This window comes from Pinus tabuliformis, chromosome X, assembly GCF_031772625.1.
Source record: "Pinus tabuliformis cultivar Carrire ecotype Pingquan chromosome X, CPIR1, whole genome shotgun sequence".
Classification (NCBI taxonomy): domain Eukaryota; kingdom Viridiplantae; phylum Streptophyta; class Pinopsida; order Pinales; family Pinaceae; genus Pinus; species Pinus tabuliformis.
The window spans coordinates 4,391,063-4,967,778 of NC_142308.1; the positions used below are offsets into that span (position 1 = coordinate 4,391,063).

The following is a 576,716-nucleotide window of genomic DNA, read 5'->3' on the forward strand; positions in this document are numbered from 1 at the left end:
GAATTTGGAATTGCGTAGTTCAGACTGGTAGTCATCCTTGAACTCAGGAAATAGGTAGTCATGGAAGGTAGCCCAACACCAAGCCCATAAACTATGCAATATCTCACTAAGCTCAGAAACTATGCAGTGCATTAAGTCAGAAACTTGCCCAGATCCCCTGAATTGCGCAATCTTTCCCGACAACGTGCATGGTAAGTTTCCCTAGAAAAAAAGAAATCTAAAGGGAAAAAAACATCACTAGGAAGTAGGGATCCATTATTAGTTTCCTGAAGGTGGCACATTGCTATTTTTAGAAGTTTCCACCAACTGTCACTTTTTCCTTGATTCTAGGCATACGCATCATAAAACCTCATTTGATCAAATCTACTTAATTGACACCTCTAGAGCTCATTTTCACATTCGATCTTGAATCTCTAGCATTCCCAAAGAGATCAAGGAATCTTCAATGGAGTTTTTGTCGCTTTTCCAGGTGAGTTTTGCTTTTATCGTCTTTTGTCTCCTTTTTTGTCACTTTTTGTCGTTTCTCTTGTGTGAGTGTTGTTTTGCTCATTTATCTTCATGGTTATTAGCATTTCAACCTTTTTTAGATCTTAGAAGTGTTGTTTTAAGTTATCATTTTACTTTCACAAGTATCACATCAGTTTCTTTGTTTTTACAATGATGGTCGTCATTGTGACGATGCTCCTCACCAATTTGATTTTCTTCCAGTTTATTCAGTTTCTACACTTGATCTATCATGATTCATTCATACTTAGTTATATCTACACTCAATATCACACTATCTCTCAGACCTGCTTGTTTTCCACACTTCCCTTGGGCAGATCTGCACTTTCCTTGGCTGGTTATCACTTTTCCTAGCAGGGCACTGCACAATCCTAAGGCTCAAGCTAAGAGCTTGGCCTCTGGAATTGTGTAATGTGCAGTACAAGCTAGCCCAAACACGTATTGGGTAGTTCCAAGGTTCAACCTACTTCCCTGGCCACTGAAACTGCATAATGCACAATCTCTCCTAGACCACTGCCCATGCGCATTGCGCAGTCTCAAGCCACAAGCTTCATCCCTGGCTGCTGGGACTACGCAGTGCGTAGTTCCCACAGGAAACTAGTCCCTCTTGTTGTTGAAAATTATGTAATCACTCTCATCAAATGCCTGTTTTTCTACTTGATCTTACTTTGAAAGTATATTTTCTAAAGACTGATGTTTTCTTGCCATGAGTGTCTTTCCTGTCCCACAGGTACCACAGTTGTTGAGCAGTTCTCTCCAACAGTAACTATTATCATGGAACTAAAGAGATCTGCTTCAAAGAGACGTCTGCAAGCAGTATTGGGAAAGCAATTAAGCAAGCACCAATTAACTCTCCAATATATGCAAACACTCAACTATTTATAGAAAAGGAGTCAACACTAACATGGAAACAATTCTAGCAACAATAGTAGAAAGAAATTTGGTAGAAGATAAGAGAAAGAGAAAGGTTGTTGATAGTCTAGGGGGAGAACAAAGCTTCAAGATGAAAGCGAATCCAATCCTTATGAAAGTAAATTTAGTAGCAAAATTGAAGAGGAAGTAGAGGATACAGAGAGTAGAGCAGAAGACGAGAGAAAAACAGAGCTTGCAGGAAGGAGAACTGAGATTGAAGCAAGCAGAACAAGAACTGAGGGAAAAATAAGAACAGAGAAGGAGAGAATATGAGGAGTAGAAGCAGGAAGAAGAATAAAGGAAAGGCACAATGGAAGAATAAGCAACGTCGATTCAAGTTGAAGAGAAATAACAAAACTAGCCAACAACAGAGGGAGAGAGTGAACAAATGCAAGATCGAGAGCTTTCTAAGCAGGTTGAAGACTTGATTGAAGTTGTGGACATGGAGTTGGAAATAGAACCGTAAGATGAAATTTTGACCTGATGCCTAATGCACCATAGGTCATCGTTCAGTCTCCACCACCTCTAGCCGTAGAGTTAGCCCGAAGCGAGGAAGAGGACATATTTCCTCTTGATGATGATTCGGTAATGGATGTGTACAATTTGTCATATAATGAACTTCAAAAGAGGGTTGTACAAGTGTGGAGAGAGAAATTTATGGATGGTCATGCATCACTTGCATTCATTAGAGAAAGGGTGATATTGGCGAACACCAATAGGAATCCAAACACCATTATCGAAACCAACTTGGCCTTGGCTTGAGTATTTGATGGCCAAGAGTAAGTGATTGGTATAAAATCTACAGGTTGTCTGACAAGAGATAGAAAATCTATGGAAAGCAACACAGAATGCATGTCCCGCATAGGTCTACTTGGGGGAAATGGGAGCAATGATACTTGGTAAGGTATCAAGACTTGAAGAAACCATGTGAGACCTCTTTGAGTAGCTCGTGACCATACAAAAGGCAATTTTCCGCTTACATAGCTTGCAACAACAAAGCAAGGAATTTGTCAAGACTCTTAGGAATGTGAAAAATTCCATCACCACCGTGCAAGAATGGAAAATGTGATACAAAGGGGCACCACTTACTTTGATAAAGAAGATGAAGCCATGGGCAGAGATGGGGAAGGAAAGAGTTCAAATGTTGATTCAAAACATCAAGAAACTCACCTAGTTCATTAGAAACATTCATGCATCATATCTACAGTTGTAAAACAATTTGGATTTCATGGTGAGAACCCATAAGATCCCATCAGTCATCTCACTCACCGAAGCTAAATGCAAACACCAAGTCAGGAAGGAGATTGAAGAGTACTTGGAGCAACTGAGACAGGTTGCCACCAAGGAGGATTTAGAGTTGAACAGACAAAACATGCAGAACTACATCAGTGGTCTTATCCAGATCAAAACCATGTTGCTCCTGCTTGAGAAAAAAGTTAAGTCTGGTTCCAAATCATTGTACCTGGATGCTATGGAGGCTAGAGTCTCTTCCATCTTGACACCATCATGCAGCTTGGGGATTTCATTGCATTGTATGAATCTTGGCATCAATACGTGATCGAGAAGCATCAAGTAGAATTTTTTGAGGTAGAGTGTTTGCAAACTCAAGCATCATAGTGTTTTGTCTTGTTAGGTTGCCAAGTTGTCTCTACCTTATTTATATTAAATGGGTATGAGTGTAAATTGTAATATTATTTGTAAATATGTTGTAAGTGAAATTACAAGTGTCAATATTTCAATATGAAGACTCATGATGTAATGTAATGAGTTATTGTCTAAAGAAGTTGAAGAGTCATGAGGGTAGTCCAAAGGTCAGAAAGGGAAGTTGAAGAGTCACCTCCTCTTGTTATAAATATAACCTCATGACTCATGCAAGGGGATTTTGGGAGCCAAGCCTTTGGATAGGGTTAGGCTTAGAAGGATCTTGGGAGCATTGTGAAGAGCCTTGGCTTCTCCATAATATGGAGCGAGTATATTTCTTTGGAGGAGCAGGTGTTCTTGACTTTAAAGTTCCACTATTAGGGCTAGTGGCTTGACAATGGTGTACGTATGAATGGAATTTTCACTTATGATAATAAAATCAGAGACAACACACTTTCATGCATATGTTTTGAATATAGTAGGACTATTCTATTTGTATTTTAAATGTATCATATTTAACTTATACTTATGCTTATGAACTATTTCATTTGCATTTGTATGAATCTTGTTGAATGTGTGTTGTTGTATTAATTCATCACTTTAACTTGTGGAATATTGATGCCATTATGCTCATGTATTCCTTTCTAGCTATGTACTATTACAGGCTTCTAAGGGGCGCACTTCCTTTTCCCTTCGTGTGTTGTAACCTTCATGCATAACACTTGAATCTCTGCAGGGTCACACACTGTTCGACACAGATTGTCATTGATGTCAATATGGAAATATTCAAGAGGAGGAGACAGAGCATATCGGAGCCGAGAGGATCAAAAGGAGCCAGAGGAACCAAATCGGAGGAGCCACATATATCAGAGCAAGAGGAGCCATATCGGAGGAGTGCCAGCGCAAGAGGAGCCATATATGCCTTTATTAATACTATCGGGCATTGTTCGGGCAATGAAAACCCACATATGCATGTATTAACAATTATCGGGAGTGGAGGCAAATCGCAACGATATCGTATCGGAACCCTTAGGGATGAGAGCAGACGCGAATTCTTATTCAGATTGGTCCAGACCCCGGAACCCTTAGGGATGAGAGCGGACACGAATTCTTATTCAGATTGGTCGAGACCCATATTGGGTCCGAACCCAAATATTGCATCGGAGGAGTGGCTTGGAACTATCATGTGAAAGCTCCGATATATATCGGAGCCGAAATATTTTTCAGCGCTCCCTATAAAGCGTCGGGTCCGTCGTGTTCGGAGGAGGGAGTGTTATTATTTGTGGCGACCGCCGATAAGTGGACCTGCTGAAATATATATAGCGTGGCATCTAAACCTTTTCGGGTCCGAAAGGAACCTCAGCGCGGTTAAGTGACGAGCTCCGAAATTCGGAGCCGAAGTATTATATTGAGGATGGTTTAATGGGTCGTCGGGTCCGCAAGGTCCGTTAGACTTTGAAACTGCCAGAAGGGAAGTCGCCGAAATCCATCGGGACGGAAATCATAATAAAAGGCAGCCTAAAGGTGTGTCGGGTCCGCACCTCGTCGGAGGTCAGGCCTTAACAGTTTTGTAGTGATCGCCAAAATCCGGATCCACCGATAATTATAAAGGCGGACGGATAAGAATTGAGATCCGCGTCTATTGAATGAGAACAAGAATTACGTTATTTTCCTGTGTGTTAAAATATATGTGGCTGCGGGGTTTTTATCGTGTTGGCCATATATTGCATATGATATAAGGCTTCCGATGGTTGATTTAAAGTGCTCGGGTGGTGGCTTCCGATGGTTGATTAAAACGCTCGGGTGGTGGCTTCTGATGGGTGATTAAAAGCACCGATAAAGCCTGTAAGACAAAAAAAAAAGAAAAAAAAAAAAATGGAAGCCGAAGTGTCAAGCGGCTCCAGTGTATGCCTGCGATCATGAGCAAAACAGGAGTGTTGTTATAATTTTGATGTATGTATCCTGTGATTATTGGAACGGTTGGATAAACAGAGGTAACTGACAGGGAAAGCAAGCGCTGAGGAAACCGAAGAGCCTACGGAGTAAGGAAGCTGAAGAGCCTGTGAAGAAAGGAAGTCAAAGAGCCAATGAGAAAGAAGAAATGAAGGGACAGAGGCATGGAGCATATGAAAAAAAAAACAGCAGAAAACAACGAGAGTAGTTGTTGTTGTTCGGGGACGGGATAACCTGAGCATGAGATAGTGGAAGCAACAGAAGAAAAGGGGGCAGCAGAAGCAGTGGAAGCTGAAAAGAGTGCAGCAGCACACCAGTGTATACCAAAGAGGTTGGAGCCTCAGAATTGAACAGGATTGAAGTCCTTGGGAGTTGGTGCTCCTAAGTCCAAGATTGGTGTCTTGGCAAAATAGAGTTGGTGCTCAGGAGGTTGGAGCCTCACCAAAGTCCAAGTTGGAGCTTGGCAACCAATTGTGACAATCTATTTATTGTATTTATTTTTACTGCACAGTTATATTAATAAAAGCATTTATTCCTGTTGTTCATTTTGTGTTTCTGAACATATATGTTCTAACTAGTAAAACAATAGTGAGAAAAAGAAATACTGATCCACCCCCCTCTCAGTATTTCCAACAATTGGTATCAGAGCGGGCTTCTTCATTCTAGCCTAACAGCTTGAAGAAGGATCAGCAACCATGATGAGAAATCATGAAGCATCAGGAAAACATCCTTTGTTCGATGGCACTAACTTTGGGTTTTGGAAGAAAAGAATGACTTACTATTTAATGTCCCTTGGACCTGAAGTTTGACATTTTTGTCAAACTGAATACCGAGCGACTTCCACTCTTCCAACAGACCAAGACGAGAGGAAAGCCTACATTGCAAATGCAAAAGCCATGAACTCTATCACTAGTGGAATCACTGATTCTGAGTTTACAAAAATCATGCACTGTAACTTTGCCAGAGAAATGTGGGAGAAGCTAGTCGGCTTGTACGATGGAGACTCAAAAGTCAAAAAGGCAAAGCTTCAAACTCAGAGAAGACAATTTGAAAGTTTGAAGATGGAAGAGGAAGAAGACATTGCAGCATACCTCCTCCGAGTAGCTGAAGTGGTAAATTCCCTGAAAGGATTGGACGAAAAAGTTGAAGAAAGTACTATTGCACAAAAGGTATTAAGGTCTCTTCCAGACATATTTGACTCCAAAATAAGTGCTATAGAAGAATCAAAGGATCTTGACACCCTCAAAATGGATGAACTCCATGGAATTCTCACTGCCTATGAAATGAGGAAAGGTGGACCTAGCTCCAAAGATGCAACATTCAAGGCCTCAAAGTCAAAGAAAGGGAAAGAAAGGAATGACTATAGTGATGAGTCAGATGTGGAATCCGAATTGGCTCAATATGTACGAAAGCTGAAGAGAGGATCTAAGCTTAAAGGCAAGTATCCTCTTATCTGTTTTAAATGTGGTAAAATAGGTCATTATGCAGCAAAATGTCCTCATAAACATGACAGTGATGATGAAAGAAATTCTAAAAGAATGACATACAAAAAGAAAGGGTTCAATAAGAAAAACCTTCTCTCCAAGCAAGGTGAGTCTGATGAGGATGAGTTTATGGTCATCAAAAAGAAATCAGATGAGGAAAGCAATCATGATGAAAGCTAAGAAGCATTATTCATGGCACTCACAGATGATGATGACTCGAGGCCAGGAGGAAATGTGGATGAACTGTTAATAAGTGCCATTGAAGAGAACGAGAAACTACGGAACAAAATTATCTCTCTCAAAGTGGAAAACGAGGAAACAAGAAGGAGAGAAGATCTCTTGGAAACAAAGCTTAAGGAAAAAGAAGAGACTTGTGAAGAACGTGAGGTCGAAGTAGTATCTCTGAGAAAGGAGTTGGAGCAAATTAAAAAGGGTTGTAAAAGCTCTCAAATACTTGATACTACTCTGAAAAATCAAAAACCTCAACATGATAAGTCTGGAATAGGTTTCAAGGGAGAATCCTCAAGCACTAAGAATAGTGTGAAAAGCTATGCCGATGCACTTTCCTGCAACCCAAAAGATGAAGAAGTATCTTATCAAAAGTGCATCCCAGATTCCAAGAATAAAGAAAGAGTTACTCCAAAGAAGAATGTGGAGTCGAATCATGGACACTATAGCAAATACAAACCTGTACTCCACCAAGGGCCCATCAAAAATCCAAAGGACGAGGGAGGAGTAATTCTCAGAAAGGAAAGCGAATTAAACCGTGGTTGCTTCAAAACCATATTTCTTGGACACTGTTTTCACTGTAAAAACTTCGGTCACCAAGCTAGACACTGTATGGATCGCAGAAGTGAAAAGACAACACAAAAGGACCGAGTAATCAACTCATATGCTCCCAAAAGATAGGGACAAATCAAAACCTTCAATTCATTCGATCCCTTGACTAAATTTGATCTGACTTGCTCTTTTTGCTACAATAATGGACACTATGAACAAAACTGCCCACTCAAAGGAAGAAAGACGAGTAGCAAGATCTCTGCAATGGACAAATGCGGCCTAGCTCTATTTGTGCAAAATAATGGAAACCAGTGGTTTGTGGATAGTGGGTGCTCCAGACACATGACAGGAGACAGAAGGAAATTTATCTCACTGAGCAAAAAGGAAGGGAATGTGTCCTTTGGAAGCGGAACTGGCAAAATTGTAGGAAGAGGAACAGTTACTCTGATCAATGGAAAAGGAAAAGCTCAAGATGCTTTGCTGGTTGATGGACTCAAAAACAACCTTCTGAGTGTCAGCCAAATTTGTGATCAAGGACATAAGGTTGTTTTCAGCACCAAAGACTGTGAAATAAGGAACTCTGCCTCAGGGAAACTTGTGGCAAAAGGAGTGAGAACACCAGACAATATTTACGTTCTGAACAAGATTCAGGAAAACAAATGCTACTTGAGTCAGGCAGATGAGAGTTGGTTGTGGCACAAGAGACTTGGACATACCAGCTTCGAAAATCTGGTCAATATCAGCAAGATCAAAGCTGTACAAGACATCCCAAGGTTGTCCAAACCAAAGCAAGCAGTGTGTGGTCCATGTCAACATGGAAAACAGACCAGAACCAGCCACAAGACAAAGGTACACTATACATCAAAGCCCTTGGAGATCATACATGCTGATGTGTGTGGGCCAACTAGAAATCAAGCACTCCAAGGAGAAAGGTACTTTGTATTATATGTTGATGATTATACTAGAATGATGTGGATATATTTCATAAAATATAAATCTGAAACTTTTGAGTGTTTTAAGAATCTAAAAGCCCTTGTAGAAAATGAAAAAGATTCAAAAATCAAGTGTCTCAGAACAGATAGAGGAGGAGAATTCACATCAAACGAGTTCAGAGAGTTTTGCATTATTCATGGAATTAAAAGGGAATACTCGGTTGCCAGAACACCTCAGCAAAATGGGGTAGTTGAAAGGCGAAATCGAACTGTCCAAGAAATGGCAAGAACCATACTGTTAGCAGCAGACCTACAACCTAAATTCTGGAGGGAAGCAGTAGGGACAGCTGTCTATACATTGAATCAGACTCAATTAAGACCAAATTGTGACAAAATTCCTTATGAGCTATGGAAAGGGAGACCTGCTTCGGTGAAGTATTTCAAAATATTTGGAAGCAAGTGCTTCATAAAAATAAATGATGGTTCACCTGGAAAATTTGATTCTCGGGTTGATGAGGGGATATTTCTTGGATACTCTCCACAGAGCAAGGCTTACAAGTGCTACAATTTTCGACTGAAGAAAATAGTAGAAAGCATCGATGTAAAGGTTGATGAAGATCTTCCAGAAAAGGAAATTGAAGAACAGGAAGATGACTTTCTCATTGAAGAAGAAGAACCTAAAGAAGAAGAGATAGATGATGAAGAAGAAGAAGAGGAAAGAGAACCACCTCATACCCCTTCAAAGATGAAGTATGTAGAAAGATACCATCTAGAAGAACAGATCATTGGTGATAGAGATGAAGGTGTGCAGACTAGAAGAAGGACAACAACCTCACCCAAGAGAAAAGCCGTTGCCCTCCTATCTATGATAGAACCAGAAACATTCACAGAAGCAAGTAAGGATCCTCATTGGGTAAAAGAAATGGAAGAAGAAATGTCCCAAATTGAGAAGAACAAGACATGGGAGCTGGTATCTTGTCTAAAGGACAAAAACATAATAGGAACCAAATGGGTGTTCAAAAATAAAATGAATGAGGAAGGACAGGTTATCAGAAACAAGGCAAGACTTGTCTGCAAAGGCTATTCACAAATTGAAGGAGTTGACTTTGAAGAGACATTTGCACCAGTGGCCCGTATGGAAGCTATCAGGATGTTCTTAGCATTTGCTTGCTCGAAAGGATTCAAAATCTATCAAATGGACGTGAAATCAGCATTTCTAAATGGGGAACTCAAGGAGGAAGTCTACATGGAGCTGCCAGAAGGTTTTGATCTGACAGCAGGAAAGGACCTAGTCTGTAAGTTGAAAAAGGCTTTGTATGGGTTGAAACAAGCTCCTAGAGCTTGGTATGCAAGACTCGATAACTATCTCCAACAACAAGGCTTCAAAAAGGGAGTGGCTAGAAGCAATCTATACATAAAGACAGATCTAGGTAAGTTACTAGTTTCTCTTGTTTATGTCGATGATCTGATTTTTGCTAGTAATAATAATGAAATGAGCCATGAATTTTCTCAAAGCATGGCAAAAGAATTTGAGATGTCAATGATAGGAGAACTGTCCCACTTCCTTGGACTTTAAGTATCTCAAACCAGAGCAGGATTGTGTATATCTCAAGCCAAATATCTAAAAGACATGCTCAAAAAATATGGAATGGAGGACTGTGCACCCATGAGCACTCCCATGACCACAAACTACAAACTGAGCAAAGATGATGACTCCCCTCTAGTAGATGCAACTCATTACAGGTCAATGATTGGAGCCCTTCTATACTTAACAGCTACACGGCCAGACATAATGCAAGCAGTAGGAATGGTGGGAAGATTTCAATCAGCTCCCAAACAATCCCATTTATTAGCTGTAAAAAGAATCCTCAGATATCTAAAGGGAACTTCTGATTTCGGTCTTTGGTACCCAAGGAACTCAACACTGACTGTAACTGCATACACCGATGTTGATTGGGCTGGAAATATAGATGATCGGAAAAGTGCTAGTGGAAATGCATTCTTCCTAGGAGACTGTTTGGTATCCTGGCTCAGCAAAAAACAGTCATCCATATCATTATCTACAACCGAAGCCGAGTATATTGCTGCAGCAGACTGTTGTACTCAGATATTATGGATGAAGGAAGCGCTAAAAGATGTCGACATATGTATAGATCAACCAATTACCGTTTATTGTGACAACGCTAGTGCTATCAGTCTCAGCAAAAATCCAGTGATGCACTCAAGAACCAAACACATACCAATCAAGTATCATTTCCTCCATGAGAAAGTAGCTGAACAAAACATCGCTCTGGAATATATCAGTACTAAGGAGCAGATAGTTGATATTTTCACAAAACCTCTTCCTCGGGAAGCATTCGAACATCTACGACAAAAGATGGGGGTTATTTCTTTATCATCACTCAAGTTTATTCATAAAGATGCAGCAGGACATGGGGAGCAGCTTGACAGGGGGAGTTCGTATGCATGCCTTTGCCATTGATGTCAAAGGGGGAGAAGGCAGAAGAATATTGCCATCAATAACAAAGGGGGATATTGTTGGACACAGATTGTCATTGATGTCAATATGGCAATATTCAAGAGGAGGAGACAGAGCATATCGGAGCCGAGAGGATCAAAAGGAGCCAGAGGAACCAAATCGGAGGAGCCACATATATCAGAGCAAGAGGAGCCATATCGGAGGAGTGCCAGCGCTAGAGGAGCCATATATGCCTTTATTAATATTATCAGGCGTTGTTTGGGCAATGAAAACCCACATATGCATGTATTAGCAATTATCGGGAGTGGAGGCAAATCACAGCGATATCGTATCGGAACCCTTAGGGATGAGAGCGGACGCGAATTCTTATTCATATTGGTCCAGACCCCGGAACCCTTAGGGATGAGAGTGGACGCGAATTCTTATTCAGATTGGTCCAGACCCATATCGAGTTCGAACCCAAATATCGCATCGGAGGAGTGGCTTGGAACTATCATGTGAAAGCTCCGATATATAACAGAGCCAAAATATTATTCAGCGCTCGCTATAAAGCATCAGGTCTGTCGTGTTCAGAGGAGGGAGTGTTATTGTCTGTGGCGACCGCCGATAAGCGGGCCCGTCGAAATATATATAGCGTGGCATCTAAACCTTTTCGGGTCCGCAAGGAACCTCAGCGCGGTTAAGTGACGAGCTCCGAAATTTGGAGCCGAAGTATTATATTGAGGATGGTTTAATGGGTCGTCGGGTCCACAAGGTTCGTTAGACTTTGAAACTGCCAGAAAGGGAAGTCGCCGAAATCCATCGAGACTGAAATCATAATAAAAGGCAGCCTAAAGGTGTGTCGGGTCCGCACCTCGTCGGAGGTCAGGCCTTAACAGTTTTGTAGTGATCGCCGAAATCCAGATCCACCGATAATTATAAAGGCGGAAGGATAAGAATTGAGATCCGCGTCTGTTGAATGAGAACAAGAATTACGTTATTTTCCTGTGTGTTAAAATATATGTGGCTGCGGGGTTTTTATAGTGTTGGCCATATATTGCATATGATATAAGGCTTTCGATGGTTGATTTAAAGTGCTCGGGTGGTGGCTTCCGATGGTTTATTAAAACGCTCGGGTGGTGGCTTCCGATGGGTGATTAAAAGCACCGATAAAGCCTGTAAGACAAAAAAAAAAAAGAAAGAAAGAAAAGAAATGGAAGCCGAAGTGTCAAGCGGCTCCAGTGTATGCCTGCGATCATGAGCAAAACAAGAGTGTTGTTATAATTTTGATGTATGTATCCTGTGATTATTGGAACGGTTGGATAAACAGAGGTAACTGACAGGGCAAGCAAGCGCTGAGGAAACCGAAGAGCCTACGGAGTAAGGAAGTTGAAGAGCCTGTGAAGAAAGGAAGTCAAAGAGCTAATGAGAAAGAAGAAATGAAGGGACAGAGGCATGGAGCATATGAAAAAAAAAAAACAGCAGAAAACAGTGAGAGTAGTTGTTGTTGTTCGGGGACGGGATAACCTGAGCATGAGATAGTGGAAGCAACAGAAGAAAAGGGGGCAGCAGAAGCAGTGGAAGCTGAAAAGAGCGCATCAGCACACCAGTGTATACCAAAGAGGTTGGAGCCTCAGAATTGAATAGGATTGAAGTCCTTGGGAGTTGGTGCTCCTAAGTCCAAGATTGGTGTCTTGGCAAAATAGAGTTGGTGCTCAGGAGGTTGGAGCCTCACCAAAGTCCAAGTTGGAGCTTGGCAACCAATTGTGACAATCTATTTATTGTATTTATTTTTACTGCACAGTTATATTAATAAAAGCATTTATTCCTGCTGTTCATTTTGTGTTTCTGAACATATATGTTTTAACTAGTAAAACAATAGTGAGAAAAAGAAATACTGATTCACCCCCCTCTCAGTATTTCCAACACACACTTGCTCTCACCCAAAGTTACCATACTTCACTCTGCACATTTTCACAGTCAAGGCATAACATTACCACCCACTATTGGGACTCCTATTCCAAACGGTGTGAGGTATAGTTGAGACTTCATATCAGGGAGATCCCCTGAATGTTGGCGGGTCAAACACCATTAACATTTTTGGAACTAGAAGGAGGGCCAAATGACAAGCTGAGCTTTTGAGGTCTATTTTGAATTTCTGCACACATTTAATGACTTCTTCCACAATCATAACCCCGACATGTTCTTCCATATTCATAAGTCTGCAAGTGTCAGTGAGTATCATAGATGACTTGTCAACTCTCAAATTCGATGGAAAAGGTGAGACAACCTTATTTGAGCATACTACTCATTTTCTTGAATTCTGCACAGAGCACAACATCCACTATGAGGATGTGGTTGTCGGTTGTTCATCCTCACATTCAAAGGGTGTGTAACACACATTGACTGATGCCTCCATACACTCTTTCAAACATCTTGTCACAAAAATATTTCACGCTTTTGATATGTATGATCATAAACATCTGTGCAAGAAAATTTTAGAATTGCAAAAATCACCTGATGAATCATTGCATCATTTTCACAATCATTTCATGCATCTTTTCTTTGAATTTTTGAAAGATGAAGTTGATTGCAATTTCTTGTCAGGAAGATTTCAATATCTTGTTCACATTTTAGAAAATCCGCATGATTTAGAATCTTTTGAACCACTCCCAACATATCTTGGTGTTAGAGCTTCTAAATCTGCGATGGACAAGGTTTTTGTTCCAAGTGACCCTCTGTCCTCTTCTCATCAAACAATTCTAGTTCCACAAGTTGAGGTGGGAGAGATTCATAATTCATCTGTTGATATACCACCATCTTCTCCCACCCCGCATACTCAGAATTTCACCACAGGTTTGGATTGTGAGTTTGATTGTTATGATGAAGTGTTATCTCCTCATCCTCCATCCTTTGGTCCCTCTGATCCTCTAGATTGTGAGTTTTTGTGTTCACTTGTTTCAAATATCTCTTGTGATGTTCACGAGGATCAAGTGTTGGATGGAGTTGGTGTTGAGCAGCCAACTTGCGATATCATTCACGATGATTATGTGGGGGAGCCCATAGCTGAACAAGAATCTATGATGAAGGATGATTCTCTTCCTTCCGCACCTCTCCTTCATCATCCTGACATTTCCCATGATTTTGTCATTTTTGTTGAATCTTGTGAAAATATAGTTTTTGATTTTGTTACTACTTCTAATCATTCCCAGAACACATGGGATGTAATTTTTTCATCCATATGTGGAGAGGACGAATATTATATTCTAGATCTTCCTAATCTGTCATCTCATCTTTCTGAAAACTTAGAGGGTGAAATTCCTTGTTTTCAATATTCCCCTCTCTGTGATTCATCAGATCATGAGGATGCCTCAATCTGTGATCTTGAACTTTTTGATCGTGGTTGTCATGACTTCTACATTGATTCATTTGGTCATGATTCTGATTTTTCTATTGTTGATCTTTCCCAGCCACCAATCTATGATGATCTATCTTATGATGAGTTGGAACTTCCCCAAGATATCAAGGCACTTCAACTCAAGCTAATGGTTATGTCAGGTTCTCACAGTCTTGAGGTTAGTTCCAGTTTTGATCATAATAGTGTTGAATATTTTGAGGCTCCTCATCACTCTATCACACATATTGAAAATCAACCTGTATTACAATTTTCATATCCTCCATCCGTATTACACAATCTTATCGCTCAGTCATTAGAGGAGTCGTATGTGGTGAGCACTGTTGCAATTTTTTTTTCTTCTTTCTTCATGTTTGCTTGTCTTCATAGTTCGAAAGTTTGTGCTTGCTTGTATTTGACTCGCAATGTGTTTAAAAACCATGGTACATCCACAGAGCGTCTTTCATGCACTTTTCATTTTTACTTTTTTGTGTGTTCATTCAAACTTCGAATTTTTTTGGTTTGCATTGCCTTATCTTTCTTGTTTGTTGTTATGCTTGTATATCTTTCTTGACATGCATTCCCTCACCTACATAGGCCAGACAATGCGCCAATGGCTGCATTGGAAGTATCACTTTACGTAAGTTTGGACTATGCTCTGTTTAAGTTAGGAGTAGGAGTAGTTTTGCTTTTCTCTGTTGTTTCCTTTGATTTTCCTTACTTTGTTTTTCTTTCACTCTGCTTCTTTCTGTTCGTTTGTTTTCTTTTTAGGTATAGGATAGCTTCCGCATGAGACTGTGTTCGACTACTCATACAAGCTCAGTGAAATCCAAGAGGAAGTTGTATTGCTATCAACACTTGGTTATTTTTCTATTCCATCTCTTTATGTGAATCTTTCATTTCTTTTAGTTGATGATAGTTCGATGGAGAATACGTTCCTTTCAGAGAGAATCACAGTGAAATCATGATGCTTGCACTCTTAAATAGTACCGCCTACTCTAATTGGTCTTCTATTTTGGTTAACCCTTGTCAACTAAGTTGAGTGGAATAAGGAGGGGAGGAAAACCTTAACAAGTATGTCAAAGGTATATATAAACATCTTTCTCTGAAGGGACAACCTCTTCTTCTATGAATAAGTCGGGATCCCTCTTCTGCCCCATGAAATAAATAAGTTCCTATGCACAATTATTTGAATAATAAAAATAAAAAAATGAAAAATGAAATAAAGGGTGAAAAAAGAGAAAGGATTCCTGTGTAGAGAGGTGAAGCAAGCAACTCTGTCGGGGTACTGTCCAGGCTCGCTCGCAGCAGAGAATTGTTTGTGTTCCCAAAGTGACTCTATTGGGGTACTCTCTAGGCTTGCTGGAAGCATAGAAACACCATAGGTGAAAACTAATACTCTAACAATTTCTTTTACTTGTGCATTTAAATACTCCTCGTCCCTAATCGAAACAACTTAGTCTGACTTGGCTTGGTATGTGTGTTGTTGATGTAAATAATGGTAGGGAATACATCTTTAATTCAAGTTAAGTGAAGAAGTTGTGTTAATTGATGAACTGAACAATACTTCTAGAAGAGTTATACTTGTTTTGCATGAGACAATATTCATTCAGAGAGCTAGAGTTCTGCAAATGTGTTGCCAATGTTGTAGCAGCTACAACTACCCTCCAAAATTTTTCTTATGCTTAGATTTTGGAGCCTAACCTTCTATTCATAGGAGCTTATATTTCACTGCTATCAAGTATTATTGCTTTGATTAAGACTTATATTTCACTTTTTCTTGTGTTCACTTTTTTTCACACTTAGCTGATCTTTCTAAGTCACAAGCTAACCTCTGGACTTGGTCACACAACAGTTTTGAGCTTGCCTCCAAAAACCGCACAATCTTTGAAGGAAGTCAGCCTTGATGATTGGAATTGCATAGTTCAGACTAGAAGTCAATCTTGAACTCCAAAATTGCACAGTCATGGAAGAAATCCTAGCACCAAGACAAAAAAATGTTCAATCTCTCGTTGAGCTCAAAAACTAGGTAGTGCACTGAGCCGAAAAGTTTCCCAATTCTCTTGAATTGCACAACCTTTCTTGGCAACGTGCATGGAAAGTTTCCTCGAAAAAGCAAGAAATATAAAAAGAAAAAAATCATCCCTAGGAAGTAGAGATCCATTATTAGTTTTCCGAAGGTGGCACATTGCTATTTATAGAAGTTTTCACCAAGTGTCACTTTTTCCTTGATTCTAGGCATGCGCGTCATAAGACCTCATTTCATAAAATCGAGTTAATCGACACCTCTAGATCTCATTTTTGCATTCAATCTTGAATCTCTAGCATTCCTAAAGAGATCAAGGAACCTTCGGTGGAGTTGTCATCGCTTTTCTAAGTGATTTTTTCTTTTATCATCTTTTGCCTCCTTTTCTGTTGCTTTTTGTCATTTCACTTGTGTGATTGTTGTTTTTCTTATTTCTCTTCATGGTTGTTGGCATTTCAAATTTTTTTAGCTTGTAGAAGTTTTGTTTCAATTTATCATTTTCCTTTCACAAGTGTCACATCAGTTTCTTTTTTTTTGCACCGATGGTCGCTGTTTCGGCGACTCTCCTCACCAATTTGATTTTCTTCACATTTATTTAGTTTCTGCATTTGATCTATCATGATTCATTCATACTTAGTTAGATCTACACTCAAACTTTCATTGTTTCTCATACCTGCTCGTTTTCCACACTTCCCTTGGGCAGATTTGCACTTTACTTGGCCAGTTTTCACTTTGCCCAGTTGGGCACTGCGCAATCCTAAGGCTCAATCTGAGAACTTGGCCTCTGGAACTGCGCATTGCATGGTACAGGATGGCCCAATTGTGTATTGCATAGTTCCAGAGCTCAACCTACTTCCCTGGCCACTGAGACTGCTCTCCCAGACCACTGCCCAGGTTGAACTGCGTATTGAGCAGTCTCAAGCGACAAATTTCGTCTCTAACTACAGGGATTGCGCATTGTGTAGTTTCCATAAGAATCCAATCCCTCTTGCTATTAAAAATTGTTCAATCCCTCTCATCAGATGCTCATTTTGTTGCTTGATATTGCTTTGAAAGTAGATTTTCTAAATATTGATGTTCGCATCCCATGAGTGTCTTTCTTGTCGCACAGGTACCACAGTTGTTGAGAAACTCTCTCCAGTAGTCATTGTTACCATGGCACCAAAGAGAGCTTCTTCAAAAGAGAACATTGAAAGCAGTACTGTGGAAGCAGTTGAGCAAGTGCCAGTTAACTTTCCAGTATATGTAGAAACAAAATTGTTTATAGAAAAGGATTCAACACTAACATGGAAAAAATTTCAGTAGCAGTAGCAGAAGGCATCAATCCAGTACAAGATAAGGGAAAGAGAAAGGTTGTTGATAGTCCAGGAGGAGAAAAAAGCTGCAATATAAAATTGGATCCAATCCTTATGAAAGAATCTTTAGCAACATAGGCGGAGAGGAAGCAGAGGATACAAAGAGAAGAGAAAAAGAAGAGAGAAAAGTAGAGCTTGCAGGAAGCATAACTGAGATTGAAGCAAGCAGAACAAGAACTTAGGGAAGAACAAGAACAAATTATTGAAGAATCTAGGGTAAATTATCTCTTAATGATTCTTTTTTAAACTTATTGATAAGTTTTGAATTGTGTTGCTTCTTTTAATATACTTATGGTTGTTATGTTAGTGCTTTCATCAAACAGTTATCAAAACATAAGATCAACAACAAAACAAGTGCACAATATGTTGGCTCCAAGCTAGGACAAAAACTATCCTCTTGAGAGTAAAACCCTTGAATAAAACTTTTGACTAAAGATTACCTTCAACACGTTTTGTCACTATCCCTTGCACTGTCACACTCTTAGGTATTTATAACACTGTATTCCTTCCTATTTTCGGCCTTCTCACCATTCACTGTTTCTTCACTGGATCATTCGAAACTTTACTGACACGCAGACTTCATTATGAGACTGTAGTGTATCCAAGCTTTAATAGGTACCTGTGATCTTGTATAACTTCCACCGAGAGAGTAAGTATGCTTCACTAAGAGACTGTGGATGCCGAATTAAGAGATAGGAGTATTGTACCGAGAATGAATGATATATATATATATATATATATGCGGATGCCCAACCAAGAGATAGTAGTACTGTACCGAGAGATGATATGTGTCTTACCAATGGACTACGGTCATCCGTGGACTTTACCGAGAGATAAAGACTTGATTATTCATTACTTGACTGTGGTTCTGTGTATTCTTCACCAAGAAATAGGGCAGGCTTCTTCACAAGGAGACTGCGGTTCTATAATACTTCACCTCTTCTTTTCTTCTACGAAATCATCAGAAGTTCCTGCCTCGAAATGTCACTTTATGCGTTATACATATAGGTCAACGTGGACATCTATTAGGCCAACATGTGAGCCATAGATCAGGTGTCGGCCTAATAGATGTCCACGTTGACCTATATGTATAACGCATAAAGTGACATTTCGAGGCAGGAACTTCTGATGATTTCGTAGAAGAAAAGAAGAGGTGAAGTATTATAGAACCGCAGTCTCCTTGTGAAGAAGCCTGCCCTATTTCTTGGTGAAGAATACACAGAACCACAGTCAAGTAATGAATAATCAAGTCTTTATCTCTCGGTAAAGTCCACGGATGACCGTAGTCCATTGGTAAGACACATATCATCTCTCGGTACAGTACTACTATCTCTTGGTTGGGCATCCGCATATATATATATATATATGCGGATGCCCAACCAAGAGATAGTAGTACTGTACCGAGAGATGATATGTATCTTAACAATGGACTACGGTCATGCGTGGACTTTACCGAGAGATAGAGACTTGCTTCTTCATTACTTGACTGTGGTTCTGTGTATTCTTCACCAAGAAATAGGGCAGGCTTCTTCACAAGGAGACTGCGGTTCTGTAATACTTCACCTCTTCTTTTCTTCTACGAAATCATCAGAAGTTCCTGCCTCGAAATGTCACTTTATGCGTTATACATATAGGTCAACGTTGACATCTATTAGGCTGACATGTGAGCCATAGATCAGGCCGACTTAAGGAGACCACTGAGTATGTCATTCAACTAAATATCAAGGGATATTGACAATAATTTCATTGAAGCGTAAATCCTTTGACATGACTGTAATAATACTTAGATTTAAGACATAGAAAGTCCTAAAGACATCAAGAAGATGTCTTTCTCTAATGATAAATACATCTTTCTCATGAAATCCATGATGCAAGGAACACTACATGTCTTCTTGTCATAAGATTATATTTTACATGTCATAATGAAAACCGAACCTAGTTACGTTTTCTTCAACACTCCCTCTTAACTAGGGAGGTATTCATTAAATGGTACTATTCATTACTAAAGAGATCTCATAAGAAGATTCAGACTAGTAATCCATTTGTATAGCATCATGATAACCAACATTGTCATATAGCAAGGCCTTGACTAACAAATCTATCTCTTTTAATAGATCAGAGAACAATGTTGGTGAGACCAATGATGATAGACACCTTCATCATTGTCTCTCAAGGTACATACCCACCCAGGTGTTCACCGGGTATGACCTTCTAGGACTATTCATATCTTGGGCCCCCAACCCTCAAAGAATATCGGTCCTCTTGCCTACTCTTGTCTTGGATGTCCTAATCATCCTCAAAGAGCATCGAATTCTAGATGATTACTCAATCCTCCATCCTTTCTTCAAAATGAAGACAAGGATGATGTGTCTATCTCTCCCTCTCAACTAGGGAAGATATGTCAACCAAGCCAAGATTATTTATGAAATACATAAGATTTCTATTGGGCAGAGACTTCGTTAGAATGTCTGAAGTTTGATCATCGATGGGGATATACTCTAGCTTTAGCACACCATCTTGTACCAACTTTCAAGTGTAGTGGTATTTGTTGTTAATGTGCTTTATTTTCCCATGAAATATTGGGTCTTCGGATAGTCTTATACAACTAGTATTATCACAATGTATGATGGTAGGATTCAATGGTCCTGCAAATAAATCGGATAGCATCTTTCTCAACGAGACTGCTTCCCTGCTTACTTCACAAGCTGCAATGTACTCAGCTTCAGCGCTACTGAAAGCCATTGTCTCTTGCTTTTTACTCATCCAAGATATCATGGAGGATCCTAGGTTAAAACATCCTCCTTTAGTGCTTCATCCATCCTTCTCGCTTCCTCCCCAATCAGAATTAGTAAATCCTTCTAGATTTATAATTCTTCCCTTTTCATATTTTAGGTAGAAGTGGATGGTTCCTTGTAGATATCTCAATATATGTTTTTCAGCTATCCAATGATCATGTCTTGGTTCCATTTGAAATTGGATAAGAATTTTTACTGCAAAACATATATCTGGCCGAGTATTCACAAGATACATTAGAGATCCTACTAGTTGTTTATACTTGGTAGGATTTAGTGGACTGGTTCCAGAGCTTCTTAACATTTTCAAATTTGTGATCATCTGAGTGGTCATAAGTTTGCACTTCATCATATCAAATTTCTTCAGTAATTGGATGGCATACTTTCTTTGTCCCACTTAGATTTCATTTGGCTCTTGCCAAGCTTCTAGGCCCAAATAGTAGTGCATGAGTCCTAAATCCTTCATGTTGAATTCTGCTATTAGCATTTTTTTACATTCTTGAATCCTTATTTTGATCCCAGTGATTAGAAGATAGTCTACATATAGAAGTATCATGACAAGTTCATCATTTTCTATTTTGATGTAAAGGTTTGGATCAGAGATAATTTTCTTGAAACCCAATCTTTGCAAGTATGCATCCATTCTGGCATACCATGCCCTAAGATCTTGCTTGAGGCCATAGAGTGACTTATTTAATATGAAAACACGAGTCTCCCTTTTCTTTACTTCATATCATAGTGGTTGTTCAATGTAGACATCTATGGTGCCATTCAAAAATGTTGTTTTGACATCCATTTGATGTACCTTCCATTTCATGGATGCTCCCAGAGACATCATAGCTCAGATTGTGGTGTACTGTGGGAGCAAATGTTTCTTCATAGTCAATGCCTTGCCTTCTTCCTGAGAGAAGCCTCTAGCCACTAATCTTGCCTTGAGTTTGTCAATGCTTCGATAGATGCGTCTTTGATTTTATATAGCCATTTGGAGGTTACCACTGACTTGTTATTTGGTCTTGGGAAAAATTACCAAACTCCATTCTTCATGACAAATTGGTACTCCTAATTCATTTCATATTTCCATTCTTGATGTTTGGCTGCTTCTTCAAAGGTAGAAGGTTCTTCTTCAATGAGCTTTGATATGTATGTTGCATATCCAGAGTACCTTTTTGGTTTTTTGCTCTCCTTGAAGGTTTGGTTTGACGTGTGACCTTCTGCCTCTTGAAGAGTGGATAACCAGTAAGGTATTTTTCTTCCTTAGGGGATAGTGATAGGTTCACAGGGACCTTCTTCTTCACTATGAGAGATTTATTCTTCATGAGATGCTTTCTCTTCAAACATAGGGTGATCCTCTTCATCAGAAAGAGATCCTTGGATTTCTTGAAGGCAATGATTTCATAAAAAAATTCATCTTTGCTTACTTCTATTTGGTGTCCTTCCTTTATGTATATTTTATAGGCTTTAAAAGAGTTTTTATATCCAACAAATATTCCCTTCTTTCTTGTAGGATCTAGCTTCTTCCTTTTGTCCTTGGGAATGTGGATATATACTGGACATCCAAATATCCAGAGATGATCGATATTAGGTTTATTTCTAGTAAAGACTTCTTCAGAAGTGATATTGCCAAGAGACCTGTGAGGCCTTCTATTTTGAATATATATTGTGGCTTTTGTTGCTTCTTCCCATAAGGATTTTGGTAAATCTTGATCATGGAGCATAGCCTTGACACTTTCCTCTATAGCTCTGTTCTTACATTCAGCTACTCCATTTTTTTGTTCAGGGTTGTAGGGAACAATGAGCTCCCTCTTAATACGAGCCTCTTTATAGAAAGAAATAAGTTCTTTGGAAGTGTATTCACCTCCATTATGGATCTTTATCTTTCTTTCTGTAATATTTTCTACTTCTGTCTTGAATTCTTGAAATTTTGTAAAAACTTCATCCTTCGTTTTAATTAGATACACCAAAGCTTTTCTTGAATGGTCATTGATGAATGTAACATAGTATATATGACCTCCAAGAGATTTGGAAATAAGCCCACATACATCAGAGTGAATGAGATCTAGAAACTCTTGGGCTCTGGATGGGCTATTAGCGAATGTCTTATTTGTACTCTTCCCCAGGGAACAACCTCTGCATATTCCTTCATGTTCTTCTCTCATATTTTGTTATGCAACGAGCTCACAAAATAGAATAAAATATAGAGAAACGAATTCAAATTGGCCTCTTCGAGGGGGAAACCTCCTTTACATTACATAAATGAACAATTCTTGGATAATACAAATGACAAGACCTCCTTTCTATATATAGGAGTCTAAAGGGTCACAATATAGTCAAATCTGACATAACAATAATAATATAAGATAACAACAATAACAATAATGGGCTTCTCTAGGGCACTTTAATAACAATATTGGGACAACATGGGCACAACAATAACAATAAGGGACTACAATGAAAATTAAGGGAATACATTGGTATTATAGGGGCCTAACATGCCCCTCTCCTTTAGAAAAGTGTTGTCCTCAACACTTGAGTAGTTCTGGATGCTTCTATTTAAAATTATCATCCTCCCATGTGAAATCTTTAGTGGGTAAGTTCTTCCACTTGATGAGATACTCTGAAATTGATTGATTTCGTAACGGTCGAGTTCTTGTTTCCATGACTCCTTCAGGTTCCAATATGATTTTTCCTTCCTCGTCAAGTTCTTACAGTATTGTCTGAACTAGGAGCTTGTCACCTATAACCTTCTTTAAGCATGAAACATGGAAAACTGGGTGCACCCAGGAAGCTGTAGGAAGCTCCAATTTGTATGCCATAGTACCAATATTTTGCAACACCTTGTACGGACCATAATACTTTGGTGATAATTTATTATCCTTCTTAGCTTGGTTGAGGGACATTTATTTGTATGGTTTTAGCCGTAGAAATACCTAGTCACCTACATCAAAACTTCTTTCGTGGCAATGTTGATCTTCCTGTTGTTTCATTCTATTATGTGCCAAATTGAGGTTATCCTTTAAGAGTTGGAGAACTTGATGTTGATGCTCGACATGATCTTCCATTGCTTGAACCTTAGAATTTTCTCTTAAATATGATGTGATGTACGTTGGATGATATCCATAAAGTGCCATAAATGGGGTCATTTTTGTTGCAGTATGGAAGGAAGTGTTATAACCATTCAGCCAGAGGAAACAATTTGACCCATTGTGTCTGTTTACCAAATACAAAGCAACGAAGATATCCTTCCAAAAATTTGTTCACTACCTCAGTTTTCCCATCAGATTGAGGATGATACGATGAGCTATGAGGTAACTAAGTACCCAAATAAGAAAATAATTTTGTCCAAAAATTTCCAGTGAAAATGGGATCTTTGTGGATTACAATAATCTTTGGGTTTCCTTGTAGCTTTTGAATTGTTTCCATAAATGCAATAGCAACTGTACTAGCTTTAAAGGGATGAAATAATGCAAAAAAGTGTGCATACTTGGTAAGTCTATCAACTACCACTAGGATGACACTCTTTCCTTCAAACTTGGGTAAACCTGTGATAAAATCCATTGAAACCTCCTCCCAACATTGACTTGGAATGGATAAAGGTTGTAATAGACCTGGGGTCTTAATTGTTTCAACTTTATTTTGTTGGCAAACCAAACATTCCGCCACAAACTTTTGAATAACAGATTTAAGGCCATCCCAAAAAAATTCCTTCTTAACCTTGTGGTAGGTTTTTAAAAGTCCTGAGTGCCCTCCTAAGGGAGAGGTGTGCAATTCCATAAGAATATTTTGTTTGAGTTGGGAATTCTTACAGAGGTATAAGCGATATTTGTACCATAACGAATCCTTTTTCCAGCAAAATGTATTAGATGTAGTAGGGTCTTGTTGTGACTTTTGAATGAGTGCCCATACTTCTTCATCATTCTTCCATTCATCCATTTCTTCGTTTATCCAATTTGGTTGGATAATATAAATGGCACAAAGCAATACTTCCACATCCTCATCCTTTCTTGGGAGTGCATTTGCAACAACATTTTGCTTCCCTTTTTTGTAGATGATTTCAAAGTCATAACCCAACATCTTTGTGACCCATTTTTTCTTCTCTTCTAAAGATAATCTTTGTTCTAAAAGGTATTTAAGACTATCATTATATGTTTTTACCTTGAAGTGTCTTCCCATTAGGTAAGGTCGCCATTTCTCAAGTGCATGTAGTATTTCCAACATTTCCTTCTCATAAATAGCTTTGTGTAAATACTTTCCTTTGATTGGAAAACTTTCGAAAGCAATGGGTCTTTCTTCTTACATTAAAACAACACCAATTCCATTTCCTAAGGCATCACATTCCACAACAAAGGTTTTTGTGAAGTTTGGCATAGCTAAGATTAGTGCTTGGCACATTGCCTCTTTAAGATGTTCAAAGGCTTTCGTTTCTTCTGGAGTCCAAGAAAATGCATCTTTCTTCAGTAATGTTGTTAGAGGTGTTGCTATTCTCCCATAATTCTTAACAAATTTGCGATAATACATTGTCAACCCAATAAATCCTCGCATATGCTTTATGGATGTGGGGATTTTCCATTCCTTAATGGCTTTAATTTTGCTAGGGTCTACCTTAACACCTTCATGAGATACAATATGACCCAAATATTCCACCTCTTGTACTCCAAAGAAACATTTGGAGGTTTTTTCATATAATTGTTTCTCCTCCAATAGTTTTAGCACTCTATCAACAGGTTGAACATGATCCTTCCAAGACTTGTTGTATATTAGTATATCATCAAAAAATACTAACTCAAATTTTCTAAGGGTTTGAAAATGGAATTCATCAAATCTTGAAATGTAGAAGGTGCATTGGTAAGGCCAAGAGGCATGACCAAAAATTCATAATGACCCTCGTGAGTTCTAAATGTTGTTTTCGGAATGTCTTCAGTCTTCATTTTGATTTGATAATATCCTGAACGAAGGTCCAACTTGGTGAAGTAAATTGCTCCATGCAATTCATCCAATAATTCATCAATGACAGGAATGGGAAATTTATCTTTAATAGTGAGCTTGTTGGCCTCCCTATAATCTGGACACATGCACCATGATCCATCCTTCTTGTGCACAAATACTACTGGAGTAGAGAAAGAACTTTGACTAGGTTGAATTATACCAGCCTCTAGCATTTCTGCAACCATAAGTTCAATTTCACTCTTTTGGGCATAGGGATATCTGTAAGCCCTGATGTTTGGAGGAACAATTCCTGGAATCAATTGAATAGCATGATCATGATCATGAATAGGTGGGAGGCCTTTGGGAGTCTCAAATACCTTGGAATGATTGTCTAAGATTTTTTGGAGATCTAGAGAAATAAACGATTTCGACATTGGAACCTCTAGCGAACATAATTGTGAAATTATGCCACATTGTTCTTTCTTTAGATGTTTTTTCATGACGTTAGAGCTGATTATGTTTCTTGGTTTCCCTGTGATACCCCTTAATTCAACTTCCTTTCCTTCTGAAACAAAATTCAAGAAAAGTTCTTGAAAATTAAAAGCTATCGTACCCAAAGATTGCAGCCATTGGACTCCTAATACAACATCAGCACCACCCATTGGAATGGAAAGCATTGGACTATTCAATGCATATTATCCCATGGATAACTTGATATTATGGCACTTTTCAGAGAAATTTATGGTTCTTCCATTTGCAACCATCACTTAACACTATGTGATCAAGTGCTCAGAATTATGCTCAAAAATCAAAGTGTGAGAATCTTGTCAAACTCATCTTTAGATTTAAGAGCTCGTCATTCTGAATCCAACGGTGCAAACGACACTCAAAATTGAGTTCGTATGCAGAAGTTAGACTAAGTCAAAGTTCTGGTTTGACTTCCTTACATGGCAAGATTAAGATGACGTGGCAAATCTTTAGCGAATAAGAAGGCACCAAGTGGCAACCCGCCATTGGCCCTCGCAAATCGCATATCGCAGCAGTAAGTGTTTCAGCGTTACAAATTGGCCCCCGGCAGGTTCAGGGTTGCGATGCAATGAGATCGCATATCGAAATCACAAGAAAGAAGTGGCAACAGGAATCGGCCCCAACGCGATTGAGTTTGAATGTGATAGACCTGGACGGATAATTTTTATGTTGTGGTTTAATACAACGGCAGTCAGCGAAATTGCAAACGCAGTGTTCTGCTGGGTAAACAAGACCTTGAGCCCGCCCAAACTTGCCGAATGCGATGAGCGGGAGGATTTCAGATGCAGGAGTTTTATAAGTTTCGATTTAATATCCCGTCGGGTCCATAACCCCGCATCACAACATTTTGCAGTGTTAAGAGTCTGTAGCTTAGCCGATTGTGATTGCGATATGTTCGACAAGATATGGCCCGCGGTGCGGTGAAATTTTCGCTTCTGTTGGGATGGGGTCCCCTGGGTCAGTTTTGGGTTAAAAACCCAAGTTTTGATGTAAATTTTGAAAATAAGATGTAAAGTCTCCACAAATTGTGGATGCGGAGCGCTAGATAGATAAGAGTCAAAAAGGGTTTTTACCCCCGTTTATGTAAAGATTGAGTCGATTTTGAGATCTACCCATAGTTTGCAGACCATGGGATTGTATAAATAGGTGTGTCTTAGAGAGTCTAAGGCAGATCTATGTCTTTGTCTATGGGTACAACGAATGGAGTCTTAGAGAGTTAGCGCAGGAAAGTAAGTCTTAGAGAGGGAAGAGGCTCTGCAGCTAAGTGTGCAGAGCCCTGGAGTAGTGTCCATAGCTGAGTGCATGGAACCTTGTAGCTAAGTGCGGAGAGCCCTAGAGTAGTGTCCGCAGCTGAGTGCATGGACCCCTGTAGCTAAGTGCGCAGGGAAGTTTTGAGTCTGTAACCTTACATTGAAGATCAATAAAGAAGATTATTGGAGAAATTCATGTGTTTACTTGTTTACTTCTGTTGTTTATGTTTGCAACTTATGTTGTGATGAAAGAATGTCTTTATGAAATAATAATGTATTGATGTGCGAATCTACTGGATAAGTCTTGTTAATTGAACGCAATACATGTTAAGTATTTACGTGAAGGTTATAATACTTTATGTTATGTTTATTAAGCACTTAAGCAAATATGTATGGATTCTGATATGAGGCTAGTCTATGATGCATGTAAGTAGATAACCTATATGTTAAAGGTCTGCATAAGCCAATCGTAGATCTTTGTAGAGGTCTAGGGGCCATTTGAAGCAAAATTACAACGCCAAGCCCTAAGGACTTAGAGATCTGTGCAAAGGCAGATTTAGGACATAAAAGGACATCACATTGATCTCTGGATGCGAAAACTTAGTTCCAACATCCCCCCATACTGCTTCGAGTGAGACTTCAGTCCACACTAAGTGGGTTGATGCCGAAAGAGCCAGTAGTGTAGGGTTTTGTTTGGCACAACTAACTCTGAACCTAGTTCAGGACCCACTAAGCCAACAAATGGTTCCGTTGTCGACACAGAGATCTGCATAAGGAGATGTGTGATGTCACATCACTGGAATCCAACCAAAATGGAAATTGAGAAGTGGTTGGATAGGAAGATCCACGAATTCGCGGCACAGGAGAACATGAATCCGCACCTAACAAAAGAACAATGGCTATACATATATTTGTACACAGAAATACACGAAAATTTCTTTTGCACCTTCTCGATCAAGCTATACGAGTGGAAAGCTAAGTTGGTAGGTGACCAAGGAAGGTGGAGACTCGATAGTCCAATAGTGTGGACTCTAGAATTAGGGCAGAGACTCGAAGCTTCTGAAGATAATATCGTGTGCGTTTTAGATCACTGGCTTGATCAAGTCATAGGAGGATTTGTGACAGAGTTCAGGGTTGATACTTCAGTTAGCTACAACGAAGCACAATGAAGATTCTTCAAAGGGCCGCGAGGTATGTATCTAAGATCTTTGAATACCTGGATTAAGATGTTGTTGTGTGAAAAACCCGTTATTCCATTGCCTTGATGTTCGGAGCTACGCAAAGTGGAAAGCTTTTCAGAGATCGAGGGAAAATAGGTCTTGAATATAGCCTGTTGATTGGGCCTCCTTCGAGTGACGACGAGGGAATGATACAACCTTCACCACAGAATGTTTTACAACTGATAAGACAGGGTTTTCCACGAACTCATCTTCCATCCACTCCACCTCCACAGCATACAACTTCGCCCACACTGCCACCACCACCATTGTCGTTCAACATGTTGAATACAATGAAGTTGTCAATTTTCAAGGGTATAGGGAGTGAGGATGCGGATCAATTTTGGTTTGTTGTGAATATTGTGTGGATATCGCAACAAATTATAGATGATAATATGAAGAAGGCACATTTGGTTACCGCTCTACAGGATCACGCACTGACATGGTATGTCAAGTACTGCACTAATAATCCTTTGGCATCGTTAGCAAACACTAAGGTCGCTTTGAATAAATAATTCAGTAAGCCTAAGTCTGACTCGCAATCAATAGTTGGATTCAAGGAAATCACGATGAGGGTTGGTGAAATGCCCTAGGAGTTAGATCAAAGATTGAAGTGTGTGATCCGTGAAGCTAATATGCAGCTCACAGATAGTTAGCATCGCGAGTGGTTTATAGCCTCGCTCCTACCCCACCTGAGGATTGCTTTATCACAGCAGAAGATAGGGACTCAGGCGGAAGCCCTAGAAATCGCGATTATATTCCATGAAATTCCTATTTAGGACGTGTCTTTGGGAGTTCAACAAATTCACTCGCAGTTGCAGAACCTCTGCTTGGAATTGAAGAGCTTGAAAAAAGAAAAGGAGGCTAAGCCGGAGGTGTATGAGGAAGTATGGTGCCTCAGGTGTAAGAGTCAGGGGCATGATAAAGATCACTATCCTATCTTCGTGAATTATATCATGGGGGGACCAATGCCCCTAAGCCAAGAAGCTCAAGCAGGACCAAGTATGGGGCCTGCACTATGGTGCACTATTTGTGAGGTGGTTAGAAAACACGTAACAGAAAATTATCATTTGATGCAAAAGTTTGTGCAGACACCACAACAACTATTCTGCGACTTTTGCAAATCGTTGGGCGACGATGAGCGCCAATGCCATAGCTACGAATTAATTATGGAAAGGACGTCTGCATATTGAATGCGAATAGAAACTCGGCCTTCGGATCAAGGCACTGGGGGATCACGCGGAGGATATTAGGGGTGTGGACGAGGCCAAGGAGGAGGAGGACCTGGTAGAGGTCATGGACATGTTATTTGCTATAATTGCAGGATGTTAGGGAACTATGCACGAGAGTGTTAGAATCGTACACGCCCGTCATGTCAATACTGCATTCAGTTTGACCATACGATAGAAGAATGCCCTGTGCTAATAGCCAAGATGCAGGAGAAGAAGGCACAGCTTCAGCTCCCTACACAGAACTTACTGATGATGAGGGCTGAGCCCCACGAGGAGGATCCCAATATGAATATCGCATTAAGAAGCGAAATCATGACTGGTGACGATAAAGGAAAACAACCTGAAGAGAATTGGTGGGTCTGCAAGGCCCAAGAAAAGGAAGTTGGCTTCGATCTAGAACACACAAAGCAAAAATTCATGGAGGTGAAGAAAAGCTTCACTGAGGCATCTACCTTAGGAAGTTAGGACAAACTACTAGAAACCAGTGCACCCACAGAGATTGATCCCTCTGTACTCACCACGTTCCTGGAAACCTACATGAAACTTTTGCACGATAGTAAGGCTATGAAGGGCTTACAGGAGTTGATAAACAAGTGTGCTGGTAAAGAAAATACTCCTGATGGACACCGCGTAGTCAAAAAGATTGGAAAACATAAGGCAAGGATAGGGCATGAGATGAGGCTCACCACGCAGATAGGAGATTATGAGATGGACCAGGTTATTTTGGATCTGGGGTCTGACGCGAATGTTTTTCCTAAATAGACATGGGAGAGAATGGGGAGACCTACACTGTAGTGGTCTCCGATTCAACTGAGGATGGCGAACCAGCAGAAGATTATCCCTATGGGATGACTACATGGAGTCACTGTAGATATAGAGGTGCAAGCACACTGGCTCCTCAAAATTGATTGGGCCATTGATATGAACGAGGTCATCAAGTTGAAGAAGTGGACAATGTCATTTAAAAGGAAATCACTCCGCGTTGTAGTACCATTGGAGCTTGCAGAAGGGTTGCGCTATACTGAACTGGTCCGTGACTATGAATAAAGTGATGATGACTTGGATCAGATTTACAAAATAACAGCGCGAGACCAAGACTGGATTAATCCAATAGCTGATGGATGGATCGCATGGGACCGCAAAAGTTCCTATACATCGAATTCAGATGAGGAATTGGAACACTGGCAGAATAGGTTGCATGAAGTATCTACACTGCGCTGCAACATGATGACTAAATCATTGTGTTGTGTGTCATTGGAGGTAAGAAATTTACCCTATTATGATGGTTTAACTGATGTAGATAAGTTTTTGGATGCCTTTGAAAGAGAAGTACCTAAGGATCATCACTTTCAAGCGCTAGATTTGGCGTTGCGCGCTACGCCCGCACAGTGGTGGGGTACGCACAAGGACATCTTTGATGAATGGCGCGATTATAGGAGAATGATGAGGTTGCGATTTGGTCATCCGAAAGTACGATTAACTGAGAAATATGATGGGAGAAATGATCTGCGCGATCACTTGGCAAGATGGACTAATGTCTACGGAACAGAGCCGCGGCCAGAGTGGGTGCACTTATTTTGTCATACTTTGGATATAATCCCCATGAATTGGTACCTAGAAACGAAGATTCTCTATGGCACTGTAGAGTGGGATATATTAAGGGAAGGATTTTTTATGACCTTCAGTTTTGAGGATGGGTTTGAAAGCATTGATGAAGCTCTGCAAGAGGTTAAGGCGGTGATCTTCAAAATTCCACAAGATCCTTTGGAATTGGTTCAACCAGATTGGAGCACCCAGCTGTGCCATGCGTTGGAATGTTATAATGTGACTGCTGAGGGGGAGGATGAAGATCCAAGAAATATTAATATCCCAGAGGAAGAAGGCCACCGTGAGGTTGAAGGTTCGCAGATAGAAAATTCGGACATCATCGCGCTGCTGAAAACCAGGCAAGTGAACATTGGTACTGAAGCAAAACCAAAATTTGCGAAGATCAGAGATTACTGGGATGATGCCATAGTGGATAAAGTTGTTGAGTTACTCCGCGAGTACCAGGATCTTTTTCCTACAAAATTTTCGGACTTAAAAGGCATCATAGGCGACTTGGGTGTGATGAAAATTAATTTGAAGCCATATGTGAAGCCTATTAAGCAGAGGCCATATTACCTTAATCCCAAATACAAGGAAAAGGTCTGCTTGGAGTTGGACAAGATGCTTGAGGTAGGCATTATCGAATCTATGGAGGAATCTGATTGGGTGAGCCCAATGGTGGTCCAAGAAGAGAAATAGAAGGGAGAAATACAAATTTGGGTAGATCTTAGGAAGCTTAATGACGCCTACATCCATGATCCTTTTTCGACACTGTTTACTAATGAGGTATTGGATTGGGAGGGCAGAAGGCCTACTCATTCACTGATGGGTTCTCTAAATACCATTAGATTAAGATCAAACCAAAGGATAGGAGCCAAATAACCTTCGTGATAGAATGGGGTTGTTTCTATTATACAGTAATGCCATTTGGACTCAAGAATGCACCAGCGATATTCTCTCTCATAGTCATCGCAACATTCAAGGAATTTATTCACAAATTCTTGGAGGTGTATTTTGATGACTGGAGAGTGTTTGGGTTAGTAAAGCGCCATGTAGCCAATCTACGCTTAATGTTGGATACGTGCCGAAGATATCAGATCACACTGAACCTGAAGAATGTCCCCTTTGGAATTTTACTGGGTCATGTGGTGTGAAAGAAGCTACACAAGCTATTATAGAAAATTCATCAAGGCTTATGCTTAGATTACCACACCCATGGAGAAGTTGCTGAAGAAGGACGCTACATTCTGTTGGGATGAAGAATGTTAGTGCAGTCTGGATGTCTTGAGGGAAAAGGTGGTCACCACGCCGATCTTGTTCTTCTCAGATTGGAAGAAGTAATTCCATGTACACATTTACGCCTCGTGTATTGCGTTGGGAGTAGTGCTAACATAGGTCGGCGAAGGAGAGATGGATCGCCCTATAGCCTTCGCGAGTAGGAAATTATCAAAGGTTGGGAAGAATTACTTAATGACAGAGTGCGAAGGATTGGATATGGTGTACGCGCTTCAAAAGTTAAGGAACTATCTTTTGGGCAGACATTTCAAGATGTACACCGACCATTTGCTTAAAGTACCTAGTAAATAAGCCTACACTGGGGGGAAGATATGCAGATGGCTATTGTTATTTCAAGAATATGACTTTGAGGTAATTGTGAAGCTAGGAAGGTTGAATGCAAGACCTAACCACTTGTCACGGATTGAATAGGGGAGGAGCCTACTAATTTGGAGGAAGGGTTGCCCAATGCAAAACTCTTCACGGTGCGTGTAGTGGATAATCATTTTGAAGATATTATCCACTTTTTGACTATCGAAATGGCTCCCGAAGGATATACTAGTCAGCAAAAGAAAGAACTAGTGGTGCGCGCGACAGATTTTTCGGTGATCGCCGAACATTTGTATAAGATGGGTGCTGATGAGATATTGTGATGGTATGTCCCCGATTTCAAACAGAGTAGAATCCTAGTTGAAGCTCATGAAGGGGCTGCAGGAGGACATTATGCAGGAAAGGCAACAATGCAGAAGATTTTGCGCGCAGGGTTGTGGTGGCCTACGCTGCATAAATATTCTAAAGCTTATTGTAGGGAATGTGATGCATGTCAGCGAATGGGTAGACCATCGTGGAGGGATGAGTTGCCACTGAACCCTCAGGTGTCATTGCAGCCATTTGATAAATGACCAATTGACTTTGTAGGACCGATTCAGCCCCCAGGTAAGAAGAGAGGTGTGTGTTATATCATCATAGAGTACCTAACAATATGGGTGGAAGCACAACTGATGAAGGATTGTACGGGGGCCACAATAGAAAAGTTCTTATTTGAGTACGTTTTAACTAGATTCGGCTGCCCAAAAGTATTGATGAGTGATTGCAGTATGCACTTCCTCAATGAAACAATCAGTGCACTGAACGAAGAGTTCTAGGTTTATCATCAGAAGAGCACACCGTATCATCCACAGGCTAATGGGAGAGTTGAGGCCTTTAATAAGATCTTGGAGAACACACTGACAAATATTTAGAACGTGCGGTTGAATGATTGGGACGTGTGCATACCGACAATACTGTGGGCGTACAGGACTACTTGCAAAAAGCTAACAGGTCAGACACCTTTTCAATTGGTCTATGGCGTAGAAGCCGTGATGCCTATGGAATATATCATGCCTAGTCTACGCATAGTAGCTTTCACAGGGATGGCAGACCGCAGAGCCTTGAAAGAGCAGCTCGCGTAGCTGATGGATTTCGAAGAAGATAGATTCCTAGTTGGATTCCATTAGCAGGTGCAAAAGGAGGTCCTGTTGAAGGCAAGTTAGGGACTGTGGTTAGATGAGGCTTACCAAGCTACCATCAACATTTAGAAGAAGCTGACATGTTTGTAGACGACTTAGGAAACGATGAAGATGGCTGCAGAAGGACCAACTATGGAGCAACTCATTGAGAAAGTCAAGCAAGCCACTACACAGAGTGTTTCTGGGGTCACAGTTGTGCAGGTAGAGCTAGGGGATCTTCGCAAAAAGATCACCGTGCCAGTCGAGCGACTCGAGGGCAAGTCACAAACTTTGTGTTGGGAGCATGTTGGGATGGGGTCCCCTGGGTCAACTTTGGGTTAAAAACCCAAGTTTTTATGTAAATTTTGACAAAAAGATGTAAAGTATCTGCGAATTGTGGATGCAGAGCACGTAGGTAGATATGAGTTAAAAAGGGTTTTTACCCTCGTTTATGTAAAGATTGAGTCAATTTTGAGATCTGATTGTATAAATAGGTGTGACTTAGAGAGTCTAAGGTAGATCTGTGTCTTTGTCTATGCGTACGACAAATGGAGTCTTAGAGAGTTAGCGGAGGAAAGTAAGTCTTAGAGAAGGAAGAGGATTTGCAGTTGAGTGCACAGAGGCTTGGAGTAGTTTTCCCAGCTGAGTGCACAGACCCCTGCAGCTGAGTGCAAAGGGAAGTTTTGAGTCTGTAACCTTACATTAAATATCAATAAAGAAGAATGTTGGAGAAATTCATGGGTTTACTTGTTTACTTCTATTGTTTATGTTTGCAACTTATGCTGTGATGAAATAATGTATTTATGAAATAATAATGTATTGATGCGCGGATCTATGGGATAAGTCTTGTTAATTGAACACAATACATGTTAAGTATTTATGTGAAGGTTATAATACTTTCTGTTATGTTTATTAAGCACTTAAGAAAATCTGTATGGATTCCGATTTGAGGCTTGTCTATGATGCACGTAAGTAGATAACTTATCTGTTAAAGGTCTGTAGAAGCCGACCGTACACCTTCACGGAGGTCTAGGGTCCATTTGAAGGAAATTACAGGGCCAAGCCCTAAGGACTTAGAGATCTGCGTGAAGGCAAATCTAGGACATAAAAGGACATCACACTGATCTCTGGATGCGGAAACTTGGTTCTAGCATCCCCCCATACTGCTTCAAGTGAGACTTCAGCCCGCGCTAAGCGGGTTGATGCCGAAAGGGCCAGTAGTGTATGGTTTTGTTTGGCACAACTAACTCTGAACCTAGGTCAGGACCCACTAATCCAACAACTTCCTTAGCGAATTTTGGAGCAGAAAAGGGGTTTTGGTCGGTTTTAGAGCATTTTGTGGAACAATTAGTGGAGAAACTGGGAGAAGTCATAACTTCTTCAGTTCTTATCCAAATGGGATGCAAAAAGAGGCTGCATGGCCATTTTTTGAGTATTCTAAACTCATTGAGACAGGTTTTAGAGGCATTTGAGCATTGTAAACACACTTTTGATGTAATTTGAGCATAATAGAGAGGCCCAAGCCATTGGAAGCTGGACCAAGGAGACGTATCCCAGGAGGGGTGAACTCCTTTATCATGTGCTTTTTGTGTGTTGTATATTGATGTTCATTATTGTTATATTGTTGTTGTTCAACATATGTTTTTATGTTAAATTGTTTATAACATTTGCATGAGAATCTCTCATGGTAATTTACTAATTGCAAAATGTTTTGAATCCTTAAGCACTTGAAATGCAAATGATAAGCATCTTGGGTTTATTTCTAAATGGGGAATTAGTTCAACATTACTAATGTACTTCAATTCAGATCAATTTGGTATTAGAGCATTGGTTTTGCTTACTAGATTTTCTTTGTGAAAGAAGGATTTAATTGTTTGCAAGTTTATGTCATGCTAACAAGGTTAAAGCTTGAAATAGGTGAAGGAAAGTTGGTTGAAAGCCCTGAAATTGCGTCAAAGGGAATAAGAGAAAGGTTGCCAAAGTCTTCTACACCAGTTCAACCTCAAGTTGCAGAATTTGCAGCTGAGATTCCAACACCAGTACAACCTCAAGTTGCAGAATTTTCAGCTGAGATTCCAACATCAGTACAACCTCAAGTTATAGTTGAATCTTCAGAGACCATGTCTCATGAAGGAGAACCTATCATGATAGAAGATGAGAAGACCTTAAGGAAGGCTTTCTTTGATATGACAGAGATGGTTAAGGTCCTCTATGAAGAAAGGAACAATAGATTGCAAGGAGAAAGTAACAAGTTCCAAGCCTCCCAATGGAGAATTCTCTTCAGGAGGAGGTAATGGAAAAGAAGATAAAGGAAAAAGAAATAATGGGAATGGAGACAAGCCTCCACCATCTCCACCATATTCTTCATCTTCTTCTTCGAAAGCATCTTCACACTCTTCCATAAGTACCCTTGTTACTCATACTCACCATCATTCTTCAAAGGGGTTGGTAAATCACCTTTTCTGAAGCTTGATGTTAAATTCGAGTTTCCTATGTACAATAGAGAAGTTAATGTACATAAGTTGGATAACTCGATTCGTCAGTTGGAAGTGTATTGTAGAATTTAAAACCTTCAAGAGGATGATATCAAGATTCAGTTGGCATCATTGAGAATGGAGGGTGCAACACTTGTATGATGGGAAGCAAGGACTCAAGACGAGATCAAGAAACATGGTAAGATATCTATTACTTGGTTTGATTTCATTGCTACTATAAAAAGACAGTTCTACCCTTTAGCTCATATGAAAAAGTTCATTATGAATTGGAAAAATTTCAGACAGTTGAAAGGTAAAAATGTGCAAGAGTATACACAAGAGTTTAGGAAAAGAGCTCTTATGTTAGGAGTAGACTTACAGTCACAATATACCTTGCTGAAATAGATAGGAGGCTTGCATAACTATCTTCGACATATCATTCTCGTGTTCAGTCCCATTAATCTTGATGAGGTCTGTGTTCAAGCTACACACCTTGAAGCAAGAGGCAAAAATATACAGGAAGAAGGTAAGAAGAATCCATTTCAGAGTGTTGAAAAAGGGGAGAAGTTTAAAGGAAAACAAAAGAAAATTTGTTTTGTTAAGAAAGAAGGGGAGAGACCCGTGTGCAAGAATTGTTCCAAGGAAGGACATGATGAAGCACATTGTTGGAAGCTTCATCCAGAATTATGACTGAAGAAATTCAACAATAAAGGGACATAGAAGACCAATGTTGTTGCAGAACAGGACTTGGGTTCAGAATCAAGGGATGAAACAAAAATTGTAGCCATAGTCACTAAAGGAAATGCTGTGCAAAAAGAAAGCAAAGAGGTTAGAAAAGAGGCAATCGTAGCAAGTACCAACACAAGAAATAACTCTTACAGTGTTTCAAATGAGGAAAACCAAATCGAGTTGTTCCATATCCGAGTTATTTCCAAGCATACAAAAATTGATACGCTGTTTGACAGTGGATCTCATGCCAACTTAATTTCTGCAGATTTAGACAAGAAATTGAATCTGGAAACCGTGCCTCATCATAAACCATATCCGTTGGGTTGGATAACCAAGGATGCCAAATTGCAGGCTGTGATGTGAAGCTAAAAGCTGAATTGGTTGATGTGGTCAATCAATATGGGGACATGTTTCAAGAACCAAAGGGACTACCACCAAAAAGAGGATTTCAGCATGAAATTCAGCTACAGCAGGACTGTCCACTCCCAAACATTGGTATGTATCGAATGTCAATTCTGGAAAGTTTAGAAATTAAAAAACAAGTCCATGAATTGTTAGATAAAGGAGTAATTCGTCCTTCTACTTCACCATGTGGTTCATCAATTGTATTCGTACCCAAGAAAGATGGAACATGGCACATGTGTGTAGATTATCGAACTTTAAATAAGATCACAATAAAGAATTGATACCCACTTCCCATAATAGATGATTTGCTAGATCAATTGAAAAATGAAAAGTATTTTACTAAATTAGACTTGAGAAGTGGATATCATCAAGTTAGAATCGTTGAGGAGGACATATGGAAGACTGCTTTTAAAACCAAACATGGATTGTTTGAGTGGCTGGTTATGCCTTTCAGTCTTTGTAATGCTCCAGCTACATTCATGAGAGTTATGAATGATGTTTTAAGATAATTTCTTGATGAGTTTGTAATTGTCTATTTAGATGATATTTTGATATTCAACAAATCATGAGAAGAGCATGTCAAGCATGTTAGGAAAGTTTTGGATATCATGATAAAAGAACAGTTATTTCTAAAGATGTCTAAATGTGAATTTGGGAAAACTTCCTTAGTGTATTTGGGCCACACAGTTGGAGGAGGTGAGTTGAGGATTGATCCCTCTAAAGTTTCGGTCATTTTGAATTGGCCAATACCCAAACCAGTTACAGAAGTAAGGAGCTTTCTAGGAGCAGCGCAATATTGGAGGAAGTTCATTTCCAATTTCTCCTCCATAGTAGCTCCACTACATGCATTGACCAATGTGAAGGTTGTTTTCTAGTGGGGAGGCAAACAAAAAAAATAATTTGATGCTTTGAAACAAAAGATCAATTCAGCCCCAGTTTTGGCATTGCCGGATTTGAAACAACCCTTTGAAATACAGACAGATGCAAGTGACTACGCCATGGGTGCAGTTCTTTTACAGCATGGTAAGCCCATTTCATTTCATTATGATATTTTTAATAGTGTTGCTATAAACTATCCTACATATGATAAAGATCTTTATGCATTGGTACAAAGTGTGAAGAAATGGAAACATTATTTGATGGGAAAAGAAAACATTATTCACACCGATCATCAGCCTCTGCAATATCTACAATCTCAAACCAAATTGCAGCAGTCAAGGCATTTTCGTTGGATGGGATTTTTACAACAATTCCACTTGGTAATCAGGTACAAGAAAGGTATATATAACAGAGTTGCTGATATGCTTTCTAGACTGGATGTAAATGTAGTCATTTTACTCAAGAATAATTATGTTTTGCCTAAAAGTTATGTTGAACAATACGCATAGGATTCTTACTTTCAAGAGGTATATTTAAACTTGAGTCAAGGCCACCAAGTTGAGGAATTAGACTACCATGTACATGATAATATGTTGTATCATTTGGGAAAAATTTGTGTTCCACTGGGAGAGAGAGTAAATGTAACAAGGGAAGCGCACACTTCTCTTATTGTTGGACATTTCGGTGTAAGTAAAACAATGGAAAATCTTCAGAGGTATTTTTATTGGCCTCGTATGCTTGAAAGTGTGTCACGTTTTATCATAGGTTTTTCGTTGTGTGCAGTCAATAAGCCTAGTAACAGGAGACTGGGATTGTACACACCACTTCCAGTGCCTTCAAGACCATGGGAAAGCGTTTCTATGGATTTTGTAGGAGGTCTTCCTTTGTCAAGGAAAGGTCATGATTATTTGTATGTAGTTGTGGATAGGTTCAGCAAGATGTGCATATTAATGCCTTGTAAAAATAAAATTACATCTAAACAAACAACTCAATTTTTCTTTCAAAATGTATGGGTTCATTTTGGATTGCCTACTTCTATTGTAAGTGATCGTGATTCTCGATTTGTTGGGAATTTTTTGTCAAGTTTATGGAACTTGATGGACACCAAGTTGAAAAAAAGTACAACCTTCCATCCGCAAACAAATGGTAAAACTGAAGTGGTAAATAGAATAATAATTCATTTGCTAATAGGATATTGCAGCAAACATCGTAAGTTGTGGGATGACCAGTTGCATTATATTTAGCATGCTTACAACCGAGCAAAACACTCTTCTACTCTAACTTTGCCTTTTGAGGCATGTCTTGGGTAATTGCCTAAATCATCTTTGGATTTCATCTTTGAGAAAGATGTGGTTGTAGATGGACATAGCGACATAAATAGGGCAAAGAAATTCATTAAGAAAATTTAGTTGATTCACCAAACAGTTCAAGAACAACTAGAAAAGAGTCAATGAAAGTATAAGGCAAGGCATGATAAGCATCGCGTGGATCATCATTTTCATGTAGGTGATGAATTTTGGCTATACATTAGCAAGGAAAGGCTTCAAGGTGAAGGTAAAAGGTTGAAACCAATTCGTTATGGTACATTTAAAATTATGGAAAAGATTGGTAATAATGCTTTCAGGCTTGATTTGCCTTCATATATGCAAATCTATTCCGTTGTGAATGTTGAAAATTTGAGATTGTATGAACCTCCTTTGATTGAAGATCAAGGAGAGAATGTTCAAATTCCATCTATTGAATACTTTCTCTAGAATACCTTGATATGCTTCAGCAAGGCACTATACTTGACAGAAGGATAAGGACAATTAAAAGAGGAAAGACTGATTATCATTGGGTGGGTCTCAAAGGTACACATCCATCAAAGGCCAAATGGATTGAAGTGGGGAAGGTGAGGGAACAATACCCTCATCTATTCAATAAATGAAAGTGATCCTTTTGGGGTCCAAAAGGCTTCCTGTGGGGAGGAGTGATCAGGTGCTCAAAAATGAAAGTGTCATAATGTTGTCAAACTCAGATTCAAATTGAAGAGCTCATCATTCTGAATCCAACAGTGTGAACGACACTCAAATCCGAGTTCGTATGCAGAATTTAAACCAAGTCAAAGTTCAGGTTTGACTTGCCTACATGACAAGATTAAGATGATGTGGCAAGTCTTCAGCGAATAAGGAGGCACCAAGTGGCAGCCTGCCATTGGCCCTCACAAATCGCATATCGCAACAGTAAGTGTTTCGGTGTTACAAATCGGCCCCCAATAGGTTCAGGGTTGTGAAGCGATGAGATCACATATCACAATCGCAGGAAAGAAGCGACAACATGAATCGGCCCCGGCGCGGTTGAGTCCAAATGTGATAGACCCAGACGCAATAATTTTTATGCTACAACTTAATACATCGGTGGGTCAGTGAAATCACAATCGCGGTGTTCTACCAAGTAAACAAGACCTTGCACCCGCCCAAAATCGTTGATTGCAATGAGAGGGAGGATTCCAGATGCGAGAGTTTTATAAGTTCCAATTTAATATCTCATCGGGTCCATATCCCCGCATCACAACATTTTGTAGTGTTAAGAGTATGTAACTTAGCCGATTGCGATTGCGATATGGCCAACAAGATATGTCCCGCAGTGCGGCGAAGTTTTCGCTTCCTTAGCAAATTTTGGAGTGGAAAAGGGGTTTTGGTCGGTTTTGGAGCATTTTGTGGAACAATTAGTGGAGAAACTAGGAGAAATCATAACTTCTTTAGTTCTTATCCAAATGGGATGCAAAAAGAGGTTGTATGACCATTTTTGAGTATTTTGAACTCATTGAAACAAGTTTCAAAGGCATCTAAGCATTGTAAACACAATTTTGATGTAATTTGAGCATAATACAGAGGCCCAAGCCATTGGAAGTTGGACCAAGGAGACTTAGCCCAGGAGGGGTGAACTACTTTTTCATGTTCTTGTTGTTTGTTGTATATTGATGTTCATTGTTGTTATATTGCTACTATTCAGCATATGTTTTTATTTTAAATAGTTTATAACATTTACATAAGAATTCTCATGGGAATCTGTTAATTGCAATTTTTTTGAATCCTTAAGCACTTGAAATGAAAATGATAAGCATCTTCGGTTTATTTTTGAATCGGGAATTAGTACAACATTATTAATCTGCTCTAATTCACTATGGTGCTAGATATAGGAAGCAATTCAATTCCTTTGTTATCTTACAATGAATAAAATTATGGGTATTTCCTGAATCAATCAACACTATTACCTTTTTCTTATTGATATGTCCTTCTATCTTGATAGTTTGAGGAGTGGTTATTCTAGCCAATGCATTACAAGATATGGTCGGATTCACATCTTCTTTCTCTAGGCTTTGTTCCTGTTGTGTATCCTCTTCTTTTGATGTTTCTTGTTCCTTTTCTTCTTCTTCTTCACAATCTATGTAAAATAATTTATTCTCAGCACACTTATGACCTCTAGTGTATTCGCTATCGTAATTGTAACAAAGCCCTTTGTATTTATTTTCTTCCAATTGTTGTGGTGTCAACGTTGTAGTTTGTGGAAATCTAGGGGAAACAACACTTCCATATTTATAGTTGTGATTGGTAGGATTCCTGGTTGCCATAATTTTTCTTTCAATTTTTCTTGCCAACCTGAATGCCTTCTCCAATAAATTAGGTTCCCAAATGTGAACCTCATGTTGGATGTTATCCTTAAATGTCCCTATGAACACATCAATCCTATGCTCCTCTGAATATATTTTACCTTATATTCAATTTTTGGAAGTCCTCAATGTGCTCCACCATTGAACCTTTTTGTTTGAGATTTACCAATTGGCTAAAAAATGTGTTGTTTTTTGTATCCTCATAATGTGCTATCATTTCTTCTGTAAAAATTGCCCAAGTGACAATTTGTTTACGAGAGCAAAGCCATCGATACCATACAAACTGATTGGGTTCCAAATATAAAGTTGCAATGCGTACCTTTTTTTTGTTTTGCACATTATAGAGATTGAAATATTGCTCCATCTGTAGTATCCATGTTACAGGATCCTTGCCATCAAACTTTCTCATATCGATCTTTGGAACATGGTGGGTCTTCAACCCAACGTTAGAGTCTATGAAATCATGATTACCATTTCTTTTGTTCTCATCATGAGTTTCTTTTACTACCCTTTCGCCATTAGTAATCATTTCTTGTAGAAACTTTGTCAAATCTATCTTCAAATCTTCCATGTTGCCTTTAATTTTTGCTTCTATACCATCCATCTTATCTTCCAAGCCATCCATCTTAGATTCCACACCTTTCACATTAGCTTCAATGTCATTCTTTAAACCATCCATATTAGATTCCATGCCATTCATCTTAGCTTCCACGCCATTCTTTAAACCATCCATATTAGCTTCCACACCTTTCTTTAAACCATCTTAGCTTCTGATACTTTTTGTGAGAGTGAAATTTTTTGCACTTGGTCTCGTAATTTTGATATATCATGTTGCATTTCTTCCTCTTCTTCATGATTCATGCTAGAGATTTCAAGTTTGTTACTAGGTGTTTCCATTTTCTTTTTTTGGGGCATCCATTAATGATAATTATGCTTCACTATGTCCTTTGAATTCCTTCAAACTAATTTTTCAAACCAAACTTATGAAATTTTTTAAAAAGACTATGCACATTTTTTGGCTTTGTAGGAGATCGATCTTGAATTGGTTGTATCTCTATAATTGCGGATCTCGAAGGTCTGAAATTTCATCCTATGGTAGCCATCTGAGTCCTTGTTCCAACTTAGAAAGTCTGATCAAGATTGGATTATCCAAGAAAGAGTTATTCCAAATCTCCCACGATGACTTGATTATAGACTGGTTCAAACTTGTAGGAAGTCCACGTGTCATTGTTTCAACCTTCGGACCTCAAACCAATACACAAAAAACTACAGTCTGTCTTAAGGGGGGGAATGTTGGACACCTAATCCTAAAGGGTTAGTGTGGAAGCCGAAAATACTAAGCAGTCCAAGAGACCTTGGGATCTGAAACCCAAGAGTCACACATTGTACTATAAATGTATATCTGATCTTAATAAAAAGATGAACTCACTGATTTATCTTTCACATTGTTTGCTGACCATGTGTGTTTAACATGGATTAACAGTTAGATTTTCAAAATTCCCAACTTCAATATCATTAGAAGGAGGCACCCAAATTGGCACAAAGAAAGGAGGAGGAAAAGGAACAAAATGAATGGAAGATTCATCCTCATAGATTTGAGGTTCCTTGTGACCAACATAAGTTGGAGGAGGAGAAGCATTGAAGGGTTCAGAGGCAAAAGATTTCGCGGAGAGAAAAATCCAACTTTGAAACTTTTTGCTGATAGAATTATAATCAAAATATTTTGCAGGAAACTCATAGCAAAGGTGAAGAAACCGATTAAAAAAAACCTCTAAAGATTCGTTGGATTTCATTCTAAGCTGATCAATCCTATCACATACATATTGATACTAATACCTTTCAAAGGCTTGATGAAGCTCCTTGAGGAATTGATCAAATGAATGAATAGAAGCGGTTGGAAAAGTATGACACCATTGATTAACTCGAACTTCAAGTGTGAGGGTGAATAATACACAAACAACATCAATTTCATGAGACTCACAACAACCAAGAAAATCAAATATATGTTTGGCTATGAATGTACCACCCTCACCATCAAACCTGAATTGAGACAAGTCATTAAATTGTTCCTCGAAGATGAAAGGTTTACCAAGGGATAGGTTAGAAAAATACCTTGGGATTATGATTTGGGAAAGAGCCATTTAGGATAAGATATTCAAAACAGACTCAATGGGCACAAATTGTCATCTGACCCTCCTAGCACCAACTATTGGTGGTGTTGGAAATCCATCAACCAAGGGGGTCTCCCTGATGTGAAGTCTCAATTAGACATCACACAATTTGGAGGAGGAGCCCCAACCAAAAATACAACTCGTTTCCATTTTCCTTAGGGATTTGCCTTGGTTGCAATTATTAACATAAGAGATTATAAAAACATTCTTTGAAACAAGAAAGCAAGTTGACATTGTGAGGCATACAATTGTGATGTATATAAGGTATTTTCACAGCAAGGAGAAAGAGAGTGAGCCTCTAGAAGAAAAGTAATAGTACTATCCTAAAAGAGACACACAAGAGCATAAGAGAATCGTTAGTTAACTTGAAAATTAGTTCACTAGAAAACCACTATCATAAAACCAAATACAACACACCTTCAACAAGATAAGTACCAAGGCCACTGAAATAGTTCAATTTCCTTGGTACATATGAATGAAACATACACCACAAACATCTAAAAAATGGCCCTACGACATTCATGATTCATGCATGAAAATGTGTTGGCTCATCGAGCTTCAATTATTAAGTGGAAGTGCCAATATATACAAGTACAACACTGCCACACTAGCCTCAATAGTGGAGCAAAGTCACCACTTTCTCCTCCAAAGAAATATCTTCTCTCCTATGCCAAGCTAGAGAAGCCAAGGTGAAAAGTTAAAGTCCCAAAAGTCCATTTTCTTTAGTTATGGGGATGTATTTATTAAAAATGAGGTGACTCTCCACCTCCCATGTGACTCTTGACCTCCCTCATGACTCTTGATCTTCTACAATGAATTTCTGAATTCTTACATGACCTTTGAACTTCTATATGACTTTAGAACTCAATATTGACTCTTCATATTCCATGTCAGACCCTTGTTCTTCCACATGTTTTACATTTTCTTATTTTCGGAAATACACAATTACATTCCACAAATGATGTGGCAAGGCACTATGACACATGTGACTCTTGAGGTGACTCTTGGCAATGATGACATGGAACTCCATGATGATGTGGCATTTCCAAGATGACCTTTTTGCTGCTTTCTTTGCATGTTCATGATGGATCTTGAATGTGTTTCATATTCATCTTCTAAGGGGTTGATTGATAGGGCGACTTCGTGCGATCTTGATCTTTGATCTCCTGTAGTAAGCTAGTGTCCCTTCATCTTCTTGTTCAATGACTTCTCCATGGTTCCAGCTTCACAAGTGTATTCTATCATAGTCTCCTTCCCTTCCTCTCCAAGCACCATCCTATCATGTCAAGATATAGTACCTGTGAGTGAAATCCACTCATGACAAGATGACATTAGTCTAGAAATATCCTAGTATAACTTGCTTGATAGAAACCACTAGTTGACATGGAATCGGGCACTGGACTGGGAGGAAGGCTCAGGGATTGTGCAATGCACAGTTCCATAGGAAAAGAGTGAGGGACTGAGGCTTACAACTACACAATGCATATTTCTGGAGGCCTAAGAGACAAGAATGCACAATTCTGGAGCACAATGGGGCAAGCTTGAGCACTGAGACTACGTAATGTGTAGTTCAGAAGAAATACTAGGCAACATGATTACACAGTTTCACAGTTCAAGGTGACATGGGAACAACTTGAATCTTGCAACTGCAAAATGCACAAAAAGAGGCTGACTGGAAAGCTGATTTGTGCAATTTTGTGGAGCAGGAGGTTGATCTTGAGCACTGTGACTGCACAATGCGCAGTCCTTGGGAAAATTACTATGCATTGTGCAATTCTAGGAGGCAGGACAAGCTTCTTGTGGCTTGAGACTCTGCAATGCATAGTTCAGGGAGGCAGCTTGGGAGGAGGTTGAATGGAGAAGGATCGGTTGTAGAAAATGACTAAGTGTGGGATCAGAGAGCAAAGAGATGGGACCAGAACATGACTTGAACATGATCACACACTTATAGATGATCAACTAGTTGAAAAGGAATCATTTACCACCCATAATCAACATGCCATCATCAAAATGATGACAAAACAACACTTACTTCCAAGTGAGACACTTGGGATACAATTTGCGACATTAGTGCAACAATGCACAAAACTTTGGGAATGAGTCTAATACATGTCTATATGATAAATAGGACCCATCGGTACCAAATTTTCCTCTTGCAATGAAATATAGCTCCTATTTTACAATGTGTGACACTTATGATACATCTCGTGACACTAGTGAAACAATGCTCAAGACTTTGGGAATGTGTCTAATGCATGTCTTTATGATGGATAGAACACAGTAGTGCATGATAATGCGTCAGAATTTCCCTTCAAGAGTGTACAAACAAATTCCTCTAACCAAATGCAACACTTTCCTAATCAAAAGACGACACTTGCAACAATAAGAAAAACATGAAATCAACACTTGCAAAAGCTTAAGAAAGTGAAAGTGACACATGCTATAGCAAAGAAGATATAGAGGTGCCACGTGTAGAAGTGAAAGCAAGCAAAAATGGCAATCGCAAAAGTGAAATTAATAGTAATGAAAATCAATGTGCACAAAAGCGATTGTTGAGAAAACTCACTCGAGAGATGATACAATCACAACCAAGAGTGAGGTAATTGTCAGCCTTGAGATTGTGCACTGACTGTCAACAAGGACTACATATTCCCTGTCTCCAGGAACTGCACAATCACTTTCCTTAGAGACTGTGAAAGTGCAACCTCCTGGGACTACGCAATCATCAACCAAAGGGAGTTGTGCAATGATAGTTTTAGCATCTGTGCAGTTACTGAGGATTGCACAGGATTTGACTCTCTATTATACACAGACTGATGGGATTTCTTATAAGACCAACACTTGAGAATGCATCGAAAGCTAGGCATGTGTAAGAAAGTGAATTTGGAAGATAAGAAACATCAATTGGCCATGAAGTGGCTACGAGAAATCGAGGAATAACAAATCATAGGATCACAAGTAGGCTCCAAAATTCAAGTGTAAGCAAAATTCTAGAGATTGTTTGTCGCAACAACAACACAATAGTATATACATTATGTTAGAAAATCATGAAGGTAGAAATATTTTCTTATACTTGATAATTACTTTTGATGTTCTTGATTTCTTATTAGATTTCCTTTATATCTTTTTTTTTTTAGTTCATCAAGCAATTATCAAAGCAATAACACATAAATCAATGGACACTAGATATAGGCACACAACCAGGGAAAAACCCCTCTCTAGGGGAAAACCCAGTGATTAATTCTTCCTTCAATAGTTTTCCTGAGGTAATCCAAGACTCTAGACCTTGACACAAACTTTCCTCCACACCAAGTCAACCTTCTCCTTCCTTTGCAGATGATCCTATTTGACTTGGCAACAACAACAACAGTAACAGTATTGTGCAACACTTTATTGGACCCAATAACTTCAACCTTGCTTTGGAGACTTTGATCTTGGATGAAATACATCGATCTTGACTTACGAACTTCGATCTTGTCCCAATACAACTTCCAGAGGCAATAACACCCAACAACAACAACTTCGACATATACTTTTTCTAGCAGCAACAACACGCAACAACTGGCAGCGACATCAACAAGAGAACTTCAATCTTCCAATCTAGGGCATGAGGGAGAGAGAGAGATGCACCAAAATTTTGATTTTCTTTTCTTCTTTCACCTTGACCAAACTCGCACTTCTTTAGCCTTCTTCTTTTACTTCGCACTTTTTCTGGCTTCTAGAGAGATAATCGAACTTGCTTGAGATGTTCTCCTCCAAATGAATTCGAGCTACTTGTTTTATAGTCTTTAGGTGATGCCGAATAGCCCTCCTTGAGGCCAACTTGATCATCTTAAGGCCGACTTGGTGTGGAGGCAACATATTTCATTTTTGACTCAATACTAAACCTTTTTACATTATTCAAAAGCCCAAGAAGGGTCTCTTTAAATGTACAATGAATCTATTAACTCATAATAAATCCTAGAAGTCCTCAATGGGGACTTTGACCTAAAACATGATGACCCAAGCATGAAACCCATGCTTTAATAAGTCATAATAATAATATTATATATATATATATATATATATATTTGACAAGTACATTACATGATGATTCAAATACATTAATGAAGACCGAACCTAGTTACAATTTCCAACGCATTGGACATTTAAGGGGAAAATTTGAAGATGTTGATTTTTTAAGGATCTTCTAAAATGATAATTACTTCTTATGATTTATTTAATTTATATTTTCTTGCATTTATATTCAACATAAAGAAATTACATAGAAGATCTCAACAGTAAAATGCTAGTATGATCATAAAGCGACAACCAAACAAGAACATGCGTATTTTACCTTGGGAAAACCCACATGGGGGAAAATCTAGCAACCTTTTCCTTAGAGAAATCATTCAATTCAACAGAGATACATCTGATCCTTCTAGTCAAAATGAATATCGAAGTGACCAACAAGAAAGTACCTGAAGCAACAAAACCTGTAGCTTGTTGGCTTTAAAGTAAAAATACATGAGGTATTTTGTAATAATAATTTATTATATATAAAATGTATAAGTGATGTCGAGTGTTACAATGACGACCCGCATATATACCTAAGAGGGTGTCCTTTTGTGTCTGGGCATGTCTTTTAGACATGTCTTTTCACTTAACTAATGACTACTTAAACATAATCATTACTTGATTATTTAGTATTTACATTTATTTATGTTTATTTTATTTTATACAATTTATGTTCATAAAATTGCCCCTTCCTTCAAAATCTTTTTTTTCAAAGCTGATTGTTGGCAGTTTCCTTCACTTTAACCTCGAATAATTGTCTTCATCTAGCTCACGTCATTTTTAATAATTGGTCACCGGTACTTCTCTCTATGTAATTCGCTAGTCACACTATCTTGAATCAAGGGTTATCGATCGATTTTTTTTTTTTTTTTTTGTTATGGTCAACAAGTCCTTTTTTTTCTAAATTTTTTATAAAAAAAATTCTTAATAGTATTTCTTTTTGAACTTTTTATTTATTTATTTCATATATATATATATATATATATATATATATATATATATATATATATATATCAAGCTATACAGTATATATAATCGATTTATATATGTATAATGATTTAATGAAATTGTGATTGGAATAGGCACGAGTTTATCAAATGGCACGTTTCAGTGTTCCAAAACTTATTAACGAAAAATTTGTATCGAGTCACAGTGTCAGAATCCGAAATATGGCTACTTTGCAGTGGCTGGTACGCAACAGCGTGGATGGGAGACTGCCTCTGTGGAAGGGTGTGGTGGACACGATTAGTCAGTGGATTGTCGACTGGGTCAGGATTAGTCGGCTGCTGGAGGGAAAATAGTGTGTGGTTAGTCTACGACACAGTGGTTAAATATGCAGCAGACCAGATGACTCGTTGAGGAATAGGGTTTGATTGGAGAGGTGGTCTATTTAAGAGATGCGACAACCGAATACTGGACGGCGATGGTAGGGTAGTCAACTGAACAGTCGACGACGGGAGGTGCAATGGGACGGAGTGGAATGCGTAGACGAACAAGCAGAGTGGAAGGTCGAAGGAGGGTCTATAGTGGACATACGACGTGGAGGGTTGAAGGATCAAACCACAATGGACAGCGAGGAACACTTAGGTACAACGAATCAGAGGTGTTCGGGAGTATGGCGACCGGGATGTGGAACAGGGAAAACATAGTAGGGACGTCATAGTTGTTGATGAATGCGGACCAGAACAGGGACGCGAATGGAGCGAGAATAGGGACAGGGTTTTTGGAAGGCGATGGGATGGTGAAATGAATGAAGATTCCGATGGACAGGGCTTCGATAGGTGACAACAGTGAAAAACGTATCAGACGTTTTTTGTTGTTAGAGGGTGTCGGTGTGATAGCGTTGAAGGCCTAGAGCCCTCCGTGAGCCTGTTTACTCCCTTTGCAAAGCTCATAGTGGAGAGCATGAGTTCGAACATCTCCGCAATGCAAGGAATAATCTTCTACACTAAAGCACAATCAATTTGTTCTCCGTCCTTCTCTTTATCAACAAGAACAATAACAGACTTCATCACATTGTCTCGTAATTCATTAAAGACGAGTTCTCAGAAACACCTCTCTGTATAGTCTAAATAAAAAAAAGACCCAAATAATTAAAAATGTGTGACAAGCGTGTAAACATCACTTTGTAAAGTTTCCAACTCCTCACAAATTCTTTTCACATAAACTCATCATCATGTTGTCCCCTCAAGGCTGGTAAAACAATATCTGTGAGATACTTTTCAATGGATTTCTTGTTAAACAACTCATATGCATAGTTATGAGGGGGACTTTGCCTACACATGTCACATGTGGTTGTGTCAAGATTGATGTGCTCCTCTACAGTAAAGTCACCATACCCTTCAACTCCTTTCAGGAATTTTTTCAACTTTATGATACACTGGTACACAATAGACCATCTGTTGAGCTAATTTGTGGACCTAAATTAACACAATTATTTCTTATCAATCCGGGTTGTTTATGCTTTGAGGCAAGTTCACTATATGTGAAGATCAGATATAATCAAACCTTGAAAGATAAGTTATTCAAAAGCTAAAAGTAATACACCCTATAACTCTAATTCAATCAGCTTAAAAAGAGAAAAATATTGAAAGGGTTCTTGACCTCAAGAAGTCCACCTTCACCTCAATTATCACTTAATGAATCAGAGATTGTAACCAAAAGCTTAAGATGGATAAATTATTAATGAAAGAAGATCTTAACTTAAGAGACACATAAGATATTCCATCATAATTCATTCATCTCAATATCCAAATCTCAATGAAAATAAAATTACTTGCATGCAAACAAAAGAAACTAGTTTTGATTCATCATTTTAGCAGAAGGGATGCCCAACTTGAACACCTGTTTTTCCAACTCAATAAAGTAATGAATAAGCTATTAATTAATGAAATCAATCACTATGCATAAACCATAAAGCAAACTGAAATAAAGCTTTGAAAAACTAGTGCTACAATCAACCAGATTACAAGGAAATGAAACTAGTTAACAAGGAAGTGTACTTAGCTTGGAATGGGGGCCCTCCACCCTTGCCTTGCACACTTTGAGAGGTGATATCAGAAGCTTAAATCAGTCACACATCCATAGCATTGAACAAAAAAATAATAATAACACAAGTCTTCAAATTAACTCCTCAATCCAAAGATGTCACAGCATAAAAGTATATCACAAAATCAATACATAAGCCATCAAAGTTTTGGCTTTAAATAAGAAGTCTCATGAACAAACTGATCTATATTCACTCAAAAAAACCCATCTACTCTCATCCACCTATCTAAGTCGAATTCATTATCCCCATCCCAAGAAAGATGACCATTCCTATGAAATCTCAAAACTACCCTATTTCTATGGGATTCCTGCATGACTAGTCATGGTTGACTAGCACCAAATGGGCCTAATAAAGCTTGTTCTGTTCGAACTAAGAATTTCTGGCTTAGTACTAGTTCCCAAGCTGTCCATCCATGCATTCCATTCATGCCCAAGTGTCCTGCAACCATATCAACCATAGAGCTATTACGGGAATTTCTGACTCTGCCAATTTTGCATTAAAAACCAAATTTTCATAAAAACTTTAGAAATTGAAAAATTAAAATTAAATTCATGAATGGATATCAAATATACATCAAAATGGGATAAATGAAGGGAAAATGGATGGAAAATAGATGGATAAGTAAGTTTCTTTGAGCAAAAATAAGACCAAAACTAAGGCCCAACATCTCTCCCTTGCTTATCATCAAGCATGTCCCCATGCTTGCTTGCTCCTCTTTGACCTTCGTCTTTCTGTAGTAGATGCTGTACCTGTAGATGCTTCCTATTGTGCTGCCCTGGCCAAACAATCCAGACCTGTATCATGTCTCTCCCTAAACAAAGCTGCCTTGACCTTTTGTTTTTCATATTTTGCCTGCCACATGTTCTTTTCCTTCAGCCATTTAAATGCTTGCTTAGAAAGTAGATCATTTTTCCTTTTCAGCCTCCCCAATTCTTCATTCAGTTTTTCATTTGCCTTAACCAATTTAGCATTATCTTTCTTATTTGCCTTGTTTTCTTCTTTTAATTGCTTCTCTAAGATTTTGCTAATTTCCAATTGGTCAGTTAAATCCCTGATTCTTCCCAAATTAAGTTCTCTCTCAAAATCTTGTGTTGTTTTCATTAGTGATGCTGCTGCTGCATCATCATATGAAGAATCCTTCTCAAATACCTCTTGTGCAATATCATTCTCTACTTGCTGTCTTGGGGAATATGTTTCTACTTCCTTGTCTAAATCAATGGGACTCTTATTCCTAAATCGTCTAGGAATAGACATAACAGATGTTTCATTTTCTTGCATGGCCATGCTGTTTTGTTGTTTGGCTCTTGTTCTAGGATACAAGGGTGAGTTCATGAATCCTCTGTTTTCTTGTTCTGTTTTATCTTGTACCTCATTAACCTGTTCAATGAATTGATTTTTAGACATGAATTCTCGCCACACTATGCCCTGTGATCTCACCTGATACTCAACTAGGATTTTGATTAATCCTTGGTGGTATATCTGTCCTGCTTTAGGCCTGTGTTCATGTTTAACTGTTTCAATCATTCTCAAAAGGCTCCTATATAGGAAATAAGGCAAGTTAATCCTATCCTCCCCTTTTATATGCTGCAGAAGTCTGACATGATACAAGTGAGCCACGCTATACCCTCTATCACAGGTCAAAAACTTTTGGATAACCAAAACCAACTCACCCCATGGTTCATTAAACCATTCCCTGGGTATCCCTTTTGTTCTATCAAATGTCCCTTTCCGACTTTTCTCAAGAAAGAAAGTCCAGGCTTTCTCCTTGAAGTGCAGGCCTTTGTAATACTTCTCACCTATCATGGGTAGATCTAAAGCTTGGGAAAGATATTCCTGGGTTACAGGAATAATGACATCTCCCACCCGTGTCTGGTCTTGACTGAAATTGTTTATAAAATCCTTGGTTATTTGTTCAGAGTGGCCATCAAATTTTTGTAGGAAACTTATCATCCCTGCTTGGTAAAGTTTTTCTATAGTTTCTTTCCCCCAGCTATCTATCTGGAATTTTGGCTCTACTCTGACTGACATTGCTTCTGTAAACCAATGAATGAATTCCTCTGCTGTTACTAATTTCATTTTGAAAGAAAGATATAATTATTTGTTTGATTTCAAAATGAAATTTTTGAAGGCAAAGAACCTTACCTTCCTCCTTTCAATCAACTCAATTCTAACTTTGTTAACCTCTGTTTGACTATGCTCTCAGCAACAACACTGTTTTAATCCCCTGTTCAATGCAAAAAAATGCCTGTATACCCTGTCAATATGCCGCTCTCTGCTTTTGAAAACAAAAATACATATATACACAATATCCATACATGCTCCTGGCCTTATTTTGTTGCCAAAATTCAAACCATTGTTTACTGTGTATATTCAACTAGGAAAATTGTGTAGTGCGCATGCATATGGCTCTCGGCCTCATCAACAAACATTCAAGATGCTCTCGTCCTAACCAAAAATATTTGAAAAAAACGCCTTTGACTGATCACAAAAATTTGGAAATTATGCACACGGCCTTAATTACCAAAACAATTACCAAAAATACGCTCGGTTGCAACAAAACTATGGGCAAGAAGGCACTTAGCCTTAGCATGGCAGATTGAGGGCTATACACATACGCTCGGCCTCACAACACAGATAGAAACAAATGACAGCGCATTTAAATTAGATTTTAAATAGCTCGGCAACCAATCCCTGTTTTTTTTTTTTTTTGGCAATCAGACATTTCACATGGCATTACTCGTTTCAATCTTTAAGCATTTCAGTCCTCTGTTTAGGTGCAAATGAAAACTACAAATGGAAACAACAGTGCGCAGCAAGGGCATGGATGCATGTCGTTTCATGTTTAAAATGGCGCACAATCAAACAAGGTGTGACAACAACAAAATGCGGTGCGCATTCTACAACACTTCATATTACCATTCACCGCCATAACAATTCAAGTTTTATGCCTCCTCTGTTCATAACAAGTTAACACGACATATACTGCATTCGCATTTAACACGGCATACACTTCATACAATCCTAACGTGTTCATCATGCACTGCATTCACATTTAAGTGAAGCGTGATCCACTAAGGGTTCATACCAAAATTCACGCAGCAAATCAACGAGTTGGAGGCTATAGTTTCGGCTTACCTTAGATCACCGAGCACTTGGAGGGATATCTGGCGCTCCAAATCTTTGTTTAACTGCTCAATTGACTGGTGGCAAGGCAAAGCAATCATTACCATTAATAACTGATAGTTCATAACCGTGATTCACTGTATGCCGAGCTTCAAACAACGCCTTACCTGATCGAATCCCCAAAACTTTGCTATCTTTGAACGTCAAACACGGGACGATTTTTTTAAATCCACCCAACTCAGTTCACTCTTCTTTTCACCAGGCTGCGGCTTCAATCACCATTTCTCTGAGCTATTCGGCGATGAGGATTATGGTTTGAACAACGCGGATTATTGTTTTAACAGCGATGAGGATTATGGTTTTGAACAACGATGAGCTAGTCGGTTCATGACCGTTTCAGGGGCTGTACTGCTCTTTGTATCTATTGGTGTTTGCGATGCGTGGTTTACATGGCCATCCTGTTTGACCAGTCGCCCGAATGTGTCATGAGGATGGCCGAATCATGTTCACATACGCATGACCCCCTGCACCGTATACTGTCCAATGACCATAAGCCATCGTGCCACCGTGTTCATGTTCGTACCTGTGTGCTGGCTGGTGGTGGTTTGTTTTATTTATTACAGTTGTTTTACCATTATGCCCACCGTCATGCGCTTATGATATATGACCATTGGTTGTGTTGCAATGAGTCGCATGCAATGATATTGCAACCACCCGCCGTAATGCTTCAATGCTGATTGGATGATCGAACATGGGCTTCCTCATTGTTTGCATGCGGTCGTTTGCCATATCATACCATTGCATTGTTATATAACCCGTCTCATATCATACCATTGTTATATATCATATCATGCGGTCATCTCATTATATACCATATAGTGTGCATACCTTAAACCTTATATCATATGCGCGTTGGGTGATATGATTTGCGCATTCACAATTTTGAATTTTGAACTATGGTATATATTAATATGATATATAATAACGTTTGGTTTCCTTATAGCGCATGGTTTGTTTGACTTGTTTAACATAGATTTTATAATTTTAAAATGACCATTGGGGTCATATTTAAAATTATCACCACCACTAATGCTTTGAGTTGTATGTGCAGGTTGAAAGTTGTCCTAGTTTGGCCTTTTTAAGCTCGCAAAGAAAAATACTTAGGGGTAGTAGGGTTAATGAAAATAGGGAATATGCATGGAAATGAAAGGGAATAGGGTTATAATGTATAAGGGTTATAGGAATATAGGATATAAATGATAATGAATATCCCCAGGTACTAATTTCAACTTAATAAAAACTAAAAATTTCTATGAAAAATTTGAATTTTTAAAGCACAAAATGACCACATATACTCCCCTGGATGATGGTTGTACAAGTAGGATGAAATCAATTGATCAGATGTTGTAGATGGATCCAAATGTAGACTTTATTGCTGCTCCTTGTTCTTCATGTTCTAATTCTTGAATTGATAATCATGTCCCTCTGTAATGATTCGTTGTTTCAGGTCCCTTTTACTGCTTACAAAATATGCACATGTTGTGTTGACATTGGCAGGTCTTTCAGGTCCCTTGGCAATGATTTGTTATATCAGGTCCCTCTATTGACAATACAAGTCCTGTTTATACTCCAGCGTTCCAGCTCGTTCCAGCTAAAGAGCTGATGTTTGCAACTTCACCTGTCCACTTAAAGAGCAAATGCAAGTCTCCCCCCTTGTTGAAGATATGACTTGTCCTCAAGTCATTGGTTGGTGGAGTGTACCTGCAGTAAATGTATCTGAGAACAATAAAACAAATAGAAAGAATTCATAGAGTCCAAGTTGCCCTGGTTTTCCCCTATGAATTCGTGCTTGCAATGTGCCAGTTGCTTGGTTTTCACTTGCAAACAATTTATTTGTTTTTTTTTTTTTTATATTTTGTGTTTTTTAATAGATATTTTTTATTCAACTAGTAGACTGGAAGATGGCTGATCCTGTGCCATGAGTTCCAGTTCTGTGTCTTCGATCAGTTGTTTCATAAATGCTTCTTTACTGATAGGCCTATTGTAAACTTTGAGCCTATGTCCATTCACTATAAATGAGGTGGAATCCTGGTCGATTGTCTTGATCCTTACTGCTCCATTATCAAATATTTCGTCAATTTCATATGGGCCTAGCCAATGTGTTGTGAACTTTGCTTTGAAGTCTTTGAATTTGGAGTCGAAAAGCAATGCCCAGTCTCCCTTGTGAAATGTCTTTGTTTTGATATATCTGTCGTGCCACTTCATTCTTTGTTGTTGCACTAATGTAGTATGTTCCATAGCTTGCTGACGATGCTCATCTAACTGATTCAGTTCCATGATCCGCTGCTATTGTGCTTCTGTCAAGTCGAGTCCTAGTTCAGCTGCTAGTCTGTATGTATGTATCTGAAACTCTATAGGTAGTAGAGCCTCCTTCCCATATACTAACTGGTATGGACTGAAACCAGTTGTAGTTTTCCAAGTGATCCTATAGGCCCAGAGTGCATCTTTTAATTTTTCAGACCAGCCTTTCCTGTTCATCTGTACTATTTTTGTCATAATATTTTCTAGGACTTTATTTGTTGATTCGACTTGCCCATTTGCTTGTGGATGATATAGTGTAGATTTCCTATGTTTGATCTTGTATTTCTCCGTCAGATCCCGTACCAGCTTTGATGTAAACTATGTTCCCTGATCTGTTACAATTTGTCTAGGTACTCCATATCTGACAAAGATTTCTTCAAAAAGAAAGGTGACCACTGTATCTTCTGTTGCTCTGTTTACTGCTTTTGCTTCTGCCAATTTGGTTACATAGTCTGTACATACTAAGATGTACCTCTTCCCATTTGATGGTGGATTGATAAATACAACAAAGTCAAGTGCCCACTGCTCAAATGGTTCTATGAGAACCAGTGGCTTCAGTGGCATTTCATCTGATGTTATTGGTCGTCCTGTTCTCTGGCAGCTGTCACATTGCTTGACATATTTCTTAGAGTCTCTGAAGATGGATGGCCAGTAATAGCCTAGTTGCAGCACCTTATACGTTGTTCGTTTATCTGCAAAATGGCCACCACATGGTTCATCGTGACATGCTCTTAAAATGTCTAATATTTCATCTTCCCGTACACATTTTCTAATTATCAAGTCTGAACCAGTATAAAATAAATCACCATTGACCCATATATATCAAGAGCTTGCTCTAGCAATTTTGTATTTTTGCTTTTTAGTGAATTGAGCTGGAAACCTTCCAGATGATAAATAGTTTGCAATATCTGCAAACCATGGTGTTTTGACTGTGATGGCAAACAGATGTTCATCTGGAAAGTTATCTACAACTGGATTTGGATCGTGGGGTGAGTGTATGCGGGACAGAAAGTCAGCCACTTGATTTTCTTTGCCTGGCCGATCTTGTATTGTGATATTAAATTCTTGCAGTAACAGTAACCATCTTGTTATTCGTCCATTGGTGATGGGTTTATTCATCAAGTATTTGATTGCTGAATGATCAGTATGAATGAAAACTTGATATCCTGTTATATAGTGCCGGAATTTATTTACTGCATGTATAACGGCTAACATTTCTTTTTCTGTGACTGTGTAGTTCATTTCTGAAGGTGTTAGATTTTTGCTTATAAATTATATTGCATAAGTGAACAAGTTCTCTTTCTGTCCAAGAGAGGCACCTATCGCGGTATCAGATGCATCAGTTGAGATATGAAATGGTAAAGACCATTGTGGCCCACGAAGAATAGGGGCAACTGACAATTTCTCTTTCAGAATTTGAAATGCATTTTGACAATCATTTGTCCAGTGAAATTCAATATCTTTTGCTAATAGTTTGAACAGAGTTTGGGCTATTTTACTAAAGTTTTCAATGAATCGTCTATAATAGCCTGCATAGCCTAAGAAACTTCTTACCTATTTCTGTGTTGTAGGAGGCATTAAGTTCACTAGGACTTGGATTTTTGCTGGATCCACCTTTATTCCTGAAGTAGAAATGTGGTGTCCCAGAACTATTCCTTCTGTCAACATCATATAGCATTTCTCATTGCTTAATGACAAATTTGTTTCAATGCATCGTTTCAAAACTTTCTCAAGGTTGTTTAAACAATCATTGTATGTGTTCCCGTAAACTATGAAGTCATCCATATAGACCTCTACACATTCATGAATTAGATCAGCAAATATGGCAAGTAATGCTCGTTGGAAAGTTGCAGGTGCATTGCATAGACCAAATGGCAAAACATTATATGCATAGGTTCCCCATGGGCAAGTAAATGTTGTCTTGTCTTGGTCTTCTTCTGCTATTCTTATCTGGTTGTATCCGCTAAACCCATCTAAGAAGGAGAAAAATTTCTTTCCAGCTAATGAGTCTAACACTTGGTCAATGAAAGGTAGAGGAAAATGATCTTTGAGTGTAGCTTTGTTTAATTCCCGGTAGTCCACACATACCCTCCACTTTCCATTTTTCTTTGGTACAATAACCAGTGGAGAAACCCATTGACTATCTGAAATAGGATAGATGAATCCAACTTTTAACAATTTTTGCAGTTCTTCTTTCACTATTTCCTTCATCATGGGATTCATTCGTCTTTGAGGTTGTCTTACAGGTTTAAGTTGATCATCTGTATAGATGTGGTGGATACATGTGCTAGGATGAATTCCTTGCATATCAGTATAATCCCAGGTAAAAGCTTTTGAATATTTCTGTAATAGTGCAATTACCTCTTGCTCTTGTGCTAATTGCAATTCATTCCCAATGTTTAGATGTTTTCCAGGATGAACCTCAATTGTTTTGATTGTTGGCTTGGAGACCGTGTTTACAGGAAATATGTCTATAAAAGATTTCCGCAAGGTTTGAATTGTACATGTTTCCTGAAAACATTGATTCAAAAGGTTACTTGCAGCTTCATATTGAGCTTTCCTAAGCTGCTCTGAAATACTTGGTTCTGAAATGAAAAGATCCATTAAGTCCTCATTCCCTTCTTCTTCTCTAAAATCAAAGAATTGATTTATACTTAAAACTGATTTTGTTTGCTGTTTTTCTTGAGTTTCAAGTATTGATTCTAAAGAAGTTGATTGTGCAGGTGAATAAAGAGTGATATGTTTCCTTTCATCTCCATGTGAAATAATCATGCTTCCAGATCTGCATCCTATGAAGGCATCAGCGGTAGCTAACCATGGTCTGCCTAAGATTAGAGGATGTCCTCCCAAGTTTGTCTTTGGTTGCAAGATCAGGAAGTCAACAGGATACTCCCATGAATCCAAAGAGACTATGATATCTTCTAATATTCCTTCAGGAACAACTTTAGATCTATCTGCTAGTTCCAACATTGTAGAAGTTGATCTAATGTTGTTTAAATGCAAAGTTTTCATTGTCTCCATTGTCATTACGTTTATAGCAGCTCCCAAGTCTATTAATGTATTTGGTACTGAGAAATTATTTATTGATATAGTAACCATTGGGATACCAGGATCAATATATTTTTCTACTATAGTTTGTGTAGACATGAGGCTTGCTAATTTACCAATGACTTGGATTGTGGTAGGATCCTTTTTCTTTTTCTCTGATTTCCGAATGCACAATTCCTTTATTGTTTTAGCATATATTGGTATTTCTTTAATTGCCTTCAACAAAGGAATTTTTACATAAGCATTTTTTAACTCGTCTAAGATATAAAATTCAAGAAGGATTGTTTTGTTTTGTTGTTCCACTAACCTTTCAGGATAAGGTGGTGTTTGTGTTGTAATATTTGTTCCTTTCTGATTTTGTATCTCATTTTGTGATGTTTCAGGTGATTCTCCTTGTTCAGTTGGTTCTTCTATAATTGGAGGAGAATCCTTTTTAAGCACTTTTCCTGACCTTAGATGGACATCATTAAGAGGAAGGATCAAATATGTAGGAAAACATGCTGCTTCCTCCATAGTGTATGCAGATTTGTCCACCTTATTATTTGGATTGGCCATTGGTTGGGCTGGTAGTTGAGTTGGTCTGGGTTGATTTGTAGGTAACTGTAACTGTTGTGGCTGAGTCAACAACGATGGTGGATTCTGTTGTGGAAATGGGATGGATTGCGGATATACAGAATGTTGTTGTTGAAAGGGTATGAATTGCGGATATTGTGGATATGCAAATGGTTGTTGGTATTGTTGCTGGTATTGTTGTTGATACTGTTGAGGTTGTTGGTTTCCATAACCATATCCTCTCCAACCTTGTGCAGGTTGTTGTGAATATTGTTGTGGAGGCCAAGCTTGCCATGGCATTGGAGGGGTCCAAGGATTATGAGGTGGATAGGAATAATTTTGTTGAGGGAATTGTTGCTGATTTGGTTGAGGCATCCTAGGTTGCCATGGTCTTCGTGGTGCTACATAATAGAAACCTTCTGTCCCTGGCACTTCTTCCATTGAGTTCATTTGTAATTCTTTCAATTTTACATAATTCTCTGTGGAATGATTTCCTGTACAAAGACCACAAACCTAAATACTATCCAAAGGACATTCTCTCAAAGGATGTTTCTTTTTACATTTGGAACAAAAGATTGCTAGAGCTTGTTCTTGTTCTTCTTTCTTCTTGTTTGCCTTTAGCACATCTACTTGTGTCCCTAATGTACTCAAGAGATCTGTTTTGAAATTTTCCAATAAACTTCCTATTTCAGCTCTTGTTATCCCTCCTGCAGCTGACTTTGCTGCTTTTGAACTTACTTCCCTTCTTCCGGTTTTTGATCTTCCTCTAGAATATTTTTGACATAACTCAACAATTTCATCGAATGGAAGGTTTGAAATATCTCCTTTACCCATCACATTCAAAATGTCAAGGTATTCATCCCTTACACCTTTGAGAAAGATCGTGCGAACAGTTTCTTGATTTAGAGAATGTTGTTTAGATTTCTGTAGATTATATGCGAATCTTTCCAAATATTCTTCTAAACTTTCATCTTCTTGTTGTGTCATTCTAAAAACATCTTCCTTTGAATCTCTAGATCTACAATAAGCTTGATATTTCTTAAGGAAGACAGATCGCATATCATCCCAAGAGGCTATTGTTTGTTCTCCTAAACCCATAAACCATTTTAAAGCTGCTGCTTTTAATGTTGCAGGGAAAAGACGAAGTTTATGAACGTCATCAGTATATCCGTATGTTCTACATAGAATATCAAATTCAAACATAAATGCATCAGGATCTTCTGTAGACATTCCATAAAAGTTTGGCAATACAGAAGGTGGAATATTTTTCATTTTTACTTCTTCTCCCAATATTGCACTTGTATCTACTATTGGAAAACCAAAAGTAGTTTCTTGATCAATTCCATCTTCTTGTCTTTTCCGGTCGTTTTCTAGCTTCCTATCATTTTCTTGTTTTGCCTCTTCTTCTCTCTTTCTTCTCCATTCTCTTTGTTGTCTTTCATATTCAGCCCTTTGTTGTTCAGGAGTGAGAATAACGGATCCATGTCCCTCTTCTGCCATTGTTTGATTTATTTCAATTTCAAGTGGAATTTCAAGTTGTTGGAAGATAGGAGGATTTATGGATGGAAAAACAAGTTGTTTTCCTTTTTCTTTTTGTTTTCCGGAAGTGGAGAATTGTTTTTGTTTTGCTTCCCAAGCTAACAAAGTTTGCCTTTCAATCAAGGTTAATCTTTGGCCAGTTCTTTGTTTTTCTACCAACTCCTCAATTGTTGGATTACCAGTAACTGGGGTGTGTGATGATCCTATTTCTACTTGTGGGGGGTTTTTGATAAATCTACCTTGAGGATCTCTATATCTAGGCATAAAGAAACATAACTTAAATGGAATGTAACTAATGTTTTTGTGGTTTTGAAATTTATCTTTCTATTGACTATGCCGATATTTGCCTCCCCGGCAACGGCGCCAAAATGTTGAACTAATTTGTGGACCTAAATTAACACAATTATTTCTTATCAATCCCGGTTGTTTATGCTTTGAGGCAAGTTCACTATATGTGAAGATCAGATATAATCAAACCTTGAAAGATAAGTTATTCAAAAGCTAAAAGTAATACATCCTATAACTCTAATTCAATCAGCTTAAAAAGAGAAAAATATTGAAAGGGTTCTTGACCTCAAGAAGTCCACCTTCACCTCAATTATCACTTAATGAATCAGAGATTGTAACCAAAAGCTTAAGATGGATAAATTATTAATGAAAGAAGCTCTTAAATTAAGAGACACATAAGATATTCCATCATAATTCATTCATCTCAATATCCAAATCTCAATGAAAATAAAATTACTTGCATGCAAACAAAAGAAACTAGTTTTGATTCATCATTTTAGCAGAAGGGATGCCCAACTTGAACACCTGTTTTTCCAACTCAATAAAGTGATGAATAAGCTATTAATTAATGAAATCAATCACTATGCGTAAACCATAAAGCAAACTGAAATAAAGCTTTGAAAAACTAGTGCTACAATCAACCAGATTACAAGGAAATGAAACTAGTTAACAAGGAAGTGTACTTAGCTTGGAATGGGGGCCCTCCACCCTTGCCTTGCACACTTTGAGAGGTGATATCAGAAGCTTAAATCAGTCACACATCCATAGCATTGAATAGCAAAATAATAATTACACAAGTATTCAAATTAACTCCTCAATCCAAAGATGTCACAACATAAAAGTATATCACAAAATCAATACATAAGCCATCAAAGTTTTGGCTTTAAATAAGAAGTCTCATGAACAAACTGATCTATATTCACTCAAACAAACCCATCTACTCTCATCTACCTATCTAAGTCGAATTCATTATCCCCATCCCAAGAAAGATGACCATTCCTATGAAATCTCAAAACTGCCCTATTTCTATGGGATTCCTGCATGACTAGTCATGGTTGACTAGCACCAAATGGGCCTAATAAAGCTTGTTCTGTTCGAACTAAGCATTGCTAGCTTAGTCCTAGTTCCCAAGCTGTCCATCCATGCATTCCATCTGTGCCCAAGTGTCCTGCAACCATATCAACCATAGAGCTATTACGGGAATTTCTGAATCTGCCAATTTTGCAGTAAAAACCAAATTTTCATAAAAACTTTAGAAATTGAAAAATTAAAATTAAATTCCTGAATGGATATCAAATATACATCAAAATGGGATAAATGAAGGGAAAATGGATGGAAAATAGATGGATAAGTAAGTTTCTTTGAGCAAAAATAAGACCAAAACTAAGGCCCAACACCATCCTTGATTTAGCATTATAATATTGCCCTTGCTGCTATTACTTTTTTCCATGTTTCCTAGCACTATAGCCTTGTCTTCGTTATTGTTCTTATTTCCTATATCCTCTTGTCTTTTGTCGGTCTCTTCACTTTCAAACTTTTCTTCACTTTCGAGTTGAGCTTACTGGACCTCTTTAACTGGTGGAGCAGGTTTAGGCGGAACAGATTTTGCCACATTCATAGTTGTCGGTGTTGAAGTAGGCACAAATGTTGTTTTGGATGTTGACACAACTACACGTTTGGAGATTTTCTTAGCTACAGGACTTTCTTCTATTTCAACAAAAGTACTCTTAGTAGACCAGGCAACATCCTTTTCATCCCAACTTTTTGCATCCCAATGATATTCCCGACTTTTGAAGTTCCTAATAACATTAACTTGCTTTCTGATAAATTCAGGTTTAGAAACCATAGCAGCAGCCCCCAGTATTCTCTTCTTTAGATTATTAGGTGATGAAGAAGAAGCCAAATTGGAAATAAACCTACTCGAAACGAAATGAAGTCCAATTAAATTATTCACTTCATTTTGAAAAATTTCCTTCAAAGGGTGGCTTGTAATATCCTGATTACCTCTACCATGGGGTCTTCGCATGATGTCTTCGTGCTCATTTTCAATGTTATGGCATTTATTCCTAATCATTTCGGTATCCACGACCTGATATGAGTATACAAGATGTGGTTGACTGTAATCAACACCATAGACATGCTTGACCACATAATTTTTCATTGGAGAGATTCTGACATTTTCTATTGATGTAGAGTTGACTATACTTGTGTGTGATTCTTCATGTTCTTCTCCTAAATACGAAGACAAGAATGACTTTTGGTGGTTAAACAATCTGCTTTCGGGTTTTTTTATGATTTCATAATCACTGCCATACTTATCATCCTTGGAATTTTCATTTTCGTTTAATCTTCTCGATTTCGTTGCACTTCTTTTGTGGTTGTTACTGTCAACACCATTGTCATAGTCCAGGCCATCTTCATCTTTAAGATCATCTTCATTCTCATCATAATCTGAAATTGACATATCCTCTTCCTGATCTTCTACAAAATGTAGTGATTCTTCTTCTTCTGCTTCACCTAGTTTCGTTTCTTCATTGTTGCTATTATCTTCCTTATTATCGATTTCCTTTCAACATGTTTTAACTTCTGCAAATGATTTTTCTAAACGTTGAAATGCTTCTTGAATTTTACTAAACTGCTCAATGCATTCAAGACGTAAACGTAATGGCATATTGTGCGGTGAACAATGTTCAAATACTCGCATGATTATATTGTGTGGCATGGCTCTGATACCACTGAAGCAACAAAACTGATAGCTTGTAGGCTTTAAAGTAAAAATACACGAGCGGTATTTTGTAATAATAATTTATTATATATAAAGCGTATAAGTGATGTTGATTGTTACAATAAGGACCCACATATATACCTAAGCAGGTGTCCTTTCGTGACTAGGCATGTCTTTTAGACATGCCTTTTCACTTAACTAATGACTAATTAACATAATCATTACTTGATTATTTAGTATTTACATTTATTTATGTTTATTTTATTTTATACAAATTTATGTTTGTAATAGTCTCGTGCAAACTTGGTCAACCTGTTGACTTGTCAAGTCAAAATTTTGCCCAATAAACACAGTCTAGTTTGATCTTCTAGGGCTTTTTTCAGTCTATTGCACTAGAGAAACTCGGAATTGCTGCTTAAAGATGCCCAGAAATTCACCCTTTTTGTCACACGTGCAAATTCATCTATAGAGAGGAATTCCACACTCGCGAGGTCAAGAGAGAGAGAGAGAGAGAGAGAGAGAGATTGATTTTCTTCTAGTCAAATTTAGCCTTCTATTCCTTGTCTCCATCACAAAAGATACTTTGTTACGTTGTGATTTGAAATGCCCAAGAGGAGGAAGTCGAATTGCATATATATAGTGATTCTAGAGGCTGAAAAGGTGTGAAAAGAAGTAGGATGACTTGAAGGGATGACTTGACTTGCTTGGAGCTAAATTCTAATTTCTAAATATTTCTTTTTAAAACTGATATGAAGAACATGTCCAATATACATTATTACATATACATCAAGGGGGGAAATATGAATTATAAAGATTGACCATAGCTACAAAATTCAACACTCTTAGCTAGCGAGGTATTCATAATGACTATATAGATGTTCTCTTGTTAACAAATTTCTCTAAGAAAAGGTTATAACTATTCATCATCAACATCATTTAATTACTTGGTCAATGACTCTGACTCATGGTAAATCAATGACTCATAGTAAATCAACAACATCAACTAATTACCACAATTCCTATTGGTACCTTTGACCTATGGTGCACAATAACCCTGATCGATACTTACACTCTCTTATTATGAAGGGTGGCAAGGTGGTGTGAGGCAAGGAAGTTGTAGTTTCCTTCAAGAGGTTGTTGTTTCCTTCCAGTGGGAGCTAGTAAACCAAGGGTTATAACTAGTAATCCAAAAGTTGTAGCTTCCCTCAAGAAATAAATAAATAAATAAATATATATATATAGTGATATTATTGGTTAATGCTTTATGATACTAAATTGTAAGAAAAAGTGAAACATTGATTCAGCCCCCCTCTCGGTATTTCCAATAGCATTGTGGTTGTCTTTGAACGCCTTTACTCATTGTCAACTGGTTATCCCTTTGATTAGCATCAAACACTCGATATGAGTCAAAAAATGTTTCCTCAGACTACCTCGATATGTTCTTCATGAAAATGAATCTTGGATATGTGAATATGAATCTTGTAGATTGTAAAAAGCAAACTGTCGATTATTCAGAACCTCCAAATCAAAACCCAAAGAAGAGTGATACCCGCGCACAATCAACTCTTAAGTTTCATAGGATCATCATGTGTAGTAGTGGCTCCGACCTCTATTAACCTCATATAGCTTTAATCATTATCATCAACATTACACACAAAACTTGAACAAATTCAAATGGGAAGGATGAACTCTATATTGTGTGCATGTTCTAATATACTTCAACTCATCTTTGCTTTGTTGTCCATGCTTTAGTTATGGCACGAGTTCCAACAATCTCTTGGCTCTCCCTAGCTTGCAAACAAACACAACTACTAATATCTTGCACACAAGTAGAAAACATAGGCTATTAAAAACACCAATCATATGCGCAAAGGTGGAGGATTAAGTGTTAAGGGAAGGAGAGAAAATATGGGAAACTATTGATGATTTCATCAACATCCTTACTGCACTAGTCCACTCAATTCATTGAAGTTTTCTCCACATGAATTTTAGATTGGAGCGTATTCTTATGCCATTTGTTTGTCTCGTAGATTGTAACACCTCCTTCACGCAACTTGTAGATCAAGTTTTCAGAGAGAGAAATCTATATCATGAAATGTAGATCTATGTTTCTTTTGTTAGTGAAATTTTATTTGGGTAGTTTGTTTAACTTCTCATGCTTGGATGCTTGTAAGAAGTGGATCTGTGCATGTAAATTTGAAGTGACTAAGTAGATCTAATGCATGTAATGATAAAAATGGCCAATCTGAATGGGTACATTCCACTTCAAATGTTGTTTTAGATAGTCAAAGCCAAAAATATTGTGGTCCAATAGATTAAATGTCAAAAGGCTTAAATGAAAATCTTGTCTCCTAGGTAGGCTTTCGATCCTTCATAGCCAATGGCCTAAGCCTATCAATACTGCCATTTACCCCCTTAGAAACTACAAATCCCACTAGGAGAGGATGATGCTATAGGGAAAATGGTCCAAGGAGGAGGTTTTATTCATGGATCAAAGTAAGAAGCTACGATCTTGATCATGGATAAGTATAAATCGAGTAAAAATCACTGCTTTAAAACCAATGAATCAAGAAAGGGAGATAACACTAATATTTCAATGGGATTCATGCACACATGAAAGGGGAAATGAATATGTCTTGAATTAAACTCTTCTTCCTTTCATTGTTTGTGATAAGCGATGTAATTTATTGGCCAAAGCAACTTGTATCTTCCTTTTACTTGTGGTATGCTTTTTGTTCTTGTGTGCTGAAAAATGTTTGTGCACCCAATCACTTGAAATGATTGTTTATTTTCTCCTTGAAAAGATCAGTCACAACAATAACCAACAAAAGCTGCACAAAATTGATTTCTTTGTTCAGAACAATGCCAAGCACGAATTCTTTATCTATCATTGCATCATTGATCACTACCATGGGGAACTATTCTTAACCATGGCTTTGATACCATGTTAATAATTGAACACAAGCAAGACACAAAACAAAGTTGGTAGAAAAGGCTTTATGTTGTTCTCAATATATTGTATTGATCTCAGGATTTGGAGTTGTAGTACATCAATTGGACCATTCTAGATCTAGATCTCACTGACGACTCATTAGTCAATCATGGCAACACTTCATCAAAGATAAGGTTTACAACTCATATCTATGTGGTCTCATACTTTGTGATTGTCCAAGGACTCATAATTTAACAATTCTTAATATTACTATAATTCAATGATGGATCTCGTTAAACAAGACAAGTGTTGTTTCATGCAAGTGAGAACATTGTTAGAGTTGTTGATCTAGCACATCTTTGTACTCATCCATTCAATATTAGTTACAATGGTTTATTCCTATTATGATTAGATGGAAGCCTACATGTGGTGTTATCAATCTATTCTTGGAGGCAGAGAGCATTGTCATATTAGTTTTGTTGGGGATTTCAATCTTCTTTGGTTTTGGTAATTCCTTTGTAGGTTTTGGTGGAATCCTAAGATTTAGATTAGTGTTGATGTTTTGTGTCATGTACAAATTGAGGTTTCAGTAATAAGTTATCATTACAATATCTAGGAAGGGGGATGTGCTACATCAACTAATGCTATGGCACTAAGCACTCCATGTTTTAAGGTAATATTTTTTTGGGGTTGGCAAGCAATAAAACATTGAAGGTTCCTAATGCCATTCTAAGCATTATATCTTATGTGAGTTATATTGGAATTATAATCGCCATTACACCAAAACCTGCAAGAGTTAGTAAGAGAACACATCCCTAGAGTTAACAAATCCTCGAGAGTTGGTTAAGCACATGTTGCGAAGCACACGAGGAGTGCTAGATTATCCAATGCCTAACAATCTCCCCCCTAGTGCAAGCCAGGGGTGCTTCGAACTTGAGACCTTTGGCTTTGACACTATTTGTTGGAATCATGATTACCATTACACCAAAACCCGTAGGCATTAGCAAATGGACGCATCACCAGACTTAACAGATCCTCAAGAGGCGGTTAAGCACATGTCGTGAAACACACTAAGAGGGTTGCATTATCCAATGCTTAGTAAGCTAGCAACAATTAGATAAGGAATTACGAGTTTTGAGCATTAGATGTTTGATGTTGAAGGTGAATTAGCAATTTTTGCAAAAGTTGGTCAAAATGGCAAGAGGAATGGGATTATATAGCTATAGTGAAGATTCAAGTTTTATCATGGAAATCAAACACAAAGAAAACTAACATACACAAGTGTTCTTTGTAATCCATTAACCTAAAAACTTTCTTATAGAGGGTTATAAGCTAGTTGAGTAATCCACTTTATGTATGTAGGATATACCGAGAAACACAAAAAAGTGAAAAAAAAAAAACTTGTACAATAACCTAATGTTGAAGTGACTTTATCAATGTATATTTCTAGGATCTAATTGACGGTTATAATTTAAAATTTACTACACCCTCCCCAAATGGCTAATATTATCCTAGAATTTTACATATTTTTTAAGATCCCGTGACTTGGTGAAAATGTTTGTAGTTTGCTCCTCTTTGGGACAATATTGCAACTTCATATATCCATCCGCAACAAGTTGTCTAATGAAGTGGAAATGTTTCTCAACATGCATGGTATGCTCATCGAACACTAGATTCTTCACTAGTTGGAGTGCCCATGATTGTCATAAAGTAGTGTTATTGAACTTGTTTGCTGCATTTTCATGTTTGAAAGCATCCTCATGAACAAGTTCTTACTCTTAGGGTCTAACTCGGTTTTTTTCTCATCCAAAATCCTAGTATTGGCAGTATAACCGAAGACCTTAAGATGTTTGACTCTAGCCTTTCTCCTAGATCATGCGTCCTCTAAGGTCTTTTGTTTCACCACCATTGTTAGAGATCTATTCTACATGTATACTATTGTGAACACTACCTCAACCCAAACTCTATTGCGACAATACATTCTACTATGGAGAATAGGATGTAGTCAATCCCCTTTTGGTCCCATGTTTAACACATAAATTATCGAATCATTTTAAACAAAATTCCCTCCCAATATTAGACTAAAAAGTGTTAATGTTACAAGATGACTCTTTTTCTACAAATGTTTAAAACTTTCAAAATTCATTAAACACCTCAGATTTCAATTTCAAAAAATAAGAACCACATTTTCTTACTATAGTCATCAACTAAAAGAAGGAAATACCTAGCATTGGTGATGAATGCCATGTTCATTGGTCCAAAAACATCTACATGAACCAATTGAAGAACTTAATTTGCTCTCCAACCTTCCTTTTTCTCAAATGTTGTTTACTCTACTTAGCAAGCTCTGCAAAAACCTTGTACTTCTTGTTGGATATTAGAAACTCCATCTACTATATTTTCATGAGTGAGTTGAGAAAAACATGTCAACTCAAGATGCCCATACCATTGATGTCAAATTGTACTAATGTTTGATGTGCTCTTGGCTACCAATGCATGTTCTTTTATCTATTCAATATCAACAAATTTGAATAGTCCGTGATCCACCACACCAAGAGCAATAATCTTCTCTCTCTTTTTCAACTATGTTGCATTTATGATTACTAAAGTTGACATCTAGCTAAGGGCAACGTCTAATAATATAACTAATTGATAGTAGATTAAGCTCTATGCTTAGTACATGGTCCACATTAAGAAAATTAACATTTGTCATCCATAGGAAATCTACACATTCTCTTTGGAATTTACTATGTACTCTTCCCTAGCACCAAAGAACATTGAATCCTTAGAGGAATAAGTAATGTATTTCGTAAACCAATCCTTCCTATGATTGGTAGCATGTTGTAATGTACTTGAATCAATGTACCAAGTGGATGACCTAAGTTGATCTATTTTCCTCTGGGCAATGAATGCATAAAATACTAACTCTTTCTCCTCTATTAGGGGCATGAAACTTCCATTAAGGCCCTCCTTGGCTGCGCTTTTTTATCATCCAACCTTCGTTTGTAGTGCTTCTTCATATAGCTCGTCTTGCCATAGTAGTGGTATGTGATGATCTTTAGAGTGTTGGTTGCATATTCACCATTGTCTTGATCTTTCTTCTTTGGCCATTTGCCTTTTCTCTTCACATTGGCTACAAAGGCTTGTTTTGTACCTTCTATCTCATTGTTGCTATCGAATCATTTCTTCCATTTGTCCAACTGCAAGAGTTTATTGCACAACTCATCAAATTTTAAGGCAACATTCATATAGACGATGTTCACGGTCCCAATAAAGTGATCATAAGCAAGTGGTAAGCTTTTCAGCTTGATTACCACTATGTCTTCTTCCATCATTGACGAATAGAAGACAACTGTTCTTTGATATCCTTGAACTTGAGTAAAGTGCTCCTGGAATGATGCACTCATCCATCATGGTTGAAAAAAACATATTCTTCAAGAAGGCTCTGCCTTTGTTTGATTTCTCATGCAACTCTCTCAAATGCTTCCAAATCCCTATTGAATTTTTCCCTATTTAGATCTCAGGAAGTATTTCATATATAATGGAAAAATTAAACAACATTACTGCTTATGTCTTGCTCATTGAACTTGCTTTGGTTTGTTATAGTAGCCTGTCGTCATGCATATTTACCAATGATGATAACAATGAAGCACCTGTATTTAAATATGGCTAACATATGTTGCTTCCATATATTGTAGTTCTTACTAGAAAACTCTACATGCCTTTCAATATGATGTTGGGCAAAGAGGCCATCGATGCAAGTCACAAAATGCAGAAATATATATTGAAACAAAGTAAAATGTTAAAAATACATGTTATTCCCTCCCTCAATTTGCAATCTTAGGGTAAAAACAATCGTATATGGACTCTAAACACTTGTAGCAGCCATGTATCACACAGGTTTTGAAAAATCTGCCCTGAAACAACACCAAAACATGGACATTTTGATAAATCTGCTCTCACAAAAAAAAAAACTCACAGATTTTTCTAACTCTGCTCAAAATCATCATAAAAACACAAAAAAGGCAGATTTTGATTAAGCTGTCCAAAAACAAGAACAAAACGCTTAACTGTCAATTTCTCCTTGGATCTGTTAGAAATCACCAAATCAGCTACTAATTCTTCAAGATTTACAATTATGGACAGCAATACAGATGAGAACAACTTCTATTGAATTCCATATCTTTTGTAGTGTTAATAAAAGTCAGAAAATTTACAGATTATTTACCCAATCAGACCGTCTAAGTTAAAATTGAGATTCATACAACAAAAATTCTTCACCGATGATTGAATTTGTCTTTTACAGCCAATCCGTACAGATGTATGAATTGATGTCTTCTTGGTAGCACTATACAGTCCTTGACAACTGATTTGTACAACACATGCACCTGATTGGCAGCATACGGATTTCCTTAATACTTTGTATGACTCAATTCCCACTGCCATACAATCCCATGTGTGAATGAAAATTGTTTTGGTGACTAATCTTGGTGGTTGTACAATGGCCTTACAATCGAACAATTGAGTTTGCACAACTTTTCCTCCACAACACTTTTTTTCTTTCTTTTGGAACCTTGATCACTTAAAAAAAGCTTTGCGACAATCAGAAATTAAAGCAAATCAATATCTGGTTTTGACAAAACCATTTTGGCTCTTCAATGTGTTATGCTAATGATCCCTCAATCTATCTTTTCCAATAGTAGTCCCCAGGTCTTCATGGATCTATGGTTGCTCAAGTTGCAACAGTGGAAACCTTTTCTTTCAAAGGCTATACAGCTTTAAACTCTTAAAGTTTTCCTAGCTTTGGTACCATATCACAAAAAACACAAAGAAAACCACGATACAAGAGAATTTCCTCTGTATTGCATTACCTTAATGAAAGATGAAAGTTTTCTTATAAAAATTTCATAGGCTAGTTGAGTCAATCCATTTTATGAATGTGGGAATCTGGGATACATCGAGAAATACACAAAAGTGAAATAAAGCATAAAAGCATCCAATAACCTGAAGTCGAAGTGACTTTATTAAAGCCTATGTCTAAAATATCTAATTGACCATTATAATCTAATAGTTACTTTGACATGTTCAAGTTAGACATGTCATTCATATGGATGCTCCGTTGTCTGCTCTTAAAGAAAAAGAGAAGGAATTTACTTTGTTCATGGACAATTGCCAGATGGCATGGATACCAGATTGGATTCATTGTGTGCCCTGGTCTCTAAACTTACCGAGTTTTTTCAGCCATCTTTAGAAGCTACTTAATTCTCTGCTCATACTCCCAAAATTTCTATAGGCTTATTTTATGTTGTCACTGCTTACAGAATAGGAAATTTCACCCAGGGGCAGTCAACTCTTTAGTTCAAAATGAAATGGCCACGTTCTCAGCTGAGTTAGAGGCAAAATCACAGAACGATGTCATGAAAGAAGCCCCTAGTGGGCCACTTTTTATGTAATTTTCAAGTTTTATTTATGTTTAGTAAGGTAATTTTCTTGTTAAGACAGTGTATCTGGCAATACAGTTGCCGAGGTATGGCAATGCGTAGAATAGGAAGCTTAGTCCAAATTTTAAGCAAACATTTTGGGTTTTATGATTATCATGAACTATAGGCTGCATTCTTGTCTTATTTTCTATGTAATTCTCGGCTATTATAAATATATATTACAATAGAAAACTTTCAAAGGATCCACCTTTACTTTCCTTAGACACAATGCAACATACATGCTCATTCTGTTGCCATTACACAGTTATGTAGAATACATTTTCAAAATTTCATATAATTCAGTGGATGAAATCATGTCATCACTTGTGCACTCCAAAAGATGTTTGAGCAATTAGCAGCATTAAATAGCTGAAAAGAGCAAGTTAAAATATAAATAAATAAAAGGGCAGTATTGAAATCACTGAAAGTTTGAAACAATAATTTTTAACATCTCTTGGGTTAAGAAAGAGCACAAGGCAAATCCAGCAAGAAATGTTTTTGAATGCTGATGATTCTTGGATTTGTGCTCAAGGCCCTCTACAGGAAACCTTAGAAGACCGGATAACCATGAGATAGCTGCTTTTCTGGACTGTAACATGGCTTTGGTTCTTGCTCTGTGAAATCAAATGTGTAACATGGCTTCGATTCTTGCATTATGAAATCAAATGTGTGTAGCCTGTTTTCCATTTGGACTGCCATTGCACAGTTTTGTAGCATAAACTATCAACTGCCAGATAATTCACTAGATCATTCTTCTAAAATGTCAACCACTTCTTATAATATATACAAGTTTTGGGGGAAATCAGACCATCATCTGTGCACTCTCGCAAGACCTGGCATGCAAGTTGAAACAAATGTTAGAATAGGTGCTAAAACTACTGATCCAGTAAATTGGTAAGCTTGTTAGGCCTACTCAATTTCTAATATTATGTGCCTCCGTTAGATTCAATAGATAGATGACAGAATTAAAACCATTGATCTGGTATGCTGGCAAGCTTGTTTGAATTTCACTTTCTAATGTTCTATTGCCCGGTTTAATTTACAAAAAAAGAGCATACAGGGCAAACTCCACAAGGAATGTTCGTAAATGCTGACGACTCCTGAATTCGAGCTTGGGAACCTCTATAGCAAAGCTTGTTCTGCAAATAAGATCAGAAAAATTAGCATCTCACTATGAAAAAATATTATTCTGAATACGTAAACAACAATACAATACGTGGATTTGATAAATAGAACATAATAAATACATATATTTCCATGCAGGAACATTAGATTTCTAACCAAGAAAAACTAGCTTACTATGGGAATGGCAGCGAAGTCTCCGGTTCCGGTGCTTATCACTTCTTCCACATCACCATCTAGTACAAGCATATCCAGTATCTGTTATAAAGTTGAACACAATGATTATACTCGTAGGCATCACAAAATACTACAAGAGATGCATCTTATCCTAGTTTGATCAGTGTGATCTACTAAATGGAATCCCACAATCCAGATAAATCTCCAGTCTTCATAGAATTCGTAAACAGCAATAATGTTAATGGATACAGAAAACTAGCAAAACACAGACAAACAAATGTACTATTTCTGACAACAATATTTAGTAAACCATAAGATGAAGCCTATACTAGATAGCATTAGAGCCAAGATAGTTCTTCCTGCCTGGAATATCGATTACCTAGTGTAATAACTCAAAACATTTAAAGGAGATGGCTGAAGAACAAAATGACAACATTAGCATAAATGTAAAAAGAAGATGAGGAAAAAAATTGGAACCAATGTTTATTATAAAAGAAACAGGGAACTGTGATTATAAAACAAAGACAAATGAGTAGAATTTGTCAAATAAAAGAAGATAAAATAATTTTATTAATGTTCACGAGTGACCAAAATAGGTCGAGTATAGAGTACATATAATGAGCCAATGTGGGATTGCCATAACAATGTTGAAAATAGTTGTTATTGATGTCAAAGGCAGTCCTGATGAAGGGGAAATTTACATAATCAGCTAGCATTTTTCAAGACCTTTCCGGTGATAGGTGGCACACCTCCTAACTCTCCATGGTTGAACAGAAATATATTTTTAAATTATATACATGGATCAACTAAAGTTGGCCTCAAGTCGGCCCTATCATTAAGGCCTCACTGGCTCCAATTTTTGTGGTGGCATGTTGGCCCCTAGACACCCACAGCTTAGTATAAATATGCCACTCATGTGGTTCATTTGAGGCAAGTAACACAGGTTCTATGCAAGGAATAAGGTCTGGGATGACCAGAGGATCCTTCTGAGGAAAACCTGGTTCCTCCAGCAGAACTCGCACGTGTGAGCTGTAGAGAATGTCGACCTCAGAAATTTCGCCCCTCCTTGACTTCACTGCTTCTTTTCTGCAATTTTGCTCCTCTATCTTCGCTAGGATCAGATCAGAAGTTGATGCAAGATATGTGTCTCCAAATGAGGAAGAGCTCCTTCTTTTATAAGCTTCTTGAGGGTTGCATTAGGCCTCTTCTAGGCCGACTTGAAGGGCTGGCTGACTTACCTTTTGGTGGGCTTCTAGACTCATCATTTTACAATAATAGTTTTCTTTCTTTGATTCTTGAGCCATGTTAGGCCAGGCAGTAACTCCACAAAGCAAAAACTGATTCGTGTATTATTCCATCAGGTAGGTCTTTGTTATATACAATAGGGAGAGAATATTCAGTTCATCTCCCGATGACTGTTCACATTTCTAATTTAATTATTTACATAAATTCACCCAATCATGAGGATTAGGTGTCAACATTCCCCCCTTAATCTGAAGGGATGTTGGTGAGTCCAAGCATCGTTCTGAATCGTTCAAGCTTTTCTCTTCCAAGCGCTTTGGTGAAGATGTCTGCAATTTGCTCATTTGTGGAACAATGACGGAGATGGATTGTTTTGGCCTCAACATGATGTCGAATCAGATGATATTTAGTATTGATGTGCTTCGTTCGATCATGGAACTTTGGGTTCTTGGCCAACTTTATTGCAGAGGTATTGTCAATCATGAGTGGAGTTGATTGTACTTGTTTTACCTGCAAATCTTCAAGAATTTTCCTGAGCCACACAATTTCTTTTGTTGCTTCAGCTGCTGCCACGTATTCTGCTTCTGTTGTGGAATCTGCTGGAACTGATTGTTTGCGTGATCTCCAGGAGACAACTCCTGATCCAAGACTCATAGCATATCCTGAAGTAGATACCCCAGTTTCTTTGTCTCCATCGAAGTCTGAATCAGAGTATCCAATCAAGCTGAAGTCGTCCACCTGTGTATACTTGATTCCAAAGTCTTGAGTTCCCTTCAAGTACCTTAGAACTCTTTTTGCAACAGACCAGTGTCCCTCACAAGGCTTTTGCATAAACCTGGAGAGGATTCCAACAACAAATGAAATGTCTGGTCTGGTAGTAGTTAGGTAGTTGAGACTTCCTACAAGCTGTCTATACTTTGTTGCATCCTCAAATTCCTTTCCTTCAATAGATGTGAGCTTTAAGTTTTGTTCCATTGGAGTAGTAAGAGGATTGCACTCTGTCATGCCAAACCTGTTCAACAGATCTCCAATGTATTTCTTTTGAGAAAGAAATATGGACTTTGGATGTTGGGTTACTTCAATGCCAAGATAGTAATGAACATAGCCCAAGTCAGTCATTTCAAAACTTTTCCCCAATTCCTTCTTTATGGATGCAATGTAGCTTTCATTGTTCCCTGTCATCAAAAGATCATCTACATATACCACAAGATATACAACTGTTTTTCCAACTTTCTTGACAAATAAAGTTGCATCATCAAGATCAAAATGTTTGAAATTGAGTTTCAGAAAATGCTCAATGAGTTTTTCATACCAGGCTCGCGGTGCTTGTTTGAGGCCATACAAGGACTTCACAAGTTTGCATACTTTATGTTCATGTCCCTTCACAGCAAATCCCTTAGGCTGGGACATAAAAACATTCTCTTTTAGATCTCCATTCAAGAAAGCAGTTTTTACATCCATTTGATGGACTTTCCAACCGTTCTGAGCTGCTAGTGCAAAGAGTGTTCGGATGGTAGCCCATTTTGTTGTGGGGGAAAAGTCTCCTCATAATCGACCCCTTCCTTCTGTGCAAAACCTTTTGCCACAAGCCTAGCTTTGTGCTTGTCAAGTGAGCCATTAGCTTTATACTTGTTCTTGTAGACCCACTTGCAGCCAATTGGTTTGGTTCCTAATGGAGGATCAACCAGCTTCCAAGTGCCATTCTTTATGAGGGCATCATACTCCTTTTGCATCGCTTCTTTCCATTCATCATGAGAAGCAGCTTCTTTGAAGGAATTTGGTTCAAAATCTGTAGACAAGTTTAATTCACAATCATGAGAAACAGCCATATCAACAGGTGAATTAGAGTCATCTACATCACCTCCATTTTGTCGGTTTGAATTTCTGGTTCCTGTCTTTCCAACTTCATCAGGATGAACACTTTCAAGTGTTTTTGTCACCCACTTCGGGGGACCTTTTTTAGATGGTCCAGGCTGCTCCGTTGATTGAGTTGGGACTGAATCAAGATTGAGTCTCCCAATTCTATCAATCACATCACTTAAAGCATCATCCGTTGTTGGAGTTTCATGTGAGGGAGAGTGTTCTTCAGAAGAAGATTCCACATGTTGATCTAATATAGGAATCCCCCCTTCAAGATGTGGAATCTGATTATCAAATTCTTGAAATGATTTTGCTTTTGCGAATCTATCCAAGCGATCAAGTTGCCGCTCAACAACATTGTCAGTTTTGGATGATTTAAGGAAAATTACATCTCTAGATACAACAAACTTCTTATTTACTTCATCATAGAGGCGGTATGCTTTGGAGGTGTTTGAATACCCCAGGAAGATACACTTACGACTTCTAGCACCAAGTTTGTTTCTTTGTACCTTTGGTATCAAGGCATAACAGGTGGAACCAAAGACCCTGAGATGCTTTACCGAAGGAACATGTCCATACCACATTTCATATGGAGTCTTGTTTCTTATAGCATTATATGGACATCTATTCTTTATATATGCAGCACATAGAGCAGCATCAGCCCAAAACATTATCTTTACAATTTTCAGAAAGAGCATGGATCGTACCATATTTAAGATTGTCCTATTCATTCTTTCAAATACACCATTCTGTTGGGGATTATAAGGCACAGTTGTTTGATGTTTGATCCCATGTTGGCGAAGATAGTTTTCAAATTCATTTAATGTGTATTCTTTTCCATTATCAGTGCGAATAGACCCAATATGAGATTGTGCATCATTTTCAATCCATTTATGAAAATTCTTGAATGTTTGAAAAGCATCAGAGTTGTTCTTCAAAAAATAAACCCAACACATTCTGGTGTAATCATCAATAAATGTCATGATATATTTATTTCCATTTGTAGAAGGAACAGGCATTGGACCACATAAATCTGAATGAATGAGTTCAAGTTTTCTATGCGCTCTTGAATGTGAATCATGAAAGGATTGTTTGCTATGCTTTCCTAGAATGCAAGCATCACATTGCTTAAGTTTCCTAGGAATTGTAGGCAAACCAGCAACACCATTTTTCTTCAACAAGCGGAGACTGTCATAGTTCAAATGTCCAAATCTAGCATGCCATAATAAACTTGATGGAAGTGTACCTTCTTCATGATGAGAATTGTATGAGAAATGTTGTGCATGAGCAGAGGTTCCTTGCAGCTTGATAAGCCTTTCTTCTTCTATTCCCCTCATGACAAGTGAGTGGTCAGATGCTTTTCTTACCTCAAGCTTGCCATCAAACATATGAATGGAGTGACCTTGCTGGCGGATGTGGACCAAGGACAGCAAGTTTCTCTTGAGTTGTGGGAGATATAGAACATGATGCAGAAGAAAGTCTGGAAGACCAGGCAGTTTAAGCCTGATTGTGCCAAGCCCTGATGGCTTGATTTTTGATTGATCTGCAAAGTATACTGCTCCATCAACATTGTCAGTGAAATCTTCAAAAAAATCTTTTCTATGAGTCATGTGGCAGGTTGCTCCTGAATCAAGCAACCAATCATTTTTCCAAGAATCAAGTGAAGCATTAAATAAATCTTCATTTACTCCAATGTTACATTGTGCCACAACATAGTGAGCGGATTCAGGTGCTTTACCTTTGTCTGTATCATCAGTTTTACCTTTCTGTTGGTTTCTTTTCTGTTCAATTTTGTCCCATGGTAGCTTGCATGTAGAGGCATCATGCGATCCATTTCTTTTGCAGCGAATGCAATGCAAATCTACCTTTTCTCCTTGAGAATGTCTGCCCCCCCTGCCTCTGAAATATCTTCCTCTTCCTCTTCGTCCACCTCTTCCTCTTGTAGAATTTTGAGCAAGATGCTTTTCTTTATGAGCAAGGCACACAGTCTCTTCAGAAGATTCAGGGGCTGTCTTCTTTCCAAAAGCTTTCTCTCTTTCAACAAACTTTTTCACAAGAGAGTCAAAGGTTATATCTTTGAGATTTCCATTTGCTTGGAATGACTCAAGATAATTGGAGTAAGTAGGATAAAGTGCCTTGAGAAAAGCAATAAGAGGAATATCCAATTCAACCTTAGTAGATTTGATATCATGCATTATAGACTTTACTTCAAATGCAAGAGAAAGAGGATCATTATTTTGCAGTTCAAGAGTGAAGAGTTTAATCATGAGTTGAACAACTTCAAGTGCAGAATGTGAGTCATAGAGTTCTTTCAGCTTTTCTAAGGCTTCAAAGGTAGTTGAATATGACGAAATATGGCAACTCACCTCTTCATTTACAAATGCTGCGATTAATGCGTAAGCTTTGTTGTTCTTGTTTTCCCAAATGACGAGCTCTTTTTCTGAGGTAGGCTGTACTGGGTCATTGTCTCCTTCTCCGACACACACTCCTTTCCACAACTCACTGAAAATGAGGGTGTGTTTTATCATCCGGGACCATTCAGGATAGTTCTCCTTTCCAGTGAGAACTATTCCCACCATGGATATGATTGAATGCATTCTGTAAAAAAAATACTTTTGCTGATAGAAAAAATACTTCTGCCAATATACAGTAAAATTGTACTCAAAAGGGCATTCTCAAAAGATTTCAAATCCACCATGTGACCCACATAAATCCATCATTATATAAATGCACCTCATATAAATTTTATATAAATCCACCATATAAATCTCATATAAACTTCATATAAATTTCATATAAGTTTTATATAAATCCATATAAATCCACCATTATATATGCATATGGCATACGTCCCCTTTTAAAAAAACCATGTGATAGCGTTCAAATGGCATACGTCCCCTTTTAAAAAAACCATGTGATAGCGTTCAAATGGCATACGTCCCCTTTTAAAAAAAACTTAATTACCATGTGACAGCATCCAGTGTTCAACTATGTAACTGCGTCCAGCGTTCAATTGTATGTGTTGCAGAACTGAGACTCGAAAAACCTGGGTGTGGCAGCGAAGTGCAAAACGTAGATGTAATATGGGGTCGCGACAATACACACTCGAACTCGCCTTTTTTTTTTTTTTTCTCGGCGCTCAGGTTCCACACTGGACCCCTCTTGACGCGCAGCCGAAAGCCTGTTACCATGTGGGCGCACGCATATATCTGAAGAGGGCAGGTGGAAGCGCTGGTTAAAAGCGGAACATTGGAGAGCCGAGAGGACAGGGAGGAGCAAAACGAGCGAGCGCTCAACAAGCACCTACGATCTTGTGGAGCGGACGCAGTATCTGTATGTAAGGGTTGAGAAGGCCAAAGATTTGCCTACCATGGACATGTCGAGGTTCGCCTTGGCAACTATAAGGGTACTACAAAGTAATTTGAGAAGAAATCAAACATTGAATGGCACCAGGTCTATGCTTTCTCGCAGGATAGAATCCAGTCGTTCATGGTGGAAATGGTGGTTGCTAAAATTATGAAACGTTTATGGACAGAGAGCGCAAGTAAAGGAATATGGCAGATAGAGCACAGGTAATGGAATATGGCAGACAGAACGCAGGCAGTGTTAGACAGGCATACAGGCACTCAGTCACTGAATTATATGGAGAGCAGAGGAGCAGACTAAGGAGTTACGAAGACATAAAGGCTAAAAAAAGGAGCTGGTTTTGATACCATGTCAGGCCACGCAGTAACTCCACAAAGAAAAAACTGATTCGTGTATTATTCCATCAGGTAGGTCTTTGTTATAAACAATAGGGAGAGACTGTTTAGTTCATCTCCCGATGACTGTTCACATTTCTAATTTAACTATTTACATAAATTCACCCAATTATGAGGATTAGGTGTCAACAAGCCACACAAGGGCTATTCCATCATGACTTTGACTCTTTGACTTTGTACAAGACGCTAGAGCACACAATGGGTGCTTGACCTAGGACAAACAACCAATGGGCAAGAAACCCATTTCATAATAAATAATTTTCTTTTTCTTTTACAAATAATTTCTTTTTCTTTTTCTTTTTCTTTTGACAAATACAACAATGATTACATCAATTCATGACTCGTACAGTTATGAAGACCGACACTAGTTACATTTTAACACTCCCTCTTAACTTGGGAGGTGTTCATAATTGACTACAGGTACAAGGATAGTACTTCGATTGAATTATTCTCATTAGAAGAGTCGGATTGGTAAGTCATCTCATAAGCTATATTTTCAGTGTATGTCAGTGCATCTCATCATATCGACCAACTTTGTCATATAGCAAAGCCTTGACTAACAACTCTCTCTCCACTAGATTAGAGCACAATGTTGGGGAGACAATGATTTATAGACACCTTCATCATTATCTCTGAAGGCACATACCCCATCCGAATGCTTACAAGGTATGTCTTTTTAGGACCATTCATGTCTTGGATTTACACATCCTCAAGGAACCTCCTCTTCGACTACTCTTGCCTATTAGATGCCCTACCTCATCCTCAAAGAGTATCAGTATTGGTCTCAGATGCTTACCCAATCCTCCATTCTTTCTTCATGATGTGAAGATAAGAATGATGTGTCTATCTCTCCTCCTCAACCAGGGAGGATCTACTCATTCCTTTACACATGAAAGGAATATATCCAAGTTCCCTCTTAACCAAGGACTTGCTTCCAATATCAACTGTCTATTCTTCCGTGGAAATCATGGAAGCATCAGCTGCTTGTAGGCCTACTTTTTCTTCATCATCAACTTCTCTGTGTTGAAATATGTAACTAGGTTCGGTCTTCATAATGGCATATGTAATTGTAATTTTATGTATTTAATGAAAAGAGAAAAATAAATTTATTATTTGTGTTCTTGAGGCATGGGTTTCATGCTCAACGGAAATTTATTTTTAGGTCAAGCACCCATTGAGTGCCTCTAGGTTTGTCATAAAGTCAATTGTGTCATTGTCATCTATTGAAGACCCATTTGGGCATGTTACATATTGTAAAGAAAAAATTATTGAGTCAAAATAGAGTCAAAAGACCCTCCAAGACCTCGTCATGGCACAAAGATAAAGTCGGCCTACATGAAGGGACAAGTCGGCCTCAAGATAGCAATCTATACCCCTCACAAGCCTATAAATAAATAGGAATTCGACCTCATTTGTACACTCACTCAAGCAAGTTCTATCTCCTCAATATAGAAGTTCGAAAAGGAAGATGAAGAAGAAGAAGATCAAGATCGAATTTTTTGGGCCTCTCTCTCTCTCTCTTTTGTTAGGGTTTCTACAGTTTTTGAGCTAGACGAAATTCTGAAGCTACATTGAAGCTGTTAAGTTGCAAGGTTGAAGTTGTGAAGTTGCCTCTGTTGAAATATGTAACTAGGCTCAGTCTTCATAATGACATGTGTAATCATGATTTTATGTAATTGATGTAAAGAAGAAAAATGAAATTATTTTGTTATGCTTGAGACATGGGTTTCATGCTCAAGATTATTTTAGTTGAAGCTCCCATTGTGAGCTATTAGGTTTGGTCATCAAGTCATAAAATCTACTGAGTCAATGTCAAATATTGAAGACCCATTTGGGCATGTTACACATTGTAAAAGGAGAAGTTATTTGTGTCACGAACCCTCCAAGACCTTGTCACAAGCATTCCATCATGTCAGCCTTCAAAAGAGATGAAGATCATTCTAGACTAGGTGAAGTCGACTCATTTTGATGGATAGACCTCTATATATAGTGAGGACTCGGCCTCCATTGAGGCACCATTTGATCAAGCATCAAGGATAGAAAAAGAAGTGCGAAGAACACAAGAATAGACTCATCACCAAGTGAAGGAAGGAGAAAAGGAAACTGAGTTAGTTTCGACCTATTTTTGGGAAAATATACTTCACACGTGTTGGAAATTAGTGTTATTTACTGCAGGTGGAGCCGAGATATCACAGTCACATTAGGTGGTCAGCAAGGAAGAAAATCAAGTTGGTTCTTAAGCCGAATTGCAGAAGAAAGTGTCTCCACCTAAAGCGAAGGGAATTAAGGGGCAAATCTCTCACACGTGTTGCAACCAGGATTTCTGAAGACTCTGAGAGTTGCAGGTTTGATCCAAAGGGTCAAAATCTGAGGGGTAGCCGAAATCCAAAAGAAGGCAAGCAGTTTGAATAGTGTTGACTTGGGCAAGAAGAAGAAGCAGTGAAGAAGGATCTTGTGACTTGGTCTTGGAGAGGTTATTGTGTCAAGGGTCTTGGTCTTGGTATTCGTCACTTGAAGTTTCTATAAGAAGAAGAATTCGTTTGGGTTTTCCTCTCAAGTTGGAAAGGTTTTGGCCTTGGCTGATCGCCTACACCCTGTGTCTCTGCGATCAACTGGAACTGACTTCGGGTTAGTAAGAGTGATATAGGTCACTCTCTCTTGGAACTGATCTGGGATCAATATGAGTGGTTTGAGACACCCTCTTTTGACATTGATCTGGGATCAATTGGAACTGACTTCGGGTGAGTAAGAGTGAAATAGCTCACTCTCTCTTGGTACTGATCTGGGATCAATAAAAGTGGTATGACACACTCTCTTCATATGGGACTGACTGCGGGTCAGTAGAGAATGGTATGAGACATTCTCGATCAATTCTTCTTCTTCATGGTTTAGCAGAGCAAAGCAGTGCAGGGCATTGATGGCAGAGATAGTACAGTCTGGCAGATGGATCAACAGATGGAGTTCTCCCTAGTTAAGAGGGAGTGTAAAATTGGCAACTAGGGCCAAACTCCATGTGGGTCATCTTATTTATGGCAGCTGATATTTTTCTTGGGTCCCTCTCATCGAGAGGTATAGGATTGATTTAAAGATCATTCAATTTCGATAAGTATTCATGGAGATATGAATTTATTTGTGTTATGGGACAATTCATCAAGGTCGACCAACAACCAACTAACCCCCACGTGTGCTCAACATTTTAGTATAAAAGGAGGTGACTTGATAGTCATTTGAACACACACTTCACTCTTGATTTCTCTCCACTTGTTTTGGGTTTTAGTGGAAGAGAAGTCTAAGAGGAGGAAGCCCTAGACGCAGGAGGAAAGGAGACTAAGGGAGCTTCCCTAGAGGAGATGCCCTAGCCCTAGACACTATCTAAAGAGACCTAGACGCAGGCACTATGGACGCAATCATGAAGGATGATTATCATTGGAGAGAGGCACCTACGTTGCCCTAAAGGAGGCTCTCCTACGCAGCCCTTGAAGAGGCCTTATCACAGATAAAGAGATGTCCTAATTGCAGTCAGGAAGGAGAAGCCTTATCACAGTCATAGAGACCTTAACGTAGTCATAAATAAAGACCTTAACACTGTCTTGAAGGAGAAGCTTCAACGCTGTGAAGGAGGCTTCCATAACGCTGTATGAAGAGGCCTAAATGCAGTTCTAGAGTGACCCTAACCGCAGTCTTAAGGATGCCCTAACCAGCAAAGAGGGATAGAACAACGTGGGCTATTTCAGGGTCATTGTGAAGGCCGAGTTGCTGTTAGGAGGGCCGAGGTACCTTCCTAGAGGGTCGAGGCAAAGGAGGTTAGTTTCAAGCTGTTTTGCATTTGATGTGTGGGCTAGAAACTCAGTTTGGAGGAGGTCGTATGCTATAGCAAGGTTGTGTGGTAGGCCGCAGGCCATACCACCACAGCAAGGGATAGTGTGGGCTGTTTTGGGGTCATGTTATGCCCTAATCTTAAGCGTGGAGGTAGAGGGTTCACACTAGGGTGGGTCATAGAGATTAAGGGTTGTTTGGGTGACTGTTTGAGGGTTGTTACAACAGTCTGAGATGCCCTAACCAGTGACTATCACAACAACAGCAAGTACATGGTGCAGTAATGGTTCATGGTGAATACATGGGACAACAAGTACATGGTGCAACAATGGTACTTGGGACTGCAATGGTACTTGGTGCCGCAAGTACATGGTGTAGCAATGGTTCATGGTGGAGCAATGGTACTTGGTGTAGCAAGTACATGGTGCAGCAATGATTCATGGTGGAGCAATGGTACATGGTGCATCATTGGTACAGCAATGGGCGCTGCAACGAGTACATGTTGTACAGTGCAGCATAGTGCATATAGGAGCAGCAATGCATAGCTAGCTCAACATAGTACAACAGTATAATGATGGGTACAATCATGATTAGTGAAGCATGATGAGATGCAGCATAGTGATGATGGGTGCAACATGGTGCAACATAGTGAGGTGCAACATGATGATGAGGAGCAGCACAATTGTAGGTGCAGCATGGTGATGGAGTCACCTTGAAGAATCAGTTGAAGCAGCATGTCTTCAACTGAGTTCAGCTACCTCATGTATCATCTTCTTAGAGATGATCTATGCTCTTATTTAGATAAGTCAAAGTGTTGACTTCTATTGTATATGTACTTTCTCTCTCTCTCTCTCTCTCTCTCTGTTGAACTATTAAAGAACATATAAGAAGAATTGATCCAGGGTTTCCCCACATTGGGGTTTGTCCCTGGCTAGCGCGACATCTTGTGACCTCTTGTCTTGGCTTGTCTTCTGCGATTTATGTTTATGTTTTATCTGCAATTTACTATTACATTGATGTGATTACTAATCTGTAAAAGATATTGAGCTAACTATGAAAATTGAAATAAATTGCTCTAAGCATAGAACATACCTAAAATTAACAGTTTGGTAGTTGTTCGATGAAGAAGAACACTTAATAATCTAAGTCAAAAGAAGAACCTAATATAAAGAAGCAAAGGTATTCACAAGCAGTTATCTTGAAAGAGAAATCACCTAATCTTCATGCCCTAGATTTCTCAACATGGTATCAGAGCTAAGGTAACAAATCAAGGAAGGGCATCTCATCAAGGGACACTCAAGAATTCAAGGACCTAAACTCTAGGAAGGCATTAGAGAAAATCTAGAAGATCATCTCATCCTAAAAGCATTTTGAAGTCAAGATCTACAAGGAAGTGTCAAAAACCCAGATCAAAGAAGTCTACATCAGAAAACATCTTGGATCTTTGCTCAAGTAATCATCAAGGAAAAACTATTGGAAAATCAAAAAGGCAGTAACGATTTTCTTGATCTTGATAATTATTTGTGATGTTTCTTCTAATTACGATTCTTTATATCTTCTTTCTTTAGTTCATCAAGCAATTACCAAAAGCAGCAGTATATAAAACAAAGGACACAAGATGTAGGCACATGCCAGGGTAAAACCCCCCTCGAGGGGAAAACCCAGTCAGAGTAATTCTTCCTTTCAATAGTATTCTTTGATACTCTTCACCCTAGACCAAGACCAGACCTTCCCTCCACACCAAGTCAACCTCCAGAAGTTCGACAACTGGCAGCTTTCGGCAGTAGTCTCACTTGGAAGACTTCGATCTCCCTATCAAAGCACGAAACAGAGAGAGACCACCACCAAAATTTTGATTTTCCTTACCTCCTTAGACTCCCCCAAACTCGCATTCACTTTGGCTTCTCACCAATAGACTTTTCCAGCTACCCACTTTGCACCTCTACCCAGCAACAAGATTTTCGCACTTCTACCTAGTAGAGAGAATTCGAACTTGATGATAAGTGATTGCTCCAAATGAATTCGATAAACTTCCTTTTATAGACTTCTTGTAGGGTCGAATGGGTCCTTAGGCCGACATGGTGTGGAGGTTACATAATTCATATTTGACTCAATATCTAACCTTTTTACATGATTCAAAATCCCAAGAAGGGTCTCTTTAAATGCACAATAATTCTATAGACTCAGAATAAATCCTAGACGTCCTCAATGGGGACTTTGATCTAAAACATGGTGACCCAAGCATGAAACCCGTGCTTTAATAAGTCGCAATAATAGTAATAATAATTCTTTTCTTTATTCTTTTGTCAAGTACATTACATAATGACTCACATACATTATTGAAGACCGAACATAGTTACTTTTTCCAACACTCCCTCTTACCTAGGGAGGTATTCATAATGTACATATACAATGGAAGATCTTAAACTATATGAACCATGAAGAACTTTAGGCACCGTAATGCCATGGACTAGATTCCTGACCAGGCCAATCTATCCAACTAGTCACTCAACAATTTAGGCACCGCAATGCCATGGACTAGATTCCCGACCAAGGCAATCTATCCAAGTGGGACTAAGATGGACTCAAGCTTTCAGCTCCTCTAAGTACCATCAAGCTTACTTGCTAACCATTAACCCAAAATCTAGGTGTGTGTCAGAGCTCAATGACCAATGCCACCATTCCAACTTCGGGACCTAGATATCAACACAAAGTGTCAGCCATATCTCTGCCCAACCAATGCTTCACTCACAGAGCCTCAACACTCCTTGATCCAATAGATCAAGAATGTCCAATCTCTCCTAATCAAACTAATTGGTAACCAACATCTTATCAAATCCTTCGAGAGATTCACTTGTACAAACACAACCCCAACCAATAATATACTTTCACATGTATATAATCAAATACAAACCTTCAGGGTCTTACAAACAACTTGATGTTGCTTCTCAACTTTTCATAGTAGGACTATTGATAATTTGAGGTATGTTCTATGCTTAGAGCACTTTATTTCAATTTTCATAGTTAGCTCAATATCCTTTCCAGATTAGCAATTACATCAGCATTAAAGTAAATTGCAGATATAACATAAACATAAATCGCAGAAGACAAGCCAAGACAAGAGGACACAAGATGTGGCGCTAGCCAGAAACAAACCCCAATGTGGGGAAACCCTTGATCAATTCTTCTTCTATGTTCTTCAATAGTTCAGCAGAGAGAGAGAGATAGTACATTTACAATAGAAGTCAACACATTGACTATATCTACATGAGATCAGTTGAAGACACGCTGCTTCAACTGATTCTCCAAGGTGATTCCTTCACCTATAATAGTGCTGCATCTCGTCCACTCGCTGCACCTCACCGTGCTGCACCATCATTGATTTGTACTCAATGATTGCGTTGCTGCACTTCATCATCAGTTGCACCTGTCACTGTGTTCCACCCAATCATACACTCAAGGCATACTCAATACATCATCATCATCGTGTTGCAATACCTCTGTTGCTCCATCATACTGCAATACCTTGTTGCTACATCATGTTACTGCAATACTTCTGTTGCTCCATCATGCTGCAATACCTTGTTGCTACATCATGCTGCTGCAATACTTCTGTTGCTCCATCATGCTGCAATACCTTGTTGCTACATCATGCTGCTGCAATACTTCTGTTGCTCCATCATGCTGCAATACCTTGTTGCTACATCATGCTAATGCAATACTTCAGTTGCTCCATCATGCTGCAATTCTATATCAGCCTTAGCTGCTTGCTATGGCTTGCAACCTAGCAAAGTAGCTAGGCTATAGTTCCAAATTCCTTCAAGCAGACCCAAACTAGACAATCCTTAATTAGGCCACGCTGTCATTTACAACAAATCATGACAGCAATACAAGACTACTAATGAGCCTCTCTTAACTGCAGATAAGAGCTGCATAATAAGACTTCCTCCATGACAGCTTCTAAACAATGATAGTCCTTCTCTTCCACGCTGGAAGTTCCACTACTCTTGGTCTTAGAATAGAGACCCTTTTCGTTACCAAAGCATATAAGAGCTTTACAAACTAATTTTTCTGCTAGCGTATAGAAGTCTTTGACTGTGTATAAGGGTCATGCTTTGAACATCAATTAGGGCTCTTTAGAACTTCGGATTAGGCCTTCACACGCTGCTGGTTAAGGCCTCTCGCTCTGCATCTTAGCTCACCCTTTAGGACTGTGGCTAGGGTAATATAGGACAACAGCTAGGGCTAGATATGAATCCCTTCTTGCTGCATATATACCCTCATGGATTGCAGCCTAGGGCAACCTTAAGTGCTGCAACTAGGAGACTGTGTTATGGTCATCTCCATAGGGTCGTCACCATGACAATGTTTGGCTGTAGCCTTGATTCCTTTAGGACAGAGCTTAGGTCTCTGCGTTTAGGACATGACAACATTAGAACCCTTGTTCCATGACTGTGTTTAGGAGGCTTCAATGTTAGGGCTTTATCTCCATGCTAGCGTAGGTGATTCTCCATGATAACAATAAGGCTTCTTCCATGGCTGCATTTAGATCTAGGGCATGTTATCTTAGGGCAGCATATATCCTAGGGAACTTCCTCTAGATATCATCTTCATCAAACCCAAAACAGGATGAAGAGAGATCACAAGAGTGAGTGTGTATCAAATGACTTAAAGTCCTCTTCTATTTAAACTAAAACGTAGAGCACAAGAGGGGGTTATTTGGTTGCTGGCCGACCTTGACAAATTGTCACATAACACAAATAAATTCATATCTCCGTGAATACTTATCGGAATCTGATGATCTTTAGATCAATCCTACACCTCTCGATGAGAGGGATCCAAGAAAAATATCAGCTTCCATTAATAAGATGACCCACATGGATTTTGGTCGTAGTTTCCAATTTTAACAACTATCAACCGAATCTTTGACAAAAGATTCCTCAATCATATGTTTTCCTTCCTACTTCTCATGTAGCAACATATCCTCCGAAATTCATTTATAAATTAATACCAAGCTAAGCCCTCCCTCTCAACCAGGAAGCACCTCTTTATTCGAACTCCCTCTTAATCTTAGGAAGATCTCTTCTATTCATGCTTCCTCCAAGAGATCAACTTCTTCCTTTTCGACATTGGAGAATCTTTCTTGGCTTCCAACCATTTCATCAGAGTTATTATCATCCCCATCATGCTTATCACATCAATGAACATCTTCACCAATTTGAAGATTGTGTACCTGCACAACTTCAATAGCAAGTACAACCAAAACTATAGAAGCACGATGTTAGCTATATCAGAATCGCAGAAGCATTTCATATATCAGATACCAAGACTTAATTATAAACACGAGACATATACTCTTCAACATCTTGCTAGGGACTTTATACACCCTAGACTACTTCACAACAACATGTATTCCATCTAGGGTTTCAATATGTCTTCCAAAGGTATGACATACCTTACTACAATATATAGAAAACCTTAGAAACAATTCAAAATACATATAGATCTACAAAGCATCTAACAACCTTTCAAAATACATATGTTAGACTTCTCACTAGGGATTTATACAAATCCTAGATTTCATACAATCAAAGTCAATTATAGCTTAGTCATTAACCTGACCAGCGTCCACTAGGGTTAGTTCCAAACCCCTAGATTTTTCAATCAACCATCAATCAGTCACTAATATGACCAGCTACCACTAGGGTTGGTGTATTGACCCATCTACCAGTGCAAACAAAATGTGAATTATTAGCATGCATACAATGCATGCATATGATAGCTACATATGCATGCATTGCCTACACTGCACTAGTAGTATTAAATTATGAAGAAATTTCAAACATATGATAAAAGACATAATTGTTGAAGATATTAAAAAAATATCTAGCTTGCAAAAATATATTGGAATATGTATTTTAGTATGTGTCGTCATTCATAATAGGTAACCATAGAACAAAATCCAAAAGTTCTAAATTAAAGTTTAAAAGGAAGTTATATTATTATAAAAGTAGTAACTCTTAACTAAAGGTTAAACATTAAAAGAGGTATAATATAATAAAATATTAAATAAAGCTTATTTACAAAAGGACTACGTAATATAGCTGGTATCACCTACAACCTTATAAAGTGATGAGTGTCAATATAAAGTGTGACTACCTCTTTAATTCACTATGAGGAGCCACGTATTAGACAGGGGGCACACAACTAAGGCAATGAAGGATGAATGAGTGGTGGTCTTAAGAAATAAAAGGAGAAGGGAGTAAGACTGAAAGAAGGGGGGGAAATCTTTTGTTGTTGGGAGAAGCATAGTTCAGAGGAGGAAAATTTGTAACAAGAGATTACAGACAGTAAGGACTGAGCCTTGTTTGTTGGAGGAAAATTTGTAACAAGAGATTACAAACAGTAAGGACTAAGCCTTGTTTGTTTATGAAGTTTTTGGGCACAAGGGAACAGATTGCATCAATTGAGAAGCATTTTGGACTGAGTACCTAGGTTGTACCCAGTTTGGTTGGGAGGTTTTGGTCTTTTGGTAACGGGAGCGAGAGCGGGAGCAATTCTGAAGCATCTTCATCCGCAGGAACCCAGGTAGGTACTCCACATCAAATTAATAAATTTTGATATATGAATTTTGGTTAAACTTTAAAGTAGGTTTCATGTAGATTTCATATTCTGTTTAGAGTAAATATCTAGTTAAATTATTTAGAGCATTACATTATGGTATCAGAGCTGGTTCTCAAACCCTTGGGATCCTAAAGGCCCATTAAACCATACTCCTTGCCGCCTGCCTACTAATAACAGATGGATGCTTGATCACAATTCCTTTGTTATTGGTACTACTGAATGAGAATTCCCTAATTTTAGGCCTGCTATACCTAGAGTTTCTAGGGTTGTCTTTTTGATTCCTTTAATCGTCGAAAGAGTAGCATTAGTTGTTATCCTATTCATGACTTCGGATTGAATAGATGGACTAAGACCCTTGCTTATCTTGCTTCCTTGCTTGAGGCTGTAGCAACATGAACATGGCATAACTAGATTGTCAATTGCCGAGAGGGCTTCCCTTTCCTAACAATTAGGCTGAGCTTCAGATTCTGCAACAAACTATAAACATAAATCAAGATGCAACCATAAACAAAATATTTCTCTAAATTCAACTTGTTGCTTCATTTATGAATGACTGTGCTAAACTGCTTATCACAAACACAAAAGATGTAGTGTTCAAGATCCGGATAACAGTGATGAAGAGAAACATTCTGCCAATATAATCTTTTAAAAGCCAAAACTATAGCACAAATGAACTCAAGAAAACTCCCAACGAACCCTCTGTGGACTCAGAGCATCAATGCAGGAAATCTCTGACTTTGTCCAAACACTCACCCAAATCTAGATGTCTTTGTTTTTAGGGTCATTTATGGCGAAATACCTATGAACAGATGCCTAAAATTATGATTGGCAAGAACACGCAGATTTTCAGGTTTCGAATCTCTGGCTCGATACTTCAATTTGAAAAGACAAACAAATCAAAAAATTCCAAATGTAGTTAATATCCTACAACACATCAATAGATCAGAGCGCTGCCTCAACAGGGCAATAATCATATGAAAACATATCCTCAATAGGTAGAAAAATGCTTCTAAGACAAAGCACATGAAAAACAACAGGCCCTTTCAAAGTTGTTTCGATGGTTGTTCGAAGTACCAAAACCTAAGGAAGGAATATACATATATATATAATGCTCGACGCACAGTATCAAAGTGTCAAGCCACTTGACAAGTTTCGCTACAAGTCAAGTTACTGTCCAACACAAGTGCCAAGCCAAGCGAAGAGCCACGAAGGGAATATAACAAGGCACCACAAACTCTACTTCCCATCTTAGGGAAAAGCACCAGACGTCAACAGAAGAAAATGATCGGCGTGTAGTTCGAATCCCTATCCACAAGGCCATAGGCTCTGGCCTTCTGCTGACATGCCAATCATCTCCGTAGAAATTTAAAAAAAAATCAACATTAAATTTTATAAATTCATTACATACAACCAAATTCAATGCGGTTTTATAAAGGAAACTTGGACGTAATTAAAGAATCTTTCGATCCTACGTGAATACACTTGGCGTTTAAAATTTATCTCGATAAGGTTGGGGTATAGTATATGAATTTAGGGGTGTATATCCATGCCGCTTTAATGGACCAGTGTCGTGAGGAGGCGGTGCACCGTGGCTAGGCTCCGCGCAGCGATAAAATCAAGCTAATTTTTCATTTGCATGATAGTCGCACTGATATTGCAAAAAAAAAAAATGAGTCAAGACAAGATAGCTCCATTAATTTTATGAGCGAAGTGATGAAAGAAAGATATTTTTTTTAATACTCATTAATCGAGAAGCAGGCATATGCAGAAGTCAAAAGATTAAGAGTGTATATTATCTTCAAACTGTTCCCAGGGTGATTTCCAGGGCAGATTCAAAATATGATTTCTATACTATTTCCAAGTAGGAATTGGATGACTTTCGCAAATAGTACCAGAAAGACATGCCCCACCTTTTCTTTCTTAATTTACCAATTTTGTTTGCTAAATGGAACAGTCAATGAAGTATTTATTCGAAAGTCGTGAGTGACCAAAAGTTGGAAATGTAATTTCTAAGTTTTATAATACAATATGACAAATTTTTGGATGTTTAAAATATATACTTTTAAATTAAGATAAATTTATTGTGATAAATGTACTTTTATTATTATTAGAATTGTGTTTTAATGTTTTTTTAGAAGTTATATATTAAATGTTCCATGGTATTCCACTAGACGTATTAGCTTAATAAGTTGTACTCAACATTACTGATTCATCATTTATTTAACACTTCGTAATAGTTGTGATCTGAAATATTTAATTAGAAAATGAAGTATTCATGAGCTAAACTGTATTCCTTATCTGAATTGGAGGCAGACATAATAGTTGTTAGGAGTTATTTTTATTTCGGTCTTCCTTACATTGGTAATTCTAGGGAATATATTTAAATATATTTTAGGAGTTATTTTTATTTCGATCTTCCTTACATTGGTAATTCTAGGGAATATATTTAAATATATTTCACACACATTACAGCCAAAGGGAATTAGTATTACAGTAAAAAAAAAATCAAAATTCTCCATTACAGCCCATTTAAAGAAATTTCCAATAAGATTAATTGTCTATTTTATATAAAGGTGGATGTGTTTGTTAAATATTAATTAATATTTTTACATGGTTATTAATACTTCATTTTAATGAAAATAAACCATTATCAATTAGTATTCTTTACTATATATAGAGAATTTTGAAGTAAGGGGTTGTTTAATGTTACACATCTTTCTTAAACTTACGATATGATAGATATCTTTCTTGAACTTTGGTATTCTTATCATCGCTAAAGTAGGTAAAATACTTATCATAACAAAAAGTATTTACACCCTTCCACATTATGAAATCTGATATATATATATATATATATATATATATATATATATATATATAGATACACAGTTGAAATATAATGACGAAAGTTAGTATTCTACTACATATACCTGCAACTGTTATCTACCCATAAAAATAAATTCAATATAAGCATTTGTTTACAAGGTGATTGGAGTTTATACCTTTATTCCCATTCACCCATCACTCGAGCCAACATGCTATCTCATGTACTTGGGTGTCATTTAGTCGAGATGGTGCCCACTAAAATTTATATATGCAAAGATAAATTCTAATATATATATTGTATCTTTATGACCTTAGTTAGAGCACATCAATATTATCAAAAATCGATTATGAATACATATACGATGGCTTACACGCACCTTGATGAATCCTAAAGACTGACATAGCAGGATAAGTATTGTTACGTATTCTTGCATATTAGAACATATTGCCCTTCAATTTAGGACAAGGTTAGTAGTCATAGGAATGGATTGGTTGGAAACTCATCAAGCTTGGGTACACTATTATGAAAAAGAATTCTTTGCATAAATGACAGTGAAGAGTCAATCCAAATCCAAAGTATTAATAGGATCATCTCTGCAATGCAAATGAAACATTACCTAAGAAAATGTAGTCAAATATATGCAATTAAGGAAGTAAGCAAGAAAAAAGGGTCATCCCTAGAGCAACATCCAATGATGTCTAATTTTTGAGATGTTTTTCCAAAGGAATTGCCAAAATACGCTGGTTCCTTACGACTATGCATAGATTTTCAAGACTTAAATTGAGCTGAAATTCAAAAATCGATCTAAGATCAGGTTATCATCAATTAAGAATTAAAGAAAGTGAATCGTGATATATCTTAGACTGCATTTCGAACACGCGTCGGGCATTATGAGTTCACTATGCTACCATTTGGACTGACCAATGCACCAACAGTAATCATGAACTTTATGAGCAACGTTTTCTGCAAAAATCTCGATTAATTTGTACAAGTCTTCTTAGACGATATTCTCATCTACTCCAAAAAAATAAGAAAGAGCATGAAGAACATTTACGAATAGTATTATCTTGCCTCAAAGAACACCAGTTATATGGAAAATTAAATATTCCTTCTTTCAGAAAAAGATTCATTACTTAGGTCATATTATATCTGGTGAAGGGATCTCAGTAGATCTTGAGAAAGTAAAGGCAACCATGGAATGACCAATACCAAAAAATGTGCATGAAGTGCGAAGTTTTACGGGTTTAGATGGCTACTACCAAAGGTTTGTAGAAGGATTCTCCAAAATTGCAAAAACTATCACAACCCTCTAGCGTAAAGGAGTTAGGTATGAATGGAATGAAAAATGTCATAGAACATTCTCTGAACTTAAAAGATTGTTAACCAGTGGACCAATCTTGCAAGTAACTGATATGGAAAAAGATTTTACTATGTGTATTGATGCATCCAAGCAAGGATTAGGTGCAATATTAATGCAGGATAGAAGCGTAATAACATATGCTTCAAGGAAATTAAAGCCTCATGAAGAACTCTACGCCACGCATGATTTAGAGTTAACCGCGGTAATGCTAACACTATCTAGTAGGGAGAAGCTTTATGTTCAAAAGCGACCATCCAAGTCTACAATATTTGTTTACTCAAAAAGACTTGAATGCTAGGCAAAGACGATGGAGTGAATTCCTAAGTAAGTGTGATTTTGGAATTTCATACATTAAAGGAAAAGAGAATATGGTAGCAGATGCTTTAAGTAGAAGACCACAGATATTTTCCCTCATACCTATCAAGGTAGATTTGAGAAAGCGAGTATTAGAACATCTCTTGAGAGATAGTTGGTATTTAAAAAGTGAGATCCGACCTTGATAGTAAAAAGCCAAAAGAACCTAAGTTTGAGGGATATGAACTAGAAGATGATGGAATTTTGCGATTCCATAGAAGGATATACATACCTGATGGTGGGATCTCTGAAACACCATCCTTAAAGGAGCCCACATTGCATTATATTATGCACATCCTGGTGTAAAGAAAATATACGTTGATACAAAGAAACTCTTCTTTTGGACAAGCATGAAATGCGATATTATCCAATTTGTTGCAAAAATGTCTTGAATGTCAGCAAATGAAGGTTGACCATTGTCACCCAGCAGGTCTCCTGCAACCTCAAGACATTCCTATGACCAAATGGGAGATAATTTCTATGGATTTTATCATCGAGCTACTTCTTACTTCACAAAGACATAATGCCATTCTAGTTGTAGTGGATAAATTAACGGAAAAACACCCATTTTATTCCCGTAAGAGATACTTGCGAAGTTGCTAACATAGCTCGAGTAATTATAAATTTAATTATCAGATTTCATGGAGTACCTAAAAATATCATATTAGATAGAGACTCACGATTTACTCCAAGATTTTGGACTAGTATGAAGTCAGCCTTAGGAACTCAGCTAAAATTAGAGTACAACTTATGATCCCGAGGCTGATGGAAAAATAGAAGGGAACGATTTCGGTCGAACCATTACGTATATTGGAACATAGAGTTCGACAACTCAGGAACCGTCTGGTAGACCAAGTTAAGGTCCAATGGGACAAGTATAGCCCTGGAGTGGCTGCCTGGGAAGATACAGAGATCATATGTCAGAAATACCCCAACTTGTGTTAAATTTGAGGAAATAAAAGCCATATTTTGTATATATTTACTTTACTTTAAATCAGATACTTAAAACTATTTTGAGATGGTTACATGTAAAAATAATTTTTTTTTATGTCACTGGAACATGATATATGACATTTGTTTAATTTCACTGGAATGTGGATACCAATATGAAATATGTTATTTAAATTAACCTTACTGAATTATGGATGATAGGATGAAGTTTAATATTTGATTAACCTTGCTATAAAATCTAAAACGATGAATTATATTATGAATTAAGATATCTGTAATTTTGTTTCATTTATGCATATCGATATGATTGGTAAGATAGAAATAAAAGAATGATTACATTTTAATATGAAAGCTAATAACATGAGTAGGATATGGCCAAGTATGTTATACTGTAGATAACATGTATGACGTATATATGAACTGTTTATTTTGAATATATTGATGCATATTTTATAATGTATGGACAAGTGTTTATGTTGCAGATAACATCATTATCAAGATGACCACGTGATGACAAAAACTTCAAAACAATTAAGGCTCAAAGAGATTCCATGATAAAGTGTTGACCCTGGTCCCACTAGAGGGGTGGAGGTATTACCCACCGTTTATCCTCCAAAACCTGGAGTCATGGGAGAATTGTGCAAATCACGCTCCCGTAGATGTGTGATGATGACTGCTAGGTGCCTACTGGGCAATCAGGTTGATATATTCGACGCTGATACCCTTGAAAGCCTATGAATGGTTAGTCAGTATAGCTAATGCCATGGCACACTCTAGTAGAGGATGGAAGAAGAGATTGGGAAGGATAGGATAATTCTAGAATAGCTTGGGAGTCTGGTCAGGGTCAAGCTTAACTATTAAAATTATAAACCTATCAACGTTCAAATCAAAATTTTAAAATGTCCTCACATTAAATAAGTCTGTAATCACAGAACATAATCCTTATATAACTGCACTAACTACTAAAATAATAAGACACTATAATTACTAGTATACTATATAAAACTTAACTTTGGGACAGAGTTTTCTGAAGGAGGGGTGTATGTAATGACCCATCTACCAGTACAAACAAAATGTGAATTATTAGCATGCATACAATGCATGCATATGATAGCTACATACGCATGCGTTGCCTACACTGCACTAGTAGTATTAAATTATGAAGAAATTCCAAACATATGATAAAAGACGTAATTGTTGAAGATATTAAATAAATATCTAACTTGCAAAAATATATTGGAATCTGTATTTTAGTATGTGTCGTCATTCATAATAGGTCACCATAGAACATTATCCAAAAGTTCTAAATTAAATTATTGAAGTTTAAAAGCAAGTTATATTATTATAAAAGTAGTAACTCTTAACTAAAGGTTAAACATTAAAAGAGGTATAATATAATAAAATATGAAATAAAGCTTATTAACAAAAGGACTACGTGATATAGTTTGGTATCACCTACAACCTTATAAAGTGATGGGTGTCAATATAAAGTGTGACTACCTCTTTAATTCACTATGAGGAGCCACGTATTAGACAAGGGGCACACAACTAAGGCAATGAAGGATGAATGAGTGATGGTCCTAAGAAATAAAAGAAGGGAGTAGGACTGAAAGAGGGGGGAAAATCTTTTGTTGTTGGGGTAAGCACAGTTGAGAGGAGGAAAATTTGTAACAAGAGATTACAGACAGTAAGGACTGAGCCTTGTTTGTTTCTGAAGTTTTTGGGCACGGGGGAACAGATTGCATCAAATGAGAAGAATTCTGGACTGAGTACCTAGGTTGTAGCCAATTTGGCTGGAAGGTTTTGGTCTTTTGGTAACAGGAGCGAGAGCAAGAGCAATTCTGAAGCATCTTCATCCGCAGGAACCCAGGTAGGTACTCCACATCAAATTAATAAATTTTGATATATGAATTTTGGTTAAACTTTAAAGCAGGTTTCATGTAGATTTCATATTCTGTTTAGAGTAAATATCTAGTTAAATTATTTAGAGCATTACAGTTAGTTGCAAACCCTAGATTTCCGAGCAATCATCAAACTCAACCAAAAAAATCAAATTTCAACAAATCTCTCGCACAGCTCAAGTTATCATATTTCAAATATTTTACTTTGACTAAGGTTTAATTCCAAAACCTTAGAATTCTATTTTCACAATCTCAAAACATAGATCTCAAATTTGTTACATTTCATACTAGACAATGTCACTACTAGGATTTCACTGAAAACCCCTGGATTTTCATTAATAGTTATTTAACGGACATCACATACTAGACAATTTAACTTCACTAGGGTTCAGCTACAACACCCTAGATGTCTAGATATCGTCATCCTAGAATTTCAGACAAGGACTTCCATTAGATCCTAAGACTCATGACCATCAATGACTAGATCAACACACATATCTAGGAATTCATAACCATACATAAGCATATCATATGTCTTAACAACATTAATACATCTTGACCTAGACCAACTTAGGACTTCAACCAAAAGGACATATCTATATATGCCTAGATTTCATCATCATGCAAATACATTTCATATCAAGTGTTAGTCAAACCCAACTTCATAACAATATCAAATAAGAGTTAGACACAAAATCATTTGATTATACTAGGGATTGATCAATGAAACACACAAACGCCAAAGGAAACATTTCTAAGACAATATAAGGGAGATGCTCACACATTCCACCAAACCCTAATGAGCTAGGGTTCTAATGTAGAAACATGGCAAACCCTTCATTACCAAAACTTCAAAGGTTTCGGGATTTCTCAATCATACCAATATCCCAAACATGACATCATCAATAAAAACTTCAACTAACATTTCACAACATCCCTAAGCAGCGTAGGATTTCAGACATTCACATTAGCATACCCTTCGGTTAGGGTTTTCCAAAACCTGTCTAGGGTTCTACATAGTCAATCAAGAATATGAGTGGGGTGGGTAGATTTATCAAGAGATGAATCACCCAAACAAGAATCACTAAGATTCAATACAGCTAGTCATAACAATGTTAGTAATAGATCATTAAATGAATAATCCTTTCAATCAATGTATTCAAAGCATACCTTTGTTTCTTGACTAACCTTGTCTTGAGAGATCCTCCTTTCAGATGTTTTCCTAATCAAGACAACAGAGGGAGAAAGGTGATTAGTATTTAATATAATCAAAACTAAATGAGTACATGAACCCAAAACTGAAAAGACATGAGATACTTATCTTTGAGAGTTGTTGGGAGCTCCCTCCAAAGCTTGAGGGAAACCTACAAACTTAAAGCAATACAAAAATGTATTTTCCAAAGATATGTTAAAAACCTATAAATTCTAAACATATAAAACAAGAAAATGACTTAATAGTGTAAGTCCCTAATGTCAGATTCTTCAGGCTTGACTTTCTTTGAGTCTCCTTCTTCAGCAAAGTTGGCTTGATCTCTTCCTCTCTTCTTATTCCTTGGATTCTCGGGACAGTCACTCTTGTAGTGACCTTTCTTATGACATTGATAGCACTCTATCTTAGACATGTCAACTTTCTTCCTTGGTCCCTTCGATCTCTTTCCTTTATGATGAGCAACATAAGCATTTGATACTCCTTCAGGATTGGCAACCATTGAGATCCTTAATTCTTCTTGACTACATGTGGTCCATAATTCTTCAAAGGTGGGAGCTACCTTCCAACTATTGAGACCTGAAGCAAATGCACCCCAAGAGGGTGGCAATCCTAATATAGCAGTGATCACCAATTCTTTGTCCGGAACAATCTCATCGATGGCCAAAAGATCATCCCTGAGTCTAGCTATCTTCACAAAGAAGGTTGCCACAGTATCTTCTTTAGTCATTTTCGTATTCCTTAGCTCATTCTTCAAACTTGCTACTTGACCAATGTTCTTAATAGTGAACAACTTCGACAAGGCTTCATACATTTCCTAAGCATGATCGATGTTAGCTATGAATGGGACAAGATTGTCTTTTATCCCTTCTACCATCAGAGTCATAGCCACCAATTCTAGATCCCTGAATTTTGCTTTGTCGGCATCACTGGCTTCTTCTGTAGGCTTCTTTACATTTCCTTTAACCAAGTCTAGCACCTTGTTCTTCTCGAGGATTAGGTCAATCCTCTTCTTCCAGGATCTGAAGTTAGATGCTCCTTCAAGTTTGTTCTCACCCTTGATTGAGTTAGACATCCTCCTTGAATATAATAAACTCCTTCCTTGAGATAGTGCCTATGAATGGATCTGCCCTTTTCTTCTTTCTTCACCAAAGCTCTGATACCATGTTGGAAAATCAAAAAGGCTGTAAAGGTTTTTTTGATCTTGATAATTACTTGTGATGTTTCTTACTATTACGATTCTTTATATCTTCTTTCTTTAGTTCATCAAGCAATTACCAAAAGCAACAGTATATAAAACAATGGACACAAGATGTACGCACATGCTAAGGCAAAACCCCCTCGAGAGGAAAACCCAGTAAGAGTAATTCTTCCTTTCAACAGTATTCTTTGAGACTCTTCACCCTATACAAAGACCAAACCTTCCCTCCACACCAAGTCAACCTCCAGAAGTTTGACCTCTTCCCAGCAACTAATGGCAACTGGCAAATTCCAGCAGTAGTCCAACTTGGAAGACTTCTTAGATCTCCCAATCCAGAGCACGAAACAAAGAGAGACCACCACCAAAATTTCGATTTTCTTTGTCTCCTTAGACTACCCCAAACTCGCATTCACTTCGGCTTCTCAGCAACAAGCTTTCCCAGCTACCCACTTCGCACTTTTGCCCAGCAACACGATTTTCACACTTCTGCCCAATAAAGAGAATTCGAACTTGATGAGAAGTGATTGCTCCAAATGAATTCGATGTGCTTCCTTTTATGGACTTCTTGTGGGGTCGATTGGGTCCTTAGGCCAAATTAATCTTCTCTTAGGCTGACATGGTGTGGAGGTTACATAATTCATATTTGACTCAATACTTAACCTTTTTACATGATTCAAAAGCCCAAGAAGGGTCTCTATAATGTTGGAATTTCTAAGTTTAACCCGTTAGAAATTCTTCCTGTACTATTTGGTTTATTTATTCCTACTTGTTTAATTATTTAACAAGTTATTTACCATGTAAATACTGAAAATAAAAACAAGTACAGTATCAACATCTACAGATCATCAATTGAAAGAAAACAAGCACACAAGTGACAATGTTATTTTTGGACCAATGTCCCTGGAAAAACCGGTGCAATTATTCAGAGGGTTTTATTATTATGTAGTTTTCAGAATACAACTAGGGTGCCAGAAATGGCTCACCCAACAGAGAATGCCCTCGGCAGTATTACCTCTCCTTGGAGACAAATATTCCAGTTGATTAATCACCGAATGAACAATCTCACAACAACAATTACAACTCACACTACTCTGCATCACCCTACCCGGCTCACCAGCACCCAATCTGTCCCATGAAATCCTTCCCGCGCTGCCTCTTGGCCCTACATCAGCTCTGCTAGCCTCTGCGTTAGCTTTTGGAGCTTCTGCGTCAGCCCCTAGACCCTCTACGTCTCACACGTTGGCCTCTCCTGACTCTGCGCAGCTCCTGGCCACCTCTGCGTAGCACCCAGCTGCCTTTGAGTCAACCTCTCTGGGCTCTGCGCTGTCTCTCTGGTACTAACTCCGCCTCTCTGCTATGTATTCACTGCCCCTTGCTGTTGATCACTAATTCTATCTCTCTTAGCAAAATCCACTCTAGAGAATAGAATGACTGATCACTTGGTGTGTTCTCCTTATATTTTTCTCGTTGGTCCATCAACGGCCGAAATTAAATCTCTAATCAACAGCTAAGATTAGATTTGGCTTGATCCATGAGGTTTGGAACATTCTAACCCAGTTTTATATTAATACCCATTAATATTTTATTTTTCCTAAGTTTAGACTTAGGAACTCCATTAAAAATATTAATTATTTTAATATCTCCCAAACCAGTTAGAATCTGCCCAAACCATTTCTGGGTCTTGGATATCTCATGTGCTTTAGCCTCTCCACCAATTTTTATGGCTAGAGCACATCCGATGCTACCTGAAATCAACACTCCCTCTTCGCGAGAACTATGCTCTAGTAATACTCCACATTGAGCATCACTCTGATTATCCGGCATCGGTCCCTATGCTGATGCTAGGCCTCCCAGCCCAACATCCTCTGCACTGTTGCATCCTGTACTGCTACCCATGGCCCTGCCATTGCCACTATTGCATCTGTATGGCAGCGCCCTCTGCATCTATGCTACTGCTGGTCCATCCTCCTAGCATTACATCTGCACTGCATCCCCTCTCATCATGTTGCATTGTGCTGCCTATAGCACTGCCACTGCTAACTGCTGCACTGCAACTTAGTTACTGAGAAGTAAGTAACTGATACACCCAACTCTGGCATCCCTGTCAGGCTAGAGACACTTTCGATGCTGAAGCTCCCTCTGCCGCTAACAAGTGCTCCCTCTACTGACCTTTGTGCTGCTGCAACAACTCCCTGCATCTCGAACCGTTGCACACCTCTCTATGCCATCCTACACTGGTGCAACACTCCCATGCCTCTGGCACTGTTGCAGCCTTCCTGCACTGTAGTACTCTCTGTCGCCTCATCTTCATCCGTCTCTACCGACATCCGCCAGTCCTATTACTCTTTGGGGATCCCGTAGCAAGGTATAATCCAAGAGGTTGGGTACCTCAAGGATCCTGCCCCTCATCGCCTATAGTCCGTCTGACTATAGCTCGATGTCTCCCCACTTCTTCTCAGGTGGCACATGAGCACTCATGGCACAATCGTCATCCTCCTTGACTTCTTTCTCTGCCCTTGTTGGCGTTGCCTTGGTCTCAGAAGCCTCTCCCTTACTCTTCTTCCTAGGACACTAGTTCGCAAAATGACCCAGTTCCCCACAATGGAAGCATTTGACCTTGGAGAGGTCTTTCTTCTTTCTCTTCTCCTGCTTTCCCGCAGATGCTAGAGTCGCATCCTCTTCTTCCTCCTTGATTCTGACCCCTTTTTCGCTACTCCCCACCTTGGTCACCCATCTAATCTCTTCTTGACGAAGAGTCGCCCACACAGTTCCTCCCAATCTGGAAGGCTCGACTTGCCCAGTATGCTCTAGACAAACACCTCCCAATCCTCTTAGACCGCGTTCAATGCGGTCTTCACCATCAATTCTTGATCTGGCATGGCCCCTATGGAAGTTAGTTGGTCATGGATCTCCTTCAATCGACCGAGGAAGACATCTATCTGCCCTCCCTTCTGCATTTGGTATGACCACAACTAATGTTCAAGTAACATCTTCCTTTGCACAGAAGTACGCTGGTACAATTTCTTCAGGGCATCCCACATCTCGTTTGTCGTGTCCTTCTCGGCAATATGCGGCACCACATGATCCTTGACCCCATCAAGGATGATGCACTTCGCCCTGGCCATTGCCTCCTTGTACTTCTCATTTTCAGCTGGGTCAACTGGGATCGCTATTGTTTTCAAGGCAAAGTCCTTGATGCGAATTCTATCTAGAATGGACAAGATCCTGGCCTTCCAGACCAAGAAGTTAGATGCTCCATCCAACCTATCCTAATCTCTCAGTCCATTCACGGCCATTATGTTGCTCTTCTTCCAACTCCTCCGAGTCTCTTTACTTCCCTTCTGGAAGTCCTCTGTTCGAATTTTGCTGAGTCTCTCAACTTCCCGTTTGGAAGTTCTCAGTTCGACTCCCTCTGGGTCTCGATTTCCCTTCAAGAAGTCCCTCCTCCTTGGTCTTGCCCTGTTAGGTACTGTTCTGACCATGGTACCCCACCAGTTTCGCTCCGTAAATTACTCGCAGCCTCCTATACCCCAGCAACTGAAGGATTGAGCCACTTCGCTTTGCGCAATCCTAGCACCAGAAAATCAGCTCCCCTAGCCAACTGCGTCAGCCCTCCTGGCCTTTGCGTGAGCCTAATTCTGCCTCCCTTAGCCTCTGTGTTGCCTTTCTCTGGCCCAGAATGATGATGCAGTCTCTCTACGTCACTCCTTCCTCTGTCACCTTCTACACGGATCAGCTCTGTCACTCGGGACAGCTGAATCTGCTGCTACTGCTCTGCTAGCTGATGCCTTCAGTTATCCTATGATCTGCAACCACGCTTTGATACTATGTTGGAATTTCTAAGTGTAACCCGTTAGAAATTATTCCTGTACTATTCGGTTTATTTCTTCCTACTTGTTTAATTACTTAACAAGTTATTTACCATGTAAATACTAAAAAGAAACACAAGTACAGTTAACATCTACAGATCATCAACTAAAAGAAAACAAGCACACAAGTGACACCGTTATTTTTGGACCAATATCCCCAAAAAAACCCAATGCGGGAAAATCGGTGCAGCTATTCAGAGGGTTTTATTATTATGCAGTTTTCAAAATACAACTAGGGTGCCAGAAATGGCTCACCCAACAGAGAATGCCCTCGGCAGTAGTACCTCTCCTCGGAGACAGATATTTCGGTTGATCAATCACCGGATGAAAAATCCCACAACAACAATTGCAGCTCCCACTGCTTTGCATCACTCTGATAGGTACTGTGTCACCCTACCCGGCTCACCAGCACCCAATCTGTCCCACGAAATCCTTCCCACACTGCCTCTTGGCCCTGCATCAACTCTGCTAGCCTCTGTGTCGGCTTCTGGAGCTTCTGCGTCAGCCCCTAGACCCTCTGTGTCTCACACGCTGGCCTCTCCTAGCTCTGCACAACTCCTGGTTGCCTTTGCGTAACGCCCAGCTACCTCTGCATCAACCTCTTTAGGCTCTGCGCTATCCCTCTGGTACTAACTCTATCTCTCTGCTATGTATTCACTACCCCTCAGTGTTGGTCACTGATTCTATCTCTCTTAGCAAACCCCGCTCTAGAGAATAGAATGATTGATCACTCTGGTGTGTTCTCCAACTGACCCTCAAGCCTCCTCTTATACTTTTCTCGTTGGTCCATCAACGACCGAGATTAAATCTCTAATCAACGGCTAAGATTAGATTTGGCTTGATCCATGACTTCTGAAATATTCTAACCCAATTTTATATTAATACCCATTAATATTTTATTTTTCCTAAGTTTAGACTTAGGAACTCCATTAAAAATATTAATTATTTTAATATCTCCCAAACTGGTTAGAATCTGCCCAAACCATTTCTAGGTCTTGGAGATCTCGTGTTCTTTAACCTCTCCACCAATTTTCATGGCTAGAGCACATCTAATGCTACCCCAAATCAACATTTAAATATACAATAATTCTATAGACTCAGAATAAATCCTAGAAGTCCTTAATGGGGGCTTTGACCTAAAACATGGTGACCCAAATATGAAGCCCATGCTTTAATAAGTCACAAAAATAATAATAAAAATTATTTTCTTTATTCTTTTGACAGGTACATTATTGAAGACCAAACATAGTTACTTTTTCCAACAAAAAGGACCACAAAGACCCTACCTCTTCTCAAGTTAAAGAAATCAACAAATCAAAGTAACTTGAAGACTACTCATCCAAGAGAAGAAAGATTAAGGATGTTGTCATCATCATCAACAAAAACATCATCATCTTCTAAGGTGATCCCCCTCTCTTTGGAGCCAAGGGCCACTCTTGAAGAAAACTATCTTCATCAAGGAGAAGTTTTCCATTATTTATATCATCATCAAGTTCAAGGAGGCAGCAAGTGGAAAAAGCATCTTCACAAGTAAGTATATTTATGTCTACACCTGAATCTGTCAAAATGTCTTTTTGCAAGGAAAGCAACAAGTTGGTTGGGGCTTCAAACTTTCTTGCATGGAAGAAGAGGACAGATCTAAATCTCATTGAGAATGAAGTCATGGAACATGTTAAAGGCTCAATCACCATACCTTCAAAAGAAGATGCTCAAGCACTTGCAAGGTTTATGAAAGGGGAAGTAAGGGCTTAAAGAATTCTCATAAAATCCATCAAGGATCCCCTCATTTTATATGTATCTAAACTTGAAACTTCAAAAGAAATATATGACAAACTGGTAGAGTTGTTTTTTGTAAGCGTTGTAGGAGAAGTTATCTCATTAAGGCAAGAACTCTACAAGTTAAGGATATCAAAAGAAGAAGGAATAGCCTCATACTTTATGAGGATATCTGAAATAGGGGACCAACTTCAAGATCTAGGAGAAATAATGTCTGACAAAGAAATGACCACTGTAGTATTAAATGCATTACCAAAGGAATGGGGTAACTTCACATCAAGCATTTATGGGAAGAAGGAAGCTACTCCATTCAAGGATCTATGGTCACTATGCAAGATTAAAGAAACCAGATTGAAGGAAAAAAACCGATGTAGGATCAAATGAGCAATATCAAACATATGCTACAATGACAAAAAGAATAGGAAAATTTGGGAAATTTGGTCCTCAGAAAAAGAAGAAGAATATGGGTAAGGTTCAATGCTATGGATGTCAAGAATATGTGCATTATAAGAGAGATTGTCCTAAGCTCAACAAGGACAATAACAAAAGGCAAGATAAGAAGCCCATATCACTGAAGAAGTGGAGGCTGAAAAGAAGAAATCCAAGAAAGAGGAAGTAAAAGATCTTTACTATGATTGAAATAGTCTTCCTCACCTAGTCCTTTCCAAGTTTCTGTTTTTGAAGTTTTTTGTTGTAAGATATGGCCATCATGAGTCACTAAGGAGCATGATAGGATGCATCATGGCATCATAGAAGCATTGAAAGCAAGAGCTCGTGACATCATCATAGAGAAGCATGAAAAATAGCAAAAATAAAAGTCTATGGCAGTCACCTATGGAAGGATATGTTGAAGAATGTAATTAGGTTCGGTCTTCATATTTATATTTGAGTCAAAGAATGAAAAATAATTTTTTATTATTATTACAATGACTTATTAAGGCATGGGTTTCATGTTTGGGTAATCAGTTTATAGGTCAAAGTTCCCACTGAGGACTTCTAGGTTTTATACTGAGTCATTAGAGTCATTGTCCATTTAATGAGATCTTTCTTGGGCTTTTGAATCATGTAAAAAGAATTATTATTGAGTCAAAAATGCAATTTGTCACCTCCACACCAAGTCGGCCCTTAACTGATGAAGTCGACCTACAAGAGGACAATTCGACACATAGAAGAGGCTATATATACAAGAGCAGTTCGATCTATTTGGACATCAACTCAACAAGTTCGATACACATCAAGGAAGTGGAGAAAAAGTGCAAGTCAAAGTTTCTAGATATCTCTCTCCCTCTCTTTTATGCGAAGTTACTGGGCTATTTGCTGGATCGAAGTTCTGCTGCTAGGAAGGTCGAAATTCTAGATTTGCGGGGTCGAAGTGTTGTTGCTGCAAAATCGAAGTTACTGGAAGGAAGGGTTGACTTGGTGGTTGGAAGAGGTCTGTGTCTAGGTTGAATATTCTTGGATTATCTCGTCTTAACTACTGAAGGAAGAAGTTTGATTGGGTTTTCCCCTAGATAGGGGTTTTGCCCTGGCAGAGTGCCTACATCTTGTATCTCTTGTTCTTGTGATCCTCGTACACACAAAATTTGGTAATTGCTTGATGAAAGATAATATAATAAAGAAATAAAAGAAGGCAACATAATTCACAAGTAATTATCAAGAAGGAGAAATCTAACCCTAATTCTACTAGTATTAATTTTTCAACAGGATATAGCTCTTGGAAACCTCATTAGAAGCATAAGTGGTACTTATGAGAAAAGGGAAAAGTCATCTAGTACAAAGCACATCATACATCAGTCAAAAGGAAACATTCGTTGAATGAGGATCCTCAAGATCCTCTATTGGAATCTTTATTGGAAGGTTCATCGATTAAAAGGAAGCAAGTGTTTCATCAAGAATTCCAACTTGTGGGAATTCATGCGATGGTGGAATGATGTCAAAAGGAGTGTAGTAGATCAAGGAATTCAAGTTCTTTCAATCAAGGAAGTGTTGAAGTCTAGATGACCTAAAGGAAAATGAGTTATGTATGCTTGTATTTGATAAATTAAAGGTCGTGTCATATGGTTGCAGGTAACATGGATAAATGCTCTATCTCGAGAGCATGATCAAAAGAAAGGCTCTCCTCCTTTTAAAGGATGTAGGAAGGCATGAGTCACATATTGACTAGATGAAATCAACATAATGTGTCCTCATATGAAATATGAGGTGGTTGACAATAATTAGGAACTCTGATTGGAAATTCATGGAAAAGAAATGTGTGAAGAAAGAAAGGAATAGATCATGAAATTTGCAACTATGGAGAAGGCAATCAACATCCAAGGACTGGAAGATTTGACTATGATATCTCCATGAAAGATATGAAGACCTTGATAAAGTCTGAAAAAGAAAGAGACCCTTGACAATATATATTTTTTGGAGATGAGTCAATATGTATGCAGGATGTTGATGAAAACTGGAAGATGTCATGATGAAAGATCATCACAAAGGTAAAATTGATTTAATGTTCATTTCTTATTTTTGAACAAATATCTGGATGGGCTTATGCAAGGCTGCTAAGGTAAGAACTGTGGAAGTCTTCTACAACTGACGATCATGTGGCAGGATGAAAGGTCCTTAAGGAAACATGATATGAAGAAGGCAACATGGCATGAAGGAAGGCTAGATATGGACTAATGGATCACTTTCCAGTGAAAGAAATGATGACATGACTCATGGATGAAACCGATGGATGGTATGTTCCCTACAAAGAAGTCCCAAAAGATGTAGACTCCATGACAAAGAAGAAATTCATGACATCAAGGGAAGGAGTTCTACAAGCAACTAGCTATCCCATGATCTCCACCTAAAGAGTTGTTGGAAGCAAGTCCCTAGTCAAGAGGGAGCTTGGACAAGTCCCTAGTTAAGAGGGAGCTTGGGTACATTCCTTTTAAAGGAATGGGTACATTTCAATGGAATGGATATGTCTTCCCTAAGTTGAGAGGGAGAGATAGACACATCATTCTTGTCTTCACTTGGTAAGACAAAATGGAGGATTGGGCAAGCATATGGCATCCGATACTCATTGAGAATGTGTTAGGGCATCCAAGATAAGAGTAGTCGTAGAGGACCAATATTCTTTGAGGACTAGGAATCCAAGATAAGAATAATCATAGTGGAATATACTCTAAGAGAACCTGGGTGGGGTATGTTTTGAGAGAGACAATGATGAGTGTGTCTATACATCATGGATCTCGCCAGCATTGCGCTCTAATCTTGTGGAGAGATAAAGTAGTTAGTCAAGGCCTTGCAATGTGACAATACTGGAAATATGATGCTAAATAGATGGGTTACCAATCCCACTGTTTTTATGAGAATTATTCAGATTGAGAATGTTCAAGCACCTTGTATAGGTTATGAATACCTCCTTAGTTAAGAGGGAGTGTTGAAATATGTAACTAGGTTCGGTCTTCATAATGACATGTGTAATCATGATTTTATGTAATTGATGTAAAGAAGAAAAATAAATTATTTTGTTATGCTTGAGACATGGGTTTCATGCTCAAGGAATTTTATTTTAGTTGAAGCTCCCATTGTGAGCTATTAGGTTTGGTCATCAAGTCATAAAGTCTATTGAGTCAATGTCAAGTATTGAAGACCCATTTGGGCATGTTACACATTGTAAAAAGAGAAGTTATTTGTGTCACAAACCCTCCAAGACCTTGTCACAAGCACTCCCTCATGTCAACCTTCAAAAGAGATGAAGATCATTCTAGACAAGCATGTCGGCCTAGTCACAAGGTGAAGTCGGCTTATTTTGATGGACAATCCTCTATATATAGTGAGGAGATGGCCTCCATTGAGACACCATTCGATCAAGCATCAAGGATAGAAAAAGAAGTGTGAAGAACACAAGAGAAGAGGCTCATCACCAAGTGAAGGAAGGAGAAAAGGAAACCGAGCTAGTTTCAACTTGTTTTTGGGTAAATATACTTCACATGTGCGGGGAATGGGTGTTATTTACTGCAGGAGGAGCCGAGATATCACAATCACATTAGAAGGTCAGATCAAGGGAGAAAATCAAGTTGGTTCTTAAGCCAAATTGCAAAAGAAAGAGCCTGCACCTAAAGCGAGGGGAATTAAGGGAAAAATCTCTCACATGTGCTGCAACTAGGGTTTCTAAAGAGGCTGAGAATTGCAGGTTTGATCCAAAAGGCCGAAATCTGAAGGGTAGCCTAAATCCAAAAGAAGGCAAGCAATTTGACTAGTGTTGACTTGGGCAAGAAGAAGAAGTAGTGAAGAAGGATCTTGTGACTTGGTCTTGGAGAGGTTGTTGTGTCAAGGGTCTTGGTCTTGGTATTCATCACTTGAAGTTTCTATAAGAAGAAGAATTTGTTTGGGTTTTCCTCTCAAATTGGATAGGTTTTGGCCCTGGCTAATCGCCTACATCCTGTGTCTCTTGTCTCATTATTGTTTATGGTTTGGTGGTTGTTTGATGAAGAAGAACACTATAATAATCTAAGTCAAAGGAAGAACCTAATCTAAAGAAGCAAAAGTATTCACAAGTAGTTATCTTGAAAGAGAAATCACCTAATCTTCATGCCCTATATTTCTCAACAACCTCTAGATCGAAGTTGCTAGGCCGAAGTTGCAGAAATTGTTGTTGGGTTGAAGTTGTTGGAGAAGTAGATGGAAGGTCGAAGTTTGTTGCTGGAAGTTGTGTGAGGAAAGCTCATCAAGAAGAAAGGATGACTTGGTCTTGGAAGCTCTTGGTCAAGGGTCATAGCTCTTGGAATTCGTCAATTGAAGCTCTAAAAGAAGAAAAGGATTTTGGTGGGTTTTCCTCTCAGTTGGAGAGGTTTTGGCACTCGCTGATTGCCTATATCTTGTGTCCTATTGTTTCATTGTTCTTTATGATTTGGTAGTTTTTTGATGATATAGAACACTAATAATAATAAAAAAAAGAAGTTAATCAAGTGAAGTAAAATACATCACAAGAAGTTATCAAAGTAAGAGAAATCACCTACACTTGTTGTCCCCATGTTGTCCCTAAGATTTCCCAACATGGTTTCAGAGCTAAGGTGACTACATCAAGGAAGGGCAACACGAAGAAGGGTACTCCAGGGCCGAAGTATAAAGATATCATCTTGGAAACATCAAGAGCATCAATCATCAAGAAGGACTAACCCTCTCATCATATTGAAAGGGAATAATTAAGAGCATCAAAGAAGACCTCAAAACCCTAGCTCATCCAAAGAAGGGTTCCACACTTGAAGCATTCTTGGGAAACTCACACATTCTACAATCATTATCATGAGGAAGGAAGAGCAAAGCACTTTTGGGTCAGTTTTTCTGGGCTATACTCCCAACACATGCGAAGTATTAAGACATCCTTTTGCAGCAGCAAGTATTGAATTGCAGCCACCATCAAGGATCAAGTTCTATGCCAAGAAAGGTCTCCTTTGCAAGCCAAAATAACAAGAAAAAGAAGTCAAGTCAACTGAAGTAGAAAGGAGGAAAAATTTTCCATCTTCTAGCCACATGTGTGAACAAGGGTTATTGTAGAAAAGGCCGGAATTGTAGAACTTCTACAACACAAAATTCTGAAGAAGGGTCGAAATTTGCGGTTGTGAAACAAGTTTTACTAGCGTTGTCTTGAAGGAAGAAAAACAAGAAAAAGTGTTCTCATCATCATCAAGGGACCAATGTGATCTCCCTTGCAGCCAAGGATCAATTTTAAAGACATCTTCATCAAGAAGACATCTTCTATTATCTACATCATCATCAAAATCAAGAAGGTATCAAGTTGAAGATTTCATAATGTAGGAGTATCTTCACTTGACAAGTAACTATTTTTATATCTATATTTGGATATGTCAAAATGACTTCGTATTGCAAGGAGAGCAACAAATTGGTTGGGTCGTCAAAATTTTTTGCATGGAAGAAGGGGATAGATTTGATCCTCATAGAAAATGAAGTCGTTGATCATGTCAAAGGTTTAATTGTCGAACCACCAAAAGAAGAAGCTCAAGCTCTACAAGATGAAGATATCAAAAGAAGAAGGAATAGCCTCATACTTTATGAGGGTGTCAGAAATAAGTGGCCAACTCCAAAAGTTGGGAGAAATAATGGTGGACAAGGAAATTACTACCATAGTGTTCAATGCACTTCCAGAAGAATGGGGCAACTTCACATCAAGCATCTATGGGAAGAAGGAAGCTACTCCATTCAATGAACTATGGTCATTGTGCAAAATCGAAGAAACTAGACAGAAGGCAAAAATCGATGTAGGATCAAGCGAGCAAGCTCAAGCATTTGCTGCCATGGCTAGAAGAAAAGGGAAGTTTGGGAAGCTTGGTCCTTAGAAAAAGAAGAAGAACATGTCGAAGGTTCAATGTTATGGCTGTCATGAATATAGGCACTACAAGAGAGATTGTCCACGACTCAAGAAGGACAACAACAAAAGAGGAAGGGAAGAAATCCATATCACTGAAGAAGTGGAAGAAGTTGAAAAGAAGAAATCCAAGAAGGAGGAAGTAAAAGATCTCTACTATGATTGAGATAATCTTCCTCACCTAGTATTTTTCAAGTTTTCTGTTGTAAAGTATAACTATCATGGTAGGAATCATTAAAAGCATGATAGGATGCATCATGTTAGGAGATGGCATCATAGAAGCATATGATTGAAAGCAAGAGCCCATGACATCATCATAAAGAAACATGAAATATAGCTGAAATAGAAGTCTATGGCTATCACCTATAGAAGGATGTAGCTCTTGGTAACCTCATTTGAATTATTAGTACTTATGGCAAAATGAAAGTCATCTAGTATAGAGCTCATCATACATCATTCAAAAAGGAGCATTTGCAAGATGAGGATGATCAATATTCTCCGTTGGAATCTTCATCAGAAGGTTCACCTACTAGAAGAAGCAAGTGTCTCATCGAGAATTCCACCTTGTATGGGATTCATGGAATGATGGTATGATGTCAAAAGAAGTGAAGCAGGTCAAGGTGATTGAAGTTCTTTCAATCAAGGAAGTTGCTGAAGGAAGTCTAGATGACCAAAAGGAAGAGATGAGGTATGTATGCTTGCATTTGATAAAATTGAGTCATGTTATATAGTTGCAGATAACATAGATAGATGCTCCACCTCATGAGCATGATCAAGAGAAAGGGATCTCCTCCTTTGGAAGGATGCATAAAGGCATGGTTCACATATTGACTAGATGAAATCAACATAATAAGTCCTCATATGGAATATGAGGTGGTTGATAAAAATGAAGGAACTATGAATGGAAGTTCTTGAGAAGTAATATGTGAAGAAACTAAAGAGAGATCGTGAAAGATGCAACTATTGTCACATAGAAAATGAAATCAGCATATGATAGCTAGAAGAATTGACCGTGACATCTCCATGGAAAAGGTATGAAGACTCCAAAGAAGTCTGGAAAGGAAGATGACCCTTGACATTTAATATCTTTTTGGATATGTGTCAATATGAATGCAAGATGTTGATACAACAAGCATATGTCATGATGTAAGATCATCACAAAGGTAATTTCATGTTCATTTTTTTTAATTTTTGAACAATATCTAGATGAGCTAATGCAGGGCTACCAAAGGACGAGTTGTAGATGCCATCTACAACTGATACTCATGTGGTGGGATGATAAGATCCTGAAGAAAACATGATGTGGAGAAGGTAGTTGTATGAAGGAAAGCTATATATGGATTAGTGAATCACTTTCCGATGAAAGAAAGGATGACATGACTGACATGATTCATGAATGAAAGTGATGGATGGTCGATGCCCTACGAAGAAGTCCCAAAAGATGTAGGCTCCATAACAAAGAAGAAATTCATGACATCGAAAGAGGGAGTCCTACAAGCAGTTGGTTGTCCCATGATCTCCACCTAGAGAGTTGTTGGAAGCAAGTCCCTGGTTAAGGGGAGGCTTGGTCAAGTCCCTAGCTAAGAGGTATCTTGGGTACATTCCTTTTATAGGAATGGGTGCATTCCTTCATTGGAATGGGTATATCCTCCCTAGTTGAGAGGGAGAGGTAGACACATCATTCTTGTCTTCACTTGGGAAGAAAGAATGGAGGATTGGGTAAGCATCTGGCATCCAATACTCTTTGAGGATGTGGTAGGGCATCCAAGATAAGAGTAGTCGTAGAGGACCAATATTCTTTGAGGACTGGGAATCCAAGATAAGAATAGTCTTGGTGGAACATACTCTGAGCAAACACAGGTGGGGTATGTTGGGAATCACGATTGACGTTAGACCAAAACCTGCAGGTGTTAGTCAATGATCGCATCGCTAGAGATAAAGATCCACGAGAGGCGGTTAGTCCATGTCACGAAACACACAGGGAACATTGGTTTATCCAATGTCCAACAATCTCCCCCCCCAACACGAGTCGGGTGTGTATCGAACTCATGACCTACGCCCTGATACCACTTGTTGGGAATCACAATTGCCATTAGACCAAAACCCGCAAGTTTTAGTCAACGATCGCATCTCCAGAGATAAGGATCCACGAGAGGCAGTTAGTCCATGTCATGAAACACAGAGGGAACGTTGGTTTATCCAATGTCCAACAGGGTATGTTCCGAGAGGGACAATGATGAGGATGTCTATAAATCATTGGTCTAACCAGCATTGTGCTCTGATCTTCTGGAGAGATAGAGTTGTTAGTCAAGGCCTTGCTATGTGACAATGCTGGATGATATGATACTATAGAAATGAGTTACCAATCCGACTCTTCTTATGAGAATTTTTCAGATTGAGAATGTCCAAGTACCTTGTATGGATTATGAATACCTCCCTAGTTAAGAGGAAGTGTTGAAATATGTAACTAGGTTCGGTCTTCATAATGGCATATGTAATCGTGATTTTATGTATTTAATGATATATATATATATATATATATATATATATTATTTGTGTCCTTGAGGCATGGGCTTCATGCTCAAGGGAAAATTATTTTTAGGTCAAGCACCCATTGTGTGCTTCTAGGTTTGTCATAAAGTCAATTGAATCATTGTCATGTATTGAAGACCCATTTGGGCATGTTACATATTGTAAAGAAAAAATTATTAAGTCAAAATAGAGTCAAAAGACCCTCCAAGACCTTGTCATGGCACAAAGATCAAGTCGACCTTCGTGAAGGGAAAATTCAGCCTCAAGATAGTGATTCATACCCTTCACAAGCCTATAAATAAGAAAGAATTCGACCTCATTTGTATACTCACTCAAGCAAGTTCGATCTCCTCAAGATAGAAGCTGGAAAAGGACGAAGAAGAAGAAGATCAAGATCGAAGTTTTTGGGCCTCTCTCTCTCTCTTTAGTTAGAGTTTCTACAGTTTCTGGGATACACGAAATTTTGAAGCTGCATCGAAGTTGTGAAGCTGCAAGGTCAAAGCTGTGCAGCTACCTCTAAATTGAAGTTGTGAAGTTGCATAAAAGTAGAAGTTGTGAAGCTGCTAGGTCGAAGTTGTTGAAGTTGCTAGGTTGAAGTTGCAAAAATTGTTGTTGGGGTCAAAGTTGTTGGAGAAGTTGTTGGAAGGTCGAAGTTTGTTGCTGGAAGCTATGTAAGGAAAGCTCATCAAGAAGGAAGGATGAATTGGTCTTGGAGGGTCTTGGTCAAGGGTCACATGTCTTGGAATTCATCAATTGAATTTCTATAGGAAGAGAACGATTCTAGTGGTTTCCCTCTCAGTTGGAGAGGTTTTGGCCCTACATGATCGCCTATATCTTGTGTCCTATCGTTTCATTGCTCTTTATGATTTGGTAGTTGTTTGATGATAGAGAACACTAGTAATAATGAAGGAAAGAAGAAGTTAATCAAGTAAAGTAAATACATCACAAGCAATTATCTAAGTAAGAGAAATCACCTACACTTGTTGCTCCCTAGATTTCTCAACGCTAAGCACATCATGGATCCATCTTCTTGCATAACTTCTCGTAGGGACAAGCCATCACTTTCCATATCATCAATCTTGACCTACTAAATATTCACAAACCATTCATTTGAACATGGATCCCTCCAAACATTGGGAAAGTGATCTACCAAGACATAATCAATGAACCATCTGCAACCTGTTACCTTCCCTGTCAGTGGTATATGTCCTTTGGACTTAGACTGCCAAAGTCATCCACTCAATTTTTGCAATTGAATCTCAATCATAACATATTTGTCTGTCACTAAATCTTTCTGCAAAACATCTTCTTTCAGTAGCATAATTATATCGAACCATCGGAGTCATCAAATTATAATAACTTATTTTCAACATGCCATGCCTTGTTTTCGTCAACATCCTTATGCAATCATCAGGAAGAGTCATCCTCACATCAAACCATTATGTCAAGAATTTTGTAGCTTCCTCAGAAGTCAACAGTTTTTCATATCATCTCGAATGTTGATGTCTTCGACCCAGACAAATTCAAAACATACTAATGCAACCAGGGATATTTCTGTATCCTACTCTTATTGCATACTGGAAAATATAAGTTAACTAAATCAAAGAGGAATCTCAAAAATATGCATACCTTTTATTTCAATTGGTCATCTAGTCTTCTTCAAACTGCTCCCCATCTTGAAGAGGCTTCATCATGTTGCAGTTATGCCAACAAACCTCTAGGAAGCTTGCTCCAAATCTGAGAGAGTAGAAAATGTCTGCAATATTATCATGGTCCTTCTTCCACCAAGTGAAGAAATCTTCCCATGAAGTTATTCAATGGAGGATCCTTGAGTGACCCTCACCAATCAGCAAGTTTACCATGTGCTAGATGACTATTACTAATGTATTAGACTTTCGTATAACAGATTCTTTTAGACAATCTTCTTCACCAGACATTCACTCTTATATCAGAGTGCCCAAGGATCCACCTTGATTACTAAGTTTACCACTTTTAAGGTCCTTACAATTCCCTCCTCTCATTATGCCTGCCAAAAACATAGGATCTTCTTTACTTATCCTTCTTCCTTCTTTTCTTCATGATGTACCTGCAACACTTATTGACAAGACTACCAAGCACAAAATGTGATCATAAATTTATGATATCAATTTGTTAATCGAGGGTTTCCATGCAACAATGAAGGATGGAATTCTAGGGTTTCCAAGTACAAAACCTAGATCTAGTTAAAAATCAGATCATCATCCTCACTAATTATTAATAGGGTTTATAATATGCCCTAGATACTCCAAAAGCCCTAGAAATTATGACATAGGGTTTATGAGGGAACAAGTAACTTAGGGTTAGGATTTTATTATTACTAGGGTTTCTCATGAACCATCGAGGGTTTACAATCCTAGATATTAAAACAACTAGGAACCCTAGAACCAAATTACCAACTCAACCCTGAAAACATTTCATGTTAGACCCTTAATAAATATGTTATACATACTTTATGATTACATACCTTTGTCATAGAGACTGTTGTAACGGTCTGCTCTTACGGATGCCATGATCTCCTTATTGTCTTCTTCAAGGGGTATAACAACTCAATGTGTTCTTCACTGTGTCTACCAGCGTCTAAACTTGCCTCTTCTTGCTTCAGGATCAGTATGTTGTTGCTCTTTTGCTTGCAAATTAGTGATGCATAGGTCTAGAGAATTGACTACTATGGATGCAATGATATCCCTTTACCCAAGAATTTTATGAAGTTTTCTTCTATCAAAATTTTCAATCGATTTTGAATGCTTCAACAATGACTGTCAAAGCAGTACTTGTCTTGCACTGATTCCAATGAAATATCTTTGTTGTCAATCACATTATTGTGACCTTACTCACTGTCTGTAGCTTATATACCAAGGCTTTCTTTTATATGTAGCTTCCTTATAGATGACTATGTTATGGGTCTAGGGCTTTCAAGGCAAACCCTTAAACATGTTCCCAAATGATAGAACTTCTTCACAATATGTGTGTGTGTGTGTGTACCAATTTTGTCACTATGGATATGCATACTTGGAACCTTCACAACCTCGTGGATCTCATACCATAGGTTCTTTTCTTTTATGCCACTCCATAGGTTAGGAATTGTGTTTTGAACACTGGTGATTGTAGCTTGATGATTGACTTTCTAAAATAGACCTAAAATGGCTCCACCAATATGATCTAGGTCTCCTATATGCACTGAATCAAAAATAGTATTCTTGGTGACTAAAGATCCTGTCGAAGAATCTAGGGCATCTAGATATCATGAGATTCTTATGACAATGATAGCTATTTGTGAGGCACTTTTTACTTTTTCTTATTATTATTAGAGTGTGTTCTCTTACTTCATCAAACAGCTACCAAAACAAAAGAGACAAGAACACAAGATGTTGGCTCTCAGCCAGGGCAAAACCTCTCTCTCCTAGAGAGGAAAACCCTTCTACAAATTTCTCTTATTGAAGCTTCAATTGACAAATGCCAAGCCCTAGACCCTTGACCAGTAGATCCTCCAAGCACAAGACACAGTCTCTCTTTTGTACCTTCCCTTATGTTCTTCAATCAAAGCCTTCTTCTACACTACACCTTGATCTCTTCCTTGGCACTTCTTCCGGCAACTGATGGCTCTACCTCGCTTGGAAATCTTCCTTCTCATTAATGCTTAGGCTAGCGAATAAGGCCTTTCTTGAGGTATGTCCTTGAGGTTAGAGGCTGATCCCCTTAAACCTTACTGCTACTTTGATTTCTTCGCACGTGTGGCTGATCTAGGGCTTGGAATAGACCCTTTTGCTTGCTCCTTTTCTTCGCTCTAGGTCGGACCTCCCTTGCTTGAGATGGAGGTTTGCTACGAGCCTTTTCTTAGCCCAATCAAACTCTATTATGTTGCTGCACTTATGAATATGATGTGACCACAGATATGCCCTTCTTCCTTTGCACGTTTGATAGAATTTGGACCCAAAACAGTCCTCTAAACTTGGTTTCCTTTTCCTTCTTCTTCGTTGGCCTAGAAACACTTTTTTGCTCCTTTTTCACTCCTTCAGCTATTTGATCAATTTATTTTCTTGATGTCATGAAATCCATTCGAGCTTCTTCCTTGTAGGGCATCAACCATCGATCACTTTCCTTCTTAGTTTGTCATGTCATTCCTTTCTCCATGGAAAGTGGCCTTCTCGATACATATCTAGAACTTCCATCATATGGCTACTTCTTCATCATGTTTCTTTCAGGAATTTCCATCCACCACATGAGTGCTAGTTGTACTTGCACTTACAACCCTTGTTCTAGTAGCCTTGCATGAACTTATCCAAACATTATTCAAGAAATCAAAGCATAGCATTAAATTAGATATTACCTTAGGAGATGGCTTTCCATCATGGCATCTTGTTGGCTTGAATCATCAGTGTTAGTTTTTCGTAGCATCAGATGTGCTCTAGCCATGAAAATTGGTGGAGAGGCTAAGGCACATGAGTTCTAAAGAACTCAGAAACCATTTGGTGAAATTCCACCTGGATTGTATTTTATTAAAATAATTAATATTTTTAATGGGGTTCCTAAGTCTAAACTTAGGAAAATTAAAATATTAATGGGTATTAATCAAAATATGGGTGAGAATGATCTAGAAGGCGGATCAAGTCAAGTTTTAATCTTAGCTGTTGATTAGAGACTTAAACTCAGTCGCTGAAGTCTCAACAAGAAAAGTATAAGGAGGCTTGGGGTTCATTTAGAAACACACATGAAGAGAACAAATTGATCTGGAGTTCAATTTCTGGGACTAGGAAGCTGAGAATTTGAACTAAGTGATCAGTTGCAGTAGAGGGGCAGGGATAGTTAGGGAGTACTGATAGAGTGGTGGAGAGAAGCAAGTGGAGGCAGCGCAGCAGCCAGAAGGACTAACGTTGGGCCAATCTGGGCCCATGCAAGCCTGATGTGGAGCCAGAAGGGTCAGCGTAGAAGCTAAAGTTGCCCTCCACACAGAAAGTCGGAACTATGGGAACTGCCGAAACAACCGAGAAGGTTGACGCAGTGGGCAGAAGAGACAGCGCAGAGCTGACATAGAGCCTGTAAGGTTGATGCAGGGCTAACGCAGAGATAGTCGGGGTTAGCCAGTTTCGCTGCCGGATCCGCCGAAATCTGTTGGGTGAAGTGAGGTAAAACTCACTTAGTTTTTCCACCATTGTATTTTCTTTGTCACTGGATTTCTGGGAGGGCATCTAGCATTTGTATTCAGAATTACTACTTAATAATAGAAAGCCCTCAAAGTTGTTGCACCGGTTTTCCCGCCTTAGGTTTTTCCGGGGACTATTTTGCCCAAAAATATTTGTGTCCTATGTATCTTGTTCTTTGCTCAATTTTTTGTTTCATGAAATCAAATTTAAAGTAGTGTAGGTTGCAGAAGTAATTTGCTTCAGTATTCAACAAATAACTGATAATGTATATTAAAATCAAGTACGAGAAGTAAATTCAGATTTGCTGCAGTAGGGGTTCCTTGAGGATTAGGAATTTTCACAATCAACATCCTACATTTTCACATGTCGGCTTGAAGAAAAAGACACATCGGTTCAGAAGGTCATGTTGACCTAATATATATGTGTACAACCACTATAAATACCCAGTTGAGGTATCCACAAATCAATGGTGAAGATCTCGCATTTTCTCTGAGATGTCAATAGGGTATAGGGTTTTCCCGCCTTAGGACTATTTTGCCCATGCTCAATTTTTGTTTCATGAAATCAAATTTAAAGTAGTGTAGGTTGCAGAAGTAATTTGCTTCAGTATTCAACAAATAACTGATAATGTATATTAAAATCAAGTACGAGAAGTAAATTCAGATTTGCTGCAGTAGGGGCTTGAGGATTAGGAATTTTCACAATCAACATCCTACATTTTCACATGTCGGCTTGAAGAAAAAGACACATCGGTTCAGAAGGTCATGTTGACCTAATATATATGTGTACAACCACTATAAATACCCAGTTGAGGTATCCACAAATCAATGGTGAAGATCTCGCATTTTCTCTGAGATGTCAATAGGGTATAGGGTGTAGGAGGGTGTGCTTTGTATGGGTGCAGGCAACGTGATCTCATGTCACCGCAGGCAGACAAGGGCTCGGGTGAGGGAGCCACAGTCAAGGAGGCAGAGAGCACGCAATCAAGGAAGAAGATCTTGCATGAAGAAGCAGGGTCTGACTGCACCTTGGCTAGGGTATTAGGTGCAGTCATGACCAGAACTTGAAAGTATAATATGGACGCAGATCTGATCTATATACTACCTATGAATCAATGCTCGTATGGACGAGGAAGTAAAGACTTAGGATGAGGTTATTGCAGTAAGGTCTAAACTATATAGAGACCTAACCCTTATAGCGATAGTCTTCGCATTACATGGATAAGTATGACAAGGAGCAGTCATGGTATCCCTGTAGGATACTAGGTACAAGGATGAGCAGTCATGGATCTATTCTATAGGATCAACGAAGATCACATCTCTGCCTTATATGTATTACAGTCTCGGCATAGCTACAGACTTGGGTGCAAGATCTCGGTGACTAGGTGCAGTCATGGATGGAGCAAAGATCCATATTATAGAGGACAGTTTAGGATGTCCTTCTTGGAGGTTTGAAATCTCGGATAAGGTACAGTAAGGTATCTCTATTATAACATGGTTACAATCTCAGTCAAGATAGTAATCTCAATATGAATATGATTTCAAAGGCAGTCACAATGACAAGGATCACAATAAGTATTACAGTCCAAGTATGATGAAAGAAGCAGTACAGTGAAGTGTTGTCATGATAGAGACAACCATGGTGTAGCCATGATAAACCTAATGACATTGCTACAGCAATGAAATTCTCAGTAATGCAATGGTGTCAGAGGAGCAGCAAGATGATGATCTCAGCAATGCTCGAGAAAGAGGATTGATGGCTTCGTCTTGGAGAGGCAGATGGTGTCAAGGGTCATGGTCTTGGTATTCATCAATAGAATCTCTGTAAGAAGAATTTTGCATGGGTTTTCCTCTCCAAGAGGGAGAGGTTTTGGCCCTGGCAAAAAGCCAAACATTTGTGTTCCTGTCTCTTTTATTCTTCATAGCAATTTGATGAAGTTAACACACACATGCTAATAATGAAGTAAACATCAAACTAAGATAAATTGTTTAAATACTTCATAAATTGTTATCATGTAACGAAGAATCATCTTAACTTTGCTTGCCCTAGATTCTTCAACATCTAGTCTCCTCAATTTTGCATAGAGGCCAAAGTTCATTCAACGGGGTAGCTTCCTTCTTGGCATATATACTTGATGTGAAGTTGCCCCATTCCTCACGTAATGCATTGAGCACCATAGTTGTCATCTCTTTGTCTGACATAAATTCTCCCAGTTCTTGCAGCTGGTCTCTCATCTCAGAGACCTTCATGAAGTAGGTAGCTATTCCTTCTTCCTTGGAGATCTTCATTTTATATAGTTCGTTACACTATGATATCACTTCTCCAGTTGTACTGACTGAGAATAACTCCACCAATTTATCATAGATTTCTTTAGATTCTTCAAGTTTGGAAACATAAGGAATGAGAGGGTCCTTGATGGATTCTATCATAATCCTTTGAGCACTTCTATCATCCTTATAAAACTTTGCTAGGGCTTGAGTTTGTTCCTTAGCAGGAACAGTGACACTCCCTTTGATGTAGCCCAGAAGTTCATTTTCTGTGAGAAGTAGACCAGTCCTCTTTTTCCATGCAATGGAATTAGCAATCCCAACCAATTTGTTGCTTTCCTTGCAAAAAGACATTTTGATATTTTCAAAAGAGGATGTAAAAAATACTTACTTGAGAGAGTTGTTGTGGAGAGACCTTGTTGCTTCCTTGAAAATTTGATGATTTGACTTCTTAGATCTTGAGACTTGGAGTTCTTCAAGATGCTTCCTTCAAGGTGCCTTGTGATAGATTTGCTTCTTGATGAAAACTTCTCAATGTGTAGATCTGGAGATCTGGATCTTTGAAGATGATGAGTCTTTGATGTAGACCCTTCTTGAATGAGCTTTCTTGAAGATGCCTTTAGATGGAAAGATTTCTTCTTTCCTAGTTCCCAGGATGGTAGTCCTTCTTGATGAATCTAGGAGAGGAGATGGTAATCCTCCTTATCTTTGATGGATCTGGAGCCCTTGCTTGTAGATATGATGCTTCAACCTTCTATGCGTTCTTGAGATGCCCTTCCTTGATGTGTCACCTTAGTTCTGATACCATGTTGAAGAATCTAAGGCATCTAGATATGATGAGATTCTTTAAACAATGATAACTATTTGTGAGGCACTTTTTACTTTTCTTATTAGCACAATCTTCTCTTATTATTATTAGAGTGTGTTCTCTTACTTCATCAAACAGTTACCAAAACAAAAGAGACAAGAACACAAGATGTTGGCTCTCAGCCAGGGCAAAACCTCTCTCTCCTAGAGAGGAAAACCCTTCTGTAAATTTCTCTTATTGAAGCTTCAATTGACAAATGCCAAACCCTAGACCCTTGACCAGTAGATCCTCCAAGCACAAGACACGATCTCTCTTTTGTACCTTCCCTTATGTTCTTCAATCAAAGCCTTCTTCTACACTGCACCTTGATCTCTTCCTTGGCACTTCTTCCGGCAACTAATGGCTCTTTTTCAAGCAACTGCAGAAACCCTAGGTCTCCTTAGAGACCTCTTCTTTGGTGTCCTCCTTTCCTTCTCTACCTCGCTTGGCAATATTCCTTCTCCTTGATGCTTAGGCTAGAGAATGAGGCCTTTCTTGAGGTATGTCCTTGAGGTTAGAGGTTGATCCTCTTAACCCTTACTGCTGCTCTGATTTCTTCGCATGTGTGGCTGATCTAGGGCTTGGAATAGACCCTTTTGCTTGCTCCTTTTCTTTGCTCTAGGTGGGACCTCCTTCACTTGAGATGGAGGCTTACTAGGAGCCTTTTCTTAGCCCAATCGAACTCTATTATGTTGTTGCACTTATGAATCTGATGTGACCATAGATATGCCCTTCTTCCTTCGCACGTGTGACAGAATTTGGACCCAAAACAGTCCTCTAAACTTGGTTTCCTTTTCCTTCTTCTTCGCTGGCCTAGAAACACCTTTCTACTCCTTTTCGCACCTCTTTTTCGATTATCTTCTTCGCTGATTTCAGAGATCACTTGATGGTCATTTGGTGAGGTCAAACTGCCCTATATATAGGAGTTTTTTTCCCTCCTATTTGGGCCAACTTGAGCTAGTGAGGCCGACTTGTTCTTAAGTGCATAAAAATTCATTTTTGAGCCGACATGAAGAGGAGACTTGTCTTTGCTTGGAGGATCATCTTTGACATATTTACATAGTGTGGGTCTTTCATAATTACATTGACTCTTTGACTTTCCTATAGCACTTCAACATGTGCTAGACCTATGAAATGAACAAGAAACTAATTTTACAAATGACAAAAATAATAATTCTTTTTCTTTTACAAGTACAAAGATCAAAATTACATTTATGAAGACCGAACCTAGTTACACTTTCTTCAACAGATCTAACTTATGTCCTTTTGAAGTATACTTATGCCCAAAATAATAAAAGGTCTTTCCTCCTACTGAAGTGACTCCTTCTACCCTTCCTTCAATTTGGACCTGCTTGATACTATTGTGACCACTGCTTCTAATTTGTAAGATGACTCATGGAATTGATCACCCACAAGTAGGCTTCGACCTTCAATTTAGAGGATGAAAATGGCTTGAATGTAGCTCATTTTTGGGTTTCTTATATGCATAAGAGTATAGTATAGGATTCGATGCTTCTTGAATTATGTCTCATTTAACAGTGGCTTTTAATTAGGATGCATGCTCAGATTAGCCTTCCAATGAAGCCAACAATACTCTCAATAAACTCGGTCTACAAGTGACAAGACAAATACTTAAGAGGAGACTTATGTTTAGAACACAACTTACAAAAACTTTGAACCTTTCACAGAGGCTATCAATGAAGACTTATGCTAAAAAATATAGGGTTATTGGAGGTACCTACAAATAGTCCTTTGATGCCTTGCAAAAAATCAGAACAATACTCCAACAAACATACAATACCCTTAACAAATTTGGACTTGAACCTTTTGCAATAGAAGATACTTTGCTTGGTTTATAAGATCACCGAGTTAGGGATATATACCAGAGATCTGAAGCTATTAAAAGTTTTCGGATCCTTCTAGATAGAGGAAGGTGATGCCCAACACTTCGATCTACTACTTAATGAGCTTCGCCTTCCTTGGAATGTTAGATTAGACTTTCGGTCCCTCAAACATATAATTTCTATGCCTTCGCTCTTCTAGTATAGGTCTGTAATTTTGTCACGAAGAAGAGGGTTCATAAGAGGTGCCCAAAACTCCATTTTGATTATCAATGTGCTTGGCCAAGAGAGGGCTATTAGATTTTCCTCTCGATCTCCTAGAACAAAGCTTGAATGCCCTCACTTTTTCTGTGAATGCAAGCAGCCTTATCTCTGCAATTAGGGCTTGTAATTGAGTCCAGAATTTGTTGTTCTTGTCTTAAGAGCTCGGTCCTAGATAGGTGCCTTCCTTGAGATGAATTGATGAAAAATGATCCTCTTTTTGCCTTCCCCTCAAAACCTCGCTCTGATACCATGTTGAGAAATCTAGGGTAGAGAAACAGATAGGGTCTTTTAATCGATTTCTCTTATTTTGACAAGTCCTTGTAATGATTATTAGCTTAGTTTTTCTTCTTATTAAGTTTAGTTCATCATCAAGATAAATGTCAAACACAATGCAAACAAAAAGACATCAGAAATAGGCTCCAAGCCAGGGCAAAACCCCACAAGGGGAATGATCTGAAATCACCCCTAGGTGACCTCAGGAAATTAATGAAGGTATTACAGACTCATGTGCTGGTGTGTGTGTCTATGTTATCTTGTGCAACAGATCGATAAGATTGCGAAATACACAGAGACTTGAAACAGTGAGAGATCACAGTAAGCAAAATATAAACACAGCAAAATTTAATAAGGAGTTCACCCAATCCTCCTGGGCTACGCCTCCTGGTCCAGCTTTCATTGGTGGCCTTTTTATTATGTTTTTAAAGCAGAGTTTTACAATAAGGAGCTCAATATGAGTCTCACTTGACAGAGGATGATCAGTAGGATGGCACTTGGAATTCCCAAGTCCTTAGAGTTCACAGACTCCCCTTACCGAATTTCAACCTCGATTGGTCTCTGTCTGCTCGATGGTGCCTCTTACTCTGATGGTCAGCTCGACTTCTCTGTCCTCTGCAATTTTTCCTCTCTTTCTGTGTCTCTCGGCCTTCGGCTTCTTTACTGCTACTCTGCCTCACTATCTCTCTCTTCGTCTCTGTCAGCTTCGTGGCTTTAAAGCCAGTTCGATCCTTCGACTGTTCGTTTCGTCTTCCCGGCTCTCTGGATCGCCTGCCTCTGTCCGCTGGGACTCCTCTGCCCTGCATCATCATTGTTGCGTAACGCTTCGCAAAGAGGTGGCCACTTGTCTCCTTGCGAACTGAGTGTCAGTTCTTCTTGAACGGTCGTTTTTTCCTGTTATTTCCCAGACACCCACGAAATGGATCCCCCTGTCGATTCATCGGTCAAATCAGACTTCAAGTCTTATGCACCGCAGTTTATTTCTCCCTTGGGTCCGGTCATCCATAGGGTTAAACCTCCATCGTCGATCTGGAACCCCCCAGATCCTACGGTCTTCACTTATATCACGCGGTTGAGTTGCTCGACCATTAGTCCGCGATGTAAGCGGTTTTTCTCTCTCCGCCGGACACGCATCACTCGATGTATGGAATCGCTGGGTCCTCGGCCAAACCCGCTTATCGCCCAAAACGCCTCCGATATTCCGCCGGTTTTGAGTGCGGGACCCACCTTGTCAATTTTAGCGCTTTCCCACAGTTTTCGGGTTTCCCTTGTGACCAAGCGCTCGGGGACTTTCCTTCTCGAGAGGTTTTGCCCATCAATACGCGATTAGCACTCCGTTTCTGGATTTGAGCTTCCTAATTGCCATTTTTGCACCATGCGCAATCTCCATGGTCCAACGGTCAGCGCGCTTTGACCGAAGGTCCTCGTTGCTCTGTGTTGGCTGCAAGTTGCCATTATTCAGAGGTTATTTCTGATAGCTATAAGATTTCTTGAAGTCTGCCATTCATTCTTAACAATCATGGAATTGTTTGAGGATCCAATTCGGATCACGGCCTTCCCAATGAAAAAGCTTTTGGACCACCAAAAGTTGGTTTTCAAGCATCGACTAGGTGAGGATACAACTTTCTCACCTGTCCAATCTCTATCCATTTTGCACTGCTTGGCTTTGAACCCCTGAGCCCAATTCTGAGGTACTCAATGTCTCCCCTGCGCGTCGTTCTCACCTTCCTGTATAGAACTGTGTCTTCCTGCAATTCATTAAGATATTCAGGTAGCATGTCAACAATAGAAGGCAATTGACTCTGCTCTTCAGGATCTTCAATTAACGAAGGTTCAAATAGTCTCAAGTTGTCTGCATTGACGACCGAGTAGATGTGCATATAAGCTGGCAAATCAAGGCGAAAAGCATTCTCACCAATTTTCTCAAGGATCTTGAAAGGTCCATACCTTATTGGTTTTAGCTTTTTACCTTCACCTTGCATCCTGTCTTTGCTAATATACAGCCAGACTTGATCACCAACTTGGAAACTACGCTCCATCCGATGCTTGTCATGCCTGGCCTTGTATTTGGCCTGGCTCTTTTCCAGCTGTTCTTGTACTACTTGATGGATCTCTTGGATTTGTTCAATGAACCTAGTTTCCTTGTCCGCATCGTTGTGTCCCTCCACCACTGTGTCCTTACCAAAGACAAAATCCAAGGGAGACCTTGGTGTGCAACCAAAACAGGTCTCAAAAGGAGATCTCTGTGTGGAAGAATGTTTGGCTCGGTTGTAAGCATGTTGCACATAACACAAATGTTCATCCCAAAGCTTGGGATGCTTGCTGCAATATCCTCTGAGCAATTGGATCATTGTCCTGTTGACCACTTCTGTCTGGCCATCGGTTTGTGGATGGAAAGTTGTGCTTTTCTTCAGTTTGGTGTCCATCAGTTCCCACAGACTTGACCAAAACTCTCCCACAAATCGGGTGTCTCGATCAGATATAATGGAAGTGGGTAATCCAAAATGAACCCATACATATTGAAAGAATAATTTTGCAGTTTGTTTAGTTGTAATCTGTTTATTACAAGGTATCAAAATACACATTTTGCTGAACCTATCCACAACAACATACAGATAGTCATGACCTTTCCCAGATTTGGGCAGTCCTCCAACAAAGTCTATGGAGACACTTTCCCAAGGATGGGAAGGAACTGGCAATGGAGTGTACAAGTCTAGTTTCCTATTGCTGGGCTTGCTTTTAGCACACATAGTACACCCTCTTACATATCTAGAAACTATCTCGTTCATTTTTGGCCAATAACAAAATCTTTGCAGCTGTGCAACTGTTTTGCTTACCCCAAAGTGACCTGATATTAGAGAAGTTTGTGCTTCTCGAATTATCTTTACTCTTTCAGTTTGTGGAATGCATAGCTTCCCACAATGATATAGGAGTCGGTCCTTAATGTGATAATCCAATTCTTTTGCTCGTTTGCCTTGACTTAAGGTTGCATATACATCTTTAAAGTCTATATCTTGAGCATATTGTTCAATGTAGCTTTCATGTAATACAAAATTATGCTGAAGTATAGTAGATGCATTTATAATGGGTCTAGATAACATATCTGCAACTTTATTATGTATGCCATTTTTATATTTGATGACTAAATGAAACTGTTGTAGAAAACCCATCCATCTATAATGTTTTGATTGCTGCAACTTAGTTTGGAAGTGTAGATATTGAAGTGGTTGATGATCAGTATGTATAACTGTCTCTTTGCCCATTAAGTAATGTTTCCACTTTTTCACACTCTGTACTAATGCATACAATTCTTTATCATATGTGGGATAGTTAACTACTGCAGAATTAAATGTCTCGGAATGATAACATATGGGTTTACCGTGCTGTATCAACACTGCTCCCATGGCATAGTCACTGGCATCCGTTTGTATCTCAAATGCTCTTTGAAGATCAGGCAGTGCTAGTACTGGTGTTGTACTAACCTTTCTTTCAAAGTGTCGAAGGCTTTTTGCTGTTTGCCTCCCCACTGAAACACCTTGTTCAATCCTATCAAAGCATGTAAAGGAGTTGCAATTAAGGAAAACTTAGAAACGAACTTTCTCCAATATTGTGCTGCTCCTAAGAAGCTCCTAACTTCTTTAGTAGATTTGGCTTTAGGCCAGTTTACAATCACTGCCACCTTAGAGGGATCTATCTTCATTCACCACCCCCTACTATATGTCCCAAATAATTCAAAATGTTTTGCCAAATTCACATTTTGAGAGTTTAACATAAAGTTTTTCTCTTTTCAAAACATCTAGTGTCTGCTTAACATGCTTTACATGTTCTTCCCATGTTTTGCTAAATATAAGAATGTCATCTAGATATACAATAACAAAATCATCAAGAAAAGGTCTAAGCACATCATTCATTATTCTCATGAAAGTAGCAGGAGCATTAGTTAAGCCAAAAGGCATAACCAACCACACATACAATCCCTGCTTTGTTTTGAAAGAAGTCTTCCATGCATCTTGTTCTGCAACTCTGACCTGATGATATCGACTATGCAGGTCTAACTTGGAAAAATAAACAACTTCTTTCAATTGATCTAATAGATCATCTATGTGAGGAAAGGGATAACAATTTTTTATTGTTATCTTATTCAGTGCTCGGTAATCAATGCACATTCTCCATGAGCCATCTTTCTTTCTCACCAAAACGATTGGTGACCCACATGGTGAGGTGCTAGGTTTGATGAACCCCTACTCGACTCCTGCACCTGCTTCTTGATTTCTGCATTCTCTAAAGCGGACAACCTTTTATACCTGTGGCTGCAATGGTTGTTTCATCTCCTGAGTCCGACCCCAAATCTTTCTGAATAGCTGCAGCAGTCTTCTTCTTCTTGCCCTCGAACTTCTTAGGTCTCAGCTCCGGATGCAGAATCCAACAGTGCTCATCATCATGCCCATCCTTCTTACAGTGAGTGCATGAAGACTTTGCTTTTCTGTGCAGTGTTGGCCTTCCTTGCTTTCCATTTCTGTTTTCTTTTCTCCTTATTCTTGCTTGTAGTGGGTTGGGATGATCCCCCAACTTCTGGGTTCCCATTCTTTCCTCTAGCTTCTAGATGTGTAGCTTGAACAGATACCTCATCTATACTAGTGGGATTAAACATGAGGATAGTGTGCCTCATGTAGCTGTGTAGACCACCGATGTACTTCAACAGAGTCTCAGGTGAGTCTAATGAGATTCCTAGAATCAAAGCTCTCTTCCTAAATGCTTGGGTGTAACTTTGTACACTTTGCCCTTTCAATTGACGAAGAGTCTGCCAGCTCATCATGGCTTGTTGCATGTAGGCCAGTGGATAGAACTGCTTTTTGATTGCAGAAACAAATTCACTCCAGACAGAAAGAGTCTTACCATGTCTCTTCATGTCAACTTGGGTCCTACCTTCCCACCAAATCAAGGCAGTGCCCCCAAGGCATAGGCTAGCCAGCTGAATCTTGCTCTTGTCTGAATTGATACCCTGCACTCTGCAATAAACATCAATTTGTCTGATCCAATTGTCCAACTTTTCTGCATTCAACTCTCCATCATATATTGGTAAATCAAATTTAACATCTAATTTAATCAAAGATGTCTTCTTTTTATGTTCAGGGCTATTAGGAGGTGTGAGAAAGCTTTCTTCTTTCCCCTTTCCTTTTGAGTGGTCATGGAGGAGAGACGCTTCATCTCCTTTATCTTGTTTGGAGCCTGATGAATCTTCATCTTCATGTTTTCTAAAGTCCTTATACATTTCCTCTACCATGGATCTCATGGCCAGGAAACTGTCTATAAATTGAGGGTCTGGCCCCACAGAACCTTCCTTTGACATTGTCTTCTGAGGATAGACTCTTCCAATTTCAGGATTAGTTTCGACCAACTCTCCTTCTCCTAATTTAAGCTTTGATCTAGTTAGCATTCAACAACTAAATTCAGCACAAGCTTGTCTAACCTTAACAACCTATAGCTCTGATACCACTTGATCTGAAATCACCCCTAGGTGACCTCAAGAAGTTAATGAAGGTATTACAGACTCATATGCTGGTGTGTGTGTCTATGTTATCTTGTGCAACAAACCGATAAGATTGCGAAATACACAGACACTTGAAACAGTAAGAGATCACAGTAAGCAAAACCTAAACACAACAAAATTTAATAAGGAGTTCACCTAATCCTCCTGGGCTATGTCTCCTGGTCCAGCTTTCAATGGTGGCCTTTTTATTATGTCTTTAAAGCGGAGTTTTACAATAAGGAGTGCAATCTGAGTCTCACTTGACAGAGGATGATCATTAGGATGGCACTTGGAATTCCCAAGTCCTTAGAGTTCACAGACTCCCCTTACAAAATTTTGACCTCGATTGGTCTCTGTCTGCTCGATGTTGTCTCTTACTCTGATGGTCAGCTCGGCTTCTTGTCCTCTGCAATTTTGCCTCTCTTTCTGTGTCTCTCGACCTTCGGCTTCTTTACTGCTTCTCTGCCTCACTGTCTCTCTCTTCGTCTCTATCAACTTCGTGGCTTTAAAGCCAGTTCGATCCTTCGACTGTTTGTTTTGTCTTCCCAGCTCTCTGGATCGCTTGCCTCTATCTGCAGGGACTCCTCTGCCCTGCATCATCATTGCTGCGTAACGCTTCACAGAGAGGTGGCCACTTGTCTCCTTGCGAACTGAGTGTCAGTTCTTCCTGAACGGTCGTTTTTTCTGTTATTTCCCAGATGCTCGAGAAACGGATCCCCCTGTCGATTCATCAGTCAAATCGGACTTCAAGTCTTATGCGCCGCAGTTTATTTCTCCCTCAGGTCCGATCATCCATTGGGTTGAACCTCTGCCGTTGATCTGGAACCCACAGATCCTACGGTCTTGGCTTATATCGCACGGTTGAGTTGCTCGACCGTTAGTCCACGATGTAAGCAGTTTTTTTGTCTCCCCGCCGGACACATGTCACTCAGTGTATGGAATCGCTGGGTCCTCGACCAAACCCGCTTACCTCCCGAAATGCCTCCGATATTCCGCCGGTTTTGAGCACAGGACCCGCCTTGTCAATTTTAGTGCTTCCCCATGGTTTTCGGGTTTCCCTTGTGACCGAGCTCTTGGGGCCTTTCCTTCTCAAAGGGTTTTGCCCAACGATACGCGATTAGCGCTCAAAAACAGCCTCCGTTTCTGGATCTGAGCTTCCTAATTGCCATTTTTGCGCCATGCACAGTCTCCATGGTCCAACGGTTAGCGCGCTTTGACCGAAGGTCCTCGTTGCTCTGTGCTCGCTGCAAGTTGCCATCATTCAAAGGTTATTTCTGATAGCTATAAGATTTCTTGAAGTCTGTCATTCATTCTTAACAATCATGGAATTGTTTGAGGATCCAATTCGGATCAGGGAAAACCCAGAATCTCTTCCTTATAGAATCAATTCAATGAAGACTTCCAAGACCTTGACCCAAGACCAACCACCCAAAAGATAAGCCAGCCAAACCCTCCAATGAAATCTCTGCAAAACAAATATGAGGCAACCCTAGTTCGTCCAACAGGACTCGCACGTGTGAGCTGTAGAGAATGTCAACCTCAGAAATTTCGTCCCTCCTTAACTTTGTTATTATTTTTCTACAATTTTGCTCCTCTATCTTCGCTAGGATCAGATCAAAAGTTGATGCAATATATGTGTCTCCAAATGAGGAAGTGCTCCTTTTATAGGCTTCGTGAGGGCTACATTAGGTCTCTTCTAGGCCGACTTTAAAGGTTGGCCAACTTACCTTTTGGTGGGCTTCTAGACTCATCATTTTACAATAGTATTTTTCTTTCTTTGATTCTTGAGCCACACAAGGGCTATTACATCATGACTTTGACTCTTTGACTTTGTACAAGACCCTTGAGCACACAATGGGTGCTTGACCTAGGACAAGCAACCAATGGGCAAGAAACCCATTTCATAATAGATAATTTTCTTTTTTTTTTACAAATAATTTCTTTTTCTTTTTCTTTTGAGAAATACAACAATGATTACATCAATTCATGACTCATACAATTATGAAGACCGACACTAGTTACATTTCAACATCCTAAACAAATAAGATATTTCTACCAGACATAAAGAAAAATACACCAAGGTGTGGAGAAGAAAACAAGAAGAGCCAAAGACGGGTTTGTATGCTCAAGGCATAGATCTAAATTGTTGATGAAAGCTTCTTCAAGTATATTCAAGGTTGAATACTTTGAGGCAATTGAAGAAAGGGAAGTCTGGACTATGCAATATGATGACTACATATTGATCATACAAAGGTTCTGGAGGAGTTTTTATGATATAGATTAAAAAAATTCTTCTATACCAGAGTTTGAAGAATATTTTCATGACCCGAAGGTTTTCTTAGGATAATATGGGCAAAGATAGGCATCTTTGATATGGAAGTTGTTTACACTTTTGCTGCTTTGGAATATTCATGTGCTTTCTTGGTGTTGATCATAGGATTGTAGTTGGGAAAGTAAGGCGAGGTTCCCTTGTGGAGAACAAGATAAATCACACAATTCCAGCTTGAAGCTGCTATTGTAAAAACAAATAGTGAACCTAGAAATGAACAAGTGAATGATAGAGAAGAGGGAGATTGGTTAGAAAAAGATGATACAATTGTAACTTCTGGCAAAATTGAAGCAGATTCTTGGGCAGGTATGATGTTGGAACCAATAGTAGTATGACTTGTTGTCGCTCAAATTGTACAAGAAGACACGACAATGATTAGGGAGGGGGTTGTCACTTTGATCCCTGCCCTCTCCGTTCTAGTTGTCTCCCAACAACAAGCTATGGGGGCAATCCCTATGACATGTGAAGATGGAAGACCAGTTGGTAACCAACAAGTCCGAGAGACACAACTAAATGGCCTAGCAACTTGGTTAAATTAGCAAGTTTAATGATTAGATTAGATTATCTTGAAGGACCAATGCCTTAATGGAGTCAAAATACTCGCTTAATTGAATTATCTACCAAGCTACCAGATGAATAGTTGTTTCTTTAAGATGCTTCATTATCCTATATGAACTACAACACCTAGAAACTAAGTGAAATGTAGGATCTTGGTTTATTTTAATTTATATGCCTAATTAGGTGAATCCTGCCTCCCAGTTGTTTTGAGACTAGTCTCGAGAGTAAGTTGTGGAGAGAAATCAAGGGGAAGCAAGTTATGGCTTGATTAACGATACCTCTCCTTGAGTTCTAACCACCTGATGCCTCTTGCGCTGCAAAGACTGTGGCTCTAACGATTGCAAGGTGATCGTGTTAACTACTAAAGAGGTTCTAGACTTCGCAAAGTAACAGAGAAAGGTGGTCCTATCTTTCTATCAACCAAACTTATGCTTGGAGGTAAGTTAATTAATGCAAGACTAATCCTAAAATGTAGACTAATCCTTTTTCTCAGACAGGAAGCCTTCTCTGATATCCTTTTCCTTGATCCTCCTAATCAAATTTTTTGTTCCTAGTGTTTTGACATTTTCCATTATCCTTTAACTAACTTTTGGTTCTTAACTAACCTTTCAATTCTCCACTCTTTGGATTTTAGAGTTAGATTCATGTTCAAGTGGTGACTTCACTTCTTTCATTTTTTGCAGGTATTTCTGCTAGAAGCTCACTGCTTGCGGAATTCTTGTTTTTCTTGGACAAGGATCTCTCTTAGACATCCATTAGCTCCTATTGGTCTCAAGTGAATCATCATGGACTTGTCTACCCCTGACCTTTAATAACATTCCAGGTTATCCATATCAGTTTCTGGATGGGGTTCCCTGACAATACTTTTGATTCTTTCAAATCAATCATTGATGCCTTCGAGGAAAAACATGGAGATGGGCATCCACTTAAGAACAAGAATGAGCCACAAAGAGTAGAGTTGAAGAGATTAAGGATAAAACCGAAGGAACTGATGATCAACTTATCAAAGAATTAACTCAAATGGTCAAGGATATGCAACTCAATTAGATTCAACTCATTAAAACCATGGAAATGAATCATGTGCAAATAATAGAAGCCATGGAAACTAATCATTCTAATCAGTGGGCCACTATCCAAAATCGTTTAGTTGCAATGGAAACATAGCACACACAAGTAATAAAGAATCAAGCACAAGTAATTAAGAACAATGGAACTCAATCAAGTGAAGTTAATTACTAATCATGCCAAGGAGATGAGTTTCATGCAAGAGAATCATGCCAAGGAACTCACTATCATGGAGAATAGGTTACAGGCCATGGAAGTTACTCAGTATAATCCAATGATCACTTTCCAGAACGGGATAGAAACCTTGGAGGTATCACAAGCAACAAATAAACACGTTGGCAACAAAGCATGCCAAGGAAATGGCAGCCATAAGGAATGGCCATATCACCCTTCAGAATAAAATGGAGGAAATGAAAAAAACACAAGTTTCGGAGCTCCAACATAAATCAGAGGAAGAGTGTGTGAGATTATGAGCCTCCCAGTCCACTGAAGCAAAATTCATCTTATTCTGAGGAATTTGTTGACAAAAGACGAATTCCAAGATCTAAGACCCTTGACAAAAGAGCTCTCCAAGACCAAGTCAACCTCTTCTTTGAAGAGCTTTCTCTTCCACAAAGTCAACCCAAGTCAAGCTTGCTTTAATACTGTTTCAACTTCTCCTTCAACCTCCATTTCGGACATGCAACTTATGACTGCAATTTTCGGCCTAACTGCAGAAACTCTAACTTGTATATGTGAGGAAAACATGGTGAATTTTGCCTTCTCTCTCCATCACTTGGTTTGATCTTCTTTCCTTGATAACTCAGCCTTCAAACTCTCTCTTTTATCCCTAACTTCAGCTTTTCTTGGCAGGTCTGCAATTCGGTCTTGTTGCAACTAAATGATGCCCTAGACACTTCGCATGTGTGAGGATATGTAGCCCAAAACAATCCTCCAAACTTTGCTTTCTCTTCCTTGGTTCTTCTCCTCTTTTTCGAGTATTCTTTTAGTCTTCTTCTTGTCTTGATCGAACTTGATTAATGTGTCACAAATGAGGTCGAGTGCCTCTTATAGATAGGCTTCTTGGGAGCCCTAATGAGTCGACTTCACTTCTTTGTAGACCAACTTGGTCTTGGAAGGACTTCATGACACAACTTTGACTTACATAAATATATTTGACTTGATGTTAAATGACCCATAGGATCTTTTACATATTACAATGATTCTTTTGACTTCTTGACTTCATAACAAATCCTAGAAGCACTCAATGGGTGCTTGACCTACAAATAATTTGACCTTGAGCATGCTATAAATAACAATAATAAACTTTATTTTCTCTTTACATCAAATACATTAAATCAAGATTACATAAGACATTATGAAGACCAGACCTAGTAACATTTACCAACACATCATAGGATAGAAGCATATGATAGTAGCATGTTTATATGATTAAGTCGCTTAGTAGAGATATCTAGGATATAATGTTAGACCATTTTTTGCGTATTGTTCATCAATGTATTATCTAGCATTATGTTAGAGGTTGTCATTTTGCTTAAATGGATCATCATGATCCGGAAAGGACCATCATTTTGGAGCTCCTTCGGAAAAGCATCATAACAAGGCAAGTAGACATTCCATGTAATGTGGAGTAAATGTTCGTAAAAGGATGAAGGAATACAATGGGTCAAACTGAAGGATCACTTTAGCGTCATAAAAGCTAGATGATTAGATGAAATCATAGGAATACATGTTGAAAGTAAACTTTGGATAAGATTCATATGTACAAGAATCTTCTGGAAGGAAGTTGGATATGAAAATACACTTAAGTATTAATGATGTTGGAAAAGAATAGAGTTTGACTTACTTAAGAATGTATAAAAGATTATGATTTTAGCTAGAATATGTAAGATAATAATCTAGTATAATCTCCGGAAGAAAAAGTTGAAACTTGGTAATCAAGTTCGATCCTTGGGCAATCTAATGCATAAAGGAAGTATCAAGTGGAGATGGTAAATGAGGAGTTGATGGTACGAGAAGGTTACCATGGTGAGGAAAGTCTATTCAATTTATGATTTGGTTATTTGGCTAACATATTATTTTTGGCTACCTGGAAAAAGATGTTGCAGGAATACATGATGACAATTGAGGCAAGTTCAATTGTATGGATATAGAATGTTGAGGGAAGCTCAATATCTAATACCTGGTAACTATGAAGTCAAGTCTATCTTGGGATTGAAAGGGTAGTTGTGCAAGAAGATAACTTGAAGGTCAAAGAAGATCACTTTCATAAGGAAGCCATGATCAAACTTAAAGTTTGGGAAGGCTCAATGTAATGCCTTCATATTGAAGAACAAAGTGATGAGCAAGAAAGATGACCTAGATCCTGTCACAAGAACAAGGAGTGGAGATGGCTCCATGATACCTTGAAAAGAAAGCAAGAGATGTGAAAGAAAGAGGGAGCAATGTACCTATGAAGATCAAGTAGATGTTACTCTCATGAAGACAAGTTGTAAGGCTTGTAGTGTTGACTTCTCAAATAGAAAGGAAGTCTAGAATCTCCTCTACTTTTGAGAGGGAGCAAAAGGGGTCTCCTAAAAATAGGAGTAGGGATCTATTCTCAAGATTAAAGGAGAATAGGGAATTCCTCTCGGTTTGAGAGGGAGTGATGTTGGACATCACATGTGCATTTTCTTCAGGTGGTGAAGAAAGAATGGTGAAGGATTGGATAAAAATTTGTAGTTTCCTTGAGGATATAACATCCAAGAAAGAAAAGGTGTTGACACTCTTTGAGGATGGGATAGGAATCCAAGAGAAGAGTAGTCGAAGAGGATCGATATTATGAGGACTCGGGATTGGAGATCCAAGACAAGAATAGTTCTAAAAGGACATACCTTATGGACATCCGAATGGGGTGTGTACCCTATAGAGGTAGTGCAGTATCACACATAAAGCCTCCTAGCATAATACTCTTAAATAAAGAAGAGCTTGTCTAGTTAGGCCTCAAAGACAGTGTTGGTCATGATGATGATGCTTATAATATGGCTTATCAATTTGACTCTTCTTGTGAGAACTCTTCAGTTTGAGATATGGTAGATATGGTGTTGTACTAGTTGTACAATTATGAATACCTCCCTAGTTAAGACGGAATGTTGAAAATGTAACTAGTTTCGGTCTTCATAATTGTTGTTGTACTCATCAATATGTATCCTATGTAACATACCAGAAAAAGATAAAAAAAATTATTATTATTAAAGCATGGGTTTCATGCTCAAAAGCATGTTCTTCGTGCTTCTAGGATTTGCTAGGTCTTAGGATTTATTGTCATAAGTCAAAGGAGTCAACATCATGTTTATAAGACCCTTCCGAGCAAAATGTATTTGTAAAAAGAATTATTTTTTAGTCTAGAAATTCATGGAATCTCCAAGACTACAAGTCAGCCCTGGGAACATCAAGTCGGCCTAAAAGAGGGAATTCGACCCCCTAAGAAAGCTATATAAAGGAGTAGTTCGACTTCATTTGACACACACTCACTCACAAGTTCCATCTATCAAGAAAGAGTTCGATCTATAGCTGGGTAGCTGCAAGAAAGATAGCGAAGGTCAAAGAGAAGGAAGAAGAATGAAATTTCTTGGTTTTGGGCTCTATCTCTCTCAGACGTGTGAAATTCTAGGGTTTATGGCCTGCAGGAAGAGGCCAAAGTTGTAAGAACGAGTTGCAGTAGGACGAGGTGTAGCATCTTGTAGCTGGGAAGAAAGGATACCCTGTCTAGACCTCGTTGACCTTAAGAAAAGCTACCTTGTTCTCAGAAGGTCTTAGGAGGAGGATGAATTAGGGTTTCGTCAGAAGTTGCAAAGTTGAATTGCAAGACCTAAGTTGCAGGTTGAGTAACAGTATAGAAGTTGGCAGGTTGAAGCTGCAGGGTGTAGCAGATTCAAAGATAGAGGAAGGGTTGACTTGGTATTGGGAGAAGGGCTTGGTCTAGGAATTGGGTCTTTGTATCTCATTTGAAGCAGATTCTAAGAAGAGAAGAGTTTTCGGTTTTTCCCCTTGGAGGGGTTTTGCCCTAGCTGAGAGCATATATCTGTGTCCTCTATTGTTATTCTTGCACTTGATATTGTTTGATGAAAAGATCTAACTAAAGAACATAAAGAAGATAATTACGATTCACAAGAAAATAAGTTTAAATAAGTTTTCATTTTACCTTTTTCTAACATGCCCTTGATGGAACCACCCAATGGTGTATGGTTATGGGTGTGGTGTTGTTGGCAGACCCAACCGCTTAACAACCTTTATTGAGATGAGGTTCGTTTGACTCCCATTATCAACAATGAACTGCAACGGAGAACCCTTCTCCCACATCTTTGAGTGGAAGAGACTCTCACCCTCCTCCAGAACTTCGTGCTCACTCTCCTTGACCTTGGTGGTGGCAACAGTCGCATTGGGTTCTGCATCAATGATTTGTTTCCCTTTGTCGGGTTCTAGCTTAGAGTCGAAACATGCATCTGACTCTGAAGCTTTTAGCTCAGCCACCAATGACTACTTTCACAACATTTATTTGTGTTGTGAGTGGGCTCTTGTAGAACTCACACCACTTCCTAGTGCCTTTCTTCGCCTTCCCATTGTTATTGTTTGCTTGTGGGTTCAATGGGTTTTCCTCGGTTGTTCCACCCTGGATTTGTCATTTGTTCCGCGGTTTGGAGGTGTCTTTGCCTTGCTTTGGATTCGCAGATTCAAAGTCTTGCTTCTTTTGTTTAAACTTTTGCTCGATCTTGATAGCATATTGTTGAAATTTTGATGTTCTATGCTGTTACAATCACTTAAATCTAGAACTTCTTTATGCTGCAAAATAAGTTAAGTAATTGTAGACAGAACATAAACCATATAAACCATATGCACGATGGAAGACAACCAAGAACGCAATGAGACATAGACAAGTTAGGTCAATGACTAAGGCAAAACCCACCAGGGGAAACCCAACTAGATTCTTCTTCTATTAAAAATCAATTGTTTAGTAGAGATACAAAGTACAATGAAAGAATAAAGAAGTTCACCCATATCTGAAGGATATCTCTGATAGCAGTAGTTGATGCAAACACTGAATCACTTTGGCTCTCCAAGATCTGCTCTTGCTCTTCAAGACTCTCTTTCTCTCTCTCTCAATCTTCCTCTAGACTCTCCAACTCTCTCTTTCTCAAGTTTGAATTCTCCTTTCACAAGCACAAGTAAGTGTGTCAAGTGAGGATGAGAGGCACAAATATATAGGAAGAGCAAGGAGGTCGAATTCATGAGTGAGTAACTCCTATGCCTTGAGGAGGAGTTACATATGCCAAAATAGGAATGTAACTTATGCCATAAAGAAGAGGAGTGTAACTTATGCATTTAGGAGAGAAATGTAAATTATGCATTAAAGAGGTGTAAGATGAATCCTTTTATGACGAGTCATTGAAGTGTGGAACAAAGTGTAAGAGGTGAGTGGAACTAGTTATTTTCCTTTCAGTGAAGGGTACATTCTTGTTAAGACAATGGTAGGAGAGTTTAACAATCAATACCACCAACATCAACAAAGTTCGAAAATCAATGACACCAACATCAAGGTTCTTAAAGGGCTTCATGCTCTTGATCAAATGCCAATGTCATACACTCATGCATGATAGAATCAAATGGAAACATACCCCCAAACCATGAAATCCTGAAAACAATTAAGTCTGCTGAATTTTGAGTGAACTCTAAAATTCTAGTTTCTCCATATGAAATCCAATGAAGTCGAAACCAATCTCAAACATCCCAAGTTATTTCATGGTAATGTTAAAATTTTAAGTAAAAGGTTGAAAATGAAAAATAAAGGAAATATCACTTTTACTTTAAGAATTTAACATTACTATTGATTGCCAATGTTGCTAAGGTTGAGATGTGTCAGGCAAATGAGAGGGGAGGCATGCTTTTCTTGGAAGGATTGTTTTTGGAGGGAAACAACCCCGAATTTCCCTCAAAACGACATCAAAACTGCATTTTGTGGAGTCCATAGCTGGCCTGGCAATACACCAGTCGGTTTATGACAGAACCGACCAGTTTATGGCTGGTCAGACCAAAAAACCGGTGGGGCCCCTCAAATAACTGGGTTTTTCAACCAGTTTGATGGCCAGGGCTAATGAACGGGTCGGTTTGACTGGTTTCCGGTTCAGTCCGATCGGTTTTGAATATTATGGCTCAAACAACTCTCCAAAGAGCTTCCTTAGCTATACTGCCTCAGAGATAGCCATGCTAGCAGCAATGTATTTTGCTTCAGCCGTGCTAAGGGCAACAAAGTTTTGCCTTCTACTCATCCAAAATATCATGGTAGATCCTAAGCTGAAGCAACACACTGATGTGCGCTTTCTATCAGTAGAGTTACCAACGCAATTCGTGTCAGAGTATGCATGTAGCTTACATCTTCAGTAGTATATCTCAATTCAAGATTGATGGTCCCATGCAAGTACTTCAACACATGCTTTGCAGAAACCTAGTGTGCATGAGCAGTTTTAATCATGTATTGAATCATAGTATTGACTGCAAAGCATATATCTGATCTAGTGTTCACTAAGAACATCAGCGCCCCAATCAGTTGACGGTACTTAGAAAGATTAACCAAATCAGGTTCTGCAGCTTTACAACAAAGCTTCTTGAAATTCATTTCCATTGGAGTATTCATGGACTTACACTCAACCATACCAAACCTTTCTAGTAGTTTGACAACATATTTTCCTTGAGAAAGGAAAATCTCACCAGATTTTTGCCATACCACCAAGCTCAGAAAGTAGTGCATCAAACCAGATTTCATTTCAAATACGGTAACTAACTCCCTCTTACACTGGAGAATAAGAGGTTCACTACCGGTCAGAAATAAATCATCAACATAGAATACCAAAATCAAAGGCATACCTTGGACTATTTTAAAGTAAAGATTTGGATTTGCATTGCTTCTGGTAAAACAAAGCTTCATCAAGAAGCTAGATATGCGAGCATACCAAGCTCTTGGAGCTTGCTTTAAACCATAAAGGGTTTTCTTTAGCTTATACACTTGAGTTTTTGGATCATGTACTTCGAAGCCTTGTGGTTACTCCACAAATACTTCTTCTTTAAGGAAGCCATGCATTAAGGCAACCTTCACATCCATTTGGTGAAGAGACCATCCTTGGCTAGCAGCTAGAGCTACAATAGATCAAATGGTGGTGTAACAGGCAACAAGTGCAAAAATTTCATTATAGTTTAGTCCCTCTTTCTGAGAGAAATCTCTTGCCACAAATCTAGCTTTATATTTTTCAATACTGTCATCAACACCATGTTTAATTTTATACAACCATTTAGAAGATATAATAGATTTACCTTGGGGTCTTGGAATGTAATGGGCAACAGGTGCAAAAATTTCGTCATAGTTTAGTCCCTCTTTCTGAGAGAAACCTCTTGCCACAAATCTAGCTTTATATTTTTCAATACTGTCAGCAACACCATGTTTAATTTTATACAGCCATTTAGAAGATATAATAGATTTACCTTGGGGTCTTGGAACCACTTCCCATACATCATTATGAAGGATTGATTCATATTCTTCAACCATTGCATCTTTCCACACTTAGGCCTTTACAAGTTCTTCAAAAGTGCATGGTTTAGCTTGAATAATGTTGCTCATGGCTACAACATATCCTTGGAACTGACAAGGTTTCTTGCTTTCTCTGAAAATTCCTCTGGGGGCAACATGTTTATCAACATCTTGAAGAGTGTCACGAAGCCATAAAGGTCTTTTTTTAGGAGGATTGCATGGAGGAGGATCCAAAGGATCCATGGGCTCCATAAGTTCATCAACAAGATCAATTTTAGCTTCAAGATCTTCTTGTATTTCAAATACATCATCTTGACTATCAACATTAGCAACATTAGCAGGAGGAAGAGGAGTGTCTCTTGCTTTTCCAAGAGCTACATCTTCATCAAATGTTACATCCCTGCTAAATTCTATATTTCTTTGACTAGGTACGTATATTCTGTAAGCTTTAGAATTCTCACAATAACCAACAAATGTACCTTTCTTACCTAAAGCTTCCAACTTGTTCCTTTTCTCTTTTGGGACATGGAAGTAGACAAGACAACCAAAGATCCTCAAGTGCCCAACTTCGGGCTTCTCGCTGGGGAAGACTTCTTTAGGAGTCTTGTTGTTTAGGCCATGGTGAGGAGATTTATTTTAAACATAGACAGCTGTGTTCGCAGCTTCTCCCCATAGAAACGTTGGCAATTTCTGATCATGCAACAAAGCTTTGACCGCTTCCATGATAGTTCTATTCTTTCTGTCATCCACACCATTTTGTTCTAAGTTATATGGTACAGTGGTCTCTTTTTTAATTCCATCTTCTTTGCAGAAGTCAATGAAATAACTAGAAGTGAACTCTCCTCCATTGACAGATCTAAAAATTTTGATTTACTTTCCAGTTTGTTTTTCTACTAGAGCTTTGTAATATTTGAACATGTTAAAATATTGACTTTCATTTTTCCGAAAATAAATCCATGTTTTGTGAGAAAAATCATCCGCAAAGATAATAGAATACAAGTAACCACCAATCAGTGTTTTAAAACTCCAACTCAGGTTCGGAACCGGCTGAGGGACAGCTCTGACTCCAACTCGATATCGACTCGGCCGATTTGATTTCAATGACTCGGTCGTCGAAAAAAATACATTAAATATTTTTTTTATGAAAAAGCATAATTTTAAGTCATTTATGTGTCCAAACACAAAGCATTAGAATATAGAGAGAAGACAACATATGATCAAAGTAGCCTCATGAATATATCCATTATATTAAAATGGCACCCAGTGCACTGTCCAATACATACATGATATAGTGATCACAACAAAAACACATAACCAAGGAAGCTCTAAATGGCCTCTACAACAACAGTAAACTGTAAAACATCACTAGTCACTAGTACTACTGGCTACTGCTAGAGAAGCCAACATCATCTGGCTTAGACTCTGAATCAGAGTCAGACAAGGAAACCCATGGCTGCTCCTCCTCCTCATCACCATCTCCAACTGCAATTGTAGAAGTAGTAGCACTAGCAGGCGCAACAGCTACAAGCTGAAGCCTGAGATAGACAAGATATGCGCTTTCGTCGTGGCTGAGTAGAGGAAGTGTATGCAACTGGAGGACTTGGGGTTGGGCCTTGTACAAGTGGATCTGCATTCAACTGAACATTATGTTCAACTAACGCCTCCATCTATAAATCCAAATCAAGACCAATATCCTCATCAGAATCTAACTTTGCCGGATGACTCTCCACTACCCAATCTGATGCTGGATCAATACCTTCCAACACAATGGTATCTGTATTAGGTCTTTTGTTCAGCAATTGGTTGCGTCTTAGTCGGAGGTTGTATTGGAGATAGACTAGATCATTTAACCGTTTTTGTTCCAAACAGTTTCTCTTCTTCGTGTGAATCCTCTCAAAGACGGACCAATTGCACTCACACCCAATAGCACTACAATTTTGACTCAAAATACAGATTGCAAACTTCTGCAATTGAGGACAATGGCTACCAAAATCCTCCCACCATTTTGTTGCAAAAAACATAGTTTTGTAATGAGTTAGCTCAACAAATTATATCCAACTTTCAAATTATAAACAATTTAACCAAATAAGAATTTGGAAATTGAAATTTTTGTTTACCTGGCTCATCTGCTTCCCTTACAATCCTTGCTAGGTTCTTGCCAAAGGTACCTGTGGCTCTGCTGAAACAAGTGATCTGTCAGTGTATCTCCAACTGATCACTCTCCTTAGGGACCATGCGGTCAACACAGTCAATCAATCCATCTCTAACCTCCCCAGTCAAAGCTTCTGCCTCCAGAGTTTTATAATGATGCCTTGGGTTCAGAAAAAACCTAGTTGCATGTATAGGGCGATGGAGTTGATTGTTCCATCTTTGATCAATGATTTCCCAAATGGGCCCATACTTAGCCACTTTATCCTTGTATGCTTCCTTTATTTGCTCCTTTGCTTGATCCATAGCCTCATAAATGAAGCCCATAGCCAAACTTGCCCCATCCACCAACCACAACACCTTAACCAGTGGCTCGGCAACCTTCACAATCTCTGCTACCTTTTTTCCAAAATATTTCTTCAATAACTTTCTTTCTCACATCTTTGCCATCATGTTTGCGAGACCATTGACATTCATTCCATTCATCACTAGAAAACACCCTTTGCAAGTTTCTATGTTGGGAAAGCATAGATTGCAATGTCAAAAAATGAGTTGCAAATCTAGTGATGGCAGGCCTAATAATATCCCTGCCCCCTGTGTGTTTCATCACTAGGCTCAAAATCCATGAGTGATTGTAGATACATTTTGTTATGTTTTTGGCATGCTCTACAGTGTTCTTGGCCCAATCTATTTTGCCAATATCCTCAAGCATGAGTTCTATGCAATGTGCACCACATGGGGGCCAAAAGATGGTTTTGTGTTTTTCCTCTAACATTTTACTAGCAAGAGCATAGTTAGAGGCATTACCTGTCATGATTTACACAACATTAGCCACCCCCACCTCTTCAACAACCTCATACAAAATTTGAAATAATAAATGTCCATCTTTCACCCTATTAGATGCATCAACTGATTTTAGAAACATGGTTCCCTGTGGGCAAAAGATAAGAAAGTTTATGACGGTACGGTTCCTTTGATCAGTCCATCCATTTGACATGATGGTACATCCTATTTTTACCCGTGAGCTTTTGAAATCTTTCAAATATTCATCAATGGAGGAAACTTCTTTTTGCAAGAGAGATCCCCTTAACTCATGCATAGTAGGGCCTTTGAAGCCCTTTCCAGCAGCAAATATGGCATCAAATATAGGTTCATATTATGGTGAACGAGAAGTATTGAAGGGCATATCAACATCATACCACCATCTAGCTATGTAATCATAGACAGACTCTCTAAATTCTTTCTTCCAATGGTCATCTAGAGTGGGTTGCATTTGACCTCTATTAGGTTGAAGACCATGTGCACTATCAGAGGGAGAGGAGGGTGTGAAATAACTTTTGATATCACCCTTCTTTTTCATTTTACCCTTACCATTTTCTTGAATAGACTCCAAAGAGGGAGGAACATAGCCAAAGGGGTTGGATGCATCAGTGCAAGGGATAGATGAAGAGCCCTCATAATCAAAATTGGATTTGGCAGCCATCATTTGTTTTATACTCCTCTTCCTCCCAATTTCAGCCTCTATTTCTTTTTGCCTAGCTTTTTCTTCCTCAAACTTCTCAAATTTATCTAGCAACTCCTTCCTAATCTCCCCAATTTGTGCTAATGGTGCTTCACATGCAGTAATTTGGCCTCTAACACTAGCCAAGTGTTGTTTCAGCTTGTGAATGCCCCCTCCACCTCCCTTAATTTTTCTATAACTAAATTTTCAATGCATTTGATTATCAATCATTTCAACATATGCCCAAGCAACATCTTTCATTCTAGGAGCCATTTTTTTATATTTGGACTTGGAAATGAAAGGGAACAAAACAAAACAAAACATTGCTTCACTGTTCATTTCTTTTACAAAAATTACTCTTTTCAATTTCCATATTTCCACAACAACAAAAAACAAAAACAAATTTTAGAAGTGAAAAAAAAATCCTCTAGGCACAAACCGCCTCCTCAATGTTGCTCTAATGGTTGCCCAAGAAGCTCCTCATTGTTGCTCTAATGATTGCCCAAGACTCCTCACTGTTGCTCCAAAAACAAACTCCACAACTCTTCAAAAACTCCTCACAAATTCTAACACAAATATAATGAGATAGTTGTGAGGAAATGTGAGGGGGTTGGGTAGCTTTTATAGGCTTGGAAGAGGTAGATGGCCTTAAGGAAAACATAAAACCAAATTGGAATTCTGTTTGGGATTTGATTTTCCCTCCAAAACAATTCGTTGGATGTATTTGGGTGTCACTGGCCAATTTGGCCAGTTTAACACGAACTCGACCAAGCCGGCCAATTTGCTATTGAACCGGCTGAGTCGGTGACCAACTCGGCCTTTTCGATAACAAACCGGCCACCGGACCAGTTTTTCTGCCGAGCCGGACTGCCAGGAATATGGCTCGGTCATCTTAGCCGAATCTGAGCCGGCTCAATGGTTTTTTAAAACAGTGACACCAATAGAAGTTATAGGCATTGGTCCACATAAATCAGAGTGTACAAGATGCAATACCTGACTGATTCTACTTTTGCTTGAAGGGAATGGTCCCTTCACTTGCTTTCCGCTTGCGCATCCTTGGCAAATACCATCATGATCAAATCTGATTTATGGAATTCTGGAAACCATCTCTCACATGAGGTAATGCTTTGTAGTGCAAGTGAGCGAACCTTCAGTGCCAAAGTTCATTTTGATGATTGATGTCACGGATTAGTGCATGAATGGGTCTTCCATTGATTTTGTATAGACCTTCACATCTAGATCCCAGAGTGAGGGCCTCTCTCATGTTGGATCTAAAATGGCCAAGTGAGAATTTTACCATTTATGAAAGCAAATTTCATTCATTTATCTTCTAACGCTGATATGGACACAAGATTCTTCTTTAAACCAGGTACATATAAAACTTCTTGAAAAGTCAAAGTTTTACCTTGATCCAGATGGAAAGAAACAGAACCAGATCCCTTTCTGAGATATGTAGAGTTATCTCCAAGAATGATCTTCAAATTTGTCTCCCTCTCAACCAGATTGGAGAGTACTTCTTTGTAACCAGTAAAGTGCCTTGAAGAGCCACTATCAACCAACCAGTGATCACAAGAATCTGCAAGAGATGAACTAGAAAGAGAAGAAACAAGAAAGTGCTCTGATTGAGTCTCAACTGCATTATTATCATATATTTGGTTCCTTGAGGAATGAGAGTTTCCTCTACAAGCAGAAGGAGCTTCTCTTCTTCTTTTGTAATTAGATTTGTTTGAGCAATTGTTGAAGTTGGATTTTGATGCTCTTTTGTTTTCTGAACAGTCACGAGCATAGTGGCCATGCTTGCGACCATTGTAGCATTGGACTTTTGATAAGTCTCTGGGAGCATATCTTCTTAAATAGTGCATTCCTCTTCTTCCTTTCTTCTTTTTGACTTGTTCAACAAAGGCAGTAGGTTCTCCCTCCTCATGCTTGGGAATTCTCCCTCTGGATATCATTATGGCTTCTTCTTGACTGCACTTTCCCAGGAGCTCATCAAATGTAGGAAACTTGTCATTATTACTGATGGTAGTAATAAAAGTTTCCAAGAAGAAGGAAGACCTCCAAGCGTAATCAGTACCAATTCTTTATCGGAAACAACTTCACCAGAAGTTGACCGTTGATCTTTGATTTTTGATATCCTCATGAAGTATGCTTGAATGGTTTCTCCTCTATTCATCTTAACATCCTTGAGTTGATTCTTCAGAGCAAGAATTTGACTCAAATTGTCCAATTGATACATTCCAGTCAGATTATCATACATTTCTTTGGCTTTTTCAAATTGGAGACATAAGTGATGAGGTGGTCTCCAAGAGAGTCAAGGATAATCCTTTTAGCCTTGACTTCTCCTTTCTTGTATCTGGCCTTGATAGCAACATTGGATTTTTCAGCTAGTTCTGCTACCTCTTCTTCAACATACTCTAGAACATCATTTTCCTCAAGAGTAATATCCAATCTGGCCTTTCAAGGGAAGAAGTTTGAAGCATCAACCAGCTTCTCTTCATTCTTAAAGTAGGGGGAAGACATCTTGATCTGGCCAAAATTTCAGCAGCAAATAGAAAGGGGCAGCAAGAGATATTTCAGCAAAAAGAGAGTTGCAAATAGAGCAGACAACAAGTTATATTTCAGCAGAAAGAGAGTTGCAAATGGAGTGGACAACAAGTTATATTTCAACAAAAAGAGAGCTACAAATGGAGTGGACAACAAGCTATATTTCAGGAGAACGAGAGTTGCAAATAGAGCGGACAATAAGCTATATTCCAGCGGAAATAGAGCTGCAAATGCAGCGGACAATAAGAGATATTCCAACAAAAAGAGAGTTGCAAATAGAGCAGACAGCAATGTATATTTCAGTAAAAAGAGAGATGCAAATGGAGCGGACAACAAATTATATTTGAGCAAAAAGAGAGTTGCAAATGGAGCAGACAGCAAGAGATATTCCAGCAGAAAGAGAGTTGGATATGGAGTTGACAGCAAGAGATATTCCAACAAAAAGAGAGCTGGAAATGTAGCTTGTCTTCTTGACCTTGTCTTCACCAAAGCTATAATACCATGTTGAAATTTTGATATTTTATGTTGTTACAATCACTTAAATCCAGAGCTTCTTTATGCTGCAAAATAAGTTAAGTAATTGTAGATAGAACATAAACCATATGCACAATGGAAGACAACCAAAAACTCAATGAGACATAGAGAAGTTAGGTCAATGACTAGGGAAAAACCCACAAGGGGAAAACTCAACCAGATTCTTCTTTTCAGCAGAGATACAAAATATAATGAGAGAATGAAGAAGTTCACCCAAGTCTGAAGAAGATCTCTGATAACAATAGCTGATGCAAACACTGAATCACTTTGACTCTCTAAGATCTCCTCTTACTCTTCAAGACTCTCTTTCTCTCTCTCTCAATCTTCCTCTAGACTCTCCAACTCTCTCTTTCTCAAGTTCGAATTCTCCTTTCACAAGCACAAGTAAGTGTGTCAAGTGAGGATGAGAGGCACAAATATATAGGAAGAGAAAGGAGGTTGAATTCATGAGGGAGTAACTCATATGCCTTGAGGAGGAGTTACATATGCCAAAATATGAGTGTAACTTATGCCATAAAGGAGAGGAGTGTAACTTATGCATTTAGGAGAGAAGTGTAACTTATGCATTAAAGAGGTGTAAGAGGAATATTTTTATGATGAGTCATTAAAGTGTGTAAGAGAGTGTAAGAGGTGCGTAAGAGCATTAAAGAGAGAGAGGAATGAATCCATTAAGAGAGAGAGAGTAACATATGCATTAATTGAGGGGAGTTACATATGACATGATTGAGAGACTTGAATTTCTTTTTAATAATAATATCATAATATCATAAAGAGGATAATAGTAATAACAATAAAAATATTGATGATTAAGTTAAAAATTAAACAATTGAGATTGATTAAGGACAAGTTAAGTGATTTTCCATCATGTATATATGATTACGAATTGATGGAAGGTGATTTACTATTTTGGAAAACCATGGTTGCAAAGATAGACATGACATTCTATTTTTAGAAAGGTCGGAAATGAAATTCTATTCAAGGAAACCGAAAAGACATCCCATAGTTATCAATTTTCAACACATATTGGCACACTACACCAAGCAAGGAGATGTCTAGGAACTCCATTTCTGCTTGGATGTATTTGTGCACACAGCCACGGTACTTGAGCACCAGATGTCGTTCAGAGTCCTTGATACCCAACTTCATGCATACGGTAAGAATAATATTTGTGAACTCCAACACTTCTTAGTCTCTTTCCTACTGTAGTATGCTCCATTTTTTGTACTTGTTTTCATAGCTCACAACAAGGTAATATTGTTCCTTGACGACATTTCGAAAAGAAGCCCAAGAGGGTGCAGTTGAAAATAGTGAGGGTTCTTCCTTGTCGCTTTGCTCACAATAGGTTTCCCACCAGTCCTTGACATGGGAGATGACCTTAAGGAGTGCAAATGTAATCTTTTCTCTACCGAAAAAATTATGGACCGAAAAAATATCCTTCTAGTAGATTTAATCATCTATAGGGAGCATCTACAATTATCTAGCCTTCAAATATAGGAATATCAAAGTTAACTTGTACCTTAAAAGGGGTGACACCTCCAAAGTGACTGCAGGATGAAGATGCTTCATCCACTGGTATCCACCAAAGGATCTGGGAAAAATTATCCATCATCTCGTTCCTTTATCGCTCGAGGGATTCTTCAAGCAACAATTTGAAATGATCACCTGTTCCCTCGTCTTTCTTTTCTACCGCCATGGGAGGTCATTGAAGTCAACAAGGTCAGTCTTCCAAGGGCTCAACCAATTGAAGTCCCAACTCCTTATACCCCGACATTGATGGGGACATGCACAAAAAAACAGAGTAAGCACAAATCGTTTTGATACCACTGATCCAGATTTATGAAGGAATGAAATGAAATACAGATTTAAACACAGAGATATAATGAAATAGAACTTCAATTAATAAATAACAAATGCTGAAAATTGTTTACATGTAGAATGAAAACAAACTAGCTTGGGCAATGGTAGCTTAACTATAAGAAGAGATGAGATGGCTATATGTCTTCTAAACTTCGATACAATGAGGCTTGGAGGCTTTTTTATCATGAAGAAACAATGAGAAACCCTAAACATCCAAAAACCTAACCCTAGGAGATGAAGCACCAAAAGGTATGGGCTTTGATTGGGTTAGTTGTAACATCAACTTCCCAGGGTCGTAACTTTGGCGTACATCCCCATTTGGTGTGCATGATAGCTCGTTAGAAAGGTCTACCCGAGGACAACAACTTTCGATTGCAAACATGGATTGAATCTGTTGACCACTACGTGTCAACTACCCGTAGCAGTACACTCCCTTTTTTCACAAAAGGGATAGCGCTTGATTGACGTGTCCGTGCCATTCGACTGTCATCATCAGCTCGATCATGTTATGTTGTAAAGCCAATCCGCATGTATAAATCGTAAATAATCTTAGTAGATCTAAGTCATGTATGTAAATTGCCTAGGCAAACCTAATTTTCTAGTGATAATCTACGTTCCGGAAGGTTTTTTGTCTCACCGATCCATGATCGGCAGAGTTTTCCTTCAGCGTAACCCCAGAGCCGGTATGGATTTTGTCATTAAAATCTTAGGGGAATCCTAGTGTGCTAGGTCGAATCTATGTAGAAGTGATTTGGGAATAGTCCTAACTATTTGGTTAGGCTATTTTATTACAAATTGCTTGATCTGCTAGATTATATTTGTGTCGCAAGACTGGGTGGTCTACAAGGGTCTATGTCAAATGGGTTTTCCCCTAGAGATGTAAAAGTGTAAAAGTCATGATGTAAAGTGTCTTGAGAGTTAGAAAATGTTTTATCCCCTCATAAGTCCTAAGTCCTAGGTCTTAGGTGATTTTTCCAAAGGCTAAGTTCGACCATCCAAAAATAAAAAATTAAAAATAAAATTAAAAATAATAAAATTAAAAAAAATAACTTAAAAATAAAAAATTAAATTAAATTAAAATTAATTAATTAATTAAAAATAAAATAAAATAATAAAATTATAATAAGTCAAAATTTTGAGAAAATAAATGCAAAACTTAAATTTTTAATGCATTTAAAGATTTCGACAAATGAGATTAAAAGGGATTTTGATCCTCATCGATGGTCGAGATCATTTTGACATGGATCACTTGAACTAGCCGTTGGGAAATTTTCCTTTAAATAGGGTGTCAAGGGTCATTTGAGATCATTCAATCTTAGAGTCGTGTGCTAAAGAAAGCTCTCTTGTAGTCATTTTTTGTGCAATAAAGAAAGACTTTGGGGTTGAAAATCTTGTTGGTGTTACTCTTCTGGAAATGCTGTAAGATGTTTTATTTTTCTGCATAATTTTATTTTCAGCCATTGATGATAGCTTGATGAAGATTGATTTAGGCACAGGTATCTTGTCTGATCTCTGGGGTTTGAATGATAGTTTAATTTCTGAATATAATGGCAGGTATCTCCATTTGATCTGAATTTCACTGTTGTTTTCTCCCTCTATGTTAATGGTTGATTTAAGCTATGCAAGATATCCTTAATTTTGAGTTTACCGGGCGTTAGGGGAAGTTCTCGGCTGAACCAGCCAATTCTCGGATCGCGTTTTCTGAAAGAGCCCAGCCAGTTTTAATCCCAAGCTTATCAGTAGAATTTTTGTTACAGATGCATGAAGGGTTTTCTGAAGCACCTCACATTAAGTTTAAAATTCTAAAAATATTTATGTGGCATAATGATAAATCTGGCTATTTAGAGCTTTTAATTTGTAATTGCTGTAATTATTTAGCTAGTTTTTGTTAGGTTTTCAGGTTTCTTCCTTCCACATTTTATTTCTGGGTGTTTGGTTTTTGCAGGTTGCAGGTTGGAAGAAAACTTTTTTTGTCTGAAGCCAGATCTAGACCCTAGAGGGTAAGATCTGGCCTCAAGTTCAGTTCTGGCAGGAATATTTACTTCACATCTGGAAAATTTTGCGGGGTTTTTCATCAGACAATCTGAAGCAACTGATTCAAAATTTTAAGAGTCCTAGTAAATTTGAAAAGGGTTTTCTGGCCATTTGTTTTCTGATCGGTTTCTTCAAATTTGTTGTCTACAGGTGTCATTTTTTTATCACAGAGAAATTTCGAAATTTTTTTTAGGGGGCTACGGCCTTGCCTTGCGTCCTCTGCTCCAGCGTTCTGCCAAATCCATGCTATCTCTCAACTCTCCTCTCTGCGTGATCTCAACATTCCTCACATTGCATTCTATTCACTGCCATTCCTCAGCCCTAGCCCTCTGCGCGTCCATATCAATTTGCCCTCTTCACTGCTGCTATCCCTTCTAGCGTGCTTCCTCTACGGTTGTGTCCACCCTCCCCTCGCTGCAGCATCGTTTTGTCACGTCCATTCTCACCATCCCCGCTGCAAATCTTCCTGCAGATCTCCATGATACGCTCCTAAACCTGCACACTGGCCATCCCACGCTGTCGGTTCCAGAATTGCAACCCCATTACGTTGTCCAACCTCGCTCTCCATGCAAACCTGCAAGTGAACTGTCAAACGCAATTTCGAATCCTCATCCGTCTCCTTCACGCTACCACCGTCGAACTGCCCCAGACCTGTATGCACACACACTTCGAATTTTATTTTTTTATCCTTGCTCCCTCACTGTTGTCCAGGCCTGCAATCCGCCTTCCCTTCATAGCCCTTGTCCGCAGCACTCAATTCTCCTCATCTGCACGTTGTCTTTGTCGTCGAGCATAACTCCTCTCATTCACCATCCAAGCCGCCTAGCCAACCTACAAAAGACAAATAATAAAACGCTTTCGATTTCTTCTTTTATTTATGTACGATTGTTGGCTTACGTTAGGAATTAGGGTTATGATTTTAGACTTTGTTTTCATCTTTTTTTTATATAATTTTTGTTTCCCATCTTTTTATTAAAAGACTCTAAAACCCTAAATAAAAAAATAAAAATCGATTTTTTGTTTTTTTTGAATTTTATTAAGTTAGCATTAGATTTTAGTTCTTCTATTTAGAATTTTAAAATCATAAAAAATTAAAAATTAAAAAATCATAAAAAGTTTTAAATTTTAGATTTTAATGGGTTCATATTTTGCTTTGATTTTTTTTAGATTTAATTGATAATTTTGAATTTCATTTAGTTTAGTTTAGTTTTAATGATTTTAAGTTTCATTTACTTTAGTTTTTTGCTTAGTTTAATTTTGTTTAAAAATATAAAAATTAAAAAAAAAATTGAGAAAGCTTAACTAAAAAATTGAAAATTCATTTTTTGGTGTCTCTTGTGGTATCTATGTTCCACTTCTCTATAATTAAATGCACTTAAATGTTTATTTAAAAGTTAGCTATATGAAAATGGTAATTGGTTAGCATTTAAATTGTATGGTTGTTTAAAGCATTCAATCTTCAGAAATTTAATTGCTGGATCATTATTAAAGCGTTGTGAGTTTATTGAACAGTTTGGGATATTTGATGATAAATGATTGTTTTACAAGGTTCATATTTCTGCAACATTTAATAAATAATCATTTAATCATTAACTCCATAATGCACTGGTACATTAATTTCTAAAATCAATCAGGTGCTAAATTGCCTTGCTGTGTCTCCCAACCCAACTGGTCCACAGTTGGTCTTCCTTTATCCCATAAGGTCTACCCCCCTTAGCCTGCTTCAAAGAAACGGCTTAAACGGAGGGATCGGGGATCAGGGTGACAGCCCCCGGTCTGAGCGTTGTCGCGCTGCCTAGACAATCTGTGCGACAACATTTTTTGGCGTCGTTGCCAGAGACATTTTATTCTCGGCGTTTCAACGACATTTCCTCATTCATCTTCTCATTTGTCATCTTTTCATTTGAGCTGGCAAGGTCAACATTTTTTGGCATCATCTCATCTTTTACGCCATTCATTAGCCTGTCAAACGGCCAACATTCTTTGGCGTCATTTGATCTTTTCATCGTCTTATCTTTCGTCATATCAGCAACTACTTTTCAGTTCGTTTCTTGTTTGGGTGGCGACCCCATTTCTTTTCATTTTTTTCCCAAACAAGAAGCCTCCCTCATATCTGCTTGTTGGTTGCTTTTTGGATTCTAGAATTAGATTCATTGTTCAAGTGGCAACTCCACTTCTTTCGTCTCTTGATTTTCTTGAACCAGAATCTCTCTCTATCATCCATTTGGTCCCTCGTTATTCATCATGGATTATTCATTTAAACCATGTCATTTACTAATGATCTCTATGATTTTCTGGAAGTGGCCATTTTAAATTACCTTTGTTCTTGGGTGGTGATTCAGTCGCTGTTAGAAGCCATTTATGGAGTTTTTATCGTATAACATTCATATATTGTAGATCTCCTCAGTATGACCATGAAGATGTCAAAATGCGTCTATTTGTCCTTTCTTTAGAGGGTGATGTTTTGAATTGGTTTAATAATTGTCCTGAAGACTCTTTTACTTCTTTACAAGACATTTTCAATGCTTTTAAAGATAGATATGGTTATCCAGATAGCTCGCCTTGTGCCCCTAAAATTGTGCAATAGAATGAAAGTAATCTTATGAAAGATCCAGCTGTCGATGAAAGATTTCAAGACAATTCTTCATATCAGAATGTGCCATCCACCTGTACCATTGCAAATCAAATCCATGATGGTGGAAAAGCAGGGACAAATTGTAAAATCAGTGTCGACAATGAAAAGGAAAATCATAAGCAAATTATACAAGAACTAATGCGGGTGGTAAAAAATATGGAGATCAATCAAACTAATTACGCCAATGATGTGAGAACTTTATGCACCCGCCTGGAAAAACGTAATACAGAGACGGAGATCATGAAAATTAAACACTTTGACCACGTCGCCAACATGCAAAGTCAGCATGCTAAGGAAATTGAGACCATGAAAGCTAATCTTGACAGGGAAATTAATTTTATGCAAAGCAAGTTATCAGGCTTCGAAGAAAATTATAAGAAAGAGATAAACTCTATGCAGCATTGCTGGATGACCATAAAGGCAAAGGACGATAAAGTAATAAAAGATATGGAAGCTAGTCAGATATGTCTTCAGAATAAGTTATTGACCATGGAAGAAGACCATGTCAGGGAAATCAATGCTATGAAGGTTGAACACTCTAGTCAGATAGATGCCATTAAAATACAGGTTCAGAAATTTCAACAGTGGTTAGAGGATGAAAGAAACCAAGGAACGTCAATAGATCAAGAGCCTCCTTATCTGTTGCAACAAGCTCCATCTTATTATGAGGTCCTTTGTTCCATTGAAAAGTGGATAATTGAAGGTGACCTGGATAAAAGGGAAATTAATAATCAGGTTGATGCTCACACGGTTAATCCACCAGTCATTGAAGATCAAGTTATAACTCATGGCACCTGTGAGATTGATCCATCATCCTTGACAGAGCAGATGCAGAATGAAGAAAGACATGTCACACATATCTTACATACTTCATCTGAGAGCTTTGAAGCAGAAAGTTCCATGTCATCAGTAATACAGCCTGCCACAAAGAAAAAACGCAAAAGAAAGAGAACGAGAAGAAGATTTGATGCATCAGATGGCTGCGAGCAACTTGATTTTCAGATAGGAAAAAGTCCTACCGTATGCAGAATTGGATATGGCACATCCGCGAAGCAGCTAACAGATTTGCCTGAAAGCAGGCAAATGCTCAGTATACACTATATTGAACACATCTGATGCCATGGGGCATCCGCTGTATTTCTAACCCTACTCCTTGTTTTTCCAGCATTTTCATTTCTAGGATTAGATTTACTTTTCATGTTACTAGATAGTTAATAAATGAAGAGCTTATATCTTTCTTGTGCTTAACGTTATATGATGATTTTTGGATGGACGCTACTTATGTTTTATTGCATGTTGCGTGGATGCAGATTCTGGATTCTCACATTCCTACAGTGCAGCAACGTGTCCCCAAGTAGAGCCAGATGTTGACCACTGCGTGTCAACTACCCGTAACAGTACACCCCCTTTTTTCGCAAAGGGATAGCGCTTGATCGACGTGTCCGTGCCATTTGACTGTCATCATCAGCCCGATCATGTTATGTTGTAAACCCAATCTGCATGTGTAAATTGTAAATAATCTTAGCAGATCTGAGTCATGTATGTAAATTGCCTAGGCAAACCTAATTTTCCAGTGATAATCTACGTTCCGAAAGGTTTTTTGTCTCACCGATCCATGATCGGCAGAGTTTTCCTTCAGCCTAACCCCAAAGTCGGAATGGATTTTGTCATTAGAATTTTAGGGGAATCCTAGTGTGCTAGGTCAAATCTATGTAAAAGTGATTTGGGAATAGTCTTAACTATTTGGTTAAGCTATTTTATTACAAATTGCTTGATCTGCTAGATTATATTTTTGTCGCAAGACTGGGTGGTCTATGAGGGTCTGTCAAATGGGTTTTCCCCCTTGAGATGTAAAATTGTAAAAGTCATGATGTAAAGTGTCTTGAGGGTTAGAAAATGTTTTATCCCCTCACAAGTCCTAAGTCCTAGGTCCTAGGTGATTTTTCCGAAGGCTAAGTTCGAGGATCCAAAAATAAAAAATAAAAATAATAATAAAATTAAAAAATTAAAAAAATAACTAAAAAATTAAAAATTAAATTAAATTAAATTAAATAAAAATTTGAAAAATAAAATAATAATAAGTCAAAAGTTTTGAGGAAATAAATGCAAAACTTAAATTTTTAATGCATTTAAAAATTTCGACGAATGAGCTTAAAAGGGATTTTGATCCTCATCAATGGTTGAGATCATTTTGGCATGGATCACTCGAACTAGCCGTTGGGAAATTTTCCTTTCAATAGGGTGTCAGGGGTCATTTGAGATCCTTCGATCTTAGAGTCGTGTGCTAAAGAAAGTTCTCTTGTAGTCATTTTTTGTGCAATAAAGAAAGACTTTGGGGTTGAAAATCTTGCTCGTTACTCTTCTAGAAATGCTGTAAGATGTTTTATTTTTCTGCATAATTTTATTTTCAACCATTGATGATAGCTTGATGAAGATTGATTTAGGCACAGGTATCTTGTCTGATCTCTGGGGTTTGAATGATAGTTTAATTTCTGAATATAATGGCAGGTATCTCCATTTGATCTAAATTTCGCTGTTGTTTTCTCCCTCTATGTTAATGGTCGATTTAAGTTGTGCAGGATATCCTTAATTTTGAGTTTATCAGGCATTAGGGGAAGTTCTCGGCTGAACCAGCCAACTCCCGGATTGTGTTTTCTGAAAGAGCCCAGCCAGTTTTAATCCCAGGCTTATCATTAGAATTTTTGTTGTGGATGCATGAAGGGTTTTCTGAAGCACCTCACATTAAGTTTAAAATTCTGAAAATATCTTTGTGGCATAATGATAAATCTAGCTATTTAGAGCTTTTAATTTGTAATTACTGTAATTATTTAGCTGGCTTTTGTTAGGGTTTTAGGTTTCTTCCTTGCACATTTTATTTCTGGGTGTTCGGTTTTTGCAGGTTGCAGGTTGGAAGAAAAAAAAATTCTGAAGCCAAATCTAGGCCCTGGAGGGTAAGATCTGGCCTCAGGTTCAGTTCTGGTAAGAATATTTACTTCACATCTAGAAAATTTTGCGGGGTTTTTCATCAGACAATCTGAAGCAGCTGATTCAAAATTTTAAGAGTACTGGTAAATTTGAAAGGGGTTTTCCAGCCATTTGTTTTCTGATCGGTTTCTTTAGATTTGTTGTCTCCAGGTGTCATTTTTTATCACAGAGAAATTTCGAAACTTTTTTTAGGGGGCTGCGGCCTTGCCTTGCGTCCTCTGCTCCAGCATTCTGCCAGATCCATGCTATCTCTTAGCTCTCCTTTGCGTGATCTCAACATTCCTCACATCGAATTCTATTTGTTGCCATTCCTCAGCCCTAGCCCTCTGCGCGTCCATATCAATTTGCCCTCTTCACTGCTGTTATCCCTTCCAGCGTGCTTCCTCTACGGCTGTGTCCACCTTCCCCTCACTGCAACGTCATTTTGCCGCGTCCATTCTCACCATCCCCGCTGCAAATCTTCCTGTGGATCTCCATGATACACTCCTAAACCTGCATGTTGGCCATCCCATGCTGCCGGTTCCAGAACTGCAACCCCATTACACTGTCCAGCCTCGCTCTCCATGCAAACTTGCAAGTGAACTGTCAAACGCAATTTCGAATCCTCATCTGTCTCCTTCACGCTGCCGTTGTCAGACTCCCTCAGACCTGTATGCACACACACTTCAATTTTTTTTTTATCGTTGCTCCCTCACTGTTGTTCAGGCCTGCAATCCGCCTTCCCTTCACAGCCCTTGCCCGCAGCACTCAATTCTCCTCATCCGCACGCTGCCTTTGTCATCGAGCATAACTCCTCTCACTCACCATCCAAGCCACCTAGCCAACCTGCAAAAGACAAATAATAAAACGCTTTCGATTTCTTCTTTTATTTATGTATGGCTATTGGCTTATGTTAGGAGTTAGGGTTATGATTTTAGACTTTGTTTTGATCTATTTTTATATAATTTTTTTTTCCCATCTTTCTATTAAAAGACTCTAAAACCCTAAATAAAAAAAAAAAAAAAATCGATTTTTTTTTTTTAATTTTATAAAGTTAGCATTAGATTTTAGTTCTTCTATTTAGAATTTTAAAATCATAAAAAATTAAAAAATCATAAAAAGTTTTAAATTTTAGATTTTAATGGGTTCATATTTTGCTTTGATTTTTTTTTAGATTTATTTGATAATTTTGAATTTCATTTAGTTTAGTTTAGTTTTAGTAATTTTAAGTTTCATTTACTTTAGTTTTTTGCTTAGTTTAGTTTTGTTTAAAAATATAAAAATAATAAAAAAATAAAAATTTGAAAAAGCTTAACTAAAAAATTGAAAATTCATGTTTTGGTGTCTCTTGTGGTATCTATGTTCCACTTCTCTATAGTTTAATGCACTTAAATGTTTATTTAAAAGTTAGCTATATGAAAGTGGTAATTGGTTAGCATTTAAATTGTATGGTTGTTTAAAGCATTCAATCTTTAGAAATTTAATTGTCGGATCATTATTAAAGCGTTGAGTTTATTGAACAGCTTGGGATATTTGATGATAAATGATTGTTTTACAAAGTTCATATTTCTACAACACTTAATAAATAATCATTTAATCATTAACTCCATAAGGCACTGGTACATTAATTTCTAAAATCAATCAGGTGCTAAATTGCCTCGTTGTGTCTCCCAACCCAACTGGTCCATAGTTGGTCTTCCTTTATCCCATAGGGTCTACACCCCTTAGCCTGCTTCAGGGAGACGGCTTAAACGGAGGGATCGAGGATCAGGGTGACAGGCCCCGGTCTGAGCGTTGTCGCGCTGCCTGGACAATCTATGCGACAACAGAATACATTCCCCAAAAAATGTCGTTTAGGGCCTCAAAATGGCTTCGAAAGTTCAAGACCTGAACAATGCCAAAAATAGAAAACTAATGAAATAAGAAACTATATTGGAAAATAGGAAACTAAAAGGAAATAGTCCTGGGGGTCCAAGTGGAAGAGGCCGGTGGCCACCAATAACCACCTGATCACACACTTCAGAAAGTAATGTATCCAACCAAGATCCCTCATCTCAAACTCGAAGGTCAACTCCCCCTGACACTGAAGTAGGGCTTGAATGCTCCCTCTATCATGGAGGCAAATCCTCCTGCCACTGTTACTCTCTGACACAAGAGTCCTTTTGACAACTGAAGCAAACATCTCCACATAGTCCCCAACTTCTTTCTAGGAGAATCCTCATGAATCTTGCTTTGCACTTCTCTCTATTGCATACTTCATCTTGTAGATCTATTTGGAAGTCACCATTGACTTCTCTTTGTTAATTTTTAAGGCTTGATTATTCTCTGTTGTAGATAATTGCATTTTCAAACTTTTTCATCATTTACACATTACATTCACCCAACAACATCATATCATCATTAGCAATTATGTAGAGAGAACAATAAACATCAACAATGCAACAGAACAGCAAAGAACAACAGAAGAAAAGCATACACAATAGGGACACTAAGATTTAGGTCAAAGACCAAGGCAAAACCCCACAAGGGGGAAAACCCAACCTAATTATTCTTCTATTAGATATTCAACAATTGTTCAGCTGAGATATAAAGTACAATAAGAAAGAGATACACCAATCATATCAAGCCTCCTAGGGCCAACCCAAGGCAATTCACAGCTACGTTTGTGAACTAAACGATCTGATCTCCAGAGAGTTGCAAGAAGTAACATCCATGACATGAATAAGTGTCATCACTATCAGAGGTCATCAATGTTAGCGAACATCATCACTGTCACGAATCAATAATGTCAACTGTCATCAAATGAGTGCAAGATCACTGCCATATTGCAATCAAGATTTTTGCCATATCACTGTAATGTCACTATTATGTAATACCATACAACAAAGTTATTGTCATATGATATTGTCATCATCACTGTTAACTTGATAACTCATGTCATAGCCATACTACACACTGCCTTATATTATGAGGACACAACTTAGTCATGTCGACAATGTTATATCGATCATTGTTTTACTCTACATAGTCCACAGTCTCTCTATACATAATATAGGTCACAGTGTTATGTATCATAAGAGTAGGGTCACCTGTCGCATGTATCATAGCAAGATCACTGTCGCATGTCATGTGTCTCTAGTGAACATATACATCATTGTTAGTGAGGTCATGTTGTCACTATGACAAACACCCCCCAAAATTTGCCTACACTCAGATTTTGGAGTCCATTGTGGATCTTGTGATCAGTCGATCTATTGTGGCTTCTTAGTCAGTGATGCTTTTGGGCTCCCTTCTTGGATTGGAAGTGTCGAAGTCACTTGCTCACACATGCTTAGTCTGCAACAAGTGCATGAGCGCATTATTTTACGCAAGCTTGAACGAGCATAGCACGATCCATCAAGATTGTGCATGTATGATGTCTAATCCATGATGACAATCAGTGCACACTGACATCGATAGTTTCTCACTTCTAGCTGCGTTTGTATTTCTATTTCAGTGAGTTTTGCAGACTGTCGCTTCCGCGCACCTTTGTTTTCGCAAGTGTCATTTTCATGTTTTCGGTTGTCGCTTTTGCTTGCTTTCACTCTAATTAGTGTTGTTTTCATGTTATCTTTGTTCTGGCATGTGTTACTTTCACTATTGTTCACATATCGCAAGTGTCATTCGCACTGTAGCAAATGTCGTATTTTCACATGTTAAGTGTCGCACGATGTACATAAGCTTGTTTTGGTGGTTTCAAGAGGTTATCTTTGTGCAAATGAGTTGATATTACCATGTATACATCTGTCGCACTCATTTCCAAAGTTTTAAGCATTGTCGCACAAGTGTCGTCATTGTCGTCGCAAAGTGTATCTTTAGTGTCACACTTGTCGTAAGTTGTCGCAAAGGTTGTCGCACTAAGGGAAGTATGTGCTCATGTGTTCTGGATGATCTATGTTGTGTCGTCAAATGTCTAATGTGTGATCACAATCAAGTGCTATCATAATTCACATCAATTTCAATGTGTCCCACACTTAGCCAAATTTCTGAAAATTCCCAGCAACTCGGCCTCATTCGGCCTTCCTAAACTGTGCATTGCGCAGTTCCAGCCCTCAAGCTGCAACCTTGCCTCTTGACACTACGCAATGTGCAGTTCCTACCTCCCAGGACTGTGCACTGTGTAATTTCAGTGCTCAAGCTTGAGCCTTGGCTTGCAAAATTGCGTAATTCAACCCTCTAGCATGGCCCCAACTGCGCATTGCGCAATCTCTGAGCTCAAGAACAAACACTGAGCTCTTGAACTGTGCATTGCGCAATCTCTAAGCTCAGAACGAACTCTGAGCTCTTGAACTGTGCAATCACCAAGCGTGCTCTACCTCCCAGAACAACGCAGTTGGCTGAAGCGGTGCAAAATCTCTCAGCCTAGCTCACTGACTCCCACAACTGTGCAATTTCTCACTCCTGCCCAATCAGTACTGCGCATTGCGTAATCTCAAGGCTCAACCCTCAACCTTGAGCTCTTGAACTACATAATTGTGCAATCGTTTGGGCTCCTTTGTCCTCTAGAACTGCACAATAGGTTGATCCAATGCCCATCCCATCAGCCTGTCACACTGAGCTCCCAGATTGCGCATTTTTTTCCCTCGGTCTAGCCTGAACTATGCATTGCGCAGTCTCAAGCCTCAAGCTTCACCCCTGACCGTCTAAGTTGTGCAATTATGCAGTTACTAAGCCTCTTTCTCAGCCTGTCACCTGGTTCTGGCTTAGTTAGTGGATGAATTAGACTAGGGGTTTATCGGACTGATGTAGTCATGTCATGAGTGGATTGCAAATGCAAGTACTCTATCATGCTATGGCAAGATGATGAAGAAGGAGATGGAGAAGGAGGACATGCTAAAAGACACATATGGAGTTGAAGAGATAAGATGATCATCAGGCGAGAAGGTGAAGGAACATCGGACTATAACAGAAGATGAAAGATCAAGATCACATGGAAGACTCCTCATCTTCAAGTCATAAGGAGGAAGAAAAAGAACATGCACCATCTTTTCGAGAAGACACAGAGAAAGAAACAACAAAGAATGGCTTAACATTGCAATGCCATCAATGTCATGTCATCATGTGCCACATCATTTTGTGGAATATGTAATTCAATATTGGAGAAATGTATTATAAAGTGGAAGACCAAAGGACATGTACAAAATATGAAGAGTCATGTAAAGTCAAAAAGTCATGAGAAGTCAAACAATCATGAGGGTAGTCAAAGAGTCACAAGGAAGGTGAAGCATCACCTCCCCATTGGTTATATATACACCCTCATTGTATAAGCAAAGGAATTTTCACCTTGGCTCCTCCCCCCAAGCCATTAAAGAGACAAACTAGTTCTTTTAAGGAGCAAGGAGTGACTCCAACGCTCCACTACTAGAGCTAGTGGTGTTCATTGTATACACGTGTCTTGGAACTTTTACTTAATAACAAAAGCCTCACAGCCAGCACATTCTTCATGCATGGATTATGAATATTTGTAAGACTATTATGTGGATGTTTGTAATTCACGTTTGCTTTCATCTGTGCTGAAGTAGTTGAACTATTTCGGTTATTTAAGTACTGATCATATTGAAAATATGATGTAATGGTTGTTATTATTATCCCATCCTTGTCGACTATTCCACAGGATACTTGACAGATTATTCGTGTTGATTGGTTGTAATGACTGCCGCATCTTTTGTGGACTATTCCGCTAGATGTTAGACGGATCCTTCTTGGTTGTGTGTCTCTACTAGGGTGGTACTATTACCTCTCTCTTAGAGGCTCACTTCTTTCTCTCCCTCCGCAGTAGAAGAACCTTGACACACTTACAACCGAACACTCACCAGGCACACTTGCTTTTCGAAGGCACATCTGCATTCCTCTTACTTGCTGACAATTAGAGCCAAGGAAAATCTTCATGAATATATGGCAGCCAGACCGATATCCCGGATGGGGCTCCTATTCCAAACGGTGTAAGGTTTGATTGGGACTTCACATCGAAGAGACCCCCTTGGTTGATGAATTTCCAGCACCCATCAACAGGTCATTGACATCATTCTCCATTATCATAGGCACAAATGTCATGGTAACAAAAGTTACTGAACAAGGGTTATGAACAAGGATCACAATCATACATTTCATTGTGTTGTGAAGTCATCATTCTTAAGGATCATATGTACTATTGTTCCAAAGTATCAATGTGAGTTACAGATGTTGAAAAGTAACTAGTGTCAGTCTTCATAATTGTACTTGAAGTCATGACTTGATGTAATTATGGATGTACCTATCAAAAGAAAAAGAAATAGAAAATTATTTGTAAAAGAAAAAATATTATTTTTGAAATGGGTTTCTCGCCCATCAAATTTGTTGTCCTAGGTCAAAGCACCCATTGAGTGCTCTAGGGATCTTGATGTCAAGTCAAAGAGTCAAGGTCACAATGTACTAGCCCTTGGATGGTTCATGTAACAAGAAAGAAAAATAATTATTATAAAATGTGGAGTCTAGAAGCTTCCAAGAGATGCGTCAGCTAACCCTCCTCAAGTCGGCCTAAGGAGGCCTAATCCACCATTATAAGAAGAATATAAAAGGAGCTCACTCTCACATTTGATGATATACATCTAGCTCAAGATATCTCTGATCCTAACAAAGTTTGATCCAGCAAAGGAGGAAGGAGAGCGAAATTCATTTGGAGGTCAGCTAAGTTCTTTGAAGGGCAGTGAAATTGTGAAGAGAGAAAACTTGTCTTTGATGCCCACACGTGTGAGTTTGTTGGAGGACCTAGGGTTTCCTCAGTCCTGATTTTGCAGAGATATTGTTTGGAGTTTGGACGGCTCATCTCTTGGAAGGTTTGATCTTGGTTCAAAGTCTTGGAAGTCTTCATTGAAATTATATAAGAAGAGATTTTTGTGGGTTTTCCTCTCTAGGAGAAGTTTTGGCCCGGGCTACCAGCCTACATCTTGTGTTCTTGTGTTTGCATTGTGATCTTCTTATTGGCATTTGTCTTGATAATAAAATGTTAATGTTAGATAACAATGGTATGTTCTATGCTTTAGAGCAATTTACTTCAATTTTTTTTGTTAGCCCAATATCAATTTCCAGATTAGCAATCACATTAATATTGATAGTAAATGTAGATAGAACATAAACAATAAGTAGAAGATAAGCCAAGACAAGAGGGCACCATATTTGATGGATGCCAAGGAAAAACCCCAATGTGGGGAAAACCCTTTGATCAAATCTTCTTATTATTCTTCAAAAGTTCCGCAGAGAGAGAGAAAGAGTACAATATACAAAATTTACTTGCCCAAACACTGTCAAAATTGTCTAGTCAAACTGAAGTCAACAGGTTGCCCTAACCAGAAAGTCAACATTTGTCAAACCAGCAGAAATTCTCCTTCAATTCAGCTTGGTCAAACCCAATCAACTCGAACTCCAAAGATAGTCCAAATCAGCACAAAACAGTCCTGAAAAATCTGGTCAATGCACAGTCCACTTCTGCGGTCAAAGGGTTGCAGTCAACGTTGGTCAAACTGCCTAGAAAATCTCAGTTTTTGTGCCAGAGTATGCAGCCTGCCCAAACAGAAATTCCCCCACAAAAATTGCAGTCAAATGAAGTCAACACTACCTGGTCAATGCTGGTGAAAGCTGGTTGCAACTCGGTCAATGTAGAGAACAAAAATATCTAGTCAACTCTTCACACGTGTGGAGAAGAACAGGATGCCTGAAATTCGTACGATCCAATCAGATGAAGAGAGAGAAAGATGTGTGTTGAGGTGTCTCCAAATGAGGAAAATGCTTCGTCTATTTATACACAACATTGATGTTGAAGAGACATGTTTGTTGGGCTTCATGAGCCTACATTAGACTTCTGGACGACCTTGTCAATTTGTCCATAGAAGAAATAAATTCATAATTCCATTTCTAGTTGTCAGAATGAGATGATCTTTAGATCAATATTGCACCTCTCCAAAAAAGGAATCCAATAAAAATATCATCTCCATCATATGAGTTGTCCAGGTGGAGTTTGTCCCTAGTTGCCAATTTTAACACTCCCTCTCAACTAGGGAGAACTGCACCTGCCAAACCATCCATCAATCTGTACCATCCCTGTCATCCCTGCTCTGCTAAACCATGAAGAAATAATGAAGAAGAAATGATCGAGAGTGTATCATACCACTCTCCACTGACTCGAAGTCAGTCTCCATTGATCCCAGATCAATATCAAACATCCTAGCATAGGGAGTACAGTAGTACACAATACGACCATCGATAGTACTATGGTCCCTATCCTCATTTCCCAACTCATTGGCCAGATGAGAGGTACTTCCCATGAGTCTCGAACTGCATGGGTAGGATATATCTGCAGGAAAAAGTGAACCACTCATCCTGCTCATATGCCATAGGAGAAGGTGAACCGCTCATCCTACGCATATATCGACGATCATGGGGTATCACAGGGGAAGGTGAACCACTCACCCTGTACATAGCGCACCACTAGGGGAAGGTGAACCACTCACCCTATGGTCGCTCGTAGCTCCAAGAAGTGCCCCAAGCCCCCCAAAGTTCACAGAGCTCAATATCCAACTCAAACGGGACCCTCATAAGAGGGTCTCTCCACAACTCCAAGTCATTCACGGAAGGTTAAGAATTTGACCTTCCCCAGGGGCTTCATAGAAATATCTGCGACCTATTCATCAGTCCCAATGTGATGGAGCCTTATTGCTCCCCGTTGTACCGTATCTCGGATAAAGTGGTACCTGATATCAATATGCTTGGAGTGGTCATGAAACACAGGTAACTCAGATAGACGAATCCCACTTTGGTTGTCGCAGGAGATCGCGGTGGTATCCAGCAAATGCCCAAACAACTCACTAAAGAGATTCCTCAAACAAACTACTTCACAGAAGGCCATACAAATAGCAATATATTCAGCCTCGGCAGTGCTCAAAGCAACCAATTTTTGCTTCCTGCTCATCCAAGATATTGAAGCAGAACCTAGTGAGAAGCAACATCCCGATGTGCTCTTACGATCCACAACACTACCAGCCCAATCAGCATTAGACTAACCATGAACCCTCAAATTCTCGGTTAATCTCAGTCCATAGGTGATTGTGCCCCGGCGATATCTCAAGAGATTCTTGGCAGCAATCTAATGTATGTGATGAGGCTTGACCATAAATTGACTCAATGTATTCACTACAAAGCATATGTCTGGACGAGAGTTCACCAAGAACCTTAGGGCCCCCACGAGTTGACGATACTCAGAAGGGTTTCCCAAATTGGGCCCAACAGCACTTCCGCATAACTTCTTGAAGTTAAGTTCCATCGGAGTAGTCACGGACTTGCAATCCACCATCCCAAATCTTTCAAGTAGTTTCACAATGTATTTTCCTTGGGAAAGGAAAATCTCACCTAGCTTTTGCCAGACCTCCAAGCCTAGGAAGCAATGTTGTTAAAAGCGCGAGCGGGATTAAATCGGCGCCGGGAATAAAGCGGAAAAAATCGGAAAAAACGGGAAAAAAGCGTTTGGTACAAAAATATTCATTTTTTTCATTTTTTTTCAATTTTTTTAATATCTAAACCATCTACAACATAAAATAAATACATTGACACATAAATATGATAAAAAAACTAATATATAAGATGTTTAATATCATTTCTAGCGCTAAAATCACACATAACATTGAATCATGTCCTGAATAGTAAGTCCTGACTCATGAGTCCCAGCTCAGCCTCAAAATATCAACAAAAAATATAATAATGTATCTCATCATGTCATAATGTCATATACAATAAAATGAAAGTCTAATGACCAAAAAAAAATCCAAATTTTCATTATAAAACTCGCTGCCCCGCACCCCCGAGCTTTTTTGCGAAAAAAGTGGGCTTTTTTCAAAAAAGCGCGCTTTTTTCGAAAAAAGCGGCAAAAAAATTTTGAGCGCTTTTTTCCCATAAAAAGCGCGATTAAATCGGCTTAGGGAAAAAAGCACGCTTTTTTGAAAAAAGCTCGATTTAATCGCGCTTTTAACAACACTGCTAGGAAGTAGTGCAGCATCCTAGGTCCTTCATCTCGAATTCGAAAGCCAACTCCCTCTTGCATTGATAAATAAGAGGGTTTGCACCTGTCAGAAAGAGATCGTCCACATAAAGTACCAACATGAGAGGCCTATCATTTTCAACCTTAAAGTAAAGGTTCAGATCAGCTTCACTTATTGAAAATCCCAGCTTCATCAGATAGTTATTGATCCTCTCATACCAAGCCCGGGGAGCTTGCTTCAACCCATAGAGGGCTTTCTTCAACCTGCATACATGTGCCTCCCAATCTTGAACTTCGAACCCCTCGGGTTGTTCAACATAGACTCCCTTCTTAAGTGAACCATGCAAGAAGGAAATCTTGACATCCATTTGATGTAAATTCCATCCTTGTGAGGCAACAAGGGCAATGATCGAACAGATGGTGGTATATCGAGCAACTAGTGCAAATATCTCATCATAGTCCACACCTTCCTTTTGAGAGAAACCTCGAGCAACAAACTTGGCCTTGAACTTTTCAGCACTTCCATCAGCTTCATGCTTGATTTTGTAGAGCCATTTCGAGGTGACAACAGATTTGTCCTTGGGTGTAGGGACCACATCCCAGACATCATTCTTCATAATTGACTCATACTCTTCGTTCATAGCATCCTTCCAAACTTGGTGCTTCACAGCTTCTTCAAATGTGCAAGGCTCAATTTGAACAATGGTGCTCATAGCAGTTAAGTACCCTTGGTACCTATTCAGCTTTTTACTTTCACAAAATGTCCCCCGGGGTGCAATATGTCTCTCGTCATCTTCGAGAATGTCCCTAAGCCATGAGGGTCTCCTTTTTGAGGAGGAGGGCTCATGAGGAGGTGGATCAATGGGATCCATCGGTTCTTCATTATCGGACATCGGCTCATCCTGCGGTTCTCCCTGTTTTCTTGTATTTGCTTCTTTGTCCTTCCTTGGAATAAGAAGGTTCCTAATTTTCCCAAGTGCAGCATCTTCATCGAAGGTGACATCATGACTTATTTCCACTTCTCTTTGACCAGGCACATTGATTCTATATGCCTTTGAAGTTTCACTATAGCCCACAAATGTTCCTTTCTTCCCAGATGCATCCAATTTCCTTCTCTTTTCTTTCAGCACATGAACATACAGAGGGCTACCAAAAATTCTAAAGTGAGAAGCATCAGGTTTCTTATTGGTGAAAACTTCTTCGGGAGTTTTGGAGTCCAATGCTTGATGTGGGCATCTATTTTGAACATACACGGCAATGTTGGTAGCTTCTCCCCATAAGAACTTCGAAAGGCCTTGATCATGAAGCATGGCACGAGTAGCTTCTATAAAAGAACGATTCTTCTTTTCAGCAACTCCATTTTTCTCTAAAATATATGTGGTAGTAGTCTCCCTCTTAATGTCAACTTCTCTACAATAGTCATTGAACTCATTTGATTCATATTGAGTCCCATTATCAGTCCTCAATATTTTGATCTTCTTCCCTGTTTGATTTTCGACCAAGGCTTTGAAAGAGCGGAACCATGTGAACACTTCATCCTTATTCTTCAAAAAATAAACCCAAGTTTTGCGAGAGAAGTCATCCACAAAAATATCATAATATAAATAATAAAATATCCTCCCAAAGATGTCACGGGCAACATACCAGATAGATCTGAACGAACCAATTGCAAAATATCGGTAATCTTGCTATCACTTGAGGAGAATGGTCCCCTTGTATGTTTTCCTTCGGCACATCCTTGACAAACACCTTCATGTTCTACTTTAAATTCGGGCATACCTGTCACCATCTTCCTTGCATCGAATATAGCCTTGTAATGTAGATGAGCAAACCTCTGGTGCCATAATACGGATTGAAGAGATGTGTTGCAAGACATAGCCCCCAATGGACTTCCTCCAACTTGATATAGGTTGTCAACCCTGAATCCAACAGTAAATGCTTCTTTGAAATTTCTTTTCCAAACATGTACCTTTCCATCAATCAATGCCACCTTGAATCCTTTGTCTTCCATCGACGAGTTAGATACCAGGTTCTTCTTTAGATCGGGTACATATAGTACTTCTTGTAGATGAATGTGTTACCTTGATTCAAATGAAGAGTAACATTCCCAACTCCTTTCACGGGATATGTGGCATTGTCTCCAAGAATGATTTCCAAATTCTATCCTTTTCTATCATATTTGAAAGAGATTCCTTATACCTAGTGAAGTGCCTTGAGGCACCACTATCAAACAACCAATTTCCCAAGGTATCCAGAGGAGAGGCAGTAGAGAGGGAAAATATAAGATAAAATTATTTTTGCTTGTTATCTACAACATTAGATTCATCATACCTGGAGTTTCTTGATCTTTTGAGAGGTCGACCATTTCCATGTTGAGTAGCGAGAGCATTCCTTTTTCCTTTGTTGTTGAACCTGCCATTTCTTTGATTGTGGTTGTCCCTGAAATTGTTGCGGTTGTTATTGTCATCATCTTGAGGTGTATCCCTTTTATTAGGACACTCGCATAGTGACCAAACCTGTTACAAATGAAGCACTACCCTTTCTTCCATCTTTGAATTCCAGTGTTCCTTGACATTGCTTCTTTGAACCTACGTTGCTCTTCTTTTTAGCATGAGCGGAGAATGCAGAAGGATCATTCCTATTTGAAGGCATGTATATCTCTATCATCCTTGTTTCTTCTTGTGTACATCTAGTCAACAATTCATCAAAACCTGGAATCCGATCATTGTTGAGGATAGTAGTATTGAACACATCCCATTCACAAGGGAGACCTCCAAGGGCAATGAGAGTGAGCTTCCTGTCAGCAATAACTTCTCCAACTAATAGAAGATCTTTTTGATTTCGGTAATCCTCATGAACTAGGATTGAATATCTTCTCCTCTTCCCTTCTTTATGTCCTTCAACTTGTTCTTGAGAAAGAGGAGTTGGTTTGCATTAGTAACTTTGAACATGCTAACCGACTTGTCATACATCTCCTTAGATGTGCCCAAATCGGAGATGTAAGCAACTAAATACTTATGAATAGAATCCCTGGTGATCTTCTTAGCTTTGACTTCACCTTTCTTGTACTTTTTCTTAGCAGCAGCTGGTGCATCTGAAGGAGGTTCAGCAATCTTTCCCTACACATAGTCCATAGCATCATGCTCTTCCAAAGTTAGGTCAAGAGACATCTTCCATGCATGATAATCAGACTTATCATTAAGCTTGTCATCATATTTGAAGTAAGATGAGGAAGCCATTGAATCTTGTCCTTGTCCAACAAATCTCAGTGATTGCTTTTCTCACTCTTGCTTGGGCTCTATCTTCACCTCAGCTCTGATACCATGTTAATTTTAGATAACGATGATATGTTCTATGCTTTAGAGCAATTTACTTCAATTTTTCTTATTAGTCCAATATCAATTTCTAGATTAGCAATCACATTAATATTCATAGTAACTGCAGATAGAACATAAAAAATAAGCAGAAGACAAGCCAAGACAAGAGGACACAATATTTGGTGGATGCCACCGAAAAACCCCAATGTGGGGAAACCCTTTGATCAAATCTTCTTATTATTCTTCAAAAGTTCCGCAGAGAGAGAGTACAATATACGAAATTTACTTGCCCAAACACTGTCAAATCTGTCCAATCAAACTGCAGTCAACATGATGCCCTAACTACAAAGTCAATGCTGGTCAAACCAGCAGAAATTCTCCTTCAATTCAGCTCGGTCAAACCCAGTCAACTCGGCCTCCAAAGATAGTCCAAATCAGCCCAAAACAATCCTGAAAAATCAGGTCAAACCTGGTCAATGCACAGTCAACTTCTGCAGTCAAAGGGATGCAGTCAACGCTGGTCCAACTGCCCAGAAAATCTCGGTTTTTGTGCCAGAATATGTGGCCTGGCCAAACAGAAATTCTCCGACAAAACTTGCAGTCAAATGAAGTCAAACACTGCACGGTCAACATTGATCAAATCTGGCTGCAACTCGCTCAACGCAGAGAACAGAAATATCCAGTAAACTCTTTGCACGAGTGGAGAAGCACAAGCTGCCTGAAATTCGTATGACCCAATCAGATGAAGAGAGAGAAAGATGTGTGTTGAGGTGTGTCTAGACCCCAATGAGGAAAATGTCTCTTCTATTTATACACAACATTGAGGGTGAAGTGACATGTCTGTTGGGCTTCATAAGCCTACATTAGACTTCTGGCCGACCTTGTCAATTTGTCCATAGAAGTAATAAATTCATAATTCCATTTCTACTTGTCAAAATGAGGTGATCTTTAGATCAATCTTGCACCTCTCCGAAAGAGGAATCCAATAAAAATATCATCTCCATCATATGAGTTGTCCAAGGTGGAGTTTGGCCCTAGTTGCCAATTTTAACATGAAATAATGATGATAATGTCCTAAAATAAATCAGAAGAAAATGTCAAGGATTAAAGAGAAATCAAGTTAATAATTATCCTAACTCTCTTCCCTAGATTTCTCAACATGGTATTAGAGCTAGGGCTTTGAACAGAGGGCAGAAAGAAGACCAGTTTGGCATCATATCATCTCAAGGAAATCAACTACGAGAGACCAAATTTGTGAAGGCTAAAGGATCAATTTTCTAAGATAAGGCTGCAGGCATTCTCAAGGCTAGCGAGGGCACTTGGAGGGCTTTCAAGCCCTGATTCAATGAAACCCAAAGGCTGATTTAATAGCCCTCTCCAGACCGCACACTTTGGCAAGCAGATCAAAGCTTTTTGGGCCCCTTAACCAGCCCTAATCTCTACATCAAGGCCACAGACCTACTTTAGCAGAGCAAAGGCATAAGGAGAATATTTGTGAAAGGTCAAAGGGCTTATATAGCAGCATAAGAGAGGTCGCAACTCTTGGAATCAGAGCAAAGGTCAAGAAGGAGACCACCAGATTTGCATCTTTCATCCAAGTCACCGAATTTCTGAGCAACTTCGCAACTCTGGTATGTACATTATAGTCATTATTGATCAGTAAATTTATTACAGTTTTGTGAAAGGGTTGTTCTAGCTTTACAAGGCATTCAATGCCTTCCTATTGGCAACTATAACAACCCTAGAAAGGAGTCATTACTATTATCAACGATCGGAATTTGTGGTATTGCTTTTTTTCTCTAAGATTACATTGAAAGCTTTAAGAAAGGAGCTGAACCCTCTGTCTATAGTCTGACATTTATGTGGTATGGTTCTGTGCATAAGCCCTAGAGAGACAATCTCCAAAAGAATCAAAAATCCACACCCATGCATTTGTTGGAGAGTGATTTTGAGCATAGGAGACCACTGTCAAAAGTGTCGAAGTTCTGAAGCAAAGTCTCTTTGAAAAGCAAAAATCTTACCCTACCTCTGTGAAATCAAAGTGCATACTATATACAAGAAGTTCTGAGTACGTTATTGAGACCATCTTAATAGATCCGAATTGAAGGCTTAAATCAACTTGAAGAAAGGAGCCAAAACCTCCTATAGGCTTGGTTACAAGCATAATATCCTGTGCATCTATCTCTTAGAACTTTGCAAGACCAAAGGCTACAGGCCCATCCTATAGGTGCATCTATTTTAGCTACAGAAACTAGTGATCAAGATAGAAGTTAACTTGTTGACCTGTGGAAGTGGTATAAAACCCTGTGATGTGAGACCCACGAAATTGTGAAGGACCTGTACATGCTGCAGTGACAAAATTGGCATATAGATATATGCAGTCTAAAGCATTCAAAAGTCAGTAAATCTGACCTACATTGGAAAGGTACACTTGTTTGATTTTGTAATTTACAGTGGCATTTGTTTTAGAACCATTGTTGAGTGTGGATGTATACTAAAACCCTAGCCCTAGGGTATAGACATCAATAGGGAAGCCTCATTGAATTGGTCACATTAGAAGGCAAGCCATAGGCAGTAAGGTTACATCATAGTGTCAGTAACCTCAAAAATCAGTAAGACAACATTTTGAAGAGAACTCTGGGATATCGTTACACTTGTAGCAGTCAGTCCTGTGATATCTATGCATTTTCAAAGTGGATTCAGAGGAGCATCAGTTTGTTGATATTGAAGACAGCAGCAGTCCAGAGGCAATCTTATCTCAAGGAAGCAATCTTCAGTTTATGACTCAAGCATCCACGTCTTTGTTATGCTAAGAGAGCAACAAGCTTGAGGTAACCTCTAAGTACCAAGGGTGGTAGAAGAGGATTGACCTCATACTCAAAAAGAATGATGTCACAGACATCATTCAAGTAAAGGCTACAGAACCAGAAAAGAATAATGTGGATGAATGGAACAAGTACTACAAAAGTGAGATAAGAGCCCAAAGGATCTTGATTGAATCAATCAAGGATCACCTTATACCTTTTGTAGCAGAGCTAAATAAAGCGAAGGACATTTATGACAGGTTGAACAAGTTGTACTGTGTAAGCACCTCAGCTCGGAAAATAGCCTTAAGGAGCACGTTGTACAAGATCAGAATTCCATTTGAAGAAGACATTGCAACTCACCTAGTAAAGATATCTCAGTTGAGAGACCAATTGCAAGCCCTTGGTGAAATAATTTTTGATGCGGAAATAACGACAGTAATCCTCAATACTCTGCCTCAAGAATGGAGTTCGTTTGTAACCAGTATTTACACAAAAAAGGAGACTTCCAGTCTTGATGAGTTGTGGTCTCAATGTGTGACGTAAGAATCTCGATTGAAAGCCAAGGAGGAAACTGAGCCTCCTGGTAAATCTCAAGCATATGCAACCAGAATGAACATGTTCAGCGAAAAGAAAATTTGGAAGGTCTCATCATCCAAAGACATTAGAGGAAATTTCAGCCTAAAAGTGGCCTCCTAATGAAAAATAATAAAATAGTAGTTAAAATTTAAAATAATAAAATTAGAGTTATGAATTTTGGAGGGAAAAGAAAAAAACTATTATTTTAATTGTATTTTTGGCTTATCTCCTCATAGGCTTACTCAAATTTCAAGTGTAGACACTCGTTGGATGCGGAAATGAATTCCACATCCAACAAGTACCCATTATGCATACTTTTGAGAAGACACATATTGATAAAAATTGAAGATACATTAAAAAAGCTTGTCGTACATGTGTTTTTAATGTATCTGCAAATTTGATCAATATGGGTCTTCTCAAAAGTATGCATAATGGGTACTCATTGGATGCAGAATTTAATTCCGCATCTAACAAATGTCTACACTTGAAATTTGAGTAGACCTATAAGGAGATAAGCCAAAAATACAATTAAAAAAATAAGTCTTTCTTCTTTTCCCTCCAAAATATTTACATGTACCTCTTTTTACATTTAAAGGATTTCGATTGGTTTACATATTATGACATGGAATATATGTGAAAATTTCATGGGCACTTTTAGGCTAAAATTTCCTCTAATGGGAAGCAAAACATAGCAAATGTAAGATGCTTCGAGTGTAATGAGCTTGGTCACTACAAAAGGAATTGCACAAAGCTGATGAAAGACTCTAATCAAAAGAAAGGTACAAAGCAAAAGGATGGAGCACATTCAATTGAAGAGGTCAAGGAACTTGAGAAGAAGAAGGCAAAGGAAGAGTATCCTAGGAATCTATTCTTCTAGAAAAACTCCATCTTATTGATACTTTGTACAGTTAATGAAGTGCATGGAGTTGCACTCGTAGAATGCATGACATCATGGTTTGTAGCATGTAGTATTTGAACATTTTTCGATATGTGTTATGGCAGTCATCTAGCTGGTATTGAAAGATTATGTTGCAAGCTGAATAATGTCGTGTAAGGATCATTTGCAGCATAACGACATGAAATGCAGGATTAAATCACTGGCTAAAGCATGATTCAATGTTCTGTTGAAGACTTTGATGATGATTGAAGGAAAACCATGATGCTGATGATGAATGTGTGACAGTTATGATGTGATTCCATTGGTTGTTGCCTTAGCACTTGGTCCGAAGAAGCTGCTATATACCACGATGATCGATGTGATAGCAAGTTACAGATGGTTTGATGATCATGTCCTAGTCTAGCACTTTCCTAATGTTCAAAGGGAGCTATGTTCTAGCTTGATGATGATTGATTTGAGACATGACAAATGCAGACTGATGATGTGGAAATTGATGGTGTACCATGTTTTGTTGATGATATTGGATATAGAAGGCTCTGTGATGTTCAGAGAAAGCTTGCACGTGTGATGATGATGATAGAGCCCTGAGAGCTACTATCATAGTAGCTGATGATGGACACTTATCCCTAGTTGAGAGGGATCTCCTCCCTCATTGAGAGGGAATGACGGATATGGTTCTCTACTCCATGTGTCATGCACTAGACCAGGACTAACAGTCGTAAGTCTTAGTAAAGACCATGAGGAGAGAATAACATTTGAGGATTGGGTAAGCATCTGAGACAGATACTCCTTGAGGATTTGGAATCCAAGATAGGAAGTAGTTTGGTGACCAACACTCTTTGAGGATCTGACAAGGTATCCAACACAAGAGTGGTCGAAGAGGATCGATATTCTATGAGGATTGAGAATCCAAATTAAGAATAGTCCTAAAGGGACATACCTGGTAAACATCTGGGTGGGGTATGTGCCCTGAGAGATAGTGTGGTGTCCCACATAAAGTCTCCTAGCATTGTGCTCTGATCTATTGAGAGATAGAACTTATTAGTCAAGGCCTTGCTATGTTGACAATGTTGGTTGTAAATTGATCAGAGTGTTGATGCTTAAGACGGCTTACCAATCCAACTCTTCTTATGAGAATAATTCAATGGAGGTATTGTGCTTGTACCTATGGTCAATTATGAATACCTCCCTAGTTAAGAGGGACTTTAGACAAGTAACTAGTATTGGTCTTCATAGTTGTACTTGAAGTCAAGACTACTTGTAATTATTGATGTACTTGTTAATAAATATATATATATATATATATATATTTGTAAGAGAAAATTTATTATTTTGAAATGGGTTTCTTGCCCATCAAATTTGTTGGCCTAGGTCAAAGCACCCATTGAGTGCTCTAGGGGTCTTGATGTCAAGTCAAAGATTCAAGGTCACGATGTACTAGCCCTTGGATGGCTCATGTAACAAGAAAGAAAAATAATTATTATAAAATGTGGAGTCTAGAAGCCTCCAAGAGATTGGTCGGCCAACCCTCCTCAAGTCGGCCTAAGGAGGCCTAACCTGCCATTACAAGAAGCCTATAAAAGAAGCTCACTCTCACAATTGATGATAACATCTAACTCAAGATATCTTTGATCCTAACAAAGTCTGATCCAGCGAAGGAGGAGGAAGGAGAGAGAAATTATTTTGGAGGTCAATTAAATTATTTGAAGGATAGTGAAATTGTGAAGGGAGAAAACTTTTGTCTCAGATGCCCACACGTGCGAATTTGTAGGAGGACCTAGGGTTTCCTCAGTCCTAATTTTGCAAAGATATTGTTTGGGGTTTGGCTTGCTCATCTCTTAGAAGGTTTGGTCTTGGGTCAAAGTCTTGGAAGTCTTCATTGAAATTCTATAAGAAGATATTTTTGTGGGCTCTCCTCTCTAGGAGATGTTTTGGCCCTAGCTAGCAGACAACATCTGGTGTTATTGTGTTTTCATTGTGATCTTCTTATTGGCATTTGTCTTGATGATGAAATAATGATGAGAATGTCCTAATATAAATCACAAGAAAATGTCAAGGATTAAAGAGAATCGAGTTTAGGCTTCTGTGATCCATATCAAGTTAGAGAAAGATTTCGGCGAAAATCACATGGAATCTCATTTGTCGACGCGTTTCGAACCAACTAGTGTGGTTCATCGTCAGGACAAGTTAATAATCAAGTTAATAATTATCCTAACTCTCTTCCCTAGACTTCTCAACAACATAGATATTATGAGTCACACAAAAATATCACTGCAAACTTAGAGATAGAAATACGTGCCACAAAATTATAATACCAACCACAAATAATTGTGTGTCACTGATGTGAGCCGCTAGAATAATGCAAGTCTCATAAATAACATAGTGAGCCACTATAATTAAAAAGTCAGAGCGACTGAGTATCAACGCGAGCCAACAGACTGAGTATCAAATGTGAGCCATGAGAGCCAATAGAAATGCATGCAATCCATAGAAAAATTACATGAGTCACAAAGAAGATGTGCGGGTCACAATAAAACATATACGCCACTGAATAAGTATGTGAGCCACAAAGTAGATGTGCAGGCCATAGAAGTAGTATACGAGTCACAGGTAATTGATGCGAGCTATAGAACCGAACCACTATATTGATGAGTGAGCTACCAGACCGAACCATTGTATTGATGTGCAAGTTATTGAACCGAACAATTGTATAGATGAGCGAGCTACAAAACTGAACCACTCTTGAAGAATAGCGAGCAACTTTTTATTACGGGTGAGCCATGAAAGAACAAAACCAAGCCACATTAATGTGAGCCCACAATGAAGGCATACGAACCACAAAAATAGACATATCGAGCCTCTAAGTATATTGAGCTACTTGGCTTCCAAAAGGATCCACATCAAATGACTATTTTCAATTGATTGGGATGTGGCTTTTCATATGGAAGCCCACATGCGCTTCTATAAAGTCAACCTTGAAATCTTGGAGGGAAACATAAAAATTCAAATTTGCTTATATTAATATCATGCCTTAAACATTAGCGCCATATTAAATGACAATAAGAGGAGTGCCCACATATTAATAATAATGATATTTCTTTGTCCATTTTGAATTCTAGGTTTGGGGCATGATGGGCTTCTTTTAGGGCTATGTGGAAATTCATTCTATAGCTACCTGTTGATGGTGCTTGTTGGAGAGGTAAATCCCCTCTGCTGACAGAGGCGATCCCACTAGCCCAAAATGGGTCTAGCAACAATCAAACAATGCTATCACGCAAGTTCCTAATTGCAAATTAAAGGCGGATTATGAGAACCTACTTGGATTCCAACGCTAGTGTTGTAGAAGAGTTGACACTCCCGTTCCTTTGCTCCGGCCAGTCACAATCCTCACGATCTCCGTGAATGGACACCTGCACATGCAAAGAACGACACGAATACAAGCATAAAATCCAATAGATGCAATTATATATCGGTCAGAAAAGATATAATCCAAACATCATCATAATGAACAACAAGAATGGAACCATAATGATAGTCATCTATTATTGATAATCAACAAAGGAGTATACAACCATAGTCCTGACGTCAAATCCTCCTTTGGCTGGGTGATCAGCTACATATGTCTTGCAAAACTTGTCGGGATCAGGAACAAGCCTCTCTCTCTCTTTGATTATGAATGCAAAGAAGACTCTTACAGCAATCTCTCAGACTTCTGACAGTATAATTCTTCCTATACTCAAAAACTAGCTTGTCAAATGCACCAGAACAAGCTTTTATAGATGGAGGAGGAGGAAGAGATACAATGAATCCAGACATCCATGGGATAAGCGTTATCCTCGAAAAGCTATTATGGATAGAGATACGATGAATCTCGACATCGCATTATTGAAAAGCCTCTTGAGTCGAAACGAAAAAAACTTTCGGGCGTGCGTTTGTTAAAAAACTTTTCCAAACTTGGTTGGCGCGGGTAAGATTCTGAGACAGAGCGCCAACGGGCGTGCCCTCTTTGGAGAATTTCCCCCATTGGCGCGGGTGATACACTGTGGATCTGCGCTAATGGAAAAATGGGACTTTTTAAGGATAATCTACAGGAGATGTCTTCTAGGCATATGAAGTCCATACTTAGGGGAACATAATGCAAGTGTTTTCAAGTTATGTCACTTCTCACAGGTCCCGGAATGAGTCCTCCAAAGTGCGGGAAAGGGGTAATAGGGACGGTGACCAATGGTGACAAATTACTGTGTAACAGATGCCCCCTAAAGCATGAGGCCCCAGAGAAAAAGAGGGGTGAAATGCTTTACAAGAACACATGCAGCTGCCGCTGAAGAATCTGCATAGAGAGATACAACTGATAGCTCAAATACATGATATATGTGGTATGGGCGCAGCCATCCATAACAGAGTACATAATAATCTAGATCCATGGTATGGGCGTAGCCATCCGGTGAGGATCGATGAATAGACTCAGGCATGGTCGCAGCCATCCAGTGAATGAGTCATGTAACAATAATCCACAAAATCGCAGCCTGGATTCCAACAGACAAAATCCAGGGTCTTGCGCTCCATCTCGACCCGAACAAAAGTACAAGTTCAAGCATGTGAATATATGAGTTGAAGTCGAACATGCATGAACATCGTCTGATTACCAGTCAATAATGAAAATTGTTAACAGACGCGAGAGGTACCACCAATAATGACAATGGCCCTCAAGGTACTATAGGTACAATCTAAGGCGCGTGAATCAGTGAGCTGGCGACGAACACCCGTAGAATCATTCGATCGGAGGCCAATGATGAAAACCTCACGTCGAACACGAAGAACCTGCCATTGAGGCATGCAGGCTCCAAGGCACCGGAAGGGAGTCTCTAGATCAGCTTCCTGGATAATGAGCTGAAGTCAACAGGAAGTGACCGTGATCGAAGGTGGGCCATAGGGTTTCCCACATCATCGACACGGACAGAGAAAGAATGTTGTAGTTGATCAGAATTATGTGAGCTATCAGAAGGAGGTTGTTATTCTGCAGAGGTCAACTTCTCTTGAACATATCGGCGGCACGACAGTGGAATTGGCAGTATTTGACATCAATGGATCAAAGGTCATGGTGACGAGGCAATGAGCAGATGAGAGGTCAAACAGGGTTACCCAAATCCACGGAGGCAAGTGAAAAACGAAATGAGATGTCACCACCCAGACACGAAAGCAGACAAGTGCCATGTTCAAGAGCGACATACTGCCGACATGACAATAATTATGGTTCCATTTTCCCCCACCATTTCTGGCGAGTACCCCAGTTATTTTTATTAAAAAGCTTGACGGGGATAGCATATGCTTGTAACATCATCTCGGCGGACTCCAATGTCATCAAGTTTTAACGAGTCTGACAAAGGAAGAGCTCGGCATCTTTTCATGTTTAAAGAGTTTGAAAAGACCGCAGAAAAGAAAACTCCAAGGGTGTCCTTTTTCGTAAAGTTGTGTCTCTCGAGCCCGAAAAAGTATTAAACAATGCTCAAAATGTTAGGATATTCCGACACATAGGATATAGTTAAGTTCAACTTGGTCTAGTATAGAGTTAGGTTAGAGTTAGGTAAAGTGTGTTTCTTTACCGTTGTACATTTTGTAACTTACAATCCGACGGTCACGATATGTAGTGATCCGACGGTTCACTCTCACCTCGGTATTACCGACACTTGATCCGTGGCTTGACACCCGATTGGTCCATGAGTTCTATTTAAAGCACATGGAGGGTCATTGTTCGGGTAATCCGTGCATGAGAGAAGCTTATGTAAATTTTCATTCTTTGATTAATAAATTGCCTGTAGTACCCACGTTGGGACAGGCCGTGGACTGTTTCCCTCCTTGCACTCTGAGGGTTTTAACCACGTCAAAAATACTGGTGTATTGATTTGAGATCTGGTTGTGAGCGGTGTCCTTTTGGTATTCTTTCTGTGGAACTTACCCTGTAAATTCCTACATGGTATCAGAGCTATTTGAGGGCCGCGTCCGTTGGTGATCCAAATCTGAAGCCGGTAGAACTGCATGCGGCTGTCGTTTCCTAGATCTGTTGTTTCTGACTGTTTTCGGGCCGAGAGGACTGCTCTGTTGCATTCGGAGCATCTGTTCCAGTGAGGAACCCCTTTCGTTTCACGCGAAAAGGTTTCCGGTAGCCCTAGCTGCGTCATTTTTCAGATCGGGAGGTATACAGTGTTTTTTTGCAGTTTACTGTTATTTTCTCTCTGCTTATTTCGGTCTCAGTTTATTTAGCCTTTTTTTTTAACCGGATCTATACCTTTCATTTCTGCGTATGCTCTTTGCCCTGCGACTCTGTGCGATCTGGGCAAATCAGAAACAGAAAGGAAGGATTTTTCTCATGCGTATGCTCTTTTCCCTGCACCTTAGTGTGATCTCGGAAAATCAGAAACATTGAGAAAAATATTTAGTTTTTCGGCTAAAGCTAACTTTGAGATTTTTTTTAAATTTCTAGTTTTTTGGCTAAAGCTAACTTCGAGCCGTAAGGTTCGTTTTTCTTTGCATATTCGTGTTGGGTTTTGTGTTTTGTGTTTTGTAGGGAAAAAGAGCTTTCTCAAGGCAAGCACGCAAACCAAGGCCCCCCCCCCCTCTCTCTCTCTCTCTCTCTCTCTCTCTCTCAAATTTTTTGTATAGATCAATTGGTTCAAAGCTATTTTAAGAGAGTAGAGGTCTTGGGTTCAAGTCTCCATTTTGTGGGGGCGGATTTTTTTCATTACCGCACATTCGCGCACTTTGCCGGCAACGTCAACAATTTTTTTTCAAAAAGCCATAACTTCTTCATCCGGAAGCCTTTTTCAGAGCCGTTTTTTTTAAAACCGCCTATTTTTTCGAAATCTATCCATTGGAACACTTACTTTCAACATCTTCAGCTTCAGTTTTTTTTTTAAAATGGAAAGTCCATGCCAAGTCATTCTTGACAGCACTAACTACTTCCAATGGGTAGCCTACATGGGAGATTTACTTAGAAGTAAAGGTCTCTACAAAATAGCCACAGACCAAGAGAAGAAACCAAAAGATGAAGACAAGGCGGCAAAATGGGAAAATAGACAAGATCAAGCACGTGGTTTGATAGGGATGTCTGTTTCTCCTGATCTTAGATTCCACATTGCAGAACTTGAGACTCCTCATGAAGCATTAGAAAAACTTGCTAAAGTTTTTGGAATTAAAAATGAAATTAGAGCCCATCAACTTGAAAATGAGCTGCTTACTTTGGATCCTAATAATTTTTCTTGCATTGAAGATTTCTTGTCCAAATTCAAGACCCTTAGATATCTCTTGGAAGGTGTTAAAGTTAAGAAAGAAGATGGTAACCTTATTTATTCCATCCTTACTAAGTTGGGACCAGCCTACTCTGTATTTGTTTCCACTTTCCATTCTACAAGGGAAGCTTTCATTTGTCAAGGACAAGAATACAAGGCCCCTTCCTTTGACTCCTTTTGTGATTCCTTAATAAGAGAACAAGAAAAACTCTTACACCTTGGTCTTCTTAATCTTGGAAACTCTTCCACGAAAGCGTTAGCCGCCCAACAGCAACCAAATTCAAAGAATCCTAAGAAGTCATATCCTCAAAAGAATGGTCCTAAACCATCTCAGCCTCAAAATGAAAGATCATTTCAGCAAAATGATAAGACCAATAAAAACAAATGGAAGAAGTCTGATAGACATTGTAACTTTTGTAATCGAGATGGCCACTTAGAATCTAAATGCTTTAAGAAGATGGAAGCCTTGGAAGCCGCAATGAAGAAACATAACATCCATGTGGAGCCTACTTCAACTTCAACTTCCGGAATGGCACTTTCTGCATGTCATTATCAATCATCTCAGTCTGGTTATGCATTAAATGTATCTTCTTCTTCTTCTCATTCTCATGAGTGGCTCATTGATTCTGGAGCCTCTTGTCACATGGCCAAAAATCAAGCCATGTTTTCTTCTTTAAATGATTGTAACACCAAAAATATATATATTGGTGATGATAGATCTCTTAATGTTGTAGGGACTGGAACTGTTCATCTAGACAATGGTCAGTTTAATGATGTATTATGTGTTCCAACCTTATCCTGCAACCTTCTATCTGTCTATCAGATAACTCATTCAGGTGAAGGTAAAATTGTTGAATTTTCACCTCATGATGTTGTAATCAAGGATCTAAAAGATCCTAAACAGATTCTAGCTACTGGTCTTGCTGATGATTCCAAAAGGTTGTATAAATTTCACAACTTTGGGTCATCAAATCTTCCCTCAGTATTTGTTGCTCATAATGATGAAGTGAGCAAACTTTGGCATGAGCGATTTGGTCACTTAAACTATCGCTCCCTTCAGCATCTATGTAAAGAAAATATGGTGACAGGTCTTCCTATGGTATCTTGCAGAGATGGTGTTTGTTCCGGATGTGTACTCGGAAAACATCATCGGGACAGTTTTGACAAACGTGCCTCTTGGCACGCCTCAGCCCCTTTACAGCTTGTGCACAGTGATTTATGTGGTCCTCTTCCTGTTGCTTCATTCTCTGGCTGCAAGTACTTCTTAACTTTCATTGATGATTTCTCCAGACGCACTTGGGTATACTTCTTAAAACTCAAGAGTGAAGTATTTAACACTTTTTTGGCCTTCAAAGCCTTTGTTGAAAAACAATCTGGACATCAAATTCTTAAGCTAAGAACTGATAATGGTGGAGAATATGTTAAAAACACATTCATCAACTTTTGCACCGAAAATGGAATTCAAATGCAACATACTGTTCCATACACTCCACAACAAAATGGTGTAGCTGAAAGGAAAAATCGCACCTTAAAGGAAATGGCTAATTGTATGCTGCAATCTAAAGGACTCAGTCTTAGTTTTTGGGCCGAAGCAATTAATTGTGCAAATTATATAATCAATCGCACTCCTACTAAGGTTCTAGAGAATATCACTCCAGAAGAAGCTTGGAGTTCCATTAAACCAGATGTAAGTCACTTTCGTGTGTTTGGAAGTGAAGCATGGGCCCATATTCCAGATGAAAAGCATAAAGCTTTAAAACCTAAGAGTGAGAAATGTACTTTTGTTGGATATTCTGAAGATGTAAAAGGTTATAGACTTATTCCATTTAAGTCCAAAAATGTTATCATTAGAAGAGATGTAAAATTTGATGAAACTAAATCGGCCTGCGAGCCTAGTCCGGCAGATGTGCCACCTCTTCCTATCTCTTCTACTTTTGAAAACATTTCTTCTTCAGATGATGAAAGCGAGGATGATAATCCTCCCCCACCTTCTCAGGATCCTCAACTTCCAAGATGGGTCCGTGCTACTCGGGATGCAGCAGGTGATCTTGCCGGTGATCCTACAGATCAGCGACGTACACGTTCTCAGTTTGAAAGAGCCTCTTCTTTACTGGCTCAAGCTCCAGTAAATCATGATCCTGACACTTTTGCAGAAGCTTCAGGCCATCCACATTGGGAAGCAGCTATGAATGAAGAATATCATTCATTGATGACAAATGATACATGGGATCTTGTTCCTCTACCAAAGGGACGCAAACTTGTTAGATGTAAATGGGGTTACAGAACCAAGTATGGACCAGATGGGAAAGTTGATAAACATAAAGCTCGTCTCGTTGCTAAGGGCTTTTCACAGGTTGAAGGCATTGACTACACTGAAACCTTCTCCCCTGTTGCCAAAATGAACTCTATCCGCCTTGTTCTTTCCCTTGCTGCCTCTTTAAAATGGGAAGTCCATCAGATGGATGTTAAATCTGCCTTCTTGCATGGGGACTTGCAGGAAGAAATCTATATGGAACAACCCATTGGCTTCATACAAACAGACTCCAGCCTTGTTTGTCGACTTAAGAAATCCCTTTATGGCCTCAAGCAAGCTCCTCGGGCTTGGTATGCCAAAATGGATAGCTTTCTTTTAGAATCTGGCTTTTCTAGGTGTCATTCTGACAATACTGTCTACACCAAGAAAGTGGGCAACTCTCTTATCATCCTTGTTCTTTATGTTGATGATCTTATTCTTACTGGTAGTGATCCCAACCTTATAAACCATGTGAAGTCCAGCCTTAAAAAGAAATTTGAAATGACAGACTTAGGACACTTACACTATTTTCTTGGTCTTCAAGTCTTGCAATCCCAAGAGGGTATTTTCCTTTCCCAGTCCAAGTATGCTTGTGATATTCTTCGTCATTTTCACATGGAAGACTGTAAGCCAGCCCCTTCTCCCTTTCAGTCTGGAGTCAAACTTTCAGTCTCTTGTACTTCTCCTGAAGTTGATGCTACCTTATACCGTCAACTTGTCGGAAAACTCTTGTATTTAACCCATACTCGTCCTGATCTTTCCTTTGTTGTTGGCCTTGTTGCTCGTTTTATGCAAAACCCCCGTGAAAGTCATTGGAAAGCAGCTAAAAGAATACTTCATTATGTTCGAGGTACAGTACAGTTTGGGATTCATTACAGTGCCAAAGCAGCTCCTCTGTTAGTTGGTTTCACTGATTCTGATTGGGCTGGTGACCATGATGATCGGAAGTCTACTGCCGGTTATGTCTTCACTCTTGGTTCAGGACCTATTACATGGGCTTGTAAGAAACAGGCTGCCATTTCTCTTTCGTCAGCAGAAGCAGAGTATCGTGGTGCCGTGGAAGCTAGTAAGGAAGCCTTGTGGCTTCGTCAGATCCTATCAGAGTTTGGCTTTGAGCAGCAGCATCCAACCACACTTTGGTGTGATAATCAAAGTGCCATTCAGCTATGCAAAGATCCAGTCCAGCATCAGCGCAGCAAACATATTGAACTACACATGCACTTCATCAGAAAGCTCATTCATGACCATGTTCTTGAAGTGCAATATTGTCCAACAGATGATCAGGTTGCAGACATCTTCACAAAGGCTCTCACAGAGGCGAAGTTCACTAAACTTCGATATATGCTTGGAGTTCAGGAAGTTGTCACTAAGGGGGGATAGGCTCTAGTGCCTCCTTCCTTCTCCTATTGTGTCATATTTGTAAATCCTTCAATCCTATCCCAAGTTGTTCTTAAGGGGGGATGTTAGGATATTCCGACACATAGGATATAGTTAAGTTCAACTTGGTCTAGTATAGAGTTAGGTTAGAGTTAGGTAAAGTGTGTTTCTTTACCGTTGTACATTTTGTAACTTACAATCCGACGGTCACGATATGTAGTGATTCGACGGTTCACTCTCACCTCGGTATTACCGACACTTGATCCGTGGCTTGACACCCGATTGGTCCATGAGTTCTATTTAAAGCACATGGAGGGTCATTGTTCGGGTAATCCGTGCATGAGAGAAGCTTATGTAAATTTTCATTCTTTGATTAATAAATTGCCTGTAGTACCCACGTTGGGACAGGCCGTGGACTGTTTCCCTCCTTGCACTCTGAGGGTTTTAACCACGTCAAAAATACTGGTGTATTGATTTGAGATCTGGTTGTGAGCGGTGTCCTTTTGGTATTCTTTCTGTGGAACTTACCCTGTAAATTCCTACACAAAAGAACCGCCCGACCATTACGATCGAGGAGTACTTTTCATGAGTAGTAATTTCGATCTGAAAAAGTAAAAAAGCAATCGAAACCACGTCGCTTCGTAACCGTTAACGAACTTGAAGCAACAAGGGTCCGACGATCTTTTCGTTTTTACACGGTCGGAAAAGAGTTTAAAGATGACCGCCTCTTATTTACGTTTAACGAGTCAAGAGGGATAACTCGGCGATCTTTTCATGTTTAGCGAGTCAGAAAAGAGCTGAAAGATGACTCCACAGTGACTTTTTCGTGTATTTACCGAGTCCGAAAAAAGTATAAAATACAACTCGTTTCACCATCGAAATTGCGTAAAAGCCCTGTCGCTGCACAAAAAGCAAGCGTAAAATCCATTTTCGACCAAAAATATATTAAAATATTCAAAAGGTAACTTTTTAAACCTAAGTATAAGTCAAAAAGTTATAAATATGGTGAAAATGGTAAAAATAGAATCACTTTTACTTTTTACCTCTCTGAATAGTAGCAGTGGTCTGTTTGGGGAGTGACCTTCAGACAGTGATTACAGCCAATCCGTGCAACCATTCGGGATTTCGTCGATTCCAGGTAAGAGGCGCTTCCCTTAGCTCCATTTCCATACATGTTTTATGCATTTTTCTTCCTGATTGACCTCTACAAGGGGGAATTAAAAAATTTAGGGCTTCGCCCATTAGCACGGGTATCCGGCACGGACCCGCGCTAATGGGGCGATTTTTCTAAAGGGATCGCGCTCATTGGCGCGACTGTTTTAAAAACAGTCGCTTTCGCTTGAAATTTCCCATTGCATTTTGAATTTAACTGGATTACAAGTTTACCAGTGATCTAATTGTGGTTTATGCGTTCTTGTGGGTGCAGGAAAGCAGGCAAAATGGTAGTAGAATGGAAGGAACGAGAACATGATGTCGAGGATGCTTTGGCCCTTGAGGATGAAGGGTGCATGAACGCCCTAAGGGACTGTGGGCTTAAGAAATTCTTTCTTATGCCTTACATGCGCGCTCAGCCCGAGCTACTACAATTCATAATTGATCTATGGGATGTTGATGACCAAGTGTTCCGTTTATGGGACCAAGTGCTGGGGCTCGATGTGTCCGATGTCTATTTCATCACGGGGTTATCACGGAGAGGGGCGAGGCCAATTTTGACTGGGAGTAGACCTTCCGGGGAGAAGATGACTGAAGTTCGAGACCGAGTGTGCCCAGGGGCGCAATTTGGAAAGAACAGTGCAAAGGTGGATATTCCCACCGTTCCGGACTTGGTTCTCAGGGTGATACTATTCACCATTACTCGAGCTGCAGGAGTGCAGGCGCCCCATGAGGCAAGCAAGAACCATCTTCTGTTGGCCACAGAATGCCTAAATCCTACCCTCTTTGACTGGGCCACCGCAGTGACTACTAACATCAAGAGGCAGCTTACAAAGTGCAAGCGAGGAAAGGTAAAGCAGTTTGGGTATGGTTCGATCGTGGTATCATTCTTCTTGGAACGATTACCAATTTTTCAGGGACAGGGAGCTATAGTGGTTGATCCTTTGCCACGAGAGCCTAGGATGGCTCGCTGGGCAGCACTGATGCCCAGGGGAGGAGGGGGCCAGCAGATGTCCTGGAGGCCCGAGTTCTTCATATGGCTCCGCCGTCAGCTGATTGTGGTGGAGGATTGGCCCTATGCAGGGACTGACTTCACCGAAGACCCAGATCTCCCATTACCCGAGGGAGAGGAGTGGGACGAAGAGCTGGGTAAGATCTCTTTTTGTTTTTGATGTTTTATATGTTTTTTTTTGTTAATACATGTTTGTCCTAACAACAATTGTATATACATGCAGATGTTGGCCCAGAGCGACCAGTTGGCATGTCTCCCATTGCTCGGAGGAACCAGCCCGCAGCCGACCCTCAGGAAGAGGGTGCCGAGGGAGATGAACTGATTCAGAATCTCGAGGGACTCACCCGAGGGATTCCTGATTATGCTAGACTGGTAGATATGCCACTAGCGTCCCAGAGGCACACAGTGGGGGTGCCTAATCGTGTCCTCGTCTGTTGAGACGCTTGGTGCGCGCGGTGTTGTGCTATCATGAGCACCACTGGGACTAGACTCCTAGGTTTCCTTTTCCTGCATATTTTTTGAGAGACATGTCGTCTCCTGATGTATTTGAGAGGAACATGTATTATTTTTTGAACTATATGATGCACGTGGTGCAAACATTGCGACACACATATATATACATATGCCTATTTCTATGGTTTTATTATTGTGCTTTATATGCTTTCTTGTATGATATTTTACATGTTGCACAAATGTCTATCTAATACGTGGTTAGCCAATGCATCAGTTAACGTGTTTAATTGTCTTGGAATATGCTGATATGTGACGAAATCAAAGTTCCTTTCTAACAATCTCACACGTAAATACAACCTTAGAATACGATGGTCTCTGACGGAATATCGCCCGTTGAGCTGGTGGACGACAAGTTGAGAGTCTAGGTTCACTACCAATGTACAAATGTCGAGATTAATTGCTTCAGCAAGTAGTTCAATTACAGCACAATATTCGGCGACATTGTTAGTGGTACGGCCCAAACACACACCTTGAAGATCTATCAACTCGCCATGAGGATCATAGATCACCCACGCCGCAGAGGACAAGTTGCAAGTACTACGGCAGGCACCATCAGCGAAACCAACATAAGGTGCATCAGACATCTGCACAAGAAGCGAAAGACACAATAAGCAGCAGTCACGCCTTCAAAACTAAAACACACACACACACAACACACCTGCTAAAGTACATGTATGTACAAAACAAAGTGTACAAGCATCACGCATAGTACTTTTTCAAGTACAACTCGTTTCGGGGCTTCCCGAGAGGGTTCCCTTCATAGTCAATTAGCTCATAGGCCCCTTTTTGCAAAACTTTCTTGACAATGTAAGGACCTAACCACATAGGCTCGAGTTTTCCTGCTCCCAGCTTATCGTTTGCCTGATCGTATAGCAGGACTAAATCTCCCTCAACAAAAGAACGTGGATGGACAGTCTGATCGAAGTGAGTCTTGACTCGCTTCTTTTGTGCTTCAATGGCCAAAGAGGCTAAGCGACGAGTCTCATCTAGCCGTTCCAGGTAAAGAAGGCGTTCTTCTAACGGAGTAGTGTTGGGAAGTAGCTCGACGGCCAATTTTAATGAAGGGATTTCGCACTCGATTGGAAGGGTAGCCTCCAGTCCATAAACTAGTTGAAATGGAGTGAAACCGGTGGCATCCTTCATGGAGGTTCGGTAGGCTCCAAAGGCAGGGAACAACATCAAATGCTAGTTAGACTTATGCATGCCAACGGTACGCTGAAGCATTGTAACCAAAATCTTGTTGATAGCTTCAACTTGGCCATTGGCCTGAGGGTAGTATGGAGTCGAACTATCGTGCCGTAAGCCCAGCTGGGTTGTTAGTTCCGTCATCATATGATTACGGAAATGCTTCCCGTGATCAGTGACGATGGCTTGAGGGACGCCGAATCGCAAAATAACATGGTTGAATAAGAATTGCGCCACTGTGTGACCGTCTTCAGTTAATGTGGGCATCGCCTCGGCCCATTTAGAGTAGTAATCGACGGCAACGACAATAAACCCATGCCCCCCGGCCGAGCGAGGGTTACAGGTTGTATAATCAATGCCCCATTTTGCAAAAGGGCCGACGGTGACAACAGGGTGCAATGGGGCGGGAGGCGCTCGCATCTTCCGCTGGTATATCTGGCACTCATGACAAGAGCGAACGGCTAGAATGCAATCCTTAAAGATAGAGAGCCAAAAGTAGCCAGCACAGAGGATTTTTTGGGCAGTGGCATATCTGGACATGTGACCACCACAGGCGCCAGAGTGGCAGTCGTTCAAAACACGCTCAGCTTCCTCGAGAGTTAGACATCGGCGAAGAACAAAGTCGGCGTCGAGGAGATATAGTGTGTCCCCAATGATACGGTATGGTTGAGACTGATGACGAATCCTTCGCCGAGCGTCTTTGGACACGTCAGAAGGATGTCCTGTAGGTTGGGCTATCTGGCCGGAAGGATGACCTAGTTGATATTGAGGTTGGCCCACCTGCCCAGAAAGTTGTATTTGCTGGGGGTGGAGTTGTTGTTGCACAACTGAGGGTTGTCCTGACGGACCAGGTGGCCGAGTGGGCTGGGCAGTTGGTTGGCCTAATTGAATTTGAGGCTGGCCGACTTGCCCAGGTGTTTGACTATACTGGACGGTAGGTTGACCAGCTTGTCCAGATGCTGGACCATACTGGACATTAGGTTGGTTTGGGTGAACATACGATTGACCAATTTGTCCAGTAGGATAACCTTGTTGGATACCAGGTTGGCTTTGTTGAACAGAATATTGACCTGAGTTACCAGAAGGTTGAGCATAAGAGGTGAAAGACGGACCACCAGAAGCCAAAGGTTGTCCCTGGAAGGGTTGTCCTTGTTGGTTCCCAGGTTGCCCTGTGTAAGACTGTTGGTCTTGATTAGGTGGTCTTTGAGATTGCGCAGACGATACTTGGCCACCATGATAATAGGTGGGGCCCCAATCAATTGACAACGGGACTGAAATCTCAATAGTCGGTTGAGACGACAAAGGCCGACCAAGATGTGGTAAATACTGGTCGTATGGCCCCTCTGCTGGGACGTTTGACGTAGGATCAAAGACTCCGAATATAGAGGCCAAAGGACGACTGAAAATGGGAGTCGAAGAAGCTACACATACCGTTGGAATGGTTGGGATTGAGGTAACAGACGTACTGCGACTTTGTGGAGTAAAAGGCTCCGTGGTGGGAATGGCAAGTTGTGACCAAATAGAACTCGTGGAGGGAGTTCCAAGAGACATAGCATCTTTTAATGCTTTATAGCCTGGAGGTAGTCTCCCAGTAGTAGGGGTGCTACTAACAAGTATAGGTTCCGTTGTGGTGGGAATTTCACCACTCGTCGCAACGGATTCTTCAGTCGAAGTAGGGGGCACTTCCTCCATATCGGAAGAAAATAGTGGGGCCAAGACATGAGGGGAAGTGTATTCTCAAAAAGGGATACCGTCCTCAGAAGGTTCCCAAACGGGGTTCCAATGAAATTCGTAAGTCTCGTCGCCTGGAGCACGAGAATTAAGCGGTTGTATACTCGGAATAATAGGAAGAGTATCACTCACAACCGGTATCTCGGCAAAGGATGAAGACGAAATTGGTAATTCCGCCAGGATGAAAACTTCACAAAATCCTAGGGAAGCTAACGAGAAAGGACCCTACTCAAACTAACGCAAACAAGATCTAACCGGGTAAATGTGAATCGCGGCCGAATAAATTTTAAGACAAAGGAACTGAACTTGACCTTTTCACGTTTTAAGAGTCGAGAAAAGGACAAAAAGATGACTCTAGTCTCCTTCGAATATTTAATGAGCCCTGTTGACCCCTACTGGTCAACTGCCCATGCAGTACACCTCCTTTCTGTTGGCAGAGAGGGGTAGCTCCTGAGCGACATGTCCGTGCCAGCCTACAGTCATCGACAGCTTGATCATTTTTGTTGTAAACCTAGTCTGCATGTATAAGTTGTAAATAATCTAAGCAGATCAGAGGTCATGTATGTAATTTGCCTAGGTGGACCTAACTTTCTGATGATAATCTACGTCCCGGAAGGTTTTTTGTCTCACCGATCCACGGATCGGCAGAGTTTTCCTTCAAACCTGACCCCAAAGCCGGGATTGATTTTGTCATTAGAACTTTAGGAGAATTCTAGTGTGTTGATCTGCTAGATTATCATTGTGTCGCAGAGCTGGGTGTTTTGTGAGGGTCTGTATTAAATGGGTTTGTCCCTTAAGATGTATTTTTGTAAAAGTCATGATGTAATGTGTCCTGAGGGTCGAGAAATGTTTTAAATCCCCTCATGAGTCCTAAGTCCTAGGTCCTAGGTGATGTTTCCGAAGGTTTAGTTCAGTGATCCATTTTAAAATGAATTAAAAAATTAAAAAATGAATAAAAATAATAAAATAATGAAAAATAATAAAAAAATTAAAAAATCAAGCAAAAACCCTAACTAATAAAATAATAATATTTTAAGTGAATAAATCGACGGATGAGATCAAGAGATGTCTTGATCCTCATCAACGGTCGAGATCATTTCTACATGGATCACTCGAACTAGCCGTTAGGATCATTTCCTTTATATAGGGTCTTAGGGGGTCATTTCAAATCATCTGATCTGTGAGTCTGTACTGAAAAAGCTCTCTTGTAATCTGATTTTCTGGTTAATAAAAAGACTTTGGGGTCCAAATCGTGTTGGTGTTGCTCTCTGGAATTGCTGTGAGATCTTTAATTTTCTGCATATTTCAGTTTTCAGCCATTAATCATAGCTTGTTTTTTTTAGAGTAGTGTGAGCACAGGTATCTTGTTCACCTGCTAGGGTTTGAGGGCTGCTAGGGTTTCTGAAATAATGGCAGGTATCTCCATTATTTCCTGAGATCTAGCAGCTTTCTCTCTCTCTTTGCTGATGGTTGCTTGAGATGTGCAGGAAAAAAAATTTTGAAAGAAATTTTGTGGGCGTTCGGGGAAGTTCTCGGCTGAACCAGCGAACTCCCGCAAGCACTTTCTGTGCAGAGCCCAGCTGATTGTTCCCTGGGTTAATCATTTAAAGTTTCTCTTCTGTTTTACATTGAGAGATTTTCTTTCTGTTCACAGTGAAGTTCAAAAAATTTCTGATATATTGAAAACATTACTGCTGTTATTGCTAAATCTGGCAGTTAAGGGGCCAATTTGTACATTAATTAAGCTGATCTAGGGTTTTGAGTTTTGCTTTTATCAGGTTTAATTAGGGTTTTCCAGTTTTTGGTTTCAGGTGTATTTTTTCCTTGGGTGATCTTGTTACGCCAGCAGTCCTTCCGCACTAAGCTCGAGGTTTCAGATGCCCTAGGGCATTTCATATTGTGCTGATCTATTATTATCTGGCTAATGAGGAAAGAAAAATGTTGATGCGTTTTATAAAATCGCTGTTGGAGGAACATAAATGCAAATCTCAGCACCAGATGTTTGAAAACGAGGCTGCCAAAGTACTGATACGAGACTGAGAAACCTGTGGATCAGTAACAATCAGCAAATCCGCGGTGATAACCTGCCCAAACTTATGTTAATTCGCGTATGAACACTTATAGCTCGCATAACATGATATAACCCGCATATTCGACGCTGATTACTTGCATAAAAGGCGGGACCATTTGCGTATAAGGAAATAGATCTGCATATCGAGCTTTGATAATCCGTGTATGGATAATACATACGCATATCATCAGATTTCAAGAAAAGCCGACAGTCGAGGCATTCAGTTGTTTCCCTGGTCGAAGGTTTTATGATTTCCGCCATCGTCCATCACGCAGTCACGTCGGCAGCTAAATGGTTACATTTTCGCGTTTTTTCTCTTTCGAATAGCTGCATTTATGTACAGATATCCGCCACAGGTATCAGCCACAGCATTGAAACATTCTGTCAGCCCAATTTTCTGCCGTCACTGGCATTCCTCTGCGTGAGCTCTTCCGCCGGCAAACTCCCTGCACATGTCCACACACAAATCAAAAAAGGGAAAGCGTTGAAACAATACCAGGCCAGCTTGGGTCTACATCCGTAGCAGGTAAATCGAATTTGTGCAATACGATCTCATCTTTCAGCGTTTTTCCTTTTCGATATGGATATAGATGCGTTTTGATTGTTCCAGCATAGGTGTCTTCGCAGGTTTAATTTAGGTTTTTCGTTACGTGTTTAGATTTTAATTCATAGTTTCATTTTATTACATACAAAAAATCAAAATAAAAAAATGCGTTATGTTTAGTTGTTTAGAATTTAACTTTATTTTTATTTTTTTAGATTTAGAGTTTAGTCTTTAGTTTTTTTTGGGTTAGGTTTTAAATATTTAGATTTTAATTTTATGTTTAGGATTAGTTTGATTTTGTAAAATTAGATTTTAATTTTTGTTTTATTTTTTATTTTTGAATAAAAAATAAAAAATAAAAAAAAATATATTTTAGGTTTTATATTTTTAATGATTAAAATTTAGTTTTAGAATTTTAGCCTTTTTAGATTTTTAATTTTCATAATATTGAAAAAATAAAAAAATAAAAATTGATAAAAAATTTTAAAAAATAAAAAATAAAAAATAAAAAAAAAAAATTGTGGAAAGTCATTTTGCCAGTTTCAGTTGCTTTCGCGATATATCTTTCATGCTGAGATCTGAAGTTTTCAAGTCGAAACACGAAATCCAATGTCTGGTTAATAATTCATGATGCTCATGGTGGTTTAAGGCATTTTTCTCTTCAAAGCTTTCAGTTGCCGGATATCGTTTTGGTCACATGATTTAGCTGATGATAGATGGTTGCTGTTCATGGTCCATATTTCTTTATCATTTAAAAAGTAATCATTTAAACATTGACTCCACAAGGCACTGGTCTATTAAATCTCTAAATCCATCTAGTGCTTATCATATCGTGTATCGTGTCTCCCACCCAACTGTTTGGCAGTTGGTCTTCACTATCTCGCAGGGTCTACCCCCCTTAGCCGCAGGAGACGGGCTTAAACGGAGGGATCGGGGATCAGAGTAACAGCCCCCGGTCCGAGCGCTGTCGTGCCAATCTGCGCGACAACAAGCCCGAAGTGACAAATGCTCAGGTGAACCTTTTCTTTTAGGGAGTCCGAAAAGGATCAAAAGTGACTACTCTAGAGAACTAGGCAAAGGGTTTACCAAACAATCCGTAAAACTGCATATACACCTTGGCAATCATATGAAAACCAAGGACTTCCCGTACGGCAGTCAATCTTCCCGAATGCTGTGTTCGGTGCATTACGGCTTGTAAGGCGGCAAACACGGCTTCCTGTGGATAAAGGATGATAACCTAGTGGGGTCTCCACATATACTCAACGGTACGTGGGAGCACAAATCCGTGCTAGACCACTATCGAGTCACAAAAGGAGGAATCACCCAACCATAATGTGAAACAACAGTGACTAGGTTTAACGACGCCGGAACACGTCTCTAGCCTAGACCTCTAGATGTATGCGTTAAGTTCCAATGCGTTTTCAGATTCATTCAGTTCATTTTACAGTTGATCTTTGATTAGGTTTCAGTTTCCACGTCCTACCGTATGTAATCTCTCACAATTTCCTAAATGCAAGCTATATACCAAGATATATCATTTCATTCGATGAACGCTAACTACAGAAGAGTTGAGATCTGTCAATCAAACAAAATGATCATCAAACAATCAACAATGACTCTAATGCAGCTAATGGCAATAAACGAAACTTTCTTTTTTCTTTTTTAAAAGTGACTAATTGCTAATAACAATGAAGAACGCTAATTTCCATTAACTAATGCAATCCAAAAGAGATTGTTTGTTTTCTTTTCGATGGCGAAATGCACTAAACAAATTTTTGAGAGATAATAACAAAAAGTAAAAAGACAAATTTCACTCAATGAAAATAGAATCAAGTCTGAAACACCAAGACAATCTTCCAAACTAAGAAAAATCACAAAAACTTCAATGAGCTATGTGATCTAAACCCAAACGAAGCCAAGCGAAATCCAAACGAAAAAGAGGTAGATTGCTCGAAGAACACAATAAAAAGTTTTGACAACCACTAGACAAGTGCAAAAAGTAGCCAAGAAGTCGACTGGACAATCAAAGAACCAAAAACTCCCACGGAAGGCTCGATGTACAAAGCCACTAGATGCTCTAGGGTTGGAATATGAAATCGATGGAAAGAGGCAAACACCCGAAGGATGAAGGTCAAAAACCAGTCAAATAAAGCTCTGACACACTCCAATAGTTGAAAAAAATGTGAAAAGACAGAAATCCAAGCTCAGAAGGCTTCCAAACAAGCAAACTGGAAAAGTTCACAGGCCTGGCGCGACTGTCAGGCTGTAACTCGCGCTATTAAGGGATTAGCGCGAGTTTCTTTTGTGCAACATGTGCCCATTGGCGCGACTGTCAGGGAAAAAATCGCGCTAATAAAGTTTGCTAGCTTAAAAATAAAAACAAGCAGTCCAGGGCTTGATCAACAGTATTCAGACAGACCAGGCAGCAAGAAACAACTTAAAAATCCAACCCAGAAAGCTTATCTAAGCAAGCAAGCAAGAGAAAACCAAAGTGCAAGACAAACTACAAGCTGTTCGGTTCGTAAACCAAACCGGAGATTGACTGAAGTGGCGTTGATCTACTTCGCTAATGCAGAGCAATAGTGTTTCGAAGGCTACCTGGCCGTACTTCAGGCTCCGTCCAAAGTTTACGAATCAAACAACAAATAGTTTCCCCAGTGGAGTCGCCAAACTGTTCGAGAGGTAAATCCCCTCTGCGGACAGAGGCGATCCCGCTAGCCCAAAATGGGTCTAGCAACAATCAAACAATGCTATCACGCAAGTTCCTAATTGCAAATTAAAGGCGGATTATGAGAACCTACTTGGATTGCAACGCTAGTGTTGTAGAAGAGTTGACACTCCCGTTCCTTTGCTCCGGCCGGTCACGATCCTCACGATCTCCGTGAATGGACACCTGCACATGCAAAGAACGACACGAATACAAGCATAAAATCCAATAGATGCAATTATATATCGGTCAGAAAAGATATAATCCAAACATCATCATAATGAACAACAAGAATGGAACCATAATGATAGTCATCTATTATTGATAATCAACAAAGGAGTATACAACCATAGTCCTGACGTCAAATCCTCCTTTGGCTGGGTGATCAGCTACATATGTCTTGCAAAACTTGTCGGGATCGGGAACAAGCCTCTCTCTCTCTTTGATTATGAATGCAAAGAAGACTCTTACAACAATCTCTCAGACTTCTGACAGTATAATTCTTCCTATACTCAAAAACTAGCTTGTCAAATGCACCAGAACAAGCTTTTATAGATGGAGGAGGAGGAAGAGATACAATGAATCCAGACATCCATGGGATAAGCGTTATCCTCGAAAAGCTATTATGGATAGAGATACGATGAATCTCGACATCCATGAGATTGGCATTATCCTTGAAAAGCCTCTTGAGTCGAAAGGAAAAAACTTTCAGGCGTGCGTTTGTTAAAAAAAAATTCCAAACTTGGTTGGCGCGGGTAAGATTCTGAGACAGAGCGCCAACGGGCGCGCCCTCTTTGGAGAATTTCCCCCATTGGCGTGGGTGATACACTGTGGATCCGCGCTAATGGAAAAAGGGGACTTTTTAAGGATAATCTGCAGGAGATGTCTTCAAGGCATATGAAGTCCATACTTAGGGGAACATAATGCAAGTGTTTTCAAGTTATGTCACTTCTCACAGGTCCCGGAATGAGTCCTCCAACGTGCGGGAAAGGGGTAATAGGGACGGTGACCAATGGTGACAAATTACTGTGTAGCAGTGCTAGACCCGCCAACATGTCAAGGGGATCTCCCTAGTAAGAAGTCCCAATTAGACCTCAGACTGTTTGGTGTAGGATTCCTAGCAGTGGGTCGTAAGTTAATGCCTTGACCGCAATGTCGCATAGAGGCAAGTAAGATAACTCTGTCAGTAGCAAGGGTGTGACTGATGCAGTGAATCAAGGAATGAGTATGAGAGGTTCCAACACTTCAAAGGGAGAGGTAGGTGAAGGTGAGTTCCAAGTTGAAAGGGATTAGTCCCAACTCGGCTAGGAACACACAACACAAAGAACATGCATAGCTTCCGGCAGAGCAGTCGACACGGATGCGGCAATCACAACATACAAGGTAAGATAACACGAACAGCACTCACGGATCAGTCCGAGATGAGTGTGACGGTTGATATAACCAGGTTCATGAGAAAGGTCTGTCCGATGTCCAGCAGAGCAGTCGACACAGACGGTGACATCGTTAATAACATATACAACACATTAACAACAAGATTCATATAATTGCATACAAATCAGTTCATACACAAGTACATAAGTTAAACAACATATATCATTAAGGAAACGAGAACAGTCTAACTACAAATAACAACATATGCATGAAAATGTGTTGGCTCTTATTATAAAAGAAGTGTAAGTCACAATCATACAATACACCATGTAAACCTGCTAGCTCCATCAGTGGAACGTTACAGCCACATCCGCCTGCTCATCCAAAGAGATGTACTAGCTACGTGCAGTCGAGAAGCCAAGGCGCGTTACAATACTGTCCAAGCCTTCTTCAAGATAGTCTTAGTAGAAGCTTGGCTAACCAAAAGCCTATACAATGAGTTATGAGAGACTATTTATAGCAAATGGTGGGGTGACCCTTGACATTCCCCTTTGTGACAGTTCAACTACCCTCATGACTCTTCACCTACTCTATGATTGTTACATCCAACCATTGACACTTGACATACACTTAACATGACTCAACGTTACAATGCACATGTACTCATGTGAGACAACATGGCTTGAGAAAGCATTGCAAGAAATCACTGACACTTGGTCCGATGTGATGAGACCAACTCTTTGACATCTTTGTAATGGTGAAGGTGGTGAGTTGATGCCAAGCTTGGTTGTCCGTGATGGTATGCATGCACCTCATGGTGACATCTTGTTGAAGCGAACTCTTGCCTCCATTGCAACCGGTGCATTGGTTCGGCCCCTTCATCCAACTCGTCTGCTAACACGCGCATGGTCTTCTTGGGTACAGTTGAACCAGCAACACATTGATGCATAGTGTCCGTGTTGATCTTCCAGTGTGTGCTAGTGGTCATGCGCATCAACTTGCCAAAGTGCATGTTCAGCCCCAGTTGGACTTGCTTCTTGCTTTCGCCTTGGTGAGTGTGTTGAATGGGTTGGATTGCATGTGTGTACTCAACAACATGCATGCTACTGGATCTTTTGCATGCAATTAACAACACTGCTCACCATGTTCGCTCTATGTAAGCTGCTGAGATGGATCCTTAACTTGTACTGGCACAGTTTCATCTGTGAATGCATGTTGCGCCCACTATTGTTCCTGTTCCTGCTGCAACTCATTGGACTATTTGTGCAGCTTCATGTTCTTCCTAAGTTGTTGCTTCAACACATGCAACTCCTTCTTTGTTCCATCTTCTGCCTTCGCGCGATCTTCATGTCGCGTCGTCACTTCATAGCCCGAGTCTCCAAAGTTGCTTTCATTATCAGTGGATCTGCTTGATCTTGCAACTTTGCTCCGCCTCTATGTTGTCAACAACCTTCCTCTTGCATTCGCTGCATTCAGTATGTTGCCTTCAGTTGTTGTTCATGATGCTGCTCGTTGTGATGTTGTTGCTTGATGTCCTTGTCCACGAACAACTTGATGTCTTCGTGAGTAGGTAAGCCCATGGACACTTGATCGACTGCATCCCCAAGCGTGCTCTGAACAGTGTCTTTGTATTTGCTCTCTTGGAGACCATTGTACCTATACTGCTGAGAGACAGATGAACACCAGTGATACCTGGAGACATGGCAAAACTCATAGCAAGCAATCTGTCAGTCGAAAACCAAAATGAACATGAGAACTGACTTGCAACATACCTAGGTGAATGATCATGAAGGTTTCGCAATTTCGGCCGAGAGGTCGGGAGACCAACTGCTAGGACTACACAAGGCACAGCCCAGGCTGTTGGGAGACTGACTGACTATTGGAATTACAAAATGCGCAATCCAGTTGGGTAGTTGGCTGTTGGGATTGTGTGATGCGCGATTTTAGCTAGGAAAGACTGCTAGCCTAGGGACAGATTTGCGCAAATTTTTGGGCGAAGCAGCCACTGACCTCCAAAAATGCGCAATTCAGTCCAGGAGGCCAGTGTTGGGCTAGAATGTGCAAATCTAGAGAGGAAGGTGAGCCTTCCTTCTCTAGATTGCGCAATGCAGCCTTGGTGAACGCAGAGACCGGGCCAAGGTTGGCCCGACTCACGACGGGCAACTGAAAGTAAGTCGATGAAATGCATGGCGACACTGATAACATAAGTGATTAACAGTGCATACAAAACATGAATAAAAGATTCAGCAAATAGATCAACATGCATAAGGGTGAGACAGTTCGCCGGTTGGGCGAACGTCCGTGTAAAACAGTTTCATGCATGCGACAACAGTGAGATAGCAGCAAGCTAGCATACATGTAAATGACAACAAGCATTCAAAGAAATCAAGCAAACAACACTCACACAAGCGAATACACAAAAAGCGACAGAAATGTAGCACAAGGCATGGGAAGCGAGCTTACCCCAAAACAGCTGCACTGAATGTGCTGATTGCTCCTAGATGTGATGTGGGATGTCAAAGCTACAAGGTTGATATGAGGAATGAGCTCTACAGCGTCCGGTTGATGAGTTTTGATAACATCGATGTTGTGATGCGCATGCAACAAATCTAGGGGAAGCGACACTTGTAGGGAGGTTTCTGAATTGTTCCTTGCATATAACCTCCAACTGCTAAACATAGATCCCTAAAACAAGGGATGCCTTTGCATGCTGCGTTGGGAGAGACAACCCATGCATGCAAGTCTGTTTTGCTCAGTCCTGGAGGGAATCGATCAACTTAGCTGCACATGCAAGAGACTGCTTAACTGTTGGAGAAAAATGCGCATTCCTGACTGTAAGTTGGGTTGATTGCCCAAGGGGATTGCGCAATTTCTGGGCCCAGCAGTTGATTGCTACCCAGATTTGCGCAAATCCTAGGCTGAACTCCCTGTTGATGGGAAAAATTGTGCAAATCCTGCTGGGAGGGTTGGCTGGCAGGATTGCACAATCCTTGAGCCTAGCACGATGTCAAAGGGAATTGCGCAACTCCTGGAGGGAAGGCTAGTTGCCCTCCAGAAATGCACAAATTTCACTTAGAAGTTGCTCAATTTGCAGCTGGACCAAGTTCGGATGAGCAGCCTGTGAAGGGAAAAGATCAAACTATGATCGACAGGCTGCCTTTGAGCAAGAAAGACATTGAAACTTGAGGACTTGACAAAGAAAGGCAAGCTCCTGTGAAGGTTGGTAGGGAGGCTCCAAAACAGGCTAAGGCAAAATTTTGGAGAGTGGTTGTAGCCGCTACAACACTACCCAAATTTCAACACTCTTCGGAACAATTTTATTCATCATGAGATTCTTCAAACCCAACTCGCCTGCTCCCTTTGAACTAGGAGCTCTTCCGGTCATCTGGCATGGTTCTAGATGTCAGCACAAGTTCTCCCTCTTGAGCACAAATCACTCTAGCTCAATCCTGGGAGAGTCATCTTGCCACAAACTTAGTTTCGTTCTTCCAATGCTTTCATCTATTGCCAAAGCCTTGGCAGACTTCATGATGTACCTGTAACCCTCATTAGGAGGTTATGGAAGAAACAATTATAACCAATCAAAAAAAACAAAGACGAGGCTAACTAGAGTTAAAATAATAATAATAATAATAATCAAGGAATAAAGATATGAAGTACTTATCTTTTGAGGATTGTAGGGAACTGTCAACACCCTCTTGAACTTAACCTTTAAGCAGAAATCACTGAAATCCATAGGCAAACTCATCATCACTTTCATTTTTCCTCAAAGATAAATCTCCTAATGATGTCTTGTAAGCCAATGAATATGCCTCCAACATTGAGGAGAACCTTTTGGTAAATTGACCCACTACAAAAATCATCAATACAATCAACCCAGATAGTACCTTCATGAAAATCACAAATGAGATCTTTGAAGAAGTGACTCCCAAGATTTTGCAAGTGCATACTAACATAACTAATAGGATTATCACTTTGGACAAAGAAGAAGCACAAATGATTTGCTCGCCGAAGCCTTTTATTCCAAATATTACAATACCTTCTTTGATGAAATCGAATTAGCATGATAAAGGTTTAGAGAGGACTTTTGTTCTCCTCCACCCATTGATGAGATAGATCTAACAATCATATTAGATACACGAAACCACGATGAGAATCATCCTCCTTTATTTGTAACAATGGTTGTTAATAATTTTCATGTCCATAATTGTAAGTTTGATTCTAGTGGTATCCTACTAATATCATGTCCCTTAAGGTCATGAATCAATCAGGTATAGTACTCACTCAACCATATAGAAATGTATGTGGCATAGATTCTAGGGCGATAAATGTTTGTGGCATAATTAAAGATATGAAGGTGCACATACGAAAACATCATGATGTACCTATAATAAAGGACATAGTTATCATAGACATTCTTGATTCTTGGGGAATGCTTCTATATAGAATATGGTCTACTACGGTGGTTGGCACTATCCAAAGGGGTTTGTTCTATGCCAAGATTCATATAGGAAAGAATACCTTTGTTAACATATATAAAGAGCCTTCTATGTGCCCCAAGTAGGAAAAAAAATGCAACCCTTAGGAAAATGGAAAGTGCATAGATGAAGAATTTGGAAACTCATACATTCTGGTCAACTCCATCACACCTACAAATGATATAGATGGAATTTGGACTACATACTTTGATGGAGCTTGTTCCAAAAGAGGGTTTGTATTGAAATTGTCTTAGCATCACCTACTAAACTTTGTAAACGTTTCCCCTATAGAATCGAATTTGAATGTACAAATAACATTATTGAATGTGAAGCCTTTGGTCTAGGATTAGACCTCGCCCTTGATAGAAAAATCAAATGCCTAAAGGTTTTTGGTGATTCCAATCTTCCTAGATCAAAGGCATTTTTAACACCAAGAATGAGAAATTAAGTATATGAACTTTGTGTGAGACACCATAAAACTCTTTGATGCTTTTTCTATAGATGTTGTTCCTTGAAATAGAAACATGTGAGCTAATTCATTAGTAGATGTTGCCACTACATCAAAATCTATAGAAAAATTTTAACTATGGCCAATGCACCATGGAAGTAATTTTCAGACTGATCATGCCAAATAACCCTGAATATTGGCGAGTCTTTAGTGACAATGCTCAAATTTTTCACTTTATGCATATAGTGTTGAAGAGCTATGGAAAGGTCAAATAAATTTTCAAGATTTAAAATTTGAGGATCTTCTTGAAAGTTCTCTTCCCAACAAAGTGGTGCCATTGGAAACGATTTTCAATAAACATAAGATATGTGCAAAAAGGTACAAGTACTTGATCCATTAGAGGAAATAATTGAGATCAATATTGTTTCAAAATCTAGCCATCAAATGATCAAGGTAGGTAAAAACACTACTCCTAAAGAAAGATGGGACCTAGAACAACTCTTCTATGAATACAAAGATGTTTTTGCTTGGTCTTATCAAGACTTGAAAGCTTATAGTGGGGACATAATTGAACATATTGTTCCTTTGAAAGTTGTTGCCAAACCTATAAAAAAAAATTAAGACACACTAATTATAAGCTAGCCTCTCTTGTATAAAAGGTATTACAAGAAGTGTTCGACACTAATATCATTGCTTCCATTAGACATTCTTCATGGCTCACTAACCTATAGTAACTTGAAAGAAGATAGGTGATATTAGATTATGTGTTGATTTCCATGACATAAACAAAGCTTACCTCAAAGATTATTAGTGTCTTCCAAACATGGAAAACCTTTTGCAAAGAGTCACATGGATTTGAATGTTGTTTATGTTAGATCTCTTACTAGCAGGCAATTGAGGTCACCTAGACATCAACGACAAGTAACTTCTTCCCAGTAGCAGCGCAGCAGAAGGTCCAGATATCCCCGCAACATTCCCTTGGGGAACCATTCTATTTTGATTTTTCTTCATTCAACCTCAAGTGTTAGGAGAGATAGATCCAAATCAAGTGGACCATGACCTAGTCCTTGGCTCTATTTTGTGGTTTCCCACATTTGGTGTTAAGGGTTTTCCATGTTTTAGCATATAGACATTATGTATCCACATTATTTCGTGTCCTTTAAATAGGATACCTTTTGGTACTCCAGGTTGTATCGACATCATTGTACTCAACAGTCTCATTGACCTAATTTTTGTGGTCATCTGTTGGGCAGTAATATAATAATCATATTTTATCTAGATATAATTAGGTCTCAGTCAAAGAAGAAGATCAACTAAAGACTACATTTACTACCCCTTGGAAGCATATAAATACTTAAGGATGCCTTTCAACCTTTTAATGTTGGCTCAACTTTTCAAAGAGCCATGGACTTTTCCTTTAGAGATTAGATTGGAAAATAATTGAAATATGCCAAGATGAAGATCTCCCTATTTATTAGGGAGATCTTTAGCCACAAATCTTAGCCCCTACATGCCAGGCCCTACCCTAGGATGACCAAGTCAATCACCTGCAAAGTGCACTAGACAAGTGACCTTAGGTTTCTCCTCAACCTCTCCCTCTGGGAGACCAATTGACATTAACAAGATTGATTTAGAGGTGCTAAACCATACATCATGTCACATGTTCTCAAAGCATTAGACGAAGCAACTCCAGATGGATCCAGAGTAAAGCGCCTCTCGCTTGTTAGATTACCTCCCAAATCTAGAGGAGTAGCCAAAGATCCATTCGATGTTTCCTTCTTTCAACCTCGAGTGCAAGGAGTATCCTTCACTCATACTTTCCCCCACGATCATACAGCTAGACACATCAATGGTGGCAGAGGAGTTCGACAGGGAGCTTAGTTCTCCCCCTTTCCTCCAGTAATCAGACTCAGGAGATCTTGACGTCATCAATGTAATGTCCCCAAATTTTGGATTATTTGGCGAGGTGATTAGGAGGGTTTTCTAGAGCTTGTGTCAGCCTGGTCATAGAAGCAAGATTACTCCATTGGTGGGCCCAGAGGGTTTTAGAGGATTTTTATGGGTCCGATTGGGATCGCTTACCATATTTCATCATCAGGATCAATTCCGCACAATTTTCTCTTGGTTTCGTTGCGTTCCGACGATTTCTGTAAAATGGCGTTAATAACAGGCATATTTTAATTATTTATGCTTAAGGTGTTGTTTCAGGTTGATTACTTGGAGAAACACCTTAGTGTAATAGCTCGTTGGAATCGGGGCAAAAAGATCTACAAGACATAAAGATAAAAGGGGGATTTGGGTGGCCAGTGTGACTACAAAGGCGAACCATTTTTCGGCAATAAAAGTGACTTTAATTAATTTATAAAAGTCAGTTTATTAAATAAAGAAAAGAAAAGTTCTTTTAAATATTTAATTGAAGGGAAAAGGTAAGTGAATTATTAAAAAAAAAAAGGAGAAGGTGAAGGTGAAAGGCAACCCTAAACTCATTAAAGAAGGAAAATGAGGAGACTCTCCTCATTAGTGCATTTTGTGAGTTTGGAGAAATTGCTCTTGGAGAGAGTTTGAAGGAGAAGCTAAGGGTTTGGAACCTAGCCACCATAGCAGACTTCGATGTTGAAAATAGACACCCTAGTTTGGATTTGAGAGTGAAATCACACAGATTTCACCACGATGCTCTAATGGAGAAAAAAATTTGCATAAGATATTGAGTTAGAAAATTGTTGTTTGTTGATTTTATCTCCTTATATTGTATTTTCTATCTCATCTTGACAGATTGAAGAAACCCATGAAGAGTCCTAGCTTCTGCATCATTTCAGTGGGTCGATTTTATGAATGGAAGAGGGCCCTGTGATATAGCTCCTCACTACTGAAGCGAATGAGTTTAGGAAAATAAATAGTGGCTGAGTTCTCTTTAACAAGGGATAGTTTCCTTCTCTGTTACCAAGGACCATAACCGCTGTAATAAATAGAGTGGTTTTGCCTTAAAAGAGTATGAGTTTCATCTTAGAGACAGGTTATGTGTTTATTTTTTGATGGTTGTGCGAGTATCCCCATGCTAGAGGACAGATTTGGAGTTGAAAGTCATATCACCTTATGGTTGAGACTGTGGGTCTTTAGTGTGTTTGTTGCAGTGAAACATGAATCTTCGATCACTCGTGAGTCAAACTCTAGTCTTCCCTCAAACAATCCGATTCAACTTTGGGCGAGTCAAACTTGCGTTGACCAAGTTTGACTCGTGGTCATTGCAAGTTTGACTCACGACTCACATTTATTGCGATTTAGGCGACTGAGACGATCTCAACCCTCTACTCGGTGAGCATGGGTTTTAAATTTTAGGGTTGCTGCATTGTTCGCCGCATGGTTTAGTTAGGTTAAAAATCAAACGTCGGTCCGTAACTCACTTCTCACTGTTCAGGCCGCAACTCATATGCCGAGAAGGTAATAGAGGCATGGTTTCAGTTTCAGTTTACTCTGCATAATAGAGGCGTAGTGTGCAGTGTGCTCCAACGTTAGCTTCAACGTGTGCTCTATCAGAGATTTCAGTAGCAAACCATTATCATATCATTTCAGCAGAAATCAAGAGATTTCAATTACTGCTATTTTACTGATTTGTATGCAGTATTTTATAAACTTTTAGAAGTAGATGCTTCTGGTTCTATGTAGTCACTGGTTACGAGTCAAGACTCAGTACTTTGGATAACGATTGGACTCATAACATATATGAGATACTTAAACATTCATGATATTTTCGGACATCTATTGATATTATGCGTTGTTTGGATATGGCTTTAATGAATATCAATGAAAATTGTTTTTTTTAAATCAATATATGTGTATATCTTTATTTATTGAATTCACCGATTTTTTCCCGATCCGATTAAAACTCTTTGCTCTTTTGCCCCACCGATTTATTGTTGATTCCAAGTCTGGTAACATTGGTTTGCTAGTGCGCTTGGAGGAGAAACTAGACTAATATTTGCTCAGAAATGAGCCCACATCTCCCTTGCTGGTCATATCATTGTTTTCAAAATCAGCCGGCTCGGAACCGACTCAGCCAAGTTGGTCCAAGCCAGGCCCTCAAACTTTGACTCGGCCTAGGAAACGATTCAGCCGGCTCGGCCGAGTCCGCATTAACTCGGCCGAGTCCGAAACAACGGCCCATAAACCCGTAAAATAGCGAAAAAAAATTTAAATTGTTTTTTTGGGGGGCTCCAAACCGGATTGTGTTTTGTCTATCTTGTCTTTGGGGTCCATTCCCCTCTCCTAAACCCTATTTAACCCACCCAACCCCTCTCATTTCCTCACAGCCATCTCATGCATTTGAGTGAGAATTTCAATGAGAGTTTGTGAGGAGTTGTTGAGTTTGTTTTTGGAGCAGCAGTGAGGAGTCTTGGGCAAGCATTGTAGCTAGAGTGAGGAGCTTCTTGGGCAGCCATTTGGAGCAGCGTTTGCCATTGAGGAGTTAGTTTCTTGGAGCAACCTTGAGGAGGCATTTTGTGCCTAGAGATATTTTTTTTCACTTGTAAAAATCTGTTTTTTCTTATTAAATTTTATGTGCAAATCTATAAATTCAAAAGAGTATTTTTTGTGAAAGAAATGAACATTGAATCAATGCTTCTTCTTTTTTTCATTTTCAGATTTTTTGCTTTCATTTCCAAGTCAAAAAATGGCACCTAGAGTGAAAGATGTTGCTTGGGCATATGTTGAACTGGTTGATAGTCAAATGCATTGCAAATTTTTCCACAGGAAAATTAAGGAAGGTCTTGGGGGCATTAATAGGCTAAAACAACACTTGGCGGGGATTAGAGGCCAAATTACTCCATGTACCTCACCAGAAATTAGGGAGATTAGGAAGGATTTGTTAGCCAGCTTTGAGAAGTTTAAAGAAGATAAGGCTAGGCAAAAAGAGTTAGAGGCTGAAATTGGGAGGAAGAGGAATATACAAAAAATGTTGGCTACCAACCCCCATTTTGATTTTGAGGGTTCTTCCTCTATCCCTTGTACTGATGCATCCAACCCCTTCCGATATGTTCCTCCCTCTTTTGAGTCTATTCAAGAAAATGGAAAGGGTAAAATGAAAAAGGGTGATATGAATATCAAAAGTTATTTCACTCCCTCCTCTCCATCAGATGCACATGGTCCTCAAGCTAGTAGAAGTCATATGCAACCCACTTTAGATGACCATTGGAAGAAATAATTGAGGGAGACTGCTTGTGATTACATAGCTAGATGGTGGTATGATGCTGATATCCCCTTCAATGCTTCCCATTCACCATATTATGAGCCTATGTTTGATGCCATACATATTGCTGGAAAAGGCTTCAAAGGCCCTTCTATGCATGAGCTAAGGGGGTATCGTTTGCAGAAAAAAAAAAATTCCTCCATTAATGAGTATTTGAAAGATTTCAAGGACTCATGGGCAAGAACAAGATGTACCATCATGTCAGATGGATGGATTGATCAAAGAAACCGTACCATCATAAACTTTCTTATCTTCTGCCCACAGGGAACCATGTTTCTAAAATCAGTTGATGCATCTGATAAGGTAAAAGATGGGAAATTGTTGTTTCACCTATTGGATGAGGTCGTTGAGGAGGTGGGGGTGGCTAATGTTGTTCAAGTCATCACAGATAATGCCTCTAACTATGTTCTTGCTAGTAAACTGTTAGAGGAAAAACACAAAACCATCTTTTGGACCCCATGTGCTGCACATTGCATAGACCTCATGCTTGAGGATATTGGCAAATTAGATTAGGTCAAAAACATTGTAGATCGTGCCAAAAGCATAACAAAATTTATCTACAATCATTCATGGATTTTGAGCCTGATGAGGAAACACACAGGGGGCAAGGATATTATTAGGCCTGCCATCACTAGATTTGCTACTCATTTTTTGACATTACAATCTATGCTTTCACAACATAGAAACTTGCAAAAGATTTTTTCTAGTGAAGAATGGAGTCAAAGCCAGTGGTCTCACAAACTGGAAGGCAAAGAATTGAAAAAGAAAGTTAATGAAGAAATATTTTGGAGAAAGGCAGCAGAGATTGTGAAGCTCGCTAAGCCACTGGTTAAGGTGTTGCGGTTGGTGGATGGGGAAAGATTGGCTATGGGCTTCATTTATGAGGCTATGGATCAAGCAAAGGAGCAAATAAAGAGGGCATACAAGGATAAAGTGGCTAAGTATGGGCCCATTTGGGCAATCATTGATGAAAGATGGAACAATCAACTCCATCGCCCTATACATGCAGCTGGGTATTTTTTGAACCCACAGTATCATTATAAAACTAAGGCAACAGGAGCATTGACGGGGGAGGTTAGAGATGGATTGATTGACTACATTGATCGCATGATTCCATTGGAGTGTGATTAGCTGGAGATACACCAACAGGTCCCAACCTTCAGCACTGCCTCAAGTACCTTTGGGAAGAACCTAGCAAAGAATGCAAGGGAAGCAGATGAGCCAGGTAAACAAAAATTTCAATTTTCAAATTCTTAATACTTATTTTGTTAAATGGTCTATAGTTTGAAAGTTGGATATAATTTGTAATTTTGTTGAGCTAACTCATTACGCTCCTATGTTTTTTGCAGCACAATGGTGGGAGGCTTTTGGTAGCCATTGTCCTGAATTGCAAAAGTTTGCAATTCGTATTTTGAGTCAAACTTGCAGTGCTACTGGGTGTGAGCGCAATTGGTCTGTCTTTGAGAGGATTCACACAAAGAAGAGAAACCGTTTGGATCAAAAACGGTTAAATGATCTAGTATATGTCCAATACAACCTCCGGCTCAGGCGCAACCAATCGCTGAACAAAAGACCTGATTCAGATCCCATTGTGTTGGAAGACATTGATCCAACATCAGATTGGGTAGTGGAGAGTCATCCAGCAGAGTTTGCTTCTAATGAGGATATGGATTATGAATTACAGACAATAGCATCACTCGAACATAATGTTCAGTTGAATGCAGATCCTGATCCACTTGTACTAGCCTCAGCCTCAGAGCCAGCAAGTCCTCCAGTTGCAAGCGCTTCCTCTGCTCAGCCACAACAGAAGCGCATATCTCGTCTATCTCATCTTGCAGCTGCTGCACATCCTGCTAGTGCTACCACTTCTACAGTTGCAGTTGGAGATGATGATGAGGAGGAGCCATGGGGCCCCTTGTCTAACTCTAATCCGAAGATTGATCCACATGATCTCGGCTCCTCTAGCAGTAGCCAGTAGTACTGGTCACACTTTACTTTTGTTGTAAAGGCCATTTCTAGCCTCCTTGGTTATGTGTTTTTGTTTTGATCTATATATCATGATCATGTATGTATTGGACAATGCATTGGGTGCCATTTTGATATAATAGATATATTCATGAGCCTACTTTGATCATATGTTGTCTTCTATCTGTATTCTAATGCTGTGTGTTTGGAAACATGAATGAAAATCTTTAAAATTATGTTTTTTTATAGTAAAAAAAATAAATATTTAATGTACTTTTTACAACGACCGAGTCATTGAGATCGAGCCGACCGAGTTGATACCGAGTCAGAGTCGACCCTCGGCCGAGTCGGAGTCCAAGTTGGAATTTTAAAACATTGGGTCATATGCACCTCTCCTGTAGCAGAAGCAGAAGTTTCATAGAGGGACATTGTCACTTGCGTGGCTGTACATAGCCATTCTCAGCTGAGCGGATCCTGGTGTGTCTAAGTTGCTGTAACAGAGGTGAAATATCAGCAAGTTATAAAGTTGGCCTCCTGATGGCATTAACTACAGCAGCACTAGAAGGCTGAGCATCATATTGGAAGCCATTTCACCATATTCGAACCAGGTTCTTTTAATCTTGTGGTTGTGATGTATTTCTCTTGACAAAGTTTAATATAATAATCGTGTACACCTCTGCTTTTTAGCATGTCATTTATATCAGCAGTCCGTATTATTAATGAGAATTTGATGTTAGTAATGCTGAACAGAGTTTTAGTCATCTTTATCTATGCATTTGTTGTACCACTAGTTTCATATATTCAAACATAAACTCAAACTACACCTACAGCAGTAATAATGCAAACTGTTTGACAAAAGTTTTCACTAAGAACTTCAATCAACACTCAGAAAAATAAGGCGAAAAATTTAGGTGTGTCCAAAGCGGAACCTTACAATCAACCTCATCATTTGATCTCTCTCTCACATTTTCTTGACAAGTTCTTGAGATGTCCATCTTCAGTGTTGGACAAACTCATTTAGTGTTTTGTATCATTGTACCTTTGTCATAGTTTTATACATATGTTGTAATGTTATGCTTATGTAGATTTGTTTCTTTATATTACTTTTGGTGTTTACTAGGAGTTGCATGTTATATAAAAATTATCTATTTTGTAAACTATTTAGTTAATTAGGGCATAGGGCATAATCAAAGATCATACGCATTCACCAAGAGGGACGTAGGGCTGTATTTAAGCCCGGGCCTCTCAGCATTTAAATCATCAATTCAACTTCATTATTAATAAAATACATATTTTTATGACAATTGCCAGTTTGTCTCCTTCATTTGGTATCAGAGCAATCGATCTTTTGCCTACACCGCTCAGTCACGAACTGTTATTCTCATGCACTGTCACCTATCGCTGTGTACTCATCCGTCTGGCCACCACCGTTGTCTTCTCTAGCCGCATATTCCTTCAGCCGTTCACCCCGACCACTCACCATCGACCCCGTTTCTTTTTTCCGCCGCCCATTAAAACGTTCATATTGTAACTTAGATATATATATTATATAGTTATTATAATTATATATATATATATATATATATATATATATATATATATATTATTAAACAAAATTATTATTATTTAAAACAAACGAACAAAAAAATTAGGTCAATTTAAAAATAAAATAAAAAAATTACGCTGGATAAGCATACTCTGCTGCATACCAGATCAATGGCTGCATCAATGTCGATGGCTGATTTCAATAAAAAATTGATAGAACTTGAGGCTAAGGTGACCGAACATGGCGACAAAATCGAGACACTGCAGGACACAACAAACGGAATAAAGAGTCAACTCGAGGAGAACAAGAATGAATTTAAAAAGGATCAAGCAGACCTTTCAGTTAAGGTGGATCAAGCTATGGTGATGTTGGGTTGTATTTGTACCAGCTTGAAGATTACACCCGATCAAATACCCCAGAATAATGAAGCGACTCAACATCTCAATTCTCCAAATTCGTCAAAATCATCAGACGCACATGAGAAACCCAAGTCTCCAAAGACATCTTCCACGCTTAATCAAGAAAATAGTAACACAAACTTTCAAAATAAGCAGCTCTGGAATCCATTCACCAATATGTCGTTTTCAAATCAATACCCTTTTTTCACTCCACAGTTAGTGACATATCAACGAAGAGCAAAAATCGAGCTACCCAAATTCGACGGGAAAATGCAAAGTTGCTTGGCTCAATAAAGCAGAAGAATATTTCGAGATTTACAATATTGACAATGATGACAAAAAGATTAGGCATGCTTCCAAGAAAATGGAAGGCGAAGCATATAATTGGTATATGTGGTGGATGAATACACTCGAGAATGGGAGACTTTAGCAACACGAGTACCTGGATTATCAGAAACTCGTCTTATCCAATGGTACACCTCCGGACATAAAACCCATCTACAAGAAGAACTTGAGCTTCATGACATTACATTGATAGTAGCAAGACAAAAAGAAAAAGTTGTTGAAAATAAATTTGAAAAAAGTTGTGGTCAAAGGCTGAAAAAGTATATTTGAGACGAGGATTTCCCCAGTCTGCGAATATGAATAACACAAAATATGTTCCACCACATCTTCATGAAGGAGAAAAATCTAACGTGGAAATACAAAGGATGAAAGAGGGCAAGTGCAAACGTTGTGGCAAAAAGTGGGACCCTAAACATAGGTGTGCTAAAAGAAAAGAGACCAAGAATCTGTATAACTGTGAAGCAACTAATGATTCAGACAGTGATGAATCAAATGTAGAAGAAATCGAAGATGCCCCAGAATTCTCTCCAGAACTAGACGACGAAAGCATTCCGCAAGTGTCACTATCGGCTATGACAAGTATATCACAACCCTAGACATTAAAATTAAAAGGACATATCAAGAAGAACAATGTAATGGTTCTCATCAACACTGGTAGCACCCACAATTTTTTGGACTCAACCATGGCGAAGAGACTCAACATTTTCACATTTCCCATGCCCAACATGAAGGTGATGGTAGCTGACGGTAAGAAGATTGAAAAGGTAGGGAAATGCCATAAAGTCAAATTGTAGATTCAAGACTTTAATTTAGAATCTCCATTCTACATTGTACCATTAGGAGGAGTAGATGTGGTCTTAGGTATCCAATGGTTACAAACCCTCGGTACTTACTCTGCCAACCATCAAAAGAAGTTTATAAAATTTAAATGGGAAGGGCAGAAATACAAGTTATATGGATTCCAAGCACCTGAGAATCAAATCGTATCATCATCCCAAATGATGAAAATGATTCGAAGAGGAGCACCAGCCTATGTAGTACAATGTCACCAATTAGAAATGTTAACTTCAAAATTGATCTACGAAGAAGCACCAGAAGTACAAGAGCTAATTCAGAAGCACAAAAAAGTATTCCAAGACCTGCCCATGAAAATGCCTCCTAATAGAGAAATTAAGCATACAATAGAAGTCAAAGCAGGATCAAACCCCGTCAACATCAAACCGTATCGATATCCACATCATCAAAAAACGGAAATTGAGAGATTAATCCAAGATCTTTTAAAGTGTGGCATCATCTCAAAAAGTAAAAGTCCGTATGTTGCTCCAATTGTATTGGTGCAGAAGAAAGATGGATCGTTCAGGTTATGCATCGATTATCGAGGACTAAACAAAATAACAATTAAAAACAAGTTCCCAATTCCCTTCATCGATGAAATGCTGGATGAACTACATGGCACTAAATACTTCTCAAAATTGGACTTAAGGTTAGGGTATTATCAAATCAGAATAAGGTTGGAAGACATACCAAAAACTGCGTTCTGAACACATGAAGGTCACTACGAATTTAAAGTAATGCCTTTTGGGTTAACCAATGCACCAGCAACATTCCAAGCTACTATGAACGAGTTATTCTGTCCATATCTAAGGAAGTTCGTGTTAGTGTTCTTTGATGACATTTTAATTTACAGTAAAACTTGGAAGGAGCACCTACAACATTTGGAGAAAGTTCTTACACTATTGGAAGAGCATCAGTTCTATGCCAAGAAGTCCAAATGTACCTTTGGGAAGGAAGAAGTAGAATATCTCGGGCATATAATATCCAAAGGAGTTAAAGAAGATCCTAACAAGATCAAGGCTATAAGGGAGTGGCCCAAACTAGCTAATATCTCCAAGCTAAGAGGATTCTTACGGTTAACCGGATATTATCGAAGATTTATTAAAAACTATGTCTATATAACCGCACCCCTATCAAACCTTCTAAAGAAGAACTCATTTCGATGGAATGATGAAGCAGGAAAGTGTTTTGAAGATTTGAAGGAAGTTATGTCTAATGCCCCTCTATTAGCAACTCCAGACTTCTCAAAACCATTTGTAATTGAATGTGATAATTCGGGTTTTGGCAAAGGAGTAGTGCTAATGCAAGATGGTCATTCAATCACATTCGAAAGCAAAAAGCGCAATAAGCATGAACGTCTCAAGTCTACATGCAACAAGGAAATGCTTGCTATTATGCACACATTAGCCAAATGGAGACAATATCTCTTGGGAAGTAAGTTCTTAATACAAACAGATCATAATAGTCTTCAATATCTTCTCCAGTAGAAAACGTTATCTACAAAACAACAAAAATGGATAGAAAAAATCGCTACCTTTGACATGGATATATTACACAAGAAAGGGAAAGATAACATAGTAGTTGATGCCTTGTCGAGGAGAGATGAAGAACCATCGTTACTCGCAGTGTTAGTGGTTATTCCTGAATGGCTTAATGAGATTCGAAGTGAATACGCAAAAAATCTAGAAACAAGTGCTATAATCAATAATCTTCCTCAGAATTCAAAATTTGAATGGAAGAACAATATTCTATGGTACAAGGGAAGAATTTATCTGAATGCAGATTCCAAATTTAAAGCCAAGGTTCTCAAAGAGTCGCATGATTCATTGTCAGTGAAATAAGTAGGATACTTTAAGACATACTACAACGCACACCAATCCTTCTTTTGGAAGGGAATGAGCAATGATATTCAAAAATATGTAGCCAAATGCAATAAATGCCAGAGAAATAAAAATGAAAATATTATGACACCCGAATTACTTCATCCCTTAAACATTCTGAATCAGAAATGGGAGGAAATATCAATGGACTTTATTGAAGGTTTACCTGTGTCTGATGGTAAGGATAAAATTCTTGTAGTAGTCGACAGACTCACCAAGTATGCTCACTTTATTGCAATGAGGAAATCAAATTCAGCAAAACAAATCGCTGAAATATTTTGCAAAAATGTTTACAAATTACATGGATTTCCCAAGGTTATTGTGAGCGATAGAGATGCCAAATTTAAGGGTAATTTTTGGAAGGAATTTTTCAATCATATAGGAACCTACCTCAACATGAGTTCCGCTTACCACCCTCAAACAGATGGCCAAACCGAGGTTGTCAATAAATGTGTGGAAGCCTACCTGCGTTGTTATGCCACAGACAAACAAAACAAGTGGGCTCAATGGTTACATCTCGCCGAATGGTGGTACAATTCCACTTACCACACATTAACGAAAATGACTCCCTTTCAAGCTTTGTACGGTTACGAACCTCCGAAATGGAAGGACTTTGCTATCATTGAGACGAAGTTGCTAGCTGTTAAAAACCAGTTAGAAGAAACCCAAAAAGTTGTCCAAACTCTAAAAGAAAATCTGAATAATGCAAGGAATCGTATGAAACAACAAGCTGATCAAAATAGAACCAAGAGAGAATTTGAAGTTGGAGATTGGGTATTTGTCAAGCTCTAACCATACAAACAGTTGTCCTTAAAACAAAAAGGAAAAAATAAATTGGCACCAAAGTTCTATGGACCATACCAGATCAACAAAAAGATTAGCCAAGTTGCATATAGTTTAAGCCTTCCAGATAAAAGTCATGTCCACATCGTCTTCCATGTATCTTGCCTTAAAAGGGCACTTGGTGAACATCAATCAGCGCATGCAACACTTCCAACTTTAGATGACGAAGGAAGGGTTATTCTAGAGCCAGAAAGTATCATATCCAACAGGGAAAGGAAGCTGCGATCACGAGTAATCAAAGAGTACTTGATCAAGTGGAAGGACTTACCAAAAGAAGAAGCTTCTTGGGAGACTAAAGCGTTTCATCAACAACATCCATTGTTACGTATGCTTTGAGGACAAAGATCTTTTTGGGAGGACGGCAATGCTATATAAAAATTAAGTACTTCGTAAACTATTTAGTTAATTAGGGCATAAGGCATGATCTTTGATCAAGAGGCACATAGGGCTGTATTTAAGCCCAGGCCTCTCAGCCTATAAATCATCAATTCATCTTCATTATTAATAAAATACATAGTTTTATGACAATTGCTAGTTTGTCTCCTTCATTGCACTCCCACATTTTATTCATTCTGGTTGTACTATTTAGTCCCATTGACCTACTTTTGTGGTCATTTGTCAAACATTAATAACATTATCTTATCTTTATCTCTAAGAAAATAAATGCTCATGTGCAACATTTAAAAAAAGATATTTGATCAATGTAGGAAATATGGGATCCCTCCCAACCCTTAAAGGGTGAAGTTGTGGAAGAGGAATCAAGTAACCAAACAGAAGCTCAAGGTTTTCCCAATTAAATTCTGACCAGTTGTTGAAACAGCTTGATTGGGTCTTGAAAAGTCCAATTATCAACTGGATTTAAACAAAGAAACAGACAGTCAAATGGGGATATTTGTCATGCATTAAAGAGTCAAGCTAAATTCTCTTTTACAGTGTTTTTGCCTCAGGTGGCCTCCATTTATTGATAAGGGACAAGTGGATATAGCAGAACTTAGTGATTACAACATGAATGGAGACTGTTAGCGTCATACATATATTGACAATCATTAAGTCCAAATTAAGTATTTATTAAAAGAAGTGTGAAGGAATAATTCATAAGAAAATATGAAATTATTCATAGCGAAAGTAGACATTACTCTAGAAGTCTACGTATGACCAAATTTGAGAATAATGAGATAAGTTAGGGATGGAGATCACACAATATCAACTAAGATATTTGTGGAGATATTCATGGTGATATTGTGGATAAAATTGTGGAGCAGGTTCAACCAATTAGCCAAATTGATAATTTGTTATGAGAACCTCATTTCTATATTACTAGGCCTCATGTATTGTGAGAATGTGTGTGAATAATGCATCATTATTTGTAAATTAATGAATTATGGCTTTAAGACTTTTCCCCCAATTTTCTGTCTCATGTTTGTGATATTTTGTTTTTATTAATTCTTCAGAGACTAGAAGATTTTATGCTGGTGAAATCAAATGGTGGAACTCAAATAAGATTTGCTCAGCAGTTAACATCCCTACCATATAAGATAAGCTAGGATAACTTTATTAGTGTCCAACAAGTGACTACAAATAGGTCAATGGGATTGCTAAGTACATCAGTGTTGAATACAAAATGGGAGAGTAAAGTTCACTCCTGTAAAAGCATAATAAGGGCAGATCTAAAGATCGGTAGTCTAAGAACAATTAGCAGTCAACAAAGGTGTATAGAAGATATGTTGCAAGTACTGATTAGAATCAAAAAAAACCCTGTGGAGGATGTCTCGCATGGGGGTACACAGTAGGGGATCTCAATGCCCCCCCAGTGCTAACTCCTGAAGATGAGGAGGGGCAGGGACAGCACCCCTCACCCAAGCCATAGCTCCCAATACCCATATCTCTCATAACATCTGAGTCTGTAAAAAAGAAGCTCCAGATATATGACTGAATGGAGGACCTGGAAGAGCTGGTCTAAGGCTTGTGTTGGAAGGAATCTTGTTGTCTCCACAAAGTAACCAGGAGGACCACAGAATACGTTGATGAAGATGGTGATGTTGGACATTTTTGCATTCTTGAATGCATATTTGGATGCAAATTAAAGTTACACGGAGACCATTAGAGCCCTCATTATCTAATCATTGGAATCGCAAAGATGAATATTCTAACAGACATTTTAGACATGCTAATGGAACCAGCTGCAAGCTGCTATAGCCTCTGCTGCTTTATTGGTATGACCTTTGCTGTGGACAGCAAGAGCAACACAACATTGGTGAAGATATCTCCATGAAACAACTAGGTATTGGACAAATTGAGGTTTCTAACATCACACAATCAAGAGGCCCTTTCTGCAAACCCTCTACCCTCTACAGAATGAAGATGCCAATGTCTCATTATTCATATGCTTCCGTCACATTGAATATTCCAATCAGCTTCTTAGCCCCTATTCATACATAATCTGTTCTGTGTACGTTTGTAAATCTACAATACATCATAACTTAAATTTCGCTCTCTAGTATGTTCTCTTGAAGTTAAATTTTAAACAGGTCCTCTATCTTAATGAAATATATCAAATTGACAAACCATAGAATATGCTACTTATTCCCTATCTTCGACCAGTACTTTCCCAACCTTAGCGTTTTTTATCTAACAGGAAAGTTGTTTGATGCCATGGTGCTTATTTCTTCTGACCAATGTTGTAAATATTAGCATCAGGTAATACTGGCAAGGGTCCAGAGAACCAAAAAATCATAAAAATCGAGAAGATATCAGTAAAAATCGGCAAATATAGGCAAAATTAAGATACTGCCAAAATATCGGTAAAAATCGGCAAACATCGGCTATGCCAAAAGAATGCGATTTTACGATTTTTTTTCCCGATAAAATTGGGATGTTTGCAACTCTGCTTTTGACTGCAAGGGCTTTTCATTCCTTGGCTTGAAAATCTGAATTATCATTTCTCCCAAGTCCAGAGGAACTGCCAGGAGTTGGTTTAATTTATTATTTTCCTTAATCATCCAGTCCGGATGATGGACCATACATCCATCGTCTGAAACATCAATATACCATTAACCACATGCAGGTTTTCCAAAAAAAAATCTGAATAAGATTAGCTGTGAAAAATGAATAGATTAATAAATAAATAACTACATCCATGAGTAACTGGTAATCAATTAAACGCAGAGGACAATATCCCCATGCCCAGGGACACATCCCGAAGAAGCACAGGAGTGAACTTATTGGCATCCCTTTTAATCATACCTCGTTCCCAATTCTATCTCTTACTTGTTCTAAATTTGGACATACATGTGCTTGAGCTATTCTTTTACTTGTTTTGTGTCTCAATAGAATTTTACATGCATTTTTTTTAACTTCGAGCATAAGCAAAACACTTTTGGGTGGTATTTATAGCTGAAAAATAAAAATTTCAAATCCCAAAATGACTAATACCATCCAACACATTCTGGTGTTTTGCTCCCCCGTTGTGAACTTTGAAGTGTAATATGACCCACTCAATTTTACTAATGGGCAAAAACAGAAAGTAAAATGAGAAAAATGGCACCTGTCACTGTCTACAAACATATAAATTAAAAATACATTCCCAGGTATAACAAACCCAAGTATACTGACAAAAGAGAAGGAATTTTTTGTTGCATACTTGCTTGAGCTCTTCAACCTTCAATTCCACCTTTGATATCCCTGATTTTCTCACAAAATCAGCAACACTCTCAATAGTGGCTACACCCTAGCCCAAGAAGAAATGAATTAGCGTTAGAAAGAATAATAACTGGACTCAACTTCAGAGAAATATTTATCCAACAAACCTGCTGCAAGACGAACTGCAAACACTGTTGCTTAACAATGTTAGTGAACTCCGTATCAAAGTTTTGGCCTGTATACCATGCACCTCCAGTTATCTCTTTTGAAGGTGTCAATTCTGCTAGCATATACACCTTCTTTGCTTGGTTCTGGAAAACAAAGAAATACAAATAACCATGCTTATAATGAGACAACAAAAACCAAAATTATGCACTTTTTGACTGAAAGTACTTAAAAACAACGAAATGTTCTGAAAAAGATTGAAATTTTCCCTTTATTTACAAAAACACTGTGAATTATTTATTCTGAAAATATTATTTGTGGTGAAAGTAATATATATATATATATATATATATATATATATATATATGAATATTATTATTAATAACAAGTAGTGAAGAAGCACATCTTAACTCAAAGGCATGACCTTCAACCATAGTAATCAGATAATATGTCTAAGTATACTGTCACAAGGCCATATCAAAATGTTTAAGCAATGGAAAGTAGGAAGGTTGATGTGTGGGGATTGATCAAGGATTTGGAAGTTTGGTTCGCTGTGTTCCCTAAATAATCATATGCATGGATGTGATAAAAGCTGAGGTGCCTGAGACATGGAGCATGCTTCTTTCTAGTTGCTAGGTAGCCAATTTGGGTCGCACTTTGCAGATGGATTTATCTTACACCACCATTCCAATTTGTCCTAATCAGTTGGTCAGACTGAATTGTGAATCCAAAAAATGTTCAATGTTTATTTTCCCAATTGGGAATTAAATAACATGATTTGTGTGGATAAAAAAATGGGTAACAATACTATTATGTTAGAGAGTGATCTTTGCTGTTCGACATCCAGTGACAGGGTTCTTTCTTCCACCTATGAGCAAGTGATCTGTCCCGAGGTATTTATCATTCCAACAAAGGTGCAGGATGACTCATAGGGTATTTGAATTTAGGACCATTCACCTTGAGGGTGCTAGGGCTATAGGTATGCTTATGGCAGAGGTGGTGTATTTTATTCTCCATCTGCTGAGCTTTTTCCATATGCTTTTCACCTTGTGTTTGACTGTACTAATAATGTAGTGCAATATAAATCCTTGTTGCTAGGCCTCCAAATTCTTGATGTTTTATAGCTATGGAAGGTCTTCTACATTGGCTTGGTGTCTTAGCATGTAGAAGAAGTTTGATTGCCTCTTTAGATGCTTGCTTGGTGGAGTAAGTGACTTTTTTATACCTCTCCTAAGGTTAACCTTAGTAAAAGTACAATAATTAGAGTAATAATCACGGTGGATTATTAAGCAAAAGTTCAAAGGATAAATAATAAAATTATTTAAGTGACTTTGATTTAATTTCAGCCATTGATCTCAAGAGAGGCATACAATTTAATCCCAGCCTTTGAGATTAGGGTTAGGGATTATTTGCTTAATGAAATGATAAAGTGAATCTAATGGAAAGGTGAAGACACCATTATGCACTTTGGGAGTGATTTTCTCAAGACGGGGGGCGAGAAACTCTAGTTGACTAAAGAAGATTGAGGAATTGCTACGGGAGATTTCCGGAGAAATTCAAGGGGAGTGGAGCAAGAAGAGAAGAACCAAGCTAAGGGGCCAATTTGTTGTGGAGGTCCAGTTATTTTCTTGGGCCGATTTGATAGGTGCGCAGGTTGTACAATTGACAGAGAGGACGTGAGCAGGAAGAGCGTTGAGAGCACTCCAAGGAGACAGAGTTTGTCTTGGGGCTGAATCTAGTTCAGCATTTGAGTTTCCGGGCAGCCATAATTTCTTGAAGGCGATTTACAGGTTCACCATTACTTGGTATTGTTGAATTTGTAACTATGGTCAGTCTTCATAATGTACTTTTAGGCACTTAATGTAATTATATTTATCATTGTAAAGCATATTTATAAATGTTTGAGTCAAAGGAAAATTTATTTCGAGTCAAAGTCCCACTGCGACTTTTAAAAGATGTATAATTGAATTTTTTGAAATGAAATTTTTGGCTCCAAAAGTGACAAGTTGGCCTTGGCCAAGAGACACGTCCATTCACCCTAGAAAGACCACTATATAAAGGCAACTCAAATTCCTCATTTGGGCAATTCGCATTCCTCTCTCAAGATAGTTTCTGGGCAAGTGAGCGAAGGACAACAAGGGCAAAGAAGGACAAAGAAGAAGGCCAAATTTTCTCTCTCCTATCTCTCTCTAGCAACTCACGCGTGTGAAGGAATCTCTCTCTTTGTCATTTGCAGTTTCTGAGGCAACTACTGCAGGGGGTGAAATTTTCTGGATTACTGGAGCAACTGCTGCAAGACCGAAATTATGGGCAACTAGCTATTTCAGGAGGGCCAAAATTCTAGAAGTGCGGGATCAAGAGCAAAGTGCAAGATCAGTTTTGGGTGACTTGACTTGGAGAAGACCAGGTTTGACACTAGGTCTAGGTGTGTCTCTCATTGAACAGGAAGACTTTCTCTATTGAAAATGTTGTTCGGTTTTTCCCCATAATGGGTTTTCGCAAGGTAAATATTGTCTCTCTTTTGTGCATTGTGATCTCTATTGTTCTACTTTTCGTTATTGTTGAAATTCTGAAGTATAATTGTTGAATGATATATTGGAATAAGTTAAAAGAATATCTACAGCAAAAGTAATTATCAGAATTTCAAAAATATTGTGTTAACCATAATTGCACTAGAAAATCAACATGGTATCAAAGCTTTGGTGAAGGAATGAGGAACGTTGAAGATCACTTTTTCAAAAACCCTAGAGAGAGCTTTTCATTAAAGACCTTGAACATTGGCATCTATAGCTTCCTCCATGAAATCCAAAAACAAGTTAGAGGGAGCATCAAACATTGCAACTTGGAAATTCATAACAGATCTTATTCTTGCCAAGAACAAAGTGTTGGATATTGTGACAGGGAAGACTGTTGAACCAAATGATGCAGCTTGGAAAGTCATAATAGATCTTATTCTTGCCAAGAACAAAGTGTTGGATATTGTGACAGGGAAGACTGTTGAACCAAATGATGCAGCTGGAAAAGATAATTTCAAGGACGATGACATTGTTACCATGAGTCTAATAGTAGACTCCATTAGAGATCATCTCACCCCTACATCGCAAAGCAAGTTGGGATTACGAGGGAGTTAATTGTCCTTCATATTCTAGAACAAAATGGTGTAGCAGAATGGAAGAACAGGTCCATTGAAGAATCTATCAAGGCCATGATGCATGATTTGGACTTGTCGTTGTTTATGGGGCGAACCGACGCAAACAACTATGTACATTCAAAATTGAAGTCCTCATAGAGCTCCGAAAGGTATGACTCCTGAAGAAGCCTTCTCTAAAAGGACGCCAAAGAATCTTTGGTTGTCTTGTATATATTCATGTTCCTAAGGATAAGAAGAACAAGCTTGAGCCTTCAAGAAAGAAAGGCATATTTATTAGATAGAGTGAATCTTCAAAAGCCTATAGAATATACATTCTAAAACAGCAACGAATTGAGGTAATTTGATATGTCACCTTCAATGAGAAAGTGGCATATTGGAGGTGTAAGGAAGTATCTGTAGATTCCTTGGAAGAACTACAACAAGGGGCCTCAAGAGAAGAGCATTCAAGTTCTACAAAATGAACCGGAAGGCTAGAAGGGCCTCAAGAACTAGTAGAACCAGTTACAGTTCTTGAGATGAAGAAGAGACTAGCATGGCTTAGATCCACATTGAAAGAGGCAGAAGGGCATGTAGCTCCTGATGGCACATCTTGAGAAGTGAAGAAGCCTAAGAGGTTCGCTAGCTATGCAGCACTCATGAAAAACTCATTGATGAAGAACCTTCCACATATGAAGAAGCAGCCAGTCAGCAAGTCTGGAAGGAAGCAATGAATGAGGAGTACTAATCAATCATGAAGAATGATGTTTGGGAAATTGTGCAAAGGCTTGAAGGGAAGTCATTGGTGACTTCCAAGTGGATGTACAAGATTACATATGCTGCAAATGGGAGCATTGACAAATACAAGGCACGGTTCATGGCAAGAGGATTCTCCCAAAAAGAGGGAGAAGACTATGACGAGACTTTTGCTTCAATTGCCAGGTACACCTCCATTAGATTTGTCATCTCGCTTGATGCCTCTATGGGATGGGAACTACACCAGTTGGATGTAAAAATTGTTTTCCCTAATGGAGTAATTGAGGAAGAGATGTACATAGAGCAGCCTAAATGATTTGAGGTATATGGAAAGGATTCTCACGTTTGTAGATTAAAGAAGGCCTTGTATGGACTCAAACAAGCTCCAAGAGCTTGGTATGCTCGTATCGACAATTATCTAACGAGACTAGGATTTACCAAAAGTAAAGCATATCCAAACCTTTACTTTAAGGTTGTGAAAAATGCACATGTTATCTTATTATTATATGTTGATGACTTGTTTCTGACAGGTGCCAAGCCTCTTATCATTCAGTGCAAGAAGCAATTGGCTTTTGAGTTTGACATGAAGGATCTTGGGTTGATGCACTATTACTTGGGATTAGAAGTATGGCAGAAACCTGGTGAAGTTTTCCTCAGTTAAGGGAAGTATGTGATACAGATCCTTCAGAGATTTGGTATGATGGATTGCAAATCCATGGATACTCCCATGGTGACTAACTTGAAGAAGATAAGAGGCTTTGACTCTAGATTGGTAGATCAATCTATGTACAGGCGGTTGATTAGTATGTTGATGTATTTGGTTAACACCAAGCCAAACATTTGCTTTGCATTGAAAACCTTGAGCCAGTTCCAGGTAGAACTGAGACACGAACATTGGATTGCAGCAAAGCATATATTGAAATATTTGTGTGGTACAGTAAACTATGTCTTGAGGTATGTTGCAAACAAGGATGTACAACTTCAGGGATATACAGACGCTAATTGGATAGGAAGTGTTGAAGAGAGGAAGAGTACCTCGAGAGTATGCTTAAGTTTCGGATCCACTATGATATCGTGGATGAGCAGGAAGCAGAGGTCAATAGCACTCAACACTGTTGAAGCAGAGTCCATCACGGCAAACGAGGCTTGTATAGAAGCAGTATGGCCCTAAAAGTTGTTTGCAGGATTATTCGGTCGAGAGTTGGAACCGACAGAGATACACTGCAATAATCTAAGTTGTGTGAAGCTTTCAAAAAATCTCGTGTTCCATGATAGATCTAAGCATATTGAGATCAAGTACCACCACATCTCTGACATGGTGTAGAGGAGAGAAATAAGGCTCAAGTACATCTCCAACGATGAGAAAATAGTTGATGTTCTGATGAAACCGTTGCCTAGGGACAAGTTCGTGTACTTCAAAGACAAGTTGGGGCTCGTAGAGATCACCCCTCTTGTTGAGAGGAAGCATTGATTTACCTGCAACACAGATGGACATTCTCCCGAAAGGGAGAATTGGTCCAGTAGACCTACAGGGCTCAACAGGTAGTGTTGAGTGAGTGTCTCTTGGAGGAGGACCCTGATCACACACCAGAAATGGTGGAGTGAGGTCCTAGAGCCTGATCACACACCAGGCATGGTGGAGTGAGGTCCTTCAGTATCTGGCCCCTGATCACACACTGGATAGGGTAGAATGAGGTCTTATTCAGCATCCAGCCCCGAACACCAACCCGAAAGGGGTTGAGTGAGGTCTTGGCCCAGAGTGCTCACTAGGAAAGGTGAGGGAGTGCTTGCTAATTGAGGGTCTCAGCATTTTGGCCTAGGTGGTAGCCATGGAATTCAAGGACCAATCACTCTAGAGGAATGAGTCTTGATATGCTAATGACATTACCATGGGTTTGGTACTGCGCCGAATATGGGCGCTAGCTGATGCTAATGATAAATGATGATGTTGGTAATCATAGATAACCTTTTTCTTTAGAGAAATTTGTTCAATTTGAGAACATCTATGACAGTGATTATGAATACCTCCCTAGTTAAGAGGGAGTCTTGAATTCGTAATTATGGTCAGTTTTCATAATGCACTTAATGCAATTATATTTATCATTGTAAAGCATATTTATAAATGCTTGAGTCAAAAGAAAATTTATTGAGTCAAAGTCCCATTGAGATTTTTAAAAGATATAAATTTGAATTTTTTGAAATGAAATTTTTGGCTCCAAAAGTGACAAGTTGACTTCCCTCCAAGTCAAGTCAACCCTAGCAAAGAGACACATCCATTCACCCTAGACAGGCCACTATATAAAGGCAGCTCGAGTTCCTCATTTGGGTAATTCACATTCCTCTCTCAAGGCAGTTTTGTTGAGAAATCAATGTTTAGGCTTTGATTCCTCTTTCTTAATAATTAGTTGTAATTTATGTTGGCTTCTCTTACTTCTTTGTTAGTTTATCTTGCATCAAGCAATTACCAATTTAAATGTATATGAAGATCACAAGAACAAGAGACAAGATGTAGGCACTCAGACAGGGCAAAACCTCTCCAAGGGGAAAACCCAATCCAACTCTTCCACTAATAGGATTCAAATCAAGATGAGACAATCCAAGACCCTTTAGACCTAGACAAAGACCTCCTCCAATCACCGAGTCAGCCCTTCCTTCCAATAGATGATTATTGCCAAAGTCTCCAAGTGTCGGATTCTCAGATGCAGCTTCAATCCAAAATTTCGGCCCCCAGCTATAGTATTTCGGCCCCAAACTTCAAAATTTCTTACTGTTGGAAAATGTAACTAGGTTTGGTCTTCATTAATGTAATTGAGTCATCATGTCATGTACTTGTCAAAAGAATAACGAAAATATTTTTTAATATTATTATTATGACTTATTAAAGCATGGGTTTCATGCTTGGGTCATCATGTTTTAGATCAAAGCCCCCATTGACGACTTCTAGGATTTATTCCGAGTCAATAGAGTCATTGTACTTTTAAAGATACCCTTCTTGGGCTTTTGAATTATGTAAAAAAGTTTAGTATTGAGTCAAATATAATTTATGTATCCTCCACATCAAGTTGGCATGAGGACATCAATTTGACCTCCCTTGAAGCCCATAAAATTTAAATAGAAGCAAGTCAAATTCATTTGGAGTATCTCATCTCAAGCAAGTTCGATATCTCTAAGGAAGTTGCAGAAGTGCAAAGTGTGTCTAAGGAGGCCAAAGGAAGTGCGAGTTGGGTGGAGTTTAAGGAGAAGAAGAAAAACGAAATTTTGGTGCCTCTCTCTCTTTGTTTCGGGCCCTAGTTAGGGAGATCGAATTCTTCCAAGTTTTGTTGATGTCGGAAGTTCCCTGATGCCGGAAGCTGCTACATAGTCGAAGTTGCTGGAAGAAAGGTCGAAGATCTGGGAAGCTGACTTAGTGTGGAGGGAAGGTTTGGTCTTTGTCTAGGGTGAAGAGTCCCAAAGAATGTTATATATCTGATCTGAAAATATATGAGAACACAAATATACCCAGAAATAATAAGATAGAAATAGATAGAAATGCTTCTTTATTGATCAAACCCTTAAGGTAGGGAACACCATACATTCACTCCTTAAGGAAAGAGAACACTCCACAAGCCATATTTCTGTTCATACAATAATCCTTGACATCCCTCCATAGGGAGTCTCTAGCCTCTATATAGGCCTCATACATACAATACCATGGGTCATTACCATGGTTCCCTCAATACCATCTATCTAATACCATGGGTTTATTACATTATTGCTAACTACTTGTGGTCCCTTACATGATACGGGTTAACCACTTTATTTATTACTATGGCCCATCCCATTATTACATTATTCCCTTGGGTACCTCCCTTTGTACCCCATATTATCCCCCCTAGGTATACTACATTCCACCCCCCTTAACATGTTTCGTCCCCGAAACATGGGAAGAACACAAATAATAAGATCTACTCAAAAGAGTAGTCCATTGGTACCATGCACGTGCATCTAGCCATCTAAGAGAAAAGTGAACTCTCGATCTAGCTGGTGCCTCGCTTGCTTGAGATGAAAGTTGATCCTCGTAACTCTTCTATGTTGATGTATAGTAGGTGGATCGTCGCCCCTCTCTATATGCCATGCGGGCGCTGTTGTCCTTGTAGCTAATTTGTTGCCATCTTGTTGGTTGTTTTCTTGCTAGGTGATGTGGGTGGTAATACGCTGAAGTTTTAACCAACAGTGTATCTTTCTTTAATTTACCACCTAATGGAGCCTGATTGGTATCTGGTACATGTTGTGGTGCCTGCTGTTGTTTCTTATCTTCCAATATTACTTCTGTTAGTGTCAATCTTTCCAGCCTTCCTCCAGTGATCAAATGTGCTCTTAAAAAGTGATTTTGAAGTGTCAAGGTCAAATTTTGTCATTTCAGTGAGTCTTCAAGCAAAATTTGGTCACTAGGCATTAGGTCTAGGGTTTGCTTTTACTCTTTTCAAAGTTGCCCAAATGTCAATCCATGTCATCATTCAGCTGAGTGTATCATCATTCAGAGGGTTTTCATCATCATATTAGGTTCCATTGAGTCATGTTACACCTTGTTCATGCTTCAGTTGTGCCTTGGCAAGGCCATTTCCCTCTCCTAGGGTTTTGAAGGCAATTTCTCTTGGGCGGCCAAATCATCGACAAAACTCATATCCAGATGTTCATACACCTTCCCCTATCCTTAAAATACCATATCAAACACTTCCCATCCCTTAGATCCGCCAAATTCCTCATTTTTGCACAAACCCTAGTTTCTAGCTACAACCTGGCAATTTTCTAGGTTTGGCCTGTGTTTTGCCCTTTTGGACCCCTTCCCCTCACTCAATCTCTGAGATTCCACTTTCCCCTACTTCCTAACATCCCTCCCTACTCCCCAAAATTTCCCCAAGAATTTAGAAGCCCCTTATCCCCTTCATTTCACTTCATTTCGACAAAATTCCTTGTTTCACACATCGGGACAAGTTTCACTCAAATGATGTTTCAGAGCAATCAAAGATGAATTTTGGGAAACTGAGAGAGGTTTTTGTCCAAAACATGCCAAGGAAGAAAAACCTCCTTCACTTTTTACACAGGTGTCATGGTTTGAGAGAAATGTCAAGAATACCGTTGCCTCAGGAGAATCAAAGACACCTCTGAAGTGACCTTGGGAAAATCAAGTTTTCTCCTAGCTTGGTTGGCCAAATGATTTTCTTGATGGGTAAAATGATAACTAGACACAAAGAGCTTTCCAATGAGCTATCATGAGCTCAATTTGGGGTTGAGAAAGGCATTCAAAAGTTGACTGCAACAGCACTCTTCCTTGAGGCAGCCTCATTTGGCACTTTTTGACCAGTCTTGGGAGATTTGATTTTTGACAGGTCAAATGAACTCCAAATTGAAAAATTCCAGTTGGGTTGGAAAGTAGACTCAAAGACCTTTCCAACGAGCTATCATGCACCTGATTCTGACACCGGGAAGGCCTCCAAAAGCCTCTTGCAAAAGCGCGCGACCCATCAGAGGTGCGCGACCCGTCAGGCACCCTCTACCAGTGCAAAAATTACACTGGCGCGACCCGTCAGGGTTTTCTCCATAAAAGATTTGCTAGTAAACTTGCCAAGGAGCCACAAATTTCCAAATTTTGTAAGGTAGGCCCTCTACACTTCAATTTGGTTGTTGGTTATGATTGAAGGCCCTCATGCTTGTGTTTAAGAATCAAATTGTGCAAGTGGAAGAGGCTTCATATGACTGCAATATTAATGGTTAAAATGTGCTAGGGTTTGTGTTGTTTCAAGGTTTTTTCCTTTGTAATTGTTTCCCTCCTTCCCCTTTCCACTCACATTTGTATTTATATCTATTTTCCCATACTATTTTATAAATAAAATGCAAACCCTCCCCTCTCCCTAATCACTAAAAATGCAAACCCTACCCCTCTCCCAAAGCATCAAAAAACTCAAACCTTAATCTCGCTGCACCATATGTATTTGTAAACACAGAATTTGTTGGTGAATATATAAAGAGTTTTGTAAACAAGTTTCCCTATCTTCCCCTGTTAATACATGTATTCATATTCCCATATTTTCCCTTTCTATACATGTATTCCCATATGCAGTGATTTTTGCAAATGATTTCCCAATATTCCTGATTATAAAAATGTGTTCCTATATGCAATAATGGTTTGCAATGCTTTCCTTAAATTCCCTGTTATATTCATATATTCCCAATTCCTTGTAAAAAGGTCCCTCCCCTAACATTTCCCTCATGTCCTTGTCCCCTTGAAACAGCATAGAATTCAGCACTTTTAAATGCAGAAACAGCAGTACATTTTGTCCACTCTGCTCCTCAAACATGTCAGAAACCGAAACATATGAGCAGAGTGATGACCAAGCATTAGTGTCCGAGATTGAGGTACAGAGGAGGCCACGTAGGGGTGGTAAGAGTGGTCACCATGTAAGAGAGGAGCCCACCTTTTTGACTTATTTGCAGGCTTGTCCACTTGCAGTCACATGTTTCCGCCACATGTCATGTTATGAGATTTGCGAGAGGCTATGCTTATCCGGGTCAATGCACACTTGGAGAAGCTGTTGGCTAAGGCCAACCAAGAGAAGAGATTGCTAAGGAACATGAAAAACCATTGTTGGGCACGGATGCACGTGTACAAAGCAAAAATGAAGATGTTTCAAAGGCGGTTGACCGAGGCTCTAAAACGGAGAAAAAGGCCAAATCCCCTCCGTATCTTGGCTGAGGCTTCACTCAAAGATCATGGCACTCAATAGCCTAGCCACAGCTCAAATCCCAAAAAGTTTTGAGAATTTTGGGTAATTTTGGCATTTTTTGGTAATTTACAGGTTTTGGCTCTTTAACGAGTCTCACCCCCGGTGAAACCCTTTGTCATGGCAACTCCTTTTCACAAAAACTCAGCATTTCCTGATTTGTTATGCAAAGTTACATATGCCCATGGATGGACTTGAGTTTTTATGGAGTTTTGGGCCTCCAGAAGGTCAAAATACATGAAAAATTTGACTTTCTGCCACTTTTTTGAACTGCAGAAAGCTGTCTTGAGAGAATTGGTTTTTGACAACGCAAATGAACTCCAAATTCAAAAATTCCAATTGGGTTGGAAAGTAGACTCACAGACCTTTCCAACAAGCCCACTTTTGCTCAATTTGGCCACCTGCAAGTACCCCAAACAGAGCTCCAAAGGGGCGCGACCCGTCAGGCAGGGGGGCGCGACCTGTCAGGCAGTTTTTTGCCAGATTGCACTGTACAGCCCAGAAAACGCAGATTTGACTCAGTTTGACTTTTTGGGGTTGAAGATGATTATCTTTGATGTAATTTTTGTAACTCTAAGACACTTTTACTCTTGTTTAACACTTCTAGAAGATTCATTCATGTAATGGGTAAATATGTAATGTATGAATTGGTTTCCAAGTTTATAGAGGCAAGTTGTTTTGACTACCTAGTTTGTAGTGCTTAGTTTAGAAGTGGTTGAAACAGCTCCTAGGATAGTGAGCTCGACCCATGGAGGCAGGGAAAGAGGTTAGATCATCTATATTATGTACTTTCTTGCTCATTTTCATGGTTGGACTCTTGAGGGAGAAGCTATCATTGTATTATTTCACTGTATCTCTGCAATTTTTGGCTAAGGAAGACCAGGGTTTTGCAGTCCTCTTTGGGATTCTTGTGGACTCATGTGTTGATGGTGTGTTTCTCAATGTTCTTGTAAGCTTGTTATGTGACTCATTTTCTTTCTTTACTTCTGCACATTAAACAAATGAAGTGTTAAAGTAAGAATTCATGCCTGCCATGCTCTGCTTTTAAGTTTGTTTAATTTCAAAGTTTTTTAGTGTCTAAAGAGAATTCAAAGTTATTGTTTGCTCTCTTTAGCTCTTCACCTTTCATTCCTGACCATCCGCCTCAATCAAAGGCATCAATACTCTCTCCTACCTCGCCCCAAAGAACCCCCTGCAGAAACTGTGTCCAATCCCCGCACCCAAAATTGCCCTCTTCTCAATTTGCCACCAAAAACCCAAAAAACCCCAAATCAACCCTTTTGATCAGTTTACTAGCCTAATATCAGTGTTACCTTATTGGTCATCTCATCTATTGGAGATTTTACAAGATAGACCGGAGAGAGCCTTCTCCTGCCCCGTAGGGCTAGCTACGAGGCTAAATGGTTTGATGTTGCCTTGAGGTTTACCTTTCTCAGCCTGAGGTGAAATTTCAAGCGCTAACATACTGGCGACCATACTGGGGAGAACAAACTTGTTTGTGGGTTGATGTGTTTGTTTCATAAGTCTTAGACGGAGCCTGAAGTTACGCCAGGTAGCCTTCGAAAACGCTCTTGCTTTGCATCAGCGCAAGTAGATAAACGCTGCTTCAGTCAATCTCCGTGAGCTTGTGAATACGACCACTTCATTTGCATTTCACCCCAGCACATATATCAAGTTCAGATCTGATGGTTGATGGTGGACAACGATCAGACACTTGAAAGGCTGAAATCATTCACCTGGCGACTCTAAATCAGTTTCGAGATCAGATCCAAAGACTCCACTGGAGGATGATCCCGACCAGCAAAAACATGAAAGGACAACATGGACAGATCAGGTATTCAAGTTGGAAATTTATCCAAGGCATTTTGTTCTTTGTCATAAATTATTTCTTCTCTTTTCCCAAGAATGTAAAGAAGGCTTTGCAAAGTGTACTATGCTTGAGAAAAGATCCCAGGCCTGCATTTGATTCCTTCCCTTTGAAAAGTGTGAAAACCAAAGATTTGCATGTCTTTGAGCTTGATCACGATCCTTTTTCCGAATTTTGTGATGAACCTATACCTGCTGTACATACCCCTACACCTTGTAAAATTCCAGATCGGTATAAACCTCTTGTTTTACCTTCCATCCTCCATGCTTTCCCAAAAAACTATGATCTATACTTGCCGAGGTTTGATAGTGAAAGTAAGAATGTCAACGCTGAGCAACATGTGCAGAATTTTGAGAATTTTCTAGATCTTTTTGAAGTTGATGATGAAGATGTCAGTATTAGGTTTTTTGCTCTTTCTTTGCAAGTTAAAGTGAAGAGTTGGTTCAAAACCCTGCCTGATGCGAGCATCTCAGATTTCCAGCAGTTCGTCAAAGTTTTTCTCGACAGGTAGATGATTGGGCAGAACCTTTTCTTGATTGTAGAAGAGTATAACCAGCTGAAAAGATTACCAGGGGAGACAGTACAACAGTTTTCAGCCAGATTTAACCAAGTTTATTATTCAATGCCAGTTGATATAAGGCCTACTACTAGATCTGCTCTCTTGCACTACCCGGGCGCCCTTGATCCGGAGATGGAGTTTCAGCTGAGAGAAAGGGATATTGCAACACTTCACGAGATGCAAAACAGTGCAGTAAATGTAGAGGCTCATCTGCTGATCCGAAGGGCAAGGTTGAAAGAAGAAGAGATGAAAAACATAGATACGGAAAAATCAACATCTTTAGAGGTGAAGCTTGACATTTTGGTAAGTGCAGTGGAAAAGATGATGGACAAGATCAACGCAAGGAATGATTATGATGTTCAAGCTCATGGCTCGCTGATTGAAGAAGAACAAGTTGCTGACCCAAAACATTTTGTTTCTGATCCCATTTGTCATAGTGATTGTTTTATAGATCATTGTGAAGAAGAAAGAACTGTTGATATGACCTGCATGCTTGATGATGTGTTTTATAGTGATGATTTGCTTCATTTTGATCAGTATGATGATGATTATGTTCTCCAAACAAAAGCTAATCTTACAGACAATTCAGCAGCTAGTTTGTGGGAGGAAGAAGTTCATTTTCAGCAGCTTGAATACAATGTTCAGCCATCACATATCAGCTATGACAGTGACGAGGAAAGTGCAGCAAATTTTGAAGTAAGTGAAGGATCTTTACCTTTTTGTTTTGATTCATGTCAGTTCATTAAAGACAACTTCCATGAAATTAGAAATCAGCTGTCAACAAGTCTTGATCTAGACCATCTTGGAGGCAATAAAAACCTTGTTCCAGACTTCTCATATTCAGATTTGCAGCCCCCAAATGCCATTGGTTTTCAAGTTGCAGATGAAAGCATGGAAGCTGACATATTTGATCAAATGATACAAGAAGGTGACTCCGTACCATTCTGTTTTGAATCATTTCAGTTTTTGAAGGGTAGAGTGCATAGTAAATCTTCAAATGAACAGCCTATAACAAATCAGCAATCTCTCAGTGTTAATGTTGAGGATGAGGCAGATGACAACTTTCTTGAGCAGCCTGTAGCATCAGATTTGCAGCTACCAAATGAAATTGAAAGGCAGATTACAGATGAAGCTGTGGCAGCCGAAATACATGATTTGATGATACAGGAAGATTCTATACCCTTTTGTTTTGAAGCATTTCAGTTTATAAGGCAGAATTCTCATAAAATCTCTCAAGAACAAGATGAACAGCTAGAAGGATGTCATACATTTTCAATGGATACATTGCAGCAGTCTTTTCAAGTTTTTCATGATCCAATAGCTGATGTTTTGGATGAGGTTTGCAGTCAAAGTCTTTCTCCATTGACCACATGTGAGCTTGAAACATGTGCTGATATGAATTTGATCCGGCAGCCGGTTTCTTTGTCATTTTCAGCAGAGGTCTCATCACAAGGCTTAGATCAAAGTTTGCATTCATGGTATGAGGAGAAAAGTAATCCATTGGATGAGCTAAGTTCCAGTGTGCATGAACTTCAAGATCCTTATGCAGTGTTTTTGGAGGTGGATAGAGAATTCATATCTTTCAACGGATCTGTTTCTAAGTTGTCATGGGAGTTGCCTTTCAGTAGTTCTCTCTTGTTGTTCATAAGCAAGCACTTGTGGAAAATTCAAACAGCAGACGGGATACTTACTTGGTTGCATTGGTTGTTTCATTTCACTTGATCAGGTGATGAATGAAACTGTTAGAGTAGGTTGTGATGAATAAGCTCCCCTTTGAGCATCATTTTCAGTTTGTCGGTTGTGTTTAAGTGTTGAGTCAGTTTTTAGTTGAGTGAGAGTCAATTTGTGTTATCAAGTCATCATTTTTCAGTCATGCATTTCAGCTTGAGTTTTTGACTCCATTGCCCAATGGATGAAGGCACTGGTCTGCTCTCCCAGAGGTCTAAGGTTCTTGGCACCTCCAAGGAGCTACCATCCCCATTGGAGCCAATGTTAGTGTCAGTCTTTCCAGCCTTCCTCCAGTGATCAAATGTGCTCTTAAAAAGTGATTTTGAAGTGTCAAGGTCAAATTTTGTCATTTCAGTGAGTCTTCAAGCAAAATTTGGTCACTAGGCATTAGGTCTAGGGTTTGCTTTCACTCTTTTCAAAGTTGCCCAAATGTCAGTCCATGTCATCATTCAGCTGAGTGTATCATCATTCAGAGGGTTTTCATCATCATATTAGGTTCCATTGGGTCATGTTACATCGTGTTCATGCTTCAGTTGTGCCTTGGCAAGGCCATTTCCCTCTCCTAGGGTTTTGAAGGCAATTTCTCTTGGGCGGCCAAATCATCGGCAAAACTCATATCCAGATGTTCATACACCTTCCCCTATCCTTAAAATACCATATCAAACACTTCCCATCCCTTAGATCCACCAAATTCCTCATTTTTGCACAAACCCTAGTTTCTAGCTACAACTTGGCAATTTTCTAGGTTTGGCTTGTGTTTTGCCCTTTTGGACCCCTTCCCCTCACTCAATCTCTGAGATTCCACTTTCCCCTACTTCCTAACATCCCTTCCTACTCCCCAAAATTTCTCAAGAATTTAGAAGCCCCTTATCCCCTTCATTTCGCTTCATTTCGACAAAATTCCTTGTTTCACACATCGGGACAAGTTTCACTCAAATGATGTTTCAGAGCAATCAAAGATGAATTTTGGGAAACTGAGAGAGGTTTTTGTCCAAAACATGCCAAGGAAGAAAAACCTCCTTCACTTTTTACACAGGTGTCATGGTTTGAGAGAAATGTCAAGAATACCGTTGCCTCAGGAGAATCAAAGACACCTCTGAAGTGACCTTGGGAAAATCAAGTTTTCTCCTAGCTTGGTTGGCCAAATGATTTTCTTGATGGGTAAAATGATAACTAGACACAAAGAGTTTTCCAATGAGCTATCATGAGCTCAATTTGGGGTTGAGAAAGGCATTCAAAAGTTGACTGCAACAGCACTCTTCCTTGAGGCAGCCTCATTTGGCACTTTTTGACCAGTCTTGGGAGATTTGAGTTTTGACTGGTCAAATGAACTCCAAATTGAAAAATTCCAGTTGGGTTGGAAAGTAGACTCAAAGACCTTTCCAACGAGCTATCCTGCACCTGGTTCTGACACCGGGAAGGCCTCCAAAAGCCTCTTGCAAAAGCGCGCGACCCGTCAGGCACCCTCTGCCAGTGCAAAAATTACACTGGCGCGACCCGTCAGGGGCGCGCGACCCGTCAGGGTTTTCTCCATAAAAGATTTGCCAGTAAACTTGCCAAGGAGCCACAAATTTCCAAATTTTGTAAGGTAGGCCCTCTACACTTCAATTTGGTTGTTGGTTATGATTGAAGGCCCTCATGCTTGTGTTTAAGAATCAAATTGTGCAAGTGGAAGAGGCTTCATATGACTGCAATATTAATGGTTAAAATGTGCTAGGGTTTGTGTTGTTTCAAGGTTTTTTCCTTTGTAATTGTTTCTCTCCTTCCCCTTTCCACTCACATTTGTATTGATATCTATTTTCCCATACTATTTTATAAATAAAATGCAAACCCTCCCCTCTCCCTAATCACTAAAAATGCAAACCCTATCCCTCTCCCAAAGCATCAAAAAACTCAAACCCTAATCTTGTTGCACCATATGTATTTGTAAACACAGAATTTGTTGGTGAATATATAAAGAGTTTTTTAAACAAGTTTCCCTATCTTCCCCTGTTAATACATGTATTCATATTCCCATATTTTCCCTTTCTATACATGTATTCCCATATGCAGTGATTTTTGCAAATGATTTCCCAATATTCCTGATTATAAAAATGTGTTCCTATATGCAATAATGGTTTGCAATGCTTTCCTTAAATTCCCTGTTATATTCATATATTCCCAATTCCTTGTAAAAAGGTCCCTCCCCTAACATTTCCCTCATGTCCTTGTCCCCTTGAAATAGCATAGAATTCAGCACTTTTAAAGGCAGAAACAGCAGTACATTTTGTCCACTCTGCTCCTCAAACATGTCAGAAAGCGAAACATATGAGCAGAGTGATGACCAAGCATCAGTGTCCGAGATTGAGGTACAGAGGAGGCCACATAAGGGTGGTAAGAGTGGTCACTATGTAAGAGAGGAGCCCACCTTTTTGACTTATTTGCAGGCTTGTCCACTTGCAGTCACATGTTTCCGCCACATGTCATGTTATGAGATTTGCGAGAGGCTATGCTTATCCGGATCAATGCACACTTGGAGAGGCAGTTGGCTAAGGCCAACCAAGAGAAGAGATTGCTAAGGAACATGAAAAACCATTGTTGGGCACGGATGCACGTGTACAAAGCAAAAATGAAGATGTTTCAAAGGCGGTTGACCGAGGCTCTAAAACGGAGAAAAAGGCCAAATCCTCTCCGTATCTTGGCTGAGGCTTCACTCAAAGATCATGGCACTCAATAGCCTAGCCACAGCTCAAATCCCAAAAAAATTTGAGAATTTTGGGTAATTTTGGCATTTTTTGGTAATTTACAGGTTTTGGCTCTTTAACGGGTCTCACCCCCGGTGAGACCCTTTGTCGTGGCAACTCTTTTTCACAAAAACTCAGCATTTCCTGATTTGTTATGCAAAGTTACATATGCCCATGGATGGACTTGAGTTTTTATGGAGTTTTGGGCCTCCAGAAGGTCAAAATACATGAAAAATTTGACTTTCTGCCACTTTTTTGAACTGCAGAAAGCTGTCTTGGGAGAATTGGTTTTTGACAGGGCAAATGAACTCCAAATTCAAAAATTCCAGTTGGGTTGGAAAGTAAACTCACAGACCTTTCCAACAAGCCCACTTTTGCTCAATTTGGCCACCTGCAGGTACCCCAAACAGAGCTCCAAATGGGCGCGACCCGTCAGGCAGGGGGGCGCGACCTGTCACGCAGTTTTTTACCAGATTGCACTGTACAGCCCAGAAAATGCAGATTTGACTCAGTTTGACTTTTTGGGGTTGAAGATGATTATCTTTGATGTAATTTTTGTAACTCTAAGACACTTTTACTCTTGTTTAGCACTTCTAGAAGATTCATTCATGTAATGGATAAATATGTAATGTATGAATTGGTTTCCAAGTTTATAGAGACAAGTTGTTTTGACTCCCTAGTTTGTAGTGCTTAGTTTAGAAGTGGTTGAAACAGCTCCTAGGATAGTGAGCTCGACCCATGGAGGCAGGGAAAGAGGTTAGATCATCTATATTATGTACTTTCTTGCTCATTTCAATGGTTCGACTCTTGAGGGAGAAGCTATCATTGTATTATTTCACTGTATCTCTGCAATTTTTGGCTAAAGAAGACCAGGGTTTTGCAGTCCTCTTTGGGATTCTTGTGGACTCATGTGTTGATGGTGTGTTTCTCAATGTTCTTGTAAGCTTGTTATGTGACTCATTTCCTTTCTTTACTTCTGCACATTAAACAAATGAAGTGTTAAAGTAAGAATTCATGCCTGCCATGCTCTGCTTTTAAGTTTGTTTAATTTCAATGTTTTCTACTGTCTAAGGAGAATTCAAAGTTATTGTTTGCTCTCTTTAGCTCTTCACCTTTCATTCCTGACCATCCGCCTCAAGCAAAGGCATCAATACTGTCTCCTACCTCGCCCCAAAGAACCCCCTGTAGAAACTGTGTCCAATCCCCGTACCCAAAATTGCCCTCTCCTCAATTTGCCACCAAAAACCCAAAAAACCCCAAATCAACCCTTTTGATCAGTTTACTAGCCTAATATCAGTGTTACCTTATTGGTCATCTCATCTATTGGAGATTTTACGAGATAGACCGGAGAGAGCCTTCTCCTGCCCCGTAGGGCTAGCTACGAGGCTAAATGGTTTGATGTTGCCTTGAGGTTTACCTTTCTCAGCCTGAGGTGAAATTTCAAGCGCTAACAACTTCAACCACTGAATCCTCATCTGATGTAACATTTTCTGCTTCAGCCTCCTTGGACTCTACCTGTTTTTCTGGTACCTGGTTTGACGTTTGTGTTTGGTTGTCGACCATCAATGGCTCATCATCTGATATGTTAATCCTTGGAACATCTTCTGCTTTAGCCTCCGTGGACTCTACCTGTTTATTGACTGAAATATCCTGTAATGTAATTTTCTTCTTTTTATACTAGAGCTTCTTCTGCACATTAATATTGATAGTACCCACCGCTTCCATCCAAGGGTATCCTAAAACAACATCCACATTAGCCATATCTAAAGCATAAAAATTAGAATGCAATACATACTTGTCCATAGAAATCTTCAAATCTTTATAAACTTGCACCTCCTCATTATTAACCTGTGTGTGCTCCATTTGTTTTGTTGGGACTTGCAATTTTTTTGTCAAATTGACATTTATAAGATTCTACTTGCAACTAGGATTTATAGACACAATGATCTTCTCTTTCTGAAGCAATCCATGAACCTGCAATAAGGAGATACCAGTAGGAAATAACCCCACATGTTTCTCATTATCTTGTTTTCTGACATGAGACCATCTGTCTAAAAGTAATTTTTCAAATTCTTCATCTAAAAGGTTGTAGAACTTCTTTTTGTTCAGTAATTCCCACCATGTGGCCGCCTCATCTGAAAAATGAGCCACTACCAAAAATCTCCAATGTTGTGCCCATACTGACTTTTTTGCTTTTATGTATTCTTCAATAGTAGGACCATTATCTTTTCTTGTAAAATATAGAATCGCCATGAAGAGGGTTTGGAAAAAATTCACTTACTTGGCGAAAATTTGGAATTGTCACAATTTAGTCAATATTGCTCAGAATCCCTATTATGACCTATTTTTGGAAATGGAACAACCATTCTGCATCTTCCCATGTGATAGAAATTCCGATCTAGGCACTGGAATTTCCAATTCGCACAGCAACTGTCCCGCCGTCACAAAAAAAATTCTGAAAAAAAAAGAGCTCATTTTAAATCAGCGATATCTCCCTCATCTGGACTCCGATTCGACTGATTTTTTTTAACTTGGGTATTTTTCCACAAACAATCCAGATCTGCAATTAGATTCTGCAGATTTTGCACCATAACGTACAGATCTGCTCCGCAAACTCGCTACCCCGAAAAATGTCTGCAACCCAACTGATTTTTAAATCAGCAATATCTCCCTTATTCGGACTCCGATTCGGCCGATTTTTTTTTAAACTTGGGTATTTTTTCACAAACAATCCAGATCTGCAATTAGATTCTGCAGATTTTGCACCAGAACGTACATATCTGATCTGAAAACTCGCCGCCCCAAAAATTCCTGCAAAAATAAAAAATAAATATTCTCCACTTTGCCCAAGAAAGTGCTCTGATACCACTTGTTATAGATCTGATCCAAAAATATATGAGAATACAAATAAATCCAATAAATAACAAGATCTTAATATAGATAGAAATGCTTCTTTATTGATCAAACCCTTAAGGTAGGGCAACACCATACATTCACTCCTTAAGAAAGGAGAACACTCCACAAGCCATATGCCTATTCATACAATAATCTTTGACATCCTTCAATGGGGAGTCTCTAGCCTCTATATAGGCCTCATACATACAATACCATGGGTCATTACCATGGTTCCCTCAATACCATCTATCTAATACCATGGGCTTATTACATTATTGCTAACTACTTGTAGTCCCTTACATGATACAGGTTAACCACCTTATTTATTACTATGGCCTATCCCATTATTACATTATTCCCCTGGGTACCTCCCTTTGTACCCCATATTATCCCCCTAGGTATACTACAAAGAATACTATTGAAAAGAAGAGAATTTTGACTAGGTTTTCCCCTCGAGTGGGGTTTTGCCCTGGCATAGTGCCTACATCTGGTGTCCATTGTTTTATGTGCTTTTGCTTTGGTAATTGCTTGATGAACTAAAAGAAAGAAGATATAAAGAAAATCTAATAAGAAGTCATGAACATCACAAGTAATTATCAATATAAGAAAATCTTTTTGCCTTTTTGATTTTCTAACATGGTATCAGAGCTTTGGTGAAGAAAGAAGAAAAAGGCAGTGTCAAGAACTTGATCAAGGAACCATTCAAAAGGATTATCTCAGGGAAGGAATCTACTATATTCGAGGAAGATATTTAACACAATCAAGGGAGAGAAACTTGAAGGAGCCTCAAATTATAGATCTTGAACGAAGAGGATTGGCCTCATCCTTGAAAAGAATAAAGTAGTTGACTTGGTCAAGGGAAAAGTAAAGAAGCCTACAGATGACTCCAGTGACACTAACAAAGTAAAATTCAGAGAATTAGAATTGATGGCCATGACTCTAATGGTAGAAGGAAGAAAGGACAATCTTGTCCCATTTATAGCCAACATCAATCATGTTGGGAAATGTATGAAGCCTTATCAAAGTTATTCACTATTAAGGACATTAGCCAAGAGGCAAGCTTGAGGAATGAACTAAGGACCACAAAGATGACTAAAAAAGGTATAGTGGCCTCCTTCTTTGTGAAGATAGCAAGAATCAGAGATGATCTTTTGGCCATTAATGAAATTGTTTCAAACAAAGAACTCGTGATCACTACTCTATTAGGATTGCCACCTACTTGGGGTGCATTTGCTGTAGGTCTTAACAATTGGAAGGAAGCTCCCACTTTTGAAGAACTATGGACTGCCTGCAGTCAGGAAGAATTGAGGATCTCATTAGTTGCCAATTCTGAAGATGTTTCAAATGCCTACATTGCTCAACATAAAGGAAAGAAATCGAAAGGACCAAGGAAGAAAGTTGACATGTCCAAGGTAGAATGTTATCAATGTCATAAGAAGGGTCACTACAAGAGTGACTGTCCCGACAATCCAAGAAACAAGAAGAGAGAAAGAGATCAAGCCAATGTTGTTGAAGAGGAAGACCTAAAGAAAGCCAAACCCGAAGAATCTGACATAAGGGACTTACACTACTAAGTCATTTTCTTGCAATCTTCGATATCTTATGTTATATTTAGAATTTATAGGTTTTAACATGTTTGTGGAAAAGACATTTTCATTTGTTTTATAACTTTATAGATATCCCTCAAGCTTTGGAGGGAGCCCCCAACAACTCCCAAAGATAAGTATCTCATTCCCTTTTAGTTTTTGGTTTCATGTACTCATTTAGTTTTGATTATATTAAATACTAATCACTATTCTCCCTCTATTGTCAAGAAACAAAGGTATGCCTTAAACCACAAAACAATGATTACTTTATAATAAATGTTTATTCATTTGACAATCAATTACTAACATTGTTGTGTCTAGCTATAGTGAATCATATTGATTCTTATTTTGGGTGATTCATCACTTGATAAATCTACCCCTCCTACTCGTAATTGATTTCATAGAACCCTAGAGGGGTATGCTAATGTGAATGTTGTGAATGTCTGAAACCCTAAACTACTTAGGGATATTGAAAAATGTTATTTGAAGTTTTATTGATGATCTCATGTTTGAGATTTTGCTTGTTAGGGTTGAATGATAAAGTCGCGAACCTTTGAAATATTGGTAATGTTGGGTTTTCTATGTTTCTACATTGAAACCCTAACTTATTAGGGTTTGGTGGAATGGGTAAGCAAGACACTTATAATGTCTTAGAAATTATTTCCTTGGTATGTGTGTTTGCCTGATCAAACCCTAGTCTAATCAAGTTTGTCTAACTCTTATTGAACTTTCTAAAGTTGGGTTTGACTAACACGTGATATGAAATGCCTATGCATGATGATGAAGTCCTAGATGTATGAGTTGACCTACTTGTCGGCGGTCATGAATCCTAGGGTTTGGAACTAAGCCCTAGTCAAAGTTTGTCTTTCTAGGATGATAGTATTTTCTAGGGTTTTGGAGTTGAACCTTAGTAGAAGTAAAAATCTTTGATGTATGATGACAATATGATTTGAATTTGTTGAAATTTGAGTTTTAGTTGGGATTGATGTTTGATTGAAAAATCTAGGGTTTGCAACTAACCCTAGTGGAAGCTAGTCATATTAATGACTAAGCTTTTACTGGTTTTGATTGATTCTCTTGTATGAAATCTAGGATTTGTATGAAGCCCTAATGGAAAATCTAACATATGAATTATGAAAGTTGTTAGATGCCTTGTAGATCTATATTTGCTTGAACTACTTCTAGGGTTTGCTATATGTTGTAATAGGGTATGTCACACCTTTGAAAGAAACATTGAAACCCTAGATGGAATGAAAGTTGTTATGAAGTAGTCTAGGGTTTATGACAAAGTCCCTAGCAAGATGTTAAAGAATGTGTGTTTCTTGTTTAAGTTTGGGTATCTAATAGATGTAAGGTTGAAATGTTTTCGTAATTCTGATATGGCGAACTTCATGCTTCTATAGTTTTGGTTGTACTTGCTATCTAAGTTGTGCAGGTACACAATCTTCAATATGGTGAAGATGTTCGTTGATGTGATAAGCATGATGGGGATGATGATAACTCTGATGAAATGGTTGGAAGCCACGAAAGATTCTCCGATGACAAAAATAGAAGAGATGTCCCTTAGATTAAGAGAGAGTCTGGATAATGAGATGCTCCCTGGTTGAGAGGGAGGGCATAACTTGGTTTTGATTGAAGAATGAATTTTGGAGGATATGTTGTTGAATGGAAAGTAGGAAAGGAAAGTGTATGATTGAGGAATCTTCTGTCAGAGATTCAGGGGATAGTCCTACTATGAAAAGTTGAGAAGCAACATCATTTCTATAAGTGAATCTCTCGAAGGTGTTGATAGAATGTTGGTTACCAATCAGTTTCATTGGGAGAGATTGGTTATCCTTGATCTACTGGATCTGGGAATGTTGAGGCTTTGTGAGTGAAGCATTGCTTGGAAGGACATATGGTTGGCACTTTGTGTTGATGTCTAGATCCCGAAGTTGGAAAAGGTGGTGTTGATTATAGAGCTTTGTTTTTAGATACACACCTAGATGTTTGGATTGGTGGTTAGCAAGTAAGCCTGATGGTACCTAGAGAGGTTGAAAGCTTGAGTCCACCTTATTCCCACTTGGATAGATTGCATTGGTCAGGAATCTAGTTTGTGGCATTGCGGTGTGTTGACCACTACATGTCAACTTCCCATGACAGTACACCCCCTTTTCTTCGCAAAAGGGATAGCGCTTGATTGACGTGTCCGTGCCATTCGACAGTCATCGTCGACTTGATGAATTTATGTTGTAAACCCAGTCTGCATGTGTGAATTGTAAATAATCTTAGCAGAGTTGAGTCATGTATGTAAATTGCCTAGGTGGACCTAATTTTCTAGTGATAATCTACGTTCCGGAAGGTTTTTTGTCTCACCGATCCATGATCGGCAGACTTTTCCTTCAACCTAACCCCAAAGCCGGAATGAATTTTGTCATTAGAATCTTAGAGGAATCCTAGTGTGTTGATCTGCTAGATTATATTTGGTCGCAGAACTGGGTGGTCTATGAGGGTCTATGTCAAATGGGTTTTCTCCTTTGAGATGTAAAATTGTAAAAGTCATGATGTAAAGTGTCTTGGGGGTTAGAAAATGTTTTAATCCCCTCATAAGTCCCAAGTCCTAGGTCCTAGGTGATTTTTCCAAAGGCTAAGTTCGAGGATCCAAAAATAAAAATTAAAAAAATTAATTAATTAAAAAATAGATAAAAATAATAATAAAATTAAAAAAATAATTAAAAAAATAAAAAATAAAATAAAATAAAATTTTAAAAATAAATTAAAAAAATTAAAAAAATAATAAAATAATAATAAGTCAAATTTTTAAGTAAATAAATGCAGAATTTTAATTTTCTAATATATTAAAATGCATTTAAAAATTCGACGGATGAGATTAAAAGAAATCTTGATCCTCATCGACGGTCGAGATTAGTTTGACATGGATCACTCAAACTAGTTGTTGGGAATTTTTCTTTTAAATAGGGTGCTAGGGGTCATTTGCGATCAGATTGAATCTGAGAGTCTGGTGCTAAAGAAAACTCTCTTGTAGTCATTTTTTGTGCAACAAAGAAAGACTTTGGAGTTTATTAAAATATATATATATATATATATATATATATATAATCAAAAGGTTTCTTTTAAAATTTTAGATTAGATATTAGATTTAATTTAGTTTTGTTGCATTTTTAGTTTAAAAAATAAATTAATTAATTAATTAATTAAATTAAATTAAATTAAATTTTTGAAAAAGGTTACTAAAAAATTGAAAATTTCATTTTTGGCGATTTTTGCAGTGTTTGTGTTCCATTTCTGTATAGCTAAATGCACTTAAATGTTCAGTTAAAGTTAGCTATGTGAGAGTGGTAACTGATCAGCATTTAAATTTTATGATCATTTAAAGCATTTAATTTTTCTTTAAGTTTAATTGCTGGATCACCGTTAAAGCATTGTGAATTTACTGGATATCTTGCATCGCTCGGGTTATTTGATGATAAATGATTGCTCTACATGGTTTATATTTCTGCAACATTTAGTAAATAATCATTTAATCATTAACTCCATAAGGCACTGGTTTATTAACTTAATAAAATCAAATAAGTGCTTGTTTTCCCTCGTGTCTCCCTACCCAACTGGTCCCTAGTTGGTCATTCATTTATCCCATAGGGTCTACCCCCCTTAGCCACGGGAGACAGGTTTAAACGGAGAGATCGGGGAGCAGGGTGACAGCCCCCAGTCTGAGCGTTGTCGTGACAATCTATGCGACAACACGGTGCCTAACTTGTTGAGAGACCAGTGGATAGATTGCCCTAGCCAGGAATCTAGTCCATGGCATTGTGGTGCCTAAATTTCTTCATGGTTCATATAGTTGAGATCTTCCTTGTACTCGTATGTGATGAATACCTCCCTAGATAAGAGGGAGTATTGGAAACTGTAACTAGGTTCGGTCTTCATTAATGTATTTGAGTCATCAAGTAATGTACTTGTAAGCAGAACTTCAGCGAAAATCACATGAGGAAAGACCTTTGTCGACGCGTTTCGAACCAACCAATGTGGTTCATCGTCAGGACAAGTTGAAGAAACAGATCCATCTTAGCATGTTTAATATATATATATATATATAATAATTATTAATAAACAATTTAGATAAATACTAAATAATTTATCTATATATCTTACCTAATTTAATTTTTTTCCATAAATAATAATAATAATAATATTAATATTAATAATATTAAATTAATAATAATATTTTCACTACTAATATTAATAATATATTATTATCAAGGCTATTTTACTAATATAATATTAATTATATTTAATAAATAACTTAATTAAACAAAAAATTACTTATATTATTAAATTAAATAATTTACCTTTTCTAACTAACCATTTAATTAAATTAGTGATATTTTTAACCTTAACTATATGATATATATATATATATATATTTTATATTAACAATAATCAATGAATAATTTATTAATTTAATATATATATATATATATATATATATTAATAAATAATTTAGATAAATAAACTAAATAATTTATCTATATATCTTACCTAATTTAACTTTTTTCCATAAATAATAATAATAATATTAATATTAATATTAATATTAATAATATTAAATTAATAATAATATTTTCACTACTAACATTAATAATATATTATTATCAAGGCTATTTTACTAATATAATATTAATTATATTTAATAAATAACTTAATTAAACAAAAAATTACTTATATTATTAAATTAAATAATTTACCTTTTCTAACGAACCATTTAATTAAATTATTGATATTTTTAACTTTAACTATATGATATATATATTTTATATTAACAATAATCAATGAATAATTTAAATAAATAAGCAAATTATCTTCTTAAACTAACCACTAATAATATTTTATTTATTTTGGATCCTAACTTGTATTATTAACCTAATATTATAACTTTTATATATATATATATATATATATATATATTAATAAATTAATTAATTAATTTTTATAACTAACCAGTAAAAATATTTTATGTATTAATATTAAAAAATAATAATAATATTAAATTAATGAATAGTAATTTGACCTATGGACCGTAGGTCAAAATTAGCCGTTGGTCGATTTAGCCGTTGGAGTCTCTGCTCAGACTATTTAACATGCTAAGCTGGATCTATTTCTTCAACTTGTCCTAACGATGAACCACACTGGTTGGTTCGAAACGCGTTGACAAAGGTCTTTCCTCATGTGATTTTCGCCGAAGTTCTGCTTACAACTATTATGGATCACAGAAGCCTCAATTCAATAAGTAATGTACTTGTCAAAAGAATAAAGAAAGTAATTTTTAATATTATTATTATGACTTATTAAAGTATGGGTTTCATGCTTCAGTCATCATGTTTTAGGTCAAAGTCCCCATTGAGGACTTGTAGGATTTATTCTGAGTCAATAGAGTCATTGAACTTTTAAAGAGACCCTTCTTGGGCTTTTGAATCATGTAAAAAGGTTTAATATTGAGTCAAATATAATGTATGTATCCTCCACATCAAGTCGGCCTAGAAGAGATCAAATCGGCCTAAGGACATCAATTCGACCTCCCTTGAAGCCTATAAATAGAAGCAAGTCGAATTCATTTGGAGTATCTCATCTCAAGAAAGTTCGATATCTCTAAGGAAGCTAGAGAAGTGAGAAGTGTGTCTAAGGAGGCCAAAGGAAGTGCGAGTTGGGTGGAGTTTAAGGAGAAGAAGAAAAATGAAATTTTGGTGCCTCTCTCTCTTTGTTCGGTGCCCTAGTTTCGGAGATCGAAGTCTTCCAAGTTTTGTTGATGCCGGAAGCTGCCTCATGCTGAAAGTTGCTACATAGTCGAAATTGTTAGAAGAGAGGTCGAAGATCTGGGACGTTGACTTGGTGTGGAGGGAAGGTTTGGTCTTTGTCTAGGGTGAAGAGTCTTGTTATCACCCCAAGAAACTCTCCTAGGTTGTAGCTCGGAGATGCTCGGAAACATTACAAACTCAACCCAATGTTGGAAATGGATGAATGGAAGGAATGATGCTTGTTCAAGCCAGATAACCACTCCTACTTTGCTTGACTCCAAACATGCGTGAACACCCCCAGACTACAAGGCTTTAGACCACCAATTACTCACAGTTTAAGGATTGAGTGAATATGGAGAATACTGACCACACCAGCAGATGCACAGGACCCTGTGATGGCCGGCTGCAACTAGTAAAGAGGTCTGCAAATCTAATTCCCTAGTGCACAGACAGGATGAAAACTCTCTGTCCTAAGTGAAAAGAAACCTGATTAACACATTCGTTGATACATGCAAGCTTATAACATAGAGGTAGGATGATAGCTCCTCCAATGCTACACATCAAGAGTTCAAGAAAACCGAATATCAAGCACAGCCTAAAACAGAAGAAGGATGGAAAGTGAGCAATTAACAGCAAAAGAAGCTTGTATTAGCTGAAAATGAAGACGAGACGTTGTAAGTATCAAAGCAGTTACAGCCTCCAGAAGTTGAACCTTACATCAAAACAACAAACATCAACCCCGATTACATCTGTTTTTTGGGTATATATAGAGTTTCATTACAAAGACGTTCTGCTATTCTAGGCGTGGAGGGGTCATAATTGACCACCAACCGCTTTAACTATCTGATGGAGTCTCTGGTGCAATTTGCCTGTTTCAGTGAATGATTTGATCTTCTCTGGTGCTCCGTTGTCCTTCTCAGGCATGTGGACTGTTACATGGGATGAAATCCCATAACTATTGAATGCATTTACCTACTCGACTATGTACCTTTCCTTCTCGGCCATACTGCCTCTTGAATATGGTGGTTGAGGATCTATTACAAGCGGTACCGAGAACTGGTTACATCCGTCCTTTGGGTGCACGGAACAATCGAAGGTCGCGTACTGCATGGTAAACAGGCGGGTTGGATGACGGAGAAAGATCAGGCGTAGGATCCAGAAAACGGACGCCTGGGATTGTTTGGCGGAGGGTATCAGGAAATACGGGAGCAGGATGAACACAAGCCGTTGGATCTCGAGCGGACAGATCCAACGGTCGTCGGGCGGAGGAGATGCGCGGGGGTTAACAGGCGGGGACGAGCAGTTTCGGCGGTGGGCGGTATTGATCACACCGCCGTGGAGGGTCGGGCGGTAATCGTACGTGGGGGAGCGATACCACTCGAAAGGCAACGCGTGGCAGATGGGGAGGGATGAAACCGCTTTTAATCACGCGTTAATGCGCCTTCACGTCATGGTAGAGGGGAACGCGGATGTCGTCTGATCGCGGCGAATGCGATCGAACAGTTGGTGCTTAATCGCGCGGGTCAGTTCGTTTGAAGTGACGAGAGGGCCGTTGGATCATGGTGTCGGAGATCAATGGCTAAGATTAAAAGGCAACGAAGGGTTATGGAGGCACGGGGTCACGTGGATACAGTGCTATGGGATTTTAAACTTAGCGCTTGGGGCTTAAAGAGACAGTGGTTTGTGCCGAGTATGAAGGGAAAAAACGGAGGCAGCGGGGGTGAAAGGGAGTAAGCGGGGTGAAGGAGAATGAAAAGGATGACCGATGTGGGTCCTCTTTGAGCATGAACAACACAGCCAGGCCTATATTTTACCCTCAAAATGTCAAAGTATGTAGCAGAGCTAACACTGGCTCCTTCTGGGGATGAGATCCTCCCTGTGAGGTCTCAAGAACTTGCAGATCAATGCCTTTCCTGTAAAAACCAATTAGAAAAATTTCCTAGTGTTCCATTGGGCATGGAGTCAAACTGAGCTTACATTAAAACTGATAAAACAACATATTTACAATCTTAAGGCCAAAAGACCTTAAATGACATAAATTTTCAGAAAACGCCCATTAACTGGGCCATCAAAAACTGTCTCCCCTTCCATACTTTGCAATATGAAGGTATTGTTCCCTTGGATCTGAGAAATGATAAAAAGCCCTGTCCAAAAAGCATCAAACTTCCCATGGTTGCCCTTCTTCTCTTTCAGTGCATCCCACTTCAGAACCAAGTCCCCAACCTGAAAATTATCTGTTTTGGCCCTTCTGTCAAAAGTCTCCTTGAGCATTTTCTGATGTGTTGCAGACTTTTCAACCAGCTGTTCTCTGATTTGATGTACCTCCGCTAAATCAGTGATCCTTTTTGCCATATCTTCTTCCTCATTCTGCTTTTCTTGTAGGAACTTTGCCACAAGGAGAGTTAACTGAATTGGAAACACAGCCTCAGTGCCATATACCAACTTGAAAGGAGAATTCCCTATGGATTTCTTGGTGGTCGCTCTGTCAGCCCACAGTGCATATTTGAGCTTAGAATCCCAATTCTTTTTGTTGTCTTCCAGCAGTTTTTTAATTATCTTTATCAGGGTTTTGTTGGAAGATTCTGCTAAAACATTGCCTTGAGGGTGTGGAATGAACCAGCTTAATGCCCATTGAGTCAAACATGTCCACCAATTCTTTTGCCCTGAAGGCCGCTGCATTGTCTGTGATTATTTTATGTGGACAACCAAATCTGGTGAAGATATTCTCTGTCAAGAACCTCATGACCACATTATTATGATCAACCTTTTTGGTAGGGATTGTTTCAATCCATTTAGTGAAGTAATCAGTGGCAACTAAAATCCATCTGTGCTGGCCACTGGAATGTGGATTGATTTCTCCAATGAAATCCAAGCCCCATTGTTGAAAAGGGCCATTTGCATGTATTGGTTTCAAGGGCAGGGACTTCAATTGTTGTTTCCCTTCAAATCTTTGGCACCTATCACATGATTTAACAAATGAAAAGACATTAGAAAACAAGGTGGGCCAATAGTACCCAGCTCTGAGAATCTTATGGGCTGTAGTTTTCCAATAATGATGCCCTCCACACATGCTGGAATGAAATTGCTGCATGACCTCAATGGATTGTTCTTAGTCCAGACATCTTAGCAGAATTCCAGAGGGATCCCTCCAATAGAACAGATTTTCATGAGTGCAATATTTGGCTCCTCTAAGTCTAACAGTTCTAGCTTGGCTTGCACTAGGACCTGGAGGGATTTCTAGCTTCAGCAAGAATTGGGCTATTGCATAGTACCATTCACAAGAAGCTAGATTTTCTGCTAATGACTGTTCTTTCCCTGGTTCAGCTGCTTCCTCTTCTGTTTGACCATTTTCTGCATCTGTGCTTATGAGATTTATGTCCAGCGTTCTGCAATTTTCTTCAGCCAATAGTCTGGCAAGGCCCTGACCTCTAACAAGTTTGGTGGGCTTCAATTCTATATTAAATTCAATTAACTTTGCAATCCATTTAGCCCTTCTTCCATCAGCATCAAGCTGCGTTAGAACATCTTTTATTGAAGCAGAGGGCACATATGCAATTATCTTGGAATGCAAAATGTAAATTCTGAAAGCTTTCAAAGACTTGATAAGAGCATAAGCCTGTTTTTCAATGATATCATACTTTAGCTCAGCATCCCTTAATGTTTTGCTGAAAAAAGTCACTGGATGCTCTGAGCCTTCTTCATCTGCTTGCAATAAAACTGCTGCAAGAGTGTAATTAGAGGCAAATGAAAATATATGGAACTCCTTGTTGTAATCTGGACTGCTTAACGTAGGAGCTTCCATAATAGCTTTCTTAATGGACTCAAAGGATCTTTTTGCTGCATCAGACCATTTGACTTTGGACCCCTTTCTCAACATGGAGGTAATATGTTTTACAAGTTCTGCGAAATTTGGAATGAACCTCCTCACAAAATTTATTTTGCCCAAAAAGGACTGGATATCCTTATTTGATCTTGGGACATACAAGGTCTGTATTGCTTTTACTCTTTCTAGGTCAATTCGGACACCTGCAGCAGAAACAACATGTCCTAACAGCTTACCCTCTTCTAAAGAAAACTATGACTTTTTAGGATTGACTGAAATCCCAAACCTTCTGCACTTCAGGAATACTTTCTTTAAATGCTGTAAATGGTCTTGATGGCTGCTGGAGTACATTGTTATATCATCAAGGTAAACAAGGACAAACTTATCCTTCTCCCCCACAAATGTTATATCCACAGTTCTCTGAAAAGTGGCTCCAGCATTCATCAGTCCAAAAGGCATCTTGGAATACATAAAAGTGCCCCAAGGAGTGGTGAATGCAGTCTTCTCTTGGTCATCTGGATGTACAGCAACCTAGTTATAGCCTGAAAATCCATCCAGGAAAGACATCACTTTGGCCCCTGAGACCTTCTGCAGCAAATGCTCCATCTTGGGTAGAGGATAATTGTCTTTTTTAGAGCATTTTTTCAAGTTTCTGAAATCAAAACAGAGTCTGATTTATCCACTTTCCTTCCTCACTACTACCAAATTGGCTACCCATTTTGAATATCTGAAAGGAACTATGATTTTGGCAGCCAGTAACTTCTTTATTTCTTTTTCAATCAAAGGGAGGAGCAAAGGGTTTATTGGTCTCAGCCATAGTTTTAAAACTCCGACTCGGTCGAGGATCGACTTCGACTCCGACTCCGAAACGGTAATGACTCGGCCGGCTCGATTTCAATGACTCGGTCGTTGTAAAAAGTACATTAAATATTTATTTTTTTCATAAAAAAACATAATTTTAAAGATTTTCATTCATGTTTCCAAACACACAGCATTATAATATAGATTGAAGACAACATATGATCAAAGTAGGCTCATGAACCAATCCATTATATCAAAACGGTACCCAATGGCAATACATAGTCAACTGTCATACATGATCAAATACTCAAAACAAAAAACACATAACCAAGGAGGTTAGAAATGGCCTCTACAACAAAAGTAAACTGTGACGGTGGCCAGACTCCAGTACTAGTACTACAGTACTACTGGCTAGTAGCTACTGTTAGAGGAGCCAAGATCATGTCGATCAATCTCTGGATCATCATCATCAGAGTCAGACAGGGGACCCCATGGCTCCTCATCATCATCATCATCTCCAACTGCAACTGTAGAAGTGGTACCACTAGCAGGCTGTGCAACTGCAGCAGATGCAAGCTGAGATAGAGTAGATATGTGGTTGCGCTTCTGTCGTGGCTGAGCAGAGGAAGCACCTACAACTGGAGTCCTTGCTGGCTGTGAGACTGAGGCTGGTGGATTGGGATCTGCATTCAACTGAACAGGCTGAAGTTGAACAGCATGTTCAAGTTCAACTGATGTCTCCATATCTAAATCTACATCAAGATCCTCATCAAGATCAAACTCTGATGGACGACTCTCCACTACCCAATCTGATGTTGGATCAATGTCTTCCAACACAATGGGATCTGAATCAGGTCTGAATCAGGTCTTTTGTTCAGCAAATGGTTTCGTTTGAGCCGAAGGTTGTATTGGACATAAACTAGATCATTTAACTGTTTTTGATCCAAACGGTTTCTCTTCTTTGTGTGAATCCTCTCAAAGACAGACCAATTGCGCTCACACCCAGATGCACTGCAAGTTTGACTCAAAATACGAATTGCAAACCTTTGCAATTCAGGACAATGGCCACCAAAGGCCTCCCACCATTGTGCTGCAAAAAACATAGGTGTAATGAGTTAGCTCAACAAAATTACAAATTATATCTAACTTTCAAATTATAAAAGATTTAACAAACTTTAAAAAAAAAAGTAAAACAATTAGAATTTGAAAATTGAAATTTTTGTTTACCTGGCTCATCTCTTCTCTTGCAATCTTTGCTAGGTTCTTCCCAAAGGTACCTGCTGCATTGCTGAAGATATTGGCCTGTCGATGTATCTCCAGCTGATCAGACTCCAATGGGATCATGTGATCAATGCAATCAATCAGTCCATGTCTGACCTCCCCCCTCAAAGCTCCTGACTCCTTAGCTTTATAATGATACCGTGGGTTCAAAAAATACCCAGCTGCATGTATAGGGCGATGGAGTTGATTGTTCCATCTTTCATCAATGATTGCCCAAATGGGCCCATACTTTGCCACTCTATCCTTGTATATTGTCTTTATTTGCTCCTTTGCTTGATCCATAGCCTCATAAATGAAGCCCATAGCCAACCTTTCCCCATCCACCAACCGCAACACCTTAACTAGTGGCTCAGAAAGCTTCAAAATCTCTGCTGCCTTTCTCCAAAAAGTTTCTTCATGGACTTTCCTTTTCAATTCTTTGCCTTCTGGTTTGTTAGACCAATTGCTTTGATTCCATTCATCACTGGAAAACATCTTTTGCAAGTTTCTATGTTGGGAAAGCATAGATTGCAATGTCAAAAAATGTGTAGCAAATCTAGTGATGGCAGGCCTAATAATATCCTTGCCCCCAGTGTGTTTCCTCATGAGGCTCAAAACCAATGTATGATTGTAGATAAATTTTGTTATGCTTTTGGCATGATCTATAGTGTTTTTGACCCAATCTAATTTTCCAATATCCTCAAGCATGAGGTCTATGCAATGTGCAGCGCATGGGGTCCAAAAGATGGTCTTGTGTTTTTCCTCTAACAGTTTACCAGCAAGAACATAGTTAGAAGCATTATCTGTGATGATTTGAACAACATTAGCCACCCCCACCTCCTCAACAACCTGATCCAATAGCTGAAACAACAAGTGGCCATCTTTTACCTTATCAGATGCATCAACTGATTTTAAAAACATGGTTCCCTGTGGGCAGAAGACAAGAAAGTTTATGATGGTACGGTTTCTTTGATCATTCCATCCATCTGACATGATGGTACACTCTGTTCTTGCCCATGAGTCCCTGAACTCTTGCAAATACTCATTAATGGATTGAATTTCTTTCTGCAAACGAAACCCCCTTAGCTCATGCATAGTAGGGCCTTTGAAGCCTTTTCCAGTAGCATGTATGGCATCAAACATAGGCTCATAATATGGTGAACGAGCAGCATTAAAGGGGATATCAGCATCATACCACCATCTAGCTATGTACTCACAAGCAGTCTCCCTCAATTCTTTCTTCCAATGGTCATCTAAAGTGGGCTGCATTTGAGTTTTACTAACTTCAGGACCATGTGCATCTGATGGAGAGGAGGGAGTGAAATAACTTTTGATAGTCACATCACCCTTTTTCATTCTACCCTTTCCCTTATCTTGAACAGAACCAAAAGAGGGAGGAACATATCGGAAAGGGTTGGATGTATCAGTTTGAGGGATAGAGGAAGAACCCTCAAAATCATAATGGGGGTTGGCACTGGCAGCCATCATTTTTTGTATCTCCCTCTTCCTCCCAATTTCAGCCTGTATGTCTCTTTGCCTAGCCTTATCTTCTTTAAATTTCTCAAAGCTGGCCAACAAATTCTTCCTAATCTCCCCAATTTCTGGTGAGGTACATGGGGTAATTTGGCCTCTAATCCCTGCCAAGTGTTGTTTCAGCCTATTAATGCCCCCAGGACCTTCCTTAATTTTCCTATGGCAAAATTTGCATTGCATTTGACTATCAACCATTTCAACATATGCCCAAGCAGGATCTCTTGCTCTAGGTGCCATTTTTTGACTAGGAAATGAAAGCAAACAATCTGAAAATGAAAAAAAAAAAATACCTTGATTCAATGTTCATTTATTTGACAAAAAACACTCTCTAAGATTTCTAGATATGCACTCAAAATTTACTAAGCAAAAACAGATTTATAGAGGTGAAAAAAAATACCTCCAGACACAAACTGCCTCCTCAAGCTTGTTCCAAGAATCAGCTCCTCAATGCTGCTCCAAATGGTTGCCCAAGAAGCTCCTCACTCCAACTACAATGCTCCTCCAAGACTCCTCACTGCTGCTCCAAAACAAGCTCAAGAACTGCTCACTAACTCTCAAAGAAGACTCTCACTCAAATGCATAAGATTGCTGTGAGTGAATGAGAGCACTTGGGTGTGTTAAATAGGGTTTGGGGGGGGAAATGGACCCCAAAAATCATTTAGCAAATTCATATAACTGTTTGGAGTCCAAACCAACCAAAAAACAATTTAAAAATCCATTAAAATTTTATAAAATCGATGTTTGACGTGATGCTGGGCGGTTTTTTGTGACCCAGCCGAGTCATAACGGAAACGGCCGAGTTGGCCGAGTCAGCCATGACTCGGCCGAGTCATGGCTGACTCGGCCAGTCGAACCGTTCCAAAGGCCGGGTCATGGGAATAGGCAACGGCTCGGATCAACCCGGCCGTTTCGGTTTCGAAACGGTCGTTTCTTAAAACAATGGTCTCAGCTTCTGCTTGAAAGGGATGGTGTCTTTCTCTAAAGGAATTTTATGCTGGATGATCTTTTTGTCATAAGTTTTCAGGTCACTATATTCCTAGGCAAAGACATCAGCAAATTGCTTCATTGAATTGCAGTATTAAGCGCTTTGGGCAGCAGATAAATGAGTGGACAGATTTATGTGTCTGGTTTGATCTGGACTCCCTATATTATGCTTACAGACTGCAGATTGGTCTTTTTTTTGGGTAGCCTTATAAGGCACATCATTTTGGTCAAACAGCTTTTCTAATGGAACCAGACCCTTAGGTATATGATTGTTGGGCAGTTGGACAATGCTATCTTTACCAATTCTGTCTCCAAGCTGGGATTGGGGATTTTCTTCCAAGGCTTCATTATCTTGGTCAATTTGCATTTCGGAAAATTCATCAATGACTTGCAGAAACCTATTCACTTCATCATCATCTTCAAAAACTTTCCAATGCTGGACATTATCAGGCAAGGATGGTCTATATTTCATTTGGACTTCATAAACTAGTCTGGGAGGCATGGGAGGGATAAACATGCTAGCAGACACAGCAAGGGAATCGGCAAGCTGATTTTTTACTCTAGGGATATATGAGATACAAAAATTATCAAAAGAATCTTTGAGTCTCCATACCTCATCTCTGTATGCTTTCAGCCTTGGGTGCTTTGCTTGAAATGTTTTATTTACTTGCTGAATGATAAGATCAGCATCTCCAAACGCCTTTATGTTCCTGACTCCTCTGTCTTTGGCTGCATTGAGACCCAATATCAGAGCTTCATACTCTGATATATTGTTGGTGACTTGAATAACCAGCTTAAAAGACAGATGTGTGCTTTCTTGATTTGGAGATATCAGCACCACCCCTACTCCTGCAATCTCCCTGGAACATGCTCCATCGAAGAAAATCTCCCAAACCTGACTTCCTTGCTCCCCCTCGGCCTGATTTACTGGTTTCTTGATCTGCATTGAGGTCTTCTGAGATTCTTCAATTTGGAGAATACAAGCTCCAAAGTCAGTGTCCACAGCATATATGGGATGATTAGAAGGATTCTTCTCATCACTGATGATGTATGCCAGTTGTGCTTCTCTGTACAATCTCCTGCTTTCTCCTCTGAAAACTAGAACAGTGGCATAAGATAAATCATTCTGTAATGTCCCACCTAGTCTCTTAATCCGCCCTCTGGACAACAGCATGCCAAACTTGGGAGGGACATCTACTACCACAATATCCATCATCATACTCTTCATGGGCAGCTGAGTTAGGGTCATGGCCAGGTCTTTGATCAATCCTAGGCATTTTACCTTTCTTGAATCAAATGAGAATAAGTCATGATATGGTCTGGTGATATCAAGGCCTGACTCCTCCATGACAGCTTTAGGCATCAAATTGTGGTTGGCCCCTGCGTCTAGCAGGCAATTGTGGAGGATTTTGTCATGAATGGTCAAGGAGACATAAAATGATGGAGAATTATTATCAGCAGGTTCAATCATGGGGCTAAGCACAACTGCAGGTTTATCATCTTGCAAATTGGCATAGTCAATGGAGGTCTGTGTGGCTTTCAGCTCAAGAGCCTCAAGGATAGGCTTTCTAAAAACTTCACTCTTTACAAGTTCTATCAGAGGTATAGATATTTTTAACTTCTGGACTTCTGACTCAAAACTGAAAGTGGAAGGGGGCTTGCCAGGACCTCTTACCTCTTGAGTTGGTGCTTTGAGGATGACTGGATCAGCTGCTGGCTTCTTCTGTCTGATATTCTGTTGCTATGTTTGGACAGCAGCTCTTTGGGCAGGGTTCTCCTTGACATTGTTTGCTTTTGGCCTCAAGTTATATCTTTGTTGTTCACCAGTCTGCAGAACAACCCCTCTATCCCACTCTTGACTGATTTGGTCTTGCAGCAATGATTCTTCATATGCAGTCAATGTCAAAAAGGCAGCACTGCCTTTGTCTTCCATGCAACAAATTTCATCCTCATCTTCAAACTGTTCCTCCTCCATGACTACATTTTGGAAAGGAGCCTTCACTCTTTGTTCTTCATTTGCTTCTTTACCTCTTTGAATGATTTGCAACTGTTCATTTGCTCTTCTGAATGGATTTGGATTTCTTGGATCAAATGTGTTTTGAAACCTTGTTTTCTCATAACTTTGCTCAACTTTCAGCTTAGATATCTCAACAGCCAATGACTATCATTTTAGTCATTTTATCTAATTTGGGTTCTGAAGATGAAGCAGAGGAAGAAGAAGCCTCACCTCTCTACCTCCTTCTATCAGCATGACTTTTAAGCTTTTCTGCAGCCATAATATTTGATTCCACCTCCAGTGTTGCACCTTGCATTTCACCTAGAGTGGCACATCTTCTTTCTCTTAACAGCAAGCAAAAATCCGAGTCAAAAGCATTAGCATAAGTGAGTTTGGCAGAGGTGGGGGTAGGCTTCACTTTAGCTGGTATCTTACTATACATACGGTTAAATCTTTTATTAAAATCAGGCAATGATTCCCCATTCTCCCTCTTTAGGTTACCAAACTCAGTATGGTAATAAAGCAGATCCTTTCTATCTCCTCATTGCTTCAGGAATGCATCATCCAATGCTTCAATGTCAGTAATAGACCTATGGGGCAATTCTCTGAACCACTTTCTGGCCTCTCCATCGAGGCTCTAGACAAACACTCTCATCCACACATCATCTTCACTGATATCTAAGTTATCAACATAACTATAAAAAGACTCAAGGTGTTCTTCGGTTGTTACTCCCTTTGTACCAGTGAATTTGGGCATATATTTCTGATATTCTCCTGCAGGGATGGCATTCAAAGGAACAGGCAAGACCAGGGGTCCATACCTAGCAGCTATGATTCTTTCCATCTTCGTGGGAGCTTGCTGGCCTGCCATGACTGGGATAGGTGGAAGGATACTGGCAGATTGAATGGTAGGAAGTAATGAAATAGATGACAGACACAAGGGAATATGATGGACTGTATGGGAGGCTTTCTTTGGACTGAGATCCAAAGGGGAACTAAACAGGCAAGGAGCTTTATGAATCTCTGAGGGTAGTTCACTAACAATACTAGGCTCTATATCTTCAAAATGTACATTTTCAGCTATAGCCTTCTCTTTCAGAGATGCATAAGATTTTTTAGGCTTACCTGATCCTGATGCTCCTTTCTGTGATGTTTTCCCTCGCTTAGCAATCTTCTCAGGGTCAGGCACTGGGTCAGCTGGTGATTTCTGAGGATTTCTCCGGGTATGCCTCACAAACTCAGCCAGAACTGTAATGTGGAGTCGCCAAAGGTTGGTCCTCCAGTAAAGTCGCCAGATAGATGATTACAACTGAAAATGTGTCCAGAATTTGTCTATCATCAAAGCATGGAACTGTGTCGTTTTCCCATGGAAGCTGAGCTTCAATCTCCTCTCCTCGGCAACGGCGCCAATCAATGTTATCACCCCAAGAAACTCTCCTAGGTTGTAGCTCGGAGATGCTCGGGAACATTACAAACTCAACTCAATGTTGGAAATGGATGAATGGAAGGAATGATGCTTGTTCAAGCTAGATAACCACTCCTACTTTGCTTGACTCCAGACATGCGTGAACACCCCCAGACTACAAGGCTTTAGACCACCAATTACTCACAGTTTAAGGATTGGGTGAATATGGAGAATACTGACCACACTAGCAGATGCACAGGACCCTATGATGGCCGGCCGCAACCAGTAAAGAGGTTTGAAAATCTAATTCCCTAGTGCACAGACAAGATGACAGCTCTTTGTCACTAAGTGAAAAGAAACCAGATTAAAACATATGCTGATACATGCAAGCTTATAACACAGAGGTAGGATGACAGCTCCTCCAATGCTACACATCAAGAGTTCAGGAAAACTGAATATCAAGCACAGCCTAAAACAGAAGAAGGATGGAAAGTGAGCAATTAACAGCAAAAGAAGCTTGTATTAGCTGAAAATGAAGACGAGACGCTACAAGTATCAAAGCAGTTACAGTCTCCAAAAGTTGAACCTTACATCAAAACAACCATCAACCCTGATTACATCTGTTTTTTGGGCATATATAGAGTTTCATTACAAAGACGTTCTGCTATTCTAGGCATGGAGGGGTCATAATTGACCACCAACCACTTTAACTGTCTGATGGAGTCTCTGGTGCAATTTGCCTACTTCAGTGAATGATTTGATCTTCTCTAGTGCTCCGTTGTCCTTCTCGGGCAGGTGGACTGTTATATGGGATGAAATCCCATAACTATTGAATGCATTTACCTGCTCGGCTCTGTACCTTTCCTTCCCGGCCATACTGCCTCTTGAATATGGTGGTTGAGGATCTATTACAAGCGGTACCAAGAACTGGTTACATCCGTCCTTTGGGTGCACGAAATGATCGGAGGTTGCGTACTGCATGGTAAACAGGCGGGTTGGATGACGGAGGAAGATCAGCCGTAGGATCCAGAAAACGAACAGCTGGGATTGTTTGGCGGAGGGTATCAGGAAATGCGGGAGCAGGATGAACGCAAGCCGTTGGATCTCGGGCAGATAGATCCAACGGTCGTCGGGCGAAGGAGATGCGCAGGGGTTAAGAGGCGGGGATGAGCGGTTTCGGCGGTGGGAAGTATTGATCGCACCGCCGTGGAGGGTCGGGTGGTAATCGTACGCGGGGGAGCAATACCACTCGGAAGGCGATGCGTGGCAAACGGGGAGGGATGAAACCACTTGTAATCGCGCGTTAACGCCCCTTCACGTCATGGTAGTGGGGGAACACGGATGTCGTCCGATCACAATGGATGTGATCGAATGGTGGGTGCTTAATCACGCGGGTCAGTTCGTTTGAAGTGACAGGAGGGCCGTTGGATCATGGTGTCGGAGATCAACGGCTAGGATTAAAAGGCGACGAAGGGTTATGGAGGCGCGGGGTCACATGGATACGGTGCTATGGGATTTTAAACTTAGCACTTGGGGCTTAAAGAGACAGTGGTTTGTGCCGGGTATGAAGGGAACAAATGGAGGCAGCAGGGATGAAAGGGAGTAAGCGGGGTGAAGGAGAATGAGAAGGATCACTGATGTGGGTCCTCTTTGAGCATGAATAACACAGCCAGGGCTGTATTTTAACCTCAAAATGTTAAATTATGTAGCAGAGATAACAAGTCTCAAAGAATACTATTGTAAGGAAGAAAGTTTTGATTGGGTTGTCCCCTCGAGGGGGGTTTTTCCCTGGCATAGTGCCTACATTTGGTGTCCATTGTTTTATGTGCTTTTGCTTTAGTAATTGCTTGATGAACTAAAAGAAGGAAGATATAAAGAAAACCTAATAAGAAGTCAAGAACATCACAAGTAATTATCAAGTATAAGAAAAAATTTCTACCTTTCTAATTTTCTAACACAGACCTGGAGTAGATTCTGAAATTTCAGCCCAAGCTACAATCCTATAACTTCGCACGTGTGAGAGATGCCTAACTTCCTTCTTTCTCCTCAACTTCACTCTTCTCTTTTGCCTCTTTCTCTTGTAGATCGAAATTCTTGAATGTGTGTTACAAATTAGTCAAGCTGCCTCTATATATAGTCCTTCTACTGTGTTGAATAGCCCTAATCCAGGCCTTTTTGGTGTGGAGGTGACAAATGACACTTTTGACTCAATAAATTTATTTTTCTCTTTCTTTTCATCAAGTACAGTTATGAAGACTGACACTAGTCACATTCGTCAATAAGTTTCTGGGCAAGTGAGTGAAGAACAAGAAGGGCAAAGAAGAACGAAGAAGAAGGTCGAATTTTCTATCTCCTATATATCTCTAGCAACTCACATGTGTGAAGGAATCTCTCTCTCTTTCTGTGATTTGTAGTTTCTAGGGCAACTGTTGCAAGGGGCTGAAATTTTTTGGGTTACTAGGGCAACTACTACAGGATCGAAATTCTAGAATTGCAGGATCAAGAGCAAAGTGCAAGATCAATTTTGGGTGACTTGACTTAGAGTAGAAGACCAAGTTTGACCATAGGTATAGTATAGGTGCGTCTCTCATTGAACAAGAAGAATTTCTCTATTGAAAAGGTTGTTGGATTTTTCCCCGTAGTGGGTTTTCCCAAGGTAAATCTTCTCTCTTTTGTGCATTGTGATCTCTATTGTTCTATTGTTCTTTATTGTTGAATTTCTGAAGTATAATTCTGGAATGATATATTGGAATAACTTTAAAAAAAAAATCTACATCAAAAGTAATTATCAAAATTTCAGAAATATTGTAGTAACCCTAATTGCACTAGAAATTCAACAACTATTTCTCTAAGTAATTTTTTGTGGGTCAAAACCCAAAAAATTTCAAATTTGATATAAGTGAAGAAAAAGCGATTTGGGTCAAATTTTCGTTGTTCCTGTGGGTGATTCTCTTGTGATTTTTCTGTTGCATTTTATTCATGAAGTTAAAAGTACCAAAGTATTTATTTCAACGGTTCAAAATTTCATTTGTGTAATAAAATAATTTCCTGGGTATAAATAATTGTTGGGTACAATAAATCAGACCTGGTATTTAAATTTTAACATGGTATCAAGGCAATAGAAACTTTGTGGGAGAGATCGAAGATCACGAGGGTTCTATAGTCATAGAATGTTTATTTTGCAGCAAGGGTTTTGCGGCTAAAGTCGATCTAACAAAATGACTTCACCGAGTCTAAGGTATGAAGACATGTTGGATGGGGCAGTAATTTCAGTCCATGGAAGAAACAAATCGTCATTATTCTGAAGGTGAATGGCTTGTGGGAATTTACAAGCACGGAAATCCAAGTTCCTACAAACCCTGTTTAAGTAGCCAAGCACACGCTGAAGGATGTGAAGGCAGGTGGAATTATTTTGGATGGTGTGAAGGATCACGTAATCCCTCACATATCAAGGAAAGACACAAAACATAAGATGTGGGTGGCCTTGACTAGTCTATACCAAACTACAAATGAAACTAAGAAAATGGTGTTGAGAGAAGCTAAACAACATTCGCATGAATAGATCAGAGATCATGACCTCATATATCACCAACATCTAGTGGGATCGTGATGAGCTATCAACTTTGGGAGAAGCGGTGAGTGATTCAAAGCTAGTGAAGGTAGCTCTAAAGGGTTGAGCTACGCATTGGACCACCTTTGTGGAGTGGGGTCCTTACTAGACAACACCTTGATTAGAGTCGGTTGTGGGAAAGAGGAAAGCCAACCAAAACCAGAGTGAAGGAGGATCTTCAAAAGACAAAAAGGAGAAGAGCATGAGCAAATTCAAGTGCTTTGCATGTCACAAGTTCAATCATTATGTCAAACAATGTCGAAACAAGATGGTCAAAGGGAAGACATCTACGACAACCACAGCACAGATGGATGAGTTGGCCGAGAAGTTCGAGAAGAACTTTGACTCGGTGTCATGCCTTTCTAGCACCATTACGAGAGGGGTATGATTTGTGGACAGTGGAGCATCTCATCACAAGATGGGATCTTACGATATCATGACCAGTATGGCCAAGGATCCTATAGATCTACATGTGGAGCTTGATGACAACACTAGGTATGCATTAGAGGGCATTGGTACCATACAATTTGAGATAGACTCAAGGAGTATCTTGCAGGTGACGAAGGTGATGTTTGTACCAAGGTTGGAGAAGAACCTCCTTTTAGTTTCAGCCATGGAGGACAGAGGACTAAAGGTCAGCTTCAGGAGAGATGAAGTTGTTGTTAGGCTGAAAGGTGTTGATCCTAGCATGAGGTGAGTCATAGGGAGCAGGGAGAACAACCTATACCCCTGTTGAGAGGTTAGCAAGTGTAGGCCCTTGTACATGACAAGGACAACCAAAGTCAGCTTCGGCACAAGAGAATGGAACACCTGCACTATAAGGCTATTCCTGTGTTATGAAGGATGGCTACAGGTTTTACAAAGATCAAAGTGCAGCAAGAGGGAGAGTGCAAAGGGTGTGTGCTTGGCAAGCTTTCCAAGGCAATTTTGTAATGTCCCTTGTTTAGAACAGAAAACAAGCTAACTAATTTAATTATTTAATATCATCTCTAAGGTGATAAAGGTGATTATTATGTGACTCAAAAAATAATTAAAGAATAAACCTTATAAAAAAGTCACTTTACTAAAAGAAGGAAAATGAACAATGGTTTTCAAAAGACCCATGGTACTGACCCAATGTAAACGACAACCATCACAATAAAAGAAAGGCAAGGGATCGTTTGAGGACATGAAGATTTGGATTATTGTGTGTTGGATTTAGGAGCTCTAGTAGCCTACCATGTGAAGGGAAAACCCTTGTGCAGTTCTCGGTTTCGATGTTGGGAGACGCACCTTAGCTGGTGGCAATTAGTTTTGGTGGTGAAAGAATCCACACTAACTAGTCTAGAGGAAGAACCACTTCAGGCTCTTTAGTGGAACTTAGCGAGATTTTGAAGTAAATGTTAGAAGGATGAAATAGTGTACATTACGAATGAGGGAATTTAGCTAGAGAAGGATTTTGAAGATCGGGTTTCTCCAGCTTATCTACTGGCAAGTTCCTTTTAGATGAATTTGATGTAAATTCCTTTTCAGTAATAATAAATAAATAGTTGAGGCTTTTGCAATGAAAATTGTCTATAAGCTTTGTATTGGTTTCAATCTTGTCAAATTCTCGGCAAGAATTATTATGCACATTTTCTGAAGAAATTTCATAGAATAATTTACGGGAAATAAGATAAATTTAGAAGGGAATATTACAAGTGTTTCCTCACATTGAGACCAGGTCCAAGGGAGTGTTGGACTTGGTGCATTTAGATATATGTGGTTTGATGTTACTGTAATCAATCACGGGGTCTAACTACTTTGTGACATTCATAAACGATTGTTCCAGGAAGACTTGGATTTACTTCTTGAAGACCAAGGGTGAGATCTTTAGCCAGTTTCAAGAGTTCAAAGCTCTTGTTGAGAAACAGACTAGGAAGAAGATTAAGGTACTAAAATTTGATAATGGGGGTGGTATTACCCCAAATGAGTTTTAGGATTTCTACAAGGAGGTAGGGATCAAGAAGGGACTCACGATACCTTACAACCCTTGACAGAATGGGGTTGCAGAAAGGAAGAGTTAGACCATAATGGAAGCAACGAAAGCAATGATCTATGATTACAACTTTCTTATGTTTTTGTGGACAAATTCCTGCAATATAGTTGTTTACTCGCAAAACAGGAGTCCTCACAGGGTATTGGAAGACAAGACCCCTGACGAGATGTTTACAGGAGAGAGACCAAAGGTGAGTCATCTATGCATCTTCGATAGTCTAGTTTATGTCCACATTCCTATAGAGAAGAGGACTAAGCTGGAGCCCTCATCAGAGAAGGGCATTTTTGTGGGTAATAATGAGGTCTAAAAGGCCTACAAGGTCTACATTCTAGGACAGAGTAGAGTCATTGTCAGTCAGGATGTCGGATTCAAGGAGGTTAGGACCAAGCGCACAACCTTTACAGACTCCTTCATGCTCCATTTGCAATTCTAGAACACATGAAACCATTTGATTTACAGTTGGCAAGCCTCTATAGTGAAGGTGAGCATATCTTTTGTGCCATAGTTCATATGGATTGATATCGTTATGCACTAATGCTTGAGTTGGTTGTTTCAAGAGTCTATATAACCTTCCTTAACAAACTCTAGTTATTCTAGTAGAGTCTATATTTGAGCCCTTGTTCCATACAACGACTTTTGCATCAACAAATGCTACTCTATATCCTTTATCTTCCAAACATGAAATGGAAACCAAATTGTTTTTCAAACCTGGTACATATAGTATGTTGCTAAGATGAACGTTTTCACCTTATTCCAGTTGAATGGATGTTGCCCCGACGCCTTTGAATACATAATTGTTGTTATCTCCAAGCTCTACCTTTTGAGATAATCTCTTTTCCATTAGACTTGTGAGATTGTCACAATCTCCTGTCATGTGTCTTGAAGCACCACTATCTACCAACCACAAGTCATCGCTATCTACAATAGAACCTATAAGAGCATAAAAATAGAAGAAATCTGTCACCTGGATTTTCATTCTTGGGTTTCTTTGGAAGTTCATCAATGTTTGTTGTGGTAGCATGTTGCTTTCCCTTTCTCTTTCTATCATTCGATCTTTCAGGACAATGGCTTCTATAATGACCAAATTTGTGACAATGATAGCATTGAACCTGCAACATATTATTCTTCCCTTCAGGAGTAGGTCTTCAAGTCTTTTATCTTCATTTCTTCATTTCTTCTTTGGAAGCCAAACTTTTTTCTTCCTCCAACGTTCTTTGAACGTGTTGCAAATGTGAAAATTTCTAAATAGAAATCCAACTACAATGATTAATATTATTTCTTCTACTTATTAACTTAGAAATAAGTTATTCGCAGTGCTTCTACAACAAATATCAAAATAAATTCTACCGCAGCCTTCACAATTAAAATACTGTAGAAAGTGAATGCAAAAAAAAATACTAACACATGTATAATCATGATGACATGGTTATTTTTGGTAAATTGTCCTTGGAAAAACCCAATGTGGGAAAACTGGTGCAGCAGATGAGGGTTTCTTTATTAATCTTCAGCAAAATCTCATGTACAAGATAGAACCAACAGAATAGAAGAGGATTCTCTGTGAGAAACTTTACAGATACTTCTCAGTGAGTTTATGATCCAGGAGAGGACCTGTTGCCCCCTCTGCGTCCCACTGTGTCAGCTTCTGCGTGGGGACTGCGCAGTCCCAGTGTCACTACCTCTACATTTTCCCTCCTTTGCGTCACAGCCTCTATGATATCCTTCCTCTGCTCCGCATCTTCTACTCCTACATTCTCGACTGATGTTGATACCCTCTCTCTCCTTCTAACCTGCAACTCTCCCTCTAATTCGATTCTCTTGTCGAACTTCGACTAGTGAGAAAATCGATCTTATTCGGGTAACTGAGTATCTGCCTCTGGTGTGTTTTCCAAATCCCATCGATGTCCTTATAATCTTCCAGTTGACAACCAATGACCCAGATTAAATTCTAATCAATGGCTCAGATCATTTGGACTCGGTCTTCATCTTCTTCTAGAAGTTACACCCACAGTTTAGATTAATACCCATTAATTATTTTAATTTCCTAAGTTTAGACTTAGGGACCCATTAAAAATCATTAATTATTTTAATAAAACTGTCTCCGGGTGGAATTTCCCAAAACGATTTCTAGGTATCGTGGAATACATGCGTCTAAGCCTTCCTACAAAATTTGAGACTTAGAGCACATACGATGCTACCAGAAATCAACACTCCCTCTTAGCAAGGAATGTGCTCTAGCAATGCAACCTGTTGAAGCATCACACTGTTCTATAACATCTCCCTCTGCACTGTTGATGTTTGACATCATTGCCACCAACTACTGTGCAAATGTTGCATCTGTGTTGTTGTTGACCCTGCCACTACCAACATTGCATCTGTATTGCAACTCCCTCTTATTCCCTATTACTATAACTGAGAAATCACATGTTTCCGCTACTGAAACGGATTCTCTACCATACCCATCTGCTCCCTGAACTAAATGAGCTTTGCTCTTCCTAGAGCCTTTGTGAGTATGTTTGCTACCTGATCTCCTGAGGGAACATACAGCAGTTATACTGCCCCACGCTGAACACAGTCTCTGATAAAGTGACATCTGATATCAATGTGTTTCGACCGATCATGAAATACTGGATTCTCAGAGAGTTTGATACAACTCTGATTATCGCAGTAAACCTTGGTCGCTTCCATCCTTTTTCTAAACAAACTCACGAGCAGTTTTCTAAGCCATATAGCTTCGCACGTAGCTATGTTGGCTACCATATATTCAGCTTCTGCTAAGTTCAGAGCTACCGACTTTTGCTTCCTCTTGCACTAAGAGATCATTCATGATCCAACACTGAAGCACTACATAGAGGTACTTTTCCATCAACTAAATTACCTGCCCAATCTGCATCTGTGAATCCATTCAATCTGACGTCATCTCCTCGAGAGTATTTCAACCCATATCCAATTGTTCCACGCACATACCTACGAATGTGCCTAGTTGTTGCCCAATGCACCCTTTTCGGTTCCACCATGAACTACCTAAGGGTGTTGACAACAAAGCAAATGTTTGGCCTAGTGTTGACCAGATACATGAGAAACCCAATGAGCTGTCTATACAAGATGGGGTCCACTTCCTTGTCTCTTGATGCATCTATTTTCTTCCAATTGGTGATCATGGGTGTAGCCATGGGTCGACAATCCTGCATTTTGAATCTCTTCAGGATCTCTGTAGCATATCTTCCTTGCCCGAGGAAGATCTCCCCATTCTTCTGCCAAACTTCCAATCCTAGAAAATAATGCATCAACCCCATATCCTTCATGTCGAATTCTGCTTCAAGATTCTTCTTGCAGTCCTGTATGAGCCTAGATGACCCTGTTAGAAACAAGTCATCCACATATAATACTAGAATAAGTGGCTCATTCTCTACCATTAAATAGTAGAGATTGGGATCAGCCTCACTCTTGACGAATCCTAATTGTTGCAAGTAACTATCAATCTGACCATACCATGCTTTGGGTGCCTGCTTGAGCCCATACAGGGCTTTCTTTAATCTACATACATGAGTTCTCTTTTCATGAGTTTCAAAGCCTTCAGGCTGTTCTATATACACCTCTTCTTCTATCACCCCGTTCAAGAATGTTGTCTTGACATCCATCTAGTGAATCTCCCATCCCATTTGAGTTGCTAGAGATATAACAGATCTGATAGAGGTATATCGGGCTACTAGGGCGAAGGTCTCTTCATAATCTATTCTTTCTTTCTGTGAGTACCCTTTTGCCACGAACCTAGCCTTGTACTTCTCTATATTGCCATCTGCAGCATACTTGATCTTGTAGATCAACCTTGATCCTACAACTAATCTATCCTTTGGTCTAGGTACTACTTCCCAGACATCATTCATCATGATAGAACTATACTCTTCTACCATGGCATCCACCCAAACTTGGTGTTGAACGGCTTCTTGGAAACTAGAGGGTTCTTCAACCTGTGCTACCAAAGTCTGGTACCTGTCAGGCTACCTACGCTGCCTCTTCTCGGTTCTAGGAGCTCCAAAAAATTCCTCTACGTCCCTCAGCGTTTGTTGTACTTCCCTGTTGGTTCTACCACTGGTGGTGGGAGGCTCAATCAACTCCCTCTCTTGATCTTGTTGTTCCATCTACTGAGAACTATCTGGATTTCCTTCTTTTGAGGAAATATTGGTACTGGTCACTGTGCTCGATCCAGGTGTCTGTCCTCTTGCCTGTCCTTCTTGTTGCCCCTTCTACTGCTGGACTAATGGAACATTTAGTGACTAACCTTCTGTTGGCATCTCTCGAGATTTCCTGAAATCTCTATCCTCCATGAACTCTGCATCTCATCTTACTACAATCTTCCTACTGCTATGAATGTAGATTATGTATGCCTTTGAGGTCTCACTATATCCTACGAGGTACCCTTTTCTGCAATCTAATCCAGTTTACAACGCTTCTCATCTGGAATGTGACAATATGCCATGCTTCCAATATCCTGAGATGACTTACTTCCGACTTTTTCCCTGTGAAGACACCTTCAAGCGTTCTCTTCCCCAACACTCTATGAGGAGTTCTATTCTGGATATACACCGTTCTGTTGCAAGCCTCTGCCCATAAGAATCTAAGAAAGTCTTGATCATACAACATAGCTTTTGTTGCTCCAACAATAGTCTTATTTTTCTGCTTTGCTACTCCATTATACTCTAGATTATGTGGAGTTGTCCATTCTCTTTTGATGCCCTCCTTTGCATAGAAATATGTGAAGTCTTTGTCTGTATATCCTCCACCATTATCTTAACCAATGTTTTTAAAACCGGAACCGGTGACCGGACCGGTCCACCTAATGAACCGGTTTACCGACCGGAACCGGTCTAACCGGCACTGGTTTGGTCTAAACGAACTGGTTTTAAAAAAATACATTAAATAATTAATTTTTAATTAAACAAAACTATTTTTAAGATGTAAAACCATGATTCCAAGCCAATAGAGACAAAATATGCAAAGTTTGCTCATTTATATACCATGTAAAGGTGAATACATCAAAATGGCACCGAGTGCAATACATATCATCAACAAAATAGCAAAATACATAACAAATGAGGCTCTAAATGGCCTATAAAGTCCAAAAACATTGCTGCAAGCTATGAGGCCATTGGCCTACTACAAGTCTACAGTATACACATGATCAATCATCAAGTTCATTACCACTACTAGTAGTAGACACAAGATCATCATCAGGAGCTACATAGACATCATCTGGTTCAGAGTCTGAGGATGCCTCAGCCTGATCTGCAACCTCAGTATCAATGCCACCAATGACAATAGAAGTGGACCTAATGGAAGCACGATTTTGTCGACCTGCATGACTAGTGCCTTCCATTGGTTCCTTGCCTTTCCTTGATGCCGCTATTGATCCTGGTTCTGATGCCACCACATAATCTGCTTCATCCCCCGCCAAAGCCATGTCGATATCAAAATCAGCCTCAAACACAGGTTCTTCAGTCTCCTCCACCCATTCTGATGTTGGATCAATATCGTCCAACACAATGGGATCTAGATCAGGAGTTTTTCTTATCATTTGGAGCTCTAATTGCATTTATTGTTTACCCCCAAACCATGAAATCCTGAAAACCATTAAGTCTGCTGAATTTTGAGTGAAATCCAAAATTCTAGTTTCTCCATATGAAATCCAATGAGGTCGAAACCACTCTCAAACATCCTGAGTCATTTCATGGTAATGTTAAAAATTTAAGTAAAAGGATGAAAATGAAAATTAAAGGAAATGTCACTTTTACTTTAAGAATTTAACATTACCATTAATTGCCAACATTGTTAGGGTTGAAACACCCTTAGTCCCCCCCCAAAACCCCTCAAACACAGTCAAAAACATGTTTTTTTAACTTTATGGTGGTTGTGCCTAAAACCGGCCGGTTTAGGACAAAACCGGCCGGTTTGTAACAAACCGGCCGGTTTTGTCCTAAACCGGCCGGTTTTCACCGGTTAGGGCCAAAAATCGGGCAAATGAAGGGTCTGACCGGGTTTTTAGGCCGGTTCGGACCGGCCAGCTAGCTAACCGGCCGGTTTGACCGGTTACCGGTTTTTCTGAGCGGTTTTTAAAACTATGATCTTAACGCAATACCTTTATCTTTTTCCCTGTCATGTTTTCAACGAGAGCCTTAAACTCTCTGAATCGATCAAAGACCTCATCCTTGGTCTTTAAGAAATAGATCCAAGTTTTTCTAGAGTGAACATCAATAAAGGTGACAAAGGACTGGAACTCAATAAATCATCATGCTCAATACTAAGGACTAAAACTCCTATAACATTCTCTTTGAGCATCCTCAGTGCTCCATGCTGTAAGTGTCCCCTTCGCCTGTGCCATAATTCATTTAGTTCCTTTTCACCATTATGATTGTTTCCTATCAATGCTATTGGAGACTCGAGCTGCAACCTATATAGTCTATTACTTCGAGCTCCAATTTGTCTCTTCTTCTTCTAGCTTGGATGTTTGACGTATACTTTCTTTCCAATGAAGTATACATCGTATCCCTTGTCCTATAACTGGGACACTAAAATCAAATTCATTCCTAACCCAGGCACATGCAAAACATTGGTGGCTCGGATGTTGGTTCCTGCTTCCGTCTGAAATGTTATGGTGCCTCTCCCTACTGGAGTACACTTCGTTCTATTTCCCATAGTAATTTGGAAGTCCATTTGTTCTTCTTTATAGCTCAAGAAATAATCTCGTACTCCAGTCATATGGGTTGAAGCCCCGCTATCAATGTACCAATAATCTATTAACGCTGAACTTGCTAAGCATGCGAATTCTTCTTCTAATCTAAAAGATAATTCAAAGACATCTTGAGTTTCCATCTTTGTGCTATTTTTCTAACGATTTCTGACGCTATCCTGCCCCAGCAACTACTGCAGGAAAAACTTTGTCTTCTCCTAAAGACTGCTCTGCACTGAAGCTTTTGCGTTGCTCCCTCTGTCATTACCAAACCTCAATCCAGAAATCTTCCTCTCTGTCGAATCTCTTAGAGAGATTTTCTCATGAAAATTTTGCCCTCCCAGACTGGGCTACGCAATTCTTTTGGGGATTTGATTTTCTGCCCATGCAATAATTTCGAACTCCCTCCTTCTCTTCAACGTTGGCTCTTTCGATCTGCACTCCTACTTAACCTTGCTCTGATACCATGTGAAAATTTCTAAATAGAAATCTAACTACATTGATTAATATTATTTCTTCTACTTATTAACTTAGAAATAAGTTATTCACAGTGTTTCTATAGCAAATATCGAAATAAATTCTAATGCAGCCTTCACAATTAAAATTTTGCGGAAAGTGAATGCAAAGAAAAATACTAGCACATGTATAATCACGATGACATAGTTATTTTTGGACAATTGTCCCCAAAAAAACCCAATGTGGGAAAACTGGTGCAACAGATGAGGGTTTCTTTATTAATCTTCAGCGAAAATCTCATGTACAAGATACAATCAGTGAAATAGAAGAGGATTCTCTGTGAGAAACTTTACAGATACTTCTCAGCAAGTTTCTGATCCAGGAAAGGACCTGTTGCCCCCTCTACGCCCCACTACGTCAGCTTCTACATGGGGACTGCACAGTCCCAGCGTCACACTGCCTCTGCGTTGTCCCTCCTCTGCATCACAGCCTGTGTGATGTCCTTCCTCTGATCTGCGTCTTCTGCTCTTGCACTCCCAACTAATGCTGATACCCACTCTCTCGTTCTCACCTACAACTCGCCCTCTGTTTCGATTTTCTCTTGTCGAACTTCGACCAGTGAGACAATCGATCTTACGCGGGTAACTGAGTATCTGTCTTTGGTGTGTTTTCCAAATGCCCATCGATGTCCTTATAATCTTCCAGTTGAGAACCAACGACCCAGATTAGATTCTAATCAATGGCTCAGATCATTTGGACTCGATCTTCGTCTTCTTCTAGAAGTTACACCCACAATTTAGATTAATACCCATTAATTATTTTAATTTCCTAAGTTTAGACTTAGGGACCCATTAAAAATAATTAATTATTTTAATAAAACTGTCTCCGGGTGGAATTTCCAAAAACGATTTCTGGGTATTGTGGAATACGTGTCAACCTCCTTGCAAAATTTGAGACTTAGAGCACATCTGATGCTACCAGAAATCAACAGCAAATGCTTGAGAGTCAGCCCCTTTAGATCTTTGAATCCTTCCCTTTGATATAAGTCTAGATTCTTCTTGAGTACATGACATCCATAGTTCTTCAAAACTTGGAATCTCCTTCCTACAATAGATACTAGATGCAAACAAATCTCACGAGTCAGGCAAACCATTAAGTGTTATAGTCACAAGTTCTTTATCAGAAATAACTTCATCAATTGCTTGAATTTGATCTCTTGGTTGAGAGATCCTCATGAAATATGACGCCACAGTATCATTTCTTGACATTTTAACATCACGAAACTCATTCTTCAAACTCATTGATTGACCAATATTGTTGATGGTGTATAATCCAACCTGGGCATCATACATCTTTGAGGTGTCAAGACTTGCGACATATGGAATCAAATGATCTTTGATAGAATCTACAATAATACTTTTGCTTGAGCTATCATCTTCTTATATTTTTCTTTCCAGACATCATTTGAAGGTTTAATAACCTTTCCCTTCACAATATCCATGACATCATTCTTTGCAAGAATGAGGTCAATCCTTGTCTTCCAAGCCCTGAAATTTGAAGCTCCTTCCAATTTGTTTTCTGACTTCATTAACAAACAATCAAATTGTAGATGTGGGTCTCTTTAACACTGACCTTCAAAGCCCTTTCCTTTACCAAGGCTACTCGAAGAGTGATCTCATTGTCCTTTCCTTCACCAAATCTCTGATATCATGTTGATTTTTCAAGTGTAATAGATACAAGCACTAATTTCTAAAAACTGAGAATTAATTCTAATGACGTAAATAGTCTTTTCGCACTTTCAGTTTATCATTAAATAATTACACTTCAGGAATTCAACCATAAATGCACAAGGCCAGTAGAGATCACAATGCACAAAGACAACACAAGATTTACCCTGAGAAAACCCACTTGGTGGAAAAACCCAACAACCTCTTCCTTACAGAATTTCTTTAGTTTAACAAGAGATACACCTAATTCTACTAGCCAATATGATGGTCAAACAGAGCAACAATACAATGGTCAAACCTGATCAAACTGCCCTCTTGTCAAGCCCAACAAACTCAGCCATGTCTAATCTGCCTAGGTCGAAATTCGACCTCCCAGAAACTGCCCACAAACTTGGCCCTTCTACCCAAAATTCCGGCCCTGTTTCCCAAAAGTTCGACCTACTCCCCAAAATATGCCAAGAAAATTGCATGTGTGAAGTCAAAGAGAGGTAGAGAATATACTTTAGATGTCTTCATCCTTCTTCTTAGTCCTCATTCTTCTTCTCCTTTGCTTGGATGCCCAAAAGATTCTTTGTTGTGTGAGTGATCAAATTGCGTCTTGTGGAGGAGGTTGAATGCCTTATATATAGTGTTTTGCCTGGCTTGAATGGGTGTCTCTTCATTGGGGCTGACTTGACTTGATGGAGGACCAACTTGAAAAGTTTGAAGCCAAAAATTCAAAAATTTATCTTTTGAAACCCTCATGAAGAACATGTCTTATATTAATCATTTCAAGGGCTAACAACAAAATGGTATAAAGAACATGTCTTATATTTTTCATTATGTATTTCAAGGGATAAACTATTAATTATGAAGACCGACCATAGCTACAGAATTCAACATGGAATACCTCCCAATGCTACAAAAATCAAGAGAGTGAGCTAGCCTCCTCTTGTTGGATCTCCTTGAATTGTTGATCTGTGAAATCAAGGGAGTACTCATTGAAGCGATGCGTCCTCCCGTTGGATCTCCTAGCAACCTTCTCTACCCCATTCGAAAGATAAAGGTAAAAGAGGAAACACAAATTAGATTAGTTTTATTTTCTTGCAATCACACGAGTCACATACCCGCACTTCCATTGTGCACTCAAATTAACTAATAATTCCATGTGAAATCAATTTACTAAAATTTACCAAGAGCACTCTACAAAACATTTCTACAGCATACAACATTGGGTTACAATTTCATTTCTCGAATTATTTTCAAGCAGATATACTTTCAAAACAACAAGCATTTACTTTTGGCACTGGTCTATTTCATTATTTAATTTATGTCATTTGATTATCTGCTTGTCTATCATTCATATTGTATGATTGTGGTTGTGGTTAAAGTACTCTTGTGTAATCTAATTAACTCATAGAATTGTCTTCTCTTGTTTACTACAGCTTAATCAGCCTTGGTTGTTTTAGGGACTACCCCCTTTAGGTTCACTAGGAGTTAGCCTAGATGGAGGAGTTGAGATTGAGTGATAGCAACTCGATTCAAGACTTGCCCCCAAGGCCACACTTAGTGGACTAAAAATTTCTTCCACGTAACCCAAAGGTGTGGATTATGCGACAACAAGTCCTAATAGGGCCTCCATGATGCCCACATACCACCCCACAAAATAAGAATGCCCATCAAGGCAATGAGTTATCGCCCACTAAAGGGATGTTAGCAGTGAAATAAAACCAAACACCATGAAAATGAAGCTAAAAAGACCAGCTATGATTGTCAACCATTGGGCATCTAGCAAACACTTTCACAACAAAGATCCACATGGCCTAACAAGGCTATCACTTGCACACATATGGGCTTACAAATCGCGTGGTCAAAAGTTCTGGAGCAGCCCTGTTGGAAGAGGGGTAACAGGGCCAATAGACAATAACAGTTCAAACGCAATACCTGCAGAAACATCACGCTTTTGGATACTTTATTGCTATGCTACCCAGTGACTGTTACAAAATTACTTTTCCCTTTCAACACATTTGTCCATAATTTGTCCACTATTTTTTCTTGCACTGCAAGGAGGGGTGCTTGAAGTTCCAATTTAAAACAGGAAATATTTTTGTATTCGGCACCAAGCAAACATGGATTTTCATCAGTTTTACCTAAATTGAGTGTATGACATATCTCAGAATTTTTTGAAGAACTAAGGTTATTGTTCTCATTCAATACTACTATTTCCGAGACTTCGCATTCCTTTCAATCTTTGATAACGAGCAGTAATATTACCGCATTTTGTTTGTCTATTATCCAGGCTAGGTCATTAGATATGAAGCACTATTTTTTTTTAAATTGTAAGGTCTTCAAAGCTAAATGATGGGCAGTCTCTGCCGAGGTGAGTTAAAAATGGTAGTAAGCAGATTATCCTTGGACCCCACAATCCACACATCCAAGGAATTTTTGTTTATCTTCCATATGGCTAATCATCTGTTATTGTGACATGTATCATCTACTTCATCCCCACTCACACACATGCATGTTGGGACAGAAAAATGCAAAGAAAAGAGAAAAAGATTGGTATTGTGCCCATTGCTTGATACAGTCATATTTATGGGTCAACAAACATCAAGCAAAAATTTAATACTTACAGAAACGCACTTCACCCCTTTTATTAAGCCACGAGCTTCCAGATTTTTCAATGCTTTGTTAACCTGTGGCTGCTGCAAATTTGTTTCTCTTTTCATATCTTTTGTCCATATACCTGAAACAACCATTACAACATTGTGGTAAGTCATCATGCTATTATCACCAATTCTAAATTGTTACCATGATAACAAAAAAGTTGCGGAAGGAAACAATAACTTTCTATAGAACCATCTTCATCCTCAAAAGGCCTTTTAACTTTTTAGAAGAAAATCACTCTATGATGCTTACTTCTGACCATCAATTCATAATAAGCTAGGTGAACAATCGGTTCATGACTTGTTCATGTTTACAGTTTTATTAAATTTTACTTTTAGGCTTTAAATTTTAGCTGCTATTTAAATTTTGAAACGATTCATCATGCATCACAACATCATAGAATGATTATGTAAACAGTAGTAGATTGTGTTGTAGCAGACTAATAGTACTTCTTAAGTTCTTGACAATGCGCAATGATAATGAGATTTGTTTTTGTGATGCGCAATGATGATTAGATAGTATTAGTATTAGACTATTAGTTTTTTTTTGTAATTTGACTTTCAAAATTAGTAGTAGTCCTAAATTTTATATTTTAATTTATCATTCATGCTCATTGTTTATGCTGAATTACTAAATTTTATTTTAATTTTTTTTTATTAATAAATATAAAAAATAGTTGTTGCAATTGTCATCCCCAACTTGCCATCCCCTGAAAATTTGGGGGTGCACTCTAGCCATCCCAGAAACTCATCCCCCCATACCCCCATCCCGACAGCCAGTTCAACATAGGTTTTCCCTAGGATATTTTACCAAGAAAAAATGCTAAGGAATCATGCCCATAGGCTAAAGAATCAATCAGTATCAATCAATATGATAAGATGATACAAATGAGAGTTTCAATTGTGTATATATACACAACTCAAGTGAGGCATCCCTTCAAGAGAAGCTTATGGGCTCACATAACAATGTTGCAGAATGCAAGAGGATTTCTAGGCTAACCTAGTCAAATATATAAAAAAAAAATACAATAAAGCCAGTGCTTAGCCATAAAAGACCGCATGTGAAGATCACCATCATTCCAACATCCCCCCTTAATCTTAGCAAGGGGTCGTGAATAAGGATGATAAAATACACAAGGAGTGGGCATACAATGCTCAACAAAGATACACTTGTGGTTGAAAATGTAAAAGAAAGTGGGTAGGAAATGACCTAGCCCATATACGTGCATGGATGGGTATATGAAAACCCATCCACAATCAAAGAACTACTCAATTTTTGAGAAAATGCCACCATTGCATTGCTCAACATTCGAAGACACATGATACTCATTTGGCCATCTAATAAGGAAGTGCTAAAGGGAGGCATACGTACAAGAAATAAGAGTGAGAGGTAGCCAACTCAATGTAAAGTCAAATGTAGTCAGAAGAAGAAAGGGTAGGTTTGCAATGACTCAACTAAATACAAAAGTAATCGCCAAAACCTGGGTCAAAGTTAAATAATCCATGACACTTGAAATATAAAGTAATCCATTAAGGATTAAATATATTATAATGAATAAATGTATGAAAGAATGATATTGTTTGCTTACAAATGAGGGCCACGTAAAAATACTAGGCGGCATGCCCTTTCATGAATACTCATGTCCAAGCAATCAAGAAAAGTGTGAAAAATATGCAAATCTTTTGAAACATTTGACAATTAGCAACTACCCATAAAAGTATTTAAGGTTCGCAATAAAACATAGGAAGCCACCATTATTTTTTTCATATAACTATTTTTGTCTAAAGAGCTGAATGTGGCCAGAAAAACATAACAAGGATCTGAATTTTGAATGTCACACATCAAGCAACAGTTAACCATTTTTTTCAAGATAAAGCCACCACTGCCACCAAGTCTCAATTGCAAGTATGCAATGGAGATTATGAGCAAATTCGGGATGGAGGTTTGCAGGCCTATATCTACACCTATGATCACCAACTTGAAGAAACTTAGCACTACTGAGGATGAGTTGGCAGATCCCACATTGTATAGGCAACTGATAGGTTCTTTGATGCATCTAGTCAACACTAAGCCAAATATAAACTTCCTTGTGAATACACTTAGCCAATTCATGGTGCAACCGAGAAGGGTTCGTTGCAACGAAACATGTGCTCAAGTACTTGAGAGGTACAGTGGACATTGGACTGAGATATTTCAAAGTTGGTGGAGTTGATTTATAGGGCTATGCAGATTCAGACTAGCAAGCGAGTGCAATAGACAATAAGAGTACATTTGGATGTTGTTTTAGCTTGGGATCAACTATGACCTCATGTTATAGTTGGAAGCAGCACTCACTGGCACTTAACTCAGTACAAGCCAAGTACATGGCAATGAATCTGGCGAATTGTGAGGCCATATGGATTGCAAGATGCTCGAAGGGTTATTTGGTCCTATTCTCATTCTCATGAGTGGCTCATTGATTCTGGAGCTTCTTATCATATGGCAAAAAACAAAGCCATGTTTTCTTCTTTAAATGATTGTAACACCAAAAATATATATGTTGGTGATGATAGATCTCTTAGAGTTGTAGGGACTGGAACTATTCATCTAGACAATGGTCAATTTAATGATGTATTATGTGTTCTAACCTTATCCTGCAACCTTCTATCTATATATCAGATAACTCATTCAGGTGAAGGTAAAATCGTTGAATTTTCACCTCATGATGTTGTAATTAAGGACCTAAGAGATCCTAGACAGATTTTAGCTACTAGCATTGCTGATGATTCTACAAGATTGTATAATTTTAACAACTTTGGGTCATCAACTCTTCCCTCGGTATTTGTTGCTCATAATGATGAAGTGAGCAAACTTTGGCATGAGCGATTTGGTCACTTAAACTATCACTCCCTTCAAAATCTATGTAAATAAAATATGGTGACAAGTCTTCCTATGGTATCTTGCAGAGATGGTGTTTGTTCCAGATGTGTACTCGGAAAACATCATCAGGATAGTTTTGAAAAATGTGGCTCTTGGCACGCCTCAGCCCCTTTACAGCTTGTGCATAGTGATTTATGTGGTCCACTTCCAGTTGTATCATTCTCTAGCTACAAGTATTTCTTAACTTTCATTGATGATTTCTCCAGACGCACTTGGGTATACTTCTTAAAACTCAAGAGTGAAGTATTTAACATGTTCTTGGCCTTCAAGGCCTTTGTTGAGAAACAATCTAGACATCAAATTCTTAAGCTAAGAATTGATAATGGCGGAGAATATGTTAACAACAAATTCATCAACTTTTGCACTGAGCATGGAATTCAAATGCAACACACTGTTCCATGTACTCCACAACAAAATGGTGTAGCTGAAAGGAAGAATCCCACCTTAAAGAAAATGGCTAATTGTATGCTTCAATCTAAAGGACTTAGTCTTAATTCTTTGGCAGAAGCAATTAACTATGCAAATTACATAGTAAATCGCACTCCTACTAAGGTTTTAAAGAATATCACTCCAGAAGAAGCATGGAGCTCAATTAAACTAGATGTAAGTCACTTTCATGTTTTTGGAAGTGAAGCATGGGCCCATATTCCCAATGAGAAACATAAAGCCTTAGAACCTAAGAGTGAAAAATGTATTTTTGTTGGATATTTTGAAGATGTCAAAGGATATAGACTTCTTTCACCTAAATCCAAAAATGTTATCATTAGAAGAGATGTAAATTTTGTTGAAAATATATCGGCCTACGAGCCTAGTTCAGCGGATGTGCCACCTCTCTCTATCCCTTCTACTTCTGAAAATATTTCTTCTTCAGGTCATGACAACGAGGATGACAATCCTCCCCCACCTTCTCAGGATCCTCCTTCAGCTCCTCAGCTTCTAAAATGGGTTTGTGCTACTCAGGATGCAGCAGGTTCTCTTGCAGGTGATCCTACAGATCAGCGACGTACACGTTCTCAGTTCGATAGAGCCTCTTCTTTACTGGCTCAAGCTTCAGCGAATTATGATCTTGACACCTTTGCAGAAGCTTCAGGCCATCCAGATTGGGACGCAACTATGAATGAAGAATATCGTTCATTATTGGCAAATGATACATGGGATCTTGTTCCTCTTCCAAGATGTAAATGGGTTTACAGAACCAAGTTTGGACCAAATGGAAAAGTTGATAAACATAAAGCTCGTCTTGTTGCTAAGGGATTTTCACAAGTTGAAGGCATTGACTATATTGAAACCTTCTCCCCTGTTGCCAAAATGAACTCTATCTGCCTTGTTCTTTCCCTTGCTACCTCTTTCAAATGGGAAGTCCGTCAAATGGATGTTAAATATGCCTTCTTGCATGAAGAAATCTATATGGAACAACCTCTTGGCTTTATACAAACAGACTCCAGCCTTGTATGTTGGCTTAAGAAATCCCTTTATGATCTCAAGCAAGCCCCTCGGGCTTGGTATGCCAAAATGGATAGTTTTCTTTTAGATACTGGCTTTTCTAGGTGTCATTCTGACAATACTATCTACACCAAGAAATGGGTAAGTCTCTTATCATTCTTGTTCTTTATGTTGATGATCTTATCCTTACTGGTAGTCATCCCAACCTTATAAACCATGTGAAGTTTAGCCTTAAAAAGCAGTTTGAAATGACAGACTTAGGACACTTGCATTATTTTCTTGGTCTTCAAGTCTTGCAATCCAAGGAAGGTATTTCCCTTTCCCAGTGCAAGTATGCCTGCGATCTTCTACGCCACTTTCACATGGAACATTGTAAGCCAGCCCCTTCTCCCTTTCAGTCTGGAGCCAAACTTTCAGTCACTTATACTTCCCCTGAAGTTGATGCTACCTTATACCATCAGCTTGTAGGAATACTTTTGTATCTAACCCATACCCGTCCTGACCTTTTCTTTGTTGTTGGCCTTATTGCTCGGTTTATGCAAAACCCACATGAAAGTCATTGGAGAGCAGCTAAAAGAATACTTTGTTATGTTCGAGGTACAGTTCAGTTTGGGATTCATTACAGTGCAGAAGCATCTCCTCTATTGGTTGGTTTCACTGATTTTGATTGGGCTAGTGACCCTGATGATCGGAAGTCTATTGCAGGTTATGTCTTCACTCTTGGTTCTGGACCTATTACATGGGCTTGCAAGAAACAAAGTGCCATTTCTCTTTCTTTAGCGAAAGCAGAGTATCGTGGCGCCGTAGAAGCCAGTAAGGAAGCCCTGTGGCTTCGTCGGATCCTATCAGAGTTTGGCTTTCAGCAGCAGCATCCGACTACACATTGGTGTGATAATCAAAGTGCCATTCAACTATGAAAAGATCCAGTCCAACATCAGCGCAGCCAACACATTGAACTACACATGCACTTCATCAGAAAGCTCATTCATGTACATGTTCTTGAAGTGCAATATTGTTCAACCGATGATCAAGTTGCAGACATCTTTACAAAGGCTCTCACAGAGGCGAAGTTTACTAAACTTCGATTTATGGTTGGAGTTAAGGAAGTTGTCACTAAGGGGGGATAGGCTCTAATGCCTCCTTCCTTCTCCTATTGTGTCATATTTGTACATCCTTCAATCCCATCCCAGGTTGTTCTTAAGGGGGGATGTTAGGATATTCCAACGCCATAGAAAAAAGTTAAGTATAACTTGGTCTAGTGTAGAGTTAGGTAAAGTGTGTTTCTTTACTATGTACTTTTGTAACTTACAATCCGACAGTCACGATATGTTCTAGACATGAAGTGATCCGACGGTTCATTCTCTCCTCAGTATTACCAACACTTGATCTGTGGCTTAACACCCGATTGGTCCATGATCTCTATTTAAAGAGCATGGAGGGTCATTTGTAAGGTGACTGTTCATGAGAGAAGCTTATGTAAATTTTCTTTCTTTTATTAATAAATTGCCTGAAGTGGCCACGTTGGCTCAGGTCGTGGACTGTTTCCCGGTTTTAACCACGTCAAGAATACTGATGTATTGATTCGTGATCTGTTTGTGAGCGGTGTCCTTTGGTGTTCTATCTGAGGAACTTACCCTGTAAATTCATACACAAAATCCAGGTCAAAGATACCAGTCAAATCTGGTAAAAATATCAGCCAGCCAACACTAGTCAAACCCTTCAAAATAATCACTCTTGGTCAACTTTCAGCCTAGTCAACAATGTCTTGCGGTCAACTTTGGGTCTATGGTTGACCACTGCGTCAAGTTGGACTTGCGGTTGACTTCCTGCGGTCAAACCCACATTCAACCCTGTAGTCAAAGCTCAATCACATTGTCCTCTTTGCAGTTAAACAGTCCAAATTTTCAGTCAAACACAGCCTCTCTTCTTGGTCAAATTCAGCTTGTAACTCTAGTGAAAGTCAGCCAGAAACCCAATCAAATGAAGCAGATCAAACTTTGTCAAATGAGCAGGTCAATGTTGGTCAAATGGCAGCTTCAAACTTCATATTTCCTCCTCCTTTCTTCGCATGTGTGGATCATAACAAAAGAGATTGATTTGATGTCCGCATTGGTCAAAGTGGAGGAGGCCATCTTGTATTTATATTAGTTAGATGGGCTGACTTTTGACTAAAAGTCACACCCCTTCACTTGTGGGGCCAACTTGACTTTTAAGGCCTACATGAAGCCCAAAATAATAATTTTAATATTTCCTTTTGTACAATTTTCTTTGGACAACTTGGGAGGCCTTTTGGCATGCAAGAATACCTCCCAATGCTACAAAAAATCAACAGGACTGACCCTGATTTTCCTGATTAATATAAAAATGAAGGAGCATTGCTTAGGATCATTTCTTTACTATTTTATGTTTGGTTTCTCTTGTTATTTTTGTTGCAACTTAATTTTCATAAGCTAAAATACTAAGGTAGTTACTTTACAGCAGTTGCAAGAATTTTATTTGTGTAAAATATTTTTCTAGGTTTAGTGTAAATTTGCTAAGATAAAATAGATCTGATCTGGCATTGAAGATTTAACAAGACACCCCTAAGCTGGCATTGCACCTTCTTCATAGATGTTGCCCAGTTCCTGGAGATGGCTTGGACTGAGGAACACTCTTTTTACCCATCCTTAGCACCTTTTTGATGGAGACTTTCGCCATTGGAGGATGATGTCACCCTTGGAGAAGCTTTTTCTCACACGTGCACTAAAAGGAAGCCTTTTGTTATTTTTTATCATTGAGATAGCTATCTTTTAGGTCATCTTGTGACCCACTTATCTTGTAAACACTTAAAATATTATTTTTAGGGGTTTTAGTTTAACTTTTCCCTAAATCAACTTGGTTTCCCTCATATAAATATAGGGATGTCAATTTAAGAGGATCATTGTTCCCTCTTGATCTTTAATCCCGTTGCATCCATCACCAACAAGATGTCATTCCTTTCTAGGGTTTCTTCTTTCAACTAAAAAAATTGTGTCTTAACCTCTTCATTAGGCTTAATTTATAACTTTAGTAGGCCTAGATCGACAGCTGAGATTATCGTTGAAGTTACTACAAATTAAGTTAAATAAAGTAACTTATCTTTTATTAGACTTAGGCATGTTTTTCCTAAAAATAAGAAAGAATCGATAAGCCCCTAAAAGAGGCAAGTTGAGGTCTTCCAACTAAGATACAAGCTAGAAGACCCTCCACAGCAACAGAATTCAACAATCTTAGCATGTAGAATGTAATATTCTAGGGCAATTTAGAGTTTTATTTCTAGCTAGTGTTCCAGTTAACAAACAACAATAGAATCTTTTATGAACACGAACATAAGATTCAATAACAATATAATCCTCCGATAAAAATCACATGCCCCTAAAAGAGGCAAGTTGAGGTCTTCCAAGTTCCAACTAAGATACAAGCTAGAAGACCCTCCACAGCAACAGAATTCAACAATCTTAGCATGTAGAATGTAATATTCTAGGGCAATTTAGAGTTTTATTTCTAGCTAGTGTTCCAGTAAACAAACAACAATAGAATCTTTTATGAACACAAACATAAGATTCAATAACAATATAATCCTCCAATAAAAATCACATTGTTCTACGTCTTACTGCCCATTGTACTGAGTATGTATTCAACCAACAATCAAATCACTATAGTTTGCAGACCCACACATTTAAGTAAAACAATACTATATCAAATTCAAAGCGCCTATAAATAGTTATCGTCTACCATACATAGTCCATACATAGTCTCAGCTTGTTGCCTTAGGAATGCCACGAAATGTCTTAGAGAACCCCACTGAATTTTGTCTCAAAGGTGTCCGAACAGTCTCAAGAAAACCTTCAGGTTCTGCTACGTAATTAGTCTAAAACCAAAGAAGTATACCTTGGGAAAAAGGGTTGATCTACCTCAAAAAATGACCAAACTGTCACTGAAATTCTGCCTCAGGAAGCGACCAAACTTGCCTCAGGAGGACCCGAATTGTCTTAGAGAAAGACACCAAATCCTACCTCAGGAAAGTTGAACTGTCTCAAGGAAAGTCCACTAAAACCTTCCTCAGGATATACCCACAAACTCTGCCTTAGGGAAGCCGAAATGTCTGAAGGAAAAATGTTGTCTTCCAGATAGGCAAATCCCACGATTTCCAGACAAGAATAGAAAATTAATGAAGAATTTAGTAACTAGGATGAACCTTTCACCATCGAAATTAGTAGAGAAAAAGAGGTCTTAAAACCCTCAAAGCCACAGCTCAAGAAAACAGATGTATTTGATCCAATTCGATGATGATAATTTGATTCCAAATCTCCTTTATTTATGGATTCCTTCATGGGCTCCCAAATGTGAGGGGTTGTGAATGCAACCCCCAATTTTGGCTTGTTTTGCCCCAACCGACCCAACATTTACACAATGTTGCCCCTGTTGATTTGGGGTAGCATCGGATGTGCTATAGGCTTCAAATTTGGTAGGGAGGCTTGGGCACATGTATTCCAAAGAACCCAGAAAGCGTTTTGGGAAATTCCACCCAAAGACAATTTTATTAAAATAATTAATATTTTTTAATGGGACCCTAAGTCTAAACTTTAGAAATTAAAAATATTAATGGGTATTAATCTAATTGTGGGTATAACTTCTAGAAGAAGACGAGGATCAAGCTAAAAGGATCTTAGCCATTCATTAGCTTTTAATCTAGGCCGTTGAATGTCAACGAGAAGATTATTTAAGGGAGCTTGAGGGTCATTTGGAAAATACACCGAGAGATCAAGAGATCGAATTTCTGAAGTGAGAAGTTCTCAGGAGGAAGTTCTGATCGAGGAGATTTCTTGCAGTTGAGGGGCAGGGATAGCATCTGGAGAGAGAGAGATTTTCTCAGTCGGAGAATCATCAATAGAGAGAGGCAGAGAGTGATCCAGTAGCCCAGACGCAGAGGCTAACGCAGGGCCACGTAGAGGCAGCGCAGAGGCAGCATAGAGGCAGCGCAGAGGGTGAGAGAGAGTCTAAGATTTTGCTAGGGAGAGTCAGTTTCAGAAGCCGGGAGTCGAGGTGTGAGACCGGGAGGTTGAGAGCAGAGACTCCAGGCAGCAAATCGATCAGCAAATTGGGTGACGCAGTGCCTAGAGAGGTTGACACAGGGACTGCGTGAGGACTGCGCAGAGGCAACGTAGGGCCTGCCAAAGGCACTTCATCCAGAGTCCAAATCAGCTAGGATTTTTTCAGTGATTGTGTGAGGTAATCTCACAAATCTTTCTGCTAGTATTTCTCTCTCTGTAACTGAATAACCTGAGAAGTATTCAGAGATGTATTCAGAATTTGCTACTGCTTAATAATAATAAACCCTCAGATGTGTTGCACCAATTTTCCTGCAATGGGTTTTTTTGGGGACATTTGTCCAAAAACAACAGTGTCATTTGTGTTGTATTTTCTTTCTTGCTCAGTCTCTTGTTTCCGCATAATATTTAATTAAGTGAAGGCTGCAATGTATGTATTTCAATATTTGCCGTAGGAAACTGCAAGTAATCTGTTAGAAGGAATTTAACAAATAGGAGAAATATCATCAGTTGCTGCAGTAAGAATTTCGTTTAGGAATTTTGACAGCCCCAACATTGGAAACTTTGGGTTTTATCCCCTTTATGAAGACTACAGCCTATGGGGTTGATATGCTATTTTGTCCTTCCATAGGCAATTAATTCATAGGGGACATTATAGTCCCCCCTTCCCAACATTGCTTGTTCTCAAGCAATGGCAAGTTTGGGTGTTGCAAACTTTTCCGAGAGGAGGACCTCTCTTGATTAGACATCCTTGTCTTGTGAATTTACTAGAGAAGATCATGATCGGACAATACAAGCAACCCATCATTATCTCCATGTTCATAATCAACTAATCCAATAGATTGTTCTCTTACCATTAATGAGTCCATGACATTTCCATTTCCAATATCAGCGCTTGTTAAATTGACTACACAAAGTAGAGGTGTGAGCAGCTACCAAGTTATTTTCATCAACACAGTGTTCAGTGAAGCAATCCTCTTCCTTCTCAAGAACATCATTCTGCTTCATTGGCTCAGAAATGGTTGTTATGTCACACGATCTTTTCCTTCCATTGTAACATTTTGAGGAGGATAACCTTTAAGAGACTGCTCATATTTAAGCTTCAGTCACTAGAAGCTATCAACATAATCAATCTTTTCCAACTCATGAGAATAGTTTTCAACTACATATGAAATGAGAGACTTGAAATTTTCCTTGCGAATGTACTCAATAAGCTCAAGCACTCCAGTAATTGTAAGGTCGTATAGATGGATCAAAAATGGCATTTTGCACTATATGATGATGAAGAAAATCATCATTGCCATATATTATGTTGCACAAGAATCGAATGCCAACCACCACACCATATTTCTCCTTTCAACACGTCAAGTGAAGTACCTTCTCTATAACATCATTATTTAGAAAATGGTACTTTATTCTATATGAATGGTGTGGAACACAGAAACATAAGAGGTCACAGATGTTTGTAAGAATCTTTGGCACTGTCAAACAAGCCCTTGGGTTGGTGCCATCAATACATGTAGCTTCTCTACCCAGGTATGAGCTCCCATGTGCAGGACATGTTGATGTGATAACACCTATCAATTGGTCCATGTAATTGTCATAGAAAATATCTATTAGTGTATCTGTCTGAGAACCTGACAATGTATGAGGGTCCAAAATCATTCAGATAACTTCCAAAAACTACTAGCACATTGTTGAAGAATCTAGGGCAAATGATGTTACTGTGATTCTTCTTAGCATGATAACTATTTGTGAGGTATTTTAACTTTTTGCTTATTAGCACAATCTTATCTTGATATCATTAGTGTGTGCATTTCTTACTTCATCAAAAAGTTACCAAAATACAAGAGACAAGAACACAAGGTGTTGGCTTTCTGCTAGGGCCAAAACCTCTCCCTCTTGGAGAGGAAAACCTGCACAAAATTCTTCTTATAGAGATTCTACTTAACGAATACCAAGACCATGATCCTTAACCTACTAGGCCACTCCAAGACCAAGACACCAATCCTCTTCTTTGTCACTATTGAGATCATCTTCATTGTTGCACCATCGAGGTCATCACTACTGCATCACTTCATTACTACTGCAACATCTTTGTTGTCCCTTCACCGAAGTCTTCATCAACTAGATCTTCCATGTTGAGATATGTATTGGAGAGCTGCCTTTTGATCCACCGAGATCATGATTGTCTTCTTGTAGCCTTTACCGAGATCATGACCATGTTAGGATCATGACTGCACCTTGACCGAGAATGTAACTATGTATGTACAGCAGTCATCCTTATCCGAAACTGTGAGAGTATGTGAGTGTGTACAACAGTCATCCTTATCCAAAACTGTGAGAGCATGTGAGTGTGTACAGCAGTCATCCTTATCCGAAAAGCCAGAGGGATCCTTCTCCTAACCGAAACACTGTCCTACACCTTCTTCCGAGACTTCTGTAACCCTGAACTTGACCGAGATTTTAGAGAGGAGTGTGAGGACATCTTTGAGATTGTGATTACCTATTGTAATCACCACCAAAACTTCAGAGACATCCGCAATGTTTTTCTGCCTGTAATGTGGATACTTTCCACGCCTATATATAGTAGTTAGGTTCCATAAATAAGCCGACATGACCACTGAACCGGTGTGTCATCTTTTATGAGCCGACTTGACAGTCTTTTAATTCGATTTCCAAGCCGACGTGACAGAGAGGATGGTGCTTGTCATTTGGAGGGCTGCTAGACACTAGGTTGACCCATTTTCATTACATAGATGCTCAAGTAGAGCTCTTCAATATAATCTTGACTCTTTGACTTTCCTAGACCTATGGAATGAGCAAGAAACTCATTCATATTAATTATAAAAATAATAATTCTTTTTCTTGACAAGTACAAAGATCAAAATTACATTGACAAATACCGAACCTAGTTACCCTTTTCTTTAACGCACATGTCCCTTCCAAATGTGGTCAAGAGGCTGAGAAGGGCATGGCCTTCTTGTTGAACCAAAAATGTACATAGAAGAGAAGCATCAAGTCGCATTTGGTGAACAAGCTACAGATTCTTGTTGAGACTACAAAATTCTTGGAGGAATAAAACCAAGTCCTTCCTCGCTTGATTTGGAATGTCAGGTGTCTTCAACCTTACAAACATCTCATGCATGAAAGCACTGTCTTCTTTGAGTGCAGACATGACTGTTGCATTGAATGTATAATTGAGTTAATAGTTGTGAAAGTAACCTCATCCAAAATTCATGGTAAAATGGCATCCTTTATGTAGCCAACCATGTAGGTTTGATGGATTTTTGACAATATTGATGAGTTCCCAATAGGCATTGCCTGCTTAAAAGTAACTTACTCTCTTAGGGATGCAGGTTTATCTTGCTAAGAAGGTAGATCTGGGTCATCATCACGTTCTTCACCAACTAGCTAGGGTTCTTTTTTCCTTTGCCTCTTTGGGGTCTTTAATATTTTTGTCTAATAGAATCTGCACTAAGATACTAATCCTGATGTTTCCATAAATCAACGTTCAAGGCTCCCAAATTTTTCTTAATGGCTTGTACATTTTCATCTGTTCGAAAGATCTGTACCTTTAGGGAATCCAATCCTTGATCCAAAAAATTTCCACGTTGTCGAATTTGGCCAAGTGACCCTTTTATATCATACAGCAACATTTTTCCTTCATTCATTTCTTTTAATCTTCGTTTGACATTTCCAATACCTGTAGGAACATTCTTATCAAATGCCATAAGTCTTTTACCTATGTCTATGCTTGCATCCTTTGATCCGGGCTCACCATTATTGCAAAAATTATTGACAGTCATAGTCGCATCAATATTGTGGAATCTTGTCAAATTACAATCAAATTTGCATACATTCTTGTCAATTGCAATGGTAGGAGCAACAACCTTACAGAAATTTTCATTGGTAGTGTTACAAGCTAGGTCAGAAATTCCTTGTGATAGAGCAATAGATAGATTCAAATAGATCCATCTGATGTAGCAACACTCATTGCCAATGAATCATTGTTAGCCAACACTTTGTCACAAACTGACTGATTTTTAAAAGCAATATCAATATGAAAACCAAGAGAAGTATTAGAATCAACATGCTTATTTTCCTGTGGTGAACCTGTTGCTTAGATTCATCTTTGAAATGTTTACTATCATGGTGCTTTATAGTGCAATTTCGATAAGACTGTCCCAGCCTATACTTCTCAGGTTTGCCATTATCATCCTTGTATCTGTCCTTTCTATATTTCCTCTTCATGTACCTATCTTCTTTGTTCCTTTCATCTCCATTACTGTCTTCCAATTTACTTTCCTTGATGTATGCTTCCACTTCTTTCGGGTCTGTTGAAAAATGTGTAACTAGGTTCGGTCTTCATAAATATGAAATGTACTTTTGATTCTTGTATTTTGTAAAATGAAAGAAAAGTTATTATTGTTATTTTTCGCGAATCGGTTTCATGCTCAAGCTCTTTTATTTTAGAGGTCAAACACCCATTAAGTGCTTCTAGGGTTTGTCCTAGGGCAAGAAATCAAAAGAGTCATTGTCATAAATTGAAGACCCCATCGAGTACATTGTAACTTGTAAAGAAAATTATTTTTGTATTAGGGTTTTTCCAAGGCCAAGAAATCAAAGAGTCATTGTCATAAGTTAAGGACCCCATCGGGCACATTGTAACTTGTAAAGAAAATTATTTTTGTATTTAAAAGTGTCAAAATACCCTTCAAGACCAAGTCGGTACGGCAACTAAGAAGTCGGCCTATTTTGAGGAGCCACGTCCACATTGAGAAGTCTATATAAAGGAGGAAACTTGACCTCCTTTGAACATTTTCATTTCTCATCTCATCTAAGCAAAGGAGAAGCACAAAAAGGATAGTGAAGAAGAAGCACGAAGAAAAGAAGTTTTTCAGCTAATTCTCTCTCACACTAGCGAAGAAGGAAAGCTAGGGTTTGCTGCTTCAAGGTCAAAATTCTCTATCTGCTGGAAGAGGATCAAAATTGTTGGAAGAAGGGCCTAATAGGTCACCTACTAGCCCTATACAAGCAAGTCAAGCGAAGTTGTTGGGAGGCCCTGGAAGGCTAATTTCGCTCACACATGTCAATGCAGTAGCAGTTGCAGGGGGACAAAAACTTTAGACCTGCAGTAGAGGCTGAAATTCTGATGTTGGGGGTCGAAGTCGTGCTGCTGGAAGAGACTTGACTGGGTTTGACATGAGCAAAGGAAGCACATCATCAGGAGAGGTCGAACTTGGTCTTGGAAGGGTATTGGTCTTGGTCTAGAGGTCTTGGAATTCGTCAATTGAAAAATCTATAAGAAGAGAAGAGATTTACGGGTTTTTCTCTCGAGTGGAGAGGTTTTGGCCTTGGCTTGCAGCCTATATCCTATGTTCTTGTATACTATTGTTCTTCTTATTTTGGTAGTTATCTGATGATAAACGAACATAATAATAAGAGAAGAAGCTAATAAGTAAGAAAAGGTAGAAGGATATCCCAAGCAGTTATCATAGAAAGAGAAATCATCCTAACCACTGCCCTATAGATTTCTCAACATGGTATCAGAGCTAAGGTTAGCTAAGGGCATAATAAAGATCTCTACTACATTGAAGAATTTCCTAAAGAAGTGTACGAAGGTAGCAAGTCAACTCAAGAAGGGCATCAAAGAAGTATGGAATCTCTTATTTTCTCTAAAAAGGGAAGTGACCAAGACATCTACAAAGGATGAAGGACTATTCTCAACAATCGCTGGCACTTTTCAAGACGAGAATATTTGGGTAATCGACAGTGGAGCATCAAGACATATGACTGGTCAACACAAATAACTAAAGACATTATCAAAAAGAAATTCCTCCTACTCTGTAGAGCTTGGTGATAATAAAATCTACCCTGTGAAAGGAATTGCATCAACCTCACTAGAGTTGGAGAATGGAGGAAATATTCATCTCAACAATATCCTATATCTTCCAGGTTTGCACGAGAATTTACTTTCCATTTCATGTCAAGAAGATAAGGGTGACAGAATTGCTTTCATAAATGGAAAGGTTGTAGTATGGGATAAAAACTCAAGCATAGAAGATGCAAGGATGATTGGGATCCGTGAAGGAAGACTTTACAAATTGTTAACTCCCCTCGCTCAGGCTTTAGTTCACATTGAAGTTAGTCCATGTGAACTTTGGCATAGAAGATTTGGTCATCTTCACTACAAAACCTACCTACTCTAATTTCAATGGTGAATGGCATCCCTGAACTAAAACAAGATCATGAAGGAATATGCAAGGGATGTGCATTCGTTAAAAACACTAGACCATTTGGAAGAAGTGCTTCAAGGTCAAAATAAATTTTGGATTTCATTCATTCTGATGTATGTGGTCCTATGACTCCCAAGTCTCTTGGAGGTCACCTTCATAGATAACCTTTCAAGGAAAACTTCGGTTTATTTAATGAAATCCAAGGATGAAGTATTTATCAAATTTCAAGAATGCAAAGTTGAAGTAGAGAACCTTACAGAAAGGAGAATCAAGATTTTAAGGTCTAATAATGGAGGAGAATACACATCCAAGGAAATCATAGCCTTCTGTAAGGAGTCTGGGATTAAGAGGGAGTTTATAGTCCCATATAATCCTGAGCAAAATGGAGTTGCAGAACAAAAGAATCGATCCATTGAAGAAAGTGTAAAAGCCATGTTACATGATCAAGATTTTCCGAAATTTCTGTGGGGTGAAGCTACTAAGATAGTTGTATACATACAAAATCGAAGTCCCCACAGGTCACTAGATAACATGACTCTTGAAGAAGCATTCACTGGGAAGAAACCAAGCGTGTACCATCTCCGTATTTTTGGTTTTCCTATCTATATTTATATACCAAAGGACAAAAGAAAGAAGTTGGATCCTTCAGGCATGAAGGGAACATTTGTTGGCTACAGTAATTCTTCTAAGGCCTATAGGATCTACATAAAGGAAGGACATTGAATAGAAGTTAGTCGAGATGTGATATTTGACGAAAGTATTGCATTCAAGAAATCAAAGGATATCCCTATGGACTTCGATGATAAAGAACTTCCTATATTTGAAGAGGAAGGTACTAGGGAGGAAGAAGAAACAAACCGTGAAGATGAAGGTCCCAATGAACCAATACAACCTGTGGTAATCCCTGAGACTAGAAAGAGACCTATCTGGTTAAAATCTACGCTACTAGATGCAGAGGGACATGGAGCAACTAAAGGCACATTTCGAGAACACAAGAAGCCCAAAAGATATTCTGGGTATGCAGCGTTTATGACAAAACTAATAGAAGCATAGCCATCCACCTTTGAAGAAGCTATCAATCATCAAGAATGGAAAGATTCCATGAATGAAGAATAACAATCGATAATGAAGAATGGGGTATGGGAGATCGTACTTAGGCCTAAAGACAAGTTTGTGGTGACTTCCAAGTGGCTTTACAAGATTAAACATGCCGCAGATGGAAGTGTTGACAAGTATAAGGCAAGATTTGTGGCTAGGGGCTTCTCTCAACAAGAAGGCATCTATTATGAAGAGATATTTTCTCCAACAACAAGGTATGCAACTACATGCTCACTGGCCTCTTTGGCAGCATCGATGGAATGGAATATTCATCAAATGGATGTCAAGACTGCATTCCTGAATGGCACGCCGCACAATTGACAAAGAAGTCTATATAGATCAACCCTTGTGATTTGAAGTCAAAGATAGTGAGACTTTTAATTGCAAGTTGAAGAAGGCATTATATGGCCTTAAGCAAGCAACAAGGGCATGGCATGCAAGGATGGATGCATACCTTCAAAGATTGGGCTTCACAAAGAGTTTTTTTGATTTAAATATTTATATCAAGGTCATGAAGGATGAGCCCGTAATCATTCTTTTATATGTGGATGATCTTCTCTTGACAGATGTAGAAGGTCGAATCCAAGAATGCAAGAAGCAGCTAGCAACAGAATTCGATATGAAGGATCTTGGGTTGATGCACTACTATTTGGGACTGGAAGTTTGGCAGTGACCTGATGAAATCTATCTAGGTAGAGGGAAGTATATGATCAAGATACTGAAGAGGTTTGACATGATGGATTGCAAACCAATGACAACCCCCATGATCACAAACTTGAAAAGGCTGAGGAGTTCTGAATCGAGCCTAGTGGATCCGACCAGGTATAGACAATTGATTGGCTCATTGGTGTACTTAGTGAATATTTGACCAGACATATGTTATGCAGTGAATGTTCTCGGTCGGTTCCAAGTTTAGCTTAAGCATGCTCAATGGATAGCAACCAAGCACATTCTGAGATACCTGCAAGGAACAATCCACTACCGCCTAAAATATGATAGGAGGAATGATGTCCACTTGATTGGATATACAGATTCCGACTGTGGAGGCAGTGAGCAAGATGGAAGGAGCACTACAAGAGGATGTTTTAGTTTGGGATCCTCCATGGTCTCATGGATGAGCAGAAAGCAAGAATCGGTTGCTTTGAGTAGTGTTGAGGCTGAAAACATTACAGCATGTGAAGTAAGCAGAGAAGTTGTCTAGTTGAGGAAGTTGTTGTCCGACTTGTTTGAAGGACCAATGGACCTTACATTGATACATTGTGATAACACCAGTTGTATAAGATTGTCTGAAGACCCAATGTTTCATGGAAAGACAAAGCATATAAACAACAAGTATCACAAAATTTGGAAGCTAGTACAATATGGTGTGTTGCGGCTACGGTATATCTCCACCGATGAGCAGGTAGTTGACATATTGACAAAATCTCTTCCTAATAAGAAGCTTGTGTATTTGAGAGACAAGCTTGGTCTGGTTGATATATCCTCCCTAGTTGAGAGGGAGAGATAGGCACGTCATTCTTGTCTTCACATGGGAAGAAAGAATGGAGTATTGGGTAAAATCTGGCATCCAATACCTCTTTGAGGATGAGGTAGAGCATCCAAGATAAGAGTAGTGAAAGACCGATATTCTTTGAGGACTAGATATCCAAGATAAGAATAATCCAAGAAGGACATACTCTCTGAACACCCTGGTGGGGCATGTGCCTTGAGAGACAATGAAGATGGTGTCTATAAATCATTGGTCTCGCCAGCGTTGTGCTCTGATCTTGTGGAGAGATAGAGTTGTTAGTCAAGGCCTTGCTATGTGACAATGTTGGTTGTTATGATGCTAAACAGATAGGTTACCAATCTGACGCTTGTTATGAGATCTCTTCAGATTGAGAATCTCCATGTACCATTTATGAATACCTCCTTAGTTAAGAGGGAGTGTTGAAAAATGTGTAACTAGGTTCGATCTTCATAAATATGAAATGTACTTTTGATTCTTGTATTTTGTAAAATGAAAGAAATTTTATTATTGTTATATTCAGAGCATCAGTTTCATGCTCAAGGTCTTTTATTTTAGAGGACAAACACCCATTGAGTGCTTCTAGAGTTTGTCCTAGGCCAAGAAGTCAAAAGAGTCATTGTCATAAGTTGAAGACCCCATTGGGCACATTGTAACTTGTAAAGAAAATTATTTTTGTATTTAAAAGTGTCAAAATACCCTTCAAGACCAAGTCAGCCTGGCAGCTAAGAAGTTGGCCTATTTTGAGGAGCCACGTCCACCTTGAGAAGCCTATATAAAGGAGGGAACTCGACCTCCTTTGGACATATTCACTTCTCATCTCATCTACGCGAAGGAGAAGCATGAGAAGGATAACGAAGGAGGACGAAGAAAAGAAGTTTCTGGGCTAATTTTCTTTCACACGTGTGAAGAAGGAGAGCTAGGGTTTGTTGCTTCAAGGTCGAAAATCTCTATCTGCTGGAAGAGGATCAAAATTGCTAGAAGAAGGACCTAATAGGTCACCTACTACTGCTAGACAAGGAAGCAAGTCAAACGAAGTTGTTGGGAGGCCCTGGAAGGCTAATTTCGCTTACACATGTGGATGCAATGGCAGTTGCAGGGGGGGCGAAAATTTCAGACCTATAGTGGAGGCCGAAATTTTGAAGCTGGGGGTCAAAGTTGTGTTGTTGGAAGAGATTTAACTGGGTTTGACTTGATCAAAGGAAGCACATCATCAGAAGAGGTCGGACTTGGTCTTGGAAGGGTATTAGTCTTGGTCTAGAGGTCCTGGAATTCATCAATTGAAGAATCTATAGGAAGAGAAAAGATTTACGGGTTTTCCTCTCAAGTGGAGAGGTTTTGCCCCGGCTTGCAGCCCATACCTATGTTCTTGTGTACTATTGTTTTTCTTGTTTTGGTCGTTTTTTGATGATAAACGAACATAATAATAAGAGAAGAAGCTAATAAGTAAGAAAAGATGAAAAGCTATCACAAGGAATTATCATAGAAAGAGAAATCATCCTAACTACTGCCCTATAGATTTCTCAACAGGGTCAAATATCTCATGTTAAATTTTTGTCTTTCGTTGCCCACTTGTGAAACTTTCTTGGAAGTATCACCTCCAATATGAAAAGGTAAATAGACCTTTCCCTTCATTTCAAAGTTGCTATTGAATTTTTCTTCCTCTAAAATTGCGAAATCTTCGCGACATCGAGGATTCATTTGTTTGGTTTCGATCCTATTGTTTTTGAACAACAAATTTACTGAAGTTGCTTCTAGCCTATCGTTGCTCACTTGGTCTTTTTCTAACAAAGAAGTGTTGACACCCATTTCATCCTCCTCTGGCTCACCCCTTGTCCTTAAGTTTCCCTCATTGTTTTCATTTCCAGATGAGTTGTTGCCTCTACTCTTCTTGAGTTAGCTATTGCTTTCAGCCCAAGGTTAATTGGGAGTGGGAGCGAAAACAGGGAGCAGGGGCGGAAGCGAGCCCGGAAGCAGGAGAGAAAACGGTGAGAGGGAGCGAGAGCGACATTTTTAGAAGCTCTCAGTTTGGGAGCGAATTGGGGAGTGATTTTTTATATAGTATATCTTTTTTTATATTTTGATGCATATATGTCAACAAAAGCATGTAGAATGATGAATTAGATATAAAAAGCATAAAAACATAGATTGAACCATATAAAATCAATCACTTAGAAGTTATAATCTTCATCAACCATGTTTGCAAGTTAGTAACATACAACATATTGAATCTCATGATTCATCAATCTTAAAAGTTTCAAGCTTTCAAATTCAATATATAACATTTATCATCATTGATCACCAAAGTTGTACTTGTAAGCTAAGTGTAATCATTACAACAAAGAATATCTAACATGAAATGAAACAACTTTCAACTTTCACGAAGCACCATATTCATAATTCGTTACCAATGAGTTACAATTGCCAACTTCAAACATCAAACTTAAATTGTCATATATAGTTCACAAAAAATATCATAATAAATATGAAAGAGTCAACAGATATTAAAACTACTAGAAACTAGAAAAGACAAGTAAATCTATTATCTACAGCTTCCTCTTGCCGCTATGAGAAATGTCTAATTTCTTAGCAGGTCGTGGTACTGGTGGTCTTCTAGGAGTCTCCTCCTGCATAGTCACACGACCAGAACCAGAAGGCACATGCCCTCCACGTGACGATGTAGATGGAGGCGGCGGCAGCAACGAAACAATACTTGGAACTCGAGCACTAGCACTGCTACTAGATGGTGGGGTGGCATGGTTGTTGTTGCTTCATCATCATCTCTCAAAAGTTATGCTTCCAATTCTTCAAGATGTATAGTGTCATCCCCCAAATTATCGTCCTCTGGGTGGTTGTCCCAAATTTTATATGTTGGATCCTCATAAGCCCGATAACAATAATGACTCAACAAACTCAAGTTGTAGTGCACATAAACCAAGCTTTCTGCCCGGTTTTCAGAGTTTGTTTCTTCTCACATTATGTATGAAGTTGTAGGTGCTCCAACACCTCTCTGCGGAAGAAGTATTTACAACCAGTGAGAGAAAACAAATTCCAATTTTGGCAAAAGTCCCATGCAGCCATATGCTTCCCACCATGTGAAAGCATCAAATTTGTCTCTATCTTCCATTACATGCAAAGAACCAAACAAACCAGTGCAACTGAAGTATCTACCTAATTCAAGACGCAGATTAACACACTCCTCCCTATCAGCGACTAGTTTGTCTAATGCTTTCATATATCTCTCTTGTACCTCTGGATTTGTATGGGGTTTGGCCCTAACCCCACCCCAAGTGCAGGTTTGCCCAACCAAGATGGAGAGTAGTATTTTGGCGTAAGAATATACACCAAGGCATGTAGTGGAACATTAAGTTTATTACATCGTGTACACACACAATTGTGAATCATTGAATACAAGTTGGGATCATTTTCCTGAACAATATCTTTTATTTGCCCCAACATGGTATCCATCTGCTCATACACCTCCCCAATCACTGGTTTATCTGTATCTGCTAAACGAACCATGCTATAAATGGGCTTGGTGAATTGCAATACTTCCCTCACACATGACCAAAACAGACCATCAAAAGCGGTCTCCTCCACCTGTTCAAAACCTTACTTGTCAGCTGCATTTGTAACCCTATCAGTGTTAACTTGATACCATGCTAGCCAATGACTCTCTTATCTTCAAAAGGCGCCTGAAGGTGAGGTAATAGCTAGCAAATCTAGTCTTCACAATCTTCAACAGCTCCAATCTTGAGTGGCTGCAGAAAAGCCCATGTGTATTGCCATGATTTGTAATAAATTTTATCAATTGTTTGTCTCTCTTGTACAAATCACCAATTCATTTGTATTGTTGATTTTTGTTCTTAATAATATCATGCATCAATAGGTTCATTGTGTGAACCAAACACCCAAACCAAATATGTTGGGGCATTTATCCTCAATAATTGGTTTCGTTGCCTTACAATTAGCAGCATTATCAGTGATGCCTTGGATGACATTGTATGGCCCAATACGTTCAATTGTTTCAAGTAATGGTTCTGCAATGTTGATGTCGGTCTTGAACTTCTCTGAGTAATCATATGCTAAAAGGAAGATGGCACCACTAACAGACATAGCAAGAACATTTATCAATGGCTTGCCTTTTACATTTGTCCATCCGTCAAATACAATGGACACCCCATGCTCAGTCCAAGAATTTCTCATTTTACTCAAAGAATGTGATATTTTTGCTTTTCCATGATCAAGTCCAATGGTTCTAGCCTTGTCATACCCAGGGCTCTTGTATCCTTTGGGGGCATCATTTATGGTAGAAACCATTTCATGCCAATAAGGTGGGCAAAGAACATTGAAGGGTATCCCACATGCATAGAGAAACTGGTAAATTTTTGAATCCACATCATTCCTACACCCTTCGTCAAGGAAACCTGATATTGTTCAATGCCTTAAAGAGATGTTTGTTCCTGTGCCTCCATATCCACTGCCATGGGAGGATGATAATGGAGTTCTCTGTGCATGCGATTGTGAGTTATGTTCAAAGAAATCCTTTGCTTTTTTAGATTTGTATTGGGTTTCCTCCTCTTCCCTTATGTATTTGGCTCTTTCTGTTGCTGAGACACGTACACAAGCTTTGATTCCTATTGGTTTATCTCCATCCCATAGTCTTTTCCCACAGAGGTGCCTTCTGGCACGGGTGTATGAACTTTTGTAAATGTTTTTGCAATGGTTGCATGTAAATTTAGTGGTTCCACTGCCTTTCCCTGCTTCAGACCTAGTAACATATTTCCACAATGGGGTTTGGGCTTGTTTAGTTTTTGGTGCCTCATCATGTCCACTCTCTTCCTCCTCACCAAGGTACTCCTCTTCGGGGTTTTCATCAAATCCACTATAACCCACTTCTTCATCATGATCAACCCTCCTTCTTCTACTCTCTAATGCCATAATAACCAAAAAAGGAACCAACAACAAGAAAATACCAAGCCATATAGCCATGATGTTTGAAGTTTTGAGTCTGCAAAAAAAGAAGGAATGGGAATGGGAATGGGAAAAAAACTATATATTTAGCGATGAACATATAAAAAAAAATTGCTAGATTAAAGTGTACATCCTACCTCTTTGGCCTTCAATCCCAAGCTACAAGCTCCTCCAAGCTCATCTCTCTTGCTCTCTCCAAGCTCCTCTCTCTTTCTCTCTCCAAGCACCAAACTCTCTCTTGCTCTCTCCAACTTAACAAATGGGTGAATAATGGGAGGGGAGAGGGCATTTATAACCTTTTCCCCCCTCCTCTTCCCTCCCTTTCCTCTCCCTCTCCTTCCGCCAACTCTCGCCTCCCTCTCCACCATGCGGCCTTTTTTCAGCGCCGACAGAAGCAGTTTTTTAAGAGGGGGAGCGGTCGGGAGCGATTGCTCCCCAACCACTCCCCCTCTTAAAAAACCGCTCCCAGAGCGAAGGGGAGTGGTCAAGGAGCAACCGCTCCTGACCACTCCCCCAATAGCTCCCTCAAAAACAGAGAGCGAAATTCTTTTAAAGGGAGCGCACTCTCGAGGTAGCTCCCTACTCACCCCCAAACGGAGCACGAATTGGGAGCAGATTTCCCTACTCCTACATTGAGATACCCTGGAGTTCAAACTCACAGTTCTCATCAACTAAACAAGGAAATGCAATATTATTGGCTAGATTATATCCATGAGATAAATCTTTCGCAAACTTATTGTTAAATTGGAAACTAAGGCCAAATTCCGCTTTGGACAACTAATTTGATGGAGATAATTATTGCATTGGATTCCTATTTTTGAGAGGACCAAAATCAACCTAAAGATCACTAAATTTGGACAAGGAGAAACGTGTTTTTGGAGTGAAGCCCACATTATCAAAGTTGGCCACATCATCATGTAGGCTCATGAAGCCCAACAGACATGTCTTTTGACCCTCATTGATTCATATAAATAACAGAGGCCTCCACCCTCATTTGGCATCATCATCACACAACACATTCTTCTCTCTCCTCATCTGATTGGTCTGTGCACCTCATTAGGCAGCTGATCTTTTCACACGTGGCAGAAAGAAGGACAAATTTCAGGAGGCCGAATTTCAGATCTGATGCAGGGTTTGACCAACGTTGACCAAGGGCTATCTGACCTTATTTGACTGTGATTTTTTGTGGCAAATTTTCTATATGGGCAAGCAGTATTGTTTCACACAAAAACCAAGATTTTTTGGGCACTTTGACCTATGATGACTGCAAGCCTGTTTGACTGTAGGGTGGACTTCAAGTTGACCAACTTTGACTGCAGATTGGTTGACTGTTTTGGGTTGAATTTGACCAGCAAGGAAGGTCGAATTTTACTTTGTTTGACTGAGCTCCAAGTGGATTGTTTGTTGTTGCGTTGACCACCGTTGACTTCCTGGTTAGGGTTGATTTGACTGCTGTTGATTGAGAGCAATATTGCAGATTCGACAGGGTTGTTTGGACAGTGTTTTGGCAAGTCAATTCTAAATTTGACTTTGTATTATTGTACTCTCTCTTTTTGTTGAATATTTGATATTTATAATAAGAAGAATTGATCAAGGGGTTTCCCCATCTTGGGGTTTTTCCCTGGCATTAGCCAAATATTGGTGTTCTCTTGTCTTGGTTTATCTTCTATATTGTTTATGTTCTATCTATAGTCACAAGCAATGTGATTAATGGTTTATGTGATTTCTATTGGAAACTAAGTGGAAATTATCATTAGGCTAATGAAAGGACATTGAAGTAATTGTTGCAAGCATAGAACATACCATTGTTATCTAAAATTAACATAGTATCAGAGTCCAGGTGAAGACAAAGCCCAAGCAAGAGAGAAAATCAATCACTAAGATATTTGGACCAAAATTCTTGGACAAGTCTCCATGGCATCTACATCTTACTTCAAGTTTGGGGACAAGCTCAATGACAAATATGACTATCATGCATGGAAGATGACTTTGGACCTGACTTTGGAGGAGCATTGAGTATTGGACTATGTGCAGGGAAAAGTGGTAGAGCCTCCTTAAAATGTACTAGTTGCTGCTAAAACAAAGTATAGAAAGGTGAGGTCAAAGCAAAGAAAATTTTGATTAACTCTATTCAAAAACATTTGGTTGTTTATATTTTTGATTTGGGAACTTCTAAGGAAATATATGATAAGTTGGTTGGTATGTTCAAAGTGAACAACGCAAGTCAAATTCTTTTTCTCAAGAACAAGTTGAAGCATATCAAGATGGATAAACGGGAGTCAACCCAATCCTACTTCATGAGAACAACTCAAATCAAGAATGACCTACTATCTATTAGAGAAGTTACTGCTAACAAGGAGCTCACTCTCATTGCACTTGGAGGTCTTTCAAATCCATGGCATGTATTTACCACCACCATTCTCAACAACGACAAGATACCTGGTTTTGATGAGTTATTGGCTAGGTGCAGTCATGAGGAGACAAGGATGATTGTTAATTTTACTTAACAATGGTATGTTCTAGCTTAGCACAATTACTTCAATGTTCCTTTAGCAGCCCAATGACAATTTCCAATTTAGTTTTCCAATAGTAATCACATTAGCCATAAATCACATTGACAGTAACTGTAGATAAAACATAAAATAAAATGCAGAAGACAAGACAACACTACCAGCCCAGTCAGCATCAAAATATCCATGTATCCTCAAATTCCTAACAGTGTATCTTAGTCCATAGTTGATAATGCCACAAACATATCTCAAGAGATTCTTTGCAACAACCCATGTATGTGATGAGGCTAAACCAAAAGATGACTCAAAGTATTTACAACGAAGCATATGTCTAGACGGGAGTTTACCAAAAACATCAGGGCCCCCACAAGTTGTCGATATTCAAAAGGGTTTGCCAATTTGGGCCCAACAACACTTCCACATAGTTTCTTGAAGTTGAGTTCCATCAGAGTAGACACAGACTTGCAATCCACCATCACACATCTCTCAAGTAGTTTCACAATGTATTTTACTTGAGAAAGGAAAATCTCACCTAGATTCAGAAGGTTTGCACCTATCAGAAAGAGATCATCTACATCAAGGATCAAAATGAGAGGCGTGTCATTTTCAATCTTGAAGTATAGATTAGGTTCAGCATCGCTCCTTGTAAATCACAGCTTCATAAGATAGATATCAATCCTCTCATACCAAGCCCTAGGGTCTTGCTTCAACCCATAGAGGGCTTTATTCAACCTGCATACATGTGCCCTTCGATCATGAACTTTGAACCCCTATGGTTGTCCCAAGTAGACTTCCTCCTTAAGCGAGTCATGTAAGAAAGCAATCTTATCGTCCATTTGATGTAGACTCCATCCTTGAGTGCAACGAGAACAATAATAGATCGGATAGTGGTATATCGTGCAGCCAGTGCAAATATCTCATCATAGTCCACTCCTTCAGAAGCCTTAAGCAACGAACCTAACCTTCTATTTTTTAGCACTCCCATCAGCTCCATGTTTAATTTTGTATAGCCATTTCGAGGTGACTACGAACTTGTCCTTGGGTCTAGGCACCGCTTCCCAGACATCATTCTTCATGATAGATTCATATTCCTCATTCATCGCATCCTTCCAGACTTGGTGCTTTACAGTTTCTTCGAGCATGCGTGGTTTTGTTTGAACGATAGTACTCATAGCAGCCAAGTACACTCGATACTTGTTCAGCTTCTTACTTTCGCGAAATGTCCCTCTTGGAGCAATATCTCTTTCAGCATCTTCGAGAGTATCTTTGAGCCACAAAGGTCTTTTCCTTGAGGTAGAGGGATCACCAAGAAGTGGATCAATGGGATCCATCGGGCCTTCAACATCGGGCATAGGCTCATCTGTTGGAGATTCATCTTGTTTTTTCGCAGCATCATCATTGTCCTTCCTTGGGATAAGGAGATCTATGCCTTTCCCGAGGGCAATATCTTCATTGAATGCGACATCATGGCTTACTTCCAGGTCTCTTTGACCAAGCACATAGATTCTATATGCCTTTGAATTTTCACTAGCTAAAAAATATACCTTTCTTCCCAGATGCTTTCAACTTGTTTCTTTTTTCTTTAGGCACATGAAAATATACGAGACAACCAAATATTCTAAAATGATAAACATTAGGTTTCTTACCAGTGAAGATCTCCTCGGGTGTCTTGAAATCCAATGCTTGATGCGGGCTCCTAGTTTGAACATACACAACAATGTTGGCAGCTTCTCCACATAAGAACTTCGGTAGACCTTGATCATGATGCATGGCATGGGTGGTTTCCATGATTGTTTGATTCTTCCTTTCAGCAACTCCATTTTGCTCAGGAGCGTATGGAACAGTTGCCTCCCTCTTAATGCTAGCCTCTCTGCAAAAGCCATTGAATTCATTTGATTCATAAAGTTCCATTATTAGTCCTCATATCTTGATTTTCTTCCCTGTTTTATTTGCCACCAACGCTTTGAAAGAACGAAACCATTGGAACACTCCATCCTTCTTCTTCAAGAAATCGATCATCATCCACAAAGATTGCATAGTATAAGTATCCTCCCAATGATGTCACGGGCAACATACCTGATAGGTCAAAATGGACCAATTGAAGAATATCAGTAGTTTAGCTTTCACTAGAAAGGAATGGTCCCCTTGTAATATTCCTAGTTGCACAACCCTGACAAACCCCTTCATGATTCATGTTGAATTCAAGCATACCTGTGACCATCTTCCTTACCCAGGTAGAGCTTTGTAATGAAGGTGGGCAAATCTTAGGTGCCATAATTCAAATTGAAGAGAAGTATCGTAAGTCATGGCTCCAAAAGAACTTCCTCCAACTTGATAGAGACCATTGTTGTCGCCTGGATTGTACAGGAATGCCACAACGCTCAAGATGGGGGTTGTCACTCTAATCCCCACCCACTCCATTCTAGTTGTCTCCCAATAGCAGGCTATGGGGGGTAGTCCCTATGGAATGAGATGAAGGAAAACAAGTTGGAAACCAACTTGTTTGGGAGGCACGAATGAGTGGCCAAGCCAATTGGTTAAATTCGAGCAAGATTATTGATTAGATTAAATTTTAAAATATGAGACCAGTGCCTTAATGGAGTCACAAATTATTGCTTATAGTAAAATGGAACCAAATGGCCGAATGGACACCCGTTGCTTAAGATTATTGACTAACCTGACTGATATGCATACCTATGACCTATGTGTGATGCAAAGATCTTGGTTATTTTTAGCTAAATGCCTAATCTAGATGTAACCTTCTTTTAACTATTTTGAAGTTGAGCTCCAAGGTAGGTTGTGGGAAGGAGGCCAACAGGAAGCAGGCTAGGGCCTGATTAATGATATCCTCTGTTGTGATCCTCTCACCCGATGCCTCGAGAGCTACAGAGAATGTGGCTCTGACGACTACAAGGTCATTGTGTTAACCACCGAAGAGTTGTTGAGGCCCCTCAAACTAAGTGAAAAGGGTTGCCCTATATCTCTATCAACCTAACTTATGCTAGGAGGTAAATTATTAATGCAATGTAAACCTAGTATGATTATGCAAGAGATTATGGGTGAGGTTCTCTTGAGTTAATATTGCTTAAGTTACTTAAGTACTTATGTGAGATTTATCTTAATGCAAGAGTACTTAACAATGTTGTGATGCAATATTAAACAAGATAACTGCTAAGAGATACAAACGTAACTTTCAAGTAACCAACTATATCCACCAATGATTATTAACACAAGATATTATGTCGATCAACAAAATCAATGTCAGATTCTGAGTGCGGAGATGAGATAAGCCAATTCCAAATCTATGACAATTTATATCAGCAGTAAATATTCACAAAATTCAGACTTAATCAATATTATAACAGCAGTGAGGAAACCACTTCAAATCATGAAATTTACCTTAGATATAAAACACAAAAATTCTCAATGACCAGCAAATATAAATTAACTTATTTAGCCCACTTTATAATGATGTATTTAGACCACATATCAGCAAGCTAAAGATGCCAAAAATAGCAAAAATGCACTAGAGTTCAAAATTTTCAATTTGTAAGGCTTTTAGGATGTGTGATTCAGAAATTTCAAAATTGATAAATTTATTACAACAGTAAATTAGTCATAGATCAGCAAGTTAAAACTACGGAATATGCTGCCCAAAATGTTTAAAAATAGTAAGTTTTGCCGGAAACTAAAAATTCAAATTTTATTATCCTTATCGAGTATATGCTTCAAAAATATTTCAAACTTCAATTTCACAGTTACACAGTGAATTCCAGCAAGCAAAAATGTTAGAACTAAGTCAAATTAGAGATGCCCAAGTGGCCAAAACTTGTGAAAATTTAGATTTTGCAATTCTAATTGATTTTGACCAATTAAAATGTGATTTTAGGACTTAGATATTAATAACTTGATTGTTGTAATAAAACTGAAGCAAAACAAGGGTTTAGAAGCTAAACCCTAGGCCCAATGCCTTGAAGATCCCACGGTTGAAATTTGTTGAAATTTTGGGATCATGTTGCCACTTAAAAAATATGAATTTTGAGACCTTAAGCCTGCAAAACTGCCAAGAATTTAACCTAAAAACTTCAGATTAGGGTTTCAGATCAATTTGGGGCAAAAGAGGCCAAGAAAATGGAAAACAAGACTAATGGAGGCAAATTTGCGGGGATAAAAGGGCTAGGATGATAGATCAGGGGCCAAGATCGAAGAATAAGGCCTCAAAGAGGCAACACTATGCCCAATGAGGCTAGTGTTGGGGATATGGAGGGCTTAGAGGGCTAGGATGAGCCCTAAGGCTTATGGCCTATGGCCCAAAGGCCAAGGAAAGGGAGTCGCAAGCCCTTAGAGGGTTGCAACTTAGGGAGAGGGGGAGAAGAGGGCCGAGAGGGGAGGCCTGCGGCACGCCCAGGAGGGCCAAAGAGGAGGTTGCAAAGCCTTTTGGGCCTGTAGCTAGGGTGAAGAAGGGAAGTTGCAGCCCCTAAGGGTCACGGCTAGCCCTGGAAGGGCTAGAAACCAAGACGCTGGAGGAAGAAAGGTTGACACTGAGGCCTAGGAAGGCTGAACCGGGTCTAGAAGCCCTGAAAAGCTTGAAACCCTTGCTCCAAAAAAAATTATGCTTCAACTCTTTGATTTTCTGAAAATTCTTCCGTGGAAACCCTACAAAAAATTCCAAGAGACTAGATCTTACCCTCAAAGGCCTAGATCTAGCTCTTCTTCCACTTAACTCCTTGATTTAACCTGCAAAAAATAAAATTTACACCACCCAAACCCCAAATATATACAAAATGAATCTAAAAACCATAACCCAACTTAGAAATATAATTTACAATTTTAAATTACAAAATTAATTTACAAATTATACATAGGTTTTAAAATAAATTTTGAGAAAATAATTTTTATGATAATTTTTCCTTGAAAGAATGGCTAAAACGCTTCAGAAAAATTAATGCTCACTATAGCCCAAGCGAAGATTCAATTCACCATATAAAAACTAGAGATCCAAGCAAAGTAACCCTTGCCCACAGTTTGTGAACTTGGAGACCAAGGATTGAGTACCTACACACACTATGTATTATCTCAAAATAATAATATAAAGCACCACATAGGAAGCTCGTAGTCAATACATACCACAGATCAACGAACAAGAACACCTCGAGTTGCACCCCAAAGTCTTTTATTATAGTAGAAAAAATAGTTCCCAACGGGACAATAGTTTACAAAATGCTTCAGCAGCAATTCTAGCCAGAGATCAAGATGACTAGAGACTCAACTGACTCTCTAATTTATAAATAAATCCTCCAAATGGAAAAATAACGGCTAGTTTCTTTGATCCTTGTCAAAATAATCTTGGCCGTTGATAAACACTTCAAAATCTTTTAATCTTGGCCCTTGATTTTTTTATTTTTGAGGAATTTTCGAATTTATCATTTAATTCCATTTTAATTAGCTCAAAATTAATTATTTTGAGCTAATTTCCTCAAAATTTTAACTTTGACTTAACCACCAAGGGTCCAAATTTTCTTGAAATATAAAATATTCCCTTGGTAGAGGACCTTTAAAAATTGACTCTTTTAAGACCCACGAATTTTTCCATTTGAAGATTTTATTTTCCTAAGACAAATTAATTTGACTTTAATTAATTAATTTTCTGGCTTAGTATTTAATTTTATTTTGCCAGTAAAATTAATTAATTTATACATGAGGGGATTAATTATTTTTCCAACCCTCTAATAAATGAGATTTTTCATTTACAAGACTCAAAGAGGGAATACACATCTGGCTTAGACACTCAAAACACATAACCCATCTGCGACACAATATGATCTAGTAAACCAAGTGATTCGTAATAAAATAATTAAGTCAACTAGCTTAAATTATTCCCAAACCACTTTTACATTAAACTTGACTAAAAACACTAAGACTCACTTAATAATCTGACAATAAATTTCAGCCTAGCTTTGGGGTTTAAGCTGGAGGGAAAAAACTCTTCTGATTAGCAGTGTCTAGAAACAATGGTAATCAACGAAGTAAAAAACCCTCTTAGGATGGAATTCGTCATTAAAATTATAGACTTACCTAGGTTGTGTTGAAGCCCTGAAAATCGGGTCTACAACAAGGGGGATACCCACCCGGTCCGGACCTTTAAAGCAGCTCCTTTTCCGTTTGGGATGGTGGGTCCGACTGGGAATAATGAGACCAGTTTCCCAATTTGTTTGTGATGATGATAAGAGTTGATGTTTTCTTTTCTAAAGATTTCTAAATAGAATGCTTTTAATCTAAATCTAATCTAAAACATGCAATTTTATTCTAATGAACGGAAACATCTAAATCTAAAACTATCCCGGGATTAACTCTTCACTTATGCGATCTAAAATAGTTTCTAACAGCAATCGGTAATAAAGATCATTCAATTGCTACAAGAAAAGAATTCATTAAAAGTGAATTGTTTCGTATAAGAAATTAGCCGAAACAATTGTGAGAAGCATATCGCATAATAAGTTATTCATACATTTAGCATAAATAGAATAGTCACCACTGTACAAAAATTCCAAATGATAACTCAAACATTCAAGCTTTCATATATAAACAACTGAACATAACATATTACTTGACACATAAGCAGAAATCATTAAGAGATAAAAGTACCATTGATAATAAGTCCTACTCATGAGCTTCAGCAATATAGATTTATCTTCTCATAATTCAATATCTACTAAGAGTACAGAAGTGCATTTCAGTAGCAGACATTCAACACAGATATCAATAAATCTCGTTCCATCCATTCATCAAAACCTCAGAGGGTGCAAAAGTGCATGTTTGAAGAACTGTTTATGACGAATTTCTGAACCCCTCTCTAAATGCATGAGAGGGGTTTCAATACTACTAACTAAAGACTAAAAATAGTTTATTACAAAAATATAGGAGGTGGTTTAAATGACCATCCTCATCTAAGGCAAAAATAAATCAAAATAAAACTAAAATTGTATCTGAAAATTAACTATGCATCTGTTCTCTTAGATCGCAAGCATCCAGCATCGGCTTCAGGAGTGTCAGTTGGCCGACCTCTAATTTTAATTGTCCTGCGAAAACAGAATCTACAAGTGCTGGCACTATCTTCTCGGTGGAATTTGTAAGGCATTTCAGAGTCATACACTGACTGTGCGGTTTCACCAAGTGTTGCCAGTAAGTGTCCCAATTCAACTTAGTTAACTTTTTTATTGACTGTGCCTTTTCTTCAGCTTTCTGTCTCCAGCTTGTCTGCAGTTGTTGTGCTTTTGGGAGAAATCCTGGAGCGGTTTCCGATATCAAGTTGCCTTTGTGCAGATTTTCATTGACACAGTCAATGACATTGCTCGCTGTTGTCGCTGCTTCTTCCGTTGCCTGTTCTGCCTTGTTGATTTATGCATCCCACTTGTTGAATAGCATTTCTTTGTGGGATTCATTGATCTTGAGCAACCCTGCTTTCTTGCCTTCCTCTGATTCCTGCCAATTCAAATAATCAGAAACTTTCTTATCAATTAAATCATAATCGAGTCGCAAATCCACGACTTGACTTGTGATTTTGTCGCTCATCTCGCAATGAGAGCTCCATTGCGATATCCTTTGGCAGAGTGTCTCTTGCTGTTGCAAGAGTTGGTCATTAAAGGCAAGGGCTTTTGAAACAAATTCTGTGACTTTGGGGTCCTCTTTATGCATTTCTAACATGGTTTGTAATTGATGTTCCTTTTCGGCCAAACTGCTTTGATAACCCAGCTGCATCTGTTGAAAGTCCTGTTGTAATTTCTCCAATTTTTCTTCTACTTCACGGTTAGCATTGGCCTGTTGTAACTGTTGCTGCAAAAATAGGATTTTTTTCCTCTTTATCCTTGAGCAATATTTGTACTTCGGATGCTTTATCAATAGTAGCAAAAGCATAAGCTCCTACGATCTGGGATAACTTAGTCAAATTCTCTATAGGGTCAGTTGTAGGGTCTCGCCAAAGAACATCTAGTTGCTATGCCTCAGGTGAGAGCACGCTGTCTAATTTTTGTTTCTTCCTCTATCTCCTTACCACTGCTTTATGCTGTGGGCTGTAAAACACATCTAGAGGAGAGATTTCCTCTATCTTCAGCATGATTTCAGATGATGGAGCTATGGGAATGTGCTCCTTTTCTGGAGCATTGACGACTGTTTCAATTACCATTTCTGTCATTGTCTGTGTTGTATTCTTAGGTGTCTCCATGTTTTGTTCCTCGATATTGATCAATTCATTAAATGTTTCCCACTCTTTCTCCAGCTCTGTTCTTAATGGCTTTGTTCGCTGGATGAGAGGAGCGGGAACCTTCACCTGTGTTGGCGACAAAACTTGATGTTCTAGGTTCACTTTTATTGTGGTTGCTTTCTGACCGTCTAGACTGTTCTGGTGATTCTCTTCCAGACTTAGATTTAGACTCGTCTGGCCCCGAGCTTCCACTTTGTTAATTTTAGGTATGTTCTATGCTAGAGCAATTTATTTAAATTTTCACAGTTAGCAATCACATCAGCATTAAAGTAAACTGCAGATAGAACATAAGTATAAATCGCAAAAGACATGCCAAGACAAGAGGACACAAGATGTGGCGCTAGCCAGGGACAAACCCCACAATGTGTGGGGAAACCCTTGATCAATTCTTCTTTTATGTTCTTCAAAGTTCAACAGAGAAAGAGAGAGAGAGATAGTACATTTACAACAGAAGTCAACCCTTTGACTTATCTAGATCAGAGCATAGATCATCTCCTATAACAATGATACATGAGATCAGTTGAAGACATTCTGCTTCAACTGATTCTCCAAGGTGACGACTTCAGCTATCCATTTCGTCCATTAGCTGCAACTTACAATGGAGCACCATCTCATCTGCCTTTATCATCATGCTGCCCATTATTCTGCATTTTCCATTATTATGCAGCCCTATTCATCATCATGTTGCTCATCCCCATTATGCTGCATCATCATGCTGTCTCATCTATCATCATGCTGCCCTGAGTTCTTTCGAGATAATGAGATCACACCTATGTATGATAAATTTCAGTCATGATCTAGACTAGGATCATTATCACTCTTCCTCGAAGTATGATGGGACTGCCTCATGTTGTGATGATATAGTCTCCTTCTTTATGTATGTCGATACATCTTGTTGAGGTTGTCTATGTATGTCATAGTGAAGACTGACTTATCTTCTCTATCCATCCGAGGGCATCATCTTTTATTACAGGTATGCCGAGGCTAATCTAGATCCTAGATTTATCCCATATAGAAATGTGGATCTGTTTATGACTGCGGCTTCATAGTTACCCTTTACTGCTATAGTGTTTCACCATGAATAGCGCATCTTTTTCCTTGTAGGGTTTCAACATAGCGTATCAGGTTTCCTACGTATGAGTTGCGTGTCATCATTAACGTCATATCAGATCTTTCCATGACAATGTGTGAATTGTGTGTCACCTTGACTGTGCATTGAGCTGATTGTTGTGCGTGTAATCCATGTACAGTGTGTAATATTGCTGCGTTGTATGACAGCGTGTAATGCCATGATGCTGTGTTGTGTGCCTGCGTTAAATATATGCCTGCGTGTTCATGACAGCGTGTAATGCCATGATGCTGCGTTGTGTCCCTGAAATATGTCTTTTGTTGATGCGTATATATATGAGTCCACCTATCTCATAAACTGCGGATAGGGTATCTTCATTTGCTTGCAGATTCATGACCCAACGTATTTGTTTTCATTATTTATGACCTGCGTATAAATGTCATGATCAGCATAACTGTGTGACAGCGTGTAGATGTCTCTTCATAAACAACGTATCTGCGTTTTCCATGTTGTTCACAAATATGACCGCATATGAATCCGTTGAATGTTGTGTGTATATATAGATTTTCACGCTGTGCGATTTCAACGTATATATATCTCCATGAATCAGGGTATTACGTTGACTGTGACTGCAGCTAGGGCATTCTTCATTAGTGTATCTCCTTCACCAAAAACCCAGGACGTGGAGAGGAGATCACATGAAGAATGTGTGTACAAATGACTTCAAGTCCTTGCCAATTTATACTAAAACGTATAGGTTGAATAGACATGACGTTTGGTCTTCTTGAGCCTACGCAAGAGCTGGCCGGCTTGATAATAATTTCATAATCAAAATAAATTCATATCTCCATAAATACTTATCGGAATCCGATGATCTTTAGATCAATCCTACACCTCTCGACAAGACGGATCCAATAAAAATATCAGCTGCCATAAATAAGCTGACCAACATGGAGTTTGGCCCTAGTTGCCAATTTAACACTCCCTCTCAACTAAGGAGAACTCCATCCGGTGATCCATAAGTCCGACTGTACTCTCTCTGTCATCAGTGCCCTGCACTGCTCTACCCAACTCTGCTCAGCTCTGCTAGCTCTGCTCTACCCAACTCTGCTCAACTCTGCTAGCTCTACTATGCTCAACTCTGTTGGCTCTGCTAGCTCTGCTTTGCCCAACTCTGCTCAGCTCTGCTAGCTCTGCTCTGCTCAGCTCTACTGGCTCTGCTAGCTTTGCTCTGCTCAGCTCTGTTGGCTCTGCTAGCTCTGTTGTATCTGCTCTGCTCTGCTCAACTCAACTCCGCTGGCTCTACTAGCTCTGCTCTGCTCTGCTCAGCTCTGCTGAACTATGAAGAAGAAGAATTGATCGAGAATGTCTCATACCATTCCCCACTGACCCGAAGTCAGTCTCAGAGTGCATACCACTGGTCCCAGACCAGTCTCAACCGACCCAAACTCAGTGTCATAGTGGGTACTACTCCTACCACTGGTCCCAGACCAGTATCACAGACTCAGAGAGTGTACCACTGGTCCCAGACCAGTCTCAACCGACCCGAAGTCAGCGTCATAGTATGTACCACTCTCACTAGTCCCGGACCAGTCCTACACTGACATGAAGTTAGTCTCAGAGTATGTACCACTTGTCCCAGACCAGTCTCAACCAACCTGAAGTCAGCGTCATAGTAGGTACTACTCCTACCACTGGTCCCAGACCAGTATCACAGGCTGAGAGAGTGTACCACTGGTCCCAGACCAGTCTCAATAGACCCGAAGTCAACGTCATAGTATGTACCACTCTCACTAGTCCCAGAACAGTCCTACACTGACACAAAGTCAGTCTCAGAGTATGTACCACTGGTCCCAGACCAGTCTCAACCGACCCGAAGTCAGCGTCATAGTAGGTAATAATCCTACCACTAGTCCCAGACCAGTATCGCAGGCTCAGAGAGTGTACCACTGGTCCCAGACCAGTCTCAACCGACCTGCAGTCAGCGTCATAGTATGTACCACTCTCACTGGTCCCAAACCAGTCCTACACTAATGCAAAGTCAGTCTCAGAGTATGTACCAATGGTCCCAGACTAGTCTTAACCGACCCAAAGTTAGCGTCATAGTAGGTACTACTCCTACCACTAGTCCCAGATCAGTATCGCAGGCTCAGAGAGTGTACCACTAGTCCCAGGCCAGTCTCCACTGACCCGAAGTTAGCATCATAGTATGTACCACTCTCACTGGTCCCAGAACAGTCCTACACTAACACGAAGTCAGTCTCAGAGTATGTACCACTGGTCCCAGACCAGTCTCAACCGACCCGAAGTCAGCGTCATAGTATGGTACAACTCCTACCACTGGTCCCAGACCAGTATCATTGATCCCAGATCAATGGAGATCATCCTAGCGTAGGGAGTACGGTAGATGCAACGATGCGTCCATCGGTACTACTATGGTCCCTAACTTCATTTCCCTGCTCATTGATCAGATGAGAGGTACTTCCCATGAGTCCCAGACTGCATGGGTAGGATGCCTCGACAGGAGAACTAATCAATCCTGTCCTCACAGGAGAACACATCAATCCTGCTACAATCGCCATGGAGAACACATCAATCCAAGCCTCACAGGAGAACTAATCATCCTGCTACACAGGAGAGCGAATCATCCTGTTCCACAAGAAAGCGAATCATCTTGTCCCACAAGAGAGCGAATCATCTTGTTCCAATGCGCACCACCAGGAGAGGGTGAGTCACCCTGTGGTCGTATGTTGCTCCAGTAAGAACCGCAAGCCCCCGAGAGCTCCCAAAGCTCAATGTATGCAACATGCAGGACCCTTTTACAAAGGTGTCTCGACGACTCCAAATCGTTCGGGAAAATCATAAATTTGATCTTTCCCCGGGGCTCTGACCTGTACATCATCTCAGTGCGATGGAGCCTCCTTGCTCATCGACTTACCATATCCCAGATAAGGCAGTATTTGATGTCTATCTGCTAGAGAAATCATTGAATACGGGATTCCTTAATAATCGAGTCCGACCTCTGGTTGTCACAGAGAATCACAGTGGTATTCATCATGTGTACTCACTGAAGAGTTTCCACAACCAGGAAACTTCATACGAGGTCATACTTGTAATTATGTATCCGGTCTCGACGGTACTTATAACAACCGATTTTTGCTTCCTGCTCATCCATGATATCGAAGTAGAATCCAAAGAGAACCAGCACTGAGAAGTGCTCTAGTGATCCTCCACAATGCTTGCCCAGTCAGCATTCGAATAATCATGCAATTTTCATATTTCCGGCAGTGTATCTCAATCCATGAGAGATTGTGCCCTGAAGATATCTCAGAGGATTCTTGGCACTAATCCAGTGAGGCTCAACCAAATATGAGCTCACCATGCTAACTGCAAAACATATGTCCGAACGGAAGTTCACCAAGAACATCAACGTGATTGAGTTTATGAAACTCCGAGGCAATTCCCAAATCTGGTCTGACATCACTACCATATAGCTTCTAAAAGTTAATATCCTTGAGGTAGTCACAAGCTTGCAGTTTATCATTACACATACAGAATCCAACTCCCTCTGTCTCCTACAAATGAGAGGCTCTATCATCCACAACCTTCGAGTAATGGTTTGGATCGATTTCACTCCTAGTGAATCTCAGCTTCATCAGACAGTTGTTGATTTTCTCATACTATGCCCGAGGTGATTTTCTTCAAGCCATAGAGGGCTTTCTTCCACCTGTCTACATGAGATTCCCATTCAAAACTCCACGAGTTGTTTCAAACCTGTGGACCTGCTACTTGAGGGGAATGGTCCCCTTGTAGGATTTTCCTTCGGTACATCTCAAACATGTAGTTTCATGCTCTTTTTGAATTCAGGCTTCCCTGTCACCATCTGACTCACAGGCCTTCGGTGCTATGTGTCAATGGACATGGTCCTACTCGTGGACTTCATGTAACTTAATACAACCCTGAACTCAAAAGCATCTTTAGAAAATTCTATTTTCAAACACGTACCTTTCCATCGACGAATGCCACCATAAAACCTTTGACTTCCATTCCCTTTTCGGGATAGGTGGCATCGGCTCCAAGTGTAATCCCACGATTGTTTCCATCTCTACCAAATTAGAGAGTGCATACTTCTATTCGATGAAGTGCCTTGAAGCACTACAATCAATATGCCAAATTCCCAAAGAATTTGAAGGAGAGGGCCAATACAAGATAACACTTCTTTATCAGAAACAATATTTGATTCTTCTTACCTGGGGTTCCTTGCTTCCTTGAAGAGTCGGCCGTGTCTTTGATGACCTGCATCTCTGTCATTCGGACACTCCTTCGCATAAGGGCCGAACTCATAACCAAGACATCTACCTTTCCATCCACCCTTAGATCCGAACTTCCCAATGAAGTGATCTTTAGGTATGCCATCAGAAACTTCCGTTGCATCATTCTGATAACATTCTCTGCTTCAACTTCACTCTAGGTGAATTATGAGGAACCCATTGATCCTTTTGTCTTGTCCCAACTGTCTTCGTTGATTGCTCTTTCACTCTTGCTTGGGCATTGTCTTCACCTCAGCTGTGATACCATGTTAATTTTAGGTATGTTCTATGCTAGAGCAAATTATTTAAATTTTCACAATTAGCAATCACATCAGCATTAAAGTAAACTGCAGATAGAACATAAGTATAAATCGCAAAAGACGTGCCAAGACAAGAGGACACAAGATGTGGCGCTAGCCAGTGACAAACCCCACAATGTGTGGGGAAACCCTTGATCAATTCTTCTTTTATTTTCTTTAAAGTTCAACAGAGAAAGAGAGAGAGAGAGAGAGAGATAGTACATTTACAACATAAGTCAACCCTTTGACTTATCTAGATCAGAGCATAGATCATCTCCTATAACAATGATACATGAGATCAGTTGAAGACATTCTGCTTCAACTGATTCTCCTAGGTGACGGCTTCAGCGATCCATTTCGTCCATTAGCTGCACCGTACAGTGGAGCACCATCTCATCTGCCTTCATCATCATGCTGCCCATTATTCTGCATTTTCCATTATTATGCAGCCCTATTCATCATCATGCTGCTCATCCCCATTATGCTGCATCATCATGCTGTCTCATCTATCATCATGCTGCCCTGAGTTCTTTCGAGATAATGAGATCACATCTATGTATGATCAATTTCAGTCATGATCTAGACTAGGATCATTATCACTCTTCCTCGAAGTATGATGGGACTGCCTCATGTTGTGATGATATAGTCTCCTTCTTTATGTATGTCGATACATCTTGTTGAGGTTGTCTATGTATGTCATAGTGAAGACTGACTTATCTTCTCTATCCATCCGAGGGCATCATCTTTTATTACAGGTATGCCTAGGCTGATCTAGATCCTAGATTTATCCCATATAGAAATGTGGATCTGTTTATGACTGCGGCTTCATAGTTACCCTTTACTGCTATAGGGTTTCACCATGAATAGCGCATCTTTCCTTGTAGGGTTTCAACATAGCGTATCAGGTTTCCTACGTATGAGCTGCGTGTCATCATTAACGTCATATCATATCTTTCCATGACAACGTGTGAATTGTGTGTCACCTTGACTGTGCATTGAGCTGATTGCTATGCGTGTAATCCATGTACAGTGTGTAATATTGTTGCGTTATATGACAGCATGTAATGCCATGATGTTGCGTTGTGTGCCTGCGTTAACTATATGTCTGCATGTTCATGACAGCGTGTAATGCCATGACGCTGCGTTGTGTCCCTGCGATATGTCTTTTGTTGATGCGTATATATATGAGTCCACGTATCTCTTAAACTACGGATAGGGTATCTTCATTTGCTTGCAGATTCATGACCCAACGTATTTGTTTTCATTGTTTATGACCTGCGTATAGATGTCATGATCAGCATAACTGTGTGACAGCGTGTAGATGTCTCTTCATAAACAGCGTATCTAGGTTTCCATGTTGTTCACACATATGACCGCATATGAATCCCTTGAATGTTGTGTGTATATATAGACTTTCATGCTGTGCGATTTCAGCGTATATATATCTCCATGAATCAGGGTATTACGTTGACTGTGACTGCAGCTAGGGCATTCTTCATTAGTGTATCTCCTTCACCAAAAACCTAGGACGTGGAGAGGAGATCACATGAAGAATGTGTGTACAAATGACTTCAAGTCCTTGCCAATTTATACTAAAATGTATAGGTTGAATAGACATGACGTTTGGTCTTCTTGAGCCTACACAAGAGCTGGTCGGCTTGATAATAATTTCATAATCAAAATAAATTCATATCTCCATAAATACTTATCGGAATCGGATGATCTTTAGATCAATCCTACACCTCTCGACGAGAGGGATCCAATAAAAATATCAGCTGCCATAAATAAGCTGACCCACATGGAGTTTGACCCTAGTTGCCAATTTAACACACTTAAACTCATGTTGGGAGTGGTTTCTCTTATTGGTTCTAAGCGCAACTTGTATAAGGGGAGGTTTGCCAATCTTTGTTCTCTGTAGAATTTGAACTCTTGGAATTCCGCTGGGCCAAACTAGATTTGGGCCATGTGCAAAATGTCTTTAAGTGTGCTCTTCTGCTAGAAGATGTCATCAAAGAGATCATCTTCTTTAGTGAACACCTTTATTTTAACAGTCGTAGTAAAACTCTTTATTACATCAAAGGGATCAAACTATCTCCCTGGAAATTTAAACAATCGTAGACTCAACATGTTGTCCACTTCTCTGAAAGCATGACCTAAATCAAACAATGCAAAAGCACATAGGCCACAGGGAATTGCGGCCAGATTGCCTTTTTCTTGTCTTTTAGTTCTTTGCTCATTCCTCCAACCCCGCAGGTTTGGTAGGCTATTTCACGGGCCATTAACTTGTCAAGAACATACAAGGGAAGTACATGAGGGGAAGCAATGCTTCCGAATACTCTGATATAAGTGAAAAACTCTTCTCCGAACCATCTTCCGACAGGGAGAATATCAATTTCAGCTTCGGGAGAAAATCTTGGGGCGTCTTTATTATACAACATTTTGTGAATGGGTAGCATAACTCCATGGCAGATTCTATAAAAATATGGGGTAAACTTAGAATCCCACAGTTCCTTATGGTAGACTTGAATGGGCAAGGGATTTTGTACCGTCCATTTCCAACCCATGAGAGGAAATCTAGAAACAAAACAGATAGCATCCATGACATAAGCAGCTAAAAAGAAAGGAGGATAAATCCTCTGAGAGGGAGTCCTTTTAGACCGATAATTCCAAATAGCAGAGGCTAAGTTATCAGACAATATTTGAGCCCAGTCCATAATAGTGGCGTTGGTAGCCGCATCTAATAGGGGTAACCACTCGGATGAAAACTTGTTGATATCAGGCCTTCCAAAAAGCCTACATAGCATTGCAGCAGCAAAACAATACGGAGAGGAGAGGGAACCAGTACTGTACATACCATATTTGTCCTTTTTTAAAGGCTCTTTCTTTGCTGACCAGCTTTTGGTGCATTCCGCCAAATCTTCATTTTCCTTGGCAAATTTCTCCACGAACAGTTTGTTGTAGCAAGCCTGCAGCTCTGGTAAATGATACATGCGCCTTAAATCCTGTGAGGTAAATGACCCAATAAGCTCCTAGTTCCGAGACTTGAATTGTCTATCTGTTATATCAGCATCGTCTATTACCCATTTGACCATATCTTTATAGGGAAGTATTTTAGGCCTTGCTGCTATGCGGTGCAGCAATGAGCATGCAAGTTCAGTGAGTGATGCTTCGGATGACCCGCGTGCATCTGTTGTAACTGTAACTTCCATAACTCTCGGGTTTTCTTCCTCCAGCAAACTATACATGCCTTCCCAAGTGGATATGTCGGCTTCTCTGGTACAGGTGGTGTCTGTGAATAAGGGCGTCATCTCTGTTTTCTCAGTAACCGGAGCTTTTCCTTTCTTTCCCATTACGTTCTACACACTGCTCTGTATATTGTTCTTCTTGCCGCTCCTGCAAGTTCACAAGTAAGGAACGAATAATGGTAAGTGATAAGGTGATGGGAAAGCTCTTAATTTCAAAATCATATCAAATATATCACCCTAAGTGAAACAATCTTTCGATCAGATTTAAATCTTTTCTCATAAATGATCATCAATAAACCACTAAGTTGACATTAATGCCCATAACTCGGTATCGGATTACGAGAAATATTTTATTGAACGATGAGCCTGTTGATCTGCGATAAAGCGATTTGCTTTGCAATATCACAGATCGCCATATCGCTAATCCTTATCGTTAACAATCATTTGTTTCATTATGCGATTTGGAGATGCGATTTGCGAGATGTTTTATCGCATATCGCAGGATCGGGATATTTTATCTTAGGTGGTGCTGCGACATGAAAATTGCGATATTCGATGAGTCTGTATGGCGCGCGATCTCGTATCATCACGTTTTCGCAATTCTAAAAGTTTCTTTATAAGATGTCCTCCTTTACCCTTTTGCGATGCAATGTTCATTATTAAGAGCGATTTTATTTTAGACTTATCATAATACTTAAGATTTTGCGTTTGCGGATGTTTTTCCTAAGCTTATGATAGTGTGTATTATTCCAAGAGAATCATAAGTGCTAGTTTTTTAATTTTTAGAAGGGTCCCCATTTATTTAGTGTTATTACTAATACTAAATAAAATGGGGGGTTGTTGCTGGCCACAACAATTGGCGATTCACTAAGAAGAACCAGTTATCTCTAATTATCTTTTGAATTTTCTAAAACTTCCAAAACAGAGAAGTTTTCTGGAAGATCAAACTTTATTATAGAAATATAAAGTGCATAATGCTCTTTGCCATTAACAATAGTTTGTTCCTTCCGTGCTAATTCCGTTTATTTTCTTCCCAAAGCTAGTCATTGCATTTACATCAGTCACTACTTGGTTTATAAAGATAAAAACAAAGACATCTCTGTAGATCAGTATTAAGTATGCTCATTTGTCGTAGGTAGAGCCTCTGCTGCCAGCAGGCGTTCATAGCCTCGACAGGTTTACCAATTACCCAGCAATGATCCTATATCCTACTTTGAGAAGTATACAATTTTCAAAGATAAATCCATATTCACACTTATTGCTTTCATTTTCTTTTAATTCTTAAAGAACAATGTCTTGGTTTGGTGGCCAAATTTTGACAGTGCCATTCACTTGATTTATAACTTTGCTGAACAAGTTGGCTTGTGATGAGACCCCTTGTCTTTCGATTGCAAAAATCTTGAGTCATTGCCCTATTTTGGTATGCAGTTTGGCAATGTCAGCTAGTTATAATCTTTATGATCATGATAAGTCGGCTCTTGATGAGCCCTCTTATTCTTTAAGTTTATAGTGCACAGTTGGATTACTCTTTGAAACTTGTAATTCCCTAAGTGGGGAGGAATTCATTGGTTCCTTAAGAATAGCTCTGGACGACAATTATAGAGTTTTTGAAGACAGCTTTTCTACAAAGAACCTTCGTTTTGTTATTGATGCTTTTTATGACCGATATAAAACAAGTTCCCACTAAAGGTTGTTTTTATCAAAATTCGTAAGGCTGAAACTAGTAAAATTTTCAGGCTTGTAGCATTTGACTATATCTTTCAATAATAATGATTAGTTTTCCAAATCAGTTCTATTTATACAAGCGAAAAACAAAATTTAAAAGAAATACTAATCTTTTTTGTGAAATCCAAAGGTAACCATTTACAACGTGTTTTATTATCAAAATAAAGCTATAAGCAATAATTTACAAAAATAGAAGAGGTCATCTTCTATGGAAAGTATTTTTTAAGGATCTGCCCATTAACAGGTAAAGATTCTCTTTTTCCTGCTAAATCTTGCAACATGAAAGTCGATGGACCTATGACTTCAACAATTTGGAATGGTCCAAGCCACATCCGTTGGAATTTAGAATGTTTGCCTTTTTCTTCGTGAGTCTTATTCCATTTCAATACTAAATCTCCAATTTGAAATCCTTCCTAGATACCATGTTTGAATCGAAGGAAGCCTTTACTAATGCTTGATGATGAGCACGTGTAATTTTAGCCTGTTCTCGCTGCTCTTCTAGCTTAAGGATTTGCAATTGTCTTAGTTGCAAAGATGAAGAAGGTGTTTCTTCAATGAATTGAACTAAGGCTAAAGAAGGAATTGCTAGATGAGTTGGGAGAACTACTTCTTTCCCATAAACGAAATTAAAGGGAGAAGTGCCAATGGAAGCCTTTTGAGTTATTCGGCCTGCCCATAGAGCATACGTCAAAGATTTGTGCCAATTTTCATGATTCTGATCAATAGTTCGCTTAATGATTCTGATTAAGTTTTTATTTGTTGATTCAGCCAACCCATTCCCTTGTGGGTAATAATTGGCAGAATACTTAAGCTTAAAACCTCTTTTAAGTGCAAATTCAGTCATAGCATTGCGAGAAAAATATGATGCATTATCGAACATTAAAGCACAAGGTAAGCCAAACCTGGTAATTATGAACTGATCTATGAAATCAATGATATGTTCAGCATTAGTTGTCTTGAGAGGAACTGCTTCTACCCATTTAGTAAAATAATTTGTAGCTATAAGGATGTACCTATGCTGTTTAGAAGAGTGAGGAACGATCTCACCTATTATATCCAATCCCCATTGCTCAAATGGTTGCTCCATATTGACTGGTTGCAATGGCAATAATGGTTTCTTCTGTCTTCCAGCAACAGTTTGACAAACTTGACATTTCCTTACATAGTTATGTGCATCTTTAAATAGCGTGGGCCAATAGTATCCTACGCACAAAATTTTGTGAGTTGTTGCATCTCCTGCATAATGTCCACCTGCTGGTCCATCATAGAGTTCCTGCAACACTTTTTCTGCTTTAGATTTCTCAAGACATCGAAGAAGAACAAAATCATAATTCATCCTGAAAAGTACATTGTTTACAAGCTGATATTGCTTAGCTTTCAATCTTAGGGCCCTTTTCTTTGTATAATTCAGATTTGAAGGAGCATATCCATTTTTCAAATAAAACATGATATCAGCATATCTCGATTCAATATCGTTTAGGCTAACCTCATACATTTGTACCTCTTGATTAGGAGATGGTATTTCTGATATAAGCGATGCTCCAGCCAACATCTTGCAAAAGCCTTGACCTTTTACAATATTTGCTGGCTTGATCTCAGCGTCATATTCTTGTAGGGTAGTGACCCAATTTGCTCTCTTTTCACCCACATCTTTCTGCACCAAGAGATTTCTTATCGTTGGAAACAGCACTATTATCTTTGTATGGGTTTTAAGAAGAAAGGGTCTAAAATGTTTGATCGCTTTGAAAACAGCATAAGCTTGTTTCTCAACGTCAGAATAATTTAATTCAGCCCCTTGCAAATTTGAACTAAAGAAGGCAATTGGGGCTTCCGCTTTGTCTTGATTGGCTTGCGTGAGTATTGCAGCATATGACTTCTCAAAGGCAAATGTATACAAAATGAAAGGATCAGAAAAATTTGGAGTTGCTAGGGATGGGGCATTAACAATTGCTTACTTAATCAGATTGAACACTTCATATTCTGCCTGACCCCATTTAAAGAGTGAATTTTTCTTAATCATTGCTTGTAATGGTGACACAATTCTTGAGAAGTCTGGGACAAATCTTTTAACAAAATTAATTTGGCGAAGGAAGGATTGCATTGCTTTCTTATTATGCGGTAAGAATATTTCGGAAATTTCCTTAATCCTATCTGGATCAATATGGATTCTAGATTTAGACACTATAAATCCAAGAAGTCTTCCTTCACTTAATGCAAAAAATGACTTTTTTGGATTAAGTGAAATCCCATACCTTTTACAACGTTAGAAGATCTGCTTTAAGTCTCTGAGGTGATTACTACGTTTTTTAGAGTATACTGTTATGTCGTCCAAGTAAATCACCACTGATTTATTTACTAATCCCTTAAATGCAATATCCATGGCCCTTTGAAATGTGGTGCCAGCGTTAATCAGCCCAAAAGGCATCTTTTGATATGCATAAGTACCCCATTTGGTTCTGAATGTAGTTTTTAACTGATCATCCGGATGGACCAAAATTTGGTTGTAGCCGGAAAAACCGTCTAAAAAGGACATCAATTCTAATCCCACAACTGCTTGCAATATTTGTTTCATGGAAGGCAAAGGAAAATTATCCTTTTGGCAGGCTTTGTTAAGATTTCGAAAGTCAATACAAATTCAAATGTCTCCGTTTTTCTTTCTAACTTGAACCAAATTGGAAACCCATCTAGAATGTCGAACGGGAAAAATAATTTTGGCTTTCAACAATTTATTGAGCTCAGACTTAATCTGACTTTCTAGATTAGGATGGATCTTCTTCAGCTTTTGCTGGACAAGTTTTTCATCAACTATCATCGGGATAGTATGCTGAATGATTGAAGTGTCATAAGTCTTAAGGTCATCGTAATTCTAGGCAAAGACACTTTTATACTGTTTCAGGAGTCGAACAAAGGCTAATTTTTCTTCTGGGGCTAGACCAAGACCTAAATTGATATTTTGTGGCTTAGTATCCGTTCCTAGATTTACTAATTCATAATTCAGAGTTGAACTCTAGAGTTTTGAATTGGTAAACCTTTTGAATCTGTCTTTCAAATCGTATAGGTCTTCTAACTTGACTACAGATTTTGATATGGCATTATTGGTGCTCTCTTGTCGTAACTGCTCGTCATGTTGGTCCTCGTCAATTATCTGATTAGTGTAAGATCCTTCTGATGTCAGGAAACTTACAATATCAGGATCATCGTTAAAAATTCTCCAGTTGGTAACATTATCAGGGATGGAGGGCCTAAAGATCAATTCTATTGAGAATCTGTCTAGGCTATAGTCTTCTGAGGGAATGAGCTTGGAAGCTACATTCGCCAGGAGGTCAGCACTAGCATTTTGGAGTGTGGGAATGGATAAAATATTGAATGCTATAAAATGTTCAGTCAGGTCTTGTACTAAAGATTGATAATGCTTTAAATGACCCCATAGACAATGTATAGTATTTCGTACCTGTTTAATAACAATCTCAGAATCTCCAAGGCCTTGTAGATACTTGACGTCTAGTCCAATTTCTTTGTACAGCGCTTGCACTAAAGCTTTGTATTCTACAGTGTTGTTTGTGCAATTGAACTCGAGTCTGCAGGTTAGCATGGTTTTATTTCCTTCTGGACTGACTAATACACATCTTGCTCCTGCTCCATCATTAGACTTAGAACCGTCAAAAAATAATTTCCAAAACAAAGAGTTATTTACAGGACTATCTACACAATTAACGCATTTAGAACTGTCTATTTAAGAAAAAATTTCTACTTGAGACAAAACAGAATGTTTTAAATAAGGTGAAGTATGAGCATTAAAATTTCCTAAGAAAGAGTCAACAGAATAGTTGCCAATTATATTGCTATTGTATGCTATAGGTTCATTTTCTCCTTTCAGTTCCGTCACTATGTATTTTTGATGTCTTTCTCGCTCAACCTTTATCTGATTTGGTTTACCATTGTAAGGGAGCCACATGTGTGACCAGTGGATCGCAAAGTATCCATGGAGCTTTTCAGACCAATCCCTGCTAAGAATTAAACCATAAAATTCAGGAATGTCTACGACTAACTTGACATACCTTTGGATTCGATGAGAGCCTTATGATCACTTGATTTAGTTCACCAATTACTTCAACCTGTGATCGGTCTAGCTGAACTATGCATATTGCAGATTTTTGAGGTTGGATGTTTAACTTTGCACAAATTGTTTTAGGCAAAATGTTAGATGAAGCACCAGAATCTACCAAACAATTATGCAAATTTTTATTGAAAATTTCGTAAGTAAGGAGGAATGGGGGAGTATGGGATTTTGACCTACCTCCAATTAAGGCAATATCATTTGGGTCAACTTTATTTGTCATACTAGTTGGAGGTCTTCCCATCTCATGAGAAGCTTGGGAGATTACAACGGCAAGAAGAGGTGCAACAGGTATTGCATGTAACTCTTTCAAAAGTAATTTCTGTTGATGTTTTAATTTGCTCAGTTCATGAAAAGTAATGTTGGCCCTAGTATTCTTCATGTCTTCAACGATATTATACTCCATCTCATTATACCGATCAAGTATCACTTTCTCCGGGAACAAGTGTTGGAACAAAAGGTCAAATTGGAGTATGTTCCTTCTGTTAGCGCTTGAATTTGGCCTCAGGCTTAAAAAGACAAAATCCAAGGCAACATCAAACCACTTAGCCTCGTAGCTAGCCTTACGGGGACAGGAGAGGGCTCTCTCCGGGTCTATCTCGGCAAAAGGTTTTCAAAGGGCGGAGATGACCAATAAAGAACATTGATTTTAGGCTAGTAAACTGATAGGGAAAGTTTGATTTTAAATTTTTAGAGTTTTGTTGGAAAACTGAGCACAGCAATTTTGGGTGCGGGGATGAGACACAGTTTTTGCAGAGGTCTTTTTGGGGCAAGGTAGGAGATTGTCTTGATGCCTTTGAATTAAGTGAATGGATAGGAATGACCGGTGAGGAGCTAAAGAGAGCAAGAAACCTTCGAGAGTTCTCCTTAGACAGATGAAAACATAGATATTAAGCAAACTTAAAGGCAGAGCATAGAAACCATGAATTCTACCTTAACACTTCATTTACTTAATGTGCAGAAAAGAGGAGTAGGAAAATGATACACATAAAAAACTTACAAGTACATGAGAGAAGCACACCATCAACACAAAACACCACAGGAATCCCAAATAGTGCTGCAAAACCCTGGTCTTTCCTTTGCCAAAATTGCAGAGATACAAAGAGTAAAACAGTCTAAGCTTATCCCTCAAGAGTCCAACCTCTCCAACCATGAAAATGACTAAGAAAGTACATAATATAGGCAAGCTAACACATTTCCTTGCCTCTAGGGGTCGAGCTCATCATCCTAGGAGCTGTTTCAACCAATTCTAAACTGAGCACTACAATCTAGGCAATCAAAACAACTTGCCTCTATAAGCTAGGAAACCAATTCATTCATTAATTTTTTGCCATTTTATGAATGAATCTTCTAGAATAGGTAAAAAAGTGTCATGTCAACATGAAATTACATCAATTACATCAAAGAGGATGAAAAATCCCACCAAAAAGTCAAAACTAGTCAATGTTGCGTTTTCCTGAGCTGAAGGTGCAAAACTGGCAAATTTTCCCAACGCGTAGCGCGCCTTTCAGGCCACTTTTGAGGCACTTCCCGGCATCCAAATGAGGCACAAGTGGGCTTGTTGGAAAGGTCTGGATGTCTACTCTCCAGCCCAAGTGGAATTTCTCAATTTGGTGGCCATTTGCCCCTCCAAAATTGCAATCTCCCAAGACTGCTTCCTGTGTGTCCAAAAAGTGGCAGAAGGTCATTTTTTGCTTGTTTTTTTACCTTTTGGGGGCTCAAATCTCCATGAAATGTCTTGGCAGTGGCTGAGCAAGTGTAATTTGTCATGACAAATCCAAAAATGTTGAGTTTTTGTGAAATGGACCTCCCCAACTTAAGGGTAGCGCGCGGCGCGCTACGCGTTGAGCCAAAACCCTGATGCGTAGCGCGCCTGAGCCCTACGCGTAGCGCGACTTTCAGATGCTTTTTGGAGGCCTTCCCGGTGTCCAAATTGGGCGCAGGATAGCTCGTTGGAAAGGTCTTTGAGTCTACTTTCCAAAACAACTGGAATTTTTCAATTTGGAGTTCATTTGCCCTGTCAAAAATCAAATCTCCCAAGACTGGTCAAAATGTGCCAAATGAGGCTGCCTCAAGGCAGAGTGCTGTTGCAGTCAACTTTTGAATGCCTTCCTCAACTCCAAATTGAGCTCATGATAGCTCATTGGAAAGCTCTTTGTGTCTAGTTATCATTTGACTCATCAAGAAAATCATTTGGCCAACCAAGCTAGGAGAAAACTTGATTTTCCCAAGGTCACTTCAGAGGTGCATTCGATTCTCCTAAGGCAATTGTATTTTTGACATTTCTCTAAAACCATGACACCTGTGTAAAAAGTGAAGGAGGTTTTTCTTCCTTGGCATGTTGTGGACAAAAACCTCTCTCAGTTTTCCCAAATGCATCTTTGATTGCTCAGAAACATCATTTGAGTGAAACTTATCCCGATGTGTGAAACAAGGAATTTTGTGGAAATGAAGTGCAATGAAGGGGATGAGGGGCTTCTAAATTCTTGGGGAAATTTTGGGGAGTAGGGAGGGATGTTAGGAAGCAGGGGAAAGTGGAATCTCAGATCTTGAGTGAGGGGAAGGGGTCCAAAAAGGCAAAACACAGGCCAAACCTAGAAAATTGCCAAGTTGTAGCAAGAAACTAGGGTTTGTGCGAAAATAAGAAATTTGGGGGATCTCAGTGATGGGAAGTGTTTGATAAGGTACTTGAAAGATAGGGGAAGGTGTATGAACATCTGGATACAAGTTTTGCTAATGATTTGACCATCCAAGAGAAATTAGCTTTCAAAACCCTAGGAGAAGGAAATGACCTTGTCTAGGCACAACTGAAGCATGAACAAGGTGTAAAATGACTCATTGGACACTGACATGATAATGAAAACCCTATGAATGATGATAAACTCAGCTGAATGATGACATGGACTGCCATTTGGACAATTTTGAAAAGAGTGAAAGCAAACCCTAGACCTAATGCCTAGTGACCAAATTTTGCTTGAAGACTCACTGAAATGACAAAATTTGACCTTGACACTTCAAAATCACTTTGTAAGAGCATATTTGATCACTGGAGGAAGGCTGGAAAGACTGACACTAACACCTTCTAAGGAACAAGTTGCTGATATTCTCACCAAACCACTGCCCAGGGAAACCTTTGAATACCTCAGACAGAAGCTGGGAGTAGTTGATGCATCATTTTGCTGTTAAAACTTGTCTATTTTAGAGAAAAATGGGTGTACGCGAGTTTCATGAAGAGGATCCGCGTACATACGTCGGTTTGTGCAGAGACAGTAGCGTATATGGAGGTTTGATGGATATCAGTAGGGACAGGCTCTGGTTGAAGATATTCTGATATGGGTCTGGCAAAGACCATCCGGCATAGGTTTAGGGGGAGCAGATAATCTTCTAATAATGCATTGATGGCATTATCTTAGAAGCTTTTGGTTCTAGTTCACAGCTGTTGTTGGTTTCAGGTGAAATAGAGGCAGAGGGAGAACAGAAGGAAATCTTGGTTGCTGATCTGAATGGTGATTGACAGATGCTGCTGATATCAGTTATTGGTGACTCTCATAAGTCTTGCTCTAGATATTTCGTCTCTATGTCATGTATCTCTTTTATGGTGTCAAGGTCATGTAACGGCCTATTTTGGTTTCCCCACTATGCCTGGGATGAAAATGTAATGTACTTGGTTGTCATATGTAAATTTCTGATGTATCCCCACTTGGTTGGGTGGATGATCCCCACTTGGTTGGGTGATGGATGTATGTATTAAGTCTTTTGATGATAGGAAGGTCTTTTATGATGTATAAGTCATGGTTCTTCTTGAAGAACATCTTTTTGCAGATCTTGCCTACAGTCAAGGGGAGCATGGTCAGCACAGCAGGGCAGAGATTTCAGCATGTACTCAGAAGGAGCACAACCCTTTGCCCTTGATGACAAAGGGGGAGAATGACTTTGAGGATCGTGGGGTTGCCATCAAGTCCAAAGGGGGAGATTGTTGGCATTATGGCACAGGTTTGGAGCTATGGCACAGGTGTTGTCCTTGATGGCAACTCTCTCTGGTGACAGATCTCAGTTCAGGCTTTCAGAATGAAGGAAAAGACATATACGCAGGCTCGTCTAGACTAAACCACGTATACACGCGGGTTAGACGTTACAAAGGCACGTGTGCGTATACACGCACTTTCACGCAAGGAAAAGCGCGTATATGTTGGAGAACTTACTTTTGGTCCGTGGTAGTTAGTCCTTAGTATTTGAACCTATGGTTTTGGACCATGGTATCTCGTCAGAAGTGTTGATCCCAAGTATTGGGTCCATGGTATTGTTTTATTATGGTTTTGGACCGTGGTATTGTGAAAGGCCTAAGACTATAAAAGAGGAAGGAGATCATTTGGCAAAGGACAATCTGAATTAATTGAATATCTAATAAGTGCTAGATCTGAAATATTAGTGATTGGGGTTATGGTGCAGATCTGGATCTGAATGGAGGAACCTTAGCGCAAAAAGGAGGATAAGTTCTATTGATGGGTCATAATCTTTAGGCTTGAATGATAGTATCTTTGTATGATTTTGATCTGTTATATGTGGCGCATGCTTGATCTATAAATCTGGTAATCTGGGTTAACTAATGTCTGAATGTTTGAAAAGAATGAATTATCCTTTATAGATCTATACGCAGGTTCAGTGAAGCGAAGGCGCGTATACACGCTGTTTTGGTAAGGGAAAGAAGCGTATACGCAGGTTGGCTTTGACACAGAAGCGTATACACGCAGGTTTCTGAACAGTGAAGTAGCGTACATCTCTTGATTTATGTTCTAGCTGCTTCTGTTTAGTGTTGCAGTGTTCTGGGTTCAGAATTGGTGTGTGGTTACAGTTACTGTGTTCTGGGTACAGCTGTCAGAGAAGTGTTTATTTTTATTCAGTTTTGATTGGTGAAAAGGTGATTGGTTGAAGCAGAAATTCTTGATTGATGTTCATGGATCCAGTCTGAAAATTTATGAAACGTGGTCCCTGGAAGAAAGAGAAGGTTGTAGCCTTCTGTAGGCCAGCACCTACGTACTAGTATCTTGGCTAGTGCAAGAGCTAAGGGGGTTGTAGCTCCCTTCCAGGAGAAGCTGAAGAACGAGAGAGGGTTGTAGCTCTCTGCAGGTTGCAGCCTGCGTACTGGTAAAGGACTGCACCAGTACATTGTAAAAAGAAGTTTCTAATTAAAAGAAGATATAGACGAATTGCAGCAGGTGGTTTTCACCCACATTGGGTTTCCACCTTATATCTTGTGTTCTTGTGTGTGATTGTCTTCTGCTCTATTTTACTGTTTCTGGTTACTGGTTATTTAATTCTAATACGCAGATTAACAATCAACATTTGAAAGATAAAGTAAATTATAAGGTTGCATTGTATACGCGGGTTTCCTTCTACATAGTTGCGTATATACGCGGGTTTAATTAACTGAAGTAGCGTATATTATCTGGATTTGAAAATGGGAATATTTGACTTGATAATACTGATTCACCCCCCCTCTCAGTATTATTTCCAACACCTGCGGCTCTGGTAAATGATACATGCGCCTTAAATCCTGTGGGGTAAATGACCCAATAAGCTCCTAGTTCCGAGACTTGAATTGTCTATCCGTTATATCAATGTCGTATATTACCCATTTGACCATATCTGTATAGGGAAGTATTTTAGGCCTTGCTGCTATGCGGTGCAAGAATGAGCATGCAAGTTCAGTGAGTGATGCTTTGGATGACCCGCGTGCATCTGCTGTAACTGTAACTTCCATAACTCTCGGGTTTCATTCCTCCAGCAGACTATACATGCCTTCCCAAGTGGATATGTCGGCTTTTCTGGTACAGGTGGTGTTTGTGAATAAAGGCATCATCTCTATTTTCTCAGTAACCGAAGCTTTTCCTTTCTTTCCCATTACGTTCTGCACACTGCTCTGTATATTGTTTTGCTTGCCGCTGCTGCAAGTTCACAAGTAAGGAACGAATAATGGTAAGTGATAAGGTGACGGGAAAGCTCTTAATTTCGAAAGCATATCAAATATATCACCCTACGTGAAACAACCTTTAGATCATATTTAAATCTTTTCTCATAAATGATCATCAATAAACCACTAAGTTGACATTGATGCCCATAACTCGGTATCCGATTACGAGAAATATTTTATTGAACGATGAGCCATGTTGATCTGCGATAAAGCAATTTTGCGATTCGCTTTGCAATATCACAGATCGCCATATCGCTAATCCTTATCGTTAACAATCATTTGTTTCATTATGCGATTTGGAGATGCGATTTGCGAGATGTTTTATCGCATATCGCAGGATCGGGATATTTTATCTTAGGTGGTGCTGCGACATGAAAATTGCGATATTCGATGAGTCTGTATGGCGCGCGATCTCGTATCATCACGTTTTCGCAATTCTAAAAGTTTCTTTATAAGATGTCCTCCTTTACCCTTTTGCGATGCAATGTTCATTATTAAGAGAACGATTTTATTTTAGACTTATCATAATACTTAAGATTTTGCGTTTGCGGATGTTTTTCCTAAGCTTATGATAGTGTGTATTATTCCAAGAGAATCATAAGTGCTAGTTTTTTAATTTTTAGAAGGGTCCCCATTTATTTAGTGTTATTACTAATACTAAATAAAATGGGGGGTTGTTGCTGGCCACAACAATTGGCGATTCACTAAGAAGAACCAGTTATCTCTAATTATCTTTTGAATTTTCTAAAACTTCCAAAACAGAGAAGTTTTCTGGAAGATCAAACTTTATTATAGAAATATAAAGTGCATAATGCTCTTTGCCATTAACAATAGTTTGTTCCTTCCGTGCTAATTCCGTTTATTTTCTTCCCAAAGCTAGTCATTGCATTTACATCAGTCACTACTTGGTTTATAAAGATAAAAACAAAGACATCTCTGTAGATCAGTATTAAGTATGCTCATTTGTCGTAGGTAGAGCCTCTGCTGCCAGCAGGCGTTCATAGCCTCGACAGGTTTACCAATTACCCAGCAATGATCCTATATCCTACTTTGAGAAGTATACAATTTTCAAAGATAAATCCATATTCACACTTATTGCTTTCATTTTCTTTTAATTCTTAAAGAACAATGTCTTGGTTTGGTGGCCAAATTTTGACAGTGCCATTCACTTGATTTATAACTTTGCTGAACAAGTTGGCTTGTGATGAGACCCCTTGTCTTTCGATTGCAAAAATCTTGAGTCATTGCCCTATTTTGGTATGCAGTTTGGCAATGTCAGCTAGTTATAATCTTTATGATCATGATAAGTCGGCTCTTGATGAGCCCTCTTATTCTTTAAGTTTATAGTGCACAGTTGGATTACTCTTTGAAACTTGTAATTCCCTAAGTGGGGAGGAATTCATTGGTTCCTTAAGAATAGCTCTGGACGACAATTATAGAGTTTTTGAAGACAGCTTTTCTACAAAGAACCTTCGTTTTGTTATTGATGCTTTTTATGACCGATATAAAACAAGTTCCCACTAAAGGTTGTTTTTATCAAAATTCGTAAGGCTGAAACTAGTAAAATTTTCAGGCTTGTAGCATTTGACTATATCTTTCAATAATAATGATTAGTTTTCCAAATCAGTTCTATTTATACAAGCGAAAAACAAAATTTAAAAGAAATACTAATCTTTTTTGTGAAATCCAAAGGTAACCATTTACAACGTGTTTTATTATCAAAATAAAGCTATAAGCAATAATTTACAAAAATAGAAGAGGTCATCTTCTATGGAAAGTATTTTTTAAGGATCTGCCCATTAACAGGTAAAGATTCTCTTTTTCCTGCTAAATCTTGCAACATGAAAGTCGATGGACCTATGACTTCAACAATTTGGAATGGTCCAAGCCACATCCGTTGGAATTTAGAATGTTTGCCTTTTTCTTCGTGAGTCTTATTCCATTTCAATACTAAATCTCCAATTTGAAATCCTTCCTAGATACCATGTTTGAATCGAAGGAAGCCTTTACTAATGCTTGATGATGAGCACGTGTAATTTTAGCCTGTTCTCGCTGCTCTTCTAGCTTAAGGATTTGCAATTGTCTTAGTTGCAAAGATGAAGAAGGTGTTTCTTCAATGAATTGAACTAAGGCTAAAGAAGGAATTGCTAGATGAGTTGGGAGAACTACTTCTTTCCCATAAACGAAATTAAAGGGAGAAGTGCCAATGGAAGCCTTTTGAGTTATTCGGCCTGCCCATAGAGCATACGTCAAAGATTTGTGCCAATTTTCATGATTCTGATCAATAGTTCGCTTAATGATTCTGATTAAGTTTTTATTTGTTGATTCAGCCAACCCATTCCCTTGTGGGTAATAATTGGCAGAATACTTAAGCTTAAAACCTCTTTTAAGTGCAAATTCAGTCATAGCATTGCGAGAAAAATATGATGCATTATCGAACATTAAAGCACAAGGTAAGCCAAACCTGGTAATTATGAACTGATCTATGAAATCAATGATATGTTCAGCATTAGTTGTCTTGAGAGGAACTGCTTCTACCCATTTAGTAAAATAATTTGTAGCTATAAGGATGTACCTATGCTGTTTAGAAGAGTGAGGAACGATCTCACCTATTATATCCAATCCCCATTGCTCAAATGGTTGCTCCATATTGACTGGTTGCAATGGCAATAATGGTTTCTTCTGTCTTCCAGCAACAGTTTGACAAACTTGACATTTCCTTACATAGTTATGTGCATCTTTAAATAGCGTGGGCCAATAGTATCCTACGCACAAAATTTTGTGAGTTGTTGCATCTCCTGCATAATGTCCACCTGCTGGTCCATCATAGAGTTCCTGCAACACTTTTTCTGCTTTAGATTTCTCAAGACATCGAAGAAGAACAAAATCATAATTCATCCTGAAAAGTACATTGTTTACAAGCTGATATTGCTTAGCTTTCAATCTTAGGGCCCTTTTCTTTGTATAATTCAGATTTGAAGGAGCATATCCATTTTTCAAATAAAACATGATATCAGCATATCTCGATTCAATATCGTTTAGGCTAACCTCATACATTTGTACCTCTTGATTAGGAGATGGTATTTCTGATATAAGCGATGTTCCAGCCAACATCTTGCAAAAGCCTTGACCTTTTACAATATTTGCTGGTTTGATCTCAGCGTCATATTCTTGTAGGGTAGTGACCCAATTTGCTCTCTTTTCACCCACATCTTTCTGCACCAAGAGATTTCTTATCGTTGGAAACAGCACTATTATCTTTGTATGGGTTTTAAGAAGAAAGGGTCTAAAATGTTTGATCGCTTTGAAAACAGCATAAGCTTGTTTCTCAAGGTCAGAATAATTTAATTCAGCCCCTTGCAAATTTGAACTAAAGAAGGCAATTGGGGCTTCCGCTTTGTCTTGATTAGCTTGCGTGAGTATTGCAGCATATGACTTCTCAAAGGCAAATGTATACAAAATGAAAGGATCAGAAAAATTTGGAGTTGCTAGGGATGGGGCATTAACAATTGCTTACTTAATCAGATTGAACACTTCATATTCTGCCTGACCCCATTTAAAGAGTGAATTTTTCTTAACCATTGCTTGTAATGGTGACACAATTCTTGAGAAGTCTGGGACAAATCTTTTAACAAAATTAATTTGGCGAAGGAAGGATTGCATTGCTTTCTTATTATGCGGTAAGAATATTTCGGAAATTTCCTTAATCCTATCCGGATCAATATGGATTCTAGATTTAGACACTATAAATCCAAGAAGTCTTCCTTCACTTAATGCAAAAAATGACTTTTTTGGATTAAGTGAAATCCCATACCTTTTACAACGTTAGAAGATCTGCTTTAAGTCTCTGAGGTGATTACTACGTTTTTTAGAGTATACTGTTATGTCGTCCAAGTAAATCACCACTGATTTATTTACTAATCCCTTAAATGCAATATCCATGGCCCTTTGAAATGTGGTGCCAGCGTTAATCAGCCCAAAAGGCATCTTTTGATATGCATAAGTACCCCATTTGGTTCTGAATGTAGTTTTTAACTGATCATCCGGATGGACCAAAATTTGGTTGTAGCCGGAAAAACCGTCTAAAAAGGACATCAATTCTAATCCCACAACTGCTTGCAATATTTGTTTCATGGAAGGCAAAGGAAAATTATCCTTTTGGCAGGCTTTGTTAAGATTTCGAAAGTCAATACAAATTCAAATGTCTCCGTTTTTCTTTCTAACTTGAACCAAATTGGAAACCCATCTAGAATGTCGAACGGGAAAAATAATTTTGGCTTTCAACAATTTATTGAGCTCAGACTTAATCTGACTTTCTAGATTAGGATGGATCTTCTTCAGCTTTTGCTGGACAAGTTTTTCATCAACTATCATCGGGATAGTATGCTGAATGATTGAAGTGTCATAAGTCTTAAGGTCATCGTAATTCTAGGCAAAGACACTTTTATACTGTTTCAGGAGTCGAACAAAGGCTAATTTTTCTTCTGGGGCTAGACCAAGACCTAAATTGATATTTTGTGGCTTAGTATCCGTTCCTAGATTTACTAATTCATAATTCAGAGTTGAACTCTAGAGTTTTGAATTGGTAAACCTTTTGAATCTGTCTTTCAAATCGTATAGGTCTTCTAACTTGACTACAGATTTTGGTATGGCATTATTGGTGCTCTCTTGTTGTAACTGCTCGTCATGTTGGTCCTCATCAATTATCTGATTAGTGTAAGATCCTTCTGATGTCAGGAAACTTACAATATCAGGATCATCATTAAAAATTCTCCAGTTGGTAACATTATCAGGGATGGAGGGCCTAAAGATCAATTCTATTGAGAATCTGTCTAGGCTATAGTCTTCTGAGGGAATGAGCTTGGAAGCTACATTCGCCAGGAGGTCAGCACTAGCATTTTGGAGTGTGGGAATGGATAAAATATTGAATGCTATAAAATGTTCAGTCAGGTCTTGTACTAAAGATTGATAATGCTTTAAATGACCCCATAGACAATGTATAGTATTTCGTACCTGTTTAATAACAATCTCAGAATCTCCAAGGCCTTGTAGATACTTGACGTCTAGTCCAATTTCTTTGTACAGCCCTTGCACTAAAGCTTTGTATTCTACAGTGTTGTTTGTGCAATTGAACTCGAGTCTGCAGGTTAGCATGGTTTTATTTCCTTCTGGACTGACTAATACACATCCTGCTCCTGCTCCATCATTAGACTTAGAACCGTCAAAAAATAATTTCCAAAACAAAGAGTTATTTACAGGACTATCTACACAATTAACGCATTTAGAACTGTCTGTTTAAGAAAAAATTTCTACTTGAGACAAAACAGAATGTTTTAAATAAGGTGAAGTATGAGCATTAAAATTTCCTAAGAAAGAGTCAACAGAATAGTTGCCAATTATATTGCTATTGTATGCTATAGGTTCATTTTCTCCTTTCAGTTCCGTCACTATGTATTTTTGATGTCTTTCTCGCTCAACCTTTATCTGATTTGGTTTACCATTGTAAGGGAGCCACATGTGTGACCAGTGGATCGCAAAGTATCCATGGAGCTTTTCAGACCAATCCCTGCTAAGAATTAAACCATAAAATTCAGGAATGTCTACGACTAACTTGACATACCTTTGGATTCGATGAGAGCCTTATGATCACTTGATTTAGTTCACCAATTACTTCAACCTGTGATCGGTCTAGCTGAACTATGCATATTGCAGATTTTTGAGGTTGGATGTTTAACTTTGCACAAATTGTTTTAGGCAAAATGTTAGATGAAGCACCAGAATCTACCAAACAATTATGCAAATTTTTATTGAAAATTTCGTAAGTAAGGAGGAATGGGGGAGTATGGGATTTTGACCTACCTCCAATTAAGGCAATATCATTTGGGTCAACTTTATTTGTCATACTAGTTGGAGGTCTTCCCATCTCATGAGAAGCTTGGGAGATTACAACGGCAAGAAGAGGTGCAACAGGTATTGCATGTAACTCTTTCAAAAGTAATTTCTGTTGATGTTTTAATTTGCTCAGTTCATGAAAAGTAATGTTGGCCCTAGTATTCTTCATGTCTTCAACGATATTATACTCCATCTCATTATACCGATCAAGTATCACTTTCTCCGGGAACAAGTGTTGGAACAAAAGGTCAAATTGGAGTATGTTCCTTCTGTTAGCGCTTGAATTTGGCCTCAGGCTTAAAAAGACAAAATCCAAGGCAACATCAAACCACTTAGCCTCGTAGCTAGCCCTACGGGGACAGGAGAGGGCTCTCTCCGGGTCTATCTCGGCAAAAGGTTTTCAAAGGGCGGAGATGACCAATAAAGAACATTGATTTTAGGCTAGTAAACTGATAGGGAAAGTTTGATTTTAAATTTTTAGAGTTTTGTTGGAAAACTGAGCACAGCAATTTTGGGTGCGGGGATGAGACACAGTTTTTGCAGAGGTCTTTTTGGGGCAAGGTAGGAGATTGTCTTGATGCCTTTGAATTAAGTGAATGGATAGGAATGACCGGTGAGGAGCTAAAGAGAGCAAGAAACCTTCGAGAGTTCTCCTTAGACAGATGAAAACATAGATATTAAGCAAACTTAAAGGCAGAGCATAGAAACCATGAATTCTACCTTAACACTTCATTTACTTAATGTGCAGAAAAGAGGAGTAGGAAAATGATACACATAAAAAACTTACAAGTACATGAGAGAAGCACACCATCAACACAAAACACCACAGGAATCCCAAATAGTGCTGCAAAACCCTGGTCTTTCCTTTGCCAAAATTGCAGAGATACAAAGAGTAAAACAGTCTAAGCTTATCCCTCAAGAGTCCAACCTCTCCAACCATGAAAATGACTAAGAAAGTACATAATATAGGCAAGCTAACACATTTCCTTGCCTCTAGGGGTCGAGCTCATCATCCTAGGAGCTGTTTCAACCAATTCTAAACTGAGCACTACAATCTAGGCAATCAAAACAACTTGCCTCTATAAGCTAGGAAACCAATTCATTCATTAATTTTTTGCCATTTTATGAATGAATCTTCTAGAATAGGTAAAAAAGTGTCATGTCAACATGAAATTACATCAATTACATCAAAGAGGATGAAAAATCCCACCAAAAAGTCAAAACTAGTCAATGTTGCGTTTTCCTGAGCTGAAGGTGCAAAACTGGCAAATTTTCCCAACGCGTAGCGCGCCTTTCAGGCCACTTTTGAGGCACTTCCCGGCATCCAAATGAGGCACAAGTGGGCTTGTTGGAAAGGTCTGGATGTCTACTCTCCAGCCCAAGTGGAATTTCTCAATTTGGTGGCCATTTGCCCCTCCAAAATTGCAATCTCCCAAGACTGCTTCCTGTGTGTCCAAAAAGTGGCAGAAGGTCATTTTTTGCTTGTTTTTTTACCTTTTGGGGGCTCAAATCTCCATGAAATGTCTTGGCAGTGGCTGAGCAAGTGTAATTTGTCATGACAAATCCAAAAATGTTGAGTTTTTGTGAAATGGACCTCCCCAACTTAAGGGTAGCGCGCGGCGCGCTACGCGTTGAGCCAAAACCCTGATGCGTAGCGCGCCTGAGCCCTACGCGTAGCGCGACTTTCAGATGCTTTTTGGAGGCCTTCCCGGTGTCCAAATTGGGCGCAGGATAGCTCGTTGGAAAGGTCTTTGAGTCTACTTTCCAAAACAACTGGAATTTTTCAATTTGGAGTTCATTTGCCCTGTCAAAAATCAAATCTCCCAAGACTGGTCAAAATGTGCCAAATGAGGCTGCCTCAAGGCAGAGTGCTGTTGCAGTCAACTTTTGAATGCCTTCCTCAACTCCAAATTGAGCTCATGATAGCTCATTGGAAAGCTCTTTGTGTCTAGTTATCATTTGACTCATCAAGAAAATCATTTGGCCAACCAAGCTAGGAGAAAACTTGATTTTCCCAAGGTCACTTCAGAGGTGCATTCGATTCTCCTAAGGCAATTGTATTTTTGACATTTCTCTAAAACCATGACACCTGTGTAAAAAGTGAAGGAGGTTTTTCTTCCTTGGCATGTTGTGGACAAAAACCTCTCTCAGTTTTCCCAAATGCATCTTTGATTGCTCAGAAACATCATTTGAGTGAAACTTATCCCGATGTGTGAAACAAGGAATTTTGTGGAAATGAAGTGCAATGAAGGGGATGAGGGGCTTCTAAATTCTTGGGGAAATTTTGGGGAGTAGGGAGGGATGTTAGGAAGCAGGGGAAAGTGGAATCTCAGATCTTGAGTGAGGGGAAGGGGTCCAAAAAGGCAAAACACAGGCCAAACCTAGAAAATTGCCAAGTTGTAGCAAGAAACTAGGGTTTGTGCGAAAATAAGAAATTTGGGGGATCTCAGTGATGGGAAGTGTTTGATAAGGTACTTGAAAGATAGGGGAAGGTGTATGAACATCTGGATACAAGTTTTGCTAATGATTTGACCATCCAAGAGAAATTAGCTTTCAAAACCCTAGGAGAAGGAAATGACCTTGTCTAGGCACAACTGAAGCATGAACAAGGTGTAAAATGACTCATTGGACACTGACATGATAATGAAAACCCTATGAATGATGATAAACTCAGCTGAATGATGACATGGACTGCCATTTGGACAATTTTGAAAAGAGTGAAAGCAAACCCTAGACCTAATGCCTAGTGACCAAATTTTGCTTGAAGACTCACTGAAATGACAAAATTTGACCTTGACACTTCAAAATCACTTTGTAAGAGCATATTTGATCACTGGAGGAAGGCTGGAAAGACTGACACTAACACCTTCTAAGGAACAAGTTGCTGATATTCTCACCAAACCACTGCCCAGGGAAACCTTTGAATACCTCAGACAGAAGCTGGGAGTAGTTGATGCATCATTTTGCTGTTAAAACTTGTCTATTTTAGAGAAAAATGGGTGTACGCGAGTTTCATGAAGAGGATCCGCGTACATACGTCGGTTTGTGCAGAGACAGTAGCGTATATGGAGGTTTGATGGATATCAGTAGGGACAGGCTCTGGTTGAAGATATTCTGATATGGGTCTGGCAAAGACCATCCGGCATAGGTTTAGGGGGAGCAGATAATCTTCTAATAATGCATTGATGGCATTATCTTAGAAGCTTTTGGTTCTAGTTCACAGCTGTTGTTGGTTTCAGGTGAAATAGAGGCAGAGGGAGAACAGAAGGAAATCTTGGTTGCTGATCTGAATGGTGATTGACAGATGCTGCTGATATCAGTTATTGGTGACTCTCATAAGTCTTGCTCTAGATATTTCGTCTCTATGTCATGTATCTCTTTTATGGTGTCAAGGTCATGTAACGGCCTATTTTGGTTTCCCCACTATGCCTGGGATGAAAATGTAATGTACTTGGTTGTCATATGTAAATTTCTGATGTATCCCCACTTGGTTGGGTGGATGATCCCCACTTGGTTGGGTGATGGATGTATGTATTAAGTCTTTTGATGATAGGAAGGTCTTTTATGATGTATAAGTCATGGTTCTTCTTGAAGAACATCTTTTTGCAGATCTTGCCTACAGTCAAGGGGAGCATGGTCAGCACAGCAGGGCAAAGATTTCAGCATGTACTCAGGGGGAGCACAACCCTTTGCCCTTGATGACAAAGGGGGAGAATGACTTTGAGGATCTTGGGGTTGCCATCAAGTCCAAAGGGGGAGATTGTTGGCATTATGGCACAGGTTTGGAGCTATGGCACAGGTGTTGTCCTTGATGGCAACTCTCTCTGGTGACAGATCTCAGTTCAGGCTTTCAGAATGAAGGAAAAGACATATACGCAGGCTCATCTAGACTAAACCACGTATACACGCGGGTTAGACGTTACAAAGGCACGTGTGCGTATACACGCACTTTCACGCAAGGAAAAGCGCGTATATGTTGGAGAACTTACTTTTGGTCCGTGGTAGTTAGTCCTTGGTATTTGAACCTATGGTTTTGGACCATGGTATCTCGTCAGAAGTGTTGATCCCAAGTATTGGGTCCATGGTATTGTTTTATTATGGTTTTGGACCGTGGTATTGTGAAAGGCCTAAGACTATAAAAGAGGAAGGAGATCATTTGGCAAAGGACAATCTGAATTAATTGAATATCTAATAAGTGCTAGATCTGAAATATTAGTGATTGGGGTTATGGTGCAGATCTGGATCTGAATGGAGGAACCTTAGCGCAAAAAGGAGGATAAGTTCTATTGATGGGTCATAATCTTTAGGCTTGAATGATAGTATCTTTGTATGATTTTGATCTGTTATATGTGGCGCATGCTTGATCTATAAATCTGGTAATCTGGGTTAACTAATGTCTGAATGTTTGAAAAGAATGAATTATCCTTTATAGATCTATACGCAGGTTCAGTGAAGCGAAGGCGCGTATACACGCTGTTTTGGTAAGGGAAAGAAGCGTATACGCAGGTTGGCTTTGACACAGAAGCGTATACACGCAGGTTTCTGAACAGTGAAGTAGCGTACATCTCTTGATTTATGTTCTAGCTGCTTCTGTTTAGTGTTGCAGTGTTCTGGGTTCAGAATTGGTGTGTGGTTACAGTTACTATGTTCTGGGTACAGCTGTCAAAGAAGTGTTTATTTTTATTCAGTTTTGATTGGTGAAAAGGTGAATGGTTGAAGCAGAAATTCTTGACTGATGTTCATGGATCCAGTCTGAAAATTTATGAAACGTGGTCCTTGGAAGAAAGAGAAGGTTGTAACCTTCTGTAGGCCAGCACCTACGTACTAATATCTTGGCTAGTGCAAGAGCTAAGGGGGTTGTAGCTCCCTTCCAGGAGAAGCTGAAGAACGAGAGAGGGTTGTAGCTCTCTGCAGGTTGCAGCCTGCGTACTGGTAAAGGACTGCACCAGTACATTGTAAAAAGAAGTTTCTATTTAAAAGAAGATATAGACGAATTGCAGCAGGTGGTTTTCACCCACATTGGGTTTCCACCTTATATCTTGTGTTCTTGTGTGTGATTGTCTTCTGCTCTATTTTACTGTTTCTGGTTACTGGTTATTTAATTCTAATACGCAGATTAACAATCAACATTTGAAAGATAAAGTAAATTATAAGGTTGCATTGTATACGCGGGTTTCCTTCTACATAGTTGCGTATATACGCGGGTTTAATTAACTGAAGTAGCGTATATTATCTGGATTTGAAAATGGGAATATTTGACTTGATAATACTGATTCACCCCCCCTCTCAGTATTATTTCCAACACCTGCGGCTCTGGTAAATGATACATGCGCCTTAAATCCTGTGGGGTAAATGACCCAATAAGCTCCTAGTTCCGAGACTTGAATTGTCTATCCGTTATATCAATGTCGTATATTACCCATTTGACCATATCTGTATAGGGAAGTATTTTAGGCCTTGCTGCTATGCGGTGCAAGAATGAGCATGCAAGTTCAGTGAGTGATGCTTTGGATGACCCGCGTGCATCTGCTGTAACTGTAACTTCCATAACTCTCGGGTTTCATTCCTCCAGCAGACTATACATGCCTTCCCAAGTGGATATGTCGGCTTTTCTGGTACAGGTGGTGTTTGTGAATAAAGGCATCATCTCTATTTTCTCAGTAACCGAAGCTTTTCCTTTCTTTCCCATTACGTTCTGCACACTGCTCTGTATATTGTTTTGCTTGCCGCTCCTGCAAGTTCACAAGTAAGGAACGAATAATGGTAAGTGATAAGGTGACGGGAAAGCTCTTAATTTCGAAAGCATATCAAATATATCACCCTACGTGAAACAACCTTTAGATCATATTTAAATCTTTTCTCATAAATGATCATCAATAAACCACTAAGTTGACATTGATGCCCATAACTCGGTATCCGATTACGAGAAATATTTTATTGAACGATGAGCCATGTTGATCTGCGATAAAGCAATTTTGCGATTCGCTTCGCAATATCGCAGATCGCCATATCGCTAATCCTTATCGTTAACAATCATTTGTTTCATTATGCGACTGGGAGATGCGATTTGCGAGATGTTTTATCGCATATCGCAGGATCGGGATATTTTATCTTAGGTGGTGCTGCGACATATGAAAATTGCGATATTCGATGAGTCTGTATGGCGCGCGATCTCGCATCATCGCGTTTTCGCAATTCTGAAAGTTTCTTTATAAGATGTCCTCCTTTACCCTTTTGCGATGCGATGTTCATTATTAAGAGAACGATTTTATTTGAGACTTATCATAATACTTAAGATTTTGCGTTTGCGGATGTTTTTCCTAAGCTTATGATAGTGTGTTTTATTCCAAGGGAATCATAAGTGCTAGTTTTTTAATTTTTAGAAGGGTCCCCATTTATTTAGTGTTATTACTAATACTAAATAAAAAGGGGGGGTTGTTGCTGGCCACAACAATTGGCAATTCACTAGGAAGAACCAGTTATCTCTAATTATCTTTTGAATTTTCTAAAACTTCCAAAACAGAGAAGTTTTCTGGAAGATCAAACTTTATTATAGAAATATAAAGTGCATAATGCTCTTTGCCATTAACAATAGTTTGTTCCTTCCGTGCTAATTCCGTTTATTTTCTTCCCAAAGCTAGTCATTGCATTTACATCAGTCACTACTTGGTTTATAAAGATAAAAACAAAGACATCTCTGTAGATCAGTATTAAGTATGCTCATTTGTCGTAGGTAGAGCCTCTGCTGCCAGCAGGCGTTCATAGCCTCGACAGGTTTACCAATTACCCAGCAATGATCCTATATCCTACTTTGAGAAGTATACAATTTTCAAAGATAAATCCATATTCACACTTATTGCTTTCATTTTCTTTTAATTCTTAAAGAACAATGTCTTGGTTTGGTGGCCAAATTTTGACAGTGCCATTCACTTGATTTATAACTTTGCTGAACAAGTTGGCTTGTGATGAGACCCCTTGTCTTTCGATTGCAAAAATCTTGAGTCATTGCCCTATTTTGGTATGCAGTTTGGCAATGTCAGCTAGTTATAATCTTTATGATCATGATAAGTCGGCTCTTGATGAGCCCTCTTATTCTTTAAGTTTATAGTGCACAGTTGGATTACTCTTTGAAACTTGTAATTCCCTAAGTGGGGAGGAATTCATTGGTTCCTTAAGAATAGCTCTGGACGACAATTATAGAGTTTTTGAAGACAGCTTTTCTACAAAGAACCTTCGTTTTGTTATTGATGCTTTTTATGACCGATATAAAACAAGTTCCCACTAAAGGTTGTTTTTATCAAAATTCGTAAGGCTGAAACTAGTAAAATTTTCAGGCTTGTAGCATTTGACTATATCTTTCAATAATAATGATTAGTTTTCCAAATCAGTTCTATTTATACAAGCGAAAAACAAAATTTAAAAGAAATACTAATCTTTTTTGTGAAATCCAAAGGTAACCATTTACAACGTGTTTTATTATCAAAATAAAGCTATAAGCAATAATTTACAAAAATAGAAGAGGTCATCTTCTATGGAAAGTATTTTTTAAGGATCTGCCCATTAACAGGTAAAGATTCTCTTTTTCCTGCTAAATCTTGCAACATGAAAGTCGATGGACCTATGACTTCAACAATTTGGAATGGTCCAAGCCACATCCGTTGGAATTTAGAATGTTTGCCTTTTTCTTCGTGAGTCTTATTCCATTTCAATACTAAATCTCCAATTTGAAATCCTTCCTAGATACCATGTTTGAATCGAAGGAAGCCTTTACTAATGCTTGATGATGAGCACGTGTAATTTTAGCCTGTTCTCGCTGCTCTTCTAGCTTAAGGATTTGCAATTGTCTTAGTTGCAAAGATGAAGAAGGTGTTTCTTCAATGAATTGAACTAAGGCTAAAGAAGGAATTGCTAGATGAGTTGGGAGAACTACTTCTTTCCCATAAACGAAATTAAAGGGAGAAGTGCCAATGGAAGCCTTTTGAGTTATTCGGCCTGCCCATAGAGCATACGTCAAAGATTTGTGCCAATTTTCATGATTCTGATCAATAGTTCGCTTAATGATTCTGATTAAGTTTTTATTTGTTGATTCAGCCAACCCATTCCCTTGTGGGTAATAATTGGCAGAATACTTAAGCTTAAAACCTCTTTTAAGTGCAAATTCAGTCATAGCATTGCGAGAAAAATATGATGCATTATCGAACATTAAAGCACAAGGTAAGCCAAACCTGGTAATTATGAACTGATCTATGAAATCAATGATATGTTCAGCATTAGTTGTCTTGAGAGGAACTGCTTCTACCCATTTAGTAAAATAATTTGTAGCTATAAGGATGTACCTATGCTGTTTAGAAGAGTGAGGAACGATCTCACCTATTATATCCAATCCCCATTGCTCAAATGGTTGCTCCATATTGACTGGTTGCAATGGCAATAATGGTTTCTTCTGTCTTCCAGCAACAGTTTGACAAACTTGACATTTCCTTACATAGTTATGTGCATCTTTAAATAGCGTGGGCCAATAGTATCCTACGCACAAAATTTTGTGAGTTGTTGCATCTCCTGCATAATGTCCACCTGCTGGTCCATCATAGAGTTCCTGCAACACTTTTTCTGCTTTAGATTTCTCAAGACATCGAAGAAGAACAAAATCATAATTCATCCTGAAAAGTACATTGTTTACAAGCTGATATTGCTTAGCTTTCAATCTTAGGGCCCTTTTCTTTGTATAATTCAGATTTGAAGGAGCATATCCATTTTTCAAATAAAACATGATATCAGCATATCTCGATTCAATATCGTTTAGGCTAACCTCATACATTTGTACCTCTTGATTAGGAGATGGTATTTCTGATATAAGCGATGCTCCAGCCAACATCTTGCAAAAGCCTTGACCTTTTACAATATTTGCTGGTTTGATCTCAGCGTCATATTCTTGTAGGGTAGTGACCCAATTTGCTCTCTTTTCACCCACATCTTTCTACACCAAGAGATTTCTTATCGTTGGAAACAGCACTATTATCTTTGTATGGGTTTTAAGAAGAAAGGGTCTAAAATGTTTGATCGCTTTGAAAACAGCATAAGCTTGTTTCTCAAGGTCAGAATAATTTAATTCAGCCCCTTGCAAATTTGAACTAAAGAAGGCAATTGGGGCTTCCGCTTTGTCTTGATTAGCTTGCGTGAGTATTGCAGCATATGACTTCTCAAAGGCAAATGTATACAAAATGAAAGGATCAGAAAAATTTGGAGTTGCTAGGGATGGGGCATTAACAATTGCTTGCTTAATCAGATTGAACACTTCATATTCTGCCTGACCCCATTTAAAGAGTGAATTTTTCTTGATCATTGCTTGTAATGGTGACACAATTCTTGAGAAGTCTGGGACAAATCTTTTAACAAAATTAATTTGGCCAAGGAAGGATTGCATTGCTTTCTTATTATGCGGTAAGAATATTTCGGAAATTTCCTTAATCCTATCCGGATCAATATGGATTCTAGATTTAGACACTATAAATCCAAGAAGTCTTCCTTCACTTAATGCAAAAAATGACTTTTTTGGATTAAGTGAAATCCCATACCTTTGACAACGTTGGAAGATCTGCTTTAAGTCTCTGAGGTGATTACTACGTTTTTTAGAGTATACTGTTATGTCATCCAAGTAAATCACCACTGATTTATTTACTAATCCCTTAAATGCAATATCCATGGCCCTTTGAAATGTGGTGCCAGCGTTAATCAGCCCAAAAGGCATCTTTTGATATGCATAAGTACCCCATTTGGTTCTGAATGTAGTTTTTAACTGATCATCCGGATGGACCAAAATTTGGTTGTAGCCGGAAAAACCATCTAAAAAGGACATCAATTCTAATCCCACAACTGCTTGCAATATTTGTTTCATAGGAGGCAAAGGAAAATTATCCTTTTGGCAGGCTTTGTTAAGATTTCGAAAGTCAATACAAATTCAAATGTCTCCGTTTTTCTTTCTAACTGGAACCAAATTGGAAACCCATCTAGAATGTCGAACGGGAAAAATAATTTTGGCTTTCAACAATTTATTGAGCTCAGACTTAATCTGACTTTCTAGATTATGATGGATCTTCCTCAGCTTTTGCTGGACAGGTTTTTCATCAACTATCATCGGGATAGTATGCTAAATGATTGAAGTGTCGTAAGTCTTAAGGTCATCGTAATTCCAGGCAAAGACACTTTTATACTGTTTCAGGAGTCGAACAAAGGCTAATTTTTCTTCTGGGGCTAGACCAAGACCTAAATTGATATTCTGTGGTTTAGTATCCGTTCCTAGATTTACTAATTCATAATTCAGAGTTGAACTGGGCTGGCAATGTGGTGGACAAAAGGAGCACGTCAGGATGTTGCTTCTATTGGGATGATCCAGGTGGATATTGGTGGCCACCCGCTAATTCCACTTGGATCCCCTCTAGTGCTTCTTTCAGTTTTTTCAGTTTCCTTAATTATAGCACAGTTTACTATTTTTAGCAGTTTTTCGGGTCCTAAACTTCCGGAGCCGTTTTGAGGCCCTAAACGATGTTTTTGGGAAATCTACACGCCAGCAATTTTTCTGTCTAAAAATTGTCTTTTCCGTCGTAGTCCTCGGAGAGATCTTTCCAATGGGCTATCATGCGCGTCAAACGGAGATAATACGACCAATTCGCGACCCGGGAAGTTGATGTACCAACTTACCCAAAAACGGGGCCCACAATTTGGCGTTTGATCTTCTAGGGTTAGGTTTTGGAATGTGAAGGGTTTTCCATTGTTTCTCAACAATAAATAGGCCTTCGAGCCTCATTGTAACACAGTTCAGAGGCATGTAGCCACACATCTCTTCTCAAAGATAAGCTACCATCTCCCTAGCTGGTTTATTTCCATTTCTGGTTGTAAGCATAGTTCAATATTTTCCATTAATGAAATGAAGTATTATTTCCGCTGCATCTTTGTGTATATGGTTATCTCTGTAATTTGTTGCGTTCCTATTTAAGTTTGGATCATGGGATCTGCTTCAATTTCTTGGATGAGCAGGAAGCATAAATCAGTTACTCTAAGCACCGTCGACGCCGAATATATTGCAGCTAGTATGGCCTGTTGTGAAGTTTATTAGTTGAAGAAGCTCTTCAATGAGTTATTTAAGCATGTGTTGGATACCACTAGTATCTATTGTGACAATCAGAGTGGGAGACGCCTTTCAGAGAATCTTGTTTTCCACGACCACTCCAAGAATATTGATATCCAGTACCAATTTATCAAGGATATGGTACAACGGGGAGCAATAAGGCTCCAACACATCAGGATGGATGAGAAAATTACTGACATCCTCACAAAGCCCTTGGGGAAGGTCAAGTTCTTAACCTTCCGAGAGAGACTTGGAGACGCGGAAAGATGCTCCCATGGGGGTCCCACTTGAGTTGCACATTGAGCTCTGGGAGCTCCTGGGGGCCTAGCGTACTTCTTGGAGCTATGAGCAACCATAGGGTGAGTGGTTCACCTTCCCCTATAGGTACGTTGTGCACAAGGTGAGTGGTTCACCTTCTCATGTGGATGCCCCAGCATACATCCTACCCATGTAGCCCAGGACTCGTGGGAAGTACCTATCATCTAGCGAATGAGTTGGGAAAAGAGGATAGGGACCATAGCACTACAGATGGACGCATCATGCACTGTTTTACTCCCTATGTCTAGGATGCATGATCAACAACTTGATCTGGCATCAAATCTGATTAGGTTTCTACCCCTGATTATGTGGACTGACTTTTGCCAATGGAGAGTGGCAATGTCTTGTAACTCACTCTCAATTGATTCTTCTTCATTATCTATATTAGTGTTCAGTAGAGTTGAGACGAGATGCAGAGATGGTTCATGATGACAGGATGGCATGATGATCAATGGTCAGATATTGGCAGGTTGAATTCTCCCTAGTTGAGAGGGAGAGTTAAAATTGGCAATTAGGGCCAAATTCCACTTTGGACAACTCATTTGATGGAGATAATTATTGCATTGAATTCCTCTTTTTGAGAGGACCAAAATCAGCCTAAAGATCACTAAATTTGGACAAGGAGAAATGTGTTTTTGAAGTGAAGCCCACACATGTGCAAATTATCAAGGTCGGCCACATCATCATGTAGGCTCATGAAGCCCAACAGACATGTCTTTTGACCCTCATCGATTCATATAAATAAGAGAGACCTCCACCCTCATTTGGCATCATCATCACACAACACATTCTTCTCTCTCCTCATCTAATTGGTTCGTACACCTCATCAGACAATTGATCTTTTCACACATGTGGAAGAAAGAAGGACGAATTTCAGGAGGCCGAATTTCAGATCTGTTGCAGGGTTTGACCAGCGTTGACCAAGGGCTATTTGACCTACTTTGACCGCGATTTTTTGTGGCAAATTTTTGGTTTGGGCTAGGCATACTGTTTGGCACAAAAATCGAGATTTTTTGGGCACTTTGACTTGCGTTGACCACAAGCCTATTTGACCATAGGGTGGACTTTAGGTTGACCAACTTTGACTGCAGATTTGTTGACTGTTTTGGGCTGAATTTGACCAACAAGGAAGAACGAATTTGACTAGGTTTGACCGAGCTCTAAGTGGATTGTTTGTTGTTGCGTTGACCATCGTTGACTTCCTGGTTAGGGTTGATTTCACTGTTGTTGACTGAGAGCAGTATTGCAGATTTGACAGAACTGTTTTGGACAGTGGTTTAGCAAGTCAATTTTGACTTTGACTTTGTATTATTGTACTCTCTCTCTCTCATTGTTGAACATTTGATATTTATAATAAGAAAAATTGATCAAGGGTTTTCCCCATCTTGGGGTTTTTCCCTGGCATTAGCCAAATATTGTTGTTCTCTTGTCTTCGCTTGTCTTCTATATTGTTTATGTTCCTATCTACAGTTATTGTCAATGTAATTAATGGTTTATGTGATTGCAATTGGAAACTAAGTGGAAATTATCATTGGGCTAATAAAAGGACATTGAAGTAATTGTTGCAAACATAAAACATACCATTGTTATCTAAAATTAACACTTCTCATCATTCCCAGACTTATTTTGAACCTCACTACTGATGTAAGGCAAAGACTTTGAATTCAAGAGATTGATCTATTTTATTCCTTTTAGGAGGGTATAGCCATGACCAATCATTTGTGCATGCCTTTGGCCCTGCTTCAACTTCTCTTGTACTTTGTTTTTCTATCTTGGGCTTACCATCAGTATCACCTGATCTGTTTTTCTTGCAGCGAGCCCAAAAACCTTTCCACTTCCTCATGATTGCTTTCTAGTGTGTGCCTTTATCCTCCTATTCAAGTGCTTGTTCAATCATGGAAGTTACGAGTGTGATAGCCACCAAAACCACCAGAAGCAACGGGTTGTACCTAACCAAAATTAGCAAAAGAAAATGCATCCTATGTCTGAGCAGGATTTGGTGATTGAAGGTCATTGAACAGGGAAGGACTTGATTGTACAAGGCTTGCTGACTTGCTTAGCAGCATCATTGTTGATGCATTGCCTGTATTAATCCCAATTGGGGAAAGAAGCTGAGACACCACTTGTTGGTGTTGCTGCCACATCTTTTCCCAAAACAGTCGTTCTCCATTGAGCCTTACTTGAAGACCCTGAGTCTGTGACATCAACCCAATTGCTCACAGGCTGGCAAGGTGAGCCAGCGTTGATGCCATTGTAATATTCTAGGGCAATTTAGGGTTTTATTTCTAGCTAGGATTCCCGTTAACAAACAACAGTAGAATCTTTTATGAAAACCAATAATAAGGTGCAATAACAATATAATCCTCTAATAAAAATCACAATGTTCTAGGGCAACTTGCCCACTGTACTGAGTTTGTATTCAACCAACAATAAAATCACTATAGTTTGCAAACCCGCAAATTTTTAGTAAGAGAGAACTATATCAAATTCAGAGAACCTATCACTAGTTATTGTCTACCATACATAGTTTGGTTTTGCTGCCTCGAGGATGCCATGAAATGTCTCAATGAACCCCATGACTTTAGTCTTAGAGGTGTTTGAACAGCCTCAAGAAAAGCTTCGACACCTACTATAGAAGTGGTCTAAAGCCACCGAAACCTGCCTCAAGAAAAAGGGTCAAGCTGCCTCACAAAATTACTGAACTGTCACTGAAATTCTACCTCAGGAAGTGACCAAACCCTGTCTCAGGAGGACCTGAACCATCTCAGAGAAAGACACCATATTATGCCTCAGGAAAACCGAATTGTCTTAGGGAAAGTCCAATGAAACCTAGCTCATGATATACCCGCAAACTCTGCCTCGGGGAAGTTGAAATGTCTCAGGGCAAAGTCCATCGAACCTTGTCATCTTCCAGATAGGTGAATCCCATGATTTCCAGATCAAAACAGAAGATAAATGAAGAATTTACTAACTAGGGTGGAATCTCTCACCACCGAAATTAGCAGTGAAAAAGGGGTCTTAAAACCCTCAGAGTCACAGCTCAAGGAAACAGATGTATTTGATCCAATTTGATGCTGATAATTTGATTCCAAGTATTTCTCGATTTATAGATTCCTTCATGGGCTTCCAAATGTGAGGGGTTGTGAATACAGCCCCCAATTTTTGGTTCTTTTTCCCCAACCAACCCAACATTTACAAGGTTGCCCCAACATTGGGAAAGTTGGGTTTTATCCCCTTTTATCAAGACTATAGCCTACAGGGTCAGATAGGCTATTTCATCCTTCCATAGGCAATTAATTCATCATGGAAATTATATAGAAGTTATTTGATTTCCCCTATAGGTGCTTGCTTGGTGGATTATGTGATTTTATGATTTCTTTTATAAGGGTAACTTAGCAAGTACAATTAATTTAATTATTTATTGTGGACTATTAGGCCAAAGTTTTAAGGATAAACAATAAAATTATTAGGTGACTTAGATATAATCTCAATCATTGATCTCAAGTGAGGCTTAGGATTTAATCCTAACCATTGATCACTTAAAAGTTAAGAGAATAGGGTTGGGGATTTTGGCTTAATGAAATTATAAAATAAGAGAAAGGGAGAGGTGAAGACACACATCATGTTGAGAAAGTGATTTTCTCTAGAGTGAGAGGCTCAATTAGACTAGAGAGAAGAGGGAAGAATTGCAGTAGGGATTTTGGGAGAAAATTTCAGGGAAGCTGAAGCTAGGAGAGAGAGAGGCCACATCAGCTAAAGAGGAGGGCCAAAATATCTAGAGACCGAATTTCTCAAGTGTGCAAGGGCCGTACGAGGGAAAAGAGGGGCTGAATTGCTGGTGAGGAAGGCTAAATTTTTCCAGAGGTCGAGTTTCTTCAGTAGTGTCGATTTTCTTGAGGCTGATATTTCCCAGTGGGGCCGAATTCCATGTTCCCAGTAGTTATATTTTTTTGTGTATTCTCTATGGGTCTAAAACCAAAATTTCCTAAGAAATATAATATGAAGGAAGATTGTGTTGGGCACAAACCTGCTATTGTAGTGTGATTGATTTCCCTCTTTTACTCCTACTGGATTTTATTTCTTAAAGTTAAAATACAGGTGATTTTATTTTCCAGCAGTTTTTCAGATTTTATTAAGTAAATAAAATTTCTGGGTATAAAACAATTGTTGAGGTATAAAGAAATCAGATCTGGTATTAGAAAATTAACAAATGCAGATCTGAATTTTTGTATATACCGTACAGCTGTTAGTTTGACAGCTTGTGGAGGTTTCCTTGTGAACTTGGAATATTTAAAAATGAAAAAATGATTTGACAGGGTAACTATCTGTGTATTGTGTTTATGTTTTCACTGTTTATTTTCCAGCTATGTGTGTGATTGTTGCAGGTTCAAAAATATTTATTTTTGTCATTAATTAAGTCTAGATTTGATTTACTTAATTCAGGGAAACATAGGACAGCAGTCGACTAGGACTTGAAAATTTACAAATTACAGTATCATTTATTCATCATCAGATCCATAACCCATGCTAGCTAATTTCATTGCACTTAGTTTTTGTGGCCATAAATGTGGTTGTCCTAGAAATTCCTAGCAGTTACAATGTCCATCTTCACTCACTTTATCTCAGAAGAATGTACCGAGGAAATAATATGTCAGTATACCATATATTTTAACATAGGAGTATGTTGTCTCTTCTAACTTGCAATGCAATAACACAAACAAAGGTCCATATAAATATGTATTTAAATTCCAATAAACACAAGAAACACCTACAAACACGACCTATATCTATCATAAACTTGTTCGACATAAAATGCAACTACAAAGGACTAACATCAATGTAGCATTTAAGTCATATTAAAAATACCCATATTTCCAGCATTTTTTATGGCTTGATATATGAGCATATCTTCAGATGAGAGGCCCTTAAACCTGGATTCACAAAGAAAAGAGAAACGAAAGAGACCTTCATAAGCTTCCCACATGTTAAATATATGATAATCTAGAGTATTAGTGTTTGACAAATTAATAAAACCAATTATTTGGATAATATAAATTTTGTTTTAGCAAATCATTATCCTCATATTTGACCAGAATCATCAAGCCATTTTTTGCCCTAAAGATATTGTGTCATTACTGAAAAAGGAGATTACAGGGATTTCTACTTTGACTTCAGTTTTTACAACTAACATAAGTGAGAAAAAGAGCAAGTATAGGTCCTACTTATACAGCCAGCAGATTAGAAACCGCATATGCTTCTACTAGCCCCATACGTTAAAAAACAAATTCTCATGTTATTATCAAGATCAGATTTCCAATAAGTAAGCATATCCATGTCATTCCTTGGCCCGGACTTTATAGTTCTAAAGGAATCTCTCCTTTCCTTGATACCACTAGAACATCCTCAAAGATGTGACTGCATGCAGTTAGTGTTTAGCACGATTTTCTACCATATTATAAGGTTAAGGGGATGAACCCTTCACTCAAACCAAAATCATTGGTTAGGCATGTTATACGTTTTCAATTTCTACCATATTATAAGGTTGAGCAATCCAAGTCTGAAGACTTTGAGCTAGATGATGTTTACGTAGCTCTTGTTGATGATCCCATTTCTAGTGGTGTTGAATCAATGACGACTTTTATGAGTGATCATGTTGACCAATGATTTGTAGTTTTGATGTCTATTTTTGCTGCTACTACTACTATTGAGGTTGCAAAGGAGTCTGAAGAATCCTCAGACTCTGAGCCAGAGGATGTTTATATAGTTCATGTTGATGATCCCATGTCTAGTAGTGGTGATGAGTTTGATCATGATGAGCAGTGATCATTTTGATCACTGATATGTAGATTTGTAGTAGGCCAGTGGCCCCATAGCTTGTAGCATTTTTTTGGACTCTAGAGGCCATTTAGAACCTCATTGATTGTGTATTTTGTTGTTGATATGTATTGCACTCGGTGCCATTTTGATATATTCACCTTTATATGGTATATAGATGAGCAAACTTTGCATATTTTGTCTCTATTGGTTTGGAATCATGGTTTTAAATCTTAAAAATAGTTTTTTTATTAAAAAATAATTATTTCATGTATTTTTTTAAAGACCGGTTCATTGAGATCTGACCAGTCTTGGTTTGACCGGTTCTAGTTTGAAACCCAGTTTGATAGGTGGACCAGTCTGGTCACCAGTTCCAGTTTTGAATACTATGGTCTCCAATGAAACTGAATGTCCAATCTGATCACATCAACAAGATCTCAGATTTCTTCTTCTAAGTCTCGGCCTAAATGTAGGTAAGAGGCAGCTTCACAACACTAATGCAATGACACAAGTATAATACTTCTTTAGGACTCAGCCTAGAGATCTGCCCACAACCAGAGATCTTGGACTAGGGTAAGTTCAAACCTTGAACCACTACCTCGGACCAAACCCATAGAGCTCAGATTATGCCACTGAACTTGGATCCAACCTCAGGACTTTGGATCAATAAATGTATCTCAGATCAATCGGTGATGAACTTATACTGTCCACAAAATTACAGAACTCGGACAAGGGGTATACTTCGGACCTTCCAAAGTAGCCTCAGTGCAAAGAGCAGACTTCGATTTTGTTTAAGAAAAAGGATTAGATTTTCAGATCTCTTCCAAAGTAGCCAAAGATCAGACTTCAGATCTCCTCGAAAAATTCGGTGATGGAGCAGACTTTCAGACCTCTTTATACGAGCTACGGACTTCAGATATGTACCTTAGAAACCCCAAACTAATACAGACTTCAAGAGAGAGAGAGGAGACTTCCTTTTTCGCTCAATACTAGCCCTTGTATCCTTCCTTCGAAGCCTTCACATAGAAGAGAATAACACTGATGTGAGTGTAGTCGAATTGCATTCCAAGGAGACCAAATGATGTCTATGTATAGCCACCAAGTGATCCGAATGGGTGCCACACTGGGCCAAGCAAACTTGATCCTTCTTGTAGGCCGACATAGCACTTGTAGAGCCTTCTCAAATTACAAATAAAAATAATAATTCTCTTCATAAAATATATATTTTGACCAAATCAAAGGCACATAGAACATGCTAGAAACAATAATGATTTTGTTTTTCACCAGTACATTGATAAATGTTTTTATGAAGACCGACTATAGCTACAATTTCAACAGCTTAGACTGCTTCTTATTCACTGAAGCAACTTTATACCAAATATGTCTCTTGTAACATCTTGTCTAAAATACTCTATTCATTTTTCATTCGTTTCATCTTATCATGCAACTCTATTCTGCAGAACAATATGCCTTGTGCACTCCAATAACATGTCCTTCACAGCAGCACCATTATTGCTCTTTCGCAGTTCTGGTAAATATAACTTATCTGTTTCCTTCTCTAACACTTCTTTTAAATCATCCACTCTGCATCCACTAATGGTTGAGAAACTTGACAACTGAACCCCAAAAGAGAAATCAATTCGGAAGCTTTGTTATTTTCAGGAAGTGGGGAATTTCCTGCAGCCATTATATATGTTGCTGGAAAACAGAATATAACCAGTGCAAACAAGTATTTCACATCTCCCGCGAAATAAAAGCATGTGGAAACATAAAGAATTACAGCTACAGGCAGGATTAGAATTTGAAATCCAATCTACCGATCAAATTTGAAGGTTATAACAATTTTATTAAATGTTTTTAAGCATTTTACTGTACTTTTGTAACAGTAACCCTGATTTGTCACTGTAATTGACGAGAAAATCACCTCGTGGCATGCAATTTGCCCATCAAATTCCATCCATGGCTACAAGGCAATCAAAAACTACAAATACTTGTGACAAAAAACCCAAGAAAAAGAGCTAAAAATTGAATGAAGGGTTTAACTAACATTAAAACCTGAATTTTCCTTAAAAATTTTCATATGGAAATGTCAGAACACTTACTTTTGTGTATTTAAGGCTGTTTCTATGGTAATTCTGTTTTAACGTCAAGTAAGACTATTTCTAATGTGTTATTGTATGCCAAAATCGCAATTTTGTTGGATTATGCTTCAGGGAACCTTAGATAGCATTTAGAGCCTGCTATGCTAAACTATCTTAGAGAATGTGCATATCTGATAAAGGAAGTCTTTTCTCAAAAAACAATAGCCTGATTTTACTTTCAAATTTTAATATATGATAAACTAACCTTACAGATTCTTCTTTCGTCTGTTGCTTGTAAACTATGAAATCACCCTGCTTGAAAACCTGGAGTTGACGCTGTGAACCATATAAAATGTGTTAGATGAATTGAGCTTTGATAGGCTAGTCTACATAGGAAATGAAATGCCCATTGCAGTTAAGCGTACCCACTTTTTGAAGCAAGGCATTGATTGCCTGAGCTCTAACATTGAGATCAACATCTTTAAGATTTTCCTCCATGATTTTATCTGTCAATCCCTGCCCATCATTGTTAACCGACATTCTATTCAAATTTTCTTATGAAATTAATGGTCTAAAATTCTGGCAAACTACAGAAGGCACTTTACTTGAACCTAAAGAAGACACAAAATATACAACCAACAATAGGCTTTTACTTACATCAGAGAAAGTACTGAAAAGGTCCAATATTCTATTGATGGTAGTAGCCATTTTTGAAGCTGACGCTGCCATCTCTGAGATCTGATAAACAACAGACTAACTCAGTAAATTCCTACAAAATATGACAACAAATGACTATCAAAGTAGCTCAATGAACTAAAAGGCACAAGCAGTGAGAATGCAGTGTGGGAGTGCAAAATCAACAACCCCTTGGTCAATATTGAAAACAAAATGATAAAGAGAGCAAAATAGACATGTTCCTAATTTGATGCTGTGATGTTTTCCTTAGCAAACGTTATTTTTTTCCTTCGTAGAAGCAATCAAAGTTTTATGGTTCAAAACATGAGCCAAAGGAGTATTTGAAAGCAAAAACAACATAACAGTAAGGTCTATTTTAGTCAAATGGGCTATGATATAGTGGTTGAAACTTGAAACGGGGCATTATCACAATTATGACCTTCAAAACTATAATGGGCTTTGAACCCTAGAACAGTATGTGCATTTGCAGTGTCTGATTACCCCACTCTTTGATTTGTGTACATATAAGAAAGACCAAAGAAGGTTAAAACATAGAATATATTGGTTTCTAATAATGTAGTCAATTGCTACAATGGGGTTGTTCCCCTTTTATTTACCATCTAGGTGGTTGTTCACCTCACTTACCCATCTTTCATTCCAATTGATGACCTGATCGATCTACTAAATTGGACTGCCACAGTATTACTTGACTAAATAACTAAGAGTGATTAAATGTAGTATTGCTCTCAAAGAGATTACCCTTGGGATGAAATTCCGGGTTAGGGTTACAGCAAGGCATATGCAGATTTATATTTTATAACAGTATTAGAATGCTTCTTCACTCTATAAAATAGTGTGATGCTCTTTTATTGAATGCACAAGAAGTATAAACAAGAACTCAAACAGCAGTTAATTCCACCAGCAAACACTGTAAAGTAGGTCCAATTCATCAACAAATAACAGGCTTAAAGACAATTAATGTAGTGTGGAGGCTTCAGAATTGTAGCTATTCCCCTGTTGCCTCAAAGTCACACCAGCAGACCTTGCTGCTATCCTGTGATGTCAATCTGCCCCTGCTGTCTCAATCAGCACCCTAATTTACCCATAGATTCTTGTTTCAGCCAACCACAGTCCTAGACCCTTGAACATAGCCTCCTAAGCCACTAGCCGTCTCGAATTTGCCCTATGCCCACTTGTTGGAGGTTAAACCAGTCTCAAGGAACCTGCTGCTCTTCACTACCTAACCCACAGCCTTCCTTCCAGCTCTCACAGCCTCAAGACACTTGGCTCCAGCCTTTGCTGGCCTCAGGAAGTTGGTATTACACCAGTCACTCCACGGAGTGTTGGTTCCAGCTTCGCTGTAGGTTAATGCCCTGCCACAAGCAGCCCACTGCCTTCGCTAACCACAGACAACAACTCGCTACTCTTTGTTCTGTCTCTGCTGCCACAGAAACTAGGTCTTATCCCTTGCTGCCACAGAATTTACAGAATTGAGATATCAGTCCATACTTGCCTCAGGAAAATAGTAACTGCCACAGAAAAGATGATTATCCAACCACAATTCGGCCCTCTAGCGAGAAGAGATAGAGGGATTGGCTAGGGTAGAGTCTTTCACTACCTAAACCAATCAGAAAAAAAAGGGGTCTTAAACCCTCCAAGAGCCTCAGCTCAAAATAAGAAAGATAACAAAACTATGATGCTCAAAATGAATCTCCTCTCTCCTTTTTATAGATTCCTTTTGGGGTTTTTTCCCTCCTAAATTAATTTTGAGTGACTAACAAGTTTCCCTCCATTTGCCCCAAAATAACAATCATTATCAAATAATAGTTCCCCCCTTTACAAATGACTATAGCCTACGGGGTTAAATAGGCTACTACATCCTCCCTTGGGCAGTTTAATTTGAAGAGAACATTATAGTCCCCCCTTCCCGACATTGCTTGTTCTCAAGCAATTGCAGATTAGGCTGTTGCAGGATCTGTTCTTGCACAAACGCAGCCCACTTCTGGGATGGGTCCTGTGCAACATATTTCTGTGCTTCCTCATACGTAACATAGGACCATTTGCATCCAAGTGAGCAACATCAAATGCAGTTACAAGCAACTACAGAAGACCAGCCTTGAGATCGAGTCACAAATATGAGAGTCTGACTTACTGTGGAATTTAGTTTCTAGGCATTTCCTTCTCTAGGAATATGGAGATTAAAGATACCCCTCTTCTGCATTTCATCAAGAATTTTGCAAGTTTCTTCTGCCATGTCCAATTTGGAAAGGTGATACCAGATTGCACTGCAAACATACTTATGTAAAATAGGTTCCTGTTCCAACCATCTCTCTATCAACCCATATGCCACTGATATCTCAGTACACTTATAAACAACGTGAATTAATGACCTGAATGTTGCTTCAATTGGTAAATGAATCCTCTTCCTCATCTTCTCCAAAACTTGGAAGGCCCCTTCTGGATTTTTGTTCTTGCACAACCCATTAATCACTATTGTATATGTGGAAACATTAGGAATTTGACCAGCACTCTCCATTTGTTTCAACAGCCTCAAAGCCTCATTTATTATACCATTCTTGCACGCTCCATTACCACCATTGAGAGTAGTTCCGCCTCCCAGAACTATATTTCTGACAACCATCTACATTTGGGAAGAGTAATTGTTAGTCCCACCCAATAGCTCCCCAAAAGCATTGGCGTTCTCAATCTTCGGAACTCGTCCTTCCCCCAAGTCCATGCGATCAACAATGTAGACAATTGGCACAATCAAATGATCAGAAACTGGAACCCATATCATGACACTCAAAACATCAAATGCGAACAACGATGCTAAGGAAATATGGAACTTTGACCCAATGCTAGTGTCTTGTTGTCATTCAGATTGTATAGGCACGGTGCGACAACGGCTCAGGGCGAGGGTTGTCACTCTGATCTCCGCCCACTCTGTTCTAGTTGTCTCCCAATAGCAAGCTATGGGGGGTAGTCCCTATGAAAAATGGAAATGCAAGACTTGTTGGCAACCAATAAATTCGGGAGACACGATTGAATGGCCTAGCCACTTGGTTGATTTTAGCAAGTGATGAGACTAGATTGGATTATTTGTGAGATCAGTGCCTTACGGAGTCAACTACTTGCTTTAGGCCAATTAAATGACAAGTGACCAAATGAACAATCGCTTCTTTGAAAAGCTTATCTATCCTATACGAAATGCAAATCCTATGACTAAGGTGAGATTCAGAATCTTGGTTTATTTTAAATTATATGCCTATTCTAGGTGTATCCTTCCTCTAAACTATTATGAAGCTAGTCTCTAGATTAGGTTGTGAGAGAGAAGCCAAGGGGAAGCAAACAAAGGCTTGGTTAACAATACCTCCCCTTAGGTTCTAACCCCTCGATGCCTTCAGCGATGCAGAGACTGTGACTCTGACGACTGCAAGGTCACCGTGTTAACCACTAAAGAGGTGCTAGGCTCCTCAAGCTAGATGAGGAAGGTGGTTCTACTCTTTCTATCAACCAAGTTTATGCCTGCAGGTAAGTTAATTAATGCAAAATTAATCCTAGAATGTAATGCAAGACGATGTGAGTGTTCTTGAGTTAAGATTGTTTATTGACTTTAAGGACTTAGTTATCATTGATCTTATGACAAAGAGTACTTGACAATGAATAAGCAAAAATCTTAAACACAAGGTAAAGTGCCAGTATTGCCCAAGATAAAATTATCATCCACAAAAGATATTAACCATGACACAATAATGACAATGATATAATTTAGAGCACTTATTACCAAGAAATGGTTTGAAACAATTAGCTAAGGTTCTTATTAACACAAGAATGAATGATTTCTTAAGAGATTGACAATTAGATAATTAATGTTCTTTAACCACAATTTAGCAAATCCTCAAGATATGTTAACAAGATATCACAATGCTAATTTGAACAATTAGGTCTTCAACGCTAATTATGCAAGAACAAGAATTATGCTCAAGTCCAAGAAATGATCTCTTTAGTTAACATCAACTTAAGCAATAGAAACCATTCGTCGAGAGATAATATTAGTGTGCTTATATGAGTGAGTTTATTAAGTGCAAAATTGAAACTGTGAAGCTTATGCAACTTGTTGTCGCATAGATTGACACGACAACGCTCAGACCGGGGGCTGTCACTCTGATCCCCGATCCCTCCGTTTAAGTCTGTCTCCCGCGGCTGAGGGGGGTAGACCCTGTGAGATGATGAGACCAACTGTCGACCAATTGGTTGGGAGACACGAGACACGATTAAGATAAGCACTAAAATGATTTGATTAGCTTAGCAGACCAGTGCCTTAAGAGATTTTTATTAAAACGATTACTTGTTAGATGATATAGAAACATAAACCGTGAACAGCAATCAATTGTCATCAAAAGGAATCAGCTAAATCACAATGCTCTTAGAATGACCAAAACGATATCCAGCAACTGAAAAGATGAATGCTTTAAACCACCATGAGAATCATTAACCAGATATCATATTCGTATCTCGACTTGAAAATTTAGATCTCAGCATGAAAGATATAACATGATGATTCCCGAAAATAACTGGATCTGAAAATTTCCACAATATTTATATATTTTTTTTCGAAATTTTTTTTTTTTTAAACAAAACCTAAAAAATAAAAAATAAAATCTAAATTAAAATTAATCTAAAAATAAAAATTTAAAACTAAGCCTAAAACCTATGAAAATTTTTTATTTTTTATATTTTAAAACAAAACCAAACTAAAAAAAACTTAAAATCTAAATAAAACTAAAATCTAAAAAAAGTGAAAAAATCCCCTTTTTTTTATATATTATAAAAGTGAAAATTAAAAAATCTAAAAAAAAAAAAATATTAAACTTAAAATCTTATTTTTAAATATAAGTTAAAACGAAAACTCAAAATAATTAAAATCTAATATAACAAAATCCTGAATCTAAAGTCTAATTAAAATCTGCGTTAAATATAAAACAAAACTATAAAAAAAAATTTAAATCTAAATCTAATCGAAACCTGAACTAAAGCGTAACCACTAAAAACCTATATTATAAATCTAAGCAATCAAAAATGTTTTAATAAACCATCATACGACGGCGCCTAAACTGACGGAGGGAAAAACAAAAAACGTGAAACGATTTTACCTCGGCTCAGAGACTGTGAATGAAATGTTTGAGCACAGGTGACGGCGGATGACAGCAAAATTGGTTCGATATTTACCCAGAAGAACCACGACCCGGTGATGAATGTCCTGCGATTTCCAGCTCTCGACGCAGGGTGAGCAGGGCATAAGCAGCAGCGACTGAGCATTTGAAAATACCGCTAATCCTTCCCACGCAGCAAATCATGAGGACATTGGCATTCACGATTTGGAAGAAACGCTGAGCACTGAATGTTTGCAGAATCCTGAGTGACTGAAATGCCTGGATCAGGATGCATCAATGGCGTGATCGAGGGTGCGACAGAAGCATAACCACAACCGAAAGGCTCAAACCGTCAAAGGATTTACGCTGCACGTTACTGGTCTCCAGCTCATACTCATTTCTTGCCTCATTCGATGATGATGAGCAATTGTGAATACAGATCAAACGGCGTGTATGAAACTTCTTGCAAGTATCCCATCCTCCGTGCATGTATTTTTTAAAGTTTTCTGAATATATTTTTCCGTCTGCGTGAGTGAGGAATGTATAAGATCAAAATTCTGCTGAAGCCCTTTGCTCGGAGGTTTTGGCACGTTCCTTGTTTCCAGCCAAGAAATTTGACGGCGGCTAATGATCTTTCAGGACCACGAAAAATTTCCAGCGGCTTAACTTACAAATTTCAATAGCCTCTACGCAAAATGCTTACTGCCGTTACACAGGAGTGATGGTTTTAACCAGTAAAACACGCTGTCATTTATACATTCATGACAGATCAACTATTGCAGTTACGTTGAAACCCTTTGTGCGCAGGCAAAGAAAGGCTTCCATACACCCGCGCTAAATCAGAAATAGGAGTGTGGGCGTATGATGGTCATTTTAAGCTGTTGGTTGAGAAACTGCCCCAGAAGTATCTGCAATAGGAGTTTTGGCTAAGACAAGTACTTTAAGAAACAGCACTGAGTACCGTGGCCCAAAAGATCTCTGAAGAGAAACCCTGATCCTACAATTTCAAGAAAAAAAAAAAAAAAAAAAAACCCTAATTTAAAATCTGTGTAAAGCAAGATTTGAAACCCTAGAACAGCTGATTAATGTACAGATTGTGGCCCCTTTGACAGCCAGATTCAGCAATACGAGCAGAGATATTTTTAAAGAATAAAATTTTAAGGTTTTCACTATGAAGAACTTCAGAAAATCTCTCATGCAACTTAGAAAAAATAAACCAAATGATAGACCCAGGATCCAATCCAACTGGGCTCAGCAAAAAATGCTTGCGGGAGTTGGCTGGTTCAGCCGAGAACTTCCCCTAACGCCCACCAAATCTTCTTCAATAAGGGTTTTTCTGCACAGCTCAGAAACAACCATCAGTAAAGAGGGCAAAAATGCTGCTAGATCTCAAAAAGTAATGGAGATACCTGCCATTACTTCAGAAACCCTAACAGCACTCAAACCCTAGCAAGTGAACAAGATACCTGTGCTCACAATACTCTACAAAAAGCTATTATTAATGGCTGGAAATAACATATGCAGAAAATTTAAACAATCTCACAGCATTTCAAGAGAGTAACACCAGCAAGATATGGACCCCAAAGTCTTCTTTTATTAACCAGAAACAGATTTACAAGAGAGCTTCTTCAGTACCAGACTCACAGATCCCATGATCTGAAATGACCCCTAGCACCCTATTTAAAGGAAATAATCCCAACGGCTAGTTCGAGTGATCCATGTAGAAATGATCTCGACCGTTGATGAGGATCAAGACATCTCCTGATCTCATCCGTCGATTTATTCACTTAAAATATTATTATTTTATTAGTTAGGGTTTTTTGCTTTATTTTTTAATATTTTATTATTTTTTATTTATTTCATTTTTTATTTATTTTATTATTTTATTATTTTTATTCATTTTTTAATTTCTTAATTCATTTTAAAATGGATCATCGAACTAAGCCTTCGGAAACATCACCTAGGACCTAGGACTTAGGACTCATGAGGGGATTTAAAACATTTTTCAACCCTCAAGACACATTACATCATGACTTTTACAAATTTACATCTTAAGGGGGGAAACCCCTTTAACATAGACCCTCACAAATCACCCAGTTCTGCGACAAAACTATAATCTAGCAGATCAACACACTAGGATTCTCCTAAAGTTCTAATGACAAAATCCATCCCGGCTTTGGGGTCAGGTTTGAAGTAAAACTCTGCCAATCCATGGATCGGTGAGATGAAAAACCTTCCAGGACGTAGATTACCACTAGAAAGTTAGGTCCACCTAGGCAATTCACATAAACGACTCATATCTGCTAAGATTATTTACAATTCATACATGCAGACTGGGTTTACAATCAAAATGATTAAGCTGCTGATGACTGCTGGATGGCACAGACACGCTGATCAGGTGCTGCCCCTTTTTGCAAAGAAAAGGGGGTGTATTGCATGGGTAGTTGACCAGTAGAGGTCAACACAACTCACAAGAAACAACAATGTGTTAGTATTCATATTAGCAATAAAATACTTCACCAATTTTCAAATCACTTAAACAATTCCACAATGAGAAATGTTGGAATCGCGACTACCGTTAGACCAAAACCTGCAGGTATTAGTCTCCGCTACAATCGCCAGAGTTAGGATCCACGAGAGGTCGCTAGTCCATGTCATGAACACACGAGGAGTGTTGAACCCAATGTCCAACAATCTCCCCCTCAGCGCAATTCGGGTGAGTTTCGAACTCTAGACCTGTTGCTCTGATACCACTTGTTGGAATCATGATTGTCGTTAGACCAAAACCCGCAGGTATTAGTCTCCGCTACAATCGCCAGAGTTAGGATCCACGAGAGGCGGTTAGTCCATGTCGCGAAACACACGAGGATCGTTGAACCCAATGTCCAACAAGAAATTCTTACAATAGAGTGTTAGAGTCGGTCTAGTATCCCTCCATCAGCGATCAAAGCTCTTTGCATTTGCATAAGTAGGTGTCTCATCAGTGTCATCTCATTGCATTCCATTAGGCATGCCATAACCCTGATGGAGGAGCTGGTGTCTTTATTCCCCTCTTGGCACTGCTGGATCAAGTTGTTTCAGTCAATAAACTCTTTCAAGGTTACTTGTCTTGTCTTGAGGTCAAAAGTCCTAGGTCTAGGGTTTAGGTCCACTTTGTCTTTAAGGTCATGTCTTTAAAAGTCAATAAATGCCCAGCAGGCCAGAGGGATGACTATCAAAGTATTTCTTCAAAAGATTTCATCTTGTACAGTTAATTTTTACCTTGGATTTAAAAACCCTGTTTTTAAAGCCCAAGGTCATTTTCTCAAAAATTTTGTAAAAAATTGTAAAAATTCAAAATTCTTCAAAAGTCAGCATGCAGCCCTGGTCCCCTTTGCCAAGATTCCTCAGAAGCTATCCCTGCAAAAAATTTCAAGAAAAAACATCAGTTCAACCAATTTCAGGACAAAAGGAAACCATAAAATCAGCAGCATTCAAGTTTTGAAAAAGTGTCATGATATAAACATTAGAAAGAAGGTTTGAAAGGAAATTAATTTAAATCGAGTCTACAAAGCTCCTCTCTCCCTCCATTTAGTCATCATTGTGCCTCAAAGCAATAGTGAAGAGTGATTGAAGAGAAATTGGGCGAAATTGCATAGAGTGCCCGCGCGCGACGTGTTGGGTGAGCGCGACGTGTCAGGGCGCCCATCGCAGTTCAAGAAAAGCACAGGCGCGACCTGTTGGGCAGTTTTTCACAGAAATCCACCTACAGCTCAGCAAAACGCAGTTTTGACTGGATTTGACTTTTTTGAGTGAATTTTGATCCTCCTTGTTGTAAATGATGTAACTTTATGATATTTTGACACTTATTTATCTCTTCTAGAAGATTCTTTCATGAGATAGGCAAAAATTTAATGAATGAATTGGTTTCCTAGCTTACAGAGGCAAGTTGTTTTGACTGCCTAGTTTTTAGTGCTCAGTTTAGAATTGGTTGAAACAGCTCCTAGGATAGTGAGCTCGACCCCTAGAGGCAAGGAAAGATGTTAGATTGCCTATATTATGTACTTTCTTGGTCATTTTCATGGTTGGACTCTTGAGGGAGAAAGCTTCTATTGTATTACTCATTGTATCTCTGCAATTTTGGCAAAGGAAGAAAGACCAGGGTTTTGCAGTCCTTTTTGGGATTCCTGTGGTTACATGTATTGATGGTGTGTTTCTCTTTGTACTTGTAAGTTTGTTATGTGATTCATCTTCTTACTTTTCCTTCTGCAAATTAGGCAAATGAAGTGTTAAAGTAGAATTCATGATTGCCATGCTCTGCTTTTAAGTTTGCTTAATATTTATGTTTTCATCTGTCTAAAGAGAAACCTTGAAGGTTTCTTGCTCTCTTTAGCTCCTCACCAGTCATTCCTATCCATTCACTTAATTCAAAGGCATCAGTACAGTCTCCTACCTTGCCCCAAAGAACCCCCTGCAAAAACTGTGTCCAATCCCCGCACCCAAAATTGCCTTTCCCCAACTTTCCACCAAAACCCTAAAAATCCCAAATCAAACCTTTTATCAGTTTACTAGCCTAAAATCAGTGTTTCCTCATTGGTTATCTCGCCCGTTGAAGATCCCTACCGAGATAGACCGGAGAGAGCCCTCTCCTGCCCCGTAGGGCTAGCTACGAGGCTAAGTGGTTTGATGTTGCCTTGGAGTTTACCTTTCTCAGCCTGAGGTGAAATTTCAAGCGCTAACATAGAGCATAAACAAATGAAAGCCTTTATGTCACTTATTTTCAAGTTTTATGACAGCAATAAGTTAATTTATCTTAAAGCACTTTAGGATGCATATGCGCACAAAATGCAAATGATCAACCTACTTGACTAACCTACTTTGCCAACACTAAATTTTCAATGAATTAGCTTCCTTTACATGCCAATGCCACAGTTATATATTAGACTTTATAATGCCTATGACAGACATCAAATTTTCATGAAAAGAAGCCAAACAGTGAATGCCTAATAGATGCAATTGACCTATTAGTGTATTAGCCAACTTATGAGTTAATTTTATGCCACTTAGATAAGCTAGGTGTCACTGTTATCAAATGCTCAAATGGTTGTAGCAAAACAGTGAGGAGAATGAGGGTTAGAAGGACTAAACCAATGGGCCCTTTGGCCTAGAAGATGACTGCTCTTCTTGTCCAAAAATTTCTCCAGTGGAATGGCCACTTGCAACCAAAAAATTTTGCCCAATATCTCTGCAAAAAACACCAAGTATTAGCCCAAAAAATTAGAGATAGCCCACAGAGATGGCAGCAGGCGAGAAAATGCTAAAATGAGGGCAACGATGGAAGGAGAAGGCCTTATAGGCCTGTGTTAGGGTAGAGGAAGGCCCAATAAGAGTTGTGGCTCCAAGGGAGGAGCCTCTAAGGCTCACGGCAGGCCCTAGAAGGGTTGTCGTCTAGCCTAAGGGAAGGTCGAGGACTCTTTTGGCTCACGGCAGGGAAGGAGCAGCCCTTAGGGCTTGCGGCAAGGGAGAAAAGGGTCAGCGAAGGCGAGAGGAAGGATGTCGAGGGGGGTTAGGACGAGGCCGAGGGCTTTAAGGGTGTCCCCAAGCCCACTGCAAGGGAAAAGGAGGCAGGTCGAGGCCCTTGGAGGCCTGTGACCAAGGGCAGCAGCCCTAGAAGGCTGACGGGAAGGGTGATGGGGCCCACGGCAAGGGAAAAGAGACCAAATTGGGCCTGCAGCTAGGCTAGCAAGGGTTGCAGCTAGGGTTTGGAGGCAATGTTGGGCCTAGGAGGCCTTAAATAAATTTGAAACCCCAGCAAAATATGAATATTACTTCAGATCTTCAATAAATGCCCAAATCACCGCAAGATCACTGAATGTTGGCCCTGCAAATTCAATGGAAACTAGATCTTACCCTCAAGGGCCTAGATCTAGCTCCAAACCCCAGCAAAATTTCCTTGATCAACTTTGAAGCTCACCTACACAAATGAAAATAAAAATTTCCAAAATTTCCTCAAAATTTTGACTTTGACTTAACCACCAAGGTCCAAGGGCTTAATTTTTTTTTTTAATTCACTTTTGCCTTAGTGGGGGACCTCCAAAAATTAACTTCTTTTTTACCCACAAATTTTTTGGTTATTTTCCACTTGGAGAAATTAATTTCTCTAAAATTAGTTTTTGACTCTAAATTAATTAATTTTTTGGCTTAGGATTTAATTTTATTTTAGCTAGAAAAAATTGATTAATTGACACAAGAGTGGATTACCTAAGTGTTGTTACATAATTAAATTGTCATACTAGCATCATTTACATTACAAATTGTAGAATTTGGGTTTACAATGATACAATAAGTTGTTGGCTAATGATTCTAAAGTGACATTCACCTTACCTTTATCTTTCATTTTTATCCTTTTACTTTAAGAATTTAACATTACCATGAATTGCATATCAATACTAGGGCCATAGGCTTGATCATTAGACTGCCCCACTCAAAAATTCTTGTTTCTTTGAAAAACAAATTGTGTTTGGGGCGTGTTTGCAAAAAAAAAAAGTGAAAAAAGCTAGGGACTGCGCTTTGTTAAAATTGGCAACTAGGGCCAAACTCCATGTGGGTCATCTTATTAATGGAAGCTGATATTTTTCTTGGATCCTCTCATTGAGAAGTGTAGGATTGATCTAAAGATCATCCGATTCCAATAAGTATTCATGGAGATATGAATTTATTTGTGTTATGGGACAATTCGTCAAGGTCAGCCAGCAACCAAATAAACCCCACTTGTGCTCAACATTTTAGTATAGACAGAGGTGGCCTTCAAGTCATTTCAAAACACTTGGGATCTATTCCTCTCTACTTATCTTTGGGTTTTAGTAGGAAGAGATATCTTAAGGGATAACGCTACCCTAATCCAGAGGGCAAAAGCCGTCACAGCTGGAATTGCTGGGACTGCCGGGAAAAGCCAGAACTGCCGGAACAGTCGGGAACTGCCGGAACAGCCGGGAATAGCCGAAATTGTTGAACCTGCCAAAACTGTCGGGAACTGCCGGAACATGCGAGAAAGATGACGCAGAGGGCAGAAGCCGGAACTGTCGGGAATAGCCGGAATTGTCGGAACTGCCGAAACTATCGAGAACTGCCGGGAACAGCGGGAACTGCCGAGAAGAGCCGGAACTGTCGGAAGAGCGAAAGCATCTGTCTCCGAAGGAGAGCAGCATGCAAGGGACAACTAACTAACACTGGGACAGTTGTATGGTACTTAGTAGCAAATACACCAAGCATGCAATGTTACAGCTAGCATGCAAGGGACAACTAGCATGCAACAACAAGCATGCTAAGGACAACAAGCATGCTAGGGACAACAAGCAAGCAAGATGCAGCCAATGCATAGGTCAATATGGCAACATGGTGCAACAATGGCACATAATGCAATACAGTGATCATTGATGGGTATAGTCATGATTAATGAAGCGTGATGAGATGCAGCATAGTGATGATGGGTGCAACATGGTGCAACGCGGTGAGGTGCAGCATGATGATGAAATGCAGCGCAACGATAGGTGAAGGAGTCACCTTGGAGAATCAGTTGAAGCAGCATGTCTTCAACTGATCTCATGTATCATCTTCTTAGAGATGATCTATGCTCTTATCTAGATAAGTCAAAGTGTTGACCTCTGTTGTAAACGTATTATCTCTCTCTCTGCTAAACTATTGAAGAACATAATAGAAAAATTGATCAAGGGTTTCCCCACATTGGAGCTTGTCCCTGGCTAGCGCCACATCTTGTGTCCCCTTATCTTGGCTTGTCTTCTGTGATTTATGTTTATGTTCTATCTGCAGTTTACTTTAATGCTGATGTGATTGCTAATCTGGAAAAGATATTGAGCTAACTGTGAAAATTGAAATATATTGCTCTAAGCATAGAACATACCTAAAATTAACACGCTTCGAGAGCGAATTGAGGGGGTGGGGGCCCTCCCTCGCAACCCTGTTTTAGACTCAAAAATAATTCTTTTTATAAATACAGTTTCCCTGGAAGAGTCTTATAAACATGATGTTGACTCCTTTGACTCATGACAATAAATCCTTCGACCTAACAAATCCTAGAAGCATGAAGAACATGCTTTTACCTAGAAGGCCATCAATAAAGAGCATGAAACCCATGCTTTAATAATAATAAATTTTATTTTTTTTGTTTGTTACATAGGATACATATTTAAATCAGTACAACAACAGTTATGAAGACCGAAACTAGTTACATTTTCAACACTCCCTCTTAACTAGGGAGGTATTCATAATTGTACAACTAGTACAACATCATATCTCAAACTGAAGAGTTCTCACAAGAAGAGTCGGATTGATAAGCCATACTATAAGCATCATCATCATGACCAGCATTGTCTCTAAGGCCTAACTAGACAAGCTCTTCTTTAATTAAGAGCATTATGTTGGGAGGCTTTACGTGTGATACCGCACTACCTCTACAAGGCACATACCCCATTTGGATGTCCACAAGGTATGTCCTTTTAAGACTATTCTTATCTTGGATCTCCATACCTAAGTCCTCAAAGAATATCGGTCCTCTTCGACTATCTTCTCTTGGAATATCTTTGCTTGAGAATATCTTCTCCTGGATTATTGTCCCATCCTCAAAGAGTGTCGGTACCTTTCCTTTCTTGGATGTTATATTCTCAAGCAAACCACAGATGCTTATCCAATCCTTCACCATTCTTTCTCCACCTCCTAAAGAAGAGAATGCACATGTGATGTTCACCATCACTCCCTCTCAACCAGAGAGAAAATCCCTATTCTCTTAGAGAATAGATCCCTACTCCTATTCAAGGAGACTCCTTTTGCTCCCTCCTAAAACCAGAGGAGATTCCAGACTTCCTTCCAATAGTGGAAGCCTACACCACAAGCCTTATGGCTTGTCTTCATGAGAGTACCAGCTACTTGATCTTCATAGCTACATGGCTCCCTCTTTCCTCCGCATCAAGCTTGCTTACTTTTGAGGTATCATGGAGCCATCTTCTCTCTTTAATATTATGACAGGATCCAGGTCATCTTTCTTGCTCATCACTTTCATCTTCAACATCACAGATAAAGGCTTTGTATTGAACCTTTCCAATCTTCAAGTGGATCATGGCTTCCTCATGAAAGTGATCTCCTTTGAACTTCAACTTATCTTTTCGCACTACTACCTTCTAGTTCCAAGATTGTTAAATTATGGTATGTTCTATGCTTAGAGCAGTTTACTTATTTTTCTTTTTATTAGCGACAGATTAGCAATCACATATACATTTAGTAAAGTGCATATAGAACATTAAATGATCAACAGAAAACAAGCCAAGACAAGAGACACAAGACGTGGCGGCTAGCCAGGGACAAACCCCAATGCGGGGAAACCCTTTGATCAAATCTTCTTTTATCTTCAATAGTTCAGCAGAGAGAAATAGTACAAAATCTGAATTCTGCAATTTTATATCAGCAATAGCGAACCCTATATCAGCAAAGTCAAACTTGGTCAAACTAGCTGAAAATTAACCCTTAAAATACTTGGTCAATTTCCGGTCAACTTGTCCTCGAACAGCCTAAAGAAACAGCCCTTGAATAGCCCCAAAAGTTCAGTCAATTTGCAGATTTCTGAAGTCAACTTGCAACCCTAAACTAGGGCAATCAACACCAGTCAAACGAAAGGTTAGATCACCTCGATTTTCGTGCCAAAAGTGTGGCTGCCTAGGAGAGGCAACCACACCCAATCCGCACCTCTGGAAGGTCAACGTTTGGTCAACGCTGGTCAAAGAGATGACCTGCTGCCCTAGCATCCTTCATTTTGCATCTTCCTTGCCCTAGGACGTCTTCCTTTCAACCAAACGTGTGAGAGAGAGAGAGAGGCTCCTTTTATGCATAGGAGAGAGAGAGAGAGAGAGAGAAGATGAGTGAAATTGAATTGTCCAAATGAGGAGAATGCTTCTTGTATTTATATGCAAACGTTGAGGTTGAATAGACATGACTGTTGGGCTTCTGAGCCTACATCAGTTTGCTGGCCGACCTTGACAATTTGTCCATAATCAAAATAAATTCATATCTCCATAAATACTTATCAGAATCGGATGATCTTTAGATCAATCCTACACCTCTCGATGAGAAGAATCTAGGAAAATTATCAGAAGCCATAAATAAGGTGATCCACATGGAGTTTGGCCCTAGTTGCCAATTTTAACACTCCCTCTCAACTAGGGAGAACTTCATCTACAATCCGTCAGACCGTCGCTGCTATCCATCTATCAAAAGCATTGTCCTGTACAGCTTGACCCCACTCTGCTCTGCTCTGCTTGCTCTACTCTGCTCAACTCGAACTATGAAGAAGAAGAAATGATCGAGGATGTATCATACCATCCTCCACTGACCCGAAGTCAGTCTCAGAGTGTCAACCACTCTCACTGATCCCAAATCAGTATCATTGATCCCAGATCAATGGAGGTCATCCTAGCATAGGGAGTACAGTAGATACAGCGATATGTCCATAGACAGTACTACTATGGTCCCTATCCTCATTTCCCTACTCATTGATCAAATGAGAGGTACTTTCCATGACTCCCAGACTGCATGGGTAGGATGCCTCGACAGGAGAACTAATCATCCTGTCCACAGGAGAACGAATCATCCTGTCCAGTGGATGCCACGGAGAACTAATCATCCTGGCCTACAGGAGAACTAATCATCCTGCTCCACAGTCGCCACGGAGAATGAATCATCCTGGCCCACAGGAGAACTAATCATCCTGTTCCACAGTTGCCATAGGGTGTCACAGGGGAAGGTTGAACCTTTACCCTGTACATAGTGCACCACCAGGGGATGGTGAGTCGCCCTGTGGTCACATGTCGCTCCAAGAAGTACCCCGCGCCCCCTTGGAGCTCCCAGAGCTCAATACATCATACTCGACCCTCATAAGAGGGTCTCTAAACGACACCAAGTCGTTCTCGGAAAGTCAGGAATTTGACCTTTCCTAGGGGCTTTGTCAAAATGTCGGCGACCTGTTCATCTGTACCAATATGTTGGAGCCTTATTGCTCCTCGCTGCACCATATCTCGAATATAGTGGTACCTGATATCGATATGCTTGGAGTGATCATGAAATACGGGATTCTCTGATAAACAGATCCCACTCTGGTTGTCACACAGAATCACGGTGGTATCCAATGTAAATCCAAACAGCTCACTGAAGAGCTTTCGCAACCAGACTGCCTCACAGGAGGCCATGCTAGCAGCAATGTACTCTACCTCGGCGATGCTCAAAGCCACCGACTTCTGCTTCCTGCTCATCCAGGATATCGAAGAACCCAAAGAGAAACAGCACCTGGAAGTGCTCTTTCGGTCCACCACACTGCCTACCCAATCAGCATCAGTATACCCAAGTAGTCTCACATCTCCGGCAATGTATCTCAACCCATGAGTGATTGTGCCACGAAGATATCTCAACAGATTCTTGGCACCAATCCAATGTAAGTGGTGAGGCTCAACCATATGTTGACTCAATGTGTTGACTGCAAAGCATATATCCGGACGAGAGTTCACGAAGAACATTAATGCTCCGATGAGTTGACGATACTCGGTATCATTTTGTAAAACAGGTCCGGCAGAACTACCACTTAACTTCTTGAAGTCAAGCTCCATCGGGGTAGTTACGGGCTTGAAGTCCACCATGCCGAATCTCTCTAATATCTTCACCACATATTTTCCATGAGATAGGAAAATCTCCCCTGGTTTCTGCCAGACTTCCAGTCCTAGGAAATAGTGCATAAGTCCTAGGTCTTTCATCTCGAACTCAGAACCCAGTACCCTCTTACATTCGTGAATGAGAGGGTCTGCACCTGTTAGAAAGAGGTCGTCAACATATAGCACCAGTATGAGAGGCTTGTCATCTATAACCTTCAAGTAAAGGTTAGGGTCAATTTCACTCCTAGTGAATCTTAGCTTCATCAAGTAGCTATCTATCCTCTCATACCATGCTCGGGGTGCTTGCTTTAGCCCATAGAGGGCCTTCTTCAACCTGCACACATGAGATTCTCGATCATAAATCTCAAATCCTTCGGGTTGCTCCACATAGACCTCCTCTTTGATTGAACCATGTAAGAACGCAGCCTTGACATCCATCTGATGTAGGTTCCATCCTTGCGAAGCAGCAAGGGCTATGATCGAGCGGATGGTGTTATATTGGGCAACAAGTGCAAATATCTTGTCATAGTCTATACCTTCCTTCTGGGAGAAGCCACGAGCAACAAAACGAGCCTTATACTTTTCCGCACTTCCATCAACTGCATGCTTTATCTTGTAAAGCCATTTTGAAGTGACAACTGCTTTGTCCTGGGGTCTGGGGACCACATCCCAAACATCGTTTTTCATAATGGACTCATATTCCTCAGTTATAGCATCCTACCATACCTGATGCTTGATGGCATCTGTGAATGACGAAGGCTCATTTTGGATGATCGTGCTCATGATGGTCAAGTATCCCTGATACCTGTTCGGCTTCTTACTTTCACGGAAGGTTCCTCGAGGTGCAATGTGTCCTTCAGAATCATCAAGTGTCCCCCTAAGCCATGAAGGCCTCTTCCTAGAAGAGGAAGGCTCTTGCGGAGGAGGATCAATAGGATCCATAGGTTCTTCCACATCGGGCATCGTCTCATCTTCCTTTTCCTTTGGTTCCCCGGTGTCAGCTTCTTTAGATCCCCTTAAAGTAGGAAGATTGTCTACCTTGCTAAGAGCCATATCTTCGTCAAAGGTGACATCATAACTAATCTCGACTTCCCTTTGACCAGCCACATAGATTCTATAGCCCTTAGTATTTTCGCTATAGCCCACGAAGATTCCTTTCTTTCCAGATGCGCCCAATTTATTCCTTTTTTCTTTAGGCACATGAAAATATATAGGGCTTCCAAAAATTCTAAAATGTGATACGTCAGGTTTCTTACCGGTGAACATTTCTTCGGGAGTCTTGGAACCCAATGCTTGATGAGGGCACCGGTTTTGTACATATACGGTGGTATTTGCAGCTTCAGCCCATAGAAACTTCGGAAGTCTTTGATCATAGAAACTTCCACAATTGTACGATTCTTCCTTTCCGCCACACCATTTTGATCAGGAGTATATGGTGTAGTAGTCTCCCTCTTAATGCCAGCCTCTTTGCAAAAGTCATGAAACTCATTGGATTCATATTCAGTCCCATTATCAGTCCTTGAGATCTTGATCTTCTTTGCAGTTTGATTCTCGATCAAGGCTTTGAAGTGCCGAAACCAGGAGAACACTTCATCCTTCTTTTTCAAGAAGTATATCCAAGTCTTGCGAGAATAATCATCTGTAAAAGTGAGGTAATATAAATATCCTCCCAAGGAGTTCACGGGCATCATACCGGATATGTCTAAGTGAACCACTGCAATATATCGGAGGTCTTGCTTTGGCTTGAGGGGAATGGTCCCCTTTTTAGCTTCCCTTCGGCACATCCTGGACATACACCTTCTTGCTCTAATCTGAACTCAGGCATCTCGATCACCATTTTTCTTACATCGGGTAGAGCTTTACAATGAAGGTGAGCAAACCTCCGATGCCATAGTTCGGATTGAAGAGATGTGTCACAAGACATGACACCCAGCGGACTTCCACCGACCTGATATAATGAATCAACTCGAAACCCAAGAGTAAAAGCATCTTTAAAGTTCTTTTTCCATACACATTGAAGGCCACCTTATAGCCTTGTCTTCCATTGCCGAAATGGACACCAAGTTCTTTTTGAGATCAGGTACATATAATACATCTTGTAAGTGGATGGTATTACCCTAATTCAATTGAAGAGTGACATTTCCTATGCCTTTCACGGGATATTTTGAATTATCTCCAAGAACAATTTCCAGGTTGGTTTCTTTCTCTATCAGATTAAAGAGAGCTTCTTTGTAACCAGTGAAGTGCCTTGAGGCACCACTATCAATAAGCCAATTTCCCAGCGAATCCAGGGGAGCAGTAGTAGATAAAGCAGCTGGTAGATAATATTCATCTTGCTTATTGTTAACAGTGTTAGATTCATACCTGGAATTTCTTGCCTTCTTGAATGGTTGTCCTCTTCCTTGATTTTTGGCACTTCTTTTACCTCTGCCATTTGACCTGCCATTCCTTTGATTGCCTTGAGAGGGATTTTGATCATCGTCCTGGTGTGAGTCCCCTTTATCAAGGCACTCCCTTGCATAGTGACCCGTTTTATTGCAATTGTAACATTGTCCTTTTCTTCCACCTTTTGGTCCAGCCTTTCCTTTGAATTTAGCCTCGGAATTGTTTCTTCTTTTAGTATGAGAAGAAAAAACAAAGGGATGACCTTTGAGTATGGGCATTTCTTGCTCTTCCATCCTCGTTTCTTCTTGAAGCCATTAATTCCTCAAATCCAGGAATTATGTTATTGTTGAGAAGAGTAGTCCTGAATATATACCATTCAGATGGTAGTCCTCCAAGAGTTGTGAGTGTCATTTCCCTGTCAGGAATTACTTCCCCAATAGATAGGAGATCGTTCTTGATCTTAGTGATTCTTAAGAAATATGCTTGCATACTCTCATCTTTGCCCTTCTTAATTTCCTTCAGCTTATTTCTAAGAAACAAGACTTGATTTGCATCATTAACTTTAAATAAACTCACCAGTCTATCGTAGATTTCCTTGGAGGTGTTCAGCTTGGAAACATAAGCCACCAAGCGTTTGTCGATAGAGTCTCGGATGATCTTCCTTGCTTTGACTTCTCCCTTGGTCCATTTGTTCCTAGCAACAGCGAATGCATTTGATGGAGGCTCAACAATCCCGCTTCTCACACGGTCCAACACTTCCTGCTCTTCTAATGTTAGATCAAAAGACATCTTCCATCCGTGATAGTCAGACTTCTCACGGAGTTTGTCTTCAGCAGGGAAGTGCGTTGAGGACCCCATGATTTCTTTTTAAGATAGCCTTGCCAACCTTCTCTTCGGTGATTGCTCTTGCTCTTGCTCTTGCTCTTGCTTGGGCTTTGTCTTCACCTCAGGTTCGATACCATGTTAAATTATGGTATGTTCTATGCTTAGAGAAGTTTACTTATTTTTCTTCTTATTAGCCACAGATTAGCAATCACGTATACATTAAGTAAAGTGCAGATAGAACATTAAATGATCAACAGAAAACAAGCCAAGACAAGAGACACAAGATGTGGTGGCTAGCCAGGGAAAAACCCCAATGTGGGGGAACCCTTTGATCAAATCTTCTTTTATCTTCAATAGTTCAGCAGAGAGAAATAGTACAAAATCTGAATTCTGTAATTTTATATCAGCAGCAGCAAACCCTAGATCAGCAAAGTCAAACTTGGTCAAACTAGCCGAAAATTGACCCTTAAAATACTTGGTCAATTTCCGGTCAACTTGTCCTCAAACAACCTGAAGAAACAGCCCTTGAACAGCCCCAAAAGTTTAGTCAATTTGCAGATTTCTGAAGTCAACTTGCAGCACTAAACTAAGGCAGTGAACACCGGTCAAACCAGAGGTCAGATCACCTCGATTTTCGTGCCAAAAATTGCGCCCTGCCTAGGAGAGGCAACCACACCCAATCCGCACCTCTGGAAGGTCAACGCTGTCAAAGAGATGACTTGTTGCCCTAGCATCCTTCTTTCTGCATCTTCCTTTTAGCCACACGTGTGAGAGAGAGAGAGAGAGGCTCCTTTTATGCATAGGAGAGAGAGAGAAGATGAGTGAAATTGAATTGTCCAAATGAGGAGAATGCTCCTTGTATTTATATGCAAACGTTGAGGTTGAATAGACATGACTGTTAGGCTTCTAAGCCTACACAAGTTTGTTGGCTGACCTTGACAATTTGTCCATAATCAAAAAAAATTCATATCTCCATAAATACTTATCGGAATCAGATGATCTTTAGATCAATCCTACACCTCTCGATGAGAGGAATCTAGGAAAAATATCAGAAGCCATAAATAAGGTGATCCACATGGAGTTTGGCCCTAGTTGCCAATTTTAACAAAGATGAACACCTCTTGACTTCATGGTTGCCAAGTACCAAGTATTGAGCTTTCCTCAATACTTTCCATCGATATAGTTGAACTTGCCTCAATTGTCATCATGAATTCCTGCAACATCTTTTCCAAGTAGCAAAATAATATGTTAACCAGATAACCAAACCATAATAAAATAGACTTACCTTACCATGTTGACCTTCTTGAACCATCAACATCCTCATCGACCATCTCCACTTGAAATTTCCTTCTTGCATTAGAGTGCCCAAGGATTGAACTTGATTACCAAGTTACAACTTTTTCTCTTCCAAAGATTGGATGTTAATTATCATCTAACATATTCTAGAGAAAGTCTTAATCTCTCATACATCCTAAAGTAAGTCAAATTCTATTCTTTTCCAACATCATTAATACTTAAGCATAATTTTATAACCAACTTTCTTTTCACAAGATTCTATATATATATGAATCTTATCCAAAGTTTTCTTTTAACATGCATGCCTATGCTCTCATCCAATCATCTAGCTTTATGTACTAAAATGACCCTCCAACTTGACCCCATTGCATTCTCTCATCCCTTTACCAGTATTGATTCCACATTACATGGAATGTATATTGCCCTTGTCATGATGCCTTTCCCAAGGACCTTTCACAATGATGGTCCTCCCAAGATCATGATGATACATTTTGGCAATATGACAACTTCTAACATGATGTTAGATAATGCTTGGATGAATATTATGCAAAATGGTCAATCTATCTATCTAGATGATTTCTATAAAGCAACTTAATCATGTAAATTTCAAATATGTTACTATCATATGCTTTCTTTCTATGATGCTTGTGCAAAACATACTAACCTAACAGTCAATGAACCTTCTTTAGTAGTAAAGATCCTTCACTTCCTTCTTTGCCTTCTTCTCAGGTTCTCCCATTGCTTCGGCTACATGAGCTTCACTCCTTTCTTTTCTCTTGTTGTTTTGTTGGTTTGGGCAGTCCCTCTTAAAGTGTCCAAACTCATTGCACTTGAAGCATTGAACCTTGGACATGTCTTTCTTCTTGGACTTACCAAACTTTCCCTTCTTCAGCTTCTTGACTCGGGCTAGAAAGGCTTGAGATTTCTCATTTGATCCAATATCATCCTTGACCTTGATCCTTGATTCTTCCAATATGCATTGGGCCCACAACTCATCAAAAGGAGTTGAATCCTTCTTGGAGTAGATGCTTGCTGCAAATATGCTCCGTTCTAGTGGCAACGCATTCAATACACAGATAGTTACTTCTGAATCAGTAATTGGTTCCCCAAGTCCTTGCAAACAGTCTCTTATTTGATATACTCTCATGAGAAAGGATGTCACATCATCATCCTTTGATTTTCTTCATTGTGTACAATTTATTCCACAAAGACATATTTTGTCTTATTGTACTTACAGAGTACAAATTCACTAGCTTGTCATACATAGCCTTGGAAGTCTTCAAATTTGCAACAAATGGAACAAGAGAATCCTTAATTGATTCGACTATGATCCTTTGAGCCCTTACTTCCCCTTTCTTGTACTTTGCAAGTTCTTGTGCCTTGTCTTTGCTTGGTTCAATGATTTCCCTAGCAAAATATTCCATTACATCTTGTTCTGTGAGTATCAAGTCAATTATTTTCTTCCATGCTAGATAGTTTGATGCCCCAACAAGCTTATTTCTCTCCTTGCAAAAAGAACCCATATGACTTGTAGATTCAAAAATGATGTAATAATATGATACTTACTTGATAACCAAGATTCTTCTTCTTGATGATGTCTCCAACCTTCTTGATGTCTTCAAGACCTTTGAAGAGACTTCCTTGAAAGATGTTTCCTAGGATTCTTCCACCAACAGCTTCCAAGATTGATGCCTTCCAAATAGACTTCCTTTTGCGAGATCAACACCCTTCTTGCGAGATTGATGTAGTCTTGGTCTTCTTCAATGTAGAAACCCTAGATCAGTAGGTCTTCTACCAATGAGTCTTTAACTAGATTCCTTCAAGAGACAATCCTTGAGAGTTTCCTTTTTCCTTCCCCTTGATAAGCAAATCCTTCTAGTGTCCTTCTAGTTGCCTTCCTTGTTCACTTTAGCTCTAATACCATGTTGGAAAATGTAAAGTGGCAGCTTATAGTTCTTATTTTCCTTAACCTTAATATTTGCTTGTGAACTTTATTAGTCTTCTTTATGTTCTTTAGTTAGATCTCTTCATCAAACAAATATCAAGAACGAAACAAGAACAATAGAGGACACAAAAATTAGGCTCTCAGCTAGGGCAAAACCCCTCCAATGGGAAAACCACAAAAAACTCTTCCTAGAATCTGCTTCAAATGAGATACAAAGACCCAACCCTAGACCAAGTCCTTCTCCAAGTACTAAGTCAGCGCTTCCAACAAGTCCTTCCCTGAAGCTAGAACAACCAGCCACAATTTCGACCTGCAAGACTCAACCCTGCAATTTGCACAGTTATTGTGACCCTTCGGTCTATTACCTCGGTTATGCACTGCAATTTCGGCCTGCTAGACTCAACCCTGCAATTTGCACAGTTATTTTGACCCTTCGGTCTGTTTTGCACCCAGTTTTGTACCTTCAACCTGTTCTACACCCAATTTTGTACCTTCGGCATGTTCCACACCCAGTTTTGTACCCTCAGTCTGTTAGTTTTTGGTAGCATCAGAAGTGCTCTAGCCTTGAAAATTGGTGGAGAGGCTAAGGTACATGAGTTTTAAAGAACCCAGAAACTGTTTGGTGAAATACCACCCGAATTGTATTTTATTAAAATAATTAATATTTTTAATGGGAATTAATCAAAATATGGGTGAGAATGTTCTAGAAAGCGGATCAAGTAAAGTTTTAATCTTAGCCACTGATTAGAGACTTAATCTCGATCGTTGAAGTCTCAAATAGAAAAGTATAAAAAGGAGGCTTGGCGTTCATTTAAAGATACACACACTGAGAGAGAATTGATCTAGAGTTCGATTTCTAGGGCTAGGAAGCTGAGAAATTCAAACTAAGTGATCATTCAGCAGCAGAGGGGCAGTGAGAATCTGGGAGGACTTTCCGGAGAATACTGACAGAGAGGCAGAGAGAGCTTGCAGAGAGGCAGCGCAAGAGCCGGGAGAGCTGACGTTGGGCCAATCTGGGCCCACGCAGTCCTAACGCAAAGCCAGAAGGGCCAACACAGAGTAAAAAAGTTCCCTGTCACGCAGAATATAGAACTGTCGAAATAGCTGGAACTGCCGGAAACTATCGAGAGAGCTGACGCAGAGGGCAGAAGAGGTGACATAGGGCCTGAAAGGCTAATGTAGAGCCTAAAAGGCTGACGCAAGGCCTACACAGGAAATAGCCGAGGTTAACCAGTCCTGTGCCGGATTAGCCGAAATTCTACCAGGTGAAGTGAGGTAAAACTCACTCAGATTTCCGTGAGTATTTTCTCTGTAAAGGATTGCTAAATGAGCATCCTAGATTTGTATTCAGATATTTCTCCTGCAAATAATAAACTCTTAGAACTGCTTCACCGGTTTTCCCGCATTTGGTTTTTCCGGGGACTATTGTGTCCAAAAATAAGTGTGTCCTATGTATCTTGTTCTTTGCTCTGTTTTCTATTTCATGAGATCAAATATTTAATTAGTGTAGGCTGCAGAAGTAATTTGCTTCAGTATTCAGAAGAATAACTTGATGAATGTAATTTAAAAATCAAGTAGGTGAAGTAGATTCAGATTTGCTGCAGTAGGGGTTCCTTGAGGATTAGGAATTTTCACATGGTATTAGAGCATTGATTTTGAAACAAGAAGAGCAGATCCAGTGTTAAGCAGTGAGGCTGAAAGCTACACTTGGCAACAATTCGAATCCCCTTGAAGGGGTCGCGCAATCCTTGTCGGGAAGCAGATTCGAGGAAATCTCCCTCTGAGTGAGACAACAGAGAGGTACGATTTCTAGTTCGTGAGTTTGCAGAGGCAGAGGGAGTGATGCAGAGCCTCAGTGCAGTGCTTGAAGGGCGTAGTTTCTGCCAGGGCAGAAATCCGCTGGAAAAGAATGAAGACACATAGAAGGGGAATTTTCTCCTCAGAGAACTTTCCGCCAAAAAGTTCGAATTTCTCACTTGCTAAGCAGTGACTAGAGGACTCAGTTCGACAGTTGGGTGAGATGGCATCACATGGGCTCAGAGATCATGACAGGTTGCAAGGTGCTTCCAACTATGTCATATGGAAGACCAGAACCTTAGTTGTTCTGGAAGAATACGATCTTGAGGCCTACATCAAGAGTGTTGTGGTTGTTCCTGCTGACAACAATCAAAAGAAGAAGTACAAGGCCGAGCAGGGGAAGGCAAAGAGGCTCATTCTCGATGGAGTTCGAGATCATGTGGTCTCACACTTGCAGGGCAAGGATACAGCCCGAGAGATGTGGGAAGCCTTGTCTTCTCTGTATGAAGGCTTTTCCGAACAGTGGAAGATACATTTAGAGCAAAAGTTGCAGTGGACTTTGATGCAGAAAGGAGAAGGGGTGAACCTCTATCTTCAACGTCTTCAGGACACTAGAGGCCAGCTTGGTGCAATGGGGTCTGCTCCTCAGTCTACCGCGATGGTAAGAACGACCCTGAATGGACTCTCGGATGAATGGCAAGTCTTCGTCCAAAGTATATTGGGTAGGGAAAGACTACCTTCATGGTAGGAGATGTGGGCAGCTCTTCAACAGAAAGAATTAAGAAGGGATCTAGTTAAGGTCAACCTTAATGGTAGCAGTGGGAGTGGCATGAAGACCAAGGAGGAGGAGGAGAGCAGACCTCTAGCATCAAAGGGACAGCAGAAGCAGAAGCGGAATAAGGACATTTTGAAGGTGAAATGTTTCAGGTGTGGCGAGATGGGCCACTTTGCATCCCAGTATCCTTTGAAGCAAAGGGATAAGGATGAGAAACATGATCCTAAGGCTGCTCAAGTAAAAATTGACGAAGATGAGTTTGCCATGAGTGCCCACGCATCTCCAAGCGAGAGATGGGGTGATATTGAATTGTAGTCGGGAGGACTACATGTGGGCAGGATCCTTGAGGAGTCCACCTCTTGGATCAATTCCTTGCTACGGGAGCCCAAAATTCAGCAGTAGCGAGATGGACTTAATATCAGACGATGTAGTGGAGTGTTTGGAGGACAGATGCAGTAGTTGGGGACCAGAGACTGATCAGCGCAAAGCAAGGTTGGCAGCAGTGCAGTTGGCACAGTGCAGGAGTCAGCAACAATGCAGAAGATTCAGAGGGTCAGAATTAGCAGCAGTCAAATTCCAACATTCATTGTATTATGTTGAACACAGTTAAGTTCAACTAATTTTGGATGTTTTTCAGTTGCTTCTCTCAGCAACTGAGTTGCAGTACGAATGTAGTGTTAGCAGTGGCAGTGCTAGCAGCATAACAAATGCAGCGTTTGAGAGGGAGTTGTAGTACAGATGCAGCAGTGGCAGTGGCAGTGTCATGGGCAGCAGTACAGTAGCAGCAGTAGCACAGTGTTGGTGGCAGCAGCAGTGCAGAAAGGAGGTGCTTCAGAAACAGAGCAGCATGCAGGTGGACATTGTTGCTAGAGCACTTTCCTTGCTAAGAGGGAGTGTTATTTTTTGGTAGCATCGGAAGTGCTCTAGCCTTGAAAATTCGTGGAGAGGCTAAGGAACATGAGTTATAAAGAACCCAGAAACTGTTTGGTGAAACTCCACCCGAATTGTATTTTATTAAAATAATTAATATTTTTAATGGGGTTGCTAAGTCTAAACTTAGGAAAATTAAAGTATTAATGGGTATTAATCAAAATATGGGTGAGAATGTGTAGTAATTTACAGGGTAAGTTCCTCAGAAAGAATACCAAAAGAACACCGCTCACAAACAGATCTCAAATCAATACACCAGTATTTTTGACGTGGTTAAAACCCTCAAAGTGCAAGGAGGGAAACAGTCCACAGCCTGTCCCAACGTGGGTACTACAGGCAATTTATTAATCAAAGAATGAAAATTTACATAAGCTTCTCTCATGCACGGATTACCTAAACAATGACCCTCCATGCGCTTTAAATAGAACTCATGGACCAATCGGGTGTCAAGCCACGGATCAAGTGTCGGTAATACCGAGGTGAGAGTGAACCGTCGGATCACTACATATCGTGACCGTCGGATTGTAAGTTACAAAATGTACAACGGTAAAGAAACACACTTTACCTAACTCTAACCTAACTCTATACTAGACCAAGTTGAACTTAACTATATCCTATGTGTCGGAATATCCTAACATCCCCCCTTAAGAACAACTTGGGATAGGATTGAAGAATTTACAAATATGACACAATAGGAGAAGGAAGGAGGCACTAGAGCCTATCCCCCCTTAGTGACAACTTCCTGAACTCCAAGCATATATCGAAGTTTAGTGAACTTCGCCTCTGTGAGAGCCTTTGTAAAGATGTCTGCAACCTGATCATCTGTTGGACAATATTGCACTTCAAGAACATGGTCATGAATGAGCTTTCTGATGAAGTGCATGTGTAGTTCAATGTGTTTGCTGCGCTGATGCTGGACTGGATCTTTGCATAGCTGAATGGCACTTTGATTATCACACCAAAGTGTGGTTGGATGCTGCTGCTCAAAGCCAAACTCTGATAGGATCTGACGAAGCCACAAGGCTTCCTTACTAGCTTCCACGGCACCACGATACTCTGCTTCTGCTGACGAAAGAGAAATGGCAGCCTGTTTCTTACAAGCCCATGTAATAGGTCCTGAACCAAGAGTGAAGACATAACCGGCAGTAGACTTCCGATCATCAGGGTCACCAGCCCAATCAGAATCAGTGAAACCAACTAACAGAGGAGCTGCTTTGGCACTGTAATGAATCCCAAACTGTACTGTACCTCGAACACAACGAAGTATTCTTTTAGCTGCTTTCCAATGACTTTCACGGGGATTTTGCATAAAACGAGCAACAAGGCCAACGGCAAACGAAAGATCAGGACGAGTATGGGTTAAATACAAGAGTTTTCCGACAAGTTGACGGTATAAGGTAGCATCAACTTCAGGAGAAGTACAAGAGACTGAAAGTTTGACTCCAGACTGAAAGGGAGAAGGGGCTGGCTTACAGTCTTCCATGTGAAAATGACGAAGAATATCACAAGCATACTTGGACTGGGAAAGGAAAATACCCTCCTGGGATTGCAAGACTTGAAGACCGAGAAAATAGTGTAAGTGTCCTAAGTCTGTCATTTCAAATTTCTTTTTAAGGCTGGACTTCACATGGTTTATAAGGTTGGGATCACTACCAGTAAGAATAAGATCATCAACATAAAGAACAAGGATGATAAGAGAGTTGCCCACTTTCTTGGTGTAGACAGTATTGTCAGAATGACACCTAGAAAAGCCAGATTCTAAAAGAAAGCTATCCATTTTGGCATACCAAGCCCGAGGAGCTTGCTTGAGGCCATAAAGGGATTTCTTAAGTCGACAAACAAGGCTGGAGTCTGTTTGTATGAAGCCAATGGGTTGTTCCATATAGATTTCTTCCTGCAAGTCCCCATGCAAGAAGGCAGATTTAACATCCATCTGATGGACTTCCCATTTTAAAGAGGCAGCAAGGGAAAGAACAAGGCGGATAGAGTTCATTTTGGCAACAGGGGAGAAGGTTTCAGTGTAGTCAATGCCTTCAACCTGTGAAAAGCCCTTAGCAACGAGACGAGCTTTATGTTTATCAACTTTCCCATCTGGTCCATACTTGGTTCTGTAAACCCATTTACATCTAACAAGTTTGCGTCCCTTTGGTAGAGGAACAAGATCCCATGTATCATTTGTCATCAATGAATGATATTCTTCATTCATAGCTGCTTCCCAAAGTGGATGGCCTGAAGCTTCTGCAAAAGTGTCAGGATCATGATTTACTGGAGCTTGAGCCAGTAAAGAAGAGGCTCTTTCACACTGAGAACGTGTACGTCGCTAATCTGTAGGATCACCGGCAAGATCACCTGCTGCATCCCGAGTAGCACGGACCCATCTTGGAAGTTGAGGATCCTGAGAAGGTGGGGGAGGATTATCATCCTCGCTTTCATCATCTGAAGAAGAAATGTTTTCAAAAGTAGAAGAGATAGGAAGAGGTGGCACATCCGCCGGACTAGGCTCGCAGGCCGATTTATTTTCATCAAATTTTACATCTCTTCTAATGATAACATTTTTGGACTTAAATGGAATAAGTCTATAACCTTTTACATCTTCATAATATCCAACAAAAGTACATTTCTCACTCTTAAGTTCTAAAGCTTTATGCTTTTCATCTGGAATATGGGCCCATGCTTCACTTCCAAACACACGAAAGTGACTTACATCTGGTTTAATGGAACTCCAAGCTTCTTCTGGAGTGATATTCTCTAGAACCTTAGTAGGAGTGCGATTGATTATATAATTTGCACAATTAATTGCTTCGGCCCAAAAACTAAGACTGAGTCCTTTAGATTGCGGCATACAATTAGCCATTTCCTTTAAGGTGCGATTTTTCCTTTCAGCTACACCATTTTGTTGTGGAGTGTATGGAACAGTATGTTGCATTTGAATTCCATTTTCGGTGCAAAAGTTGATGAATGTGTTTTTAACATATTCTCCACCATTATCAGTTCTTAGCTTAAGAATTTGATGTCCAGATTGTTTTTCAACAAAGGCTTTGAAGGCCAAAAAAGTGTTAAATACTTCGCTCTTGAGTTTTAAGAAGTATACCCAAGTGCGTCTGGAGAAATCATCAATGAAAGTTAAGAAGTACTTGCAGCCAGAGAATGAAGCAACAGGAAGAGGACCACATAAATCACTGTGCACAAGCTGTAAAGGGGCTGAGGCGTGCCAAGAGGCACGTTTGTCAAAACTGTCCCGATGATGTTTTCCGAGTACACATCCGGAACAAACACCATCTCTGCAAGATACCATAGGAAGACCTGTCACCATATTTTCTTTACATAGATGCTGAAGGGAGCGATAGTTTAAGTGACCAAATCGCTAATGCCAAAGTTTGCTCACTTCATCATTATGAGCAACAAATACTGAGGGAAGAGTTGATGACCCAAAGTTGTGAAACTTATACAACCTTTTGGAATCATCAGCAAGACCAGTAGCTAGAATCTGTTTAGGATCTTTTAGATCCTTGATTACAACATCATGAGGTGAAAATTCAACAATTTTACCTTCACCTGAATGAGTTATCTGATAGACAGATAGAAGGTTGCAGGATAAGGTTGGAACACATAATACATCATTAAACTGACCATTGTCTAGATGAACAGTTCCAGTCCCTACAACATTAAGAGATCTATCATCACCAATATATATATTTTTGGTGTTACAATCATTTAAAGAAGAAAACATGGCTTGGTTTTTGGCCATGTGACAAGAGGCTCCAGAATCAATGAGCCACTCATGAGAATGAGAAGAAGAAGAAGATACATTTAATGCATAACCAGACTGAGATGATTGACAATGACATGCAGAAAGTGCCATTCCGGAAGTTGAAGTTGAAGTAGGCTCCACATGGATGTTATGTTTCTTCATTGCGGCTTCCAAGGCTTCCATCTTCTTAAAGCATTTAGATTCTAAGTGGCCGTCTCGATTACAAAAGTTACAATGTCTATCAGTCTTCTTCCATTTGTTTTTATTGGTCTTATCATTTTGCTGAAATGATCTTTCATTTTGAGGCTGAGATGGTTTAGGACCATTCTTTTGAGGATATGACTTTTTAGGATTCTTTGAATTTGGTTGCTGCTGGGCGGCTAACGCTTTCGAGGAAGAGTTTCCAAGATTAAGAAGACCAAGGTGTAAGAGTTTTTCTTGTTCTCTTATTAAGGAATCACAAAAGGAGTCAAAGGAAGGGGCCTTGTAGTCTTGTCCTTGACAAATGAAAGCTTCCCTTGTAGAATGGAAAGTGGAAACAAATACAGAGTAGGCTGGTCCCAACTTAGTAAGGATGGAATAAATAAGGTTACCATCTTCTTTCTTAACTTTAACACCTTCCAAGAGATATCTAAGGGTCTTGAATTTGGACAAGAAATCTTCAATGCAAGAAAAATTATTAGGATCCAAAGTAAGCAGCTCATTTTCAAGTTGATGGGCTCTAATTTCATTTTTAATCCCAAAAACTTTAGCAAGTTTTTCTAATGCTTCATGAGGAGTCTCAAGTTCTGCAATGTGGAATCTAAGATCAGGAGAAATAGACATCCCTATCAAACCACGTGCTTGATCTTGTCTATTTTCCCATTTTGCCGCCTTGTCTTCATCTTTTGGTTTCTTCTCTTGGTCTGTGGCTATTCTGAAGAGACCTTTACTTCTAAGTAAATCTTAGATGTAGGCTACCCATTGGAAGTAGTTAGTGCTGTCAAGAATGACTTGGCATGGACTTTCCATTTTTTTTTTAAAAACTGAAGCTGAAGATGCTGAAAGTAAGTGTTCCAATGGATAGATCTCGAAAAAATTGGCGGTTTTAAAAAAAACGGCTCTGAAAAAGGCTTCCGGATGAAGAAGTTATGGCTTTTTGAAAAAAATTTGTTGACGTTGCCGGCAAAGTGCGCGAATGTGCGGGAATGAAAAAAAATCCGCCCCCACAAAATGGAGACTTGAACCCAAGACCTCTACTCTCTTAAAATAGCTTTGAACCAATTGATCTATACAAAAAATTTGAGAGAGAGAGAGACGGGGGGGGGACTTGGTTTGCGTGCTTGCCTTGAGAAAGCTTTTTTTCCCTACAAAACACAAAACCCAACACGAATATGCAAAGAAAAACGAACCTTGCGGCTCGAAGTTAGCTTTAGCCAAAAAACTAGAAATTTAAAAAAAAATCTCAAAGTTAGCTTTAGCCGAAATACTAAATATTTTTCTCAATGTTTCTGATTTTCCGAGATCACACTAAGGTGCAGGGAAAAGAGCATACGCATGAGAAAAATCCTTCCTCTCTGTTTCTGATTTGCCCAGATCGCACAGAGTCGCAGGGCAAAGAGCATACGCAGAAATGAAAGGTATAGATCCGGTTAAAAAAAAGGCTAAATAAACTGAGACCGAAATAAGCAGAGAGAAAATAACAGTAAACTGCAAAAAACACTGTATACCTCCCGATCTGAAAAATGACGCAGCTAGGGCTACCGGAAACCTTTTCGCGTGAAACGAAAGGGGTTCCTCACTGGAACAGATGCTCCGAACGCAACAGAGCAGTCCTCTCGGCCCGAAAGCAGTCAGAAACAGCAGATCTAGGAAACGACAGCCGCATGCAGTTCTACCGGCTTCAGATTTGGATCACCAACGGACGCGGCCCTCAAATAGCTCTGATACCATGTAGTAATTTACAGGGTAAGTTCCTCAGAAAGAATACCAAAAGGACACCGCTCACAACCAGATCTCAAATCAATACACCAGTATTTTTGACGTGGTTAAAACCCTCAAAGTGCAAGGAGGGAAACAGTCCACGGCCTGTCCCAACGTGGGTACTACAGGCAATTTATTAATCAAAGAATGAAAATTTACATAAGCTTCTCTCATGCACGGATTACCCGAACAATGACCCTCCATGCGCTTTAAATAGAACTTATGGACCAATCGGGTGTCAAGCCACGGATCAAGTGTCGGTAATACCGAGGTGAGAGTGAACCGTCGGATCACTACATATCGTGACCGTCGGATTGTAAGTTACAAAATGTACAACGGTAAAGAAACACACTTTACCTAACTCTAACCTAACTCTATACTAGACCAAGTTGAACTTAACTATATCCTATGTGTCGGAATATCCTAACAGAATGTTCTAGAAAGGAGATCAAATCAAGTTTTAATATTAGTCGTTGATTAGAGACTTAATCTCAGTCGTTGAAGTCTCAACAAGAAAAGTATAAGGAGGCTTGGGGTTCATTTAAAGATACACATAGTGAGAGAGAATGATCTAGAGTTCGATTTATGTGGCTAGGAAGCTGAGAAATTCGAACTAAGTGATCATTCAGCAGCAGAGGGGCATGAGAATATGGGAGAAGGACTTTCTAGAGAATATTGATAGAGAGGCAGAAAGTGCTTGCAGAGAGGCAGTGCAGTAGCCGGGAAACCTGACGTTGGGCCAGTCTGGACCCACGCAGTCCTGACACAAAGCCAGGAGGGCCAGCGCAGAGCAGAAAAGCTGCCCGTCACGCAAAATCCATAACTGTCGGGAATTTTCAGGAGAGTTGACCCAGGGCCAACACAGAAATAGTCGAGGTTAGCCAATCTTGTGCCGAATCAGCCGGAATTCTGCTGGGTGAAGTGAGGTAAAACTCACTCAGATTTTCCGCCAGTATTTTTTCTCTGTAAAGGATTGCTAGATGAGCATCCTAGATTTGTATTCAAACATTTCTCCTGCATAATAATAACCCTCAGAACTGTTGGACCAGTTTTCCCGCATTGGGTTTTTCCGGGGACTATTGTGTCCAAAAATAAGTGTGTCCTATGTATCTTGTTCTTTGCTCTGTTTTTTGTTTCCTAAGATCAAATATTTAATAAGAAGTAATTTGATTCAAAAGTAATTTGCTTCAGTATTCAGAAGAATAACTTGATGAATGTAATTTAAAAGTCAAGTAGGTGAAGTAGATTCAGATTTGCTACAATAGGGGTTCCTTGAGAATTAGGAATTTTCACACAGCCTGTTCCGCACCCAATTCTATACCCTTGGTCTGTCTTGCACGTGGTTTTGTAACATCCCCCTGTTTCGTGCCTAGTTCTATACTTTCTGCTTGTTCTGCACTCGATTATGTACCTTCTGCTTGTTCCGCACTCAGTTTTGTACCTTTGGCCAATTCGGTACATTTCAAGAGAGATAGATCTTCTTGATTGAGTGAGTACTACTTGAGCTCAAACTGTTCCTTTATATAGCCTTCTATGTTGAAGAATCCAGGGCAATTAGGTTAATAAGATTCTTCTTACAATGATAACTATTTGTGAGGTACTTTTTACTTTTTCTTATTAACACAATCTTCTCTTGTTATTATTAGAGTGTTTTTTCTCACTCCATCAAATAGTTACCAAAACAAAAGAGACAAGAACACAAGATTTTGGCTTTTTGCCAGGGCCAAAAACCTCTCACTCTTTGAGAGGAAAACCCACACAAATTCTTCTTATAGAGATTCCAATTGACGAATACCAAGACCAAGACCCTTGACCTAGTAGCCACTCCAAGCTCAAGACACACATTCTCTTGACAGTCCTCTTCTTGATTCCTCTTCCACCGAGATCTTCATCATTACCTTGACAATGAGATCTTCACTGCTACTTTGATATCGAACTCTTCACCACTGATTTGACATCGAGATCTTGTCACTTTGTAGGAGCACCGAGACTTCATGTTCAAACTGTGACATTATCGAGACTGAGATTAGCATTGGATCCTTCTCCCTGTGGCAGCACCGAGACTCCTTAATCTAACCAGAGGTATCTGAACTTGTCTTCTGCACTTAGGCCTTCTGAATAGAGATATCTGAATTGTTCATTGTCTCTGTCCTCTGAAATCACTGAGAGAGACCACCGAATTTATGACTGTGGAAACATGACTACTTCGGGAATATCAAACTGAGACCAATCTTCTTCTTTGTTGTCACTGTAATTTCTTATTTAAGAAGGATCTGAATTCCCTTCCCCACTAAACTGTAGCCTTGTAACCTTCGATCTGTAGCCTTCACCGAAACATAGATGATCTGAATTCTGTTGTTGTCTCTGTTCACCGAAATCTTCAGAGCTATGCGAAGTTACTTCACTGTAACTGTCCTCTGAAAACCACAGAAGAATCTGAACTTCTTTGTTGCCTCTGCTCACCCGAAATCTCAGAGGGATATGCGAAATTTTTCTGTGTTTCTGCAAGGAGCCTAGCCTCCTATATATAGTTGTTCGACCATATATTAAGCCGACCTTAACATCCGAATAGTTGTGACATTTTAGGTGAGCCGACATGTGTCATTTAATTCATTTTGCAGGCCGACATCAAGAGGACTGTGCTTGTCTTTTTGGAGGGCTTTTCTAGACACTAGGTTGACTCATATATATTTTACATATGCTCAAGAAGAGCTCTTTATACATGACATTGACTCTTTGACTCAATAATAAATCCTAAGGCTCTTAATGGGAGCCACTAACAAATAAAATCACTTGCTCATGAAACCCATGAAGCAAGGCTTACAATAATAATTTTATTTTCTTCATTACATCATTTACAATAGTCACAATTACATGTCATTATGAAGACTGAACCTAGTTACATTTTACAACATTCTCAAGGGGTCAAATTCCCTCCTTTAGGCCGACTTGATGTTTCCAGGGCTGACTTGTACTTTAGGAGATTCCAAGACTTTCTAGACTCAAAATAATTCTTTTTATAAATACATTTTGCCCGGAAGGGTCTTATAAACATGATGTTGACTCCTTTGAATCATAACAATAAATCCTAAGACTTAAACCCTAGAAGCATGAAGAACATGCTTTTACCTAGAAGACCATCAATAAAGAGCATGAAACCCATGCTTTAATAATAATAACTTTTTCTTTTCTTTTCTTGTTTGTTACATAGGATACATGTTGAAATGAGTACAACAACAATTATGAAGACCGAAACTAGTTACATTTTCAACAACTTCTAGGCTTAGGATGTATAATTTTTCTAACATAACGGGGGTTTCCCTATGTTTGATTCCAAATTTGTCGTTGAGTATGAATAAGAGTATGATATGATAACTTATTCAACGGAAGGAATTAGTGTTCAATTCAAAGTGACATCGATCTTACACATATCATAAGATTGCAAGATCCCACATCAATTAATAAAATCAAATGCAATCCCGAATTGAATCTAAGTAAACAAATTTGCCATCAAAATTCTAACTGCATCACGAAATTAGAGCATTACATATAATAGCAAATATGTCCAAGATAAATCACAAATTAAGTTTGCAAGAAAGATCATGAGCTCATGCCAAGGGATTAATTCATTTGCTTCATAATAGAGATCAGTTATTAGCAAACTTATCCAAGACATCGTTTAACTATTTCATAATTGTGTGAACTAAACATAATTGAAATATTTTCCAAAAAAAGTCTTCCTCAACCTAAATTAAAAAATGTCACATAAATTTGTGTCAAGAAAGTAACCACTTGTGTCGAGAAAAAATAAACAACACCATTTCTTGCATGAATCATGTGCCAAAGTCAATCATATGCTAGCAAAGACGATAAGAATGAATGCTCCAATTTAATGAATCAACCATTCAAGTATCAAGATCGCGTGCTCGATCAAGGACATTACTAGTGCACGCATCAATTGAAAGTGGCTTGCTTGAGCATCATTAACATGCACCACAAGATTTGTTTTGTTGGCCTTTAAAATATATGTAACCATGAAATCAAGGTGTGAGTACTGAGAAATGTTTCAAATCATATCATTAACATCAAGCGGTATGTGAGGGTCAAACCCTTGCAACAAAATAAAGATGATGTGAAGCAGAGGTGGATGGAGCTTAGGGTTATAGGAAGCACGCCCCTAGGGTTTGCTGCAGGATGGCATCGCTAACTGTACGACTGATCGATGGTGTCAGAACCCTACCAACACCTGGTCAACAAACGACACGCAGGCGATATCGGGTCTCTATTCACACCGGTAGCAGCTGGAGGAGGGTTAGAGTAGCGGTAAGGAGCGGTCAACGCATCGTCGTTTTCACAGTTTGGATCGTTTCAATAGCAAAGGGAAGTTACCAGGCAACGGGGGGAAGTCGGTGGAGTAAAATTTGTTTTTAGTCAAGAAGGGGAAAATGGTTAGTCCAAGAGACTTTTTCAATCCAAACCCTGGGCCGGCAGACATCTTAACAGTTTGGGGACTTGAGCCGACTCAGCGAAATCTAGACAAGGTTAGGCTTCTAGTTAGATCCCCAGCTGGCAAAATGGTTTCTTTGGGCAGGAGCTTTTGGCGGAAGGTGGGTCGGGTTTTCTAGAGGAAGAAAAGACTAACCTCGAAAGAACATCTTTATGGGAAATTGTCAAAGATCATCAAGAAGGACATGCATCTCCAGCAAAAACATCAGATCGACCTCTTTGGGCAGCAACAGAAATCTAGGTAAGATCTGCAAACCCCCTGGAAATCCTAAGGATGTAGGATTTATAGGAGGATTAGAGGACATTGTCAAGAGTTGTGGCCTCTGGGGGAATGAGGGTTTAAAACATTGTTTGTCTAAGGATCTGCATGCAAAGGACAAGGGCACGGCCCAGAGAGTCGTTAGAACCCTCGCTATAAAACCTGCTCAGAGAACGAGAGAGACAGAGATAAGGGATATCCAGCCAAAAGACAGTCGGAAGCTTTTTTCAGGGAAAGAGAGGTTGGGTAATTTTCCAGCGCTAAAGGTCGGCGAGTTACTGGGCTTCCCTGGTGCGGCTGAGATAGTACAAGGAGGAGACACCATCCAAGAGATTTTGGGCAAGGAGAAAGGAAAATTGCAGGAAGTCGGCCTCGGCGGTGGTTTTTGGAGATCGACCTGAGAATGAACAGCAATCTGTAGAGAATGGACAGTTAACAAGGCTAAATACATTAGCAGAAGGTCAGCAGCAAGAAGAGCTCATTGAAGCTCACGCACAACTGCAAGGTCAGCAGCAAGAAGAGCTCATTGAAGCTCACGCACAACTGCAAGGTCAGCAGAACCAGACAGAAGGACCAGAGAAGGAAAATTCCCAAATCTTTGGCTCGAAGAGGAAGAAAGGTAAATGTATTAGGAAAAAACTAGAAAACCCTAATCTAGTTCTCGGGATTGACATCCAAATCGATAGTGCTATGGAAGCATCAAAACTTATCATTGTTGGGAGAGCAAAGGGAAGATTCTTTATGGTAAGCTACATCGCCGACTGGATATTGAAGGCTTGGAAGGGGACACCGAAAAACGAGTCAGAGGTGATCATTTTAGCACGAGGGTGGTTCATGGCCAGATTCAGCAATCCAGAAGCGCTTGAATGGGTTCTTGAGCGGAATTGGTGTTTCGGCTCCTCAACAATTCTATTCAAAAAATGGACTCCTCTCTTTAACACAAAAAAGGAGAAAAACTCAAGGAAGTTACAGTCTGGGTTCACCTTCCAGCTCTGCCTCCTCAACATTGGACAGAAGATATTTTTAAGGCGATAGGAAACAAGTTGGGCCTCTTTCTTGAAGCAGACTTGTCCTTTAAGGAAACCAAAGCCAGGATAGTGGCCCGCATTCTGGTAAAGTTGGACCCAAGAGAAGGACTGGCAAAAAAAATTGATCTGCATCTTCAGTTGATTCACACTCACAGTTGATTGATTATGAGGAACTTCCTTTCCAGTGCCACCGTTGTCACAAACACGTCCATCTAGCATGAGATTGCTCCTAGGGTTTCGCAGAAGGAGGAAGACAATGAGGCATCCCAAGAGAAGGGCTTGTAGAAATTAAATCAGAAGAGGCAAATCAGGCTCAAGAAGCAGGGGGGCAGAGGGCAGTCGACCATATCCCAATGGAGGTAGAAGCAGACAACTCAACAAGTTTTCAGGCGCCAAGAAGCTCTGGGAAATGATCAATGAATGGAAGCGCAGGATGCTCACGAAGTCATCGTTCCTCTCCCCTAGACTGCGAGTACTACTTTACACTCAGCCTCTTCTTTATCCTCTATTATGCATTATTTGCTTGATGTTAATTCAAGGCCTGATCCCTCCAGGTCGAACAACTCGTAGATTCTTCCGCCTTGCAGTTTGTCAAATGGCCTACACAGTATCATAACTTCCATCCCTACCGTAAAACTCCTTGGTTCCACCTCTCTCGTTCTTGAGATGACAACCTCCCCTCCTTCATTCTCTTTGGCCTCTCACTATAACCTTCGTCTGAGGGACAAGAAGGAATTCTCTAACAGTTTTGTAGGGGGATTAGGAGAAGTTCAAGCGCCATCTAGAACTGGGACGTCTAGGCATAGGAAAACAAATATTTCCAAGGCCCAACTTAAAGCTAAACAGGACATAGCGGATGGGAAACAACTCTCTTTGGAAGGGGCTCTTAGAGGGAAGCAAGCCCCTGAGAAGGTTGCCAAATGATTGTTTTATCTTTCAACTGCAGAGGGTTTGCTAGCACCTGCAAGAATCTAGCCCTAAAAAGCCTCCTCAAGGACATTGGCCCGAACGTCCTTAGGCTTCAAGAAACCTTAGGTAATGGAGAAACTGTGTCGGCGTCCCTCAATAAAATGATGCCTGGATGATCCTTTGTGACCTCCGATGCGAAGGGAAGATCGGAGGGATTAGCTACGGGTTTCAAGGCTAGCAGTTTCAGAACTGGGGTTTAGAACTAGTCTTGGGAGCTAAGGTCTATTCCTTTGGGTTATGCATGGATCTCTCCCTCATCAACATCTACGGCCCGTGTCAAGATAGGGTCACCTTTTGGAACTCCCTTCTGTCAAAATCCTTCATGAATGCTCCAAATGTGGTGGTGGGAGGGGATTTAAATTTCTTTTTGGGAATGTCTGAGACCTGGGGTCTGCAGGCTCAAGCTGTTTCCTTGCCTGATTTTTATGCGAACAAGTTAATGGCCAGCAAGCTAATAGATATCAAGTTGATCAAATACAAACCAACCTGGAGAAACAGGTGCTCGGGCTTAGCTAGAGTGGCAAAGAGATTGGATCGGTTTTTGTTGAATGAAGATCTAATTAGTAGAATTTGCCTATTTTGACAATGGGTAGGGATGGGAAGAGAACCATACCATTTCCCCATTCTTCTTGAATTAAAAGGGAGCAGTGGAAGACAGGAAGCCCTTTTAAATTTAATCTTGTCTGGCTCTAAGAGGAAAGCTACAGTGAGTTGGTAAAGGCTACCTAGATCCCGCACACCCCAAACCGAGGACCCTCCATAGCTCATCAATTTATGGAGAACCTCAAATGAACAAAACAAGATACAATCATTTGGGCGAAAGAAAAGTGGACAAGGGAAGAGGCAGAATTAAAAAACATTGAAGCAGAACTAAGAAGATTGGAAAGGTCAGAGGGAGATGGAAATGAGACAGAAGAATCCAAAGAAAGGATAAAACAACTGGAATGTTCAAAAAGGAGGATTCTAAAGGACAAAGAAGAGCAATGGGACTAAAGAGCAAAGCCATATGGTTAGCTAGTAGGGATGAAAACTCAAAGTTTTTCCAAAACTATGCGAGAGGAAGAAAAAACATAAATACAATCTGGGAAATGCAGAAAGCAGATGGAAGCACAGCAAAAACTTTTGATGAATTAGCCTCAATGGGGAGAGACCATTTCAAGGCTCTCTTTAGAACCTGATCCGTTAATGAAAAAAGGTATTATAGACTATGTGTGAATTTGCTTATGTTACTTAATGCAATGGATCGAAAAGATTGCGAATAACATAAACAATTAAACAATTTGAAAACACATTCAAACACATCAACACAACAGAATTTAATAAAGGAGTTCACCAGACTTCCTGGCTACGTCTCCTGGTCCTTTCGCTTCCAGTGTTGACCTCTTTATTTTGTCTTCAAAATGTTGTTACAGGCATGAGCTCAAAAACAAAGTCTCAAATGAGAAAATGGATGTCACCACTGCGTCCAGCTCAAAATTTCGAGTCAAATGAGTATAAACTCGACCATATTTGGCCACAGTGACCTCCAGACCCCCTGGAAAGTCAAAAACCACCATACACCTGCAAAAACCGCCTTTCTATTGCACAAAACCACCTCTGTGGATGAAAAACCACCTCTGCAACCAAAACCCGCCTTGGAATACGCACTGGTGGTTTTGGTCTGGTTCGGCACCTGCATAAGAATATGGAAATGTTTGGCAGATGGAATACCAAGTTCCACCACTTGGTATATTGGTTAGCGCAATTGTGTTAAGGCGTGGTATATGTAGTTTGGGAGGTCGGCGGGTCGAAACCCCCACCCGACTCTTCCAGCCTTTTACATGGTTTGAATATATCGCATATATTTGATTTGAGATACGATATAATATGGTTTGGTTGTTGCGATTTATATGGTTCATTTGATATGGTTGAGATATGATATAATATGGTTTCGGCTATGGTGTAATCCGGCGGTTATGACATACATTAAATGCTAAGGGACCTGCAGTCATGGGGTTGACCTTGACCATCCGACCCTTTTCCGGCGGCTCCAACCTTACCTTAATAAATATATTATCCATACCTCCGTTAACCAAGCGACGTAATAGCTCATCCAGTGAGCGGAATCCGATAAAATCTTAGTATTCCGGGAGGTCAGGGGTTCGATCCTCCCTGACCCCCAAAATTTTGGGATTTGCATGCCAATATTGGGCAAATCCAGGTTGCCACGTGTCAACACCAGATTGGCCCATTTCAACCAATCAAATTATGACACGTCATCAACCTCTACTGACATCATCCTGGACATATGGCGCATTCTCAGGACGACACATGTCCTGCTGACATCACCCTGGGTTGACCATTGACTTTGACTGTTTGACTTTGACTTTTCCTCTTTTTGCCCTAGTTTGCCTTGAAACTTTGACTGGCCTTAACTTCTTCATCCAAACTCATATTTTCGCGCCGTTCACACCGTTGGAATCGTCTCGTCGAGCACTTCGACTTGATCCCATTTTCAACTGAATTTGAAGACTTTGATCTGGAGGCAAAACTGAATTCATTTTGGATCAGAGCCGCAGAGCAAGCAATTATTCCAAAAGTAATTCAGGGCACCCAATTATTTCCTAGATTTGCGGAGGAAGAAAATGATCATCTTATGGCCACAATCACGAAAGGGGAAGTGGAAGGAGTCATCAAATCTATGCAGAAAGGTAAGAGCCCGAGCCCTGACGGATGGACAATTTAATTCTTCCCAACATTTCTTTGAGCTTATTGGGGAAGACCCTACTCGGGTGGTCGAGGACTCCAAGATCAAAGGTCAAATATATGAACCTTCCAACTCCACCTTCCTGGCTTTAATTCCTAAAAATGATGATCCAAGACGTTTTAGGAATTCAAACCAATCTCTCTCTACAATTGCATTTATAAGATAATAGTCAAGATCATAGCTATCCGACTCAAACCCTTACTATCAAAGAATATCTCCAGGGAACAATTTGGTTTTCTAGATCGACTACAAATTCACGAGGCAATAGGAGTCACCCAGGAAGCTATGCACAGCCTTAAAAAGAGAAGAAGAAAAGGATTGATAGCAAAAATAGACCTGTCAAAGGCTTATGACAAAATTAGTTGGATTTATTTGCGCCTATTGCTTACTCATTTGGGTTTTGATATTGCTTTTATCAATTGGGTTATGGGGTGTGTCACAAATGTGAGTTCTGCAGTTTTAATAAATGGAGCGGCTTCCCCTTTCTTCCATGCCTAGAGAGACCTCAGACAAGGATGTCCATTGTCACCACTCCTATTCTTATTGGTTGCAATTGGTCTAAGTAAGTTGATTCTCACAGCAAAACGCAGAGGAGATGTAAAAGGAGTCGAGGTAGCCACAAATTTGTTCATAACACACCTTCTGTTTGTGGATGGTATTCTTCTTTTCAGCGATGGGTCCAAAAGGGATCTTCAACAGCTGAAAGAATCACTCAACCTGTTCCTAAAAGCTATAGGTATGTGTATAAACGAGCAAAAGTATTCATTGGTACATGAAGGATTATCTCAGGCAGAAATCCACAGGGCTCAAACTTTCCTTCCTTTTGAAGCAAAACCAATGAAGGATAGTCTCAAATACTTGGGGTTCCATATTAAATCGGACTCTCATAAAAATCAAGACTAGAAGTGGCTCCTGGCCAAGATTGAAAAACGTATAAAGCATTGGAGTTACAAATGGCTTTCGAGGGTTGGAAGGTCGGTACTGATAAAATCAGTTCTAATTGCAATTCTTGTTTATTGGATAGCCCTCACATGGATCCCCAAAGGAATTCTCTCTGCAATAAGGAAACTGTGTGGGCAATTCCTATGGGCTGGTGCAAAGGAGGAAGGAGTTCTCCCTTGGGTGGCATGGGAAAAGATAGCCCTCCCAAAGGCTTAGGGAGGTTGGGGAATAAAGGATCTTCCTACTTTTGCAACATCTCTTGCAGCAAAGTCTGGATGGCACATACTATCGTCGGATAATCTATGGACTGTAGTAGTCAAAAGGAAGTATATTGATCCTCTTTCCATTGAGGAATGGGTGCGAAGGCAGGACAAGAGAACTTCAAATGCGTCAGTAATATGGAAAGCTACAGTGGAATCTTTTAAGGTTATTGAAGATGGTCGAGCATGGCATATAGGGAATGGTGAAAAAGTCAGAATCGGCATTGACCCTTGGGTAGGATGCAGAGAAGGCTATGAATTGCCAAGGGAACTAACAACAGCCCTAAACGATCAAGGGATCCTTCATTTAAATCAAGTAGCAATCGAAGAGGGCTCCTCGATCTAGCATCAAGGTTTGGTAACGGCTGAACAACTTCATTTAGATCCAAACTTGGAAGTCGTTCGGCAAGATTACATCAGAGAACTACAAAGAACACATGTCAAGATTAGGGATCGGTCTGATGAACTCAGATGGGTCCATGCCCCAATTGGTTTTTATACACCTAAATTTGGTTACAACTATCAAATGGACAAGAGAGTCCAGGGTTTACAGGTATGGTCGTGGAAAACGCTTTGGAAACTGGAATGCACTGCAAAGTCAAGGCTATTCCTCTAGTGTCTCCTCAGAAATAAAGTTCCTACCTGGGACAATCTTCAAAAAAGAAACAAACATGGTCCAGGTTGGTGTACGTTGTGCAAAAATGTTGAAGAATCAGTAAATCATCTCTTTTTAAGCTGCCCATTCACCTTAAAAGTGTGGGAAGCATCTTTGAGTCTCCTGGGACTCAGCATGACCTGGAGAGGTTTAAACATAGGGAAAGCTTGGCAAAATTGGTGGAATGTTGTGCGAGATGAAAAATTAAGGAATGTACCACCAATAACTCTCTAGGACATATGGTTGGCAAGAAATAAAGGCATTTTCCAAGACACATCTTCGACTCCCTCTCTCATAGCTATTGAAATTGCCGCAATTTTCTCATTACTCCCAACCTCCCTGTCGACTTTGGCTCCACGAATTATTAGAGAAGAGCAAATCAACCCACGAATCCCATGGGAATACTTTGATGGAGCATCTAACACTCAAAATAGATGCAGGACTAAATTGGTTATCCACATCAACAGTGACAGACATTTAAAATCAACAATATGCCTTGGAATTGGAACAAACAACTACACAGAGCTATTATCATTGAAATTATTATTATGCTGGGCTCGGGAACTTGGCTTAGATTCAGTGCAAGTTTTTGGAGATTCATTAAATGTTATTAATTGGTTTAATGCAGTGCAGAGATGTCAAAATCATACTTTGATCCCACTCATTGAAAAAAAAAAATCTATCAAACAGGCTTTTGATTTTATCTCTGTTTGCTACATACAGGGAACGGAATGCAGAGGCAAATCTCTTATCTAAAGGTGGTATTCAACAAGTTTTGGGCAGATGGCACATTCGAGAGACCATAAACGGGAGGATTCAGGAATACGATCACCCTCCTTTCATCACGTGACAGGGTTTTCCAATACAGGAAGCGGACATCTATCCAGATTTTTTGCTGCAGTACCAGGAGATGTTTTTTATCAGCTTTTTATATATTTGGTTATTTCCTGGTGTCAGTATGATACAGTGAATTTTTGTGTCCAAAGTCTGTTTTTTCAATTTTTTGACACAGTGATATATATGTACATGATCATGGTTTGAAGAAGGTTGTTTTCTCTATGTTATGAGAGGCCCGAGTCTATATTTTTTTGTTGCATTTCAACACACTATGGACTTTTTCATAGACTATATATGTTTCTCTCTGTCTCCTGAGGACACACAGAAACAGTAATGCTTTTGCATCGGCAGATGTAACTTTTTATTATCTTAATAAAAAGTTCGAGAAAAAAAAAACCAAAACAAAAAAAAAACATTTGGCGATATGCAAATTTAATTTATCCAAATTTTGCTCAAGGGCGAATATGAGTTATATGTGCTAGAAAACCTTTGAAACCCCCATAGCCATGTTCTGTGCTTAGAAAACAAATGAAATTGTTTTCTGATATCCAAACTTATGAGATCCCAATCAATTCAAACCCTGCTACTCAAAATGAATTTATGAACCAAATAACACCTACAGCAGGGTTTATTCGGAGTTAATGGCTGACTGGTGCCGGTTAGAATTGAAATGGGAAAGGGCGGTTGCTCACGAGTGCCCCGATGCCTGTATCTGTGATGTCTTCACGCCAGAGGGGGAGGGCTCGAGAGGGGACGGCCGAGTGTTTTACGACAGCGTTGGAGAATGGGTCGGTGGTTTAATATTGTGTTCTGATCGTTGGCTCGGCCGATGGCTGGGCCAATGGATTTGTTGGCCGAAATGCACAGCACAAAGCCATTGTGAGCTGACGCGAAGATTTTAAACAGTTTATCAAGCCGAATCGCGGGTCACGCAAAGAGGAAACACAGAGAAACTGTGGAGTAGGCTCGTCTGACCCAAAGAATAAAGAAGAGGTTGTCGATTCGCTGCAAAGGAGTCTCGGCCGACAGGAGGGAATATGGCGTCGCGTCAGTCTGCGACTACAAGTGAAATCGAGTTGCAAGAGTTTGGCCTCTAGAGGGACCGAGTCGACGAGAACCAACCGATTGGGGCCGAGAGGTCGGCTCAATGGCCACAACGAAATAAAATAGGCGTTGTAGTCGTGGATGCCACGGGAAACTCTCAAATATCTAGATGTAAGCCAACTTTAATATGAACCATGAATAATAATTTATTATTTTTTTAATTTATTTAAACAAACCTAACACTAACCTCACAAGTTCTATTCAATTTAAGACGACCAAAAAACATGCCTAATTAAAATAAAATAAAATTTTAAAGGAAAATATTTAAAAAAAAACAATTGGTATTGAATTTCTTCCGATAGTGTCTAAAAGCACGGATACTCTATTTGCATCTTGTTTATTTTCCATGGATGCAATTTCTCCCCGACCCTCTTTGGTGGTTGGATCATAGCCTTTACCTTTATGTGCAATATGGTTGCTAGGATTTTGTTTAGTAATTGTGCTCTTCTTGTCTTTCACGGTTGTTCCACCTTTTGTAGATTTGCAATTTCTTTTTTCCTTCTAACACTTTTGTGAAGTTTCTATTATAATCTTCAAATACCTTGTTATAGTCATTAAAATTGTGCAAGGATTTTGCATTCACCCTTTCCACTGATAGAAGTAATTCCCGCTGCAACATTCCTCAAATAAACCTTCGAGGCGGTCAAGAAAACTAATTTTGATACCACTATAGTATCACTATTTATATTTTATAACAATATTAAAACGCTTCTTCACTCTATAATATAGTGATAAAATAGTGATGGATCAACATTAATGTACTGTTAGGCATCATAATTGTAACTATACCCTTTTGCCAGAGAGTCACACCAGCAGACCTTGTTGTGATCCTGCAATGTCAATTCACCCCTGTTGTCTCAATTGGCACCCTAATTTACCTCTAGATTCTTGTTTCAGCCACCCGCAGTCTTAGACCCTTGAACATAGATAGCCTCTTGAGACACTGGCCATCCTGAATTTGCTATATGCCTACTCGTTGGAGGTTAAACCACCCTCGAGCAACCTGCTACCTAATCCGCGGCCTTCCTTCGAACTCTCGTTGCCTCAACACACTCAGCTCCAGCCTTTGTTGGCCTCAAGAAGTTGGTCTTACACTAGTCGCTGCCGCAGTGGGTTGGTTCCAGATTCATTGTAGGTTAATGCCCTGCCACAGGCAGCCTACTGCCTTTGCTAATGATAAACTCGCTACTCTTTGTTTTGTCCTCGCTACCACAAAATTTACATAATTGACATACCAGTCGGTACTTGCCAAAAATAGTTACTGCCACAGTAAAGATGATCATCCAGCCACAATTCAGTTTGAGTTCAAGTCAGTTCTAGTTCTGTAGCAAGAAGATATATAGGGAATAGCTAGAGTGGAATCTTTCACAACCGAAACCAATTAGAAAAAACAGAAGAAAAAAAGTTCTTAAACCTTCCCAGTGCCTCAGTTCAAAATCAAAAAAATAACAAAACTATGATGCTCTCAATGAATCTTGTCTCTCCTTTTTGTTGATTCCTTTTGGCCCTTTTTCCCTCTTAAATTTGTTTTTGAGTTGCTAACATGCTTCTCTCCATTTGCCGTAAATTAACTATCATTATCAAATAATGGTTTCCCCATTTACAAATGACTATAACCTATTGGATCAAATAGTGACTATGTCAATCTGCCCCTGCTGTCTTAATCGGCACCTTAATTTACCTGTAGTTTACAAATGACTATAGCCTATTGGATTAAATAGGCTACTATGTCAATCTGCCTTGCTGTCTCAATCGGCACCCTAATTTACCTGTAGATTCTTGTTTCAGCCTCCCGCAGTCTTAGACCCTTGAACATAGCCCTCTTGAGCCACTGGCCGTCCCAGATTTGCCGTATGCCAACTCATTGGAGGTTAAACTAGTCTCAAGCAACCCGATGCTTTTCGCTACCTAACCCGATGCCATCCTTCCAGCTCTCGCTACCTAAAGACACTTGGGTTGATCTGAAATGATCATAAGTTAAAACTAATGTAGAATTGATTAGCCATTAATGAACAGAATGTTAACTGAAAGTGCAGAAACTGAGAGAACTGCTTGAGAAAAAAGACTTTACGACAGCTAATAATACATAAGTAAGATGCAAAACAGTAATGAAAACAGCAAATACACAGTGATACCAGACAGCAAAATTGATTACGGAGTTCGTCCTTGATGAACTACGTCTCCGGGTCCACTTTCAAAATGGGCAACCGCTTTATTAGGATTGAAAACCAAAGAGGTCGATTACACAGAGATTTGACCAAACTGAGTGTGCTCACATGCACTTTTGGTCACTGTCAAAGGATAGGTCTCTGAACTAGCTTTCCAACGCCTGTCACGGTTCCCAATTCTGAATCTGGATGCTCTTGTTACACTGAAAACAAAAACGACTATGACCTCCAAAACCTGCATACAAAATCCAAAACCACTCTCCTTTCTCTTCAACGAGCCAAACTTTGCCTTTATAACCCTGCAAATACACTCTAACCTCTACTGCCCAATTTTAGAATGCATGTGTTGACTTTAGGGTTCAAGGGTCTCGGTCTTGTCATGGTTGGACACCTTAGGGATAGGTTGCCATGGTCTGAATTAATTTTTTAACAAACTTCACAATAAAACCCAAATATAACCATATATTAAAATCAAAACCGCTACAGCTTGCTGACCGGGCGAAGGAGGCTACGGTTACGTGTGACCAGCCGCGGTCTAACCGCAGGCTGCCACCTAGTGGTTATCTCCGGCGGTTCCACTGTAGACATCGCTCTGACAGTTTTGCATGTGCCCACGTTCCTCCGACTGTTGCGGCTTACCCTGGCAGTTCCAACGCGGTGATATAACCCCCGGCCCTGTTCACATGCTGCAGCGAAGGTTAACTCTCTGCGCGGTGAAGGCCCGCGGTCTAGGTTGATGCGACAGTTACTGCTAACCCCGCCGACTAACTCCGCTCACATGAGCCACGGTCCCACTGCGGTCTCTTATCCGCAGTTAGGACTGTGTATATGTAATTTATATTGTTTTACAATGTTTCAAATATGGCCGAGAGTTTAATACAAGGTTTTGTGTATAGGTAACATGTCCGATAGGGTTTAGGACTTAGGATTAGGTCTAGAGCTTAGGTTTAATGTATTTATACATGGTTTGATTCTAGGTTTAGGTTAATGCATGGTTTAGGTGCTAGGTGAAGTTTAATGTGTTAGGTTTTACATTAGGTTTGTAACAGAGGTTTATAATGTATTAGGTTAGGTCTTACATCATTTTGATCTAAAACCCCATGTACAACACATTGTCACAATGTGACATAAAACGCCACATGGTGATACCTATTCCATCTTTGACAACCAAACCCCGGTGGAACTGACGAGACCCTCATGTCGACAACCAAATCTTGGCGGAACTGACGACAACCACATGTCGACAGCCAGGTACAAAACCATATCAACTGCACACCATGAAAAACCATAGACATCACTTGAACAACCTGAACCATAAACAACACTGTCGAAACTGAACGACACCGGACTAACTTGCTGACGACAACACTGTACACTGACGATGAATCTGTGCAACTGATCTGACGAGATCCTCCTGGATCATGGGTCCAGCCTTCATTGGCCTCAGGGAGTTGGTTTTGCATCAGTCACTGCCACAAAGGGCTGGTTCCAGCTTCGCTATAGATTAATGTCCTGCCACAGGCAACCCACAGCCTTTGCTAACAACAAACAATAACTCGCTACTCTTTGTTCTGTCGTCACTGCCACAAAATTTACAGAATTAAGATACCAGTCCGTACTTGCCTCGGAAAAATAGTTACTGCCATAGAAAAGATGATTATCCAGCCACAATTCTGTCCCATAGCAAGAAGAGATATACAAATTGGCTATGGTGGAATCTTTCACAGCGGAAACCAATCAGAAAAGAAAAAAAGGACTATTAAGCCATCCAAGTGTCTCGGCTCAATATCAGAAAGATAATAAAACCATGATGCTCTCAAGCAATCTCTTCTCTCCCTTTTACAGATTCCCTTTGGGTTTTGTTCCCTCCTAAATTTAATTTTGAGTGGCTAACAAGTTTCCGTCCATTTGCCCAAAATTAACTATCATTATCAAATAATGGTTTCCACATTTACTGGATTAACTATGTCCTCCCTTCGTCAGTTTGAAATCGTCAGTTTAATTTCAAGAGAGTATTACATTAAAAAATCTGAAAGGCATCGTAGTTCAGTCTTCAATAATGTAAGTGTTCAATCTGATTTGCATCACCCTCTATTTGAAGGTAGATATCCAGTTGATTCCCCTAGAAAATCTAGGGCTTATAGACAGACATTACCTTCTTTTTGCTATTTTGCTACAAATGTAAAAGACAACTGAACTCCCCTACTCAATCAATTGACTGGACATCCTTGCCACCTTAACTTTATCTGGAGTTTTCTCACGGCGTTAATCCAAAATTCTATTGCAGTTTTCTTTTCTTGTTTCACACAGTTTGGGGGTTTCAATTTTCAGAAAGAATGAAGAAATCTGTGTATAAACTTCTGAAAAATAAATTCTCTGCTGCTGAACTAAGAAAAAATTGTCTTTAGAGTTTCTAAAAATTCTCTCTATATCTGCCATATCTGCCATGAGATCTGAAAATTATTCAGAATAAATTCCAACTTTTTATTTCATTCAAAACAGTAAATACCTCCAAGCCTCCAAACTTTGAGAAAACTCGACTCCGCTTTTGCTGTGTGAGAAAACTGAAAAAGTCAAAAGGATAAGTACATCTGTCTATGATTTCAGTCCTTAAAAATTATCATATTCAGAATTCCTTATGATGCCAGTAAAACATTTTTAAAAAATTGTTTCTGGATTTTTCAAGTTTTTGTGCATATACGTCTTGAAAATGTTACAAACAATTAACAAGCCTAACACTTAGGTAAATTTCCCTTATTTTAAAGAAATTATTTTGAACAGAAAAAATACCTCTGCTATGTCTTCTGACTTTGATTTTTCTTGATCCCACTAAGTGACGTCTTCTTTTCACTTAGTTTAGGGCAATAATGTCCGAGTCAGGGCAAAAAATTCACTGGAAACGTTAGTGCGCTTCTGTTAGGGTAGACTTGTTCCAACTCCACATAAAACTTCTGTAAACGCCTCTGCAAATATTTCGGGCTACAACAGGAATCAAAATTTTAATGCAGCTTTAAAAACAATGGTTCACTCTGTCACATTTACTCTTAGTAGCAAAAATACTGTCCGCAATTGTCGTACGCGTGAATCGTCATTGGAGGATTTCTCTACTGCACAGATGGTAAAACGAGTTATTCTTCTCCGATGGTAGTGTGGGCTTCCCGGTGTCTGCTTTTTTCATTCACTAGCTTGCAGTTTCTTTCTTCCTTCACAGGCTTTGCATACGGTTGTGTAGTAAATTCAGTCGTCTTTTTCACCTTCGTTTTGACATATGCTGCTCTGGCTTCAGTAGGTTCGATCCTACTGTCCCGTTCTGGTCGTCGCGTCTTCGAATGTCACGTGGAATCTTTTGATTTCCATTCCATGCACAAACAACTTTCATAAACCTTAAAACTTTGGGTTTTATAAAATGATTAAAATATATTCGCCTCTCCTTTCATATTATATGTTTTCTAAATAAACTATTAAACATTCATTAGCTTCTTGGCTCGTGTTTTATAAATTTTAAAAAACTACTAAAACATCGTACTTCTTTTTCTCTTTTTTTCTAAATATATAGGTTTACATAAAAATATTAATAATTCAAATTTAAATAAATAAATAAAAATCTATCTTAATTCATCTAACAAATTTCCAAAAAATCAAATCTCTTTGTATTCTAAAAGAGATTTGCACTTCAAAAAATTTGATCTCTCTTTGTATTCTAAAAGAAATTTGCACCCCAAAAAATTTCATCTCTCTTGGGACTTAGTAAAAATTGGTTAGAAACAACATATCATGTCTTCCCAAATGCCAATTACCAAAGATTTTCATGTTTCCACAAGTCAACTTAATCTTTAGAAAAGCACAAATGTTGAACAAAATCCTAGCAAAGGTATTGTAAATAAAGGTAAAAGCTATTATCCAAAATAATTATAAAAATAAAAGTGGCCCATGGTATTGAAAACACATGGTATTTATGTGGAATGTTTAAAGGGGGAATTAAACCAACCTAGATCTATCTTAACTAGATCTAGGGTACTGAGAGGGATCAAATCTTTTGATGTGCAAACCTCTTTTAGAGTGAAAAGATATTTGATCCCTCTAGGTTCTTGGTAGATCATGAATCTCAATTGAGTTAATATGACTTTAAAGCCAACTATTCGTGCCCTCAACCATGTATGGAAGAGATGTTGTAATGTTTAACATTTTGACTTAATCCAAATAAAATAAAATAAAATTATAATTATAATTATCAATAAAACCATTTTAAATACTCAAACTACATAAAAATAAAATAAAATAAAATAAAAAACATAAAATTATGGATCCATCTTAACTCTATATTTACCCTAGATCCATCTTAATTATAGCAGCCCAAATCCATCTTAACTCTATATTTACCCTATTAAGAGAGATTAAATCTCTTTTAACTATTTTAAAAAATAAAAAATGGATCTCAACAAATTTACATGTTTGATCTCTCGACACTTGATAGATTGAGAATTAGATGGATCTAAACTAGTTAGTTAGTTGATAGAGTACGAAAATGCAAGAGTAAATGAAAATAGTACTAGGATAACAAATATTAGTTCGCTAATGTGACAAGTCAATGAACACATCAATAGGTTAGTTATCACTTGTCAAAACCCTAAACCCTAAACTAAATCACAATTGCAAAAACCTAAATCTTAAAACTGTATTTATATATTCTCAATAGGCGCTAACTGCTTTCAGGCCTCTAAATATTTATTTTTGGTCGCAAGTATATTTGTTATTACGGTGGTAGAACGTTCAAATTTTACCAAAATTAGAGGAAGCTTCCTCCTAGTGCCATAACATAGTCACGCAGTGTAAAGGTTACAATGGTACCAGTAGAAAGACAAAGGTGCCTTGTTTCCAGTTGTTGACAGTGGATAGACGTTGGTCCTTTGGAGAAACTACCTATGTGATTTCCTTTTTATTTATTATTCTTGTTTCATGTAGTGTGTAATGTCCCAAATCAATTAATTATGGAACAGACACTTCATATTAAACTATCATGTGTTTTCCAGAAGATTGTCACGTAAAACCAGAACCATAAATTTATAAATTACACAAAATCTCCTTAAAAGATCACAACATGAGAAACAATGAGAAATGCAGCGACCAAAATCCAGCTTTATTATATATAGATAGATGTCAAAACAATAGTTGGTAATGACCCTCCGGTCTCCAAACTAAAACAGATAAACAATCTCTACACATGTGGATTCTGAATGAATCCACCAAGGGGAGATGGGTGCTCGCCCAATCTCTCTAAATCATCCGAGGGTTTTCGTCCTAGGGCTACCAACGGAGCAGAGAACTGAGTTCTCAACCTCTCATACAAGAAACAATACTCAATCCAAGATGTCCTCCAATGGTCTCCTCCTCTTTTATAGATTTGATGGACTCCTCTAGAGCCTTCTATTTTATTATTATTTCAATCATGGAGCACTTTTCCCTCTTTTATTTCAATTATAATATTCAATGCGGGAAAAGGGTAAATTGGCCACCATGTCTCCTCAGGCCCCACTAAAACTCATATCTAACCATCTCATCATATAGATCTTCCTGTTCTGGTTCCAAGAAGCTATTACACTGAGGTGTTCCACCAATTAATCTCCTCAGAATGCCACCTCGAACATAATTAATTGAGTTATGCCCAATAATAATGTTGATTTCTGAAAGTTGTCGGAATGAGACAGAACGAAAGGCAAACTGTGCGGATGATGGAATATGCCAAGCGCATGCCATCAAATCCCATAAAAACTCTGCAAAACTCCATCAAAACCCCTGATGACATAAACCTACTCCACTGACCTGGCCATCTGCTGCCTTGAAAATCCACCCTGGCTGCACTATTAATAAGGATAAAAATGGGGACATGGCAATCCTCCCACCCCAAGATTGTTTGCCCTCGAGCAATCCAAATATGTGGACCAATTTGGTGGTCCAATGCAACTGAGACCCGATTCCAAGATCCCATACAAACCACTAGGTGACACTCTGCTCTTGTGTCAACCCACCATTAATGGACTCCTCGATGCCCGGATCCCAAATCAATATCTGACGGAACTTCTCATCAAAAAATCCTCTGGGATCGCAATGCCGCCAAGAGGGAGCATCAAGGCTCCACGGCTCTTGTTGTGTTATAACTCCTATTGTGAATGTTGCTCCACGTGTCCTTACCAACTCATCACCTCTCTCTGATCCAACCCTTGGCATAGACCAAGGTCAATCTCATCATGTTGAAGCCATGTTAAAATACTGATGAGTAGCCAGCCTACATCCTGCTACCAACTGAAGCATGCGATATCCCTCACCTTGGAGGGCTCCTGCAATACAATGCTCTTGACTAAAAATGACACTCCATCATAAGGATACCAGCTCATGATCTCTCGCCAATCCAATGCATGGACACCTGTTGTAGAAATTTTGAATAATATGACACTTATTCACAGAGATTATCCCAATTATACACTATTGCGGAATACATGCATAATACATAACCTCCTCTACGTTGATCATCAATTTAGCAGCATTAAAAACAATGAAACATCAATCGCATGCGCACATTAACACAGTATGTAACCTAGGGAAAGCATACAACTGAAAACCCCACACTATCTGTATATTATAATGATTGAGAACATGTAACAATACATAGTACAATACTCCTCGCAAGTACTCAGTACTATCTCCACCTGTTACACACAAACTAGCTCATATCTGATGCCTCAAATCTCCTCCATTGTTTGCCTGCCTCCACTGCGCAATCCTGCAAGAGAATAAATGATGAATGGTTGAAGCAAACTCGTATTTCCTTGGTTGAACCACGCAATCTTCATTGGCATTACTCAATCCCACTGATTGTGCAAGATCTCATGCACAACTATAATCACAACTGATAGCTATCTCAACCTCTAACACATGTCTCCATTGAACTGTCTATGCACTGAGTTAACTGATGTATTATTTAGTTGCTTTATGAGTTAATAATTAGTGAATTAATTTAGAAATTAATTCACATCACTCATCACTAGTGTATTCTACAGTTAGACTAAATATAACTAATTTAACCAAGTCAAACTGAACACAACTCCTCAATCAACTCCACCAAACTCAACCACATGAGTTCTAACTGAAGTCTTGCATGCAATAGCTCAACTGACCCACAAGAGAAGTGTATTTCCTTCTGGCAGTTGCATGTGCCACATCCATAGCTCGAACTGAAGTGCTCCAAGAGGATAAGATAATGTTTATATTCCAAATATTATTACGAGACAATAATATTCGATTGTTATATTTTTAGCCTGACAGTCTAAAAATAGAAACTTGCCCATATGTCTAAAAATAGAAGTCCATCTATTTTTACCAACATGACCATTCATCCAAAAATAGCATCCTGCAACTCATAGACCATGATCCATATGTCTAAAAATAGACTTTGCGCCAAAAATAGCCTGCGGGCCCACTTAGTGAAGGCGACTCCTTTCCACTAAGTTCCATCATCTTGTTGCATTTTCCACACCTGTGTAAGGGATATATCGGTTATGCTGAAACTGGTCCATGCTTAGTTGCTGATGCTCTACCTGGACAATCCAAGCATGTCCAAGAAATCCTGCCTCTCTCCCTCTAATGGGAAAAAGTGGGCAAACCGTGCTGCAAGCCCCGTCTATGTACTCCTAGAGAGGGTTGTTGCCTGAAAATGTTGCAGCTCGTCTGGCTGCCACTACATCTGTTTGCACCTCATCAATGGGTAGTCCCAAAGATGGATGCACTGCCATTCCCTTCACCTGGTAGGAAACTCCATGCTCCTCCAGCCCACCAATCTCCTACCAAATTGTCCTATCATACTCCAACATCTCCTGAGGACAAGTGTTAGCAAATAATGTCATCTTGCCAGATGTCTATACATCTGTCTGCTCCTCATTAGTGGTTGAATCCAAGGGTGGCGGCTCACCCTCCACCATCACGGGTTCAATATGAACCTCCAACCAGCTGTCCCAATAAGGCTCATCATGCATATTGTGCGCCTCATCCTCCTTAACCGACTCACGCTCCATCATATGTTGCTCATGCTGACTCATCACTGGTGACACACTATCCTGAATGTCTCTCCTAGGACCCACGGACTGCTCATCATATGATGCAGGAGCATTCAACCTAAGAGAAAATCATTGTATTTTAGTAAACATAGGGGGTCATGTGTTTTAAGAAAGTTGCATTCCTAAGTCTCAAATTAATGTAATATTTAAGCTTTTCAGTGATTAAATAGGAATTAATTAGATGTGTGAGGATGTTTGTAAATACTCTCGAATAAAGGACAACATGAGTGGTTAATAATGACAAGAGAGTTAGAAGTCAATTATAACTCTGAAGGTAGTTTCATGATTCGAGGAACTAGAGAGAGTTCTTAAGAATTAATTGAAGTTAGAAGTGGACATAGAGGACATTTAGAAGTCAGTTCAATAGATCTAGGATTTGAACCAGAATTAGTTCAAAAGAACCTTTCTGGTATAAATGTAAGCCTACGGGCAAAGTGTGAAGAAAAAAGGAGGCCACTGATATCAAAGATCAGGCCTGAGAGACAGAAAGTCTCGACATGTAATCAGTTGTTCATATTTATATATACAGAGGTTATTCCAGAACTGTGTAAATGTGTGAAATAAGTATGTAATGATTGATTTATGCATGAATGCATAGATTCTGTAACAGAGGTTGCAGGTAGAGTTCTGAAGAACTGCGCAGAGGAGAAGAACGATTCAGAGGAATCGTAATGGATCATCGAATCCACTTGAAGGATCAAGAAATGCTATGAAGTGACATCGATCAAAGGAGCATGCGAAGTTAAGCCCAAGAGGAAGAGTGCGCAGCGAAATAGTAAAAGACCCAAAACCTTTTGAAGAACCTGAACCAAAGAGAAAAATTGAAGAAATAGGGTAAAAACCAAGTGAAAAGGGATGAACGAAGAAGAGAGACGTCAGTACACAGGAGCCGTTGGATCGTTATGATGAACGGACAGGATCATATCACAAAGATAGAGGAATTGATATCGCATCAGCGGTTTTAAATAGTGGAAGTAGTATTTTGGGCGGCCTCAAAACCATAAGTGGTATTGAAGGCTAGTCACTCGATTCCATACATATTGTGACATGTAGCAGTGAAGTGGAGCAGGGAAACCGCTTTTCGGCGGTTATTCTTCATGCTTGTATAACACCCAAAAACATCGTGGACCATTGGATCTACTAAGTGTAGATCAACAACAGAGGACCGTCAAGTGACTTTTGCAACGGGAAAGGATCTCGACCGTTGGATCGATGATGAAGAGGATGATCCTGAAATCCTTGAAGAATCTATCCATTGTCCTGATGCAGAGATGTCAAGAATTTTCTTGACTAAGGAAGAACATGATGAGTTAGGTGATGAGTCAGGTTTGACCAATCAAGGGGAAGAGCCTTCAGATTATTTTAAAGGGTATCAACATGCTATCTTCGAGATGCAAAAACAATACAATCTCAGAAATAGAAATGCGCCGATTATTGCAAACAAAGCGCAGCCCAAGAAAGATGCTTCAAAGGTTACTGAAGCCAAAAAAGATACCCCAAAGGTTACCGAAGGTAAGGAAGACTCTCCACTTGTCAAAAAGGAGACTCAACTCCCTCCTCCTACCAAAGAAGCTGAAAAAATTGTTTCTGTGTTTAACCTTGAGACTGAAATTGCAAAGATTAAAATATCAGTCCCTTTTAGTGAGATTCTCAAGGTAAATAAATATAGAAGCAAGATTGTAGAGATGTTGAATTCACAACCAGGAGCTGTTGATATTTTAAATGTCCAGGAAGATAATCCTACTATATATTTGGGTCCAAGGTTAGAAGATCATCAAAATGAGGAGTTTCCTCCTTTCTATGTAAGCATTAGTATTCATGATATGAATTTACATAATGCTATGTTGGATTCAGGGACTTCTAATAATCTCATGCCCAAAGTAATTATGGAGAGGTTAGGATTACAGGCAACAAGACCATATAAAGATTTATTCTCTTTTGATTCAAAAAGAGTCCAGTGTATTGGTTTAATTAAAGATGTTGTTGTTGGTCTAACACAAATCCTAACAAAGACAATTGTTATGGACATTGTTGTGGCTGATATTCTGCAAAAGTTTGGGATGTTTCTATCAAGATCATGGGCAGCAAAAATCAAAGGCACAATGCAAATGGACCTCACTTATGCCACCATTCCTGTTTTTGGTGAACAAAGGAGATTGTATCGGGAGACTAGAATGGCTTATATGGTAAGCAGCAAAGATAAACCTCAGAATTTTCCTATTTATTCATTTGATACTAAACTTGGATCTACCATTCTTTTTAATGAGTCAGTTGATAGTGGACAAGAAGAAATGAGAACAGCAAATCAGTACTCAGGAAATCAACAAGAAAATGACAAAGAAATGAAGGGATGGTGGTCTTTGTACTTTGATGGATCAGTAGGAAAAGAAGGGGCAGGAGCTGGAATTTGGATCACAAGTCCAAGTGATGAGAGTAAGTTTTTCTCTTACAAATTGAACTTTGATTGCACAAATAATATGGCTGAATATGAATTTTTGATTTTGGGTCTAGAAGTTTTGGTAAGAATGAAAGCTCTGAATATTTCCGTTTTTGGAGATTTCGAATTGGTTATTAGACAAGTTGAGGGTGTCTATCAAACAAAGGATGTAAGAATGAGAGCATACAGAAATCTAGTTTTAGATATGTTGGAAAATTTTCAAGCATATTCTTTCACTATCAAAACTAGAGACCAAAATTCTATTGCTGATTCTCTTGCTGTTTCGGCAAGTCTGTTTGTCATTCCTATTCATTCTTCTGAGAAATATGAGATTGAAGTTCATCATAGACCAGCTATACCAGATAATATCACCAATTGGCAAGTTTTTGAAGATGATGAACAGGTAAAGAATTTTATTGAGCTAAAAGAAGAATTTGAAAGTACTCAAGTAGATCAACAAAACATGCTTATTGAGTCTAAAGAAAATTCTGAAGTCTTGCAATTAAAGAATATGTCAATACCAAAGGGTCTTATTCCTCTTGAAAATCTTTTTGATCAGAATGATGTGTTCAAATTGCTAAAGATACAAGCTGATGAAGAGGAAATAGAAAGCTGCAACTTGGGTACATCAACTTTACCTAAGATGATCAAAATTTCAAAGTTTCTTTCAATTGATATGAAATTCAAGTATATTGAGATGATGAAGAGGTTTGTTGATGTTTTTGCTTGGAGTTATGCTGACTTAAAACAGTATGATCCTTCCATTATTTAGCATACTATTCCTATTAAAGAAAATGAGAAACCATTCAAACAAAAGTTGAGAAGAATTAATGCCCTTCTCATGCCATTGATTGAAAAGGAGATTAAGAAACTCTTTGATGCTAAAATCATTGTCCCAATCAGATTCTCAAATTGGCTTGCAAATTTGGTTCCGGTTAGAAAGAAGAGTGGAGAAATCAGAATTTGTATTGATTTCAGAAATTTGAATAAGGCTTCATTAAAGGACAACTATCCTCTTCCCAAGATGGATTCAATTATGCAAAATATTGTTGGTTCACAAAGGATGTCTATGCTTGACGGTTTCTCAGGGTATAATCAGATTCTTGTGCATCCGGATGATCAGGAGAAAAAAACCTTCACAACACCATGGGGCACATTCATGTACACCAAGATGCCTTTTGGTCTCATGAATGCAGGAGCTACTTTTCAAAGAGCAATGGACATTGCTTTTTCTAAAGAAAAGGACAAGACGATCGTTGTCTATCTTGATGACATCACAGTATTTTCAAAGAAAGAAGAGGATCACCTGAAGCACTTAGAAAAAATTCTGCTGAAATGTAGAAGGTTTGGTATCTCTCTTAATCCTACTAAAAGCATCTTTGCTTTAACTACAGGCAAATTACTTGGTCATATAATTTCTGAAGATGGAATTAGGATTGATCCTAATAGATTTGATGCCATTCAAAAGGTTGATTTGCCAAGAAGTAGGAAAGAAATTCAATCATTTCTTGGAAAAGTGAATTTTGTTAGGCGTTTCATTCCTAACTTTGCTGAGATTGTCAAAGACATAACAAGGATGTTAAAGAAAGTAGTTGATATTAAATGGGTAGCTGAGGCAAGGAATTCTTTTGAGCAAATTAAGAGGGCACTCACACAAGCACCGGTACTCATCAGTCCAGATTTCTCAAAGGAATTTCTAGTTTTTACATTTGCCTCCGAAAACACTATTGTTGGAGTTTTACTTCAAAAGGGAAAACAAGGTACTGAACAACCTATCTTTTTCTTTAGTAGAACATTAGCTAATGCTGAGCTGAAGTATAATATTCTAGAAAAACAAGCTTATGCTTTGGTAAAGGCTATTAAAGACTTCAAAATTTACAATCTACATTCTCACATTGTGGCATATGTTCAAAGTACTGTGGTGAAAGATATTCTAACTCAAGCAGATCCTGATGGAAAAATGGGAAAATGGATTGCAAAATTGTTGGAATACGATATAGATATCAAACCAACCAAATTGGTGAAGGGACAAGTATTGGCAAAGTTAATGACTTAGTCAAACTTGGATTATCTTGACATAAATCTGAATGCAGAAATATCATAAATTTCTGATGATGAGAAAGATATGGTTCCAATTGATGAGAAATATCTTGTTTCAGATTGGTACAAAGATGTGGTGTTTGTCTTACAACATCACAAAGCTCCCACTGATCTAACCAAATCCAAAGCAAGGTTTGTTAAGCTAAAATCTTTGAGATATTGTATATTTGACAAAAATCTGTTTTGGAAAGATACAGGAGGAATTTTGCTGAATTGTTTACTTGAGGAAGAGGCTGAAAGGGTCATTGAAGAATTCCACAAAGGTGATTGTGGAGGACATCATTATTGGAAGTCTACAGCAAATAAAATCCTAAGAGTGGGATATTTTTGGCCAACAATGTTAAGAGACATCTACAAAAGAGTTGTTGCATGTCATGAATGCCAAATTTTTTAAGGAAGAAGAAAACTTATGCCTCTACCTTTGGTTCCTATCTATGTGGAAGCACCTTTTCAGCAATGGGGGTTAGATTTTATTGGAGAAATACATCCATCATCATCAAGACAACATCATTGGATTCTCACAGCAACAGACTACTTCACCAAATGGATAGAGGTGATTCCAACAAGGCAAGCTAGTGATTCTGTAATTATTTCTTTCCTAGAGAATAATGTATTGTCTCGATGTGGTTGTCCCATGAAGATTAGAACAGACAATGCTCAAGCTTTCAAGTCTAAGAAAATGATTAATTTCTATCATCAATATCACATTACTCTTGGACACTCTAAAACCTACTATCCACAAGGAAATGGTCTTGCTGAATCATCAAACAAGAGCATTGTTAGAATCATCAAAAAGGTATTGCATGAGAACAAGAAATCTTGGCACTTAAAGCTGAAGTATGCCTTATGGGCTGATAGGATATGGAAAAAGAGGTCAATTGGGACTTCCTTGTATGAGTTAGTTTATGGTGCCGAAGCTATTTTCCCAACATCACTGGGGGTACCAGTCATGAAGTTAATTCAAGGACTTGAAGAAGAGCCAAATGCTATTCAAAGGAGGATAAACCAGTTGATAGCCTTGGAGGAGAAAAGAAATGAAGTCTATTTCAATCATTAGCATGCTCAAAATATAATTAAAAGAAAATTTGACAGGAAGATTAAAGAAGACAGTTTCCAAATACAAGACAAAGTGCTGAAGTGGGAGACCAAAATTGAGGAAAAGGGCAAGCATGATAAGTTTGAGAACTTATGGAAAGGTCCTTTCAAAGTTGCTGGTTTTCATGGAAACAACACTTATATATTGCAGGAAATTGATGGAGGATCATATGCTGGAGGGCCTATCAATAGCAGGTTCTTAAAGCATTGTACTTGCTGAAGTTTCATCAGTTACCCATGACATTGTATATATTCCATTTTTATTAGTTTTTATTGCTAACAATGACAAGATGAAACGGAGAGCTTAAGCCTAGTTGAAGAACTAACAGTTTGAAGAAGATGCTTGTGAAGTCAAACAAAAGTTTTCCTATTTTACCAAAAATGAATAGCACTGGATCTACGAGTTCTTAGTGTGCCACAGGGGTACACTATCCCAAGTGGAGCCACTATTATCACCAAAAAAAGGAGTTTACTTTTTCTTTTTGCATGGTCTTAGATGAGTGTGTCAAATCGTCTTATGCTTAGTAGGTAGATGTTAGGTTAGGAGTCTCAAAGGTTTAGTTTTCTTTTGTGTCCAAATAAAGCCTAACATCCTTTTCTGATGTTTCATGAGTCCCACAACCCTGTCTAGAAACTCATAGCTCGAGGCAAATTTGAAAATTTTGAAATTAGTTCTAAAACTACGTTTTCGTAGCACAGACAGTGTCGCGCTACGAAAACACTACTCTTTTCACAGCGCTTTTCGTAGCGTGCTACGAAAGTGTGGATTCGTAAAAATAGTATTGTCAAATATCAATCCGGTAAAAAAACCCGTTAGAATTTTCATGATTAGGTGTCAGTCACAAGTCAGTCCACGAGCATGCCACCCCTCCAAACTCATCATTTTGAATTTAGGGGCCATTATGTATCATAATTTCAAAATTCAAAGAAGCTGGCTAGTCTCATCCTCTTAAGTTGCATGCAAACCCTTGAAACCGAGTTGTTTTTTACAGTAAACTTTGGGAATAATTCACCAAGGTTTTTCCTCATCCATCATTCAGGCGAGGCTGATCATCATTCAAGCGAGGCTGATCAATTGAATTACAAGACAAACTGGTTTTGTTACAGGGACTTAGAAGAAAAGATGATGGAGGAAAAGAAGCACCACAGCTCTGGCCATTGCTTGAGAATTGAGCCATAAAACACTGAGGTCCTAAGCAGAGACAAAGCAGTTGTAGAGGCCTTCAAGAAAGTAGGGTGCTGGAAGTTTTGTAAAAAATTGCAAGGAGGGCATACCCAAGTAACCAAGGAGTTTGCACTTCATTTTGATGGTTTAAAGACAAAGGTCAGAATGCTTGATATGCAGGTTTCTCTAGAAGTTATAGAGTTGGTCACCAAAATTCCTAGGGGACAAGAGGCCTGGTTCAAGAATTTTAGATTCAATATGGAACCATGCAAGGTGTTCCTGAAGCCACAGTTTTCAGAAACTGACTTAACCAAAGCAGTTCCCAAAGATTACATCAAGGACAGCTACACCAACCTGCTCTTCAACATCCAGCGTTACTTCACCTATGAAGGCAGATATCAGAAGGTCTATTCATATCATTTCAAACTTCTTCTACATTTTACTGGTATGATTTCTCTAGATTTGCCTTACTTCTTATTTCGAAGTATAGCTAAGATGGCAGATAAAATTCAGCTAAAATCCCAAGGGTGTGAGACTTCCCTGTTTCATCATGGCCTAATTAAATTGATAGTGTTACATGAACTCAAAAGGGTCAAAAAAGATTGGTCCTCGTTTTTGTTTGTATGTGACTTTGGATAGAAAAGCAAGGTGAAGGTACTAGCTCTGGGGTCAAAGAAGCTTCATCAGCTGAAGCTAGCAGGTCTGAAATGACCAGGGCAAAAAGGTTTGCCAAGTTAAAGCCAAGGAAGTAGGTGAAGGAAAAAGCAAGCAAAACCTCAGCAGCTAACAGTCCAGCAGTCATTCTTGAAACTCCTAAGTCTGCCAAGGGAAAGATGTCTGAGCTTAAAGGAGAAACACCAGAACAGCCATCCAGCAAACCAGCTCAAAGAAGACTTACTAGAAGCCAGATTGCAAAGGAAAAAGGGAAAACAGTGATTTCAGGAGAAGGTTCAAGCTTGAAGGGTGACTTAAGTGACATCTTAAGGGAAATTGACATTACAGAATCCCCTTTGGTGCAGGCAGATGTAACAGAGGTTGATCAAAGGAAGTCGAAGAAGGTGAAATCCTCCAAAAAACTGGAATTCAAGGATGAGGTTGCAGCTTTTGTGTTCAAGCCCAGAAAACCCTTAACCCAACAGTCCAAGAAACTACAAGAGTCCAATGTTGAATTGGAGAGAACAGAAGAACCTTTTGTTGTTGTGCAAGAAGAGTTAGAATTACCGTGTTCAAGACCTCAAGGAGACAAAAATACGATTCTTGCTACTCAAACGAAAAAGTCCAGTTATGAAGTCATGGAAACAAGGTTAGAAGCTGCCAACAATGAGATTGCTAAGCTAAGGGCGAGAGCAAGAGAACATGCAGCTGAAAAGACAAACTTCAAAAGGATGAAGGCTCTCTGGGAGGCTGAAAGAGTACCCAAATTAGAAATAGTTAGCAGTGAGCAGCAATACTTTACCTGGACTATCCCTGCAATCAAAGAAGCCAAATTTGTGAGAAAAATTAATAATCAACTTAGAGCTACAAACAAGGGATTGAGGAGGAAAATTGAAGATCTAGAAATGCAACTAACCACTCTGGAAAAGAGGTCTACAACAGTGATGAAACAAGGTGTTGAAGAAAGGCAGTGAAGGAGAGGTATTGAAACAGTTTTGGCACATAAAAGAATTTTGGCATAAAAAGGAAGAGCAGTTGCAAAGAAGAGCATCTATGAAGGGATGTCATTTTGATTTTGGGTTAATACATTAGTCTTCTCAAAATTTTGGAAAAAGCTCCCAAACCATTGATTTTTTGCAGGCCGTGTTGAAAAGAACACACACAGCAGTTTCGTAGCGCGCTACGAAACTGCTGAAGGTGATCATTTGGCTCTTATAGATGCATTGTGGAGGAAATGCTAGATCAGTTCCAAGTTTTGAAGTTTTTAATGGATAAAGGTTCATGTGTGAACTCTCAGATGGCAGGGATGCAGGTAGCAAAGCTTCAAGGAGTACTTCATAGACAAAATGAATACTGTGCTACAAAAACAAAGTATGTTCGTAAGCACAATCATGTTTTCATCCACATGCTTGAGTTCCCTTTTGCACAGGTGGAAAATGATGTTTCAACAAAGTTATTAATGCTTGAAACCTATACATCAGCATAGAATTGTTTGAAGATAAGCACAAAGGGTTAAGGGCCTAAAAAAAAGGAACTCTGTCTCCTGATTTTTAGGGCAGTTAAGGCATAATATGACAGGTTTTGTAACAACAGCATGGTCATCATCAAACTCGAGGACATGATTAATTAGTGTATTAAAGACTCAGATAAGGGTGTTGAAGGCTTGTTTTAGGAGTTTTAGTTCGATTTGTATTAGGACTCTTAAAAAGACAGCTAGATGTCAAGTTGTAATTAAATAGTTTGTTTTGAATAGATAGGTGTCTTAGTTAGGAATTCGAATTCCTCCAAATGTGGATGATAGTATCCAATGATGTAGAGTTCTATATTAAGCTGGAAAATCGAATTCCTCAGGGCTGGAAATTTCATTAGTAAAGGAAAGATTGTGTTATTGTAAAAATTGTGTTTTTTCATACTTAATACAGTGATCAGTTTGACTACTCAAGATTCACGAAGAGTTTATATGTTTTATGTTCTTATGGCTTTATAGAATTACTTATTTGCAGTGGTATGAGCTTGTGATACTTAGAATTCATTGGAAAATGCTCTAACTTCCTTCACATGCTTGTAAACTGTGTTGTTTCATTGTGTTACTGTTTTCTTCATAAACCTAAACTCTAAGTACCTTGACTTCCATATCTTGTTGATCATGTTGTTTTGTTGAAAACAATTTTGACTCCATAGACCAATAGATGTTTGCTAATCATAGTTTCAACCAGTCAACAAGTTATACTTCCATTCATTTTGTTCCTAGAGTTAGCCATCTAATCATTAATCAAAATCTCTAAACCTAGTGAGAGAGCCCTCTCAGGTTGAGGAGGCTAAGCCTCAACTAAAAGATTGGTTTGAAAGAGTTACTCAGAGTTTGCTTGATCAAACCCTATCAAGATCAGATTTTGTGATAACACGGCCTCTCGAACTTCTGCACATACTACTATCACGTTAGTTGTTATTCAACCTACGATTCCATCATAGCCTGTCTTGTCATTTCAACAGACCCTTCTAGGACAACCGACTATTTCAGGTCAGGTTTCGGTTATTTCTTCTAACCCTTCGTCAAGTGGACACAATGTGCCACTGCCTGGGGGGAAAAATCTGAATACTCCTCTTGTGTCAAGTGAAACCAATGTGAGTGGATTACAAACTCACATGGTTGGAGTTAATAAACCTTATTATGGTAGTATTCCTAACCCTGTTGGTCCATCCGGGTTAGGTAACATCCAATATCAACAACCTTATATGGCTTAGTTTCCACTCCAACAGGCTTATGTCCCATATGGTTCGCAAGCCTTGGTTAATTCGTCTTACATTCCTCAAGAAGGAGCTTATGTCCAGCTTGATTAATTCGCTATTCCTGGTGGATATGGTCAGATTCAATTCAAAAATTACCAATACCCATAGGGTATATCCCAAGGGACTGTCGAATAACCCTTACAACAATAAGGACAATCTTTGCAGCAGCAAGGGAAAACATTACAGTAGAAACGAAAATTGTTACAACATTAGGGGCAACCTTTGTTGCAGTCTCAGCAACCTTTGTAGTAGCAAATTCAGTTTGTTCAACAATCTACTCAACCTTTGTACTCGCAAGGCCAACCTTTGCAGCAACAATGTCAACCTTTACAACAACAAAGTTAGCCTTTGCAACAACAAGGTCAACCTTTGTAGCAGGAAGCTTTATATGCGTATCAACAAGGTCAGCCCTTGCAAGCCCAAGGTCAACCCTACAGTAGCAGGGTCAATCTTTTTAGGTTCAAGGTCAACATGTTCAATAAGCTTATAACCCATATGCTGCGTACAATTCTTATCAGCGGCCTATTTTAGGTCAATATCAAACATACCATGGAAAAAATCCACCTTATGGTCAGGGTAATCCTCAGTGGGGGAAAATTCCTCCACTATGGGGGAAAACCCCTTACCAGCAAGGATGGAAGCTTCAGTTTGGGTCTCCTCAAAGACCCTATATGTCGTTCAATAGGCAATTGCCTTTCTTGGCTACGTTGGAGTTGCCCGATGTCTCATGACTCACAAATGATCCTATTTTTCATTCCGCTAATTGGCCTTGGTTCCAACTAAAATTCCAAGCGATTGCCCCAAATTCGAAGGAAAGTCTAAGGAGGACCTGCAAGCCCATCTGATCACATATCACCTATGGTGCTCCTCCAATTCGTATGTCGATGATTCTATCCATCTTCGACTCTGTCAGAGAACCCTCACTGGTGCTGCCGCAAAATGGTATATCAAGTTGCCTTGAGGTACTTCTGTTGACTTCAACTCTTTGGCTATGGAATTCCTCACTCACTTCCAATTGCCAATTTGGTATGAAATTGACACTCATTTTCTCACATCTCGTAAGCAAGATACCGCGACCCACATTTCTGATCATATCCATGAATGGAGACGTCGGCGTTGCCTAATCAAATTCGAGATTGTTGATGAGTTGTTGACTGAATGGTTCACAAAATCATTCGTTAGCATGATTGATAAGGATATAGCTATGGGTGGATGTGTTACGGAAGAGTAAGCTATTGCCTGTGCTTAGTCTGTAGACTTAGTCTATTTGTAATCTGGCACATTATATGAGATGTTGCATGATGCTCCGAGACCATCTTTGGATCTGACAGCATCAAAATCTCCTGACATACCACCTGTTGATGGTGTAATTGGTTATGTGTCTCAGACTTCCATGAAAGCTTCCTCGAAGCAGAAATCTATTTCAAGCACTGGTTCCAATAATCCTTCGAAAAATTCATCAAGTCCTGGTAAAACCTCTGAGGTACATGTTGTTCAGTCTATCGCAGTAGATAAGGCCTCCAAAGGTAAGAAAAAGGGCAAAGGTAAAGCCAAAGCCGATGCCCCAAAATAGGATCCACCCAAATCATCTGCTGATGATGCTTCTAAGAGGAAGCCGAAATATCCTTGCCTCATCTGTGAGGAAGATCATTACACCAAGGATTGTCCCCGACATTCTGAAGTTAATCGCTTGTTGAAAGGGACTCTAGTTGTTTTAAAAGAACCTTTTCCATCTCAGTAGATGTAGTTGGTAGACCAACCACAATCCTCTACCTCCTCTAGTTCCCAAGTTTTCATGATGCAAGGTTCATCACCTATTTCGATTGCTACTCGAACAAAGGACTATCAAACCACGCATAAGAAGACGATGGAGAAAGAAGTCACCGATATACCTTCTACTTCTACTCCATCCAGTTCTGGTCCACTCCATATTGAGCACCCTAACAGTGAATCCATAATCCGACCACCTCCCAAAGGTGTACTTCGGAAATCATCTTATAATCTGAATGCTAGAGCTGCACAACACTATAATATTGTTGAGGATTTAGCTCAAGCACCTTCAGCGATGTCTACCTTGGAGGTTCTCCAAACTTGTCCAATGCAACGGAAATCATTGTTGTCTGCTATAGGCACTATTGATCTTGTCGATTCAAGTCTGATTACCTTTGATCTTGAAAACCACGTTCCTCGTCTTCCTCATCAGATTTCTTTTCTGATACAAGTTCTTATTAAAGGAAAGACGATCCATCAGACTGTTATTGATGAAGGTGCTTCCACCTGCATCATGTTTGTTTCGTGTTGGAAGGCCATTGGCTCTCCTTCTCTTAACTAGTCCCTGAACACTTTGGAAGCCTTTGATGGCAGAGGCTCACATCCATACGGTATTCTCACGAACTTGTTGATTACATTGGAAGGAAAGACCATTGAATTAGAAGTGGAAGTTGTAGATGCAAATCTCAACTACAACCTTCTTCTCGGGCGAAGATGGACCCATGCTATGTTTTGTGTGGTTTCTTCTTTGTTCTAGTGCTTCGTTTTCCTCATGAAGGAAAAATTGTCACCGTTGACCAACTATCTTTCTTCTCTTCTGGTTCATCAAACGACAACGTCCCTTACGTGGGAAATATTGAGATTCCTTATGAGAGTGTGGGGGCAGGTCTCTTCAAAGACTCTGCTTTAATGGGTACTTTTACTCTCCCACCTCCAAATGTTACTTCAATCAATATGATCTCAGTTTCTATGGATCCTTGGATTATTCCTACTCCAGATCAAATTGATTCATTTGGCGATTCTATGCCTTTAAGTCCATTGGAGAAAAATTATCAAGAAATTGTCTTAGCTTCGATTGCCGCTTCAGAAAGTTATATTGTTTTCAGCATGAACCTGGACACTTATATGCCATCTCCTTGGCTTGGTTCTTGGGATTATTTATATCCTTTGAACGAGACATTCCCCACCGACGAGAGTATCATTGAGGTCATGTCTTTGGATGAAACTCCTTGGAACGGTCTCCATCATCGTTCTTTATTTCTTCCCAGCCTTAGTGAGATGCCTTTGCGTTTTGAAGTGTTTGTTTCTCATTTCCCCATGCCTCTACTTCAAACAACTGTTCTGGTGCATGAAGTCCCATCGAAGGGTAATATGTGAAACATTATTGGAACCCTACCTATTGACATTTTAGTTCACCCTAAAATTGTCAAAATCTTTCAACTGGGGGCACCTTTTCCTTGTCATGAGATCAAGTTTTTCTTGTCTCCTTTCATGAGATTTTTTCATCGAGTCTTTATCGTTTGCCCATTATCACAATAGGGTTTTCATCTTATGACTCGTAACCCTCACTCGCCTGTGGGGCATGGGGCATAGAATTTTATACGTTTTACTCTATTATTTGGCTGAGTCGATTCTTACACATCATGTTAACGGTGAAACTTCGGTTTTATTCTCTCTTGATTGATTACCCAAGTCTAGATATGGATTCCATCTGAAGAAGTATTACATGTGAAATTCATGTAATGACTTTTGTATATTAGTGTGTCAATTCATTAGTGTGCGTTTTGAGTTCTAGTGTGTTTTTTTCTTTGCAGACATGTGATTTTCTGCTTACCTTGTGTTCCACTCGGTTTGCAGATGTCGTCAAGCCATTACATTGGTTTTGATAATGGTGCTTGTTGGAGCACAGGAAACCTATCTTCCGCAGCATGGGTACTCTATGACCCTAATGGTGAGCTGATTAACTTACAAGGTATATGCCTTGGTTGAACAACCAATAATATTGATGAATACAATGCAGTCATTGAACTCGTCAGAAGCAGTTGCTCTTGGCATTAGGGATTTAGTTGTCAAGTTGGATTCACAACTTGTCTTCAGTTAAAAAATCATTACTCAGTGAGAAATCCACAAATATTGCGTATGTATCTACGTGTTAGATTTCTGGAAATAAATTTTGGTTTCATCACATATCAACATATTCCACGTAATTTAAATAAATTAACAGATGCATTAGCAAATTTTGTTCTTGATAGGCATTTGTGTCATTTATAAAACTGATCATATTATGGACACACACACACACACACACATATATATCACGTCTGTTAGAGTGTTTACATCAAGATATCAAAAAATAGAGTGTTCTGGGACACTTGGATTTCAAAAGCCTACAAATGTGTAAAAAAGCTAGAAGGGCTATCAAACTGCATAGTGCTCATGATAGCATGAGACTTTTTTAATCACTCGGCCTAACAGCCGATGCAGTCTCGCAGATACTCCCACTGTGTGTCTCCGCCAACGTAGTGGAACCTCATCAATAGTGGCATACTCTATGACTCCTTGAGTTATCGCCTCCAGGTTGCACTCCATCTCAGCTAAGGGGTCTGCCCCTTCTTCATAGTCTGCGCCCACTATCTGATGAGCAACTCGTCATGCTATTGGCGACATGCCAGGTGGTCTCTCTGGTCCCACATCTACACATTTATCACAAGTTGAGTCTCAGTTTACACTTTTACAAAAAATCATAAAACTTGAAAAAATAAAAATAAAAACAAGTTTTTACTTGCATCGGTCCACTGTTCTCCTAGTGGCAGAGGTAGATCTGGATCCCACCTAAAATCCGTGCCAGCATAAGCATAGTCGTCTACCATGAGTAGTTGACGTTCTAGCCAAGCGAAAAATTATGGTGGGTAATGCATATGCTGACCCATTCCTCCTCGAGGCATGAGTTGACTCCATCTCGCTAGTCTCGGATCTCGGGGGGCAGGATATGGTACCTCTACCCACCGATACTAGAATAAGGGCACTCGCTCTGAAAAGGTCACCTGTATTGAACCAAACCTGAATTGCTTTAGGTGTCCATGCTTCCCCTTGGTCAGTTGTTTTTTCATATTTGCCAAAAGGCCTCCACACTAGTTAAATATGGTGGGGGTCAAACACGAAATAGCATACTAGAACTGGGATTTCGAAGCCTCATGCAAGGCTTGTGTGCCAGATACATGTGCCATAGTGAACAAGATCATTCTCAAGAGAAGGTTTTTGGTGATTGTTGTTATCTTCACCTTCCCTCCGTATGTCATTTCTACACCTAGACAATGCCTCTAGACTAGAGTTCTCATACTTTCACCTCCTGGGCGAGATCCAAAGAGTTGGATTGCTTCTCCTCTTCGGGATAATCCTGTGATGAAGTAAATATCTGCCTCCTCAAGTTCTAGTTCCTGGCCTTTTATGATGAAGATCTCTCGATCTACATCCCAAAGACGATCAAATAGGGAAGGAATTCCATCTCGACGCTTAACCCTGTGGCCCTGAAGAACATTAGCAACCTATAATTCCTCAGAGCATTGATGCATTCAAGATTATGAGATGCTTGGTGGTCTTCTGCCTCATGGCCTCTTCCTTCCATTCTAGAACCATGATCTCCTGCAAAACATCATTTAACACAAATTAATGCTTTTTTCATGGATTAAAATCAAATATTTTTTCTTGAAAAGAGGTTTTTTCTTCCAAGAATTCCGCTTCGGCACCATCGCGCCTGTTTTTACAAACAATGATATCATCGCGTGGGCCTTTGGGCTCGAGTGCGATCATAGCAGGTCTGATGGCCATACCTACGATGATCAGTGACGCCCTAAATAATAAAAATCCTCCCTTATATCAGATAAATTACTATTAAAAACACATGAAAATGTGATAAAATGCAAGAGCAAGGTTGGGCCTCTTACCTATTGCAGACGGTTCGCAAAATGGCACTCTGGATCTCCCGTAATGGCCACTTAAAAATCGAGAAATTTAGGGCACAAATGAAATTTCAGAGCCTACTATGGTAAAATGGTAAAAAATAAAATCACTTTTGATTATTTATAAGTTTTGCAAGTCATTTTGTCAATACTTTCATAAAATTTTATTATTATGTCTCGATATCAGTGATGGGTGCATTTCTTTGTGCAGTTACAAGTACCTTCAAGTGAACAATGATCATTATTGACTGATTCTTGCGAGTTTTATTTTATCTCTTTTTCAGACTCATTAAATAAACGAAAAAGGAACCCCCCTGGAGTCATCTTTGAGCTCTTTTCTGACTCTCGAAAATTGAAAAGATTGTCGAGTACTTGTCATTTTGAACTTGTTAAAGTAAATGAATCGATGTCACCTTAGTATACATTTACCCCTTTTTCGGGCTGAGATTGACTACTTACGAAAAAGGTACACCTTGATCGACATGATCAGGAGGTTCTGTTGGACATTGTTTTCTACCTTTTGGGATTCGAGGGACAAATTACGAAAAGGGACATGATGGAGTTTTCTTTTTTGTCTCTTTTTCAAACTCTCTAAATATGAAAAATATATCGAGTTATTCTTACGTCGAACTCGTTAAAATTTTACGACGAAAGACTCGTCACCATGATGAGACCGAGCTTCTCCTTCCTAGGGCTCGTAAAAATTACTAGGATGGATTCATTCGAAGAATGAACTTACATGACAAGCATATGCTATCCCCTTCAAGCTTGTGATAAAAATAATTGGGGTACTCACTAGAAATAGCGGGGAAAAATGAAGATGAAACATCCTTTGTATAGGCAGCATGTCGCTCTTGAACATGACACTCTTATGCTCTCGTGTCGGGTTTGGGATATCCTCACTTAGTCACTTGTCCTCTCGGGTTTGGGTAATCCATTTTTACCTCTTATTTGACTATTCCATTTTGTCATCATGACCTTTAGTCCTATGTCAAGTCAGATTCTTCCACACTCTGGAGTCATGTCACTAGTGTTCAAGAGAAGTCTAATCTGCAGTTATTTACCTATACATTGTTTGAGTCATTTTTACAGTCTTGAAAATTATTCCACTTTATTATTTGTTTCATGTTGATGATGGGGGATTCATCGTTTCCCTCCTTTGACGGGTCGCTTCCTGTCGACTTCAGCTCATTATCCAGGAAGATGACTTAGAAACTCCCTTTCAGTACCTTATAGCTTGCATGCCTTAATGGCAAGTTATTCACATCTGACAACATGTCTTCATCATTGGCCTTCAATTGGATGATTCCACGAGTGTTCGACTTCAGCTTCATCATCACATTCATGGAATTTTTACCTTGAGAGCCATTTTCATTATTGGTGGTTTCTCTCGTACCTGTTAATGGTCCACATCATTGGCCGGTAATCAGGTGGTTTTCTAGCATGTTCGACTTCAACACATTCATTCACATGTTAGAATTCGTACTTTGATCGGGTCGGAATGGAGCGCAAGACCCTCAGTCTTGGCTAATATGATTAAGGTTGCATGGAGTTATATGTTGTTCATGATTGTATACTTGTTTCTACTATATGGATGGTTGTGACCATACCATGGGACTTTATATTCATGATGATCCTCGTTATCTGGATGGTTGCACCCATACTATGGATATTTTCATATAGTCTTCATCATCTGGATGGAGGTGCCCATGTCGTATATTCATGTCTTGTTCTCATATATGTATATGTATGTGTCCTTGATTTGCAGGTCTCTTAAAAGTGTGTCCTCATCCTTGCAAAAGCTCGTAAAGCATCTCAACCATCACTCCTTATTTTGCCTTCATGCTTTAGGTGGCATCTGTTACACAGTATTTTGTCACACCTCATGCACTTCCCTGTGGCATACCCCGAAGTGCCCAAAACATGACCATTATGCAGTGTACTCATTCATGTATACTACTCAGATCCATCCTAAATACTTTGATTGGAAAATGCCTTGAGCTTTCCCTGAAGAAATAGCTCTTAAAACCCTTAAAATGAGAATCATCGCTCTTATAAATCTTAAAACAACGATGGTCACATGTTGCACTGTACTTGACCGGTGATGTCATCGCTCCATTCCCCTGCATACCCGCGATGATCCCAAAAAGTTATTTTCCTAAAGAGGATGAGAAGCTTCGTGATCTAGAAGCTTCTAGAGCGACGAGCTCAAGGTTTTTTGGCATAGATGAGGTCAAATCCTCCCAACTTGGCCTCTTGGTCTTATCCCTATGAGCTACCTCCTTGAGATGAGGGTCTAATCTTATCTTTGGAGAGGTCACAACTCCCTTTCCCAACCTATAAATTCATCCTCTCCAATTCCGAAATGGTTGGTCTATGTCTATTTGCATCCTTATGTGCCTAGAGGCTATTCCTTTGACTTGGAGGAGTGCTTGGAGAGTTCTTGGCTTGGACTTGGATTACCACTCAAGGAGAGCCTATCAACATCAAGGCTTTGGTTGTAAGCTTCCCTTTATTTTCTAATAATATACAACTGCTGTCCATCTTCCCAAAATGTATATGTTCATGTATCATTTAGATTGACATTCCTTGATCACTTAAGTAGGTTTCTATTGGATTTGCTATTTGTTTTGGCATACCTTGTTGTGTCTTGATCACTTTTACAAGTGCATAAACACCGAGAGAAGCAGGAACAAGCCCGTGATATAAGCAGTTCAGAGTCCTCAACAAAGGAAATCAGAATAGCTTCAAAATGAGGTAGGCCATCTCCTTCGTTCTTATTTTCTATTGTAACTTAGGAAGATGTCCATTTGAATGTCACTTTAGTTGCTAGATCCACTCATTGGGCTAGAGGGATTGTCTTTGTTCACAGACAGGACTAACCTTGACAACATTACCCTTGTCAGTTTCTAACTCAAAATTGGAACATGCGTCTGATTCGGAAGACTTTAGCTCGACCACCAGTGACTGCTTGGCCTGACACTCACTCATGTTGTGAGTGGAGCTATTATGGAACTCAAACCATTTTCCCATGTCCTTCTTTGTCTTTGTGGTGTTGTTATTTTCTTGCGGCTTCGAGGGGTTGTCATGGGTCACCCCACCTTGGCTTTGTCCTTTGCTCTGCGGTTTGGGGGCGCCTTTCCCTTGCTTCAGATTCGTAGATCCAAATTCTCACTTCTTTTGTTTGAACTTATGCTCAATCTTGACAACGTATCGCTACACCATGCCAAGCGAGGAGACGTCCAGGAACTCCATCTCGTCTTGGATGTACCTATGTAGGCAGGCGTGGTACTTGAGTATCAAATGTTGCTCAGAATTCTTGATACTCAACTTCGTGTGAAGGGTATGACAAACATTGGTAAACTCTAGAACGTAATGGTCCCTTCCTTACCCCAACGTGGTCCACTTTATGTATTTATCCTCATAGCTCCAGACGTGGTAGTATCACTCCCTGATGGCATCCCAGAATGAAGTGCGACTTGAAATAGTCAGGGTGTAATTTCGTCCTTCTTCTCAGAGTAGCTTTCCGACCAGTCCTTGACTTGGGGGGCGAATTTGAGAAGTGAAAAAGTAATATTTTCTCGACTAGAAAATTCATGAACAGAAAAAATATACTTTTAGCAGATTTAACCATTTATCTACAGTGTTTTCATCTATCTGACCTTCAAATATGGGGATTTCAAAGTTAATTTGTACTTTAAAGGGTGCGGCACTTCCTGAGTAGCTACTGGAAGGACATGCGTCGCCCTTGGGTAGCCGCTGAAGGATATGGGAAAAGTTGTCCATCATCGTGTTCCTCTGTCACTCGAGGGATTCTTCGAACAAAATTTTTAAAGGATCTCCTTCCCCCTCACCTTTCTTCTCTTCTGCCATGGGAGGCCGTCGGGATTTGCGAGGCTAGTCTTGCAATGGTTCCACCAATTCGAGCCCTAAATCCTTCTATCCCGACCTCATTGGGGACATGCAAATAAAAACAGAGAGAAGATCAGACTGCTCTGATACCACTAATATGAAACTTAAACAAGAATGTACCAAATTACAAATATAACTATAAATACAGAGATGCGACAAAAATAACGCTTCATTTCATTAATATCAAATATTGAAATATGCTTACAAATAGAATGGAAATAAAACTAGCTTGGGCATTGGTAGCTTATCTATGAGAAGAGACGTGGCGGCTACATGCCTCTTAATTGTGTTACAATGAGGCTCGAAGGCCTATTTATTATTGAGAAAGAATGGAAAACCCTAAACGTCGAAAAACCTAACCGTAGGAGATGAAGCGCCAAAACTATGGGCCCCGTTTAGGTAAATTGGTACATCAACTTCCCAGAGTCATAACTGTGGCATACGATCTCTGTTTGACATGCAAAATACCTCATTAGAAATTTCTATCTGAGAACTACAACTTTTGAATGCAAACATCAACTTAGTTGTTTTCTCGGTTTTCCCAAAAATGTCATTTAGGGCCTCAAAACCGCTCCAGAAGTTTAGGACCCAAAAAACTGCCAAAAATAGTAAACTATGCTACAATTAAGGAAACTAAAAAACTGAAAGACATAGTGTTGGGGGTCCAAGTGGAATATGCGGGTGGCCACCAATATCCACCTGGATTAGGTACGGAAAGCCAAAATGTGTTTGGCCAAGTTGTTGGATAATATAGTGGCCTAGTAAAAAAATGTAACTCTCATAAGCCCCAGCAAATAAGGAAACCCAAATATCAAGAAATTCAGACACATTTGGGTAGGCATACAATCTGCAAAGCACAACAGTAATTTGACTAAAAGGAGAGGCGAGTGAGTCTATTGACTGCTTACCATCCTTTTATTTCTTGTGTTTATTTGAGTCATTCCTCCATTCTTTTATAGAATCAAGTGGGTCACCATGCTTCTTTATGAAGTACTCCACATACTTTTTGTTGTAAATGCAATGTGGGTATGGTAAATGATACATGGCATGAAAGGATTTTTTTGTGAATAAAAAATTTTTGTTGCCTTTCTGTGTGTGAAACTTCCGTTCAATAATGTTCACAGTTTCAACAACCCATCTGACCATATCTATTTCTGGCAAAAGTCGATGCCTCATTCCAATTCTATGCAGGAAAGAATTTGTCGCTTCGTGAGGGGTTGTCTCTAAAGTTGGCATTTAATAATTGAACACTATCATCCTCACTCTCACCTTAGGCCCTTCATCCTCAAAGTATTTGTAATTGGCTCCCAAAAGGAGTGCCATGAATTTGTGGTACAGACTGTATCTGTAAACAACCTTGCACCTGGTAGTTTTTCATCGTTTATTTCCTTGAATGGTCGAGTAGATGGTTGTATGGGTGTCTTCTTCTTCGCCTTAACTTTCTTTATTCCTTCTTGGTGAAATGAATCAAAGTTTTCCTATAAAACATAGAGAGATTAACATAACAAAGCTATTATAGATAAACAATAAAATGGAATGGTAAAATAACAGTTTAAACTTTGTTAAAAAAGCTAACTCCTAACCATAAATATGCTAATGCAAACCATGAATGAAGGCATTTATTTGATTGGACAAGGAGGAAATGGGAGGACACGTGAAAGATGCCACATCATACCCCGGGAGTGGAAATCCCATAAGGAATCGTAATTAGTGTTTACTAAAGTTTTCGGGGATTTAGGGTTCCGGACAATAGAGAAGTATAGGTACAGTGAAAACCCGGAGGAGAAAATATTGTAACAAAATAAAATAAGGATCTAGAGAAAAATGGTGCGGGATGGCTTAAATACGAGAAAGGGATACCCGGAAGCCCGTAAGTTTTGTTAATTGAAATTAGAAAAGTATTACAGGATTTCGGGTAGGCGGGACTTAAACACGAGAGGGGTCACATATTATAAAATAAGGTGAAAACAAGATATAATCGGTAATGTGGGCGAAGGTTATTATGGTGACGTGGAACCGAGATACCTGGAAGCATAGATGGTTTTATGGATAGCATTTTCAAAAATGTTACAAGTTTACGAGGAGTTGGGCTTAACAAAGTAAAGCAACAAAAGTGGGGCCTTTTCCTTATAAAGGGATATCAGAGCAAGAATAAAAGTGTGTGCGCATTGTTGAAGAAAGTGATGATGAGGAACCCGCGTCCTTGTATGTTTTATATAATTTCAATTAGATACAAGCTACGAGGTTTTTGGGTTTCGAGATTTTGAGGTTCCAGGTACCCCAAATAACTTTGTGATGCGCTTTTTCCAGTTTTGAAGATTTAAGTTGAGGTTGCGATGGTTCTTTATAAGTAAATTTTACTATGGAAATGAAAATAATAAGGCCCTAATGTTTATTAAAGGTAAAATTATGTACTTAGCTCAAAAAAAAGGGTTCCCATTTTTATTATGAATAAAATTTAATGGGGTGGTTGTTGTATGCTTCAACAATTGGCGATGCACTAGGTGAAACAATTATCTATGTAATGAATACAAAGGTTATAAAGATAAAGGAATAAGAATTAAATGATATCATAATGATAGAATTCAAATTTTCCATCATAAGTTTCCCTGATAAACCTAACCAAGAAAAATAATCATCATTAATTATGAAACTTATATGTATTTGCCCCAAAAGGTATGTAGTAATGGAAAATTAAGCATTAACAACAACAAATTTTATTGACAGTCAAATTTGAAATTACAAAGTAACAAGTAGAGTTCAACATTAAAAATAAACTTCAATGCCATAGGTAGAGCCACTGCTGCCAATAGGCGTCCATAGCCTTGACAGGGTTACCTTTTAACCATGGAAATGCTAGTGTCTCATCCATTAGTAAGAATTTTCAGACTAATTATGTATGAAGCAACCATTAGAGAAATTTTGAGGTCTAAAATGGGCATTAAAAAAATGTACAACCAAAATCAACTATATAAGAACTAATATGAATCAAGATGATGATGTCAACCATGGGGGATGATTCACCATTTTTGGAGTAGAAAATTAAAAATATTCAAAAATTATAAACAATTTTTTAAACTTGTATTTTCAACTTATCTCCCTATGGTTTACTCAATTTTGCGATTTTACTCGTTGGATGCAAAATTTACTTCCTCATTGAAGGAGTACCCATGTTGCATATTTTTGATGGACCCTGTTATATGAAAAAGGAGAAATACATGAGCAATCACATTTGTCCATGTATTTCCCATTTTTCGTGTAGCGGGGACCATCGAAAGGATGCAACATGGGTACTCCTTGGATGAGGAATTAAATTCTGAATCTAACGAATGCTCCTGCTCGAAATTTAAGTAAAACCATAATGAGATAAGTTGAAAATACGAGTTGAAAATAGTTTTTTCTTTTTTCTCTCTATAATTTGATGATTTAATCTAATATTATTTTATTGTTTCCATTATTATTTTATCATTTCCATTATGATTTTATAATATTCCTTAGGAGGCCCATTTTAGACCTCAAAATTTCTCTAATATTTATGTTATGAATTTAAGTTAATTGAAAGTCATTGTCCTAGCTTGGTGACCAGATGTGACAATGCCATTCACAAAACCTAATAGAGGTAACAAGTTGGCTCATGATGAGACATCTTGTCTTATAGTCCTTTGGCTACAAGCCATTACCTTGGCTTGGTGACCAGATGTGGTAATGTCACAATTGTCAGACCCCATGATCATGGTAGGCCAACTCGTGATGAGACCTCCTATCTTTAAATTAATTTTATATTTTTGAATTACACTCTAAAAATATTTTGATTAATGGATGGGGAGGAAAATCCACTCCTTAAGATATGGGATGGCAAAATAAGTTTTAAATGACTAAACTATTACTTGGTTAAGTTTGCATTTTGGAGACTGATTAATTTGTATCAGTTGTTGATAAGTATAATTTGTTATTATAAACCAGGGGTTAAGAATAATCCTCGACATAATGACAAATAAACCATAATGAACAATAATCAGGGACTTTAATGTTTAGGAAACTTGAATAAAAGCATAGCAATATCATCTCAATGGTGTTTCCCTTCGAAAGATAAAACTTCATATGTAAATCATAGAGAATCATGGATAACCCAAACACATAGCCAAAAGAAATGCACTCAACTTGCAAAGCCAAAATAAGGAAAGAAGGGCAACAAAGGAAAAGCAAACATGAAAGGATAACACACGAGATTTTATATGTGATTATTTGCATATTTACATGAGTCATATTGACTTTTTAGAAAAAAAAGCAAAAATAAAAATTAGGATGAGTCTATTTACAGGAAGAGATTATTTTCCTCCTTGAATATCTTGCAAAATAAATGTAGATAGACCAAGTCTTTCTGTAATCTGAAATGGGCCTAGCCACAATCTTTGAAATTTAATATGTTTTCCCTTTTCTTCACGGGTTTTGCCCCATTTTAGGACTAAGTCACCAACTTGAAAAGACTTGCTACCAACTAAACTGGAATCGAACCAATATATGGTAGTCTTCTGGTGTTTAGCATATGTTCGATATGCTTTTTCCATTTCTTCCTCTAGCTTAAGTATTTGGGACAATCTCTGCTACAGAGATGAGCAAGGTTGTTCTTCAATTGCCCGGACTAGGGCTAGGGAAGGCCAAGCAACATTAGGGGGAAGAACTGCTTCTTTACCATAAACTAAGAAGTAAGATGAGGCACCTAATGATGCTTTATAGGTTATTTTATTTGCTGGAGAGCAAAAATCAAGGCCTTATGCCAATTCCATTGGTTATCATCAATGGTTTGTTTAATAATCCTTAATAGGTTTTTATTGGTTGATTTTGATAGTCCATTCCCCTGGGGGTAATAATTTGCAGAAGATTTAATCTTAAAGCCTCTTTTAAGTGTGAATTCAGTTAGTAGATTCCCAAAAAAATATGATGCATTATCAAACATTAAAGCACTCAGAAGACCAAATCTAGTATTGATATGTTAATCAATAAAATTAATTACTTATTTTGAATTGACAACTTTTAGAGGTATGACCTCCACCCCTTTTGTGAAGTAGTTTGTGGCATTATGAATGTTCTTGTGTTGCTTAGAAGAGTGAGGAATGATCTCACTATGATATCCAGTCCCCATTGCCCAAAAGGTTGTTCAATGTTTACTAGTTGTAATGGTATGGTGACGTTCCTCTCTTTTCCTAAAGGAGTTTGGAAAATTGTGCACTTCTCGAGATAAGCATGAGCATCCTTAAATAACATTAGCGAGTAGAATCTAGCATGAAGAATAGTTAGGTTAAGACATAGAAGGAGCCTGAATGATGGCTTTCTTGATTGAGTCAAAACCATTTCTTTCAGTTGTACCCCATTTGTACATTGTGCTTTTCTTAATCATGTTCTTTAATGACATGACAATTTGAGAAAAGTCTATAACAAAAAGCTTTACAAAATTAATTTGTCTAAGAAAGGATTGCATTGAATTCTTGCCATTAGGTAAAGAAATTTCAGAAATGACATTTATTCTATCAGGATCAATAATAATACCTACTTTGGAAATAATGAACCCTGATAGCTTACCCTTGGTCAACACAAAGAAAGGTTTCTTAGGGTTTAGAGAGATACCATATTTTTCTGCACGTTTCAAAGATCTATTTAAGGTCATATAAATGGTTACCTCATTTTTTTAGAGTACATAATAATATCATCCAGGTACATAATCACAAATTTGTTAGTAAGACTTCTAGATGTTATATCCATAGCTCTCTGAAAAGTGGATCCCACATTAATTAGACCATAGAGCAGATTTTGATAGGCATATGTTCCCCATTTGATTCTAAATGTAGCCTTCAACCTGTCTCTAAGGTGTACCAAAATCCGATTGTATCCAAAAAATCCATCTAAGAAGGACATTAATTTTGAGCATGCTACAAATTGTAAAATTTGATCCATGAAATTGTCTTTCTCAGATGCTTTGTTCAAATTTCTAAAATCTATACAAATCCTGATATTTCCGTTCTTATTTCTGACTGGAACTAGGTTGGATACCCATTTAGAATGTCTAACCAGAAAAAATAATTTTTTCCTTGAGTAATTTGTTATGTTCAACTTTGATTTGAGACTCAAGGTTTGGATGAATTTTTCTTAGTTTTTGTTGGATAGGTTTGACATTAGACAACATGGGTATTGTATGCTGAATTATTGGAGTATCATATGTTGTTCAGATCATCATAGCTCCATTCCATGAACAAGTGCTTTGTATTCTTCCATATTGTTTGTGCATTCAAACTTTAGTCTACAGGTAAGCATGGTTTTTCATTCTATGGACTAACTAGAATACACCCAGCTCCTGCACCATCACTAGACTTAGATCCATCAAAATAAAGTATCCAAAACAAATTATTTATAGTATTATCTAAAGAAGAATCCACAATATTTACACATCCAGATGAATCTATTTGTAAGAAATTTTCAATCTAAGAAGACACAGATTCAAAAGGATAAGGGGAGTTATGGGCAGGAAAATTACCAAAGAATGATTCTAAAGAATAATTACCAAGAATATTGTTCATAAATGCAACATGTTCATTTTTCTCATCAAGATCGGTCACTATGTATTTCATATGTTTTTCTTTGTCAACTCTAATATGATTTGGTTTTTCATTATAAGGTAACCAAAGATGAGACCAATCTGTAGCAAAATAACCATTCAGTGTTTGAGACCAGTCCCTACTTAATATCAAGCCATAAAATTCTGGAATGTCTACAACCAGGATATCAATTATTTGGAAAACCTTGGGATTAGATGACAATCTAATCAAAACCTCATTCATTTCTCCTAAAACTTTGACCTTTGTCTTATCTAGTTGAACTATTTGAGTAGCATATTTTTTAGGCTTCACATTTAATTTTAAGCACACTGAATAAGGCATGATATTTGATGAAGCTCCTAAATCAACTAGACAATTATGAACATTTTTATTAAATATTTCAAAGGTTAAGAGGAAAGGAGGTGTATGTGAGTTTGACCTATATCCAATGAGGATAACATCTGTTGGATCAATCTTTTCTAAAGATGTAGTGAGAAACTTAGATTTAGCTTTACTCTTAGAAGTCTTATTTGTAACAACAATTGATGGTAATGGAGAAGTAGGTACTGTATTAAAAGAATTTAATAATAATTTTTGTTGTTGTTTTAACTTGTTGACTTCATAGAGTGAAATATTAGCTTTGGTTTTCTTCATATATTCAACAATCTTATACTTGATATTATCAGATACTAACAAAGTTTCAGATAAAGGTGAAGGTGAGGAAGAAGCTTTAGGCATAGAGGATGAAGAACCAATAGATTGACCAGGGGTTTTGTTAGGCATACCTTTATCAGATGGAGAATCACCTGTAGCTTTTTGGCCTTTTGAGGGCGCATCTGCAAGCCCTTTACTTCTAGTTGTAATAGGCAAATCTTCATCTTCATCTTCATCTGAAGTGGGTAAAATAAAATCCCAAAGTCTATGTGCTTCAACCACTTCTTGTTCTTTAGTCTCTTCTCCAACAAACTCCGCCCCTTCCTCCTCTTCTTCCTCTTCATCATCGTTAACAACTGACATTTGTGAAGGTGGTTGGGCAATGGATGCAACTTTCTCATTTCTCTTGAAAGGACATAAAGGGTGTTTTGAGGAAGAACTTTCAACAACTGATTTGTTTAATTCAACTATTTCAATTGATAACATTTTAAGGAATTTTTGCAGGCCTTCCATGTCATAAGGATCTTTGGTAGTTTTCTTCTTGGGCTCTTCCTTGAATGTTACTTTCTTTGTAGGCTTCCTTTCCTCGGCAACATATTTCTTCTTCAATGCTAACAATATTTTTTCAACTGCCAAGGCCTCTTTCATGTTGTCAGTGAGTGCTTTTTTTGTGCTTTGTCAACAAACATAGCTATACTTGAAGGAAGAGCACTAATGTACTAATTGACCCATACTTCTTCACCAAGCGTGGATGTAGTTGGGATTTTATTAAAAAGTTTATTAAATTTGGAGTTAAAATCCTTAATTTTCTCACTATGAGAGACCTTGACATTAGATAAGTCATTGATTAGTGTGGGTGATGTTTTGTCTTCTCCATATTTGTTAAGAAATTGCTCTTCAATGTATCCCTATTGTTTATTGATCCAGCAGGAAGAGAGAAATACCAACACCCAGTTGATCCTTCAAACATGTGAGGGAAAAGCCTACAAACTACATCCTCCTCAGATTCTCCATTAAGATTGATTGTCAACATAAAATTATGAAGGTATTCCTATGTTGGAAGGCCATCATCTAGATTGAATTTAGGTATCCATCTCTCTGGATGTTTGCCAAGAGGATGTAAAGGAGGGTTCATAGCTATAGCTCTTGGGTGGCTCCAAGGTGTATCTCCCATGTTGGAATTAATAATATGACATGTGTTCGGTGAGATATACCCAAAAGTGGATGTACTTGATGAAGGGGTGGTTGAAATAACAATGGATGATGATGCCCATGCAGAACTACTAACAATAGTAGTACCTGTTGGTTGGATGGAAACAAAAATAGTGGAAGAAACTGGTGAGGTTGTGGATGTATGAGTGAAAGAGGATAAAGTGTGATAAGAAGGCGGTAAAGAATAAAATGGTACAGGTTATGACGAAACTTATGGGATAGTAGGAGTAAGAGGAGGGGAGGACTATTTGATAATCTCATTAGAGACTGAATCAAAAACAACAACTCTTCTTTTCCTGCATTCAACTTGTAAAGGGAACTCAAAAGGTTTGATTCCTAATTTTTTGCTCTGTGATCTGGTTATGACTCCACAATATTTTAAAGATGACAAAATGCCACCTTTAGAAGGTTCGGGTATATCAGCTTGCTCTTCATAAATTGAAAATTCTTTAAGCTTATGGATTATGGTTTGAATTTTAGTAGGTTTAACAGGTTGAGTAGGGAGAGGAGTATTTACTAAAGTCTCATTGGCAAATATTTTTACAAGGTTAGGAGATTTATGAGAAGGTCATGCAACTTCTAATCTAGGAGAGGGAGAATAAGAAGGGGAACTAGAAGTTGAAGGTGAGCGTTGGCGTGGAGAGTGACTCTTAGAATGACTACTTGATTTAATATGTGACATTTTTTCCATTCAAAGTCTGATGACCCTCCTTATAGCACTAAAAATGTTAATGGCCAAAACTAGTTGCATCAACATTTGGGAATCCACCTCGTCAGGGCTCAAAATCAAACTCTTTTTCGTTGAAGATGGTGGTTTCGACTGGTATTTTGGGTACAGTTACCCGCGATAACTAATTCTGTATGGGGATGAAATGGATGGTGATGATAATTGATAAAATAATGTAATTATTGATATAAAATAAAACTAATCTAATATAATTACTTTTACATGGGTATATTAAGTTATATGTGCTAGAAAAATCGATGTTTCATGACAATGCATGTTCCCACGAATTAACGTTGTTAAAATCGATAAAAGAAATAATTTGATTAAATAGTTAATCAAATCAATTATAAGCTCATCACATATAAACAACAATTTTGTTATTCACTGTATGTTATGTAATTTAATCCACACACATCAAAAGTGATAATGCTAGAATCAACAAAAGCACATACATGAATAATATCCAAATATTTGAAACAATTCCTTTAAAAATAGAATGCATACAAAGCAGATAAAAGTACCTGTACTATTGGAAATTTGTGCATGCTAAAATTGATATTGGTTCATATTATATAAAAGAAAAACTTGAGTACAAAAGTGCAATAAAAGTTTTCTTTTTCAATTATTCATAACCCCTTAGAATGAGTTCGAGCGGGGAATTTATATAGTTTTTTACAATAAAAAGTGAAACTACTCTCCTTAAAAATTATGAACTAAAGCATAACAAAATTAACATAAAAAGAAAATTGTTGTAACAACTCTCAACTAGTTGATGACGGACCAATTGTTCTTTGCCATAACATCTTAATTTCTAGAAACACTACCAACTCTGATGTGCACCTAACAGTTGAAGATAAATTCTCTCAAAGGTGGCAACATTTGGATGGAGGTGTTTTTTAGTCCTTTAAAACTAGCCAATGACTATGTGGTTTGACCAAAAATTGTCAATTGAGTTCAAGATTAACTTTAGTCAATTGGTCAATTCTCTTAGTGAGTTTTGCCCTCTCCTCAATCCAATTCTTGGGCAACCTTTCCACATCTGGTAGGGGATCTTCTAGACAACTGCAAATGATATTTGATTCAAGTAAAGAATAATTAATGGATTCAACTAGTGAATTTGATAATTCACGAGCATCATTGATAAGATTTTTCACCAAACAAATTTTGGCTTTCCATCCTTAAACTGATTGAATTTTGCATCTCATCTATTTTAGCAAAGTCAAATTTTCTCCTTTTAACACTATTTTTCCACTTCAACATCAATCAAAGTATTCCCATTCTGCATTGCACCTGAATCAATTCCAGTTTTTCACAGAATATTTGTTGTTGCTTTTGAAATATAGAATTAAGGTCATGGGCCTCTTGTTTGAATTTCACCAAATGGGGTGTCCCATCCTGGAATTGTTCCAATCTCTATTGTGATTCCCTGACCTATACATCCTTTGTATTAATCTCCTCTTCTTATTGGATTTGTAGTGCATTAAACTGCTTTTGTAGTTCTGTCAGTGCAATTTCTTTTTGATGCAATTGAGTTTGTCACTATGACCTCAATTGTTCTTTCTCATTCATAAATGTTTGCTCCATAGTGGAAATCTTCTCATCCTTTTCTTTTAGAAATTCTTGCACCTTAATTGCTTTATCCATGGTTGTAGAGGCATATGCACTAGTAAGTTGATTTAATTTCCCAAGCTCTTCAGTAGAGGATCCTTTCCACAGAACCTCTAGAGAAGTGGCTTAAGAGGATTTTCTTGGGACTAAAGCATAAGATTCATCTATCTTCCTTTTCTTCCTACCTCTTATGACCACAATTTTTTGCATTAGGTTGTAAAAAAATTCCATTAAAGGGATCTCCTCAATATTGAGGAAGATCTCAAAAGTAAGATTAACAGGAATAATCTCTACCTCGGGCTGGGTAACCAATGGTTTCTTCTAAGATACTAAATGTTCTGGAATGATATTTTGTTGAGAAGAAGGATTACACTGTGGAGTATGCTATTGAGAAACAATTTCTCATCCTAGGATCTCATTTCTTTGTTCCCCTTGCTTGGATTATTTCAAGGCCTAATCAAACCGGTCACAAACTTTTTCCATCCTTGAGTCTATTGTAGGATTTTCTCCACCAAGGTTAGAAGAAATAGTTGTTGTTGTTTGCTACAGTTGAGAAGGGACCACTGGATGAGAAGAAGTTTCCTACTGAGTATAAACCCTGGTGTCCTTTAGGGGTGTTTTTTTTTTGTTGGGGAAGCTACAACAAATCCATAGGCAAGGGATCCAATCTTGAATTTCTAAAAGCGAGAAATTATTCTCGCTCTTTCACTCACAATTTATCACCCACACTTCTCAAAACTAAACTATAAGAGGAGGCTTCAGTGAATAAGTCATCAAACTTGTTTTCTTCATGTAGATATTTTCTAATGCCTGAAGCTATGGCAACCCATTTTACTACTTCATTAGGGTCATAAGGCCTAGCCGGGATGGTGGCTAACTTCAATACCTCAATAGGTCGTAGCTCTTTCTCAACATGTCCATAATTGGACAAAGATAAAATACCAAAAGATAGAGGGAACTCGGGCCAAACCCTCTTGTTGGAATCTTTCAACGCCTTGGTAATTCAATGGCTTACTTTTTGGTAAGCCACTTAACTACACGAGAGCTTGTCTAGAATATAAAGGTGTAGTACATGGGGTTTTGCATAGCTACCCAAGACTCTCATATATGTAAATGAATCTTCACCAAACCAATTCCCAATCTTCTTGAGGTTTTCCATAGCTTCTGAGGACATTCTAGGATGTTTGGTTTCAAATATGGTTTCATAAATAGGGATAATGAAACTATGGAAAATTTGATAAAAATGGCCAAAGTAAACTATCATAAATGTGAATTGGTGAGGTGTCAAAAAGAGTCCACTTACATCCCATGGCTGGGAAATCAATAAAATAATATAGTGGCCCTGTAAAAAATGTAACCCTCAGAAGCCCTGTCAATTAAGGAAACCCAAATATCAATAAATTCAGACACATTTGGGTAAGCATGCAATCTGCAAGGCATGGCAACAATTTGACTAAAAGGAGAGATGAGTGAGTCTACTGAGTACTTCCCATCCTCTTCTTTCTTGTGTTTATTTGAGTCAATCCTCCATTATTTATCGAATTAGTTGTGTCACCATGCTTCTTGATGAAGTCCTCCACATACTTTTTTGTTGTAAATGCATTGTGGGTCTGGTAAATGATACATGGCCTGAAAGGCTTTTGCTCTGAATAAGCCAATTGTGGTGCCTTTTTGTGTGTGAAACTTTCGTTCAGTAATGTTCATAGTTTCAACAAACCATCTGACCATATTTGTATATGGAAAAAGTCGAGGCCTTGCTCCAATTCTATTTAGAAAAGAATTTGTCCTGTCCTGAGGGGTTGTCTCTAAAGTTTGTGTTTCATCATCGACCACCATCATCCTCACTATCATCTTAGGCCCTTCATCATCAAAATATTTGTAAATGGCTCCTTGAGAGGAGTGCCCTGAATCTCTTGTACAAACTCTATCTATAAACAAACCTGCACCTGGTAGTTTTTCATCGATTATTTCCCTTAATGGTCCAACAAATGGTTGTATGGGTTCCTTCTTCTTTGCCCTAGCTTTCTTCATTTATTCTTGGTGAGAGGAACCAAATCTTGCATGTAAAACGCAAAAAGATTAACAAAATAGAGCTATTATGGATAAATAATAAAACAAAATGCTAAAATAACAATTTAAACTTTGTTAAATATATTAACTCCTAACCATAAATATGCCAACGCAAGCCGTGAATGGAGGAATTTAGTTGATTGGACAAGGAGGATGTAGAAGGCCACGTGAAAGATGCCACATCATACCTCGAGAGTGGAAATCCCACAAGGAATCGTAATTAGTGTTTACTAAAGTTTATGGGGATTTGGGGTTCCGGGTAATAAAGGAGTATAAGTAGAGTAAAAGCATGGAGGGAAAATCCCATAACAAAAGAAAATAAGGATCCAAAGAAAAAAGTCGCGGGATGGCTTAAATACGACAAAGGGATACTCGAAAGCCCAAATGTTTATAAGTTTTGTTAATTGAAATTAGAAAAGTTCTATGGGATTCCAGGTAGGCGGGACTTAAAAAGGGAGAGGGGCCACACATTATAAAATAATGCAAAAACAAGAAATAGTCAGAAATGTGGGTCAGAATTATTATAGTGATGTGGAACCCAAATACCCAGATGGTTTTGAGAATAGCAATTTTCAAAAACACTAGGGGTTTCCGAGAGTTGGGCTTAACAAAGTAAAGTGACAAAAGTTGGGCCTTTTCCTTATAAAGTGATATCAAAGCGAAAACAAAAGCGTGGCTGCATTGTTGAAGAAAGTGATGACGTGGAACCTAGGAATCCTCGTCCCCGTATGTTTTATATAATTTCAATTAGATATGAGATACATGGTTCTGGGTTCTCGGATTCGAGGGTTCTTGGGTACCCCAAATAACTTTGTGAAGTTGTGCTTTTTCCATTGTTGTGAAGATTTAAGTCAAGGCTATGATGGTTCTTTATAAGTGAATTTTGTTATGAAAATGAAAAAACTTAGGCCCTAATGTTTATTAAAGGCGCTAATGTTTATTAAAGGTAAAGTTATGTACTTAGATCAAAACAAAGGGTCCCTATTATTATTATGAATAAAATTTAATGGGGCAGTTGTTGTATGCTACAACAGAAGTAAGGATGAAAGACATAAATGGTTTGGTCTCCCTCACTTCTATGGACTACCTAATGAAGACCTTGATACCTTTTTATTTGAGTTTGCTGTTGTCTGTGGGACTCGTGACTACAAAGTTGATGAATAGAAGTTCAAAGTCCTCCTCCCAACATTGAAACATTCAACCCTGAGATGGTTCATGAGCTTGCAAGGAAATAACATCTCTAGTTAGAATCAAATGAAACAAATTTTCAACAAAAATTACAAGGGTTATTATAGAGCTAGATATACCAAAAATGAGATCTTCATAATGATCCAAGGGGAAATGAATCCCTAGAGGACTATGAAGAAATATTTGAGCTCAACTACCCAATGGCACATAATTTTACTCTAGATGAACACTCACTCAAACTTATTTTGGTTAGAGGATTCAGGTAAGAACTCATGGAGACTCTAAATCTCTTGTCAAATGGGGATATCTACCAGTTGGACTACGAAGATATCAGGCAAATTTTTGAAAACACTATAGGGAAAGTGGGAAAAAAGGAAAGAATGGTAAAAATTTGGTAAATTCCTATTATGCTTCTCCCACAATCATAAAAAATGAGATAGGAGGAATGTTAGGAGATCTAAACACTCACTGGCTTTATAGATAGATGCTTTATAAGCAAAGAATAAGGAGGAGGAATTAGAAAGGGCATTAGCCATCTTTTTTATGAAATTCACAAGAAGGTACCCTTGCAATAAATTCCCACTTAATAATGTAGAAATATGTGCTCTTTGTGAATAAACTCACCCAATTGACGAGTGCTCTTCGTTATCAGGTTTAAGGGTTGTGTACCAAGGAGAAGAAGGAAGTGTGGATTTGATATGCTTCATTAATCAAAACAGACTAGCACCAAGGCCATTCCAACAAGGTATGAACAATAATTCTCCACAATATTTCACTAGTTATAATGCACAATTTCCATCACAAGCTTGGTCCTTAGGCTATGTCCAACTAATGGCGAGACCCGAGCTAGCCTATAATTCTTGCTTACCAACAATTTAAGAATAAAACTCTCAATGAAACAATCCTACACAAGGGTGAAAGCCTCTAATAACTCAACCAACAAGTTCAATGACTCCTTCTCCTCCTCGACAAGTCAACTGTGATATCCCATAGTTAATATTTCTCTCACTATAAATAATTGTAACGGTTTAACTAGTTGAGAGAGGGACACTGATTTCATTGCTTGAGGTAGGAGATTGCTTGAGGGAATGTTTGTTTTAAATATCATTCCTAGTTGGTAGAGCAGTTTTAATTGGTTGATTATGCCATAAATTAACTTAAAAAAAAAGGAAAATTCCATGTGTCCTTTAGCTCCAACAACAAGCAAGGAAGAGGAAAAAACGTTAAAGGTAGCATGATTTGCACTGTCCAAGGGGGTTGGTTGTTGTGTAAACCGCTGAGAAGGAGGAGTAGTTAAATTGTGGGGAAAAGAGGGAGGATCAACATACATTGATTCATTCTTTCATGCGCTCTCTCTCACACACGTGGATAGGCATACACAAAGAGAAAAATATTCATGAGCATGCAGAAGCAAGGAAGAGAGCAAAGAATGCAACATCCATAATTTTTGTGGAAGAGCGCAAAGAAGGATAAACCTAGGATTGTTAATCCTTAGTGCCAGAGGAAGTTAAAAACCAATTGAAGAACCCCTCATAGAGGTTTACTAAGTAAAATTATCACAGAGAGTAGTGGCTCGTTGATAAGATTGAAGAACCCACTAGAAGTTTGCGGATTGATAACTTTATTGGATTGGGAAGAGTCACTAGGTGTTTGTGAAGGCTGAAGAAGCTCTGGTGCTTGGCTCACTCACGAACCACCTAGAAAGTGATTTCTTTACCCATCAATAACTTACCCATGTATGAACCTTCCTTATTGTGGACTCTCTTCTCCTAAAAGTGAGCTAAATATCTTTGCATTGTGGTATGTTGGCATGAATGTGTATATGCCTAAAAAGTATGATTGATAATGTACGTAACTGATATATGAAGGCATCATTAGCTTGTGCCATCTTGTTTTAGTTGTTTATTTTGTTGAAAGCCCTCTAAAATCACTCCACCTCAAGCTTTGGAATATGGCTCAGCGGTGACAACTACAAGTAACAATGGTTGTAGGTCTCTAATGATGTTAATTTGATGCTCAAATGTGTGGATTATGCCTATGAATCAAATTGGGGATGAGATTTCCCGTCTACTTGTGGAATGTTGATTTTAAGCAGGAATTTTAAGGCAGTGTATGGTTTCTTGTTTGCTTTCATGAGTTTATTACATTTTTACAATTAGCCCAAAATACTTGTAGATCTCAGAGTTAAAATGGGATGGATTTATGTAAATTTTTATCAACTTGTTGATCGCCCAAAATTGTAGGAATTTACAGGGTAAGTTCCTCAGACAGAACACCAAAGGACACCGCTCACAACCAGATCGCAGATCAATACACCAGTATTTTTGACGTGGTTAAAACTCTCAAAGAGGGAAACAGTCCACGGCCTGAGCCAACGCGGCCACTTCAGGAAATTTATTAATAAAAGAATGAAAATTTACATATGCTTCTCTCATAGACAGATTACCCTACAAATGACCCTCCATGCGCTTTAAATAGAAATCATGGACCAATCGGGTGTCAAGCCACGGATCAAGTGTCGGTAATACCGAGGAGAGAATGAACCGTCGGATCACTACATTTCGTGACCGTCGGATTGTAAGTTACAAAATGTACAAGGTAAAGAAACACACTTTACCTAACTCTATACCTAACTCTATACTAGACCAAGTTGTACTTAACTATTTCCTATGTGTCGGAATATCCTAACATCCCCCCTTAAGAACAACTTGGGATAGGATTGAAGGATTTACAAATATGACACAATAGGAGAAGGAAGGAGGCACTAGAGCCTATCTCCCCTTAGTGACAACTTCCTGAACTCCAACCATAAATCAAAGTTTAGTGAAGTTCGCCTCTGTGAGAGACTTTGTAAAGATGTCTGCAACTTGATCATCTGTTGAACAATATTGCACTTCAAGAACATGGTCATGAATGAGCTTTCCGTTGAAGTGCATGTGCAGTTCAATGTGTTTGCTGCGCTGATGTTGGACTAGATCTTTGCATAGCTGAATGGCACTCTGATTATCACACCAAAGTGTAGTCGAATGCTGCTGTTGAAAGCCAAACTCTGACAGGATCTGACGAAGCCACAAGGCTTCCTTACTAGCTTCTACAACACCACGATATTCTGCTTCTGCTGAAGAAAGAGAAATGGCACCTTGTTTCTTGCAAGCCCATGTAATAGGTCCTAAACCAAACAAGGGTCCTAAGCAATCTCAGCCTCAAAATGAAAAATCATTTCAACAAAATGATAAGACAAATAAAAACAAATGGAAGAAGACTGATAGACATTGCAACTTTTGTAATCGAGATGGCCACTTAGAATCCAAATGCTTTAAGAAGATGGAAGCCTTGGAAGCAGCGATGAAGAAACATAACATCCATTTGGAGCATTCTTCACCTTCAACTTCATCTTCAGGAATGGCACTTTCTGCATGTGGTTGTCAATCATCTCGGTCTGGTTATGCATTAAATGTATCTTCTTCTTCTCATTCTCATGAGTGGCTCATTGATTCTGGAGCTTCTTATCACATGGCCAAAAACAAAGCCATGTTTTCTTCTTTAAATGATTGTAACACCAAAAATATATATGTTGGTGATGATAGATCTCTTAATGTTGTAGGGACTGGAACTGTTCATCTAGACAATGGTCAATTTAATGATGTATTATGCGTTCCAACCTTATCCTGCAACCTTCTATCTGTATATCAGATAACTCATTCAGGTGAAGGTAAAATCGTTGAATTTTCACCTCATGATGTTGTAATCAAGGACCTAAGAGATCCTAAATAGATTTTAGCTACTGGCATTGCTGATGATTCTACAAGGTTGTATAAGTTTCACAACTTTGGGTCATCAAATCTTCCCTCAGTATTTGTTGCTCATAACGATGAAGTGAGCAAACTTTGGCATGAGCGATTTGGTCACTTAAACTATCGCTCCCTTCAGCATCTATGTAAAGAAAATATGGTGACAGGTCTTCCTATGGTATCTTGCAGAGATGGTGTTTGTTCTGGATGTGTACTCGGAAAACATCATCGGGATAGTTTTGAAAAACGCGCCTCTTGGCACGCCTCAGCCCCTTTACAGCTTGTGCATAGTGATTTATGTGGTCCACTTCTAGTTGTTTCATTCTCTGGTTGCAAGTATTTCTTAACTTTCATTGATGATTTCTCCAGACGCACTTGGGTATACTTCTTAAAACTCAAGAATGAAGTATTTAACACATTTTTGGCCTTCAAGGCCTTTGTTGAAAAACAATCTGGACATCAAATTCTTAAGCTAAGATCTGATAATGGCGGAGAATATGTTAAAAACACATTCATCAACTTTTGCACTGAGAATGGAATTCAAATGCAACATACTGTTCCATATACTCCACAACAAAATGTTGTAGCTGAAAGGAAGAATCACACCTTAAAGGAAATGGCTAATTGTATGCTACAATCTAAAGGACTTGGTCTTAGTTTTTGGGCAGAAGCAATTAACTATGCAAATTACATAATAAATCGCACTCCTACTAAGGCTTTAAAGAATATCACTCCAGAAGAAGCATGGAGCTCAATCAAACCAGATGTAAGTCACTTTCGTGTTTTTGGAAGTGAAGTGTGGGCCCATATTCCAGATGAAAAGCATAAAGCTTTAGAACCTAAGAATGAAAAACGTACTTTTGTTGGATATTCTAAAGATGTTAAAGGCTATAGACTTATTCCATTTAAGTCCAAAAATGTTATCATTAGAAGAGATGTAAAATTTGATGAAAATGTATCGGCTTGCGAGCCTAGTTCGACGGATGTGCCACCTCTCCCTATCTCTTCTACTTTTGAAAACATTTGTGGAGGTTTTTCGTTACACCAAAACCCGCAGGTATTGGTAAACATAACAAACAGTGACTAGGATCCCCAGGGTGGAAATTACGGATTCTATAGAGGTGTGGTGATTCTTCCAACACCCCCCCTCAAATGCAACTCGGGGGAATCGAACCTGGGTCCAAGCTCTGATACCATGTAGGAATTTACAGGGTAAGTTCCTCAGACAGAACACCAAAGGACACCGCTCACAACCAGATCGCAGATCAATACACCAGTATTTTTGACGTGGTTAAAACCCTCAAAGAGGGAAATAGTCCACGGCTTGAGCCAACGTAGCCACTTCAGGCAATTTATTAATAAAAGAATGAAAATTTACATATGCTTCTCTCATAGACAGATTACCCTACAAATGACCCTCCATGCGCTTTAAATAGAAATCATGGACCAATCGGGTGTCAAGCCACAGATCAAGTGTCGGTAATACCGAGGAGAGAATGAACCGTCGGATCACTACATATCGTGACCGTCGGATTGTAAGTTACAAAATGTACAAGGTAAAGAAACACACTTTACCTAACTCTATACTAGACCAAGTTGTACTTAACTATTTCCTATGTGTCGGAATATCCTAACAAAAATGACCATCCAACATTATAAGGGAGACCACTCGGTTGGGAACTTAAAGAAACTCCATTTCCATTTGGAATGGTGGTTCCAACTGGTTAAACTAGGTCCAATTACCTTCTCTCTATCTCTGATGGCTTAAAGTATGTTCTTTACTTACCAACAAATAAGAGACATCAGATCAGCCCTCTTACTGAGTTCAATCAAGGAAGTGATCTTTAATCTGATCTAGGGCTCAACCAAGCCACAACTAACGTTTGCCTCTTTGATAAGAGGGCTTTTATAAATGTAATGATTAATCTAAATGTAAACTAATCCTAGAATGCAAGCAAAAGGAAAGAAATCCCAATCCTATCTTGATTAGGAATATGTAGATCTAACCCAACCGAGGGAAAAGTAATTTAATGATTGGGAATTTAACATGCCTGGTTTTAGGTGAATATCTAGCTAATGAAATAGTTCTACTAGTTGATATTATAATTACCAAAACATGCTATGTTCAAAGACCTATTATGGCGAATGATTAACCAATAACATTAGGAAATAATTCACTTAATGTCAATGGTAATTAAATCGAATTTAGATAGTAGATTTTTGAGTAAAAAGTTACTCAAAATATGATTTGAGCATATGTGAGCAAAAGAGAAAATTGATAACATATCTATAAGGCTCATGAACTAGATAGCTAATTCAAAAGACAACCTTCCACATCAAACAATAGTGCATAATATAAGAAATATTCACACATATCTGCTATTCAAAATGAAATTTGCATTACAAATAATAGTATTTAAAATACAAATTTATTAAAACTTGGTCTCTGTGCTATGTTCCTTGAACTGACCTCCAACAATCTCTTACAAATCAAACACTTTGTTATTAAAAGGAAGAGTTGCAATAGTGCAAGCTTTTCTTATAATACAAAGTCCATATTTGAAAAAGACAAATCCTAATGACTCATATCTGAGCTTTTCCTCCTACTTCTACAGCTTGAAAATCCCTTACAATAGTGCTTCAGAATTCCCTAGGTGTAGAGAAGAGGAACCCCCTAGACATTCTCTAAAAGCTATATTTATAATTACACTTGAAAATCAAAATGAGAGAACTGTTTGGAGAATAAATTTGCTACCACAACTATGATTGGCCAAAATTATTTTTCCTCTCTTACTGGAGTAGTTCCATTGATCCAATTCTTCTCTTCCTCATCTCCTCAACTGTTCTCCTGACACAACCAATTGAAATTCAGAAATTAAAACCAATTTGGTGAACGAAATAGAAACCAAACTACTTCTCAACAAATTGTTAAAAATAAATCAAAATCCAAACAAAATTCAAGATGTGATTGCTTCTCTAGGGTCTAATTTTGTTTTGAGTAATGCTCGGAATTAATCTATGGCAACAGTTTTCCAAAACCAATGAACTTTTCCCAAACCAAAATAGAAAAACTATTTTTTGGTTACAAATTCGTCACTTTGTCTTCCGCTTCTGGGTCATTAAGTGATGAAATTTTCTAAAATTGACCATCCCAGATTATTCTCCTTTGTCTTAGATTTCCAACGAGCTATTGCAAGATTCATTTGGTCGAGTAAATCTTCATATATGTCTCTCCAAAGATGAAGTGCCAAAAATATCAGAACTCTGGAAAATCTCTGCTTAGGCTAAATTTCAGAAATTTAATTAAAAATCTAATTCTAATTAAATGTACAATTAAAATTACAATTCTTTTCATTAGTAATATGGAAAATGAGCTTTGTTAGGGTTTCAAGCAAATCATGAAGCATCTGACAATACTAGATCTACATACTCTGTAACCATCATTTTTGTATTGGAGGGCTTTGACAAGGGGAAATGAGCGCTCCTGCTTGGGGGGGAGATATCCCCTCCTATCGAAGTGTGGCAGCAGGTGAAACCAATGGAAAAAAAGAATGTTGCATGGCCATGGAGCCAGCCCAAATGAGGGACTTGTAATGGGAGCCCAATGGCAAGCACAATCCACGGGCAATGCCTCCCATGCCCAACCAAGAAACCTAGATTCATGATACTCTCTAACAAACTTGAGAACTACTGCAAGTACATCAAGGATCATGCCCTTATCTGTAAATTTATTGGGATCTGGCCATTAGAAAAGGATTTGATCAAGTGGATCCACCTAAAATGGTAACCCAAAGGCCATATAGATCTGAAGCTTGGAGCTCAAGGGTTTTTTACAGTAATATTCGTCAGCCTGGAGGACAAGGAGAGGTTTTTGAAAATGGACCATGCTTTACTACAATGGAGGGCTTTTTATGAGATACTGGGAGGAATGCTACAATCCAGATCAGGAACATTTTATGGGCGCCCCCATTTTGGTTCACCTCTTCGCTCTACCAGTGGATCCAGAAATTTTGGAATGGATAAGAAACTTCATTGGAAGATTCGTGAAAGTAGTTGAATCAACCCATCAGGGGAGATATACTTCGTATGCCCGCATTTGTTTTTACATGAATATCACTGAACCCCTCCGTGAATTTGTAGAACTTGAATACCAAGACGAGATCTGGCAGTTGTCATTGGATTACGAGCACATCCCTTTTCGTTGTCGCCATTGCTAGTATGGCCATTTGTATAAAGCCCGCCCATTAAATCAAGTAGAACCAGAAGTTGGGTCTCATGCAAAACAGCCGACTTCACTGCAAGAGGTTAATGAGGATTTTTAAGAGGTCTCAGATAAGAAGAAGAATGTGAAACATACCCAAACACATTTGGCAGCAAAGCAACGAAATCTGGAGAATCAAAATTGTTTTGGGGCTCTATAGGATATGGGGGAAACTTCCAAAGCTGCAAATCAGCCGAAAGAATAGGCACGAGGGAGAGTGTTAGGGTCCTATGATTCATAGGATCAAATGATGATTGGATATTTTCTTTTAGTATATCAAAATGTAAATAATATTGCACATTGCAAATGATTTCCAAAAAGAAAAGAAAAAAATAAAAAGAAAAAATGAAAAGAGGGTATATAAGAAGAAAAATAGAATAAAAGAATAAGAAAAAAGATGAAAAGAACCCGATGAAAAGAAAAAGAGTGAAAGTGATGCAAATTCAAATGCCACTAGGAGTAAAATTGTTTTGTTTTGAAAAGTAAATTAGGAATTGTGTGCAACTTGTTTTACATGCCACAATCACAAATCTTTGTTTGAATCATGCAGTATAATCATGGTCAAACACATTTGAATTTCTGTTGTTAGACTAGAGAATAATTTAACCAAACTGTTTAAACTTGGTTAAAATTAGGAAGATAGGTGTAGAAATTGATCCAATTGTTTAAGCCGGATTAACAAATTAAAAGTTGTAGGTTAGAACTTAGATTAGGATATGTTAGAGTCGGTCTTTACATCCCTCCGTCAGAGATCATTTCTCTTATTGTATTTCATTTTAGGTGTCTCATACAGTTCATTCATCTGCATTCCATTAGGGGCATGCCATAATCTGACGGAAGGGCCTTGTCACTCATTCCCCTCATGTCATGTACCTGCTGGCACAGGTCTTTTCATCAAGGTCCATAAAAATCATTTTCCAATCAATGACAGTCAATATTTGGTCTCTTGGTCAGCAAAGGGTTATTTTAGTCATTAGGTCTAGGGTTTAGTGAATTTAGTCTTCAACGTGTCCAATAATGCCAGCAGGCCAGAGGGAGGTTCTAAACAAGTTTTTATTTCAAAAATCTCATCGTCATATTGTTAGACTATGACTTTTCGACATTTCGTCTTTTGTAATAAATTATCATGTAAATTTCAAAATTTTCAGTTCTTGGATATTTCATATGCAGCCCTGGTCATCCTTTGCCGAAACTCAATGCCATCATCCCTGCAAAAAATTGACAAGAATTTCATCATTTTAAGCCAAAAAATCAAAGAGGAAACAAAAAGAACAGAGTTGTATTAAAATGAAAAAGTGCCAAAGCTAAAACATAAGAAAGTGGGTTTTTGAGAAGCAAAAATCAAACCCATCACTGTATAAGACATTTTCATTGTTTGAAACACCATTGGTATGCCAAGAGATCAATTGAAGTGGACTTGAGTTTGGAAAGAGCGAATTTTGTGTTTGAGAGCCAAAACTGTGTGCTGGAAGTGCGCGCGGCGCATTGGAGGAGGTCGCGGCGCACATAGGCCGCGCGGCGCATTGGGCCGATTTTTGCTGTGTAAATTTGCACTGTCGCGGCGCATCCAGGAGGTGCGGCGCACTGGGTTTGTGCACGGCGCACAGAGCCGACAGGCCGGTTTTATATCACTGCTGTCATCAAAACTCAAATAACGCCATTTCTTTTGCTCCAAGTAAGTTCGAGAGTTCTTGCTATTGAATTTAGCTTGTGTAGGGTATTGTTTGGAGGGAAGTTTGAAAGTTTTAAGTTTGAAAATGTAAACCCTATATATATATATCAAAATCTGCTCCTTTGGGTTTTGGAAATTGGTGTTTTGAAAGTATAATTTTGGTGCCAAGTCTCCTCTCCCATTTGTGATCCTTTCCCTTACATAATTCTATCCTTATAGTTAATCCCTATGCCCTAACCTCCCAAACTACTCATATCCCTGTTTCCCATTTTCCCTATCCTAAATCCTACTATTCCCTATCTTTTTCCCTCTCCCATATCACTTGCAAATTACCAAACCCCACATCCCTAAACACTAACACATTTTAAAAGTTTCACTTGACAAACTCCACCATCCACTTTTCCCACTGTCCCATATTCCTCACAGTCCCTCATTTCCCTGTGGCACATTTGGCATTGAAAACAAAACATCTATTTCTCATTTTCAAACCAAACCAAACACCTACTTGACATACACCTTTGCAGCACCATGACAGACACTGATTCATCATATGAGCAAGACAGTGATTCTACCACAGAGCTTCATGCACCAAGGAGGTCTCGTAAGGGTGGCAGACATGTTAGAGAAGAGCCCACCTCTTTGACTGAACTGCAAGCCTGCCCACTTGCCATGACATGTTTCCAACAACAGTCATGTTTTCAGTATTGTGAATTGATTGCTCAGGTTCAGCATCATCAGGAGTTGGCTCGGTTGTTTGTTTTACATTTGCATGATGGTCAGGTAACTCTTGCTGGTGTAAATTTTACCTTGACACCAGAGACCATTTCTCAGGCAACAAGAATACCGAATATAGGTGAGCAGTGGAACAAAAGAATGCAGGTGGAAAGAGAATATTATGAACCATATATTAGGCCTAGCTATATGAGACAGCTCAACAGGGTGTTCCCTTTCTGGTTTTTGAAAGAATCCTATGCACCGTTGATGAAACTCATTATTAGATACTTCAGTTGTGATGGCCGATTCTCACACCTCTATACATACGATATAAGATTGTTGATGCATTTTACGAGAGTGAGGATGATGAACATTCTATATTTCATGTGCCGAAACATCAAGAGGATGACCACTCTTGTGCAGAAGAAGACTCCGGAACAGCAGTACAACAACATTTACCACTATGCGCTCATCAAGATCATTGTTGTGCATCAGCTTGGTTTGCAGGGTATCACATGGGAATATTTCATTTCCCGTGAATTTTGCACAGCTTTAGCAGCTCATCAGGAGGTTTTCCATCATACAGGTGAACCTTCATATTAGCATGGAGGTCGGGAGGCAGAGACTTCTAGTGTGCCGACACATGTCACCTACCAGAGAGGCACGAGGGGATTGTTTGCAGCAGCCCGACGAGTACTATCTCCACCTGGGGTGGAAGGGGTCTCCTTGCCGTCATCAACAGCACCGGCACAGGACAGAGGCAAGAGACCTATGCAAGATGAGGGTCCTTCAGGACGCCAAGACACTGATTTTATCCTCATCGATGATGATGTGAGCTCTCCTAGCTCAAAGCTGAGGGAGATTATTCAGGAGCAAAAGGCTGAGATAGATGTATTGACCGACAAGTTGCAGAGAGCTCAATGGGTCATAAACTATTTGGAGCAGCAAAACAAACAGTTGGAGGATCAACATACAGCCATGGAGTTACAAAACATTCGGTGAAACTGCCGAGCTGTCCAAAGGAGGAGGATAGAGTTCACTTCATTGGAGTAGGAGATAGAGGCTGATCGAGAGACTTGGCTTGAGAGGGTCAATATTAACCTTGAGAGGTTGTTGGCAAAGGCAAACAAAGACAAGGACATGCTCAAGCACTGCAAAACCATTATTGGGCACGAAATCATGTTTGCAACGCAAGGATCAAAATCCTGAAGGCAAGACTAAGGAGGGCACTAAAACGACGCAAAGGGCATGATAGGCTCCAAATATTGGCCGAGGCTTCCTTGGCTGAGCATGATACTCCATGATAGACCTCCAGCCCAAATTTCGAGGAATTTGGAGAAAATTTTGTCAATTTCGAATTTTCTGGCTTCAAAACAGGTTTTTCTGCCCAACGCGTAGCGCCACTTGGCGCGCGCTTATAATTGGGAGATCCTCTGGAGGAAAACTTTTTATTTCTGGATTTGTTATGAAAATTTATGCATGCTCATGGATTAACTAAGGATTTCGTCAAGTTCTGGGTTGCCTAAAGGGTCGAAAACACCCTAAAAATGACCTCTCTACCACCTTTTGCACCCACAGGAAGTAGTCTTGGGAGATTGAAGTTTTGGAGGGGAAAATGACATCCAAATCCAGAAATTCCACTTGGGTTGGAAAGTAGACAGGTAGGGCTTTCCAACGAGCTATCTTGGGCTCAATTTGGACTTCGGGAAGTGCCTCAAAATCAGCTCCAAAGTTGTGCTATGCATACAGGTTTTGGGCGCGGCGCATAGAGAATTTTGGCCTATTTTTCACTCTCCAGCTCAGAATTTCGGCCAGTTTTGACTAGTTTTACTTTTTGATGTTACTCTTGATCTACCTTGATGTAATTTCATGAACATGATGTAATATTGGCACATATTTACTTGTTTTAATAGATTCATTCACTAAAAAGTGGAAAACAACTGAATGAATCAGTTTACTAACATATAGAGGCAAGTTGTTTAATTGCCTATTTTTTAGTTCCTTGTTTAGATATGGTTGAAACAACTCCTAAAAAGATGAGCTCAACCCCTACAGGCATGGGAAGGAGTTAGGCTTGTCTATATCATGTAATTTATCAGTCATTTTCAGGGTTGGACACTTGGGATTGCTTGGCACTCTATTGTACATTTGATTTCTGCATTTTTGGCAAAGGGAAAGACCAGGGTTTTGCAGCACTTGTTGGGATCCTTGTGGCTCTGTGTTTTGATGGTGTTTTTCTTCATGCAATTGTAAGTTCATTGATGTTCCATGTATGCCATTTCCCTTCTCTTTGCTTTTGAAATTAAACAAATGAGAGACAAAAGGTAGAATTCATTAGCTTGTTGTGCTCTGCCTGTTAGTTTGTTTAATTTTCAATGTGTTCTTCAGTTTGAAGAGGATTCTTGGTAATCTCTTGCCCTCTTCAGCTCCTCAGCGATCTTTTCTATTCATTTGTTTAATCTAAAGCATCAAAACTACTACCTACCTTGCCCCAACCGAAACTCTGCAAAAATTTGGCCTCATCCCTGGACCCAAATTTGTCTTTCCCTTTTTCCAACATAAAACCCCCAAAAATCAAATCAAATCCTTGCACTTTATACCTAGCCTAAAATTAGTTTTCATTTCAGTCATCTCAAGCCCCATCGATTATATTTGGCTGAGATTGACCCGGAGAGAGCCCTCTCCTGTCCTCGTAGGGCTAGCTACGAGGCTGAGCGTGGTTTGATGTGGACCTAGAATCTTACCTTTTCAGCCTGAGGTAAATCTAGGCTCTAACATAGTGGCGACCATACTGGGGAACTAAAATTATTTGTTTGTTGGTATTCTTTGTTTTATAAACTACAGACGGAGCCTGAAGATTAGCCAGGTAGCCTTCGAAACGCTTTTGCTTTGCATTAGCGCAAGTAGATAAATGCTACTTCAGTCAATCTCCGGTCTAGTCTTATAAACGGAGTATCTAACTTACAGATCACCCCAGTATATCTGAGAATTCTAAGCTTTTGGATGATAAGTTTAGAATTTGATAGGCTGAACGAGTTGTTTATGTCCATTTGATTTCTTGAAATAATAACACACTGACTTCCACAAGAATGATCCTTGTTGACCTTGTCAGACAATGATATACTTACATACATATATAGGTATTAGCATAATCATGATCGCAACAAAAATACCAGTGTTCATAAGTCGAGGTTAAGAGAAGTTCTTTTATCCATGCAAAGCATGCACAACTTTGAGAACAAAAATTCCCAATTTAGCCAAGGCATTTGATGCCTCAAGCCCATTTACTTTACCCTTCCTCGTTACATTTCTAATGGTTGTCCTGCCACTGCCTATGTATCCCTATGGACCCAGCCAACCCAATTGGCTATCATATTCTTACCTTCATTTATCCCAAGTTGGCTTTCACATTCATTAATAAGAGGTTCTTTCCTTGACAGCTTATGTGTAAATGTACTGGTGTATATGTGGATTCTATGGCTGATGTATCCTTGATATTTATGTTGTTATTATGCTGGTTATAAGCATGTTTTATGACAGTGATGATTTATGGATTTCCTCAAGTTTTGATTTGTAAATGAATGAATAATGTATCTATGACCTAATAGATGATAATGCAACTAATGATATAAGGGAAAAATGCTTCTTAGCGATTCTTAGATAAGTATGAGACCCCTATGCTCAGATATGTTGTTTACACCTATAGATTAGACATTTGTGCCCTGTTTGACGAAATCCTTGTCATGGCTAATAGGGGTCCAATCTAGACCTTGTCCTTGTTTTTACAAATTCATCATTATTATGTTGTGTAAATCCATATCTGAAAGTGTCAGTTCTGGCTAGTAGCCTGGGCTTTGGGCTTGAAAAAGTTTCTCAAATCCTGGAGACACAGGCACAACACTAGGAAGAAAAACCCCTGGACGCATGCATACCCATGTTTTGGGAGTGCCTGGAGCCTCCTGGACGCATGCTTGCCCATATCAAGGGAGCGTCTAAGGGTTTAGTGGTCTAAAACTTCAGTTGGTCTCAGGGGCTGGTTACCTGAGTGTTTGGGTTGGCTCCTGGGAGTCTTGTTGCTGACGTGGAGGGTTTGTGTGGTATGTTTCTGTCGATTCCACTTCCTTAAGATTACCTAGGAGGTTGAATCTCATTATGGTGGTCTCTCATCGCATATTACCCCGGTTGGTCGGTTACTTGGGTAGATGTGGTATAAGGATGTTACAAAGTGGTATCAGAGCATGATTAACCCCTTAGAGTGGATGAGTGGTGTGTGATGGTCATTCATTCATGTTGGTTGCATGTGCGTTAATCATCCTTGTGGTCTATATGCTTCTTTCATATGCATGGTATCAGTCAAGGTTGTAGTGATCTCGCCATGTGAAAGAGGATGTTGTTGTTGTGAAGTGTGTTGTCATGAGTGTATGATTGGTTACATGTCATTTATGCTTGTGTATTGTTAGTATACATTGGTATGGTTGTTGTTTTCATGCATGAGGTCATGCTATGTGTAGTTGACATGGTCATTCATTAATGACTGGATTCTAGCTAGAATGATGGTTACATGGTTGTGTGCTTATGTATTAAATGTATATGTTATCATGATTATATTATATATGTACTAGGCGAATTGGTTGATCTTTCATATGAGATATCCTCCCCTAATTTCACTAAGGTATGTTGGTTTATTATGATTTGGTTTAGCTGACATAGTATGCCTTGCAGGAAAGAGATAAAAATTACTGGCAAGATTGTAGACTACAAAGATTCTCCCTATGAATTAAATGAGCAGCGTGGTGTTGGGCACTCTTTTGATTTAGCGGAGATATTGAAAAGCTTGAAGGAATAAACAAGGAGTTGTAAGGTCGACAATGACATAATCATACATGCACAGGATAAACAAGTAGAGGTTAATGCAATACTTCTTCAGTGTTTGTCAGAATTGCAGCGACAGGGGCCACTTCGGATCAGCCATGGGCAAGAGGAAAAAACTAATGGGGCATATGGAAATAGGTCTCATGGTGGTCATAGGTCAGATAGAGATGACACAGTGAGAGGTGGCAGGTCGTTGGATACTCCGGATAGGAGAGGTGTTGGATACGTGAATTATTCTAGTTCTGGTCTTGACAGGGATCATGATCGTCATTGTTATCATCCTTACAGGAGTGATAGGGGATACTTTCCATATGAGTTTAAAAAATAAAAGTCACCTAATTTTGATGGAGACTTGAAGAAACTAGAAGATGCGAAGACTTGGATACTTGGGATGAACAAGTTATTTGAGTTGCATGAGTACACAAAAAACATGAAGGTCGTAATAGCTATCTTCAGCCTGAAACATAATGTAGATATATGGTGGGAAGATGTGAAGCGGATCAGACACATCAAGACGGAGCACTTGAGTTGGCATGATTTCAGAAGAAGTACTTGTCAGAAAGGTACTACGACAGTAAGACCAAAGAATTATATGAGCTAAAGATGGAATCAATGACGAATGAAGAGTACATGACTAAGTTCCTCGAGCTATTGAGGTATGTGTTGTATCTTAAATATGAGAAGGCTAAAGCTCAATGATTTTTTAGTGCTTTTCCATTAGAATTTATAGGTCGGATTGAGTATGATGAGCCTCAGTCACTTGAGGAAGTTATTGGGAAATTGGAGATTTGCTATGAGCAATTGAAGCATAAGAATGAATCTCAGCAAGGATGGAAAGGGAAAGATAAAGGTAAAGGTAAATGGTAGCAGAAAATAGAAAGCCCTCAAATGAAGAAGAGAAAGAAAATGTGGCACCACAAAAGAAGTTCAATGCAGCTAGACAGGGACATGGGTCACAACAAAAGCATAGTGGTGATGGTACTGGAGAGTTGGAGTGTTGGCATGTGGTAAGGAACACCTTATAAGGGATTGTCCACATAATCATGGTGGTAGGCCTAAGATCCTACTGTACTGGCTACAACCACCCTCCAAAATTTTGCTTTAGCCTATTTTGGAGCCTCCCTGCGAACCTTCACAACAGCTTGCCTTGCTTCATCAAGTCCTCAAGCTTCAATGTCTTTCTTTCTCAAAGGTAGCCTGTCGATCACAGTTTGATCTTTTCCCTTCACAGGCTATTCACTCGGACTTGGTCCAGCTACAGGCTGAGCAACTTCCCCTTGAAAATTGCGCATTTGTGGAGGGCAACCAACCTTCCCTCCAGAAATTGCACAATCCTCTCTGACAACCTACTGGACTCGAGGATTGCGTAATCTTGCCATCCAACCCTCCCAGCAAGATTTACGCAAATTTTCCTAGTAGCAAGCTGTTCAACCCAAGATTTGTGCAAATCTCCTCGGCAGCCAGCTCATATCCAAGCTAGAAATGTGCATTCTTCTCCAGTAGTCAAGCATTCTCTTGCATGTGCAGCTGAGTTGATTGGTTCCCTCTGAGACTGAGAAGAACAGACTTACATGCATGGTTTGTTTCTCCCAAGGTAGCATGCAAAGGAATCCCTTGTTTAAGGGATCTATGTTCAGCAGTTGGAGGTTACATGCAAGGAACAATTTAGAAACCTCCCTCCAAGTGTCACTCCCTCTGACATCCCACATCACATCTAGGAGCAGTCGACACATTCAGCTCAGTTGTTTTGGGGTAAGCTCGCTTCCCATGCCTTGTGCTGCATTTCTATCGCTTTTTGTGTTTTCTCTTGTGGGAGTACCGTTTGATTGATTTCTTTGAATGCTTGTTATCATTTACATGTATACTAGCTCGTCTTAGCTCTGTTTCAGTTTTTGCTGCTATCTCACTGCTGTCGCATGCATGAAATTGTTTTGCACGGATGTTCGTCCAACCGGCGAACTGCCTCACCCACATGCATGTTTATCTTCTTGCTAAATATTTCATTCATGTTTTGCATGCATTGTTAATCACTTCTGTTATCACTTCAGGTCACTATGCATTCATTGACTTACTTGCTTTCAGTTGCCCGTCGGCGAGTCGGGCAAACCTTGACCCGGGCTCTGCTTTCACCAAGGCTGCATTGCACAATCTGGGAAAGGAAGGCTCACCTTCCTCTCCAGATTTTCGTATTCCTGCCCAACACTAGCCTCCACGATTGTTTTGCGCGTTTTTGGAGGACAATGGATACTTGGCCCAATAAATTGTGCAAATTTGTCCCTGGGCTAGCAATCCTTCCCAGCTGGAATTACACATTGCGCCATCCCAGCAGTCAGCAGTCAGACTAGACTGTGCATTGCACAGTTCCAGTAGTCGGCCAATCCCCTAGCAGCCTAGACTGTGCCTTGAGCAGTCGTGGAAGTCGGTCTCCTGACCTCCCAACCGAAATTACGCAACCTTCATGATCATTCACCCAGGTATGCTGCTAGTCAGTTCTCATGTTCATTTTGGTTTTCGACTGATAAATTGATTGCTATGAGTGTTGCCATGTCTCCACGTAACACAGGTGTTCATCTTCCTCTCAGCAGTACAGGTACAATGGTTTCCAGGAGAGAAGAGACGAGGAAACCGTTTAGAGCATGCTTGGGGATGCAGTCGATCAAGTGTCTATGAGCTTGAAGAATCACGAAGACATTAAGTTGTTTGTAGACAACAACATCAAGTGGAAACATCACATCAAGCAGCATCATGAACAACAGCTAAAGACAACATACCAAATGCAACGAATGCAGGAGGAGGGTTGTTGACAACACGGAGGCGGAACAAGGTTGCATACTCAAGCAATTCCATTGATGATGAAAGCAACTTTGGAGACTCTGGATATGGAGTGACAACGCCACATGAAGATCACGCAAAGGCAAAAGATGTAACAAAGAAGGAGTTGCATGTGTTGAAGCAGCAACTCAGGAAGAACATGACGCTGCGCAAACAAACGAATGACTTGCAGCAGGATCAGGAATAACAGGGGGCGCAACGTGCATTCACAGATGAAACTGCGTCCAGACAAGTTAAAGATCCATCCCAACAGCTAATACAGAGGAGACATGGTTAGCAATGTTGTTGATCACTGTTGGGCCTAGGAATTATCCTTAAAAGAACATCCACTTTCACTCCATTCACACATTTTCTCACCTCTATTCCACCACCATGTCACCACATTAGCTTCACTTTCATCATTATATGGGTTACCTTTGTGTTTTCCAAAACATTATTAATTCTTAGTACTTTTAATAGAATTTGTGGTTAAACTTTAGAAAATAATCTCCATATAATTATACCTAACAATTAGAATGAGTTTATTCATATGTGTAGGTACAAAGGAAGCTTCTAAGGCATATTTATGTGGCACTCTATGTTCAAATTCGATTTTGAAGAGATCATGGACCTCATGGAGAAGATCATGGACCACATGGAGGAGATCATGGAGGATAGGGTTATGTGTCACCATTGGTTGAGAAATATGTGGGTCAAAGGAGGGAATAGTGGATTTACATTTATGAGTTTGTTATTATAGCTTTTGTATAAATAGGAGTGTTATCTCCTTCATTTGTAATCTTCATTTAGTAATCTTAGTATCTTATAGGTTGGTAATGAGAAGTTAGATTGGAGAATCATTGTAATGGTTGTAATTGCAATTTGCAATTGATGATGACTAAAACAGAGCTTCTTTGATCCTCTACATTTGACTTCTCTTTTGGCGTGCTTGTGAATCCTTGGAAGGATCCCCATTGCATAGCAAGTACACTTTTATTTTAGTATGCTCTTATTTTATGTTTGTTTTGAATTTCATTAGATTAAATTATTAGGTTCATATGTTTGAAATATTAACGAATGACCTTTCGTAAGAAAGTATTAATGTTTCCGTCAATGAATTTGATTTGTTATTTAATGTTTGATTTCATTAGTTTAAGTTTCTGATTTATATGCTTGAGATATAAATGAATATTCTCTTGTAAGAGAGCTTTAATATTTCATGCAATCAATCAGAATTAGGTTTTGTTGATTAAGATGATTATAAATATTAATGAGCAGTCTCCTATAAGGGAGCTTTAATATTTTTTACACTTATCACAATGTCTTTTAATTTTTAGATTTCATTTTGTTAGATGACTAAATAGATGTTGGAGATCCCAATGAAAAACCTCCTGTAAGGGAGCTTTGGCATTTCTTCACCTAGCTTAGTCTAGTTTGTCTCTGAGTCCATATATATTGAATGACACTCGAAGTTTACTTACCCGGATTGATAGTAAATGAAACTCTAATTTGCATTGCATTTTAGACCAAACATTTGGCGCCGTTGTCGGGGAGGATGATTTAGAGATAGACTTAGCAAGTCATTTTTATTGCAATTTCTTTTTATGGACTAACTTTTTAAACCTGGTGACAGCAGGTTCTTCATAAAGGAGTTCAAGTTTGAGCATTTTTTATTTTCGTACTTAATTCGTTTTAAATTCAGTCTTTTTAAACCCCCCATTTCTTACTAATTCATCTACGAATGAGAAACTTGAAGATGTTAAACAGGTACTTCTTGGAGAGCAAGAACAATAATGAAGACTGGTTTCAAAAGAACCTTGCACCAACTCCAAGAATAAGACAGGTTACTCACATGCTTGCAAATCATAAGGTAAAAATTTTAAATTTTGATGTGAGCATTTTCAATTTTTTTAGTCCGTAGATGGCTTCACTAGAAGCATTCTTTTACCTAGGAAATGAAAAAATCTTTCAAGTTAAAAGTAGAATAGATTAAAAAATAATAAATAAAATGAGATCTCATAGAATTTCCTTTAGTTTTGTTTTCAAAAGATAAAAATAATAAAAAAATCATCAACATTTCCCATGAATAAATTAGTAAGAGCCACTTCATCCATGCTAACTTGCAAAAAAAAAAAAAAAAAATTAGTATGCTCTCTTCGTGCACTCTGAGCGATCGGGAAGATCAAAAAATCTATTGATTTATTTTCAAAATATAAAAATCTCTTGCTAGGAATTTTCACAAAACATTAAAACTACAAGCATTATAAGAAATCGAAATCATTTTATTTTATTTTTTCTCTCGATTTCAAAATTAAATTTGTAGTTTTGTGATTTGATAAATGTGTTAAAACTTCTCTGCATCACAAACATTTGAAACATCTAGTTGTTGCATCAAGAAATCATAAGGTAACACCTTTGCAGTTTCTGCCAATGTTAACACTATTAGCTGCTTCAATTTGAGCACTGAGAAGGTCACTAAAATATTTGGTACCAAGAGAATTTCAGAGAAAGCAAACAATGATGAGTTGCATTTTCAATTAATTTAATGAGCCTAAGCGTATGTGCATCCTAATTGAATCCAAAGTAACCAAGGATTAGAGCCAAAAAAAATAGAGTTAAGTCACCAACATGTGGAAAAACGAGAATTTGGCCTTTAATAAAGTACAAGTGGTGTTTGGAAATTTGGCAATGTCAAGATTCGACTTCTAACGTAATCTTACTTCACCTGGAAATAGTTCTGACTAAGAAATACCTCTGGCACAAATTGTCGATATTATGTATTCAAGTGGTTTTGGGGCCTAAAAAATATAGAACAAATTCAATCCAACTTAGCTCCTTGCAAACGAAAAACATGATACCCAGCTCTGGAAGCTATCTGCTAATGGGAAAATCAAACGAGGAACTTATAGTTTTAATGATTGAGAGACATAAATCTCGGTCCTCATTTAATGCCACTGCTTTCCATCTGTGAACCAAGTTGGTCACATTGTAGAACCCTCGCCTCGATATGGTGAACAGGTAGGAGTTTTAGCAGTCTGATCTTCCATGCAAAAACACAGGGTGTTTGAAGCCCAAAATGAAAATAGGAGGACCTAGAAAACATAAGAAATTCTAGAAGACAAAGTTTCTGGAGTGCGCAGGAACATTGAGAAGTCAAACTGACGTGAAACGGGACAGGTCAAGTGGAATATGTAAAACAGTTTGGAAGCAAAGAATGCGAGTAGAGCGATTTGAGAATACATATTTTCGGGCACAATTTGAGCTATTTGTTGAGTATGTTCTGGATGATAACGTGGACTGTGGCATGGGTTTCGTTCTTTATGATAACGTGACCATACGCCAACATGTACGTGTCAATAACTATCCATAAGTGATGCCACCACTAATGATTTTGCCATCCACCGTTGTAACATGAACTAAATGCGATATATGCCAACCTCCATCATCCCTCAATTATCGTAGCAGATTGAAATAGCGCTAAACGTGGAGAAAAAGTTGTGCACATATTGTGCCTTAGAAAAAACTCAAACAAACGTGGAACCTTTTTGTTAGTTATCATGGCAGGGTGTCTTCACCGTAAAACTCCACCTACTCGGCCTTCAACCCACAATTACTCTCCAGATTCCTGCTCTGAATTAAAGAATGCGATTGTCAAGAAAAACAAGAAACAAAACCCTCTCTGGTTCCATTGCCGGCTAAATTTACGTGGATTGGAAGTTTGATGTTGCATGTATGAAATCTTTTGGTGTGATAGTTCGAAGGCTGCACCGGAGGATGATAACTTTGTTGCATGCCTGGTGGGACGTTGATAGCATGTTGGAGTCAATTCTGCATTGGTTTAAATGTTGCGTCGAAGGATGCAATGTAAGAGTGGTTTAATGTGTTGTTAAATGTGGTAAAGCTTTTTTTTTTTATGACAGTGGTAGTCTACCTTATGATGGTCAATGGTGTGCTGTAGTTATAATTTTGAATGGTGACCATATATCATTTTATTTGTGTGTTAAACGATGACCGTATATCATTTTATTTGCGTGTTTAGTTTTTTTTTTTTGGAAACCATGTGTGATATATGATGGACATGGCATAAAATGGATTAAAAGAAAAATAGGTCATGGCATATATGACAAAGTTTGTGCGCCTTGGTTGAACACACGTGGCAAACTTGCGTGGTAAACTTGCAAAATAGTTTTGACAATGGAAATCACGCTATATGTTCAGAACTGATTTTCGCTTTGATTAAGGTTCCAGCATAAAGGAACACTCTTCCATTTTTTCATAAGGAGAAATTCATCCAAGGATAAGACTGAATTGTATATGGTTTCTGGACACAGTAGACAAAACGAATATCAAGAGTCATTATTATTTTGTGTTATGGCCAAAGATTGTGGTACAGTGGTGAGATCGACAGATATCTCCATAGCCCCAAAATCATAATTGCGCATTAAATCACTATCGTAAAAATCCATGACACATTATAGAAAAAAACAATGCTCATCCATGGATCCGTGATGCAAAGGGAGGGCAGCGCCTAACGAGCCATATATCAAGTATTAAATGCACCCGGAGATGCGCGCGACATAACTCGTTAACACGCAAAATGCAAAACTCGTCACTAAATAAAAAAAGGCATTTTACGTGTTAACGAGCTATGTCGCGTGCATCTCCGGGTGCATTTAATACTTGATATATGGCTCGTTAGGCGCTGCCCAAAGGGAGTGTGTTTGTAGAACTTTGTTGAATATTCAAACCATGTAAAAAAAGGTGAATGGCACATTGAATCGACACCAATGAATTGGTGACAGGTGCTCTACGTTAAAAGAAAATTAGCAGAATACAAATAACAAACAATTGAAAGAAAATATATGCTTGTATGATTTTATGTAACATATTAATCAGCAGGCATGCACATTCCCGAAGACTGTTCCGGAAGCTTTCTGCTCAGGTAAGTAATTAGCATTTTTAAAATTTTTTCCTAGAATAACAAGGGATCTCAACCCAAGCTTTTTTCCATAATGTTTTGCAGGAAAATCGCCATTTGAAAAGCACGGCCAACATTTTAGTTGACTATGCTCAACAGATATTGGTTTCTTCTGCACTATTATTTTTGTCTGGATTGGGTTAGCATTTAAAAATGGACTGTTATCAAAATTATAAATTGGACTGAACATTATGCTTTTGATACTCCTTAATCTGTTTCATTTGGAAATAATTTTTGTGTAAAAACATCAAGGAATTGGCCATTCCTTTTTGAACACACTAACATTTTTATGCCAAGGATTTTTTTTATTTATTTTTTGGCAGATTTCGGATGATCAACTGATCATTAGGGAAACTAATAGTGCGCACAATTGGTACTCAAAGGAACAAGTCTGTTGGGTTGTGTTATATTCTTTCCACGTAGTTAACAGGGGGTTTGAGGGGCACCCGTAACCCCACTTTATGGGGTTCGGGGCAACGCCCCGGAAAATTTTGGTTTTGGACCCTATGTTAGGTTGGGCGGACCCACCTATGGTTTTGTGCATGATTTTCACACATGTTTTTTTGGACGCGATGGTTTTTCGGTCCATGGTATTGGACGCGATGGTTTTCGGTCCATGGTATTGGATGCGATGGTTTTCGGTCCATGGTATTGGATGCTTTGGCATGTATAAATATGTATTATAACATTGAAAGGAACATAATGAAAAATCAAGCTGGTAGTCCCGGTTTTGGGATCCAAGGGAAAATCTCTGTGTATATGTGTTTTATGTGTTCTGCTCTCGCATTATTTATTTTCTGTGTTTTAGAATTCGTATGCAGGTAATTTCTGTACAGGGTTAAAACCTACAAAGTCCATGAACATAAATGAAATTTCCAGAAAATTAAAAGATCATGCAACTTCCAGTAAGAGCTTAATAGTTTGACATTGTTGCATGACAAACAAGATGGTGAAATCGACATCTACAAGAGGCTGGTCAATGCTGATCTTTTAGAAGAGATTCCATAAAAAAAATAAGCAGAGTATTTATCTATGAGATTTTGCATGCTCACATATTCCAGCAAGACTCATTAACCATTTTCCATTACCCACATACAACTCATTACATTCACATCAATCCCAACGAAGCTCATTTACAAGCGCTTTGTTCCATCAGTGTCAGTTTCCATTTCACTACCCTTGCAAATAAAACTTTGCTTTCATACACCATTGAGTCCTGAGTCTAAATATAATTCTAAAAACACCTTGAAGCTTGCATGCCTTAAGGGCAAGCTATCATGCCGATAAAAAAGGAAATACATCAAGGTCCCTCGTTCATCGGATCTTCTAAGTATTCGACATCAACAAATTCATTCATACTTAGAAAGATGTGTTCGGGGCATCTTGACTCTCATCCACATCAAAGATGGGAGATCTCGTGTTGCCTAGTGACATTCATCAATGGCCACTAAGTTGATAATTTCTTGTCATGTTCAACACCCAAACATTAATTCAAATGACAAGAATTGTGACAAAGTGTGTTGAAGACTTGAAGACCAGTCAATTTGTAGCGGAGGAAGTGGAATTACATTCATTAACTTTAAGTTATGACGTAAATGACTTGAGGAAAAGTCAATAAATAAAGCTAGGGGGAAAGTGTAAATTCTAAATCTTGTATACCTTCCAAGCCTGATACATTTTCATCCGCATTTAGCAGCAGATTCTAAACATTCAACAGAAGATCCAACAACAGATGCAACAACAATAAAAGATTAACTTTTTCGACTTCATCCACCATTTTCACAACCAAGTAAAGAAGACTATGATCAGAATTTTGCAGCCACACATGCACAACTGTCATCCATTTTTGAAAGGGTAAGTTGAGGTATGATATTTTCTAACTTTTAACCATTTAATTCCTTGAAAGCTAGAATGATAATTTTTGGAAAAAAACTTCTTTTCCTCATTTCATAAAATTGCCAAAACCATCAATTTGGGGGAGGGATACATTTACATACATACTTTGTCACCTTCATATTTTTCCATATTCATATATCACATTCTAAAACCCACATACCTTCAAAATATATTCACTATTACATGAGCATATAAATGGCTTTGTCAAAAGTACTTAAAAGCTAATTGGATACAACACAATCATGGTTGTTACACAAGAACCAACCATGATGCATTCCAACAAAAGTATTTTGCAATAAAAATCACATTATCATTATGCAAAGATCATACATTAAATTTGAATGCAACCAACAAAATATGGTTGAAACACAAGAACCAACCAAGTTGCAATTCAACAAACACACTTTGCAAAAGTTAAGCAAATGATATCACGCAAAGTCTAAGCCAAAGCTCAAGTATCAAAAGTAATGTAATAGATTGCGTGAGGACATGCAATACCTTCAGTTTGGAGGTATGTTGGGCCTAGGAATTATCTTTAAAAGAACATCCACTTTCACTCCATTCACACATTTTCTCACCTCTATTCCACCACCATGTCACCACATTAGCTTCACTTTCATTAGTTCTTAGTATTTTTAAGAGAATTTATGGTTAAACTTTAGAAAATAATCTCCATATACTTATACCTAACAATCAGAATGAGTTTGTTCACATGTGTAGGTACAAAGGAAGCTTCTAAGGCATCTTTAAGTGGCACTCTATGTTCAAATTCGAATTTGAGGAGATCATGGACCTCATGGAGAAGATCGTGGACCTCATGGAGGAGATCATGGAGAATAGGGTTATGTGTCACTATTGGTTGAGAAATATGTGGGTCAAAGGAGGGAATAATGGATTTACATTTATGAGTTTGTTATCATAGCTTTTGTATAAATAGGAGTGTTATCTCCTTCATTTGTAATCTTCATTTTGTAATCTTAGTATCTTATAGGTTGGTAATGAGAAGTTAGATTAGAGAATCATTGTAATGGTTGTAATTGCAATTTGCAATTGATGATGAATAAAACGGAGCTTCTTTGATCCTCTACATTTGACTTCTCTTTTGGTGTGCTTGTGAATCCTTGGAAAGATCCCCATTGCCTAGCAAGTACACTTTTATTTTAGTATGCTCTTATTTTATGTTTGTTTGTGAATTTCATTAGATTAAATTATCAGGTTCATATGTTTGAAATATTAACGAATGACCTTTCGTAAGAAAGTATTAATGTTTCCTTCAATTAATTTGATTTGTTATTTAATGTTTGATTTCATTAGTTTAAGTTTTTGATTTATATGCTTGAGATAAAATGAATAGTCTCTTGTAAGAGAGCTTTAATATTTCATGCAATCAATCAAAATTAGGTTTTGTTGATTAAGATGATTAGAAATATTAATGAGCAGTCTCCTGTAAGGGAGCTTTAATATCTCTTACACTTATCACAATGTCTTTTAATTTTTAGATTTCGTTTTGTTAAATAACTAAATAGATGTTGGAGATCCCAATGAAAAACCTCCTATAAGGGAGCTTTGGCATTTCTTCACCTAGCTTAGTCTAGTTTGTCTTTAAGTCCATATATATTGGATGATCCTCGAAGTTTACTTACCCGGATTGATAGTAAATGAAACTCTAACTTGCATTGCATTTTAGACCAAACAATCACATGCAAGGGATTCAACAGCATGCATGTCATTGAGCTCATGCATGCAAACCAACCCATTCAACACACTCACCGAGGCAAGTCCAACTGGTGCTGAACATGTACTTCGGCAAGTTAATGTGCATGACCACCAGCACACACTTGAAGATCAGCACGGACACTATGGATCAGTGTGTTGTCGATTCAACCATACCCAAGAAGACCATGCGCATGTTAGCAAACGAGTTGGATGAAGGGGCTGAAACAATGCACCGATTGCAATGAAAGCAAGAGTTCTCTTCAACAAGATGCCACCATGAGGTGCATGCACATCATCACTGAGGACCAAGCTTGGCATCAGCTCACTAGCTTCACCATCACAAGCATGTCAAAGAGTTGGTCTCACCACAATGGACTAAGTGTCAATGATGTCTTGCAAGGCTTGCTCAAGCCATGTTGTCTCACATGAGTACATGTGCATTGTAATGTTGAGTCATGTCAAGTGTAAGTCAAGTGTCAACATTTGGATGTAACAGTCATAGAGTAGGTGAAGAGTCACGAGGGTAGTTGAACTGTCACAAAGGGGAATGTCAAGGGTCACCCCACCCTTTTCTATAAATAGTCCCCCATAACTCATTGTATGGGCTTTTGGTTAGCCAAGATTCTACTAAGACTATCTTGAAGAAGACTTGGACAGTATTGTAATGCGCCTTGGCTTCTCCTCTACATGAAGCTAGTACATCTCTTTGTAGGAGCAGGAGGATGTGGCTGTAACGTTCCACTGTTGGGGCTAGCAGGTTTACATAGTGTATTGTATGATTGTGACTTACACTTCTTTAATAATAAGAGCTAGCACATTTTCATGCATATGTTGTTAGTGTAGTTGGACTGCTCCAGTTGCCTTAATGATAAATGTTGTTTAACTTATGTACTTGTGTATGAACTGATTCACATGCAATAATATGAATCTTGTTGTTAATGTGTTGCATATGTTGTTAATGCTATCACCGTCTGTGTTGATTTCTCTGCCGGACATCAGACAAACCTTTCTCATGAACCTTGCTATATCAACTGTCACACTCCTCTCGGACTGATCTGTGAGTGTTGTTCGTGTTATCTTACCTTGTACGTTGTGATTGTTGCTTCCGAGTGGACTGCTCCGCTAGAAGCTATGCATGTCCTTTGTGTGGTGTGTTCCTAGCCGAGTTGGGAATAATCCCTTTCAACCTGCAACGCACCTTCACCTTCCTCTCCCTTCGAAGTTTTGGAACCTCTCGTACACATTCTTTGACTCTCTGCATCAGTCACACCCTTGCTACTTACAAAGTTATCATACTTGCCTCTGTGTGACATCGTGGTCAATGCATTACCTTACGAACCACTGCTGGGAATAACTAGGACTCTTACACCAAACGGTCTGAGGTTTAATTGGGACTTCTTACCGGGGAGATCCCCTTGACATGTTGGCAGGTCGAGCACTATCAACATTTCTGGCGCTAGAAGGAGGGCCTGATGACAAGCAGTGCCCTCTCATCTAGTTTTGAATCTTTGCATATCGTTTATGGAGTCTTGCACTCTTCTTTCCTTAAGATGTTTTTCGAATCGTGAAGATGTCTCCATCTCAGGGAAGCTTTTCAATCTTTTGTCCACTCACATGTATGATGGTGAAGGCGAAGTGGTCTGGCCTAAGCACATACATAACTTCTTTTCCATGATTTATGAGGAAGATGAGTTTACTGACGAACAGGTCAGTTTGCTGCTTGCATTCACACTTCGCGAATACCCATTTCATTGGGTGCTCAGCCTACTGGCTGACACCATGCACTCATGTGAGCACTTCTATGATCTTATTGAAGACACATTCTATCATTTTGATCCAGACCATATTGACCAAAAACTGTTACAGAAATGGAGGGTTCCACATGAATCCGTTATTGATTTTTGGTAGCGCTTCCGTGACTTATAGTTTCAATCTCCGAGGAGCCAAATGAAGTTCTCTTATCTCTGGGACCGGTTCGAGTACTATCTTAAGAAATCTGCCCGTCCCAAGAGGAAGCTTGATGTCAAGCCTCGCTCAACCTTCTTCGTTGATGGAACTGTGCAATCCCATATGGGAGGAGGCACTGTCTCAACGGACTGTCCGCTTCCCTCTCATTCAACAGTTCCACCATTGCCCAGGGATGCTGAGGATCATGTTCACACTTCTGTTCATCCTTTACACCCTCGCAACATCACTCCACTCAATTTTCACGCAAATTTGGTTGTGAGTCCTTCGAGTTACCATGTGCATTCTTTTCTTCGACCTCCATCTTTGCACTCAGGTGTTCCTTCAGATGATGTTGTCTTGTGTTCATCCTTTCCGAACTCTTCACTTGTTGTGAACAAGGAACAACTCACTGATGGAGCTGGTGTTTCACAACCAACATGCGTTGTCATTCATGAAGAGTATGAGTGGGAGCTTGAACATCAACACTCGGTGAAGGATGACTCCCTTCCATCCGAGTCCCCTCCGTTCCTTCCTAGATTTTTTGGTGAACCTGCCATCCATGATTTTGCATGTGTGTCTTCATCCCCGAATGAACCCATTGTTGATCACTCACAGGACTCACCAGATGCTAGTCCATCATTCGACAATGGATAGGATAAGTTATTCATTGAATATCTACATGATCATTCATCTGTCTTTTCCAGAAACATAGAGGATGAGTTCGCTCGCTTTTCATCTACACCTCTGTTTATCCATCTGATCATGAGGATGTCGAAGAATTCATTGATTTTTCTGATCGTGGCAGTCATGATCCATTTGCTTCCATTTTTTATCATGATCATGAATCTATCGCAGTTGATATTTCGAAGCCACTGGTTTATGATGATCTACCTGATGATGAAGTTGAGACACCCAAGACTGTCGAGGCACTTCAACCCGAGCTGATGGTTATGTTAGGTCCTCGCTCTCTTCGGGTTAGTCTCACTTCTGATCATGAATTGTTCAATCACCCAAGGCTCCTCATCACTCATATGTATGCATTGAAGATCCATCTTACACACAGATCACACTTCCTCCACTCGAACTACACAATCCCATTGCTCATGCATGGAGGAGTCTTACATTGCAAGCACTCGTGCGTGATGTAAGTTATCTTTGTTTCATTTGTTTGCTTGCATGTCCTAGTCAAGAGTGTGCTTATGCTTCAAAGTAGCACGCAGTGTCGCACAACACCATGATAAGTCAACAGACTTTCCGTCATGCACATGCACTCGCTTATGTCCCGTGGGCACTTTGAAACATAGAGTGTGGCTATCTTCACTATTATATCTTTCTTATATGCTGGTCCGCACAACTAGGTTACTCGCGGACCAAGCCTTCACCAACATGGGTCTACCAATGCGCTGATGGCTACATTGGAAGTATCACTTCACGTGATTAGGCCCATGCATCGTTAGTGTAGGAGTAGGAATAGTGTTTGCTTTCAGTTGTTTGCTTGCATGCTTGTTTTCTTACATGCTTTGTTTGCTTGCTTGTTTGTTTGTTTACTTGCTTTTTTGTTTGTTTACTTGCTTCGCTTTTGTTTTTGCTTCTGCTCTCACCTTGCTTTGTTGATTGGTTAGTTTGTTCACTCATTTCGTTCGTAGGTTAGTTTGCATGAAACCATGTGTGACTCATGAAACGAGCTGGGTAAAGTGCAAGAGAGATTGTACAACTATCACTACTTGGTTATCTGTCATCTTGCCTTTGTATGATGAGCTTGTTACTTTTAATCCATGATACATCGAAGGAAAATATGTACTATTCAAAGTGAACCTTGGTGTAAACACAACGCTTAGGTGCTAACTAGTGTCACCTTCTCTAGTCGATTGTTTTTGGGTTAACCCTTGTCAGCTCAGTCAAGTAGAGTAAGGTGAGGGGGAAAACATTAACAAGCACATCAGAGATACAAAAAAATACTTCTCTGCTGGAACAACCTCTTCTTCTCTCAATAAGTCGGGATCCCTCTTCCGCCTCTGAAATGAATAAGTACTATGCACAGTGAAAAAATTAAAAAATTAAAAGTCAAAAAAATTCAAAATGAAAATTGAATAAGGCGAATGAAGAGAAAGGCTTCCTGCACAGGGAGGTGATGCAAGTAACTCCACCGAGGTACTGACCAGGCTCGCTGGCAGCGGAGCCATGCTTGTGTTCCTATGTGACTCCACGGGGGTACTGTCCAAGCCTACTGGCAATGGAGTAACACCAGAGATGAAACTAAGACTCTGACGATTATACTGCTTGTGCACCTATATACCCCTCAACCCCAATCGAAAGAACTGTGTTACCTTGGCTTGGAATGTGTGTCAGTCGACCAAGAGTCTGGCAGATGCTACATCTTACAATCAAGCTAGTGTGAAGCCAAGATGATCTGAGAGATGAACTATACTTGCAGAGGTGTTAGACTTGCTTTTCATGAACAAGGTCCATTCAGAGAGCTGGAGTTCTACCAGTGTGTCGCCAAGTGTTGTAGAGGCTACAACCACCCTCCAAAATTTTTTGTTAGCCTGTTTTGGAGCCTCCCTACCAACCTTCACATCTTCTTACCTTGCTTCATCAAGTCCTCAAGCTTTAGTGTCTTTCTTGCTTAAAGGTAACTGTCGAACACAGTTTGATCTTTTCCCTTCACAAGCTGCTCACCCGAACTTGGTCCATCTGCATGCTGAGAAGCTTACCCTTGAAAATTGATCATTTCTGGAGGGAAACCAACCTTCCCTCCAGAAATTGCACAATCATTTCTGACAGCTGGTTGGGCTCCAAGATTGCGCAATCCTGCCAGCCAACCCTCCCAACAGGATTTGTGCAAATTTTCCCAGCAGCAGGTTGTTCAGCCCAGGATTTGTGCAAATCTGGGTAGCAGTCAGCTGTTCAGCCCAGGATTTGTGCAAATATGGGTAGCAGTGAGCTACTGAGCCCAGAAATTGTGCAAATCTCATGGGCGTCCAGCCCAGCTCCCAGCCAGAAATGTGCATTCTTCTCCAGCGGTCAATCAGTCTCTTGCATGTGCAGCTTGTTAGACTCCGTCTTCTCAAAGTTCTCTGTCAGAGTCAAATTGACAGGTGGCTGTCAAAATCTCAGTTCAAATATGCAGGCCAATGACAATTAGCTTTCACCCACTGCTACTTAGATGTTTGTAAAGCTTGATGTTTCAATAACACTTGCAGGCTAGGAGAAGGTTCAGTAGATGTTTATTTCAGGAATGTCATCAATGTGAAATAGATTCTTCTTCAAAACTTTGTTTTGAAGAAGAAATCATCAAATATGTTTTTGTAATAAATAGGTAAATGTTCCAAAGCTCTACAGTCTTCAATGGCAGCAGCTTCAGTAGCTCCAATCCCTGCAAAAACAACCAATTGTCATCAGTTCAAAGTGTAATAAAAACAAAATGACAAAGTGCCAGACATATTGGTGAGATGGAAGGTATGCTTTAGAGGCAGAGACAGGGGATTTTCTTGGGAAGCACAGAAGATTTTGGTTTTATAAAATTGGGCAGCGTCAAAGTCTTCGACTTCCCAGAGGACCATGGTGCTTTTCCAGAGGATCTTGAAAATCTACAATGCAAGGTACGTCATGGACCAAAATTTTACGACTGTCATATAGAGATTGTGAAGGGAAACCTTCATAAAGAAAACGAACATCCAATCTTGGGAGAGATTGCTCAAGAGATCGCCATAGTCAGACTATCAGAAGATGATCAAGGACTTGCAGCAGGACAATATGTAGCTTTCTACAAGGGAAATATTTGTTTAGGATTGGGAATGGGGACTCTCTTGATTTCCAAAATAAGGGAGGAGTACCCGGACAGAATGATGTTAACTTTCTCTGTTTTTTCCATCACCTAAGGTATCGGACACAGTGGTGGAGCCTTATAATGCAACTCTTTCTGTACATCAATTGGTGGAGAATGTAAATGAATGCATGGTTCTTGACAATGAAGCACTTTACGACATTTGCTTCAGAACCTTGAAGTTAACAACGCCCACATTTGGAGATCTTAACCATTTAATTTCTGCAACAATGAGTGGATGTACATGCTGCTTGCGGTTCTCTAGACAGTTAAACTCTGATTTGCGTAAACTTGCAGTTAACCTGATTCCATTCCCTCGCTTACACTTCTTTATGGTGGGATTTTCTCCCTTGACATCTAGAGGATCCCAAGTATACCGCTCCCTCAACTGTGCCTGAACTTACACAGCAAATGTGGAATGCCAAAAACATGATGTGTGCAGTTGACCCTCGTCATGGGTGTTACCTGACAGCCTCTGCTATGTTCCGTGGACGTATGAGCACAAAAGAAGTAGATGAACAAATGTTGAATGTTCAAAACAAAAATTCCTCTTATTTTGTGGAGTGGATACCAAACAATGTGAAGTTCAGTGTTTGTGACATTCCTCCAAAAGGTCTTAAGATGGCATCCACCTTCATTGGAAACTCTACTTCAATTCAAGAAATGTTCAAGCGAGTCAGCGAACAATTCACTGCCATGCTTAGGAGAAAAGCATTTTTGCACTGGTACACTGGTGAGGGCATGGATGAGATGGAATTCACAGAGGCAGAGAGTAACATGAATGATTTGGTGTCAGAGTATCAGCAGTATCAAGATGCAACTGCTGATGATGAGGCCGAGTACGAAGAAGAAGAGGCGGTTTAAACCTTGTTTTTTAGTTTATAAAGAGCCGAATCTGGAGCTTACCTTGTTAGTCCTTCTTGGAAATGGCTCATTTAGCATATCACTTCATAATGATTGAAAGTTGGTCTGTGCCAAATGTCATGGTTTTGGTTGAATTAAGGCCTAGAAGATGCTGTGTTTAGAATGAGTGGTTGGATTTCGTTTTGTTATTCACAATCTTAAAATTGTATGTGTTGCGTTATGTAATGTGTTTGAGTCGAGTTTGTTGCCCTCCTATAATTAAATAGTGGCTGCTCTGTTTAGTGCCTGATTTTCGTGATGTATTCTCTTATCAATGAGAAATGCCAAGTCAAAATACGCCTAAAACAAAATGAAGATATCCATCACAACAAAAAAAATAGGAACCGATCTCCTACTAATGACTTCAGTTAATGATTCAACGGGATCTGTGCTCCAATTTGTCGGCCATCAGAGGATTTTTAGAGGGACGCTGTTCTATTTTAGAATAGATGAAAACGCTCTATCTCTATTTTTGTAACTGCAGGTGAAACAACGCCCCTGTTTTGGGGTCGATTTGTTTTTCCCCTAGCAGCGTTTATTTAATGTATTAAAAAATCATTTGTAAGGGATTGGGAGTGAGAAAGGGAGAGTTCTGAGCGCTGGTGGAGGAGAGAGAACAGAGCTTTCATTGTACAGTCTTTGACAGGGATTTTAATGAAAATACCCAGCTCTGGCTTCTGAGATTCCTGTGGTATGAGATTTAACATTTGTGTCCTCTTTTGTTTCATATGTAGCCTGTTATGTGTTCATGTCATTTCATGATCGTTTCCATTTGAACAAATGAAGTGTTAAGGTAGAATTCATATTTTGTATGCTCTGCCTTTAAGTTTGTTCATATTTAATGTTTTCTTCTGTTTGACAAGGATTCATCCTCTATGCCCTTGTCAGCTCCTCAGCAGTCTTGCCATTCCATTTAATCTCAATTTGATGTTAAACTTTCTTGCCTACCTTGCCTCAGGAGACAATCTGTGTTTTTTATTACATTTCTCTATTCAAGATGTTTCTTTGCCCCATGCAGCTCAGAAAAACCCCATCATTTTATTAAAAACCCCTTTTTATCAATTTACTAGCCTAAAATCAGTTTATTTTAAAGTCATCGCAGCCCCTTTTAGAAAACTTTTTGCTGAGATAGACTGGAGAGAGCCCTCTCCTGTCCTCGTAGGGCTAGCTACGAGGCTAAGTGGTTTGATGTTGCCTTGGATTTTGCCTTCCTCAGCCTGAGGCCAAATTCGAGCGCTAACACTGCTGAGTTGACCGGTTCCCTCAGGGACTGAGCAAAACAGACTTGCATGCATGGGTTGTTTCTCCCAAGGCAGCATGCAAAGGCATCCCTTGTTTCAGGGATCTATGTTTAGCATTTGGAGGTTACATGCAAGGAACAATTCAGAAACCTCCCTCCAAGTGTCGCTTCCCTTAGATTTGTGGCATGTGCGGCACAACCTCGATGTTATCAAAACTCATCAATTAGACGTTGCAGAGCTCATTCCTCAAATCAAACCTTGTAGATCTGACATCCCACATCACATATAGGAGCGTTTGACACATTCAACTCAGTTGTTATGGGGTCAGCTCGCTTCCCATGTCTTGTGCTGCATTTCTGTCGCTTTTTGTGTTTTCGCTTGTGGGAGTACTTTTTATTTGATTTCTTCGAATGCTTGCTGTCGTTTACATGTATACTAGCTCATCCTAGCTCTATTTCAATTTTCATTGCTATCTCACTATTGTCGCATGCATGAAACTGTTTTGCATGAACGTTCACCCAACCGGCGAGCTGCCTCACCCACATGCATGTTCATCTTCTTGCTAAATATTTAATTCATGTTTTGCATGCACTTTTAATCACTTTTGATATCACTTCATGTCGCCATGCATTCATTGACTTACTTGCTTTCACTTGCCCGTCAGTGAGTCGAGCCAACCTTGGCCCGAGCTCTACTTTCACCAAGGCTGCATTGCGCAATTTAGGAAAGGAAGACTCACCTTCCTCTCCATACTTGCGCATTCCTGCCCAACATTGGCCTCCAGGACTATTTTGCGCATTTATGGAGGACAGTGACTGCTTGGCCCAAGAAATTGCGCAAATCTGTCCTTGGGCCAACAATCCTTCCCAGCTGGAATTACGCATTGCGCAATCCCAACAGTCAGCATCCAGACGGGACTATGAATTGCGCAGTTCCAGTAGTCAGCCAGTCTCCCAGCAGCCGAGACTGTGCCTTGAGCAGTCTTGGCAGTCGATCTCCTGACCTCCCGGCCGAAATTGCACAACCTTCATGATCATTCACCCATGTATGTTGCTAGTCAGTTCTCATATTCATTTTGGTTTTCAACTGATAGATTGCTTGCTATGAGTGTTGCCATGTCTCCAGGTATCGTAGGTGTTCATCTGCCTCTCAACAGTACAGGTACAATGGTTTCCAAGAGAGAAGAGACAAGGACATCATTCAGAGCATGCTTGGGGATGTAGTTGATCAAGTGTCTATGAGCTTGCCTAATCACAAAGAGATCAAGTTGTTCATAGATAAGTACATCAAGTGGTAGCATCACATCGAGCGGCATCATGAACAACAACTGAAGACAACATACCAAATGCAACGAATGCAAGACGAGGGTTGTTGGCAACACAGAGGTGGAACAAGGTTGCAAGCTCAAGCAAGTCCATTGATGATGAAAGCAACTTTGGAGACTCCGGCTATGGAGTGACGACGCGACATGAAGATTGTGTGAAGGTAGAAGATGTAACAAAGAAGGAGTTGCATGTGCTGAAGTAGAAATTAAGGAAGAACATGAAGTTGCACAGACAAAAAAATGAGTTGCAGCAGGGTCAGGAACAATAGTAGGCACAACGTGCATTCACGGATGAAACTGCGCCTAGACAAGTTAAAGATCCATCCCAGCAACTAACACAGACTAGACATGGTGAGCAGTGTTGTTGATGGCATGTAAGGGATTCAACAGCATATATGTCGTTGAGCGCACACTTACAATCCAACCCATTCAACACACTCACCAAGGCGAAGACAAGAAGCAAGTCCAACTGGGGCTGAACATGTACTTCGGCAAGTTGATGCGCATGACCACCAGCACACACTTGAAGATCAGCACTGACACTATGCATTAGTGTGTTGCCGGTTCAACCATACCTAAGAAGACCATGCTCATGTTAGTAGACAAGTTGGATGAAGGGGCCGAACCAATGCGGTTGCAACAAACGCAAGAGTTCGCTTCAGTATTATGTCACCATGAGGTGCATGCACACCATCACGGAGGACCAAGCTTGGCATCAGCTCCCCAGCTTCACCATCACAAGCATCTCAAAGAGTTGGTCTCACCACAACGGACTAAGTGTCAGTGATGTCTTGCAAGGCTTGCTCAAGCCATGTTGTCTCACATGAGTACATGTGCATTGCAATGTTGAGTCATGTCAAGTGTAAGTCAAGTGTCAACAATTGGATGTAATAGTCATAGAGTAGGTGAAGAGTCATGAGGGTAGTTGAACTGTCACAAAGGGGAATGTCAAGGGTCACCCCACCCTTTTCTATAAATAGTCCCCCATAACTCATTGTATGGGCTTTTGGTTAGCCAAGATTTTACTAAGACTATCTTGAAGAAGACTTGGACAATATTGTAACACGCCTTGGCTTCTCCACTACACAGAGCTAGTACATCTCTTTGGAGGAGCAGGCAGATGTGGCTGTAACGTTCCACTGTTGGGGCTAGCATGTTTACATGGTGTATTGTATGATTGTGACTTACGCTTCTTTAATAATAAGAGACAACACATTTTCATGCATATGTTGTTATTTTAGTTGGACTGCACTGGTTGCCTTAATGATATATGTTGTTTAACTTGCGTACTTGTGTATGAATGGATTCACATGTAATTATATGAATCTTATTGTTAATGTGTTGCATATGTTGTTAATGTTGTCACCGTCCGTGTCGACTTCTCTGCCGGACATCAGACAGACCTTTCTCATGAACCTTGCTATATCAACCATCACACTCATCTCGAACTAATCTGTGAGTGATGTTCGTGTTATCTTACCTTGTATGTTGTGATTGCCGCATCCGAGTGGACTGCTCTGTCGGAAGTTGTGCATGTCCTTTGTGTGGTGTGTTCCTAGCCGAGTTGGGACTGATCCCTTTCAACCTAGAACTCACCTTCACCTTCCTTTCCCTTCGAAGTGTTGGAACCTATTGTACACATTCCTTGACTCTCTGCATCAATCACACCCTTGCTACTGATAGAGTTATCTTACTTGCCTCTGTGCGACATCGCGGTCAAGGCATTACCTTACGACCCACTATTGCAACTCCTACACCAACGGTCTGAGGTCTAATTGGGACTTCTTACCAAGGAGATCCCCTTGACATGTTGGCGAGTCCAGCACCATCAACAAATCCATAGTGCACATGAGGCACAAACTGTTGGGGATGTTGGAAACAGCAGTCCTCGTTTCTATGCAGCATTGGACAACAGACAGGCAAACCATCATGCATCTATTATTGAGATGGACAGTAAGGTTTGTGATCAAATTATTTATATTTTGATTGACCCTAGATCTAATTATAGTTATGTTAGTCCTGACTTGGTGGATAAGTGTGGTTTGAATAAATAAGTTCATGCAAAATCTTGGTTAGTGCAGTTGGCTACAGGTACAAAGAAAATAGTTCTCTATTGGGTATGTTAAAATTGGCAACTAGGGCCAAACTCCATGTGGGTCACCTCATTTATGGTAGCTGATATTTTTCTTAGATTCCTCTCGTCGAGAGGTGTAGGATTGATCTAAAGATCATTCGATTCTGACAAGTATTTATGGAAATACAAATTTATTTGTATTTACTTGACAAATTGTCAAGGTCGGCCAACAGTTAAATGTGTGGCACACATGCCCAGTGAATCATATAAATACAAGAGAGGTTGATTCATTTTCTCATCATCTCATCTCACTCATTCTTCTCTCTCTCTCCTTAGCTTTGGGTTATACAAGGAGCAACTCACACGTGGGAAGGAGGACGCATTAGGGCAAGGAGGACGCTGAAAGGAGGATGCAAAATCTACTAAAGGTCTCTTTGACCTGTGTTGACCAAGCGTTGACTCATCAAGGGTGCAGTTTTGGTGTGGCTACCTCTCCTATGCAAGCTGCAGATTTTGGCACAAAAATTGAGGCAATCCGTCAACAGGTTTGACCAACATTGACTTCCCTAGTTTTGGGCAACAAGTTGACTTCAGTCAACAACAGTTTGACTGTGTTTTTGGGGCTGTTCAAGGGTTGTTTGAGGGCTAGTTGACCAAAAATTGACCAAGCATATTGGAGTTCAATTTCAAATCGTTTGACCAAGTTTGACTTTGTTGATCTAGGGTTTGCTGCTGCTGATATAAAATTACAGAATTCTGATTTTGTACTATTTCTCTCTGTCGAACTATTGAAGATAAAAGAAGATTTGATCAAAGGGTTTCCCCGCATTTGGGTTTGTCCCTGGCTAGCCGCCACATCTTATGTATCTTATCTTGGCTTGTTTTCTGTCGATCGTTTAATGTTCTATATGCACTTTACTTAATGTATATGTGATTGCTAATTCGTGGCTAATAAGAAGAAAAGAAGTAAACTGCTCTAAGCATAGAACATACCATAATTTAACATGGTATCAGAGCTGAGGTGAAGACAAAGCCCAAGCAAGAGCAAGAGCAATCATCGAAGAGAAGGTTGGTAGGGCTATCCTAAAAACTTCATGGGGTCCTCAACACTCTTCCCTGCCGAAGACAAGCTCCGTGAGAAGTCTGACTATCACGAATGGAAGATGTCTCTTGATCTGACTTTCGAAGATCGGGAAGTGTTGCACCATGTGAGAGGCAATATTGTTGCACCTCCATCAAATGCATCTGTTACTGCCAAAAGAAAGTGGTCCAAGGGAGAATTCAAAGCAAGGAAGATCATCCAAGACTCTATCGAAAAGCGCCTGGTGGCCTATGTTTTTGAGCTGACAACCTCCAGGGAAATCTACGATAGACTGGTGAGTTTATTTAAAGTTAATGATGCGAATCAAGTTATGTTCCTTAGAAATAACCTGAAGGAAATTAAGAAGGGAAAAGATGAGAGTATGCAAACATATTTCTTAAGGATCACCAAGATCAATAATGATCTCCTATTTATTGGGGAAGCAGTTCCTGACAGGGAAATGACTATCACAACTCTTGGAGGACTGCCACCTGAATAATATATATTCAGGACTACTCTTCTCAACAATAATGTCATCCCAGGATTTGAGGAATTGATGGCTAGATGTATTCAAGAAGAGACAAGGATGGAAGAGCAAGAAATGCCCACACTTAAAGGCCATCCCTCCGCCTTTTCTTCTCATGCTAAAAGAAGAAACACTTATGGGGCTAAATCCAAAGGAAACTTTGGACCTAAGGGTGGAAGAAAAGGTCGATGTTACAATTGCAAAAAAATGGGCCACCATGCGAGGGAGTGCCCTGATAACAGGGACTCACACCATGACGATGACCAAAATCACTCTCAAGGCAATCAAAGGAATGGCAAGTCCAATGGTAGAGGTAAAAGAATGTCTAAAATCAAGGAAGAGGACAACCCTTCAAGAAGGCAAGAAACTCCAGGTATGAATCTAACATTGTTAACAATAAGCAAGATGAATATTGTCTACCAGCAGCCCTCTCTACTACTGCACCCCCGAACACGCTGGGAAATTGGCTTATTGATAGTGGTGCCTCAAGGCACTTCACTGGTTTCAAAGAAGCTCTCTCTAATCTGATAGAGAAGGAGACCAACTTGGAAATTGTTCTTGGGGACAATACAAGATATCCCGTGAAAGGCGTAGGGAATGTCACTCTTCAATTGAATCAGGGTAATATAATTCATTTGCAAGAAGTCCTATATGTACCTTATCTAAAAAAGAACTCGGTGTCCATTTCGGCAATGGAAGACAAAGGCTACAAGGTAGCCTTCATCAATAGCAAGGCACGTGTATGGAAAAAGAATTTTAAAGATGCTTTCACTCTTGGGTTTCGAGTTGATTCATTATATCAGGTCAAATAAGTCCATTAGGTGTCATGTCTTGTGTGACACATCACTTCAGTCCAAACTATGGCATCGAAGGTTTTCTCACCTTCATTATAAAGCTCTACCCAATGCAAGAAAAATGGTGACAGGGATGCCCGAGTTTCGAGTAGAGAAAGAAGGTGTATGTCCAGGATGTAGCGAAGGGAAGCTCAAAAGGGGACCATTCCCCTCAAGCCAAAGCAAGACCTTCAATATATTGCAATTGGTTCACTCAGATATATCTGGTATGATGCCTGTGAACTCATTGGGAGGATATTTATATTACCTCACTTTTACATATGACTATTCTCGCAATACTTGGATATACTTCTTGAAAAAGAAGGATGAAGTGTTCACTTGGTTTCATCATTTCAAAGCCTTGATCGAGAATCAAACTGAATAGAAAATCAAGATCTTAAGGACTGATAATGGAACTAAGTATGAATCCAATGAGTCCCATGACTTTTGCAAAGAAGCTGGCATTAAGAGGGAGACTACAACACCATATACTTCTGAGCAGAATGGTGTGGTGGGAAGGAAGAATCGTACGATTATGGAAGTTGTTCGTGCTATGCTTCACGATCAAAGACTTCCGAAGTTTCTATGGGCCGAAGCTGCGAATACCATCGTATATGTGCAAAATCGATGCCCTCATCAAGCATTGGGTTCCAAGACTCCCAAAGAGATGTTCACTGGTAAGAAATTTGACGTATCTCATTTTAGAATTTTTGGAAGTCTGGTATATTTTCATGTGCCAGAGGAGAAGAGGAATAAATTGGGTGCGTCTGGAAAGAAAGGAATCTTCGTGAGCTATAGCAAAAACACTAAGGGCTATAGAATCTATGTGGCTGCTCAAAGGGAAATCTAGATTAGCCATGATGTCACCTTTGACGAAGATATGGCTCTTAGCAAAGTTGAGAATCTTCCTACTCAAAGGGGATATAAAGAAGTTGATGCCAGGGAACCAAAGGAAAAGGAAGATGAGACAATGCCCGATGTGGAAGAACCTATGGATCCTATTGATCCCCCTCCATAAGAGCCTTCCTCTTCCAGGAAGAGGCCTTCATGGCTTACGGGGACACTTGATGATGTTGAAGGGCACATAGCACCCAGGGGAACCTTCTTGGAAAGTAAGAAGCCGACCAGGTAACAAGGATACTTGACCATCATGAGCATGATCATCCAAAATGAGCCTTCATCATTCGCAGAAGCTGTCAAGCATCAAGTATGGAAGGATGCGATGATTGAGGAATATGAGTCTGTCATGAAAAATGATGTTTGGGATGTGGTCCCTAGACCCCAGGACAAAGCAGTTGTCACTTCGAAATGGCTCTACAAGATAAAGCATGCAGTTGATGGAAGTGTGGAAAAGTATAAGGCTCATTTTGTCGCACATGGCTTCTCTCAAAAGGAAGGTATAGACTATGACGAGATATTTGCACATGTTTCCCGATATACCACCATCCACTCGATCATATCCCTTGCTGCTTTGCAAGGATGGAACCTACATGAGATGGATGTCAAGACCGCGTTCTTGCATGGTTCGATTAAAGAAGAGGTCTATGTGGAGCAACCCGAAGGATTTGAGATTCATGATCGAGAATCTCATGTGTGTAGGTTGAAGAAGACCCTCTATGGGCTAAAGCGAGCACCCCGAGCGTGGTATGAGAGGATCGATAGCTACTTGATGAAGCTGGGATTCACTAGGAGTGAATCCAGCCCTAACCTTTACTTTAAGGTTGAAGATGATAATCCTCTCATACTGGTGTTGTATGTTGAAGACCTCTTTGTAACAGGTGTAGACCCTCTCATTCACAAATGTAAGAGGGAGTTGGCTTTTGAATTTGAGATGAAGGACCTAGGATTGAAGCACTATTTCCTAGGACTAGAAGTCTGGTAGAAGTCGGGGGAGATTTTCCTATCTCAGGGAAAATACGTGGTGAAAATATTGGAGAGATTTGGTATGGTGGACTACAAGCCCGTGACTACCCTGATGGAGCTTGACTTCAAGAAGTTAAGCGGTAGTGCTGCCAGACCCGTTTTACAAAATGCTACCGAGTATCGTCAACTTGTCGGAGGATTGATGTTCTTAGTGAACTCCCATCCGGATATCTGCTTTGCAGTCAACACATTGAGTCAACATATGGTTGAACCTCACCACACACATTGGATTGGTGCCAAGAATCTATTGAGATATCTTTGTGGAAAAATCACCCATGGGTTGAGATACACTGCTGGAGATGTGAGACTACTTGTATATACCGATGTTGATTGGGTAGGCAGTGTGGTGGACCGAAAGAGAACTTCCGGGTGTTGTTTCTCTTTGGGATCTTCCTCGATATCCTAGATGAGAAGGAAGCAGAAGTCAGTGGCTTTGAGCATCGCCGAGGCAGAGTACATTGTTGCTAGTATGGCCTCCTATGAGGCAATCTGGTTGTGAAATCTCTTGAGTGAGATGTTTGGATTTACATTGGATACCACTGTGATCCTGTGTGACAACCAGAGAGGGATTCGTTTAATAGAGAATCTTGTATTTCATGAATGCTCCAAGCATATCGATATCAGGTACCACTATATTCGGGATATGGTGCTACGAGGAGCAATAAGGCTCCTAAATATCGGTACAGATGAACAGGTCGCCGACATTTTGACGAAGCCCCTGGGAAAGGTTAAATTCTTGACTTTCTGAGAATGACTTGGTGTCGTTCAAAGACCCTCTTATGAGGGTCGAGTATGATGTATTGAGCTCTGGGAGCTCCAGGGGGGCGCGGGATACTTCTTGGAGCGACATGTAACCACAGGGTGACTCACCATCCCCTGGTGGTGCACTATGTACAGGGTGAAAGATTCAACCTTCCACTATGACACACTGTGGTGATTGTAGGACAGGATGATTAGTTCTCCATGACGACTGTGGAACAGGATGATTAGTTCTCCTTTGGGCCAGGATGATTAGTTCTCCTGTGGCAACTGTTGGACAGGATGATTAGTTCTCCTATCGAGGCATCCTACCCATGTAGTATGGGACTCATGGGAAGTACCTCTCATCTGATCAATGAGTAGGGAAATGGGGTTAGGGACCATTAGTAGTACTATCGATGGACACATCGTTGTATCTACTGTACTCCATTTTCTAGGATGACCTCCATTGATCTGGGATCAATGATACTGATCTGGTATCAGTGAGAGTGGTATGACACACTCTGAGACTGACTTCGGGTCAGTGGAGGATGGTATGATACATCCTCGATCACCTCGATCATTTCTTCTTCTTCATAGTTTGAGCAAAGCAGGGCCAAACAGTGCAGGGCAATGCATTTGATGGCTGGGATGGTAGCGACGGTAAGACGGATTGCAAATGGAGTTCTCCCTAGTTGAGAGGGAGTGTTAAAATTGGCAACTAGGGCCAAAATCCATGTGGGTCACCTCATTTATGGTAGCTGATATTTTTCCTAGATTACTCTCGTCGAGAGGTGTAGGATTAATCTAAAGATCATCCGATTCCGACAAGTATTTATGGAGATATGAATTTATTTGTATTTACTTGACAAATTGTCAAGGTCGGCCAACAGTGAAATGTGTGGCACATATGCCCAGTGATTCATATAAATACAAGAGAGGCTGATTCATTTTCTCATCATCTCATCTCACTTATTCTTCTCTCTCTCTCCTTAGCTTTGGGTTATACAAGGAGCAACTCACACGTGGGAAGGAGGAGGACGCATTAGGGCAAGGAGGACGCTGAAAGGAGGACACAAAAGCTGTTGAAGGTCTCTTTGACCTGTGTTTACCAAGCGTTGACTCATCAAGGGTGTGGTTTTGGTGTGGCTGCCTTTCCTAGGCAGGCCACAAATTTTGGCACTAAAATCGAGGCAATCAATCCACAAGTTTGACCAACGTTGACTGCCCTAGTTTTGGGCAGCATGTTGACTTCAGTCAACAATAATTTGACTATGTTTTTGGGGCTATTCAAGGGCTGTTTCTTCAGGCTGTTCAAGGGATAGTTGACCGGAAATTGACCAAGCATATTGGAGGTCAATTTCAACTCGTTTGACCAAGTTTGACTTTGTTGATCTAGGGTTTGCTACTGTTAATATAAAATTACAGAATTTTGATTTTGTAATATTTCTCTCTGTTGAACTATTGAAGATAAAAGAAGATTTGATCAAAGGGTTTCCCCGCATTGGGGTTTGTCCGTGGCTAGCCACCACATCTTGTGTCTCTTGTCTTAGCTTGTTTTTTGTCGATTGTTTAATGTTCTGTCTGCACTTTACTTAATGTATATGTGATTGTTAATTCGTGGCTAATAAGAATAAAAGAAGTAAAATAGTCTAATCATAGAACAAACCATAATTTAACAGGGTAAGATCTTCTACATTTGATTTTAATGGTATACCTACCGCAACACATTTGAATGTATTACCGTTGGAATAATATAGTATTCTTTTGGGCATGGATTAGTTGTACCTTCATAGGACCAAGGTGGATTGTTATGACAAAGCCATCGAGTGCTTGGATGACAATGGGAACTAAGAGTCATATAGGGAAAGAAGAAGTCACATCGGTTAGGATGGTGATAGTTATCCAGGCAAAGCACTGTCGCAGAAAAAGGCGTGTGTTATTTGCAGTACATATTTCTAGCGACAAAGGTAAGGAAGTTGAGGATGCAAATGCTTTGAGCAGGTATCAAGTTCTACAACAGTTTTAGGATGTCTTTCCCTAAAAGATTTTAGAGTTACCACCTTACAAGAAAGTAGACTTTTCTATTGAGTTGCTACCAAGGGCAGTGCCAGCATCAAAAGCACCATACAGGATGAGCACTCCATAGTTGATAGAGATGAAGTTGCAGTTAAAGGAGATGCTTGACAAGGGATATATTAGGCCAAGTGTATCACCTTGGGGCGCATCAGTATTGTTTGTGAATAAGAAGGATGTAGTAGAGTTTGTGGCTAGGTGTTTGGATTGTTAGCAAGTGAAGGCAGAATGTAAGCACCCATGTGAACTACTACAACCAATTACGATTCCAGAATCTAAAATGGGAGGTCATTTCCATGGACTTTATCACAGGATTGCCGAGGACGGTGAGAAAACATGATTCCATCATGGTTGTTGTGGATAAGTTGACAAAGGTTGCACACTTCATTCCAAATAAGTCTACACTCTCGGCTAGCGATGTAGCACATGTATTCATTAGACATGTGGTTAGATTGCATGGTGCTCCAAAGAAGCTTGTATCATACCAGGTGCAAATTTCACTTCCAAGTTTTGCAAGGAGTTCTTTGCAAGTTTGGGCATAGAGTTAGCCTTCAGTACAACTTATCATCCGCAGATAGATGGACAGACTAAGAGGGTCAACAAGATATTAGAGGACATGTTGAAGATGTACGTGATGCATTAGCAGCAAAAGTGGGAAGAGTATCTTCCACTGGTAGAGTTCGCTTACAAAAATAGGTACCAGGAATCTTTTAAGATGAGTCTGTTTGAGGCATTGTAAGGGCGGAGTTGCAATACTCCCATCAGTTTGAGTGATCTGGTTAACAGGGTGTTGATTGGACCATACATGTTAGCAGAAATGGAACATGAAATGCAGGTAATCAAGAAGAATTTGAAAGCAAGAAAGGATAGGCAGAAGAGCTATGCACATCAGAATAGGTTGTTCAAGGAGTTCCAGGATGGGGAACAGGTGTACTTATGCATCAAACCGAAGAAGAGATCCTTGTGGATTGGATCATGTGCCAAGTTGGCACCATGGTTTTGTGTACTTTTCAGGATTATTGAGAGGATTAGGCCAATAGCCTATCGACTTGCATTGCCTCCGACAATAAAAGTCCATGATGTTTTCCATGTGTCATTGCTTAAGAAGTATGTTAAAGATGGTGATCATGTGATTGATTGGTATGTATTGTAAGTAGATCCTGATGGAGAATTCCAGTTGGAGCCTCTGTGTATATTGCAGAAAAAGGTGTTCAAGCTTCAAAACTGAGCAATCAAGAAGGTTAAAGTGCAGTGGAAGCACTTTGGGCCCGATGAAGCTACATGGGAGATGGTGGATTAGATGTGGGCTATGTATCCTTCCTTATTCGTTGGTTGAGAGGATGTTTTAGTATATGTCTTTGGTATATGTTTTTGGTACATGTTTTGGATATGTTTGGTATATGTACATATCTATATGGATGTAAATCTTACCATGAGCTATGTTATAAAGCTCTAATAAGAGGTATGGGTGTCATGTCATTATAGTTGTCATGCTAGTTTGCTTCTCAGCAGGGTGATCAATGTAAATACTACATCGAGCTATGTTAAAAAACTCCATGGGAAATATATTTTCTTTTCAACGGTTTTGTTGAGGTATAGGTGTGGTTGAACACCAAGGACACTGTGGGTTCTGTAACAACCCTGGTGAAAATTCCATGTAATAAAAGTTAATAAAGGAAAAATAATAACCACGGTTGATGGGACACTTATTCCAAGCTTAATGTTGGGCAAAACATCCTAGTGTGGGTGTTCATTGGTTTATTATGGCTATGGAAATTGGAAAAGGCAATGGCTAAGGATTTGAAAAGGCAAAATGGAATTTTTGGCACATTTATTTATGAAAATAATGGAAATTAGGAAAAAAGGAAGGTGAAAGGTCACAGGTTGTATGTGAGGAGTAAAATGAACAAAAATAGAGGCCTAATTGATAAAAAGGCTTCTAAGGATCAGTTGGTACCTATTGTCAGTTTAGTTTTGGAGCTCTCTCATTATTCTCTCTCTCTCTCTCACACTCTTAGACACTTAGATTTTTCTTAGAGCACTTTGGCATTGGATCAAGAAAGGAAAAGAAGGTAAGAGGAAGGAGCAAGCAAGGAAGAGAAGGATCAAGTAGCTACAGTAGGATTCTTTGCAAGTATGGATTTGCATGTGTGTTTTCCTTACTAGATTTGGCATGCATGGTATTGCATGTGGTTCTTTGCCGTTATGGCATGGGTTTTGCCAGGTGTGACAATGTTTTCAACCTAGCCTTTCCATTTCTGGATAGCTACGGTGTGATGGGGTTCTCATGTTTTGGTTGAGATGAATTGCCAGATGGATTCGAAGCTAAGTGAGTGGATTTTTGAATAATAGAACACATGGCCTAGTAACCCCTGAACCAGACTGTGGGTTGCGGTAAATCTAGATTTTGTGTTGCCTCGGTGGGCCTAAGAATCCTCGACCAATTAATGGTGGGACATACGGTAAAGCCTAGAGGTAGTTGCCCTTGATTAGGCCTAGGAATCCTTTCCAGTGAATGGCGAGGTATATAGTAAAGCCTAAAGGGTGGCATGCAGTTTAGGGCCTAGTGATCCCTGGATCGAATTGTAGATTATGGTAAAGCCTTAGAGATTAGGAGACAGGAAAATTCCTCACTGTGTAGATGGAGAAATTTGGCGGTATCCACGCTTGTTTTGGCCTAGTGATCTTGTGTGGATTACGGTAAAGCCTAGTTTCTATTGATGAGGGCGAGTTAGTTTAGCCTCATGATGCCCTGGTTAGTTCTTTTGGTTTGAGTCTCACATTCGTGATTGGAATACGACACAGGGGTGAATTGCTGAAGAGAGAATTGGATCAGCCATTCTGTGGTCAGGTGGAATGTGGTAGTCCCATCCCAGGTTGGCTTTTTCATTCATTAATAAGAGGTTCTTTCCTTGACATCTTATGTGTAAATGTACTGGTGTATATGTGGATTCTATGGTTGATGCATCCTTGATATTTCTATTGTTATTATGTCGGTTATAAGCATGTTTTATGACAATGATGATGTATGGATTTCCTTGTGTTTTGATTTGTAAATGAATGAATAATGTATATGTGACCTAATAGATGACTAATGATATAAGGGAACAATTCTTCTTAGCTACTCTCAAATAAGTATGAGACCCCTATGCTCAAATATATTATTTACATATGTAGATTACATATTTGTCGCGTGTTTGACGAAATGCCAGTCATGGCTAATAGGGGTACAGTCTAGACCTTGTCCTTTGTTTTTGCAAATGCATCATTGCTATGTTGCGTAAATTCATTTCCAAAAGTGTCATTGAGTTATGGGCAATGATCTGGGCCTAAAAAAGTGGCTAAAATCTAGGAGACGCAAGCACAACATTGGGCAAAAAATTCCTTGGACGCATGCATGCCCATGTTGTGGAAGTGTCCGGAGCCTCCTGGACTCATGCTTGCCCATATCAAGGGAGTACCCAAGGGTTTAGTGGTCTAAAATTTGAGTTGGTCTCAGGGGATGGTTACCTGAGTGGTTGAGTTGGCTCATGGGACTCTTGTTGCTAATATGGAGGATCTCATTGGTATGTTTCCCTCAATTCCACTTCCTTAAGGTCACCTAGGAGGTTGAATATCATTATAGTGGCCTCTTGTCACATATTTAACCCTGTTGGTTGGTTACTTGGGTAGATTGGGGATGAGAGTGTTACAGAGTGATATCAGAGCATGGTTCACCCCTTAGACATGATGGGAAGTGTGTGATTTTTATGCATTCATGTCAGTTGCACGTGTGTTAATCATCCTTGTGGTCTATATGCTTGTTGCATATGCATGGTGTCGGTCATGGTTGTAGTGATGTCGCCTTGTGAAAGAGGATTTTGTTGTTGTGAAGGGTGTCATCATGAGTGTATAATTGGTTACATGTTGTTTATGCTTATGTATTGTTAGTATACATTGGTATGGTTGTTTTTGTTGTCATGCATGAGGTCATGGTATGTGTAGTTGATATGGTCATGCATTGATGACTAGACTCTAGCAAGAATGATGGTTACATGGTTATATGCTTATGTACATTATTTTGTCATGATTATGTTATAGATGTACTATGTTGATTGGTTGATCATGGATATGAGATATCCTCCTCAAATTTTGCTAAGGTACGTTGGTATATTGTGATTTTGTTTAACTGATATAGTATGCCTTGTGGGAAAGACATCAAAATGACTAGCAAGATGGAAGACTACAACGATTCTCCCTATGAATAAAATGAGCAACATGGTGTTGGGCACTCTTCTGATTTAACAGACACATTGAAAATCTTGAAGGAAGAAATAAGGAGTTGTAAGGTAGACAATGACAGAATCATACAGGCACAGGAGAAACAAGGAGAAGTTAATGCAATACTTCTTCAGAGTTTGTCAGAATTGTGGTGATAGGGGCCACTTTGGATCAGCCATGGGCAATAGGATAAAATTAATGGGGCATATGTCTGTAGGTTTCATGGTGGTCACTATTGAAGGAAATGTAACTAGGCTAGGTCTTCATAAATGTAATTTTGAGATTTGTATTTGTTCGAGAAAAGAGAAATTATTTGTATTGTTTGTGAATGAGTTTCTTGCTCATTGAAAATAGGTCAAGCACATTTTAAAGTGCTTCTAGAAAGTCAAAGTCAAAACGTAATTATGATAATACCCTTTGAGGGCATATTACATCATGTATGTCAATATACAAGGTCATGGGAACACCTCCAAGTCAAGTCAAATCCTCTCCTAGCATCAACGAAGTCTCCAAGCAACAAAATAATGAATAAAAGATGAATTATAATGAAACTGTCAAGTCGACCTAATGGACAATCAAGTTGGCTTGAAGAGGAGGGACAAACCTCTATTTATAGAGGTTTTCCACTCCTCAAAAGAACAACGCAATCCTCTAAAATCAACGAGGGTACAAGACAAGGAAAAGAGGTCAACAAAAGGACAAAAGGAAGCCTTTTAGGGTAGCGAAGGAAGGGAGAAAGAGGCCAAAGTTTAATGACTGTTTATGGGGTAAACTTACATCCACATGTGTGAAAGGGAAAAGGTCTACCTACAACCATAGAAGTAGAAAGGTACAATTCATCATACCTCACTGTTTTGGGTGAAAACTAGGCCTACAAGGCCCCTCTCTCAAGCGTGAAAGAATGATAAGCAAGCAAAGGATAGAAGGAAAGTCTGACTTGGTTTAATGAAGAGAATCTCCCACACATACGAAGAAATTAGGGCTACATTACAACTGCCCTAAGTCTGCTATAGTTGTCAAGAGAAAAGGATTCAGTTGGAAGGCTAGAAGGTCATTACTCTAAGGTAGAAAGACTCCAACTTCAGCGAAGGAATAAAAGATCAAAGACCATCCTAGAACACACAATGTAAGGTATCTATAGTTGTCGGAAGATAGAGGTCCATGTGTCGGAAGTTATAGTATAGAAAGACGAAGGATTTGACTTGTGCTTGGAGGATATCCTAGTCAAGGATCTAGGGTTTGGCAGTTGTTCAAATAAGAAGCTTCAATAAGATAAAACTACAAAGGGTTTTCCTCTCAAGCGTAGAGAGGTTTTGTCCGTGGCAGAGAGCCAAACTTTGTGTTCTTGTTATTTTATTTTGATAGCAGTTTGATGAAATACACACTAATAAGAAGAAGAGGATAAATTGTCAAAGTGCATCACAACTTGTTATCAAGTAACGAAGAATCACTTTACATGACTGTGCCCTAGATTCTTCAACATGGTATCAGAGCTAAGGGATTTGAAGCTTCAATAAGACAAAACTTACAAAGGGTATTCCTCTCAAGAGTAGAGAGGTTTTGTCCCTAGCAGAGAGTCAAACTTTGTGTTCTTATTATTTTATTTTGATAGTAGTTTGATGAAACACACACACTAATAAGAAGAAGAAGAAAAATTGTCAAAGTGCATCACAAATTGTTATCAAGTAACGAAGAATCACTTTACACAACTGTGCCCTAGATTCTTCAACATGGTATCGGAGCTATGGTGACACATCAAGGAAAGGGAAACTCAAGAACACTCATCAAGAAGAAGCATCTACAAAGTTGAGGCATCAAGCCTAGAAGTCTCAGTCACTTCAAGGACAAGAAAGGTACACAATCCATCAATCGTCAAGGAAGTCAACAAGGCTAGAAGAAGAGCCTTACATAAAGGCACCTACAAAGAAGAGCAGATTGAAGAAGGACCTACATCGAGCTACAAGTCCTTAAGCAAATACCATCATCATGCAAGTCCACTTGGAAAAGGCAACTTGAAGAACATCAAGACCCAGGGAAGACAAGCCATCAAGTCTTCAAGGAGGAAGAAAATCCATTACATCTCAAAATATATCAAGTAAGTACATGTCCCCTTCTGAATATACATCAATGCCTTTTTGTAAGGAAAACAATAAATTGGTAGGTACCAATAACTTTCTTGCATGGAAGAAGAGGATTGATAATGAACTCCTAGAACATGTTAAATGGAATATTACTATCCTTGCTAAGGAACGTACTCAAACCTTAGCAAAGTACAATAAGGATGAGATAAGAGCTCAAAGGATTATGATAGAATCAATCAAAGGCTCTCTCATTCCTTATGTCTCCAAATTTGAGACATCAAAATAAATTTATGATAAGCTAGTAGAGATATTCTCAGTATCCACAACCAGAGAAGTAATATCTCTGAGGAATGAATTATACAAGATGAAGATAAGAAAGGAAGGAATAACTCCCAACTTCATGAAAATCTCGGAAATGAGAGATCAACTTCAAGAGCTTGGGGAAGTCATGTCTGAAAAAGAGATGACAATTGTAGTACTCAATGGTCTACCTGAGGATGGGGAAACTTTACATCTAGCATATATTCTAAGAAGGAAGCAACCACTCTCAGTGAAATGTGGTCTCTATGCAGAATAGAGGAAATGAGACTTAAGGTAAAAGAAGATGTGGGATCAAAGGAGCAAGCATTTGCTACCATGGCCAAAAGAAAGGGTAAATTTGGCAAGTTTGGCCCACGAAGAACAAATGACAAAGACATGTCCAAGATCCAATGCTTTGGATGCCAAGAATATGGACACTACAAAAGGAATTTTCCTAAGCTTAAGAAGGACAACAACAACGAAAGAAAAAGGGAAGAAGCTCACATAAATCAAGAGATGAAAGAAGAAGGAAAACAACAAAAGAAGGAAGATCCTTCGCATCTCTACTATGACTAGGTCAAACTCTTTACTTCTAGACTTATTTCAAAGTTTTGAGTAGAATAGGAGCATGTAGGAATAAATTAAAATTGCGTGACTAGAAACATTCTCTAGAATCTAGCAGCATGATGTACATAGAGTTCTAGATACTCATGTATATGTAGCACTTATGATAAGAACAGAAATGCATAAGTATAAATATCTTCTAGAATATAGGAGCATGGCAGATATAACTCAAGATATTCATGTAGAAGAAGCATACCTAGTATAGGACCTCATACATGATGAAAGAAAATTGACGATGATAAGAATCTTAGAAGACCTACATAATCAAAAGAAAGGAAACACTTGCAAGGCAAGGGCCTTTAAGATCCTATGATGGAATCTTCAAAAGAAAGTTCATGGACAAAGCAGATGTCTCATTGGGAATCCCATTCATGGGTTTTAAGAAAAGAATGATATGCAGGCAAGCTAAGATGAAGCAAGAAGGGCCACACCAAAGGATGATCAAAGGAGAATCAAGATGAGGTATGTATGCATCAAATTTTAAGTCATGTTATCATTTGTATGTTATTAAGTCATGGGTATAGCCCTATAACATCATCAAGCATGAAAGAATCTTTTTCACCAAGAACATGCTTAAAGGCATGTACCACAATGCAAATGAAGGTCAACAAAAGAATATGCTCACATAAGGAGCATAAGGTTGTTGACTAAGAAGCAAGAAGAAATGTTGACAAGTCTAGAAAGCAAGCAATGAAGGAATTCTTTCACAAGAAACATTAGACGGTTGACCTATCTATCTGAGAAGAAGCAAGTGAAGAAAGAGATCAAGCATGTGAAGAACACCATGATCACTGTCTCACAAAATGCCTTGAAAGATATCTCTCGAAAGAAGGCATGACAACTCTGATAAAGGAAGAAAGGACCCTTGACACCTATGAAGGCCTTGGACATATAAAAGGTGAAGATAACTGATTCTACTCCACAAAGATGTCATGACAAAGAAGCCATCCAAAAAAAGAAAAGGCAATGCTGAAGCAATATCAGGATGAAGTCATGATGGGCTACCAGGTCAAAACATGTTTTCAAGCAAGTATAATGAAGCATCCATGAGAAGAGCATTCTGAAGCATGGACAAGATGACAAAGGAGTAGCCAAGATGACAAGAAAAACTTGATAATCACTTTCCACGAAGCAATGACATGACAAAACAAGAAGGAAAGTGATCAATGGATGGTTCCCTACCTAGAAGAAGTTCGAACAAAGGCTTCATGACATCAAGATAGGAAGAAGATCAAGAAGTTGAAGGACCCATGAAGAAGAAGTTGCTAATGAAGGAAAGAGCACCTAGTTAAGAGGGAGCTCTGACAAGTCCCTGATCAAGAGGGAGTTTTTGGATCACCCCTTATTACAAAGGAGTGACAATTGTGTTTTCCATTTCATGGGTCATGCACTAGACCAAGACTAACAACCGTAAGTCTAGATGAAGGCCATGAATGGAAATGTAAACACAAGATAGACACAACATTCTTGTCTTCTCTTGGGAAGAAATAATGGGAGGATTAGGTAATAATCTGACATATGATACTCTTTGAGGATGTGTAGGGCATCCAAGACAAGAGTGGGAAAGAGGATTGATATTCTTTCAGGGTTGGTAACCTAAGATGAGAATAGTCCTAGAAGATCACACTCGGAGAACACCCGGGTGGGTATGTACCTCGAGAGACAATGATGAAGGTGTCGATAAATCATTAGTCTCGCTAGCATTGTAGCTCATGGTCTCGTAAAGAGATGGAGCTCTTAGTGCATATGCATGGATGCATATGATGCTATAACAGATGGATTGCAAATCTAATTTCTCTTATGTGAATTCTAAAATATTGAAAATTGTCAAACACCTTGTAATGTTGTATGAATACCTCCATAGTTAAGAGGGAGTGTTGAAGGAAATGTAACTAGGCTAGGTCTTCATAAATGTAATTTTGATATTTGTATTTATTCAAGAAAAAAGAAATTATTTTTATTATTTGTCAATGAGTTTCTTGCTTATTGAAAACAGGTCAAGCACATTTTAAAGTGCTTCTATAAAGTCAAAATCAAAATATAATTATGATGAGGCCCTTTGAGAGCATGTTACATCATGTATGTCAATATACAAGGTCATGGAACACCTCCAAGTCAAGTCAAATCCTCTCCTAGCATCAACGAAGTCTCCAAGCAGCAAAATAATGAATAAAAGATGAATTATAGTGAAACTGTCAAGTCGGCCTAATGGACAGTCAAGTCGGCTTGAAGAGGAGGGACAAACCTCTATTTATAGAGGTTGTCCACTCCTCAAAAGAACAACACATTCCTCTGAAATCAACAAGGGTACAAGACAAAGAAAAGAGGTCAACAAAAGGATGAAAGGAAGCCTTCTAGGGTAGCGAAGGAAGGGAGAAAGAAGTCGAAGATTAAGGATTGTTTATGGGGTAAACTTACAGCCACACGTACGAAAGGGAAAGGGCTCTTCATGTCACCATAGCAGCAGAAAATTACAGTTCTTCATACCTCATTGTTTTGGGTGCAAACTAGGCCTACAAGGCCCCTCTCTCAAGCGTGGAAGAAAGGTAAGCAAGTGAAGGATAGAAGACAAGTTTGAATTGGTTTAGTGAAGAGAATCTCCCACACGTGCGAAGAATTAGGGCTACGTTACAGATGTAACACCTTCTAGGGTAAATGTGCACATAACCAACATAATAGGAACATAAATACAATAAACATATCATCCATCAAAATCCATATATACATCAGTACATTTGCACATGAAAAACGAGGGAATGAACTTTTCATTAATAAATGCAATGAACCAACCTGTGATGGGACTACCACGTTCCACCTGACCATAGATTGGCTGAGCCAAGTATCTCTTCATCCAATCACCCCTGTGCCATATTCCAAGCATGAATGTGGGATCTCAGAGAACACATCAATCAAAGCTCATCCAGGACTTCTAGATGCCACCCACCTCAACCCATCAAACATTGGTTCCACCTCACGGTCGGGCATCACCAAAAAAGCCATCATCAAATTGGTCTCCATCCAAGCCTTCCAGAGCGTTTGTCCAACCAAGGCTTCCAGAACTAGTAGCTCAACCCACATCTTATATAGGGCTTCTAGAGCATTTGTCCAACCAAGGCTTCCAGGCCTAGTAACTCAACCCACCAAGGGCTTCCAGAGCGTTTGTCCAACCAGGGCTTCCAGGACTAGTAACTCAACCCAAGATGTTACAGGGCATCTAGGACTAGTAACTCAACCCAAGATGTTATAGTGCTTCCAAAGCGTTTGTTCAACCAGGGTTCTAGGACTAATAATTGAGCCCAAGCTAAGGAAACATTGGAACCAACCAAAACAAAGCAATGAAAATAAACCCACAATCACCATGGATATCTAGGAAATGGCAAGGCTATGCAATCCATTGTCAATCCCGACCATCCTCCATGCCAGTGACATATCATAACCAAGAAACCACATGCATGTGCCATGCATGCCAAAACTAGTGAAGAAATCATACATGCAACTTCGTACCTGCAAGCAATCTGATGTAGCTGCTGATGCCGATGCCCTCTTGTGGTTTCCTAATATTCCTTTGACTTCTTACTTCAAGAGTCCAAGTATGCCACACCCTCCAATAGTGCTCCAAGAAAACTCTAAGTATCCAAGAGTATGAGGGAGAGAGAGAGAGAATAATGAGAGAGCTCCAAAACTACACTGACAAAAAAGGTTCACTCTGAAAAGAAAGAAGCTTGCAACTGATCCTCGGAAGCCTTTTTATTAATGAGGTTTCTATTTCCTTCATTTTCCTCCTCACATGCAACCTGTGACCTTTCACCTTCCTTTTCTCCCAATTTCCATTATTTTCATAAATAAAATGCCAATTAATGCCTCATGCCTTTCCAAATTCTTAGCCATTGCCTTTGCCACTTTCCTTAGCCATAAACAACCAAATGAACACACACCAGGATATCTTTCCCACCATTCAGCTTGGAATACGTGTCCCATCATCCGTGGTATTTATATATATTTTACATGGAATTTTCACAAGGGTTGTTACAGAACCCTCCCCCTTGGGGAACACCATCCTTGGTGTTCAATGACACCTGTAACCAACATGACTGTTGAAAATAAAACATACTGCCCATGGAGCTTTATAACACAACTCATTGCAATACTCACAATGAAATACCTGCTCGAAATCAAAACCTCATGACAACATGATAACATACTGCATATTGGAGCTTTATAACACAACTCATTACGGTATTTACAATAACCACATATACACATATGCACATTTGCTCAACCAACAAATGAAAGACTATGATGCCTGCATCCGCAACAAGGGAATCTAGAGGCTCACACCTCCACCCTCAAGGTAATACCAGGATCAACCTCCTTCCCAGGAAGTCCAGAATCCACTGCAAAGTCAAATCTACATCCAATGTCCAGCGCTATAATCCCGTGCCACTTGTCCTCTCAACGAACAATTACCAACTCATTTTTCTAGGGTGCACTCCTAATGTGCATTTGATTCCATGTGGAAATGCTAATGACCAAAAAAAATCCATCCATGACGTTCCCTTCTTTGCTACACAGTCCCTCGGAAATCTAGTCACCCTTTCAATGCAGTCACTCACCTTCCAAGTTCCGCTGGCACCCCCATCTCGGGCAGTCCATCCCTTGGCAAGGCTTCCTCGCATCGGCAGATACAAAGACCAAGGCATATCCATACCTTAAAACCATCATATAACATGCTAATGGAAATCAATGAACACAATTGGGTACCAGTGTTCCACAATGGCCCTGCTTTTGAAGTGCTCTACCAGCATACTGCTGCATTTCTAATTTCTTTCACTATTGCTGCTAATTCTTGCAGTCGATTTCAACCATCCAACTGGGCATGTTCATGCTTCCTGTACCAAGAACATAACTTCCATTAGATTCAAAATAAATTGAAATAACTTCAAATCATACCTCATTGGTAGCTCGTCAATAAGGTATACTTGGAATCTTGTTCGCTTCCTGTCACAAGAATTCAAACTAGCATCTTTGACCAAATCAACATATATAGAAATATCACATCAGGTTATCTCAAAACACAACCATCATAGATCAAAATCATAAATCACATGTAACCATCATAAACCAAAATCATAGATCATAAACAAGAATCATAATTCACATGTAATCATCATATACTAGAATCATAAATCACATGCATAATAAAACTAAAATACAATACTGATACCTATCCTTCATCGATCCTTACTTTTGCCTTTGTTCTTTTGAATAGACACTGGATCGGTTGCCACACCCACTGCCTTCTCCTCTACTAGGTGCACATACGCATAGTGTGCATCACACACATACAACCACACCTGACACACAAAACCATGCAATACATGCACCTACACCTGACGTGCAACGCATGCACCCACAACAAGTGTACAACATAATGCATCCATATATACCCAATGTGCAATACCACCCAATACATGCACTTATATAGACTACAACATAATGAGTACACACGTCGTAATACCATGACTACATGATGCACATGCATAATACCACATGCCCTCAACACCGCATGTATGAAATGCACACAATACCACACGTGCACCAGTACCATATGTACAACATGTACACAGTACCACCTGTACATCGCACCACCTGCACAACGTGTGCACATCATCACATGTACATGGCGCCACCTGCACAACATGTACATGGCGCCACCTGCACAACATGTACACAACGCCACATGTACACCACACCACTTTTACAACCAATACACAATACCACATGTACAACATGCACGCAACACCACGTGTACATAGCATTACACTCCCAACATGTACATAACATTATCTGTACACAGCATTGCATATCCAACATGCACAGAGCACCATATGCACATATGCCTCATATACGTCATGAAGACAATACAATATGTATACAACACCCCATATGCAATATTCGCACAACCCTATTTGTACCATCTTGTACATAACATTGCATAAATAACATGTACACACACTATATATACACAACACCATGTTAGTGTCGGTATCTTCATCCCTCCGTCAGTGATCAAATTCTCTTGTTGCATTTCATGTTAGGTGTCTCACCCGATCAGTTGCATTCCATTAGGGTCATGGATCATCTTATGGTAGTGGCTTATTATACATTGTCCCTCATGTGCTGGCCCATTTTCATTCATCTAGATCATCTGCAGTCAATTTTTGTCTTTAAATCTGCAAAAGTCATTTTTAGGGTTTTAGGTCTCATTAGGTCTAGGGTTTCGTCAATAAGGTCTTCAAAATGCTCAATAACGGTCAATAGGCGTATGAGGAAGTCAAATAAAGTTTCAACAACGATAATTTCCATAATCACATGCTCAGTGATTGATTTTTCCTCAAAATCCTGTTTTGAGGAAAAATAGAGTTTTTATGTTTTCATGTATAAATTTGATGTAATTTCATTTTTTTCATATGTAATAACCTCAGTGGCAACCCTGGTCACCTTGCCAAGCCTCTGCAACTCCATCACCTACAAGGCAAATAAAAAGTCAAAGCATTCAGTTTATCAAAGGCAAAAATAAAGTAAACTACCCAAAAACAGAGTTTTAAAAGCAAGTCAAAGGCAAACATTAGAAAGTGGGTTTTTATAAGTGAAAAATTAAAATCCTTTGTATATAAACCATTTTTTATGTTTAAAGAGTTCATGTGCATCTAAAGGAGAAAGAGTGAACAAGAGAAAGGTCGTGTTGAAAGCCAAGGAGAAAAATCATAGCAACTTTGGCAAAATTTCAGGGGCGCGACGCATCCACCTGGCGTGGCGCATTGGGCCGCCCTCTGTAGTGTAAAAGTTACACAAGTGTGGTGCATTGAAGTGGCGCGGCGCACTGGGTTTGTGGCGCGACGCATAAGGTTTGGAAGCCGATTTCACCCACAAACTCTACCAAATTGCAAAATTTTCTCAATCCTCAGGTGTTCAAGTAAGTCAAACATTCCTCCATGATCAATGAATGAGTTTCTCTTGATGTTTATGGTGATTTAATGAGGAAAATTTGAAACCCTACCTCCTTGCAATTTTGGTAAAAAACAATTACTTAGGGCAAAATTGTGTTTTTTGCAGCCAATTCCACTTCTAGCTATTTCTCACTCCCTCACTCTTTCATTCCCTCATTCATTTTCTCCCTCTCATTACATTTTCTTCAACCCATTCTCCCAATCCCCATATCCCTAAATTTACTAATTCTAAATCCCTAATCCCACTATCCCAAACCCTAACTGCTGCCCCAAAGCCTAATTACTATCCCTAAACCCTTCTATTCCCTAAAATCCTATCAGCAATATTCCCAAAACCGCTCATACACATTCTCTCCACAGTCCCTCATACATTTGACAGAAAAAACCTAAAGACACCATAAATCTCTTCATACTCATCAAGAAAACTCAAACATTAGCAAACATGGAGTCAGATCCTTCCTATGATCAAGATGAGGAGACACTCAATGATTCTTCTATAGAAATGCATGCACCACGGAGACCTCACAAGGGTGGTAAACATGTACGAGAAGAGCCTACTTCACTTGCCGAGCTACTGGCCTGTCCTCTTGCTGTCACATGCTTTCAACACCAATCTTGTTATCAGTTCTGTGAGTTGGCAGAGAGAGACTAGTACCATCATGAGTTGGCCAGATTGTTTGTGCTCCATCTTCATAATGGTCAAGTCACTTTGGCAGGTGTGACATTCACCTTGACACTCGAGACTATTTCTCAAGCAACTGGCATTCCAAATGTTGGTGAGTAGTGGAATAAAAGGCAGCCAATTGATAAAGAGCATTATGAGCCTTACATCAAGGCTGGTTATCAGAGGCATCTCAATAGATTTTTTCCCTTCAGATATCTGAAGGACACATATGCTCCCTTGATGAAACTCATAATTAAATATTTCAGCTGTGAGGGCCGGTTTTCTCGCCTATATGCCTATCACATCAAGTTGTTGATGCACTTCACTAGGGTGAGAATGATGAATCTCCCCTATTTCATTTGCCAAAACATTGAGAAGATGACCACATTAGTGCATAGGAAGCCTCCTCAGCAGCAGTATAATAGTATATATCATTTTGCACTAATCAAAATTGTGGTCTTGCATCAGCTTGGTTTACAGAACATCTCATGGGAGGATTTCATTTCACATGAGGTCTTCACAGGTCCTCAAGTACCCCCAACAATTTTTCATGAGACAGGAGGACCTTCACATCAACAAGAGATTCATGAGACACAAACCACTAGTGTTTTAGTGTTTGTCACCTATCAAAAGGGCACTAGAAGGTTGTTTGCAGCGGCAAAATGAGTATTATCTCCACCCAGGGTGGAAGGGGTCTCATTTCCTCCATCAACAGAGCAGGTACAGGACAAGGGCAAGCGGCCATTACATGATGAGGGGCCTTCAGGAGGGCAGGAGACAGATTTCATTCTTATTCAGGATGATGACACCGATTTGGGCTCACAAAGCTCAAAGCTTAGAGAGATCATTCAGGAGCAACAAGATGACATTCAACATTTGTCTCTCAACCTAGATAGAGCCAAGTGGATCATTAATTATCTGGAGCAAAGAAACAAACAGCTAGAGGATCAACAAACCATTATGGAGCTACAAAACATACGAGAAAACCGGCAAGCTGCCAAAAGGAGGAAAGTCAAGCTCACATCACTTGAACAAGAAATCAATGTTGATCGTGAATCTTGGCTTGAGAGGGCAAATATCCACTTGGAAAAGATGCTAGAGAAGGCCAATAGAGAGAAAACTATGTTGAGGCACATGGCCCATCATTACTTGGCGAGAAACAAGGTGTGCAAAGCAAGAATCAGGATTTTGAAGGCCAAGTTGAAGAAGGCATCGAGGAAGCGAAAAGAGCAAGATAGACTTCAGATCTTGGCTGAGGCTTCCTTGGCCCAACACAGCACTTGATGAAGGACACTCAGCCCAAATTTCAAGAAATTTGGGACACTTTTTGCAATTTTGAAATTTTTGGCTTAAAAAACAGGTTTTTTTTCCTGATGCGCCGCGCCACCTGGCGCGTGCTTTCGCTAGGGACCTCCTTTTGAGGAAAACTCAGCATTTCTGAATTTTTCATGAAAAAATATGAATGCTCACAAATGGCCAAGAAATTTTGACAGGTTTTGAGCTTCCAAAAACGTCAAAAACACCTCAAAAATGACCTTCTGCCCCCTTTTGGACACACAAGAAGCAGTGTTGGGAGAACTCAGTTTTGGAGGGAAAATGGAGTCCAAATTCAGAAATTCCACTTGTTCTGGAAAGTAGACAGGTGGACCTTTCCAACAAGCTCACTTGGAGAAAATTTGGACACCGGTAAGGCCTAAAAAATCAACTGCAAAAAGGCACTACACAGAGGGAAATCAGCGCGGCGCATAGGAAGAAATTTGCTCATTTTGGCCAAAAAACTTTGTTTTTCACCTAGTTTCTTCACAGTTTGATTTTACTCTTTCTAATAGTAAAACTCCTGATGTAATTTAATTTAACTTGATGGATTTTTATGTAATTATGCTAAATTTTCACTCATAGAGGTAGATTCATCCATCAAAAGGTAGTTTGCAATTGAATGAATCAATTTCCTAGTTTTTAGAGGCAAGCTGTTCCATTGCCTACTTTTTAGTTCTCAGTTTAGATTTTGTTGGAACAGCTCCTAAACTTATGAGCTCGACCCCTAGAGGCTAGGATGAGTTGTTGGTTGCCTATATCTTGTAATTTTTTAGTCATTGGCAAGGGTTGGACTTTTGGGAAAGCTTGGAGCTTCATTGTATACTCATTTCAACAGTTTGGCAAAGGAATAGACCAAGGTTTGCAGCACTTTATGGGATTCTTGTGGCATCTTGCTTTGGTATTGTGTTTCCTTTTGTAATTGTAAGTTTACATGTGTTTTATGTATGCCATCATCTTTCTTTGCTTCATCTTAACTAAATCAAACAAGGATAAAAGTTAGAATACATTGAAAGTGCAGTGCTCTACCTAGGGTTTGTTTAGTTATCTATTTTTTCAGCTGTTTGAAGAGGATCCCTGAGACTTTCATGCCCTCTTCAACTCCTCACCGGTCTAAAAGCTCTCCATTTAACTCAATTTGAAGTGCCAAACCATTTGCCTACCTCGCCCCATAGAGATCTCTGCAAAACTGAGCCTCATTCCCCAAACCCAAATATGCATTTCACATTTGAGCCAACAAAACATCATCAAATTTAATCAAACACCTCTGTACACATGCCTAGCCTAAAATCAGTCATTACATCAGTCATCTCAAGCTTCATAGGCCATCTTTTCTGAAATTGACAAGGAGAGAGCCCTCTCCCGACTTGGTAGGGCTAGCTACTAGGTTAAGCGTGGTTTGATGTTACCCTAGATCCTACCTTTCTCAGCCTGAGGTAGATTTAGGCTCTAACACACCATGTGCACACATCATATATGAAACATGTACAACATATATAGTATATGCACAATAGTAGTACCACACATCCAAAACCACACTGTCTCTACCAAGCAACCCTGCTCTCGGTGTCTTATCCATGCTTGTCTTAACATGCCGCGGACCACGCTTCTTTCATTCTACTAGTATATCCTTTGGTATAACCTGTCCAAGACATACTATAATCACATAATATCAACTCATAACCACATGATACTGACCTCATATATTTGTCATGATTGTTCTTCCCACTTGATTCCTCATGAACCAGGAACCTCTTCATTCCATTCAGTTGCGCAAGCAATTATTCCTTCACAAGAATGATCCCTGAAAATCCCTATCAGACAGTGACATAGATACATACATATATAATTGTTAGCATAAAGCAATCATCACCTTGTCAGACAACGACATACATACACTCATGTATACCTATATAAACATTAGCATAATCATGATCATAACATAATTACCAGATAACATAAGGTCTAGGTTAAGAGAAATTCATTTATTCATGCAACACATGGGCAACATTGAGAACAATAGTTCCCAACATAGCCAAGGCATATGACGCCTCAAATCAATTTAATTTACCTTTTCATGTTACCTTTCTCATGACTATACTGCTACCGTCCATTTACCACAATGGACCTAGCCAGTCCAAGCGATTGTCATAGCCTTACCTTCCGCTGCGCTTACTCATGCACTGAGCTTCATCTAAATATTACATTACCTTTCAGGCACCACATAGCTCTCCCCGAGCTCCATCAAATTTCCTCCTTCCCAACCAATTCCCAAGACTCAAAACAATAAAAGAGAAGACAAGAAAAAACCAAGAAGAAGACCACGAAAACCCATAACGATATGACACAACAACAAAGTGGCAAGACGTTGCAGCAGACATAAATAAAACCGTAAATCAAGCTCAAAAGACCAAAAGCACAAGACTGACACCATGACTCAATCCCCATGGTTCCCAAGGAAAGCTCAACCTTAGCCATCTTCAAGATTTCATGGCAACTTGTCTTGCCATGCAACTCCCTGCATCATGCTGCTATAAACACATAAATGTCAATGTATAATTAAGCATAATAATGCACTAGTTACCTCATCTTATTGTGCCAAGCATGTTGCTTGCAACTAAACACAACCACACCATCTCTCAAAGGACTCCAATCCTTTAACAGGTCCACTTGTAGCTAAAGACTAGTTAATATACCTGTCAAGTGCATGTTCATGAATATGGCACATATCCACATAATGTCAAACAAAATCAAGGTTAAGAAGACTTCCTGTGTGCAAAGCACTCATTCATTTGAAATTAGGGTTTCCAAGCATAGCCAAAGGAATTCTTGCCCAATTCCTTTCTTTTATCTTTTTACCTTGTTGGAATCAAGGCTTACTATGTGTTGTCACACCACCCAACTGTTAGTTATATAGACACATCAATTATTACCTTGTCATGCTAATACCGAGCATGTTACCATGTAACTTCTCACACATGTCAACCACATGTTCCAAATATCAAGACAATCATATCTATTAATTTGAAACCAACCATTACAAGACTAACAATCATGTCATAATCCATAGTCAACTCATAGTCATCAGTCATAATACTACAATTATCACCTACTATACTCAAGTACATATCAATTGTCTCAACATATATATTTTAATGCAATCCTCTTAAAACAAGATCATTTGAACACATACTCATATTATGAAATTCATCAAACATTCATACCATGTTAAATAAATCAACTAGATGACATAATCAACAGTCATGTACTAAATATACGACATAAACAACTAATACCTTAATGTATCTTAGGGGAGGTGATCTTGTCTGCACAATCAATCTAGTTAGCACGATATAACTTTACAACACATCAGCTCAAGCACTCATAAGATCATGATATCCATAACAATATCTAACTAACATGTTCACATCGTAAACTCATACAAAATTATAATTCACACATATGCAAAGTCAATCTAGATTAATATGACATCATCTCACAAATATGTCGGTTCATACCTGAATATCGCAACCATAACCATCTGCATAGGTCAAACCAGGTTAACACAATACATATAACATCAAGATCTTCAAGGCAATGAACATAACCATCACGCATATGACCAATCCAAATTATAACATCAATATCTCAATGAAATGACCCTAATCATCAAATTAATAGCATATAACAAAAATAAGTTATATATCATACTCATCAACAACATACAACATAATCATCAGGTTATCTAATATAAAACAACAATAGCAATGCATACAACTACATGTTACTATCATTCTTGACTATCTGACACGTGCATATAACCACACTAATCATCTAACATCTATCATGAATGTAACCATAACATCAAATACATGTTCATAAACCTAATGTATATAACCCCAATGCATATAATAATCTTTAACTTACATACCTGCATGCCAAACATATACTGCCTGTATGACGATTTTCTCTTATCTCAAAGTCTATTGCTGCAACCTCATTATGATGATTTGCATCCCTTGCTCTATCTCAACTAGCTCATTAGCATCATAACAACCAATAGCATCATGATGACCTAAATTGCATACAATGAATTCACCAAGCATGTTTGACCTAATATACATGCATAATCATAGCCATGACCATACATCCATAACAACTGCATATACACACATAACAAATGAGTATAAATCCCTATACGCATCATTCTAGCTAGAGTCTAGTCATCAATGCATGACCATATCAAGTACACAAACCATGACCTCATGCATGACAACAACCATTACTCCTTTGTACACATTGCCACATGCAACCAACAGTATGCATAAGCAATGTCAAATCAACTACACCTACGCATAAACGCATATAGTCAAACATAAGAGATCAATTCTTATAATCAACGTACAAGACTGATACATCTAATCAAAATATTCAAAAATGTAACCTAACATACAAGGATGTAAGTAGGTATGATGAAATCAACATGTAAGCGACATATAATTCATACACAGTCAGTCACATGTTCCAAAAATCAAGACATCGTGTCTATTAATTTGAAATCAGCTTTCACCAATACTAACAACCTATAAGCATACCCCCTTACTATCCATGGTCCACACTAAGGTAGAAGGAGGAAGCTACTATAATGGTCTGATCTCCAATGTCCAATTATGGAAATGGGATCTCCAAATCTCTACTAAATTTAACCACACTTGAAAAGAAATTGATTTTTATTTCTCATACATTTGTATGAGATTAAGTCAAAAACATTGCACTTATTCCACTTATAACATAATAACTAAAAACATGTCACTTTTCCATTTCCTTACATGCAAGTTTTCAAATTCTTTGCATGCAACCTTTCAAATTCCTTACATGCAACTCTTCAAATTCTTTGCATGAAAATAGGCATAGATCATCTACATCCATATTATCATACCACAATATTATCCCATCTAATTTTCTTCGAACAATTGCCATGCTTTTACATTTTCTTCAAACAACTACTATACTATTACATGTGCATGTAATCATTTCTTCAAACACTTTATATGCAAACTAATATAGCAAACTATTTGCATGCAAGTAAGCATATATCAACTACAACAATACTATTACACATCAATACTATCCCCAACCACAAACAACATACTCATTGGGGAATTTTATCAAACAATTTGCATGCAATTAATCATTGAACCGTTTAAGCATTTCATCAAGCACTTTGCATGCAAACTAATATAACGAATAATTCAATGCATATATCCTAAACTATCATTGAACCGTTTAAGCATTTCATCAAACACTTTGCATGCAAACTAATATAGCGAATGATTCAATGCATATATCCTAAACTGTAGTAGTACAAGTTATGGAAACTAAACCATATGATCAATGGTATTTTCCCTCACTATGGTTCAAGTTTCAACTTCTGATATTTCATAGATGAAAAGTTATAGCAAAATACCAACACAATCCTATTTGGTGCACAATTCTAGGAGTATACCGAAAAATTGACTTCCGGTCATATGTCCTACAATATAGCGAATAAATGTCTGAAATTTTTATCACAATATCAATGGGATTTCCCCTCATTGTAGAAAAAATTTCAACTCCTCAGAGTGCCCAGAAGAAAAGTTATAACAAAAATGTCAACGTGACATGTTTGAGGCCTGATTTTAGGAGCATTCAGAAGGCTCGACTCCCTCTACTCATATCTCCTAAAATATTGCGACCCAATATCTAAAATTTCTACCACATAATCAATGGTATGTCCCCTCAATGTGGAAATTTTTTCAGCTTCTCAAAGATTGCTGAAGATGAGTTATTGTAGAAATTCCAACATGACCTGTTTAAAGGTGCATTCAGGAAGGTCATCTTCCTTAGATCATAATTCCTAAAGTATTGTGAACCAATATCTGAAATTTTTACCACATTATCAGTGGGATTTACCTTCAATATGGACAAATTTTCAACTTCTAATATGCCACAGAAGAAAAGTTATAATAGATATGACAGAAAGGTCTAAAATTTAACCTTTGTTCTTCATTTCACCTATGATAGAGCCCATCCAGTCCAAGTGTTTGAACCATGCTTTGATACCACTCTGTAACACCTTCCAGGGTAAATGTGCATATAACCAACATAATAGGAACATGAATACAATAAACATATCAACCATCAAAATCCATATATACATTAGTACATTTTCACATGAAAATCAAGGGAACGAACTTTTCATTAATAAATGCAATGAACCAACCGGTGATGGGACTACCATGTTCCACATGACCATATATTGGCTAAGCCAAGTATCTCTTCAGCCAATCCCCCCCCGCGGCATATTCCAAGCATGAAAGTGGGATCTCAAAGAACACATCAATCAAAACTCATCTAGGGCTTCCAGAGGCCACCCACCTCAACCCATCAAACAATGATTCCTCCTCATGGCCGAACATCACAGAAAAAAACCATCATCAGATTGGTCTCCATCCAAACCTTCCAGGGCTTCCAGAGCATTTGTCCAACCAAGGCTTCCAGAACTAGTAACTCAACCCACAACTTATATAGGGTTTCCAGAGTGTTTTTCCAACCAAGGCTTCCAGGACTAGTAACTCAACCTGCCAAGGGCTTCCAGAACATTTTTCCAACCACAGATTCCAGGACTAGTAACTCAACCCAAGCTATTACAGGGATTTGAGAGCGTTTGTTCAACTAGGGCTTCCAGGACTAATAACTCAATCCAAGCTAAGGAAACATGAGAACCAACCAAAACAAAGCAATGAAAGTAAACCCAAAATCACCATGGCTATCCAAGAAATGGCAAGGCTAGGCAATCCACTGTCAAACCCGACCATCCTCCATGCCAATGACATATCATGACCAAGAAACCACATGCATGTGCCATGCCTGCCAAAACTAGTGAAGAAATCATACATGAAACTCGGTACCTGCAAGTAATATGATGTAGTTGCTGATGTCGATGCCCTCTTGTGCTTTCCTGCTCTTCCTTTTCCTTCTTGCTTCAAGAATCCAAGTATGCAACACCCTCCAAGAGTGTTCCAATAAAACTCTGAGTATCCAAGAGTATGAGAGAGAGAGAGAGAGAATAATGAGAGAGCTCTGAAGCTAAACTCACAAAAAAGGTTCAATCTGAAAAGAAAGAAGCTTGCCCACTGATTCTCAAAAGCATTTTTATTAATGACACCTCTATTTCCTTCATTTTCCATTATTTTCCTTCAGTTTCCTCCTCACATGCAACCTGTGACCTTTCACCTTCCTTTTCTCCCAATTTCCATTATTTTCATAATAAAATGCTAATTAATGCCTCATGCCTTTCCAAATCCTTAATCATTGCCTTTGCCACTTCCTTAGCCATAAACAACCAAATAAACACACACCGGGATGTCTTGCCCACCATTCAGCTTGGAATACGTGTCCCATCATTGGTGGTATTTATATATTTTTACATGGATTTTTCACAAGGTTTGTTACAACAGCTGCCCTAAGTTTGCTATAGTTATCAAGAGAAAAGGATTTGGTTAGGAGGCTAGAAGGTCATTACTCTAAGATAGAAAGGCTCCAACTTCAATGAAGGAAGAAAAGGTCAAAGACCATCATAGAACACACAATCTAAGGTCTCTAAAGTTGTCGGAAGACAGAGGTCCATGTGCCAGAAGTTATAGTACAAAAAGAGGAAGGATTTGACTTGTGATTGGAGGATATCCTAGTCAAGGGTCTAGGGTTTGGAATTTGTTCAAATAAGAAGCTTCAATAAGAGAAAACTTACAAATGGTTTTCCTCTCAAGAGTAGAGAGATTTTGTCCCTGGCAGAGAGCCAAACTTTGTGTTCTTGTTATTTTGTTTTGATAGCAGTTTGATGAAACACACACACTAATAAGAAGAAGAAGATAAATTGTCAAAGTGCATCGCAAATTGTTATCAAGTAATGAAGAATCACTTTACACGATTGTGCCCTAGATTCTTTAACAGTCACAAGTTGGATAGAGATGACACAGTGAGAGATGGCAGGTCGTTGGATACTTCGGATAAGGAGGTGATGGATACAAGTATTATTCTAGTTATGGTTATGACATGCATCATGATCATCATCGTTATCATCCTTACAGGAGGAGTGATAGGGGATACTTGCCATATGAGTTTAAGAAAGCAAAGCCACCTACTTTTGATGGAGACTTGAAGAAACCAGAAGATGCATAGGCTTAGATACTTGGGATGAACAAGTTCTTTGAGTTCCATGAGTACACATAAAACATGAAGGCCATAATTGCTATCTATAGCCTGAAAGGTAAAACAAATATCTGGTGGGAATATATGAAGTGGGTCAGAAACATCAGAATGGAGGACTTGAGCTGGCATGAGTTCAAGAGGATTTTCAGGAAGAAGTACTTGTCAGAAAGGTACTATGACAATAAGACCAAATAATTCTATGAGTTAAAGATGGGATCAATGACGGATGAAGAGTACATGACTAACTTCCTGGAGATATTGAGGTATGTGTCGTATCTTAAATATGAGAAGGCTAAATTTCAACGATTAGTCAGTGGTTTTCCATGAACATTTAGAGATCGGATTGAGTATGATGAGCCTCGGTCACTTGAGGAAGTTATTGGGAAACTGAAGAATTTCTATGAGCAGTCGAAGCGTAAGCATGAATCTCAGCAAGGATGGAAAGGGAAAGACAAAGGTAAAGGTAAATGGCAGCTGAAAAGAGCAAGGCCTCAAAATGCAGAAGAGAAAGAAAATGTGGCACCACAAAAGAAGTTCAATGTAGTTAGATAGAGACATGGGTCACAACAACAACATAGAGGTGATGGTACTGGACGGTTGTAGTGTTGCACACGCGGTAAGGAACACCTTAAGAGATTTTCCACATAGTCAGGGTGGTAGGATTAAGATCTATAGTGCATAGGAGGCACAAACTGTTGGGGATGTTGGACAAAACATTCCTCGTGTCTATGTAGTGCTGGACAACAGACATACAAACCAACAGGCATTTATTATTGATATGGACACTAAGCTTTGTGATCAAGTTGTTTGTATTTTGATTGACGCTGGATCTAATTATAGTTATGTTAGTCCTAACTTGGTGGATAAGCTTGGTTTGAATAAAGAAGTGCATGCAGAATCTTGGTTAGTGCAGTGTGATACAGGTACAAAGAAAACAGTTCACCATTAGGAAAGAGCTTGGTTAGTGCAGTGTGCTACAGGTACAAAGAAAACAGTTCACCATTGGGAAAGAGCTTGTGCATTTGATTTGAATGGTATGCTTACCACAACACATTTGAATGTATCGCCGTTGGGATCATATAGTATTATTTTGTGCATGGATTGGTTGTACCTTCATAGGACCAAGGTGGATTGTTATGACAAAGCCATTGAGTGCTTGGATGACAATGGGGAACCAAGAGTCTTACAGGGAAAGAAGAAAGCCACATCTGTTAGGATAGTGACAGCTATGTAGGCAAAGCAAAGTCATAGAAAAGGATGTGTGTTAATTGCAGTGCATATTTCTAGCGACAAAGGTAAGGAAGTTGTGGATGAAAATGTTTTGAGCAGGTTCCCAGTTCTACAACAATTTCATTATGTGTTTCCCGCAAATATTTCAAAGTTTCCACCTCATAGGGAATTAGACTTTTCTATTGAATTGGTACAAGGGGTTGCACCAACATCAAAATCCCCATGCAAGATGAGCACTATAGAGTTAGTAGAGCTAAAGTTACAGTTAAAGGAGATGCTTGACAAGGGATACATTAGGCCAAGTGTATCACCTTGAGGCGCATCGGTATTGTTTGTGAAGAAGAAGGATGTAACGGAGTTTGTGGTTAGGTGTTTGAATTGTCAGCAGGTGAAGGCAAAATGTAAGCACCCAGGCAGACTGCTACAACCAATTGTGATTCCATAATGGAAATGGGAGGTCATTTCCATGGACTTTATCACAGGATTACCGAGTACAATGAGACAACATGATTACATCATCGTTGTTGTTGACAAGTTGAAAAATGGTGCGCACTTCATTCCAGTGAAGTTTGCATTCTCACCTAGCGATGTAGCACAGGTATTCATTAGAGATGTGGTTAGATATCATGGTGTTCCAAAGAAGATTTTGTCAGACAGGGATGCAATGTTCACTTCCAAGTTTTGGAAGGAGTTGTTTGAAGGTTTGGGCACATAGTTGGCCTTCAGTACAACTTATCATTCGCAAACACATGGACAGACTGAGAGGGTCAACAAGATATTGGAGGACATGTTGAGGATGCACGTGATGCATCAACAACGAAAGTGGGAAGAGTATCTTCCATTGGTAGAATTTGCTTACAACAATGGGTATCATGAATATTTGAAGATGAGTCTGTTTGAGGGATTGTATGGGCAGTGTTGCAATACTCCCATTAGTTGGAGTGATCTGGTTAACAGGGTGTTGATTGGACTAGACATGGTAGCGGAAATGGAACATGAAATGCAGGTAATCAAGAAGAATTTGAAAGCAGCACAGGATAGGCAGAAGAGCTATGCTTATATGAATAGGTTGTTCAAGGAGTTCCAAGTTGGGGAACAATTGTACTTGCACATCAAACCAAAGAAGTGCTCCTTGCAGATTGGATCATGTGTCAAGATGACACCACGATTTTGTGGACCTTTCAGGATTATTGAGAGGATTGGGCCAATAGCCTATCGAATTACACTGCCTACGATAGTTATAGTCCATGATGTTTTCCATGTGTCATTGCTTAAGAAGTATGTTAAAGATATTGATCATGTGATTGACTGTCTGTATTGTAGGTGGAGCCAATGGAGAATTCTAGCAGGAGTGTCAGTGTATATTGCAGAAAAAGATGCTCATGCTCTGGAACTGAGAAATCGAGCAGGTTAAAGTGCAGTGGAAGCACTTTGGGCCTGATGAAGCTACATGGGAGATGGCGGATCAAATGCGGGCTATGTATCCTTCCTTATTCGTTGGTTGAGAAAACGTTTTGGTACATGTTTTGGTGATGTTTGGTATATGTACATATGTATATGGATGTAAATACCATCATGAGCTATGTTATAAATCTCCAATAAGCGATATGGGTGTCATGTCATTATAATTGTCATGTTGTTATGCTGCCATGCTAGTTTGCTTCTCAGCAGGGTGATCATTGTAAATACTGCATCTAGCTATGTTATAAAGCTTCTTGAGGTATAGGTGTGGTTGAACACTTAGGATGGTGTCCCCTAATGGAGAGGGTTCTGTAACAACCCTGGTGAAAATTCCATGTAATAAAAGTTAATAAAGGCAAAATAATAATCACAGTTGGTGGGACACTTATTCCAAACTGAATTTTGGGAAAAACATCCTAGTGTAGGTGTTCATTGGTTTATTATGGCTATGGAAATTGGCAAAGGCAATGGCTAAGGCTTTTAAAAGGAAAAATGGCATTTTTGGCACATTTATTTATGAAAATAATGGAAATTAGGAGAAAAGGAAGGTGAAAGGTCATAGGTTGCACGTGAGGAGGAAAATGAAGGAAAATAATGGAAAATGAAGAAAAATAGAGGCCTAATTGATAAAAAGGCTTATGAGGATCAGTTGGTACCTTTTGTCAGTTCAATTTTGGAGATCTCTCATTATTCTCTCTTTCTCTCTCTCTCTCTCACTCACTCTTGGACACTGAGAGTTTTCTTGGAGCACTTTAGGACACTTAGAGTTTTCTGGTCCTGATGATGAACCACACTTGTTGGTTTGAAACGCGTCGGCGAAAAAATTCTCTCATGTGATTTCTATTGAAAGACTTTGTTTAAAGGAAAAGAAATCAAGAGGAAGGAAGGAGAAAGCAAGGAAGAGTAGGATCAAGCAACTATAGTAGGATTCTTTGTAGGTATCGATTTGCGTGTGTGTTTCCCTTACTATATTTGGCATGCATGGTATTGCATGTGGTATGCTCTGTTATGGTATGGCTTTTTCTAGGTGTGACAGTGTTTTCTGTCTAGCCTTGCCATTTCCGAATAGCCATGGTGTGATGGGGTTCTCATGTTTTGGTTGAGCTGAATTGCCGAATGGATTCCAAGATGAGTGAGGTGGACCTCTGAATAATAGAACACATGGCCTAGTAACCCCTGAACCAGACTTTGGGTTGCGGTAAAGCCAAATTTTGTGTTTCCTGAGTGGACTTAGGAATCCTCGGCTGGTTAATGGTGGGATATACGGTAAAGCCTGAAGGTGGTTGCCCTTGATTAGGCCTAGGAATCCTTGCCGATGAATGGTGGGATATACAGTAAAGCCTAGAGAGTGGGGTCTCGTTTAGGTCCTAGAGATTCCTGGATTGAACTATGGATTACGGTAAAGCCTGAGAGACTAGGAGAAAAGAAAATTCCTCACAGTGTAGGTAGAGAAATCCAGCAACATCCATACTTGTTGTGGCCTAGTGATCTGATGTGGATTACAGTAAAGACTTCTTTCTATTGATGAGGGTGAGGTGGTTTAGCCTCAGGATGCCTTGGTTGGTTCTTTTGGGTTGAGTCCCACATTCATGCCTGGAATATGGCACGAAGGTGAATGACTAAAGAGAGAATTGGCTCAACCATTCTATGGTCGGGTGGAACGTGTTAGTCCCATCCCGATTTCGATTTTGCATTCATTAATAAGAGGTTCTTTCATTGACATCTTATGTGTAAATGTACTGGTGTATATGTGGATTCTATGGCTGATGTATCCTTGATATTTCTGTTGTTATTATGCTGATTATAAGCATGTTTTATGATAGTGATGATGTATGGCTTTCCTCATGTTTTGATTTGTAAATAAATGAATAATGTATATATAACCTAATAGATGATAATGTAACTAATGATATAAGGGAACAATGTTTCTTAGTGATTCTCATATAAGTATGAGACACCTATGGTCATATTTGTAATTTACATCTTTATATTACATTTTTGTGACATGTTTGACGAAATGTCTGTCATGGTTAATAGGGGTCCAATCTAGAATTTTCCCTTATTTTTGCAAAAGCATCATTGTTATGTTGTGTAAATTCATTTATGAAAGTGTCATTGATATATGGGCAGTGACATAGGCCTGAAAATGTGGCTCAAATCCTAAAGAAGCGGGCAAAACGTTGGGCTGAAAAGTCCTTGGACGCATGCATACCCATGTCGTGGAAGTGTCTAGAGCCTCCTAAATGCATGCTTGCCCATATCAAGGGAGCGTTTGGGGGTTTAGTGGTCTAAAACTTCAATTGGTCTTAGGAGCTAGTTACCTGAGTTGTTGGGTTGGCTCTTGGGAGTCTTGTTGTTGATGTGGAGGGTCTTTGTGGTATGTTTTTGTCAATTCCACTTCCTTAAGGTCACCTAGGAGGTTGAATCTCATTACAGTGGCCTCTCATCGCATATTTACCCCGGTTGGCCGATTACTTGGGTAGATGTGGGATGAGGGTGTTACATTGAGCCTCATCTAGGTCTTACATTGCCCTTTGGGTTCCTGTCAGCTCTCCCCGAGCTCCATTAACTTTCCTCTTTCTTATTATGCTGTTGATTTTTCATCATTTCGCCATTATTCACAGTCATCCTTTTAACCATTTATGCCATTTTTTTCATTCGTTGCTTACCCCATTTTCCACAAGATCTCGTAAAAACATCATAAACCTTTCCAACACTAAAAGTGGTTAATTTTCATAGATTTTCTTTGCTTTTAATGAATTAATTAGGATTTTGTTTGGTTTTACTAATGATAGTTTGGCCAGTTCAAGTTTCTGCAACTCAGTCAATTTTCGTAGCTATCTCCATTGTTGATGCAGTAGCACTGCTCTAGAAGGAAATTCGGCACATGTACGTTGTTTCTAAAAGTTCCAATATGAATTTGTGTTGGTCAAATTCCACCCAGCTCGCATGTGTGGACCTCCAACATCAGATCATTGGAAATACGTAGCAATTTAGCAGTTCATAGTTCATTATTTTTTAATTAGAATAACTTCATTTATGTCCTTTTAAGAGATAATTATTTTTCTCCGTTTCTAATCTAGATTTACTTAGTTGCCTTTGGTTTATGACAAGATTGAGCGCTCAACAATAAAAGAATAAAATCCAAAAACATTTCCTTTATGCTCAGTTTCAGATTAACTAGTTTTTGCTATGGATGTGTACATTAGTAATTTATGAAGGGCTTTTTTTTTTTTGGTTCTTGATTACTGCTATGCTTCCAATTAGATAATTAGATTTTATACCATGCCTTTAGAATAATGTCGAATAATTTCCAGTGTCAGATAGATTAGCTTTATATTCTTTGTTCAGTAGTATAGGTTTTGGTTTATGCTCAAATTAGAATAGTTTTGAATTTTTCTCATTAAAATAGATTTGAATTCCTTGAAAACTAGTATAATTTACTTATGAATTTTTGCTCATTAGAATAGATTTGAATAAGTTGCTTTCAAAGTTTCATTACATTTTGAATGACCTTTTAAAAAGAACATGTGCATGTGCTTATTGAGATCTCATAAATAGATTATAACTTTCATTTTGAAATCAATTCATTAGGATGATATTTTCTCTAATTTAAAGTCAATTGCCTAGCACATATATTGAAAGTATGCTTAGCAAGTTCAAGAACCCCGAGTTTGACAATTAAATGCAAGTAATTTAACCGACAATTAAATTACCCAACATTTCCCAATTCCCAAGACCAATTACATCCCTACTCCATGACCTAAGAATTCATTGGAGACGTGTGGATTGAATCAACCGACCATGGAAGAATTTCAATACTGATTTGATTCTCAATTTAGGTACAAGTAAATCGTTGTCATCTTACAAGAAAACTCTGGATATGCAAATCCATTTCGAATTTCAATATTGATTTGATTCTCAATTTAGGTACAAGTAAATAGATGTCATTTTACAAGAAAACTTAAGATATGCAAATCCCTTCCCCTAAAATGATACAAACTAAAAGAGGCAACAACTCTTTGTTTTATGGGAACTTAGTTCAAGATATGCAGATACACTCCCGTCAAATAACAATCTTACTATGATTGAAATTTAGACATGCTAGGATCAAGTCTAGGACCCACTCTGCTAGAACGCTACTCTACTATTGGACAACAAGACTCCTTCGTGACCTAAGAATTCATTGGAGATGTGTGGATTCCTGTAACCAACAAATTCAACAGACAATGAAAGAGTTTGAATACTTAATAGTTAATTGATTCTCAATTTGGTCCTAGTAAATAGATGTCATCTTGCAAGGAGACTCATGATATGTAAATCCCCTCCCTATAATGATATTGTCTAAGAGAGGCACTAACCCTTTGTTTTATCGGGCTTAACTCAAGATATACAGATCCGCTCCCATAAAATGACATATTCTAGGAGGTCAACACATGCAAGCCACACCTTCTAACATGGGAAGTTACGATACTAAGATATGCCTCACAACTCATGGAACTTTTTGCCAAGATATTCGAACTCAAATAACAAATATGCTAGATGTCCATATGATCCAGGTGGATGTTTGTGGCCACCTACCTATCCCAATTGGACCCCCACAATTGTCTCTTTCAGTTTTTCAGTTTCCTTAATTGTAGCACAATTTACTATTTTTGGTTGTGTTTTTGGGTCCAAAACTTCCGGAGCTGTTTTGAGGCTCTAAACGACGTTTTTTGGGGAAAACGGGGGCCAACATTGATTTTAAAATGACGTTGGCCATGTTAGTGTCAGTCTTTGCAGCCTTCCTCCAGTGATCAAATATGCTCTTACAAAGTGATTTTGAAGTGTCAAGGTCAAATTTTGTCATTTCAAAGAGTTTTCAAGCAAAATTTGGTCACTAGGCATTAGGTCTAGGGTTTGCTTTCACTCCTTCTAAAAGTTGCCCAAATGCCAATCTATGTCACTATTCAACTGAGTCTATCATCATTCATTGGGTTTTCATTATCATGTCAGTGTCTAATGAGTCATTTTACATCTTGTTCATGCTTCAGTTGCGCCCAGGCAAGGTCATTTCCCTCTCCTAGGGTTTTGAAGCCAATTTCTCTTGGACGGTCAAATCATTAGCAAAAATTGTATCTAGATGTTCATACACCTTCCCCTATCCTTCATGTACCTTATTAAACACTTCCCATCATTGAGATCCCCCAAATTCCTCATTTTTGCACAAACCCTAGTTTCTAGCTACAACTTGGCAATTTTCTAGGTTTGGCCTGTGTTTTGCCCTTTTGGACCCCTTCCCCTCGCTCAATCTCTGAGATTCCACTTTCTCCTGCTTCCTAACATCCCTCCCCACTCCCAAAAATTTCCCCAAGAATTTAGAAGCCCCTTATCCCCTTCATTTCGCTCCATTTCGACAAAATTCCTTGTTTCACACATCAGGACAAGTCGCACTCAAATGATGTTCCAGAGCAATAAAAGATGAATTTTGGAAAACTGAGAGAGGTTTTTGTCCATAACATCCCAAAGAAGAAAAACCTCCTTCACTTTTTTCACAGGTGTCATGGTTTTAGAGAAATGTCAAAATTGCAATCACTAGATCCAAAGGCGGTTGGTCAAGGCACAAAAAAGGAGAAAGAGGCCCAATCCCCTCCATATCTTGGCCGAGGCCTCACTGAAGGACCAAGGCACTAAATAGCCTAGCCACAGCACAAATCCCAATAAATTTTGAGCATTTTTGGTAAATTTTGGTTTTTTCAGGCAATTTACAGGTTTTCTCCATTAACGGGTCTCACCCCCCGCGCGACCCTTCATTTTGGCAACTCCATTTTGCAAAAACTCAGCATTTCCAGATTTTTCATGAGAAGTTACATATGCTCATCCATGGCCAAGATATTTTATGAAGTTTTGGGCCTCCTAAAAGTCAAAAAACAAGCAAAAAATGACTTTCTGCCACATTTTTGACACACAGAAAGCAGTCTTGGGAGATTGCAATTTTGGAGGGGCAAATGACAACCAAATTTAGAAATGCCAGTTGGGTTGGAAAGTAGACTCACAGACCTTTCCAACAAGCCTACTCTTGCTCAATTTGGACACCTGGAAGTGCCACAAAAGTGGTCCCAAAGGCGCGTGACCCGTCAGGCAGAGGCGCGCGACCCGTCAGGCAAATTTCTCCAAATTTCAGTGTACAGCTCAGAAAAACGCAGTTTGACCCTGTTTGACTTTTTGGGGTGGATTATTATGCTCTTTGATGTAATTAATGTACTTTTATGACACTTTTACACTTATGTACCTCTTCTAGAAGATTCATTCATGAAAAAGGTGAAAATTAAATGAATGAATTGGTTTCCTATCTTATAGAGGCAAGTTGTTTTGACTGCCTAGTTTTCAGTGCTTAGTTTAGAAGTGGTTGAAACAGCTCCTAGGATAGTGAGCTCGACCCATGGAGGCAGGGAAAGAGGTTAGATGATCTATATTATGTACTTTCTTGCTCATTTTCATGGTTGGACTCTTGAGGGAAAAGCTATCATTGTATTATTCACTGTATCTCTGCAATTTTTGGCTAAGGAAGACCAGGGTTTTGCAATCCTTTTTGGGATTCTTGTGGTTACATGTATTGATGGTGTGTTTCTCTATGTACTTGTAAGTGTGTTATGTGAATCATTTCCTTTCTTTTCCTTCTGCACATTAAACAAATGAAGTGTTAAAGTAGAATTCATGACTGTCATGCTCTGCTTTTAAGTTTGTTTAATTTCAATGTTTTCTACTGTTTAAGGAGAATTCAAAGTAATTGTTTGCTCTCCTTAGCTCCTCACCTGTCTTTCTCATCCATTCACCTCAATCTAAGGCATCAATATTGTATCCTATCTCGCCCCAAAGAACCCCCTGCAGAAACTGTGTCCTATCCCCGCACCCAAAATTGCCACCCTCAATTTGCCACCAAAAACCCTAAAAATCCCAAATCAACCCTTTTGATCAGTTTACTAGCCTAAAATCATTGTTACCCTATTGGTTATCTCGCCAATTGAAGATATTTACCGAGATAGACCGGAGAGAGCCCTCTCTTGCCCCGTAGGGCTAGCTACGAGGCTAAGTGGTTTGATGTTGCCTTGAGGTTTACCTTTCTCAGCCTGAGGTGAAATTTCAAGCGCTAACATATTGGCGACCATACTGGGGAGAACAAAATTGCTTGTTGATTGATGTGTTGGTTTCATAAGTCTTAGACGGAGCCTGAAGTTATGCCAGGTAGCCTTCGAAACGCTTTTGCTTTGCATAAGCGGAAGTAGATAAACGTTGCTTCAGTCAATCTCCGTGAGCTTGTGAAAACAACACTTCGATTGCATTTTACCCTAGTACATGTATCAAGTTCAGATCTGATTGTTGATAGTGGACAACGATCAAACGCTTGCAAGGCTGAAATCATTCACTAGCGACTCCTTCACTGAAAACTCCAGAGATCAATGCTTCATGGTGACTTCACTGCAGAGAGATCAGTAGCTTTGAGCTTTTCAAGATGGATCAGATTGCAAGAAGATATGCTCCCCTGAGCCGAGATCACATTCCAGGTTTTCCGAATAAAATTCCCAAGGTAGATTGGTCAAGGAAGCTGCCTATATTTAATGATGATGGTAAGAAGGATGCTGCTCTTCATCTAGTTAGATTTCATATGCATATTCGCAAGTTGAAGGTGGATTTTCCTGAAGATTGCTTGATGAAGATATTCTTGGCCACTCTGGAAGGTAAAGCCCAATCATGGTATGAAAGTTTGCCGCCTACTTGTATTTACTGTTTAAAGGATTTTCATGCCTTGTTCATTGAAAGATATCAAGCATCTTATGCATCATTAAGTTTAGTTCAAGACTGTTGCAAGCATGCTTATAGTTTTATTGAAAGCCTTGAGAAATATTATGAAGATGATAATTTTATGGATGTTGAGATCATGGAGGCTCTGTATGAGAATCCATTTCAGCAGCACACAAAAATCTTAGAGGATACTTGTCAAGATCAGCAGGTTGAAAATCATATGGCTGAAAATGAGGAAAGAGCAAATGTTGTTTCAGATCTGTCCATAGAAGAAGACAGCATGCAAGTAACGCAGGAAAGTAATGTTCCAATCTCAGAAAGTGATGATGATAAATCAGATCGGGAGATAAATTGTGATGAGGCAAAACATCTTGTTCCGGATCTCATAAAAGAGAGTTGTATTGTCGCGGCTGCCTCAAATGAAGAAAATGAAGTAGCAGACCTAAATGCTCTCATTTCACCAATACTAGATCTTCATGAGGAGGTAGTTCATTGCCTCTATGAAAAACAAGACAAGATCTTCGTTCAAGTAAGTGAAAATGTTTCTCTGGATGAATCTATGATAGCTGATAGAAATGTTAGTGTTGGGTTTCACGAAACATCTGAAATTTCTTTTCTCATGATTGATGAATGTAATGAGAATCTGGCTATCATATCATATGAAGATGACCTACCATATATTCAAACTGCAAAAGATCAGAGCATACAAGATTACCTTTCAGATTCTTCATATGTTTCATGTGCTGAAATGTTTTTCCAAGAAGAGATCTGTTCATCTACTTGTTCAGAATTTTTTGAAGCCCATGAGCATACTTGTACCAAAGCACATGATGAAGGAAGATCAGAATCAATAGAAAAAGACACCTTGCTCTTTCAGCAGGAGGAAAGACTTTATGTTTTTCAAGATCCAATGGCAGATCTCTTACAGTCAACAATGAAGGTGATTATTGCAGAATTCAGTGATGAAGGAGAATATGGTCAACTATGTTTTTGGATGCCCAGTGATAGGTTTGTACAGTTGACCAAAAGTTCTGATAGAAAGAATCAGTCAAGAAGCCATCTTCTTGATTGGTTGCATTGGCATTTTGATATAGTTTGATGTATATTGTCTTGTAAGAAACACAGGTGGTTGTCATCATGATATCAAATCTTGATGGACTGCTGCCCTTCAATAAGCTTTGTAAGTTCTTGTTTTAGTTAAGTCAGTCATGAGTCATTTGTGAGTCAGTTTTCAGTCATGTAGGTTTCATAATTGAGTCGGTTTGAATCAAGTTTCAGTCAATAAATGAGTCAAAGTCTTGTATTGTTTGTCAAATAATGACTCCATCGCCCAATGGATAAGGCACTGGTCTGCTCTCCCAGAGGTCTGCGGTTCTTGGCACCTCCAAGGAGCTACCATCCCCATTGGAGCCAATGTTAGTGTCAGTCTTTGCAGCCTTCCTCCAGTGATCAAATATGCTCTTACAAAGTGATTTTGAAGTGTCAAGGTCAAATTTTGTCATTTCAAAGAGTTTTCAAGCAAAATTTGGTCACTAGGCATTAGGTCTAGGGTTTGCTTTCACTCCTTCTAAAAGTTGCCCAAATGCCAATCTATGTCACTATTCAGCTGAGTCTATCATCATTCATTGGGTTGTCATTATCATGTCAGTGTCTAATGAGTCACTTTACATCTTGTTCATGCTTCAGTTGCGCCCAGGCAAGGTCATTTCCCTCTCCTAGGGTTTTGAAGCCAATTTCTCTTGGACGGTCAAATCATTAGCAAAACTTGTATCCAGATGTTCATACACCTTACCCTATCCTTCATGTACCTTATTAAACACTTCCCATCACTGAGATCCCCCAAATTCCTCATTTTTGCACAAACCCTAGTTTCTAGCTACAACCTGGCAATTTTCTAGGTTTGGCCTGTGTTTTGACCTTTTGGACCCCTTCCCCTCGCTCAATCTCTGAGATTCCACTTTCTCCTGCTTCTTAACATCCCTCCCCACTCCCAAAAATTTCCCCAAGAATTTATAAGCCCCTTATCCCATTCATTTCGCTTCATTTCGCTCCATTTCGACAAAATTCCTTGTTTCACACATCGGGACAAGTCGCACTCAAATGATGTTCCAGAGCAATAAAAGATGAATTTTGGAAAACTGAGAGATTTTTTTGTCCATAAAATGCCAAAGAAGAAAAACCTCCTTCACTTTTTTCACAGGTGTCATGGTTTTAGAGAAATGTCAAAATTGCAATCGCTAGATCCAAAGGCGGTTGGCCAAGGCACAAAAAAGGAGAAAGAGGCCCGATCCCCTCCATATCTTGACTGAGGCCTCACTGAAGGACCAAGGCACTAAATAGCCTAGCCACAGCACAAATCCCAAGAAATTTTGAGCATTTTTGGTAAATTTTGGTTTTTTCAGGCAATTTACAGGTTTTCTCCATTAACGGGTCTCACCCCCGCGCGACCCTTCATCCTGGCAACTCGATTTTGCAGAAACTCAGCATTTCCAGATTTTTCATGAGAAGTTACATATTCTCATCCATGGAAAAGAGATTTTATGAAGTTTTGGGCCTCCTAAAAGTCAAAAACAAGCAAAAAATGACTTTCTGCCACATTTTTGACACACAGAAAGCAGTCTTGGGAGATTGCAATTTTGGAGGGGAAAATGACAACCAAATTCAGAAATTCTAGTTGGGTTGGAAAGTAGACTCACAGACCTTTCCAACAAGCCTACTCTTGCTCAATTTGGACACCTAGAAGTGCCCCAAAAGTGGTCCCAAAGGTGCGCGACCCGTCAGGCAGAGGCGCGCGACCCGTCAGGCAAATTTCTCCAAATTTCAGTGTACAGCTCAGAAAAACGCAGTTTGACCCTGTTTGACTTTTTGGGGTGGATTATTATGCTCTTTGATGTAATTAATGTACTTTTATGACACTTTTACACTTATGTACCTCTTCTAGAAGATTCATTCATGAAAAAGGTGAAAATTAAATGAATGAATTGGTTTCCTATCTTATAGAGGCAAGTTGTTTTGACTGCCTAGTTTTCAGTGCTTAGTTTAGAAGTGGTTGAAACAGCTCTTAGGATAGTGAGCTCGACCCATGGAGGCAGGGAAAGAGGTTAGATGATCTATATTATGTACTTTCTTGCTCATTTTCATGGTTGGACTCTTGAGGGAAAAGCTATCATTGTATTATTCACTGTATCTCTGCAATTTTTGGCTAAGGAAGACCAGGGTTTTGCAGTCCTTTTTGGGATTCTTGTGGTTACATGTATTGATGGCGTGTTTCTCTATGTACTTGTAAGTGTGTTATGTGAATCATTTCCTTTCTTTTCCTTCTGCACATTAAACAAATGAAGTGTTAAAGTACAATTCATGACTGTCATGCTCTGCTTTTAAGTTTGTTTAATTTCAATGTTTTCTACTGTTTAAGGAGAATTCAAAGTAATTGTTTGCTCTCCTGAGCTCCTCACTTGCCTTTCTCATCCATTCACCTCAATCTAAGGCATCAATACTGTATCCTATCTCGCCCCAAAGAACCCCCTGCAGAAACTGTGTCCTATCCCCGCACCCAAAATTGCCACCCTCAATTTGCCACCAAAAACCCTAAAAATCCCAAATCAACCCTTTTGATCAGTTTACTATCCTAAAATCAGTGTCACCCTATTGGTTATCTCGCCAATTGAAGATCTTTACCGAGATAGACCGGAGAGAGCCCTCTCCTGCCCCATAGGGCTAGCTACGAGGCTAAGTGGTTTGATGTTGCCTTGAGGTTTACCTTTCTCAGCCTGAGGTGAAATTTCAAGCTCTAACAGGCCACTCGAAAGTTGTAGTCCTCGAATCTATATTTCTAACGAGGTATTGAGCGCGTCAAACGGAGATTGTATGCCAAAGTTACGACCCCGGGAAGTCGATGTATCAATTTACCCAAACGGGGCCCATAGTTTGGCGCTTCATCTCCTAGGGTTAGGTTTTTGGATGTTTAGGGTTTTCCATTGTTTCTCAACAATAAATAGGCCTTTGAGTCTAACACAGTTCACAGGCATGTAGCTACCACATCTCTCCTCAGAGATAAGCTACCATCGCCCAAGCTAGTTTATTTTCATTTCTGTTTGGAAGCATATTTCAGTATTTTACATTAATGAAATGAAGTATTATTTCTGCTGCATCTCTGTATTTATGGTTCTTTTTGTACTTTATTGCATTCCTGTTTAAATTCAGATCAGTGGTATTAGAGGCGGTCTGCTCTTTCTCTGTTTTTCTTTGCATGTCCCCAACGAGGTCGGGATATAAGGAGTTAGGGCTTGAACTGGTCGAACCTTTGCAAGACCAGCCTCGCAAATCACGACGACCTCCCATGGCCGATGAAAAGAAAGACGAGGGGGCAAGAGATCCTATCAAAATATTGCTTGAAGAAGCTCTCAAGTGACAAAGGAACACGATGATGGACAACTTTGCCCAGATCCTTCAGCGACTACCCAAGTGCGATGCCTCTACTTCCGACATCTACTTTGGAAACACCACACCCTTTGAGGTACAAGTTAACCTTGAAATCCCTATATTTGAGGGTCAAATAGATGTAGATGCTGTAGATAAATGGTTAAATCTGTTAGAAGGATATTTTTTCGTTCATGATTTTTCCAGCCAAGCAAATATCACTTTTGCACTTCTCAAAGCGGCCCCCCACGTTAAGGATTGGTGGGAAACCTACTGCGAGTAGAAAGATGAAAGTACGGCCTCACTGTTTTTAGCCGCACCCACTTGGAATTCATTCCGGGATGTCATCAAGGAGCAGTACTACCCTGTTGGAAGCTATGAGGATAAATACATAAAGTGGACCACGCTGCGGCAGGGAAGGGACCAAGACGTGCCAGAGTTTACCAACATTTTTCATACCCTTCGCACAAAGTTGGGTATCAAGGATTCTAAGCGGCATTTGGTACTCAAATATCGTGGCTGCCTACACAGGTACATCCAGGACGATATGGATTTCCTAGACATCTCCTCTCTCGGCACAGCGTACCGATACGCTGTCAAGATCGAGCAAAAGTTTAAACAAAAGAAGCAAGACTTTGGATCTGCGAATCCGAAGCAAGGGAAAGGTTTCCCCAAACTATAGAACCAAGGACAAAGCCAAGACGGTGTGACCCAAGACAACCTGTCGAAGCCGCAAGTAAATAACAATAACACAAAGTCAAAGAAGGACACAAAAAAGTGATGTGAGTTCCACAAGAGCCCCACTCATAACACAAGTGAGTGTCAGGCCAAGCAGTCGCTGATGGCTGAGTTCAAGGCTTTAGAATTAGATGCATGTTCCGACCCTAAGTCAGAACCCAAAAAGAATAATGACAAAGGGAAGCAGATTATTGATGCGGAGCCCAATGCCACTGTTGCCACCGCCAAGATCCAGAAGAATAAGCCCACAGATCCAGAGGAGGGGGAGCGTCTTTTCCACTCACAAATGTGGGTGAAGGGTTCGCCACTACAATTCATTGTCGATAATGGCAGCCAAAAGAACCTCATTTCAGCGGAGGTCGTGAAGCGGTTGAGCCTACCGATTACACCACCCCAACAGCCGTACAGTATCGGGTGGCTTCACCAAGGACGAGATCTTCGAGTCTGCCAACAACGTCCTCTTCTCTACAGCATCAAGCCCTTCACAGATGAGGTATTGTGTGATGTTGCGCCTCTTGATGTTTGTGATGTATTATTAGGCCAACCATACTTGTGGAAGCGACATGCCGTGTATGATTCAAGGCCTCGCATTGTTATTATTTCTTTGGGTAATTCATTATACAGGATATCGGAGGTAGCCCCACCTACCGCCACTTATTTGATCTCTGCTAAGAAATGCAGTAAGATCATCTCCCAGACTAGGAAATTTATTTTCTTTCTGGCTCTCTCTCATAGTGAGGAGAAGATTGTAGCCACATCCATGGCCCCCAGGAAGGGTTCCTCCATGCAGCAGAAGTAGGTGGATACGGTCATGAAAGAATACAGGAACATCTTCTCCTCACCCATAGGGGTATCGTTGCACTGTCAGGTCAAGCATTCGTTCGATATGACTTCCAGAGCACCTCTACCCAACGGGCCGATATATTGTCACTCATTATGGAAAATCCCAACTACAAGCTGCGACATGATCAACATCAGGTGCCACACAAGTTTCAAGTGGGTGACAAAGTCTGGTTGCATTTGCAGAAAGAATGCCTTACAAGATCCCATTGGGAAGCTCATACCATTCTGATATGGGCCTTACACCATTACCAAGGCTGTGGGAAACAATGCTTTGGAGCACAACATTCCCCCATTCCTTATCTTGCACCGAGTGTTGAATGTGGACCGCCCTCGACCATGCTTCCCACCATTACTGGACACATCAGAGATTGCAGAACAGCTCACCAGGGACCAAGTTCAGTAGAAGTTTCCCCATCTCATAGAGGCACTCAACGCAATAGGGACCATTGCTTCCTATGGGGGGGAGGAATGATCCAGGTGGATGTTGGTAGCCACCTGCCTATCCCACTTGGACCCCCACAATTGTCTCTTTCAGTTTTTCAGTTTCCTTAATTGTAGCACAATTTACTATTTTTGGCAATTTTTTCAGGTCCAGAGCTGTTTTGAGGCCCTAAATGACATTTTTTGGGAAAATGGAACCCAATTCCCACTCAAAAGTTCTAGTCTTCGGATAGATATTTCTAATGAGGTATTGAGCGCGTCAAACTGAGATCATATGCCAAAGTTACGACCCCGGGAAGTTGATGTACCAATTTACCCAAACGGGGCCCATAGTTTGGCGCTTCATCTCTAGGGTTAGGTTTTTGGATGTTTAGGGTTTTCCATTGTTTCTCAACAATAAATAGGCCTTTGAGCCTCATTGTAACACAGTTCAAAGGCATGTAACCGCCGCATCTCTCCTCAGAGATAAGCTACCATCGCCCGAGCTAGTTTATTTTCATTTCTGTTTGTAAGCATATTTCAGTGTTTTACATTAATGAAATGAAGTATTATTTCTGCTGCATCTCTGTATTTAGGGTTCTTTTTGTACTTTATTGTGTTCATGTTTAAATCCGAATCACCATACTAGGGTATAAAATCTACTAGATGTTTGTACTGGAGTATCAAATCCGCCAAATTTTCCTAGGACTTGCACCATGCCCAACAACATGAAACTATCCTCTTATAGGGAATCCAGTTTGCGAACGAACTAGGCCACCATTAACCCGATTTTAATAACTAATTCCCTAAACATTAATCTTACTCAAAATTTGTGATTTTAAATGAAGATCTAGGAAGAGATATAAATACATCGAAAATGGAGCATTCACAATTTCAAAAATATTGTTGTTATCCTAGCTTGCTGCGACACCTCGAATGTGATTTACTTTTCCTTTTCCGACCTAATTGAATATCAAACTTCTAAAATTGTGTTACAAACAAAGGGAAATATACACGACCTCTCATAGATCTGTTCAAAAGCATGCATATGATTAAGATATTTCGAGGACCTCGTGGCAATTCTCTTATGGGAAGGCAAGAATTGACCTCAGAGGAACCCACATATAAACTTTAGCTTTATGTTCATAAAACTCCAAGAGTTTGTTACTCGCTCCTTGTTTCCTAACTGAGGTTGACCCTTGTAGGTTTTAACCCTGTACATAAATTACCTGCATACAAATTCTAAAAACAAAAAATAAACAATGGCGAGAGCATAAAACATAAAACATATATACACATAGATTTTCCCCTGGATCCCAAAACCGAGACTACTAGATTGATATTTCATTATGTTCCTTTCAATGTTACATTATATATATATACATGCCGAAACATCCATAAACCCCAATCCATTAACCCTGGATTAGAACGTAACCGTAGTTCCCTTGACCGGATCTACAAAATACCATGGACCGAAAACCATCATGACCAAAACCATGTGCAAAATCCATGCACAAAACCATAGGTAGGTCTACTCACCTAATATAGGGTCCAATTTTTTTTTTTTTCTCGGGGCACTACCCTGGACCCCGTGCAGGGGGCAATTGTCCCCTGCATACCCCTTGACTGGGGGGCAACCGCTCCCCCTGTGACCCCCTTGCATGTGGGGTAGCCGTGGAAAGAATATAACACAACCCAACAACTCTACCCCTTTGATATGGCGAAAATTTTCTTAACCTTGACCTCTTGTTATGTACCACTATGTCATGTCCCCATTTTTATCCTCCTTCATAGTGTAGCGAGGGTGGATTTCCAGGGCAGGAGATGGCTAGGGCAGTGGAGCAGGTTTATGTCATCAGGGGTTCCGATGGAGTTTTGCGGAGTTTTTATGGGATTTGATGGCATTTGCTTGGCATATTCCATCATCCACACAGTGTGCCTTTCGTTCTGTCTCATTCCAACAACTTTCAGAAATCAGAGTTATTATTGGGCCTAGCTTGATTAATTATGCTCGAAGTGACATTCTAAGGAGATTAATTGGTGGAACACCTCAGTGTAATAGTTCATTTGAACGGGAATGGGAAGATCTACAGGATGGGAGTTATATACGAGTTTCAGTGGCCCGAGGAGACATGATGGCCAATTTACCCTTTCATGCATTAAAAGAATATTTTAATTGAAATAAAAGAGGGAAAAGTGCTCTATGATTAAAATAATAATAAAATAGAAGGTTTTAGAGGAGTCCATCAAACCTATAAAAGAGGAGGAGGAGACTATTGGAGGACATCTTGGATTGAGTATTGTTTCTTGTATGAGAGGTTGAGAACCCAATTTTGCTTTGTTGGCAGCCCTAGGACGAAAACCCTCGGGTGATTTAGAGAGATTGGAGAGCACCCAATGGGTACTCCCCTTGGTGGATTCATTCAGAATCCACATGTTTAGAGATTGTTTCTCTGTTTCAGTTTGGAGACCGGAGAGTCATTCCGAGCTATTGTATTGACATCTATCTATATATAATAAAGCTGGATTTTGGTTGCTTCATTTCTCATTGTTTCTCATGTTGTGATCTTTTAATGAGATTTTGTGTAATTTATAGATTTATAGTTCTGGTTTTACATGACAATCTTTTGGAAAACACATGATACTTTAATATAAAGTATCTGTTCCAAAATTAATTGATTTGGGACCCTTGATCTGACTTAGCCTGCAGATTTTCAATTTTTAATTGCCGCTATTATGGTTCAAGGTTTTCAGGTTTATTTGTAAAATAGATTTTGAACTAAATTTTATACCAGAAATTATATTGGTTCTCAAGAAGCGAGGGCCGAATAATGAAAATATTACAAAAGGGGCCACAAGACAAATAATTATCAAAAGGGTCAAATTTTATTAAGAAAGCGTAGAAGGATGCGGAACATTCTATTTCCGTAGGTTGAAGAGGCCAGGCCGAATGGTGAAAGGAATTTCCAGCGTTTTAGAAGAGCCAAAATATTTTTAAATCAAAGGGAAGAAATTCCGCTTGTCGTCCTTAGCTTTCATTGTGCAGGGTCAGCAGCAGACAAATTGTTTGACGCATGTAGGGGTAGTGGACTGAGGGAAATTATGTACTAGTGAGACGAAGGTTGGATTTCGCTGGGGCTAAAATGCCGAGGGTACAATTTGAGAAAAGTTGATAATCAAATTTAAAAGGGGCCGAGATTCATAGCCTGTGAAATCGATTTTGTTAATTTATGGCAGTAATATTTTTTCTAAAAGATTGAAGATTGCCCAGTTGGACTGGCGAAGTTTCCCGCAGGAATCGACCACGGAACGTGTAAAATCCAGATCTCTGGGTAAATTTCTGAAATGAGTCTTTGAACAGGCATTTCAAGCTTGCGTGAAGGTGAATCACAGAAAGTGGAACTCTAATCAACTTCGATCAGAGGCACATTGGTTCTCAATATTTGCAAAATTGCGTGATAAGGGTTTCAACGCTTATTTCCCAAAAGTTTTCACTTGCAAGGAGACCAAGCATCTTCAGAAATAAGAGTCGAAATTGTGAGGAGGATCATTCCTGTTTGAGGACAAATCTGTGCTCTTGTTGAAATCGAAGTTATTGTTAACAGGTCAAATTCATTTCCAGGAGTAGTAGCAGGGGTTGAGCTAATCCTTCTCCAACAAGAACTTTTCCTGAAAATTACCTATTGCTCAAGGGGACGTGCTATCCTAGTTCCCATAAGGCATTCACTTCTGAAAAATGGTTGCACTCACACTGGCGTCACCTCTGACAAACATATATTCAGGGCATTTATGAGCAGAGCAACGTGGTGAGCAGTGTGGTCAGCGATATAAGAAGAGCAATTTGGGCAGCAGTGAGAGCAACGAGCAGCGAACAGTGAGCAGTGTGAAAGCAAGGAGTTTTTATGCAGCGGAAGTATTGAGCAGCGAGCAAGCAACATCAAATGCATTCAAACATGACAAAGGAACCAGAAATTTCAGAACATGTGGAGACAAATGATTTAGGACAAGTGAAAATTGCCTCATCCCCCAAAGCTGGGAAGTGGGTTTGGGTCAATGCCAAACAATATCGGGGCATTTTAAAACGAAGAATAGCTCATCTAAAATGGGAGCAAACAAGGAAGAAACTCCTTCGCAAAAAGCACCCAAACAAGTCTCCTCCACAAGCACGTGGCAACAACAAGTGCAAAGGAAAAACCATTGATGATTTTGCCTTATATAGTCCCACATCCACACCTCTCACCTGGTCATCTGATCTTTATTTGAAAGAATTGCTAAATGCAAAACAAAGGTTGGAGGTTTTAGAAGCTAAAGGGAAGGAAAGAGATCATAAAATTCATATAATAACGACTGAGAACAAGGCGTTAGCAGAAAGCAATAAATTTTTAGAAGAACAAGTGGCATTGCTACAGGAAGCTCTCCTGATAGGGAAGACAGAATGGCAACGCATGAAGGCGGATGTGCAAAATGTAAAGAAATATGTAGTGGAAAGTATAGAGGTGGTGAATGTGAAATCATCCCAGGATAAAGGGAAAATGATTGTCCAAATAAACAACCATGAAGAGAACGCAAGAGAATAAATGAAAGAAGATTCCACCAAAGTTTCCAAAACTTGGGCTCAAGTTATTAGCAATTCTGCTAATAAGGAAGGAGAAACAAATATTCAAGTTGACAACATGCAAGATAGTGAAGGCAAGGAAAGACAAAATAGGGCAGCAAACATAATATTAAAGGGGTGAAAGACTATGGAAAAAATGAATGTACTCTTGACCTTGCAAGAGACTTCTTGAAAGACAAGTTGCTATGGCAAGGACAAGTATGCCAAGCATGGAGGGTGGGTGAGTTTAACGCGGAGAGATCCAGGCCCATAGAAGTCATTATGCCTAGCTTGCGTGATAAATATATTATTCTAAGCAAGAAGCATCTCTTGAGGGGTTCTCGTTTTTTCCTGGAAGAAGATTTAACTGCAAAACAACAGGAGGAAAGAAGAGAGGAAATTTTAAAGGCTAGGGAAGCAAGAGATGAAGGAAAGAGAGCATGGATTTATAAAGGCAAAGCTGTGATAGCGCAATTTGGACCTCCTTCCAGAACAGAGCAGCAAGTTGGTAATAAAGAAGAGGCAACAAACTCTTCAACAGGAAATCAGAAAGCAAGGTCAGTATGGGAAAACAGGGACAAAGACTCAAATGCAAGTCTTGCATGTCAAAATAAATAGCAATCAAGCCATACCCAGGTTTCCTTGAGATTAGTTTGTTGGAACTGCAGAGGTTACCCATGGAGATGAGGACCTGGGTTAGGGCCTATTGCAGAAAATAGAGACATAATTTGCCTCATAGAAACACATGAGCATGAAGGGTGCAAGACACCTTTGTTTGAAGGATACTGGAAGATGGCAGTGTGGAACAAGGCAGCAGGGAATGGCAAAGGGCACGGGGGTATCATGGTTTTAGTCAGGGAGAAAGAAGGTCGTCTCATTCAGTTAGAAAAAGAAGACTCAAATAAGCAATTCATTTGGTTTAAAATATCAGAAATTGGAAACCACATCAAAATTGCAGCATGTTATTTTGCGCCACAGGTCTCAAAAATCTACAAAGGTAGAGGGCTTGACCACAAAGATCCATTTGCAGCTTTAAAAGCGGATATTGCAACATATTCTCAGCTAAGTGAAGTCCTTATAATGGGTGATTTCAATGCTAGGACTGCAAGTGAGCAAGCTAGCATTCTTTGTTGTAAAGATAATTGTGACCCTATTTGGCTTACAAAAGAAAGCAATCATCAGTGGGAAAGAATTTCAGAGGACAAGGGCTGCAATTTCTTTGGTGAACAATTGCTTACTCTATGTGGGGCCTTTGATTTAGTCATTTGTAATGGCTTGACTAGATGGGCAAAGTCCGGTAATTTCACTTGCAATACTTACAATGGAGCAAGTGTGGTAGATTATGCAATTTGCTCGCATGGTTTGTGTGAGAAAATGGAAGAAGTTTTGGTTGGAGATCAGCTGTGGGATTTGAAATCAGATCACAAGCCAATTTATTTATGTTTCTCTTGGATTGGAAAGAAACAATTAGAGTCAAAAATTCAGCATGTCCAACAAAATCTCCCACAGGGCAGAATTCTTTTGACCCCAAAAAATTGTAATACCTTCAAAATGGCACTAGAGAGACTCTTTGAGAAGGAGAAAATTACAACTCACAGCCTTCATAGTCATGAATTAACACATTTAATTCAATGCGCACTTGTAAAGTGCAAAAGAACAAAAATTAAGAAGTCTGAAACAAATTGCTTTCCGGTTAATGCTTGGTTTGATGAGGAATGCAAAAAGGCAAGGAGAATGTGGAAAGAGTCAAACAAGGATAATATAAAGCTCAAATCTTACAAGCATTTATTAAGCAAGAAAAACGTTGATTTCATGGTTTCAAGGAGGGAAGAACTAATCTTCCTTGGGAAAAATAATCCCAAATTATTTTGGAAGGAGCTCGAACCGAAAAAGATACAAATTGGAAATAATATTACAGCTTCTAAATGGTTTGACTATGCAAGACAACTCTATGAGCAGGTTCCCAAGGTTGACCCTCCCCCCTTGGTCAACACTGATACTAAACTCTTCACGGTACAAGAGGTAGAGATGGGTATCAAGAAGTTGGGTGTTGGAAAAGCAAAAGACTTAGCTGAACTCCAAGCAGAATATCTAAAGTGGGGCTCAAAGATTCTTGCACCTCACATTACAAAAATCTTCAACAACATCATACAACAAGGGTTCCCCACAGATTGGATAACTAGTCTGGTAATACCTCTTTTCAAGAGCGGCGACATCAATAATCCCTCCAATTATAGGACCATCATGATAAACCCTTTGTTTGCAAAGCTATTTGGAAGCATGCTAGAAAACAAAATTAGAAAGTGGGCAGAAGAAAGAAATAAGCATGCTAAAGGGCAAGCAGGTTTTAGACCTAAGCATTCCACAGTTGATCATTGCATAACTTTAAGGCACATCATTGAAAAAGTTTGGGAGAAGAAGGAAGAAGACTTTTGCTGCTTTGTTGATTTCAGAAAAGCGTTTGACTCGGTTCCTAGGGATAAAATTTGGCAAAGAATGGAGGAACTTGGGGTTCCTAAGCATTTGAGAGCAGCTGTGCATAGGCTGTATGAAGAGGTGAAAGTCAAAATTAGAACTTCAGCAGGCATTTCTGAAAGTTTTAGAAGCGATATCGGGGTCAAGCAAGGTTGCCCACTGTCTCCTACCCTTTTTGGCTTATATATCAACAAGCTTGAGGAGTGGTTAAATTCGCAAGGGGGTGATGGTATCTGTTTGTGCAAGTTTGTTATAAGGCTTCTTTTGTATGCAGATGACCTTATTCTGATTGCTAAATCGGCTCTTGGTTTGCAAGAGCACTTACTATCCCTTGAGCATTTTTGTAGAAGTGAGGGGATGCAAGTCAATATCAGCAAAACGAAAGTAGTGGTCTTCTCTAAGAAAAGAAAACATAACCAGCATAAGTTCTACTTTAAAGGAAACATTCTGGAAGAAGTTACGGATTACAAATACCTCAGAATTGACTTCAACAAAAATCTAAGCTGGAATGGTTGTAGAAAGAAAAGAACTTTGGGTGGTTGGAAAGCATTTTATGCTTTTCAAAATAGGTGTAGAGAGGCAGAGTTATGGGATTGGAAGACCACTCAAACTCTTTTTGGGCTTCTAGCGATTCCAGTGATTCTATATGGTTGTGAATTGTGGGCTAGCATTACTTCCGACATGCAGTGGAGACAAATTGAGAAAATTCAGAAGCGTTTGATTACAAACAAATTTAAGATTAAAAGTGCAGTTCCTTATGATATCTTGTTAAATGAAACAGGGACTGCTCCTATTGAAGCAATTGCTATGGTGCGAGTCATAAGGTATTTAAAAAAAATTGAGCAAATGGAAGAGGGTAGATGGCCTAAGGTTGTCTTTAATGATAGATTGTGCAAGAGCAAAAAAAACTTGGATGCAGCAAAATAACAAATTGTTTAGTAAATGGGATATTTGCTTGAACGTGTGCCCCATAAACAGCAAAGAGATAAAAGCTTTTGTTATGGAAAAGTTCCACAAATGTACTTGGGAGAAGGAGCTAGGAAGAAAGAAAAATTACTATATTGAAGTGTTTAATCCCACTCATAATCATCAAGCAAAAGCATACATAGAGGCCAATATTTCTTGGAGAGCCAAAATTCTTATTGCTCAGTTAAGGACTAATTCTCATCAACTCCGTTGTGAAACAGGGCGCTGGAAAAGGCCAAAGGAAGTGTGGGAGGAAAGGGTATGCATTTTTTGTTCTTCCGGAAAAGTGGAAACAGAAAAACATTTCATTTTAGAATGTGAGGCCTTCAAAGACAACAGGGAAAGTTATGCAGATACGCTGATAGCTAGCTCTTGGGATAATCTATTTAATGAGGGGTTTGTTGAGAAGATGGGAGCATTTATTGTGAAGCTTCACAAAAAAAGGGCCGAATACATCAAGCAGATGAAGTAGCAATCTGTCCCATAGGCTATCTTTATTTCTTCTTCTTCCAGCAAATAAGACCCAGAATTCAGTCCACGAGAAGACCGAGTATTATGCAGAAATAGAAGTTGAATTTAAAGAGGTCAATCATTCCGCTTTGTGAACGAGTTTTCTTTGCCTTGGGACAATTCTTCTTTGAGAATAGGGGGAACGTAAAACTTCTCTACGTTCCTGAGCAAGTTTACAATAGAAAGGGAACAAAGATGCTAAGGAGACAAGGCGAGTTTCTTGTTGCATTTTAAGGAGACGGAGGCAAAGTCTTCTTGCTGGTGCGAGCTGTTTAGAGACAAGATTGCTGGTTGTGTGTGTTGTTTAGGAGTAGCAATTCCTGCGCAGTGACAATGGCTGCCCATAAGGGCCACAAAATCGCTCTTCTGAACTGTCAATGTTTGTCTCACAGTGCTGGGCCTGTGCATTATTTCCTGTGGTTGTTGGAGTAGTCAAATAGTAAAGGGGACACGTTGCGTGCCTTATCCATTGCCCACTGGTTGGACCTTTGGTCATATTCTGAAATCTGGGCTATTACTCTACAACTGGGCAGCGTATTACTTTATCATAGAGCTGATATATCACTTCCATAGGACTGATAAACGCATATATGTACCCATTGTTACTCGCTGCCATTAGTCCCAAATTATGACAAATTTAATTGCCATCGTAACCTGCATTTATGGCAGCTATACGAGGGCGGATTTATTGTTAAGAAAGGGAAACAAGCTCCTCTAGTCTTGAAGCTAGCTTCTAGGTCGATTTTCTGCATTATAAGGACGAGATTAACCAGTGTTCGATGACCAGAGGAAGTGTCTGTGCGTATAAATCGGACTTATGGGTTCCTGTGATCATTGAAGGTCATTTCGAGAGGCCTTAGTTTCTTTGCTGGAATAAACTGTGGGTTTGTGGAAACAGAAACTGCTGGGTATTCACTGTGTTGGGAGTCGAATTAATTGTCGATTGTTGGACACAACCTTTCCCATCGAAGGTTAGAACTGTTGATGTATTTTATCGCTGGAGACACTGCCCAGTAAGTCACATGGTCACTACCGGTGCATCTTGCTGGTCTGAATGTGTGGCATCACAAAAAGAATTTGAACCGTAGCTTATTCCTGGGCAACATATCACTGAATCTAAGTGCTGGAGTTTAATTTCAAGGGACGTGTTATATATCTCTGCTGGCAGCCGTCCAATATCAAGTTCCTTTCATGAATTTTCAGTGCATTGCAATCTTGCTCTAATGGCCATGAATCTCTTTGTTAAGTTCTGATATTTTGTATGCAATTTTGGGTTCCAATATAATGAATTCAGTGCCTATGTGCTAGCCAGTTTTCTTATAAAAATGTTACTTTCTGAGTCTAATACATAACGCAGTTTTCTCCCACCACTATGCATCATATTTGAGACGGTGGTAGCGACCTGCACTCACAGCAGTTTTTTCATGAAATATTGTTAGAATACCGCACTAAAGAACTTATCAAACCCAGACCTCAGTGACCAGTTTAAGGTAATTTTCAGTTAGGAGCAGATCACTAATATGTTGCTGATGTTTTGTCACAAGTCTTAATATATCCTACTGTATGTGAAAATATGTGTGAAATCAGAGTATAAATTGCTATTGACTGAATTTGCCATAATGTAATGTATTGAATACGGGAAGTTTGGGGCTAGTAAGCATTGAGGTTGTTTTATAGAGCAGTGTGAGAGTTGTATCTGTTGGTTGCATTTTAGGGTTATATTGTCAATGTATTGGCAGCTTCTATATATTGATGTTACAACCTTTCCTGAGTTGAGTCTTAGCCTTGATTGGGTCAAAGCACTGTCGAGTTGTTTGTGGTCATGAGCTGCCATCATCATTGCATGATCTTGTAACTTGTTGAGCAAGAAGAGACAGTGAATTGCACTCTGCTACTTGTGTCCTCTGTGAAGTTTTGAGTGGATTTGTATTTAGTGCTGTGTCTTGAGAGAATTCTCTATGAGTGTCTTGTATACTGATGTCTTGTGCTACTAATAGAGTATTTGAAGCACCTCTTAAATCAACACAACAGTACATCAATGGACTGCAATCTGGATCAAAAACCAACGACGACAAACGGCAGACCTTTCTCAAAGGGGGTCTATGCGATTCTTCAAAAAGAACAACCCAATGATTTTTAGAAGAAGCTGGAGATTGGGCATAAAATCCTTGCATTTGGATCAGACTTGAAACACATGAGAGTCACATGGAAAGCCCTTTTCAAACTAGATGAATTGGATGCACTTTTTTCTGAAGTGAACCAATTAGAAGGGAAGAAGTTGTTTTGGGCTTTGAAACATGCTAGCTTTAATACATCCCAAGTTTTTGGAGTACCCTTGTGAAGGGGTCACACTTCCAGTTGCTTCTGGTTGCCTTGTGTCTCAGTAACATCATGAGACTGACCGCCCCAATAGCTCCTTACAATGATGATGTTATGAGGAGAATTTTTAGACTGATGATAGAAAATTTCTGAGACTTGGACAACAGTGCATGCTCTACCTTTGGGAAGAAGCTTGATATTCTAGAAGGCATGGCCATGACTAGGACTTATGAGATCCTATTTGATTTGGAGTGTGACAGTTTGATCCTACAAATGTTCTAATGCTTCTTTTGCATTAGGAAACATCATCCCGACAGAGTCATAGTACACATCTAGTCCATTTTGTCCTCATGTATGAGAAGCTGTGATGCCATTTGTCGGGAGTTGTAGTCCTGATTGTTGTCTGTCTGGAAGAGAGAGCAGTTCGTCTCACTTGCTGCTTATGATCTAGCTAAGAGGTTGGTTGAGCATAACATTGCGTTGTTAAAGAGACAATTGACTAGGGAGGAGCATCTCAGGTTTGGGGGCTCATACAACAAGAATGAGATGAGGAGGAAGGAACTTTGCTTCATCTGCAAAGAATCTTGGGGACTTGACCACTCATGCTTGAGTGACACTGAGGAGATGACAATGTAGAGCATGGAGATATTCGTTATGTCTGTTAGGTTGAGGACTCTTCGTTGGACAAGTCCATGGGTTCATACAATGATACCTTAGAGGAACATGAGCAGTCATGTGGAGTTGATGACAGTAGCCCAGATATGCATCCATGTGTGGTAGAGAAGTATGTGGAGCAGCTGATGGTTCCCATATGGGGAAGAGATCAGAGAGCAGATGAGTGACTGATGACTCAACATAGAGAGCACATGGAGGAGCATGAGTCATGTCGAGTCATTGACATCAGGCCCGATTCATATGATGATGCCAGGCTTACCCCCGCTTACACCCATAGTATGCATCTACAATGCATAAGTATATTTGTCCCAGGTATTTTAACTCACCATTGAGTCAAAATCTTCAACCATCAATGGTTAAGGCCCCCTTATTAAACTCCACAAAATCATTCATTACAATAGCTCAGTCTTTCATTTCTTTCTATCGGAACTCAATCACCCCTTATAAACCTTAATTTAAGCCTTACCTGCGCTTTAGGCCTTCATAACATTGTTGCCGCATATATATAACAAACCCCTCTTTAAACCATGGTTAATGCGGACTTAACCACAAAACCCTCTATCAACGCTTGACTCATTATAACCCCTTTATCTTCTATAATGGTGGACTTATATATGAAACTTCACATATTCGCGCTTAATCCTTTATAACTCGTTTACAAAGGAAATATGCACAAACATACCTTTCTGCCTTGGTATGGCCTCTGCATAGTTCTCGAGGTTTCCCCTTTATCACTGATCGTAATCAGGTATCGGCTCCTTCACGGGTTTTCGTTAACATTGGCTCTATTGCATCCGATATGTGATAACACACTACTGGATCTCAAATATTATTAACCGCGCCTCAATACTTTATTGGGTCCACCTTTTCCATATGCTTTATCGCATTTCCTCCGAACTCCGCATTACACAGGAAATACATGGAACGTTGCTCCAAAGCTTAAGGCCGGAACTCAAATGGAATTGAGTCCGCCTCTATAAGCTTTCAGGTCCGTGCCTTTCAACCATTTCCAAAGCGTTGTTCCTTCCTTCCTCATATCTTCGATCCAATCAGGACTGTAGATCTGGCTTTTGATCCGACAGTCGCGATTAAATTGCTAACGCTATTGCCATATTTAAAAGGGCCATTCCAACCACATTCCAATAGCTCCAATTAAATCTTGATCGTTATCTGGCGATTAATCCAACGATCGAGATCCTTTCCCGTTCCAAAAGTCGCTTGACAGTCCTCCGCCGTTGATCTACACTAAATAGATCCAACGGTCCACGATGTTTTCGGGTGTTATACAAGCACGAAGAATAATCGCCGAAAAGTGGTTTCCCCTCTCCACTTCGCCGCTACGTGTCACAATATGTATGGAATCAGGTGACTAGCCTTCAATACCACTTACGGTTTTGAGGCCGCCCGAAATACCACTTCCACTATTTAAAACCGCTGATGCGATATCAATTCCTCTATCTTCGTGATATGATCCTATTCGTTGATCATAACGATCCAACGACTCCTGTGTACTGACGCCTCGCTTCTCCGTTCGTCCCTTTTCACTTGGTTTTTACGCTGTTTCTTCAATTTTTCTCTATGGTTTGGGTTCTTCAAAAGGTTCTGGGTCTTCTGCTATTTCGCTGCGCACTCTTCCTCCTGGGCTTAACTTCGCATGCTCCTTTGATCGATGTCACTTCAAAGCATTTCTTGATCCTTCAAGTGGATTCAATGATCCATTACGATTCCTCCAAATCGTTCTTCTCCTCTACATAGTTCTTCAGAACTCTGCCTGCAACCTTTGTTACAGAACCTACGAATTCACGCATAAATCAATCATTACATACTTATTTCACACATTTACACAGTTCTGGAATAACCTTTGTATATATATATATATATATATATATATGTATGTATGTATGTATGTATGTATGTATGTATGTATGTATGTATATATATATATATATATATATATATATATATATATATATATATATATATATATATATATATATATATATATATATGTATGTATATATATATATGAACAACTGATCACATGTCGAGATTTTCTATCTCTCAGGCCTGATCTTCTAAATGTCCTCTATGTCCACTTCTAACTTCAATTAATTCCTAAAAACTCTCTCTAGTTCCCCGAATCATGAAACTACCTTTAGAGTTATAATTGACTTCTAACTCTCTTGTCATTATTAACCACTCATGTTGTTCTTTATTCGAGAGCATTTACAAACATCCTCACAAATCTAATTAATTCTTATTCTAATAACTTAAAAGCCTAAATATTACTTAATTTGAGACTTACGAATCCAACTTCCTTAAAACACATGACACCCTATGTCTACTAAAATACAATGATTTTCTCTTGGGTTGAATGCTCCTGCATCAGACTCCCAAAGTAGAAAATATTCATGATCTCCTGATCATGTATTTTCATATGTTGATAAAAACCTCCAGGGTCCCAAACTTTAGTTTGTAGCTGCCCAAATGTCTTGCACCTTTGTTGCTGTTGTATTCCTCTTCTGTTTCATCTTCCTCTCTTTGTCAATCGGGTTCAAGTTCTGATTGATCATCATTCATGCTGCTATCATTTTCCTCCATATGGAGTGCTTCATCATTAACTTCCATAACTCTTCAATCTCCATATTTAGCATATGCCATTCTCTGTTACCTCTTTCTCTCTGCTTTAGGTTGTTGCTACTGTCCACTAACTCTTCAAATCGATGTTTATTTTCTTCTACTTTTGCTCTTGCTATGATTGTAGACATTGCCTCCACCCAAACTTCCTGAATATTTTTAAGGATATCTCCCTCTGCAACATCTAAATTCCGCATTGAATTATGACTTTCCAACATTCTCTCCAGCAATTGAACATTTCTATTCCATGGATTAAATTCTTCCACAAAATCTTATTCTTTCATATTTATTTCGCTGCTCATCTGTGTCAAATTTTCTTCAGCAACTACAAGAAAACCTGTAGTCACAAAACACTTGTTAAAATAAAAAACATAAGGCTTATGTGCCTTATCTTCCTTTGGAAACAATTCAGTTTTTTGCTCTGTTTCTTTCTCCTCTGTCAGCGCATCAGTATGCTGTTTTGAATTCTCAAAAGAATTCATGAGACTGTCAATTAGCCTCTCCTCCACATCATTTGTTTCAATGATGTCTCCTTGCTTTTGTTCACAGTAGTGAACTTCTTCCTTAGCCTGCTGCTGGTTAACTCTTCTTTGAAATTGTTTGATTCTTACTACCTCCCTTTCATCCTTACCCTCTTGTTCTTTAAGAACCTCCATATCATCTTCAAACAATCTCTGTCCTTCCCCAATGACATTCATTGGATCATTTATTTGGTACAACATTTCTTCAGTCTTCATTGGAATAAGACTGCCATCTTCCTTCTCTATGACAGTTCTAACATTATGCTACCTACTCCTAGGTGACTCTTTTGTCTCCTTCTGGTTCTGAGATCTTGCCATCTTAGTCTTGATCTAAATAGATTTCAGATTCTGCTCCTTCTCTCTGACAAACTCTAAAGTTTGTTCATCCTCATGTGATGTACCTGCAATCATCCACAAATTATTAATTTTAAAATCATAAGACCTGGCGGTCTTACTCGACTCTTCAGTCATCACATTTCCTTGTTGCTCTGAATCTTCTACGTGATTCAGCTCCTCAGGCTCAACTTCATCTCCTTCCTTCACAAGGAATGGTTCTTGTCTTGTAAGAGCTCCAATTATTAATTTGTCAATGAGTTCTTTTTGCTATAACAACTCAATACTTTCCTCCTTTGAGAGGTCTTCTTCATCATACTCTGTTGCTCTAGAGTACCTTTTATCCCCTAAAACACATTGCTCCTCATACTTCAGTTCAAGAGCTCTATTTAGCTTCACTTCAGAGTATTCATCTTCTGTAAGATACTCCTCCATGCTTTCGACAACTTCACAAGATTGTCTATCCTCTCCTATGCATCCTGCAAGCACACCAAAACTATTAGGTTCAAAAACACAAGACTTGATGGTCTTATACATCAACTCTTCATCTTCAGTCAACATCTCCTCATGTTGTTTTGAACTATCCCAATAGTCCATGAGATCTTCACTTGATCTCCATTCTTTATCTTCAGTCTAGTCTTCACTTACTCCTAGAATTTCTCCCTGTTCTGGTTCACAAATGTACTCTTCCATTTCCAACTCAACTTCCTTGAGTTTTTCCATCAGCCACTTTACTTGCTTTTGCAGTAGCCTTCTCTTCATCTCATGCCACTCCACTGGATTCTTCCTTAATACCCAACCTTGTCTCTGGTTTTCTTCTAGCTGCATTGTTAACACATCAAGTTCTTTACTTATCTCAGCCAACTCCTTGTCAATCTCCTCTTGACTCAGCCTCTTGCCATCTGCTTTGGTATTCATCTTCTCATATCCTCTGTTGTGGCTTCTCTTTGAACCTCTACTATGACTATCAGTAGTTATCTTCTTCTCCTCTTTCTTCATGAGCTCCTCACTCATCTGCAACAAGCCTCTGCAATAGCTAGTCCTCCTCGCTGCAGTCTTACCTCACTAAGCACTCCTCACTCAGTATTTTGGTAAGCACGGGTCCTCCATATGGAACCTCCTCTTGAGCAACACCTTTGCTCCTTCTAGGCCTCTACAATCTTTTACTCTCTCTTGAGAACACTGCAACTGTCCTCTCTGTCCAACCTCTTGTTGGATTCTTCAGGTTCACTGCCACTTCTCCTTCAGAGTGTTTTCCTTACTCTGCCTTCAAGAACACATCTGATTCTCATCTCACAGCTTCTCGTACTGTACTTTGTTGAGATGCTATATCTGCAACCACAATCTTCAATTTAAATTTGAAACAAAACACACTATCTTACCTCCAAGACCTATGTATGATCTTATTCTCCCATTCTTCTGCACTTTGAATGGATTGTCTTCTGTTTGGTCTCCAAGTCCTCTTTCCTTCAGAACATGTACTAAGAATTCTTGCTCTCACTTTTCTTCAAGGAATCCTCTGTTCCTGTCTACTCCAAGCCTCTGCCGGAACCGCTACAATTTCCCAGGAACTTCAAAAGTTCCCCTTACAATCTTCTGTTGTAGTCTCTACCATTCATTCACTTAACTTATGCACATTACTTTTTCTGTATGCGAACTCCTTTTCATAGGAAATCTTTCCCCGCTCTGGTTACAATTATGCTCTGATACCACTAATGATGCCAGGCTTACCCCCACTTACACCCACAATATGCATCTACAATGCATAAGTATATTTGTCCCAGGTATTTTAACTCACCATTGAGTCAAAATCTTCGACCATTAATAGTTAAGGCCCCCTTATTAAATTCCATGGAATCATTCATTACAATAGCCGAGTCTTTCATTTCCTTCTATCAAAACTCAATCACCCCTTATAAACCTTAATTTAAGCCTTACTCGCGCTTTAGGCCTTCATAGCTTTGTTGCCGCATATATATAACAAACCCCTCTTTAAACCATGGTTAATGTGGACTTAACAACAAAACCCTCTATCGACGCTTAACTCATTATAACCCCTTTATCCTTTATAATGGTGGACTTATATATGAAACTTCACATATTCGCGCTTAATCCTTTATAACTCATTTACAAAGGAAATATGCGCAAAACATACCTTTCCGCCTTGGTACGGCCTCTGCACAGTTCTCGAGGTTTCCCCTTTATCGTTGATCGCAATCGGGTATCGGCTCCTCCGCGGGTTTTCGTTAACACTAGCTCTATCACATCCGATATGCGATAACACACTACCGGATCTCAAATATTATTAACCGCGCCTCAATACTTTATCGGGTCCGCCTTTTCCATATGCTTTATCGCGTTTCCTCCGAACTCCGCATTACACAGGAAATACACGGAATGTTGCTCCAAAGCTTAAGGCCCGAATTCAAATGGAATTAAGTCTACCTCTGTAAGTTTTCAGGTCCGCACCTTTCAACCATTTCCGAAGCGCTATTCCTTCCTTCCTCCGATCTCCGATCCAATCAGGACCGTAGATCTAGCTTCCAATCCGACGGTCGCGATTAAATCGCTATCGCTATTGCCATATTTAAAAGGGCAGAACCAAATTCTGCTGAAAAGGAGGTCTCACTGGAGGATCAGGTTGTTGATTTCTATTTTCTCTTGGCCTTTGTTGATTTGAGGTCTCCTAAATTGAAGGTTTCTAAATTGAGGTTCAAGTTGCACAGGAGGAGCAGAAGTGTTTCCAAGAGCCAACCTATCCATCAACTTCTCCATGGTTTTCACCATTGTGTCTAATCTATCTTCAGGAGTTGAAAAGGATGGTTTCTCTTCTTCTTTCAATTTAGTTTTTGCCATTTTTGACTTTTTAGCAGCTATCATGTTTACCTCAACTTTAACCGCATTACTCTGCATTTCAGCAAGTGTAGGTGATTCTCCTTTTCTCAACAAAAGAGAAAAATCAGAATCAAAAGCTTCAGCATACCTCAGCTGTACAAGAGCCTCTGGAGGTTTCAACTAAGTTGGAATTGAGTTAAACACTTTATTGAATATTTTTGAGAAATTTTGAACAATTTCATCAGGTGCCCTTCTAAGGTTGTTATACTCAGTAAGTGCTTGAACCGGGTTAGTTCTATTTCCCCATTTCCTTAGAAAACTGTCTTCAAATTTAGCCCAATTTCGAATGCTTCTCGGGGTAAGAGCCTTAAACCATTTTCTAACCTCACCAATAAAGGTCTGTGCAAATAGTCTTAGTTTCACATCCTCATCATCAACTTCCTCTCTATCAGCAAAATCATTAAATCTGTCTACATGTTCTTCTGCTGTAATTTCTTCCTCACCACCCCATGTAGGGATTCTTGCAGCATATTTACTAGGAAGATCATGCAAAACAGTAGGGAGCACAAGTGGGGCATACCTAGCAGGTATAGCCATGATTATAGGATGAACATGGGTGAAAAGGACAATAGGAATAGAAGATGAAGAGCCAATATGAGGACTACCTAGTTTTTGTAGGACACTAGGAATAGCAGAAACAGAGGATGAAGAGCTAATTTGAGGAGGACTACTTGGGCTCTGCAAACCGGTGACAAATGTACTCCAATTTGGAAGAGGTAAACCAGCTTTAGATTTCAGCAGGACTTCGAATGGGTCAAGATCTTTCAATTTATCTAGAGCCTCTTTTTCTAACAATAGCTCAGAGGTAAAAACCTCCCAAAACTCTTCTTTATCTTCTTGTGTTACTAGGGCTAAAGTGTTAAATCCTCTCTTTTGCAGATCTAAGATAATACCAATAAGCTCTTCTTCATTTTCTGATCTAAACAATACTTCATGAATTTTATCATCAACTTTTTTGTCTTCAGGACTTCTTGAGAATTCAAAGAGAAAATATTTTGAATGAGATGGAGTACCTGATATTTCTGAAAATCTTTGACTGGTTCTTGAAATAGTGTTAGGGTTGTCTCCAATGGTAGGTGGATTAGGATCAGGATTTCTCCATGCGTATCTCCTTCTCGAAGCCACCTTTAAAACTTTGAAAATGTATGGAGTCACCAAGGTAGATTGCAGCCTCGAGAAACTTTCTGAGCTCCTGCTACCTTCAGAAGTTCAGCTTCTTAATTTCGGGAATGAGTAATCTTCAGGCTCCCGGCAGACGCGCCAAAATGTTATCACAAAATCTGATCTTGATAGGCTGTTGATCAAGCAAACTCTTAGTAACTCTTTCAAACCAATCTTTTAGTTGAGGCTTAGCCTCCTCAACCTGAGAGGGCTCTCTCACTAGGTTTAGAGTTTTTGATTAATGATTAGATGGCTAACTCTTGGAACAAAATGAATGGAAGTATAACTTGTTGACCGGTTGAAACTATGATTAGCAAACATCTATTGGGCTATGAAGTCAAAATGGTTTTCAACAAAACAACATGATCAGCAAGATATGGAAGTCAAGGCACTTAGAGTTTAGGTTTATGAAGAAAACAGTAACACAGTGAAACAACAAAGTTTACAAGCATGTGAAGGAAGTTAGAGCATTTTCCAATGAATTCTAAGTATCACAAGCTCATGCCACTGCAAATAAGTAATTCTATAAAGCCATAAGAACATCAAATATATAAACTCTTCGTGAATCTTGAGTAGTCAAACTAATCACTGTATTAAGTATGAAAAAACACAGTTTTTACAATAACACAATCTTTCCTTTACAAATGAAATTTCCAACCCTGAGGAATTCGATTTTCCAGCTTAATATAGAACTTTACATCATTGGATACTATCATCCACCTTTGGAGGAATTCGAATTCCTAACTAAGACACCTATCTATTCAAAACAAACTATTTAATGACAACTTGACAGCTAGTTGTCTTTTTAAGAGTCCTAATACAAATCGGACTAAAACTCCTAAAACAAGCCTTCAACACCCTTATATGAGTCTTTAATACGCTGATTAATCATCTTCCAATCCTTTCCTCGAGTTTGATGATGACCATGCTGCTGTTACAAAACCTGTTATATTATGCCTTAACTTCCGTAAAAATCAGGAGACAGAGTTCCTTTTTTTTAGGCCCTTAACCCTTTGTGCTTATCTTCAAACAATTCTCTGCGAGTGTATAGGTGTCAAGAATTAATAACTTTTTTGAAACATCGTTTTCCACCTGTGCAAAAGGGAACTCAAGCATGTGTTTATGAAGTACTCCTTGAAGCTTTGCTACCTGCATCCCTACCATCTTAGATTTCACACGTCAACCTTTATCCATTAAAAACTTCAAAACTTGGAACTAATCTAGCATTTCCTCCACAATGCATCTATAAGAGCCAAATGATCACCTTCAGCAGTTTCGTAGCGCGCTACGAAACTGCTGTGTGTGTTCTTTTCAACATAGCCTGCAAAAAATCAATGGTTTGGGAGCTTTTTCCAAAATTTTGAGAATACTAATGTATTAACCCAAAATCAAAATGACATCCCTTCATAGATGCTCTTCTTTGCAGCTGCTCTTCCTTTCTATGCCAAAATTCTTTTATGTGCCAAAATTGTTTCAATACCTCTCCTTCACTGCCTTTCTTCAACACCTTGTTTCATCACTGTTGTAGACCTCTTTTCCAGAGTGGTTAGTTTCATTTCCAGATCTTCAATTTTCCTCCTCAATCCCTTGTTTGTAGCTCTAAGCTGATTATTAATTTTTCTCACAAATTTGGCTTCTTTGGTTGCAGGGACAGTGCAGGTAAAGTATTGTTGCTCACTGCTAACTATTTCTGATTTGGGTACTCTTTCAGCCTCCTAGAGAGCCTTCATCCTTTTAAAGTTTGTCTTTTTAGCTGCACGTTCTCTTGCTCTCGCCCTTAGCTTAGCAATCTCATTGTTGGTAACTTATAACCTTGTTTCCATGACTTCATAGCTGGCCTTTTTCGTTTGAGTAGCAGGAACCGTGTTTTTGTCTCCTTGAGATCTTGAACATGGTAATTCTAACTCTTCTTGCACAACAACAAAGGGTTCTTCTGTTCTCTCCAATTCAACATTGAACTCTTGCAGTTTCTTGACTGTCGGGTTAAGGGTTTCCTGGGCTTGAACACAAAAGCTGCAACCTCATCCTTGAATTCCAGTTTTCTAGAGGATTTCACCTTCTTCGACTTCCTTTGATCAACCTCTGTTACATCTACCTGCACCAAAGAGGATTCTATAATGTCAATTGCCCTTAAGATGTCACTTAAGTCACCTTTCAAGCTTGAACCTTCTCCAGAAATCATTGTTTTCCTTTTTTCCTTTGCAATTTGGCTTCTAGTAAGTCTTCTTTGAGCTGGTTTGCTGGATGGCTGTTCTGGTGTTTCTCCTTTAAGCTCAGACATCTTTCCCTTGGCAGACTTAGGAGTTCAAGAATGACTATTGGACTGTTAGCTGCTGAAGTTTTGCTTGCTTTTTCCTTCACCTGCTTCCTTGGCTTTAACTTGGCAAACCTTTTTCCCCTGGTCATTTTAGACCTGCTAGCTTCAGCTGATGAAGCTTCTTTGACCCCAGAGCTAGTACCTTCACCTTGCTTTTCTGTTCCAAAGTCACATACAAACAAAAATGAGGACCAATCTTTTTTGACCCTTTTGAGTTCATGTAACACTATCAATTTAATTAGGCCATGATGAAACAGGGAAGTCTCACACCCTTGGGATTTTAGCTGAATTTTATCTGCCATCTTAGCTATACTTCGAAATAAGAAGTAAGGAAAATCTAGAGAAATCATACCAGTAAAATGTAGAAGAAGTTTGAAATGATATGAATAGACCTTCTGATATCTGCCTTCACAGGTGAATTAATGCTGGATGTTGAAGAGCAGGTTGGTGTAGCTGTCCTTGATGTAATCTTTGGGAACTGCTTTGGTTAAGTCAGTTTCTGAAAACTGTGGCTTCAGGAACACCTTGCATGGTTCCATAAAAATGAAGTGCAAACTCCTTGGTTACTTGGGTATGCCCTCCTTGCAATTTTTTACAAAACTTCCAGCACCCTACTTTCTTGAAGGCCTCTACAACTGCTTTGTCTCTGATTAGGACCTCAATGTTTTCTGGCTCAGTTCTCAAGCAATGGCCAGACCTGTGGTGCTTCTTTTCCTCCGTCATCCTTTCTTCAAAGTCCCTGTAACAAAACTAGTTTGTCTTGTAATTCAATTGATTAGCCTCGCTTAAATGATTATTAGCCTCACCTGAATGATGGATAAGGAAAAACCTTGGTGAATGATTCCCAAAGTTTACTGTTGAAAACAACTTAGTTTCAAGGGTTTGCATGCAACTTAAGAGGATGAGACTAGCCAGCTTCTTTGAATTTTGAAATTATGATACATAATGACCCCTAAATTCAAAATGATGTGTTTGGAGCGGTGGCATGCTCATGGATTGACTTGTGACTGACACCTAATCATGAAAATTCTAACGGGTTTTTTACCGGATTGATATTTGACAAGATTGTTTTTATGAATCCATGCTTTCGTAGCGCGCTATAGAAAGCACTGCGAAAAGAGCAGTGTTTTCGTAGCGCAACACTGTCTGCACTACGAAAACGTAGTTTGAAACTAATTTCAAAATTTTCAAAGTTTCCTTGAGCTATGAGTTTCTAAACAAGGTTGTGGGACTTATGAAACATCATAAAAAGGATGTTAGGCTTTATTTGCACACAAAAGAAAAGCTAAACATTTGAGACTCCCAACCTAACATTTACCTACTAAGCATAAGACGACTTGACACACTCATCTAAAACCATGCAAAAAGAAAAAGTAAACTCCTGTTTTTGGTGATAACAAGTCACGTTTGGAATGAACAGACTGGATGTAGGCATAGCATTTGAAGGCCAAATGAAATTTTGATACAATGACGAAGCACTAGGAGTACCCAAAACTAACTGAATTAAGGTTGTATAACCGGGTGGCAACATGGGTCCGCTAGTTTCAGGGAGGGTGAGATACGGGACTCTTCCTGTAAAAGGAAAGCATTTTGGAGGAAATTCATACCCTTGTTCATCATCAATATGAGGAGTATGGGTAGTGGAAACTTCTGAATGACCTGAAGAAGAGGTTGGGATTTCACCTTTTGACTCCATAGATGGAAACAACTGGTGACGAGGAACTTGAGATGTGCGACGATATAACTCCAAAGAAATACCTGGTCGATCGTAAGGACTGTAAGGACGCTGAGGAGATATCACAACAGAATCGAATAACGGATTCGACAAATAAATAACAAGCCTCTGTGGACTGTCAGGAGTCTGCGAACTCTCAAGGGTCTGAATATCATTGTCTGGGGTCTTAGGATCAGATTCTTGAGGTGACCAAGAATCCGATGGAGATGGACGAGAAGACAGGGGTTGGATACTTGGAATAATCCAAAGTTCAAAACCTTGATCTTCAAGTGACTCAGGAAGCTCTAGATGAACTCCTTGGGAGGACCCTTCAGTATCAAATAATGAAGGGGAACTATGAGATGAACTCAATGGTTCAGCCACGATGACTTCCTCTCAAGAGAAAGAAAGGAAAGGATATGCATTGAGGGTTTTATTAACAATATTGAAATTAACAAGGAATTACTCAATATTGGTCCAAGAAGCAATTGCTTAGGTTTGGCATGTTTATCATGGGCAGTTATTATTAGAAACAAAAACTTTTCCTTTTCATCTTCTAAGAGTCGAGAAAAGGATGAAAAGGTGACTCTAGTCACTTTTGATGGTTTAGCGAGCTTGAAAGGACAAGTGCTCGATGATATTTTCAAATTTAAAGAGTCAGAAAAGATCGAAATGACCACTCATGTAACTCTAGGAAAAAGGAGTACCAAGTATCTATGAACTACAATATACACCTCAACAAATAAATTTACCAAGGACTTGATGTAATTGTAGGAAATCCAATGGCTACAATCCTTGGGTACAATAGCTTTTAATTTTCAAGAACTTTTCATGAAATTTTCTGTGGAAGGAAAGGAAGTTGAATTAAGGGGTATTGCAGGGAAACCAGGAAAGATAATCAGCTCTAATGGCATGACAAAGCTTCTAAAAAAGGAGCAAAGAGGTGTAATTGCACAATTATGTTCGCTAGATGTTTCCACATTGGAATCATCTATTTCTCCAGATCTCCAAAAAGTCCTGGACAATCATTCCAAGGTATTTGAGACTCCCAAAGGTCTCCCACCTATGCGTGATCATGATCATGCTATTCATCTGATTCCAGGAAGTGTTCCTCCAAACATCAGGCCGTACAGATATCCATATGCCCAAAAAAGTGAAATTGAACGTATGGTTGCAGAAATGCTAGAGGCTGGTATAATTCAACCGAGTCAAAGTTCTTTCTCAGCTCCAGTAGTATTGGTGCACAAGAAGGATGGATCATGGCGCATGTGTCCAGATTATAGGGAGCTCAACAAGCTCACTATTAAAGATAAGTTCCCCATTCCTGTCATTGATGAATTACTGGATGAATTGCATGGATCAATTTACTTCACAAAGTTGGATCTTCGTTCGGGATATCATCAAATCAGAATGAAGATTGAAGACATTCCGAAAACGGCATTTAGAACTCATGAGGGTCATTATGAATTTTTGGTCATGCCTTTTGGCCTTACCAATGCACCTTCAACATTTCAAGGTTTGATGAATTCAATTTTCAAACCATTCCTTAGAAAATTTGTGTTGGTATTTTTTGATGATATACTAATCTACAGCAAGTCTTGGAAGGATCATGTTGAACATGTTGACAAGGTGCTACAACTATTGGAGGAGAAACAATTATATGCAAAAAGATCCAAATGTTTCTTTGGAGTCCAGGAGGTGGAATATTTGGGTCATATTGTATCTCATGAAGGAGTTAAGGTAGACCCTAGCAAAATTAAAGCCATTAAGGAATGGAAAATCCCCACATCCATAAAGCATCTGGGAGGATCTCTTGGGTTGACAGGGTATTATCGCAAGTTCGTTAAGAATTATGGGAGAATAGCAGCACCTCTAACAACATTATTGAAGAAAGATTCATTTTCATGGACTCCGGAAGCAACAAAGGCCTTTAAACATCTTAAAGAGGCAATGTGCCAAGCACCGGTCTTAGCTACACCGGACTTCACAAAAACCTTTATTGTGGAATGTGATGCTTCAGGAAATGGAATTGGTGCTGTTCTAATGCAAGATGAAAGACCCATTGCTTTTGAAAGTCGTCCAATCAAGGGAAAGTTTTTAAGCAAAGCTATTTATGAGAAGGAAATGTTGGCAATACTCCATGCACTTAAGAAATGGCGACCCTACCTAATGGGAAGACACTTCAAGGTAAAAACGGATCATGATAGCCTTAAATACTTTTTAGAACAAAGATTATCCTCTGAAGAACAACAAAAGTGGGTCACAAAGATGTTAGGTTATGACTTTGAAATCATCTACAAAAAAGGGAAGCAAAATGTGGTGGCAGATGCACTCTCAAGAAAGGATGAGGATATGGAAGCATTGTTGTGTGCCATTTCTATTATCCAACCAGATTGGATAAACGAAGCAAAGGAGGAATGGAAGAATGACGAAGAAGTGTGGGCACTTATTCGAAAGCTACAACAAGATTCCAGTACTTCTGATACATTTAGCTGGAAAAATGATTCGTTATGGTACAAAGATCGCTTATACCTCTGTAAGAATTCCCAGCTAAAACAAAAGATTCTTATGGAATTGCACACTTCTCCCTTAGGAGGGCACTCAGGATTTTTAAAAACTTACCACAGGGTTAAGAAGGAATTTTTTTGGGATGGCCTTAAATCAGATATTCAAAAGTTTGTGGCGGAATGTTTGGTTTGCCAACAAAATAAAGTTGAAACAATTAAGACACCGGGTCTATTACAACCTTTATCCATTCCAAGCCAACGTTGGGAGGAGGTTTCAATGGATTTTATCACAGGTTTACCCAAGTCTGAGGGAAAGAGTGTCATCATGGTGGTAGTTGACAGACTTACCAAGTATGCACACTTTTGTGCATTATCACATCCATTTAAAGCCAGTACAGTTTCTACTGCATTTATGGAAACAGTTCAAAAGCTACATGGAAACCCAAAGATTATTGTAAGTGACAGAGATCCCATTTTCACTGGAAATTTTTGGACAGAATTGTTTTCTTGTCTTGGTACTCAGTTAGCTCATAGCTCATCTTATCATCCTCAATCTGATGGGCAAACTGAGATAGTAAACAAATGTTTGGAAGGATATCTTCGTTGCTTTGTATCTGATAAACAGACACAATGGGTCAAATGGTTGCCTCTGGCAGAATGGTGGTATAACACTTCCTTCCATACAGCAACAAAAATGACCCCATTTATGGCACTTTATGGGTACCAACCACCATCAATCACATCATATTTAAGAGAAAATTCTAAGGTTCAGGCAGTGGAACATCACATCGAACATCAACAACAAGTCCTCCAACTCTTAAAGGATAACCTCGTGTTGGCACAAAATAGAATGAAACAACAGGCAGATCAACATCGCAGTGAAAGAAGTTTTGATGTAGGTGATTGGGTATTCCTACGGCTACAACCATATAAGCAAATGTCCCTAAAGCAAGCTAAGAAGGATAATAAATTATCACCAAAGTATTATGGTCCGTACAAGGTGTTGGAAAAGATTGGTACTATGGCATACAAATTGGAGCTTCCTGCAGCTTCTCGATTGCACCCAGTTTTCCATGTTTCATGTTTAAAGAAGGTCATAGGCGACAAGCTCCCAGTTCAAACAATATTGCCAGAACTTGACGAGGAAGGAAAAATTATATTGGAACCAGAAGCAGTCACAGAAACAAGAACTCGACAGCTACGAAATCGATCAATTTCAGAGTATCTTATCAAGTGGAAGAACTTATCCGCTGAAGATTCCACATGGGAGGATGAGAATTTTATGCAGAAGTATCCAGAACTGCTCAAGCATTGAGGACAACACTTTTTTGAAGGAGAGGGGCATGTTGGGTCCCTATAATACTAGTAATTACCCCATTACTATTGTAGTTATACCCCTTATTTATATTGTTGTGCCCCTATTACCCCCATATTGTTATTTCTGTGCCCCATAGAATCCCTCTATTGTTATTTTTGTGGCTTTATATTATTATTGTTAGGTCGGCTGGATTATATTGTGACTCCTTAGACTCCTATATATAGAAAGGAGGTTTTGTCATTTGTATCATCCAAGAATTGTTCATTTATGTAATGTAAAGGAGGTTGCCCCCTCGAAGAGGCTGAATTCTAAGGCGTGGATCTCTCTTTTCTATCTTTTTGTGAGCTGGTTTCATAACACAGGAAGCTCTAGATGAACTCCTTGGGAGGACCCTTCAGTATCAAATAATGAAGGGGAACTATCAGATGAACTCAATGGTTCAGCCACGATGACTTCCTCTCAAGAGAAAGAAAGGAAAGGATATTCATTGAGGGTTTTATTAACAATCTTGAAATTAACAAGGAATTACTCAATATTGGTCCAAGAAGCAACTGCTTAGGTTTGGCATGTTTATCATGGGCAGTTATGATTAGAAACAAAAACTTTTCCTTTTCATCTTCTAAGAGTCGAGAAAAGGATGAAAAGGTGACTCTAGTCACTTTTGATGGTTTAGCGAGCTTGAAAGGACAAGTGCTCGATGATATTTTCAAATTTAAAGAGTCAGAAAAGATCGAAATGACCACTCATGTAACTCTAGGAAAAAGGAGTACCAAGTATCTATGAACTACAATATACACCTCAACAAATAAATTTACCAAGGACTTGATGTAATTGTAGGAAATCTCCCCGAATGCTATGTTTGGTGTATCATGTTTACCGAGTGGTAGACTCAGCTTCCTCTGGACAAAGGTTTGCAACCTATGAGGGTCTCCCTTTATATACTCGACGATACAGGGAGCACAAGTCCGTGCTAGCATTGTTTAATGCAAAAGCGAACGAGAACTACTAAGTTTTATAGATGTCGGAACACGTCTCTAGCCTAGACCACTGAGTATGAAGGTTAATGTTTCAAATTCTCCTTAGATTAATTGATAGATTTTAAAGTTGATCTTGGAATTATGTTTCGATTTCAAGGTCTTAACAATGTTCGCTATTCCTAAAATGCAACTAGATGATGAAATTGAAATCCTTTCATTTAATGAAAGCTACCTATGTAAGGAAGAGAACACTCGAATCATGCATCAAACAAGAAAAAGTGCATTAATGACAATTTTCAAACGCTAAATGCAAAACATGAAATCTAATCTTTCATATCATAAGCAAATACAATGAAAAAGAAAAAACCTTAAAGCAAAATGCCTTAACATATAATGCTGATTTTTCTTTTTCACTTTAGTGCAATCAATGTAATATAGTGCAGAAAGTAAAAGAGAATGAAAGCAAGCCAACAAACATGAAAATCTCTTTCACATTAATGATTTCAATGCAACAAACAATGCTTCGAGAACTACTGAAAAGATAAACACTTTCACTTGCGTTTTTCGAAACACAAACTCGAAGCAAACACTTCCTTTCAATTCAAATGAGACAATCAATTTGTAATCTATTGTTTGTCAAATGGAACTTAAGCGACTTTCACAATATCTACTCAATCCGACACCAATGAAAACAACTTAAAACACAAGAACCAAAAGTGATTTGCAAAGGACACCCAAACACACAAAAGACTCTTCAACACAGGTAATTGGTCTTTGATGATAAGATGAACGAGTGGATGAAGGATGACCTAGAAGACCTAGAAACCCTAAAAGGTTAATCAAGCTTCAAAATCATTTAAACCAAGTTAAGAGGCGATTACAATTAGACAAGAAAATAGTCAACTCAAATCACACTGGTAAATCACTAGGAGAAGGCAAAAAGAACTGAAAATTAGAAGACAAACCCTAAATTTCTTTAACTTCTACTATCATCGCACTTGTCAAGAGAAAGTCAGCAATCATTGCTACTGTAATCAACACATTCATGATACCATCGCGAATGTGAGGAAAAAAAACGCGATGTGTGAAAAAAACACAAAATCTTCAAAAACGGAGCAAATCAACAACCTTGAAGCATCTACCAGAAAGTGAGCCTGAGTACAGACAAACAATGAAATCTAGGAATGAATGGTTGATCAAACTTGTCAAAAGACAAGGTGAAGAATTGAAAGGATGGGATCATAGGATCCCCAATGGAGTCACCATTTTGTTGTCAAGTTTAATCCTCTCTGCAAACAGGGACAATCCCTCTAGCCCAATGAGTGGGTCTAGCAACTGAAGTGGAAATCAACTAGACATATTACTAGGGTACAATAGAAAAGCAGAACAAAGGAGATGGCCTACCTCGTTCTGATGTTATTTCAATTTCCTTTGTTGAGGACTCTGAACCGCTTATATCACGGGCTTGTTCTTGCTTCTCCCAATGTTTATGCACCTACACAAGTGATCAAGACACAACAAGGCATGCCAAAACAAATAGAAAATCCAATAGCAACCTACATAACTGATCAAGGAATGTCAATCTAAATGATACATGAACATATACATTTTGGGAAGCTGAACCAACAGTTGTATATCATTAGAAAATAAAGGGAAGCTTACAACCAAAGCCTTGATGTTGATAGGATCTCCTTGAGTGGTAATCCAGGTCCAAGATAAGAACTCTCCAAGCACTCCTTCCCTAAGTCAAATGAATAGACTCTAGGCACAATCTTAGCATAAGGGTGCAAATAGACATAGACCAACTATTTGGGAATGGGAGAGGATGAATTTATAGTCTGGGAAAGGGAGTTAGGACTTATCCAAAGATAGGATTAGGCCCTCATATCAAGGAGGTAGCTCATAGGGATAAGACCAAGAGGCCAAGTTAGGAGGATTCGACCTCATATATGCCAAACAACCTCCAGCTCATCGCTCTGGAAGCTTCTAGATAACAAATCTTCTCATCCTCTTTGGGAAAATTACCTCTCTGGGATCATCGTGGGTATGCAGGGGAACAGAGCGATGCCATCACCGGTCAAGTATATTGCAACAGGTGACCATCTTTGTTTTAAGCTTTATAAGAGTGATGATTCTCATTTAAGGGTTTTAAGAACCATTTCTTCAGGGAAAGATCAAGGCATTTTCCAATCAAAGTCTTTAGGAGGGATCTGAGTTGTATACATGAATGAGTACACTGCATAATGGTCATGTTTCAAGCACTTCGGGGTATGTCACAAGGAAGTGCAAGAGGTGTGACAAAATACTGTGTAACAGGGGATGAAAAAGGGAAGCAAATCATTAATGCGGAGCCCAGTGCCACCGTGGTCACCACCAATATCCAGAAGAATGAGCCTGAAGATCCAGAGGAAGGGGAACATCTCTTCAATTCACATATGTGGGTGAAGGGTTCTTCGTTGCCGTTCATTGTCGACAACGGGAGCCAAATGAACCTCATTTCAGTAGAGGTCGTGAAGCGGCTAGGCCTATCGACTACAACACACCCGTAGTCATACACCATCAGGTGGCTTCACCAAGGACAAGATCTTTGCATCAGCCAACAGTGTCGCCTTCCCTACAACATGAAGCCCTTCACGAATGAGGTAATGTGTGATGTTTCCCCTCTTGAAGTTTACTAGGACAACTATACTTATGGAAGTGACATGTTGTATATAAGTCTAGACCTCACTCTGTGATTATTACTTTGGTAAGTTGTACAGGATACTGGAGGTAGCCCTGCCTACTGCCATCTCTTTGATCACTGCAAAGCAATGCAGTAAGATCATTTCACAGACCAGGAAATTTATTTTCCTTATGATTCGCCCTCAGGGTAGGAAGAAGATTGGGGCAATAGCTTCTAGACAGGGCTCCTCCGCACAACAGCGACAGATGGACAAGGTCGTGGAGGAGTACAAGTTCATTTTCTCCTCACCTACGGTGGTGCCTCTACACTATTAGGTCAACTACTCCATCGATCTGACCCCGGGCATGTCGCTACCCAATGGACCGATCTATCGACACTCTGTTATGGAGAACGATGGGATCAACTATCAGATTCAGGAGTTGTTGCAAAAAGGGCACATCAGGCCAAGCTCATCACCCTGTGAGAGTTTGATTGTATTGGTACAGAAGAAGGATGGGACCTGAAGACTCTTTATTGACTATCGGGCAATGAATAAGATTAATGTACGGAATAGGTACCCAATTCCATAGATTAATGACCTTCTAGACTAGCTCAAGGGGTTCAAATATTTCAACAATATTGATTTGAAGTCTGATTATCACCAGGTGCTTATTGAAATCTCTGATGTGTGGAAGTCTACCTTCAAATCCAAGGAGGGCCTTTTCGAATGGTTGGTCATGCCTTTCAAGTTGACAAATGCCCCCACAACCTTCATGAGATTGATGTACGACATATAACGACCCTTCACCAATGCATTCATGGTGGTGTATTTAGATGACATCTTGATCTTCAGCCAGAGTTGGGAAGAGAACCTCCACCATATTCGACAGGTCCAAACCTTGCGACAACACAAGTTGGTGTTCCAATTTGGAGAAATGCACTTTTGGCATGACCCATGTTCAATATCTGGGGTACATGATTGATGAGAAGGGTGTGCATGTGGACCCAACCAAGATACAAGTAATTTGGGATTGGCCAGCCCCAACCACTCTAATAGAGTTCCGCATCTTTCTGGGTCTTTCCAATTTCTACTGTAGGTTCATGCTGGGGTTCTCTCATATCATTTGGCCTTTAAGTCAAGTCACCAAGGGAGGAGCGAAAGAAAAGTTCTTTTGTTCCAAAACCTAAAGAAGGCATTTGTCAAGTTGAAGCATCGCCTCTGCTCTGCACCAGTGTGCACATTACCAGACCTGCAACAACCATTTGAGATTGAGACATATGCCTTCGACTATGTAATTGGTGTAGTTCTTACTCAACAGGGCCATCCAATGGCTTACTACAATGAGAAACTTTCAGACACAGTGTGAAAGTATCCCACCTATGACAAAGAAATGTATTCCACTATGCAGGTCTGTCGTCAATGGAAGCATTACATTATGGGGAAGGAATCGATCATCCACACAGACCACCGAACCCTACATTTCATACATACACATGGGAAGTTGTAGAATGATTGCCATCAGAAATGGTCCACATACCTACAACAATTCCATTTCAAAATTAAGTACAACGTTCAGACACAGTGTGAAAGTATCCCACCTATGACAAAGAAATGTGTTTCACTATGCAGGTTTGTCGTCAATGGAAGCATTACATTATGGGGAAGGAAACGATCATCCACACAGACCACCGAACCCTACATTTCATATAGACATATGGGAAGGTGTAGAATGATTGCCATCAGAAATGGTCCACATACCTGCAACAATTCCATTTGAAAATTAAGTACAAGAAGGGCATCACCAATAATGTTCTAGACTGCCTCAGTCGACCACCAGTCATGGTGTTGATCACTGTTCTTGACCCATGTGGGCACGAGACTTCGGGGTGGTCGGATCTTTATAAGAGCGGTCCAGAATTCAGAAACACATACCTGACAATCCTAGAAGGTAAGCAGGTTCATAATTTTCACCTCTAGGATGCACTGTTATGCCACTTGGGACACATCTGTGTTCCTTCAAGCGAGTGTGCCAAGATGATTTGGGAGGTGCACTACAGTCGGGTCGTTGGACATTTTGGAATAGAGAAAATAGTGGCAATATTGCAAAAGTACTTTTATTGGTCGAACCTTCGTCAAGATGTTGGGAAGTACATTCGATCTTGCATTACCTACACCATTGCCAAACCAACCATCAAGAATCAAGGCCTATATACTCCTCTGCCTACTCCTAATCGACCTTGGGAATCCATCTCCATGGATTACATGTCGGTCCTTCCTTCTACTAAGCACGAAAATGACTGCGTTCTTGTGGTCGTCGACAAATTCTCTAAGATGGAGATTATGGTTGCCTGCAATAAGAGTATCATGTAGAAATTCCCATTGTAGATTAACCTAATTATGCAATATAACTAAAGAAAAATACTTAATCTACTTCTACAATAAAACTTGCGGAAGCTTAATATATTTGAGCAAGATCAAGCGAAACACATATAACAGAGAAGAAAAATCAATACACATGAAACACAAAAGAATACTCTGGGGAAAGCCTAAGCTAAAAACCCCGCTATCAGTATTATCATACAAGGTGGAAATATATCACAATAATACAAAGCCTTAGCTCTCACAGCTAACCAGCTCTCAGTACAATCCTCCTGGATGATCACAAGCAAACAAGGCTTCTCACAAACCTTCTCCTCTGCCCTCCAAGCCTCCTATTTCCTTGTGTTGTTTCTCCTAGGTGATCCTCCTATTACCAAGTGTAACACTGATCACTCACACTGATCTCACACCCTGTAAAACTACGCAATCCTCAAGGAACCTTGTTCCTTCTGCATGGATGAGTTTCCTTTATAGGAAAACTCATGCAACTGATAGTAACCTGTCCCTGTCTTTAATCTCAACTGGGTATTTCTCTGAATAGACATGCATGAGTTATTTATGAGAGAATCTTCAGTTATCTGGAGTACACTAGTTTGATGCATGCATGCATTAATTGACTGAACTCACAATTAGTTCCTCAAACTGTTTGGAACTAATTTAATTGGACATAACTCAGTTAACTGAGCTAACTAATTACAACTCAATTATAACTCATCCTTATCTCGTTAATTAAGGGATAATCTCCTTAATTTAAGGGATAATTGTTGCATGACTTCACAAAGAATTCTAGCTTGAATTTCTCCAACTAATTAACTCAAGATGAATTAATTAATTATTTTTCAAGCAGCTGGTGAGACTAAATTCAAATTTTAATTCAAGGACAAATTAAAATTGGAATATTCTGAATGTTATTTTTAGCATTTCTTGTTGCTATTTTCAACACTCCCTCTCAACAGGAAAGGAATTCAACTCGATCTCGATCCTGAACCTTTGGAATATTCTGCATGCAACACTTCTCTCTAGTGTTGTTGCTCCAGCAACTCCAGAAACAAAAAAACATCCAACTTGAATCAGAATGATGCATCTATCATTAAAGCCTCTGACTATTATTGCCTCTGTCAACTGAAAACTCTGTGCCTCTGCTGACTCAGCCTTTCTGCACTTTTTTCAATCCTTCTCTGTGCTCTTCAATATCTGACTGCTCAAGTTCTTAACACATCAAGTTCTTTTCTTATCTCAGCCAACTCCTTGTCAATCTCCTCTTGACTCAGCCTCTTGCCATCTGCTTTGGTATTCATCTTCTCATATCCTCTGGTGTGGCTTCTCTTTGAACCTCTACTATGACTATCAGTAGTTATCTTCTTCTCCTCTTTCTTCATGAGCTCCTCACTCATCTGCAACAAGCCTCTGCAATAGCTAGTCCTCCTCGCTGTAGTCTTACCTCACTAAGCTCTCCTCACTCAGTCTTTTGGTAAGCACGGGTCCTCCATATGGAACCTCCTCTTGAGCAACACCTTTGCTCCTTCTAGGCTTCTACAATCTTTTACTCTCTCTTGAGAACACTGCAACTGTCCTCTCTGTCCAACCTCTTGTTGGATTCTTCAGGTTCACTGCCACATCTCCTTCAGAGTGTCTTCCTTACTCTGCCTTCAAGAACACATCTGATTCTCATCTCACGGCTTCTCGTACTGTACTTTGTTGAGATGCTTCATCTGCAACCACAATCTTCAATTTCAATTTGAAACAAAACACACTATCTTGCCTCCAAGACCTATCTATGATCTTATTCTCCGATTCTTATGCACTTTGAATGGATTGTCCTCTGTTTGGTCTCCAAGTCCTCTTTCCTTCAGAACTTGTACTAAGAATTCTTGCTCTCACTTTTCTTCAAGGAATCCTCTGTTCCTGTCTACTCCAAGCCTCTGCCGGAACCACTACAATTTCCCAGGAACTTCAAAAGTTCCCCTTACAATCTTCTCTTGTAGTCTCTACCATTCATTCACTTAACTTATGCACATTACTTTTTCTGTATGCGAACTCCTTTTCATAGGAAATCTTTCCCCGCTCTGGTTACAATTATGCTCTGATACCACTAATGATGCCAAGATTACCCCCACTTACACCCACAATATGCATCTACAATGCATAAGTATATTTGTCCCAGGTATTTTAACTCACCATTGAGTCAAAATCTTCGACCATTAATAGTTAAGGCCCCCTTATTAAATTCCATGGAATCATTCATTACAATAGTCGAGTCTTTCATTTCCTTCTATCAAAACTCAATCACCCCTTATAAACCTTAATTTAAGCCTTACTCGCGCTTTAGGCCTTCATAGCTTTGTTGCCGCATATATATAACAAACCCCTCTTTAAACCATGGTTAATGTGGACTTAACCACAAAACCCTCTATCGACGCTTAACTCATTATAACCCCTTTATCCTTTATAATGGTGGACTTATATATGAAACTTCACATGTTCGCGCTTAATCCTTTATAACTCATTTACAAAGGAAATATGCACAAACATACCTTTCCGCCTTGGTACTGCCTCTACACAGTGCTCGAGGTTTCCCCTTTATTGTTGATCGCAATCGGGTATCGGCTCCTCCGCGGGTTTTCGTTAACACTAGCTCTATCACATCCAATATGCGATAACACACTACCGGATCTGAAATATTATTAACCGCACTTCAATACTTTATCAGGTCCGCCTTTTCCATATGCTTTGTCGCGTTTCCTCCGAACTCCGCATTACACAGGAAATACACGGAATGTTGCTCCAAAGCTTAAGGCCCGAATTCAAATGGAATTAAGTCTACCTCTATAAGTTTTCAGGTCCGCACCTTTCAACCATTTCCGAAGCGCTATTCCTTCCTTCCTCCGATCTCCGATCCAATTAGGACCGTAGATCTAGCTTCCGATCCGACGGTCGCGATTAAATCGCTATCGCTATTGCCATATTTAAAAGGGCCGAACCAAATTCTACTGAAAAGGAGGTCTCACTGGAGGATCAGGTTGTTGATTTCTATTTTCTCTTGGCCTTTGTTGATTTGAGGTCTCCTAAATTGAAGGTTTCTAAATTGAGGTTCAAGTTGCACAGGAGGAGCAGAAGTGTTTCCAAGAGCCAACCTATCCATCAACTTCTCCATGGTTTTCACCATTGTGTCTAATCTATCTTCAGGAGTTGAAAAGGATGGTTTCTCTTCTTCTTTCAATTTAGTTTTTGCCATTTTTGACTTTTTAGCAGCTATCATGTTTACCTCAACTTTAACCGCATTACTCTGCATTTCAGCAAGTGTAGGTGATTCTCCTTCTCTCAACAAAAGAGAAAAATCAGAATCAAAAGCTTCAGCATACCTCATCTGTACAAGAGCCTCTGGAGGTTTCAACTAAGTTGGAATTGAGTTAAACACTTTATTGAATATTTTTGAGAAATTTTGAACAATTCCATCAGGTGCCCTTCTAAAGTTGTTATACTCAGTAAGTGCTTGAACTGGGTTAGTTCTATTTCCCCATTTCCTTAGAAAACTGTCTTCAAATTTAGCCCAATTTCGAATGCTTCTCGGGGTAAGAGCCTTAAACCATTTTCTAACCTCACCAATAAAGGTCTGTGCAAATAGTCTTAGTTTCACATCCTCATCATCAACTTCCTCTCTATCAGCAAAATCATTAAATCTGTCTACATGTTCTTCTGCTGTAATTTCTTCCTCACCACCCCATGTAGGGATTCTTGCAGCATATTTACTAGGAAGATCATGCAAAACAGTAGGGAGCACAAGTGGGGCATACCTAGCAGGTATAGCCATGATTATAGGATGAACATGGGTGACAAGGACAATAGGAATAGAAGATGAAGAGCCAATATGAGGACTACCTGGTTTTTGTAGGACACTAGGAATAGCAGAAAAAGAGGATGAAGAGCTAATTTGAGGAGGACTACTTGGGCTCTGCAAACCGGTGACAAATGTACTCCAATTTGGAAGAGGTAAACCAGCTTTAGATTTCAGCAGGACTTCGAATGGGTCAAGATCTTTCAATTTATCTAGAGCCTCTTTTTCTAACAACAGCTCAGAGGTAAAAACCTCCCAAAACTCTTCTTTATCTTCTTGTGTTACTAGGGCTAAAGTGTTAAATCCTCTCTTTTGCGGATCTAAGATAATACCAATAAGCTCTTCTTCATTTTCTGATCTAAACAATACTTCATGAATTTTATCATCAACTTTTTTGTCTTCAGGACTTCTTGAGAATTCAAAGAGAAAATATTTTGAATGAGATGGAGTACCTGATATTTCTGAAAATCTTTGACTGGTTCTTGAAACAGTGTTAGGGTTGTCTCCAATGGTAGGTGGATTAGGATCAGGATTTCTCCATGCGTATCTCCTTCTCGAAGCCACCTTTAAAACTTTGAAAATGTATGGAGTCACCAAGGTAGATTGCAGCCTCGAGAAACTTTCTGAGCTCCTGCTACCTTCAGAAGTTCAGCTTCTTAATTTCGGGAATGAGTAATCTTCAGGCTCCCGGCAGACGCGCCAAAATGTTATCACAAAATCTGATCTTGATAGGCTGTTGATCAAGCAAACTCTTAGTAACTCTTTCAAACCAATCTTTTAGTTGAGGCTTAGCCTCCTCAACCTGAGAGGGCTCTCTCACTAGGTTTAGAGTTTTTTATTAATGATTAGATGGCTAACTCTTGGAACAAAATGAATGGAAGTATAACTTGTTGACCGGTTGAAACTATGATTAGCAAACATCTATTGGGCTATGAAGTCAAAATGGTTTTCAACAAAACAACATGATCAGCAAGATATGGAAGTCAAGGCACTTAGAGTTTAGGTTTATGAAGAAAACAGTAACACAGTGAAACAACAAAGTTTACAAGCATGTGAAGGAAGTTAGAGCATTTTCCAATGAATTCTAAGTATCACAAGCTCATACCACTGCAAATAAGTAATTCTATAAAGCCATAAGAACATCAAATATATAAACTCTTCGTGAATCTTGAGTAGTCAAACTAATCACTGTATTAAGTATGAAAAAACACAGTTTTTACAATAACACAATCTTTCCTTTACAAATGAAATTTCCAACCCTGAGGAATTCGATTTTCCAGCTTAATATAGAACTTTACATCATTGGATACTATCATCCACCTTTGGAGGAATTCAAATTCCTAACTAAGACACCTATCTATTCAAAACAAACTATTTAATGACAACTTGACAGCTAGTTGTCTTTTTAAGAGTCCTAATACAAATCGGACTAAAACTCCTAAAACAAGCCTTCAACACCCTTATATGAGTCTTTAATACGCTGATTAATCATCTTCCAATCCTTTCCTCGAGTTTGATGATGACCATGTTGTTGTTACAAAACCTGTTATATTATGCCTTAACTTCCGTAAAAATCAGGAGACAGAGTTCCTTTTTTTTAGGCCCTTAACCCTTTGTGCTTATCTTCAAACAATTCTCTGCTAGTGTATAGGTGTCAAGAATTAATAACTTTTTTTGAAACATCGTTTTCCACCTGTGCAAAAGGGAACTCAAGCATGTGGATGAAAACATGACTGTGCTTACGAAAATACTGTGTTTTTGTAGCATAGTCTTCATTTTGTTTATGAAGTACTCCTTGAAGCTTTGCTACCTGCATCCCTACCATCTTAGATTTCACACATCTTATCCATTAAAAACTTCAAAACTTGGAACTAATCTAGCATTTCCTCCACAATGCATCTATAAGAGCCAAATGATCACCTTCAGCAGTTTCGTAGCGCGCACGAAACTGCTGTGTGTGTTCTTTTCAACATAGCCTGCAAAAAATCAATGGTTTGGGAGCCTTTTCCAAAATTTTGAGAATAATAATGTATTAACCCAAAATCAAAATGACATCCCTTCATAGATGATCTTCTTTGCAGCTGCTCTTCCTTTCTATGCCAAAATTCTTTTATGTGCCAAAATTGTTTCAATACCTCTCCTTCACTGCCTTTCTTCAACACCTTGTTTCATCACTGTTGTAGACCTCTTTTCCAGAGTGGTTAGTTTCATTTCCAGATCTTCAATTTTCCTCCTCAATCCCTTGTTTGTAGCTCTAAGTTGATTATTAATTTTTCTCACAAATTTGGCTTCTTTGATTGCAGGGACAGTCCAGGTAAAGTATTGCTACTCACTGCTAACTATTTCTGATTTGGGTACTCTTTCAGCCTCCTAGAGAGCCTTCATCCTTTTGAAGTTTGTCTTTTCAGCTGCATGTTCTCTTGTTCTCACCCTTAGCTTAGCAATCTCATTGTTGGTAGCTTCTAACCTTGTTTCCATGACTTCATAACTGGCCTTTTTCATTTGAGTAGCAGGAACCGTGTTTTTGTCTCCTTGAGGTCTTGAAGATGGTAATTCTAACTCTTCTTGCACAACACAAAGGGTTCTTCTGTTCTCCCCAATTCAACATTGGACTCCTGCAGTTTCTTGGACTGCCGGGTTAAGGGTTTTCTGGGCTTGAACACAAAAGCTGCAACCTCATCCTTGAATTCCAATTTTCTAGAGGATTTCACCTTCTTCGACTTCCTTTGATCAACCTCTGTTACATCTGCTTGCACCAAAGGGGATTCTGTAATGTCAATTGCCCTTAAGATGTCACTTAAGTCATCCTTCAAGCTTGAACCTTCTCCTGAAATCATTGTTTTCCCTTTTTCCTTTACAATCTGGCTTCTAGTAAGTCTTCTTTGAGCTGGTTTGCTGGATGGTTGTTCTGGTGTTTCTCCTTTAAGCTTAGACATTTTTCCCTTGGCATACTTAGGAGTTTCAAGAATGACTGCTGGACTATTAGCTGCTGAGGTTTTGCTTGCTTTTTCCTTCACCTGCTTCCTTGGCTTTAACTTCGCAAACCTTTTTCCCCTGGTCATTTTAGACCTGCTAGTTTCAGCTGATGAAGCTTCTTCGACCCCAGAGCTAGTACCTTCACCTTGC

General features: G+C 39.1%; 1 protein-coding gene and 1 pseudogene across 1 annotated transcript; both read right to left on the reverse strand.

The window, feature by feature from the left end:
• Positions 1–73,559: 73,559 nt before the first annotated feature.
• On the reverse strand, positions 73,560–411,535 carry LOC149137993 (uncharacterized). The gene is made up of 12 exons (XM_089447071.1): positions 410,947–411,535; positions 410,666–410,720; positions 360,159–360,239; positions 359,931–360,017; positions 359,767–359,837; positions 356,473–356,537; positions 279,483–279,595; positions 222,743–222,886; positions 222,577–222,663; positions 74,493–74,573; positions 74,252–74,332; positions 73,560–74,026 (listed from the first exon to the last, which is right to left on the reverse strand). Exons 3-12 carry the CDS (start codon positions 360,228–360,230, stop codon positions 73,949–73,951), a joined length of 879 nt encoding a protein of 292 aa, XP_089303197.1. The 5' UTR covers positions 360,231–360,239; positions 410,666–410,720; positions 410,947–411,535; the 3' UTR covers positions 73,560–73,948.
• A 71,605-nt stretch (positions 411,536–483,140) lies between these two features.
• On the reverse strand, positions 483,141–483,604 carry LOC149137994 (uncharacterized; annotated as a pseudogene).
• Positions 483,605–576,716: the final 93,112 nt, after the last annotated feature.

Coding starts and splice junctions, on each gene's coding strand:
- LOC149137993 (XM_089447071.1), bottom strand. CDS start 360,230: ATGGCAGCGTCAGCTTCAAAAATGGCTACTACCATCAATAGAATATTG. Junction 359,838..359,930: donor TCAATGCCTTGCTTCAAAAA/GTGGGTACGCTT, acceptor TATGGTTCACAG/CGTCAACTCCAGGTTTTCAA. Junction 74,027..74,251: donor TTCCTTGTGGAGTTTGCCCT/GTATGCTCTTTT, acceptor CTTGCATGCCAG/GTCTTGCGAGAGTGCACAGA.